The sequence below is a fragment of the Orcinus orca genome, chromosome 8 (genome assembly GCF_937001465.1).
Source record: "Orcinus orca chromosome 8, mOrcOrc1.1, whole genome shotgun sequence".
Classification (NCBI taxonomy): domain Eukaryota; kingdom Metazoa; phylum Chordata; class Mammalia; order Artiodactyla; family Delphinidae; genus Orcinus; species Orcinus orca.
In genome coordinates, this window is record NC_064566.1 from 24,650,149 (window position 1) to 25,226,864 (window position 576,716).

The 576,716-nt window shown below is 42.3% G+C and overlaps 5 protein-coding genes and 3 long non-coding RNA genes across 22 annotated transcripts; 5 read left to right on the top strand and 3 right to left on the bottom strand.

Moving 5' to 3' along the window:
* Positions 1-964: 964 nt before the first annotated feature.
* Positions 965-31,378, top strand: LOC117197648 (uncharacterized). 3 transcript variants are annotated; one of them, XR_007478928.1, is made up of 4 exons: positions 965-1,212; positions 12,909-13,018; positions 14,260-14,383; positions 30,220-31,378. It is a non-coding gene; the product is annotated as an uncharacterized LOC117197648 (long non-coding RNA). The 3 variants fall into 3 exon arrangements; XR_007478926.1 differs by lacking the exon at positions 30,220-31,378 and having other exon boundaries at positions 977-1,212; positions 14,260-18,151; XR_007478927.1 differs by lacking the exons at positions 965-1,212; positions 30,220-31,378 and adding an exon at positions 2,557-5,481 and having other exon boundaries at positions 14,260-18,151.
* A 2,149-nt stretch (positions 31,379-33,527) lies between these two features.
* LOC117197647 (uncharacterized) lies at positions 33,528-40,367 on the bottom strand. 3 transcript variants are annotated; one of them, XR_004478374.2, is made up of 4 exons: positions 40,123-40,367; positions 38,125-38,290; positions 36,626-36,706; positions 33,528-35,254 (listed from the first exon to the last, which is right to left on the bottom strand). It is a non-coding gene; the product is annotated as an uncharacterized LOC117197647 (long non-coding RNA). The 3 variants fall into 3 exon arrangements; XR_007478933.1 differs by having other exon boundaries at positions 33,528-36,706; XR_007478932.1 differs by lacking the exons at positions 33,528-35,254; positions 36,626-36,706; positions 38,125-38,290 and adding an exon at positions 39,226-39,584.
* Positions 40,368-40,509: 142 nt separating this feature from the next.
* FBXO3 (F-box protein 3) lies at positions 40,510-72,661 on the top strand. 4 transcript variants are annotated; one of them, XM_033410238.2, is made up of 12 exons: positions 40,512-40,642; positions 45,025-45,114; positions 47,049-47,212; positions 55,818-55,932; positions 57,448-57,652; positions 59,220-59,265; positions 62,124-62,208; positions 63,053-63,175; positions 64,479-64,594; positions 66,204-66,394; positions 69,970-70,155; positions 71,537-71,676. In XM_033410238.2, the coding sequence occupies exons 1-11, from the start codon at positions 40,539-40,541 to the stop codon at positions 70,111-70,113; spliced, it is 1,383 nt and encodes a 460-aa protein (XP_033266129.1). In that variant the 5' UTR covers positions 40,512-40,538; the 3' UTR covers positions 70,114-70,155; positions 71,537-71,676. The 4 variants fall into 4 exon arrangements, with proteins under 4 accessions (XP_004264033.1, XP_033266129.1, XP_033266127.1 ...); XM_033410236.2 differs by having other exon boundaries at positions 69,970-70,160; positions 71,537-71,674; XM_004263985.3 differs by lacking the exon at positions 69,970-70,155 and having other exon boundaries at positions 40,510-40,642; positions 71,537-72,661.
* Positions 72,662-75,880: 3,219 nt separating this feature from the next.
* Positions 75,881-96,707, top strand: CD59 (CD59 molecule (CD59 blood group)). 2 transcript variants are annotated; one of them, XM_049713950.1, is made up of 4 exons: positions 75,881-76,028; positions 85,165-85,249; positions 88,957-89,058; positions 95,164-96,707. In XM_049713950.1, exons 2-4 carry the CDS (start codon positions 85,183-85,185, stop codon positions 95,364-95,366), a joined length of 372 nt encoding a protein of 123 aa, XP_049569907.1. In that variant the 5' UTR covers positions 75,881-76,028; positions 85,165-85,182; the 3' UTR covers positions 95,367-96,707. The 2 variants fall into 2 exon arrangements, with proteins under 2 accessions (XP_049569907.1, XP_049569908.1); XM_049713951.1 differs by lacking the exon at positions 75,881-76,028 and adding an exon at positions 78,661-78,759.
* A 7,051-nt stretch (positions 96,708-103,758) lies between these two features.
* C8H11orf91 (chromosome 8 C11orf91 homolog) lies at positions 103,759-116,349 on the top strand. 2 transcript variants are annotated; one of them, XM_033410206.2, is made up of 4 exons: positions 103,759-108,891; positions 112,973-113,011; positions 113,875-114,866; positions 116,097-116,349. In XM_033410206.2, the coding sequence occupies exons 3-4, from the start codon at positions 114,371-114,373 to the stop codon at positions 116,180-116,182; spliced, it is 582 nt and encodes a 193-aa protein (XP_033266097.1). In that variant the 5' UTR covers positions 103,759-108,891; positions 112,973-113,011; positions 113,875-114,370; the 3' UTR covers positions 116,183-116,349. The 2 variants fall into 2 exon arrangements, with proteins under 2 accessions (XP_033266097.1, XP_049569904.1); XM_049713947.1 differs by having other exon boundaries at positions 113,878-114,866.
* A 13,586-nt stretch (positions 116,350-129,935) lies between these two features.
* Positions 129,936-419,536, bottom strand: KIAA1549L (KIAA1549 like). The gene is given in 23 exon segments (XM_033410192.2): positions 129,936-139,302; positions 151,260-151,411; positions 152,556-152,704; positions 155,269-155,366; positions 166,768-167,118; positions 193,859-193,988; positions 200,802-201,019; positions 208,063-208,241; positions 214,698-214,825; positions 221,986-222,176; positions 228,151-228,314; positions 238,854-239,025; positions 244,301-244,452; positions 254,715-254,774; positions 256,280-256,442; positions 262,257-262,390; positions 263,217-263,436; positions 266,052-266,167; positions 268,189-268,445; positions 268,447-268,501; positions 268,504-268,797; positions 271,394-271,738; positions 418,750-419,536. Coding segments are annotated over 23 exon segments (4,251 nt in total). The 5' UTR covers positions 418,991-419,536; the 3' UTR covers positions 129,936-139,020.
* A 16,158-nt stretch (positions 419,537-435,694) lies between these two features.
* On the bottom strand, positions 435,695-531,877 carry HIPK3 (homeodomain interacting protein kinase 3). Of its 6 annotated transcripts, XM_033410174.2 has the most exons (18): positions 531,224-531,877; positions 520,844-520,903; positions 502,533-503,628; positions 461,740-461,863; positions 453,211-453,330; positions 451,992-452,078; positions 451,315-451,499; positions 450,088-450,247; positions 449,550-449,673; positions 444,854-444,975; positions 444,104-444,225; positions 443,851-444,012; positions 443,632-443,694; positions 443,040-443,336; positions 442,609-442,749; positions 440,877-441,112; positions 440,466-440,593; positions 435,695-439,604 (listed from the first exon to the last, which is right to left on the bottom strand). In XM_033410174.2, exons 3-18 carry the CDS (start codon positions 503,624-503,626, stop codon positions 439,128-439,130), a joined length of 3,642 nt encoding a protein of 1,213 aa, XP_033266065.1. In that variant the 5' UTR covers positions 503,627-503,628; positions 520,844-520,903; positions 531,224-531,877; the 3' UTR covers positions 435,695-439,127. The 6 variants fall into 6 exon arrangements, with proteins under 6 accessions (XP_033266065.1, XP_033266054.1, XP_033266059.1 ...); XM_033410163.2 differs by lacking the exon at positions 520,844-520,903; XM_033410168.2 differs by lacking the exons at positions 520,844-520,903; positions 531,224-531,877 and adding an exon at positions 530,390-530,522.
* Positions 530,815-534,119, top strand: LOC125965120 (uncharacterized). The gene is made up of 3 exons (XR_007478652.1): positions 530,815-531,193; positions 533,313-533,344; positions 533,721-534,119. It is a non-coding gene; the product is annotated as an uncharacterized LOC125965120 (long non-coding RNA).
* The last annotated feature ends 42,597 nt before the right edge of the window (positions 534,120-576,716 follow it).

A 576,716-nucleotide genomic window follows, 5' to 3' on the forward strand; every position in this document is an offset into this window, starting at 1 on the left:
ATGGAGGAATGAGAGGAAAATAACATATAGCGTGGGACAGGGGTGGGGCATAGGAGACACTCAGGTGAGTGAGACAGATGGAAAAAGGCACTGCCGCCTTTACACCGGAGCAAGAGACCCACACTTGAGAGAGCCTGGCTCTGGCTCTCCTCTAGACTCACCATCCTTCCCACTGGGTAAGAAATCCTGGGGGCCAAGGGATGTGCCTCCTCAGCCACCCCCTTTTGGTTGTTTAGGACTCTGGAATTCCCTGCCCAACCCCAAAAACCCCACTGCCAGGTGCTGCCCTGTTCTGGTCACGCCATCCTAAGGCTACCGTCTCCCCCCAGGTGAGAACACCCATAGGTTCAGAGGAGGCCAAGGGGCCGCTACTTGCAAGAGCATGGACAGAGCTTTAACGCGGCAGCTGAGGTGTCCTTTGGAGGCCCCTCAAGGTGCGGGATGGAATTAGGGGTGAAGGTGGAGTGTCCCTGTGAAAGGCGTAGGGGTTCCCAGTGGGGGGCAGGATGGTCCCTCGCTTTCCTTTGAGGTCTTTCCGATAACCTTCGCGCTGACCGCGAGGTGGTGCTCTTTCCCTGCCAGTGTTCCTGTCGGACCCCAGTCCTGAATCTCACCAGTTAACCCAGGGGCGCTGCTGGAAAGGGTCCCAGCCTTTTGCTAGGCCTCCGGAAAACTACGCGAAATGAATGCGGAGAAAACCAGGCAATCTGTTTCCACCGCGCAGTTTCCTCACTGCGGCTGGGCTTCCGCCCAGGTGTCCGCGGGGCCGGGTGTCGGGCTCACCCCAGGTGGGAGGTGCTGGGGACCTACCTCGAGGTCCAAGAAGGCGAGGCCGCCCTTTCCCACCTTTTAAACTCCCTGCTTCCGGGTTTCGCTCTGTGAGCCGCCCCCGTTCAGAGAGAAGGCGGAGGATACCCTCGCCGGTGTTTACTAGGAGGCGCGGCTTTCAGCGCCTGGCTCTGGGGAGAGCGCAGCGCCTGGCTCTGGGGAGAGCTCTAGCGTAAAGTCAGATGACTTTCAACCCTCGCGCTGCAGGGTCGCCACGAACGTAGCGCGGGAAGAGGAGCCCGGGCGGCGCCGATGCCCTTCCGCAGTGGACTGCGGGCCCCTTGGCGGCACTGGGCCGGCAGAGCCGGGCCGAGACGTCGCCGGGTCTCCGAGAGGGGCCAGATCCACCTTCGGGACGTCGCCGGTCACTTTGTCCCGGGGAAGGTGAGGAAAGAAAGAGGGACTGGAGGGCCCTGGGGTTGCAGCGATAAGGGAGCCTGGCTTGATAGCCGGAATGGACCGGGGGAGAGGGGTGGTGATCTTAGATGGTGCCGGGGAGCTGGGACCCAAGCCCGAGCACGACCCCCCCTTCCCTCCTCCTCCTGCCCGGGCGCGGGGCTCCAGGCTTGCTATTCAGGCGCCTCTCCAGCACCTCGCTGGGTCCCAGGGTCTGGGTTTCACCCTGTGGCTGCTCCGGGATCCTCCAACCCGGAGGGGAGACAGCAGCATCCAGCGAGCCCCGCAGCCCTGCAGGGGAGTTGCGTTTCCAGGTGGAACGCAGAGAGGGACTTATTCTCCGCAAGAGGCAGCGTTTGAGGACCGAGTACCCCATGCAGCGCAACCTGACCCTAACCCCCGGAGGATCCGGAGAAAGGCTTCCGGGGCTCTGGGCGCTGCAGGGTACCCAGGAGCCGCTGAAGTGTATCAAGTGGGGGGCGCACTCCCTCCTCTGCGCGGTGGGCTCACACCCTTCCCCGCCGGCCTCGGGCCTCAGTGTCGAGGCTGAGTGCCCTCTGCTGGCCTAGTCATGTCCTGCTCTGTGCCCCAAGGTGGGGAAGAGAAGGTCTAGTCCTCCCGACTTACTGGATTTTGCTTGTTACGCAGCTCGCTACCAATCAGAGCTTTATCAGGAAATCCACCCGCAAGGAGATAGGAGGCAAAGCTCTCAAATCTGTCTCCTTGATCCAGGGTTCAGGGGGAAATGTATAGGGTTTAGGGAAATTTCCAACTTGGATGCTGATTGACGGTCTTGATTTAGTCCATATAAGCTACTACTGATCCTGGAAGCCAGATTTTCCTTATTGAAGGGCTTCTCGCTTTTTAAAGGGCTCTGGTGGCATCATTTCTATTCTTTGAGTTCTGTAGACTAAAATTCTCTGTTCCAGGGTCATCCTGGAGACAAGGGTTCCCGTCTTGCACACGGAGCAGTGCTGTTTCTTTAAAATAATTCAAGTTTGATTAATCTATCAACCTGTCTAAGGAGGTAAAACCAGTTTAAGCTAGTGCTGTTTCAACAACCTATTTAAGGAGGCAAAACCAATTTAAGCTTGGGCTGTTTCACCCTCATGGCTCCATCAGGGAGGTCCTGGAGGGCAAGTTCCCCCTGAGGTGCTTATCTTTCACTTCAGTGACCTGGCTTTAGGATGAGGAGTCTCTGAGCCAGAGCGCTGCAAGAGCCTGGGACCATCCTGCCCAGTGGGGATAGGACCAGCAGATCACCCTGGGCAGAAGTGGAGACCAATCTGCTACAGGGAACTTCTGAGGCTTCCTGTGATGTTCTGTGAGGAAGTAGGGGTACCCTGAAGTGGGCTCTCCCCTGGTAGGATTAGGGGCAGGGAGGGTCTCAGAATAGGAGTCTTGTGGGTTCAGGTGGGATTAGCGTAAAGTCAGGTACCATTTCAGGGTGACCCCAAGAGCAATACTGTCATTGTTGCTGTAGAGGTTGCTGCCGGTTTGTCTGATGACTTGAGCTGAGAATATCAAAAGGCAAATGCAGAAGATACAGGTGAGGAGCCGACCAGGCTGGGAATGGGGAGGAGAGGGGCTGTGAGCTCTGGCTCTCTCCTCGGCCAAGCATCCAGAGAGAGTGACACAGCATGTTAAATTGTGCTCTTTAACACCCTTCTCCACTAAAATGAATCAGGGCTCCGTGGTGAAAAGTTTTTTTAATTTTGAGAGCTGGGATTCCCTTGGAGTGTAGGGATAAAATGGTTGTTTCAGCACTTGCTAACAAAGCAAACAGGACCAATAAAGTCCAACATTGGCTAAACGTCATTCAACAAATATTGATTGAGTACCTAATATGTTGCAGGCACTGTTCATAAATAATAGAGCAAAAAATAAATATCGGAGACAAAGATCCCCCTTGTACTTAGCTCACTCGTATTTGTGCATGTGTGTCTTTGGGATAGAATTCCTAGAAATGGGGTCCCTGAGTCAAAGGGCAGCTGCATAGGTAGTTTTGCTAGATAGCGGTAAACGTCTCTTCCTAGGTACTGTACTATTTTATATTCCCACTAACAGTGTATGGGCCTGTTTCCCAAGCCTTGTCAACAGAATATGTTGTCAACTATCAGATTTTTGCCAAGCTGATAGATGTGAAATGGTATCTCAGTGTAGTTTCCCTTATCATGAATGAGGCCCATCACCTTTTCCTATGTTTATGGGCTTTCTTTTCTATTAACAGTTTGTTCATATCTTTTGGTCTTTTTTTCTATTAGGTTATTGTACACAGTAATGAAATGAGATAGGCTATTGCGGTAATCAAGGCCAAGAATTGGTAGTGACTTGGATCAGGGTGGTAGCAGTGGAAAGGGGAAATGTGGTCAGATTCGAATTGAATTTTGGAGGTAGAATCCACAGAATTTATATATGGAGTGTAAAATAAAGAGAGGAGTCAATAACAATCAGGTTTTGATCCTGAGCAACTAGATGAGAGTCATTTTCCATGACTGAGATGGAGAAGACTAGGAGGATAAGGTGTGATGGGTCATAGCAGGATTAGAAATGTGTATTAGACCTCCAAGTGCAGAAGTCAGTTAGACAGTTGGCTATATGAGCCCAATGGTCTGGGCAGAGGTCAGGGCTGGTGATAGCAATCTGAGTATCATCCAACAGATAGTTGAAATTTAAAGTCTGAGGCAGGAGCTGAGCATGGAAGAGGTCCAGGGATTATGTTCTGGGGAGCTCCAATGTTTGAAAGTCAAGGAAAGGAGGAGGAAGCAGCAAGGGAGACTTGAGGAGAGGCCAGAGGAGGAGGAGGAAACCAAGGGTACATCACAGGGGAGAAACCAAGTAAAGAAAGTATTTCAAGGAAGAGAGTGATCGGCCATGTCAGATCGGCTGGTAAGTCAAGGAAGATAAGGCCTGAGAATTAAACATTGGAATTAGGAACAGGAAAATACTGGGAGGCCTTGATAATTTAGGCAAATGTCCTTCTGTATTTTCCCTTTGCTTATTCAATCATATGATTTTTTTTTTTTTTTTTTTTTTGCGGTACGCGGGCTTCTCGCTGTTGTGGCCTCTCCCGTTGCGGAGCACAGGCTCCGGACGCGCAGGCTCAGCGGCCATGGCTCACGGGCCCAGCCGCTCCGCGGCATGTGGGATCTTCCCAGAACGGGGTACGAACCCGTGTCCTCTGCATCGGCAGGCGGACTCTCAACCACTGCGCCACCAGGGAAGCCCTGACTTTTTTCTTTTTAACGAACATGATATGATTCATGTAACCGATTCTTTCCACTTAATATATTTATACATTTTCCAAGTCAACATATAAAAAGATATCTCTTTCTTAAAAATAACCAAATAATATTCCGTTGCAAGGATTTTCCATTTCAAGCTTATAGGTGCTACACTGATGCAGACCCCGAGGCCCCCCAAAATATGGCAATGGTAAATATGACCTTCATAGGGCAAAGTGCCCAAGATGTAAGAAGAAAATTACAAAAGTTAGATGGTACATTTGGAATGAACCCTTCGCAACTGGTAGATGCTGCTTTTAAAGTGTTGAGCAACAGGGAACAATGACAGAAGGAAGAAGATGCAAAATGGAATGCAGCTTTTCTGGCAGCAGCATTAGATTCTCAGAAGGTGAGTAACCCGAAGAGAGGTAAGCCACCGCTGGGGAGGGAACAGTGTGCTTACTGTAAGGAGGAAGGGTATTGGAAAACAGATTGCCCTAGACAAAAAAATAAGAATGAAAACAATGAAAGAAAGATGGGGGCCTCTCATGTGGTAGAAAGAGAGGAACACTCTGAAAATGAATGAAGAGGCCTGGGGGCTCGACTTGAGGCGTCCAATTCCAATTCCCCCACAGGAGTCCCAGGTAACTTTGACAGTGGGGGACAAGTTGATTGACTTTCTGATAGATATGGGTGCAACATACCCTGTGGTAAATACCAAGGTGGCGCAGAAAACATCTCAGTCCATCCTGGTCAAGGGAGTTTCTGGAGAAGTACAAAATCATTCTTTCTTACAACCTCTAGAATGCCAGTTAGGGGACCTCACCCGGAAACACAGTTTCTTATATATGCCAGTATATCCAATCTCTCTTTTGGGCCGAGATCTCCTTTGGAAATTAAATGCTCAAGTAATTTTTTTGCCAGGACAGCTTGACATTGGGGTCCCACCAGAGCACACTGTAAGCCTACAGATGGCCCTCATGGACACCCCAGAAAAGGAGACAGAGCTCTGTCCCCCCAAGGCTTCGAAAAGGTAAGGCCAGAAGTGTGGGCTGGTGACACCCCAGGGAAGGCCAAGAACGCATGGCCAATGCAAATGCCCTTAAAAAGAAATGCTGGGACACCTAATCTAAAACGATACCCTCTGAGGCAAGAGGCCCAAAAGGGAATGCAGCCAATTCTCAAAAAGTGTTTGAAAATAGGACTGAACAAACCTTGCAGGTCCCCATATAACAGCCTTAATCTCCTGGTCAAAAAGCCAAACTCAGCAGAGTGTTGCTTTTCCAAGACTTGAGGGCTGTTAATGAAATAGTCCAAGATTTGCACCCCTAATGGGTGGTACCTAATCCACCTGCTCTGCTCACAACTATTCAGGGAGAACACAGCTGGTTCGCAGTTCTGGACTTGAAAGATGCTTTTTTTCTGCATTCCTATTGCAGAAGAATCATAGCAGCTGTATGCTTTTGAATGGCAGGGCCCAGAAACACAGGTAGTCCAACGGTATTGTTAGACAGTCCTACCTCAAGGATTTAAGAATCCCCCTACCTTATTTGGGGAAGTGTTGGCTAGGGACCTTAGAAACATCATGTTGGATGAAAGACTCTTATTCCGGTATGTTGATGATTTGCTCATAGCGAGTCATACATATGATAAGTGTTTACAAAATACCATCAGAACCCCGAACTGTTTGGCCAGTTGTGCATATAAGGTCTCCCAGAAAAAAGGCCCAAATATGTAAGCAACAAGTCATATATCTGAGCTTTGTCCTTTCCAAGGACAGCGGGGTCTTTTGCCTGATAGAAAACAGGCAATTGCAGGCATTGGAACACCCAAGACTCACAGACAACTGAGGGGGTTTCTGGGACTAGCAGGGTTCTGTAGGATTTGGATCCCCACATCTGGGCTCATAGGAAAGCCCCTCTATGAGGCTTTAAAGGGACATGATTTTGAGCCCCTTACTTGGACTAAAGAGTGCCAAACAGCCTTTGAAACAATAAGAATAAAGTTAATCTCAGCCCCAGCTGTGGGACTACCAGACTTAAAAGAACCTTTCAGATTATATGTCCATGAGAGACAAGGCATAAATTTTGGCGTGTTCATTCAAACTCTGGGGAATATCCCTCTACCCCGTTGCCTACTTCACAAAACAACTAAAACAGACTGTTAAGGGATGGCCCCTTTGCCTTGGAGCTATAGCAACTACTTGTGACAGACCTGAGGAAGCTGAGAAGTTTACCCTGGGGCAGCCCACCACTGTGTTTGTCCCTCACCATGTCCATTCTTTACTGGAACAAAGCGGGGGAATGTTGGCTGACTTCTGGGAAAATGAGAAAGTACCAAGCCATTCTCTTAGACAATCCCAGTATAAGATTTCAGGTCACTTCAGCCCTAAATCCAGCCACATTGCTTCCAATTGATGCTGCACAGTCCCCAGAGCACGACACCTACACGTCATGGAGCTAGTGTGCTCTAGCAGACTGGACTTAATGGACCAACCCTTGGTCGAGCTAGATATGGGACTGTTCACCCATGGAAGCAGCATCATGGACCAAGGTAGGCCACACGCTGGGTACGCAACGGTACCCTTAAAATGACTGTTGAAGCCAAAGCCCTGCACCCAGGGAGCTCAGCTCAGAAGGCAGAAATCATTGCTCTGACAAGAGCCCTGTTTCTCACTGAAGGGAAGTGAGTAAATATTTACACAGACTCTCGCTGTGCATTCTCTGTGGTGCATGCTCACGGGGCAATCTGGAAAGAAAGGGGGCTCCTCACTTCAAACAATAAATACATAAAACACGCTTCTGAAATCCTGTCACTATGAGAAGCAGTCCATAAGCCCTCACAAGTGGCCACAAAGCACTGCCAAGGCCACCAGAAGGACGAAACTCATATAATAAAGGGCAACTCGTTAGCTGACCGAGCTGCAAAGAAGGCAGCAAAAGAAGGCGATTATCAAGCCATGATAGGGTCACTTCTCCTGCAGATCGACTTGTCAAAATACCAGCTGGTGCATTCAGAAAAGGACAAGGAGAAGGCTGAAAAGTGGGGATTCACTTGATCACACCTCGCCTGGCTGGAAATGTCATGCACAAGGAATTGTCTTGATCCCTGAGACACTCTTGGACACTGTGCTGTGGCACGTTCATAATAGTGCCCATCACGGGAGAGATGCCACCTTACAATGGATTCAAAAATATATAATGGGGCCTAACCTACAAAGGACCATCCGACAAGTCACTCAAAATTGCATGATTTGTGCTAAAAATAACCCTAAGACTGCTGTCAGACCTCCCCAGATGGGGACCCAACACAGAGGAACCTGCCCCACCAAGGACTGGTAAATAGATTTGACTCAAGTGAGCTGCAGGAAATTTCAGATACTTGTAAGTGTTTGATGACACTTTCAGGATGGGTGGAGGCATATACCACCCAGACAGAAAAAGCCTCCAGAGTGGTTAAAGCCCTCCTTAAGGAAATTATCCCCTGATTTGGACTCCCTGCCTCCCTTCAAAGTGGTAACGGGCCTGCTTTTGTCTCTAGTATAATCCAACAAGTGTCCAAAGCACTGCAAATTAATTGGCTGCTACATTCATCCTGGAGACCACAATCAACAGGAAAAACCGAGAGTGAATTATACATTAAAAAGGAACATTGCTAACGTATGTCAATTTAACTTGGGATAAGGCCTTGCCAGTTACCCTGCTGTGGGTCAGAGTGGCTCCCAGAAGCAGGCTTAAATTAAGCCCCTTTGACATATTGTATGGTAAGCCTTTCCAGGTGCCTGCCCAGGTGGGAGAATCTATAAATGCTCTGAAAGACCTAGCAGTTGCCAATTACGTTAAAACTCTGGGCACTATACTAACCTCTGTTCATGAGTTTGCCTCCAGCAGGTCTGCCTATCCAAATGAAGTAGGCTTACATCCTTTCCAACCTGGGGATCAAGTCCTCCTTAAAACGTATAGAGAACAAAGGCCTGAACACCAGCTAACCGCACAGTGGACAGGACCACACGTGGTATTACTTACCATGCACTCATCTGTCAAGTTAGCTGCACTAAAGCCATGGATTCATCACACTCGGTTTAAAATAGCCCCACTGTCATCAGAAAATGACCCAACTCCTGAGAGGCCTAGAGAGCAATGGGTTTCTGAACCCTTTAGAAGACTTGAGGTTGCTCTTCAAAAAGGATAAGTATTGAGATTAAAATTTCATTGTAGAAGAGATTTCATCAGGTTCAAATAGTTGTAGATAAAGAAAGAAAGAGAACTTCCCTGCTGGTGCAGTGGTTAAAAATCCTCCTGCCAATGCAGGGGACACAGGTTCGATCCCTGGTCCAGGAAGATCCCACATGCCACAGAGCAACTAAGCCCACAAGCCACAACTACTAAGCCTGCGTGCCACAACTACTGAAGCCCAAGCACCGCAACTACTGAAACCCACATGCTCTAAGGCCCGTGTGCCACAACTGAGCCCGCGTGCTGCAATTACTGAAGTCCTTGCGCCTAGAGCCCGTGCTCTGCAACAAGAGAAGCCACTGCAATGAGAAGCCCGCGCACAGCAACAAAGAGCAGCCCCCACTCACTGCAACTAGAGAGAGCCCACGCACAGCAATGAAGACCCAACACAGCCAAAAATTTTTAAAGAAAGAATTGTATTACTTACTAAAAATTTTAAAGAATATTCCCGGCCCAAGGCTGATCAATTCCATTCCACGATCACCCCTTCATCAACCCTGTTCAGTAGGAAGTAGCCACAATGATTGTTACCCCTTTTTCCCACAAGACTGTAGAATGGACACTGACAGTGGGGAATTGTAATAGGGGTGGGCCGGCCATTAGTGGTCCTGCTCCACCAATGGGCAGCCTCGCAGTGGTCTCCACAGTCACCAAGTTTGCAACAACCAACCACACCCTCTATCCCCCTCCCCCTTCTTGTATAAAAGAAGCCTGAATTCGGACTGGGGGAAGATGGTTTTTTAGACACTAGTCCACCATCTTCTCGGTCTGCTGGCTTTCTGAATAAAGTCGTTATTCCTTGCCCCAACACCTCATCTCCCGATTTATTGGCCTGTCGTGCAGTGAGCAGAACGAGTTTGGACTCGGTATCAGAGACAGTTAGGAGGTTAGTTTAGCAATTTATGTCTGATATGAGGTAGCCTGTGCTAGAGATGAGCAATGAAATGGTAAGAAGCGGGTGGATGCTGAGCCATCGTACCTGCTGTTCCCTTTGCCTTGCGTGCTGTTTCTTGTATATCTGCTTGCCCATCTTCTTCAGTTCTCTGCCCAAATAGCACTTTATTAGAGAGGCCTCCCTTGACCAACCCATATAAAATTGCAACATCATGCCTATATATACCCTCCATTTCATTTTCATACTGACTTTTCGCCATAGCATTTATCACCATCTAGCATATCTCTTTCTTTCGTTTAATTATCTTCCTCCCCTGACTAGAGTAAAAACTCTGATAGTAAAGACTTTGGCTATTTTGTTCACTGCTATACCCCCAGTACCCAGGATAGCTGACCCATAGTAGCAGCTCAAAAGAACTGTGTTAGGGGCTTCCCTGGTGGCGCAGTGGTTGAGAGCCCGCCTGCCGATGCAGGGGACATGGGTTTGTGCCCTGGTCCGGGAAGATCCCACATTCCACGGAGAGGCTGGGCCTGTGAGCCATGGCTGCTGAGCCTGTGCATCCAGAGCCTGTGCTCTGCAACGGGAGAGGCCACAACAGTGAGAGGCCCGCGTACCGCAAAAAAAAAAAAAAGAACTGTGTTAAATGACGAAGTGAATGAATGGATCCCATCCTCTGTATTGGTTATCTATTGCTGTGTAACAAATTACCCCAAAAGCTTGAAATAATAGGCATTTATTATCTCACACAGTTTCTGAGCATCAAGAATCTGAAAGCAGCCTAGTGGGTCCTTCTGGCTCAGAGTCTCTCATGAGGTCCATTCAACTGTCAGGGCTGCAGTCAGCTGAAGGCTTGAGTGGGGCTGAGGATCTGCTTCCAAGATGGATCACTCATGCGATGTGGCTTTTGGCAGAAGGCCTTGCTGCATGGGTTGTCTGAGTGTCCTTACATTCCTCAGAGCAAGTTAACACACACACACGCACACACACACACAGAGAGAGAGAGAGATCCCAATGTTGTTTACAACCTAACCTCAAAGATGACATACCATCACTTCTGCCGTGTGCTCTGGTCATACAGACCAACCATGAGACAGTGTGGAAGGAGGCTGCACAAGGGCATGAAACCCAGAAGGCAGTCATCCTGAGCTGTGGGGGCCATCTTGGAGACTGAGCACAACGCCCTCTTTTTTTTTTTTAAGTATCATTTCTGGTTTGTTTTTTTTTTAAGATGTTGGGGGTAGGAGTTTTTATTAATTAATTAATTAATTTTTGCTGTGTTGGGTCTTCGTTTCTCTGCGAGGGCTTTCTCTAGTTGCGGCAAGCGGGGCCACTCTTCATCGCGGTGCGCGGGCCTCTCACTATCGCGGCCTCTCCCGTTGCAAAGCACAGGCTCCAGACGCGCAGGCTCATTAGCTGTGGCTCACGGGCCCAGTTGCTCCACGGCATGTGGGATCCTCCCAGACCAGGGCTCGAACCCGCGTTCCCTGCATTAGCAGGCAGATTCTCAACCGCTGCGCCACCATGGAAGCCCACAACGCCCTCTTTTATCAAGACCTTTCTCCTCCCCGCTCCAGCTATTTGTAACGCACAGGTAGTAAACTCTCGACCCACAGCTATATTCAGGGTAACTGATTTTTTAAAAAAACATTACCATGTTTTAGGTTATTAGACTCCACATTTAAAAATAAGGGGAAGGGCCAGCAAGCCATTGGGATGGCCAGATGGTGAAGGGTTGGTGCTGGATGACAGTTGTGCAGTTGGAATGAGGCAGCCGTGAGGAATCTGAGAGACAGTTGGACGGCAGCCCTGACCTGGCCGGTAGGATGTGGGAAACAGAGGCCAGGGGTGAGGCAGGGCAAAATTTCAGAGGCAGGAAGAAAGGATAAGTAATAGTTCCCTGAGCAGAAACAGGGAAATTGGGAGGGGATATGATCTGAGAGAGAGCTGAATCTGCCTTCAGTGCACACGAGGCAGAGAGAGGCACCAAGAGGACAGGGTTCTGCCTCCGGGTACCTCGCGCCTGGGTAAAGGAGACAGGCAAGCTCACAGGAAACTAGCCTGCAAGGCTGAATGAAAGAAATTCGCTGATGAAGCTGCAAAATCACATTGTTCGAGGCCAGAGGAAGGGGTTTGCAGTAAGTCTGGGGCTCTCTGATCCTGAGAGACCATCAGGAGGAGGTGTCCGGCAAGCTCAGAGGTGGGAACTGAGACTTGGGAAGGAAGTACACAAAGCTTTGTGAGCAAATGAAGCAGGGAGAGTTGCTTAAGGTGGAGCAAGGAGTCCCAGACCCAGACTGGAGCACTCAGAACCACAGGCAGAATGGAGGCGTGGTTAAAAGCAAGGGGCCTGGAGCCAGACGGCTTGGATTTGAGCACTGGTCCTGCCCCCTGTTGGCTGTGTCTTCTTGGGCCATTATTACTTTCTCTGTACCTTAATACCTCCATCTGTTAAATGGGTGCTATTATAGTACCTATGGTGAAAGCCACACATATTTGTTCTCTTTCTGACTTACTTCACTCTGTATGACAGACTCAAGGTCCATCCACCTCACTACAAATAACTCAGTTTCGTTTCTTTTTAGGGCCAAGTAATATTACATAGTATATATGTGCCACATCTTCTTTATCCATTCATCTGTCGATGGACACTTAGGTTGCTTCCATGTCCTGGCTATTTTAAATAGAGCTGCAATGAACATTGTGGTACATGCCTCTTTTTGAATTATGGTTTTCTCAGGGTATATGCCCAGTAGTGGGATTGCTGGGTCGTATGGTAGTTCTACTTTTAGTTTTTTAAGGAACCTCCATGAGAAGCTCAGGTTTGAAGCCTTCTGGGTGGCCGCACGTCTGGAGTTGGGGGACATCTGGGTGGTTTGGGAGAGATCCGAAAAGGAGTTGGTGACTTGGAAGCTGTCAGCACGAAGATGAAGTCCCTAGTCTGGGGACAGCGTGTGGAAGAGTCCTGCTTCATCTGCCGGGGAACAGAAGACTGCTCAGCCTGGGACAGATGAGAAGGTCAAGGTTTGGTTTGGGTTTTTAAGGCAGAGGAGAAGCTGACAGGAAGGCAGTGGTAGAGAGGCAGGGGGTGGGCTCCCAGCAGAGGGAGGGGAGTCTGGAGTGGAGTAGAGTCGGGAATCCACCTCGGGCAGGAGAGGAGAAAAAGGAGTAGGGACTGAAGTTTCACATGCTGCTCTAAAGGGGAGGAGAGAACAGAGCAGGGAATCTTGGGGAGACTTGGCCAAGCAGTGCAGGAGCTGGGCTGGGCTGGGCTTGGAGATGGTCACTCCGCAGGGGCAGAAGAGGGTGATCTTTGACTATTTTTGTCCACAGGACTCGAAGCTCAGGTGCAGCGGAGGAAATTGACAGGAAGCTGAGGCCTGTGGACCACAGACCAGGAAGGGCCTTCGCACCCACCCTGCATTTCCAAGGAGTGAACTGAGGTACGTGGGAAAGACTGTGGGACAGCCCCCGACAGATGTCTGCACCTGAGCTGTTTGAGCAGCCCTTTCAGGGAGTGTAAGGGGCTTCCGGCAAGAGACTTCATCCTGAGGGGCATCAAGGCCAATTCTGATCACAGGCCTTTTCACTAGAAGAGCAGACAAGGGTCTGGAGGGGCCCACAGGGCAGCAGCCCAGCTCAGTGAGAGACCACTTGTTTGTGGGAACATCTGTTATGCTCATGGGGGCCGCCAGGGAAAAGGGGGTGTCTGCAGGTGGCTTTGCAGGAGGAGAGGAGCTCGGGGAAGCAGAGTGACCGCGGGTGCTGGGCTCAGCTTCACATCTGGCTGCTGCTGCCCAGGGATGCTCCAGCAACATTTGTGCACACAGACCACCTTTAATGCAAAGCTCACACCCACTGTGTCCAGGGCTCCTTATAGGCCAGAACATTTGCCCACCAAGGACATCATTTAATGCTCACAATCCCATGGAAGGGGCGCTTTGATGCCTATTTTGTAAACAAGGAAAGAGCAGATTGGAGAGGTTAAGTGATTTTTTCTGAGATCACACAGCTCAGGTGTGGTGGAATCCAACCTCAGTTCATCCTCATCTCTTTTCCTCTCCAGCTGACGTTCTGTGGTTGTTATAAGCAGTATCCCATGTACACCACAGCCCCCTTCCTTGGGCTTATCCAGCAAGCGGCAGCCCTGGTCAAGATCAGCTCTTGGCCTGCTCCCGCCTCCAGGAGCATAGCTAGAGGTGGCTGGAGAAAAACCTCCACCACAGTGACCGAATTCATGACCTTTAACCTCAAGCAGGTCCACGGGGCCTTGGCGCTGGCTGGTCCTTGCACTCTCCCACTCTCCCAGACAACTAGTTCATACCTCCTCCTTTTCTGAGCTCCCACTTCCTGGGAGCACCCAGGGCCCCAGCGCGCTCTGTGGTTTATGGTGGAAAAGACCCATCTCTGACCAGAAGGAGACTGAGGTCTGGAGGTGGGTGCTGATGGCGGAACTATGCTTCAGACCGTGGCTCCCCCATCCTGCGTGACTGAGGGCTGGGCCTCATACCTGTACTGACCACTCCCCTGCCCCGTCCTTAGGGATCAACTAAACGTGCAGAAACCGTCCACATTTTGGCAACAGCTCCTCTGACACTAATTCATGTATTTTGTATGCTCTTTGGGAGTGAAGGTATTTTGAAAAGAGGTTCCACTGGTACCAAATTTTTCTCTGGACGTGCAGGGTTATGGGAACCATGACAACGGCCCTCCAGGAGGAAACCAGTGGTGCTCTGCCCTGTCCTGTCTTTTCTGTCTGCATCGGGGAGCCTTGGAACTGCAAGCTGGCTGCGTATCACCTGGGAGGGGTGAGGTTCCTTGGGGGGATACATCACTGCATGACCAACTTCTTCTGGAACCCTTGGGGCCAGCAGAGCTGCCGTCTGTTCTACCCTGGCCTCAGGCACCACCTTTGCCTAAAGAGCACCTGGCACCAAGGAGAAACATGATGTCACGATGTCATTAGAGCCAGATAACTCCTCCTGGCCAGCCCTGCCAAGGGTCACGGAGCACAGAAGTTGGACTAGGCCCCAGTCTCTCCCGACTCCAGGGCCACTGTCCTTTGCTTACAGAGATATTAGCAAAAATTATTTAAAAGCATTCGATTTCTAATAACATTCTCGCTCCATACCTATCTCAATGACTGCTGGAAACAGGTAGGCACTTCCTCCTTAGGCTCCAAGTCCAGGTGACCTTCCTTAGTGGCCAATGTTGTTTTTTAAAACCACGAATCTCAGAGTTGACTCTGGTAGGTTGAGTCCACACGGACACGTAGACATGCTGATGACATGTCTCTTGCCCATGGTAAGAGTCTCTTAAGGTAAGACACAACAGAAATCAAAGTTGAAGAAGTGACAGATGTCCATAAAGTCCTCTCAGTGGAGGACTTGGTCCAAATGGATGAGGTTGGAGTTGGCATCCTTCTCACAGGGAGACCAGGCTGGGTATTTTGCTGGGAGCAGGCCTGTCGGATTCCCCGGCTACCTAGACGCTTAGCAGCCCTGGGAAAACCCAAGTCCACAGACCAAGGTTTTTCTGTTAGGTCTTGGGGTCCTGGCAGCTTGTCTTCTGCCTGTCCCCGTGTCTGTCTGGCCAGTTCCCCGCCCTTAGTTCTTATTGCAACAGGCCCTCACACCTCCCCCGCTGCCACTCTCCTGACTCCATGGGTGGGTGCCTCTCTTGTGAGCTTCCCAAGCACTGTGCTTCCTGAGAGCCTACTGCTTCCCCAAAACCCCAGAGCCCTGGAAGTTGCAGGGACCTGGGAAACAAAGCAGAAGGCTTTTCCGGGATGTGACCCCTGCAGAGTCCCCCACGTGGCCTGGAGTTTCCATAATGATGGTAAGGAGTCTAAGATTCTAAACTGAAAAGGCAGCTGGTCAAGTGAGACAGTGATAGGGAAGAGGAATCTGGGGGGAAAAGAGCTCCGAGGTGAATTGCGGGGGGCTGGGGGAGGAGTGTGTGTGGGCAGGGCACAGATCTGAGGTCCATTTTTTTGTCTCCCACTCTCTGAAATGACTTTCACACCTTGTTGTCACCCCCCCAAAACCTCCCATGCCCTACCTCTCCTCCCTCTCAGCTGCTACACTGCTTCCTGTTTAACCAAGAAAACAGATAAACCGCCTCTGATTTTATCAATAGGCTGTGGACCCCACCCCCCTTCCTAACCAAGGACATCCCTCCTGCAACTGACCTCTATCTACCTGCATTACTAGGTTTTCCCTCCGTGTGGGATCCTTGTCAAGCAAATAAAATCACTCTAGGAGAGTGAAGTTTTAGAAATCAACTCTATTGAGTTATGATGTGGATATAAAAGGCACCCATTATAAGTGCAAAGTTAGATGAGTTCTGACACGTGTATTCCCCTGTGTAACTGCCACCACCGCTGTGAGGTCAGAGGTCATTCCCTTCAACCCCGTGAGGGATCCCACTGCTGAGGAGTGTTCCCTTGTATGGATGCAGCACAATTTGTTCATGCCTTTGCCTGTTGGTATACAATTGGGCTATTTCTACTTTTTGGCTATTATGAACAAAAAGTGCAGCGAAAATGTATAAGTCTGTGTGGATGCACGTTACTTCTCTTGAGTAAATATCTACAGGCAGAATAGCTGGGCCATATGATAATCTATGTTTAGTTTTACTAGAAACTTCCAAACTTGTTCTCCAAAGTGGCTCTACCATTTTACATTTCCTTAGTGGCCCATGAAAGTTCAGGATGCTGCAATTAGCATTGCCAGTTTTTTCTCCCTATCTTTAGCCATTCTATCGCGTGTATAGAGGGGTATGCATTTTGGTTGTAATTTGCATTTTTGTTTTATGACGAATCGTGTTGAGCATCTTTTCAGGTACTCATTGGCTATTCAAGTATCACGCACATGTATTGTCTCACAGCTTCCATGGGTCCTGCAGGCCTGGCTGAGCTGGGCCTTCGGCTCAGGGTCTCACAAGGTGTTGGCCAGGGCTGCAGGTCTTTTTCCAGTCACACATGGTTGTTGGCAGAATTCACTTCCTTGCAGCTGTAGAACCCATGGTGATTCAGGCCAAAGGGAAAGCTCTGCCGCTGCTTCTAGAGCCTCATTTAAAAGGCTCACCTGATTAGGTCAGGCCCACCCATTGGTAATCTCCCTTTTGACTGACTCAAAGTCAACTGATCAGGAACCTTAATTACATCTGTCAATCCCTTCATTTAATATGATGTAATCCAATCACAGGAGTGACATCCACAACATTCACTGGTCCCACACATACTGTAAGGGAGATTATTATACATGGGCATGGGTCATCTTAGAATTCTTACCACACCCATTTTCAATTGGCTGGTTTGTCTCCTCCTCACTGTGTGATATGAGTGCTTTATAAATTCCAAATACAAGTCCTGTACAGATACATGTATTGCAAATATTTTTCTCCCAGCCCCTAACTTGCCTTTTCATTTTCTTAATGGTGTTTTTGGAAGAACCGAAATTTTTAATTTTGATGAAGTCCAATTTGTCAGCTTTTTCTTTTATGGTTCACACTTCATATTTCCCCACAAGAAATCTTTCCCTACCTAAAGTTTACACTATTGTCTCCTATGTTTTCTTTTAGAAGTTTTATAGTTTTACATTTAGTTCTGTGACTCATTTTAAGTCAACTTTTGTGTATCATGTGAGATAAGAGTTGACATTCACCTTCTTTTCCCAAATGGATATACCATTTTACCAGCATTATCTGCTGAAAACACCATCATTTCCCCCATTGAATTACCTTGGCACTTTAATTGAAAATCAATGAATATGGGTCTACTTCTAGACTGTTATTCCATTGATTTCTATTTTTATACTTAATCTATAGTAACCTACTTGATTACTGTATATTTACATTGTCTTAAAATTTAGACAGATTACACCCTTAAGCTTTGTTCTTTTCCAAAAATTTTCTATTTTATGACCTTTTGATTTCTGTATAAAATCTCAGAATCAGCTTGTCAAATTCTAAAAATCAGAAATAAGCCTGCTGGGATCTTGATTGGGATTGCATTGAATATGTAACTCAGCTTAGAGAGAAATGCCATCTAACAATATTGAGTCCTCTAATCCATCAGCCTGGTATATATCTCCATTTATTTTCTCCCAGCTTCGCTTTATAGTTTACAGCATGCATGTTTTTCACATATTTCATTAAATTTTCCTTTAGTATATATCACCTTTTTAGATGCTTTTATAAATGGTACTTAAAATTTTCCTTTTCCAGTTGTTCATTGTTAATGTATAGAAGTATAATTGATTATTGTGATATTGACCCTGTATTTTGTGACTTAGCTAAGTTCACTTAATAGTCCAGTAGATTTTTTTTAAGATTCGTTAGAATTTTTGAGTACATGATCATATCATCTGCAAATAAAGTTTTGGTCTCTCCTTTCCAATCTGTATGCCTTTTTGCGCTAGCTCGGACCTCCAGCACAATGTTAAAAAACAAACAAACAAACAAAAAACTGGAGAGACCAGACATCCTCACCTCATTCCCATTATTAAGGAGGAAAGCCAGCCTTTCCTGAGGATTATTCAGTAGCTGCTAAGTCTCAGGCAACAGTTCTGAATCACTTTCTCTCTTATGTGTATGGACATACACATAAAATTTTATATAAATTTCAGTGGATTGACCCCCATGGAGGCTGTATATGTACCTTATTTGGTTGTATGGACCCAAAGTTAATAAATCTTTGATTAACATCAGGCCCTGCCTACAGAAATAAGAGGAAGGTAAAAGTGGGCTTCCAGCTGCTTCGAGAGAAATGGAAAACAAAGGGAATCTCTGGACTACCGAGAGTTATGACCAAACACCCCCGACTACCAGTCTAGGGCGGGTGGATGCCTGTACCCATTTATATGAAGATGGCAGTGCCGGGACCCTGAGCTGAGTTGAAGACAGATGAAATCTGAAAGACCAGGGACCAGATCTTCCCTAAGGAAGGAGAGAGCAATGGTGTCACCTTGAGAAGGTGATGTTTTCAAGACCTGCCAAATCTTCCTAATTAGCAGGAGGGTGGACACCAAAGGGAACTATGTGGAATCTGTGACTGCACCCGCTGACTGTTCACAGCATCCCAGAGTGCACAAAGGATGTTAGTGCCAATACAGCCTTCAACCCGCGTAATTATTACCAAAACTGGCCCTTTACTGGAATGACTCCCTCACGCTTAACAATTCTGGTGTTCCCATCTCCTCATGCCCACGTCCCAATGTGGGAAAACAGCTTACTCTCTGGGCACTTCTTTAGGGGAAAAGACCCCCTTTCCCTGTGGGATTGGCTGGGCAGTGCAGGTGGGGCCATCTCTGGCCAGCCATTTCCTAATAAGGATACTCTTTACCTCGGAAGGTTCCAGTGAATGACGGAAGAGATAGCAGACATGATGTTCTGAAAAGTTTGTATTGCCTTGCAAATAGAGGGCAGTGTTTTCTGGCTCTTCTCCTTGCCCCCCCCCCACCATAAAAAAACACGTGACCTGCTAGGATGCTTAGGAGCAAAATATTACCCATCTGCCCCTGGGGATGCCCAGTCGAATAATGACTCTTCCAAAAACACCCGGCATTGGGGGAAATGGAGTGTGTACCTATGTGGTAACCAGATGTCATGGAAGAAAGACAAGGGCACACACCATCAGTGCCACATGGTAGGGTTTACGGGGTGGGGGGATCCTACAAGCAAAAAAGTAGAGTGTACAGGATTCCTGAGCTCCCATTATCCCATAGAGAGCTGGCTACATTAGGCAAAACTGGACCGGACACATCACAGACAACACCATGGGAAAGAGGAGCCCTCATGTCAACAGAACTCTAACGATGCATGAGGATGGGGTGCGGGGTTAATGCTGGACTTCTGGAGCTTTCTCAAGTGGGGTTTCTGGGGATCCCCAAGAATATCCTGACTAGAGGAGAAAGAGGATGGGAAAGAGGGAGGTCGCCTCACTCTGAACACCACTGTCCTGCTCCCCTGGGATTATGACAGTTCTGACAGCCCCATTAACTGTCAGACTTAGAAGCCTCTGGACTCGGAGCCCCTGCTACTCTCCAAACGACCCTCTATTCCCTCCGTATCTTTCTACCATGCTGTCCTTGGCCACAACCCCCTGCTGAGCTCCTTCGTCTACTAAACGTTCCATTCTATTCAGCAGTTACTTCTAGGACACCTTCCAAAAGTCACATCTTTTCTAGATTCTGAGGACCTGGAAAAGGATGATGCAAAGGGAGTTCCCTGGATGGGGCCCCCATACACGCTGCCTCGTCTCTGGGTCTCTAGTCCATCCTACCCCAGCAGCATCTCTCTAAGGCCCAGCTCACCTGTGCCCCTCGCGTCCGTGTTTCTTCACTGCATCCAGGCTGAAACCTAGAACATTTCATACAAAGCCTTGGTTCCTCTGGATGTTCCTCTGTCCTTGGGCTGTGCCCCCTTCTCTGTCTGCGGTGTTAACCCTCACTGCTCTCCAGGCCTCACCTCTGCCCACTCCTACTGGCTCACGTGGCCCCACCAATGCCCATCATTTGTCCTGGTCCTCTGGTGTGGAATGCGGCTCCCACCATCCATGGTGGGCACTGAAATCCAGCCTGTCCTCTACTCTTGCCTCACCTCCAGGAAGCCTTCCTTGGCTGTAGCCGCTCCACACCCTCTCTCTCTCCTATGGTTTCCTAGAGCACGTGAGCACTGAACCTCAGCACTCCCATGGCTGGGGTTGCTCTCCAGCTGTTTCTCCTGAATTCTTCCATCAATGGGGAGCCTCTTTAGCCAGGGACCACACAGCCCTGGGATCAGAGGGCAGGAAAGAGCTGTTCCTCGCTGCCTTCTGATGCCTAGGCCTGGTATAAACATGGAAGAACGTGTGCTATGGAGGAATGATTACAAGCTGAGCATGAGGGTCCTGAGCTCTGTCCTCCAATGATCCCTAAGCCTATTGTTTCTATCTCTGGGCCTCAGGTCCTGAAGCTGTGAAATGGGAGCAGACGGGCTGAGATGGGTGATTCCGAAAAGCCTGTACAGTTTTCAGGATTCAGTGTTCTCCATTAGTGATTCTTAACCTTTTATAGATATTAGAATTACCTGAGAAACTTGAAGACTAGCAACGCCTGTGCCCCATTCCCAGGAATGTAAGATGCGGTTGGCTTGTGATGGAGCCCAGGCAGTCGTGATTCTATAAAAGTTCATCGGATGATTCCAATGTGCAGACAGGATTGGGAACCCGAGATCCTCATGTTTGGTGGGGAAGCGCTCTTTAGAAGGACCTGGTTAATGCTCAGACACAGCCATGGTCTCATGCTGCCTTCTGGTGGTCAGGTTGCTCACTACAGGAAGACTTCCACCACCAAGGGTTTCAACCTGGGTCAGGAAAAATGTAACTGAGAAGAGGAATAGGAAGAATTAAAAAGAAGAGGAGGAAAAAGAGAAGGCCTGGCTTCTCCAGACCCATGGGTTCACAGACATTTCCATTCCCATTTTTCCCCTACAACAAATAATGTGCCCCCAGGACCAGCCCTCTGGATCTCCCTGCTGGATGTGAGGGGAATTCAGAAGGATAAAGGTTCAGAGGAGCTCCTGAGACAGCAAAGCCAAGTAGGAGACTTGAGATGATGCAATAATATTTGTAAAGTGCCTGGGTAGTGAGTGCTTAGCGTGAGCTTATCATTATTCACTGCAACTTTGGACAAGATCATTTCTCTGAGCCTTGGTCATCACTGCCCACCTCACAGCACTATTGGTTTTTCTTTCTTTCCATGTCACATTATTCTCTAGTTCTATGCAATGAATTCATCAAATACTACTGGTTGACCCTTGAGGATGATAACTGGACCTTATTTGATTCCTTGAAGCCCATTTTAAGAAAGCGTAGGGACTTGCCTGGCGGTCCAGTGGTTAAGACTTCGCCTTCCAATGCAAGAGGTACGTGTCCCATCCCAGGTCAGGGAGCTAAGATCCCACATGCCACGTGGCCAGAAAACCAAACTATAAAACAGAAAAAGCAATATTGTAACAAATTCTATAAAGACTTTAAAAAAATGGTCCACATCAAAAAAAAATTTTAATAAAAAATTTTAAAAGCCTTGGCTAGGATTAGCCCCATACATTTGAAAATAAGGAGACAAAAGTGGACATTCAGTCTCCTAGGAGAGAAGAGGAAGACAAGGGGATCCCCCGACTACCAAGAACAAGACCAAACTCTGGCCTGAGGTGAGGACAGGTGTAATACAAGATGGGAAGCCAGATGTCCCCTGGGGAAGGAGGAAGTTATACTGCAGCTAAGAGAACACGGAGCCGCCAAGAGCTGCAGAACCTCCTTAACGCAGGATTCCTACAAATCGTGGGGTTTGATTTGTTTGTTTGTTTGCTTGTTTTGTTTTTCCTTTTCTTGGTAAGAGGAACAAAACTGATTCTAGTCAAGTTTTAGGAGTACAGGTCATTCTTGGCAGTGCCCTTGGCCCACTGTTTCTAGAAGTCACCAACAGGGGTCGCTCTGAACGTCTCTAATCAGTACCTTCAAAGGCCCAAGATCGTGCATAATTTTGTCCCCACAAACAAAAGAACTGACTACTACTAACCAGCCAAGTAAGCTCTGGTCTCCAGCAGATTCAGGAAACTTTGAGCATCCTCTTGCGGGAGAGGGAGGGGTTAGGAACTAAATCCCAGACCTAGTCCTGGTTCCTGCTGGTCCAGTGTTTGTCATTTTCCTGGAGCCATTCCTTGTTTTCCCTTTGTACCCTAAGCCTCTCAGGGTTTTTGCCTCCAGGAGTAGCGAAATCCACGCCAGGTTTTCTTATCCGCCCACCAGCTTGGCTGCGACTCAGGCAGCGGCTGCTGCCTGTCTTCTCTACCCGCCGCTGCCTTTCCATCCTCTGCTTCTGCCACCGCCTCCCTTTGGCAGCCTCGCTACCAGGTTTTTCCTCTTAAATCTACCTCTTAAAAATGGCGCACTCGCTTTGCGGCTGCTACCCCTCCGCTCCTCTCCCCCATCTCAGAGCCCACCCACCCCGAGCATCTGGATTCCCGAACTCTGAGACCCTCACCCACTCTCCAGCCCTTCCTGAGACCTGACACGACCTCTGAGAAGAAATGTTTGCCACCTCTATGGTGGCCCGGCTTCAAATGACCACTTGCAAAAACTAGAGACAAAGTGGACGTGTGCCTCTGTGGTCGGAACCCTCATACGGGAATACAAGGGTACGCACCCCACTGCGGTCGCACGCAGTACAAATAGAGTTCATGGGACACCCAGGGGCAGGGGAGGGAGAACCTCCTACGCGCTCTCAGCTCAGCACACAGGGTGTGTCAGGGCCGGACAGGGCTGGCCTGGGCACTGCAGTAAGGTCTTGGCCGCCGAGTGTTGCTCTTTCTCTAGGGGGGAAAGGGAAGGGGGGCCATGGGGGAGTCCACATTACAGCAGGTGTTCCTGGTTGAGGAAATCGGTTTGTTAGAAAGGAGACGCCTCTGGAGTCCAGACTGTCCTTCCTCTGAGCTAACTGAGTCCTGCTGACCAGCACCTTGAAAACCACCAAAACACAAGGGCAACCTGCCTGGGTCCCTCCTTAATCAAAGTATTGCCTTTCTTCCCTCTAGGGTCTTAAGAGCACAAACAGCATCACATTAATCTTTGTAACTCCCTCAAATACTGAGGAAGGAAAAACCATCCCTGCCATTCATCAGGCTGGGACAACAGACACAAATAAAGACGGCTGCCAAGTTCACAGTAAACAGTATTTCTCCCAAGGAAACGCTGAAAAGTGCCATAGGACCCCTTCTTAGGATGACTACTGCTGTCCTACTCACCATTCACCTGTCCTCTAAAATCAGACTATCAGAAACTTTGCTGTTTGAAGTTATTCCGGTAAGAATGAAAACCCCTCCAGTTTTGCCTGGAATAACCAAGACACTCTGACACAAAGAAGCGACCTTGATTTACAACCCAGGTGCAGACATTCAGATAAAGGTGTCTGGAACGCAAGAGTCCACATTTATCTTAACTTAGTGGTTCCAAGGAAGTATGACCCTGGATCCATTTCACAGTCTAGCCATGCTGTGACCCTTTTGCACTCACCCTGCATTGCTTTAAATGCATTAAAACACCTACTTCATCTGAATTTTACCCAGGTTCCATCCTTCCTCCAAATTCTATAATAACTCTACTTTTCCCTTTGTTTGTTGAGAAGCTCCATAGTAACTAACTCTACCGTGTGGTTTTTCTCATTGCAATGAGCCAATAAACCTGACTTTGTCAAACTGCAGGTTTGTCCCTAGTGGTCTTAGGCTGCCTGGGCTCTGACAGTAACAAGCACAGAGACTCACATGTGCACTTCTGATGGGTTCTCCAAATGGGCAATATGGACTGTGAAATAGATATGGTGTAATTATGTAGAGGTGGGCAGTGTTCATTATACTGAGTATATTCATTTCTGCAGCATTATCCAACTGTTTTCCTGAGAACACATAGTATATGAAAAAATGATCAACTTTGTTTTTAAAGTGTACAGTTCAGTGGTTTTTAGTATAGTCACAGAATTATGTAATCATATCCACTGCCTAAGTTCAGATGTTTTTATCACCCCCAAAGAAACCCTGTACCTGTTCCAAATCACTCCCCACTCCCTCCTCAGCACATCCTCTGGCAACCACTAATCCACCTTCTGCCTCTTTGGATTTGCCTATACTGGACATTTCATGTGAATGTAATCATACAATATGTGTTCTTTTGTGATTGGCAACTTTCATTTAGTATATTTTCAAGGTTCATCCACATTGTACCACTGTCCTTCGGTTTGTTTCATTTCTCTTTTTTTGCCAAATAAGATTCCATTGTATGGATGTACCACATTTCATTTATCTGTTCATCAGTTGATGGACATATAGGTTGTTTCCACTTTTGGGCCGTTATGAATAATGATGCTATGAATATTCATGTGTAGGTTTTTGTGTGAACAAATATTTTTAATTCTTTTGGGTATATACTTAGGAGTGAGTTTGCTAGACCATAAGATAAATTTGTATTTCATATTTTGAGGAACTGCCAAACTGAGAGGTCTTACGCTAGAGCTAGGACCCACTATTTTGAGCGAACTCTGTATTATATAAACCAGTCATCTGTTTGGTCCTTAACACAATTTTAATTTGGATAGATTTATTCTAGTCACGTCATGTGTCAACATGTAAACTTGTTTGGATTAAATAATTTTTTATCAGAAAAAGGTGACTGACAAATTTTATCTTCCCACCAGCAATATGTGGGGTTTCCAATTTCTCCACACCCTCATCAACATTTGTTATTATCTGTCTTTTTTATTATAGCCGTCCTCGTGGATGTGAAGTGCTGCCTTATTGTGTTTTTTATTAATTTTGTTTTATTTATTTATTTTTTATACAGCAGGTTCTTATTAGTTATCTATTTTATACATACATTGCCAAGGTCATGAAGATTTACCTATATGCTATCTTCTAAGTTTTATGGTTTTAGCTCTAATTTAGGTCATTGACCCATTTGGAATTAATTTTTGTATAAGGATCCAATCTTATTCTTTTGTATGGGACTAGCCAGTTGTTCCAGCCCTATTTGTTGAAAATATTATTCTCTCTTCACTGAATTGTCTTAATATCCTTGTTGAAAATTGACTTAAATGTACAGGTTTGTTTCTAGACTCACAATTTTATTCTGTTGATCTATATAATTCTCTTTATGCCAGTACTACACTTTCATGATTGCTGTAGCTTTCTAGTAAGTTTTGAAATCAGGGTATGTGAGTCCTCCAACTTTAATTCTTCTTTTTCAAGATTGTGTTGGTATTCTGAGTCTCTTGCATTTTCATATGAATTTTAGGATCAGCTTATCAATTTCTCCAAAGAAACCATCTAGGATTTTAATAGAGATTGAACTGACTCTATAGATCAATTTGGGAAGAACTGTCATCTTAACAATAAGTTTCCACTTATTAAGGTCTTCTCTAATATCTTTCGATAATGTTTTAGAGTTTTTGGTGTAAAAGTCTTGCACTTTTGTTAAATTTATTCCTACGTATTTTATTGTTTTTGATGCTATTGAAAATGGATTTTTTTTCTTATTTTTCATTTTGGATTGCCCATTGCTAATATATAGGAATACAATTAATTTTTGCATATTGATCCTATATCCTGCCACTGTGTTGAACTTGTTCATTAGCTATAGTATTTTTGTGTGTGTGTGGATTCCTTAGGATTTTCTACAAACAAGATCATGTCAAATGCAAATACAGTTTTACTTCTTCCTTTCCAATCTAGATGCCTTTTATTCCTTTCTTGTTTAATTACCCTGACTGGAATCCCCAGTATAATATGAAATAGAAGTGATGAGAGCAGACATCTTTGTCTTATTCCTGATCCTACAGGTAAAAGCTTTCAGTCTTTCCCTGTTAAGTGTGACATTAGCCATGGGGATTTCATAGATGCCTCAGTCTACTGATTCAGTTGTTAATCTCACCCAGAAACACCCTCACAGATACATCCAGAATAATGTTGGACCAAATGCCATTGTCCAGTAGAGTAGCTAGATAAAATTAACCATCACACCAGTTATCACTGTAACAACAAAACAATACAAATGTATAAAAAGAAATAAAATAATCGTCTCCCTTCATGCTCTCTTATTTTCCTTACTCACGTTTTCTACAACATCCCCGTCTCCATCCCCAGAGAAGCCACTTTAAAAAATATATCTTTTTACACCTTTCTCCTTGATTTTACACACACACACACACACACACACACACGATAACATTTTTTCTTTCCCCCAAAAAAGGACTCAACTGAATTTATAAGTTTGAGCTTTGAAAACACTCATAACAACAAGGACAGTAAAAAGTATATCTTTCTGGAAAAAGAAGTTCTACATACCTCATTTTTCCCATTACATACTTAGTATATAAAATACTGTAACTTAGTCATGGTATACCCAACAGATAAATTCCTAAAAAATTTAAAATTAATGAAAAGTTTTCCATATGGTTTAACAGACTGCATTCCTTGACCACATTTAGATCCTTGAAACATGTCCTTTTCATAGGATAAAGTAGGTTTTCAATATATCTTTGCATGCTAACTTCATCAGCTAAGTACAGATAAGAAACAAAAAGACATTTAATTTCTATGAAGTTCATTTTCTGCCGTAATTACTAATAATATAAACCAGGCTCTAAAAATAGATGACCTCAATCAAAAGAATCACAGTTTTAAAAGAAAGCATATAATTAAAAATGATAAGGCTGCATCTTTAATAATCCCATGAATGTCTCGGACTGATTAGGCATGGAAAAAAATTCTAGCTCCTTGAAAACAGTCACACATCTAGGCTTCATTTTCTCTCTACAAGCATTTTACTTGGCAAAATCCGAACCATCCCATGATGTTCAACTCAGCTGTCACATTTTTTAGGACGCTTTCCTTCACTGACCCGCCCACTGCTAAATTAGTCACTTCCACATTTGTGCCTTCATGACGCTCTGCTGACACTGACATTATCCCAGTTAATCTCACTGCAAGTGAGGTCAGGTTTCTCTTGTCTCTTGAACTGTCAGCAAAATGTGGGAAGATTCCATGGTGCTCCCTGCTCCTTTGAGCACATGTGAATACGCACACACACAGAAATGCACCAACACTTACACAAACATAGAGCAAGATATGGAACTTACATGTCAATTCCACTATTTTCTATTCCTAATTCTTTCCATTATACTTTTCCTTAATTTATATATATATATATATATATATATATATATTCTTCCTTGTCTAATACAGAAAATATTTAAGGTTTTTAATTTGCTTCTAGGTAAAGTTTTGGCAGAAAAACAAAAAATTTTATTATATGCCATTCTGGTTGTCATTACTGTCAAATAATTCTGTAATATCTGCTTTAATTTCTTCTTTGACCTAAGAGGTTTTTAGAGGATATTTTCATTTATTTGCTTTTTGAGACTAAACTGGTGGGGCTTTGAGAATATACATTTATTATTTGTTTCTGATTTTACTATATTTGGGTCAGAGAATGTGGGTCTGTACTACTTCTATACCTTGAACTCAGTGCTTTGTCTGTAGCCTATTTTGAGAGTCCTTTAGAAATAGGTGACAAACTATTTAAAAGTTTGTAAATTTGACCCAGCGATTCCAAACCTAAGATTTATGCTATGAACGTAACAGTAACAATTCACAAAAATGAATGTACAAGGATACTTATCACAATGCTTTTATTATAACAAAATTGGAAATTGTCTATATGTCTCATAATAGGAGATTAAGTAAAATATGATGCATTCATATTAAGAAACATACATCTAGTCATTAATGATAATGTAGATGAATATTTCCTAAGAAGGAAAAAAGTTTACAATCTGTTCCAAAAATACAAGTTGTACAAAAATATAAGGAGAATCCTTTAAAAATATTTATGCATTTCTTTTTTATTATATTTGTGTTTATTTTTTATCTTTCCCATTTTATTTTTTTCAGCTTTATCGAGGTATAATTGACAAAACTGTAGTTAAGTGTACAGCATGCTGATTTGATATACATGGCAAAAGGAGTCCCACAATCAAGTTAATTAACACATCTTACAAATTCACCTTAAAAAATTTTTTTTTTGGTGAGAACACTTAAATTCTACACTCTTAGCAAATTATACAATACAGTGTTATCAACAATAGTGAACATGTCATATGTTAGATTCTCAGACCTTATTCATTTTATAACTGAAAGTTTGTACCCTTTTACCAACCTCGCCTCACCTCCCCCACCCCTCAACCCCTGGCAACAGCCATTCTATTCTCTGTTTCTATGAATTCAACCTTTTTTTTTTTTTTTTTTAGATTTCTCATATAAGTGATACCGTGCAGTATTTGTCTTTCTCTGTCTGGCATATTTCATTTAGCATAATGCCCTCAGGGTTAATCAATGTTGTTGCAAATGGTAAGATTTCCTTTTTTAAAGGCTGAATAATAGTCCACTGCATTACATACCCTGCATTTTTTTATCCATTCATCTATCTATAGACACTTAGGTTGTTTCCATACCTTGACTATTATGAATAATGCTGCAATGACTATAGGAGTACAGATATTTCTTTGAGATAATGATTTTATTTCCTTTGAATTTTTACTCAAAAGTGGGATAGCTGGATAGTTCTATTATTAATTTCTTGAGGAACCTCCGTACTGTTTTCCATAGTGGCTGCACCACTTTACATTCCCACCAACTGTGAACAAGGGTTCTCCTTTCTCCACATCCTTGACAGCATTTGTAATTGCTTGTCTTTTTGATAATAGCCACCCTAACAAGTGTGAGGTAATATTATATTGTGGTTTTGATATGCATTACCCTGATGATTAGTGATGTTGAGCACTTTTTCATGTACCCGTTGGCCATCTGTAATGCCTTCTTTGGAAAAATGTCTGCTCAGGTCCTTTGTCCATTTTTTAATTGGATCATTTGGTTTTTTGCTATTGAGGTGTATGAGTTCCTTGTATATTTTGGATATTAACCCCTTATTGGATATATGGCTTGCAAATGTTTTCTCCTATTCCATACATTGCCTTTTCATTTTTTTTGGTTGGTTTCCTTTACTGTTCAGAAGCTTTTAAGTTTGATGTAGTACCACAGGCTTATTTTTGCTTTTGTTGCCTTTGATTTGATAACAAATCCAAAAAATCATTGCCATGCCCAGTGTCAAAAAGCTTACCCCTATGTTTTCTTCCAGGAGTTTTACAGTTTCATCTTTAAGTCTTTAATCCATTTTTGGTTGACTTTTGTGTATGGTGTAAGATAGTGGTCTAGTTTCATTCTTTTGCATGTGGATATCTACTTTTCCCAAAACCATTTTTTGAAGAGACTATTATCCCTTGTTGTATATTCTTAGTGCATTTGTTAAAATTAACTGACCGTTAGTTAATTAACTAATGCACTAGTTTATTTCTGCACTCTCTATTCCATTTATCTATGTGTCTGTTTTTATGCCAACACTATAATGTTTTGATTAATATAGCTTTGTAATACAATTTGAAATCAGGAAATGTGATGCCTCCAGTTTTGTTCTTCTTTCTCAAGGTTGATTTGGCTATTCAGGGCCTCTTATGGTTCCATACAAATTTTAGGATTGTTCTATTTTTGTGAAAAATGCCATTGAAATTTTAATAGGGATTGCATTGAGTCTGTAGATCACTTTGGGCAGTATGGATATTTTAACAATATTAATTCTTTCAATCCATGTACATGAACTATCTTTCCATCTATTTGTGTCTTCTTCAATTTCTTTCATCAGTGTTTTATAGTTTTCAGTGTACAGATCTTTCACTTCCTTGGTTAAATTTATTCTTAAGTATCTCATCTTTTTTGATGCTATTGTGAATGAGATTGTTTTCTGAATTTCTCTTTCTGATAGTTTGTTGTTAGTGTATAGAAATGCAACTGATTTTTGTATATTGATTTTGTATCCTGAAACTTTACTGAACTAATTTATTAGTTCTAACAGTTTTTTAGTAGAGTCTATAGTGTTTTCTATATATAATACCATGTCATCAGCAAACAGAGATAATTTTACTTCTTTTCTGATTTGGATGCTTTTTTTTTTCCTTGACTAATTCTTCCTTGTGTTAATTATTTACCTCTTGTCTTTTAGCTTGTGGCTGCCCTTATGTTTTCTATTCAGTGATGGTGGGCCTGTAAGACTGAAAATGACACTTCCCTGATGCTTCTGCAAGCTGGATTCCGGTTAGGCACTGCCTATTGGGAAGCACTGGCAGGAGACTGGAAGGAAGGAGGGGCGGGGGGAGTCTCCTGCTGATTTCCAGCCCCTGCATGTCTCTCTCCGGAGGTCTTTAGGCACTCTGATCCCCAGCCCCAGGATGCCCTTTCAGGATCCAAATCAGTAGCTGTGAAGTTGTCCTTTTCAAAGGTCCAATACCAATCAAGTGGTACCCTTTCGAGTAGGGTTGCCAGGACTCCTCTATATGACATGTCTTGTGTTTAATGATTGTGCTCTGTATTCTGTACTGACTTTGCCCCAATGCCTTCAATGCCCTCTAGACAGCTTTTCTTTTCCAATAAATTACCAAGTATCAGCAGTTAGAGTATTTTTTTGCTATAGTAATTGAAGCTTAAGTCACTTGAATGCAACATAGCTGAAAATCATACCTCCACAAATATAGTTATGGACAATTCCACATGGTCTGTCCTGCAGGTTTGACTTAGGATAGGCCAAAAAGGAGGTTTGAGAATTAAAGTACTGATTCTTCTTATCATCAAGAAAGAAAAAGATTGTTCTTTGGTCAAAGTCCCAGGTCATGAACAAGAAACCACCACTAATTAGAGATAACCTGTGTTCTGAAAATCAACCAGTCAATGACAGCCTCACTCCAATAACGCACACTACGGAAAGTTAGCAAATCACAGATAGCCCCCAAACTTCTGAAATTGAGTCAGTCGGTGACAGCCAGTACACGTCAGCACACCAGCTCACAATGCAATTGTTGAGCGTGTTTTCTCATTAATGGACGTTCAGTAGACAAAAGAACAAAATAAGCTGGATGTGACCACTGTAGAAACTATTTTACAATGTAAATGAAACAGACTGTAAATTCAAGGACTTATACATGCAAATTCTGCAACACAAAGAAACGTTAGGGAGACCCAAATCACCAGGGAAATATAATTAAAGAAACAGGTAACTTATGTACTTATAATTTATTTCAGATAGAGAATGAATAATATTTTAGTATAAATATGTCCCATGTGATATTTTTCTTTTATTTCAATGTATATGCACATAAGCAATTAGAAATCATTCAAATTTAACTAGGTTTCCTGGTGGCGTTGTTTTTCCTTTGTTTTTTTGTTGTTGTTGAAGGTGGTGATGGTGGTTGTGGTGGTATGTGTGTATGTGTGCTAAATCTGGCGACTTCAAGACTCTGAGTATCTGCTGTGAGTTACCTGCTCTGATATGTTCGTGATAGGGACAGAGTAAAGGGCCAAAGTAGGTAATTAAATAATTAATCCCACTAGGGGATTGTAAGTTAAAAAAAAAAAAAAAAACCCGTAAGTTAATGATCACTCAAGAAAGCAGGTTTGGGGCTTCCCTGGTGGTGTAGTGGTTGAGAATCTGCATGCTAATGCAGGGGACACGGGTTCGAGCCCTGGTCTGGGAGGATCCCACATGCCGGGGAGCGACTAAGCCTGTGCACCACAACTACTGAGCCTGCGCGTCTGGAGCCTGTGCTCCGCAACAAGAGAGGCCGTGATAGTGAGAGGCCCGTGCACTGCGATGAAGAGTGGCCCCCGCTTGCCACAGCTAGAGAAAGCCCTCGCACAGAAACGAAGACCCAACACAGCAAAAATAAATAAATTAATTAATAAACTCCTACCCCCAACATCTTCTTTAAAAAAAAAAATAAAGAAAGAAAGAAAGCAGGTTTGCTTAACTGCAAAACCAAGCAGGCTTGCTTAGCAACAAAAGCATGCGACAAAAGCATGAGACATGCCCCCAAACAATAAAACAATGGTGGCATGAAATCCACATCCTGCCCAGTAAGCTCAGTGAGTTAATAATCCCTAGGACGTGATCTCTGCACACAAAAAAATAATAATTTATGGAAAGGAGGCATTTCAAAGTGAAAGACCCTCATTGTACTACAACCTGAAATAATTTTACCAGAGTGCCCTGACAGTCCCGGCTTAACCATGTAGGGAGAAGAAAACTCCCCCACCTGATGAGGAGGAGCTAAAAATGGAAGTTTAATGTCTACTAAAAAAAAAAAAAAGTGGTCTTTTCCCCCTCCCCACTTTTCTTTTAATTATGAAACTGTAGCCCACTAAGTTCTTGGGGCACAGCACCCTCTCACCCACCCGCTTGTAAGCCTCACAAGCATCCTAGCCTAATAAATCACTTCTTATCTATCACTTTGCCTCTCACCAAATTCTTTCTGAGCTAAAGCATAAAACACCAGAGCTCCTCGAAGCCCCCCGAAACACCACCTAGCGATTTCTTTAGCACCAGCTGTGAGGTGACCCCTCTCAGAGATCTTGACACCAGCTGCACGGGATCCCTCCCTTAGACATCTGATCATTCGATCCTCAGGCACATACTTCCAGCTCCTCTGTTCTATAAGCTCTTTTCCGTTTTGTTTCCAGAGCCCTGGGGTGGTAGCTGCTTCTGGCAGTCCTAATTTCTGGATCCCCTCAGTATTCTTTCCCTGCTCTTTCAGCCTTTCCACATTGTCTAACAATTCTTTGTGTTAAATTTCCTCTTTTGAAATATGGAGCATGAATTCTTTTTCCCCAAAGTAACCTGATACATTCCTCAACTGTGTGTTATTCCATGATAAGGGGGTGGGGTGGAGAGAAGAGTGTCCTCTTCCCACTTACATTTTCCTCTGTGCCTCCTCCTTGACTCCCAGGTGCCCAGTTGCTCAGTCAAGGCAGAGGGTACTATGACAGTGTGCAACTTACAAATGGCCCAAGACAGCTGAACAGGCCAGGCTTGTAGAGACCACCAGGTCATCACTGGACAGAGTGGGACAAGAACGCAAGCTTTTTCAGTAGCAGTAGCTTCTATTTGTGTCAAAAGAATTTCCAGTTGGGTATCCCCATCCTTTTGGTGGTTCCATTGGTGTAGTGGATTAGAGCATAGATTCAATGGGCTGCCATGGATAGACACAAAGCCCATATATACCTCATCAGTCTTTTTAAGTAGGTTGTTTTCCTCTAGATTTTGCCACTTCATAACTATGTCCACAGGGGATGCCCCATATTGTTATGCCTCTATTAATTCAGTCTTTGGGTGTCCCAATGGTCTGACCAATTGCTAGACCATTAGGGATGTTCTGTGTGTGACAGTCATGGAAATAGCTCAGATCTCCTGCTGCAGGTAGCATCATTAACTGACAACTCCCGTTTGATACCCACAACGTTTCTGCATCAAGGTCACACTTCCTCTGGGGTGCTCCCAGTCCAGGCCTGACCATGATGGGGTGTTAGCGCAGGCCAATCCCGTGGGTCTCTGGACTACTCCAGTGGGCAGCTTTGGCTACAGGACTCTCCATCGGCCTGGCTGAGACATTCTCAGAGCTGCAGTCCAGTCTGAGATTCTTCCTTCCCAATCCTCTTTCCTCCACCTTCTCTTTTCCCAAGCATCAGAATTGCATCATGGTCTGAGGCTCTTTTTGCCTGTTCTCACTCCCTATTTTTTATCCCTCACAACCCCTACTCACAACCGCAGTGCATCTCTCATGAATCTAATCCTATCCCAGCATTTGTTTCTTGGAGGACCCTAATGGACACACTGCATAAAGGTTTGTTTCTGTCCATCTTGGGGCAGCGTGCCCTACAGACAAGAATAGCATCTGAAGTTTACCACATTGTTCAGCATGTCTAGTGCTGAACTCCACAATTTATGGCTGTGGCATTCCATGGGGTTTGCCCATCTCAGAAGCAAGCTATTTCATCAGTGAACCATGCTTTTTTGTCATATGGAAGTCTTGTTGAAGAGGTCCCCAGTGAGCCAACTGCTTGCGTTTAACAGTAGGTGGGTCTCTCTGTGTCTAACGGGTGGGCAACCACCTGTTCCTGAAGTTGGCTGAGGTATCAGGAAACAGGCTTGGGCCTTGACTGGAGGGACCATTTCTATATCACTACAGAACTTTCTGGGTATTCCAGTTCAGATGGTATAGGACTCAATGCAAGTTGAGAATGTCAGGTGGCAGAGTCATTTTCTTTTCACTGACAGTCTCTTTTTCCAGAATGGGCTAGCTTCAGGCTTGGCAACAGAAAGAAGTTCTTGTAGACCTGGCTGACGAGAAAGTAGAGTCCCATTTCCACAGTCTACAACCTGCTTCGAGATTGAACACTGATATCTGTGATTCCATGGGTGGTAAGGAGATAGGAGAGGAGGCCTCCAGCACAGGTTTGCTTTACTGATGACTGGATCACTTTCCAGGCTTCTTGCCACATGTGCCCCCTCCCCATGTGTGGTTGTTTGTCTGGTATATAAAGGCTGTAGTGAAATTCCTAGGTACGGAGAGTCTTGTTTCTAAAATAGGCCAATCAGAGGTTGGGCCTCCAGTCCCATAGCTAGTAGCCACACAGGAAGCATCCAAGAAGGTCCCATGAGTGGCAGAATCATTTCTTCTTCTTCTTTTTCTTCTTTTACAGATTTATTGAGGTATAGTTGATATATACCAAAAGTTTCACATATTTACTGTATACATTTTGAAGAGTTTGGACATATACATACCCCTGTGATACCATCACCATAATCAAGGTAATAAACATATCCATCACCTCCAAAAGTTTTTGAACCCATCCATCTTTGGTCAATTTTTCCAACATGGGACATGATGGAATGCATGAAGTACACTCAATGCTTGTGTCATCAATATAGTGGAATGTTTGGCCCCAAGCAGCAGTTCTCACTGTTTTAGCCTGAGTTCAACCCACTGATGATGTACTAGGGAGTTTCTTACAGTACTGCTTGCCTGGGTGGGTGAAGGCAAATGATATCAGTCAGGGTCTTACAACAAAACAGACAAAACTTTCAAAGGGACATTACTGAACAGAATTCAATGAGGAGATCACGTAAGAGGTATGAACAGGATGAGGGAACAAATAAGGGATGGTGAGGTGCCCAGGGATTAGTAAACAGGGGGGAGATGTCTCCAAGCCTGAAAGAGCAATGGGAAGGAATAGTGTTACCATAGTGGGACAAGCCAAAGACTTCAAAGAGGGCACCAAAAAGTTTGGTCTACACAGAGAAATACCCTAATTTCTCTTTTCTCCCCTGCTCCTCAGTTGCCGACCAATGCTTTTCATTGGCTGAACCCCACCAGAAGCCAGATGACAAGAGAACCCAGGTGAAGGAGGTCATAGAGATCAGCCTCCCAGGGCACAGAGATGAGCATAGGTCAGAGACTGAATTTTTCCTTCTTCCTGGAAAGTATCCCGCCACCCCACCAAAAAAAAACACTGGCCCATCCAAGCCCACATACCAAGCATCACTGGTTCAGCCACTCTTATGATGTCTGTCAGGCACTATAGCAACAACAGTGGACAAACTGACCTGCATAAGCCTCAAAAGGACACAGTAAGACTCCAGACACTAGTGGCTTCCCCAGCCCTGTAGGCTATTGAATTGGATGGCGTTATTTGGCTCCCTGACCTGTATAACATCTTGTATGAGAAGACTGCATTTTTCTCTGTCCCTGCGAGGAGCTGTTGTTTCCATGATGCAATCTTGGTAAGCTTTGGGATTACAGGCCATTCTTGGCCACACCTTCAGTATTCACCATATTAGAAGCCACCAATAGGGGACACTTTGCGTCCAATAAGCAGGTCCGTTCACCATGTGTCCAGAAAATTCATATTAATTATACAGGTTGCAAGAAATCAAGAAGCATGTTCCAGACAAAACAAAACAACAGACATATGCTCAGCAAATTCAGGAATATTTAAAGTCTTGCCTACGGGAAGAGCAGGAGTCCCAGAACCTCGTTTGTGTGACTGCTGGAACTGTGCGTTTAAATCTTACCTTCATTCTAGGCTTCTCATTAGCCATGGGTTTGTCTGTGTTTTTGTTCCACAGAAACAGCTAAATCCCATCCAGATTTTTGCATCAACCCATCAGGATGGATGCCTTTCTGAGCAACATTGACAGCCCCTAACATCCCTACCACCCTGTAATTTTATTCTTCTCCCTGCTTTCAGCCATGAAGCATAAGCATAGTCTTGAATTTTCCTGGGCTCTGCAGAGGCAGGCTTCCTTTTGACCAATCACCAGCAGCCTTGCAGCCCGGTTTTCCTTCTGAATGACGCACTTGTCTGCGAGAGCTGGTGTCTGGCAGTTCCATCCTGGTCCTCCCACCGCCTCATCTGCCTCACCACAACTAGGAGAGCTGACACCAAGGCTTGAACGGTCCAATCCCAGGCCTGCTCTACAACCTGCCAGGAACCCCTGAGAATGTATCCTGCGCCTGAGAGGCCCAATTGGTCAAGGCCCTTTCCCAAAACACTGAGCATGAGACAAAGTGGAGTCTGACCTTCGTGCAGCTGCTATTCACGGGCCCAGGACGCATGCCACCAAGGCCATGCAGTGTCAACACACAATGTTCGGGGCGGGTCTACAAGCAGAGAAGGAGGAGAGTGCACGTGAACTCCCACCCCACCCCACCTCCTGCCCCATCCCAATTCACAGCTTTCATTGTCCCACTGGGAGGCACACTTAGGCTGGGCAGAAGAAGACTGGACACATCCCAGAGGGTGGTCAACAGAGAGGGACCCTAAACTATGGTGTTTTACACATGGGGGGCCCCTGGGCACCATTTACACCATTTAGCAAGCGCCTCTAAAGCTCAGTGTCTGCTGTCTGTCCTGCTTGCCAGCAAACTCAGATCTGCTGATGCAGCTACTTGCTAAACCATGAAAACGAGGGAGAAAACAGACTGCAGGGCCATGCGGATTTGTCTCTCCCCGAGCAAACAGGTGTATCTCTCACCTTCTAATGAGTAATTGCATCAAAGCAGGAACAGCACTGTGTCTTGATCCCTTCCAGTCCTGAGCCCAGACCCTCGCATGTGATAAGGTATGAATGATGTCTGAGGGATTTACCAAAACAGCCAATGGGAACCTTGAAGCTAAGGTGTAATCATGTGTAAGGAGGTAGGCATTGTGCACTAAAAACTGCTTGCCAGTGAAGGCAAGAGAACATGTAAGTATATTTACTTCTCAGGCATTATCTCTATTCCTGAGAGAATAGAGAAATCTTTTTTTTTATGCCACACATGAACTCTTCTTTCAGAACCTTGTGCTTTCTGACCTACCATAGTAATATTAATGGCCAGCAAATTCTGTTTTGGTGAAATCCTTCCATGCCCTTTAGAGACTAGCTTCCAAAACAATTAGCAGACTCGGAGAAACTGTTTCTCCCACCAAGGCACAAAGGCTATGGAGCCCTCACCCTCAACCTTAGCCCAGGGGACCCAAATAGCCAAGTCCCAGCTTCCTCTTCCTACCCCTTTCCAGCCATGATTAGGGGTCTGGCGGTTGGTAACAGGAAGCCACAGCCCAGGAGAGGGCTGTCCTGGGTCCTGCTCAGCTACATTGCTCCCCCAGCTTCCTCTACCTGCTTCTACCATGTTGGGGACAGAAATGGAGCCTGGGCTGGGACCACTTCCCCAGGGAGGTGTGGGCTGTCACAGCAGGGGCCAGCAACCTGATGTCACTCCCCAAGGATGGCAAGAGCTCTGAGCCCTGCCACATGGGAGAAGCAAGTCCCCTGCCTGAGCACCCCCTCCTGGCCTTATAGGAAAAAAATAACCATTTGAAAAGACATAAAAACATATATTTTTCCTTTTGCCTTAGGCTCCAGTATGGCTTGCATAGCACTGTGGGATCCCGTTTTGTTTAAGATTTTGTTCATCATGGGTTTTTGCATTAATTTTTTTAAGTATTGTATTAAAATATTAACATCATCTTGATTACTGGTTTTTTGGTACTTCCTTAAATTTTGTGCCCCAAGTGAGCGCAAATCTTGCCTCACCTTAATCCTGGCCATGACAGATTAACTTCACACTTCTGGTCTTCTCATTAGGTCATAACTGGACCAAGTCCAAAGGGAAGGAAAATGCAATAGGATAGCAGAAGCAAATGCAGTCCACTTGAAACTCCTACCAGTTTTTCGATTTAAAACAAGTAAAGTAGCCCATCTGAGGGAGAAATAGACAAAATGAATTAGAATCAAATGCCTTTATAAGCATTTATCTATATCAACAGGCAAGGTTCCCTTGTAAACAGAAATGACAGCTCTGTCTTCATCCATTCAACCTGAACTTAAACTTTCTACTTGTTGTAGAAAGGCCTTGGGGTTACAAGGATGAAAAAGACTGAGAGTTTACAGCCTGGTGAGAGAGACAAACAGGGAACAACTGACCTGAATCTGGTTCAATTAATGCTCTAAATATGTGCATAAATAGTTTGGAAATACAGAGATGTAAGCAGAGGGTTTTGTTTTGTTTAGTTTTTGGTTTTTGCTGGGTGGCTCTCATTTTACCTGTGGGATTTTAGTTTATGAAGGTGATTGAATGACGACATGGCAAGATCAGTGCCATTGAAAGAAGATTTTTATTACATTTCCCTAGAGAAAGGGGCACACGACACTGTGAAGGTGCCCAGTGGAAGCATCAGGTTTGGGTCAGGAGGCAGAAGCAGGAGCAAGAGGCAAATTTAGGCCAGAGCCTTTATTGGAGTTTGCACTGGGCAGGGTAAGTAAACAGCTTGGGATTGGCTAATTTGAACAATAAATGGTGGGCTTTGGGCTATAGAGGTGTTCTCTCATTGCCTGGTACCTAGCCCTGAGACAATTTAGGCAGGGGAAATAGTGGCTCGGTGTGTGACAGTTAGATAAAGGGGGTGGTTGGCTTGCATATGAGAGGTGCGTCCATGTAAGTTGTTTGCTATCTTTAGGAACGAGCTAGCCCTGGGGGGAGGGGGGGCAGTCTCTCCCCAGCCAGCAGGATTTTTAGGATGTCAAAACCTCATAAGACACAGAAAATAAAAAATGTAATTAATACAGTGGGGGGGGAGGAGAGGGGTTATAAAATTAGACAAAACCATAATTATAAAGCATTAATGGCATGGTGAATAGAGGAAATGGAGTGTTTTATTGTTGGGGGTGGGTGAGATGGGAGGGGTAGAATCATTTCCACTTTTCCAAATAGTTAGGAGAAAACTTTCTCCAGGATGTGGAAGAGTTTGGAAAACTTAGTGAGGGATGTATACTTAGGCTTGGGAAATTAACATTTATTGAATATCTAGCCAGGCACTTTGCAAAAATCTTTATCAGCATCCATAAACCACTTTAGGGAATGGTTGGTTTTTAGAGTAAACAAGCTCATAGAACTTAGGTATAGTTAACTAGTCCACCATCTCACTTCTAGTAAATAACAGATGTGTGAAGTTCGTGTCTGACCAAACTCCCCACAGCTGCTTACACCATATTGCCTTTGGAAAGAAACGGAAAAGAAGAAATCCGATAAGTGATGTATCCCTTAGCTCACACTCCATGACACGTCTCCCACCCCCATTTTAATACCATCTTGTCTAAGCTGAAGAGTGGCCATCATGTGCCTCAATCAAGCCCAGCCGGGTCTCAACCCATCCCTTCACACCGGAAGTACTTAACCCTCCGAGATTAAATCTTGGCCAAAAAAATCCATTTAATATACGCTTTGCATTGCCCTAATGGGCTGAAAAATAACCGTGACAACCTAATTGAGAGAGGCTGACCCTTAGATTCAGACCCCATGCACCGTTTACTTGGGAGGGCGTTAAAATTATGCCCTCGACGACCATTTCCCTAGTTTGGAAGAAGAGCCTCTAGTTGATTCCCAACTCTGCCCACCACAGAGCGGACAAGGTTCCTGCTCTGTGCAAGGGACACGCCGGGCGAGGGAAGCTGAAGGGAGAAACGAGGAATTTCTAGGTCGGAAAACGAAGAGAACCGATGGATTTGGGGGCCAAGGGCAGAGAGAGAACTTACTGTGAGATTTGGGGGCACGCTTCGAGGATACCAGATGTAAAATTTCGCATGAGGAGCTGGAGTGACCCAAGCAGATTTAGTAATAAAGGCTCATAGGGGTCCGGGCTGGGCAAGTTTAGGGACCGGAATGGGAGGAGAGAGACCGGGAGATCTAAGGGTGAGCATGTGGGCACCTGGCCGAGCTCGCGCAGCTTGGCTAAAGAGGTAACCGAGACGCAGACGGACGCCACCGCGCTGGCCCTTGACCCGCAGGACGGTGGGCGGAGCCTTCCAGGGAGCCGCCCATCGGCCTCCCCGTGGGCGGGGCTATCCTGTCGGTTACACAACAAACCTGTGCAATCGGCTAGGGAACTGCGAGGGCGGTGGCGGAGGGGGCGGGGCCGGGGCGGGGCCAGGCCTGCACTGGGCCAGGCAAGATGGCGGCCGTGGAGACCGAGTCGGCGCCCCTGACCCTAGAATCGCTGCCCACCGATCCCCTGCTCCTTATCTTATCCTTCTTGGACTACCGGGACCTAATCAAGTAATGGGACGATGCGCACGGCAGGGGTGGGGTCACGGGTGGGGGAGGAGGCGTAAGGCAAGAGGGACGGAGGCCCGGCTCGCCGACAGGACCTGGACTCCCGTGACAGCCAGGAGGTGACGCCAGGGCCGCCCTGATCCTGCAGAGCCACCCGGGGGCAGGGGCGAGACCGGGGCGGAAAGGGCCCCGCCTTGAGGTCTTCCTCCCGTCCCGGGCCCAGGCCTGAGGAGCGACAACAGCTCTTTCTCCCAGGCTGTGGCGAGGCCCAGTTGGAAGCGGGGCCAAGTGCTCCCCGCTGCCGCCGCGCGGACCCCAGCGCCCCGCACCTCCCGGCCCCCGTGGTCTTTGCCCGCTAAGGGCAGCCCTGGCCGCTTTGGAAAAGTCCCCGTCTGGGCCGAGCGCTCTTCTCTGCCTGGGCCAGGAGCCTGTAGAGTCAGGCGCCAAAGTGGGCAGGTGGGACGCCGGAGAGGAGCCAGGCGACCCCCTGACCCCTGGGTGCGACTTACGCAGCGACGTAATATCTGGCAGGGCTCACTTTCGGACTTCTGTGCTAGATAATTGTTTCGCTTTCAGCGTTCCTTCTCACGGTTGCATGTTGGATTTTGTGTTTTGGTACTGACTTCCGGTGGTGCGGTACAGGTGACCATTTTCCCTCCTGTATGCTTTGGGTTTCCCAAGTTACCGGCATCTGTTCCAAAAATAAACACCGTTTGCTGGTAGGGGTGGTTAAATGCCCAGTTACTTCAGCGCTTGGGACCGTCTGGGATGGTGGAAGAAATGGCGCTGTTTACACCCTTGACAGCTGGTGGCATGGGTCTTTCTTGTGCCACCACATATATTTGTAAAGGAGGCAGACTCGCCCTCTTAAGGATAGGTAGGCGAGATTCGTTTTGTTTTGTTTTGTTTTTTGGTTTAACCATTGGATTTTAGTCATTTGCTGATTGTACCCTGTGTTGTCAGGGATCCTTTTAGAAATACAGCCTTCTTGAAGTTACTGGTAGCTGTTGGTTGGTTTAGCTAAGTGGTGACAGAGGGATAATTCCAGTTTCTGGCTGCTATCTATATTAGTACCTGTAACACTTTTATTTTTCTAGAAAACAAATTTTTCTCTACTCAGGCTTGTAATAAAGTTTATCTTTTTCTTTCGAAAAGGCTGTTACAGTTCCAAACTATTTTCATCTGAAATATTCTGTTGCTATAGCCTTTTAGAAATCTAACACATACACACACGCTTTTTGATCTGTGGGCCACATTGCTCCCAGAGTGATTTTTCTAAGACAGATCTGGCTGTCATCCTCCTTAAAAACCTATAATGCCCCTTGTTATTTACAGATTATAACCTAAACTTCTGGGAGCATTTAAGGCCTTTATTATTTGGCATAGTCTACTCTGGCCAAATAGACCTCTGCCAGCACACTTGTGTTTCTTTGTTCTGTGGCTTAAACTCCTGACCCTGCCTGGAATGCCATGCCCCCTTCTTCTGAACCTGGCAAGATGGAATTCCTTTAAGGACCCCCTCTCCCGAGTCCAGTCTCTACCTTTCTCCTTCCTCTGCAGAAGGAGAGGTATTTACCATACCAGATAGATTATGCATTTCTTAAATGTAACGACTGTCTTGTTTATCTTTGCAGAGTCACCATTTATTCAACAGATTTGCTTTTTTTGGGCGCCTGCTGTGTGCCAGCCTATTAAATGTCGGGGAAACAATAGTGAACAAGACAGACAAGGCCCCTCTCGTAAGCTTACAGTCTAGCGGGCAAGATGGAAAACAAATAAGTGCGTAATTACAAGAGCTGCTGTGTGCTATGAAGGAAGTGAACCAGTTGGTCTGTTAAGGAATTGATTCAAATTGGAAGGAGCTGCTGTATATGACGGATAACATAGAGCAGTCCTGGCAGAAGGAACGGTGTTTTCAGAAGCTGATTGGACAATAGCATAGCCTGTTGGAGGAGCTAGAAGACTGGTGTTGCAGGAATTAGGGAATGATTCACAGGCAGAGAGGCTTGGGAAGAGACTAGTGAGATCATGCAGGACCTTGTAAAACAAGGTGAGGAGATCGGATTTTATTTTAAATGATTTTGGTAGTAATCAACATTTTAAACAGAAGTGATCCCTCCATAAATGTTTGTGGAAGTGAACTGAGTTGAATACTGTATTAGGGTTCTCGAGAGAAGCAGAACCAATAGAGAGAGAGAGAGAGAGAGAGAGAGAGAGAGAGAGAGAGAGTGTGTGTGTGTGTGTGTGTGTGGTTTTTTTATAAGGTATTTGCTCATGAATTATGGAGGCTGAGAAGTCCTACAGTCTGCCAAATGCAAGCTGGAGACCCAAGAAAGCTGGTGGTATAGTTTAAAGGGCTGAGAGCTGGAGAGCTGATGAAGTAGATCCCAGTCTGGGTCTGAAGGCCTGAGAACCAGGAGTGCCAAGGACAAGAGAAGATCAGTGTCTCAACTTAGCGGTCAGGCAGAGAGCAGACTCAACCTTCCTCTGCCTTTTTGTTCTATTCAGGCCCTCGATGATTGGAAGGTGCCAACCCACACTGGGGAGGGCCATCTGGCTAACTTAGTCCACCAATTCAAATGCTAGTCTTTTCTGGCAACATCTCACAGACACATCAAGAAATAATGTTTAGGGGCTTTACTGGTGGCGCAGTGGTTAAGAATCCGCCTGCCAATGCAGGGGACACAGGTTTGATCCCTGGTCCTGGAAGATCGCACATGCCGCGGAGCAACTAAGCCTGTGAGCCACAACTACTGAGCCTGCGCTCTAGAGCCCACGAGCCACAAGTACTGAAGCCCACGCGCCTAGAGCCCATGCTCCGCAACAAGAGAAGCCACCGCAATGAGAAGCCCGCGCACCACAACGAAGGGTAGCCCCCGCTCCCTACAACTAGAGAAAGCCCGCACACAGCAACAAAGACCCAACGCAGCTAATAAATAAATATGTTTTAAAAAAAATAATGTTTAACCAGCTATCTGGGCATCCCTTAGCCCAGGAATGTTGACACAAATGCCATAGAATTTTATCCACAGAAAAGTTTCCAGTGTACTGCAACTTCTTTCCTGTAGTTTATAGCCCAAATTTGTCAGGTGTCCTGCTGATTGCTAAGCTCTGAAGGTTATGGTACATATTTGCTGAACTGGATTGGGTTGGATTGAATTAGTCCATTGGGATCATTATGTAATATAAACTGCATAGTTTGAATCTCACTGTGTATCAGAATTACATGTGGCACTTTTTAAACATACACATGCCTGAGGTACAGATCTCACCCCATGCCAACTGAGTCAGAAGCTCTAGGATAGTAGTTTTCATCCTTGCCTTGCATCAGAAATCACCTTTGGTGCATATTCCAGAGATTCTTTTATGTTAACTCTTGGGACAGTGATGGACTCTGAATTCACAAAACTGGAAGGATTCCTATGTTTGCAAATGTTAGTTTGGGCATCTCCTGAGCTTGGCAGAAAAGGATGAGAATTATGTTTGTATAAAATCTGAAAAATGAACAAAGGCTAATCTGTTTACCATCAGTTGTTTTTTAACATGCCCCACTTATGGCCTTGACAAATCCCATGTGATTTAAGATTCCCTTAATTGATTAGCTATTGCCCAAGTGAAATCTTTTATACCTACTTTCTATAACTTGTGATTTCTCTTCTGAAAGGATAGAAATGCATTTTTTTAAATCTTAAGTTCATTCTTTTTGAAAATTAATTATGTAGGGTAGGATTTACAGGATTCAAGCACTATTGTATTAGAAATCTCTGTATAAAAAGAAAATTATTTGTTTCTAACATTCCAAATTTTTGAGCAGCTGATAGTAACTTGAATAGCTATGGATATTGAAACAGAATTGTTGAGAATCTGACACCTTTTATAGGTGGGCTTTCCAATAGTTGCTATAGTTAAAAAGTGTTTTTGGCTGTAATATTTCTTTCTGTTAAGAAAAAATTAGAACAAACAAAAGCCCTGTGTATTTAATATCAAATGTCTCACAGATCTTAAAAAGAAAAAGCACTTTGTTTACACCTGAATAACGTTTCTATATGTAGAAATGATTACTGCCCCAATAATAAATATAGGAAAGCTCTTTGATTTGAAGTTAACTCCAATGGTTTATATGTTCTATAGACTTTCGTATGAAAATTACAATTGTAGACATTTTGTGGTTTGTGAACTCAAATAGTTAAGATTTCACTACTCACAAGGTAATTATACTAGCTAACATGTTAAACAGGTTTTAGAAAAGATTGTTTTGCAGTTATAAAGGTAGATAGTGGCAGAAAAGCAAAAGGAATAAAACCTAACATTGAATATTTTCATCTTTACTTTTAAATTGTTTTCTTGTTTTCTTTTATACTAACTGTGAATCTGGTTACTGCCAGTTGTTGCTATGTCAGTCGAAGACTTAGCCAGCTATCAAGTCACGATCCGCTGTGGAGAAGACATTGCAAAAAATACTGGCTGATATCTGAGTGAGTATTTGGGAAATGTATTCTTGAAATTTGGCCCTTGGCTTCCATTAATGCTAGTCTATCCTGATTCTCCTCTCTAACCCTTGTCTCTTTAACCCCTTTGGTGGCCTTTCTTGTGCCTGCCAGTAAATGCAGGCGTTCTCCAAGCTGCTACCCTTGGCTCACTACTCTTCTCTGTCTGTGAAGTCTCCTGCATGCACTGTTGCACTTTGTAGAGACTACTTGTATGCTTCTAACTCCCAAACCTGAGTGTCCACCCCTAACATTCCCACTGAGCTCCAGATTTCTTTGCACAACTGTCTGCTGGATCTTTCCGTTCGATGACCCACAGGGTTCACTGAATTCAGTAAATTTTAATAAATTTGATAGAATACAAGGGTAGATGACAGAAGGTGGGAGTTGGGAAAGATGAAAGAGGGTAGGATTGCTAGTATCTTTTTCTTAGGTTGAGGGGAGTCAGGTAGTGACTGAAGTTGGTGAAGCAAGAAATAGAGGTTTAAATATACTATTTAAAGCTGCAAGCTACTCAATAGAATGAAAAATTAGTAACAGAGCCTCCAAACATTGGGAGGAGGAAGAATGAGGAAGAGGGAATTTTAAGTATTGCTGTATCCTGGTCTTTTACTTTGGGGTATCAGTAGATAGATATAAATTGGTAAACCAAGAACTAGAGGCATAAACATTTAGAATTATAGAGATAACTTCCAGAAATAACTAAAGATTTGTTTGAGAGGTTGGACTTAGAACAGGAGACTGCCTAGTTTTTCATCTTAAGTTCTTCAGTACTTTTTGGTTTTAATAATATATATGTATATTACTTAGATTAATAAAAAGATACTTCCCTTCCACCACTGCCCCCACCCCGAAAAACGCAGGCACATGTATACAACACCCTGAATTGTTCTTTTCCCCATCCCTAAACCTGATCCTCCTGCATTCATATCTTCATAGCAGTACCATCCATCCCGCCCTCCAAGCCAGAAACAGGAATCATTCTAGATCTCTTTTCTCCTTCTGTCTCTACATTCATTCAATTACCAAGCTTTTCTGATTTTAGCCCCTGTATATTTCTTGAATCTTTCTTCTCATTTCATCTAGCCACCACAGTTTTAGCTCAGTTCATCATCTCTTACCAAGACTGTTGCAAAACCCTTCCAGTCCATCTCTGTGGCTCTAGTGTACACCCTTCCCAAACCACAACCACAATTCTGCTCTTTTAACTCTCCTGTTAAAACTCTTCAGTGGCTCTCCATTCCCTACAGAATAAGGTCAACCTCATTAGTATGTTACCTTAAGGCCCTTTCTGGCTGCCTTATCCTGTACCACTTCTGACTCTTAAATTTATACTTCCTTCTTTCTCCCTGATTAGATTATACATTTTTGAAGGCAAAAAATGTGCCTTACTTTTAATATCCTCAGTAGCTAAGTAGACAGTAAATGTTTGTGGAATTGTACCAAATAGGAATGTTGAATCGTGTGATTCTTTGATATGCTATATGATTCTCTAGCTAATCCAATGTAGATAAGTTAGATTAATATTATTGTATCATTAGATTCTAAATATTCTCTAAAATAGAAAAATTAAATATATGTTTAAAAATTGTGTAACTGGCATGTTTTTAGGAGTAAGTTGAAATTCATATCCCATATACTATTCACATTATATCTTATCAAGGATTAGAAACTTAGAAAAAAAATAAGTAGAAAGTAAGAAAATAAGTGACTCATAATCCCACCATGCCAGCAGTAACTTGTTAAATTTTTTGATGTATGTGTCACTTTTTGTTATCTAGTCTTCACTTGTAGCTACAATAAATGAAAATGAAGACAAAAATAACCACAAATTCCCAATAAAGTATGTTGGTATAAGTGTCTAAAATATATGCTAATTTCATTTCAAAAGATTTTTAATTTTATTTTTTAAATCTATTTAGGGAAGAGAAAACACAGAAGAACCAGTGTTGGAAATCCCTCTTCATTGATACTTACTCTGATGTAGGAAGATATATTGACCATTATGCTGCTATTAAAAAGGCCTGGGATGATCTCAAGAAATATTTGGAACCCAGATGTCCTCGTATGGTTTTATCTCTGAAAGGTATTGGGAATGCAGGGTCTCCCTTCCCCATTTTAGTTTCATAGTATAAATAGGTTAAATAACTTTGGGTTTCTATCATCTGTGCTAATCCAACATTATCTGTAATTCACCATTCGCATTTGGTCAAGCACATAGAAAGCCTAATTTGCTAAAAGGACCCTGGTTCTAGTGCTTGCCCTATTTTTGCCTACCTCAGCATCCACATGATTATTAGCAGTGAAAGCTTCTTTTTATCCTTACATTTGTTTTACACAAAGAAACTAGTAATGTTATTGTTGCTTGAGGATAACTTGTAATTTCTTTTAAAAGACTTCTTTTTTTATTTGAAAAATTGCCTGCTGTATCAACCCTCTTCCCTCTTTTTAGTACAAGTAAATGTTTATTTGACAATCTAATATTTGAAAGACCAAATATTACAGACTGGGTCTTTAAGCATGTAGGAGCAGCCTAATAGAGTAGGGAAAACTTTCATCCCTATTTTGACATTTACAGAATAATGAAAACTAAGATTTGAACTGAAGTCTATTTGACCCCAGAATCTATGCTGTCTCTACTATACTATTATTGTCCAATTTTAGCAAGAAATATTAACAAGCTATTTCCCATTACTTTGATTTTTAAATTTATGCCCAAGAAATACATAAATGGATTGCAGATATATTGCTACTTACCTGCTTTAGCCTCCAAGTTTTTTTCAAGTTTCTCCACTAAAAGGAATTTTATATGTGTTTTGGTTTTGCTAAGCTGAAATTGGGATCAGTTCTTCTCAAATGTGTACCTTTTGAACTAAGGACTCTTTTGACATGGCATTCCTTTTACATTTCATATTTCTGCTGTACGTTTCCATGCAAATATGAATTTCATACAAATCATGATTGAATGACCAGGTACTTAAAACTGAATTGCTAGGAGGTAGAAGAAAGAATGATTTGGCAGAGAGAGTACAGCTTTGAAAGAAAGTACCCTTGATTAATATTTTTAATAGGTTTTTTCCTTGGAAGAAAAGAAAAATATTATCCACTTGGTGTATGGGGTTAAATAATTTCAAGAGGAAAATAATTCAGAAAATAGGTATTTGGTAATGATAAGTAAAATATGTAAGGGTTTGCAATAGCTGTTATTTATTAAACACAAAGCTAGGTACTAAGCCAAGTACTGTATATTATTCCATTTAAGTTGCCAAAATCCTATGAGGTAGGTCATTACTAGTCTTATTTTATAGGTGAGCTACCTGAGGCATAAAAGGCTAAGTAAGTTGTTTGCTATCATAAAAGGCTAAGTAAGTTGTTTGCTATCACAAAGGAGAGCAGAGCCAGGATTTGAATATAGGGCTGACTCCAGAGATGTGGTCTTACCAGCTGTTGAAGGGAGAGAAGACCTATCCTATTTTGTTTAGAATGTGTTAGGAGTCTTAGAGAGCTAGTCTAATATTAGAATATTTGGAATATGGGAATATAGACATGGTTCTCCTTTGAGACACAGAGCTACCAGGAAAGGAAGAAACTAAGGATACATAGCAGCTTCTTCCTTTTTCCTTTTTCTTTATTTTTTTTATTTTTTAATTTTTTGAGGGGACACTCAATTGGTATTCCCAGGCTCCCTGCTCACTGTTTTGTACTTAATGGTTGAAGGTGAGGTTGTCAGAGAATTCCTTGTCAGCCCCTGTTTTACTCCCAGGTGCCAGTTCTCTGGGGTCTTTGCCATAAATTGGAATAGGACAAAGGCTCTGATATCTAGAAAGCTGGGGATTCTATTAATGTAGACCTATGAGTTTTAGGGCTGAATCAGGAAACTAGCTGCTCATCTCAGGGGCCATAGTCCCTGACTCAGTTTCAAGGGTATAGAGATCACAGATAGGAAGGAAACTTGGAAAGCAAATAGGCACTGGGTTTGGGAAAATTTTTATTAAGTATCTTGAAATTATAGTATATTGATGTACATTCTACCAATCTATCTCATGGTATATATCTCATATCTTTGAATTTCATATTAACCTTAAGTATTGGCTTAAAATTTTAAAGTCAGAAGGGACTTTTAGAGATCATTTAGACCAGGGATTAGCAAACTTTTTCTTTAAATGACCAGATAGTAAATATTTTAGGCTTTGAGGGACAGATGGCCTCTGTCACAACTATTTAACTCTGCTATTGTGGGAAAGCAGCCATAGACAATATAACAACAAATGGGTGTGGCAGTGTTCCAAGAAAACTTTATTTATGGAAATAGGCTGCAGGCTGTAGTTTGTGGATCCCTGATTTATACCAGCCCTTTCATTTTACAGGTGTAGGAACAGGCTCAGAGAGTTTAGGTGACTTATTCAGGGTCCTGTAGCTAGTGAGTAACTCTAATCTAGGTTTCTTGGCTCCTAGTAATCTTTTCACTGCTCCCTCATACAAATAGGCTGGGGGCAAGGGAAGTACATAAACACTTATTGTATGCCAGGAAAGCACTTTATTAAGCACATGAAGCTTATTTAATCCTCACTGTAATTCTCCTGGGTAGGTGGTATTATCTTCTGTCTTGCAGATGAGGAAACTGGATTAAAGAGATGAAATAACTTGCCAGAGATCACAGTCAGTCTAGTCATCCCTTGGTATCCACCGGGCATTGGTTTCAGGACCTGCTGAGGATATTGAAATATGCAGATGCTCAAGTCCCATAGTTGACCCTTTGTATCCTTGAGTTCCACATCTGGATACAGAAAGCCAGCTGTAATTGGTAGAGCTGAGATTTGACCCTGGTCTGCCTGGCTCCCAAACTCTATTATAGTAGGATGCCCCTCTAAATGTATTTCCTTATATTTGTCTTTTGCCATGTTTGCTTGTTGTTATTTTACTTTTTTTCTGCCTTGCTCTCTCTTTTCAAGAAATTCTTGGTTTCTTAATGTTACATGTTAAATGTCCAACGTGTAGCACTAACTATATAAATATTAGTGTTTTTTTTCTCATTCACCTTCTGGTTCAGGCAGCTATTCAGCTTGTTTTCTTTTGTATTGAACTTTTTAAAAAATAAACTTTTCATTTTGTGCTAATTTTAGATTACAAGATAGTTGCAAAGATAGTACAGAGAATTTCTGTACACCCCTCACACAGTTTCAGTTTCCCCTAACATACCAACCCTTGGGACATTTGTCAAACTAAAGTCTTCACTGGCACCTTACTACTAACTAAATTCTAGACTTTATTCAGAATTCCATCAGTGGAATCCTTTTTCAATTCCTACATCCAATCCAGAATACTACATTGCATTTAGTTGTCATGTCTCCTTAGTGTCCTCTGGTCTGTGGACACTTCCCAGTCTTTCTTTGTCTTTCACACCATTGACAGTTTGAAGGAGTACTGGTCAGGTATTTTGCAGAATGTCCCTCAAACTGACTTTGTCTAAAGTATTACTCACGATTAGACTGGAGTAATGTGTTTTCAGGTTACCAGCGAGGTGAGATGTGTCATCACATAGCTGGGGGTATGTGATATCCACAGCCTATCACTAGTGATGTTAACCAACCTATAGAAATGTGCACAGATCATAAGTGTACAACTCAGTGAATTGTCACAAGGTGAACATGCCCATTGTAACACCCGTCAGGTCAAGAAGTAGAATAATTATGTGTACCTAGAACCCTCTGTCTTTCTCAGGGGTAACCACTATCCTGATTGCTAATGCCACTGAGTAGTTTTCTCTCTTTTTGAACTTTATATAATTGGCATGATTAAGTATGTTTTTTGCGTGGATTATTTCTGTTTCATTTGTGAGATTCAGCAGTGTTGTGTGTAACAGTATTTTGTTCATTTTTGTTACAGTATAAATACTCCGTTATATGATTAGACCACAATTTATACATTCATTCTACTGTTGTTGGATATTTGGGTTGTTTCTAGTCTTTGACTATTACAAATAATGCTGTAAATCATTTTTGATGTACATATGAGCATATTTCTATCAGGTAAATATCTAGGGTTGCGTTTTCTGGGTTGTATAGTGTGCTTGTATTAAACTTCAGAAGATACTGTTAATTCTCCAAAGTGGTTTTACCACTTAACATTCCTACTAGCACTTTAATAATGTTGTCATTCTTTTTATTTTAGCCCTTCTAGTGGGTGTGTAGTGGTGATTTTAATTTCTTTAAGGATGTAGAATGATAGTTTTATTTCTAGCTTTCCAATCCCTATATGTCATTTCTTTATTTTTCTTGCTTTATTGAACTGGCTAGAGCCTTCAGTGCAGTGTTGGATAGAAATGATAATAGTGAGTATCCTTATCTTTCTGACTGCAGAGGGAAAGCTTTCAACATTTCTCCTTTAAAGCTGATGTTTGCTGTAGATTTTTAGTAGACACTCTTTAGCATGTTGAAGAAAGTCCCTTCTGATCCTAGTTTGGGAAAAGGGTTTTTTGTTTTTGTGCTTTAAACAGATAATTGAGTTTTATCAAATGCCTTTCCAGCCTTGTCATTATCATATGATTTTTCTACTTCATTTTGTTAATGCTCTGAATTACATTGATTGATTTTCTGAATGTTAAACCAATTTTGCATTCTTGGAATAAACCTACTTTGCTTGGAATGTATTATCTTTTTTATGTATTGTTGGATTTGATTTGCTAGTATTTGGGGTTTTTACATCTATGCTCATGAGAGAGTTTGGCCTGTAATTTTCCTTTCTTGCAATGTTCTTGTCAGGTTTTGGTATCAAGATGATGCTGGCCTTGTAAACAAGTCGGGAAGTGTTGCCTCTTTTTCTGTTCCCTGGAAGAGTTTATGTAAGCTTGGTCTTATTTCTTGTTTAAATGATTAGTAGAATATACCAGTGAAGGCATTCAATCCTGGAGTTTTCATTGTGGGAAGGTTTTAAATTAAGGATTCAATTTCTTTATCAGATTTAGGACTACTCAGATTTTCTACTTAGTCTTATGTCAGTTTTGATAAGTTGTGTTTTTCTAGGAAATTGTCTACTTCATCTACATTTTCTAATTTATTGCCATAAAGTTTTTCATAATTATCCTCTTCGTAATGCTTGTTAGATCTCTAGTGATTTCACCTTTCCATTTCTTATATTATTTGTGCTTTCTCTCTGTTGTTCTGGATCAGTTTTGCTAGGTAAGGGCTAATCAGTTTTATTAGTCTTTTCAGAGAACTGACTTTTGCCTTTGTCAATCCTCTCTATGTTAATTTCTTATTTCATTAATTTCTCTGATTACTTCTCTTTAAGTTTACTGTCACTTTTATCCTGACTTGAGATGATTACTTAGATCATAGATTTTTCAGCCTTCCTTGTTTTCTTCAAATGCATTTAGGGGTATAAATTTCCCTTTAAACATAGCTTTAACTTCATCCCACAAGTTTTAATATGCTGTATTTTCATTAACATGCAGTTCAGAATATTTTGTGATTTCTTCTTTGACCCATGGATTATATAGAAATGTATTGCTTGATTTCTAAACATTGGGGGCTTTTTTAGTAATCTTTTTAATGTAATTTATATTTTAATTCCACTATGATCAGAGGATATACTCTATATGAGTTCAGTCATTTGAAATTTATTGTGATTTGTTATGTGGTCCGGCATATAATTTATCTTGGCAAATGTTCCATGTATACTTGAAAAGAATGTATATTCTGCCATTCTTGCCATTTAGTACTATATATATGATTAGGCAAAAACTGTTGATCTTGTTCAAATCTTCTGTATTCTTAATGAGGTTTTTGGTCTCCTTGTTCTGTTAGTTACTGAGAGAGGTATGTTAAAATTTCTCACTGTGGTAGGCAGAGTTCTGAGATAGGTCCCAAGATTCTCACCCACTGTGGTACATGCCTGGTATAATGATAGCTTCCCCTTGAGTGTGAGTTGTACAATGGATATAATTGATTTCTGTCTTGTGATTAGGTCATATTAGATGACAAAAGGGTTTTACAGATGTAATGAAGGTCCCAAATTAGTTGCATTTGAATTAATCATTAATCAAAAAGGAAATTATCCTGAGCAGGCCTGACCCAATCAGGTGAGCCCTTAACAGGAACTGGGCCCTTCCAGAAGTCAGAGAGATTCAAAGCCTGGGTGTGTCTCCTACAGGTCATGAATAAGCAAACTGGCACGTTGTGGAGAGGGCCAGGTGATAAGGAATGGCAGGTGGCTTCTAAGAGTAGAGAGCCTCAATCCTGCAACTACAAAGAACTGAGTTCTTCCAACAACCAGTGAGTTTGGAAGAGAACCCCAAGCAAAAGATGAATAAGGTGCACTAGCAGCCCCAGTTAACACCATGATTTCAGCCTTGTGGGACCTGAGCAGAAGATCCAATTCAGTCATGTCCAGAATTCTGACCTACAGACACTGTGAAATAATAAATGAGTGTTATTTTAAGCGGCTAATATTGTGGCAGTAGAAAACTAATACACCCATTATGATTACAGATATATATTTTTTCCATTTTAATTCTGTCATTTAAAAAATGTATTTTGGGGCTTCCCTGGTGGCGCAGTGGTTGAGAGTCCACCTGCCGATGCAGGGGACGCAGGTTCGTGCCCTGGTCTGGGAGGATCCCACATGCCACGGAGCGGCTGGGCCTGTGAGCCATGGCCGCTGGGCCTGCGCGTCCGGAGCCTGTGCTCTGCAACGGGAGAGGCCACGGCGGTGAGAGGCCCGCGTACCGCAGAAAAAAAAAAAAGTATTTTGAAGCTGTGTTATTAGATGCACAAAATTAAACTTATAATACCTGTGTAGTGAATTTAACCTTTTTGCCATTACAAAAAGTCCTCCATTACCTCAAATAATGCTATTTGCCTTAAAGTCTATTTTGTATAATTTTAGTAGCTATTTTAGCTTTCTTTTCTGTATCTACATCTTTAAGATGTGCCTCTTGTATATGATTGTGTTTTGTTTTTCATCTGGTCTGTTTGTCTTTTAATTAGATTATTTAGTCTGTTTATATTTAATGTAATTACTAATACATTTGAGTGTAAATATACCATGTTTCTGTTTTATATTGGTGGCACCTGAGCAGGTATTCCTTTTTTGCATTCTTCTTAATTATCTTTTATTCCATACTTCCTTTCCTTTCTTATTTATCTAACTTTTTTTTAGTGATTAGCCTAGAGATTAAAACATGTATCTCTGACTTAAAGTCTATTGTAAATTAGTATTTTTACCACTTCCTGAACAATGAAAGAACCTTAGAATACTTTAATTTCAATTACCTCCCTCCTGTCTTTTGTATTATAGTTTTGTGATTTTAGTTTTCAACATATTTTATATCCTTGAAAACATTATTATTATTTTACATGTTCAATATTATTTTAGATTTACCTGAATATTTACCTTTTCTGGTTGCACTTTATTTCTTCCTGAATCTTCATGCTTCCATCTGGGATAATTTTTCTTCTGCCTGGAGAATTCCTTTTTGTATTGTTTTGTTTTGTTTTGTTTTTAACGAGGGAATGCTATTGCTGAATATTTTCAGATTTTTTTTTTTTGTCGAAAAATATATTTATTTCATCTTCACTTTGGAAGTATGTATTCACTGGATATAGAATTCTAGTCAGCACTTAAAGATACCATTCTTCCAGCTTCTATTATTCTGTTAAGAAGCTGTCTTATTGTTGCTCTTCTGAAGATGACTGTGGCTTTTCCCCTTCTCTGGCTGCTTTTAAGATTTCTCTTTGTCTTTGATTTTCAACAGTTTTCCAGTAATGTGTCTAGATAATGATTTTCTTTGTAATGATTCTCCATGGGGTTTATAGTGCTTCTTAAATCTATGGTTTGATGTTTTCATCAGTTTTGGAAAATTCTCTCAACCCTGTGGTACTGCTGAAAGCTTTGCTCAGCTTCTCGGCCTCTCAGCCTCATGTTTGCTTTCAGAAGTGGCAGTTGCCTCAGAGACAAGGTGGCTCCAAAGCCCTGGCTAAACTCTCAGTTTCCCTGTTCTTCTGGACCAACCTTCCCCCACCCCACCCCTGCCAGTTCTCACTGTCTTTGAGGTTCTCCAAAAGCCTTGAAACCAATTTTCTGGTTCAGTTTTTCTAGTTCTCAGCAAAACGTTTGGTCCAACAACCTGGTGGGCCATTGCTGGGAGTAATTACTGCTTTTTAAAGCTAGAATATATGGCAAGCTTATAAACGTGAAAATCAAATTCAAGGTAATGGCCTCCTCACAGCATGAACCTACACCTATGTCCTATATTTCCCATTAAGAGACTAGGTTAACACTCTTGAACAACATCCATTTAGAGAACTTCTGGAGAGTTTTTTAAATAGAGAAATTTGAGTATATTAGATTAAGAAAAATGAGATATGCTCTAAAGTTTGTATTGTACTGCGAAGAAACTATTGTGGATTTCACTGGTGCCTGCCATTCCATATTTTGCTTAGTGCCAGTGTTTTCCCCATGGAGAGAAAACTGAGAAATTTGCTTCCTCAGTGCTTCAAACGTCAGAGCTAATCTAAAGTGATATAATATTTCTGTGAATTTTCAATTCATTTCCCTATATTTCAGCAAATACATTTTGGACAGAATTCACTTGCTCTAAGATTGTATCATTGGCTAGCAGATAGATTGCATTTCTTCTTAGATTTAAGGCTTATGGTTTCTTGATAATTTGCTCTTTTGTGCATCTGCAGAGGGGGCTCGAGAGGAAGACCTAGATGCTGTGGAAGCTCAGATTGGCTGCAAGCTTCCTGATGATTATCGATGTTCATATCGTATCCACAATGGGCAGAAGTTAGTGGTTCCTGGGTGAGATGTTCACTGTTTGAGTTATTTTTAATGATACAAGTTATTTTCTAGAATGTAAACAAATTGTATTTGTAGTTACTCTTAACAGATTAAAAAGTATAAGAACTTCCTCCTGTTCCTTATAACAATCCATAAGACAAAATCTATAGCTTGAATTTGATTTTACCAAAATAGATAATGTCTCAAAAACATGGTTTCTATCAACACATCTTTACAGTTAAATGGTTGGGGTGGGCCTACAGGACAGGAGAGGAGATGTGTGTGTGAGTATAATTTAACTAAACCTGTTTCAAATCCTTGAAGTGTTTATCCTGTTACAGGCCAAGTAAAGTATTTTAGAAAGCTTGATATAAGTTCTATGAATCATACATGTTAAAAGTAATTTGTTCAGAGCTACATACACTTAACTAAAGAAAATATTAGTTTTGTCCTATTCAAGCATAGTCTATAATTGAATGGCCTATTTTAAACTTACTTCTAAACGATATGAAGTATTCACTGTGGAACCTTTTGTAAAAGCAGACCATGCAGTAGCTCTCAAATTTACTCACAGTTTTTAAAGCTACATGCTTCTAATGGTTCTACTCCCTTTGTTCCCTCATGAAATTAAGGTATTTCAGAGACATTGCACTTGTGACATACTGATAGGAATTTAGGGAGAACTTTGCATTGTTCTTATTAGAACTTGGTATCTCTTTGTGTGTGAAGAACCATATGAGGCTCTGTTACCATTTCAGATCAGAGTTGAGTGAGTACAGGGAATCTAGGAGGTGATCATACTGAGGTTACAAGGTAGTATTCAGAAGTCAAATATTGGGCAGTTGGGACTAGATAAGCCTAAATCACTGGGTTTTTTCCTATTCTGTTTTCCTGTCAAGCTGAAGCTTGACAAAATGGAAAAATTGTCATATTTCAAGAACCAACAGGAGAGAACTATACTAAGCGTTGCTCAGAATTGACATGACAAACAGATCATGCAACACGGGAATTTTTATCTACCCACAGCCCAAACAGTGAGCCTTAGGATGAGACTCTCATCAAGGACTGACACCTGTGTTGTTCTCATACGTATGAGTTTAGACCCCATACATTCCAAGTTTATGAAAATTCGGACAAGGATTAAGCTGATTTCCATTTATACTGCCTGGTAGGATAGTGTAAGCTAAAGGTTGTATCAAGATGAAGGTATCAGAGAGAACATTAAACATTAAATTAGTCATACATATATATATAGCAAAACACTGGCAAATTATGGCAAGATAGATTTTTGAAAGCAATAAAACTATTTTTCTTTTTAAAAGGTTGGCATTTAGACAGTTTAGACATTTAGGCTTTTAATTTAAATCAGAATCTTTCCACTCAAGAGTTTGAATTTAATATATGCAGAAATTGTAGTGTTTGGGGTATTCCTGGTTTAGAATTGGCATGTTAATCGTTCTTATAAAGTTGTCAATGTGAAATTATTATTCATCAAAAAGATTGCAGTTGACTAAATTTTTGAGTCTATATTCTCAGGTTGTTGGGAAGCATGGCACTGTCTAATCACTATCGTTCTGAGGATTTGCTAGACGTCGACACGGCTGCTGGAGGCTTCCAGCAGAGACAGGGACTGAAATACTGTCTACCTTTAACTTTTTGCATACATACTGGTTTGAGTCAGTACATAGCAGTGGAAGCTGCGGAGGGCCGAAACAAAAATGAAGTCTTCTACCAATGTCCAGTAAGTAGGAAGCATGTTTAAATGTGCCTTTAAGATGTGTTCTGATGGATGTATAAAATGTGCATTACGAATTTTCAGGGTTGTAGAATGGGTATAGAGCATTATGCAATTTGATTATAGACAGATCTAACTAGAGGGCTAATATTCTGATATAATGGCATGGAATGCTAAAAGAAAATTAGCATTTTCTTTTAAAATTAGCATGCGTACAGAGGGAAGCTGTGATTTGTATTAGGACATTTTAAGTTTAAGAAAAACTAATGAGACACGCAAGAGGGAGGGGATATGGGGATATATGTATATGTATAGCTGATTCCCTTTGTTATACAGCAGAAACACACCACTGTAAAGCAATTATAGTCCAATAAAGCTGTTATAAAAAAAAAAGAAAAATGAATGAGCTTTTCGTTGAAGTGATTAATTGTAATATAAATTTCTAACTTTAGCTTTTGGACATCATCCATCATCATTCGCTTTGGATTCAAGTTCTGAGTGCAATAGAAACTTTCTAAACTCTTTCTTCAGTAGGTATTTGAGTTGTTGAAAAATGTAGATCTTTTTTAAGAGGATTTTGTTATGATTTTAATGTAAGCACAGAAAATATGGCATTTGGTTTCATTCTTATTTCTTCAGTTCTCAGTCATTCCTCAGTTGCAGACCTTCTGCTTTCATTTTTGCCTAGATGTGAACTTAAATAGAAAATATTTTTCAGGGGCTTCCCTGGTGGCACAGTGGTTAAGAATCCGCCTGCCAATGCAGGAGACACGGGTTCGAGCCCTGGTCTGGGAAGATCCCACATGCCGTGGAGCAGCTAAGCCCATGCGCCACAACTACTGAGCCTGCGCTCTAGAGCCCGTGAGCCACAACTACTGAGCCTGCGTGCCACAACTATTGAAGCCTGCGCGCCTAGAGCCTGTGCTCCGCAACAAGAGAAGCCAACGCAATGAGAAGCCTGTGCACCGCAACGAAGAGTAGCCCCTGCTCGCCACAACTAGAGAAAGCTCGCGTGCAGCAACGAAGACCCAATGCAGCCAAAAATAAATAAATAAATTTATTTAAAAAAAAAATTCATAGTTGTCTGAGACATGTGACTCCATATAACATTTAAGTTATTTAAAGAGCTTGCATAGCTTTTAATTTTTTTCTAAGCATTTTCACATCTTTTATCTCATTTTTGACTTGATAGCTCTGTAAGGTTGTAGGATGATGACTTGGTCTCTCCATTTACTGAGAGAAGAGACTAATCTAGAACTGTTCAGGTCCCTTGACTGAATTCAAAGCCCTGTCTTCTGGGTTCATAGGCCATGTGTCTTCTTACGGTTTTAATGTCCTAATTGTTTTCTTGAAGGATCATTTATTAGTTCATTGTAACTAACAGGAAGAGCCTAAATATAGAAATCATAAGAGCAGAAACTGAAAAGTGTGAGGAATGTCTGAGTATTGGTTAGAGCACTTAAGTTATTTTTATCTGTTTTGTCTTGTCCCCAGGGAAGGATACAGGTAGTGAACAATGGGGAATTAACTAAAATGTATTTTCCTTGATTACAATATTCTTTTTCTCACCTAGGACCAAATGGCTCGGAATCCAGCTGCTATTGACATGTTTATCATAGGTAAGAGAAAAGTCTCTTCTTTCTGGTCAGAAAAATTAAGTTGGTAAAAACTTTTCTGTTACTTGATCAACTGGCAATTTTATATTTGTATTTCTTAAAGCTTGCTGGTTCATAAAGTACTATAACTAGGTTCTCATTAGAATAGCCCTTGTACTTTATTTGACTTGGGTTTCCATTTGGAAAAAGCTATGCCATATACGACCTTGTGCTCTTAGGATTCTGCTATAGAACAGTGAAATGTATAGAATTGCTAAGAATGTGTATATAGTTCCCTTACACACACATGCATTTTCCATTGATCATATTAATACATAATTAGAGATATAGATACATAAAATAACTATACTTTTTCTCTTCTGGTGCCAGTGCTATAGTAAAATACTGATGTCACACCAGAGACTTCAGACCAGCAGTCTTCAGAGACCAGAATAAACTGGGCCTTATAAACTGCTTGGCACACCTGGTTTTTCTTGGCCTTAAAAGCGTATTTCTCATAGGATTTTGAGAACAATTCAATTTGTATTCAAGAGCAGCTCACCCCTGTGCTGTTCATCCATTCTTGTTTTGCTTAGATTTTGCTCACGTAGAAGAAAAAGAGAAGCTTCCTGACTATCCATGCTGCTTTTTAAAGGCATTTCTGGAACATATTAAACATCATTATATATTAATAGTAAAAGGATCTTGCAGGCCAAGGCATCTGTATTTAATTGTATCTCCTAATTGGAACCTTGAACAGAGTATAAGTCTCTGTGTGTTCAAACTACGGCATATTCTAGGTTTGTGGCATACTTCACAATATCAAGAAGATCTCACCCCTACGCAGTCAGTTATAAAACACTTTTAAGCTTGGTTCCTAGCCTTCAGCTAACCCTGATTCCTGTGGTCTATGGTATCTAAGTTAAGCACCCTCTGGGGGTTACGCCCTTGCTCGTTGCCCTCTTTGGCTTCTCTGGGTGGCACATACTCTGAGAACATGATCGTCCTGGCTCTAGTCCAGTGGTGCTGCTCAGTCTATAAACTAAAGGCTGCCTGAGCTCTAAGGTAAGCTGCCGGCTAGGCTCTGTGAGTTTCTTAGTCTTAGTTTGGTGCTGGTCTGACATGGTGTGGAAGACCCCACCACTATAGCAGAGTACTAAGGTCTGAGAATACTCTTCTGGGAGTTGGGGTTTCTCCTAGAATGAGAGAGTAAAGCAAAAGATTTGAGATGCACTGGAAGAAATGAGGTGGGAAGTTAGTCTGGGAGGAAAGATGAGAAAGCATCTGATCTGCCTTTGCACTACCTTGATAAAACCCCAATACTCTCAAAGGAACTGCAAGATATGGGCTTACTTTAAAAGGTAAACTACTGTAGAACATATAAATTACATCTTAATTCAACTAAGTTTGACTTTCTTGGAATTTTTGGTAAAACATAAGACGGAATCTCCTGATATTCAGTGCATTATTAATACATATTTAAGAAAACTGGAATCTATGTGCAGATAAGTTTAGTGGTGAAGGCTGCATGGAAAATTTTATCCTTATTTTAAAGAACACACTTCGGTATGTGTTATAATAAATTAAGGCACATTAAAATACACCATGCCAATTTCTTTTTTAATGTAAATCATAAGAAATTTCTTTTTTCTTATATAACATTTTAGTTCATGAAATTTACAAAATGATTTTTTAAACTCTGCAGGGAAACTGCTAGTTCTCAAAACAGAAAATTGTGCCTTCTATGAATTTAAAAACATTCATGTGGCCCCTTAATATCTAGCTCAAAGTGGATAGAAGATGATCAGTGATCATTTGAATAAAGTAGCAGTTAATAAATAAAGGGTCAGAGTGGGCCATTAATAGGCATTGAAAAAAGAGTAAACTATTGTAGTTTACCTTCTGTCAGTTGATACCTTTAAAATTTTAAAGCTGTATACTCTCAGACTCAAGCTTAAATTGTATCTTCAGTCATTCCCTAAATAGAATTATAAGTAAATACATACTATAAATTTAGCATCTGACTTTCAGTGTGGCAGAGTACAGGAACTGGGTTAATAGAAACAAGATTATGAAGAAATTCATTAAACAACATTGATTAAGGGACTAGTATGTGTTAGGTACTGAGCTGTATTAACAGTCAGTGATGGGGGTCTGAGAAAGTTATGTTGTATTACCCACAAGAGGCAACATAATTCATGTAAATACTTGTTATTGATCCAATCACTAGGTCACGGATATATGGTCTGGACTGGACTATCCCAGTCATTCTTCTCTGCGTTGAGCTGGTCACTGAGAATATGGAGGACCGCTGTATATTTGAATCTGTAGTAATGCAACTGGGCTACTTTGGGATTGGCCTGATGCCCAGAACTCCACAGTGCTATACCCCTATTAGATGTCCAGACTGAGCCTGGCTTCTGCCAGAGTTTTGTGCATGAGTCAGGATGTGCCTGGACCAGGGATGTACCCTGATCATATGAGGATAGGTGCTGATACTTTTTCTGTAGTTTCTTCATAGACATAGCTATATCTCCTTTGTTCTATATGTTCCAGAAATTATAGACAGAAGACTTTTCATTCTTGTACCAGAACAAATTAAAGTTTAAAAGTCAACTATTTAGTTTTAAGTGTAAAAAGTAGTTTGAAGGTAGTCGGAGGATTCCCTAGCAAGGTAGTTTGGAATAAGATTGATTGAACTGAGGATAGAAATTTACCTAATAAAGGATTAGTAGAATGGTATATATAAATATTTCTAGTTTTGGCATCACTAGATATCACTATTAAGCATAGAGAAATTGTCGTTTTTCCCCTTGTTTCCTGTATAAATTAAAAAAAAACTATTTGTCCTTTTCTTTTTTTTTTCCCTTCCTTTTTTACAGGTGCTACTTTTACTGACTGGTTTACTTCTTATGTCAACAATGTTGTATCAGGTGGCTTCCCTATCATCAGAGACCAAATTTTCAGGTATTTCACTTGGGGCTTTATGGATTGGAATGATTATAAATCAGAAAAAAACATCAGTTACAGATCATGAGATGAAGTTTCCCATGAAGGTTAATAACAGAACCTCTCATCTTAAGTCTCACTATTTTATTCTCACTTTAAAGCCAACACATCCAAACAGTTGAACAGCCAGTATTTTTTTCATCTTGAAGAATCAAGAGAAAAAACTGATTTTGATTTAGAAGCTGTGGCTTTATAGTAGTTACATAGTTGTGGGGTTTTTTGGCGGTGGAGTGGGAGGCTGTTGCCAATAACAGATTTACTGTGAATGGCAAGTCAGTAACTATTAGCTCCTGGAAATATTAGTCATTATCTCTAAATGGAACACTCAGGTATTATAGATGGAACTAGAGGTTGGTTCACAGTAGCTCAGTTGGCAGAAATGATACGTTAATTATACATTAGAGGCCTCTAGAATAACAATACTAACACATTTTTATTGTCAGAGTCACTGTGTATAGGGCATAGCTGGGTTTTCAGATGTTCCAAAAGTTTCCTTAGCTCTAAAGACTGAAATAAGCTCTTTTTAGTTTCCAAGTTAGTTACTGATCCATTATTTGAACCACTGGTCAACCACTGGTTGAACCTTGACTGCTATCATTATTGATTCAGAGTCTTCAAGGTTTTCTAGTTTGTTTGTTCTTTTAAGCTTAATAACTATACCTTTAAGGTGCCAAATATGATTTAAATTTGTTTTTATCGTAAAGTAAAATATAAACTATTTTGCATTGTATCTTTAAATCTTTTATCTTACAGAATTGACATTTGTTGATTAAAAAATGTTTAATTTTTTAAAATTACCTAGATATGTTCATGATGCAGAGTGTGTAGCAACGACTGGGGATATTACAGTTTCAGTTTCCACATCGTTTCTGCCAGAACTTAGCTCTGTACATCCACCCCACTATTTCTTCACATACCGAATCAGGTGAGAATTTTAAATGGGGTTGCCTTTGGGGATATACCTTATGGATGTGTTGTTATCACCCCATTTGACATGATATAAAAACACATTCTGAAAGGCAGCTTCTTGCTAAAGTGTGGAGGTAGGTGGATAACAAACAAATTTTCTACAATATAGTGTTTGTAAAGCACCTTGAGTTTGTATCAACTTTTGTGCCAGGTACTTTGAGAGGTGGACCACTAAGCTGTAATCATCATGAAAGGTCAGTATTAGAGTTATAATGCGTTCTGAAAGCTATGAAATTGCCCAAGATAAAATGATGCATTTCAGTTTTATCTTGCCTGTCTATATTTAATTAAAAGTGTAATAAATATTTATTGAGTACAGCCTGTATATTAGACATAGTGCTGAGCAAGCCCTGGATTTGGTTAAATAAAAAACAAATATTAAATACACTTTAATTAGAAGTACTCTGTACTGTGAGGTAAAGATAACTCATTGCCCTAAGGGATTAAGAATGCTTTGTTTTTAGATGTATTTTTAAATACTTTATGATATATATTTTCAAAAAATACATGTACATGCATATATACATACTAGAAATAATAATAATGTATACTTAACCAGAAGGCATTCTAGGATTTTGGTATTGTATGAAGCCTTTGATATGTCCAGTTACACATATTCAGATGAATGTTGTTTTAATTGTTTAATTTAATCCTGCCTAGGATAGAGATAAGCTTAATATAGTAATACCTACACGTGCTTATACGGTATTCTAAATGAAAATAAGAGTCAGCAGAGTCTCAGAAAAAGGAGGGAAATAATAGTATTGGAAAACAGAGTCAAGGTATAACCCCAGTAACTAAATAGTAGATGCATGAAATAGTGCCATTTTGCTCTGAGCTTTCTAGAAGCTAATGGAGAAAAGGGCTGTATAGCCTTGTAGTGAAAGAAAAGACTCCATTTTTTAGAACAGAAGTTTTTCATGGCACCATATTCTAGAAAGTGTTTCCCACATTGGTCTTTATTTGAACAGCAAAAGATTGTTGTCACCACTATGTTTGTAAATTTTTATGTTGCCCATTCTATCGTTAAATCCTAAATGAAAGTCAAGTGTGTAAATTGAATGAAACCATTTCTGTGGGGGAGTTCAGCTAATTAGGCCAGAATCTTTGCAAACTTACAGGAATAGATGATTTACACAGACTTTGGGTTGGGTTTCTTAATTTCCTTTGGAAATCCCTTTCACTGGCTTAGCTCAAAATACTGTAGCTCTTAAACAGAAAAAACCAACGTGTCTCTACCACTCCATTCTCTTCTCCAGGATTGAAATGTCAAAAGATGCACTTCCTGAGAAGGCATGTCAGTTAGACAGTCGCTACTGGAGAATAACAAATGCTAAAGGTGACGTGGAAGAAGTTCAAGGACCTGGAGTAGTTGGTATGTATCCCAAGATTTGGGTTTATACATCAGTTGCTTCTAAAACATTTTGGAGAGTATATATGTGATACATAGCTTGGCAAATGCATGATGTAGTTAGTGGATAAGACTGCATCTTTTTAATAGCTGTGTTTCAGTGTGAAAGATATCATAGATTCTGAATTCTTCTCCTAACTACAATATTTTGCTTCATAAATATAATGTGTAAAGGTCATTATTTTATCAGTTTAGTACCTGAAACATGAACTTTTCTAAAATTATAGCAAACTCAATTATTCAGGGATTGAATTTCCCTTCTGTAGATCACACGGGTTTCTTGCTTTTCCTTCTTAACTGCTTTATTTTTTTAGCTGGATAATTATTCATTATCATATTCTGTAGGGTTACAGGGTGTATGGCAGAAAGAGAAAATAAATTTCATATTGGTCATCTTTTTGAAATTTCAGGAGAAATGTTAAACTTAGTAGCACAGATTTTATTGTTTTTTGATTTCAATCATCTCTAGCCTCTGATTACCATTGACATTTGGCTTTTTAAAAAATTATGATTATCATAAGTTTCTGAGACCTCAGATTCTTCACGTTTTATATGTGTCCTTCAGGAAAATAATACTATTTAAGCTATGTGCTTTTGTTATTGGCCCTAAGCATATGTAGAATTCAGTTTAAATTGAAGTTGTTTTAACTAATTGCCACAAATAGATTCATATTCTACATGTCTTTTTAAGGAATTTTTCCTGGATATTAAAGAATTTTATTAAAGCTGTAATTCTTTTTCTGTCATTTCGTCTATTGGTGTAAAACCTTTCCCTTGTGACTGCCATTTTGTCTGGGCTAAATGCTTAAGATGCATCTTCAGAGTTTTATGTTTTAGTCTCTTGCTACATTTAAACATTTAGATTATCCTTATCTCTGTTTGAACTAGAATATGTGACACTTTTTATTACCAGTGTCTTAAAGATTGTGTCCTCAATGCCGCTCCTTTTTTTTTAAATTAGTTTTTTATAAATTAATTTTATTTTATTTATTTTTGGCTGTGTTGGGTCTTCCTTGCTGCACACGGGCTTTCTCTAGTTGCGGTGAGCGGGGGCTACTCTTCGTTGCGGTGCGCAGGCTTCTCATTGCAGTGGCTTCTCTTGTTGCAGAGCACGGGCTCTAGGCACACGGGCTTCAGTAGTTACAGCATGCTGGCTCCGTAGTTGTGGCTTGTGGGCTCTAGAGCGCAGGCTCAGTAGTTGTGGCACATGGGCTTAGTTGCTCCGCGGCATGTGGGATCTTCCCGGACCAGGGCCTGAACCCGTGTCCCCTGCATTGGCAGTTGGATTCTTAACCACTGCGCCACCAGGGAAGCCCCCCTCTCTTTTTTTAATTTTCATTCTACTGGATATCACCCCCCCACCCCCAACACACTATAGGGAATTAGGAGAGTACAAAAAAAAGTCAAAATACTCATAATCCCATCCCAAAATATTAACATTTTGTTATAGTTCCTTTTAGATTTTTTTTAATTATGCATTTTCTTTAATATAGTTTAAAGAGGACATATTGTGTTTGCTATAATGAAGAACTAAATATTATACTTTAATTTATTGTTACTGTTTTCTCTGCAGGTGAATTTCCAATCATCAGCCCAGGCCGGGTATATGAATACACAAGTTGTACCACATTCTCTACAACATCAGGCTATATGGAAGGATATTATACCTTCCATTTCCTTTACTTTAAAGACAAGATCTTTAATGTTGCCATTCCCCGATTCCATATGGCATGTCCGACATTCAGGGTGTCTATAGCTCGATTGGTAGGTTAAATTTTCCTCTGGTGCTGATTTTACATGACTTTGTGGAATGAACTCCACAGAGGGTCTTTGTTGATTACCCAGACAGATAGTTTGTAAATGGTATTTCAGAGAACCCTAGAGATTTTGAGGGAAATATCTTTGGGGGGAGGGGGAGATGTGTGAATATGTTGGGGGGGTGGACAGTAAGTAAACTAGGCTCCAGATTCTTCAATCAGAGTAACTCTACTGTTATGTTTTTGTTGTTGTTTTTATTTGTTTGTTTGTTTTAAATAGACTTTATTTTTTAGAGCAGTTTCAGATTCACAGCAAAATTGAGCAGAAGGTACAGAGATTTCCCATATACCCTCTGCTTCAACTCATGCATAGACTCCCCCATCATCAATATCTCCCGCCAGAGTAGTAACTTTGTTACAGCTGGTGAACCTACATTGACACATCATTATCACCCAAAGTCCCTAGTTTACATTAGGGTTCACTCTTGGTGTTGCATATTCTGTGGGTTTGAGTGTATGTATAATGACATGTATCCACCATTACAGTATCATATAAGGTAGTTATTGGTTTCAAAGTTTCAGTGTCTTTTCCAGTTTCCAAAAACAGTTTTGTTGCCTAATGAGAATCACCACACTAGACCAGTTAGAATCGCCTTTATTTTATTTCATTAAGACTGGGGAAGCAATTTCTTACAGTGGTTTTGCTAAAACTCCCAATTTTAAAAAAATAACACAAATATCCTATAAAATCATTACAAAGAAGATTTAATGGGTAGACTTGCACTTTTAGTAGTCTCTCTTTGGGATCATTTCCTAAGTCAACTAGCTGTTTTTTTGAAATCTCATTTCTAGGGTGACAGGTATAGCAGTAACCCCAATCTTACAGGCTATAAAATGATTAAAGAAAATTATGACACTTGAGTTATACAATAGGAATAAATAATGAATTGCATACCCAGAATATAATCAAGTCATAGGTGTCAAATATTCAAAAAAAGCCCTCTAGCTCCTGGGATGACCCCGATGGGTGGGTCTAATGGAAGTCTGGGAAGATAGACATGATATTAATCTGACTTAGAGTGGATACATTCCCAACTCCAGTTTGGAAAGAGAAGGATGATGATGAGACTTTAGGCCATTATACTTGTGGTATTTCTGGTGAAAAGAGTCTACAGCCTGGGTTTGGAAGTGAAGTTTAGCTTCCCTCCCAGTGGTATATTTCCAATACTGTAAATTTGCTACTTCCTATAACAGTCTTCCATTTTTGACTAGCCCCATTTCTGTATGAGATTGGTATCATCTTGTCCTTAAATATTTGATACAATTTATCAGTGAAGTCATCTTGGGCTGGAGTTCTCTTTGTGGGAACGTTTTGAGATATGAATTTTATTTCTTTAATATTCATATTTTCTGTTTCGTGTTTCACTTTCGGTAATTTTGTGTCTTTCAAGGAATTTGTCCATTTGGTCTAAATGTTGAATTTATTTCCATAAAAGTTATTTGCAGTATTCCCTTGATATCCTTTTAATGGCCGTAAGAGCTATAGTTATATGTAGTGTTTTGTTCTTAATATTGGTAATGTACATCTTCTCTTTTGTTCATCATCTTAGCCAGGGGGTTGTCACTTTTATTGATTATTTAAAGGAACAATTTTTGGTTTCACTGTTTCTCTCTATTTGTTCATTTTCTGTTTCATTGATTTCTGGAGTTATCTTTATTTCTCTCCCACTTACTGTGGGTTTAATTTGCTTTTTTTTTTTTTTACTTCTTAAGGTAGAAGTTTAAATTATTGATTTTAGACCTTCTCTCTAAACACTGTTTTAGCTACATTTCACAAATTTTGATGCATTATTTTTATTAACATTTAATTCAAAATATTCTCAGATTTCCCTTGTAATTTAATTTTGATCTATGTCTTTTCTAGAAATGTATGAATTTCCAAACATTTGGAGCTTTTCCATTTACCTTTTGGTTATTGATTTCTAGTTTTGTTATGGTTAGAGAACTCGCTGTGTATAATTTCAATATTTTTAAATGTTTTATGGCCCAGCATTATGGTCTATCTTGGTAAATGATCCTTGTGTATTTGAAAAGAATGTATATTCTGATATTTGGGGGAATATTAATTCTATAAATGGCAAGTCAAATTGGTTGACTGTTTTTCAAGTCTTCTATATATTTACTGATCTTTTGTATGTGTGTGTGTTCTCTGAGAGATGATTGTTGTAATCTCCAACTATAATTACAGTTTTGTCTATTTTTTTAATTCTGAATTTTTATTCTCTTTTTAATTTGCTTCATGTATTTTAATTATATGCAAATATGTTTAGCATTGTTACATGTTTTTAATGAAGTGCTTCTTTTATTGTTATAAAATCTCTATCTATGGCAATATTCCTTGCCCTAAAGTTGCTATATATTCCTGACCTAAAGCGTAAAAAGTGTTGACATTTGTTTGCACAGGTAGTTTGCGCAGTTACTATTGGGTCAGTCGATCCTGTTGAGGCTTGTTTTCAATGTTTGTTAGGGTGGGGATAGAGTAGTTTTTACTTAAGGACAGTAGTTCTCAGACTTTGCCGTCTCATGATCCCCTTCAGCTCTTAAAAGTTATTGAGGACTCCAAAGAACTCTTGCTTATATGGGTTATATGACATTTATCATGTTAAAAATTAAAACTGAGAAGTTTTATAATATTACTCCTTTTTTAAAGTTTTAAATTTTTAAATTTATAATTTCAAATTACAATAATAAACTCATTACATGTTCGACCCTCTCTTAACTATGTTCTTACTTAAGAGTTTTAGTTTCCTCCCAACCACAAAGAAGCATATAAAATCTTGATCTGCCTTGTGGAAAATGTTTTCTCTTTCTCGAGGATGAGAACTCAATAAAATGAAATGAGAATTCTGGACTTATTTCTAATCAACATGAAAGAGGCAGTGGGGATTGTATTTGTATTGTGTTTATTTGTATTGTACCTTTCCTGTTTAAAAATTAGTTTTTTTGATATGGAAGTTGAGTTGTTCCCCTTATTTGTCCACTAGCCATATATTATCATACTTAATACTTCCTTTTGCTTTATACTTTTAATGTTGCTATAAAACATTTTTTGGTTGGTCTTAAGCCTTTTCTTGGTCTAGGTAGTTTGTTTTTGGACACTTTAGAGGCTCCTGCTGCTTATTTATTTCCATTCTTGTCTGTGTGTTCCTCTTTCCATCTACTGTTTGTATATGTACACTTTTGTCTGAGACCATCAGCAATCTCCCTCTTTAGCTACATTGATTTCTTTAACAGTTTTTCTGCTTTCTTCCTTAAGATAATTAATAATCATACTACCTGGATTTAATGTTTCAGAATTTCCTAAGCCTTAATCCTCTCCCCCTTTTGTACCTTCTACTGAATTTTAAAGTCTTTATTTCCCAGATTAAAAAAATCAAAAGATAAAAGTAATGAAATATAGTTATGTATATTTTCTCTGATTGTTGTTGTTAGTGTTATAATAAATCCCAAGTGACAGTTCCTTTGACAAATTCTAAAGGACATTTCCTTTCCCCCACGTTAATTAATTTGCTTGCTCAACAGATATTTATTGAGTACCTACTAGGTGCTGGGGAAAATGCAGTGAACGATATAATCAAAATCTCTGCCTTCAGGGATGTGATGTACAGCATGGCGACTATGGTTAATAACACTGTACTGCATATTTGGAAGTTGCTAAGAGAGTAGATCTTAGAAGTTCTCATCACAAGAAAAAAGCCCTGTAACTATGTAAGGTGATGGATGTTAACTAGACTTATTGTGGGGATCATTTTGTAATGTATACAAATATTGAATCATTATGTTGTACATCTGAAACCAATATAATGTTGTATGTCAATTATGCCTCAATAAAAATAAAAAAAGAAGAAAGTTGAGGAGATTAAAAAAAATCTCTGGCTTGCAATTTACATTCTAGTTGGAAGAGACAAAGTGTAGCAAATACACACTCCTCACTTATGTCAAGTAGTAATACGTGCTCTGGGAGAAAAATCAGTAAGGGAGCTAAGGAGTATACTGTTGGGTTGTTCTGATATAAAGATGTGTCAGGGAAGGCCTTGGTGACATTTGAGTTCAGACTTGAAAGAAGTAGAGGGAGCTGGGTGGATGTGTGGTTGAAGGGTGTTCCAAGCAGAAGAACAGCAAGTGCAGAGGTGCTGAAGCACTCATGTGCTTGGTACGTCTGAAGAACTGCACGGAGGCCACTGTAGCTGGAGGGCCGTGAACAGGGGAGAGTGGTTAGAGACTCGATCACGGGGTAGTGGGATGCTGCATATGCAATGCCATAAAAGCCTTGGTGGAAGGACTTTTGCTGCCATCACATCCCAAGTTTCCCAATACTTGCCACATTACCAGCTAGGTCCTCCTTGCCGTTCAGAGTTCTGTCCAATACAGGAGGTCCTCTCACTGAGTCTTCAAATGTGTGAGAGAGAAAACCAACAGCAGAATGGGTCAAGACTCAATTAGAGACACTGCTTAAAAGGAACTGAAGTTCCCAAGAGATGTTCAGATATTGGATGTTCAACATCACTACTGCCTTATTCTGAGAGCCTTCAACAAATTAATTTAAAAGCAGAGGCTACTGATGCTGATTGTCTTTATACTAGGAGCTCAATAGAAATCTCAGACCTCCTGTTGACAGTACATAAAACTTACCAGTAGAGGTCATACCTTAGCAATATTTTCAGATCCTCTTTTCTGTAAGCATGTAGGTTAATAAAGAATTGTTATTCAGTACACTAATAAGTTCAGTAAAATTTTATCTTGGGCTGTTAGGAGTGGTCTGTTTGCTACATTGTGTGAATTACCAACCACCATGTAAAAAATAAGTACTATACTGATGAAATATATTTACCATTAAAACCACATTGAGCATTTTAAAACTTGTGATAGAATATATACTCTAGAATTTGCATCAGCATGTGCATTATGAAAATGTATAAAAGGCTATAAAATTCTATTTTAAAAATCTATAAACATTCTCTGAGAAGTCTATAAAAATTCATATTTGGCATGCCCAGTTGTTTAGATTCTAGGTAAATGAGAACTTATATTAAATAAGAGTAAAAAAACTGATGGAAGTTCTTATCAAAAGATTGTTTTCTCTTTCAAGGAAATGGGTCCTGATGAATATGAAGAGATGGAAGAGGAAGAAGAGGAGGAGGAGGAGGAAGACGATGATGATGATTCGGCAGATATGGATGAATCTGATGAAGATGACGAGGAGGAGAGACGGAGGAGAGTCTTTGACGTTCCCATTCGGAGACGCCGCTGCTCTCGCCTTTTTTAGCAAGCCTCTGCTGATGGAAGCCCCGTGGTGAATCAGCCTGTTAAATAGATTTCTCAGTAATGTAAATAACTAAATTGTTCTCAGCTTATAGCAGGAAAACTAGCATGAAATATTGTGCCAGGACCTGGGTTCTATACGACACTACTTTAGGAGCTGGATTGTTTGAGTTTGCGTAGTGTTTTTGAGGTAGAGGAGGAAATGGGAATCTTTTTTTCCTCTTCTAGAAGTCAGTGGGAGAATAGTTCTCTAGCTAAGGAACAGACTTTTTTTTGTTTAAAGATATTTTATACTTATAAAAATATGGAAATGGGAGGGAGTAGAATAAGGATTTAAAATGAAGCAGAAATACCTACACAAGGATAGAGAGAAACTGTGTGACTGAATGATTCTGTGAAAAGACATAAGTTATTTAGAAATGAACAGAATTTGTAATTAGGCTAATCCATTTAGTGAGTCCTGTATATTTTGTACTCACAGGGAACTGATTGACTAAATAGCTTGAATGCTAGTTGTCCTTTCTTAGACAATCTGCCCTTAAATTTAGAGTTTTTGTCACAACAACCTTGAATTTAAAGTCTATCAGTATGACTTTGACCTTGAATTTAGTCTTCAACTCTGCCAACCTTGAACTTAAAGTCTTCAACACTATGAACTTTATCATGTTGTTCACAGATGCATCATTTTTGAAGTGTAGTGTGTAAAAGTATGTATTGTGTTGCTTATTAACAAAAGATTCTTCACAATATCTCATGTAGTCTAAATTTGAAAATACTGCTTCTGTTTTGTTTCCCCTCTATATACTTGACTGTCTAACTTTGTGATAAGTGACATGAATTTTAAGTTAAGATTAAGTATGTTTCCCTAAAACATGGATTTTTTTGTAATTATGTAATTGAGAGTTTGGAATGAAATCCTCCAAGTGTCAAAAACTCACATTTTGAAAACATATTTTGGTTCCAATCCTGTATTTTGTATAATTGCCTATTTCCCATAAACTAATATTAATAAGCCTTTGCTCTTAAGATGGAAGATGAGATCAAAACTCATTGGCCTATTGCCAGAGGCCCATTCAAAGTCATTTCCTGGCTTTGACGATACTCTGTCATGTACTCCACCTCGCACTTCGCCCAGGAACAGTTCTTTTGTAGGGAAAACTGTAGGAAGAGGGAGGTATATACAGGATTAAGCAGCTCCCATCAGGGACCATGAAGGCAAACTTAGTCTTTCATACTGGCACATGTCAAAATGTTCTGAAGTGGAGTAAGTAGTTTTTCCTGCTTATTTCTTTTTAAATAGGCTCCCAAATCTATTATGCCTATCCTTTTTTTTTTTTTAATCAACCCACTGGTTTTTTGAAAAATAAACTTCCCCAGTAAAGTAGTGATTTAATTAAAACTAGTTAACGTTGGAAGTTAAAACTGGAGCCAGGATACCTTGCCATTCTTTGCATCTTTCTTTTTTCAGAATGGCCTCTCTTCTGTCAGTTCCCAGAGTACTCATGATGTCCCAAATCTCCCTGCCACCCCATCCAATCCTTGCTCCTCAGAATGCTTCAGGCTTGCTTATCCTTCCATCAGAATTCATTCTCTTAGTATGTTGAATGAATGGTCTCTATTTCTTACTAAGGTGTGATTGATTAGTTGATAACAACCTCAGGTGTTTTATTTCATTGGCAAGAATGTGTATTCACACAGAAAAGGGATCTAAAAGTTGATCAGACTGCTTTTGGTGGAGTGAAGCCCATTTCTGGCTCCTAGGTCCATTCAGAAAACCACTTATCTTTTACTCATTTGTCTGAAGCTTGATGTATCAGGATGAGGCAGATATGTAAATAAACCGGAGCTTAAATAGCTTAGGGGTTTTTTTTTTCTCTTGTGAAAAGTAGAAAGTAACTAGCTCAGGACTGATAAGGTGGCCCAATGGTGTCAACATTCTAGGTTCCTTCCATCTTCCTGTTCTACCATTCGTAGCAGACTTTAATCTTTAAGGTCACCTCATGACTGCAAGATAGCAACTGCAGTCATATTGTATTCCAGGAAGGATGATGAGAAAAGGGAAAAATTAAATGGAAAGTAAAAAGTCAATCATAAGGCTGGAGAGAGGTAAACCAGCCAGGTCTCCAGCAGGAGCAAAAGTAGAGAAGGGGCAAGAGATGCAGGTATTAACATGGGCAGCCTGTAAACCTGGTATGAAGGAATTGTAATGGCCCAAGTAAGACATGCTACAGGCATGAATTAGGGTAGTATCAGTAGGATTAGAGTGAAGAGAGGATGAAATTGAAGTAGCTAAATGATAAAATAGGCAGGAGTTGGTGATTGCCTGTGTGGGAGTGGAAGAAATAGAAGTTGATTCCAGGTACGGGGCTTCATTTATGAAAAAAAATTGCAGGAAAAGCAGTGGAACATTTGGACACATTTTGAGTTCAAGGTGTCTGTGGGACATACAAATGGAGTTGTCCAGTAATCAGTTGGATATGAATATGAAGATCCAGGGAGTGGTCGGGACTGGAGAATAAAGATTTGCATATCATCTGCAAACATACATACAGTCATCCCTCGGTATCTGCAGGGGATTTATTCCAGGACCTCCACAGATACCAAAACATGCTCAAGTCCCTTATATAAAATGGTGTCATACAGCCAGCCCTTGGTAACTGCATATTCTGCAGTTGGTTGGCCGAACCTACAGATGTGGAGGGCCAACTGTATTCCCAAGGTACAACAGTGGGTGCACTATAGTCTCCCAGGGAAAACATACAGCCATGGTTCTCAGTCCAATCCTGGCAACACCACATTATGAAGGGGTAATGGAAAAGAATCTCAAGACCGAGGGCTTCCCTGGTGGCGCAGTGGTTGGGAGTCCGCCTGCCGATGCAGGGGACGCGGGTTCGTGACCCGGTCCGCGAGGATCCCACATGCCGCGGAGCGGCTGGGCCCGTGAGCCATGGCCGCTGAGCCTGTGCGTCCGGAGCCTGTGCTCCGCAACGGCAGAGGCCACAACAGTGAGAGGCCCGCGGACCGCAAAAAAAAACTCACACACACAAAAGAATCTCAAGACCGAAAGGTCAAGGAACTGGACGCAAAACCAGGAGAGAGTGGCATCTCAGAACCCAAGAGAGTTTAAAGGAGGGAAGAGCTTATAGGATGCATAGAAAATGCATGTGGAAGAGCTTTGTAAAGCTATCATAGGAAACACATGTATTAGCTGATTTAAGCAGACACACTTTAAATATCAAAGCAAATCTTTCTGATTTGAGAATACTGTTTGTATAGAGAAAAACCAAGATTAAGGCACCACCAAATGAAATTCATTCCCTGACATCCCAAAGCCATCAGAGGATCATGGTAGAAGGCACGTGTCATGATCAGTTGTCATACGATTTCCCCTGCTTGAACTTTGTCATGGGTTCCTCCGCTCCCGATTCAACATGAGCAGTCCTGAGATGCAATACCTTCTTACCCTGATCCTCAAGGAGTCTCACAGTCCCCAATAGAGGTCAATCTCTTGGAGAAAGACCTGTACTTTTGGCCCGCTTTTCCCACTCCCCCTTGTATGGCCCTCTTTAAGCCGGTTCTGCAGTGGGTAGTGACAAAGTGATAACCAGAAACTTCAGATTACATCTTCACCTAAAAATAACGTTCTAGAGACTTCCATGGCGGTCCAGCTGTTAAGACTCCCGGCTTCCACTGCAGGGGGCGTGGGTTTCATTCCTGGTCAGGGAACTAAGATCCCACAAGCTGCAGGGCACGCCTCCCCTCCCCCCCCAAAAAAAAAAACCCACAGCAGAATTTCATCTCGGTTCCAAACAAGTCACAGAGGTGACTATGGCTGAAGGGTACTTGGAGGCTACCAGAGCCCGGGAGCAGAAAGGAGCCTCAGGCTGCAGCCAGGCTGGCTAACCCGACAGCCAGGCCAATTGGGAGCTTGGCAAGGGCACACAAACATTTTGAAAAACATTTACATATTTTTTTCAACAAAGGAGGAAAATTCATAAGTGTTGGAGTTTCATATTGTTTTTGTTTTCGATAACAAATCGGAGGAAGAACATCATAAACTTTCCGTTTCAGTGTTTTATCATAAAGGTCTTAATCTAGTCCTGGCCACAGGGCTTTTTCTGCACCGGATCCTGGAGCCCGCAATTGCGCCGGCTCGGGTGACCTTCGCTGGCAAACTGCGGCGCGCAGGGCGATGCCGGAGTCCGGGCGGGGTGGGGCCGGCGGGAGGAGGCGGAGCCCGCCCCAGCCGAGGCGATAAAACGGGACTGGACGACCCTAGCTGGCGTACCCGCGCAGAAGCGGACGACGGGGGCTGGAAGGTGAGGTCTGGGGGCCAGGAGGGGAGCGGAGCCGCGCTCCGAGTCCGGCACTCGGGGATTTGGGCCGGCGCATGCGCCAACGGGCAGCTGGGCCCGGGCCCCTGCCATCGCGGGACTGGGGGGTTTGGAGGGTCCGAGAGGGCCGTGCCCACCCTGCGCCGGCCTCCGCGCCCAGGGACGGCGAGATCCGGCGCCCTTCCCCCCGCCCGCGGCCCGCAGAACTGGTGATTCCTTTGTATACGACCAACGAGAAGGGGGGAGCGGGCGCGCTTTCCAAAACACCCCCAATTCCGCGGGCCCTGCCCTCCATTCTCCTGGGAGTATTTGTTTCGAAATTTGAATCTGAAGGGAAGCTCTTGCAGTTTAGGGAAAAGAAATCGCATCGCACCTTGAAAGGAGGTTAATGCCATCCCTGGAAGTTATGGACATTCTTCTCTTCCTCTGGAGGTTTAAATTTTGAGTTTTAAACAGCAGGGTGGGGTCGTGACTTAGACATTTTGAGTCCAATTTTAGTTTGCTTGGGCCAGCTTGGGCCGCACCCTTCATAGAGTCTAACGGCAGACTTAAGGAAACGTTAAGTAGTGGTTTTCTCCATGGATCCTGGAAATGTACCAGGTAACGTTCCATTTCTCCTCTGACGTAGGTGGCTTCACCCCTTATCCCGGAACTCACACGAAGAGCTGGGATTTGTGACTCACCCTGGCGGTAGTTGTGTGACTTCTGAAACTCGGATCTCGTCCGTGCCCTCGGAGTCTTTGTGAAATAGCGATTTGGCCTGGTTGCCACCTAGTGAAGGCTCTGGCCCAGGCTTCCTCCGGTTTTCCTTTTGACCAGTGCTTTCCTTCTTTCCTATAATGCCTCATGTCCGCTTTGAAAGTGCCTCCTGATTCTTGGCCAGCTGATTCTTTTAAAAATCCTGTTCTTGGCCAGTTTTTTAAGGATATCAGGGGGCTCCAGCTGAGACCTGCCCACCACTCTCAACTGCAATAATTCTATTTCATTCTAAACAAATCAGCCCATACGTTTTACAAACCTAGAGACATAGCCCACACCATATCAGGGTTGCTTGTGATGATAGACATTTCTTGAAAAGGAGGGAGAGACCTCAAATACGGGCGAGATAATCCGAAGATTACTTTGTGTGCAATTCTGAGAATCACAGATCAGGGAAACAGCTCTTTCCTACCACCTTGCTCTCCGTTGTCTAGCTTCATCTGTCGGTGATGATGGCTCTGGAATGCTCCTAAAATAAGTACAATTTGACATGGTTTGCTTGCAGAGAAGTGATGAAGTTCATGTGTGGTCAAGGGCCTGGGCTTGGCACCAGTTTGAGCCTTGGCTCTGCTCTTACTGGCTGCGTAATGCTGAGCATGCTATTTAACCTCATTTTCTTATTGCTAAAATAACAGGCCTTACTTCTTAGGGTGTTATAAGGACACGAATATCTCACCAATTATGAGATAATTCGTGGAAAGGACTCTGTGCGCACCTGGTAAGCGGAGAACAAATGTGGCTGTTAATGTTTCGGTACCCATGTTCCCCGTTGGGGGCAGCTTACTCCCAGTTCTCTAAGGAAGGCGCACACAGCTCAGAATGTTAATTGAGGGAGGTGCCTGACTGCGGACCAAATGTGTGAAACTATGGCTTCTGTATTTTCAAACAGAAAACTATAAGGAAAACACCTCATTATGCTGAGTAGCTTGTAAGGTAAAAGTCCAAATAAAAATGGATGTTAGAGTGTGGAGAGCGGGTGTCTAATGGAATTCGGCTTTGACAGCTGCAGGTACAAGCTCTTGAAAAGAAATGCATAAAAAATTCTGGGCCAGCTCCAGAAGAACCTCACGAGCAAAGACGCCATAAACAAAACCAAGCCCAGAGATGCTTGAGAATTTCCGAAGCGGAGGACATGTTATTACTACACCCTATATCTTGTGAAATATCTTCACTACACAGTTGGCTCTCCACGTACAATCTCAAAGGGCAGGGCCGTGACGAAGCTGTCTGGAAAGGGCCCTCTTTGGAGAACTAGAGACTTGAGTTCCTGGAACAAATTGCAAGGAAGGCCCTTCCTTGTTGAGGAAGCTTCCGATTTGTGTAGTTTAGAGAGTTCTGAGACGGTTGTCTCTGGCACCTCAGAGTAACTGGGAGGGGCTGTTCATTATGATGGTGGCTTTCTGTTTGTCTCTACTTGCTGAAGTAATGACTTCTCTGAGCTGAGTGATCTTTGTGTAAGATCAGTGATCTTCTCAGCTTGCCAGGCTGTGTGTGTACAAGGTGATAAGGAGGCAAAGCCCCAAGCCACTAACACTACTGGCCTCCAGGTAATGTTAAGCTACTTGTGAGTTACTGGCCCCTGGTAAATAGAAGGGAGATCCACCCAGTGTGTCTTTGCAACTAACCTGTTGCCTTGGGAATGGGTAATTTCATCCCCTGGGGCCTCCATTAATGTCCTATAAAATAGGAACGTTGGGTTTAATTTTTGAGAATACTTCTAGCCTTAAAGTTTATCAGCCTCTGAGGCTCCAGGCTCCCAGGAACAGAAACTATACTCCCGGGCATCTGTGAATCTTGTGGCAACGTTGCCAATGTAAAATCTCTTCTCTGGTGGCCTGTGTTAACCAATTTATTTCAGAAGCTGAATTCACAAGAAGTTTCCCCACCAGAGAGTTTAACTGTGGTTAAGAGCTCAGACCTGGGTTTAAATGCTGCTCTGCCACGTACCAGTTCTGAGGTTGGTGTATTCATTTTCTATTACTGTTGAAACAAATCACCACAAACCTAGTGGCTTAACACAACACAAATTTATTAATCTTACAGTTCCATCTGTCAGAAATCTGACCCGGGCCTCACTGGGCTCGCATCAACGTGTCAGCAGGGCTGTGTTCCTTTTTGGCGGCTCTGTGCGAGAATCTGTCCCCTTGACCATTCAAGCTATTGGCACAGTACAGTCTTTGGGGTTGGAGGACTGAGGTGCCATTTCCTGGCCGAGTGTCAGTTAAGGACCATTCTTCACTCCTAGAGGCCACCTGTATGCCTCAGCTGTGACCCCCTTGCTCTGTCTTCAGAATCCCCATGGGTGGGCAAAGTCCATCTCACTCTTTGAATCTTCAGCTCAGTGTGGTCCCCAGTTAGAAATGCTAATTTCTAACTGGGCCCCACCCAAGACCTGCAGAATCAGAACTTAGAGGGTCAGGGCCCAGCAATCTGTGTTTAACAGCCCTCCAGGTGATTCTGATGCCCACTAAAGCTAGAGAACCAATACTGTTAGCGTATGTTATTTTCTTCCTGGTCTTTAGTGTTAGTTGGTGTCCACCTCCGCTAGATTGTAAGGTTCTTGAGAACCTGGTTCAGCAGTCACTGTAGCCCAGTGCCTAGCATGGCACCTGCTCAGCTCACAGTGGGCTCATAAATGACCGTTGTGGAGATGACTGGGGGGTAGGTGCCAAGACTGAACTTACTTCATAGAGTAAATATATGCACCGATGGATTCCTTCAGTTTGTTGGGTCATTGGTGTGTTAAATATTTTATGTTCACATTTATTTCGATTGTTTAGATGGATAGATAGATACATAGATAGGTAGATAGATAGATAGATATTTGGGGGGACTGGCTGGGGTCTTTGGATGGACAGTAACACGTCTTTGTTTTCCTATTTAAAATAATGGAATATAGGCTTACACTGTCCATAAACTGGCTACCCAAAACATTTTCAGGAACTTGATTAGGGGTGCCTGTATTTGTAAATCACCTTGCAACTTGTAGCTTCCCCTGACATCTCAGGTGGATGGAAATGAATAAATAATGATCAGGTTGGTTCTTATTGTAGGATGAGAATCTCTAGTACTTCAGAGATCTTTTGTTTTAACCCCTTGCTGCTTTCTGCTGGCATCTTTCTGCATCATCTCTGATCTGTGATCTCTGCTCTCTGTGTGAACATTTCCAAGTGATGGGGAGTTTTTCACATTTCACCAGGGAATTGATTTCCATATGTGCTGACACTTTGCACAGTGCCTGGCACATGGCAGGGAGGGAGGGAGGGGTGGAGTGATAGCAAGCAGTTGCTCTTAGGAAGCTCAGAATGCCTCCCTAATTGATCCTAATGCTGTCTTTGTAAATTACACAGAATAACCTCTCCCTCTCTTCCTTGGTGGCCATTACCCTATTTGAAGATGGTTACTGTCTCTGACTATACTTTTCCAAATAGGACAGCCCTGGTTTATCCCAACCGTTTCTCCTGGCTTTTACAGCTGTGTACTTTGCTGTCCTGATAAACTGGAAGAAATTCAGAAATCTGGCACCTAATAGTAAAAATATTATTTCCAGCTCAGGTCTAAGCCCAGGACAGAGTAACCCCAGGATTGTGTGTGCATTTGTCTGTTCCTTAAAGTGCCACGTAACATTTTAGCCCATAGTGAGCTTTAAAACCCTCAAGTCTTATTTTTATATTTTATCATTCTATAAAATCATTATTACCACTTCACAAATTAGGAACTGAAGTAAAGTAGTTGGCTGCATTAAGGTTATATAAATTGACAGCAGAGTGGGATTAGAATATAGGTCTTTCAGGACAACTAGAAAATCACACAAGCCTCATTTTTTTTTTTTTTTTACAAATATAGGGTGTGACTAAAATAACTATTTTTAGACATAGGAGAATATATACCCATGAAATATTTTTTACCTTAATGTAGCAAATTTTGAAAGGTGGTATATATTTTTAATACTTAATCAGGTGGAGTAGTAGAAAAATTAAAACTTAAGCTGCAAGTGAAATGACACCTAAGTACATTAAAATATTCTTCACTCATGTTGAGAGCTCTTTCTATAAAAAGGTTCATTGTTAAGAAAATATACTTAAGCATAAATAAGATGCTTATAATTCTACCATGCTGTTAATCCCATGATCCAAAATTTTCGGAAAAGTGGGAAGGTGTTCCAAGCATTTTTTTATACGAGTGTGTATATATGTGTGTGTGTGTGTGTGTGTGTATATTTTTTTTAAGACAAAGTAATAAAATTATAGCTATTTTTAAACTGGCTTTTTTTCTTAATACATTGTGAATAGCCTTCCATGTCTGTTACTCTTCATGGCTGTGTAGTTCCCCACCATGGAAGTGTACCATAATTTACTCATCTTCTTGTTGGAAATGTATGTTACCAAATTTTTACTATTTTAAACAATGCTTATATATCCTTGACTGTTACCTATTCCTCTGGTGAAAAGCCTATTTGGCGTGCCCCTGAAGGAATTCCCTTTAGAGTCAACTTCAGAGCCACCCAGGAAAATCTGTCCAGACTTCCTAAGGCTGGCTCCAGACGTGTCCTATGACTCCCAAATGGTGTTTTCCAATAGGCTCACCTATCTTATTCTGTGCACCTTTTCCAGAATGACTTTGCGTCTACGGCCATACCACCCTAAACGCGCCCCATCTCATCTGATCTCAGAAGCTAAGTAGGGTCGGGCCTGGTTAGTACTTGGATGGGAGGCAGAATGACTTTGGGCTGTTTCCAATAATTAAATCCATTTAAATGAGTCTCAATATGTTTAGAAAAGAGTGATGAGGTCTTCTGGATGCATCTTGCATCTAAGTGTTTGGTTGGGTGGATTGAAAAAGTAACGGCAGCTCTCGGTTCATCTACCATCTGATCTACACTTAACTTACGGGCATCATTTTTAAATTTAAAATGGAGGATGTTTTAGACTAGGGGGAAGAGTTTCAAGCCATGAGGTGCGGTTCTCTTTTTAATTCTGTAACAGACTTGCCAGAAGACAGGTGATCTATGACTACTAAAAGGGAAAGTTTTGTAATGTGCGGAGTTTCCTATTTCTAATTATAAAAATAATGCTTGGCTCATTATAGAATATTTGGGGAGGTATGGCAAAAAGTAAAAGGTCAGGAAGAGAAATAAGAGATTATAAATAATCCTGCTTAGTGTTTACTACTATCAGCAGCATTTTGGGGGCATTTATAAAATAGCTTTAAAACAATCAGCTATTTTCTGTCCCCCACCCCTGCCATTTCATAACAACATATCGCTCTTGGAAATTCATATTTTAGTAGTGGTTAATGAAGACCTGGTCTTCCGATCCGAACAGCTCAACATCCGTACACTGATCACTTCCTCTCTCTGCCACACCCTCCACCCGCCAACACCCCCTCCCTGCCCAATTTCTTTTCCTGGGAACCTCGGGACTTCCCAGTGATACTCATGGTGGCTACTGCTTTTTGAGGGCCTTCTTTGGCCAGGCACCATGCTGTGCAGTACCTGTGATTATCCCTGTGTTTACTTGGTGAAGAAGGGAGGCCCAGAGGTTGAGTAACACACGGCAATAAGTGGCAGAGCCAGAAATATTCAAGACTTTGTTCACCGGTCGACGAGAAAGCCTGTCCCTAGACCAGTTCACTGTGCCGTTTCCGCAGCTTTTGTTAAGAGATGAGCCTTTCTTAGTAGACCCTTCTTTCTGATGCGTGTCATCAAGGGCGAGTTCACTGCGCTGCACCCTCTTTGTTGTAATGGTGTTACTCATGCCAAGGACCATTCCAAGGGAAGTCTCCTGGAGCTTGCAGCTCCTGCCAGCCCGGCGCCCTTCCAGCACCTACCCGCCCCCGTCAGGAGGTCCCTCCCTCCTCCTCCAGTAGGGCTACCTGAGGAAGCAGATGTTCTTAACTTTTAGGGAGAGTCTGATGCTCTCCGCGTCCCTGTTCGGGGACCTCAGATGGGTGCCTTCCTCTCCTGTTCTCTCGCAGCACTTCTTCCCAGCCCCAGGCCTGCCTAAGCTGAGTGTGTGAATCATCCTTTCTACCCAGATGCCCCCGAGCATGAGGAACCAGGCAGGGAGCTGGGGTGTGCTGGGCCTGGGCCACTGGCTGGGGGGTTGGTGGCGCGGGAACGCTGTGATTCTCTCCCTTGACCCGTCTGGCTCCCAACAGACGGCATTGCAGGGGCGTCAGGTGCTGGCAGGAGGGGCAGGGGCCTCTCCCTGAGCTATTAGGATGCAGAGACCTTGCTGCCTCCATCTCTCAGGCTCAGGGAACAAGAGAGCCTGGAAAGGCCAATAGTCTGACCCGGAGGTATGGACGTGCCTGACTTTGGGCAGGAAATCTGGGTGTGGTCAGGAAGGGAGTCCAGGGTGAGGTAGGAAGCGGTGACAGCCACCACTTTTCTGTGACTGTCAAGCACATAGTTAACTTATCTCACCTCAGTCTCCTGGTGTGGGAAAGCGCCCATGTACCTGCCCCTTGTCATAGGTGAAGAGAACGAGGCTCGGTAGCCATGGCAGAGCCAGACCTCGTGTCCAGGTCTTCGCCAGCCCAGTCTGAGCTTCTGACCGCTGGCCTCGGGCAGCCTCAGGTCCTCACCGCACAGGGGTGCTGTGGGCAGCTACGCCCCGGGAGGGTCAGCCCGGTGGCGGGGGGCATTAGTAGGCTGTGGTAGGTGTTGCAGGTACCAGAGGGAAGTAAGGGGTATTCAACCTGTAAAGAAAGGCCAGGCGCAGTTAGATTTTCTCCCCACTTTCCCACACGTCAGCAAGCAACCTGTCTCTCTCCCGGGCGTGGCTTTACTCAATGGCGTCTTCTTTGGGCAATGCCAGGCCCTGCCCTGTTCGCTTCCCAATTCTCCCCGGCCTTCCTCAGCCAACTCCTCAGCATCACATGACCTTCAGAGGTGTGAGAGATGCCATTTCCAACCCAGAGGAGGGCAGGGCCCACCCACCAAGAGCCCCGTCTGTCTACCAGGCAGAAATCCTGGCCTGTGCGGCCCAGGAGAATAGAATGTGGAGCTGCCCTGGTTTGGGGCAGCTGCTGCCTCCTCGTTGGAGGATGGCCTCAGGGGAGTCGGGGTAGGGTCGGGAGACTCCTTAGATCTACTGCTCATGATTTGGACTTAAGCAAGTTAAAAACCTCCCTGTGGGGACTTCCCTGGTGGTCCAGTGGTTAAGACCTCACCTTCCAGCGCAGGGGGTGTGGGTTCGATCCGTGGTCCTGGAGCTAAGATCCCGCATGCCTCAGGACCAAAAAGAAACCAAAACAGAAGCAATATTGTAACAAATTCAATAAAGACTTAAAAAATGGTCCACATAAAAAAAAAATCTTTAAAAAACAAATAATAGGGCTTCCCTGGTGGTGCAGTGGTTGAGAGTCCGCCTGCCGCTGCAGGGGACACGGGTTCGTGCCCCGGTCCGGGAGGATCCCACATGCCGCGGACCGGCTGGGCCCGTGAGCCATGGCCGCTGAGCCTGCGCGTCCGGAGCCTGTGCTCCGCAACGGGAGAGGCCACAGCAGTGAGAGGCCCGCATACCGCAAAAAATAATAATAATAATAATAAAGTCTAAAAAAAAAAACCCTCCCTGTGTCTTGGCCTCCTGCTCAGGTAAAAGGAGGGTTCAAGGTGTTTCAGCCCTCCCCTCTTCTCCCCTGATGCTCACTGCCACACATCTAGGCATTAATGTAATGGGGACTTGTCACCAGAGGTACCTGGAACCCCTCCTTACTTTTCCAGAGTGATTAAGGAGGAGGTGGGGAGCCAGAGCTTCTGTGCACGCTAAGCCTTTGCTTCCTGTTCTGAAGGCACATTGGTGCCCTCCAGAGTTACCCCTTCCATCTGATGCACTTAGTGGCGTGGCCTGGAGAAGTGGCCCTCACTGGGCTCAGGCTCAATTCAGCCAGCAGCTGGGGGTGGGGCCTGCAGAGCTGAAATCGCAGGTGCTGCATTATGTACTTCGTTAATATTCTCATTTGAGTCAGCGACCCTGAGGGGGAAGACAGTGCTGTCCCACTGCTCAGTCATGAACACTGAGGCTCAGAGGAACTGAATTTATTCAAGGGTGCACGGCTACTGTAGGTGAGAGCTGGGGTGGGCCCGGTGTGCTTTGACTCCCCGCAGCTGCCCCTCCCACCAGGCCCGGCAGCATTTCTTCAGTAAGCCAATGTCTCAGCCAGGGAGGGAGCAAGCACGGCCCCACCGGAGAGCACCCTAGGGTCATCGCACCCAGCCCGGACATTCCCTGCTTTCTTGGTCTGCTCACCCCTTCCCATGTTTCCTGAAGCCCCTAGGCCTTCCATCTCTTGGTTTCTGAGATACCCGGCAATCACCTGTTGGTTCATGACCATGCTTTGTGCTCCTTTCTTCCAGAACCTGTAGCCGGTCACAATGGGAAGCAAAGGAGGGTTCGCCTTGCTCGGGCTCCTGTTCAGCCTGGCTGTCGTCTGCCATGTAGGTGAGTGGTCCACAGGGACAGGAATCTGGATCAGGTAGGCCGCCTCGGCCCTAAACTTTTTCTTAGGCCTCAGGAAGACCAAGCTGATGCCACAGACCTCGGGCCGAGCTTCCGTTCTTTCGCCATCAGTGCTACAGGTCCAGGGTGGTGTGACTGCTCCTTCCTGTGTTACGGCCCTACCCTGAGTGGAGCACCTTCCTGAGTTACAGTTCATCCTGGGTGACAGAGCTGCTTGAGTGGGGAGCGATTACACTGAGCTGCTTAAGTTTCACCCCATCCACCACCCGCCGCTGGGGCTACCGATGGATGCCATCTTTAGAGTGCTGAGCCCAGCTGCCCGCCCTGGGCTTCTCCTGTGTGCTGCTGCTGCTGCTGGTAGCATTCACGTGCCAATCACTATTCTCAGCATTTTACATGTATTTACTTATTTAATCCTCATATCCACCCTGTGGAGCAGGGACTATTTTTCTTGCCATTTTACAGGTGACAAGACTGAGGCCCAAAGAGATTAAATAACTTGTAAAATATCACACCAAAGTGGTGCAGCCAGAATTTGAACCCAAATAAGCCTGGCACCAGAGTGTCTGCCCCAGCTCCTTCTCGGGGCCACCCCTCCCTGCCTGCTGGAGATCCTCGTTACCTCTGTAACAGTAGGAACACCTGTGTTATTTGCTTTGCTTCACTGTAAACATCAAAGGTCATTTTCTGCCTATGTCACGTTGGTACTACTAACTGTTATTATTATTTTTTTTTTTTGCGGTACGCGGGCCTCTCACCGTTGTGGCCTCTCCCGCCACAGAGCACAGGCTCTGGACGCGCAGGCTCAGCGGCCATGGCTCACGGGCCCAGCCGCTCCGCGGCATGTGGGATCTTCCCGGACCAGGGCATGAACCCGTGTCCCCTGCATCGGCAGGCAGACTCTCAACCACTGCGCCACCAGGGAAGCCCTACTAACTGTTATTTTTGAGGGGTGGGGACAGGAGGCAGAAAAGGAAGTAGCCATGCGGTGGGCACTACAGAGGCATCTGCATTTTGGAGCATGTCTTAGAGCTTGTAGCTTTAGTAGCTCCCATATGATGAATGCTTACTAGGTACTAGGGCCTGTACCCGACCCTGGCTCATTTAATCCTTCCAGCCATCCTGTGAGGGCTCAGTACTATTACGCCCATCTTACAGTTGAGGAAACGGAAGCAAAGAACAAAGTAGCCCAAGGACATGAGTGCACAAGTTTTCCCTTTCTGAGAAAAGACAGAAGTCACGACCCCCCTCCCTCCCCACGTCTGTTGATTGTAGTCACGGAGGTTTGTAATGTGGTTCGCTATGTTACAATATACGTTATTGTCTTAATTCTTCTACCCAGTGAATTTTCTGTAGGAAGAATAGCCTGGTCATACCTGCTTTCCAGCAGTCTACGTTTGTTTATGGATCAGGCTTGGGTTTGGCGCTGTTAGCTGTTCTGTGACAGGTCTCGGGGGCACTTAGGTTTTTCCTGAGGGAGTTGGAGTGTGAAGAAGATCCCCTCCACCCTGGCTAAGTAGCTAGAATATCAAACAGCCACTGACTTATTGCTTTGCCCCTGACCCGGTCTCCCCCATAACTGGTCCTGGTTTCTTCTCTTTCCCACTCAGGACAATTAGAAGAACATCACGGTAAATAAGCCAAGCGTGGGCTTCAGAACTGATCGCCTGGGTGTGAGTCCCAGCTCTCCTTTTAGTAGCCGTGTGACTTTTGACAAGTTAGTTAACATCTTGGTCTTAATTTTCTCTTGAAAAATGGGGATGGAGATCCTTGAGCCTGCCTCTTACAGCAGTTCTCTGAAGATTGAAAGTTTAGGTATTTGAACACTGTGTTAGCTGTGAATATTTCTGCCTCACAGAAGTTCCAAAGGTGAGCTCTCTTTCCTCTGTCTGAAGGTTTGACCTGGCCATTTAAGATGTTATAGGGACTTCCCTGGTGGCGCAGTGGTTAAGAATCCATCTGCCAATGCAGGGGACACAGGTTCGAGCCCTGGTCCGGGAAGATTCCCACATGCCGCAGGGCAACCAAGCCCGTGCACCACAACTACTGAGCCCGTGTGCCACAACTACTGAAGCCCGCGTGCCTAGAGCCTGTGCTCCACAACAAGCGAAGCCACTGCAATGAGAAGCCCACACACCACCAACAGAGTAGCCCCCGCTCGCTGCAACTAGAGAAAGCCTGCCTGCAGCAATGAAGACCCAATGCAGCAAAAAATAAATTAATTAATTAATTTTTTTAAAAAGATGTTATAGAGAGCTTCACTCCTATCTGTGCTCAGGAAGTGAGGAGCCACTTTCTTCTGGCCTTTGGAGAATTCCTCTTCCTGGTGATGAACTTTGGCCTTAGAACTAAAAGTCAGCTCTTGGGTTCTAAAACCCACATTTCATCTTGGTTTAACCATGCCATTCTTCTATGAGGTTTTACATATTTCATCTTTGAAAATGTCTTTTCACACCGATAGGTACTTCCAAATACTGATTACGTGGCAGAAGCCATGTGGCCAGAAGAAGGTGATCTCTTATTGTAGCAAAGAGTATGTCCACATGAATCAGGAAAACTTGCTTCCAACTCTTCCCATCACAGATGTGGAATATGACTCATCTTTTTCCATCACCATTGTTATAAAAACAGAGAAGGGAAAATAATCCAGTGAAACTTGAAGTCTAGCCACCAAAGATGAATCCTAAGAACATGAGTGGGAGCGGTAGTCATTTTTCAAATTGGGGAACCAGAGGCATTTGCTTCTGATATAAGTCGACCCTCGTGTTCAGTGTCACTGTGCATGTCTTCCCACCCACATGGGTTTAAAGTGTATGGCTGCCGCCTGCCCCTTGACTGTGTTTGCTTCTGGCGAGGGGTCAGTCCCTCAGCAGAGAACAGCTGCAGTGAGGACGCCTTATCCCAGAGGCCATCAGACTTGTTCTGCAGAGGTCCAGATAGTAAATATTTCAGGCTTTGCAGGCCAAGAGACAAAAATCAAGGATATTATGTAGGCTTTTATATAAATAAGAGAGAAAACAAATTTCTCCAAGTTTTTAATTGGCAGAATTCAAAAATTTAATAATTGAGTACAATTATTTATAATACAGATCTACTAATGAGAAGAATGGAATTCTTTCTGGGAGAATAACATTTTGCTTACTTGGGATTCAAAAGTTAGTGTTCCCCATCATCAAATTGGTTGCAAACGTTCATCTGTTAATACTGATCTGTAATGAGATTTCATGCATTTCGTCTTGGAGCATGTCTTTTCACACAGATAGGTACTGCCAAATACTGATGATCAGTCCGTGAGAATGTTATGTGATAGAGCATATTCATTGCTTGGAAGGTGTTTATAGAATTCTGTTAGTTTATCCTCTTAATGGATTCCTTTTAATATGTCATTGCATTGCAGATTAATCACTTCCGGTTGAAAGTAGGAAAAAGCTTCTCAATTGCACAGTTAAATGGATTTTGAAATCTGGAAATTCCCTTTGCACTTGCCTCAGGGTCCAGAAAACTGCTGCTGGAACTGTAGTTTGAGCTTGGAATAATACATCTGCTGCAGATATATGTGGGAAGGAAGCCCACTCTAAGTTGCTGACCTCTGACCCACACTAATGGAGCTGGTGGGCTTGCTTCTGCTGCCAGGAGGGTGAGTCATTGCTGGTCTACCAGGTTCTGACGGGCATTCTTCCTGATCCTAGGTCACAGCCTGGAGTGCTACAGCTGTATTAACCCAGCTAATGGCTGCACTACCACCGTCAATTGTTCACGTAATCAAGATACTTGTCTCATTGTTAAAGCCGGTAAGAGCCTCCCCCTCCCCCTCTTCCTGAGTGTAATGGGATGAAGAGAGCCTGGGAAAAGATCTGTGCCGCTCTCATTCTTGTTAGACTCGTATTCAACAAGTAATAGCTACCATTTAATAGCACCAGTTGTGTGTGGCACTAAGCACTTTCCATTTGTTTTTTTATTTAATATTTCCCATCTACCACTCGGGGTAATATTTTATTCCCGTTTGGTAAATGAGGAAACTGAGACTCAGGTTAAGCGACAGACTAAGGTCAAGGAACGAGCTCAGGATCTGAACGTGGGAACCCATCTAATTCCAACACTTGTGCTCTTAACAGCAACACTGGCTGCCTCGCAAACTTTTGAGAGCCTGCCCTGTGCCAGAGCCTGAGCTAGGAGGTCGGGGTGCAGAGATGAAGAAAGGAGATGATGAAAATTGTGAAAGAGGCCTGTGTAGCTATTACAGATGTCTTTATTGATACCCGTGTCTCATTCCGTGGGGAATTTAATACATACAGAGTCCTGAGGGGACTCAAGCTGAGCTCAGAGGACAGGTAGGAAGTAAGAGGACTAAGAGAGGAAGGGTGTTCCCAAGAAAGGCAACAGTAGCTACCGAGGCTTGGTGGCCTCAGAGAACAAGGCACTTGTGGGCTTGGGGTAGGGAACTGGCAACATTGACAAATTTTGTCAAATCTGCATTTTCCAAATTGGTTAGACTATGGAATCGCTTCCTCCATAAATCCTATTAAAATAGAATTTTGGAAACCTGATTGAAAGGAGGAGGAGTTTCACTTCCCCAGAAAGGAAGAATCCCTCAATAAGTAAGGACGAATTAGAATTATCCTGTTTAAAGAACAGGAGTACCTCATAATTTTGATATAAACTCCTGGAATACAGCTCAGATTCCAAGGCCTACATGTAAGGTCCTTGATTCTGTAGGGGACAGTTCCTCTGCCTCACCTGGAGGACTGTATTAACTCATTGTTAATGTAGAAAGCATAGTGAGGCCCCCAGAGAGAATAGTCATTCACTCCACAAATATTTGAGCACCAATTATCTATGAGCACAGAGACCTACTTCTTAACCCTGATTGTCTGTGTCTCTTGGACCCCCACTACAAAAAGTATAATTTCCAAATGAGAGAATAAAGGCAATATTATGTGTAGAATAAGTATTAGATTATCAGTTAGAAGCTTTGAGCTCTGATCTCTGTCTTGCCACCGGTAAGTTCTTCCGGCCTCTCTTTTTCATTGATGACGTGGGTGTGTCAGATGGTAGAGGTGGAGAGAAGGAAAGAGGGAAGCAGACTAGACTAGGAAACAAATCCCATTGTTTCCTACCTGAATGGTTAAACTTTCATTTTAGTTGTTTCCAACATTATTGAAGTATAATCGACAAATAAAAACTGTATATGTTTAAGGTGTACAACATGGCAATTTGATATACATATACATTGTGAAATGATTACTGCAATCAATCATTGTTACCTTTCTGTGTGTGACGAGAACACTTAAGATCTACTCTGTTAGCAAACTGCAAATAGACAATAAGTCTTGTTAACCACAGTCATAATGCTGTACATTAGATTCCCCAGAATTTACTCATCTTATAATGAACTGTTATGCTTTGTAAAAATGATTAATGTAAACAAGGAGGCACGTCTATTAGAATGGCCAAAGTCTAAAACACTGACAGCACCAAATGCTGGCAAGGATGTGGAGCCCCAGGAGCTCTCATTCATTGCTGGAAGGAATATAAATTGGTACACAGTATGTACTCTCACCATAAGATTCAACAGTTGCATTCCTCGATATTTACCTAAATGAGTCAAAAAATTACGTCCACTCAAAAACCTACACATGGATGTTTATAGCAGCTTTATTCATAATTACCCAAACTTGGAAGCAACGAAGATGTCCTTCAGTAGATGAATGGATAAATAAACGGTGGTACATCCAGAGAATGGACTAAAAAGAAATGAAGTATCAAACCATGAAGAGACATGAAGGAAACTTAAATATGTATTACTGAATGAAAGAAGCCACTCTGGGAAGGCTACATTGTTATGATTCCAACTATGTGATGTTTTGGAAAGGGCAAAACCAAGGAGATAATAAAAAGGTCAGTGGCTGCCAGGGGTTAAGTGGGGGAGGAGGGAGGGATGAATAGGGGAGCACAGGATTTTTCGGGCAACAAAGCTAGGACTCTGTGTGATACTATAATGATGGACACATGTCATACATTTGTCAAACCCTATAGAACGTACAGCACCCAGAGTGCACCCAAATGTAAATAATGGACTTCGGGTGATGATGATGAGTCCATGTAGGTTCATCAGTTGCAACAAATGTACTGGCGGGAAATGTTGATAGTGAGGGAGGTTGTTTGGGGTAGAGGTGGGGCTGTCGGGGGCTCTATGGGAACTATGTACTTTCTGCTCAATTTCGCTGTGAATCTAAAACTCCTCTCAAGTATAAAATCTATTTTTTTAAGGATAATGTGAATCTTAAATAGTTTTCTTCTTCTCATGAACATAGGTCCCAAAACTTCAGCTAGACGTGTGGTAACAGCAGTTCTTGAAATATAGATATTCAAACCTTACAGTAAGGCAGATAGTAACAGAACATCTAAATGCCCCTCCGACTCTGATTGACGTCAGCCTGGGAGAGGCAAGGCACACTGTCATAAACAGGAATCAAAGGCCACGCATACACTGGAGAAATTATTTAATTAATCTAGCCACATTGTCTCCCCAGCTGTGAAGTAGGAATACTTACCTCCCGGGGTCAGCGGGGCAGTTAGTGGAGAAATGTGCGTGATAGTGCTGTGCGGATTCAGTCTAGAAGAGAGACAGATGGGCGCTACTTCAGCCACTCATTTACTGGCGTCCTGGCTAGGTCCTGGAAATATAAACCGTGTACTGAGAGTCTGGCAGAGCCTTTGATGACAGTGCCAAGCAATCATTTCTGTAATGGCCTTTCAAATAAGGGACACACTGAAGGATGCCTAAGGCAACTGGGGGCTACTGCTTGGTAAAGGCAGACTCAAGGCAAATCTTTGAAGAGTGGGGAGGCTGTGCCTAGCAGAGAGAGAACCTTTAACATTCCGGTGACTCTGTGATATGATCCACTTTTCCTCGGGTGATTCTGACAGTGGCTTTGGTGAGAAGCTCACCATTGAAGGTTGTTCTGCAAATAAGATCATTCAAGGAAAGTGCTTGGCTCACTGCAGGACACATAGTAAGTGATTAATTGGTAGCAATTATTAATAAATTACTATCTGCTCTCCCCAAGCCGTTAGGTTTCCCTAATTAACATTTTGGTGACTTTCATGCTTTCGCAGTTCCAAAGCCTGATGACTACTACATAAGACAGTAACTTGTCCTATTCAACAGCATTCTTTAGTACAGTATTAGAAGCATCCACTTAAATATTTATGATCCAAGCAGGTAGAGTCACTGGAACACTCTTATCTGGCCTCTGCCACTTGACCAGACTTCATTAAAATCCAGGCCAAACACTCATCTCCTCTGAGGGGGAGGACAGAACAGTTATACCTGCAGTTATAAACTTAGAAGTTTTGTTCTGAGCTGTGAATGAAATAGAATAAACTAGTTATTGGCCTTAAATAAGGAGATAAGCATCTGTATTTTTTTCTTTCCAACACAGAAGAAAAGAAAATGATTCCAGGGCGGGGACCAACCTTCTATATCTGTGTGTCCCCCGCATCTAGTACAACTAACTTCTCTTCTCTCTCAGCTCTCACTTTTTTAAAATATTTAACGTAATTTTTCTCAATATTAAGTCACTATAAGCTAATTGGCGTCGTATATCTTGGCCTGCATCTTCCTTTGTGTGTAAAAATTGGGACCATAGTGGCACGTTCTTTTGGAAAATTTTCCTGCTTTACGGAATAATCTAATGATTTTTAAAGGAAGTTTAAGCTATGTTTAAAATAAATTCATCCAGTGATTTTTTATTTTAAATCTCAATCTACAGAGACATGTATAAATGAAAGATAGCCTTCTGTGAGGGTAACACTGTTAAATTACTTGGGAATCTTTCCAGAGAAAAGTAGTATACTCACCCCCACACATAGACTTTATACAGGTGGGTCACATTCTACATGTTGTTCTGCATCTAGGCTTTTTTCTATTGAGATATAATTCACATATCTCAGTTCCAAAGTACATTTTAAAGTGCGCAATTCAGTGGCCTTTAGTATATCCACAACTCTGTACGACTATCCCCACTCATTTTCAGAACATTATTATCACCCCAAAAGGAAACCCCATACCCGTTAGCGGTCACTCCGTATTCTTCCCTCGCCCACACCCCGGCAGGGAGCACTATCTACTTTCTGTCTCCACGGATTTGCCTATTCTGGGCATTTAGATATAAATCAAACCATACAGTGTTGGGGTCCTTTGTGACTGGCTTCTTTCACTAGCATAATTTTTTTTGTTTGTTTGTTTTTTTAAAGTATATAATCTATTATTTTTTTAATTTATTCATTTATTTATTTTTGGCTGCATTGGGTCTTCGTTGCTGTTCGCGAGCTTTCTCTAGTTGCAGCGAGAGGGGGCTACTCTATGTTGCAGTGCACGGGCTTCTCATTGTGGTGGCTTCTCTTATTGCAGAGCACAGGCCCTAGGCACACGGGCTTCAGTAGTTGTGGCTCGCGGGCTCTAGAGCACAGGCTCAGTAGTTGTGGTGCACGGGCTTAGTTGCTCCACGGCACGTGGGATCTTCCTGGACCAGGGATCAAACCCATGTCCCCTGCATTGGCAGGCAGATTCTTAACCACTGCACCCCCAGGGAAGTCCCTGCGCATAATGTTTTTAATGTTCACCCATGTTATTGGATATATCAGTACCTCATTCCTTTTTATGGCCAAATAATATTCCATTGAATGGATATACCACATTTTGCTTATCATTTACCATTTAATGGACATATGGGTTGTTTCCACTTTTTAGGTGTTTTGAATAATGCTGCTATGAACATTCGTGTATAAGCATTTGTGTGAACATAGTTTTCAATTCTCTTGGGTAATATATTTACCTAGGAGTAGAATTACTAGGTCATATGGTAACTATTTTTAACCTTTTGAGGAAATGCCAGACTTTTCCAAGATACCTGCACCACTTTACCTTCCCACGAGCAATATTTGAGGATTCCAATTTCTTTGCTTCCTTGACACCACTTGTTATTTTCCAATTTCTTGACTATAGCCATCCTAATAGGTGTGAATTGATCCTCACTGTGTTTTGATTTGTATTTTCTTAATGGCTAATGACGTTGGGCATCTTTTCATGCACTTATTGGCCCTTTGTATATCTTTGGAGAAGTATCTATACCCTTTGCCCATTTTTTAATTGGGGTGTCTTTTTATTATTGAGTTGTAAGAGTGTTTCATAGATTCTGTATACTATACTCTTATCGGATATATGATTTGCAAACATTTTCTCACTTTTTGTGGGTTTTGTCTTTTTAATTTTTTAAAATAGTGTTCTTTGAAGCACAAACGTTTAATTTTGTTGAAGTCCAATTTAACTATTTTTCTGCATTTTAAAAAAACCCTCAAACTCCTCCCATGTCAATACACATGGTCTGTGGCATTCCTTATCTGCATGGAACTTCGTTGTGTGGAACTCTACCATAATTTATTCAAGTGCTTTTTTATTAACCGACTGTCTTTTCGTTTCTTGTTGCTACAGATAGTAGTGCAGTGACCATTCTTGAGCATATATCTTAACCTTTTTTCAAATAACTTCATAGGGTAAATTCTAGAAGTGGGATTCCTGGATCAAAGAGGGCATGTGTTTAAAAATCTTTGTAACTCTCTCAAACATTAGTATGATTGCCTGTTGCCTTCCATATACACACAACTGTATTGGCTCTGATGAGACTCTGCTTTTAAGGAAAAGTTCCATTCAGAGCTGGATCATTATTTACTTAATTTTTCCCCTTTATAAGCTAACTGGGATACATATTTTTACCCAAATGTCTCTATTTCCCCAGGATAAGTTCTAAGAAGTAGAACTGCGAGTTCAAAGACAGGTGCAGCGTTTTACCTGCTTGAGTGCTTATCTTTGCGTGTGTGTATTTCCCCCACAGTGCCAATGAAAACTTACTACCAGTGTTGGATGTTTGACCATTGCAATTTCGAAGCCATTGCGAAAGCCTTAGAGGAGAAGGAGCTTAAGTACCACTGCTGCAAGGAGAACCTGTGTAACAAAAGTGACGGGACGAGTATATCAGGGAAAACAGCTCTGCTGGTCATCCTGCTGCTGGTGGCGGTCTGGAGCTTTTGTCTCTAAATCTACACCAGAAGGGCTTCTCCTAAATCTCCTGTTTCTGTATACTCCTCATTTCCTGTGCTGCTGCGTTCCAAAGGCTTTATATTTTCCAGCTGGATCCTGTTGGGAAAGACTAAAACTAGCTTGAGCAAGTTAGATTAGAGAGAGGAACTCAGAGGGACTCTGAAGACCAGTTCTGTTGGCAGAGAAGACCTGTTTGAGGGAAAAAGTTTGAGTGAAGTGCATGTGATTTGAGTAAAGTTGTATGCTTCTTACTCTGCTCTTTGCAGTGACAGCTTGAGTAGATTCTCTGCAGTCCTCAGCTATTTCCCTCTGGTTCCTTGGATGTAGTTAATGTGATCAGTACTTTTTTGGGTGACTGGGACAGGGGGCTCCTTTTCAACAGTCTCTCACAAGGCATGCATTATTCTCGCCTTTCATGGTCCCTGTATTGCCAGGTAGGCATGGTGCATGTTCCAGGTGTGGGCTGTGGACAATGAGATTCTTAATGACTGTTGTATTCTCAGCTAGAAGGTGACTGGCTGGGAAGGAGGTAAGCTTTCCAGATGGCAGGGCACGGAAGCACAAGGTTTATCTTTAGAGAGGTACCAGAGGCTGAAATCTGTGTTTTCTTCTGTCCCTAAATTTTGTATTGTCTTTGCTGTCTTTCAGTAGAAAAACGCAGTAACATAAATTAATGGTGTGTTAAAACTATCCCTCCCACTCCCCGTCTTTTTTAATGGAATGGTAGGCTGTCTTAGCTTTGTCACACACAGTTAAAAACTAAACATTTGAATATTCTATGTTACTTGTGACTTGCAGTTATTAAGGGTGCTTATTTTAAATGTTACTGGTAGGAAAACTCTTCATATGTGTGTGTATAATACATGAATGGAAAAGGAGGAGCCTTTGGGGTTGCGATTTGAGATTTCCAAATGTCATCATGAATAGTAACAGGTCTGCAGGGATGTGTTTTACCTGCCGACATCCAGCCTGTTGGCTCCTAGCTGAGTCAGCACAGATAGTGTAAAATACATCTGTAAGGGCAGTTAGCGTAATCACAAATGCTGAGGCTTTCAGAAGCGCTACCGGTTTCCTAAAAAGTGATACACCTTTTCAGGAGGACAAAGTTTTGCCTCTTTCTTGTGGGTACTGGTGAATAATTTAAGATCCAGTAGACAGTGACATTTGTATGCTTACAGTCTTGGCTCTATTTAACAGCATAGTCTGACTTTTGCCGACGCGAGTGGAATTTATTGATTAACATTTAAAAAAAAAACAAAAAAAAACCTTGATTATGTGATCTGTTGGACAAACCAGAATGAATACTGCCTTTCTGAAAATAAAATCTCATCAAATGCATGAGTGTGGTGATTGGCCCAAAGGGTAACAACATAGGTGACACGCCCAATGGTAGCAACTGAAAGAAGAGATCTTGGACAGTACCAGATTTCCTCTGTTGATGCCATTACTTAAACACAGACCAATAGAGGCTTCCTCATCAAAACCTAGCATTACCTTAGTGCTCTGTGTTCCCTATTGGCTCAGAGCTTTTCCTTACATCATCTTTAATCTTCTGTTCAAAGACAAAATACTAGGTGTGACTCTTTCCTCAATAGAACTTTTTCTGCCCAAGAAAGTACTGACCATGCCCACAGCAAAGTGGCTCATTTCATGCAGTGCCTTTTAGTTCCAAGGAACAAGAACCAATTTTGACTCACTTAAGCAGAAAATGAATTTGGGGGAACTTTGAAGGGGCATTCAACCAGACTGCAAAAAACCAGTAGTCGGGGAGAGTTCCCTGGTGGTCTAGTGGTTAGGATTCAGTGCTTTCACTGTTGTGGCCCAAGTTCAATCCTGAGTCGGGGAACTGAGATCCCGCAAGCCATGCAGTACAGCCAAAAAATTTTAAATGTTAAAAAAAAAGCCAGAGAGGAGGAGTCAAAATGGTGGTGTGGGAAGATGCGGAAATAACATCTCCCCACAAATAGGGCATCTGACCCCCAAGGAGACGGGAGGAACCCCAAAGTGAACCAGTATGACGTAGGGGAACCGAGGGGGAAGGAGGAGTGGAGAAGACAAGATCAGCACCCCTGAGGCCAGGGAGATCAGGAGAGGCATGTGGGAGGGACTCTGGGAAGAGCCGGAGAGGAGCAGAGGGCAATCGCCTTGCCCACTTGGGCACGGGGAGCCTGCTGAGCTCCCAGGCGGGTCCCCTGCCCTCCAAGGCTCTCCCATCCCCCACCCCCACCCCCACCCCCACCTGACTGCATTGGACCTGGGGACATAGGAAGGAAGCCAGGGAGATCAAGAGATGCAGGCGGGAGGGGTGCTCCCAGACCCCAGACTGGAGGAGCAGGAGAGGAGAGGAGGGTGTTTGCCCCGCCCACTTGAGCCCAGGAAGCCTGCTGGGCTCCCAGTGAGGTCCGCTGCCCTCAGACGGGGATGGGGGGGCACGCCTGGGCCCCTTCTGTTCCTTGAGCCTAAGCCCCACCCCCCACAGCCCCCAGGGCCTTTTCCAGCCCTGTGGGTCCTGAGCATAGGCCCTCCCCACTGCCCAAAACTTGCCCTTGATTAGGCCCCGCCCTCCACAGCCAAGGCCTACCCCCCCCTTTTTTTCCTTTCCCTCCTCTTTTTTACTATTTTGGTACTGATGTACCTTCCAGTTGTTGATTCATCTATATTTTTATTTTTATATTCTTTCTAACATATCTGTTAGTTTCCTAGTCTAATTTTATTTTTTACTCTGTTCTTTCTCTCTTTTTTTTCTTGTCACCCCACACGGCTTGCAGGATCTTGATTTGCGAGCCTGGGGTCGGGGGGAAGCTCCTGTGGTGGGAGCTCTGAGTCCAAACCACTGGACTAACAGAGAACCTCAGACCCCAGGGAATAGTCATCGGACTGAGGTCTCACAGAGTTCCTCATCTCAGCACCAAGGTCCAGCTCTACCCAATAGCCTACAAACTCCAGTGTTGGAAGCCTCAGGCCAAACAACCAGTAAAACAGGAACACAATCCCACTCATAAAAAAAAAGAGAGAGAGAGAGACAGCAAAAAAATATGTCACAGATGAAGGAGCAAGGTAAAAACCTACAAGACCAAATAAACGAAGAGGAAATAGGCAATCTACCTGGAAAAGAATTCAGAGTAATGATAGTAAAGATGATCCAAAATCTCAGAAATAGAATGGAAGCACAGATTGAGAAAATACAAGAAATGTTTAACAAAGATCTAGAAGAACTAAAGAACAAACAGAGATGAACAACACAATAATTGAAATGAAAAATACATTAGAAGAAATCAATAACAGAATAACGGAGGCAATAGAACAAATAAGTGAGCTGGAAGACAAAATGGTAGAAATAACTGCCAAGGAGCAGAATAAAGAAAAAAGAATGAAAAGAATTGAAGACAATCTCAGAGACCTCTGGGATAACACTAAATGCACCAACATTTGAATTGTAGCGGTCCTGGAAGAAGAAGAGAAAAAGAAAGGGTCTGAGAAAATGTTTGAAGAGATTACAGTGGAAAACTTCCCTAACATGGGAAAGGAAATAGTCACCCAGGTCCAGGAAGCACAGAGGTCCCATACAGGATAAACCCTAGGAAAAACACACCAAGACACATATTAAACTAACAAAAATTAAATTCAAAGAAAAAATATTAAAAGCAGCAAGGGAAAAACAAAATAACATACAAAGGAATCCCCATAAGGTTATCAGCTGATTTTTCAGTGGAAACTCTGCAGGCCAGAAGAGAGTGGCAGCATATACTTAAAGTGATGAAAGAGAAAAATCTACAACCAAGATTACTCTACCCAGCAAGGATCTCATTCAGATTCGATGGAGAAGTCAAAAGCTTTTCAGACAAGCAAAAGCTAAGAGAATTCAGCACCACCAAACCAGCTTTACAACAAATGCTAAAGAAACTTCTCTAAGCGGGGAAACACAAAAGAAGAAAAAGACCCACAAAAACAAACCCAAAACAATTAAGACAATGGTAATAGGAACATACATACCGACAACTACCTTAAATGTAAATGGATTAAATGCCTTAACCAAAAGACACAGACTAGCTGAATGGATACAAAAACAAGACCTGTATATATGCTGTCTACAAGAGACCCACTTCAGACCTAGGGACACAAACAGACTGAAAGTGAGGGGGTGGAAAAAGATATTCCATGCAAAAGGAAATCAAAAGAAAGCTGGAGTAGCAATTTTCATATAAGATAAAATAGAATTTAAAATAAAGACTATTACAAGAGACAAAGAAGGACACTATATAATGATCAAGGGATCAATCCAAGAAGAAGATATAACAATTGTAAATATGCACACAACATAGGAGCACCTCAATACATAAGGCAAATGCTAACAGCCATAAAAGGGGAAACTGACAGTAACACAATAACAGTAGGAGACTGTAACACCCCACTTTCACAATCTACAGATCATCCAAAGTGAAAATAAATAATGAAACAAAAGTTTAAATGACACAATAGAGCAGATCTAATAGATATTTATACAACATTCCACTGAAAAGTGGCAGAATACACTTTCTTCTTAAGTGCACATGGAACATTCTCCAGGATAGATCACATCTTGGGTCACAAATCAAGCCTCGGAAAATTTAAGAAAATTGAAATCATATCAAGCATCTTTTCTGACCACAACGCTATAAGATTGGCAATCAGTTACAGGAAAAAAACTGTAAAAAAAAAACACACAAATACATGGAGGCTCAACAGTGCACTACTAAATAACCAAGAGATCATTGAAGAAATTAAAGAAGAAATTAAAAAATACATAGAAACAAATGACAACGAAAACACAACGAACCAAAACCTATGGGATGCAGCAAAAACAGTTCTAAGAGGGAAGTTTATAACAATTCAACCTCACCTCAAGAAACAAGAAAAATCTCAAACAATCTAACCCTACACTTAAAACAACTAGAGAAAGAAGAACAAAGAAAACCCAAAGTCAGTAGAAGGAAAGAAATCATGAATATCAGAGCAAAAATAAATGAAATAGAAATGAAGAAAACAATAGCAAAGATCAATAAAACTAAAAGCTGATTCTTTGAGAAGATAAACAAAATTGATAAACCCTTAGCCATACTCATCAAGAATAAAAGGGAGAGGGACGGTGCAAATCAATAAAATTAGAAATGAAAAAGGAAAAATCACAACTGACACTGCAGAAGTACAAAGGCTTATAAGAGACTACTACAAAAAACTATATGCCAATAAAATGGACAACCACGAAGAAATGGACATATTCTTGGAAAGGTACAATTTTCCAAGACCGAACCACAAAGAATTAGAAGATATAAACAGACCTATCACAAGTAAGAAACGGTAATTAAAAATCTTCAAGCAAACAAAAGTTCAGGACCAGATGGCTTCACAGGTGAATTCTATCAAACATTTAGAGAAGAGCTAACACCTACTCTTCTCAAACTCTTCCAAAATATAGCAGAGGGAGGAACACTCCCAAACTCATTCTATGAGGCCACCATCACCCGGATACCAAAACCAGACAAAGATGTCACAAAAAAAGAAAACTACAGGCCAATATCACTGATGAACATAGGTGTAAAAATCCTCAACAAAATACTAGCAAACAGAATCCAACAGCACATTAAAAGGATCATACATCATGATCAAGTGGGGTTTATCCCAGGAACACAAGGATTCTTCAATATACACAAATCAATCAATATTATAAACCATATTAACAAATTGAAGAATAAAAACCATATGATCATCTCAGTAGATGCAGAAAAACCTTTTGACAAAATTCAACACCCACTTATGATAAAAACCCTCCAGAAAGTAGGCATAGAGGGAACTTACCTCAACATGATAAAGGCTATATATGACAAACCCAGAGCCAACATCATTCTCAATGGTGAAAAACTGAAACCATTTCCTCTAAGATCAGGAACAAGACAAGGTTGCCCACTCTTACCACTCTTATTCAACATAGTTTTGGAAGTTTAGCCACAGCAATCAGAGAAGAAAAAGAAATAAAAGGAATCCAAATCGGAAAAGAAGAAGTAAAACTATCACTGTTTGCAGATGACATGATACTATACATAGAGAATCCTAAAGATGCTACCAGAAAACTACTAGAACTAATCAATGAGTTTGGTAAAGTAGTAGGATACAATATCAATGCTCAGAAATGTCTTGCATTCCTATACACCAACAATGAAAAATCTGAAAGAGAAATTAAGGAAACACTCCCATTTACCATTGCAACAAAAAGAATTAAATACCTAGGAATAAACCTGCCTAAGGAGGCGAAAGACTTGTACTCAGAAAACTATAAAACACTGATGAAAGAAATTAAAGATGATACAAACAAATGGAGAGATATACCATGTTCTTGGATTGGAAGAATCAACATTGTGAAAATGACTATACTACCCAAAGCAATCTACAGATTCAATGCAATCCCTATCAAACCACCAATGGCATTCTTCACAGAATTAGAACAAAAAATCTCACAATTCGTATGGAAACGCAAAAGACCCCGAATAGCCAAAGCAATCTTGAGAAAGAAAAACGGAGCTGGAGGTATCAGGCTCCCTGACTTCAAACTATACCACAAAGCTACAGTAATCAAGACATACGGTACTGACACAAAAACAGAAATATAGATCAATGGTACAGGATAGAATGCCCAGAGATAAACCCACACACATATGGGCACCTAATTTACGACAAAGGAGGCAAGAACGTACAATGGAGAAAAGACAGCCTCTTCAATAAGTGGTGCTGGGAAAACTGGACAGCTACATGTAAAAGAATGAAATTAGAACACTACCTAACACCGTACACAAAAATAAACTCCAAATAGATTAAAGACTTAAATGTAAGATGAGACACTATAAAACTTTTAGAAGAAAACATAGGAAAAACACTCTGACATAAACCACAGCAAGATCCTTTTTTTGACCCACCTCCTAGAGTAACAGAAATAAAAACAAAAATAAACAAATGGGACTTAATTAAACTTAAAAGCTTTTGCACAGCATAGGAAACCATAAACAAGACAAAAAGACAACCCTCAGAATGGGAGAAAATATTTGCAAATGAAACAACAGACAAAGGATTAATCTTCAAAATATACAAACAGCTCATGGAGCTCAATATCAAAAAAACAAACAATCCAGTTTAAAAATGGGCAGAAGACCTAAATAGACATTTCACCGAGGAAGACATATAGATGGCCAAGAGGCAAATGAAAAGATGCTCAACATCACTAATTATTAGAGAAATGCAAATCAAAACTACAATGAGGTAATTACCTCATGCGGTCAGAATGGCATTATCAAAAAAGCTAGAAACAATAAATTCTGGAAAGGGTGTGGTGAAAAAGGGAACCTTCCTACACTGTTGGTGGGAATGTAAATTGATACAGCCACTATGGAAAACAGTATGGAGCTTCCTTAAAAAACTAAAAATAGAACTACCATATGACCCAGCAATCCCAGTGTTGGGTATATACCCTGAGAAAACCATAATTTAAAAAGAGACATGGGGCTTCCCTGGTGGCGCAGTGGTTAAGAATCCGCCTGCCAATCTAGGGCACATGGGTTAGAGCCCTGGTCCGGGAGGATCCCACATGCTGCGGAGCAACTCAGCCCGTGCACCACAACTACTCAGCCTGCGCTCTGGAGCCCACATGCCACAACTACTGAAGCTGACGCGCCTAAAGTCCATGCTCCTCAACAAGAGAAGCCACCGCAATGAGAAGCCTGCGCACCACAATGAAGAGTAGCCCCTGCTCACCACAACTAGAGAAAGCCCGTGTGTGTGCAGCAATGAAGACCCAAAGCAGCCAAAAATAAATAAATAAAATAAATTTAAAGAAAAGAGGCATGCACCACAATGTTCATTGCAGCTCTATTTACAATAGCCAGGACATGGAAGCAACCTAGATGTCCATCATCAGATGGATGGATGGAGAAGATGTGGCGCATATATACAATGGAATATTACTCAGCCATAAAAAGAAACGAAATTGAGTTATTTGTAGTGAGGTGGATGGACCTAGAGTCTGTCATACAGAGTGAAGTAAGTCAGAAAGAGAAAAACAAATACCGTATGCTAACGCATATATATGGAATCTAAAAAAAAAAAAAAGGTGGGTACTGATCAACCTAGTTGCAGGGCAGGAATAAAGAGTTAGACATAGAGAATGGAATTGTTGACATGGGGTGGGAGGGGGAAGCTGAGGCGAAGTGAACGTAGCATCGACATACATACACTACCAAATGTAAAATGGCTGGTGGGAAGCAGCAGCACAGCACAGGGAGATCGGCTCGGTGCTTTGGGATGACCTAGAGGGGTGGGATAGGGAGGGTGGGAGGGAGACGCAAGAGGGAGGGGATATGGGGACATGTGTATGCATATTGCTGATTCGCTTTGTTGTGCAACAGAAACTAACACGGTATTGTGAAGCAATTATACTCCAATAAAGAGCTATTAAAAAATAATAAAAATAAAATAAAATAGGGAGAAGGTGAAACAAATGTAATCACACGCACCCTTAAAAGTGGAAGAGGAGAGCAGAAGAGTCAGTCAGAGAGATTAAAAAAAAAAAAAAAACAGGAGTTGGGCAGTTCCAGAAATCTCTTTCAAGATTCAGATGACAGGGTGAGACTGTCTGACTGCTTTCTTGGGTCTCGTGCCCACTTTGGGGCCAGAGTACATTGAGAAGGGGGTAATTCTCTAAGGCAGAATCTGGGTGTTGCTAAATGGGGAGCTGGGGAGAGGGCTGCTGGGAGTCAATCAGCAAGGGCCGTATAAATGGCCTTAAGCTTCGAGGTTTCTTTCTGCAGATAGTTGCTATGACTGATACCACAGACTAAGGGTTAGATGTCTGGACCCGGAGGCAATACTGTAAAGGCCAGATGAGTTGGAGAGTCAATAGTCTTGCGTTCAGTATTGGGTGGTGACAACCCCATTGGATCGTCTCTTTTGGGGGATGAGCTATAGATAGATGCAAGGTACACCCAGTGGATAGATAAGTGGAACTCGTAGTATGTCCTGAAGGATACTGGCCCAGTGTCCAACTTTGGGAAGTACTGAGCTTCGAGGTACAGGTCTACTTTTGTGTCCTTGCAGTTGGCCCCATGACTTAACATCATGCAGTGTGTGTCCTGATAAAATAAGAGCCTGCCAGCCCACATGTTTTGGACTTTGGGCCCCTTGAGAGTTTGAACCCTCAGCAGGGCCAGATTATTTATCTGCACATTGTAAGTCCCTCATCAATATTGAAAGTCTACTAGCTCACATTGGTCTTGCTGCTTCCAAACAGATCTTGACTAATGCTAACAGTTCCCTCTAAGGGATGCTGATGTGCTGAGAAGGTGCAGAGCTGACTGGAGGTTGTACTGACATGCCGAGCACTGAGATGAAGGGTGCTTTCTAGTGTGAGGTTCTATGCGGCGTGTTTTACATGTAGTTTTTTTAATTAATTTTTATTAGAGTATAGTTGATTTACAATGTTGTGTTAGTTTCTGCTGTACAGCAAAGCGAATCAGTTATACATATACTTATATCCACTCTTTTAGATTCTTTTCCCTTATAGGTCATTACAGAGTATTTTTATCCGTACTGTCATTATCTCACTTTGCTTAAGAGGAAATTTCATCTGGGGAAGTTAGCTGAATTGCTCAAGGTCACCAAGTTAATATGTTGGTAAGTTTAGGATGCCCACTCAATTCCCCAGGTCAACCACTCAGCTGCCCTAAATGTACTGCTCTAAATGTACTCCAGTCTGACTCTGGAAAGAAACCTGGAATGGGACCCTCGTGCCTTTGTGCTTTGAAGGAATCAATTCCTGCCTTTTCTTAGAAAGGAAAATATTAAGTACAGTTGTCTTTTACTGACGGTTAGATTACCCAATGGTGTGAGCTTTACATACCTAGTTAGACCTTTCCAGAAACAGGAGGTAATTTCAAAACACTGTGTTTGCCAGTCTGTTTCAAAAGGCCCACTGATTCTTGTAAATATTTTGTTTCAGGATAGTAGCTGTTAAGTGCATGGAGTTTGCCTTTGGGAACCTCAATTCGGATCCTGTCTCTTCCACTAATTGGCTATGTCTCTGGACAAGTTTTTGTTTATTTTATTTATTTATTTTTAAGATTTTTCTTTTTTTGATGTGGACCATCTTTAAAGTCTTTATTGAATTTGTTACAATACTGCTTCTGTTTTATGTTTTGGTTTTTTGGCCGTGAGGCATGTGGGATCTTAGCTCCCGGACCAGGGATCGAACCCACACCCCCTGCATTGGAAGGTGAAGTCTTAACCACTGGACCGCCAGGGAAGTCCCTGGACAAGTTTTCTGAACACCTCTGAGCTCTGGCTTCCTGCACCTACCTCAGAGAATTGTTGTGAGGCTTGAGGTCATGCATCTGCAGTGTCCAGCAGGTGGGAAGTGGACTATAATAAAAATGTAGGTTGCCTGGAGCACAGGGTTGTTGACGCTCCAGGGGTCTCAGAATCTACAGGGAACCACAGTGTGTTTACTAACCTCTGGCTTTGACCAAAGTAGAAGCTGACCAGAGATGATCTTTAACATTTTCTTAGAGGATTATTCACCATAAACTGTTTATTTATCTAAATAAATGTAAAGCTTCCTATTCATAGGCACATGTTGTTTTGGAATAAAATAAATGACCACAGTACTTAACTTCCAGGTCAGTGTCTACAAGGATCCCTTGTAGGTAAGGATGTTCTTTTCCCACCTGGCAGCTGGGGAGTCCAGAGCCTCTGGGAGAGGGGGTGGGACAGCATGAAGCCTACAGGGGGCGAGTGCACTGAACTGGGAAACTCAAGACTCTGATTGTGGAGTAGGGAGCTTCCTTCCTGTGATCAGCTTCCCTGGGGGTGCTGCTTTTCCCACCCTTGCTATTATCAGCCATGTGCAAGTTAGCCAACCCCAGCATGCTGATCCTGTATGTGAGCAGTGTTGGCTTACGGTGCTGTGACCAGAACTGGAGCTTAGCATTGTAATTTGTAAACTCTACTAGGGTAGACAAAATGGGACCGGCTCCAAATTTTTGAACAGGGAGCATAGTGGGTCACAACTTGAGGGCTTAACCGTGTGCCAGCACTAGTCTAGGCACTGTATTTATATGAGTTCATTTAATTTTTTTCAGTAACTATGCAATAGTATTGCCTATACCCAAACCCATCAGAGTGTTTACAAACTACAGTCCCTGCCCATTTCACTGAGTGGGACAGTGGGGCCCAGGTGACTCGCCCTTGGATTCAGTAAGATTGCTTGAACTAGTTTGAGAAAGTTTCTATTCTTTGCAACCAGACATCCCTGATGAAGACAACTACGAGTGAGAAGGGTTAACTGACAGTTGCTAACTAAACCCCTTCCTCCCTGAGCTATAGGAAGCAGTTAAGAGTACACTAAAAATTGGAATGGAAATAATACGTATATTATGTGAATAAAGTAGCTTTGAGATTTTTTTTTTTAGTTTAGGTTTACAGTAAAACCTAAACTGCAACAGACCTTTACTTAAAAGCCGTACATATGCAGCATAGTTGTAAAGAGTCCTTTTTATGCCTCTATCACTGGCTAGCTCTGAGGTCTTGAGCATACTACCTCACCACTCTGAGCCTCTGTATCGTCATCAGTTGTAACAGTGGTACCTACAGTAAAGGACATTTGACTTTTAGCCACTCGGCATCTCTCCTCCTCCCCTCTTGTAACAGAGCCATAATTACCTTTTGGGGAATTACTTTCACCCTTTAAGTGCAGTCTTGGTGGAACTGTTAATAAAGTTGGTCTAACCACTGGTCCCAACCACTGCGCCTCCTCTAGCCAAAAGACAGGCATGTTCTCTCTGGGAATTTGAGTCTTGAATTATGCAAGGGTTGATAAAAATTTTTTGGTTGAAGCTGTGAGTCTCAGGAAAGGTACAAGTAACAGAAAACCCAATTTAGAGTAGTTTAATCAGATAGAGTCTGGTTTCCTTGCATAAACAATCTGGAGGTGGGCAGCCACTAGCGTTGTTTTAGCTGCTCAGTGATGTCTGGGCTGGGATATTTGTGCTATTTTTGGTCTTTCCCTCCTGATCACAAAGTGACTGCAGAAGTGTCAGCATTGCATCTGGGTTCTAGGCAGGCAAAGGAGATGAGGCGAAAGCTTCAGTTGTTTCTGTCCCTCTTATAAGGAAAGTGCAATCTTTCCCAGAAAGCTCCCAGGTACCTTCTTCATGTCTTCGGAATAGAACTGTGTCTCATGGCTACTCCTACCTGCACGGGGGCTGGCACAGTTTCCAGCCTCTGTAGGGGAAGGCAACGAGGGAAAAGGGTTTAAAACAGTCATTGAGAATAGCCAGCCAATAGCATCTACCACCCCATTGGCCACACTGAACAGGCTACTGATTCCTTCCTCCTACCTGGTCTCTGCACCTTCTAAACCTAATTCTTTTTTTTTTTAAATAAATTTATTTATATTTGGCTGTGTTGGGTCTTTATTGCTGTGCGCGGGCTTTCTCTAGTTGAGGTGAGCGGGCGCTACTCTTCGTGGTGGTGCGAGGGCTTCTCATTGCGGTGGTTTCTCTTGTTGTGGAGCACGGGCTCTAGGCGCATGGGCTGTAGTAGTTGTGGCTTGCGGGCTCAGTAGTTGTGGCTTGCAAGCTCTAGAGCTCAGGCTCAGTAGTTGAGGCACCCGGGCTTAGCTGCTCCGGGGCATGTGGAATCTTCCTGGAACAGGGCTTGAACCCATGTACCCTGCACTGGCAGGCAGATTCCCAACCACTGCACCACCAGGGAAGCCCTAAACCTAATTCTTAAGCTTTTAATTCCATGAGCTGTCTCACAGACCTCTGTGTAAATCCTCAGTATCAACCTCTGTTGCTTGTGAACAGAAAATTCTGACAGACCTACCCCTGTAAGTGTTACTGTCAGGATACATGAAAACACAGTAAGTGGACAGTAAGTGTTAGTGACAATTATTTCACCCAAGCTTGCATAGCTGGTTCATGCTGGTTGATGGGACTTAGACTCAGCTCTTATCTTCCAAACCCCTGTACTCTCCATGCCAGGGAATCTACCTCCCAGGCTTCAGTTTATTAAAAACTGTACTTACTCTGCAAATGCAGAGGAACACATCCACCAAGAGAAACAAGAATAAGGGCTGGGCTGCATTTTTTAGAAACTTTCTTGAAATCGTGGATGCTGGGAAGGGAGGTGGGAATGCCTGCTCCCTACCCACGCCCAGGTTCAGACCAACACAATGGTTACTTCAAATGAGTAATAAAGAAAAGACTGTTCCATGCTTCCCAGAATAGCTGGGCCCTTGAACTGTGGCACAAACAACTTCCAGTTGGAGCCAGCCCCCTGCCAGGAAGAGGACGGGAAGCCAGAGGGCAGGAAGGTGGCCTCGCCTGCGGGCTGAGAGAACAGTTGGGAGGCTGTAGCAGGGAGTGGTGAAGAGACTGAGCACTGGAGCCAGCCTGCCTGTGTGGAACACTAGCTCTGACGCTAACCAACCACAGGACCTCAGGTAAGTTACTTAACCTTGTGTGCCTCAGTTTCCTCACCTGGAAAATGGGGATAACATCACCTACTTCTAGGGGTTGTTAGAAAGGCGAAATTAGTGAAGACAAGTACCTGGCACGCAGTAGCCTCTCTTTATGTGTTTATTACTATAGGGACAGAGTAAAGGAACAAAGTAGGTGATTAAATAGTTCATCCCAAAGGGGATCTTAAATAGAAAGAACAGTATGGAAGACCCCTGTAAGTTCATGATCACTCAAGAAAGCAGGCTTGCTTAGCAACAAAACCAAGCAGGCTTGCCTAGCAACAAAACCACACAGACTTGCTTGGCAAAAAAACCATACCACAGAAGCATGAGACATGCCCCCAAACAATAAAACAATTGTGGAATGAGTCCTACATCACGCCCCTTGAAGTCAGCAAGTTAATCGTCCTTGAGAAGGGGATTTATCTGCTTGTACTAAGAGCAGAAATATAGGAGAAAGGTGACATTATACTGAAACCTGAGATGATTTACCATATCTTACTATATGTTACCACCTCTTTGCTCACTTCCACAGCACCATGACAGTTCCGGGTTGACTATGTAGGGACAAGAAACCCCGCCCCCCACCCTGCTGTGGAGGAGGAGCTAATGATGGAAGCTTGATGTTTACTCAAGAATGAGGAAGAAGGTGTTCTTCTCCCCCTCTCCACTCTTCCTTTGATTATAAAACTGTAGCCCACTAAGTTCTCAGGGTGTCACTCCCTTGCCTGCCAGCTTGTATTTCTCAAAAGCATCCTTTACTAATAAACTCTTTCCTTACCTGTCACTCTGCCTCTCACTGAATTCTGTGCCAAGACAGGAGAACCTATGCTCTACTAAGTCCCGAAACGCATTCTGCGGTTTCACTACCACTGTCTTCAGCAGGACAACAGGGAATCAGCTTCTAGGGTGTAGGGCTTTTCAATCTGGAGTGGGTTTGATTTTCGAGGAGAGATCCCCTGCTCCATTTTTCTCATCAATTTACCAGGACCTAATGGTGAATTAAGGAATCCATGTGTAACTGAATACTAATCATAGTCACACCTCATTGAGCACCCGTGATGTGTCCCAGGTACTGCTTATACATATTTTCATCAAATACATCAACCTTGTGATGTAGATATTATCTTCATTTTATAGGTCAGAAAATGGAGGATCAGGGAGGTGGCATGACTTTCGCAGAGTCACAAGGGGTCCTGATTCAGACACGACTCTTGTCTCAGTTGGTTCAGGCTGCTATAACAAAAATACCATAGACTGGGTGGCTTAAACAACAAACATTTATTTCTCATAGTTCTGGAGGCTGGTAAGTCCAAGATCACAGCTCCAGTGTATTTGGTGTCTGGTGAGACCCCACTTCCTGGTTCATAGGTGGCTGTCTCCTGTGCCCTCATGTGGCGGAAGGGGCAAGGGAGCTCTCTTTTCTAAGGTCACTCATCCCATTCAGGAGGGCTCTTTCTTCATGCCCTAACCACTTCCTAATACCCTCCCACTGGGAGTTAGGATTTCAGCATATGAATTTGGGTGGGACACAAACATTCTCTTCATAAAAAACTCTGTTGTATTCCAAGCCACAAACACTGCATGTCCCTAAAAGCCACCGGAGCCAAGGCAGGCATGGCAAATCGTGACACACCCCTCAAGAGGCGGAGACCCTAGTGAAGATGCGACGGCCAGCAGTGTGTCTAGATGCAGAGTTAGAGTGATGGAGGGGAAGGGGACTCCCAGGGGAGGCTTTCTGTACCATCTCCAGCAGTCCCATGATGGAGAGAACCAGGTGAACAGCACCCCAGGTACTCCCAGGACCTTCTGGAGAGGGCTGTGGCAATGGAAAGTTACAAACCCCAACTGCAGAGAGGCAGCCTGGGTTAAATAGAAAATTTAAATCGGAGTGTTGGAAGGAACTTACATCCCGCAGCGTCATGATTCTTAAGAGTGACCCCCCGGCCCCTCTTCTCCAGAGAGTGGAGGAAGGACTGCCCTGCTTAGTGAGTTTGGAGAAAGGACCAGGTCGGTTCTTGGCCAGCTCTTCACTGTGCCGGTGAAGGCCCCTTCCCTGCACACGAGGCCTGTGGTTTTCCCAGAGGGCCTTGCGCTGCGTGGGTGAGCTCACCTGAGAGGTGCAGTATCAGTAAGCCCACCTGGCTGCCAGACCGATAGCAGCATCCTCCAGCTGACTTTTAGCAGCAAAAAAGGACTCGTGTGTGTCTTTCTCAGTTGGTTCCAAATGCAGGCAGGGGGCAGGGGTGTTAGGAATTGTGTCCCTCAAGTCCCAACAGGATGGCACTTAATGGAGATTTGCGGGAAGAGGCAGGTGATACAAGAGCTTTAGACCCCAGGGAGAGAAGAGTTCTGTTTAAAATGCATGCAAGCCTGCTCATCTTTTCATTAGCAACTTGAATTTCCCGGACCTTTGTTTGCAGAAATAATCGGTAGGGTTCTGCCTTAACTACCATGGTTTGTTATGACCCCATATGGACTTCACCTCCAAACTGGGGTTTATCTCAGTGTTTGTTCATTGCGGCGCCTGAGTTTTCTTGTAGTGTGGTTGTTAGAGGAAACAACCTTTTTAACCCATTGTCTCATACAACTGTGTTATAAGCAAGCCATCCAGTATCAAATCTGTTTAGATTATCTTGGGGTTAAGAAAAAACATCTGGAAGGTTTTTCTCTTTGAATGGATAAATACAAGTAAAAACATGTGATTATATCACATCATTTAAAAAACATAATGTGGGCTTCCCTAGTGGCGCAGTAGTTAAGAATCCGTGTGCCAATGCAGGGGACACGGGTTCGAGCCCTGATCCGGGAAGATCCCACATGCCGCGGAGCAACCCGTGCGCCACAACTACTGAGCCCGTGCTCTAGAGCTCATGCTCCGCAACAAGAGAAGCCACCGCAATGAGAAGCCTGCACACCGCAACAAAGAGCAGCCCCTGCTCGCTGCAACTAGAAAGCCCGTGTGCAGCAACAGAGACCCAACACAGCCAAAAAAAAATTAATTAATTAAAAATAATAGTTTAATAATATTATTTAATCATATTATTTTATTATTTAATAATATTAGTAGTAGTAAATAATATAGTTTAATAAAAATAAACTATAAAAAACATAATGCAAAATCTCTTTCCATTCTAAGGATTTTCAATAGGTAATAACAAGTGCTAACATTTACTGAGTAGGTATTACGGCCAGGTACTTAGATTGTCTCATTTAATCTTGCCAATCCAAGCAATTGGGTACCATTACTAGTCCCATTATATAGATGAAAAACAGGTTCAGAAAGGTTCAACCTACACAGCCAAATACATAGTGGATCCAGGGCTCAGTCCCAGGTCTGAGTCCCAAACCCTGGTTCTTACCCCTACTATGGTTCCTACTACTGTAGGAATGGAAAAAAAAACTTTTCCTCGACTCCCTTAGGTTCAGTAGCTGGGTCATGAGAATTAAAGTAGCAAAAGACAGATTAACAGGAGAAAAGATTTATTATGTATGCATATGTGGGCCTTACAGAAAAGTAATGAAAACCCAAAGAAGTGTTTAGGCTTGAGAGCTCAGAAACCATTTCAACAAAGGGTGTTAAATTGCGAACAAATGATAAGACAAAGGGAAAGGGGTTTGGATTTCTAGGCCTTTTAATTTCTAGGTAAATGGTGGGAAGGTAAGTATATGGGGGAAACTTATGGAAGACAAGGGTTGTTTGGTAAGGTCTGTTATGCAGGCTCAAGTTAGTGCCATCTCCAGTAATAAGGGTCATCTCTTCTTCCTGGCACGGGAGAGGGAGTTGGGGACACCTTCACTAAGGGAAATTTATTTTCTTTACAAAGGAAATTTTGTTACCTTTACAAAGGGAAATTTATGGCCTGCTTTTAGGCCATAAAAGGAGAGGAGGAAGTTCCTCCTGTGTCTGCTTTTTTCAATTGCCAACTTAAAATAATTCTTATGCCAAAGTGGCATATTTGGGGGTGGTATATTGTGATCCCCTTCAGTTCCCACAACACATAACACTGTTTTAAAAGTGTCCAAATATTTATTGAATCCTATTATATGCTCAGCATTATAGGATCCTTGGGCTGGACCCTTGCCCTCAAGGAGCTTACAGGTAAGTGTGGGGAGGAAAATCTTCTCAGCTTCAGACAAGCCCCTCAGTGGGGGTTGCTGCTCCTTACATTTGGACAGAGTTTCTAAGTTTACAAGTGCTTCACACACACTATTCTGTCTTCCATCTGATTATCACAAACAACCCTATGAGGCAGCCTGGTTCTCTTATTTTTATTTTACAGAAAGCCATCTTAGAAGTCAAGCAACTTGTCCATCTTGGATATCTGATTCTCTCTGCTTTGCTGCCAAACACACACACACACACACACACACACACACACACACACACACACAGCATTTGCTAGTGGAGCTGGTACTGACTCAGATCTTGACTGGCCAACAGTCTAAACTGGCCCCCACCCATCTTTGTTCATTTACATCAATATCATAAGGCGGACGTTTTCAAGGAAATTTACTCACCCTCAGTCTATGATTAGTACAGGCTACTCATCTATATGAGCTGGGCGTGTCCCTTGGACAGTATGTCCAAGACACCGTAAAGAAGAGCTGAGCTGTTCGAGGGACATTCTGCAGGACTTCCTTTTGGTGGTTCGTTTACTGCCTGTTAGCTCCTGATAATGAATGTTCGGAAGAGAACTAAACTACATTTCATTGAAGACACCTAGTTCAGATCTATTCCAAATCCATACCAGGGTCCCTTTCTTCCAGAATCGTCCACAACACTGGGAAATTTGGTAGAAACATGGGTTGGCTCTAACAGCCATTCCCATCTACCCTCTTCTTCCGTTGTAAAGGAGGAAAAGTCAGACACTCCTGTCCCTAAACTTCTTTGCAATGAGGAGTGGTAAGGGAAGTCTGCTGGGGCAGGGGGCAAGTTTCTAGGAATTTTTTTTCTCCCTATAGAAGGAGAGGAAGACTGAAGAAAGTTTTCTCTCAGAGTTCTGACCAGCTCCCAGCTTCCTACTTTTGCATGAAGTTATGGCGGGATGCGAGAGCAGGCGCCAGGGGTGCAATAGCTTGGTTGTGAGGCTTGCGGAATTTAGGGGCGGTAGGAGAAGTCGTGGGGCGGGATCTGGAGGACCCGGACCTGTCGTCGAGGATGTTGGCGGAGCGCCCGGAGGGGACGGGCTGCACATCAGGGCGTACGTGCGGGATTTCCCTTTCCAGCTACACCGCTGGCCTTTCTCACTCTAGGGGCGCGTCGGTGGGCGTGGTCATATTCTGGGGCGTGGCCAGCGGGGCTTTAGAATCTTGATTGTTTGGGGCGGGGCCGGGCGAAAGGGTGGGGGCCGCTCTCCCTCGGGGCGTGGCCTGTGGAACCTCAGAACCAGGGTGACTCGGGGCCAGGGCTCGCGTCTCCCGGCACGGGGTTCCTCCCACTCACCTTCCCGTTCAAAAGATGCCGAAGGGGCGGCGCGGCAGCCAGAGCCCCACGAGGAGCCAGCGGCCGGCCCCGCCCCTCTACTTCCCGTCCCTCTATGACCGCGGCATCTCCTCGTCCCCGCTCAGCGACTTCAACATCTGGAAGAAGCTCTTCGTGCCGCTGAAGGCGGGAGGGGCGCCGGCGGGCGGGGCGACTGGGAGCCAGCCTCTGCCCCAGGCGCACCCTGCCCCAGCGCCCCTGCCGCCACCGCCGCCTGGCCTGGGTTCCCCCAGTGAGCGCCCCTGTCCCCCGCCCTGGCCCTCCGGCCTGGCCTCCATCCCCTACGAGCCTCTGCGCTTCTTCTACTCGCCACAGCCGGGGCCCGAGGTGTCTGTCTCGCCCCTGGCCCCCGGCCCCACGACCCCCCGGCTAGCCTCTGCCTCCCATCCCGAGGAGTTGTGCGAGCTGGAGATCCGGATTAAGGAGCTGGAGCTGCTCACCATCACTGGGGACGGCTTCGACTCCCAGCGCTGTGTGTAACCTCGGCCGAGCCCACCCTTAGCCTGCCTCTGCTCCCTCCTTGGCTCCATGCCCCCTGAGCCCCTCACCCTCAGTGTGGCCTTGGGCTCAGACTCCAGCTTCCAGGAATCCCTGATCCCAAACCGATCCCCTCAGAACCCAGACACTCCATCCTGGATTTCAACCGATTCCTTTGCCCACCATAAATCTGGACTTCACGGCCCCCTTTGCCCCAAATTCCAGCCTCCCTCCGTCCTGAGCCCTTTTGTTAGTCTGGACTCTGAGCCTCTAAACCTGGAACTCTGTCCATCACAACCCCCAAGTTGAACTTTAAGCCTCCTGCACAGTGATACACCCTGGAGTTTCGCACACTGCCCCCCCACCCCCTCCCGAGACACACAGCCCCTGTCTCTAGAGACCTGACTTTTAGTGTTTATCTTAAACTGGGGTCCTCAATGGGAGGAGGGGGAAGTAGGTGAGGGTCAGTTGATCTGTAGGGGGAAGTGTAAGACCCAGAAGGCCCAAGGATGTTCACTGAGGAGTTTGGGGATCCTCAATTTCTCACTGCTGGAAGGTAGCCTCCTGTGACCCCTGGCCGCCCTTTCACCAGGGTCCTTGCCTCTGCCGTCTGGTCTAAGGTCTGAAGTCTTGGGCAGACCAGAGCAGACCAGCTGTGCTGATGTGGGCAGGATTCCTCTACTGCGCAGACTGAGTCCTTGATGTTAGAGAGTAAAGTTGTTAAACCCAATTCTACTCCCAGAAGGACCAAGTTGCACTGTAGAATATTGCTCCCAGATGGACCAAACAGCCATAGGCTGTTCCACAGATTTTGTCTTTCCCAACACCTTGTCTGGCTAAGGCTAGCCCCTGACCACTGGAAAAGGGCAGATGGTTCTAGAAAGACCATCCCCATTATTGTGAAATAACAGACATGTTTAGGTCCATGTGGCCATAGGAATGGTCCCCAATTCATCAGGCACCCTGTAATGTTTCCTTCCTCACATCCTCGGGAAGAAAACTCCAGGAATACTTGGGCTTTTCTGAGTCCTGGATTTCTCAACCACCTATTCTCCACTTTGACGTGTTTTGGCTGTTAGGGTTTTTTTCCCCTCACCCACCTTGGGTCATAATGGGTTTGGGGGTCATGTAGGGAGTACACAATTGCTTCCCAGAAGCTTGCTTTGGAAATGTTAGAAAAAGCCCTTATGTCTCCTACAGCTAAGTTTGTTTTGCTCTCCTGCAGATAAATTCTTGAAAGCGCTGAAAGATGAAAAGTTACAAGGCCTGAAGATGAGGCAGCCTGGAAAGAAGTCGGCCTCTCTCTCCTGAGGAGCTGCCCACCAGAGCCTCAGCAGCGGCCTCCTTAGGTGTTAGTGCTTAGATAATGTGCCCCATTTGTTGTCATTTCAAAGATCGTTATTTTTTGTTCTGTATTTACTGCTGTTCTTGTTGATCCCAGCACATACTCTACATACAGTGCCCACTTGAGTGGTAAAGCTCATGGTCTCTCTCCTGTCTGTGCTGCTGCTGGGGAAGCACTCTCACGGGGGCTGGAAGCTGCTGCCCAGCTGGCATTCAAGGGAGGAGGGGATCCCCAACACTGCCAAGTCAGGGTGGGGGGACTGGGAAAAGCCAAGGGCAACATATATTTCGATCTGTTGCTGTGACCCTGCTCGGAAAGGATCTTTGAGGACTGGGACAAGGGCTTAGTTTGTTTCAAACAGCTTTAGTCCTTGGAAATGTTTTTAGTTTTTAAATGGTTTTTGGAGCACAAAACTCTTTGATAATCTGATCAAAGACACGGTCGTTCCTAGAAATTCATGTAGTCAAGAAATATTTGAGTGCATGTTATGTGCTAGGCGCCCTCCTAGGCTCTTGGGGCTGGGGGATGCAGACAATAAATATAAGTAAACCACCATAGGGTATCAGAAGATGACAGGCTAAGGGGAAAACAAAAAGAGTAGGGACGAGGATGGTCCTGAGGGTAGGAGGAAAGCAGGGTTTCTTGAAGAGGCAACATCTAAACAAGGTTTGACAAAGGTTAAGGGCGACAGCCAGGTGACAGCCTGGGGGCATGTTTCAGGGTGAAGGGCAGGTGCGAAGGCTGAAGGTGGGATACTTGAGGGTCAGCAGAGAGCCCAGCTGGCTGGAGCAGGAGTGGGGGGAGAGGGGTAGGGACGAGTACAGAGAGGGTCCATTCGAGCGGGACCTTACAAACCATAGTAAGGACTTGGGGTTTTACTCCGAGTGGGATGGGAAGTAGTTAGAGTGTTTTCAGCTGACGAGTAACAGGATCTGACTTGCTCTATGTTGAGAACAGGGTAAGGAGGGACGCAGAGAAAGCAGTTAGGAGGCTGTGGGAATTAATAATCCAGCTAAGCGAGAAGCGATGGTACAGCATTTCTGCCCTTTCCCCCTTGCTGGGTCCCCCATGGGGCACCCGCTGCGGCCGCCGTCCCTCTGCCAGGTGCTGCCTCTACGGCCAGGAGGAGCAACAGCTCAGCGCAGGAGTATGCAAAGGGTAACGTAGTTGATAGAAAAAAATCTTCCATCAAATGTAACGTTTTGGTGCTTGGCATCTACACTCCCTTGTGCCCTCACTGTGCCAGCAGCACAGTAGAACATAGGCAGAGAATCCATCAAGTTTGGAGAATGAATAGGAGTAAGCAGTGAGCCGGGTATTTCAGAAGACAGGTTAAGAAGGGGTGTAACGGGGGGAAGCCGTCGGCTCTGACAAATGCTGCTGCTCGGCCAAGTGAGAGGAGCCTGAACATTCGCTTTTGGATTCAGCAACTTGGATTCAGTACCGGCGATCTTGCCCAGAGCAGTTTTGGTTGAGCGATGGGGGTTAACACCTGAGTGGAGTAGTTTGGGGGAGAGAACGGGAGCAGACACGCTAGAGACAGCAGGTGTAGATGACTTAGCTTCAAGGAAAGCTGAGATCTGGGCAGGAGCCGGCAGGATAAGCGGGGTTGACAGAATGGTTTTTTAAGAAGGAATAAATGACCAGACGTTTGTGGTCTGATGGAGGATGACCCAGTAGAGAAAAGCCGACGAGGTAGAAGAGGCTCCTTTGACGCACAGCAAGCCAAATGCTGACACGCCAAGGTTTGCAGCGAAGAGAGGACTGATTTGCGAGGCAGCCAGATGAGAAGCTGTGCGAACAAGCCGCAGGTCAGGTATGGTTCACCCCCCAAGGCAAGGGCCTGGGGTATTTATGGGGTAGTGAATAAAGACTCAGGGTGGCCGGAGGCGTGGGGAGCATGGGGAGGTGGTTGGAAAAAGGTGCGGTAATTGTCCTTCTGCTTGGGTGTAACTCGGCTACAGGCCTCTGCGTGTTCTGAGGGTGGAGGTTTTAGCCCTCTGATGTCAAAAAGTCACCGAGCGGGGGCTTCCCTGGTGGCGCAGTGGTTGGGAGTCCGCCTGCCGATGCAGGGGACACGGGTTCGTGCCCCGGTCCGGGAAGATCCCACATGCCGCGGAGCGGCTGGGCCCGTGAGCCGTGGCCGCTGAGCCTGCGCGTCTGGATCCTGTGCTCCACAACGGGAGAGGCCACAACAGGGAGAGGCCCGCGTACCGCAAAAAAAAAAAAAAGTCACTGAGCGGACACTGGCACAGGCCCAGTTAGAGGGTCAGTGGTCCTCTCCAGTCTTAACCCACTCAGATCGAATTAGACACAGCTGATTCCAAGTTTCTGGACAAAAACTCAGGCAAAAATCTTACTGTTTAGGCTTTGTGCTGCTTGGAGGACATGCAAGTCTTAAAACGACCTTGATTAGTGAAGGCAGGTGAAATGGATTTAACCCACGGTTTCAGAGAGATGAGGAATTGCTGGAATGGTATCCTTGAGTGGACCAGCGGGGTTGGGTCTAGTTTACAGTAGAGGGATTGGCTTTAGATAGAAGCAGAGATGGTTTATCTGTAATAGCGGGAGGTTGTATCTGCGGTGTAAGGGTGCAGACGCTGATAGATGGATAGATGGGGTGGTGGGAGCCCTGGATGTTTCATACACTTGCCCCTAAGTTTGTGCAGCGACCTCTAGCTTGAGGATGCAAATGTGCACACCTGTGAGGCCCAGCTGGACACCCTGGGTGTGGTGCCGGGAGCCAGGGGGAGGCTGGCAAGCCCCAGAGCTCCTGCCTGACGGCGGGGTCAGTTCCAGCCACTGCCGCCCAGCCAGGAGTGTGGGCCCAGTGTCAGGCAAAAGCTCTTGGGTTGTAAATCTTAGCAATGAATTCCAGTGTTTCCAAAGCCCAATGCGGGACATATAAAGGCTGGACAGTCCCCCAGAGTTTGCAACCTCTGTTCTCCCCATGGGAGTCTGCCCACCCTGGGCATTCCAGGCCCTGTCTCCCCTCTTCAGGAAGAAGCCAGATTCCCATTGCCCCAGGCTGGTTGTTACAAGAGAGGCTCCCTTGTTCTAGAAAACTGCAGGCTGGCAAGTGCAGTGAGGGGAGCTAGAGACTCTTAATGAGAATAAATGAGAATAAACTAGGCATCAGGAAAACCCAGCGCAGAGCTCAGGTGGAGACAGGGCTGTCCAGTGGGACCCTGTTTCCCATTCCCTCTCCAGAGGCCCAGTAGCCCCCGCCCCCATCCCTCCAGGCTCGAAAATTGGCCACCAGTTAAGTGCATACTGGGCACAGAGGGAGGCAGTTGACATGAACAATCTAATTCTCACTAGCACCTTGTGAAATAGGAACCACTCTTGGCATGTTTTACAGATGAGGGAACAGGGGCTCTGAAAGGTGAAGTAGCTTACACCCACCCCCCTCCGCCACCCCTGCTGTTCCTGAGCACAGAGCTAGGGAATGGCAGAGCCAAGACTGGAACTCAGGCCTGTCAAGGTTCACCCAGGCTGTCCCGCGGCATGGGGCACAAGTACAGGGGGAGCCCTAGTGAGCTATCAGAAGGAAACATTAGGCTCAATACTGGCAAGACATAGTTTTGGGGTTGGCTGAGTTGTTTCCCACAATTTCCCAAGTGAGAATGGGGTTGACGGTATTATGGTGTCACATCCCAGGAATGCCCACACCCAGCCCTGTCACCTATCCCTTCATCCCATGGCTTTGGTCACAGGTCCTGTTATCAGGATGGTGGGGGAGGCAGGTCCTGGGATTGTCAGCCCCTCCAGAATGAAATGGAATGGAAGAGGCTGTTCCCCAAAGAGAAGGTTGCTTGGCAGATGAAAACAGGATGGGGTCCCAGTTGAGCGAACACCCCATGCAGAGGAATAATAGAGTAGCGTGCTGGAGCCAGCTCGAACAGCTCATGAGAGCCAGTGATTAACTTTTCAGGAATTTTGTAAGCTGGTTGTTAAATACAGCCATTGTTAAAAATTAAACTATATCAACTTACAATTAAACTATATTTAAAACTAAGGTAATAAATATTCAAAATTCAGCACTCCCTAATTATTTTGCTACATTTTACAATTACCTACACTCGAAGTTATTTATGGCTCTTGGGTCTGTAGAGCAGAAATACTATAGAACGATGTGCTAAGGTTACATTCCTTCCTAATAATGCCACTTGACGTCTTGAAACTGGCCACAATGAGAGTATTTACACTATGGAAACTGGCAAATGGACAAATCAGGGTTGTTCCTGTCCTCTCCACCCTTCCCAACCTCCAGAAATACTTGGTTGTCAAACATTTACCAGTACACCACCAGATAAACAGGAAAAAGAATGTATAGCTGAGCTAAAGGGAAAGCTGCTTTGGAGCATTCAAAGTTGGGCTGAAGGTATGATTGGAGCTCCCTGCTGCCTCCAGCTTGATTGCCCACTTAGTTACCAACATGGAAGAGCTAGGAAAGAAGAACCTGGTCATGCCTGCTCACAAAGGCAGGCTTTACCTTGTAACAGGCGCTCAGGGAGCACAGGTGCACTGACTTTTAAGATGGAGTAAGCTTGGCCACTGGTGATGCAGGGCCCAGGGAATGTCCTGGACTCCGGCCAATCAGATTAGCAACTTGTACTCTCAGGACATCAGGGTAGAGGGCAAGCAGAGGGAACAGCCTGTGGGTGAGGGACTGAAGTACATCCTCTCCAATGGTAACTGGTTTGAGCAAGATGGAGCAGGAAACCTGATAGAGGGTGAAACCGACTGTTTAGATCATGACCGCTTCATCAAAGGATCTGTCAGTCCTGAGGGAAGTAGAGAGTTCAGGTGTGATGGGAAAACCTGCCACTCCCTCAGCCAAGTAACCTGTGCCCCACTGTATGGCCAAAGGGGTCAGGCCGGATCCAGCGCCTGCGGGGGCCTGGCTTCTCCGAGCAGGAATAGAAGAGATGTAATCACCGCTTTAAAGACTTCCCTCTCACTGGAGATGAAGGCCGTGTTGGTACCTCATGCACACTGGCCTTTTCCTTTCAACGGCATCTAGATTCTGTCCCCAACCAGATATGTTGGGACATTATATCTGGGACGTTACTTAACCTCTCTGAGCCTGTCTCCTCATCTGGGAAATGGAGACATTGCTCTCATGGGATGGTTGGGTGGGGACAACAAACAAGGTGATAGATGGGGAACTGCCCCCAGCTGGGAGTCATGATTACTGTTTCCCACCCAGTTTAGGACTCAGCCCTCGCTGCTGAGCCACTAGTACAGGGAGTGGTGGTGGCCTCGGGGTTTGAGCTGGAGGTTGGCCTGACCAGCAGGGAGGGAGAAACGTTGAATTTGCAGGGCCCTAGAGCTCCACCCACAAAAAGTAGCAAGTGGGTGAGCGTGGCTGGAAGGCAGTTTGGGGAAGAGGGTGATTCTTTTCTAGAGAGGGCCAACCACATTTCTCCCAGGCAACATCACATCTGCCACATCAGGTGAGGTCAAGGGCTTGGCCTCTCTGGAGGTGGTGCCCCAAAGGGAGAGCTTTGGCCATCGCCCAGGCCTTCTATCCCGTCCATAGCAGAGCATCAGCACATCCAAGAAGCCATCTGTGTGGCGACTGGAGGGAAAGTGACTGGAGAGGAATCAGAAGGTGCATCAGTGACGCACAGCTGGAGATGCACATATTCTAGGGGCTTTTCTGGTTGAGAGGAAAGAGGCCACTCAAACTAGTTTACTTAAATAACAAGAGCAGATGCCAGTAGGCTTGTTTGGTTACAAACAGTAGAAACTTACTCAAGAGAAATAAACAAAGGAGGCATCCAGGCCTTTAGGAGGAAAGGAATGAGGTGCTGCCACTGGACACTCAGCTCCAACCACATTCCTCGGAGAGCAAATGTGATCAGCTCGTCTGGGCTGCATGTCCATCTCTGTCCATGTTGGGGCGGGGTGGCCAGGGTCCTGTGATCGCAGCCCCACCAGAAGCCCTTGGAGCTGGGGAGCATCTGCAGACACACCACATGTCCCATCACAAGCCTCACGCCAATTGGCACCAGGGCTTGGAAGCCACCAGGAGCCCAGGCAGTTGCCCTCCTAACTCCTTCTCACTCTACACACCTGTGCACCTCCTGCCTTTCTGATCAGCTTCCTCCTAGAGAGTCACTCGGGTTCCCCATTCACAGGAAACTTTCCTAGTTCCAGTTCCTAAGAGCAGAATGGCAGTGGATTGCCAGTGGCTTTGAGCTTAGGTCGCGAGTCAGGTGCCAGGAGAGACAGAGCAGGAAAGGTCCTATAATCAGCGGATGATTCTACAGGAGCCTGAGGGAGGAGTCCTCCAGAGGGGGAATAAATGTTAGCTATTCCATCTATCCATTCCCAGACTCCCCCAGGATTATTAATCTCTGCAGAGTTTATCAGAATGCAGTGCACATAAACTAAGCCTGCATGCCTTTACTGATTTGTTCATTCATTTATTCATCCAATGGCTCTGTCAGTGAAGCAGGTTCTTCACTTCTCTGAGCCCTTTTCCTCATGGAAAATGTGCATGATAATTGGTGTTGCGAATTAACTGAGATAATGTGTGTGAACTGCTCAGCTCACCACCTGACACACAGCTAATGCTCACCTTCCTAGGGTTTGCCAGGCAAATTTGCATCAAGGCTTCTGGTCATTAACACAAAGTCCTTGTTCCTCTCATGTGGGGCGGGGGGGATCCACTAGGTGACAGCATGGATTTAGACTTGGGATGAAACAGCCCCCATCCCCTCACATCCAGGGCTGATATTTACAAGCTTGTTCTTTATCATCTAGAAGAAAATGCCATTTGGAAATCTTTAGGGAGGAGGAGACACTGTGGCCATTTCAGGCATTCATTGCAAAAATAAACACAGGTGCAACATCAGGCCCTTCTCAGAAGCTGCAGGTGGCCACCTGCTGAGAGCCATGTTTTACTTGCACAGGGAAAATATTTTTACAGAACCAGTTTCAAGGTGAAAAACCCAGTTCACATGAATAAAAGAAGCTGAACTGAACTCATTAATACTTATTATCTGCACTGGTCTGCTCTGGCTGCTATCACAAAGTACCATAGATGGGGTGGCTTGAACAACAGATGTTTATTTCTCACAGTTCTGGAGGCTTGGAAGTCCAAGATCAAGGTGCTGGCCAGTTCAGTTCCTGGTGAGGGCTCTCTTCCTGGCTTGCAGTTGGCCACCTTCTTGCTGTGTTCTCACATGGCAGAGAGAGAGAGAGCTCTGGTGTGTCTCCCTCTTCTTATAAGGACATTAATACCACCATGAAGGCCCTACCTTCATGACCTCATCTAAACCTAATTATCTCCCGAGGCTCCATCTCCAAATACCAACACACTGGGGATTAAGGCTTCAACGTATGTATGTGGGGCGGGGTGGGGCGGGGTGGGGCGGGGTGGGGGGGAGAACACGTTTCCATCCATAGCAGATCTATGTTGTCTAATAGAACTATCCACAGTGACAGAACTGTTTTGTATCTGTGCTGTTTAATATGGAAGTCATTAGCCACACATGGCTATTGAGACTTGACATGTGGCTAGTACACCTGAGCAACTGAATTTTAAATTTTATTTCATTTTAATTATTTAAATTTCAGTTTAAATAGCCACATGGGGTTAGTGGCTACCATACTGGACAGCTCAGGTCTCTCTATATATATTTTTCCCCCTTATTTAATTGATTAGATCGTGTTGAGTGTGGAAAGAGGGAAGTTTGGGGTTTAATGTAGGCTTGGTTTCCAGCATTAAGTGATATGGGAGCAGGTCAAAGTGGTATCTCTTTACAAACCAGTGAAGTGAAGCCACTGCCTATGGTGACACAGTGGGTTGTCAGCTGAGCCCACCCGCTCCCTCCAAGTAGCAGCTCCTCTCTGTGTAAGCCTCCAGGAAGCTAGGCTCCCTTTTTATCCCTCCTGGAAGTGATTGGGGAAGAGTCACAGGACAATCAGGAAAAGGCTCGCTTGTCCGAGATGTGGAGTGTTTGTGCCCGTGCGCACGCGGGCATGTACTCAATCAGGCCTCTTGCAGAACAAGGTTGTGTGACCCTCTGCACGGGAAAGAGGGTGGTGTCTAAATCTGAATTGCTCACTGCATCCTTCCCCATCCATCCCAAAGAAACAGTTTACTACAGGTGCGTTTCAAGAACTGATGTCATTTTATAGTTTGTTTCAGGAACAGAGCAAAGATGCTCTGACGAGACCAGTTCTAGCACCAGAAGAGGTGTCTTGGGGTCTGAGTGCAAGAGAGACCACTGGGGGTTAGTGACACTCTGGGAGTTTCTCCCCAGCCCTGCCACAATATCACATGATACCAACTATCAAGCACTAGTTATCAAGGGATTTCTCTGTGCCAGGTCCTGGGCTCAGCACGCTACTTATAGCATCTCATTAATGTTTATAGCCTGAACCTATGAGGAATATGTCCTCATCCCCACTTACAGAGGCACAAAGAAGTGTACAGCTAGGATGTGGCCAAGCTGCTCTAAAGCCCAAACACTTAAACCCTTAGCTCATTGTTTCTTGACTGGCTTCAGTTTATTCTATTTTCCCTGTTCCCCTCCAGCCCACCTCAGCCAGCTGCTATGGACAGTGTGTGGGCAAATGTCATAACTGACAAGAGTCTGGACTCCAAGATAAGGACAGGCAAGTTTTCTCCTGAATCCAGCACAGGCGAACTTCACTTTAGCAACGCTGTCCCTGAGCAGTGACATGAGCAGTCTCATGGAGTTTTACTAAATAGAATCTTATTTTCCTCTGGCTTACCATATGATTCTGGTAATGAGTTCCATGTCATTCTTACAGAGCCGACCGTCTTTGCTGCCAGACCTTTAAATGCACCAAGCTCAGGTGTTTTGCAAGTTGCTTGCTAGGACCAGGATGGTATGCCCTGAGTGAGTTGAGTCTTTTGGGTGCTCAGAAGAATGACTCCTGGGAGTGATGGGACTGTGGAATCTGTGGGAGATCTGCAGCCGGTTCCAGCTAGTCTCACCTCAGCCAGGTGATGAAGAGCCTTTCCTATCACAGCACCAGCGACGTCTCCCTAGGTGTCCTGAGCTCACCCTCTTTTGGGGGGCGCTTATTGGTGTCCTGAGCTGTTGAAAAGGGAGGCTGTCCACAGTTGGGGGCTGGAAGGGGCTGAGCATAGGAGTCACTCCTGGTGGATCAATGGGTAATGCTTCAGCTCTGGCAAGATAGTGAGTTTCCCAACGCTAGAAGTATTCAAGCAGAGGCTAATCAATAACAATAGTCCATCATGCTCGTAGAGTGCCCTGCAGTTGGAAACTCTGTGTTCTCTCCTTCCAGCTCTATAGTCACTTCACTGACTAGATCCCAGCTTCATTTCACAGATAAGGCTCAGAGAGGGGACATGACTTGCCCAGAGGAGCACAGCTAGAATGTGGTAAAGGTGAGGTTCCAATCTAGGCCTGGATGACCCCAAATCCTAACATGGGCATCCCTTTAAAGTGTGATAACAGTGGCCTTGACATAGATTCAGAGCTAGAGTAAAACTTTTCAGACCCCAAACTGAAAATATTTTGGTGTCCTCTCACTCCATGCATGATTTAAAATCAAGGAAATTCTTCCACTCCCACTCAGTGGTGACTACATTGCTTTCTTCCCCTAAATATTAAATTATATTTAAAACCCTCCATCTCCTCCCCATTCTTTCCCCTCTCCCTCATTTTGAGTACCTGCCCGGCTGAAGTCCTAATTCTGCTTAATCTTTGACCAGGTAGGCCTCTATAGTGTCCACAGGTCATGGGGTGGATTGCAGGGTAGAAACCTGGATCATTTCCCCAGTAAATTCTCTTCCAACTAAAAGAGTCTAGGATCCTATAATTTCAAAAACAGTTGAGACATCAGTTCATCACATGGTGATTTCTAATATTATGAGAATTTGTAAACGCTTGTTAAAATCTTTTCCTTATGGGGAATGGAGAAAGAACTAGTACGCAAGAGAAAAGACAAAATGTGAACACATAGATCCACTAACACCTTGGAAAGAAAATTACCAGCAAGACGATGTGCTTTATTTCATGTGCAAAATTTCCAGGAGTAAACAAACACAATTTCAACGAAGGAAAACAGGCTAATGCAGCAGAGAAATGGTATCACAAAGAAAGGAAAAGAAATGGTATCACTGCAGAGCTCTACCTGGTTCACCTGTTTAGATTTGCTCCACAGAGCACTATAGTTCAGAGGCTGAATAAAAACCCAAGCCCATTCATTAATAATCCAGTACGTTCTGAATGGCAGTGTACTGATATGAACAATGCAAAGTGAGTGTTCGGTGCACCGTGGTTTCACTCGTAAAGTACTGAATATATGGTTCCTGAAATCAACAAATACTTGTTGATTCTTGGCAGTTGGCAACTTGTTCTCTATCCCCACTGGTATATTGTGGGTACCTTACTAATCGGTTAAAGATCCTTGGGAAGGAAAGCTGTGTGTAGCCTAATCAGAAGATGCAATTGCAGAGTCTGTTATTTTCTAAACCTAAATGTTTCCAGAAAGAAGGGGACTTCAGTTTTCATTCGGCTGGCTCTTATGAGGTAGAAAAATCGTTGAGTTGACTATAGAGCTTTGCGTCTCAAGGATCAGTCTCCCTTGAGACTCTCAAGGATCAGTCTCCCTTGACCGTGAACTCTGTGCGGGGAGGCGCTGTGTCTCGCTCACCTAGCATGGCGTCTGATGCATAGTAAGAATTCAGGAAAGTTTGCTCAGCCAATGAAAGACTGAATGGATGGCTATGTGGCAGCTTCTATCAGTGCTTCCTGTACAGTTCCAGTTAAATGAAAGATTAACAATCAACAGACATGCACATCCCTGGCAGAAAGACAGCCCTGCAGCCCTTCTCCGGGCCTCGTATCTGCTCAAGTCACGGCTTCTGGTCTCAGCCTTTGGTTCTCCTTTACCTGGACCATTAAAAGAGTTGGTCCCTGGGACACAGAAAGCTTGTCTGGGACCTTCCAATTTTAGGGACAAAACCTTAAATTAGAGAGAAGCAAACTTTTAGTTCCCAAAGCACCTGAACATTAATACATGAAGCAACTCGGGCAATTTGGCAACCCTTTGTTTTCACGGTCTTAAGACTATCTACGCCCTTTCTCTTGATGCTGTCAAATTTGATCTAGAAAATGGACTACTCCAGGAGCATGCAAACAGTTTCTGGCTTTGCCACCAGCCGAAGCATGAGAAATCCGGTCCAACAGATGACTTATCGGTCGACCCTATGTCCCCAATCCAATAGTTTCTAAACGTCCCGTAGGTAAGACATCTGGGTGGTAGCCTGACTTTTCATTAGGTTATGTCGGCATCACTGGGAATATGGCTTCAAGAGATGTGGCTTCCACAGGCCCTGTGGGGCTCCCGTAGGCCTCAGCCACCAGGAGCTGGGTGACAGAGTGGGCACTGGGGGCAAAAGCAAGCCCTTTTATATGTTCTGTGAAGGCCTGGCAGAGTCCAGAGCAAGCACACAGAGCCCATATCAGAGACCAGGTAACCTGCAGTGTTTTCCCTTCAAGAGTTAGCCAGAGCTCTTTGGCTTGGAGGAGGGGTAGGTGGTGAAACTGTTATGCTAACAAAACTTGATTTCAGTTCTGAGGAGTCAGATGACCTCTCCCTAAATGTGGGTTTTTCTTTGTGCAAATATGAACACTGGAATGTTGTTAAAATGAAGTACCCAATTGTGTCAACCAGTATTTGTCATAACTGTACCTCCAAAAGGTCATAGAGAGACTCACAGCAATTGTGTTTCCCTCTAACCATCTGTGTACATTTTACAGTTAATTGACCATCACTCTCACTAATGTTTTCATTACTTGGTTCCATACTCCTTCCTAGGCACATCCTTTCTGGCTTCCAGTGGCCAGCAGAGCTCTTGAGTTGGATGCATGACATTTCCTAAAAGATGTCTGGAGATCATCCTTTGGAATAAGTTTGCTCTCCTATTTCTAATGGGGACCAGCAAGGAGGGGCTGGCTTTGTCATGTGCCTTTTCCAGCTCCCTGGGGCTGTGTATGTCAGCCATTCCTGGGATGGAAGTAGGCACCAACCACTTCCTTCCATTTGATCACGTCATTGGTCCTGAGAGCTAGGAGCAGCCAGGGTCCAGGAGGAAAGAAAAAGCAAATGCGGGAGCAGGGAAGCCCTCTGTTCCTGGGCCCACTGGTCCTCTCCTCTGCCGTGCTCTCCACCCCATGGCGAGCCCTGCAACAGCATTTTGCAGAGGCTCTAAGTTTATTCCTCGTCACTGAAGCAAGACAGCAGCTTCGGGGGAGTCTTTTGTACATAGCTGACCTTTCTTTACAGAGGGGCAGAGTGGAGTGAAGAATCGCTCCCTCAGTCTCTAGGTACTTTCTGAGTGTTTGCAGAAAGCTTCAGCAGTTAGGCTGAAGTGAGGAACATCACTGTGTTGCCGCCCAAATCTCACTGGAGCCGCAAAAGCCCAGGGTCGTGTCTCTCCATTAGGGCATAGGGACTCCTCTGAAACATTCAGAGTTGGGGTTTTGGTCTATTTTTATTACAGGAGATAGGCTTTCTTATCTCTAATCTCCTTGGCTTCAAGGTTACTTCTTAGTCAATGTTCTGATTTCTTAGATCTTTGTTTTGAATACAGCCCATCATGGCCTCTGAGCCTTGACCATTCAGTTTCAACACCTGCTGCTAACAGACTGTTTCTTGGTGTTTCCTAGCGAAAGAATCTGGTTGGCCTAGCCCCACGTGCTAAGCCACATTTTTTTGGTGGCTGGTCAGCCTATGAATCTGTGGCTCCTGGGTCAGATATGCCTCCTGTCCAACCAGCTTGGATCAAAGGGCAGAGCATGGAGTATAACACAGAGTCTCTGGTCAGGTCTAAACATAAGGCTGGCATCATGATTGCTGGGACTAGCAATGAGGAAATAGGTGGTCTTGGAAGTTTATGTCCCAGACTAACGTCATCCCTGGACTCCTCGGGAGCACCGGATGGGACTTCTTTATGTTCTGAGAAGGGCATGTAAGCAAACATTGGCTTATTCTGCCCCTGGACACCATCTGCCCGAAGAATACAGTCGTGGATGGGCTGGAACTGCTGCTCAGGGGCCTGTGGATGGCCAGGGGTGAGCTCTTTTTAGCTGATGAGCTCATGCCCCAGGTTGAGACCACAGGGGGTCTGCCAGACCCACAACTGTCCTTTAACAACCCCCAGCGGGCACTGCTGTACAACTGATTTGTGAGTCCATCTCACCATCTGGAGTAGGCAAAATGAGGCGCAGGCAGGTTTGGGGGCGTGAAAGCCTTTGCCATTTTATTTTACCATAAAAAATTCTAATAGCATATGAACACTGTTCCTGGCAGAAGCCAAGGACGTACAAAGTTAATTAGGAAGCAAAGCGTCACATTACAACAGGTACAGTCAAGCTCCTGTTCGGTACTTGCCTTTGCCCAGCATGTCTAACATGTTTGGTGAGAATTCCTGGCCTGGGTTTACCCCCCAGAGCGAAAGCGCAGGCACAAGTACTTACATGTCCTCCAAATCATAGGCAGCAACAGCAAAACACAGCTCCAGGTGAGGCTGGCTTTTATGAGCAGTTCCAAACTTAGGATCATCTTTGTATTTTTATTTTACAGAATGTAACTACTTTAAAAATTTTATAGAACATGTGACCAATTAGTTCAGTAGATGGAAGGAGCTAAAACATTTCGCTGGATGAAACTGAATTATGAAGCTAATACTTTAGTAAGAACATCTTCAAATATACTTTTTTTTTTTTTTTTTTGGGCGGTACGCGGTCCTCTCACTGTTGCAGCTTCTCCCGTTGCGGAGCACAGGCTCCGGACGTGCAGGCTCAGCGGCCACGGCTCACGGGCCCAGCCGCTCCGTGGCACGTGGGATCTTCCCGGACCGGGGCACGAATCCGTGTCCCCTGCATCGGCAGGCGGACTCTCAACCACTGCGCCACCAGGGAAGCCCCTCAAATATACTTTTGAAAGCATTTTCGGATACATTATGCCACGTGCTCCTTACAACCACCACGGGAGGTAGGAAATGCAAAAGTTCTTATACCCATTTCACAGATGAGGAACCAGAGACTGGTTTAACGTGAATTGTCAAGGCCTTGATTATTTCTGCTTTTCTCAAAACTTCCAGACCAACGATATTCCTCTGATTCTATTCGGTCAAACCATCTCTCGACTCAGTTTGTGTGTGGGTTTGGAGGGGGCCAGTTTAGTCATAAGGTAGAGATGGGGGAAAATTAAGTGAAGCCACAGTTAATTTATGTAAAATACATTGATGGCCTCCCTCCATAATTCACAAAAGTCTGGCCAAAGTCAGAGAATGAAGATAATCAATTTCAAGATTTCATTATATAACGACTTTCATTAAAGTGTGGATCTGTCCTATGAAGACAAATTCTGCCTCACCACAAATTTCTCTGTTTTTGAAACCTGCATAATCAAAGCAACTTAATATCCTCTAGAAGAATTTTGTTTCTGGCACTAATTCTATTGATACTTCCTAAATATCCCTTCCCAGAAACACCCTACATTTTAGCACTTATCACAGGCTAGGATTCTGTAACAGTTCACCTTAAGAAATCAAGAGACTTTTCAATTCTTGGGACATTAACTTATTAAATATTTAGAAGGGAAGAGCCACAATAATATCAATTTTACTAGAGACCAATTTCGTTTCAAAAGACTATTGAGAAGCTCATCAGTTTTCACATTATGCAAGTGTGTGGCCAGGAGCCACATTAACATCACCTGAGCTAAGATCATTCGTTTCAATTTACAAGTATTTATCATCTGCTAAGCAAGACGTTGTGCTAACTGGGCCTCAGTCAGAAGTCACTTCCTAGACCCAGCAGCATTTTCAACAGGGCAGGTGTTGGGGTGGGAGTGGTGGGCAGGTCTGCAAGCACGTGCATGCTCACTTGACGTGGGAGTCGAGGATGCCCTCGCCTCTCCGTGGCAGTGTCCACAGGGACTGCCCACCTGCTGGCTGCCATCCTGGGGGTAGTGGCCGATTCCAGGCTTTTGAAGGACCTACCCTCTCATGCTTCCTCCTCTGGGTACAAGCCCTCAGCAAAAGCCCTCAATGAAAGGGTCAGTCCAGGGGCGCCATGCTTATGTCACATGACCCCTGTCTCCTTGCTGACAGCTGATTGTATAGGCACCTGACCCAAGGGTGGCTCATCGTAGGCGGGCGAACTGGACCAATCCGAGTCTCAAGAATTTGCCCTGTGGGCACAGAGATGGCAGCCAGAGAGGGGTGGGTAATGAAAGGGTAAAGTTGTGCAGAGTGGGTCCTGGGGTGGATTTTCAGCTACATACACACTAATGAGAAAACAGAGAAGGACAGTAGGCCGAGCGAAGCCGGAGAACGGAGCAGGTATGCAGAGAAAAACAGGTGAAAGCCCGTGTGGAGAGAGAACAGGAGACAGCGAGCCGGGGGGAGGACGTCGGTCTCCATCCCTCCCCACCGGGAGCTGTTCTGTTTCCATGAAATGGCCCTGCGTAGGCACACCTGGTCTTATTGCGCTTTGCTTTATTGCACTTTGCAGATATTTCTTTTTTTAATAAATCGAAGGTTCGTGGCAACCTTGTGTCGAGCAAGTCTATTGGCACCATTTTTCCAACAGCATTTGTTCTCTTCATGTCTCTGTATCACATTTTGGTAATTCTTGCAATATTTCAATTTTTTCATTATTATTATATTTGTTATGTTGGTCTGGGATCACTGATCTTTGATGTTACTATTGTAATTGTTTTGGGTGCCGTGAACCACGCCCATATAGAGGACAAGCTTAGTCAATGTTGTGTGTGTTCTGACTGCTCCACTGACCGGCTGTTCCCCCATTTCTTCTCTCCCTCTTCTTGGGCCTCCCTATTCCCTGAGATACAACAATATTGAAATTAGGACAATTAATAACCCTACAATGCCCTCTAAATGTTCAAATGAAAGAAAGAGGCTAATGTCTCTCATTTTAAATCAAAAGCCGGAAGTGATTAGGCTTAGTGAGAGGAAGGCATGTTGAAAGCTGAGACAGGCCAAAAGCTAGGCCTCTTGCACCAAACAGTTAGCTAAGTTGTGAGCGCAAAGAAAAAGTTCTTGAAGGAAATTAAAAGTGCTACTCTAGTGAAAACACAAACGATAAGAAAGTAAAGCAGCCTATTGCTGGTCTGGAAAGAGTTTTAGTAGTCTAAAGATCCAGCCAGCCACAACATTCCCTTAATCAAAGCCCCATCCAGAGCAAGGCCCCAGCTCTCTTCAATTTCCTGAAGGCTGAGAGGTGAGGAAGCTGCAGAAGAAAAGCGTGAAGCCAGCAGAGTTTGGTTCATGAGCTTTAAGGAGAGAAGCCGTCTCCAAAACATAAAAGCACAAGGTGAAGCAGTGAGTGCTGATGCAGAAGCTGCAGCAAGTCACCCAGCAGATACAGCTGAGATGATTAATGAAGGTGACTGCCCTAAACAACAGACTGTCAATGTAGACGAATGTTGGAGGACAGAGGGAATGAAAAGTACCCACCAGACTGAGAAGGCATCTTGAGACTGAAAAATTAGGCAGGAAGCTCCATGTAATCAACGGATCAGTTTATTACAGGGTAATTTACTCACAGGGTGGGATTGGCTGGACAACAATCCAGAAGCATTCTGCACTGCCGAGGGGCCGTTGGGACAATTTTATCGCTAACCTAGAATATGGAGGTATGTGCTTGGAAACAGGACGTGCATTCCTAAGTCAAGATTTATGATGGGTAACTAGTCTCATGGGCACCGGGATTACATTAGGGAAGGTTTTCATCATTTGGGGGGACTAGAGAGCATAGAGGCTACCGGGTCCTAACGATTATTAAACAGTGTCTATTAACTACAAAGCCTTTGATGACAGAGAAGTGATTCACTGCACAGTACAGTCCTGGGTGAAGTCAGTAAACAGACAGGAGAAACTAAGCGTCCAAGATGGCCATCAGTTATGCTAACAGCCATACAACAAAACAGTCTTATATTAGAAGGGGATGTCATCCAGGACTTTCATAGCCAGAGAGGAGAAGCCAATGCCTGGCTTCAAAACTTCAAAGGACTGGCTCACTCTCTTGTTAGAGGCTAATGCAGCTGGTGACTTAAAGTTGAAGCCAATGCTCATTTACCATTCCAAGAACCCTAGGGCCCTTAAGAATTATGCTAAATCTACTCTGCCTGTGCTCTATAAATGGAACAAGAAAGCCCAGATGACAGCACATCTGTTTGACAACATGGTTTAATGAATATTTTAAGCCCGCTGTTGAGATTACTGCTCAGAAAAGATTCTTTTTTTAAATAGTACTACTCATTGACAATGCATCTGGTCAACCAAGAGCTCTGATGGGGATGTACAATGAGATTCATGCTGTTTTCATGCTTGCTAACACATCCATTCTGCAGCCCATGGATCAAGGAGTACTTTTGACTTTGTCTTATTATTTAAGAAATGCATTTTGTAAGGCTTCATAGATAGTGATTCCTCTGATGGATGTGGGCAAGGTCAATTGAAAACGTTCTGAAAAGGATTCACTATTCTAGATACCATTAAGAACACTTGTGATTCGTGGGAAGAGGTCAAAATATCAACATAACAGGAGTTTAGAAGAAGTTGATTCCAATTCTCATGGATGACTTCAGTGGAGGAAGTAACTGCAGATGTGGTGGGAACAGCAAGAGAACTAAAAGTGGAGCCTGAAGATGTGACTGAATTGCTGCAATCTCATGATAAAACTGTAACGGATGAGGAGTTGCTTCTTATGGATGAGCAAAGAAAATGGTTTCTTGAGATGGAATCTACTCCTGGTGAAGATGCTGTGAAGGCTGTTGAAAGGGCAACAAAGGATTTAGAATATGACTTAGATGATAAAGCAGCAGCAGCGTTTTGAGAGGATTGACTCAATTTTGAAAGAAGTTCTAATGTGGTCAAAATGCTATCAAACAGCATTGCAGCTATAGAGAAATCGTTCATGAAAGGAAGAGTCAATCAATGCAGCAAACTTCATCGTTGCCTTATTTTAAGAAATTGCCACGACCGTGCCAACCTTTAGCAACCACCATTCTGATCAGTCAACAGCCATTAACACTGAAGCAAGACCCTCCACCAGCAAAAAGATTGCAACTCGCTGAAGGCTCAGGTGATGGTTAGCACTTTTTACCAATAAAGTGTTTTTAAATTAAGGTATGTATTTTTTTAGACATAATGCTATTTCACATTTAATAGACTACAGTATAGTGTAAATATAACTTTTATATGCACTGGGAACCCCAAAATTAATGTGACTCACATTATTGTGATTTTTGCTTTATTGTGGCAGTCTAGAACCAAACCCACAATATTTCTGAGGTCTGCCTGTATTTGCTCAGTCAGTCTCTACATTTGAGCAAGTGTGAATGGGTTTCTGGTCCTCACAAAGGTCCTTGACTAGAATATCTTCAAGATTGGACGAAATGGCTGCATTTAATTTCTAATACTTGGACCCAAGTCAGTCACTGCTAAATGATTATCTTTCCCTAAGCGTATTTGGCTGTATTTTGTTAGAAAAGTCCAAACTACTTTCTGATGTGTAATAGGAGTGGATTACATTTAAATTCTGTTCTCAAACTTTAAAATAGTATCTGTTCTTTTTTTTTTTTTTTGCAGTACGCAGGCCTCTCACTGTTGTGGCCTCTCCCATTGCGGAGCACAAGCTCCGGACGCGCAGGCTCAGAGGCCATGGCTTACAGGCCCAGCCGCTCCGCGGCATGTGGGATCTTCCCGGACCAGGGCACGAACCCGTGTCCCCTGCATCGGCAGGCAGACTCTCAACCACTGCGCCACCAGGTAAGCCCCCCCGTTATTTTTTTCATTAAACAATGAGTGCCTGTGTGTTACGTAGAAAAAAGAAGCTTATTTATTGGTAATCGGTATTTAAATCTTTTGATCTATTTTGTTAATTTCTGCCTGTTAGAGAAGCACTTATTTTAGTCAGGTATTTAAATCTTTCTCCTCCTCCATCCGGACTCTCAGAAGTCTTCTTTTTTTATATCACAAATCTAACAATATCCTACCCATTCTTCCATCAAGAATGCTCAGAAATTACATGCCCTTCTGCTGAATTCTTAAATTAGCACATGCACAATATAACTTCTTCTGGCACCGGAGAATTGATTCCTACGCGATCCACCCTGTCTTAGTCATTCGTCAGCTCAGGCTGCCATACCAGACAGAGAACCATAGCCTGGGTGGCTCACAAACAACAGACATTTATTTCTCACAGTTCTGGAGGACGAAGTCCGAGATCAGGGTGCCAGCATGGTCAGGTCCTGGTGAGAGCCCTCTTCTGGGTTGCAGACTATTGACTTCTTATTTTATCCTCATGTGGCAGAAAAGAGGGCAAGAGAGCTTTCTGGGGTCCCTTTTATAAGGGCATTAATCCCATTCACGAGGGCTCCCCTCACTAGCTAAGCACCTCCCAAGGCCCCACCTCCTAATACCATCACATTGGGGGTTAGGATTTCAGCATAGAAATTGCGGAGGACACATTCAGTCCATAGCACACCCTGAAAGAGGCAAGTTCCTATTCCACAGGTACCAATGCATCTCGGGTGGTAGGTACCAGGGCACGCAATAGACTTTTACGTTCCTGTACCACGGGATCGCCTCCCCTAATGCAAAGTGCAGAATCGGCTGCCTCTCGGTGACAAGCTGCTGTGGCCTCCCCACCTGCCTGTTTGGACCCACGGCACTGAGAGAAGAACACAGCCCTGAAGTCTTGAACAGCAGCAGAGAACACCATTTCCTTGATGACGCTCTCTGGAAAAAGCCAAAATGCCTTTCTTTTCATGAATGCAGAAAACTCACGTTGAAACTAGTTCCGAAAAATGTTTATTATGCCACAAACGCATTGTCCTCATACACTTTATCTGAAGTTCTTTACATATTCAATTATCTTTTTTCTTCCCAAGAACGTAGATAGTCCCTCATATGACCCTTGTCTACTTTTTGAACTTCCTAGCGCAGTTCAAGAAACGTGTCGCAGGCAAGCGTGCAGGCAGCATGGTGAAATGGAAAGCAAGCCCGATCGTGAGTCAGTGGGCTTGGGCTGGAGGCTTCGGGCAGGTCAGTCCACTTCTTCGGACTTTAGCTTCCTTCTCTGAGGTCACCAATGTCCTCTGTGGCTTCTTCAACTGTCTGGAGGGTGATGAGGAACACAGAGCCTCTGGGTTTGCGTGGAACTCTGTGTTCACTTCCACAGGGCACTTTTGTCCACCTGCCTTTTCTCAGAGTCAGCTGTCCAGGTATCCATAACCTCCATGAGGTCAGGACACTCTTCAGAAAAGGGACCACATCTTAGTCACAGAATATCAAACAATGGCGGCCATCTTCGCATTGGTGGGACAACACAGATTTGATTTCTTCTCAGCTTAAGGTGTTCCTCCCATATACTGCTCTTAAACCTGCAGTATCTCGTTTAAAAGAGTGTCTGATTTAGCATGCTGTATTTTTAGCCATCTCCATCGACTGACTATTTCATGGGGTTCTACACAGCTCACCATGATTTTTCTGCATCCTCTTAGCCAGCTGGAGCCAGACCACTGCACACCGTGGGCTCCTCTTCTGCGAGTCACTGGTACATCCAAAACACACTGTCTTGAACGCATGTGCCTACACTTAAATTACACTAAGGTCTTGGAACTTCATTTTAACATACAGTATTTCCAGGCATTTACCAAGTAGACAAAGTACCGGGTTGATGTCATTGCACTGATGAAATATTCATATCATTGATAAGGCGGGACAATGTAGCTGACTTTATCGGACTCATACCGTTTGCATGAAAAGGCTGAGTTTCTTTGGCTCTTTGTTCATTCAAGTGCACAGAATACCTATTTGGATAGACTTAGGCATTGTGTTAATCTGTCAGTAAAATCTTGCACTGTCCAAAGTGTTTTGCAAACTGATTTAGGTTTTGGACTACAACAAGCGGCCATTGGTAGAAATATACCATATATACACATGGAAATTACAAAAATACATTTTATTTATAGCTGATTTTTTTTTAAGTAACAAAAAACTAACACTATGAAAGATCAACCGGCATACCAAAAGGACACTACCTAATATCATCAGGACAAGAGACTCGTTTGGGGATTCCATGACACAGCATCTCCAGAACATTCCAGAAAGGGCAATTTGCCATTGGGAAATAAAAACAGCTTCTTTGAAAAGTCTGTGCTTTGACAGTTTGACTCTCCCACTCTAATCAATTCCACTCCTACTCTTCTCTGAATGTTAAAATTTCCAGCTTCTTCTCTCAATAAAGACCAAAGAAACTCATGAGGAGAATGGAAAGATGGACTCAGAGGGGATGGATACAAGCTGAAGCTAGATGGATCATGGGTGAGAAGGCAGGACAGGACCTCACTCTCCAACAGACACCAAGTAAGTCCCCAACATTGAGCATAGCTCCCAAAGTTGGTGAGGACACCACGGTGTCCCCTCCCCTGGGCTACCTGAAGTCAGTATCTGTTTTGCTTTTGCACTGACAGTCAGCAGCTGGTGCCTTAGGGCTGCGAGGTATTGTCCACCCAGAGCTCTGGAGGCTCACCTGCCACGCCAGGGAGGCTGATTTGCAACATCACGGTCATGAGGTCAGAAGCCTGCCATTTTGGCAAAGGTCCTCCTATGTCTATTAACTAACTATGGGAAGGAGTGCGGGAGGGGACTGGCTAACTCCATACACCTTTAAAAATGTTATTTACATTTAAATGTAAATCAACAGGTTTTCTGCATTCAGAAGCTTCTATGAACAGAGGCTGCAGCCTGGGGAGACTGGGTCCACTGTTCCTGCTTCTAACAGGCATCAATGACTATTTCCTTTTGTATCACTGGGCAGCACATGCTGGACATCATCGCTGAAGAGACAGAGGTTTCCTTGTAAAAGTCGATGTGTCTATCGTCCCCAAAAAGAGAGAAGCTTCGTTCTCAGGCCACCTTCGTTGCAGGGCAAAGAAAACCTGTTTTTCTTTTGTAGGACCTTTAAAGCTCTTAGCACCGATTCTCTTCCAGCCAGAGCCCAGCTTGCAGAATACTCTATTTCCAAAATGACAACACCTTTTCAAAAACCTGTCAACACGAATCCACCACTCCCTCTCATCTTCTCTCTTTCTTGGCCTTTGTTGAATTAATTGCGGGGGGAAAAGAGTCAGGACTGTTCATAGGTGCAGTCATTGACTGACAGTACTGATTTTCATCCAATTTATTTGACTTTGAATATGAGCCTTTAAAAGAAAAGGACTCAGCTCTCTTGGCTGGAGTCAGTGTCTCCCTTGGAGACGGGAGGTGATTGCAATGATTACAGCCATGGCTGAATGAGAGAGAGTACAGTCTGGGACTTCATCACACGCCTGCATTGCCTTTAACACAGAAATAGAGTTAACATGCAGAGGTCACCGAAGATAGAGCTGTGCTCTCCCCATTCTGGTGATGATTTATTAAAATATGGCATTGGACAGGAATCTGCAGATCTGCGAGCATCTCTCGTGACTAAGGCTCCGTAGGGAAATACACCCTCAGTTCAAACAGTTAATGTAACAGAGTATCAAACATATGGTCCCACATGGGGACTTGTTGACATACAATCAGCTGAATAAGCCAAGCATCCAGTTGTTCAAGAGTTTCCTGTTCCCCAGAAGCCCCACTGTTCACGGTTTTAGAAACTGAGGGTGAGAAAAACGCCCACATCGTCTGTGCCTCCAGACCCATCAAGCCAGGCTGGAGAAAACCAAAGACTGTTTCCTCAGAGTCTGGAAGTGGGCGAAGGCATTAGACCTGGAACTCAAACATGTCCGTCTGCTTCTTGGCCAGCTTGGCCACCTCTTCCCGGATGGCCTTCACCAGGGCCGCTGTGGAGATGTTGGTCAGGGGCGTGTCGGACGGGTCGTTCTCCGCCAGGCTCTGCTGTGAGGCTGCTGCGGAGGGCAGCGGGGCCTGCTCCAAGCTGGGGTGCAGCCCGGCTGGCTGGCTGTACTGGCGAGGGAGCCTGGAGGGTGAGCTCTGCTGATACCGGGACCGGGGGTAAGCCTCGATGTACCCCGGGAGGGGGACCTACAAAGCATGTTGGGAGAGAAGACAAGGACCTGGGGTCAGGAAGCGGCTCAAGTCATAGGACGCACTCGATACCAAAGCAGGAGGGGACTGAGGACAAGGAAAGAGATTCAGAAGAAAATGAAGGCAACGCACCATCGTGTAGATACAAAAGCTGGAGTCTGTTTGGAAAATAGGTGATCTGGACTCACTGGATCTGCTGGTTGGATGAATTAAATACGTGTTTTAAACAGTATGCAAACAGTGGGCACATACCTGAATCTACATCTGAACCTACCTGGCTACCTTTTTAATATAAGCACCATCTAGCCAAAAGAAGTGTTGTTCTTTATGGATGTCAAAGGACTCGCGGGAGAGACCTTCAAGATGGAGGAGCTGAAAGACGCGGAGATCACCTTCCTCCCCACAAATACATCAGAAATACATCTACATGTGGAACAACTCCTACAGAACACCTACTGAACGCTGGCAGAAGACCTCAGACCTCCCAAAAGGCAAGAAACTCCCCATGTACCTGGGTAGGGCAAAAGAAAAAAGGAAAAACAGAGACAAAAGAATAGGGATGGGACCTGCACCTCTGGGAGGAAGCTGTGAAGGAGGAAAAGTTTCCACACACTAGGAAGCCCCTTCGCGGGCAGAGACTGAGGGTGGGTGGGAGGGAAACTTCGGAGCCACAGAAGAGAGCGCAGCAACAGGGGTGCAGCGGGCAAAGCGGAGAGAGTCCCGCACAGAGGATCGGTGCTGACCAGCACTCACCAGCCTGAGAGGCTTGTCTGCTCACCCGCCAGGGTGGGCAGGGGCTGGGAGCTGAGGCTTGGGCTTCAGAGGTCAGACCCCAGGGAGAGAACTGGGGTTGGCTGCGTGAACACAGCCTAAAGGGGGCTAGTATGCCACCGATAGCCGGGAGGGAGTCAGGGAAAATGTCTGGACCTGCCGAAAAGGCAAGAGACCATTGTTTCGGGGTGCGCAAGGAGAGGGGATTCAGAGAACCACCTAAGCAAGCTCCAGAGACAGGTGCAAGTCACAGCTACCAGCTCACACCCCAGAGACAAGCATGAAATGCTAACGCTGCCACCACTGCCACCAAGAATCCTGTGTGCAAGCACAGGTCACTACCCACACACACCCCCCTCCACCCCAGGAGGCTGTGCAGCCCACCACTGCCAGGGTCCTGAGATCCAGGGACAACTTCCCCAGGAGAACACATGGCACACCTCAGGCTGTTGCAATGTCATGTTGGCTTCTGCCACTGCAGGCTCGCCCTGAATTACAATTATGACTATTGTACCCCTTCCACTCCCCAGCCTGAGTGAGCAAGAGAGATCTAATCAGCCCCTGCTTTAACCCCTCCTGTCTGGGCGGGAACAGATGCCTGAGGGTGGCCTACGTTCAGGGGTGGGGCTAAAACAAAAGCTGAAACCCGGGAGCTGTGCGAACAAAGAAGAGAAAGGGAAAGTTCTCAGTGCAGCCTCAGGAGCAGCAGATTAAATCCCCACAAGCAACTTGATGAACCTTCCATCTGTGGAATACCTGAATAGACAATGAATGTTCCCCAAATTGACGCAGTGGACTTTGGGAGCAACTGTAGACTTGGGGTTTGCTTTCTGCATCTGACTTGTTTCTGATTCTTATGTTTATCTTAGTTTAGTTTTTGGTGCTTGTTATCATTGGTGGATTTTTTATTGGTTTGGTTGCTCTCTTTTTTTAAAGTTTATTATTTTTTTAATTAAATTTTTTTTTCCTTTTTTTCTCTTTTTGTGAGTGTGTATATGATGTTTCTTTGTGTGATTTTGTCTGTTTAGGTTTGCTTTAACCATTGTCCTAGGGTTCTGACTGTTTATTTCTATTTTGTTTTTTGTTTCTTTCTGTGATTTTGTCTGTTTAGTTTTGCTTTTACCATTTGGTTTGGGGTTCTATCTGTTGTTTTTTGTTTTTTGTTTTTCCTTTTTTTCCTCTTCCTTTTCTTCCGAGCCGTGAGGCTGGCAGGGTCTTGGTGCTCTGGCCGGGTGTCAGGCCTGAGCCTCTGAGGTGGGAGAGCCGAGTTCAGGACATTGGACCACCAGAGACCTCCCAGCCCCACATAATATCAATCAGCGAGAGCTCTCCCAGAGATCTCCACCTCAACACTAAGACACAGCTCCACCCAACGGCCAGCAAGCTCCAGTGCTGAACAACCGATGCCAAAACAACTAGCAAGACAGGAACACAACCCCACCCATTAGCAGAGAGGCTGCCTAAAGTCATACTAAGTTCACAGACACCCCAAAAAACACCACCGGATGCAGCCATGCCCACAAGAGGGACAAGATACAGCCCTACCCACCAGAACACTGGCACCAGTCCCTTCACCAGGAAGCCTACACAAGCCACTGAAACAACCTCACCCACTGGGGGCAGACACCAAAAACAATGGGAAGTACAAACCTGCAGCCTGCGAAAAGGAGACCCCAAACACAGTAAGTTAAACAAAATGAGAAGACAGAGAAATATGTAGCGGATGAAGGCGCAAGGTAAAAACCCACCAGACCAAACAAATGAAGAAGAAATAGGCAGTCTACCTGAAAAACAATTCAGAGTAATGATAGTAAAGATGACCCAAAATCTTGGAAATAGAATGGAGAAAATACAAGAAACGTTTAACAAGGACCTAGAAGAACTAAAGAGCAAACAAACAATGATGAACAACACAATAAATGAAATTTAAAACTCTCTAGAAGGAAGCAATAGCAGAATAACTGACACAGAAGAATGGATAAGTTACCTGGAAGATAAAATAGTGGAAATAAATACCGTAGAGCAGAATAAAGAAAAAAGAATGACAAGAATTGAGGACAGTCTCAGAGACCTGTGGGACAACATTAAATGCACCAACATTCGAATTATAGGGGTCCCAGAAGAAGAAGAGAAAAAGAAAGGGACCGAGAAAATACTTGAAGAGATTACAGTTGAAAACTTCCCTAACATGGGAAAGGAAATAGTCAATCAAGTCCAGGAAACACAGAGAGTCCCATACAGGATAAATCCAAGGAGAAACATGCCAAGACACATATTAATCAAACTATCAAAAATTAAATACAAAGAACAAATATTAAAAGCAGCAAGGGAAAAACAACAAATAACATACAAGGGAATCCCCATAAGGTTAACAGCTGATCTTTCAGCAGAAACTCTGCAAGCCAGAAGGGAGTGGCAGGACATATTTAAAGTGATGAAAGGGAAAAACCTACAACCAAGACTACTCTACCCAGCAAGGATCTCATTCAGAATTGACAGAGAAATTAAAAGGTTTACAGACAAGCAAAAGCTAAGAGAATTCAGCACCACCAAACCAGCTTTACAACAGATGCTAAAGGAACTTCTCTAGGCCGGAAACACAAGAGAAGGAAAAGACCTACAATAATAAACCCAAATTAATTCATAAAATGGTAATAGGAATATACATATTGACAACTACCTTAAATGTAAATGGATTAAATGCTCCAACCAAAAGACACAGACTGGCTGAGTGGATACAAAAACAAGACCTGTATATATGCTGTCTACAAGAGACCCACTTCAGACCTAGGGACACAAACAGACTGAAAGTGAGGGGATGGAAAAAGATATTCCATGCAAATGGAAATCAAAAGAAAGCTGGAGTAGCAATTCTCATATAAAACAAAATAGACTTTAAAATAAAGACTATTACAAGAGACAAAGAAGGACACTATATAATGATCAAGGGATCAATCCAAGAAGAAGATATAACAATTGTAAATATTTATTTATGCACGCAACATAGGGGCACCTCAATACATAAGGCAAATGCTAACAGCCATAAAAGGGGAAACTGACAGTAACAAAATAATAGTAGGGGACTTTAACACCCAAGTTTCACCACTGGACAGATCATCCAAAAAGTAAATAAGGAAACACAAGCTTTAAATGACACATTAAACAGGGTGGACTTAATTGACATTTATAGGACATTCCACCCAAAAACAACAGAATAAACTTTATTCTCAAGTGCTCATGGAACATTCTCCAGGACAGATCAGATCCTGGGTCACAAATCAAGCCTTGGTAAATTTAAGTAAATTGATATTGTATCAAGTATCTTTTCCAACCACAACATTATGAGACTGGATATCAATTACAGGAAAAAAACTGTAAAAAGTAAAAACACATGGAGGCTAAACAATATGCTACTAAATAACCAAGAGATCACTGAAGAAATCAAAGAGGAAATCAAAAAATACCTAGAAACAAATGACAATGAAAACACGATGATCCAAAACCTATGGGATGCAGCAAAAGCAGGTCTGAGAGCGAAATTTATAGAAATACAATCCTACCTCAAGAAACAAGAAAAATCTCAAATAAACAACCTAAACTTACACCTAAAGCAATTAGAGAAAGAACAAAAATACCCCAAAGTTAGCAGAAGGAAAGAAGTCATAAAGATCAGATCAGAAAGAAATGAAAAAGAAATGAAGGAAACGATAGCAAAGATCAATAAAACTAAAAGCTGGTTCTTTGAGAATATAAACAAAATTGATAAACCATTAGCCAGACTGATCAAGAAAAAAGGGAGAAGGCTAAAATCAACAGAATTACAAATGAAAAATGAGAAGTAACAACTGACACTGCAGAAATACAAAGGATCATGAGAGATTCCTACAAGCAGCTATATGCCTATAAAATGGACAACCTGGAAGAAATGGACAAATTCTTAGAAAAGTACAACCTTCTGAGACTGAACCAGGAAGAAACAGAAAATATGAACAGACCAATCACAAGCACTGAAATTGAAACTGTGATTAAAAATCTTCCAACAAACAAAAGCCCAGAACCAGATGGCTTCATAGATGAATTCTATCACACATTCAGAGAAGAGCTAACACCTATCCTTCTCAAACTCTTCCAAAATATAGCAGAGGGCGGAATACTCCCAAACTCATTCTACGAGGCACCATCACCCTGATACCAAAACCAGATGAAGATGTCACAAAAAAAGAAAACTACAGGCCAATATCACTGATGAACATAGATGCAAAAACTCCTAAACAAAATACTAGCAAACAGAATCCAACAGCACATTAAAAGGACATACACCATGATCAAGTGGGGTTTATCCCAGGAGTGCAAGGATTCTTCAATATATGCAAATCAATCAATGTGATATACCATATTAACAAATTGAAGGAGAAAAAACATATGATCATCTCAATAGATGCAGAAAAAGCTTCCAACAAAATTCAACACCCATTTATGATAAAAACCCTCCAGAAAGTAGGCATAGAGGGAACTTACCTCAACATAACAAAGGCTACATACGACAAACCCACAGCCAACATCATTCTCAATGGTGAAAAACTGAAAGCATTTCCTCTAAGATCAGGAACAAGACAAGGTTGTCCACTCTCACCACTACTATTCAACATAGTTTTGGAAGTTTTAGCCACAACAATCAGAGAAAAAAAGAAATAAAAGGAATCCAGATCGGAAAAGAAGAAGTAAAACTATCACTCTTTGCAGATGACATGATACTATACATAGAGAATCCTAAAGACATTACCAGAAAACTACTAGAGCTAGTCAATGAATTTGGTAAAGTAGAAGGATACAAAATTAATGCATAGAAATCTCTTGCATTCCTATACACTAATGACGAAAAATCTGAAAGAGAAATTAAGGAAACACTCCCATTTAGCACTGCAACAAAAAGAATAAAATACCTAGGAAGAAACCTACCTAAGGAGACAAAAGACCTGTATGCAGATAACTATAAGACACTGATGAAAGAAATTAAAGATGATACAAACAGATGGAGAGATATACCATGTTCTTGGATTGGAATAATCAACATTGTGAAAATGACTATACTACCCAAAGCAATCTACAGATTCAATGCAATCCCCATCAAACCACCAAGGCCATTTTTCACGGAACTAGAATAAAAAACTTCACAATCTGTATGGATACACAAAAGATCCTGAATAGCCAAAGCAATCTTGAGAGAGAAAATCGGAGCTGGAGGAATCAGGCTCCCTGACTTCAGACTATACTACAAAGTTACAGTAATCAACACAGTACGGTACTGGCACAAAAACAGAAATATAGCTCAATGGAACAGGATAGCCTGTTCAAAGACAGCCTCTTCAATAAGTGGTGCTGGGAAAACTGGACAGCTACATGTAAATGAATGAAATTAGAACACTCCCTAACACCATACACAAAAAAAACCTCAAAAAGGATTAAAGACCTAAATGTAAGGCCAGACAGTATAAAACTCTCAGAGGGAAAATATAGGCAGAGCACTCCACGACATAAATCACAGCAAGATCCTTTTTGACCCACCTCCTAGAGAAATGGAAATAAAAACAAAAATAAACAAATGGGACATAATAAAACTTAAAAGCTTTTGCACAGCAAAGGAAACCATAAACAAGACAAAAAGATAAACTTCAGAATAGGAGAAAATATTTGCAAACGAAGCAACTGACAAAGGATTAATCTCCAAAATATACAAGCAGCTCATGCAGCTCAATATCAAAAAAACAAACAACCCAATCCAAAAATGGGCAGAAGACCTAAATAGACATTTTGCCAAAGAAGACATACAGATTGTCAACAAACACATGAAAGGATGCTCAACATCATTAATCATTAGAGAAATGCAAATCAAAACCACAATGAGGTATCACCTCACACTGGTCAGAATGCATCATCAAAAAAATCTACAAACAATAAATGCTGGAGAGGGTGTGGAGAAAAGGGAACCCTCTTGCACTGCTGGTGGGAATGTAAATTGATACAGCCACTATGAAGAACAGTATGGAGGTTCCTTAAAAAACTAAAAATAGAACTACCATATGACCCAGCAATCCCACTACTGGGCATATAACCTGAGAAAACCATAATTCAATAAGAGACATGGTACCACAATGTTCACTGCAGCACTATTTACAATAGCCAGGACATGGAAGCAACCTAAGTGTCCATCATCAGATGAATGGATAAAGAAGATGTGGCACATATATACAATGGAATATTACTCAGCCACAAAAAGAAACAAAATTGAGTTATTTGTAGTGAGGTAGATGGACCTAGAGTCTGTCATACAGAGTGAAGTAAGTCAGAAAGAGAAAAACAAATACTGTATGCTAATGCATATATATGGAATGTAAAAAAACAGTACTGATGAACCTAGTGGTAGGGCAGGAATAAAGATGCAGACATAGAGAATGGCCTTGAGGACCCAGGGAGGGGGAAGGGTAAGCTGGGACGAAGTAAGAGTGTAGCATTGACATATATACACTACCAAATGTAAAATAGATAGCTAGTGGGAAGCAGCTGCATAGCATAGGGAGATCAGCTCAGTGCTTTGTGACCACCTAGAGGAGTGAGATAGGGAGAGTGGGAGGGAGATGCAAGAGGGAGGGGATATGGGCATACGGGGATATATATATATCCATATAGCTGATTCACTTTGTTATACAGCAGAAACTAACACAACATTGTTAAGCAATTATACTCCAATAAAGATTAAATAGACTTTAAGTATATATTTTTATAAAAAAAGGACTCAGGGATTTATCACTGATGATAATAGCTAATACTTAATGAGCCCTGTGCTAAGGGCTTTCCAATCGTGATCTCATTTAATTCTCAAAACAACAACCTAGGAGGTAGGTATTGTTACCCTTATTTTATAGAAGAGGAAACTGAAGCAAACAGTGCCTCAGTCGAAGGTGCCACAGCTAACAAGCCACTGAGAGACGCAGCTCCAGGCTGGGAGTTAGTCACTGCACTATACTGTCTTGGATCTGGAATATGATCTTGGTTTCTTGAAAAAAACTTCTTTTCATTAAAAGTGGAAGATACACAGTTCTATGCTTTAATATATGGACACGTATAGTAATAAGGACAGGGCAATGATCTGGAATTCAGGATCAACTTTCCCAGAGAAACAGTGCCATAAAAGGCGATGCTGTTCCACGGTAATCCACAAAAGGCCTTTATATCCCATAATGTTAACTGCAACACCGCAAGATAAATGCCCATGGATGACGTAGGTATGGGGTGCTACCGTGAATGGGACACATGTAAGGAGTCAGGCAGCTTTCTGGGAGAAGCAGCTTAGCTGAGTCTGGAAGATGAAGAGGCTGTTTTTCAGAAGACAAGGTGGGAGGGGCATTCCAGGCAGAGGGAAAAGCAATGCAGAGGCCTGGAGGTACACAGAGGAAGGGGCACCCAGGGAGGTTCAGTGATTTGGTCTGACCAGAGAGGGTATGTGGGGTATGAGGGGAGCTCAGGAAGACAGGCAGGCAGGGCCAGATCAAACAGCTGCTGAACGCCAGGCTACGGAGTAAAGTTTTCTATGGTACACTTCTAAGGAACTGAGTGTGTTTCCATTCCTTACAGAGATGTCTGGGTGCTGTTGAGGATGGAGTGGGATGGGGTTGGGTGAGGATTCAGAATTTTGTATGGGCAAATGTGTAGTAGGAAAGCAGGCCTCTCCCAGTCCCTGCCAGAGGTTCTGACAACCCCTCCAGAGAAGGCCTGGCCTGGGAGCCACCAACGGGTGTCAGGCAGGGGAAAGGTCTGTATTTTAGGAAGGACACTCTGGAGGTGGACCCACTGGAGGTGGAGAGGAGATAAGTTCTGAGGCTACCTCAATGGATCAGGTAAGAGTCGGGAAGGACCCGAGTGAGGGAAGAAGTGATGGGATGGATGTCCCAAAGTTTGGGGCTTTAATTCCCCTACAAGACCTGGTAAAGGAAGACAAAGTAGCAAATATATTTCACTTGCATCTCAGAGGAAAATCAGAGCCAGACTGTCCGAGCCCTTGGGCCACACAGCTGGGAACGCACAGGTGACTGGGGGCTAACAGAGAGCCAAGGCCAGGACACGGGACTTGCCTGTCAGGTCTCAGCTCAAACTCCCTTTCTTCCGGGAGACCTTCCCCAGTCCTCTATTAGCTGAGGGCTCCCTGTAAGGTCCTTCCATGCACTTTGTCTAGCATAATAGTCATCACTCCCAATATCATCGCCTGTCTCAGGCATCGACTGTGAAGGCAGAACTGTGTCTCACCTACTTATCACTGTGCACCAGTGCCCAGAACTGTGCACGGTACACAGTAGGGAGTGTCTCAGACCTGGGGTTCTGAGCGGCACAATTTGAAAATCACCGAAGGATGACCAGCTGGTGCCGTATGTTTGAGAAGGAAGCTGTCATGTCCCCTTTCCCTGCATTTCAAGTTCAGCTGGAGCTGCGGGTCAGTGTCCAACTCTTGAGACCTCCCAGTTCTGCAGCATTAAGCAACTTGGTGCTTGTGGCTGGGACAGGCCAGGGACACCTGACGCCACTGGAGTGGCCTCAGGGTAATACTCAGAAGCAGGGAAGATGAGGAGATGACACACTCTTCCTCCCTTACAGTAGAGGCAGGCGGGAGCCACCACACCTTGTGGGCCAAAATCCGGGGCTGGCAAACACCACTCCTTCCCTAGCCAGTGCCTGTGGCAGGCATCACCTATTGATCACAGCACACTTTCCTGATGAGCCTGGGAACCCCCTCTCAATCCCTTTCCATCCAGCACCAAGGACGAAACCTATTTGTCAAGCCAGGTCCAGGTGATTTTATACAAGCTAGCTCCTTATATCTGGATACCTGTGATCAGGAGGGTCAGACATCCAAATGATGGTGGGGGCTTTTTTCTTCTCACATGGATGTGGACGGTGAACATTTTCCCACTGGAGTATCTTTCTCAAGCCCACATCTGGTCCCTCTGAGCCTCCTGTGCTGAATTTCAAATGCAATAAAGCACCTGACCTCCCAGCTTGGTTCTTGGCTTCCGTGCTCCACGCATGGGCACGCAACCCTGCTTAACTGAAGGTGGTAATGGGGCTCCAGGAAAGACCCATTTAGGCTGCAGCAATCACTTTCCTCTTAAAAACAACTAATAGGAAACTAGCACTCCCTCACAATGGGGGGTGGCAAGGTGATCAAGTCATCATGTCCAAAAGATTAAGTTTCGATTTGCTGGGCTCCTTTTCCTTCATCTTTAAGGCAACATGAACCCAAAGGTATCTGGATGTCACCATAAGCCTGGCTAAGTATTATCTGTAAGTATCTTGAAGGCAAGGGACAAGGTTTTGTAAATACTTTTGCTGACTCCTGCAAAGCACCCAGTGCACCCTGCATGCAGAGGGTGAGCTGACAAAGCTGCAGGTCTACTGCCTAATTAGCACAAGTATCAACTACTTTCTGAAAAGTACACATTATGTTTAGATTGCAAGTGGCATTATGGAGGTGAATAACCTCTGAACTGACCAACTCACACCCCGTGAGTTCAGCTGTTTAGAAGAGCTGAGCATGACAAAGGAAGCAAAAAAGGCCCACAAACAAGCAACAGAGATGCCATACACTCCCGCATTTAGATTTGTAGACTGAACAGTAGGGAACCCCTCCAGTTACTCTCCCAGAGACTATTTACTCCAGCTCTACAAACAACTCTAATGAGCTCAGACATGCCTCATTTGCAGATAACAGAGCATTAGGAAAAGCATATTTAAAGGTGAGTATATATCTGAGAGCGGGGAAATTGAGCAAGGTGTGAGCTGGGAGCAAGGTCAGAGAAAGAAAAAACATACTAAGCCTTATAATAATTCCAAAAATTATAATAGTTTAGAGATGTCTGACATAGGGGCAATAATCCTACACACCGTCAGAGCCCATCTGACAAATGTCATTTTAGTACAGTGAGCCATAATAATGACGCTGAATCATTTGTTAAAGACAAATTAAATTATGTTTTTCTTTTAAAGAAGGAGGGGAGAAGGATGGAATTCATTCCAGAATTTAAAAATTCAGGGTGGCATATATTTTTTAAATGTTTTGGAAATTAAAGGAATAGCTTTATTAGGAAAATTAATATACGTAGGGTAGTTTTACCCTGATGATGTTGTTTAAATGTGGCATCACTACAATAAGAAGAGACACCAACGCTGAGGTTGAATTGAACCTGTAGGGGTAGAAAGTATGGACCCCAGGGGTTTGGACAGAGAGAAAAGATGACACAGGTGTCAGTGTGTTTCCTAAATCTAGGATGTATTTCAAATGCTGAGACCAAACCCTAAAATGACATAGAGCACCACGGGGCCCTAGGAAACAGCCTGCCTTTCTTATCCATGATGGATGATCTCACACAGGGAATGGAGCAACTCATTCTAGAGGCCATGGTTGTGCTATTTTTGTTTGCTTGTTTTTTGTTTTTCACTTGGCAGTGCTTGACAGGTGGCTCAGAGGCAGGTTTGGGTGTGAATATCCAGGCTCATCTGGTTGCTGCCCCTCTTTGGTCCAGGCTGGGCCAGGTCCACTGTGCCATAAACTCCTACTAGTATAATGAAGGAAGAAACCAGCTGACCGTGAAAAGACAGTCTTCAGCTGGAAGACAGGCAGAAAGCTTTAGATCTACATGCAAAGTAATTCAGTCTCGGGTTTCTAATGCTTCATTTTCTGGTATTGCATCTAAACTTTTCACAGGATTTCAAAGCTGAAAGGAACAAATTTAGTAAAGGCTTTGGAGCCAGAAAGATGCAGGTTTGACTGCTGAACACATCAGGGAAATAATACCTACATGACAGGTCTCGTGAAGATGAAATAAGATAACATAAATAGAACATCTAATATAGTGCCTGGCACACAGAAAATACTTAAAAAATGGTAGTTATTATAAAACTGTATTTGATTAAGGGTGCCCTCTGGAAAGAGGTGGAATCTGACTGAAGGCTCCTGTGTCAAAGGACATCACACTCCCCTCCCCGGCACTGTCTCCTCTAATAGCTGATTTTAGCCACCTGGTTGGTGGAAGGGGGCCTAAGATGACAAAACACTCATTCTCAGCCTCACATCCCTTTTCTCCCTGTAGGGTGTCAAGCAGGTAAAGTTGTGAGGGAATCAGCGAGGGTCTCACCGAATCAGCCCACTGGCTCGGGAGCTCATTCTCTCCTGCATAAGACATCCAGGCCTGGTTCCTGTAGGACGAGGGAGGCGTCGGGATGAAGTAGCCGGTGAAGCCGGGTCTGCTGGCAGCTGGAATGGCGAACACTGCCGGCACCGTATTACCTGGCATGGAGGAGATGTACGGGCAAGATTAGGCCGGCACCTCGCCCGCTGGGCTGACATATGCACAAGCTGGGGGAAGCTCGGAAATGGGAGGACTCTGGCCTTGGGGGAAGGGCTGATGGGAAGGCATCACATCTCCACCTGCAGCCCCAGCCCTGCTCACCTGTCCAGACAGTAGTGGAGGCATCACCTGCTGGGACTCAGACCTAGCTTTCTAGAGAAGTGATGGCTCACAATCCTTGCCGAGCCCTCACCAACTCCCCCATCCCCATCCCAACACCCCTGACCTGCTGGGGTGCCAGGTGTTTTCCTCCCAGGAGGATGGGTATTTTTCAAAAGCCAAGAAGAGGAACCAAAAGGAATAGATTTCACTGGTGGCATTTCTGGACACAGTATGCTTTAGTGTTGACAACCGGGCGTTTGCAGTTTTAGTCTAAAAGGTATGGTTTGGATAAATGAAAAAACCCATTACGGCATGTTCAAACCTCTGTGTTCATTGACATTGTTTGTAATAGCAAAAAACTGGAAACAACCAATATGTCTCTCACTAGGGGATAGGATAAATGGTGGCATGTCACATAATGGAATACCATATGGCAGTGTGAACAAGTGAACTAGATCAACATGTGTGTAACAACCTGGAGAACTCCTGAAAACAGTGTTAAGCCGAGAAACAAAGTGCAAAAGGAAAGGTACAGCTTAACATCACTTATGTAAATTTAAACTATACAAAGCATTAACATATACCATTGTATAGAGATACATATGGAGTGAAAGCCCATGACTTAAAGACTGTGATCACCTCTGGGGAGAAGGGGAATGAGTTGGGAGTGGATAGTTGTATCTGGAATGCTTTAAAGATATATATAATAATTTTTTAAAAGGCCTTAAGTCTGGCAAAATGTGAACATCCACCCTGACCGTAACCTATCTTAATATTTTGTCAGAGTTCAGATCTTTTTAAGAAATAAAAGCAGAAGCTCTTCTAGCCAGGGCTACTGAAGTCCAGAGGGGATCCAGAAATACAGTTGCTTTGATTCCTGACGGTGGCGGGTAGAAGGTGGAGAGCGGGGAAGACAAAGTGCACAGCACGGGGGCTGGTGCAGGGCGCGGGCTTCTTCCAGGCCTTTCTCCTCTTGCCCACCTGAGTAATTTAAAGCCGACTGATCCAACTGCGCCACAGACACAGGGCCTCGGGACACCTGCGCGAAGGAGGCGCTGTCGTGCAGCTGGGCGGGCTCAGGCCCCGCGGACTCGGCCATCCTGGTCTTGCTCCCAATATCCGAGGTGGACCTGCGGGGGGGAAAGGGGCCGCCTTAGCCGCCTCCCAGGACCGCGGCCGGCCGGGCAAGGCGGGGCTCCCGGGGCAGATCACAGCCGAGGATGGCTTCGGCCTCCAAGCCCCAGGACCGCGGGGTCCTCAGGCCTGGGTTTGCCCCCGAATAACAAAGGGGGCCTACACGCCCAGGCCTGGAGCAGCCGTCGCGGTGGCCCGAGCTGGAGTCATTTTTAGATATTCAAGGTCAGTGCTCCCCTGAGGGTGACTCTCATGTCTCTGAGGAGTAGAACACTTAATTTCCACATAAAAATGAGCCAAGAATTAGCGCTGGGTCTTAGCTGGGCATGGTCGACCTAGCAGGTGATGACATCATCGGCAGCCAATGGGAAGGCTCCGTCTGGAGTGCGCCGCCACTCCCCCTCCTGACACCAGGACCGAGACCCTGGAGGGCTGCGGGGACTGCGTTCCCTGCTGCTACTGGCAGGAAGCAAGAAGCCCTAGGCTCTGGGAAGCTCGGGCTGCTCCCGGAAGCAGGAGCCTAGTACTTTCTGGGCATTATGAATGAAAGAACACTTTTTTTTTTTAAGTTCCACAGGCAAGCAGAGAATCTGGCGCATTTAACACCTCTCTCCACTTATAGCTCAGAAAGCCATGTAAGAAGAGGGGGCTGGGGTGAGGGCACGGGCCTCTCCCCCTAGTATACAGGGTGCTGTAGCCAGGCTCTGCCTTCCCTTTGGTAGAGGCACTTCGGGCTCTCCTAAAATTAGAGTGCAGGGAGGCAAAGGCTGCCAGCCCACAGGGCCACCCTCTAAGCAGAGGCAGGCTGTCACAGTAAGAGCATAATAGAGGCGCATCGGGAGCCTGGGTTCCGGCTGCCTCCTCTCTCTGAGCCCCAGCTCCTCATCTGTAAAATGAAAGGGGAGGATGACTCCATCTCAAAGATTCTTCCCTGGTCTAACCCTCTGGGTTCGTAAGGAGGGCAGTGACCTCCTCGTATTTGGCAAGGATGGCAGACGGTGCAGGACATGAGAGGAGACTGGTGGTTGAGAGAAGAAATAAGAAATAGGTGCTGGGGCTTCCCTGGTGGCACAGTGGTTGAGAGTCCGCCTGCCGATGCAGGGGACACGGGTTCGTGCCCCAGTCCGGGAAGATCCCACGTGCCACGGAGCGGCTGGGCCCGTGAGCCATGGCCACTGAGCCTGCGCGTCCGGAGCCTGTTCTCCGCAACGGGAGAGGCCACAACAATGAGAAGCCCACGAACCCGCAAAAAAAAAAAAAGAAATAGTGCTGGCCTTCAGCAAACATAGCTCAAACGACTGATTGAAAAGCTCCTCCAATCCAGAACCCTCAGGAGCAACTATTCCCCAGGGAGGGTCAAACACAGGCTGTGAGGATTAAACTACACATCAGGGTGGGTTGCTGGGGGCTCAGTAGTATAGGGTCTCTCTTCCTTTCTCCATCCCTCCTTCTCCCATTTGCTCACTCCCACAGCCCTGGCTTCCCACAGGCTGTTTCCAGGCATCTGCTACTCCTTTAGAAAACCATCCTAGGAAAATCCCTGGCTTCTGCTCTGTACACTCGGCCACCTTTGAGGACTCCCAGAGCCTTTGAGATCATTTAGGTCAGTGCCCTCATTTTACAGATAAGGAAACAGGAGCCAGACAGGTGAGGCAATGTGCCTGGAGTTCCACAGCGCGTTACTGGCAGGTTACGGTGGAACCCTGGTCTGCTGCTTCCCATCCCACCCTAAGCCTGACTGGGGTCAAAGGGTGGTGTCTACACACAGCTCGGCATCCTAAACTGCTGGAAATGAAGGCAGGTCGTTTCTGAGGAAAACTCACTTCTTTTCACCATTTTGACAAAGTTCAGACCTGTGGCCCACAAATAGTGTGTGATCAGCATGTTGGAGGAAGCTATGGTAGGAGGGCCAGGTCAGTGGCCCGTACAGGCCCCAGGGCACGGGTGTCTCTCCTGGCCTTGGACATGATGACTATTCCAACCTCCCCCAGGGCTCTTGGCTGTTGTTTCTTGTCTATCTTTATTTAAAACATGTGCTTTTTATACTATTACAGAGCAAAGAGATTGCTGAATATATGTTTCACAGCTGACCTATCCAAGTTCGTGGGCTTTCATCCTCTCCATCTTGCAAGTCAAGAGTTAGGGCGGGAGCCTAGACATGCTGCTCCCCGGCCTCTCGGACACTACCCCTCAATAACAAAGGGCCTTCTGGGTGCACACACCTGGCAGGAGGTGCCCAGACTTGAGGCGGCTGTTGTGACGGCCCAAGTTGGAGTAATTTTTAGATGTTCAAGGTCAAGGTATGGGGCAGTTGGCCTTGGGTTTTTTCAATTGTGGGTTCTACAGGACTTTCAGTTTTCAATGGTAAGAGAGTAGGTCAACCCTCTGTGGCCCCCACTCCCTTCCTTCATGGTACTTGGGGTGTCCCAGGCACATGGTTGTCTGTACAGGTGATGCACCCTGAATGGGGCAGGGCAGGAAGGAAATCTGTCAGGGAGGGGCGCACAGGACCCAATCCTCTGCAAATATTCCAAATAAGGCAAAGAAAGGAATGTGTTACCGCCTGAGAGAAGCGACAGCCACTGGGCCAGTCCGCGGAGGCACAGGTGGAGGGGGAGAGCCCATGACCATTTCAGGAAGCTGGGAAAACCTGTAGGCCTGTGAAAGAGACGAGCAAATAGAGGGAGATGTGTTAAAACCCGGTGCCCATCAACACACAGGTTCTTCTTACTTAAAAGGGAAGCAAACTTCCGAGGGTTAGACTTTCCTTCTTTCCTCAAACTTTCCCCTTCGATCTCCCTTAACATGTTCCCCGGCCCACTCTTCTATCTCATCTGCCACCATTCCCCCCTTTGCTGGGCCACTGCAGTCACAGAGTCCTTCAGTTGTTCTTAGAATCTGCCGAGTTCCTTCCTGCCTCGGGCTTTGTACATGCTGCTCCTTCCCCCTGCGATGCTTCTCTCCCAGTCCTTCCTGTGGCTCCTTCCTTCATTTCATTCATCCAGCCCCATATTCCCTGTGAGCCCCATTTACTCTGTCTCCATACTCTGTTTTATTTTTTGGCATAGCAGTTGTCACTCTGGTGTTATATCATTGCTTACTTATTATCTGCCACAAATTAGACTGTAATGAGGGCGACGGATTTGTTCTCAGCTGCATCCTCACGCCTGGAACAGTGCCTGTTATATCATGGATGAGCAATAAATATTATATAAGGAATGAATCATTGATTGCGTTTACTTTCTCACTCATGGAAAGTGGGTTTAGTGGGGGAAAGCAATGGGTCTGGAGCCAGGAAGTATGGGTGGAGGCCCTAATTTGCTGATGAATAGACTTTATGTCCCTAAGCAAGTCAGGTGACCTCTCTGGGCCTCAGTGTATTCTTCTGAAATGGGGACAAGGATACCTTGCCCAGAGGGCGTGGCTGCAAAGTAGATCAGGCAAGAGAGTGTATGTGTAAGTATGTTGTGATCTATAAAGCACTATTCAAAGATAAGGGATCAGAAATGCCACAAAAGTGAAGACTAATCAACACAGGAGGGGAGAAAAGGAAAATGGTCAGAGACAGGACCAGACAGCCAGGCCACAGCCTCTTTGAGCAGGAGAAAATCTAGAAATGCTCTCTGCAAAGACAAAGATTGGCTTGTGCTTCTCATTCTTTTTTTTCTTTAGGTATCAAGGCCTGCCAGATCTCTTGAGGAACAAGATCATAGGGCTGTAAACCTAAAGGCATCCAGACAGAAAGTAGCAGCAGAGAGAATCCATACACAGGATTCTTTAAACCGAATGAGGGCTTCTCCCTTCAGCATCATGGCAGACTACCTACTCATAAGGGCCTCCCCAGTAAATAACAAGTAGATTCTGGATAAAACCTGGCTTTTAATGCATGTAGGAATTGCAGGATATAAGGAAAATCTTAAGGACTCCACCCACTACCCACCCCATCCCTCTCACATCTCAGCAAACTAAAATAAAAACTGTGAGCTGAAATCAGAGGTAGAAACAATGAGTAGCAAACAAATATGAAAGGTGGGATTGCCTGGAAAACAAATGCCATACTGGTAATCAATTAAGAGATCAAGCCTGGGATAGGGCAAGGTGAGGCAGGTGAAACTGAGACCCTTACAGCCAACCTGGAAGGGGCTAACATCGGCTCCTCCCAGGGAGGAAGGTTGGTAATGCTCCCAGGCTCAGGCAGAAGCAATTGTAAGTCCTCTTTGGAAGAGATATTCCTAACCTAGGCTCTCGGGATTGGCACAGATTGAGATGAAGCAAAAAGGAGCTCATAATCAAATATCAGAAAACACACCAGAAAACATAAGTGAAAGTTAGAAAAAACAACCAATTTAGACCTTAAAGGACTTTAGAGTTTGAAATTTCCAGATACAAAATAGAAAGTAACAAGGTAAGAAATGTTTTAAGAAAATAACTGACCAGACAGAAACATTATCAGAAATGATCCAGCAGATTTGAAGAAGAACAAACAGAACTTTTAGAAGTGAAAATATTACTGAAATAAAACACTCAATATAGGCAAATTAAGTAATAGATTTGTCACAGATGGAAAGAAATATAAACTAGAAAATGAAATTGAGATTACTAAGGATGAAACACAAAGAGACAAGAAGATAGAAAATATACGTCTCAACAAATGACCCAATTTCGTTCCTTTTTATGGCTGAGTAATATTCCATTGTATATATGTACCATGATGACTAATAAGAACCTGCTGTATAAAAAAATAAACTAAAATTTGAAAAAAAAAAAAAAGAAACTCATTAAATGGATAAAAAAAGAGAGAAAATATAAAACAGAAATAAAAGATATAGAGGATGGAATAAGAAGGTCTAACATGCAGTTAATCAAAGCCCCAAAGGAGAAAAGTTGGAGAAAGAAGAAACAATATTTGAAGAAGCAATGACTAAGAATTTTCCAGAACTGAAGAAATAAATAATCATTTTAGGAAGTACAATATATAACAAGAAGGATAAATAAAACAAAATACACACCTACATACACTGTAGTGAAATGGTAGAATACCAAAGACAAAGAGAAGGTCTTAAAAGCAGCCAGAGGAAAAAAAAGGCATATCACCTGTAAAGGGATGACATTTAGACTGACAGATGACTTTTCAACAGCACCCAGAAGACCATGGTATGCAAAGTGCTCAAAGAAAATAACTGTCAACCTAGAAATGTATCAGCAACAGTAATTTTCCAGAACAAGAATGAAAAAACATTTGCCCAAATCTAGAGGTACTGGCTGAATCAATATGGAAAGCGACATCACCATGCTGCATTTTCCTTTTTAGCATCAGTAAGCTATTGGGTCCGCCAAAAAGTTCGTTTGGGTTTTTCCGTAAGATGTTCCATAAGATGTTTTTTGGCCAACCCAGTATGTATGCTAAGGTAGTATTCAGGGAACCAAAATCTTAAGGTCCACTGGATCCTAAGCTCCTTGCGGTTCAGCAAGAGCATCTTTCTCATCCTGGCTCTCCCACCTTACCAAGCAAAGTGCTTTGCACCTAGTAGTGCTATATAACTATTTGTTGAATGAATGTTGAGTGAACCAGGAGTCAGGAGACCCAGGCTCTCATCTTGATTCAGCCATTCACATTCTGTGGACATGTCATTCAGTCTCTCTGCATCTCATTTTTCTGTTTTTGGTTTTCCTTGTGAAATACGGCATTGGAGTAGTTCATGAGCTTCCAAACAAACATTTCTTTAGCCACGAAACCATTCTGACATGACCCGAATACATAACCAGATTAAAGCAGAACTGCTCTGGTTGAAGTTGGGGGTAGGGATGCCTAGGTGACTTTGGCCCTTTGCTTACCTGCATGATGACACCCTGGGGACCTCCCTGAACCCTACGGTTTTACAGAGTTTGAAAATCATTGTCCCGGAGGTCCTTCCAGCTTTGCATTCCATTATTATCAACAAACTAACAAGTAAGGATATGTCTTTCCCAAAATAGAGAAAGGGGTGTATAGCCCCTCTTCTCTCTTCTGGCCTCTCATGATGTCAGTAGAGGAGACAGACAACTTATTTTTATCCCTGGTTCTTGGAAGGCTTATTCTGTAGTCAATACAGTTTTCCAGCCAAGAAAATGCATTTTATGTCTGTCTTGTAACAGTTCACCAAGGAATTGATGAAAAGTTCTGAACTTTTGACAAAAAGTACCAAGGGAGTTTCCTTCTTTGGATGATTTTTCCAGGTACAAAGCAAGACTACACAGGAGATCAAGGTCTCCTTTGGTCTGTATCCTCGGGGCTCCCTGTAGCCACAGAGACCACATAAAAAGCAGAAAGGCTACCTGTGCCCTGTGCTAATGGCTGAGGAAAATCCCCCCAGGAGTGTCTTCCTACCTCCCGCTGTGTGGTTTCCCCATAGTTCTAAGTCCTCCTGGATTCGCATTCTGGCTCCCCTTTCCACGTGTTTGGAACCCGGCTCCCTGCGGGCTGCTTTGTGACTAGGATCCCACTAGAAGCTATTGCTCAAAACTGTTACCTAGTTCCAAGTTTCCAGTTCTGTGACAGTGGCCGTGAGGGGCCCAGTCTGGCGCCCAAGGACACCATCTTTTGGGATCCCTGGCCTCTGGCTAGAAAGGAGATCACACACTCAGAACTGCAGGCAGTCTTTATAAATAGCTCTCAGGTCTCTGAGGTGGAAGGAGCCCGGATGTGACAAGAATAAGCCACTCTTTGGGCTCAGAGGTTTGGTTGTAAAAGTAGAAGGGAAGGTGACCACAGTTTGCTCAAAGCTCCAGTCCTGATGTCCCTGGGCAGGGGGCGAGGGGATGGGTCAGGGCCATTCTTTCTAGCAAACCCAGTGGAGAATGAGCCCGGGTGAGACCCACTGTGTGCTGGACCCTCTTTGGGCATATGCGTCCATCCAGAGGGGGAATCTGGTGAAGATCAACCTCAAGGGGTAGCACTAGAGGGGTGACAAGTCAAAGGGGCAGGCTGCAGCTGGAGGCACAGGTCAGGGGTCTCAGGCTTTGCACTGGTGGGAGCACGAGGAACAACAGGCCAAAGCCCCCCACCCTCATTGGAGGCCCCTGTCCTGTGACAGCAAGTCAGCCTCAGGTCAGAGCGAACGTGCAGATCTTTCCAGTCCTGCTGACAATGCTGGGTTCCACTGCAAGGCACCCCTTCCACCGCACCGTGCTGACCCTGCGAGTACTGCTCCGGGCACAACAAGTGTCTAAGTCTGCATGCAGCTACAAATAACTTTACATCCTGGTGCACAAAGTAGAATCTTCCAGCAGACAGTTCTTATTTAGTTGAAAACAGAGGGCATTGTAATGGAAGACTGACCCCATGGTGCAAACCCAGTGCTTATCTTGATCTGTAAGTTCACCAGGAGTTACTGATGGAGCAACACTGAGCCTTCCAGGCCCTGGGAATCATAGAAGGTTAAGCTGGAAAGAGCAGGAGACCACACCTCTTACCTTAACACGGGAGATATGGAAGCCCAGAGAGGTGAACTGACTCGTTCAAAATCACATAGCCAGTTAAGGGCGCTATCTCGCAATTCTGAGCTAAGGGTGGCGTGATGCAGAGGGCAGGGGTTTGGAGTCAGACAAAACTGGATCTGATTCACTTTGTTGTACAGCAGAAACTAACACAACATTGTAAAACAACTATACTCCAATTAAAAAAAAATAAAAACAAACAAACAAAAAATTGGAGTTGAATCCTGGCTTGATCTTTACCAGCTGCTTGACCTCGAGTAACTTACCTTCTCTGTGTCTGTTTTCTCATTAGGTGATGAAAGTAACAGAATCACACCCCCATTTCAAAGGCTGTTTAGAAGACCCATTTTATATGTTAATATGACATTTGGCACATAGTGGGTACTCAATAAATGATATTCTCTTCCTTTTCAGACAAGATAATATTTTGATATAGTAATTGTAGTAACCAAGACTTTGCCACTGCGGTTCCTTGAATCCAGGGCCCTTCCCCTGCCCCAAGCAGTGAGGGCATCGCACCTTCCTGCCCCAGGGAAGGAAGGCCACCCCCACTAAAGATGGCCCAAGAGCCAACTCTTACTGGCATTTCAAAAGTCCAAGCTACTGAACTGTAAGCATTTAGGATTTTGAATATCAAAAACCTAAGCCCTTAGAGCGCTGAAGGCTGAAGGCTGATGCCAAAACAAGCGATTTGGAAGAAGTGAGGTACTGTTAGACCACTCTGCCCTCTAAACACCCTTACGTTAGGAAGAAGAGCAGAGCTTAGATGCTGATGGGTCTGGAGAAGCGCCTCAACCTGGGAGCACAGGGGGGTGGGGAGGTGAGGAGAGAATAAATATAAGGAAGATGCTAGAGAGGGGAGAGGGGCAAGGGTGTGTGTGTGCGTGTGCGCCCGTGCACGTGAAAGAGAGAGACAGAGAGGGGGAGCGGGGAAAGGCAGAGAGAGAGGGAGAGAGAAGGCTCAAGCATGGGAGGAGGGGAAGGAGGGATCTGGAGAGAGCTTTAAGCAGGAGGACCAGGACACAGCTGTGCTCTACCTGGACTAACACCTGCAGACTAGATGGAAACAAGCAGCTCTCTGGGACGTCAGCCAGATGAGTAGTTAGATGAGAGCAAACTGGAACCAAGTCCTGAAGCCTCCTCCCCACCCTGACCAGCTTTGCATCATTTAGCTCCCCCTCCCCCGCCCCCGCAACACACTAAGCTTTAATCAGAGGTGGGGACGGAAACCCTGAACTGAGACTGAACTTTTGGCGCTGGAAGATTACAGGAAAATAAACTTACGTGTCTTGCACACCTGAGTTTGTGAGCTAAGATACATACTCCTCTCCTCCCTCCCTCTCTCCCTTTCCACACAGCCTTCCTGTACAAACTGGTTTTTACTCACTCGAACGATTAAGCTTAGAGGGGTATGCCTTTGCCAGACACTGGGTACTCTGTTGGTTTTCAAGGGAGGCTTCCTTGGGGCAGTCCAAAGGCAAACAGCCCCAGCCCAGGCTGTCCCAGGTAATACACAGCGACCCACCTTCGTGGACTCCTGGGAGCTGGGCAACGCTCCATTGTCTGGCTGCTAGCCTAAATGATGCCATCTTGGACCCGTTCAGTTCCTCCTGTCCTTCCACTGACCCTACCCAAGACTGTACTGTGTGGTAAATCACTTCTCTGCCGTCAAGGGCTTTGTAGTTAATAGATATTATTTAATGACTATTAGGTCCAGGTGGCCTCTATGCTCTGTTACTCTCCAAACAATGATAAAGACCTTCATGATGTAGTCCCCGCACCCACAAGACTAATTACCCACCATAAGTCTTGATGTAGGAATGCACTCCCTGTCTCCAAGCACATACCCCCATACCCCAGGTTAACTATAAAATTGTCCCAGTAGCCCCTCTGTGGTGTGGAATGCAGCCTGTGAATGCTTCTGGATCGCCATCTGCTCCATCCTACCCCGCATGTAAGTTACCCTATAACACACTGATCCATTGATTAAATGGAGCTACCTGCCTCATTTTTCAGTCTCCAGATACCTTCTCGCTTTGGTGGGTTTCCTCCATCCTTAAGCACCCATCAACACTGCTTGGGGTAGACCCTCTCCCGCTGTTCCACCTTCAGCAAACTGCCAATGACTTCTGTGCATAACTGACATTGAATTCCCATTCCCCCTCCCCCCTTCCTTTCCCGCCCCACCAAACTTGGCCAGATGGGAGCTCAGAACAGATTCAAATTTGATTTGGAGAAACATAAGAAATGCAACGTTTCTTGAAGCCAAGTGTTGGGGTGGATGCAAACTCCTGCCTGATATGCCTGCATATCTCATCATTAATGAAGGTTTCAGAAGGGGATTTTTGGTTTTGTTTTGCTTTGTTTTTGAGGGGAGAGGAGGAAAACGGGCTGTAATATTATTCTCAATTCCATCCTAATGGAGATGTCTCTCCTACAAGGGGCAATGATAGGAATGGACAAAATCCCATCAAACTGGATAAGCTTCCTTATAAGATCCCACTCTGAAGTTTAGGAGATTTGAGTTCTCATCAGAGACTAGGACATCCTCTGGCTCACCTGGCCAGAGGGTGGAAAGAGCATGGGCTTTGAAGTTAGAGAGCCCTGAGTTCTAACCCCGTTCTGCCCTTTAGAGCTGTGTCAGCTTGGGCAAGGTTCTTCACTTCTCCAGGCCTCAGTTTCCCATGGAGTACACGGGGATAGTAATGTTGACTTCATAGGGTGGGTGTCAGATCAGAAGAGACAGTAGCACTTAGCTTAATGTCCTGTATACGGCGGGAGGGCAAGAGAGGGCAGCTGGTATTGTGCTATTATTATTACTATTAGTTGCATCTGTAAGGTCTCTAGTGGGGAAGATGCTTTCACCCCGATCCCTTTCTCGGAATCGCCGACACCAACAGGAAGGTTGTAGGATGTTTTCATTCCTCTTGGCACAGACTCATTACGGCTGCTAGCAAAACTGGGTTGGTCATTAGGTGTCAAGTCCAATTTCCTCCCAGATTCAAGGGGCAGAATATGATCAAGGGTCTCCTGAACTGCAGTGCAGAAATCCCCAGCTGCCGGCAGTAACCTTCTCCACGATGTACATGCCATCAGCCTGGCCGAGTGCATTTAGAACCACCGGCTTCCCACTATCCTACAGCAGAGCTCAGAGCGCTTCCTTTTTGGAAGCTGAAAAGTAATCACAGTTATCATTCTAAATTGCCACCCTGTCCATTGATTTCCACATTATCATAGCACAGAGGGCTTGGCAAGAACTTGGGTTAAGAATCATCACTGCTACTGTGTATTGTTAGCCATTTCTCTTTTCATTAAAATAAGGACCTCATTTTTTGTTGGCAAAAGGAAACCTTAATAACGAAAGAACTGCCTTTGATGTTGTTCAGTTTGACGGCCCATCTCTCTGCTGTGTTATTTCTCAGTCCATTTCCATTTTTTGGTGGCTTCATTTTTTTAAGTATACGATGCTAATGTTTCTGCCCTTCCTGGCACAACTGCCAACCCTGAATTATAACAAACAGAACCATCCAAGTTTTCATATTCCCACAATGACATTTTTAGATGGTTTTGTTAAATGGAGGCATATGGATGTGGGTTGTGGCATCTTCTTGCCTGTCATTGGAAGACTCAACCCCGTTATTTCAGCTTTTCTCTCTGAAACCCAGATCTCTTCACAGATTCCCAGAATCTGGCCTCCAGCTAGAGGGGCCCAGTCATTCTTGAGAATCATCTTTAAGCAGAAGTGAAGCTTCCCTGAGCACAGAGCATGCTCTTCAAAGAATGTAACAGAGTAGAAGGAAAAGAAGATGTACTCTCAGAACTGTCAGAGAAAGGGAGATAACGAGTGGAACCCAGGGAAAAGAAGAGAATATTTTTATAACAATGACTACCATTTATCCAGTAATTTGATGTGCTAGGCGCCATATGAGGCACTCTGATTAATATCCGCTAACACGTGTTAGGTGCTTACTAAATGCCAGGACCGTGCTGAGCATTTCACACGAATTATCATCCCTTCCTCACTGCAGCCCTCTTCTCGCCACCATTCTATGGCTGAGGGATCCGAGACTCAGAGTTACGATCGCTGGCTAAGGTCATTCAGCTGGCGAGTGCCGTTCCACTCTGGGCTGAGGGAAAATTCGGGGACATGGTTAATGTCTGGAATCAGGAAGAATGAGCCAATGACACTGAAGTCAGTGTGGACCAGTATAGAGTGGATACAGGTAACTCTCCCCAGGGGACAGCCACTTTAAGAGGTAGATATAAATGTGGTAAGATTAGAGTGTTTTCTAAATCTCAGTGAGAAAATCCCTTCTTTCCCCATAAAGAAGAGTACCAATTTAATGGGCAATTAGTTAAGAAAACTGTAATTGTGGAAACTATGATACGACTGTCATGGGAAAGTATTTTAAAGTAACAGATTTGCCAGGCTCAGTGAGCATTTTTCTAACTCTTTCTGAAAAAAAAGGATATTTGGAATCTCATCTGATGGGAGCATGGCCAGTGGTGGCCCCCGAGTTGCTGACACTCTTCTGGAAGGCAGTGCTTCTTGAACAGATTCAGAAAAGTTCCGTGATGGCAGAGGCCAACTCCTATTGCTGAGATCTGGGCATTGCCCCAAAGTCTTCTATTTTAACTTAAAGATTATATTAAGAATTTTGCATTTTATTCTACCCATATCTCAGAAAATGGGATGCGAAAAAAGATGTCCCACATTCACTCTATTTCCTTTATTGACTATGCTCTCTGAGTTTGCATATTACAGACTGAGGAAGATGACGCCAATACCAACCAGTTCTCCTTCTGATAATGTCGTACTTCCCCTGAATTGGCTTTTACTTAACGAAAGACCATTAACAGGAAAGACCAGGAAACAAGTATTCTGGCCCACCTGATCATTCAGCATCTCACTGCAGGTTTGTAAGTTAATATTCTTAATAATAAAGTAGTTTTTGTGAGTTTATTCAGCATGATCTGATCACCCTGCAGTGAACAGACAAAATAGAAATTCTGTACCTGCCGACTTAAGGACAAACCCTTGCAGTGACGATGACCGCACGCAAGCACAAGTGTCCCTGCCCCAAAGGCTCAGTTTGAAATAAACTTTGGTCTCTCCTGACAGAGTTTTATCAACAGGGAAAGGCTGGGCCAGAGACTGACATTCAAAGAGAGGGCACCGACAGAAAGAGAGACTGAGGGGATTAGGAGAAGTGTGAAGGGGAGACATCTCAGGGACCTGGTCAGGAGGAATCTGGAGCAAAGAATAAGGAAATTCACAATAGTGTGTAGATTAGGTAGTTACATAGCATAACAGCAGTTTATTAAGTGCCACTGTAGTGTGTGCTTTGGGGGGGGGGGTGTTGGAGTTATCAAAAGTCTCCACAAGCCCATAGGTATCCGGAATAGTCTACTGAAAATGAAAGAATACGATGGAGAGACAATGTAACAGCACAAGGCAGGTTGAGAACATGTGCTCTGTCACCAGATGGTCTGGCTTTGGGTCCTGGCTCTGCCCCTTCCTGGCTGTGTGACTTGAATAAGCTGTGTAACCTCAATTTCCTCATCTGTAAAATAGGGATAAAACTAGTAAACTAGTACTTGTCTCAGAGGCTTGTAGTAAGGACTAAATAAATGAGTTAACATACACATGACACTTAGATCAGTACCTAGTAACAGTGAAGCACTCTATAAATGTTAGCTTTTACTGGGTAATTACATATCACAACGACAATTTATAAAGCTCTGTTAATGAGTAAACCTTGGGGATAGGGCATGAAGTATTACAAGGGTGGAATCTATACATATACAAAGCATTGCCTATTATGGTCTGTGGCTTATAAAACTACGTCCGTCTTTTTAAAAAGATATCTGTAGATGCTATGACGATGAACTAATTATATGCAAACTAATTAAAATCGTTGTTTAAATCATGGAAGCTTTTAGTCATTGGATGCTTTCTCAGATACTGAAGTACAGTTACCACTTAATGAGATAATCATGGCTGAAACTTCTATGACATTTACTGGGTGCCTGGTATTTTTCTAGTACCTCATGTATATCAACTTGGTTAATGTTTACAACCACCCTAGGATATCAGTTATTTTTCTTACCTGTTTACTTTACCTGTAGAAAATTTAAGCCCCCAAGTTACAAAGTCAGCTGGGATCCAAAGTTATGGTACCCGCCTCCAGAGCCTCTGCCGGGAGCCACCAGGCTACACGGCCCCCTAACATGGGGCTCTGCAACACGTTCTGACATTTAAACCAGGGCCTTTAAACGTGGGGTTGTAGAAACCAACCAGTGCATGAAGAGTGAGGTCAGCCCTTCACAGGAGGGATAAAAAAGGGAAGTCATTCTAAAACATATTACGGTCGGACATAAGGGCTTCCTGTGTGTCTGTGTCCACAGGACTAAAAGGCTTAGGCTTGGATCCTGGGTGGAGGACGTGTGAAAGCCCAGCAAAGTTCGTTTCCAAATCCCAAGGTGGCTCATCAGGAAAGTGCCCGCTCTGAAACCCCTGTCGGAACATCCTGGCCGGGGCTGACCTGATGAGGGTAGGCACGCAGAGGGATGTCTGACTTACCGGCCGGGGCAGACTGTACTGGTACATTTCTGGGCGGTAGGTCGGCACCCACTGCACCCCAGCCCTGGGCCGCGTCATGGTCCCAGGAGCGCTGGTCACCACCTCGGAGTAGGGCAGGTGCTGGGCAGAGCCATAGGCCTCTGGGTGCCGGCTCTGGCCTGCGTGTCCTGCGGATGCCAGGCTGAAGGCCTCCTCCAGCAGCATGTGCATCTGTTGCCGGACCTCGTCGATGGAGGGCTGCGAGCTCAGCGTGGAGGTCTCCGAGTGGCCTTTCACCTGCCTCGACCGGGCGTAGCCCCGGGGCTCATTCACTCTGTCGATGTTGGTTTCCTCTATGATTTCAGGCTCAGTCTGTGGGACCAAACAAATGCCCATCGATTTGTTAATGAACTTTCCTTCCCATTAACGATGTCTGTAATTTACTCTAAAACGTTCTGTTTAGGCGCGTGTCATTAGGCATTTGCGCTAATTTATATTAGACCCTAGGCGCCCTCTCCCGGCATTCACACTACAGGGGTAGTCAGCTAGCATTATATCAGTGAGGCCACACTATCTATGTGAACACACACAACTATCTCTGTGAACTTCAGTTTTCTGGACCTTAAGGAATGCATCAGGCTTAGCTAATTCGCATAATGAGGATGAGAAATGGCTTTTCATTGATGACATTAGTGGTATCCTCTAAAACCTTTCAGAGATATTCTCCACCCTTAGGCCTTTCAGGTAAAAGAATCTAGAGCATCTTGTAGTCTACACCCCAGGGGCTGGTGTTCTAGACCATAGACTAACCCCCTAAATGGTCCTGTGCCCCAGCCATTGAGGGAATGGCTGGTGGCCTGGTGCCAGTTATCAGAGAGAATAACAAAACCACACCTCAAAGCGTAGTGCCCCCTGAGTCAGGAGCTCTGGGGTCAGGGCCCAGCAATCCGTGCCTTAACAAGCCCTCCAGGAGATTCTGATGCCTGCTCAAGTTTGAGACCCACTGCTCTAGAATGTTCTTCTGCCTTCTTCCAGTGAACTTTCCATTCGGGGAGCAGTTGCGGTACTCAGATGGGCAGAGAGCTAGGACTTGATCAGCTTCCAGAGCAGGCTGCCTGGACTGTCTTATGTTTGCCTGCTAATGAATGCTTATTTAATAAGTCTGCATGTGTGGCACATTTTGGTCTGAGACTTGCTTCTGTGATAAAATGATAGTGAGGTTGCAGAGACTGGTTAACCCACGTCCACTTCAAGTATGTCCATGGCTACCGCTATCTGCTAAAAGAACCTGAGGGTTCTGTGTGAATAAACTGGCATAGATCAGTTTGCCACCCTGCTCTCCACCCATGACACAAGAAACAGCTGTCACTTTAGGAAAGTTAGACAATACAGATAAGCAAGAGGGAAAAAAATCAAAGAAGTCCATTTACATTTGGCATAGTTATTCCATTCCTAAACCTATCTGATTTTGTGTGACAGTCCTCTTCCGTGAACACATGACCCTTTAAAAAGATTTATGTATTCATATCCTGGTTCTAGGTGCTTATAATTATTTTACATAGAGTGAATATTTTCCTACCTGGGTTTCACAGCTTAACTGCTGTGTGACTTTGAGCAATGTCTTAGCTTAGGTTGCTCCAAAAAGCAGAACCTGAGACGTACATTTATATACAGATAATTCATTTTGGAAAAGAATTCCTGGGGACTGGGGGCCTAGAATGAGTAAACTGGGGAAGGAAGAAAAGCTAGTCACGGAACTGAGTTAACGATTGCTGTGGGCCACAGAGGCTTAATCCCTCTGGGGACCTCCGAGGAATGAGTCAATGACCCTCCAGAGACTGTCCTTGCACTCTGAGATCTGTGCAGGAGACGGGTGGGCAGAATGGGGTCCCACGGGTGTCCCACAGAATAGTGCAGAGAAGCCACAGGGCAAAGCCAAGAGATGGGGAACTGTTAGCGTAACACAGTCAAGCTGCTACCGTGCAGGGCGGATGCTGCTGCAATGATCTAAAAGGCGATCCGAAAAGGTAAAAGGGCAGAAAAGATGTTCCAACCAGGACAGTTACTTAACTTTTTGATGTTTCAGTTTCCTCATCTGTAAAATGAGGATAATAATAAGAACTGCCTCAAAGGGTTTTATAAGGACTGAACAAGATGATAGAGGTAAAGAGTTTAGAACAGCAGCACATGGTAAAAACACAGGAATAGTAGCTTTTGTTGTTATCATAATTGTCATTATTATTACTTTTATTCATTCAACCACACGTTATTTCTCACGGATAAAGCACTCGGACATATAGGAATGAGCACAGCAAGAAAATGTCATCAGGGAACCCATTCATTAAAGGGACCCCTTCCCTCCTAAAAATCTAGATGTGGGGCTTCCCTGGTGGTGCAGTGGTTGAGAGTCCACCTGCCGATGCAGGGGACACGGGTTCGTGCCCCGGTCCGGGAAGATCCCACATGCCGCAGAGCGGCTAGGCCTGTGAGCCATGGCCGCTGGGCCTGAGCGTCCGGAGCCTGCGCGTCCAGAGCCTGTGCTCCTCAACGGGAGAGGCCACAACAGTGAGAGGCCCGTGTACCACACAAAAAAAATTAAATTAAAAATAATCTAGATGTGGAAGGTCAGAACTACATTATTTTTCATGTTTTAAACATTTATGTACTTTTCTTTGGTATTAATACACACACATTAGAGAATAAAAAATACAGAAAGCATGAAAAAGAAATGAGACATTTCCTGTAATCTTATCACACAGAATTAGGGCTTGGCTATAGTTCAAGATCAAAAGACAAGATTTTCTGTGGACCTGCAAGTCTAGATTTATCAACGTACATCAACAGTAATTCAGAATAATATTTTTATACTAACGCATGCAAGAATAGATTATGGAGTAGAGTGCAAAATTACCTTCATAATAATAAACAAGAACTCAAAGACATTTCATGCCTGGGTGTATGCCCCCAGATCCTGGGCTGGGGACGCCCCGGGGCCCTCATGCATCGGGGTTCTTTAGGGAAAGGCTTGAAATCCCTCTCCAGGAAACGTGCTCCCAGTGATACCTTCTAGGGTAGTGAATGCAACTTCTGCAAAAAATTTTCTTACAACGCTTAGAACATTCTGAATGGAATTTCAGAGCCGGAAGGGACTTTAGGAGACCATTTAATTCAAGCCCCATTTTACGGATGAGAAACTCAAGGCCAGAGCGGTTAAGTGACTTACCCAATGTCCACCAGAGGTGGCAATGGCAGAGCCTTGCTCTCCCAGCTCCTGCTCCTTGCACATCTTGCCGCACCCCATTACCTCTCACAGTTCCCTGTCAATGCTGGCTGCTACCCACACACGGCCCTTCCTCCTCACATCCCCAGTCTCCCGGATAAATAATGGATGCCTAGTGCTAAGCCACTCCCAGGTGGAAGATTAATGGTGCTGAGGACGGCTATGATTGTTTCCCACACCTGAGCTGGGCTATGCATTTCCAGTCATACTGGTGGATCGATTATTATGTGAATTTATAGCTGTGACTTCAGCAGGGCAAAAATATATTTCTTAGCAACAACTTCCTACTCACCCATTCTCCCAGGAGCCCTGGGGTGGGGCTGTACTGAGTTCGGGGAGGGGTTCTCCGAGTAAGGCTCAGGGAAGATACTATCTTGTCTGGGGAGGTGGAGACATTCTCCAGAATCCCATTGCATCTACCCCGTTAACACCCCAACGCAAATCAACCTGCGCTTCCCCCCGCCCCGCGTTTTCATTTTGCGTGGGCAGGGGGCTCCCTTTAACTGGAGGGCCAGAGTCATAACCCAAGTATGACCTCAACGGGTTAGTGCTAAAGAACTCCTTTTCCCACTCTTCTCACTTGCTTTTTTAGCCTCCTGATATCTACAGATGGAAACAAGATGAGCTCTCATTATATCCTGGGATTTCCCCTCTTCACACCTGATTTGCTTATTTAATCTTGAGCAAGTCTGGAAGCTCTGCGCCCATTTCACTTGTCTCTCATGAACTTAGCACAAGACACTTGGCATTCAAGAAAGCTTTGTGAAACTGAACCAAAATAAAAAATTCTGTCAATTGCCCATGGAGTAGAAAGAACTTGAGGTTAAGATAAAGAGCCCTCATTCCCTAACAGATTTCCCCCAACACTGCAGAGCCACAGGCGAGCCACGCAAATTCCCTACGCCTCAGGCTCCTCACCTGAAAAATGGGAGTGTTAACCATGGTCTGGGGAAGTCCCTTCTGGTTCTCACATTCACTGTGATTTAGGTTGATTTCTTGGATACTATCTGCTCTAAGGGAGCCCAGATTCCTCCTACAATCATCGTGCCTGGGGGGAACCTGATGGCCACTCATAAGGGGAATCCCTCCCCACCTTCTGTATCACCTCCTCCCCTATCTCAAAATATCAATATATGAGTAGTGATGTTTGTTCTTTTACTTAACAGATAATCATTGATTTCAACCCTGTGCTTGGCCCTGGGCTGGGATCTGCAGATACAACAATAAATAAGATAGTGTCCCAGCCCTCAAAGAGCTCCCAGTCTATAGAAGGAGACAAATAACAACAACAACAATAATAACAGCGGCTAACATTTACTAATAGCTTATGTGCTAGACACTGTTATAAGTGCTTTATATAGATCCATTTTTTCCTTACCGTAATCTATGAGGCAACAACTATGCCTATCCTTATTTTACAAATGAAGACACTGAGGCATTGAAAGATCAATGCTGCCCATAATTGATGGAGCTGCATTTTGAACCCAGAGAGCCTGATTCCCAGCACCCAAGCTCTTACTCACCACATACATAAACAGGTCCATTACCGTACCACAGATATTGGCTCTGGCAGAGGGATGAACGATATCTGTGACCAGGAGGACAGACTATAAAATAATAATTGAGGGCTTCCCTGGTGGCACAGTGGTTGAGAGTCCGCCTGCCGATGCAGGGGACACGGATTCGTGCCCCGGTCCGGGAAGATCCCACATGCCGCGGAGCGGCTGGGCCCGTGAGCCATGGCCGCTGAGCCTGCGCGTCCGGTGCCTGTGCTCCGCTACGGGAGGGGCCACAACGGTGAGAGGCCCACGTACACCCCCCCCAAAAAATAAAATAAATAAAAGTAATAATAATTGAGAAAATCTACCTTATTGATTACTATAAAGAGGTAAAGCATCAATATGCAAATATCAAGCACTTAGAAGAGGGTCTGGCAGACACTCCCATATTATCTCCTCCTCCCCACAGGCTGAGGGTTCCTTTAAGGCTGGGTCAGTGTCTTTTTGTTATATCCACAGCCTCCAATTCAGAGCTTAGCCCAAAGCTGAAACCAGTAATTGCCTGTTAAGCAAAAGAACTGAACAGAGTAGGTGCTCAAAGTTACTTGAGGACCTGTGATATGCTAGCCCTGTGCTGGGTTTTCCACTTGTGGTCCCTCACCAATCCCTGAGGGCCATATGGCTGTACCCGTTTTCCAGATAAGGCATATGTGTCAACTGGACTAACCTGCTCCAAGTCCTTCTTCCTAACTTGTACAATTTTGAAAATACCTTTTGCTTTTATTTGACAAAAAGAGGGAGACAGGCACAAAGACACATCTCCCAGTGTTGACTGATGGCTGGCTTGGGTACAAATGTCAGTGGCGTATCTGGGACAGAGAATATATTTTTAAACCTCCTTAACTTGGAGTTTATCATACTAGCCTCTCCAACCTCATACTCCAGAGAAGCACTGGGGAACTTTTTTTTAAAATGATTTTTATAAATTGATCAAGATATACTTCAATAAAAATTCTAAAAAGTTAATCAGGGAATGTCTGTTCATGGTAGAAAATTAGAAAACACAGATAAGGAAAAGGAAGAAAATTAAAATCCATTCTAATCCTACCACCAGAGATAACTAATGTTAACATTTTGACCTTTGTGCTTGCCCTTCCAGATGTTTTCTATGCACATGAAATAAGATGAAGATTATGAATGGTGGCACATTACGGACACTCTCCTCTCTACTCCCCCACCTCACCCATCACCCCACCCCAGGCAGCTACAAAGAATGCTGACTTGGCCCAAGTCAGTTTCTCCCTCCTCCTCTTCCAAGGAGAGTTCACCACTTGCCACAAGATTCTCTGGCTTTTGTGATGGAGAATAGGATGTGGGGGAGGGCAATGAGGCAGAAACGGAGTGGGCAGCAGGATTTTTTTAGTGGGATTTTGGAGAGAGATCAAAAGCAGCAATAAAGCATGTGAATGGGAAAGGAATTAAGGAAGTTGAAAAAGTATTACTGGGCATGACTGAGAGTTTTCTTGTATCAATATATGAAAATATGAGTAAAGAAGTAGAAGTATTTAAAATCTACTTTTGTCGACATAATTCTTTAGAGTTTAGATACTTTCTCAGAGCCATCTGCGTCATGATTTTATAAACAGAATAATCACACACATATATATTTTATAAATATATATAAATTGAATGTCCCATTATATAAAAATCCTTCTATATATATGAATATATATGGATTTACATGGAATTATATATAATATTTGGAAATCTTTTATACAATAATACAAATAAATATCTGTCAATAAAAATATGTATTTATAGGAAATAACCTTAAAAGAGTTCATAGCATTCTGCTATATCGAGTTTTCAACCTACTTTTTAAATTTTTATTTATTTATTTATTTTAATTAATTAATTTATTTTTGGCTACCTTGGGTCTTCGTTGCTGTGCGCGGGCTTTCTCTAGCTGTGGCAAGCGGGGGCTACTCTTCGTTGCGGTACACAGGCTTCTCATTGTTGCGGCTTCTCTTGTTGCAGAGCACGGGCTCTAGGCGAGCAGTCTTCAGCAGTTGTGGTACATGGGCTCAGTAGTTGTGGCTCGTGGGCTCTAGAGCACAGGCTCAGTAGTTGTGGCGCACGGGCTTAGTTGCTCCGCGGCATGTGGGATCTTCCCAGACTAGGGCTCGAACCCTTGTCCCCTGCACTGGCAGTGGATTCTTAACCACTGCGCCACCAGGGAAGTCCCTACAACCTATTTTTAACTATCCACTATTTTAGGTGGTTTCCCAATATTTTACCATAGAAACAAAGCTGACATATGTATATTGTGATTAAAATTTCGCATATAACCATAAATTTAGCCTTAGGTTAAATTCCTAGAAGTAGAATTACTGGGTTAGAGGAAACGCCCATGTTTAAGATTTTGGATATTTATGGTGTTAAGTGAGCAAGGCTGAGACCTGGGAATCTTTGCTGCAGTGTTTGCACCTGGACAAACATCTCCAGCAACAGAATACAAAGAAACTATAAGGGACTAAGAATAACTGCACACAAGTGCAGTTGGGACAAATGATGAACAATAAGATACAAAAAGGACACAAACCATTTCTGAGGGTCCTGCGGGTGATCCCCGCACACGGGACCACCAACGGGGTGGGCAGGCCACCTAAGCCACGCCTCCTGCCCAACCCATTGGATCCGCCCTCACCCTCACCCCACTTAAGGAACCAGCTCACGCCCCCCACCTCAGGGAGTGAGCAAGGGCACGTGTTTCTTGTTCTCACGCCCTCCTGCTGTAGCAGGAGTCCCAAGAAAGTCTTGCCTGAATTCCTAGTCTGGTCTCTTATCAATTTCTATTGAGTAAAGAGACCAAAGACCTGAGCTGGTAATCTAAGTATCTCAGCAGCAAAGGCCGCAGGAATTTAGAAGAAATTAACGTCATTTCTTCTTCATACCTGAACACACGGGCCTCTGGGCTTGAGCTTTAGGGTGCCCACCGGACGGAGTAAACATCTGCGATCCTTTCAACATTGTCTAAAAGAGCACACCTGTCTCGCACACCTAGGAAGGCCCACGCAGTGGCTAAGTATTCACATGCCTTCAGCTTCTCTTTGACACACCATGGGAACAAACTTGAAGGAAACTATAGCCCTGCTAGGAACCCTAATTATCTTCTTTCTGGAAAATATTCCATCATATTGCCTGGTCCTAGAACACATTCTGTAGCCCTAAGACTTCATCAAAATTAAAAACCGGCTTTTTTTTTTTTTTTTTTTTAATCATACAAGTAATGAAAAGACAAGCCACCAACCAGGAGAAATATTAGGATTTGTATCCAAAATATATAAGGAATTCCTACAAATAAATAACAAAATGACAATGTCATTTAAAAATTGGGCAAAAGGCTTGAATAGACACCTCATTAAGTAAGGTACATAAATGTTCAATAAATGTACGAAGAAGTGTTCAACATTATGAGTAATTAGGGAAATTACATCATTTCACATTCACTGGAATGGCTAAAATTCAAAAGATTAATCACAAATGTTGGTGAGATTGAGGAGTAGAATTAGAACTGTCAGGATGCTGATGGGAAGGGAAACAGCAGAAATAGTTTGTAAACCTGTTTGCAGTTTCTTAAAAAGTTAAACATACACCTACATTGGGACCCAGAAATTCCACTCCTACATCTTTATCCAAGATAAATAAAAACATATTGTCTTAGTCTGATCCGGCGGCTAGAATAAAATAACACAAACTGGGTGGGTTATAAACAACAAAAATTGATTTCTCATAGTCCTGGAGGTTGGAAGTCCAAGGGTGCCAGCGTGGTTGGGTGAGGGCCCTCTTCCAGGATGCACACTCCTCACTGTATCCTCACATAGAGGAAGGGGCGAGGTTGCTTTGCGGGAATCTCTTTTATAAGGGCGCTAATCCCATTCATGGATTCCACACTCAACGACCTGCTTGCCTCCCCAAGGCCCCACGTCCTAATACCAACATATGAGGGTTAGAGTTTCAAAGCCTGAATTTTAGGGGGACACACACATTTAGACTACATATGTTCACAAAACATATATGTGAAAATGTTTACAGCAGTTTTTTCCTAGTAGCTCCAAACTGGAAACAACCCAAATGTCCAACAATAGGATGATGGATAAATAGTGGTATATTCATACAATGGAATAGTACTCAGTAACAAAAAAAAAACTACTGATACATGCAAAAACATCGATAAATTTTGAGCAAGAGAAGTCAGACACAAGAGTACATACTGAACAATTCCATTCATATGAAATTCAAGAACAGGTAAAACTATGATAGTAGATATCAGAAAAGTGGTTGCCATCTGAGGTTGTGGTGGTAAAGACTGGCTGAAAGGAAAAATGAGGCAACTTTCCAGAGGTGATGAAAATGTTCTACATTTTGATTGCACTGGTGGTTACAAGGGTATCTACATTTGTCAAAGCCCATCCAATTGTGCACTAAAGACCCGTACACGTTATCATATATAAATTTGGCTTAATGAAACAAACAACATGGGTTGGCATCATAGCTGGTTTGATGGGGATGGTAGGGAAGGCCTCTCTGAAGAGGTGACATTTATGGAGACCTGAAGGAAAATGGGGTGGCCATGTGAAGATCATAGGAAAGCTTATGAAAAGTCCTGAGATGGGAAAAGCTTACAGTATTTGAGGATGAGAAAAGTAACTGTTATGGGCTGAATTGTGTCCCCATCCCTACCCTGACCCCACAAATTCCTATGTTGAAGTCCTAACTATGACTGTATTTGGTGATAGGGTCTTTACAGAGATAAGTTAAAATGAGGTCATTAGAGTGGGCCCTAATTCAATACGACTGGCATCCTTATAGGAAGAAGAAATTTGGACACAGACATGTAAAGAGGGAAGGCAATGTGAAAACAGGGAGAAGACCACCAGCTAGAAGCCAAGGAGAGAGACCTGGAACAGATCCTTCCCTCACAGCCCTCAGAAGGAAGCCACCCTGCCAACACCTTGATCTCAGGCTTCCAGCCTCCAGAACTGTGAGAAAATAAATGTCAGTTGTTTTAAGTCATCAGGTCTGTGGTACTTTGCGATGGCAGTCCGAGCTGACTAATAAATACATGGACCATGCGGCTGAAGCTCCAACTGTCAGGAGATGTGGCTGGACAGGCAGGCAGGGGCCAGATCCTGTAGGGTCTTGAAGGCCATGGTAAGAAGGCTGGACTGTCTTCAAAGGGCAATGGGAAAGTGTTGAAGAAATTTAAGCCAGGTTGAAATGTGATTGGAATTTATGGGAGGTCAGTTAGAAGGCTCTTGCAATAATCCAGGCAAGGAGAGAGATGGCAGGGGCTTGGATTAGGGTGGTCATGGACAAAGACAATGCAGCTGAGTTCAAGATGCATTTTGGAAGAGGGCTGATAGGACTTGCAGATAGTGACATGTGGGGATATAGGGAAGGAGTCAGAGCTGAGACCCTTTACCAAGAAAGGGCATCTTGCTACACGGTCTCCTTGATGTTCTCTGAGCTCCTCAAGCACGCATCTTCCTCTGGGCGCTTCAACTTGCTATACCTTCTGCCCAGAATGCTCTTCCCCTGGGGGTCAGCCTGGCTGGCTTCCTCACTTCAGGTCCCTGCTCAAAAGTCACTTCCCCAGAGAGCCCTACTTTGGTCAACCTATGAAGAGCACCTCCTGATAGTCTATATTTTCTACGTTCTTCTACATTGAATATTCCATCGCCTTGCCCTGCTTTAGGTCCCTCTGTAGCGTTTCTGACATTGTGCTGTGTATCTATGGGCTTACGTGTTTGTTATCTGTTCCCCTTGCTGGAATATAAGTGTCATGAGGGCAGGGACTTTGTCACGTGTCCTGTTGCATCCCAGAATGGCGAATAGTAGAACTTTAATAAATGCTCATTGAATGAATGAATGGATGTAAATTAATCTTAAAAGAAGCCTGGAGAATTTCTGCTCAAAAGTCTTTAACAGTAAAAGACAATTCCAAACGTCTAAAATGAATTAGGCAGTCTTATCTAGAATGGAATTGAAGAGGAAGGATGAAGGACTGGGGAAGCCATTTATTCTAGAATTTCTTGAGTTATGAGACCCAAAGTGGACAGATGTCTTACAAGGTCATACTTTCCAGGACACACAAGCGTGTGCAACAGCACTTTGCCCCACCCAGGCACTTCATTTCTGAAGCACAAAAATTTGAAGGTTCTCTCTAAAATTTGCCCCAAAGCCCTGATTGTCAACTCAGCGCCAATCACAGCTCTATCTAACATGGAGAACAGATTCTGAGCAAATTCTGCATCTTCACAGCAAGAGCCCCAAGATCAAGTGTGGGTTTCAGCAAGATACGTCTCTGGGCCATATGGCCATGATGAACTGATCTGGCTCCATGACCATCTTTCTCTCCACCAACAGGGTCCCTCGGGCAACACAAAACTACTGCTTCTCTCTGTTCAATGTCTGCTCTGGCTATTACAGCCCCACTGCAAGTGCTGCTTGTCACTGAGTAAGCAGCGACATTTACAAAGCCACTTGTGAAAACCAAAGTTCAAGGAGTTTTCACTTCCCCTGTGAGGAGAAGAGCTATCACGACACAGGGTCAGCTTCCTCCTGAGCCTACATCTCAAAACCTTCTCTGACAATAGAGGGCGATTGGTATCCCTCAGAACAGATAGGGGGGTTCAAAATAATGGTGAATGATTTCTCTTCTGCAACAGGCTGTACAAAAAGAATTTGTTAAAAATCTCAGCAAAATTTCAAGTTTCACTCTGATTGCCTTCCAAAGGATGACCCACAATCACTTCCAAGCTACAGGGACATGAAAACAGCATGCTGTTTCTGTCTCAGATGAGTAGAAAAAACCTTACAGGGTCTCTCATAGATTTCTAAAGAAGAGGGACATTCTTTTTCTTTCTCATCTTCCAAAGAGTGACCCATAATTACACTGAAATTATGGGGATAGACAATCAAGGGTAAAAGAAGGTGTCCAATGTCCTCAGCAAATGGACAAGTCTCAGCTTTACTCGCTGCTCCCAAAGCAAAACGTCTTCATCCTGAAGAAGGAGCCTCAGGAACCGGCTCCATCCTCTTGTCTTTCTCCCCATGACCTGCTGCCCTCCACAGAGCAGTGGAAATTCAATTACTGAGCAAATCACATTTACCAAGTTATAACCACTGGCAACCCCGGGTCTGGCAAAGCGTGCTCTTAGAGGTCACCTCTGGAAGTCTGGCCTGTGTCAGGGCAACGGGGGGAAGGTCTCAGGCACCCTTTACAAAGCCCTTCTCCAGCCCCATCATGCTGGAGAAAGGCACTCTTTGAGGAATACAATCCTCTCTTTAGTGTGTACAATTCTGATCACCATGTGTGAGTTTTTCCCCACACATCCAGTTCTTGGACATCAGCTGGGCATCCTACAGTTCAACTCAATTCTGATTCTACCTGGAGAAAGCATCAGATTCCGCAGGTTAAGAGCTCAGCTCCACCAGACTGCCCCCCACCCCACCCCACCAACCGTTTCAGAAGCCAGTCGCAAGTCCAGGTTGTCACCTGTGCTTCTGACCAGTCAGCTATAGACTGGAGGTTCCAACGACTCCCTCCTCAGGTTCAGCTGTAATGGCTCAGAGAACTCAGAGAAATATTTTACGTACTAGATTTCTGGTTTATTATTAAAAGATATAAATCAGGAACAGCCAGATGGAAGAGAGGCATAGGGCAAGTTATGGGGAAGGGCAAGGAGTTTCCATGCTCTCTGAGGGTGCCACTCTCCCCAATCTCCACGTGTTCACCAACCCGGAAGCTCTCCGAACCCAGTCCTTTTAGGTTTTTAATGGAGGCTTCATTACATAGGCACGATTGACTAATCACTGGAAATTGAACTTGATCTCTAGCCCCTCTTCCCTTCCTGGAGGTCAGGGGGTGGGAGTGGGACTGAAAGTTCCAACCCTTAATCACACGGTGGGCTCCACTGGCAACCAGCCCCCATCCTTAGGTGTTTTCTAGGTCACCTCATTAACATAAAGGACATTTAATGCTCCCATCACTCAGGAAATCCCAAGGGGTTTTGGAGCTCCGGGCCAGCAACAAGGACTAAGATCAAATAATCTATTTCTTATTATAAATCACAGTATCACAGTGGGTGAGACAATTCACAGCAGTCCTGCGATGTCTAAAGTGCTAGAATGGAAAAGAAACAGAAAAAAGAGCATGCCTCTCTCCCTCATGGAATCTGTTAGCCACAGGTACAACAGCTAATGTTCACTGTGCATCTTCTAGGTGCTTTACCTGCATTAATTCATTTAATCCTCACAACAACCCTATAAGGCAGGTTCAACCTGCATGCCCATTTTCCAGGTGGAGAAACTAAAACAGGTAGGTGAAGTAACTAGCCCAGCTTCACACTGCCAGTGTCTAGCCAAGCTGGACTGTGAACCCAGCTTAGCTCCAGAGGCCGTGAGCATAACCATTACACAGTACTGATTGTGAATGTGGAGAACAATACATGAGCCAGAGTCAACTAATGACTAATACGTTTTAAAAAACCAAGCTGAGGGCTTCCCCGGTGGCGCAGTGGTTGAAAGTCCACCTGCCGATGCAGGGGACACGGGTTCGTGCCCCGGTCCGGGAAGATCTCACATGCCGCGGAGCGGCTGGGCCTGTGAACCATGGCCGCTGAGCCTGCGCGTCTGGAGCCTGTGTTCCGGAACGGGAGAGGCCGCAACAGTGAGAGGCCCGCGTACCGCAAAAAAATAAAAAATCCACCTGAAAGTAAACACACAAGAATGGCTTTCTCTCGTGGGAAGTTATTTTGCTTTTTGCTCTTGAGACGAGTCATCACCTGCTTCTTCTCATCTTCTCAGCTGAGTTGGCCCTGCAGGCAGCAAGGGGACTCAGGCTCAATTTTGAGAGCCGACACGAATCCGCAGCCAAACAGGCTCTCCCTGTCACCAACTCAAATCTGCTCTTCCTCCTTCCACCTCTTGAAAAAGCCAGACAGACCCACAAAATCCCTCTTGGTCTCTCCGCCTCTAAAACACAACCTAGCCAGGACTCCCCAAGCCCACAGGGAGAAATGGTCACGGGCTTATCGCCATGCCGATCTTTCCCTTTATGGACGGTCAACCAAAGAGGTGTTTGTCCCACAACTGAGACTGGAGGGACAAGTGACATGGAGGACTGTGCTGGTTTTGCCCCTTAAAAGGCCCAAAGATTGATGTTCCTCAAGTCACAGGTACTGGAATGGCCTGAGCATCCCTCCACTCCTCTCCCTGGGTCTCAGACAGGGGCTCTGGCGGGGGGCCGGCAGGGACTAATAAGCCTGTCCCAGCTCTGCTGCTGAGGTCTGACTGGGTTAAATCAATCAGTATAAGCCCCCTCCCCCACCCCATCCCTTGATACAGGGGTGGGGCGGGCACTTGACCTACAGTGGCTCAGTTAGAGTAAAACCCATAAGCTTCGTTTCATGGCTGGGAAAAGAGATACTCTCTCTTGCGTTGGCCAACGCAGCATGTAGACACGAGGCCTGAGGCTGCTGCAGCAATTTCCTACAGGAGAGAATCAACCTGTAGATGAACCCAAAGCATGAGGGGGACAGCACTGCATAACGCAGAGAAAAGGAACGGGAGCATCAATCAGACCAGGCCCGGATTTACTGTACCCAATACATGCCCTTAAGGAGTAGAGGCAGTCTGAGTTGGGTTCAGTTTTCTGTTATTTTAGCCCAAGCATCCTAACTGATAACCACCATTTAGACTGAACTTCAAACACTAACAGGCATTTGTCTACAGTGTTGATAAGCCAGTCAAATCAACTGTTTATCTGGCTCAGAGCGAAATCTGCCCCATATTTTCAAGTGTCAGCTCCGGAGTCACTTCTGGTTGACACCTGTTTGTTCATTTGCTCAAAAAACAGAGACACGGCATCTAATAGGCGCTGGTTCTCATTCTGAGTGCTGAGGCTCCCAGGATGAAGAAGACATGATCCTGTCCTTGAGGAGGGCAGAGGGGGAAATAATATACATAAACCCACAGAGGGAGAATGGGGAGTAAGGGCTTTGATGGGTGTGAGTCCCAGGTGCTCCTGGAACACGAGGGACGGCATTTAAGTCAGACCACAGACGTGGGGTCGAGGAAAAGATTCTCGGGGAGATGATGCTCAACCGAGCTCTGAAAGCATTGCCTGAACAGGCAGTTCTCAACTGGGGTACCCCAGGGTACACTCAGCAGTGTCTGGAGGCATTTTTTGGCTCTCACAACTGGGAGGTGCACTGGCAGCTGGTGGGTAGAGGCCAGGGATGCTGCTAACCATCATACAATGCACAGGACAGCCCTCCATACAAAGAATTATCCAGCCCCAAATATCGACAGTGCTGAAGCTGAGAAACCTCGGCCTGCACTAAGCCGGAGGGAAGGGATGTTCTGAGAAGAGGGATGAGCACATGCAAAGACGCAGAGATGAGAAATCACAGGGCAAGTCTGGGAAGGGCGTGTAGGGCTGCAGCCAAGGGGTGGATCAGAAGCAGCTGCCGCAGCCAGAAGGGCAGGCCCAGGCCAGCCAGAGCAGATGAGTCCTGAGCTGGAAGCTTAGAGTCTGAGTCTTATGCCCAAGCCCTGAGGAGGTACTGAAGGATTTTAAACAAGGGTATGTGTTTTAGAAGGTTTCCTCTGGCAGCCGTGGGACAAACAGGAAGAGACCTTCAGGAAGACTTCCCATCCAAGTTCACTGGCACAACCGGCTGCATATGTCTCTACCTGTCTCCTCCACTAGTCTGCAAAAGCGCCTCGGGGCAAGCACTAGTTAATCTACCTTTCTCTTCTCCATAGAGCCTCGTACAGGTAGTCACATGTGGGGCTTAGATGCCAATGCCAGCAGAGAAGGGAAAAATCATGTAGTTAAACCTTTGAGAAGTCCTTAAATCATCCATATGGTACAGCATGCATGGCCTGTGTGTACCATCTTACAGAACAATATGTAAAAAGAAACAGATCACCTGTAATGCATGATATGAACAGAATACAGACAAAAGCTATTTTTTTGCAATATTTAAAATTCTTTCCTTTGTCTTACAGGGTCTATATTCCCGAATTTGCGTATGTTAAACGCAATGTGATGCAGTGGTTCCACTGCACGTGAGAAATGCTTGCTAGAGGAAATGAAGGGGTAGCAACTACCAAGGGGTGTTCTCATTTGTCCCCTGGCCTTCGGCTCCTGCAGGAATTCAAGGGCCACAGTGGGCCAAGGAACACCAGGGTTGGGAGGCACTAGCGTGGGGTGGATGGTGCTGTGCTGCTCAGGACTCTAGGGCTCCTTCCCGAGCTGCTGGGCACGCCGCCAGCCCTCAGGTGTCAACTGGGAATCGCCCTCGCTCTCCCCGGGCATTATTGGGAACCGGCAGTGGCAACTCTCTCGCTGGGAATCGTCCTTGGCTAAAGAGAGCTGCCTCTCCCAAGGACACCTAGGGGCTGGCCAGTGCTAGAGGATAAGAGCCCAGATGCGTCTCGAAAACCCGGGACAGCTCTTCGAGGCCATGTGAGCTACAGAGCTCCCCGTGCGGTCAGCTGAGGGCTTGTAGTTCCTGTACCATAGCCCGACCTTTAACTCTGTCCAATCCTGCTTCCTTCCCTTCCCCTACAGGTGTCCATACCAAGAGCATGCTGGGGACGCTGGCCTGCAGTAAGTGGCTGCCCTAGTCAAGAGGCTAAGAGGTCTCAGAGCTCAGAAGAGGCAGGGTGAGCAGGCGGGTACCAAGAGCAGGAACAGGCAGCGTCCAGAGCACAGGGAACCAGCGAGAACGGGCAGGCAGATGGCACCTGAGTGCTCACTAAGGAAGGGAAGTGGTTTGTCTCCTGCCCAGTGGGAACCTGCCGGCACGGGAGGGAAAGTTCAGCAGGGGAGGCCTGGCACCAAGTGGGGTCACTAGGCGGTCCTGAAACCTGGCCTTCCACCCCCAAAATCTGCAAACAAGAATCTACTTCCTGCTCTCCACCTGCCAAGAGGCCTCCATCTTTGTGGGATTAACAAGCATTTCTGTGGGCAGCCACCAGCCCGCTGGGGTCTGGACGACACCTAAAGGCTCACTGCACCACCAAACACCTCCACCTCTGCCTCAGCCTCAACCAGGGAGCCTGCTCTCCCATTATCAGATATTTCCCTGGGATTAAAGGCCCCTGTTAAAACACAATGTACTATAAGTTAACTTGAGATAATATATCAAGCCAGGCTTATTAGCAGCTTAAACTAGCTGGCAGAGGCAGGAGAAAGAAATGGAAGGCTGAGATGGGAGACATCTGTAAGGCAGTTCTACGTGGGATGCTTAGGAGGTGATGGTCAGGGGTCAGGGCCAACACAGGGCACCTAGTTCAGAGGGCAACGGCAGGTTGCTTCTGGTAAAGGACGAAACCCCCAAATCCAACCATCTGCTTCCCAATGAAAGCAAAAGTTGGTTGTACCCTTAACTGGGCACATCAGGCAGTGCCAGGGCATCCTTGTGCTTTGCCTTGGTCTCTAACTATCATGCCAAAGCCATAAGGCGCTGGGGGAGGGAGGGGAGAGGTGAGCAGGAGAGACTCCCATTAATAATAGGATTTACAAGTTTATTGAGAAGGCCCCAGACGTGCTGTATGCTATCTCAGGCAGTCAGGGGCCTTCCAGATCATATTTCATATCCCTGAAAATGGAAACCGTCAAAACAACTGTTCCAATCCCTTGGCCTCCTTCCAGTAACCACTGTTCACCTGGAACAAAGGAAACTGTCTTCATTGTCAGCTGAGAGACGCCAGCAAGATAAACAGCCCATCACACACAATACAGTGCGCCCAGCCTGCAGCCTGGGTGGGTACTGAGCTCTGAGCGGTGTTTCCATCTTCCTCTTTGCTATGCTTTCCTCCACTAGTTCCCCCAAATGCTTCCCAAATATTGCTCTGCCTGGTAGTTCTCTATCTTGCTTTTACCCCGTGCCACGGTAGGAATGTTGGACCAGGCCTTGGCAACCTCTTTTTTACACTTTCCTGTAGCTCGAAGGCTAACAGCTAACATGCACTTGGGGCCCTCCAGGAGGAACTGGCTGTGATTGAGACTTAGGTTCTGTCAATTAAATGCACTAGTGTGTGGTTTGGACCAAGGGAATGAGGCAGGGCCCATCTTTCTGCTGGTCAGCAGTTCCAGGGCAGCCCACTTCCCTCACCTTCTTGCTTGGGGCACAAGCAGTGGCCCCTCTGCAGGGCCAGCCCTGCGGTTTTGTTCTCAGTCTTCCCTGGAACACTCCTCCAGCCCTCTGATAATTGTGGGAGCACCTAATTCCTTACAATCCCTTTTTGTCTGTTTAAAATGGCTCAGTGTGAGTCCTCCTGCTGATGCAGGGGACACGGGGTCATGCCCGGTCCAGGAAGATACCACATGCCACGGAGCGGCTGGACCCGTGAGCCATGGCCGCTGAGCCTGCGCGTCCGGAGCCTGTGCTCCGCAACGGGAGAGGCCACGACAGTGAGAGGCCCGTGTACCGCAAAGAGAAAAAAAAAAAAGGCTCGATGTTTTCTGTTTTCTGCAGCTGAACCTTGCCTGATGTAGCGCCCCTTTTTGTAGGTTTACAAACTCTTCAGTTGTAAAATCATCTGGTTTCCGCTAACATATCAAAACATTTCCCCCAAGGTTGTAATAGTGCTGGTGATGGCTACGTCAGAGCCTTCGACATCACCTCTACTGAGACGCATCAATGGATCAATCATCCTTCTTAACATTTTCACTCACTGCCCACATGTTTGTTAAGGTCTGAGCACCGCCAGGGTGTGGAATTCCAGACACGGTGCTGGAGAGAAACTAAGGGAAATGCTTGTAAAGCTCTCTACTTCTGGGAGGTCAGCACTCATTTTCAACATTATAATTCAAACCATTGTTTCAGAGACGCTCTCGTGGCCAAGGCACATAGCTGACCCTATTCCTGTCATAGGTTTTTGAAGTCCAAATGCAAATCAAGGTTGAGGAAGTGCGTTTCTATTTCTGGGGAATGATTTGATTATTACTTGCCCTTTGGAAGCAAAGACTGATTCATCATCCACATACAGGGGTTAACAATTTGGCTGATGTAGGAAAAAACAGTTGGGTCTTTATTCTGCCTGAGAAATCACATTTGGGGCATTTTCTTTTCCTTTCCCCACTGCTTCATTATTTTCTGTATGACTTTCATTTGGAAAATAACATTTAAAAAAAATTTCAAATAGTTATTATTGTTTTGAAATATTAGGCTGACATTACCTTTTCTACTCGTTTTCTGCACTTGGAGGAATTAACTTCAATTAATTTCAAAGTTACTTTAAAGATATGATCTGTCCTTGTTAGGACGGATCAGTTTTGGACATCCTTCTAAAATCATGCCTTCTTCTAAAAGGGGTGCCTCCTTCTGAAAATTACTATCCAAGTGAGCCCCAGTAAATGCCAGGAGTGTGTGGCATCCCTTAGCTGTTAGGGTGGCAAAGTGGTTGAGAATTCTTGCTGCAAAACACAGGGATTCCCAAACCCCTTGGAGCTAAGAGTCTCTCTTCCGTAGGCCCTCACTCTTCCTGTTCAGTGGAAAAATTCTGAAACAATCCAGGCTGCCATCAGTCCTGGAACTAAGATTTGCCCATGAAGAGCGTTTGCTGGCTTATTTGTTTATTTATTCATTTATTTTTACGTGCAGGTGTTTCCTTTGGGACTCTAAAGCAGGCAACCTTTGAAAAATTCACACTTAAATCAACCTCCTGGTGCTTTTGTTTCTACCACGTCAAGGAGCTGGTCCCGACAAACCTCTTAGATAGCCTCATCCATCAGAGGGCAGACAGCCGAAGCAAGATGAACTACAATCCTGCAGCCTGTGGAACAAAAACCACATTCACAGAAAGATAGACAAGATGAAAAGGCAGAGGGCTATGTACCACATGAAGGAACAAGATAAAACCCCAGAAAAACAACTAAATGAAGTGGAGACAGGCAACCTTCCAGAAAAAGAATTCAGAATAATGAAAGTGAAGATGATCCAGGACCTCAGAAAAAGAATGGAGGCAAAGATCGAGAAGATGCAAGAAATGTTTAACAAAGACCTAGAAAAATTAAAGAACAAACAAACAGAGATGAACAATACAATAACTGAAATGAAAAATACAATAACAAATGAAAACTACACTAGAAGGAATCAATAGCAGAATAACTGAGGCAGAAGAAGGGATAAGTGACCTGGAAGACAGAATGGTGGAATTCACTGCCACAGAACAGAATAAAGAAAAAAGAATGAAAAGAAGTGAAGACAGCCTAAGAGACCTCTGGGACAACATTAAATGCAACAACATTTGCATTATAGGGGTCCCAGAAGGAGAAGAGAGAGAGAAAGGACCCGAGAAAATATTTCAAGAGATTATAGTCGAAATCTTCCCTAACATGGGAAAGGAAATAGCCACCCAAGTCCAGGAAGTGCGGAGAGAACCAGGCAGGATAAACCCAAGGAGAAACACGACAAGACACATAGTAATCAAATTGACAAAAATTAAAGACAAAAATTATTGAAAGCAACAAAGGAAAAATGGCAAATAACATACAAGGGAACTCCCATAAGGTTAACAGTTGATTTCTCAGCAGAAACTCTACAAGCCAGAAGGGAGTGGCATGGTATATTTAAAGTGATGAAAGGGAAGAATGTACAACCAAGATTACTCTAGCTGGCAAGGATCTCATTCAGATTCGACAGAGAAATCAAAAGCTTTACAGACAAGCAAAAGCTAAGAGAATTCAGCACCACCAAACCAGCTCTACAACAAATGCTAAAGGAACTTCTCTAAGTGGGAAACACAAGAGAAGAAAAGGACCTACAAAAACAAACCCATAACAATTAAGAAAATGGTAATAGGAACATACATATCGATAATTACCTTAAATGTGAATGGATTGAATGTTCCAACCAAAGACACAGGCTTGCTGAATGGATACAAAAACAAGACCCATCTATATGCTGTCTACAAGAGACCCACCTCAGACCTACGGACACATACAGACTGAAAGTGAGGGGATGGAAAAAGAATTCCATGCAAATGGAAATCAAAAGAAAGCTGGAGTAGCAATACTCATATCAGATAAAATAGACTTTAACATAAAGAATGTTACAAGAGACAAGGAAGGACACTACATAATGATCAAGGGATCAATCCAAGAAGAAGATATAACAATTATAAATATATATGCACACAACATAGGAGCACCTCAATACATAAGGCAACTGCTAACAGCTATAAAAGAGGAAATCGACAGTAACACAATAATAGTGGGGGACGTTAACACCTCACTTACACCAAAGACAGATCATCCAAACAGAAAATTAATAAGGAAACACAAGCTTTAAATGACACAACAGACCAGATAGATTTAATTGATATTTATAGGACATTCCATCCAAAACCAGCAGATTACACTTTCTTCTCAAGTGCACACGGAACCTTCTAAAGGATAGATCACATCTTGGGTCACAAATTAAGCCTCAGAAAATTTAAGAAAATTGAAATCATATCAAGCATCCTTTCTGACCACGACACTATGTGATTAGAAATCAATTACAGGGAAGAAAATGTAAAAACACAAACACATGGAGGCTAAACAATACGTTACCAAATAACCAAGAGATCACTGAAGAAATCAAAGAGGAAATAAAAAATACCTAGAGAAAAATTACAATGAAAACACGACAATCCAAAACCTATGGGATGCAGCAAAAGCAGTTCTGAGAAGGAAGTTTAGAGCAATACAAGCCTACCTCAAGAAACAACAAAAATCTCAAATAAACAATCTAAGCTTACACTTAAAGGAACAAGAGAAAGAAGAACAAACAAAACCCAAAGTTAGTAGAAGGAAAGAAATCATAAAGATCAGAGGAGAAATAAATGAAATAGTAACAAAGAAAACAATAGCAAAGATCAATACAACTAAAAGCTGGTTCTGTGAGAAGATAAACAAAATTGATAAACCATTAGCCAGACTCATCAAGAAAAGGAGGGAGAGGACTCAAATCAATAAAATTAGAAATGAAAAAGGAGAAGTTACAACAGACACCGCAGAAATACAAAGCATCCTAGGAGACTACTACAAGCAACTGAATGGCAACAAAATGGACAACCTGGAAAAAATGGACAAATTGTTAGAAAGGTATAACCTTCCAAGACTGAACCAGGAAGAAATAGAAAATATGAACAGCCCCATCACAAGTAATGAAACTGAAACTGTGATTAAAAATCTTCCAACAAACAAAAGCCCAGGACCAGATGGCTTCACAGGTGAATTCTATCAAACATTTAGAGAAGAGCTAACACCCATCCTTCTCAAACTCTTTCAAAAAATTGTGGAGGAAGGAACACTCCCAAACTCATTCTATGAGGCCACCATCACCCTGATACCAAAACCAGACAAAGATACTACAAAAAAAGAAAGTTACAGACCAATATCACTGCTGAATATAGATGCAAAAATCCTCAACAAAATACTAGCAAACAGAATCCAACAACACATTAAAAGGATCATACACCATGATCAAGTGGGATTTATCCCAGAGATGCAAGGATTCTTCAATATACGCAAATCAATCAAAGTGATACACCATATTAACTAACTGAAGAATAGAAACCATATGATCATCTCAATACATGCAGAAAAGCTTTTGACAAAATTCAACACCCATTTATGATAAAAACTCTCCAGAAAGTGGGCATAGAGGGAACCTACCTCAACATAATAAAGGCCATATACGACAAACCCACAGCAAACATCATTCTCAATGGTGAAAAACTGAAAGCATTTCCTCTAAGATCAGGAACAAGACAAAGATGTCCACTCTTGCCACTATTATTCAACATGGTTTTGGAAGTCCTAGCCACAGCAATCAGAGAAGAAAAAGAAATAAAAGGAATCCAGGGCTTCCCTGGTGGCACAGTGGTTGAGAATCTGCCTGCCAATTCAGGGGACACGGGTTCGAGCCCTGGTCTGGGAAGATCCCACATGCCACAGAGCAAGTGGGCCTGTGAGCCACACCTACTGAGCCTGCGCGTCTGGAGCCTGTGCTCCGCAACGAGAGAGGCCGCGACAGTGAGAGGCCCGTGCACCGCGATAAAGAGTGGTCCCCGCTCGCCGCAACTAGAGAAAACCCTCGCACAGAAACGAAGACCCAACACAGTCAAATAAATAAACAAATAAATTTATTTAAAAGGAATCCAAATCGGAAAAGAAGTAAACCTGTCACTGTTTGCAGATGACATGATACTATACAAAGAGAATCCTAAAGATATCACCAGAAAACTACTAGAGCTAATCAATGAATTTGGTAAAGTTGCAGGACACAAAATTAATGCACAGAAATCTCCTGCATTCCTTTACACTAATAATGAAAAATCTGAAAGAGAAATTAAGGAAACACTCCCATTTACCACTGCAACAAAAAGAATAAAATACCTAGGAATAAACCTACCTAGGGAGACAAAAGAACTGTATGCAGAAAACTATAAGACACTGATGAAACAAATTAAAGATGATACAAACAGATGGGGGGATATACCATGTTCTTGGATTGGAAGCATCAACATTGTGAGAATGACTATACTCCCAAAGCAATTTACAGATTCAATGCAATCCCTAACAAAGTACCAATGGCATTTTTTACAGAACCAGAACAAAAAAAATCTTAAAATTTGTATGGAGACACAAAAGACCCTGAATAGCCAAAGCAGTCTTGAGGGAAAAAAACCGAGCTGGAGGAATAAGACTCCCTGACTTCAGACTATACTACAAAGCTACAGTAATCAAGACAATATGGTACTGGCACAAAAACAGAAATACAGATCAATGGAACAAGATAGAAAGCCCAGAGATAAACCCACACACCTATGGTCAACTAATCTATGACAAAAGAGGCAAGGATATACAATGGAGAAAAGACAGTCTCTTCAATAAATGGTGCTGGGAAAACTGGACAGCTACATATAAAAGAATGAAATTAGAACACTCCCTAACACCATACACAAAAATAAACTCAAAATGGATTAAAGACCTAAATATAAGGCCAGACACTATAAGACTCTTAGAGGAAAACATAAGAAGAACAGTGTTTGACATAAATCACAGCAAGATCTTTTTTGATCCACCTCCTAGAGTAATGGAAATAAAAACAAAAATAAACAAATGGGACCTAATGAAACTTAAAAGCTTTTGCACAGCAAAGGAAACTACGAACAAGATGAAAAGACAACCCTCAGAATGGAAGAAAGTATTTGCAAATGAATCAATGGACAAAGGATTAACCTCCAAATATATAAATAGCTCATGCAGCTCAATATTAAAGAATAAACAATCTAATCCAAAAATGGGCAGAAGACCTAAACAGAGATTTCTCCAAAGAAGACATACAGATGGCCAAGAAACACATGAAAAGCTGTTCAACATCACTAATTATTAGAGAAATGCAAATCAAAACCACAATGAGGCATCATCTCACACCAGTTAGAATGGGCATCATCAGAAAATCTACAAACAACAAATGCTGGAGAGGGTGTGGAGAAAAGGGAACCCTCTTGCACTGTTGGTGGGAATGTAAATTGATATAGCCACTATGGAGAACAGTATGGAGGTTCCTTAAAAAACTAAAACTAGAATTACCAGGTGACCCAGCAATCCCACTACTGGGCATATACCCTGAGAAAACCATAATTCAAAAAGACACATGTACCCCAATGTTCATTGCAGCACTATTTACAATAGCCAGGTCATGGAAGCAACCTAAATGCCCATCGACAGACGAATGGATAAACAAGATGTGGTACATATATACAACGGAATATTATTCAGCCATAAAAAGGAACGAAATTGGGTCATTTGTAGAGACGTGGATGGATCTAGAGACTGTCATACAGAGTGAAGTAAGCCAGAAAGAGAAAAACAAATATCGTATATTAACACATATATGTGGAACCTAGAAAAATAGTACAGATGAACCGGTTTGCAGGGCAGAAATAGAGACATAGATGTAGAAAAGAAACGTATGGACACCAAGGGGGGAAAGTGGCGGGGGGTGGTGGTGGTGGTGTAATGAATTGGGAGATTGGGATTGACACATATACACTAACATGTATAAAATGGATAACTAATAAGAACCTGCTGTATTAAAAATAAATAAAATAAAATTCAAAAGAAAAAAAAAAAAGGAGCTGGTCCCTCTGGTGTTTCCTAATCTGGCAGAAATGACTTGCAAATGTTGGCCTGGCTTCAAGATCCCCAGACCCAGTAGGAAGCATGACGTGTTTCCAACTGAATGACCTGTTCACTGCTGAGCTAATGGATTCTTTTGCCAGGAGTGATTCAGGACTTTTGGAACATCAAGATTCAGAAAACGAATGCATGCATTGTTTAAAACTAAGACTCTTATTTTTCTACTTTATCTGCTGGTCCAGTTTTGGCTTGTGTGGGTTATCCATGCAAGAATTTTGTTGAGACCTGACATCTTATAGAGATCAGAAATACTGGGCATATATTATGTTATGAGAAGACAGATATACAGTGTTGTGAGGGCACATGCAGGTCGTATTGTGGGGGTTAAGGGGATGGGCTCTGGAGTCGGGTAAACTTATTATGTAACTGCTTGGAGCCTTGGTTTCCCATCTGTACAACGGACATGATGAGAGCACCTACCTGACTGGTGACTGCAAATTCAATGAGATTATACCCGTAAAAAGACTAGACTAGGACCTGGTCTCGTGTGCGCAGTCAGGACATGATAGCAAATACTTCTCATGGGATTAAAAGGCTCAGGACGAGATACAAGAAGCAATTTCATTCTCAGCATCAACAGTCTAAATTCCTAAAATTGTTCCCTAGGTGATCATCTTCTCTAAAGGAAACATATTTGCTTATGTTTTTGTGATCACACACACTTTTCAAAGAATTGTATATTTTAAAATATCTATAGAAATGAAGTGTGCTTCCCCTAAAGTAATCTGTAATTGGAATATTTATACATGTTTGTGAGAGGTGAGCAACCGCCTTTAAAAAATCATCCCTCTCCTACTGTTCTACACAACATTCCAGGAGTATTAGGTGAGTACTGCAAGTCCTGGCAAAGTGGTAAAAAAAAAACCCTGCAGTGTTCTCTTTTCAAGACTACTAGGGAAACCTCTGGCCTATTTCCTCAAACTGTAAAAATGTCTGTGTCTAGAACCTCACAAGAAATCTATTAATACAAATCTTGAAATAAATTAAGAATCCTATCATACCTCAGCAGAATAGTCCCAAGCAGAAGAAGAAGTTCCCCAAACTACAAGCATCCAGGAAGAATACTCACTGTTAGTAGGGAGAGATTAATTGGAAATTTCAAACGCCCTATTTTTAACCACAGGCTGATTATCAAATTGATGATCAAGTTTAGTATAAGAAATATTTGTATGGGGAGAAAATTTAACATTGAATAATTTAATCTGGAGGAGAAACAAAGATTTTCCCAAAGCATCTGGAATTTTACAAAACGAAATCATCAAACTGTTTTCTATAAAAAAGGAAAGAGAAATAAAAGATAAGGGTATCATCACCAACACAAATATCGAGTTTAAATGTAAGGAAGGTAATTAGAATTCAAATTAGGTATAATATCTCTGCTTTTAATTGGACCATTAAAAAATCCCACTTTAAGTTTTTGTGGCAAACAATGACCAGTCCTGAGGGTGTAGAAATCCAACTACATGTGACGGGATGTAAACAACGTGAGAGGAGGCACCACATTGTAAGTCATCATCTGGGGACGTTTGATGGGATTAGAAGCATTTTTACAGCCTGGAGCATCCTTGCACATAAGCATGTGCTTCATCATATGCAATCACCAAATCGCTCTGTTGGAAATCTCATTGTTTCCATGGCATATTGAGGAGTTATGAAATCAGGAACAAATCCAACTTCTCAACGGTGCTATGGATTAAAAGAAGCCTATGTTCAAATGAATTCTAACCCACAGCCATAGTTCCTACTGAGTTTGTAAGGACAAAGGGAAAAAAAATTAAGGGCATTTAGAATTGCTGTTGAGTTTAAGGTCAATAACATACTATTCATATAATGGTTGAATTTAGACACTGAGCTCCTTTGAGCAATAATTTGTTACTCTGACACATTCCAATTAGTCTTACTTTGCAAAACAGGTAATAAATAATAAAACAGAAACCATTTTAGTGCATTTTAAAATTCCACTAATATGCAGTAAACTGAAACATTATAGGATGCTCTCTCCCCTCTGCATTCAGGACAAAGCAAAGCTGTATTCAGCTCGGCCCACCAGAGACTTACATCGTATCCGCTGTTACGGATTCCACGCCGAGGTCGCTCCCGAGTCACCAGAAGGTCCATCTCCGTCTCCCCCGGACTCGGGCTGTTCAGAGATTGCCGACTCCGGTAGACAGAGTTCTTCATCTGTTGCCTGAAGAAAATTCAACAACTGTTATGATGCAGCAAATGCCCTGACAGATGGAATTCTCCACTGATCCAAACTACAGGCAACCAATGAAGGGTTTGGATTTGCTTCACGAATCTCAGAATTGATGGTATTTGTTCCCTGGCCATCAGGGGCTGTAGAAAGAGTAGAATAAAGAATTTTCTTCCAGATGCTATAACCATTTGGCTGAATTGTAAATGCTCTTTTGTATGGAAACTAGGTAACTATAATCAATTGCAACACTGCAACCTCATCTACAATTCTGCTGATGGCAGGGCCAGGGACTCTCCCTTGACCCTCTAGGACAGCTAATGCTGGAAGAACAAACTTGCTTTTGTTAGCTTTGTTGACTTGGCAGCCTCCTATTCCTTTTCATCTTTCTGATTTCACATGCAGGGTTCCATGATGCGTTAACAAACGCTGTGGCTAATGAGCTTCTCAAACACAAGTGTTGATAGATTTTCTTTTCTACCTTTACCACAGTGGATTCCCTTCTGGGCTAAGGAGCTATAAACCAAAAGGCAATTTGGGGCCCATCCATCCATCCATTCATCATTCAGTATTTACTGAGTGACTACTATGTACCAGGCACTGTGGAAGATGATGAAGATTCACAGTGAGCAGGACAGACATGGCCCCACTCTCCTGAGCTTACATTCTAATAAGGGAGACAGACAATTCGCATGATAATTTCCAAGAGAAATAAGGGCTAGGAAGAAAAGCGAGGTGATGTGACAGATGGCGATAGGATGAGGGATGACTTTAGATAGGATGGTCAGGGAAGACCTCTCTGGAGAGGTGACATTTTGGCAGACACCTTAACAGAGCCAGCCACATGCCAATCTAGGCATAGAGCATTTCAGGCCCAGGGAGTAGCATGTTCAGAGGCTCCACTCAGCTCCCACTAGGAAATGCAACATCACTGTCTTGTTTCCACTTGTCATTAGAGGAATTTTTTGAGGAGGGGGAAAGAAACAGTAACATAGTGAGGGCTGTGGCTGTGCTTTTCTTCTTGCACCAGAGTCAATTCTCAGTAGCAGGGACTTTCACGTGATCCTGCAGGGTTCATCACACAAAGGTGGGATAAAATCACTGGCTACTTCCCTCTCATCCAACAGTAAGTTTCTCTCTGTAAATAACTTGCATTTCAGAGCATCTGCCTTCAGAGAACTCCCCAAACACCACCTATTTTGTGTCTCGGTTCTAAGATTCTATCCATTCATTGGTTGAAGGAAAAGAGGTTGCATTATTTATTCCCAGTGACTATGGAAGAAACCTGGGACATACAGATACCTTTTCATGATCCCACACCCAGTTTGTCACAGCATGACACTCACACACTGTTAGTCTAGAACAGACATTAGAACTCCCAAGGTAAGACACTACCCTTGCAATCAGTCTAGGGAATAAAACACACTATTAGACCGACTCCCTCACCATGAGGAGCTTATACCTGTTTAGAGAGCCTCTGTGGTCTTTGCTTCCCTGGCATCCAGGACAACCCTCTTTAGGTAAGAGCACTAGGATGTTCTTTGGGGGCCAGCTTTCCTCCAGGGATAGGCATGTGACTCAGGCTGGACAGTCATAGCATCACAACCCCATGGCCATAAGAGCTGGTCAGAGGGTGGGCACTTGAGTTAGTCAAATGAGACTAAGTCTCAGGCTTTTGCTACAGCAACCAGCAAAGAGGCATTCTCTTGGCACTGAGGTTTCTAAGAAGATAGGCTATAAGCCTAGAGTTGTTGGTAACCAGTCTGCCACTCTGAGGTAAAAGCCTGCCTGAAAACCGGCCAGCAAAGAGTGAAGAAACAGCAAGGTAAACATGGAAGACATTCTACGACCTCTTAGATCTAGCCACTCCTGAAGCGTTGGCCTATTCAATGGTAAATGCCCCTTTTATTTAACCAGTTTGTGTTGGTTTTCCATCATTTACATCCAAAAGAATCCTGACTAATATAGGAGCTTACCACCTAGTGTTATCAAACGTGCCCTGTAGTTATCTGCAATGAGAGGCTTCCTTTAGGAAAGAAGCACAGCCTCGTGAAACAGAATCTGTTCTGAGTGATTCACACGTTAAGGCAGATCCCAAAGAATTCTTACCCTTGACCTAATTACAAATCATTTTTGGAAGAAGCAGACTTCACAACTGTCCTGAGATTGCCAATTACTAATAAAGGTGATGGAGGAGTAAATACTAGGATTAGCAATTGTCATTTAAGTAGTTTATTTTGGAAGTATTAGAAATACAATAGTGAGATTGTGTAAGCCCTTTCAAGAACCATGAACGGGGGTGAGCCCTTAGACGCTGGCATACACCCCAGTCTCCTTTTCCGTCAAAGACAATGTTCTTTTATATACAGTTTAAAGACTGCTGTTTGACGGATCTAAACTGATCAGATCACCAATGTGTGCCTGATGTGCAAGCAACTACTTCGAGATAAATTAGGCTTTCAGGTAGAGAAATTACTTATTTTAATCAAATAAGAGTTCCCTTAGGTATATTCATTTCCTATTGGTATTTTTGCTCTATTCTTTAAAAGTTAACAAATTTTGAAACTTGCAAACTTGAGATATAAGCTTTTTAACCTTTGAAAATACTGCTGGGAGGATAATGATAAATATTATTTGGATTTTTTTGGAGCCTGGGATTAACCACTATAGTTTAAGGATGTAGTTTCCAAACTGTGTTCTACAGAACCCTAGGGTTCCATAAAGATGGACTAGAGCCATTGAGAAGGAGGAGGACGCCCTGCTTCTATCAGAGAAACTCTGTCTTTATAGGTTATTGCCTTAGGTTGGGTTCCCCCAGAAGCAAGCTCTGTGATGATCTGAGTAGAAGTAGAAGTGGTTTGTTTGGGAGAGGGTTCCAGGAAGCACAAGTTGGGAAGTGGGAAAATGAGAGAGGGAAGGAAAGGAGGCCAATAAAGGATATGATCCAGAGCAGATCAGTGTTTTGGGCATCTGGGGCTCAAACTCACTAGAGGAGTGTGAGAGACAGATGTTTTAAAATGTAGGTTTCGGGCTTCCCTGGTGGCGCAGTGGTTGAGAGTCCACCTGCCGATGCAGGGGACACGGGTTCGTGACCCGGTCCGGGAAGATCCCACATGCCGCAGAGCGGCTAGGCCCGTGAGCCATGGCCGCTGAGCCTGCGCGTCCGGAGCCTGTGCTCCGCAACGGGAGAGGCCACAACAGTGAGAGGCCCGCGTACCGCAAAAAATAATAATAATAATAAAAATAAAATAAAATAAAATGTAGGTTTCATTATTATTCAGGTATGGTAAAACCAACAGATCAGGGGATGACTGCTATTGAAAAGATAGCTCGTATACTCACAGATCTCAAGAGGAAAGGGCATGCCACACTATGGAGGGCCACAGGGAAAGCACAAAGGTCAGTCACAAGGCAGTGGGAGTGTGGGGAAAATGTGGGCAAGAGCCTTTATTGTGGCTTTCATGGGAAAGAACTGGCAAGGCAGGGTAAGCAGGCTTAGGACTGGCTCACTTGAAAGATTCTGGCAGACTCTGGGACATGGGAGCTGTCCCTGTTTGTCTGGTACCTGGCCAGGGCGATTCGTGCAGGGACGCTGGGGGCTCAGATTGCAAAAGCCCTGTGTGCAAGAGGCAGCTGGAGTCTGGGCTCCAGCTTGTTTGGTTTGTGTCTAACAAGTGCACTTGCACGTGAGACTTACTATCCCTAAGAAAAGTCTAGCCAGCGCTGGGAGGGGCAGTTTCTCCAGGGGCAAGGTCCCAGATGTCAAATCATCAAACATAGAAACCAGACAACGTGGTTATTACAACAGTGTATAGTTCTTCTGCCTGGGGTCTTTATCCATCAGTTCCCATCTGTCAGTGACTACAGCTGCTCCAGAGCACATTAACTACCTGACACTTCTGGTCGGGGGCTCACGTCAGAGTCACAGATGAAGGATGCTGCTGGCCTATAGGGGGGCTGAGGGGACATGTAGGGGGCCTCTGTCAGCACCTGCCTCAGTTATATTACATACTCTGTGTCTCTGGGTAAGAGTTTATAAAATAAAAAGGGGGGTGTGCTCTGACTTTTTAAAAAAAGCTGTGAAAACTCTTTTTTTTTTTTTTTTTTTTTTGCGGTACATGGGCCTCTCACTGTTGTGTCCTCTCCTGTTGCGGAGCACAGTCTCCGGACGCGCAGGCTCAGCGGCCATGGCTCATGGGCCCAGCCGCTCCACGGCATGTGGGATCTTCCCGGACCGGGGCACGAACCCGTGTCCCCTACATTGGCAGGTGGACTCTCAACCACTGTGCCAGCAGGGAAGCCCTGTGAAAACTCTTTTAAAGGGTATCAGGATGAGTCATCATTTGGAATCTAAACTTTGTCTTTGATTTATTTAGGTCTCAGGGTAAGATTCTGGTTATTGATGCGACCTCTGGCCTAGAGAATGAGTCCCTTACTTGTGCCTTGCAGGGGCTAGGTCACTGAGAGCAGAACCTCTAACAAGTTGAACTGTGAACAGTAATTAACGGGCAAGTCTAACCTGTGATAACAGGTAACACACACAGCAGGTAGCAGTGGACAGTGCCTGGAGTCAACAGTGGGGTGTGACAAAAATAGCACCCGAGGGGCTTCCCTGGTGGCACGGTGGTTAAGAACCCACCTGCCAACGCAGGGGACACATGTTTGAGCCCTGGTCCGGGAAGATCCCACATGCTGCAGAGCAACTAAGCCCGTGTGCCACAACTACGGACGCTGCGTTCTAGAGCCCATGAGCCACAACTACTGAGCCCGTGGGCCACAACTACTGAAGCCCATGCACCTAGAGCCCGTGCTCCACAACAAGAGAAGCCACCGCAACGAGAAGCCCGTGCACCGCAACGAAGAGTAGCCCCCGCTCACCACAAGTAGAGGAAGCCCACACGCAGCAACGAAGACCCAACGCAGCCAAAAATAAATTAAAATTAATTTTTTTAAAAAACTTAAAAATAAAAGAATAGCACCCAAGAGCTTACTGAGCCTCTGTTTCTCTCCTTTTCTCTATTAATCTTTCTCTTCTCGTCCCAGTCTCTTGCTGACCCCATCTCCTTTCCTACCCCCCACCTCACCTGATTTGTTGTTATCTCTATTTTTCCCTTAACTGGTCAAACATTTTAATTAAATCATTTCTTCAACAGACATTTCCTAAAAATTACCTTTATCATTCCAGCATCAGCAGGCCATCAAAGGGCCTTAAGAATCTGGCCTGACCTTTCGTTAGGCAGTGGAGACGCACCTCTCCAGAAAAAAGTTTTGCTCATTCTCCTTATAAAATACCTTAACGGAAATTTTCATTTCTCAAAAATTTCCAAACTCAGTTCCTCTTCCTTGTACAGGGCTTTTGATTCATTTCCCAAGTATCAGCAGGAAACCCAGCAAAAAAACTCCCCGCCCTCATCTATAAAAGACCCCTGAAGTAAAAAGCCCCAAAGTATAAAGTGAAAGCTAAAGGAGCCCCAGCCTCCCAATAAAATCTACATATGTTCTTCTCTTTTTTTCCTACAATTATCAACTTGGTGGCACACACATTGTGATCCCATCACAGTATGATTTTAGATCAACAGCTTGGTATCCCCACCAAGCCTAATGAGAAGCCTGATAAATGAAGCACTGGCTTAGAATTCTCCCCTTTCATTATTAAAAATAAATTATGGTGATTCCATTCATAAAATATAGCAGCTTGATTTTATGGCTTCCATCTAAGCCTGCCACATAGTTATTTTGGCTTTGAATAAATACTCGCTCAGGCCAGGAATCATCCTGTCCTCCCCGGGGACCTCTGAAGAGGGTACGTCTGCCAAGGCTACAGGATGGGTTGGAGCACTGGCAGCTCAAAGTCAAGGGGCCACTGCCAAGGAGTATTTGAAAGAGATGTTCTCAAATCATGAAAATGCTTTTGGGGAAATGCCTCAGAGGGAAGGCAAAGAAGAAAGGCGGGCCTATCTAGCTTTGCTGACCTCTACCCCTTTTCCCAGCAGGTGAGGCCACTCCCTGCTGAATTAGCCTCAAAGCTTGGAGAGATGCCAATTCCAACCACCAGGCCTACCCGTCTCTTGCTAGGCCAGGCCCACCTTTTCGACTGTCACAGCAGCTCACATTTCAAACACCCATTGCACTTGTGAGCAATGAACTTTTGGGGTGGTGATCTTTCTCTCCCATCAGACCTTAAGTTTCACAAGAGCAGTGATTGGGCTGTCCTGTCCACCATAAAATTTGGAATGAATTGAATGAATGAACATGTGACCATGACAGTATCCAGGATCATGCGTGGTGCCCAATACAGAGCAGGTGACAATAAATGGCAAGTGAATGAACAAGTCTATGAATGAAAGAGGAACTCGGCATGGAGACTGCAGTAGCGGTGCGGTAAATACTTACTGAAGCTGAATGAAAAGGTGAGGCATGCGTTCTGTTTTTCTTATGCAAGAGCCACTAAAATAATTGACGAATACACTGTCCCTTGATCTGGACGTTGCATAACCAGGTGGGTGATAACTATATCTGAACCCAGCTCTGAAACAGCTACAGGTTTGAAAACATCATTCAGCTAAAGGACAATTATGGTTGTTTGCACAAGTATTTTTTTTAACGGCTTCAGTTTTATTCTCTTCCAGACTCACTGTGGAACTCCTGTTCGTACAGACCAGTGTGGCCCAGACCAGCAGCCTGCAAAGACGATAGTCCTAAAGTAACAAACAGATCCAGAGACCCAGACTGTATTGCCCGAGGCACACCCTGCCCTCATCCCACTAATGGTACAGCGACCTTCAGAGAATCCCTTAGGGACTGCACCTGTTTTTAGCCTCAGTGAATGGGGCACACATTTCTGGGTCTGGATCCAAAACGTGCTCGATTTCCTTTGGGGCTTTTTCATACATCTTTTTTCTTTCCATCTGAGCCTTGCCCGCCTCCACCGGAGGGAAGTCGTAGTAGCCCTTCCTCTTGGCTTTGAGGCGCAGCTTGTTCCGATAATGCTCGATGTCTGACTTCTGCTTCAGGGCTTTGTTCACCTGGGGAGAGAGACAGTCTCAGGCCCACACCTGACCAGGCACAGCCCACAGACAGGAAGCTTCATCAGACAGTCACAACTCCTGGAAAAGCCATCCTGGGCTTCACCTCTGGTCCTTTGAGCCAGCCAGACCCACCTGTGTCCCATGCCAAGACCAGCCCTCAAGAGTGGACCACAAACAGTGTGGAGCCTGGCGCTTGCCTAAGTCACCTGAGACCTTCCCGCAGGGCGTCCTTGCCCATCTATTCGAGTCTACTCGGGTCTAGGCCTGACTCTGCACTTTTAGCTTTGTGGTGTGGGCCTTAGTCCCGCCTAAACCCTTTTGGTTCCCCTGTGTGGAAGACTCGGACTTGGCAACCCAGCTAGACTTGGGGTTCCGACTCTAGCTCCAGCCCTGAGCAGCCCAGTGGCCTCCCCTGGCAGTCTGGCTGGTGTCCGGCTGGATAAGACAGCCAGTTCCTGAAGGAGTAGAGTTGAGATGAATGGGGTGGGAAAGGGGAGCAGACACCCTGCTCCCAAGGTCTCCCCACTCTATCGACCTGCACTTGAGAGCTTATTCTTGTCAACCTATAGCTTTCTTGAAAGAAGCCTTGCATGGTCGCTATTGCCAACCAGTTCCTGCTCACCTGTCAAAGATACAAGCAGATGACTTTGCTAAGTAAGTAACAAATGATGAGGATGTTACTCCCACAAACAGAGCTGAATGGTGAAATCTGCCTGACACTGAACAATATGGAGAACCATTAGTGCTGCTGGTAATCGGACTTGACTACATCTGTATGATTGTGTATAATGTAGAGAGCATTTTCACAGCTGTAATTTCAAGGGACAATCATGGAAAGTCTGGTAAGTGTGCGGATGACTTCCACCTGACAGATGAGGAAACTGAGGCCCCCAAACGGCTAACTTAGTAAAGTGCAGAGTTGGGACCCCTAGCAAACTAAGTAAGAGCTCCCCTTATAGAGTCTGTGATGTACAATCACTGGAGTGACTTAATGTGTGTGAAGTGAAGTCTTCTTAACCTTCATGACAACCCATAGGCAGGTTATTTCATTCCCCATTGTACAGATGAGATTAAGGAGCTTTCTCACGGTCCCCACAGATAATCAGTGGTGGGGTCAGGGTTTGACCTTGGACAGCCCATGTCAGAGCTCTGAGTCTGCACAGTTAGCTACCATGTACACTGCCTCTCAGGATGAGAAGACGAGGAAGTACAGAAGGTCCAAAGTCTAAGCCCCTGGACTGGTAGATTCCACCCCAAGAATGGCTGAGGGCTGAGGTTGGTGTGGGCTTGCCAGAGTTGGGTCTTTCCATTGGGAAGATGTGCAAGGCAATGGTCATCTGGTAGTGCACTGGCGCTGGATACAGAGCTGGCAAAAAATCCATAGGCCCAGACTCTACCCCAGACCTACTGAATCCGAATCTTCAAGAGTGGGGCCTGGGCATCTGTGGTTTGAAAACAGTCCCAGAGCTGACTCTGGTCCAGCACCTGGGTGAGAAACCTCTGGCACTGAGCATTGGTTTTCAAATTATATTCCATGGATTTGTGTCATTTTGGAAGGTCAGCTGAGAATCTTACGAGAATTAGGAGTCTTGCCCTCCAAAAGCCAATAGCTTCAGCAAGTCCAGGGACCTGGGTTAAGAACTGTTGCCCCAGAGCTCCAGGAGAGTCCTCAGGAGCCAGGAAAGTGTGGAGGCAGCAAGAAGACAGCTAATGGGCTTCCCTGGTGGTGCAGTGGTTGAGAGTCCGCCTGCCGCTGCAGGGGACACGGGTTCGTGCCCCGGTCCAGGAAGATCCCACATGCCGCGGAGCAGCTGGGCCCGTGAGCCATGGCCGCTGAGCCTGCGCATCCGGAGCCTGTACTCCGCAACGGGAGAGGCCACAACAGTGAGAGGCCTGCGTACCGCAAAAAAAAAAAAAAAAAAAAGACAGCTAAGCTGTGGGGTCTGGTCCCCAACCAACAGAGCAGCCCTCCATGCTCCTGTTCGTGTTCTATATTAGACTGCTACAAAACAGCGTGTTTGAAGAAACAATTAGGGGGTTCGAGAAGGCAAAAGGTCCAATGGTCTTGGGGTCAGAAATTTGAGGCCCCCGGGACGTGGCACAGGAGCTTCCTCACTGTTGCAGCCAATGCCAACGGGGGACAGAGGGAGGAAGGGGTACAGTTGTCTTTCCCACTTTGTGTCCCTCCTGGACTTGAAAGTCCCCCTGGTAGCAAGGACCCACAGCCTGGGATGCTGGGCTTCTGGCCAGTCGGGCCCATGAATCCCTGACTCACTGCCCATGCTGCTGATGATACTTTAGATTAAGCTCTTTTTCTTCTTAAGGCTCTTCTATTTGGATAATTAACTTAAAATCTGCTAGAACATCAAGACTCCAAAAACTAAGGTCGGCAGTATTCCCTTCTGCTGAGGGAATTGCTCCCCTCTTTCCCCCAGTTCCCCCCACTGTCACAGGTAAGCATAGGAGCAGGGTCCCCACTTGAGCCAAACTTACTTGCAAGTAACACAGGGGAAGAATCTCCTTTTAAAGTCAATCTCTGTCTCTCACTCATTCCCAACTCTTCATGAAATGTTCACCAGAGCTCAGTAGGTTAATATGCAAACACACTTGGGAGGATAATACCGTTGCTTTCAGTCATTTGCATCTTAATGATGGAGCAGCATAAAGCTGTGGCTAAGGGTGTAGGTTCTGGGGACCAGATCAACTGCCTGGTTTAAATCCCAGCTCTGTCGTTCCCTAGCTACGTGACCCTGGGCACATTACTTAACTTCTCTGTGCCTCAGATTCGTTAGGTGAAGAGGCAGATAATACTACTGCCCTCGTAGGGCTGTTGTGAGGATTTGCATGAGTTCACATGCATGGCATGCTTGCAACGTGAGCATCACTGAGAATGACTTTAAAATGTTATTATCGCTAATGTGGGTTGTTTGGGGTTCCTTTACATCTAAGAGTAAGGGAGAGGGAGCTTGACAGAGAGAAGGGGAAGGGGAATGAGTAGCTTTGGGAGCACAGAGCACTAAGGTGAGCAGACGTGGGTGGAGTGGGGCAGTGAGGGGGCTTTGGGCTGAGCAGCATGGGTGCAGCACTGTGGGAGTGGGTGTGCTGGGGCAGAGGCAAGATGAACAAAGGAAGGCAGACAGGCCACAGGCTGCACTGAAGTCTTAGAATGTTCCTGTTCCTTCCTCTTGCCCATGAGAGTTACTCTGGTTGCATCCTTTCTGGTTCCTGTTTCAGGAGGGAAAGAGGAAGGGGCAAGCCAGTTGCAAGAGGCAGCCTATAACAATGTAAACCAACACCTGGGGGCTTTGAGGATTAGATACAGCACTAGCTGTGTCTGGCCAACAAGTTGTGGTGAGAGTGTGGTGTTTTATCAAAGCCCATTCGAGGATCCGTGCAGCTAGCTCCGGAGTCATGAGCCTGAGTAACTATAGCCCATCCTCTAAGATAAACTCCCAAATGCCCAGGATGTGGTTCAATGTACAAGCAGAGACTCCAGTCCTGACACTCCACGCTGCTAGGTTATCCTAGCAATGAATTCATCCAGTGGTAAGATACGTATCAACCAACGTACGAAGCCCAAGGTTCACTAACACGAGGCTGCATCTTAGATGCTTTATTTTTACAGCATTTGAAGAAACAGACTGAGGGACATACTTTTTCTAACTCTTGCAAAGATCTCCCCAACCTGGGCCCTGATGATAGCTTTAGGTTGGTAGCATCTCACAAATCTTTAATTGTTCCCTCATTCTGCCTGCCACTGAGAAAACCAGTAAAGAGAAGAAGGTAGCATGACATCCTCTGAGCCAGGAATCCATTTCTGGAATCTCTCCTGAAACAATGTTCCAAGAGAAGTTCAAAGTCAGAGATGAAAGTTAACGTCACCAGTAATCAGACATATCAGTATCAAGTACTTCCTGATGCAATGCCCACGAAAGGCCACAACATTCCCATAGTTATGCCAAAACTTCATAACCTCAATCCAGTCATAAGAAAACATCAGACAAATCCAAATTGAGGGACATTCTACATGGTAACTGGCTTCAAAAGAGTAACGGTCATGAAAGACAAAATGGTCACAAAGAAGGAAACTGTCCCAAACTGGAGGACACTCAGAAGACAACTAAATGCCATGTGGGATCCTGGACTGGATTCCAGAACAGGAGAAGGACATGAGCGGGAAAACCGGTGAAATTCAAATGAGATCTGCACATTAGTCAATAGTATTGTACCAATGTTATGTTCTTGGGTTGGATCATTATTCTATGGTTACAGAATATGTTAACAGTAGGGGTAGCAGGTAAAAAATTCTCTGTCCTACAGGAATTCTCTGTCCTACTACAGCAACTCTTTTGTAAATCTAAAATTATTTTCAAAATAAAAACTTTTTAAAAGTCATGCATGAAAACTAAAACCAAAAATACCTGGTTTGAACAATGGGAGAGTAGTTTCCCAATCAACGGTGCACCTACTCAATCAGGTCATTCACAATGATCGTCAGAAAGACAACAGCAACACAGCAAGTGCTTAAGATACAAGATATAAAGTTGTCTGTCTATGATGAGATTCTAAAATATCATGCGCTTGATCAAAAGCGTGAAGGTGGAAAAAATGAAAACAGAGGATGTATTAGGGTAGTGAAGTTACAGTGATCTTTCTTACTTTCTGAACTTTGCTGTTATTATGTTTTCTTTAAAATAATATTTAAAAGAATTACCTATAATTCATAAAAGGAAAATTTATGGCTTTGAGGCTGTACTTTCTTCACTTATACAAGCTGCCCGTAAGAGGAGAAAGAGGAAAATTATAAGACAATCTGCCTCAAATGCCACAAGGCAGTAAATTACAGAGAACAGTTCAGGGCTCCTTTCCAATCCAAACGTCAGCAAGGTCTATTCCTTCGGCTACCAAAGTGTAACATGCATCCACTTCTGGACAGGGAAAATGCTCATCTGTTCTCCTGTGACAGGGTGATGGGCCTGGCAGAAAAAGGGAGTGGTAAGTTAGATTTAGCCGAGATCTGGAACCTGTCCCCAGGACATTCACATGGCTAAGCTGGGAATGAAAAGATCCAGGCATGGCAGCCATCACCTGGGCCCATACTGGGCAGAGGGTCTTAATGAAGAGCAGTTACCAGTGCGTTAGTGATAACCTCAGAGGCCTCTAATCACTGGGCTTGCATGTCCAGTGGCAGAACTGTGTATAAGGAAAGATTCACTGGCTGTGATTGGCTTTAAGAAGATATACAGGTTCCCACATTATAGGGCCAAAGGGCATAAAGTACACGATCAGTGAATCCTTGCTCATTAGCTGACTAATGATGATGATGACAGTAATAATAACGTACTTGTAGGCTAGGCACTGTTCTAAGTGCTTTACATGTATTAACTCATTTGATCCTCACAACAGTCCCATTGTACAGATGGAGATACTGAGGCACAGATAAATTAACCTGCCTAAGGTCACAAAGATAGTAAGTAGAAGAGGTGGGATTCACATTCTTGCAGCATGGCTGGAGAGTCCATACTCTTTCAAGCACAATGCTTTTTTTCACTAATGGGCCACAGGAAGTCAAAGAGAGGGAAGGAGCGAGCACTGGACAGGGAGCCAGGGGGCCTGAGCATCATACTGTTGCAATAACCTGCAGTGCAACTTTGAGCAAGCCACCTGAGCCCTCTGGCTTCAGTTGCTTTGTCTAAAAAGAATGAGGTTGGAATAGAAGTGCTCTATAAGTCCACAACCAGTTAAGTTCTTTTTAGTTTTATTTATTTATTTTTGGCCATGCCGTGCGGCCTGTGGGATCTTAGTTCCCCGAGCAGGGATCAAACCTGGGCCCACGTCAGTGAAAGCACTGAGTCTTAACCACTGGACCACCAGGTAATTCCCAGTTAAATTATTTTTAAAGTTGATGAACCTCAACTCATCACACCTCCGGGCAGTTCAGTCTTTCTGTCCAGAAAACCAGAGCAGCTTCCTGAATCAGGTCTGTAACAGGCTTGTATAAAAGCCTCGATGGGGGACGCAGACAAACCGCTAAGTGCGCTTACAATACACAGCTGCATGGGGCTGTCGCATTGTCCTCCGGGTGTGAGGGTAAAGAGACTTCAAAGCTTAGGCAATCTCCCTCCTGATGCAGGTAACCATAGCTGGGTATAAACTAATGAAGTGAAAAACCAACCTGACAGCTTAACAACAGAGAAAAATATATGAAAGTACGTGTGTGCGTGCATACATGTGTAATGTATTCACATGCAGGTTCCACATGCATGGCCTTAAAGGACCATAAACGTCTTCAGCCCACTGACCATTCTGCTGCAGGAGATGGAGAAATGGCAGATAATTTTTACCCAATTTACTCTCTTGCTCTCCCCTAAACTGCCTCTATCAATCTATCTATCTATCTCCATCCATCCATCCATCCACCCACCCACCCACCCATCCATCTATCTGTTTTTCTTTGGTGGAATCATTATTCTCGTGTACATTAATCATTTTTTTCAGACTTAGGAAAATTGGTTAACATCATGATATCCATCGATATCCTCCTGGAAGCAGGCAAAGGGTTGTCTCAAGCTTGCTCAAAGGAGTAAAAGTCATTTCAAAGCCTAGATAGTGGGCCATATCCCGGTCTGGATCTCCTCCGGTCCCCTATCAATTCAAGTGCCTCTCACCACCACTGCAACAGACGTGCCATCCTGACCAGTTTAGTATCAAGAAAGACAGCAGGCTGTGTGGGTGACGTGCTGGGGAAGCAGGATTTCTGATGTTTCTCTTCACAACTACAGTTTTTAAAAAGTCCCCTTTGGGCTTTCTAATGAAGGTAGAAAATGCTCTGAAAACATCACTCAGCAAACTGGTTTGGGGTAACTTGTGTCCTGATTAGTTCTGCTGAGGCCCACGCATGCAGAGGTAAAAATGACCCCCAGAGCCCCGTACACCTGGATGCAACCTGCACCCAGGACCCCCAGGTGCTACTCCTTAGTCCGCATCCACGGAGGCCTGGCTGTACCCGCTCTCTCCTGCTCTGGTCCTCAGGTGCTCACCTCGCCGTTGAGTACGACCGGCTCCTGGCTCCTGTCCGAGGTGGGGTGCACCACGGGGAGGGCTGTGGGTTTTATTCCGATGAGCTGCACAGACCCAGAAGACGTGTCAAAGGGATCAGCAGCCGCCTTGCCAGAGCTGTCAAAGAGGACGGCACCTTCCTCTTCGTCGCTCGCCGGCACTAAAAAGCACAACATAAACACATTGATTTTCTGGTGTGCGGAAGCTGCGCCACCGTGGGGGAATATATGAGAGGCTCACGGCCGAAGGATATGACTTTGCTCAAAATGACCTCAGGAACGACAGTGTCTGGTTCTGTGCCAATGGCTCACTCCTGCTCGTGGCTTTCTTTCTTTTTTTTTTTTTAATTTAAGATCTACACTCTTCACCCCTCCACTGGTTTGAATTCAAAAAGTAAAAACCATTCCTTCAAAACTGTGACAGAACACACTTGAAAAAAAAAGAGTAAATTTGTTCTCTATGTTTGAGTCGGAGATGGGAAAAGTGCCATTTGGCCAAACCTGGCAACTATTCTTAAAATATGACAATCAAGAGAATAACAGCATTCAGTTTAGTCTCTGCCACCAAAGCTACCCACTTTGGCATCATGTGAAGGTCACGAGTCTTCCCTGGTCAACCAGCCACAGTAATTGCTCCTGAAACTTTTTCTTTCTTTCTAAAGACTGCTTCTTCAATGACTAGGGTTTGGTTTCTTTCATGTGACTAAAACAAAAGAAAGTTAAGAAATAACCACCCGAGAAACAAATTTAAAGCTACAGACGACTCCCCTAATTAAGTAGAGTGATTTCCACCTACACTCTGTTAAATTAATTCTCCCCTCTGACAGAGGATTCTGCTGTGATTGCTGCAAGACAGCCATCTGCCTGCGCTTCCACAGCTAAGCTGACGGAGGATGTTGGAGGGCCAGGGCTACCTTGCTGATTTACTTGTTCTTAAAGCACATTCCCATTAAGTAACCATACGAATGACAGTTTATTGAGCATGGCTCGGCAAGAGATAAATTAAGCCTGTTCAAACAACCAAGCCAGCCGGCAATTTAGGAGCAAAATAGGTGTTATATGAAATATGAATGTAATAGACGTGTATTCATCTTTCCTCCCGTCTCGAGAGATTGGGATGTCATTTAAATTATCGAGAAACATAGTTTGTACCATTCTGTCACTTATCATAATCACAGAAGATTTGTCAAATTGAGCCAAGTAAATTGTTAGTTTGCAATGTGGCTAAAACACCTCAGAGTCTAACCATGGGTTATAATTGGAGTATTTTTGGGTTCTGTGGACCTATTTGTGAATAGCAGGCCACCAAGAAGCCAATGACAGAGGAAAATCTCTATTCAGATGTGTTACCAGATGCATATATCTTTTTAGAGTGTAGTTTTGCTGGGCAATTCTTGCTTTCCTACCATTATCTCCCACCAGACAACTCCTATGAAACCCAGCCTCCAATACGGCACCCAGTAATTCCTGCCTCCCGATATTCACAACCACATAGGATTAACCTGTGTAACAAAACAGGAAATTGCAGAAATGGCAATGTACCTCTTCCAAGGCTAGGTCGTAAAAAAGCATTGTTGCTTCCACCTTGCTCTCTCTTGGATCACTTCCCTCTAGGGAAAGTCAGCTGTCATGTTATGCAAACACTCAAGGAGCCCTATGGAGACGTCCATGTGGCAAGAAACTGAGACTCCTGACAACAATAATGTTAGTGAGCCATCTTATGAGTGGGTTCTGCAGGCCCGGTGAGGCCTTTCAATGGTTACAGCCCAGGCCAATATCTTGACTGCAACCTCATGAGATACTCTGAACCCAGAGCCACCCAATTAAACCACTTCTGAATTCCTGACCCACAGATACTACGTGAGATAATAAATTTAGATTGTCATTTCGGTTGCTAGATGTTGGAGTAATTTGTTACGCAGCGATAAGTAACCAATACACTTCCTAAACAATGCCCCTCCTCTGAGCTTCCACTCTTGTCCTCCTACCTCTAAAATACACACTCCACCAGCAGCCAGGATGGATTATCTTTTCAAAAGATAACCAGATCACAGCACTCCTCTGATCAGAACCCTCTGAAGGCTTCATTTCTCTCAGAATAAAATCCAGAGTCTTTACTGTGACCTACAAGGTCCTGTACCATGTGGCCCTGGCTACCTTGCTGAGCTCATTTCCCACTTCTTCCCTGAGCCACTCTGCTCCAGCCACAATGGCCGTCTTGAACACAGCAGGCTTGTTCCCACCTCCAGGATTTTGCATTTGCTCTTTCCCCAGATCTTTACATGCCTAGTTCCTTCTTATTTTTCAAGCTGCAGCTTAAAAAAGACTTACCTTATCCACCAATCTAAAAAAAACTCACCTCATCACTCTGTTGTATTTTCTTCAATGCATTTATCACTATTGATTTGTTGTATTGATTTAATCAGCTCCCACCCCCTGCCACTAGAATAGAAGAGCTCCATTCTTTCCCATCTTTTTAAAGGCTCATGCCTTTGCAATTAGCAATGTCTCACATGCAGTTGGCTTTCAATAGGGATTTGCTGAATAAATGAATGAATAAAGGAATGACTAAAATTTCCTGACTTGGAAAAAGAGATGCTGTTAGTACCTGCAGAACAATTAAACATGTAAAAGTTAACCATTCCGAGGTTGAAGAGATGATACCTAGCATTCTTATTGCTTCTGGGTTGTGACACCCTTACTCCTCACCCCGTGGAGGGAAAGGGGGGAGCATAACTATAATGGGACAGGAAAAGAACACCCTAGAAACTGTATAAACTGCAGTTCCTTTCCACTACCACTCAAAGTCATATTCAGATTTGCACAATAATTCCTCTAGGTTTCTTTAAGAGCAAAATAGTTATCCTCCCCCCAAAAGGACTGTATGGAAAAAATACATTAAAAGGCATTGCATTAAATATTAATACATTAAAATGTTATGTGAGTACAGCAGATTCATGGGAATATTTAAAGCATAATTTATCCCTAAAGAAAAAAGCATCGGACAATGCTAAAGAAAAGGGCCACAGTGAAATTGAGGAAGTATCCTAGAACGTCATCACATCATCACAGTAAATGCCACCAGGCATCCACCCTGTATCTATTTGTGTTTTATTTGCATTGCTGGTGTGAACTTCAGTATATCAGGCTGGAAAGGGAGATTTCATTTCTTTATGCTTGAACTGGCATGGGGAGAACCTTCCCACGTGAAGCAGAAAATGCTCTTAAAACATTTTCTTTTGGGGGAACCTTTATTAAAGCTCAAAGACAAATAATTTACAACTAGAATCACTGCCCTCTGGTGTTGCTTATCAAATAATAAGTGAGTCTTCATCGCACTGGCAAGGCAAAGAAAGAATAAACTGAAACTGTTTTTGAGCTAATATTTCTGACAAATCCTCAAGGGCCCCTACTAAGAAAGTAGTGATTCATCCTCCAAGCTCTCTGATGCTTGTCCTCCTCCTGTCCCACCTGCCCCACGACAACTAGGAGGCAAGGTGTGATTAGATTCTGAAACCTGGCGGTGAAATCTTGGTGTCTTAAAGGAAGGTGCACCCTTAAGGGTCTATGGCGGTTCTTTCTTCTAAATGACTGAAGGTACAAATACATAATGTTCTCACCTTGAACTCATTGTTAACTCTTTCCTGGAAAACACTCTTTCTAAGGTGACATTGGTTTGGGTTCAGAAGTTTAAGTATCTGTATTTAGTTGAGAGAATGCCAAATTGTTTTGCTTTCAAAATCCTAGCTCTCCCATCTATCTTTCCCACTTATATTTAAACATCACCTTGAAACAGACTCTAAAACTGCCTGCAGTTATGGTAACTAACGAGGCCATTGTGCTATAAGGACCTCCCCCTCACCCACCCCCAGCCATGTTGCTAGTGGAATAGTGTCTTTTCCTTTTAAAGTTCTTATCTTCACAAAAAAGTAGAAAATTAGAAGCTACATATGCAACAAACCTGGTGGAAAACAAGAAGAGTTTTAGAATGACAGCCCGGTACATGAACATTTATTAATTAACCTCAGTAACCCTAACCTCTAGAATGGATACTAAGCCATAAAAACAACTTCTGATTATTCCGCACCAAGAGAATAATCTATTCGCAGAGGCTACATTCACACAATCAAGTACTTTTTGCAAGCTGACAATGTGATGGAACCACACCTTTTAGTTTTTCCACAATTCCATCCAACGTTATTTCCTTCCTTCCTTCCTTTCTTCCTTCTCTCCCTCCCTCCTTCCTTCCCTTCTTCTTCTGTTCATCTTCTAATCCAATAAAATATGCTATTGATATTTGTGGTGAACTCTAACCTAGTATTGTGATAAAGTGGGGCCCTGTGATTAAAAAAAGGACAAGTGTAGGTTCCGCTGAAGGTCCAGTCTAGAATTCTGATGTGCTTCAGCGTTTGTTGAATTTTACATTAAATGAGTTGGTCCTCTTATTTCTATTTGAAATGTTCAAAGTGAAACTTCATTGAACGAGAACGTTTGGTCAAAGAGAAGTGGCCAAGTCTGAAAATTCACTGGGTTTACATCTGGCAAAAATAAAATGCAGTGAAGCACTGTAAACTTGGAGAAAGGATGGCTTTCTAATAAAACAAACACGTTAAAACCTCAACCTGGTACAGTAATTGCATTTTATTCATGCACCCGGCTGTTGTCATTTCTGAACCTGATATTTAAATAATCAAAGTGACCTAAACAGAATGAGAAGGCAGGTAGAGAGGGTGGGAAAACAAGAACAGGAAGGTCAGTGGGAACATTTAGGGAAGTCAATGCCTCACCAGCTGGGTGGGGAGTGATGGGGTCTGAAACTGACCCCGCCCCCTCCTCTTCTACAGATTAAATGCAGGGCACGGGGAAAGGCATCATCTTGTCAGTGGGTATTTACTGACAGAGGAGTCTGTATATTGCATATTTTTAAGCAAGAAAAAGGGCACAGAACAGTGTGTACATTGATCCCATTGCACAAAATAAAATAAGGCAATACAACAAAAAACGTGTTGATACATGTGAAGATACATGTGTGTTGTCATATGCATAGTAAAAAAGTCTGAGAGAGACACACACTGAGTTATTCAAGGCCATTTGAGGACTGGGGTGGGTGATGGGGTATCTGGGGGAGGATGGACTTTGACTCAACTTTATACATTTCCGGGAAGAATATAAAGGAAGGAGGGAAGGAGGGGTATGATGGGAGTAGGGGGGGCATCTCGGTTAAAGGCAATGGCAGTCACCGCAGTTGGTTAAAACAACCTTCCCCTATGGCTTCACTGCATTGCCTCTGGGTTGCCTCACTCCCTCTGACCACCTTCCTTAGCATCTCACTCTGGGAGGAAAGAGGAGAAAGTGGCTAAGTTCACATCTCCCTTTATAAACCACAGCTCCTGTGGCCCGCTGTGAGCTGCCTTGGCAGACTGCCGACGGGCAGAATTTCTGGTGGTCCCGGGTAGGGTGATATTCCAGGAAAACCCCACAGGTCACACCCTGATTCCGGTGTGGAAAGCACAGTCTCTGTGTGGCATGGGGAGGATCAGGAAAAGAAAAAATGTAAGAATCAAATCAGTTTGACAGTTTAAAGAAATGCTTTATATAATGGTTGGAAATGGGAACAGGGACCACATTTTCCATGCAGAAGACAAATGCATTGTGCCATTCTTTCTTTTTTGGTCAGAAAAAAGAAAGAAGTAAGTGACGTTCGAAAACAGAAGAATATTCTGGCACTAGTTTCAAGGGAGAGTCCTGAACCACACTTCATCAGATTCCTGTACAAGGGAAGCACAGCTAACCAGAGCGCCAGATGGTTTGCCTTTTCGCCCAGCATTTCTGTAGGACTCCACCTACAGCCCTTTGATATCCAAAAGGAATTTTCCCTGATCTGAGTGGCAGCACTTTAGGAAGCCAGCATCACACACAGAAGGACCGAGTGGAGACGAGGCTCAGAACAAAAGTGGGATGAGGAGGAAGGAGGCTGCACATTGATGTCTAAGAGGTGAGATCTCCAGGTGGCGTCACAGCACACTAAGGCAGCGCTGACGGCTTGGAAATAACCCCCAACACCAACCCTTTATAGGTGCTGAAAAGATCTGCACGAGGGAGAAACTAAACGGTTAATCAGCACGGCTGATTTTTATGATGAGAGATTTACTACTGTCTTGATTTTCCTGGGAGAGGTGGATGTGTAATATCTGGACTCACTGGCACAGACTGAAGCCCTGAAACTTATCAAGCGAGTCAGGGCAAGAAAATGAGGGGACTCTCCAAGACAAGCAGCGTTTCAGAAACCTGCCACCCTCGTGGACCTGGTGCTACAAATCAAGGCAATTCACCCCCAAATGAGAAAAATCTCTAAGCAAACATCAGCTCAATCTGTATAGGGTTTTTCTCAGGCCCTGCACAATTCCATAAGCACAGAGGGCAGACGAAGTGAAACACAGTAATTCAGGCAAGGGCGTAAGGCACTACCTCAAGAGGCAGGTAGGACCTTTCCGGGACAGAGTAGAGAGAAGAGTGGGCGGTGGTCTGAAGCACACTGGTGTGCGAGCCTGTGCACGTGTGTGCGCGCATGTGTGCGCTGGGCTTGGGGGTGCTGCTTGGCAGGGAAGGCTTCTCACCATTTCTCTTCCATGCCTCCTCCTTTGTCACTTTCTGCTGTGCCATTACATTCTGGGGTGAGCGCCTCCCCGAGCTGGGCTTCCCTGATTCGTTGCTGATGACAGAGCCATTCTCACTGGGCGACCTGCTGGAGGTAACCATAGCAACAGGGAGACGGTAAGTTTCAACTAGAGCAGCCTCCTCTCAAGGTTATTTTATTCGCACAGTTTGTGTCTGCAGCCTTTCATTCTGGTTTTACCCACAAAGAAGACACGATACAGGAAAAGGAAAAAAACACACCCAACACACAGCATGGGTTAAGGACCTGGCTGTTGTGAAGTGTGTTTCCCAGTGCTGGGCTCCTCAGAGAAGTTCAGTGAGTGCAGCGCTCCATTCCCATCTCTTTTTCATGAACCCCCAGTGACCAGGGACAAGACAGTGATGGCGTTTGGAAGCGTGCCCTCTTTTTAAAACGCGGCACTTTGGATAGTGTTGCAGAGTGTCTGATTCACATGGCATCTTGAGGGACATGCATAAAACATGGTTCTCTTCGGCTGGTCTCTTTACAGAATATAGCTTGACTCCTAAAGATTAAGTCACTCAAGCTAACTGGCAACCACTTACATTTGAATCTACCAATTCGAGCTATTCATTCATTCAGGAAAGGCTTTATGTGCATCTCCTCTGTGGATTTGTGTCAGGTATACAGGTATATAGCGATATGAAGACACCACCCAGGTTCTCCAAAAGCTCCCCACCACGAGCACCTACCATGTGCCAAGGACTGTGCTGAATGCTTCCAAACTGTTAATGCATCCTTATGACAACTCACTGACGTGGTGACTGTCACCTCTGTTAGCAAGTGAGGAATTTCAGGAGGCGAGGTGTTTTGTCCAGGACAGAGTTGGGAGTGGCGGATCAGCCCTGGAAGCCAGGACTCCCCCTGCGGGTAGGAGCTTTCGCCACAGGCCAGCGCCCCTTCCCTTTCTGTCTCCTACAATGTCCCAGATGAGGCAGGCCTTACACAGGGCAAGCCACGGGGCCTTCTCGCCTTCCACTGGGGCCACTCACTGGTGTTCTGGAACCTGTGGGAACATGGGCTCTTGGGAACCCCTGCTAAGGCTCATGCTCCTTGGATCACATCAGCCTGTGGGTGGGCTGAGCTAGAGACCCACTGCCTTCTCCTCTGTGGGAGACAATCAGGAAGCAGCTATGCAGAGGTTCACCAAATCCCTTGTTGTTCTGATGTCAATTGTCCAAATTCAGCACCTACTGGCATCTGGCCCCTACAATGGAAAACTGACTGGAATAAAATGCAGCCCTTCAGAAGACCTACATAGACATTTCTCCAGAGAAGACACACAGATGGCCAAGAGGCACATGAAAAGCTGCTCAACATCACTAATTATTAGAGAAATGCAAATCAGAACTACAATGAGGTATCACCTGACACCAGTTAGAATGGGCATCATCAAAAAATCTACAAACAATAAATGCTGGAGAGGATGTGGAGAAAAGGGAACCCTCTTGCACTGTTGGTGGGAATGTAAATTGATAGAGCCACTATGGAGAACAGTATGGAGGTTCCTTAAAAAACTAAACATAGAATTACCAGGTGACCCAGCAATCCCACTACTGGGCATATATCTAGAGAAAATCATAATTCAAAAAGACACATGCACCCCAGTGTTCATTGCAGCACTATTTACAATAGCCAGGACATGGAAACAACTTAAATGCCCATCGACAGACGAATGGATAAAGAAGATGTGGCACATATATACAATGGAATATTACTCAGTCATAAAAAGGAACGAAATTGGGTCATTTGTAGAGATGTGGATGGAGACTGTCATACAGAGTGAACTAAGTCAGAAAGAGAAAAACAAATATCGTATATTAGTGCATATATGTGGAATCTAGAAAAATGATACAGATGAACTGGTTTGCAGGGCAGAAATAGAGACACAGATGTAGAGAACAAATGTATGGACACCAAGGGGGGAAAGCCGGGGGTGGGGGTGATGGGATGAATTGGGAGATTGGGATTGACATATATACACTAATATGTATAAAATAGACAACTAATAAGGACCTGCTGTATAAAGAGATAAAATAAAATTCAAAAAAAAAAATGCAGCCCTTGACCCATAAATAAGCAGCTTCTTAAGTGGAAGCCGCGTATCCTGGTGGATGCTCCTCTACCTCCTCCTCCCATCCCCCTCTCATCCTCTGGGAATTTGGGATCCTCAGTCCTGTACACTTTTGTGCACTTTAGCACCCTAAAAACCACGCACAATGAAAGTGCCCGCTCACAACCGTGGGATAAGGCAGAGTCAGCCACGAGCGTTCCACAGAGCACCGCTGGGGCCACGGGAGATGCTCCCCACCAAGGATGCACAGACAAGCACGAGTCTGGGAGATGTCAATCACTATACTCCCTCTTTGGATATTCCTACAGCACATCAGCATATCAAAGGCTCTCATCAGTCCTGTCAGAAAGAGACTCATCTTGTTGTGTTTAATTCAGCACTTCCCCGTTTGTTTGGCCACAATCTCTTTCACCGTAAAAGCAATACAAAGAACGTAGTTCAGGAAAATATGAATGAGGCATTAACTAGTTGACCACTGAGTGCTGGGTGTGCAGACACACACACACCTTTGGATCGTTTTCAGAACCTCACAGTTAGTGATCCCTACTCTTCCAACCGGCTTCCTTGGCACAACGAGGCTTTCACTGAGGTCCCGAAAGAAAGGCTCCTTGCAACCTACTTCACATGCACAAAATACTTAATGGTTTTTGTAGCGTTTGCGTACCCTTTCCCTCATTTGATCCTGAAACGATTCGCTGGCTATTACTCTGGCTCCGAGGAAAGGTTTGAATGAACACATTTCTGGAGGGAAAAAAAAAACCCAGCTTGGCTTTATTCTTTGCATCAGCTTATAGATTTATGTTTACATGGACCTGTCAACTCAGAATTTCTGGTCAAAAACAGAGAATGAGATCTACGTATGTGCGTGTGTGTGTGTGTCCACTCACGACAGTAACAAAAATGTCTTTGAAAGCAAGTGTCACCTGAGAGGTTGCAGTTTAAGTCTATTGAACTCAGTAGTCCCCGTTCTGAGTATGGGTGTACATGGATCCTGGAAGAACAATCTTGGGGGTGGGGATTAATCAACTGCTGAACAATCATGACCAATCCCTGCACTGAAGTACCCATTGCGAATGGCTGGTGCTTCTCTATCCTTGCTCATTAATCCCAGTCATGGAACAACAAAATAGCCATCGCCAAAAGCCTACATAAGGAAAAGGACCTAAAACATCATCTGGTTGTCTGCAATGGCTGAATCTTCATTTTTCCTTCAGTTTTAAAACAAATTTTTTAAAGATATCTTAATGACCACCAGATCACTGGCTTCCCCTATTTTTCACCTGCAAAACTTTTTGGACCATCTAACGGCCCCATTCTGAAGGGTCCTGCTCTAGCGGGAACGAGGAAACTGAAGTGGCAAGTTGGGGAAGCTAGAAACATAGATGCGTGATGGGCTTGCTCTTGGATGTGGCATCCTAAAATCTTCCCAAATGATCAGAGATTCCTGTGATCAACTGAACTTGAACAGAGGTGATGTTTCTCCCACAGCTATGGCAATGATATAGCCAGTCTTTAATAAAAGTATATTGTTATGGTAAAATTATGAAGCAAATGGAGAAATCATTCAATAGGGTAGGCATTGTTTTCTTTATTTGTATTTGTTTCATAAGCTAATATTTCTTAATAAAAATCTGAGGTTAAGTATTTAAATTTGATTAGCAAGAATAGACTCCTTGCAAATTCAAGAAACAAAATAACAATTTTTTTTTTTTTTTTTTTTTGCGGTCTGCGGGCCTCTCACTGTTGTGGCCTCTCCCGTTGCGGAGCACAGGCTCCGGACGCGCAGGCTCAGTGGCCATGGCTCACGGGCCCAGCCGCTCCGCAGCATGTGGGATCTTCCCAGACCGGGGCACGAACCCATGTCCCCTGCAGTGGCAGGCGGACTCTCAACCACTGAACCACCAGGGAAGCCCCCTAAAACAATTTTTTTAAAAGAAATCTTTGCACAATTTAAACCACTCAACTAGAATGGGTGGAAAAGTTTCTATTCTTCCTGGCAGTGCAGTGCTATGTTAATATTCTAATTTTAGTAATTCTATTGATTTTTTTTCAGTGTCCTCTAAATAGGTGATAAACTGTTAGCATGCCTTTATGGTAGTACTTGGCAAAGATCATAATGAGAATAATTACTATAGATAATACTACTTGCCAGTCAACTCAGATAAATCATCCATTGCTTCTCTGTATGTTTCAACTTCATGCTGGGGTGGACTGTTGCAGTTAAGGTCCCAATTTGTTCACACCTCCCAGTAACCAAGCTTAGGGTAGTCCCCTCCCACACTGACTCTGGACTTGACTATGTGTTTTGCTTTGGCCAACAGGACAGTAGCAAACATGATAAGAGCAGAGACTTGAAGCCTGTTTGGGGCTTCTTTTCTTACTGCTCTTGGAACCCTGTAACCACCTTGTGAGAAAGTCAGTGCTAGCCTGCTGGAGGGTTCAAGACCACATGTCAAGAGGTCCCAGTTACCTGGCCACCCCAGGCAAGGCTGTCATCAACAAGCCAGCCCAGCAGGCCTTCCACCTGACTAAAGATGCATGAGTGAGCCCAGCTGAGATCAGCCAAGCCTAGCTCAGACTAGAAGAACCACCCAGCTGAGCTCAGCCTCAACTGCGGACCCACCAAAAATCATGAGCTAAAGAAATAGTTGTTGTTTTAAGTTGATAAGCTTTAGAGTGGTTTGTTAGAGGGCAACAGATAATTAATCCACATGCCCTCAACATTCTTTCCCACACAAGCTGAAATCCATCCCTGTTTCTCTGTACCTCTTTCTTAAGTACCAAGATCTCCTAGAGAAAAGCACAGAGCCTTGCTGCTTGACTCCAATGCAAAATTTATATATTTGATACAAACAATCCTTCCTTCCTCCTGCAAAGACTCCCCTCTCTTGGCTTCTCAGATTCCACTCTTGTTTCGCTCTCCTTGTGCCTTTCTTACTGATGCTTTTCAGACTCTTTTGCTGATCCGTCTTCATTATCTGGACCTCTAATCGTTGCAATGTCCCAGGGGTCAGTTCTTTGATTTCTTCTCTAGCTACACTCTCCTAGGTCCCCATCTAGTCTCAGAGCTTTTTATAACCAAACGGTGACAGCTCCTACATTTATATTTCTACTCTGAACCTCTCCTCTGAACTCCAGACTCATATGGTTAACGGAGCTCTCAACATCTCCACTTGCATGTCTCGTGAGCATCTCAAACTTAACATACCCACATCCATACTCTTGATTGTCCCCTACGAACTTCTCCTCCAGTCTTCCCCAGCACAATAAATGGCAAATTCATCCCTATTTCCATACCCCACAACAATCTATCAGCAAATCCTGTCAGCCCTTCCTTCTAAACATCTCTAGAACCCAATCACTTCTTCCACTCTTGCAATAGCTTCCTAATGGGTCTCTCTGCTTCTATTCTGCTTCTCTACAGTCTACTTCCACACGGCAGCCATAGTGAACCTTTAAAATTGCAAGTCACATCCCATCACTGTTCCTCTCAAAACCTTCCAATGACTTCTGATCTTTATTCACAACAAAATCTCAAGTCCTGACTTTGGTCTATAAAGCCTGCCATGCTCAACCTCAGGCAGCTCCTCTGGCCCACCTGCTACCACTTCCCCCCTCATTCATATCAGCCTCTTTGGCCTTCGTGCTCTTCCTTAAGCAAGTCAAGAAGTTCCCTCCCCTGGGCTTTGTACACACTGTTCCATCTGCTTGGAAAGTTTTTCTGCAAGATAACCTCAAGGCTCACACATCATTTCAATCAGGTCTTCCTCAAATGTCACTTTATCAGAGAGGCCTTCCCCAACTTCCTGCTAAAATAGCCTCATGTTCCCCTCTCCAACTCTGCATTCCCTTACCATGCTTTGGTTTTCTTCTTTGTACTCATCACTGCCCAACCTACTATATTTCTATTTCTCTATTTGTTTATTGTCTATCTCTCCCTACCAAACTGTAAGCACCACGGGAGTAGGACCTTTATCTTGTTTACTGCAGTATCCCTAGTGCCTAGCAGACAGCAAGCAGTCGATAAATATGTTAGGTGAAGGGAGGGAAGGAGGGGGAGAGGATGTAGCTTTTCCAGCCGCCACTGTGGCCCCAGGTAAGGTTGGCAATGGGAGCTGGTTCAGCCAGACAACAGGGCTGGCCAGAGAGTTCATTACCTCTTTGTGAGCCTATTGCAAAGTCCTAACAGGCTCCTGCCCTCCAGCCTAACCTCTCCCATCTATCATCCACATTGCCGCTGGAGTAGTCTTTCTAAGATACAGGCTGGACATCACTGTCTCCCTGAAGAACTTTCAGTGCCTTACCAATGCCTAGAGAATAAAGGTCAAACTCCTTAGGCTGGCAGTTAAGACCCTCCACAGTTTTCATCTATCTTCTGGTTTCATCTTTCACTATAACCCAAGCACTGTGAGCTCTAACCCCAGCGACACTCATTATTAAGTGAGCATGGATGTCCGTATCTCTCCTGGCTCTGCCAGTCTGGATGCCTTTATCTCTTCCCACCTATGGGCATCCCACTTGCCCTTCAAGGCTTGGCTACAACATAACCTCCTCCACGACGTTTTCCCTCATCAGAATTAAATTCTTCCTCCTCTCTTTTCCCCAGGACTTGGTTCAGACTCCACTGTGGGCACCCGCCCATCACGTTTGGTATTTCAGCAAGTTCCTTCTGTCTTTCCATCAGGAGATGCTCGGGGTCAGGAATCAATCTTAAACCTTTTTGTAGTCCTCCCAATGCCTGTCAAAGTGCTCTGTTCATAGTAAAAACTCAATAAATGGTTTTTGAACTAAAATCATAAGCTCTATAGAGAAATTGCCAGATAAAATACAACTATCCTGAACCAAAGGCACTGCTCTTGAGATAAATTAAAAATATACGTGTGACATCAGTGCCAAAGTTGTTATAATAAATATAAGAGCTAAACCTCTTCCGTTGGGGTTGATCAGGCATCTAAAACCTTACAACGAGTGGCTCATGAGAAGCAGGTATTGTGATTCTTATCGTCTCCCTTAGTCTCCTTCTCAAATATTCAAAACAAGCACGAAGGGGAATTTTTAAAGAGAACAGAGGAATTAACTTGAGGGCTTCAGCTGTTCTCCCCATCCATGATTTCTCTTGCTGACACAGAGAGGCAGAAGCTGGCCCCGTGCCTACCTCTTTCTGGTTTCGATGGATTTGGCCGTCTTGATAGTACTTCCATCCTGAGGGGCATCCCTTTCCTGAGAGGCAGGAACATCTCTAACGGGCAGTGGGAGGACCACCGTTTCCTGAGTCACGGGGATGACCTCTTCGTCCACCCCTTGCTGGCCCAGGTGCTGCTTGGCATAATCAAAGCCCTGCACAGGCTGCAAAGAGGAAACAGATTTGCAGTCACGTTTCTGGCAAAGCAAGACGCTCACAGCGGCTTTAAGAGAAGACAGGTGGGAAAGTGCATGTGCTGGGACCATACTTAGCTTTCTGAGGAACAAGAGTTAACATGAATCTCCATCATAATTTCTGTCTCTGCAAAATCAAAATCCGCGTTAATTCCACCTATAGCTCCAGAATCGCTATAGATAAGACGCAGAAAAATGACAAGTATAAACAAGATGCAAATATGTGTGTGAGAACAAATACTTTCAAGGATTTTAGACCACTTGTTTTAAGTCACAGGATACTGCTAATTAGAAGCTCTTAATTGCTACATTAAACAGGTCCCGCATCTTCTCCTACCTAGGAATATTTTGTCATCCCTTAAAGCCTGTTTAATAGCAGGTGTGTGGCCTTGCCAAGTCACTTGAACTCCGAACCTCAGCTGTCTCATCTGAGAAATGGAGATAATCGTATCTGCTTTACCTCCACCACCCTTGAGTATGAAAGGGGATCACAGATCTGAAAACAGAGGGAGGAAATGTGCTACCATAGGCGAGGCAGCACAATTATTAATAATAAAATGGAATCTATGGAATCACTCTTTAATCCAGACCTCTCCCTTAAGCAGGCTGGCTCTCCTATAATTCATTACTGAAAAATTAGCAAGGCTTTTGTTGTACAATGTCTGAAATCCCAAGTGAATAGGGCAGCTGTGAGCAAAACCCAAGAGACATTTATTAGTGGAGTAATGAGAAAACCAAGAAGCATATTTAAACAATTCCTGCGAGTGTCTCTATTCTGCTTGACACCCCAAAACAGCACAACACAGATTTGAGGCCGGACGGTGGGGAGGTTAAGGTCAGCAGCTCCAAAAGCAGACAGCCTGGATTCAAATCCTGGCTCTGACATGTATTAGCTGGGTGACCTTGGGCAAGTTACTGAAATTCTCTGCACATGTTTCCTCACCTGTAAAATGGAGAGAATAACAGCGTAAGCAGGATCAAATGTGTATGTCTGTGAGCGTGATATTTAACTACCCTCAAAGGGAGGCTGTGTAGATTACATAAGTAAATTCAAGTCCAGCATTTAGCTAAGTACCTGACACACAGCAAATGCTCAATCAATATTAGTTAATACTGCTTTCCTGCCTACTAAATCATAGGCCAGGTGAAATGGACATCAGTGGATTCTCCTTAAGAAAATTTGGGATGAAACTTAACCTCTATTGTTTGGGTTCTATCAGCACTTGATATGCTCAGAAGTTCATCTTTCAGCGGGTTACTTAGCTAAGAATTGTAACAGGAAGGCTCCAGCCAGATTTAATGGTCTAAGACCCTGGCCCAACCCATCAAATAGTGTCTCAGAATAGGATGGAGTTTTCTTGCTAAATCCAGCAAAGCTTCCTTATTTCAAGCTGTCTGTAGTATAGCCATGGACAGTTCCCTGGATAACTCACTCTGGGTGGGAGGTGTGGTCACTGGTCCCTCTTCTCTGAGACACTCACACTCTGACCCACGTGGTAACCACTAAAATTCTATGTTAAGATCTGGGAATGTGCTTCTGAAATAGTGTTTGTTCATTTCCCTCCCCTCCCTTGGTGGTACATGAAATACAAAGGAGCCTTCAGAGGATGTGCTGATGTTCCCAGAATACCGACTCACCTGCTTCTCCTACAAACAATTGATCACCAATTGAATTCAACTGAGATGTTTCTGGAAGCTGACCTTTTCTCTCCAGGTCCACTGTTGTACGGACCCTGCCCTGGTCTTGTTACTTCCATTCGGCTCCTTTCCAGGCCCACCCTTGACAAGCCTCCAAAGTTACCTCCCTTAGAACCATGTCAGGTCATCATCACTACCTCATGAAAAACACTCCATGGCACCCAAACCCTTTGGCAAGGCACCCAAGGCCCTTCACATCCTGTCTGAACCCATGTACCCAGCCTCATCTCCTGTTGGTCCCTTTTATGCCATACCCCCATCCTCCCATTATCCTATTCAGTTTTGTTCCAACTCTAGTTATTGAGCACTGGCTTGTGTCAGGGACTGCGCTTGGTGCTGGAAACATAAAGGTGAATAATAACTGGCCCCCTACCCTCAAGGAGCTCACAGTTTCAGCTTCACTTGATATTACTGGTACAGTATCGAATATGTTGCATAAATTATGTCATTTCATCCTCACTGTAGTTCAAGGAGGTAGGTATTGTTACGGTTCCCCATTTTAAAGATGAAGAAACTGAGGTTGAAAGGTTCAGCAACTTCCCCAGGCTCACACAGCTGGTCTATGGTAGAGCCGGGATTTGAACCCAGTACTATATGGCCCAGAGCCAGAACACCCAACCACTGCTTGATGGTTCTTCCCACGGCCTCTCCTCTCCTTCTGCAGCCTGCCATCTTGGTTGGGCATCTTCTACCACACTTGGCCTGGCTGCTGTGTTGAGCCTCCTGGCCTGTGTGTGAGGTACTGGGTGTCTGCACTGGCGGCTAAGATGACCTAAGAACCTAGTGAGGAAGACGAGCTAGCTCTGGCTTGCCCCCCTCATCCTCACTCTCTCTGAACTTGGCCTCTCACCCTTCACACTGGGCTGAAGTTACCCGCTAGATACTTCAGGAGACTGGGTTGACGGTGGGTGAGCAGGGAGACATTAAGGAGTAACAAGCTTAAAAGGCGGCCCTTGTTATTAGGTTAATAAGAACAATCCCTGTGCATGTTCAGTACTTATGGCCTGCAAAACACTGACACCTCATTTCATTCTCACAACAACCACATGGGGAAAGCAGGGCAAACAGCACAGTCTTCACTTTATAGGTAAGAAAACAAAAGCTCAGAGAGGTTTGGTGACTTGGCCAAGATCACACAGCTAAGTGGTGAAAGACTCAAGACTAGTACCTTACTCTTCTGACTGACAGGATAGTGGTCTTTCAGCCTCCAACTTGAAAATCACCTGAGGTTAACTAACTGCCCACAGGACACACACTAGTGACCCCTAACACCGTTAATACAACATCATGAAACGTTTACAGTTGCTTTAATGAGTTTTGTAAAATTATCAAATCAAAATAATCTCCAACAATTTCAAAGGTAAACATGTTACCCCGATCTTTTAAGAAGAAAGCATGTGTAATAATAAACATCAACTTATATATAATATTTATTCTGTACCAGGTACACTCAAAGTAATGCACATAACTCAATCCTCACAACAACCTGTAAGTGAATACTGTTATCACCCCCATTTCACAGATGGGAAAATTGAGGCACAAAGAGGTTAAGTATGGTCATATAGATAATATGTGAGAAACAGGAGACAGCTGGGCATCTTTAGGGGGTGACTAAAGCAGACCCATCCCAAGCAGAAGGTCATGCCAACCAGTGCAGGCCCTCCAAGCTCACTCTGCACCTGGATATGGCCCTAACAACTTTCTCTTAAGGTGGCCTGTTCCAGGGGATCATGTTCTCTTCAGTTGAAGGGAAAACCTGGGGAAAGGCTATGAATCCAATGACAAAGAGGAGGGAAAAGTGAACTAGGAAGAAAGGAGGCGATAAAGGCATGACGCCTGGCCCTTGTCCTGCGCTGATCATTTTCTCAACCTTCTACCTGCCGAAGCCCGGATGACAGCAATGGTAATAGGGTTACATCTGTGGTACCTTGTCTCTGCAGAAGGGTGTGGGCGTGCACGGGTGGGTCTTGGCTCCCGGGACAGCCACACTCACCTCCTCTTAGGATGTTAAGTCTATTAGTGAGGCTCAGCAAGGTTCCCCAGCCATGTCCTCTGGCACTGCAGCCCGCATCCTTACAGGCACAGTGGTGTCCCTGGAGACTAGGAGACCACCCTCCTGGTCTCTGGATTGGTGGCGAAAGCTAACTTTTTCATCCCCCCTGGTCCCTTGGCGTTAAATGAATTCTGCTCACACACAACGGTTCTGAGAAGTGATGCAGGCGGCTCTCTCCTCTTGCAAACACTGCAGTGCCCCTGGGTTGCAACGGGCAGGACTGCGGTAAGAAAGAGGCAGTTCCACTCCGCTGGTTTCCCGTGATAAAAGGGCTTTGGAAATCAAGTGCGTAGCCCAGTCTCATTGAGGGAGAAAACAACCGCCATCACCCCACACAAGTGAACTCAATCATCTCATGGAACATAAATTTGCTTGATTTTCCACAGCAGCCGGGTATCCGTTGAAGCACAATGCACCGGGAAGGGACATAAACGGGGCTATGAAAACCCACACACATGAATCTGTTCCAGCCTCAGACAGCTTTCCAGCCAGAAGATATGCTGAAATCATGTGCTGCCCAACTCATCTCGGCAAATTAGTAAAATTTTGGCTTCATCTAGCACACAAAGATGGCATTTACAACCTCAGTATGGCATGTTTTGCATTCCTGGACTCAGCTGCAATTAGATTCTGGTAATTACTGTTATGTCTGCAAGGCTCAGATTATAACCAAGCTAAGATGGAAATGAAATACCCCTTCTTGGAATAGTTTCATTTTTCACTGCTTGGGTAATTACCAACATTGTGCTGCGTCCGCGCAGCGGGTGGCTTTATGTCAACAGACACGGAACGACATTCTTTGGGGTTGGGCTCTTCACTAGACAGCATCTCAGCAAGCCGCAGCTTCTCAACAGGTGACTCGGTTTAACAAACAATCAAATTCATTTGATTTCTTTTGCTGAAGCAAGGTATGATCATCCAGGAAGAACTAGACATGCCTGACTCCCAGCAAGGACGATCACTACGTCATGCATCCCAGTGGATGTGAAATTCCATTCGCTGTTTCATTCCTGCACAGGTAGACAAAGCTCAGATGTTCAGGGCTGGAAGAGGATCCTACCCACCAAATCTCAGAGCTCAGGAAGGGGTATAAAGTAGACACAGCCCAAAGACTCGGATATGGGCCTGAGTACCTCCCCCACTGCTGTGGAGTAAGTCCCACAGTCTCTCTTTCCTTTGGGTTTCTCTGCAGTAAAATGAAAATCATAAATGCTGCCCTGACTAAAACCTACCTCACAGGGCTACCGTGATGAGCAAACAAGGTGACAGACCTAGGATAGCCCAGGATATTGTAAGGCATTATTTAAACACTGGGTATTACAGGTTATTATAGTCCCTTCGGGGACTATTGTGAAGGGAACTACATGACTGGAGAATTAGCCTTTGGAATTTCCTCAGTTCATTCCCCTTCCAGTCACTGGAGATGGGTGGTACGGCCCTATGGAGGCTGTGGAAAGCGGCCGGGGCTCCCGGCCGGCCCTCAGGGGAGCCACTGAACTGGGGGTTGATGGCTGCCCGGCCAAGCATCTGTAGCTCGCCCGTCATGCAGCCTTTGAAGATCAGCCACTCCAGCAGGTGGAAGAAGGAAAATTTTGAGGGTCTGATGTGCCCCAAAGGGCCCTGAGTTAGAAGCCAAGAGACCTGGTTCTACTATCAGTTCTGCTACTTACTAACTGTGCCATTGTGAAGAAGTCACTTCTCTGTAAAAGGGAAGGTGTCCGATCAGATGACCTCTGAGGCCCCTTTCAGGTCTAGCTAGCAACTCGTTTTCTGTGCCTCTGTTTCCTCATCTGTAAAATAATGTTCTTCCTCAAAGCATTGCTGGCAAGATTAGGGGTTGCTGGTATATGCAAAGCTCTGAGAAGCATTTAAGGCAAAGAGTGAGCGTTAGATGAGCATTAGCTATCGTGTCCTCATTATAAAAATAAAGGTGGCATAAGAATGCAAATATTCTAAAGAATACTGAACTGTACACTTGTAAGTGACTAAGATGGTAAATTTTATGTTATGTATATTTTATCACAATTTTTAAAACATTCAAATAAGTAAATAAAGGGTCTCCTTCAACATGGGGACTCATGAGGATGCTTCTGCAGGTACTTGCAAAGACCTCAAGAGCCATGAGAGAAAAGGCAGGTGGAGCCCCAAGGGGCCAGGGCTCCTGCCCCTCTCCTCACAGCGTCCGTCTCGTACCTTTGCTCTCTGGGGCAGGTTCATCATGGTGTCTGGCTTGAAGTCGTTCTTGTTCTTCCGGCAGAGCACGGCAGTGATGATGATAATGATGACCGTGACCACGGCAATGGGCGCCAGCACCGCGGCGATGATCCACAGGTTGTTGGGCGGGTTCTTCACCACGGCTGCAGGGAAGAGTAGGGGAAGCACATGACAAGGAGCTCGGGGAAGGGGAAAGCAAGCAGGAGATAAATGCCCTCCAGTCCCAGGTCGTGAGATGGTTGAGAGGGTCTGGGCTCAGAAAGGCTCTTGCCTTGGCAAGCTACTCAAAGTCTCTGAGCCTCAGTGTCCTCATCTGTAAAATGGGGCTATCATGTTGCAAGGCATCAGAGAGGCAAGGTACATGTGGTGCTTTGGTGTGGCCCCTAGTAGTTGCTCAAGAAATGTGAGCCTTCACTATGATTAAGAGGAGGAAGAGGAAGATGGCTTGGTATCAAGTTTCCCCACTGGTAACGTCCGTGAGTCAAAAGGGAAGAGAGAAGCAATCTGAGGGGCAGTCAGGCGGCAAAGGCCACGGAGAGATGACTCTAAATATTGTAGTTAAGTCACCCGCTGAGTGAGCAACGAATAAAACATACCTGAGTGGACAGATCTGCCCCGCCCCCCGATGGCTGCCTGGGGAGGCATGGAAATGCCTTGTCTAATCAAAACGATCCAGCTATTCTCAGAGCCAGAGTGAAATAGAGTAACGAAAGTGACTGTCAGTAGGAAGAATGTGTTATTAGAACAGTAGGTGCCTCAAGGAGGGTGGGGCTGGCATTAATTAACTTGCAAAGGGCCACAGGTTGGTGGTCATGCTCTACATCATGATAGGGGTTTGGGTCACACAGGTGTATACACTTGTCAAAACATCAAATGGTATAGTTAAGAGCTGTTCATTTCACTGTATGTTGATTTTATCTAAAACATCACAAATGAATATTGAACTCTAGGCAATGATATGCATACTGAAGTGTTTTGGGTTGAAGTCTACTGATGTTTGCAACTTACTCTGAAATACATCAAAAAATATGATGGATTAACAGATGAATGGAAAAATAGATGAACAGAGATGTGATTATTAAAATATAGTAAAACGCTAATTGTGGAATCGAGGTGGTAGCAACATGGGTGTTCACTGTACAATTCTTTCAACTTTTTAGTAAGCTGGGTTAGGAAAATGTGAGAAAAAGAAAAAGCCTTTGATATGAGATGAATGAGTCCTCCCCCCACGATCCCAGGTGGGGAAGCTTTGGAAACACCTCAGTCCAATCAAAAGGACTGGAGTAAAGAAAACAGTAACCAAAATAATTGTTTATAGGAATAAAGAGTTATTGGAAGGGAGTGGGGTCCGCAGAAAATCTAGAAAAAGAGAACCAAAGATTTATCCATGCCAGGGGAGGGTACCCCGACCAGCAGACATGGGTAACCTGGCCGGATGGCAGGTCTATCTGGTGGGCAAGATGGCTGCAGCTGGCTGTTTGAGCTTGATGATACTGTTAATACCACACAAGCTCTTTTCTCTCCCACTCCCTAGATGATCTCATGGACTCAAGGCTTAAAAGCCATCTGTGCTGTTGCTGCTCATTTATATCTCTAACCAGGACCACTACTCTGAACTCCAGATTCCTGTATCCACCCATCAACTCAAATCTCCAGTTGGATACTTAAGAAATGTCTCTAACATATCCAGAGCCCAACTCCCAATCCCCCCACCCCCAACCAAACCTGTTCCTCTTGTGATATTTTCCACTCCAACAAATGGCAACTCCTTCCTTGCAGATGCTCAGACCAATAACTTTGCCATCAATGTTGACCTGTCTCTTTTACTCTCACTCAGTATCCTACTGAGCAACAAACCTTGTCATCTCCATCATCAAAATATATGACTTCTTTCTATTGCTATAGTCCAAGCTACCAACATCTCTCACCTGAATTACTGCAATGAGCTCCTCCCTTGTTCCCTATAGTCTATTTGCAAGACAGAAGCTGGAGTGATCCTTTAAAAATTCAGATCACAACATTCTTCTGCTCAAACCCTCCAGAGGCTCCAACCCCACTAAGAGTAAGAGCCAGGGTCCTTATAATTTCTATAAGACCTTAAGTGATCTGCCCGACCAACCATCTAGTTACTTCTCTGCCCTTACAACTCTTCCTTCAACTCACTCTGCTCCAGCCTACCTCCCTCCTACTGTTCCTCAAACATGCAGGACATGCTCCTGCCTCAGGGCCTTTGCACCAGCTTATTCTTCTACTACCTAGAACGCTCTTCACCTATATATCCACGTGGCTCCCTCCCTCCCTCCATCAGGACTCTGAACAAGTGTTACCATATCTGTGAGGCCTTCCCTGTACTCTCTATAAAATATCAATAACAATCCCTGCCCTTAGCACTCTCCATCCCCCTCTTCCTACTTAATTTTTCTCTAAATCAGTGCTTCTCAAACTTTAATGTGCATGCCCATCACCTGGGAATCTTGCTCAAATGTGGATTCTGATTCTGTGGGTTGGGATGGGTCCCCCTGTAATACTTTCTTTGGGACACAAGTCCACCATCTTCTCAGTCTACTGGCTTTCCAAATAAAGTCACTATTCCTGGCCCCAACAACTCGTCTCTGAATTTATCAGCCTGTCGTGTGGTGAGCAGTACAAGCTTGGACTCGGTAACATGCCTAATAAGCTCCCCGGGGGTACCCATGCAGCAGGCCCCCAGGCCACACTTGGAGTGGTAAGGCTCTAAAGTACGTATCACCATCTGCCATGATACATATATATTTGCTCACCATCTGTCACCCCCTGCCTCTCCATTAGAATGTACACCCTAAGAGAGCAGGGAGGTTTTTTGTCCCTTGTTTGCTGCATTCCCCAGGGCCTAGAACAGTGCCTTGCACATAGTAGGTGCTCAATTAAAAGTTGAATGAATGTGTAACTGAACTACCATTATTCCTTTTGCAATTTGGCTCCCCATACAGATTTCCACAAAGGATAGAGTAACAGCCAGTTAAAGAAATCCCCTCTCCTTGGTAGTTCTAATCCATATTTTAAACTAAATACTTTCAATCTGGTTTATATATCAATCTCTTATAAGTCTGGTTAGCGTAACTTGGTCCTCCTGATCCTGCTTAATTCTGGGGGCTACTAGACCCACAAAGCTGAGGACTGGACTCTGGAATACAAAGGCCCCACCAGTACGTGCCACATGGTGAGGGCCTGCCTGAGGAGCCAGCTGATCTTTCTCTGACTTCCACCAGCCCCTGACTTGAACTGGCACCTCATTAGCCAAGATCTACCTCTCGTCAGGCAGCAATTGCCTTGGGAGTACTATCAGTACAAAAGAACTTCTTTTCCACAGTTTTTGTCAGTCAGTGATTAATCACATTATTAACTTCTGCAAACAGCTCATTAGATAATGTGCTCCTGTTGACATTAAACATGTAATTGCTGCTGCTTTTAGTAATTCAGTATTTATATGTGAGTTTTAGGCCATTAACATTTTTTAAAGCTCCGTGCTTCTGTGAAAAATATCAGTATGCCTCTTTTCGGCTATGCTGTTCTATCCTGATGGAGAAAAATGTATAGTGGATCAGAACATGATACCCTAAATATATTTATATATGTATATAAGTGTTTTCATTAGCAAGAATGAAATATGTACATGTGTTCTGCTTTTACTCAGCTTTATTTATTTATTTTATTAATTTATTTATCCATCAGCTATATGATGGAGGTGTGCCTTCTTGATGCAGTGTGGAAAATCCTTTCATCTCTATTTAAATGGGGAGAGAACACATTTATGCTATGTACATTAATAAATTCATTGAACAGTCAAAGCGATAGTAAAGTTAGGTCAGCTGAAGTCATCCAAACCCAGTATATTCATTGGCATAATGATCTAAAACTACAAAGTCATGTATAGAGGTGAAAAGGAACAAATGGTTATTTAACTCACAAGAGTGTCAGAGGAAGGATAGGAAAATGAGACAACACATTCTTGAGCTTCTACCGTGTGTTAGGCATTGGGATACACTCTTTGTCAAGATTCTCATACCCATTTTTCAGATGAAGAAACTGAGCCCCGGGGAGGTTAGATATTTTTTTTTTTTACCAAAAAATTCATTTCTCTGAAATATACAATTTAAGTCAGTTCTGAGTTATCACACATGAATGGAAGTTTGTGCATGTGTGCGTGTGCATGCACACACACACACACACACACACACACACACACAAAGTATCTGTCAGAGGGAATGAAGTCAAAGGGTCCATATAACCTAAACTCAGAATAATTATTCTCATATAGAGCAAATGTTGAAAGGAGAAGGAACCATTCGAAGAAGCTCCCAGCTCGTTTCTGTGGCTGTCAAAACATCAGAGTTCATGACTGCTGTGAGTGGACACAGGGGAGGGTCCAGCAGCTGGTGAGAGCCCAGGCCCATCCTCTCCTGCCCACACACTCCTGTGGCTCTCACCCCACCTGGGTGCAGCCCATGGGGCTCCACCGATCGTGGCCCCTAGTCTGCACCTCTGACCTCATCGCTGCTGCTCTCCTCCATCGGGACCTCCTCGCTGGCTCTCAAACCCTCCCCCCTCTGCCTGGATTCTTGTCCCAGGTATCCTCAGGTGGTCACTCAAAGGTTACTTCCTCAATATCCTCTTCTCGACACCCCAACAATTTAAAATCACAGCCATTATCTCCTCGGCATCCCCTAGCCCCTTCTGTGCTTAATTTTTCTCCATGGCACTTATTAGCATCTAACATATTATTCAGTTATTTTGTCTGTTTAACCTGCCCGCTCAGGAATGTAAGGTCCATGAGGGCAGAGGTTTTGCCTGCTTTACTCACGGCTGTATCTCCAGTGCCTAGAACAGTGCCAGACACATAACAGGTGCTCAAAAAATATTTGTTGAAGGAATGAATGAGAGTTCCCTTAACCAAAGGGTCAGTCTACGGCTTTCTTTAAGTGATATTTTTTTTGAGATAAATTTCTGATGGCTGTGTAAGGTAAACCAATTCCCGCCCTGGACTGCTTCTGCATGGGGAAAATTTTCCCTACTCCATCAGCTGGATAACCTCTCTGAGGGGCCTCTCACTCCAGATCCTGCAAAGGGAGTGGATGAAAACCTCCATCGGGAATGCAGTTGCTTCTTTAGAAGTCATTGCTGCCCCATTACCCAGAGATGACATGGGTAGAGTGGGCATCATATATTCCGCTGTAGGGCACTGCTCATCGGCCCTAGACCTAGCGATTTAGAAGACACTGGAACACACAGAACGCTACACCCTACCTTCAGAGGGACAAGGTGTCTGTTCAACACCATGACTCTCTATTCAAAGTGCTGACCTCAGATTCACAACTCAGGCTGATTTCAAAGCGATTAGGAGAAAATGAGATTTAAAACCTCTCTGTTTCTCCTCTTCTTCACTGGCCTTAGTGTCCTCCTCATCTGATCCTGGGATGGAGGCATTTCCCAGGGTCTGTCATCTAGCTATACTCCCTCCAGGACTCGAATTTTCTCCAGGATTTAAATTCTACCCTGTATCTACAACATTCTCAAAATCCATAGTGTTAACTTAGGCCTCTCTCCTGGGATCCAGGCTTGGATTTCCAACAACTTTCCTAACCTCAGCCCTCAACACCCCCATGGTACCCCTTAATAGCGCATCACTTAAACTCCACATGGTCCAAACTGAGTAAATCACCTTCTCCCTCCTAAAAGTGCTTCTCCACTCTAACCTCCTCTCTAATTTCACTAAAAGCACCCTATTCTCTGAATTATACAGGCTCTTAACCTTCAAATCTCCCTTCCCTCTTCATTGCCTCTCCTCGAGTCCTTCTACCTTATGGATAAATGAGACACTCGGCTACCATTTACTACGTGCCTAATAGACCTAATAGACACATTGTAAATGGTACTAAACCCTCTACATGCAATAATTATCTTATTTAATCCCCCCAGTAGCTCTACCAGGTCAGTGTTTTTGATATCACCATTTTACGTATGAGGAAAATGTAGGTCAGAGGGTCATTCATTTGTCTTCGGTCTTATTACAAAGGCTCTGCTCTCAACTGCTCTGCTATGGTGTCTTCCAACCACGTGCCTCACTCAGGGCCTGGCAGAGGCATTTAGCAAAAGTGGGTTCTTTGCCTTCACAAGGATCGAGCCAGGCAGTAGCTGGGGCTGGATATTCAAAAAGGAATGAGATGTAGTACCTGCTTTTAAAGAGCTCATGAGGGAGAAGCGAGAAAACAACTCATTTGCCCAGTGTGATAAGGGCAATGGAGGCCCCTGGAACTAGGGAAACTTCGGGGAGGGGTCATGCTTCAGGGGTCAGGGAAGGCTTCAGAGGCAGAGGGAATGTGAAGAATGAATCCTCCCGTGTGGCTGAAGCATTAGGTCTGAAGGAGAGAAGAGTAGCCGTACGGCTGGGAAAGAAGCCTGGAGACCAGGTTGTCAAGGGCCCTGAACATTTGCTGAGCACCTGTTGTGAAAGGCTTCAAAGACCCACTTTAAGAAGATTGGATTTTATTCTATGAACAGCAGAGAGCCACCAAATATTTTTTAAATGGAGTAGATGTAAGACCAGAACTTGTGTTTATTATAATGACTCTAATTACAGTGTGGATGGTACATGAGTGGCAAAGAGGCTGAGGCTGAGTCATTTGGGAAGGACCTGCAAAGTCCAAGAGGAGATAATGATGAAATGGAGAAGAGGAAACAGTTTGTGAGTTACTCTAGAAGGGAACCGAGAGAGCCAGGTGGATTTCAAGGAAACAAAGAAGTAAGGTTGAGGGCTAGCAGCTCCGGAGCCAGGCGGAACAGAGTTTGAATCCTGGCTCTCCGAGCCAGAGTCAAACCTCTAAGGTCACCCCTAGATGACCCCTCGACTCTCATTTCCACAAGGCTCCATGCACTTCTAATTTGATTGATTGCTCTCTCCTGCTCATGCTCTCAGACCTTCCACTGTTCCCACCCATTTCCATCAGCAAAGTCCCTTTACCTCTCCTCCTGACACTCCATTCACCTCTTGCTCTCCCATTTCTGCCCCTTCCCAAGTACCACAAGGCCTGGAGTAGATGTGAGGAGGTCAAGGAACTGACCTGGGTTGGGACAGGAGAAACGATGGAGAGGAAGAGACAATGAACCAGGATGATGGGGGCCAGCTTGGGTTCTAGAGGTGACTACAGTGAGGAAGGGGCAGTTCAAAGCATCTAGAATTTTGAAAGAATAAAAGAAATGGTCTGAACATAGCAATGAGGACCCAGGAGGAGGGGAGCCTTGCCAATCTTACGGTTTTTCTCTCATCAGTTTGCTGATGCTCAGTGTGTACTACTGCACCCTTGCTCAAATGCCCCCCACACAATCTCAACCTCAGCTGCCAATTTCATTATGCCCCAGGAGAGCAGAAACAACTGCAGAAACATCCTCAGGCTTCCATTACCAAATGCACCCCCTGACCGACACCCACACCCCTGTACTCTGCCTTCCTTCCTGGTGCAAAAGATTGAGCCGTCCCTGCTCCTCGCTGCGTCTGAACCCTCCACCTGTGCCACCCCCTCAAGCACATATGGACTCCACCCCTGCAGTGTTCGTCTCTCTTCTGCATCGTCAATTTCTCCCTTGCTATTAGTCACCCATAATATTCAAACGTACCCCAATATCTCCCATACGCCCCTCCAGCAACTGTCCCATTAATCTTCTCCCTTTGCTGTCACTGCTTCCCCACCTCCACCCTCTCCTGGGTCCACTCCAGCCAAGCTGTCTCCACCACCTCTTCCTGGAAACCCCTCCTGCCAAGGTCACCACCGAACTCCAGTTTACCAAATTCACTTCATCTCCATCCTTCCAGAACAGAAGATGACGCAGCAGCTCCCTCCCTCCCAGGACATTGACTTTCTTCACTTATTTCTAGACACCACCTCCTCCATTTCCCCAGATGCTCCTTCCCAGGGTCCTTTGCTGGCTCCAGTTCTTCCCTCATGTGGATGCCCTGGGCCTGATTTTTACCCTCTTCTCTTTAGTTCTAAATCAAGGCAAATCTGGTTAATCTTACCTACTCCCTCAGCTCTAAATGTCACCTGTGTGCATGACTGCCGAGTTCCTATCTCCTGAGCTCTCCCTGAATGTGGAAGCTCACATGTCCAAAAGCAAACTCTCAACTCCATCTCCCCCACCGCCACTGCAGCCCCACTAAACCTCCTCCTCTCCTCTCTGCATCTCAACAAATGACACCACAACCAGTGCTCAAGCAAACACCTGGGAGTCACCCTTGAGACCTCCAGCCCTCACCTCCTCCTGCCACGCACACAATCCATTACCTCGCCCCAACAGCTCTGTCTCCAAAAATATCCCGAATCCAACCACTTCTCTGAGTCTCCACCTCGGACACCTTCCCCTCTCACCTGGGCACCTACGGTGGTTTTCACTCCAGTCCTCTACAGTTCATTCTCTACCTGGAGAGACCGAGAAAGAGCCGAGAATGGAGCCCTGGGGAACCCACATAAAGAAGATGCAGTAAGTGCTTCCCTGGTGGCACAGCGGTTGGGAGTCCGCCTGCCGATGCAGGGTTCGTGCCCCGGTCCGGGAAGATCCCACATGCCGCGGAGCGGCTGGGCCCGTAAGCCATGGCCACTGAGCCTGCGCGTCCGGAGCCTGTGCTCCGCAACGGGAGAGGCCACAACAGTGAGAGGCCCACGTACAGAAAAAAAAAAAAAAAGATGCAGTAAAACTGATGAAGTTAGTAGCTGACCTGACCAGACATGGGACAGAGCTCACAGGGAGGGAAGGAGAGAGGTGCAAAGGAAGAGAATCTTGGTTAAAAAGTCATTTCAAAGACAAGATTGTAGAGGGAGACCATCATTTCCAGGCAAAGGTGTGTCTAAGAGGATGTGCTGGCCGAGCAGAAGTGAGGGCTGTAACCACATGTGGGCTGCACCATCCCTGTGGAAGCCACACCTACCCCGGACGAAGGCAGGAGACGAGGAGGAGAGGAAAACCATGAGCCAGGCGTCAGGTCCCTAAGGAACACGGACACCAACTAGGAGATCAACGGGAGATGACCTTCCAGGCCCTGTATGCTCGGTGTGCTGTCGAATCTAATATTTCTACCACACAATCTGTCACCTTCATCAACCCCCTCTCCCCTTGCTGCCTCCCAGCCCTCTTCTGGGGCCCCAATGCCTGGGCCACCAGAGAGCCTCATTAGTCCTGCCCCCTCTCATCCTGGACACTGCCGACAGATTAACCTCCCTAGATAATGGGTACTTCCAGTGATACTACTGCCCTGCTCAGAAATGTCCCAACAGCTCCCCACAGCCAATCACATCGTGTACAATCTCCTTCCCCTGCCATCCAATGCCTGAGTCTCCTAAGCAATGCTCGTTTCTAATCCCATCACCTCCTCCTCATGCTTCTGCACTCCAGGCAACTGGAACTCCTTTTTTTCAAGCACCTTGGTACTTTTCACCTCCCTTCTATTGCTTCTGCTGCTCCCTCTTTCTGGACAGTACATCCTCCTCTCCCTCTGCTGAAACTGTAGCATGCAATACAGTTAAGAACACACTTTTGAAGTCAAACAGATCCAGATTCATATCTTGGCAACTCAAGTCCTAGTTCTGTGATGTTGTGCAAGTTAGTTAACTTTTCTGAGCCTAGGTTTCCTCATCTGTAATTTGGAGCTGAATAAAGTTGCCCCAGAGAAATTGAGAAAATCTATGTAAAGCAACAAGCAGAGTAGCTGCCAGGGGAGGGTCCTCAAAGAGGCAGCTGTTATGTTTCATATCCTTTCTCTGTTCATCCTTCCCGGATGCCCCTTCGGAGCAATCTGTCCCTCGGTTGAGCCCTGTATCAATCACATTGTCTCCTCAAAGCATTCCTGCGTTCTATGCCTTTATATCTGTATTAACGCCTTCTCTACTCCTTAAAGGCAGTGACTGGGACTTGCCCACTTCTATATGTCCTCCAGCACTGAACACACAGTTGATGCAGGACTCTACAAAGCTTATTGAATGAAATTACCTTTAATTCCCCAGTAGACAAATACCAGCTCAGCTGTGGTGATTTTTCTAACTGTTCACAAGATTATACTGAGGAGGAAGAGAGGATAGGACCTGGGGAAAAGCAGTATTATCATCATCCTAGTAGCCAAAACATATCCCTGACCCAAAACCTATTGCTTCAAACAACACAGGAAACAACTGGTTGATTTGAGAACCTTCTAGAACAGAAGTATGTTTCGCTCTGGGTCTAATAACATCCAAGTGATTCAGGAAACATTTACTGGTATTAAAAATAACGAATGACGGCACTTCCCTGGTGGCGCAGTGGTTAAGAATCTGCCTGCCAGTGCAGGGGACACAGGTTCAAGCCCTGGTCCGGGAAGATCCTACATGCCGCAGAGCAACTAAGCCCACGTGCCACAACACAGCCTGAACTCTAGAGCCTGTGAGCCACAACTACTGAACCCATGTGCCACAACCACTGAAGCCCGCGCGCCTACAGCCCGTGCTCCACAACAAGAGAAGCCACCACCATGAGAAGCCCGCGCACCACAATAAAGAGTAGCCCCCACTCGCCACAACTCGAGAAAGCCCGCACGCAGCAACGAAGACCCAACACAGCCAAAAATAAATAAATAAATATATTAAAAATTTAAAAATGAATGAATGGAAAGGTTATCCCCTTACGGTCAGCTTGCAGAAGGACAACGTGATGCAGGGTCAAGGCCATCCTTTGGGAGTCAATGGTGCTCAGGATCTTGGCAGCTGCAGTCCCCAGCAAAGGCTTCCCATTGTACAGGGTGTAGTAAGTCAGCTCCGCGGGGTCCTTGGGTCCTGGCACCCGCTGCATCTTTACCATCTTTCAGAAAAAGACAGGCCATGTTTACAGGGCATCTTGCGTTAACTCTGCAATCACCTGGGCAATCAGCAGGCTGTCTCCCGACTGCGAAGCCTTCCATGGCTAAGTGGACCCATGACGTATATTTTAGACATTACCCATCTCACACCTCCCTATCACCAACGTCTCAAGAAACCCTGCTATGGCTGGAGGAGGGAGGAGAAAAGGGTTTTGAAAATATAAACATCTGGAAAGAACAGTTTCAGGCTGGAGAAGGAAACGTTGAAATGGTGATGTCTTCCAGCCTCCAGAGAACTCTGGCCTCATTTGAAACTAGGCCTCCACATTAATTCAGGACATGTTAGGTTATTCTCAAACAAGATTTCTAATTTCAAATTCCTGCAATTGCCAGAGAGGAAAAAAAAATGAACTTATATGTCTGCAATTCAAAAGAACTCTGATAAAAGCAGTACTTGGAGACTCAAAGCTCTTTTTCTAAAATAACCTTTGTTGCTTTTTCTCACTGTACAAGTTATACATCGTCACTACAGAAAAATCTGAAAATACAAAAAAGCATCGAGAAATGAAATAAAATAAAAACAATCTGGAATCCTTCCACCACAAGCTAATTACTATTACCATTTTGTCTATTCTTTGTTTTTTCCACACAGGCCTTTTATTTATCATTTTACAAAATTATTTATCATACTCTCTATATAGTATTATATATTGCCATTTTTACTTGCATCCATAATGGGCTTAAATATAACAAAAGCATAAATGTTAACGTCTACACGGCATTCCAAGGCATGCCTCATAAACTTAGCCAATCCTTTACTGTTGAACACTTAAATTGTTACTCATTTTTCAGCATTGTAACTAACAATTGATAATCATTATAAATACAGAAAACATAAATTTAAAACCTACATAATGTTCTACTGTATGCATGGCTCTTAAACCTAACTAACCCTTCCTTTTTAAACATTTAGGTTGTTTTCAACTTTTTACTAGTGTAATTAACCATCGACAAACATTATGGCATAATATTTTCAAAAGTGTACATTACAGATTACGAGTTTCACAGGATATTAAAAGATGTTACAAAAATATTAATAGCAGCATTGTTCATATCATAGCAAAAAAAATCTGAAAATTCAGAATTCACTAACAGTAGGATGGATACGTGAGTTATGGTACAGTCACACGATGCAGTATTATAGAGTCATGTAAATGAACTGTGGCTCTTTGTATCAATATGGGTGAATATAAAAGCCTGATATGGAGCAAAAGAAACAAATTACAGAATATAAAATGCAAAACCGAATGATGTACTACTTAAGGATACCCATGAGGATGGTAAAATCTATACAGAAAACACAGGTGTGATTTAATACAAAATTCAGAAGCACAGTCAAATCTGATGGGAAGGAAGTGAGTATGTATAATCAGAAAAGACACAGAAAAGGCTTCTGGGATAAGGTAACAGTAATGTTCTTACTCTTTGGGTTGTGGGTTCTTTTTTACCAGTGTTCTTTAAACTCTACATATTTTTATGTTCCTATGTATGTATGCTATAAATAATAATTAAAATAAATATTACTACAACCCAATAAAAAATGGGTTTTAAAAAAGTCTGACCAGACACTTCACAAAGGAAGATATCTGAATGGCCAATAAGCATATTTTTTAAATGCTCAATGAGGAAATTCAATTTAAAACCACAAGTCGGGCTTCCCTGGTGGCACAGTGGTTGAGAGTCCGCCTGCCAATACAGGGGGCGCGGGTTCATGCCCCAGTCTGGGAAGATCCCACATGCCGCGGAGCGGATGGGCCCGTGAGCCATGGCTGCTGGGCCTGCGCGTCCAGAGCCTGTGCTCCGCAACGGGAGAGGCCACAACAGCGAGAGGCCCGCGTACCGCAAAAAAAAAAAAAAAACGAACACAAGTCATCAATATCAACCACCAGAGTGGCTAAAATAAGAAGGGCTGACAACACCGTGTTGATGAGGAGGTGGGGTAACTCCACATCTGGTTGGTGGGAGTGGGAATGTCAAACTGTACACTTTGGGAAAAGGTCTGGCAGTCTCTCCTAGAACTCACATAGACCAACTCTATGACCCAGGAATTCCACTCCTACATACCCAAGAGAAATGAAAGCACATGGCCATGGAAAGACCTGCAGAAGAGGTTCATAGAAGCTTTGTTTATAATAGCTAAAAATTGGGAAAAGCGCAGGCGTCCATCAACAGAAGCATGGATAAACAAATGGTAGTATATTTCATACAAGGGAATATTATTCAACAATAAAAAGGAATAAACTACTGAATAAAAGAACAACATGGGTGAATCTCAAAAACACTACAGAGTCAAAAAAGCCTTATACAAGAGAGAATATACTGTAGGATTCCACTTATATGAGGTTCTAGAACAGTCCAAACTGATCTACGGTATGGAAATGATATGTTATCAAATATAAAACAGTAACATAATACACTGTTAATTGTAGAACCTAGATGGTGAGTAAATGGGTGCTTACGTCATAATTTTTTCAACTTTTCTGTGAGTTTGAAAATGCTTATAATAAAATGTTGGGGAAATGTAGATATTATTATAAACAAGGGTCTTATTGGCATTTAAATGTAGAAACCAGTATATTGAAGAAAGTCAAGGAGATTTCTTTACTTGCAGGTTTTTTTAGAGTCTTTGGTATGCCAATATGCCTTTGGAATCTTCAAGAACATTCTACAGGATGCAGCCTTGCCCAAACTGCCCTGGCCAGAAAGCCCCTTTGCCTCTGGGCACCTTATAGAGTCATATTCTGGACCCTCTCTGAGAAACACTGCTCTTACCCTTTCATCTTTGTGTTCATCTCTATCTCCTCGAAATGAATTTATAGGAGTAATGTTGTGACCATCTAAAAGATTCTTGTCTAAATTGCTCACCTGCCCTCCAGCAAGGTCATATCCATTTACTGTGTTTGAGGGTGCCCACTTCACTGCAACCTCATCAACACGGGATAGTACCATTTTACTCATCTTGAAAATGGCATCTTGTGGTAGTTAAAACTTGCATTACTTTTATGACAAGAGTTAAATGTTTAAAAATGCTTACTGGTCATATGTATATCTTCTTTGGACTCAATTTCTCAAATACATCCACTAGAGAAATATCTTTAGATTCTAGACATTAAAATCTCCATATTCATGAAGGTGGCTCATCTTTACAAATGATCTGAGCCAAGATGAAGGACTTCTCTGGGTGAAGGATGATGTAAGCTGTGTAGGGTGAATTTTATTTGGGAAACTTGGGGGTGTTATTTCTGTCCCCAGTGGGAGAGGAGGTAGGGAGAGCATTAGTATAACCAGGTACAAGGTGAATGAACATTCAAGTATCTAATAACTTCGCTCAATTTCAATTTAATAGCAAATTCTTCTTACCAAATTTCTCCAAGGATGATGTTGGAAGGTGGTCTACAGCCTCGGTAAATTGGGGATTTGCAGAAATAAACCCCTACTTACTTCACTCAGGTTTTCCAGGCAACGAAAGGGACCAAGCACACTGAGTACTCAGAAAAAAAGAGGAAACAGCATCTCACTGGGCTCTTTTAGACACTTAGAATGTTCTGGGTTTCTTAGGTTTACAAATAACACCAGCAGTGTAGGGTGATTCTTTCCTCCCCTTCAGCTGAGGCAAATCCCATTTCAACTGTCTGAAGCCCAGCAACTTCCTTTCTGTCATGTGGAAAAGTGTGAATTATAGGGCCCACGTGGACCCACAGAAGGGAAGTCACAAACCTGGCACATGAAATTAACTATCGCTTTACCTCATGACAAGGCTGTCTCAGACCACAAAGATTTTTAGAACCAAAGCAACATCCAATAGGACAAGAAGCCAAATTCACCAACTACGAACAGGGGACCTGGAGTCTCCCCTCAGGGGCGTGATGTTGACTAACATAGGGAAGTGTGTTCCAGAAGATGGGTCGTTTGTACTTCCAAGATTGCCTGGGGACATGATCTGCAGACACTGTGGTAATGTCTGCAATTTCCTTTAAAGCTTCCTCTTAGTTAGACACCATGCATGTGTGTTTGGGTTAAGTTACACACTAGATGTGGTCAATTACCAATCCAGGGGCAGTCGACTAGATCCCAGAAAATAAGAAGCCCACTTCCTAGAGGCAACTACCAGAAGCACTTCTGTAATTTGATACCTTGCTCAAGAGAGCTTGTTAATTAGCATAACAAATGTTAGAAATGGGTTCTCTTTTGGTGAAATTAGTGGTACTCAAGATACGTGGATTGCCCAGAATATGCTATAGACATTCCCACTTTTGCTTGAACTGGATAAAGAATCTAGAGAGGCTTAGAGCCTCTACCCTCAGGATGGCTACTGTCTCTGTCGGGTTCCCTCTGAAGCAGACTCTGAGATGAGTTGAATGCTTGTAATTTATTGGAGAGATGCAGGGAACCGACAGGGGGTGGAAGGGAGCTAACAAGGGATGCATTATGAAGCCAGTCACCACAGCGGGAAACTAAAGCGTAATTCTCTGTGGGAAAGCTCTGGCAATGATCCTAAAGCATACATTTCAGAATCCTCCCAGCCAAGAAGCAAGAGAGCTGTGGTATTTATACCTCCACCCCTGGTGAATTCCCAGGCGCTTCCGGCCAGCCGTGGCTGGGCAAAGTACGTTCTGGCATCTCAAGAGCAGCCCATCAATAAAGAGATGCTGGGAGTTCATCAGCGTTCATCACAGAAATTAGAAGGGGGTTTGGGCAGGGCACCAGTGGTGTCTGCTACAGCTCCCTACCCTGAATCCCTGTGTGGTCACGTGTCCATTATAAACGTAGAGGGCTGTATTTGTGGAAACGGATTCGACAAGGCTAACAGAATCCCACACCTGTAAGGCTGATCGGTGTCTCTGCTGATCACAGTCATGGCGCTGAGAGGCCTGAAAGCTGGGACGTCATCCAGCCTCCAGAAGAGGATGCAGAGGAGTTGCGCTTGCTTACTAATAGCCTTCTGTTTAATAAATATGTGCATGTGGGCAGCATTTCTTCCGAGACCTCCTTTCCCTACAGGCTAGTAGTCGGGAGAGCAGCTCTCAGCCTCCTTCATGATTTCGATGATTATGACTGTCACCCGCCCCCCCCCCAAACCTAAGAGCAGTGTGGATGAACTGGCCTCATCAGCTTGCAATGTGAGCGCTCCTCGGCACGCAGCATGGTTTTCTTAGGCTCAGGAAGCACATTTCCACACCCTTCTTATAAGACCCCCATGACTTTACGCACACCCACCTGCACGGTGTAGCTTCCCAGGGTGGTGGCCCGTTTAAACCGCCGGCCTTGTTGCTGGGACATCATGAACAGCTGGGCCAGGCGCTGCTCCATGACCCGGGCGAAGCTTTGGTTGTGCAGGCCCACCAGGGAACTGTCCACACCCTGCAGCACTGTGGACACAGGACACAGAGGGGCTGTCAGAGGAGAGGCTGCCTGCTGACTCGGAACCACAGCCGCCACCGCTGGCCCCCACCAGCCACTAAGGGCCATGGGCCCGACCCCACGTTAGGGTTTGGCCATCCTTCCCTCACTTTACCCTCACATCAGCCCCAGGAGTTAGGAATCGCTATTGACCTGTTCGAGATGCTGAAAAGGTTAAGTGACTTGTCTAAGGTCACACAGCTAGTAATCAGCAAAGCCAGGGCTCAAACCTGAGCCTGTGGAACCCCAAAGCATGCACTCTGTCCTTCACAAGCTGTGACAGGTGTAACGCTGCTGTATTAGGTCCCAACCTTATTTAAGACAGTATGTGTTGTCAGAGTCCATATGGGAATACAGCATCGCTAATGGGTACAACTACTTGGATTTTTGGTGGTTCCCACTCAGAAGCCCTGGCTCAGCGCTACCCTGATTTTACTTTTCCTTCCCAACAGCTCTGGTGAGAAATCTAAGCTCCACCCTGCAATTCAGCCCCTTCCACATGGGCAAACCCCCCTGTTCGGTGTCCTCTTCCTTGTCTCCTCAATGGGGTCCTTTCAGGGCTCACCCCTAAAGCTGCCCAGGGCCCCTGGGGTCTCTCTCACTTGAGAGAAGGATCGTGTGATAGAAAGATTGGGCTCTCTCCGTGCTGGCCCTTGCCAGTTGGGGGACTTTGGGCAAACCACCGGCCCTCTCAGAGTCCAAGTCCTTTTCTGTAAAACGGAATAAGAAGGGCTACAGGCTATATCACAGCAAATATATTTCTAGTGGGCTTTAAGGTTGAGATGAAATAAGATGTATATAGCAGCTTAGCATAGAGCCTGGTGTGCAGAAGGAAAATGAAACCCTCTCTTTCCATCCCTCCTTCACTGCTGGGCTTCACCCACATCCAGGGTGTCTTAATCAATGGGTTAAGGTGTTGGTGATGGAATTCCAGGCAATGGCTGGTGCACGGGAGAGAATTTAGTGAACACCAGAGCCGTCCAAAGACTGCTGTGGTCAATTACTACGGGGACGACTGCCTTTTGCTGTCTACCCCCAAAGCCAGCCCTTCCTCCGAGACCCTTGGGAAGAAGCACACTTCTTCCCAAACACACGAACACTCCCTCCAAACACAGCCATCCCTGAAAACAAAAATGCTAAAAGCAATTCTCATCTTCTTAGACCAAAACTTACACGGGCTGGGAATGTAATACAAGGTTTTTCATTTAGCAGAGTTTGTTCTACTACAGTCCAGCCAAGGACCATTAATACCACCCGTCTACTGGGATCTAGCAATAGCTTGGATATAAAGACGGCATTGTTGCTATGATGGCATTCTAACAGGGCCAGAACACGCAACGGATGACAACGAGATACAGAGAACGATGCTTAAACCAATCAAGAGAAAAATAAAACCCACAGCTGAGTCTTAGAAATCATTTCTTTGAAACCACAAATGCTAAATAATCCCCACGGAGGGCATAAAGCAGCTTTCCTTCCAGGGCCCTTATGAGGGACTCCCAGCTCAGCAGAACTCCTGCAAACAAAGATAAAACACTCCTGCACTTCCCACTGTGGCCCCTTGGAACCCTCCTGACACAGCTGTCAGGCTGAGGAAGGGCTGACCAGCCTCCTGACCCCAGAAGGAGAGCCCGTGTTCTTGCGCATTCAAAGACACCCCTCCCGTAAAAGGACAGCGCCAACTGCTGAAGGATTACTTCTACACTGGTCTCTCCTAACTGGTAGACAAGAGCAAGAGAGGGGACACAGGATGGTCGAGGGACGTCATCATGGGTTACTTTACAGGAATCCCAGAGATGATGCAAGGGCAGACATCAAAGAAGAGAAGAGTAGAAGGACAAAAACATTCTGGAAATAGATAGTGGTGATGGTTCCACAACACTATGAATGTACTTAATGCCCCTGAATTGTACACTTTAAAAATGGTTAAGGGCTTCCCTTGTGGTTAAGAATCCTCCTGCCAGTGCAGGGGACGCGGGTTCGAACCCTGGTCTGGGAAGATCACACATGCCGCGGAGTAACTAAGCCCATGCGCCACAACTGCTAAGCCTGTGCTCTACAGCCTGTGAGCCACAGCTACTGAGGCTGCGTGCTTCAACTACTGAAGCCCGCACGCCTAGAGCCCGTGCTCTGCAACAAGAGAAGCCAATGCACATATATACACTACCAAATGTAAAACAGATAGCTAGTGGGAAGCAGTCGCATGGCACAGGGAGATCAGCTCCGGTGCTTTGTGTCCACCTAGAGGGGTGGGATAGGGAGGGTGGGAGGGAGATGCAAGAGGGAGGAGATATGGGGATATATGTATACATATAGCTGATTCACTTTGTTACAAAGCAAAAACTTACACACCATTGTAAAGCAATTATACTCCAATAAAGATATTTAAAAAAAAGAGAGAAGTCACCACAAGGAGAAGCCTGCGCACCGCAACAAAGAGCAGCCCCCGCTCATCCCAACTAGAGAAAGCCCGGGCAGAGCGACAAAGACCCAACGCAGACAAAGATAAATAAATAACTATTTTTTTAAAAAAAGGTTAAAATGGTAAATCACACTTTATGTTTATTTTACCACAGTTTTAAAAATTGAGAAAAAATACCTCCAGGGAAGCACAGGAAGCTGTACAGGAAGTACAGCTCTGTGGGAACCAGCCACAGAGCTACACGGAATCAACTGGGCAGCTCCCTCATGCCTCGTGGCTCTATTTGCAAAGAGGATGTGTCCTTCTTGAGGCAGCTGGGGAAGAGCAGAGGGTTGGAGCCAGGGGCCTGGGTTTGAATCCTGATGCCCCCTTACTGAGTGTCTTGAGCAAGTTGCCTCGTTTCTCTGGGCCCCAGTTCCTCATCAGAAAACACGGTTATCATAAGCTCCTCCTGACTGTATCATTGCAAAGAACAGTATACTTTATACAAAAACGCTTCCAGCATAGTGCACTTGAGAGGGGGGTGCCCGTAAACAGTAGCTGTTGTTGCTCAAACGCGCCTCCTCCTTCACTAGACACATCCTCACCAGAGGAAGGAATTGCCTGGAAAGCACAGAGCTGTGTTCCAGGACTGTAGCTCCTTTCCTTTTCCCTGAGAAGCACTGTGGACCTCAGGCTCCTGGCCCTCTCTGCCCACCTGGAAGGGAGTGGAAAGAGGTGTGTGCCCACAGCTTTCACAGAGACACGGAAGCAGTAGCGGGGGTTGGACCCTGGCACGGGGGCCCAGGAAGACCGCAGCCCCTCAGTACATCAGCCAGGGCCCTGGCCACCCACCCTTACCCACCACTGATTCAGCTCAGAGGAGGCGGGCAAGTCCCAGCTGTGTTCCTAGGAGCTTTGTCCAGAGGATTTGGTGGCTGTAACATCACTGGTCTCTCATTCCTTCTTTGTTTACAATTGCACTGGGCTCTAAGATTCCAACGATCAGGCCAAGTGAACTCAAGTTAAGTTGTTTTACTCATGGTTGAATCTCACATACTCAGAGCCAAAAGAACCTCAATCCTCAGCTCACATCTTTTCCTGATTCTAAAGGTGAGCATGTGCTGCCTAGTGGGTCTAAGTTGACTTGCTCAAGGACACACTAGGTTAGTCAGTAGCAGAGCTGAGACCAGAAGAAATCCTGTAATTGCTGGGTCTGGGATATTTTGACTCTGGTAGGTGAAATAAAGACAGATGAATAAACCTAAGAGGGGCTCTCACCTCTGTCAGGCAGCAACATTAAGTCTGTACATTTCTACCCCGCCTCATATATACACCCCTGACTGCAGGATCCATGAGAGCAGGGTAGCCCCTGGGTACTCTGTAAAGAGGGGCTGCAGGAGTCACCCTAAGCCAGTGATTTTCCACCACAGCGGGACCCACACTCAGGGAGGGGAGAAGTGGATAGTGTGACAAAACATATTTAATATAAGCTTAGTCGGAAAACAGATGAAAACATGTTAGGCTTTTACAATACAAATTACAGGAAGAGAAGTTGCTTCAAATCCTCTTGGCTGTTAGCAATGAGCAGAAGACAGGATGCCCAGGATGAATATCTGGGCAGACAGGTTATTCTAGGGACTGTAGGTTTGAACAAGTGCTGTCTTCATCTCTCAGTTCCTAATCTCCTACCCCTTCTGGAAAAGATGGTTAAAGTTGGTGGTGGCCACCCATGGGTCTAGAAAGTGGTTATGGGCCAAAGGGAAGGCAGGAGGGTCATCCTGAGACCTGGACCTGTCCCCTCTTCCCCCGCAAGCACTAATCAACTGATCCAATCAGCCCCAAACACAGTGATGGGTGCCACTGTGTATGCTGATTACCAACAGGCAGCAACAGTGATAACAAAGTTGGATACGTAGGTGAGCGGCAGGGGTCAAGTCCCAGAAGAATCCCGAAAGCAAGACCATGTATGGAGCTTTTAATTAAGGTTATGTCACTAAAACAGAGGCAGGGCAAGACACAGGTACATGAGGAAAGCATGAAACAGGAGTCTGTCAAGGACAGGATGTTTTATCATTGAATGTAAATCTTAAAAGTTAAGAGAAGGGAGGAAATGGCTACAAGTTAAAAAACAGCATTCCATGTGCAGGAAACATGATTTTGTAAATGTTACATAACCTGCTGGTTTCCAAAATGTGTTGCATTGTCTCTCTTGAGCATAAACTCTGATGGGTTGTTGTTTCCTTTGTAAACGTTTCTTTAGTTGGCCTTCTTAGCAGGTAAAATAATCTCTACAAATCCATGGCTTTGCAGGGGAGAAAGAAATGCAATTTTCTGCAATTTAGGAGAGACCTTGAGCGAGCTTCACCAAGCTCCTTGGTTAGTATTCCAGGCAGCAGCCCATCTACTGCTTGTTTAGGACAGCAAGGGAGGGAGGAGACAGGCAAGGGAAGAAGGCGGTTTGGGAGGGCCTGCTTGTTCAAGCACATCTTCCAGGACTTGCAAAATCTTCCTCCCTCCTTGTAATGGGCTGAACTGTGTCCTCCCACCACTCACATGTTGACGTTTTAACTCCCAGGACCTCAGAATGCGACTGTATTTGGAGATAGGGCCTTTCAAGAGGCAATTAAGATAAAATGAGGTCATCAGGGTGCGGCCTAATCTATACGACTGGTGTCCTTATAAGAAGAGAAAACTGGGCTTCCCTGGTGGCGCAGTGGTTGAGAGTCCGCCTGCCGATGCAGGGGACATGGGTTCGTGCCCCAGTCCGGGAAGATCCCACATGCCGCGGAGCGGCTGGGTCCGTGAGCCATGGCCGCTGAGCCTGCGCTCTGCAACGGGAGAGGCCACAACAGGGAGAGGTCCGCGTACCGCAAAAAAAAAAAAAAAGAGAAGAGAAAACTAAGACACAGACATACACAGAGAGAAGATGGCCATCTACAAGCCAATGAGAGAGACCTCAGAAGAAAACAACCCAACTGACACCTTGATTTTAGACTTCCAGCCTCTAGAGTTATGAGAAAATAAATTCCTGTTGTTGAAGCTCCCCCAGCCTGGGGTACTTTGTTACGGCAGCTCTAGCAGACTAACACCCTTCCGTCCCTCCCCTTGAAACTGAGGAGGACCCTGTGGGGCTCCTGGGTATGGAAGCCTTTCTGTCCCCCCTTTCTTGTAGGCAAGACTCCAGCCTCCATGACCCTCCCTGGGTTCCAAAGGGCAGATTCCAAGAGTCGCTAATCAAGGGAGAAGCAGCCAAGAGACCACCTGAGGCGAGATTAAAGGGACCAGAGAAGCTCATCAAGATTAGGAGACCGACCACCTGAGATGAGAGTAAAGGCATGCAGACCCTGCACACACCCTAATCTTATCAGCAACCCCACCCTTGAACTGTTGCTATAAAACTCCTCATCAAATCCTCCCGGGTTGGGACACATAGTTTTTCAAGGCAGGAGCTTGCTGTGTTCCACTTTGCCTGGCAAAGCAACGAAGCTCTCCTTTTCTACTTCACCCAAAACTCCGTCTCTGAGATTCAGTGTGTCACCAGTTACAGAGAAGCTGAGCTTTTTTTTTTTTTTTTTTTTTTTTTTGCGGTACGCGGGCCTCTCACTGTTGTGGCCTCTCCCGTTGGGGAGCACAGGCTCCGGACACGCAGGCTCAGCAGCCATGGCTCACGGGCCCAGCCGCTCCGAGGCATGTGGGATCTTCCCGGACCGGGGCACGAACCCGTGTCCCCTGCATCGGCAGGCGGACTCTCAACCACCGCGCCACCTGGGAAGCCCAAGAAGCTGAGCTTTTGGCATCACCCTTTATGGCCCGGCTGGTCACTTTTCCTGCTACAAGCATCTGTCCTCTCTCTCCGCTTCCAATCCTTGCTTCTCTAATTTTCAGAGCTACTGTCTGGCTTTTGAAAAACACAAGCAAAAATTTTTTGCTGTTTCATAAATCTCAGCTGGGAAATGTCAAGGAAGAAAAAAGGAAACTGCCACCCAAACACCCTTTTACTTCCATCCACCCTCACTGTCAGGACACGCCCGGGCTCCACCAGGATCAGCGCGGGCGTACTGGGGAGAGAGAAAAATGCATGCCTGGCATTCCTCTGACTTTCATTTGGGTTTTGTAAAGCAGTGCAGAAAGTCCTACGGTCTTTAAATGATCTTTAAACAAATAGACAACCATTCACATGGACATGCCCCAGACGTCCACAGCTTAATGCCGCACCTTTTGATGGGTACACATTTTGCGAAGAGGAAGCTCCTGGGTGGGACTTTCAACGTAGCTGTTCTGAATTGGTTATTTAACCCTCATCTTCAGCATGCTGTCTTTTCCTATCTCGGCTTACTCCACCCACTTCTGGTCCTAGGGAAGTAACTCCTTGGCGTATAAGACAGGACCCAAGAAAAGATGCCAATTCTATCACTGAATGGCATGCAGTTTTTAAATATAAACCAACCTTTCCAAAATGTAGCAGAGGGAGGAACACTCCCAAACTCATTCTACAAGGCCACCATCACCCTGATACCAAAACCAGACAAAGATGTCACAAAGAAAGAAAACTATAGGCCAATATCACTGATGAACATAGATGCAAAAATCCTCAACAAAATACTAGCAAACAGAATCCAAAGCACATTAAAAGGATCATACACCATGATCAAGTGGAGTTTATCCCAGGAATTCAAGGATTCTTCAATATATGGAAATCAATTAAATGTGATAAACCATATTCACAAATGGAAGGATAAAAACCATATGATCATCTCAATAGATGCAGAAAAAGCTTTTGACAAAATTCAACACCCATTTATGATAAAAACTCTCCTGAAAGTAGGCATAGAGGGAACTTACCTCAACATAATAAAGGCCATATATGACAAACCCACAGCCAACATCGTTCTCAATGGTGAAAAACTGAAACCATTTCTTTCAGATCAGGAACAAGACAAGGGTACCCACTCTCACCACTACTATTCAACATAGTTTTGGAAGTTTTATCCACAGCAATCAGAGAAGAAAAAGCAACAAAAGGAATCCAAATCAGAAAAGAAGTAAAGCTGTCACTGTTTGCAGATGACATGATACTATACATAGAAAATCCTAAAGATGCTACCAGAAAACTACTAAAGCTAATCAATGAATTTGGTAAAGTAGCAGGATACAAAATTAATGCACAGAAATCCCTTGCATTCCTAAACACTAATGATGAAAAATCTGAAAGAGAAATTAAGGAAACACTCCCATTTACCATTGCAATAAAAAGAATAAAATACCTAGGAAGAAACCTACCTAAGGAGACAGAAGACCTGTATACAGAAAACTATGACACTGATGAAAGAAATTAAAGAGAATACAAACAGATGGAGAGATATACTGTGTTCCTGGATTGGAAGAATCAACATTGTGAAAATGACTCTACTACCCAAAGCAATCTACAGATTCAGTGCAATCCCTATCAAACTATCAATGGCATTTTTCACAGAAACAGAACAAAAATCTTCACAATTTGTATGGAAACACAAAAGACCCCAAAGAGCCAAAGCAATCTTGAGAAAGAAAAACGGAGCTGCAGGAATCAGGCTCCTGGACTTCAGACTATAGTACAAAGCTACAGTAATCAGGACAGTATGGTACTGCCCCCAAAACAGAAATATAGATCCATGGAACAGGATAGAAAGCCCAGAGATAAACCCACACACCTATGGTCACCTTATTTTTGGTAAAGGAGGCAAGAATATACAGTGGAGAAAAGACAGCCTCTTCAATAAATGGTGCTGGGAAAACTGGACAGCTACATGTAAAAGACTGAAATCAGAACACTCCCTAACACCATACACAAAAATAAATTCAAAATGGATTAAAGACCTAAATGTAAAGCCAGACACTATCAAACTCTTCGAGTAAAACATAGGCAGAACATTCTATGACATAAATCACAGCAAGATTCTGTTTGACCCACCTCCTAGAGAAATGGAAATAAAAACAAAAATAAACAAATGGGACCTAATGAAACGTAGCTTCTGCTCAGCAAAGGAAACCATAAACAAGACCAAGAGACAACCCTCAGAATGGGAGAAAATATTTGCAAATGAAGCAACTGACAAAGGATTAATCTCCAAAATTTACAAGCAGCTCATGCAGCTTAATATCAAAAAAACAAACAACCCAATCCAAAAATGGGCAGAAGACCTAAACAGACATTTCTCCAAAAAAGATATACAGGGCTTCCCTGGTGGCGCAGTGGTTGGGAGTCCGCCTGCCGATGCAGGGGACGCGGGTTCGTGCCCCGGTCTGGGAGGATCCCGCGTGCCGCGGAGCGGCTGGGCCCGTGAGCCATGGCCGCTGGGCCTGCGCGTCCGAAGCCTGTGCTCCTCAGCGGGGGAGGCCACAACAGTGAGAGGCCCGCGTACAGCAAAAAAAAAAAAAAAAAAAAAAAAAAAAAAAAAGATATACAGATTGCCAACAGACACATGAAAGGATGCTCAACATCACTAATCTTTAAAGAAATGCAAATCAAAACCACAATGAGCAGGGCTTCCCTGGTGGCGCAGTGGTTGAGAGTCCGCCTGCCGATGCAGGGGACACGGGTTCGTGCCCTGGTTCGGGAAGATCCCACATGTCGCGGAGCGGCTGGGCCTGTGAGCCATGGCCGCTGAGCCTGTACGTCCGGAGGCTGTGCTCCACAACAGGAGAGGCTGCAACAGTGAGAGTCCCGTGTACCAAAAATAAAACAAAAAAACCAAAAAAAACCCACAATGAGGTATCACCTCACACCAGTCTGAATAGCCATCATCAAAAAATCTACAAACAATAAATGCTGGAGAGGGTGTGGAGAAAAGGGAACCCTCTTGCACTGTTGGTGGGAATGTAAATAGATACAGCCACTGTGGAGAACAGTATGGAGGTTCCTTAAAAAACTAAAAATAGAACTACCATACAACCCAGCAATCCCACTACTGGGCATATACCCTGAGAAAACCAAAATTCAAATAGAGACATGTACCACAATGTCCACTGCAGCACTATTTACAATAGCCAGGACATGGAAGCAACCTAAGTGTCCATTGACAGGTGAATGGATAAAGAAGATGTGGCACATATATACAATGGAATATTACTCAGCCATAAAAAGAAACGAAATTGAGTTATTTGTAGTGAGGTGGATGGGCCTAGAGTCTGTCATACAAAGTGAAGTGAGTCAGAAAGAGAAAAACAAGTACAGTATGCTAATACATATATATGGAATCTAAAAAAAAAAAAATGGTTCTGAAGAACCTAGGGGCAGGACAGGAATAAAGATGCAGACGTAGAGAATGTACTTGAGGACACTGGGAGGGGGAAGGGTAAGCTGGGACGAAGCGAGAGACCGGCATGGACATATATACACTACCAAATGTAAAATAGATAGCTAGTGGGAAGCAGCCACATAGCACAAGGAGATCAGCTCGGTGCTTTGTGACCACCTAGAGGGGTGGGATAGGGAGGGTGGGAGGGAGACGCAAGAGGGAGGGGATAGGCATATATGTATACATATAGCTGATTCACTTTGTTATACAGCAGAAACTAACACAACATTGTAAAGCAATTATACTCCAATAAAGATGTTAAAAAAAAAAGAGAGAGAGAGAGAAAGAAAGAGAGAGAGAGAGAGAGAGAAAGAAAGAAAGAAAGAAAGAAAGAAAGAAAGAAAGGGAAAGAAAGAAAGAAAGAGGAAGGAAGGAAGGAAGGAAGGAAGGAAGGAAGGAAGGAAGGAGGGAAGGAAGGAAGGAAGGAAGGAAGGAAGGAAGGAAGGAAGAAACCGGATAGGGTGAAAGGGGAAATGAAAGAAGAGATTACCTGTAATTACCCAGTAGTCTCTGGTTGTTTCTGATATATCAAGGTTGGGGTATTCCAGTGCTAAAACAAACAAGAAACACACCAAATTACTTTCACAGGTTTTATATGTAAATATTGTTCAGAGAAATAGACATAGCTGACAAAATACCAAGCAGCTAAATCCTGCTTTATCATTCTTGGGAATTCCAGGACATACAGACTGAAACTTGCTATTCAGAAAACTAAAATACTCAGTAAAGGGCTTTTGGGTGTCTGCTTTTGGTTTCTCCATCAAAACCTTCTTAAGTGAAACACTTCCATTGTCAAGACCTACAGGTAGAACCTATCTTAACAATAGCTTTCTCTTTAAAAATTATCTAACCATCACAACACTTTTAGGAATAATTATTTCTTGAATGGATTTTTGCAGTGTCAAGGACTAAGTTTTATAGCCAAATGTAACAGTACCATTTCTTTACAGGTGTGGTGACCATCAGAGTTAATACATGTAAAAGGCTTAGCATAGTACCTGGCACATAGTAAGTACTCAATAAATCATAGTTGTGTTATTGTTATTATTCTCAGAATATCAAGATGATGAAAAAAGAAATTCTTCATGTGCTGCCAGGTGACGTAATGCCATCTTTAATGACATCATCTTTTCCATACAATCCAGAAGCATCTTTCCCTAGTATATGGAAAGTCACAAAAGCTTGCCATTAAACAAACATTAAAAAAAACTCTGAGTGTCTACTATGTGCTAATAAGTACATTCACACACATTATCTCACTTAGCTACCATATATAAAAGAAGGAAATAGAAACAATTTTGCTAATACATGTTTAAAAAAATAACTTGCCCAGTGACCTTTAGAAATGTACCAATGATTAAATTTAAGAGCATAGATCTTTACTTCCTTTGGCTACCAAGTAAATGTTTGGGTACAAAATGTAGGCTGCATCGTCTTCAAAGTCTATGACTGCTGAATGGTAATGAGGATTATGTAACTGAAGCATTAGAGGAAGATGAGGCCACAAGCCTACGGGGACTTCATTAAGTGAAGTCACGATGCTGACGGCACATGAGTTGCATCATAATATCTATAGCCCGGGCAAGGGCTGTAGGCCCAGGAACATCTGCTGATGGCAGAAGTGGAGGAAACCATAGCAACCCAGATTGCCACAAGGACAGATGCTATACCAGGCAGTGTTATAAGCTCAGAAGGCAGACTGCTTGGGTTCAAACCCCAGGTTCCACGTCTCGCTAGCTATGTCAGAGTAGGCATCTTGTTAAAACTCTTGGAGTTTCAGTTTTCCCATCTGCAAAATGGGGTTAATTCTGCACCTACCTTATAGGGTAGTTGTGAGGATTAAATGAGATACGAGATAAGTGAAGGCTAAAAGCACCTACAGCTTTTTTCAACATGTAATAAAGTTTTCATCAATTCAATCCCCACTGATCACATATTTCAGTTGTGATATAATGACAAAAGAGGTAGCATGTGGCCTGGCACCATGGAGGTTTGCTAAACAGACAAGGCCCCGGAGAAGATGGCAGAGTCCCTGTAGGACGTGGACATACTCACGTTCGGCGATGGTGAGCGGCGGGTAGGTGAGGTAGAACCCCACCAGCTCAGCGGAGAGCTGGCGGAGGAGGCTGCTGGCCACGGTGCCATTGAGGAAGGAGCTTCGGTTGCCCACCACGTACACCAAGGTGACTGTCTGGGAGGCGTTGGACGTGCTCACCATCTGAATCGACACAGGAGGAAAGGGGAGGGAGACATGCCAAATAAGATGAGGGTCTGTTTCATGGAGGCCGTGGGAGGAGAAGTTTAAGGAGAAGTTGAGGTTAGGAATGAAAGGGAGGTGGGAAGAGAGCAAGGAAGAGATAAGAATAACAGTAGTTGTCACTTACGGATTGCTTGCTTACATGCCAGACATCGTGCTAAGGGCACATGATCTCATTTAATCCTCACCGCAACCCTAGGAGGTGTATCCTGTTATGACTCCCTTTTACAGAGGAGGAAACTGAAGCCCAGAATGATCAAGGGACTTGCCCAAGGTCACACAGCTAATAAGTGACGGAGACAGGATTCCAACCCAGGCAGCCTGACTTCGGGTTTTAACCACTGGTGTGTGTATCTTTTCCAGGGGCTAAATGGTCTCAGGCTACTTTTATGGTTCTGAAAATACACAGTAGAGCATAGGAATGGTAAATTTAAGGAGGACTCAACTGCTCAGACAGAGAAAGCCTGAGTCAAACTTATGGGGGTTTTAAAGTTGAAAGGACAGGGAATGCACACCGTCCATCATCAACCTAGTCATGGACAGCGTGACCGAACCTGATGACAAAAAGAATTCAGAAATAGAAAACAGCTTCTTTAGAGAGAGATTCCATTTCCTTGTGGTCTATTAATTCAATGTAAAACATGTGAATATTACTATGAGATGGTGTGGTTTTCTTCTCGAATCTTGTCTAAGTCAGTTTTTTAGTTATGAGGAAATGAGACTTTTATAGGTCAATGTATACATAGAAATATCCCACAGATGAGCTTTGAAAAACAGATGCGGTAGGAAGGCATTCTGCCTGGTGAGACACTCTTTATGGGCTTCTGTGCTGGCGTCTGCCCCTTCCCCCTCCAGATCCATTTGCCACCCTGCCCTCATTCTGCTCAGTGCCCCCAGAGGCAGACCCCTGTGGACCACATCAATGGGCTCCTTGGCCCCCTGGCTTCAGCTGCAGGGAGCTCAGGAGGATGTGGGAGAGAAGGAGGAGAGTGAGGTCAGAGTTGGTGTCAGGGACCACCGTGGGGTCACAGCTCACGCTGGGCAGCTCTGGCCTCAGGCTTCCCACAACTGCTGGCTCCTCTCACCGCATCAGCCCCAACTGTCACAGCCTTGGCAGCTGAACTGTCCCTGTGGTTTCCCTAGAGCCCGCCCACACTTCTACAAAGTCCTTTTCATTGGACTTTCCTCAAATTATCTTCATTTGAATGTGTCCTCTCTTTCTGCCGGAAACTGATACCCAGTCTGTCCCAGACCTTTGTGTGCTCAGACATAAATATCTCTGCAACGTTCCTTTTAAACCTTACTTTGAAGAAGACCGTCAAGAATAGCTTCTTCATGTTATTTCGAACTTGTTCCCATAAGTGGAAGTTCCTTTTAAATTCTCTAACACAGTAGCGAAAGTCCCATGATTAACGATATACGGAGTCAACTTTTCTGGTCAACTATTACTTCCTTTCCAACAGTATTTCTGGAATGTGGTTTAGCCACAGATATTCATGCCTCTCCCAAGGTACCAAGAAAAAAGGCACTTCTTTCCGAATAATTCAAAAGACCTCACTGCACTGTCACCTAAAAAAATAATAACTAAAATAACTTTGCAACCTTTATCTCTATTCTGAACACTCTATTTTTTTGCTTTTCAACACAACTAAATCTCACTGGATCCCAAAGAGCTTGCAATATGGTACCTCTGTACATACTACACTCGACCAGGTAAGTTATACATTGTTTCAGATGAGAATTTTTTTATTGAGGAGACATCATTGACATACAACATTATATTAGTTTCATACTTTTTTGTGGTAAAATACACATTACATTTTAACCATTTAAGGTGTACAGTTCAGTGGCATTAAGTACATTCGCATTATTGTGCAACTATCACCACCATCCATCTCCAAAACTTTTTCATCATCCCAAACTGAAACTCTGTACCTACTAAATAACGCCCCATTTCTTCCTCTTCCTAGCTCCTAGAAACCACCATTCTATTTTCTCTCTCTATTAATTTGACAAAACTAAATGCTTTTTATAAGTGGAATCATACAGTCGTTGTCCTTTTGTGACTGGCTTCTTTCACTTAGCATGATGTCCTCAAGGTACATTCATGTTGTAGCCTGTGCCAGAATTTCCCTCCTTTTTAAGGATGAATAATATTCCATCGCATGTATATACCACATTGACTTATCCATTCACCCATGGATGGACACTTAGGTTGCTTCCACCTTTTGGTTGTTGTGAATAATGCTGCTATGAACACCGGCGTTCCAATATCTGTTCAAGTCCCTGGTTTAAATTCTATTGGGTACATATCCAGAAATTGAATTGTTGGACCATATGGTAATTCTATGTTTTTTTGAGGGAATGCCATACTGTTTTCCACAGCAGCTGCACCATTTGACACGTCCACCAGCAGTGCACAAGAGTCCCAATTTCTCCTTACCAATGCTTATTATTCTCTATTTTTTTATATAATAGCCATCCTCAATAGGTGTGAGTGGTATTTCATGGTTTTTATTTGCATTTCCCTAATGATTAGTCATGTCGAGCATCATTTCATGTGCTTACTGGCTACCTGTATATCGTCTTTGGAGAAATGTCTATTCAAGTCCTTTGCCCATTTCTTACTTGGGTTGTTTGGTTTTTTTCTTGCTGAGCTGTAGGAGTTCTTTACATATTCTAGATATTAACCCCCTATAGATACATGATTGGCAAATATTTTCTCCCATTCTGTGGGTTGCCTTTTGATTATGTCCTTTGAGCCACAAAAGTTTTTAATTTTGATGACATCTAACTTATTTATTTTTTCCTTTGTTACCTGTGCTTTTGGTGTCATATCAACAAATCACTGCCAAATCCAATGTCATGAAGCTTTTTTCCCCTATTTTCTTCTAAGAGTCCTACAGTTTTAGCTCCTACATTTAGGTCTTTAATCCATTTTGAGTTAACTTTTGTATACAGTGTTAGGTGAGGATCCAACTTCATTCTTTTGCTTGTGGAGATCCAGTTTCCTAGTAGTATTGGTTGAAAAGATTGTCCCTTCCCCCACCAAATGGTCTCATCAAAACTCATTTGACCATACATGTAAGGGTTTATTTCTGGGCTCTCTATTCTGTTCCATTGGTCCATATGTCTGTCTTTATGCCAGTACCATACTGCTTTGATTACCATAGTTTTGCACTAAGTTTTGAAATCAGGAAGTGTGAGACCTCCAACTTTGTTTTCCTCTTTCAAGATTGTTTCGGCTATTTGGGGTCCCTTGATATTTCAGGTGAATTTTAGGATGGATTTTTCTATTTCTGCAAAAAACATCACTGGAATTTTGATAGGGATTGCATAGGGATCATTCTGGGTAGTATTTGACATCATAACAATACTAAGTCTTCCAATTCATGAGCACAGAATGTCTTTCCATTTATTTGTGTTTTCTTTACTGTACTCTTTTTTTTTTCTTATAGCTAAGAAAAGTGTGACCATTCTTGGGGGCTGCTTAACAACAACTTCATAAATAAGAAGAGATCCACAGGCCTGAAACCAAGGTCATATCACTGTTCCTTGATAGTCATGCCTTGTGCCTTGCAGGGGATACTTTCCCATTACCCCTCTACTCTTAGACTCATATGGGTTCTGACCGTATCTCTTACTTCCCATTCACTCATGCCATGATTTATTTAGCTAATTAGACCCACAACGCTGACAGAATGGAAAGCTGTTGTTTTCATTCTTAGTATCCATTCTCCCTTCTTCCTTGTCAGCACCACAATTCTCCTTGGGGAAACACCTCCTCCTCTCCAATCAGTTCATGTGCTTTGGTTGCAGTTGTCCCACTCAGGTTCCAGGAGTGGGCATCTCAGCCAGACTTAGTTGACTGGGATATTTCATATCCTTGACCACAGTTACTGGTCCAGAAATGGGCACGTGATCCAAGAGGGTTCAATGAAAACTAATCCAGGATTTTGACTGGAATGACACAAAAAAGGCACTCTGGATCCATGAGACTGTAAGTAATAAGGATGAGGCAAACCTGGAGGTGCCAGGGGCCTGAGGATGATGCCGCCCAGAGCAAGGCAAGCCAAGAGACGAAGAGAGAACTTCATGAAGAAATCATGTAAGCACCTGGATCCAACTGCTCCTGAAGTAAGGAGCTGTGAACCTTTCGGTTACATGACCCAATCACTTCCTCTTTTTTGCATAAGCCTGTGAGCTTGGATTCTGTTGCTTATAATCAAAAAGTCCTAACTGAGTCTACTATACTCTAGCCCCTAATATCAATGCTATACAAGTAAAAAATAATTAAGTCACTTTTTTGATGAATCTCTGAACAAATTAAATATTTACATGGTCTTATTCCACAAAAGATCCAAGGTGCCCCACAAATTACATTTAATACAATAAAATGGTAATTTATTAATTACAAAACCAGGTCCTGAAAAAACAGATTAAAGACAACCCTGGGGCTTCCCTGGTGGCGCAGTGGTTGAGAGTCCGCCTGCTGATGCAGGGGACGCGGGTTCATGCCCCGGTCCGGGAAGATCCCACATGCCGTGGAGCGGCTGGGCCCGTGAGCCATGGCCGCTGAGCCTACACGTCTGGAGCCTGTGCTCCGCAACGGGAGAGGCCACAACAGTGAGAAGCCCGCGTACCGCAAAAAAAAAAAAAAAGACAACCCTGGGGTGATGATTAACATGTAGCAATCTATGCATGATATAGGAGCCTAGAGGGTTACTAAATCCACACAACAACTTTGGCTCTGGGCTTCCTGCCAGCCAAGGCAAAAAGTGAAAGAGGGTTAATAAAACAATTCACCCAAAGCTGTGGATAGGTTCAAGAGCATCTAAAATCTATTTAGATGCAATTATCTAATTGCCCATTGTAGTCTTTTCCAAGGAATGTTTGTTACTTGCTTTATAAAGTTTCATCTCACGGCCCCTGACTATCATACGACAACACAAGAGAGGATTCTTAAGGCCAAGGGCAGCTTATTTATCTTGGTGTCCCTTCCAGTGCCTGACAAAGAGAAGCTAGTCGATAAGTCTGTGCTTCTTGAATATAATTAGAATATGTTCCTCTGCCAAGCTCCAATAAGACTCATGTACCTGTGAGGATCATAAATGCAAACAGAAAGAAAAAGGAGCTGAGTCACACTCCTTACATAAATCTTATGTCTGTGACATGTTTTTAGATCTTAGTCTAATATGAACCAGATCATAATGAGATACTTCCATATATACTTTGGGTGAATCTAGAAAAGGACGACTGCTCATTCAAATTAAAATGTATGCTTTTCACATCATATTGGCTTTGCTGATAATTCACTTATGCTAAATGTCAATTTTAAAACCACTGAGCCTGCGCGTCCGGAGCCTGTGCTCCGCAGTGGAAGAGGCCACAACAGTGAGAGGCCTGTGTACCACAAAAAAAAATAAAATAAATAATAATAATAATAAATGTATTAGAAAGGCTTAAGGAAGCTTCAAGCCTTCCCAAGAAAGGCTTGGGAAAATAAATATTAAATCCCAAATCACAGCAGGTACACAGTGTCACAGCATCTCCCTTGTCATGACCACCACACCCCAGACATCCTCATCATTGCCAGGCCTGACTCAACTCGGTGGCCCCAAAGTGGCACCTTCTCCTGTTGATATCACATGCCCGAAGTACAAAGTTACATTTACACCAGGCAGCTTTGAAATGCGGGACCAAATCACTTCTTGCCAACATTTGTGTTCCGGTTGGCCTCTGTCAACTACACAGCTGAAGCACCCTCCTCCTTACCTGAATCGTCAGGTTGCTTTTAGTATTCAGAACTTTCCTCTGGGCGTCCTGGAAGGCCCTCTGTAGCCTGTGTTCCATCGTCTGAGCAAACTTGCAGGACCGTATGTTGTCCGACTGGCTCACAAACTGTAGCACTAGAATGAGAGTAATAAATCAGTGCTCACCAAAGCTCTGTATCTTAGTTCCTTGAACTTAATAGCAGTCATGATATAAAACGGCATGATTTTACATCAGAGAAATCAGGCAAATAAGGACAGTTGCAATTTTGGAAGTGGCTCCTAAAATGATTTATAACATAAAAGAATTAAAAGCAGGATCTAACCTGAGATTCCCTCCAATGCAAAGGATTTTGTGATTTCATTTGATTGGCATATGGAGACATCTGCTCCAAGACAACAAAATGGCTTAAGAGTGATCATGTCTTCTATTTCTTTGCAGGGGAAAAAAACAATCAATTGGCCTGCATGACTAAGTTGTTTGAGTCTTTCAATTTCAATGGTTCCTCTACTCTTGTGGTTTACAAACCACAGATCAGAGTTACCAGGGAGTTTGAAAGAAAGATTCCAAGGCCTAAGTTCAGAGATTCTGATTCAGGGGCATCTGGAACATGTTGCTGCAAAGCACAGATTTTATGGACGCTCAACTCTCCTCAGTAACCACTGCTAATACAGGAAAAAAAAAATACAGTATATGATGCTCACAAGTACGATATACTCATAATTATATAAATTGGGAAAAAAGATTCCTGTGAAGGAATATTTCTAATGAGTCCAGGTTGGAAAAGTTTAGGCTGCTGTGCAGGGAACTTGGACATTTGATTAGCAAGGCCCTTGGAGGAAGGTACACAATGACTCTAAGAAATAACAGAGCAGCCAGTGATGGAGTTTTCAAACAGGTGTCCTCTTGGTACCACCGCGGATCCCAGAACGGATAGGAATCCTTTCCTTCTGAGTTACTTGCCTGTTTTCAGCTGCAAGTAGCCTGCAGGCTGGGGAGTCCACGGGGAGGCAAGTACTGCCACAGACTGCAAGGCTGGGATGTGTTGCTTCAGATCTGCAGTGACATTGCTGATCCCATAAACGCCCAGCGTTTCAATCACTGCAGCAGGCAAGTAGACCAGCCTCCCTTTGGTAGCATAATAACCAACAGTGACGTTGTGAGAATGTTCCAGCATGTCCACCTACAAAACAAATGGACCCACAGAACTCAGTGTTCATTTCCATGGTACTTTAAGTTCTTCTTGGTGTTTCTTAGAACCACAACTGTTACTCAGCATGGCTAAGTAATAGGACACTCCCATTTGCCAAATATTCTAACAATCCCATAAGCCTATGGGGATTGTCAAGTCTCAAAATACAAGAATACAACAAAATATAGTTTATATTGAACCTACGGATATAGGATTCAATCTATATTTAATTTAATTCTGGAATAGAATTAAATGTGTGGGTTTTTTTTTTATTATTATTCTTTAAGTGCCTCAGTATAATCCTGTGAGCATCGATTAGCACCCAAGAAGGCAGGCAGAAGACGGCAGGCAAAAGAGATTTCCAGGGAATGGAATGCTGGGAAAAACAGCTGTATCCTATTTCTCATCATTTATAAACATTAAAAGGCAGAAGTGATAGATTAAGTGGAGGCCCTTCAGGACAGGGGTCAGGTAGTAAATGAGGTGAATTCCTTTCTTTAGAAGCTGAGAGAAGAACTGTTCAGACTTCACTCCATTCTTAGCTTGTGACTGGTTCAAGACCAAGGCAGGGATGGGCCATGGAGAGTTTCTCTTACAGCTGAGTCCTAAGGGATATTGATGATCTGAGCTCATTCTGACCCAACTGGAAGATTCTGAGACTTTCGATTTTATTCTTACTTTGTTTTGTTTTCTTAGTGTTTTATATCAGCAGTTCAGGGTGTTTTTAACACCTGCTTTCCTCCCCCTTATTCTTGCATCTCCATTAGGAGTGTCATGTGTATTTGCCAAAGAAACCAAGACAATTGATTTTGCAGCAGGCTGGGTATGCCTTTGCTTCCTCCACACTGTGTGCTCCCCAGCACGTTGTTACCTAAAGGCAGTGTTCAAGGTGACTTTAGGTGACTTTCTGGATGGAACATGGACTCAGCACCAAATGCCACCAAGTCACCCAGCAAGAAAGTTACTCCCATTCCAACCCTTCCAATTACCTCAAGGAGCAGGTCTCAGTTTGAGGATAATTGACTTTTAACACCTCTCTAATCCTTGCTAACCATATTTTTAAACAAACAAAGGAACACCAGGCCCAGCCTTAATGCCTTCTGTAAGCAACAATGTCTAGCTTGAATTTAACAGACTGTTTCCATTATTTTCATTTTTATTTTTATCTTTTAAAAGTTTTGGCCACACCGCTCGGCTTGCAATATCTCAGTTCCCTGACCAGGGATTGAACCTGGGCCATGGAAGTGAAGGTGCAAATCCTAACCACTAGACCACCAGGGAACTCCCTATTCTCCTTTTTATGATTACCTTTTATTTGTGGCAAATGATCCTGATTGCCATTTATGGTGGTAATATCAAACATCCTTTCAACAGAAACGTGTTTAAGTGTTTTTTTTTTTAATTTTTTGGAGTATAGTCAATTTAAAATGTTGTGTTAGTTTCAGGTGTACAGCAAAGTGAATCAATTATACATATACATATACCCACTCTTTTTAAATTCTTTCCCATATAGGTCACTACAGAGTATTGAGAAGAGTTCCCTGTGCTAGACAACAGGTCCTTATTAGTTATCTATTTTATATACAGTAGTGTGTGTATGTCAATCCCAATCTTAAGTGTTTTTTAAATAAAAGCTGATTTTAAAAAAAACTAACATGTACTAATTGTCACAGCGGTCTGTGATGATATGCAAAAAAGGCAAAAGCTGTGAGAAAATTTGCAAACAACCAAAGTTTAGTGAAAACTGTCTCAGGTAACCACATGGAAGCATTCACATTTTCAAATAAAGTTTCTGGTGCAGAAACCACAGATGCCTCTCGTGGAGAGCATTTCTTTTTTTTTTTTTTCAGAATTACATAAAAGAGATTAACCATGACCAATAAACTGTGTACCCAATCTCCTTCCTAGTCCTTCATGTGGTGGTGGGGCAGGACCCCTAATCTGAATGCAGCTGGGGCACAAAGCATCAAAGGAGGAAGCGAGAGCAATATTTTTTAGTGATGTAAAGGGTTGTCCACTGACTGCCAATCACACTTACTGCTTGAAAACTTGGAATCAAACCAAAAGGGTGTAAAGCAAGGCTTCCATCACTTAGACATGCCATCAAAATCAGCTAGTGGCTGTTAAATAGTTCTTGGCATTAAAGTGTTTAGAGAAAAAAAATGCTTACTTCCCTATCTGCTGCTGGCAATTCAAGCAAAGGTGGACTCAGTTTACAAGTCAGAGTAATTTTTAAATGTCCAGAAATAAATCACTAATTGTTCACAATGGTGAGGAAGATAAAGGAAAAACACAATGGATGATTTCTGCAAAATTACACTGACACAATTAAATACTTTCCCCAAACAACAGGATAATGGGACAATTTAAAACAGAACCTCCAGGCTTAAAAAAAAAAAAAAACTAGACATAAGGCAATTATCCTCAATTTTCCATCTCAGAATTTGACCTTCTCCAGCTACCATGCATTAGCTATTTGCCCAAATGATGAAAGATCCTACTTCTGTTGTGGCTATGGTACCCAGGTAGGAGGAAAACAATCTAAACAGACTCTGGACCCAAGAGGAAGAGATAGATGAGCCTGGTTACAAAAGCAGGGGGCTTACATGAGCCAAGACGTCATTCTGGTGAAATGCCTTCCGCAATGCCTGTGTGAGCCCTCTGGCTACATTAAACTTCAAGGCTTCACTGATCTGCACCCTCCTTTGGGTCAGAAAGAGAACTGTGGGGCGAAACAGAAGCATGCAATCAGCATAAGGCAGCAGACCTCCTAATTAATGAGCCCTCCTCTCCTCCCCAGCTACCCACCACCTCCTACAGGCTCTGAGCAAAGCTAGTGGGCACAGGTCCAACCAATGGGGCAGCAGCTCCGTTGGTCCCGCTCAAGTCCTAAGGAGAGAAGGCCCCAGCCATTCGTGTGGCCCTAGTGGAGAGAGAGCTAGCATGCTGGTGGTACTTCACTTCTGACCAACGCTGCCTCTGACCCTGAAAGCCAGGCTAAGCCTTGCCTGCCCCTGACCGGTCTGCATGCAAGGAAATTCCTGGAACAGCATCCCTGAGAACCTCCTTAACTGCAGGCCCAGCATCCTAAAACAGCCTAAATCAACCCTGCATCGGGAGGTGCAGTCCTCACCCCACAAGCAGGACAGAGACAGGATTGCAGACCTGGCATGGAGAAGAGGCATTTGTGATTGAACATGACAGGTGCTAGGTGAATGGAAGCCTAGGATGTGGTTGGAGGCCCTTGGAGGAGGATCCAGCTCTGACTTGGGCAAGCGGGTGGGGATCAGGGAACGTTTCCGGGAGGAACTGTCGCTTCCACTGAGTCTTGGAGGATGATGGGCGTGAACCAGGCCCAGGCCGGAGGGACTGCCCCCTGCCACTCCCAGCAGAGGGAAGACCAAGTGCAAAGGCACAGGGGAGAGAAGTGAATATTTCAGCCTACAATATCAGGCTCGGTCCTGGGGCAGCGGGCAATGAAGGGTTTAAAGCAAAGGCATGTATTTTAGGAGGCTCTCTGGATTCCAGACTGGAGAACAGATTGGAGGGTGGGGGAAGTCTGCAGGCAGAGAGAGAAATCTGGCTGTGGTTTCAGAAATTTAGGTGAGCGATGGTGACGGTGTGAACCTGGGAAGCGGCAGTGAGGGTGGAGGGAAGAGGTATTTAGGAGGTAGAACTGGAAGGAACCGGTCATTGACTGGGGGTGGCTGGGGTGAAGGGAGGTTGTGAAGAAGAGGGAGGGGAGAATGTTCCAGATTTCTGCACCTAGGTGGCTGGGATGTGGAAAACCAGATGGTATAACTGCTTGAGAAACTGAAAAAGATACTGTGCTTTCTGCTCTGCCTAGTTTCACAATTTCCCATTTTAGAATAAGACACGTCTCAAGAGATAATTTCATTTAATTCTTTGCGGGGTGAAGAGGAAGGCGGGACATGAGCATTCAACACTGGCATGTTCTTTCAAATAACGTGTCTAATGCTTTTTATAGCAGACATTGCCACACTATTAAAAGCATCCTGTGCCTTCCTGGCCCGTCTGCTGCAACTCAGAGGCGGGGGCTAAAAAAGACAGCATCTACGCGACTTTTTCAAGAAGGTCTCCTTTTTAACATCAGAAGAAATCTTGGGCGCCAACATAATGTACGGTAGCTGTACTGTTAGTATCTGCTGGTTGAGAAAATACATGACAGAAAGCCTTTCTGAGTTCTGTAGCCCTTCCCAAGATTCTGCATTTTACTGATCACATCATTCACGCGTGTGAGACATCACCGAGGTCTCTACACGCAAACTTTGGTGTACATTTGTTGTCTCAGACTCGCTGGCAGAACTGGTTTCCCAGGAGCCTCTGATATCAGGATGGATCCCAGGACTAGAATCCATGTCACATGATGCTCCTCTCCTCTGTCACTCGATAAAGATCAGGGCTTCTCAACCTCGGCATTACCGATGTCTTGGGTTGGATCGTTCTTTGTCGCCTGACTGTCCCATGCACTGCAGGATGTTTAGCAGCATCCCCGGTCTATAACTCACTAGATGCCCGTAACACCCTCCCTACCCTCCAAGTTGTAGACACCCAAAAACATCTCCAGACATGGCCAAATGTCCCCTGGTGGCTGGGCAGGCGGGCAAAATCGCCCCCTGGTTGAGAACCACTGATCTCAAAGAAATCTAATAATTCCGCTACACCTCTGAGGCCACGATGCACTTGCTGCTTTCAAGTCAAATCAGGACAGTGGACTCTTACCTGTCTTCACCAGGAGCTTACTGGACATCTGACACTCCAGGTTGGATGCCATTTTGCCAGTTGTGACCATGGCCATGGACACAGAGGGAAGAGCGATGTCTGTGTTTTCTGCTGACAAAGGCGGCAACCGGGTGGCCCTTACTGGTGCAGTGATGGACGTCAAGGCTGCCGTGATTGTCAGCGGGCGTGCGGTGGACACCTTGGGCATGTCTGGGTTGGTGGGGTTCAGGAAGCCCGTGTACATGGCTTGTGGTTTCCTGGGGAGGTGTGTTGTGGACAACAGGCCAGAGGCAGTGCCCGTGTTCCCTTGCATGGCCATGGGAGTGCTCACGGTGTGTGCTGTTCTTGCAAACATGTAGGTCGGCGTGAACGAGAAGGCTGGATGGGCTGCCCCTGGTGTCATCTTTGGGCCAGATGCTGCGTTGCTTGTGACGTTTTTAGCTACAGCAGTGGTCCAGCTGCTCTTGACTAATCCCGAGGCCACAGCCGAAGGGCTGCTGCCGGCGCCCTTAGCAACCAGGGCTGCAGACAGCACCAGTGGACTTGGTTTCCGAAGAAACAACATGGTTGCTGTTGTTGGTTCTGCCTTGGGCGACACCGAGGAGTCCACTGCAAAGAGAGAAAAGCGAAGTTTGTCATTGGTCCGGAATGCACACACCACTGTGGGAATGAATGGATGTAACTTATGGATTTGCTGGGGTGAAAAGTCTCTGAGCACTGGAATTTAGGCAAAACAGCTTTAAGTTCGTTAAGTCGATTAACCATAATGAGAATGCCACTTAGAGCAAAGCTATGGTTGGAAATAAGGACACTTAAATTCTGAATACTTTCCAAAAAATCAAGTCGGCAGAAGATCAGGGGCCTGACTATCTGGACTGCTAACTCATTCACCATCCTGGAATCAGGTATATCTGCTCCTTCTGAGCAAAGCTGTGTATCTCTGTTGAGCTTGAAGATGCTTTGGCCCCAGAAGCAGTCACACCTATTTTGGGGGAGGGGGTACCAGGAAACAAACTACCTGCATTAGTGGCTGCACCTGTCCACTTCTCGGGGCGCTGAGAAGCCGGCAGTGCTTTGGATGGGGTCCTGAATAAGGCACTGGTTGATAGAGGAGGAGATTCAGCAGTAGAGTGATATCTCGGGATACTCTGGAATGGTGGGGAAGCATTTATCACTGGAGGTGGATAGATGTTGCCGGAAATTTGGAAACTTGTATCCGTTCCATCTGAAAGCATTTCCCATAAGCTAGCTGTGGAAGTTAGACTTGGAGAGGTCAGCACAGGAGAGTGTGTTGGATGGGCAGGCAGCCGTAGATGGGGATGAGACACAGAAGGTTGACTTATGGATGGGTCATCTTCAACCTCAGCTGTTTGAAAGTCTCTGGAATAGTTGTTAGTGTTTATAGACAAGAAGTCTGTATGGTTTCCAACCATGGTAACGTCTGACTGTTGGACGAGCTGGTTACTGCTTGTACCAGAGACTGGATCCTGAACGCTAAAGCCTTCTGCAGTCGCTAAATGCCCAACATTATCTTTGAAATCCCGAGATTTTATTGTACTGGCAGCAGAATTTAAACCACCGGGAGGAGCAGTTGAAGCTGAGTGAGTTTCCCAACTTGTGGAGTTAATTGTGTGCCCGTTCACATCATAATTTGTTTGCTGCAGCAAGCCAGATATCATTGGTTCTGTTGAACGGGATCCAGTTTCTGCTGCAAGAGAATGCCAGAAAACATCTGTGATTGCTGGCTTCTTCATGTCTCCCATTGTTGAGAAATCATAGACCTCACTGGAGGAGGGAAATGCTGTCACCTGTTTGGAAGCTGAAACTGGCAACTCAGAATGGTCCGTCACAACTGTGTAAGTATCTGGCTTGGTGTTGGAAGAGCTATGAGATGGGGAAACAGTCTGGGTGGCTCGTGCGAAGGGGATGGAAGATGGAGATAATTCTGAAGGAAGGAGGTTTGTTCTTGGTGGTGTAATGTCTGAAGAAATCCGATCAGTGCTAAAATCAGAGGTGACTCCACTTACAGTGTGAAGACTTGGCCTCTCTTTACTTGAAACGGTCTGGAGAGCAACTGTCAAATTTGCCTTTTTGTTTTTCTTTAAAACAGCTGTTCCGCTACCTTCTTTCTGCAGGGGAAATGTCCAAGTCGTGGAAGGAAGATTAGGAAATGTGCTTGAGAGGAGCAGGTCTGCAGCTGCAGTCGGAGAGGGTCCATAATTGCCTGCTTCTTGAGGAGTTGGCACTGGGGGCATGGCGGATGGAAAGGCATGATTCCCTGCCAGCTGGAGGAAAGAAGGCATGGAGGGGAAGTCCGCCACTGCGCCATTTGATGGGGATGTGAGAACCTCCCCAGAAAGGATTTCTTGCCCTCGGCTGGCTGGGGTGAGAGGCAGAGAAGGCACCAAAGGGGAGGATGTGTGTTCTGCTGAAAGGGTGGGCCCTCTGGAATTCTCTGGAGCTGCTGACAAGTGCAGGGGGTGAGCGGAGTCCTTTGCAGTAGCAGGGGCTGCCTTTCGGCTGATCAGTCCCACTGCCACCGATTCTGCAGCCTGGACAGCTGAAGACACAGCCTCATGGGTCACGGTGCTCTTAAAGGCTGGCAGAGACACCCCATTACGTGCTCTTTCAGCCACCTCAGCTTCAATTGGCTGGGTGGATGCAGGACTTGGCGCCCCTTCCAACACCGATGATGAGGGTGTTCCACCTGGAAGCTGAAGAAGACTTCCGGGAGCTAGGGGAGGGAGAGACGGATGGGCCAGGTCGGCCACGGAGCTCGGAAACTCAGGTGTGTGAGAGACTGCTGAGTCAGGACCCTCTGCTGGGCTTGAGGATCCAGGAAAACCTAGACGAGGGACGCCTATTAAATCCTGTGCATTTCTGGATGGAGTGTGGTTCACTTCCTCAGCAAATGGGTTTAGGGGATTAGCTATGCTCTGCCTTGAGGATGAGTCAGTTGGAGCTGTTTGGGGGAATAAAAGCACTTTGATGGGTTGCTCTGCTGGCTTAGAAAAGATGATGGAATGAGGTGAGGCAGGAGCCAATGAAGAAGGTGAAGATGAGGGGAGAGCGTCTGCCCTCAGGGAATGTAGTTCTGCCATGGAAGGAGTCCCTACCCACGGTGGCCGGGATGGGAGGCCAGCACGGGAGGACGCCACTGGTGGGAGAGGGGACAGTGTGGGAAGCATGCTGGTGTGAGGCAAACCTGACACGGCGGCTGCTTCTTTTCCCCCTGGAGGTCTTGGTTGGACCAGGGCCTCCGTAGAATCCTTGGAAGGCTCGAGGGAGGTGCTATGTCCACTGCCTTGGTAAGGGGAAGGAGAGAAGTCCCTGTGGGCCCGAGCTTGGCGCTGTGTCTTGGGTGGAGGCGTCTGGGCAGACTGCGGCCAGCTCGTGTTGTCAGGGGACCGTCCCGGCACAGGCTTCATTCTGTCCACCGCTGAGGAAGACTGGACTTCGGACAAAGGCCATGTTGGTGAAATCGGTAACAATTTCCCATGAGGAAATGACACCGGGGTTGGGGTGACAGTGATCTGTAGATTGTCCCTTCCTGTGAAACAAAGGATCAAGCAGTCAGGCATCGGCTCACCATAGGTCCTGGAGAGAAGGGTAGGCCAGACAGGCACCGCTGGGACCTCACAGAGCTTCCACCGCATCACAGAAGACTCATTAAACACATTCAAATGATAACTTAGGTAATTACAAATACATAGATGCTGCAGCTAACCTACAGGGCAGGGTTGGTGAGAACTGGTCTCTGATGAAGTGACGTTTAAGCAAAGATGTGGAAGATACTTGTGTATTTTAAATCTCTTTTCTGTTCCACCTACAAGGGTTGGACTGTGAAACTCACAACCTGGAAAATCAAAGATGAACATGGCTCCCTGCCATGGCCACGGACACCAAAATAAATCCCATCCAATAATCCAAAATGCAAAGGGAAAGGACTGTCTATCTGAATGCAAATCTTTTTTATTTCAGACCCTAGGGCATCTCAAGCACAATAACTGAGGTTGCCTGTGTTTGGGAACATGGCACCAAGGAGACATATTTATTTTGTTGGATGTAAAAGGATTCCTGATGCTATCGTTCACACCATGTCAAATAGCAAAGGGGATTTCTTTCAAATTAGGCTATTTCTGTGAGAAACACTATTCACATCCCATCTAGGACCAGAGACACCTCTCATGAGGCCTGGTGTCATTCCCAGCACCTGCAGAGAAACCAGAACTGTCAGCACTAATGAGCAAAACTGCAGGCAGAAAGGCGAGGAGATGGGGCCAAATGGTGACTCCGCAGGAAAGGAGGCAAGGAAATAACTGATCAGAAAGCCGGGAATTCCATGCTTGGGAAGAGAAACGACATCCTGCTTGAGGATTCTCTGATCCCCCTTTCCACAGTGGTCCCGATGGTGTTGATGACCCCCCAGAGGTGGCTAAGTGCCCTTAAATGGTATTTTAAATTAAAAATAACAAAGAAAAGGTACTCCTAGAGTTCTCTATGTCATTGGCCAAAAAAACGTTAGAACCACCTGATAGAAGCAGACATACCAAGAGCGGAAGTCAGAAGACCTGGGTTCGCACGCACCCTCTAGCCCCCCGCGGCTGTGTGTGCACCTGCGGATTGCTGTGGCAGGAGTGAGGGCAACAAGCACACTCTAACTGCCCCACTGGCTGGCTGGGAGGAACAGAGGAAATCAAGGAGGTGGAAGGAAGGGCTCCCCAAGCAGAAAAGCACCAAACAAATGCTTAAAAAAAAAAAATCACTAAACAAGTGAGCGGTTATTACAGGCTCTAAGTCCCTGTGTTTTCTGTTTATTTGTTTCACAAAAGAGGACGCTATGGTCCAGAGTGGAGACATCATTGCCAGAAGCCACATAACCCATCAGGGACAGAAGCAGGTCCAGATGCGAGGTTTCCTCACTCCCATTGCAGCGTCTTCTTCCCAACTGCTTCTCCCAAACCAGTTCTAGCCTTCACTCCACCCCCGTTGTATCCGCCACCAGAAAACCCAACAGCTAAAGCTGAAGCTTTCATGTATTTGAGCCCTTAGAATATGAAATACACTCTGAGTCACAAAAGCCTAACCGTGATGATGTTCTGAAATATTGTTTTCGGTTTCATTTTTTAAGATGGAAAAAGCAAGGACAAACGATGTCTTTTACTCTGAATTAATACCAAAAAAATTAACTTTCCTTTCTGATTTTTTGTTTTCTTGTTTCAAAAATTCCCCATTCTTGGGATTTACAGATACCCAAGGAATTAGCCGTAAGTCATTTTTAGAACACATCAGGATATAAGCCAATACTACAGCAGTTGACGGCCTTGTTCATTTAATTTTGCAAGTGAGAACCAACCCCTTCTCCTGGGCAAGCCATCTTCATAAGCCAGGCTCAGCCTCTTTGTCTCCTTGTCGCCAGATCAGAATCACTACAGCCCTCACCTGCAGGACCCAAAGCTTCCTCCTGCCTCTGTTAGCAAAAGTGCACCTTTCACAGGAAAAGTGCCAAATGTATATACAGCTATAGGACAAAAAAGTCTACACAGCCTTTCATTAAAATATCTGCACTCCCTGGGAACTGCTTCATGGTTTGCAATGAAAATTGTGTTTCTGTTACCAAACTCAGCCTAAGGAAGTATCCATGCTCCCTTGATTGCAATTTTATATGGAAGGCTGATACTACTGTCACGCCTCAGTCCTTCTTGTTCACAATGCTTATCTCCTAGATAGACTCAGCTTCACACTTGCCATGCAGTCTTGTCTGGTTATGTATATAGGCGGTACTTACATGAGTGAATATAACATCCATCTAATGTAGTTTGTGCATTTTGGCATTTTCCATTAACACTTTAGAATCCATTTTTATTACTGGCATGTCAGATGGAATCTATGTAGAATTTCTTCTTTTGTACTCTCATTGAAATAGAGTCAACCATGGGTTCAACTCATGGATTCAAGAGTCATGCCAAATTAAACTGTTTTCAAGTAAGTACCCTTCTAAGTCAAAAAGGATGTGACAGGCAAAGCAGTTTTTGCTTTCAGAAATATTTTTTACAAACTCTTTCATAAAAATCTTACAAACACGAAGGGGAAGTGGGTGTTGGATGATTAATACAAGGGGGATTGTAACTGACTGAATGGGCACAGCCAAAGGAGGCTGAAGTAAAGAAATAGTCTCCAGTGGACTTGCCTCTGCTAAACCTTGTTGTTTCTAGACTAGAATCCAGTGTTTCCCAAGCTATCCCTTACAAAACACAGTGTCCCAAGATGCCTCATGAGGAAAAGTTTCAACAAGCTAACAATTTTGAGAAGTGTTGTACACTACACTCACACCTAACAGTCACTAATGTTATTCACCATATATTTCTGGTTCTCCACCTTCAGAGCATATAATAGGACTGCACTTTCTGGATACCTCTATGGTTGGGTGGGGCCATGTGACTAGTTCTGGTCAATGAGTTGTGAGCAGAAGTGACAAGTGTCACTTCTGGTCTAGAACATTCATAATCAATGCTGGAGCAAGACTCTCCAGAACTTGCTTCCTCTGAAGACATAAAAAAACAAAAACCCTAGCAATATTATATCTCAGTAAGCTGTTATGAAGAAGGATGAGGAGGAACCTAGTAATCTTCAAAATGTTTGTAGGTCGGTCCACCAGCCTGAGTCCCTTAGGGACTGAAATAAGCAAAAGCCCTCTGCTGTAAAAGTGTGTCCAGGTAGCATGAGGAAAAAATAAGCTTTTGCTCTTTTAAATCACTGCAATTTGGGGGTTGTTTGCTACTGAAGCATAACCTAACTTACCCTAACCTATTCAGAAATTGGTATCAGAGTGGATTTGGAACTTAAATGGGCATACTCCCATGTATATCAACATTTAAATAAAGGCTGAGAAGTCCCATAATCAAGAAAACATAGTGCCTGGGATGCAGTAAAAACTCCATGAATTGATGTTGGATGGTTTAATTAAACTTTGGCCAAAATTGATCAAGTATATTTAACTTCTGAAATATGTTTAGGATATTTCTCAAACATATTTGACCTCAGAACTTGGTGACAAAATAACCCCACCGATATACATAAAGCTAAGGAAGAAAGCATGTTCACTGAATTAGCAAATGATAGCAAATTCAAAAGAATAATTGATATGAAGAATTCCAGAGAAACATGCTTCAAAGACATGTCAACTGACTGAAATTATTGTTGAAGGAAGACATAAATTAGGATTAAGTATAAAGGCTTACCCTTAATCCACATATTACCCAGACAAGAACAGAATGGGGGAGCTTCCCTTTAAGGATAGCTTACGTTAACTATAGGTAGGTTTGACTGGAGCTCATTATAAGCTACAATAGGAATGTAGGCTAGCAAGGAAAGTATAAATTCTTAGGCTGCATTAAATTTTTTTCACTCCTAAAATAAAAAACTATTGCATACTTAGGAAATAATATTTATAACATCTGTATGTAAGAATAAATACATAAAGAATAAATAACAAAAAACATACATGGTCTCTGGCTTCATGGACCTCACAGTCTTATGGGAGATGTGGACTTAAATCAGACATTCTCACAAATGTGAAAATGATACATGTTACAGATGAAAGATGCATCGTCCTTAAGAGCATACAATAAGAAGATGTGACCTGACCAGGGAGGTCAGAAAGCACATCACTGAGAAAGTTACTATCAAGTTGAGAGCCAAAGAATAAGGAGAAATTAATCAAGCCAAGAGGGTAGGGGAAAACATTCCATGCAGAGAGGAGAGCATATGCAAAGGCCCTGTGGCAGGAAGAAGCATAAGTAGTACAAAGAACTAAAAAAGTAACCATAGCAAGATCAAGTAGAACATCAGTGGCCATGACGTAAGGCTGAAGAGGTAGTTGATGACTGGACCATTGGAGTGTCACAGATTTTAGTTCAAAGAGGAGTGGAAGGGAATGGAGTTGAGGGTGGGTGATGTACAGGAGCAAATCTGTGTTTCAGAACAATCATTCTGGCTACAGAGTGAAGAACAGACTGTAATGGGCAAGAGTGGACAACAGAAGACTAGTAAGGAAACACCTGCTGTGGTCCAGGTATGTGATGACAGGAAGTTGTAAAGAGGAGCTGAGCCGTGGGTGGGAGATTGAAATGGATAATCCTTCTCGGTCTCTTTCAGTTCTCGGAGTTCAAGATAATATATTCCTTTAAATATGTGTGTGTTTATAATGTTCATTGCGACTCTATTTACAATAGCCAGGACATGGAAGCCACCTAAGTGTCCACTGACAGATGAATGGATAAAGAAGATGTGGCACATATATACAATGGAATATTACTCAGCCCTAAAAAGAAACGAAAATGAGCTATTTTCAGTGAGGTGGACGGACCTAGAGTCTGTCATACGGAGTGAAGTAAGTCAGAAAGAGAAAAACAAATACCATATGCTAACACATATACATGGAATCTAAAAAAAAAAAAAAAAAAAAAAAAAGGTTCTGAAGAACCTAGGACAGGAATAAAGACCCAGACGTAGAGAATGGACTTGAGGACATGGGGAGGGAAGGGTAAGCAGGGACGAAGTGAGAGACTGGCACGGACATACATACACTACCAAATGTAAAATAGATAGCTAGTGGGCAGCAGCCACATAGCACAGGGAGATCAGCTTGGTGCTTTGCATCCACCTAAAGGGGTGGGATAGGGAGGGTGGGAGGGAGACACAAGAGGGAGGAGGTATGGGGATATATGTATACATGTAACTGATTCACTTTGTTATACAGCAGCAACTAACACAACATTGTAAAGCAATTATACTCCAATAAAGATGTTAAAAAAAAAAAGATTCACTAATGGGAGGCAAAAAGGAAAACGTGGGCAACATGTGATCCCTCACACTTTTGTGGAAAATATGGAAATATAGTACGGTCATGCCCTGCATGTCTATGAAGTATTGGTGTTTGATAAAAACTTGAATTAAAAATCAAAAAAAAATGTGTGTGTTTGTGTATGTGGTGGGTTTTTCTTTTTTTTTAATGACTGCAAATTCTCCAATATGCCTCTCGTTGAGAGGTGGGCGTCTAGGTCCCCATCCCTTGGGTGGACTTGAGACTGTTAAACCAATTAGTGTGGCAGAAATAATGCCATGTGACTTCTGAGGCTACCATCATAAAAAGCAGTTTTTGCTTGGTTTTTGGAATGCTCCTCCATACCCCTCCCTCATTGTTCCTCCTGGAACCCAGACACTGCTCTGTGAGCAGCCCAAGCCATGTGGAGAGATCACGTGCAAGTACTCCAGTCAATAGTCCCAGATGAGCCAAGTTTCCCAGTCATCCCAGCCCAGGCACAAACAGGTGAATGAAAAAGCCTCCAGATAATTCTAGCCCCCAACCACCTGAATCACTGTGGTTGTCTGAGTCTTCCCTATGGAGCCCCCAGACATCAAGAAGCAGAGACAAGCCATCCCCTCTGTGCTCTGTCTAAATTCCTGAAACCATGAGCACAACAAAATGGTTGTTGTTTTACAACACTTAGCTAGGGGTGGTATGTTGTGCAGAAATAATAACTGAAACAGTACAGGGCTGTGTCCCTCACTTCTGGGAGTGAGTCTCTATACCCTTGATTAGATTCTCAAAAGGATTCAGAAGCCAAAAAGACAGTTAAGAAGCCTTCATTTCAATGAAAAATACTTCTGCTTTACACATAAGACTTTAGAACTTTGTCTCTGCTAATAAAAATATTTCTGTACTGGACTTCCCTGGTGGCACAGTGGTTAAGAATCCACCTGCCAATGCGGGTGGAACACAGGTTCGAGCCCTGGTCCCGGAAGTTCCCACATGCCGCGGAGCAACTAAGCCCATGTGCCACAACTACTGAGCTTGCGCACCACAACTACTGAAGCCCGCGCACCTAGAGCCCGTGCTCCCCAATGAGAGAAGTCACCGCAATGGGAAGCCCGCGCACCGCAACAAAGAGTAGCCCCCGCTTGCCACAACTAGAGAAAGCCCGCACGCAGCAACAAAGACCCAATGCAGCCAAAAATAAATAAATAATAAAAATTTTAAGTATTTTTGTATTAACTAAAGATGCATCACAGAAAGAAGAAGGGAAGAAAAATTTTGAGGAGAAATGAAAGGTAGGTGGTATAGATTAAGAAGGGAAAGTAAATTACAAGAAGTAGGACAAAACCAAATTACAGAGGGCTTAAAACACACTCGAAGGAAGTGAAGTAGAAGCTTGGTAGAGGTGGTATGTTGGACAGACTAAGGCAGCCCCATGATCCCTGTCTCTTGGTGGTCATGCCTTTGCGTGACCGCCCTCCTGGAGTAAGAGCAGAACCTGTGACATGTTTCTAACCAAGAGACTACGGCAAAGGTGACAGACTGTCACCCTCATGATCTTATCTTATATAAGGCTCTACCTTGCTAGCAGACTCACTCTTCTTGATGGCTTGATGAATTAAGAGGCCATATTGAGAAAGCCCGTGTGGCAAAGAGCTGTCGGTGGCCTCTAGAACTGCACGTGGTCTCTAGGGACTACAAGTGGCGGCTCAGAGCTGAGAGTGGCCTCTGGCTGACAGCAAAAAGCCAGGGCCTTCAATCTGGCGGCCACAAGGGAATGAATTCTGCCAACAACCTGGGTGAACTTGGAAGTGGATTCTTCCCCAGCCAAGCCTCTGGATGAGAACACAGCCCAGCTGACACCATGACGGCGGCTTTATTAGACCTTGTACGAAGGACCCAGACAAGCTATCCTCAACCTCTTGACCCATGGAAACTGTGAGATCATAAATGTGTGCTGTTTTAAGCTGTACAGTTTGTGGCAGTTGACTACACAACAGTTGAAAGCTGATATAAGTAGGCAGTAACACGCTGTGGAAGGGTATATGGTGCCGAGGGAATGAAGGAAGCAGAGACGGAGCACGAGGTACCGTGGCTGAAGTGCAGCATGAAGGATGGCGAGAAGGTGTACTCAAGTCAGCAGAAAAGGAGCACAAATTAATATGTTTGTTTGGACTATCACAGAGAACAGCTGTGAAGTAAAAGTTCTAACACAGTACCTGGGACTCAGAGGAAGTTATTTGAAGAGAACACAGGGCTGTGCAAGAGCAGAAACAAAACCACAGCAGCAAAAAGCGCCAGACACGTTGGAATGTTGCCATGAAACAGGGTGTATGTACTCTTCTGTTTAAATCCCATTTTTCAGGGGGAAAAAAAGCCACACCATTCTAATCAAATTACTGAATTCTTATTTTTCTCAATGAACTCCCGCTGACTCTCCAATCTCCACTCCCCCATAACTTTCTTCTATTTAGAATAAATGGATTATGCTTTGCTGAAAATATGGTAACAGTCTTCAAAACATGTACAGAAAGCAAAGATAAGTCCCACACATTACAGAGGGAGATGAAAGACCGTGGTGTTTTTCCGCACAAGCCCCAGGCTGTCTACCCTTTCTGAACATTTACAAACATCATCTATTCCACGGACAAGCCAACAATTACCTTCTGTTTGGACAGTGTTTCCCACAAAGGGACTGGTAATCTAAAGAACTGTAAAGGGAAGTCGTTTAGATGGTAGAGATTTAAGGAGGCTCTGGATGAAGAAAGACAAGGAGCAAAGATCAACTTATGTTGCAAATGAGTGAAAGCAAAGCAAGATGAAGACGCTCAAAATAATGAAAAGAAAAGTTAACTTGAGTCAGCTCTTACCTTCTTCAGGCAACAAGGATGGGTGGTCACACAAATGCTGCTCAGCAGACAACCGACACACACGCATTTTAAACCAAGCTTATCTGAGTCAGGTTTAAATAAAACCATAACTCTCAGAGCTTCAGGAAAGTGATAAGTCACTCCTGTCCAAACATCAGACTTAATAATAAAGTGCACAAGCTTGCACGCACAGGTTAAGCATCAAGTGCTTCTGTTGCTCAGCAAGTTTGCAGAGTCCCAGGGCAGCTAAACTTAGCCTTCAACGAAAAGAGTCCAGAAACAGATCATTAACATAATGAAACATCAAAAGTTAAGAAAGTGCTTGGCCAGGTTTGGAGGCAGAGTCTGTCACTGACTAATGTCAAAATGGTGAGAACTACCTCCCTAGTCTCCCCAGACCTCAGAGATCCACGTGGGAACACGGAGATGCGTAATGATGGATTGTTCAGGCCTCTGTCTTCCTGAGGCCCCTGGCGCTGCTCCTCGTTTATCATCCTCAGTACCTGTACATAAGACGCAGAGCTGGGCTGCGATGCTGCTGCCTGCACCGGGCACACTTTAACCTCACAGAAGCCCCCAGGTACAGCAGACTCCTCTGCTGATGCAGCTTCTCACCTGAGCCTCTTTCCTCAGTCCCCAGGGCTGTGTCAGTCCCCTGGCCATGGCTGTTTTCAGAGACCCTCTTTTCCAAAGCCCTCAGAGTCTGCAACTTAAGGAGCGTTCTCATTCAGGTTCACAGGGCCTCTATGCTGCCCTCCCTGGGGTGCTTGCTGGTTTCCTCAAAACCATTCTTGTAACCCCGCCACAGTCCTTTCCCAATCAGCGCTGTTCCTTTCTTTGACTGCTGGCGACATGGAGGGGAAGACAGCCTTCCACAGCCGGCCTAATGCGTGATGAGGCATGGCTGAGTTTTCAACCAAGGTCGAGAAACCATCCACTTTGTCCCGCTCCCCGCTCACCAGCAGGTTTGCTCCCTGCAGCACTTAAAGGAAAGCAAACCTGATCCCCAACAACCCTTAAATGTAGGAAACTAAGGCAACCAATTAATAAATATCCCAAACTCTTCTTCCTTGTATGTCAGAGAAAAATAGCTGAGGCTTTCTACCAGGTCCCATAGTCAGACTGCCTGGATTCAAATCCCACTCACTCCTCTATTTGCTGTGTGATCTTGCACGAGTTACTTAACCTCTCTGTGCCTCAGTTTCCTCAGGAGACAATTACAGTCCCTACTTCATGGTACCCACAGTACCACGAAATTGTTTTAAGGATTAAAATGAGGTGATACATGTCAAGTCCTTAGAACACTGCCTGGTACTAGTGCTCCTATACTGCTAGCTAGTATTGTTATTGTTATTTTATTACCTGTTGAGCCCAGAGTAGACATGGAAGTACTCAGAAGCCTCCTCAGAGGATCTGGATACCAGTCAGAACTTAGAAATGCCTGCAGATCATGCACTGCCACAATCCCACACATCTGTGGAACCCGTTCCAGTTTGCACAGTATTGTCATACCCTCAACCCACCTTGTTCCTTACAGTTCCTGTGAGGTAGAAGATAAAGGTTATTATCCCCATTTTACAGGTGAAGAAACCAGGGTTCAGGGAGGTCAAGTGCTGGCTTGGCCAAGGTCACTCTGAGAGTTACCCTATAGCCAAGTATGACTCAACCCCTTTGACCTCAGATCCAAGGCTCTCTGTTCCACATGAGGAGTAGGTCTTGCTCCATCTCCAGGTCTGGGGTGGGCTCCATCCTCCAGCCCACATGGTAGCTGCCCTCCTCTCCTGAGTTTGATGATGAGTCTCTCTCCTTGGTGCTGCTTTGGCAAACATTACTGGAACACAGCTCTAAATCACCAAGACCTGTCAGGCTTCGATTCCCAGAAGGTCAGAAGAGATGGATTAAGCATCACTGCTATGCTGAAGCATCCACCCCACACCCCAGACCCCACAGTCCTGAAGTTTGGCGCCTGGGATGTTTTTGCCTAAGATGATTTCTCCTGGGGCTTTTTAAAATGAAATGCACCAGTTAATAGAATCAAATTGCCATTCCTTGAAGTGATGCCAGCAAACAGGTTCTGTTTACTGCTTCGACAGAAGCATTTTAACTTTCAAAGCTCCTTCACAGCTGTTTTCTTTTTAACATATTACAATTTTTAAACTTTATTTATTTTATATTTATTTTTGGCCGTGTTGGGTCTTCGTTTCTGTGCGAGGGCTTTCTCCAGTTGCGGCGAGCGGGAGCGACTCTTCATCGCGGTGTGCGGGCCTCTCACTGTCGCGGCTTCTCTTGTTGCAGAGTACGTGCTCCAGACGCGCAGGCTCAGTAGTTGTGGCTCACAGGCCTAGCCGCTCCGTGGCATGTGGGATCTTCCCAGACCGGGGCACGAACCCGTGTCCCCTGCACTGGCAGGCGGATTCCTAACCCCTGCACCACCAGGGAAGCCCCTGTTTTCTTCTTTAAAAAAAGTTTATTGCTTTCAAATCCTTTGTGAAACAGGTTTAAAAATAAAATTGATCTTCCCCCTTTATAACAGTAATAAATTTCATTTTCAGTTTTTTAAAACCTTGGCATATGTGATCATTACAGAAAATTCAGAAAAGATGGAAAAGTAGAAAGAAAAGAAAAATAACCCCGTGCTGCCCTCGGCCCCCTCCATGTGCATGTCCAGCTACACCAAGAAAACTAGGATTCATACTGTGGTGACTTGTACTTCTGGACTTCATTCTTGGGAAAGTTTGGGTTAGCTTGATTTTCAGACTGGTGATCACGCTGCACATACAAATTTGCACCTACTTCTTGTCTTTTAACATTATATTAAGGCATTTTTCCATATTGGATAAGGCTGTATATTATTTCCACTAAGATGTGGTATCATAATTTGTTTAACCATCCCCTAACTGTTAGGATACAGGTTGCTTATAAATTTTCAGTATTATAAATAATGGCCTCATCTCCTTCCAATTCTGTCATCAAAATCCATATGTGGCAGATGGGACAGATACAATGACCTCCTCTTATGGACTAGGACACCATACACTCCGAAGATCATCTGCATCAAGAGAAATAAACCAATAGGACTTGGAGTTTCTCTCCTCCCCCTATGCCCTGGCATCCTTCTGATCTTTCGGACAGGGTCATTTATAAATTTAAAACTTCATGATGGCCTAACTCAATGACAGAAGACAATTAACCACCAGTAACTGACCTTCACAACTAGGGCAATCCTATTGGCAAACCTTTCCAAATTGCGTATTAATTTTTACTATTTCATTCTGATGGCCTTAAGGGGAGTTGAGACCATTTAAATCCATTAAGCAAGATACTGGAGATCTAAGAAATTCTGGACCTAGAGAAAAGCAGTAACAGGAGCTTAGAGAGTTGAGCAAAAAGACAACATATTACTAGTCTTCCCCCACATTGAAAGGTTTAAATGTAAACCACTCCTAAGTGATAGTCCCATAATTAAGATGGCACTGTTCCCACAACTCTTTATTTTTAGCTCTATTAGAGTACTTCCCTTCTGCTTAGTATTAGAGCCAGTTATCTCCCTTATTTGCTCAATCACTTAACATTTATTCCACAAATACATATTGAATGCTTTATCTGATTGTCGCTGTTTTACAAAGATTGATAAACTGTAGGGCTTCCCTCGTGGCGCAGTGGATAAGAATCTGCCTGCCAATGCAGGGGACACAGGTTCGATCCCTGGTCTGGGCAGATCCCACATGCCGCGGAGCAACTAAGCCCGTGCACCACAACTACTGATTCTGCGCTCTAGAGCCCGTGAGCCACAACTACTGAAGCCCGTGCTCCATCTGCAACAAGAGAAGCCACCACAATGAGAAGCCCGCGCACAGCAATGAAGAGTAGCCCCCGCTCACCACAACTAGAGAAAGCCCGCGTGCAGCAACAAATACCCAACGCAGCCAAAAATAATAATAAAATTTTTAAAAATTAAAAAAAAACAACTGTGATCTCACTGGGAAGGTGGGCAAAGGCCACGGTTTAGGGTGTGGGACCTGGGGACAGAGCAGCTGATGGCCTTGTTCCAGCTGTGTAAATTTAGGCAAGTTAGTACCTCTCTATGCCTGTTTCCTCCTTTCTAAGATGAGGATGGTAGGAATTGCTGTCTCACAGGCTGTTTTGAGGCTTAAATGCATTAATCCATGTAGGGTATTTGAAACATAACCTGGTATGTGGTTAGCAGTCAAAGTGTTACTTGGGGCTTCCCTGGTGGCGCAGTGGTTGAGAGTCCGCCTGCTGATGCAGGGGACACGGGTTCGTGCCCCGGTCTAGGAAGACCCCACATGCCACGGAGCGGCTGGGCCCGTGAGCCATGGCTGCTGAGCCTGCGCATCCGGAGCCTGTGCTCGGCAACGGAAGAGGCCACAACAGTGAGAGGCCCGCGTACCGCAAAAAAAAAAAAAAAAGTTACTTGTTTTACATTTGGTAGTGTATATATGTCCATGCCACTCTCTCACTTCACCCCAGCTTACCCTTCGCCCTCCCTGTGTCCTCAAGTCCATTCTCTATGTCTGCGTCTTTATTCCTGTCCTGCCCCTTGTTATAAAGCAGATACTAACACACCATTGTAAAGCAATTATACTCCAATAAAGATGTTAAAAAAAATGTTACTTGTTATGATTATCATCAAGGGGCACAAAATCCCACTGAGAGGTTTCAGAGGCATATCTTTTTTCTAAACTTTGATGAAAATAAATTCTTATACTCCCACTTTTGAGGGTAAACTTCTTCTATCTTCTCAGGAATAGTTCTCTCTCCTTACAATGAATCCCTTTTCCCCAGCCGTAATTCTCCAATGAGTACCTGAATAATCCGTCTGGCTTTCTTAGGCATTAGTAAGAGCTCACAGAGCTTCTGCATTAGATTTCTCCCCTGAAGCCTGCTTATTTCCACAGTCAAGAATGTGGTTTTGAAGATGATTTATTCAGCATAGTTGCCAAGTGAACACTTTCCCAATAAGATTCTTTACAAATCTAACTACAACTATCGCTGAGACTCTGAGAGAAGAAAACAGAGACAGAACAAGAGCTTCTCACATATGTATCTCAAATTTTAAACTTAATGTATTTATTAATATTTATTTACTTATTACATGAGAAAAATTTGATAACCAAAATTAAACCAGATATGAAAATCCTAAACAAATTAATATACAAAAAGAAGAGCCGCTACTAAAAAAGGCACCAGAATGAGATATATTCAGCTGAGAGCTATCTAACTTAAAAAAAAATAGGTAATTCTAATGTTCTTAAACTAATTCAGGCCTTTGAAATATGTGAAAATGTCCCCAATTTGTTTTATGAAACCAGTACTGCTTTAACACCCAAATCCAGTATGGATATATTAAACAAATAAGCAATGATCAAAATATGTAAGTGAATACAAGGCAGCCAAGCAAAAATGTTGTGTATGTAGGGGGTGGGAAAAGACAGCAGTGAAAAACAGAAATCTATGTACACTCCAAGATACATTTGTGCAGTTATATAAAAATTATGTATGTGTATATAATAATAAATTATGCAATGCATAAATTATCAATTAATAATAAAAATTTTATAAGGTTTGTGACAGTCAACACAAACACACACACAAGTGCATGCACAAAACATCCATACACACAAAAGGGGAATGTAAAACTTTCCACTGCTTTTAAAGACCAAATAGTATGACCCTAGGCCCAACTCTGGACTCAATGTGTGCAACCTCAACTCTGTACCATTTGCATTGCTGTTCATGATAGGCAGAGTCCTTCTCATTCATCTTGTATCTCACACGATTTTTTTTTATATTGATAAGAAAATAATCCCATGGACATCCAGACAACCTGACATTCTTAAACCTGAGAAAAAGGAAAGACAACCAGGTCCCAACATCTGTTCAAATAAATCCTGGTCCCATGCAATGATTTGAGGGAAAAGAAGTTCTATATTCAAGACAGTTCAGGAAATTTCTTGTGGGAGATTCACAGTGCAAACAAATACACTAAAGACTCTGAAAAGTGTGCGATAAACAAAAGATCTATTTCATCTAGAAAATACTCAAGCTGGTTGACTGTGGGACTTTTTCTTCTTTTTTTTTTTTTTTGCTTGATACCACTTAATATCCCAACTGAAGAACACTTTGGAATTCTAGCTTAGATCACTGCAGAATTTAAAGTTGTTGCCCTCGAGCAATTTCAGACACACAGAAAAACTACAGAAGCACTGATGGGTGGACTGAATCCATTAAAGAATCAGAAAACATACCCTTGGTCATTACATAGCTGACAAATTCTGCTTCTGTTTGCTTGTTTCCTGGTATACCTTATCAGACTTATTCATGAACTCTTCTAACGATGCACATCACTGAGATAACACAAGGTTAACCACTAGGAAACCTGTAAAGCACTGTCACTAACGTAAGGACCACCATTATTATACTGATTGGCTCTAATGCCTTCTTGGGGCATTAAGTTAATTTAATTTAGGTAAAATAATAATATCAATAACTTGACTGTTTTCCCCCCTGACTGGAGACCTAAAAAAAAAAGTGCTCTACCGGAAAAGGTTGTGTGGTGCTTCATGGATACTGATGATTTTCTCACAATTAGACACTAAAAACCTGCAAGTATCTATGTGGAGACCAAAGAAGCAGAATAAGTAGCCAATATTAATACAAATAGTATTACTGACTCTTAATTCATATTCACTGGTGACTGATGTAGGCATATGTTTTACTACAGAAGTCTAACTTCATTAATATGAATATCACTATCTCAGGATTTATTAATTCAGATTCTTGTAGGAAGAAATTATTGACCAACTATATTAGGATTGAATAATGATCAAACCGATTACCTCTAAGACAAAAAAGAAAATATTTATTCTAAGTAAATAATTTTCAAACCCTTCAGAAGCACCAAAATTCAATAAGATAGCCAATATGTTCATAGCAATTTCCATTTATAGTTTATATTATTTTTTATTAATTTTTATTGGAGTATAGTTGTTTTACAATGTTGTGTTAGTTCATTTATAGTTTATTTGCCTTTAGTGTTTACACATGTGGTCCTATCAAGATAGCATTTACTTTTTAAGAATTCTATAATTTAGACATTCCTGAGACTACATTTTCCCTCATTTGGTATAAAATAGTAAGATCTATCTATATTAAGTTTATTCCATTCAACAGAATTTCCATTTCTCTCTCCCAATACTTTGGCTTACCTAGTATTAACCAGAATCATTAGACATGATTTTTCAGTATTGGCAATGGATTTTCCTTTATCTTTCCAGTCTCCTCCAGGCCAATCTGCGACTAGCAACAGAGTCTGGCCAGAACTAGGGTTGCCCACAAGAGGCAACCAGAATGCTGGTACTCTCTGCACCTGGCCTATCCAACACGGTTCCCACTCTGGTCCAGAAGAAGCCTAGGAATGACTGACTACACACCGTTTGGTGAGAGGAGGGGGGAGATGCTGTGTGTTCCTGCTGAACTGCCACCTAGTATCAATATAAAGCTTCTTGACGTTAAAAACATACACTATTATCCGCAAAATAAATAACATACAATTCCCTCTTCTACCCTGAATTGTTAACACTATTATTTTCACAGTAAATAACTGTTAGAACCATTACCAGTGAAATAGTAGCATGTTTTGTTCACTCTTTACAAATACCAAGAGAAATTAAATGTTTCTTGTGGCACACTGGTTGGGTTGTTAATTACATGTAAGTGATCCTGAAATCCTGGCTCCTTTCAAAAATAGAAATAATCAATGACAAATATATGTCATATAGAAATCAACATCTCTATTATAGAGACTTCATTAAAATCTATTTTCTCTCAAACTATATTGAAATATTGAATAATTTAAATCCTAAATCTATTTCAGAAGGTTGAATTTGTTGGCTAAATTGTTTTCATGGTAGTGATACACATCTTTATTCAGAATTCTGAAATTTTAACTAGTTATTTTTCATGCCAACCTACATCAGGTAGTTCCCATTTTCAAAACATCCAGTCTATATAAGAATGAATCCCCCAAGAAAAAGTGCTACATGTGAAAATATGTAATTTAAATCAGTGCTGGAAGAACTATTGGGAAAAAAAGAAATTTAATAACAAAGGTAAAGATTATTTAATAGCTTTAATTGCAACTTTAGAGCATTTTAATAGTGCTGAACATTGAAAGTGACTTTATAATATCAAAACAAGTAGAAAGTAAAAGAATAACTTTATGCTCTGAATCTAAAAGTCAGAGAATGCTACAGCTCCTGGGCTTCCTTACAGCCACTATATAAAGGACAAATAGTCAATTTTGCTTGAAAAGCAAGTAACGGAACAGATTAACACAAAGTAGTCTCCAATATGTACGTGGTTCTGCTGTGATCTTATCTATTTCAATCAACTCAAAGATAAAATTAATGTATGACAAAGATCATACTCGGGGAGTAGTAGAAACATCACACATGGGCCGGGGCATCTGGATTCTGACCATGGTTCTCCTACCTTCTCCCACTTAGATGTGAAGCAAATTACTTTGTCTGATTGGGTCCCAGGTTCTTCCTCTGTAACATGAGAGGGTAAAACTGATCGCCTAGAAGAGCCCATTAATTATGGCATGATTTAATCTAGGAAATTATTTTTCAATAGTTTTATCATCCTAGATATATATTAATCTTGCCCAAAAACAAACAAAAATTTGTTATGTCTTTTAGGTATCTTTTAATCTCCAGGTTCTGCCCTCCATTCTTTTTGTGACGTTACAATGTGTCACCCTGAACCTGTAGAGTTCCCACAGTCTGAACTGGGTCAGCACCTACTCACGGTGCAATTCAACATATACCTCTGTCCTCTGAAGTTCCTGCAAATGACAGTTGGCTCCAGAAATGAAAGCATTTAAGTCCTCACTGCTATTACCTTATAATATTTTTAAATGGGAAGTACATAACAACAACAAAAAAGCATTTAAATGCAGTCTTTATGGACTGTAACCCCACTCTTCCTCATTCACCTAGAGCACTACCCCTTTCCAAGGGGGAATAAAGTGGTACGGCCAGATTCTCTACCAACAGCAAGGATTCTTTTTTACTAGGAAGCCAGCTCTAGACTCCTATGCATTCGAGATAGGCATTTTCTCCCAGCTCCAATGCATTGGAGACAGGCATTTTCTCCCAGGTCTGGTCTTCTTTGGAAAAGTTTCCTTTCATCCCTCTACTTACAATCAGTCTCCTTTCTAGACCTACAGCTCCCCCACCTCAAGGCCGTTATGTAAGGTGGTCCTAACCCTGACCACATGGAAGCTGCCATCAGTAATTATTCTAAGGAGGCAGCCTTTCAGCAGAAATAATTGGAATATGCTACCTTAGAAGTTTAAACCCGTCTCTCCTGGGGAAATGAACTCCAGAAGGCGACTTAAAAAAACAGCATCTAGCAGGAAAGGCAGAAAGGGAGAAAGATATGTTTCCCAGCATTGTCGTCGAGGAAACAATTCTGCCACCAGCCATTACAGCTGCATCATCTGCAAAAATGAGTGTTCTGTAGGCAGAGCAGATGTTTCAAAGCTGTTTCATTTGTAAATATAGATGAGAAATGTGAATTGAAGATGTGACCTCACTCAATATCGTATTTGAGGGTAACAGCAATTAGGAACATTGAATATAATTTGAGCTGAGAATGCAAGGATCTTTTTTCAGTCCAAATATAACTGCAGAAAACATATTTTCAAGAAGTAAAATAACGCTCACTGTTGCCTTCCACCACACAGTTGCAAAGTGAGACAGTCTAATTCTGAGCTCTCAGACAAATGTGGCCGATTCCACATCTTTGCTAAAAGAACTGTCAATTTTTCAGCCACAGGAGAAATTAAAGGCTGAACTGGATGGATTGGATTGAATGAATATTAGGAAGAAAAGGGCAGAAGAGGGCATTTATTTTTTCTTCAAAGTTTCAGGAAATTAGGAATAGTGACTTCACATATCCCATCCCTCTAAGGAAGGTAAAAGGAAGAAAAATTGGTAGACATCTGAGCCTTGATTTCTTGCTTTAGAGATGGCTAATCGGTCTCATCTCAAAGGTGGGTTGCCTCCAACTGATTGGTAGTGGCTGCCCAGACTGCTGTGAAGGATTCTAAGCACAGCTCTGGATCAGCAGGGAAGCATGCTGGAATCTATTAGTAATGTCTGCCACATATGCCATATTTGCACAATGGTAGCATCAGCAGACAGATAGATATTTAGCAGCCTGGACAACGTGATCTCTAAGATTTCTTCCAGCATCTAGCCTAGCTCCATTCATTTTCAGAAGATGAAACCAGGGCCAAGGGTGGTTAAGTGACTTGGCCAAGGTCTAGCTCTGGGCAAGTCTGAATTAGAGGCTGGTCTTGGATTCCCAATGACCGTGTGCTTTCTATCACCAGATGCATCATGTTACTTTCCTGAAGCATCAACTAAGAGACAGGGGAGAGAAAATGAAGTGAGGAGAAGCAAAGAGAGGAAGTTAAAGAATGATTGCGGGACCAAATGAAAGAGAGGAAAAGATCAGCAAGATTAATAGGGATGGGTCAGAGGATAGACATGACTTCCAGGCTACAGGGGGTATGCAAATTAGCTGCTTCCACACCTAGTGAGTCCAAGATACTGACAATTTCCTCCTCACCACTCACCTGAGGGAACCTACTTGTATCATCTCCCCTGCTCCATCCCTGAGCATCAGCTCTTAGAGCCCCATCTGAGCAGATCTCTGGTCATGTGGTCACAGATGCTTGGACCTGGAGTGGATAACTTTGGTCAGAGCTGGGCTAACTGAACTGTTCCCCCAGAATCTGAAGCTGGGACCTGGAGACCATTGTCATTCTGTGTTGGGTGCTTGACTAGGGAAGTGATACAGAACAGGAAGCCACGTTTGGCACACATACGTGCCCAAACAGAGAATGCTGGTTTGAAGAAAGAGAGAAGGATGAAACAGATGCAAGGAGCTGCACGGGCAAGAGACCATGTAATCTTAAGAAGAGACAGTTAGATTAGCTGCTCTGGTTCCACATTCTAGGGGGACTCAGCTGGGTTCCAGACCACTGTTTTCTGTGACATACCCTTGCATGATTCCCAAAATATAAGACTTTTTTTGCCTCAACTAGCTCAGGTGGCTTCTGTTCTTTGCAAGCAAATATGACTGCAGCCAAGTCAACCTAACCCTGGTTGGTTTCCATTTTCTATGAACACAGTGACAGCTGTGGAGAGGAGGAGATGAGAAATAGTATCCTTTTCCAGGTCAAATGTTCTCAGAAAATCTGACATAATACGGTAACCTCTGCAATAATGTACTGACTTTTATCCACCAAGTAAGGCACTAAGGCAATAAATCAAATTAAACAAGATATCAGCTACTTAAAATCTATTTTGATGGTTAGCTTTTCAAACGAATGTGAAACAAGTATATGTCATTTATTTATTACCAGGCATTTCTGCACAACAACCCTAGAGTTTTCAGGCTGCAAAGTCCTGAAAACATGACACCCGTTTGCTAGTCACAAGTTACTAAAAATCCCAGACGTAAAGCCTTTAAAATCGACTGTGGGAAAATGCAGTGTCTGTCTCCTAAGCAAGGTTCTGGGGCTGTAAAATTGGCTGGTGGCATAGGAAGAGTTCATAAAACTATGATTAAATAAAGTGCCGGTGAGCGCTTAGGCAAAGCCTGTAGAAAGACTGCTCCGAAGCCTCCTTGTAGGAAAGCAAAGTGATATAAAGTAGGGAGAGATAAACCCTTTTTAAAAGACAATTCACTTTTGCAAGGATTGGGTTTTCACTGAAGTCCTCCAAATCTGGTACAGAAAATGAGAAGGTGGAGGGAAGATCCTGTTGATATGTCCCCATGGCCAGCATCAGGCAGTGTAGACCTGTAAAAGCATGCGATTTGCAAAGCGTTGATCAGTGTGCGGTTTCCACCACACATTCTGGGAAACGAACACTCCAGACTAAAATTTTCATTATCTCTGAATTTTTTAGTGATTTTGCATAAAATACTACTCTAGATTTGCTGAGTTTATTCTTCCTCTAGTTGACTCCAAGACCACGTGTAACATTTAACCTCTAAAAAGATAAACCTCTGGAGCTTTTCCCGGTTGTCAACCTTGAAGTCACCCAGATGCCTCAAAAGAGGTACCTGGAATGGCGAGGAGCAGCTGTGCAGCTTACGCTGCAACACGAACCAAACTCTCCAAGCGAGCAACCTTTGTACCTGGAGCAAAGAGAGCTGTAACTGAATCTGCCTTTGCCATTTACCTCCTTGGGCCTTGGACCTGTCCAGATGCCCTAGATTGGGGTATGAGTAAAATACTATGGAATGATCAAGGCAGTCTTGATTTTCATTTTCAGACGGTAGAGAGTCTGGTACAAGGTAAATGACCAATAAACAGTCATTATTCTGTCCCGCTGCAGAAGACACTATTTGGAGCTTCTGTCCAGTGCGCAGCCCCTCTGCCAGCAAGCGCCCTCTCCTGAAAACACGAAGCTGGTTTGCTATCATACCCTACTGCCAACACTCAGGTGCCCAAGAGTGGACACCTGCCCCAGGGAGAGTTAACTGTACCTGACCTTGCAGCAGTCAAGCTGTCCCTGGGCCACGGAGAGCTTCAGTAAGGTGTTGGGGGTGGGGGGTGGGCACTGGACTCCATGCTGCCCTTTCAGGTTGGCTATTTGTATTGAATACCATGGACCCAGAGAAAGTTTTCAGATAAACGTAAAGGAGAGGACCAGAGAGAAGCAGAAATGAGAGAATTGGGGTGGTGGGACAAGAAAGAGAGAGAGAGAGGCAGAGACAGACAATAGAAACAGAGATGGCCAGCCCTGGACCTGCTGGTTCTTCTCTCACCAAGCCCGGTAGTACTCTCTCTTCTGGGGTTCCCTGATGTACCCCTGCAGCCTTCCAATAAAACTCCCATCTCTGGCTCAGCTAGTATGAGTGTTACCAGCACCCAAAGACTCCGACCATCCAAACCTTCTGTACATTTGCAATCCACCTCCACCCCAACCCGTGAGGAAAACTGTCAATCCCTCCACGATAAGACTCTAGGTCACCAGGGGATTTTCTGCTGAGTTGGAAGAAATTTGATTTACTTTCCTTTTACCCCATTTTTGGAGTCTATCTGTGAACAGTTCAGTACAGTCCCAAACACCATAATAACACCTGAAATTCATTTTTTCTTAAAGACACTTGATGAATTTGACTATAAATTTAGAGGAAAGCTTCCCAGCTGACACTTTTGGCCACCAGGTAGGGGAGGCCTGGGAGAAAGCGCTGCTGACCGTCTCTGTCTCTGTGTCCTGGCGTCAACCACACCACATCATCAAGCATGCAGTGGGGGAAGGGGGCTGGAGCCAACGTGACACTGACAAAGGTGACCTGAGCTCAGATTTCTCAACCCTGTGCAATTTTTCTCTTAGCTTTCTCTTTTCTCTTCCGTCTCGGTGGATATGAACATGAGCCTTGGAACCTGACAGACCCAGATAAAAATCCCAGCACTACACTTGTTGTGTGACTTTGGGCAAGTCGCTTTACTTCTCTCTGCCTCGATTTTCTCACCTATGAAATACCTTCCTTACATAGCTGATGTGAGGACTAAAGGAGACACAGCATTAAAAGAGTTTAGAGTAGTGCCTAGTACAACACACAGTAACCATCAGCAATATTTCGTTATCCTTTGCAAATGACGTGACCAGGTGACTTAAGTTCTCACCCGTGGAATGTGAACAAAAGTAATATTCTATTTCTTACAAAGAAAATGCCGTCCCTCCACCATTCTTTCATACTCTCCCTTTGGGTTGGAACATAACATATGTAACTGGTAAGCCAGCTTGTACTGTATGAACAAGGGACACACCTTAGGACATGGCTAAGGAGCAAGAGAAAAGCACCTGAATCCCTGGATGGCTTCATGAGGTAGAACCACCTCCTTGCCTTGGGATTGTTATAAAAGAGAAATAAACTAGATTGCCTGAAAACAATGTGACTATTATGCATTAATCGTTACCACCACTGCGGTATTAAAAGGTAAATATTTTAAGAAAATGATGGCCAAATTAAAAGTCTAATTGTGTGTATAAGAAAAATGAGTCCACCGTACCATAATTATTTTCTTTTTTTTTAAATAAATGAATTTATTTTTGGCTGAGTTGGGTCTTTGTTGCTGCGCACGGGCTTTCTCTAGTTGCTGCGAGTGGGGGCCACTCTTCGTTGTGGTGCATAGGCTTCTCACTGCGGTGGCTTCTCTTGATGCGAAGCACGGGCTCTAGGCTCGCGGGCTTCAGTACTTGTGGCTCATGGGCTCTAGAGCGTAGGCTCAGTAGTTGTGGTGCACAGGCTTAGTTGCTCCGCAGCATGTGGGATCTTCCCAGACCAGGGCTCGAACCCGCGTCCCCTGCATCAGCAGGCAGACTTTCAACCACTGTGCCACCAGGGGAGCCCGACTTTGTACTTCTTGAACATCACAAATGTTATCTGATGTGATCCCATCACCACTGGTGATAAAATACACGGTCTTTTGGGGTAATGGAGTAAGGAACAAGAATAAAGGGGGAGCAGGTGCAAGTCTTCCTGCTGGAGGTAAAATACAGAAACTACAGTGGGACCTAGAACAGTGCTTTGGTATTTCCTGTTTGCAAATCACGCAGGGTAGGTTTGGCCTTTCTTTTTAAAGTTAAGAAGATAAAGAGCAGTCCCTGTCTGTAAAGACGGTGGGAAAGACAGACACGCCAAAGAATCATTACAAGTACAATGCAGTGAGTATGGAAAATGCTAGAAGAGTGATAGAAACCAAGCAGGAAGGGAGTCTGCAGTGGGGTGTCCAGGTCAAGAGAAGGTGGCATAAGCCACTGGTCTCTCTTCAGAAAACAAGTCACCCCCTCAGTTGTCATTTAGGAGCTGAACTTCCCCCCAAGAGATGGTAGAATCAAAGAGCTGAAAGGAAGTCATATTCCCCAATCCTCTCAGGTTATACATGGGGAAATGGAGGTCAGATGTTAAACGACTTGTCCAAGACCACACAGTGTTAGGGACCGAATTGTGCCCACTCCCCCATTTGTATGTTGAAGCCCTAACCCTCAGTGTGACTGTACCTGGAGAGAAGGCCTTTACAGAGGTAACTAAGGCTAAATGAGAGGATAAGAATGGGTCCCTAATCCAATAGGACTGGTGTCCCTATAAGAAGAGAGAAACATCTGGGATAAGCACACACAGAGAAAAGGCCATGTGAGGACAAAGCAAGAAGGCAGCCATGAAAGCCAAGGAGACAAGCCTCAGGAGAAACCACACCTGCCAACACCTTGATTTTGGACTTCCAGCCTCAAGAGCTGTGAGAAAATTAGTATCTATTATTTGAGTCCCCAAGTCTGTGGTATTTGTTATGGCAGCCTGAGTTGACCAATACACACATCAGAGAAATGGGCTGCCCTAAGGCAAAAATCCAGGCTTCCACTTACTTGAACACTGCTCTTTCCCTTCCTCATTCAGAGGAGAGATCTCAAAGGGATTTGCAAGTTGGTGGTGGGAGATGTCCGGGTGCACAACAGAGACATCCATTTCTCATGCAAGTCTGTGACGTGGTCTGATTAATGAATGAGTAAATGAAGAGCAGGCTAAGTACAGGCATGGTAGCGGTAGGAGGGGAAGGGTGTGAGCCACATCTGCGTCATGGGGATAATCACCATGCCCAAAGCCCGGGGGAAGCAGAATGAGGACAACGAACCTGAGTAGACACTCAGGTGTAACTCCACAACTCTGGAGCTCTGTGCACTATACCAGCAGCCATAATTAATTTTAACCTTACCTCTTTCATCTGCAAGAAGCAAAGCAGAGCAATTTATTTCTCTTTCACTCCTTGCCTTTGCTTCCTTTGGAGGTTAGGAGTCTAAAAGGTAGTGAAATGATAAGGATGGGGAAAGAGCAGAGTGTCTGGGTAAGGTTTCAGTAGCACACGGTCTATGTGAATAATGTGAACTGACCGTTTTGCTCAATACCCAGTCCAACCTCTTTGTAGCATGAAGAGGCTGGAAAACCAAAAACCATATTTACCAGATGCCCTTGCAGCTGGGGTTTTGTGTGTGAATTAGGTTCCAACAAGAATATGCACCGCACAAGATTTCCATCTGGAGCTAAGTCACATGCAGAGAAAGGAAGGTATAGCACATGCGCTCTGCTGCCAGGGGTCGTGGCTACAGCAGCGTGATTCTCAAACCATCAGCTATGAGAGCAGCTTCCTGATTTTTCAGATCACAGCTCTTCAAGATAGTTTTTGGCAGTTGTTCTTGAAAGTTCAGAAACTTACTAATAGTCGAGTATTTACTCATTCAAGGTATTTTATATATGTTCTATGAATCAATCCTCAAAAAAATCTTGTAAAGTAAGCATGAGTAACTCCATCTCACACAAAATGATGTAGGTTACACAGCTGGTAAGCTCTACCAGGGGTCAGGCTGAGAGGTGAAAACTGTCTACACCTGCAGCTCACTGTCTACACTAATGGGACTCTTCCACTGGCTTCACTGACAGGACTCTACTATTCCACTGTCTTCATCCACATGACTTTGCTCTTCCAGGAAACTCTTGGCCAGGAAGATATAAATTACAAATAACTTTATTATTCATTTCAAAGACTTCCCAAAAACCTACTTAAAACTGCCTGGTTTTTCAATGATAGCATCAAATATTCTACCTTGATCCTCACCCAATCCTTATCAAGACCTCCTCAAAAGCTCATAAATATCTTAACTTTCCTCACCCTGAGATGCTACTCCATCAAGGTGGCCTTCGCCTGCCTGAAGCAAACAATAAACTCAGCCTTGTCTTGGCTGCAGGTAATTTGGTGGTATTTCAAGGAGTCATCATTCAAAAGGACCCAAATCTCCCTGTGTTCTTTCCACTACGTCTTGCTGTGTCCCACTTAAGGTACTGTCATACCAGAAATTAGGTATTTTCCCTAGAAATCAAGCTGCTCAGGAGTTTGGCAAAGAAAACTGAACAGGGCTGGACCCTATTTATTCCAAGGACCTCAACCCTTCGGAGGTTCTTCCCAAGCATCATGCCCTCCATGTATCGGAGGCCTGGTTTAGGAAGAGGTGGGGCTCCTGCAACAAACTGGATTTTGGTATCGGTAGACCTGTTAAAGTAGAGCTCCAATGTCAAGTGAAGCCTAATTTCAGAAACACTTCAAATATTTTTATCTTCTTCCAATGGGCCAAAATCTGGCTGTTTTCATAGTTTGGAGGTAGCAGAAATGGTGATGAAGCGACCCACCAGCTTGACAAAATAGCAAATGGTTATTAATGCCAGCTCCTTGTAGCCCCAGTATGTGTTTTGAATCAAATCTAAATGAACTGAGGCTGCATCTCAAGGAGGGTAATGCGAGGAGACAATACTCATAATGCCGCTCTAGCCTTTGCTTTGTAGCTCACGGAGAACTTTTACATGCAGCACTCTCTTGGGACATCACATCAACCCAGCTTGTCCTCATTTTACACATAGGGAAACTGAGCGACCTCTCCACTCTAAATGGCCAGCTAATAAATGGCAGGGCCAGGAACCATCCCAGTTTCCTAACTTCAGATACAGAGCTCTTTCCAGGACTCATCCACCATTGGGCAGGGGAACAGAATGAGTAAACGTTACTAGAGTTAGACTTTCTGGGTTCAAATCCTCATGCTGCCATTTTTAAGTTGATAACCATGAGTCAATTTCTTAACTCTCTCTGCCTCAATTTCCTCATCTGTAAAATGGGAATAACAGAATTCATAGGGTTGTCATGTTGATAAATTAATATGTCATATGGGGATTTCCCTGGTGGCACAGTGGTTAAGAATCCGCCTGCCAATGCAGGGGACATGGGTTTGATCCCAGGTCCGGGAGCTTAATAAATAGAAGCCATTATTTTTGTGGAGGTCGAACATTAGAATCTTTCCTTTTGCCACTGAAAGATTTTGTAGTCTTGGAATCATATTCCCAGATGCCAAAAATCTGGCCATAAAAAAAAAAAAACCAAAAACCCAGAACTGTAGCTACAGGTGGGAAGGATCAAAGAGAAGATTTCTTTTCACTAATTGTCACAAATATTGCTATATTAACCTCCTAGAGAGCACAGATGGTACAAGAAAGGAAGTCTCCACTGCTTTGCTCAGACCTGAAATAATAGAGGATGAGCAGACATAATAGGTGAAGGCTCAATTTGATGGCAGTGGGAATAGAAGATAAACAGAGGGAAATGGGGAGGGCGTGCAGAGCAGGAGTGGGAGGCGGCCTGGATTTGCAATTTGCTAAAAATTTACAATTGATTTGGAACCCAATGCGAATCGAGCATGGGGTATCAGGTAACAGGAATAGGAGAGAAAGGCTGTGTTGGCCGCAGAATAACTGCGCTAGTTGGCAAGGAGAGAAGAGAGACAAAAAGTTCACAGATGCAGAGTTTTCAGCCTTTACTGACTAAAAGCACAGATAATGCATTCACTGGAGAGTCTCCTCACAACCAACTAATGAACTTGAGTGAACAGAACATTCGCTTCAGGCAGTTCTGTGCATGGGGTGTTTTGTTCTTTGTGATTTAAGTACTTCTGAGGCAAGGATACAGAGATGTGAAGATGTGTGACAGAAGGAAAGAGGTCTGACTTCGGAGTCCTGTGCACTGTGGTTAGAACCTTGACTCCACCACCTGGGAGCTGTTGTGGAGCAACTTAACACCTCTCTGTGCCTTAGCTCAGTAATCTGTGATGATTCCTCTTTGATGGCCTTGCTATGAAAATTAAATGAAACACATGTAAAGTAATTCACTCTGTGCTCTCTGTTCACAAGAGGCAAGCAATAAATGACGGGGATAGTAAAGATGGGAGGCAGCATCAAACTTCTTAAATTGCAAGGGGAGAACTTACATAACTTGGGAGATTGCAAAATAACAATTCTTTAGGCCATTTTGAAGGCAGAATTTTTGTGAATGCTGTTTGAGCTGAATAATGACAGTGGGTGTATTCTGTTAACTGTCCCTGCTTCAAGCCAAGACTCAGTGAGAGCTAGTAAATAATTCAAAGGTTACACTCACAGAATTGAAAGGTGAGAAAAGCTTGGCATAAACACTGAAACTACTACTGAAAATCAACCAGTTTAAGCCCTGCCATATTTGAAACTGTCAGATGACTTTTTAGTGGCAGAGTCAATAATTCCCAGGAAAAGGAACTCTCAGAAATAAAGTTACAAACACACCCAGACGTACTTCACTTTATATAATGGGAATATTACTGAAGATGCAGGTTATCCATATAATTTTGGCAAATAGATTCATATGGTAAACTTACTGACTCACTTATTTAAAAAAACCTTGAGATATATTCCTTTGTAGAAGGAAAAGGAAGAAGTAGAACCACTTTGTAAAACCATTTGACTGACAGTGACTACCAAAGCTGACACTGACAGTGTCTACCATATCCTATAACCCAGCAATTCCACTACTAGAAATATGCCCAATAAAAAAATACATATACAATAGAAATGCCTCCATATGTTCACCAAGAGACACATACTAGAATGACAATTAGCAGCAAAATCCATAACAGATAAAAAGGAAACCACCTAAATGCCCATTAACAACAGGACGGATTAATAATTGTGATATATTCATACAGTGTAATGCTATACAGCAAGGAGGATAAATCGCAATTACACATACCAACATGGTTCAGTCTCACAAACACAATGCTGAGGAAAAGAAGTCAGGCGCAAAAGAGAATTTAATCTATAATTCCATTTATATGAATCTCAAAAACATTCAAAATTTATCTATAAGGTGAGACTGTGATTGGAAGCGGCATAAGGGGGTATTCAGGTGGGCTAGTAATGTTCTGTTTCTTGATCTAGGTGTGGTTATATAGATGCGTTCATCTGAAAAAAAATCATCAAGCTGTATACCTAGGGTTTGTGCATTTTTCTATTGTATATATTTCATACAAAGTTTGCATTAGAAAAAGAAATCAACTAGCAATTACTAGCTAGGCATTGTGCTAGGAACTTTATCTGCATGATTCCAATTGACCTTGACAGACAACTGTATGAGGTTATCCCCATTTTAAGACACAAGATGATCAAGGTTCTAAGATTATCACTTTCTCAAGGTCACAACTCACAAGTGGTAGATCTGAGGTTTGGACCAGGTCTCACAGACTAAGAAGCTCATGCTCTTTCCATGAGACCACATTATACTCCATGAAGCATGTTCTGGTAATAAAAATAACTATTCCTTTGATATATCTGTCTTTGGCATCTGCTTGTTAGGTTTCGTGAACATTTAAAGTTGAAGATACCAATATTCCTATTAGATGTCACTTTTTGTATAGTTTTGTGAATAAAACACTAAAACTCCAGGACAAACTCTGAACTAAGTTTACATGGTCAACTTGAGAAACTAAAAAACGACTCCTAAAGTGAGTGTGCCTGAGGGCAGATTAGAGAGAATTAGATTCAGATATCACCAAGTTGCCTTCACATAAAGGAAAAATGGATGCTCTAAAGAAGTGTTTAAAGCTTTCAATACAAAATTTTTCATAAACCAAACTGACCTAAGCCTTTTTCCCTGTCTCTGAAGTTCCTCTCAGAGACCGAAGGTAGTAACATAAAAATTCCCGATTAAAACTGACTTCTCAGAGCTTCCCTGGTGGCACAGTGGTTAAGAATCCACCTGCCAATGCAGGGGACATGGGTTCGAGCCCTGGTCCGGGGAGATCTCACATGCCGCAGAGCAACTAAGCCCGTGTGCCACAACTACTGAGCCACGTGCCTAAAGCCCGTGCTCCGCAACAAGAGAAGCCACCACAATGAGAAGCCCGTGCACCGCAGTGAAGAGTAGCCCCCAGTCGCCGCAACTACAGAAAGCCTGTGCACAGCAACAAAGACCAAACGCAACCAAAAACTAAATAATTAAAAATTTATAAAAGAAAAAAAAACTGACTTCTCATGAGTGATGGAATGGAGCTCTATCCAGAAGCTTGTGGAGCAGAATCTCACTAAGAATCCGGTCTCAGCAATAGAATCACAGATGCAAAAAGAGGGGAAAGTGAAGACTGATTCATGAAGACTGGAAGGTTAAGCTCTGCAAAAGCAAGATGCAAAGTTCTGCATGAGCTTCTTTGAAAGGCCAACCTCTCCCGAGAGAGGTTGCTTGAGGAGGTTGCTCTTATCCTTTCTTCTCTTACCATTTTCCTTTCATTCTCACCACTGGCTTCTGGGCATCTCAGATTCTGGGGTGGACTCTGACAGCAGGCTATCTAGGCTCAAATTTCAGCTCTATCCCTGATTTACCATGTGACCTTGGACAAGTACTTAACCCTGTGCCTCAGCCATCTCATCTATAAAATGGGGGTGATAAAAACAGTAGCCACATCACAGAGTTGTTGTAATTATTAAATGAGTTAATACAGGTAAGATGTTCACAATAGTGCCTGTCACCTAACACTAAATATGTGCTAGTACTTGTTAGTATTATCAATTATATACAATATCCTCCACACATACACATACAACTGCCAAGAAAAAAGATAATTTTCCTTCTTGATAACTGCTGCTTATTTTCTTCATAGTACTTACTAGAATCTCAAATTATTTATATTTATTTGTTTATCTTTAGTCTTCTCCCACAAAAATGTTATCTCCATGACAACAGTGATTTCATCCTTCTTGTTCACTCCTCTATGTCTGGTTGCCAAGTACAGTCCCCGGGACACAGAAGGCTCAGTACACATTACTAGAATAAATGAACTGCAATTACAACTGTCCTTCGTTACCTAAATTATTTAAATTTCTGAGATTAAATAGCAAGTTTGAACTGTCAGAGATACTGTGTTATACAAATCTGTTTGATTCCTGATTTTATAATAGTACCAGTACCAAGAGTTTGGAGAGCAGGGGGTTTATCTGAAAATATATTTGTAGCTATCTGATCCCAAGTTTGAATGACGAATGACGTCTGTATTTGAAAAGAACAGCAAACAAAGGGCTCACTTTTTTCTCCCTGGAAATTTCTATAAGCAAATAGGCCTTTCCAACAGATTCTGTTTGCTTTGTCTCTGTGTTCCTGCCCCTTCTCTTCCTTGTTACCATTCCTTATCCTGATATTTAGAATATTATTCTGAGGGAGATCGGGCAACAACGATTCAGCACCACGAACAGCAATGGCAACAGCTTCCAAATGCGCTAAAGGCAATTATTTATTTATTTATTTATTTTACATCTTTATTGCGGTATAATTGCTTTACAATGGTGGGTTAGTTTCTGCTTTATAACAAAGTGAATCAGTTATACATATACATATGTTCCCATATCTCTTCCCTCTTGCGTCTCCCTCCCTCCCACCCTCCCTAATGCTCCACTTTATGGTTCATAATATGAGGAATGCAGATGTTTGGAGCTAAGTAAGACCCCCATATAAATTCCTTTATTTTGCTATGAACTGCATTGAGTTTCAAAGGAGAATGAGTCATGTGTGCTCCTTGTTTGTTTGCTTTATTAATGGGGAATGAATTTGACTTCTCTATCAGGAAACTGAGTGCCTTTACATGCCGGTCACTGTGTTGGGGGCTTTATACATACTTTATCTCATTTAATTCTCATATCAGCACCATAAGAGCACTATATTTAGAGCCAGAAAGCTCTAGATTTAAATCCTGACAAGATCTAACAAGAGGAAATAGAGATGAGATAACTCTGAGGTCCTACAAGTTGGTCCAAAAACTAACCGCACAAAACCAAAATGGAGAGATGAGCATGTTCACTCTGGTTCAGGGAGCATTAAGCCTCTGCATGTAACATTCTCTTCACTCATTCAATCAACAACTATTCATTGAGCACCTGTTACATGCCAGGCGCTGTGCTAAATAAACCATAGGGCTAGGATGGACGCTGACTCCGCCTTCAATAACGCTTACATTCTAGGGTGGGAATACAGACTCCCTATTCCCCACCCCACCCCCCAATACCCAAATATATGAAATATAAGTATTAACCTAGGAGAGTTTGGATACAGGTCTGGAGAGTGAGGGATGCCACCCAGTGCATTAGCTGCTCTCTGAGCGTCATCAAAAGAGTAATCAAAGTTCAGATGGTAGGGATTTATTCAACAAGTAATTTAATCTACTCAGTTCCTGAGTAGATTAGGCTAGATAGAGAAGGCTACTTGTTGAAACAAGCTGGAGAGAGAAAATAACCAAGAAGCTAACATGGGGGAAAGAGGAAGATCTTTTCTATACGGCAGAATGTCAAGTAGGGGTTTGTCTTTTAATTGCTCAGTGCAATAGTTCAGGGGGAAAAAAAGGAGAAGAAAAAAAAAAGGCTCTGAGTGTTCGTATGTAAGCTCAGAGAGATACCAGCTTTAGAGTCAGACACGTGCCTTACGTCACAGGGCTCTTTGAGAGTCATCAGGATGAAGAACCAGCCCTCCTACCTCCCTCACAGGTAAATGTAAGAAAAGGACTAGGAGCTACGAGTGGTGGTCTTGTAGCAAGTGCACTGTGTGTGAAGAGTCTATCCCCTCCCATCAACCCCTCTGCAGGAAGGGAATGGTCACTTTCTCACTGTGGCATATTATCTCCAAAGACAGCTGCCGACAATTACTCCCCTCCCTGTATGCACACACTCCATCAAGATGTGGATGGAGTCTCTTTCCTCTCCCCCTGAATCTGGGCTGGCTTTATAATTGCTTTGACTAATAGCATGTGATGAAAGAAATGTTCCAGGACTTCTGAGTCCCGGCTTTCAAAGTCCTAGCAGCTTCTGCTTTCTCTCTAGGAGGAAGGCAACTGCCATGTAAGAAGTCCAGCTACCCTGAGATCTCCATGCTATGAGGAAGCCTAATAAGCTAGCAATGTGGAAAGATCATGTAGAAGAGAACGGAGAAACCCATACATACAACCCCAGTTGAGCTATCCAAGCTGGCCCTCAGCTGTTTAAGCCAACCCAGACATGATGAAGCATGTACTAATCATCTCCACCAAAACCCAGGGAATAGGATACATCAGAAGGGTATAAAAGGTCCAGCCAGCTGGATCCTGAGTGAGGCAAGCCACACATCATATTCTAATTAGAGCACAAGCTACCACTGACAATTCTCCTCTCAATGTAGCTATCAGGCTCAGACTGCCAGATGACAGATAAGATTGAAAAGAGGAAGGAGGACACAGTGAGTCTGAGGTGGGAGTGGGTGGAGACAGAAGGTGTAGCAAAGCTTCCTGGAGAGCCCCTAGATAATACTAACATGCTCTGACATCACTCCCAGTCCCATTAACAAGAGTAATTTATGTTGTTAAAATTAACCCTTACTGAGGGTTACCAGAAGTCCAGAACTGTGCTAAATGCTTTCCATGCATGATCTCATTTAATCCTTACAAAGGAGGCCATAAGGTCACCATTATTAGTATCTCTGTTTTATAGGTGAGGAGACCAAGGCTCAGAGAGCTTACATGACTTGTCCAAGATCACACTGACAGCAAATGGTGGAACTAGGATTTGAATCCAGGTCAGTCTGGTACCGTAGCTCCAATAAACATCAAGATCTGGCAACTGTAGTGCAACAGCTGGTACTTTAATTGCATATTTAAGTTCTAATGGACTTTTATTTTGTGTGCACATATTTATTCAACACAAACTTCACTAGTACTTTTGAAGAAAGGTTAAGTAAATATAAAATATGTCTGTAGTGACAGAATACTGCCTTGTTATGTTGTGTTCTTTTTATATTTTAATTTTCAAAATTTATTTTTACAATGTAAATTGGAAAAAAAGGAAAGTATTAACAAATAGATTGCAATCCTCCACCCTTAGAGATACTAAGGAGGAATAAAAGGAAGAAAGATATTTGAGAAGCGTTTTGGAGTTTTAACTCTAGACTGCAGTAAAGATTCTAATTCCTTTTTGATTATTTTGGAGGATGGAGTAATGTTTCTTTTTTTTTAAATTAAATTAAATTTATTTATTTCTATGGCTGCGTCAGGTCTTAGTTGCAGCACGCAGGATCTTTTGTGGCTGCATGTGGGCTTCTCTCTAGTTGTGGCGTGCGGTCTTCTCTTCTCTAGTTGAGGCACCCGGGCTCCAGAGCGCGTGGGCTCTCTAGTTGAGGAATGTGAGCTCAGCAGTTGTGGCACGTGGGCTTAGTTGCCCCATGGCATGTGGGATCTTAGTTCCCCCACCAGGGATCCAACCCTCGTCCCCTGCATTGGAAGACAGATTCTTTACCGCTGGACCACCAGGGAGGTCCCAGAGTAATGTTTCTTTGAAAGTGACATCATACCTAAACGTGGCCACAAGACAACTGGGCTTTATATGAGCTGAAATAATGATTTTTTAGTTTTCTCAAAAAGAATGTCACTTGCTTAGTCAAAACTACAATGAGGTACCACCTCACACCAGTCAGGATGGCCATCATTAAAAAGTCTACAAATAATAAATGTTGGAGAGGGTGTGGAGAAAAGGGAACCCTCTTACACTGTCGGTGGGAATGTAAATTGGTGCAGCCATTATGGAAAACAGTATGGAGGTTCCTCAAAAAAATAAACATAGAGTTGCCATATGATCCAGCAATCCCACTCCTGGGCATATAGCCAGACAAAACCATAATTTGAAAAGATACATGCACCCCTATGTTCATAGCAGCACTATTTACAATAGCCAAGACATGGAAACGACCTAAATGTCCATCAACAGATGAATGGATAAAAATGTGGTACAATGGGATACAATACAATGGGATATGACTCACACAATACAATGGAATGTAACTCAGTCATAAAAAAAGAGTGAAATAATGCCATTTGCAGCAACAGGGATGAACCTAGAGATTATCATACTAAGAGAAGTAAGTCAGAAAGAGAAAAACAAATACCATATGATATCACTTACATGTGAAATCTAAAATACGACACAAATGAACATAGCTACAAAACAGAAACAAACTCACAGACATAGAGAACAACTTGTGGTTGCCAAGTGGGAGGGCGTCGGAGGAGGGAAGAATTGGGAGTTTGGGATTAGCAGATAAAAACTAGTATATAGGATGGATAAACAACAAGGTTCTACTGTATAGCACAGGGATCTATATTCAATATCCTTTGATAAACCATAATGGAAGAGAACATGAAAAAGAATATATGTATATGAATAACTGAGTCACTTTGCTGTACAGTGGAAATTAACACATTGTAAATCAACTATACTTCAATAATTTTTTTTAAATTAACAAAATAAAAAATAAATTAAAAAGTTCACCCCCCCTCAAAAGAATGTCACCTGCTTATTAATAAAGTTGCACATTAAGGTGAGGCAATCTAAGTTACTCTTTGAATGTTGGGGCTACATATTAAGCTTTACTTTGGGGTTTACTGTTACCCACTTTGTGCTGGGCAATATTCTAAGTACTGGAGACACAACAATGAATTTTTTTTAAAGTCCCTGCTTTCATGGCATTTAGGTTCTAGTGGGGGAAATCAGCTGAATAGGACACAAAAGTGTTAAATTCTATGGAGAAAGTAGAATGTGGTGCTGAAGAGAGCCAGGCTATCTTAGCCCGGGTAGTCAGGGAAAGCTTCTCAGAAGAGGTGACACTGGCACTAAGATGTGAGTCATACGAAAGAGTAGCATGGGAAGAGTTGGCGAAGAGATTCTAGGCCAAGAGAACACCAACTGCAAGGGTCTGGGGTAGGAATAAGGCTGGTGTGTTGAAGGGGTGGGAAGAGAGCTACTGTGGCTAGAACGTGATGCAAAGGGAAAAATTAGACAAGGTAAGATTAGAAAAAAGGCAGGCATTAGATCATAGGGCTTTATGGTCACCATAAGGAGTCTGAGTTTTAGTTTATTGAGATGGAAAGCAATTCTCTACTCTAAAAGCTATTCTCTTTTAAATGAGGGAGTGATATAAACTGAGTTGCATGTTAGAAGATCACTCTGGCTGTAGAGTGAGGAAATGATTGCAGTGTCGGAGGGAAGAAGGCAAGAGGAGAAGCAAGACAACCTGTTGGGAGTTATTACAGTGGCCTGGCTAAGTTTATGGTCATTGAATATAAGGAGTGACAGTGGAGAGGCTGAGAAGGCATCCCCACTGAAGATGCCATCCATACCGAAATGGGAGGAACATGTCTGGGAGTAGAATTCCAAAGCTGTACGTTGGGCATAGTAAGCTGAGATATGCATTAGACTAAAACAGCGTTGCAGAAGGGCTGCCAGCACTACATCAATGGCTGCCACTGACACCCCCTCCAGTGCTGCCCAACCCAGAGGTCCTGGGATCCTAAACCCCTATTCCCAGATATTATAAGGAAGTCCAATGACTTCAGGGGTTGTTTGTCTATGGGTGAAAGGAGATCAAAGAGTTTTAAAGTGACAACTGCATTCCAACTTCTGATCTCTGCAAGTGGCCTAAGAAGGCCGTTAATACACATGACAACAATCCCCAAGGACTAGAAGTGTGTGAATCTTTTTACAACAAGGCATAGTTCTCCTTTCTTCACACTGAATAAAGAATGTATTTATTTCCTATCAAGACCATTCTGCTTCAATGTTTGACTATGATTAAATATTTGCAAATGAAATAACAGACAAAGGATTAATCTCCAAAAATATACAAACAGCTCATGGAGCTCAATATCAAAAAACAAACAATCCAGTCAAAAAATGGGTGGAAGACCTAAATAGACATTTCACCAAGGAAGACATACAGATGGCCAAGAGGCACATGAAAAGATGCTCAACATCACTAATTATTAGAGAAATGCAAATCAAAACTACAATGAGGTATCACCTCACACGGGTCAGAATGGCCATCACCAAAAAATCTAGGAACAATAAATGCTGGAAAGGGTGTGGTGAAAAGAGAACCCTCCTGCACTGTTGGTGGGAATGTAAATAGATACAGCCACTATGGAGAACAGTACGGAGGTTCCTTTAAAAACTAAAAATAGAACTACCATACGACCCAGCAATCCCACTACTGGGCATATACCCTGAGAAAACCATAATTCAAAAAGAGTCATGTACCACAATGTTCATTGCAGCCCTATTTACAATAGCCAGGACATGGAAGCAAACTAAGTGTCCATCGACAGATGAATGGATAAAGAAGATGTGGCATATATATTCAATGGAGTATTAGCCATAAAAAGAAACGAAACTGAGTTATTTGTAGTGAGGTGGATGGACCAAGAGTCTGTCATACAGAGTGAAGTCAAGTCAGAAAGAGAAAAACAAATACCGTATGCTGATGCACATATATGGAATCTAAAAAAAAAAAAAGGTACTGATGAACCTAGTTGCAGGGCAGGAATAAAGATGTAGACATAGAGAATGGACTTGAGGACACAGGGTGGGAGGGGGAAGCTGGGGTGAAGTGAGAGAGTAGCATCGACATATATACACTACCGAATGTAAAATAGTTAGTTAGCTAGTGGGAAGCAGAAGCATAGCACAGGTAGATCAGCTTGGTGCTTTGCGATGACCTGGAGCGGTGGGATAGGGAGGGTGGGAGGGAGGCTCAAGAGGGAGGGGAGGGGTTTCCCTGGTGGCGCAGTGGTTAAGAATCTGCCTGCCAATGCAGGGGACGCGGGTTCGTGCCCCGGTCTGGGAAGATCCCACATGCGGCGGAGTGGCTAGGCCCGTGAGCCACAACTACTGAGCCTGCGCGTCTGGAGCCTGTGCTTCGCAACGGGAGAGGCCGCAACAGTGAGAGGCCCGCGCACCGCGATGAAAAGTGGCTCCCGCTCGCCGCAACTGGAGAAAGCCCTCGCACAGAAACGAAGGCCCAACACAGCCAAAAATAAATAAATAAATTTTAAAAATATATATTCTGTGAATGTTTAAAAAAAAAAAGAGGGAGGGGATATGGGGCATCTGTATGCATATGGCTGATTCACTTTGTTGGACAACAGAAACTAACACAGTATTGTGAAGCAATAATACTCCAATGAAGATCTATTAAAAAAAATAAAAATGCTTTGCTGGGAAAAAAAAAAAAGGCAATGTGACTATAAATGCAGATAAATATTCACAAATTACAAATTCTTTCTTCTCACAGGAAAGCTGCATGAGATGCCTCTGCACCTTTGTTCCAAAGCCTGAAATTCAGCTGTGTACCCAGGGGAGAAGCAGCAAGCCAAAGTGGCTCTTTTCCGGATTTGCAACACAATCTAAATGAAATCTGGCTTTTGGAAAATTTTCCATTTTCACTGGCCACTTATCACCCTCATTCTCAAAGCTACAATTTCCTCTTCTGTGATGCCAACTGGAAAATCTAAGGCACTTAAAAACTCTTTGAAGGTCCAGAAAGCCCTCCTGTTGCCAACTGCCTTTGAAGAGTGCCTGCAAAGTCCCTGATTTACACGTTTGCTGCCAGTAAGTAGCTATTTGGCTACATGTTAATTTATCTCTAGCAGGTAGAGAAGGAAAAGAGGGCATGTTGGTACTTAGAGTGTCCTTTTGCTTAAGTCTTCCAGGGATTCTTAAAAAGTTTTCCTAATACCATGCAAATCCCCAGTCTTTGTGTTGGTGGAATAATGGGCTTACCTTTCATGAGTGGATTTGGCTTTTCCATTAGGAAAGGAAGAGTAATTATTGGCTTTAAGCTGTCAAATCCTTTAGTTTTGGGTTTCTTGGCAAGGTGGCTTAACTTGCATTGGGTTCAGAGTAAAACACATACATATGACTGTTTTTTATTTTAATATTGGGGTCATCTGCTACAAGAAACAAAACAAACTCTGATTAATTTAAATAATTCGAGGATTTAAAAGAAGGTTTTTAGTAACTCACAGATTCAACAAGAAGGTGACTTAGGTGTGGAAACCAGGCAGGCAGGTCTGGAGGCTCCGGAACAGCCTCTTTGGCAATGGTTCTTATCGTGGCTGCACACTTGAATCATCGGGGGAGATTTTAAAGCTTTTAAATAATATTGATTTCGGACTTCCCTGGTGGTGCAGTGCTTAAGAATCTCCCTGCCAATGCAGGGGGCACGGGTTCAATCCCTCATCCGGGAAGATTCCACTGCCGCGGAACAACTAAGCCCGTGCGCCACAACTACAGAGCCTGTGCTTTAGAGACCACATGCCACAACCACTGAAGCCCACGCGCTCTAGGGCCTGCGTGCTGCAACTACTGAAGCCCACGCACCTAGAGCCCATGCTCCACAACAAGAGAAGCTACGGCAATGAGAAGCCTGCACACCACAACGAAGAGTAGCCTCCACTCTCTGCAACTAGAGAAAGCCTGTGCGCAGCAACGAAGACCCAACACAGTCAAAAACATAAATAAAGAATAAATAAAAGAAAGAAAGAAAGAAAGAAAGAATATTGATGTCTTGACCTCGTCCTCTGGGACTCTGACTTAACTGGCCTCGTACAGGACTGCTCTTACTGGAGACCTGTTGTTAGAAATGACTGCTCTCCAATCATCTTCAGTCCCACAGTCAGGCTATTCAAGACTGAAATCCCAGGGGAGGGAGGGTACTACTGGCTTAGTTTGATTCACAAGCCTGCCCCTTAGCTAGGGGAAGACAGGGCACGTGGTTACTAGCCCTGCCAGACAGTAGCACTGGGGAAAAGGTAATTCCCCAAAAGGGGACTAGGGTGCTATTAGGCGAGCAAATGGAGGTTGGGCAGCCAAAAGATCAAAATGACAATTCTCCATCATTTTGTTTTTACATATAAAGGCATAATTTAATTGATACACAAACCCATGGGAAACAGTCTCCACGATTCTGGAATTTTGTGTTTTACCAGGATCGCCCTTTTCAACACAGCAGGAACTCAGCGAGCTAGATGTATGATGCCCCAAGCATCACATTAATGTGCACAGTTAAGTTCACCATCCCAGCTGCAGCTCAAATGAAAACTTCACTATTGCTGCAATGAGCCAAGCCCCAAGGAGAGGGACCAAGACCTTCTCTCATCACTTTCAGGAATCGGAGGTGCAAGTCAGACAATGAGGATTCCTGTTCTTTCTTTAAATTAGAAATCATGACAACTGCATGGACTCCCGCTAAAAGAAAACACTGTGTTTTCCTGGAGATGAACATAAACTGCATCATCTCCCTCTCCCCACCCCCCGCCCCCCGCTCCCTGCCTTGTTACTGCAAATGCTAATGTTAACCGAGCTGAAAAACAGTTACTCCAAACAGCACTGGGAACTATCCACCAGAATGATTGGTATTCATCTGATGACAGTACTGCAGGCAGATAAAATAATGAACAGAGTATGTGGAATAGCTTTTTGGGTTTTTTTTGAAGGATATTTATTTATTTATTTTTGGCTGCATTGGGTCTTTGTTGCTGCGAGCAGACTTTCTCTAGTTGCGTCAAGCGGGGTCTACTCTTCATTGTGGTGCACGGGCTTCTCATTGCAGTAGCTTCTCTTGTTGCCAAGCACGGGCTCTAGGCACGCCGGCTTCCGTAGTTGTGGCACTTGGGCTCAGTAGCTGTGGCTCGCAGGCTCTAGAGCACAGGCTCAGTAGTTGTGGCGCACGGGCTTCGTTGCTCCGCGGCATGGGGGATCTTGCCGGACCAGGGCTCGAACCCCGTGTCCCCTGCATTGGCAGGTGGATTCTTAACCACTGCGCCACCAGGGAAGTCCCTGGAATAGTTTTTGATAGGGAACATTGTACCCATGCCTGGGACAATAAAATCCAATCTTGCTAAAGGAGCAGAACTAATGCCATGACCTATGCAGCCCAATTATCAAGGCTCTTGACATCTCTGATCGTCTCTGAGATTGTATCAGTGTCTGAAAAGAAGCTAAACTTTCTCTGAACAGCCTAAATAACACAAGGTAGAACCAAGTCCATAACTAGTACCCACATGAAATTCCATTTGGGAATAGATGAGAGAGAGACAGAACCTCTTTAAATCCTGCCCCATGTTATCCATACCCTAGTCTTCATGTCTTGTCACTCCAAGGGGTACCCCTGGTCTTAATCTGGGGCCCAAAGGCACCCTGAACTCGCTGCAATCATATGCACAGTTGTGCATGTATGTGCCCTCCTGGGCAGAGGTACCACGGGTCCCAGCAGACTTTTGTGGTGATCCACAGAAAGGCTTAGCCTGACAATCTTTCAGAAACTTTACCTTCTTCTCCTTGACTATTCTGACTCCCTTCCTAGATCTCACCTTCTACAAACAGATCCTGTTTCTAAGCCATCTGAACCTCGGACGGAAACCAGATCTCTCCTCTAACACTTGACATTCATGTCCTCTTTTTCTTGTCAGTGGTCTGTCACTGGTGAGAACTGCAGGAACCAGCCACCTCAGGTAACCTCAAGGGTCCACTACTTGGGGGGAAGGAGTGTCTTTACAAAATGGGTCGATACCATCCCATTTTCAGACAACTATAGCCCTCAGATTCTGTTTCTTTAGAGAAAACAGATTTTTCTGTAGAAAAATGTGAAAAGGGATTTGTTGGGGAAAGATATATATTTTATGGTGATCTTCATTTTTTAGTTTGGAAAGTACTCCCACATTCAAAACCTAGTACCTACAAGAAAATAGCCAAATAGGAACTGTAACTAGTCAACCTTGGCTGCTTGGAACATTATGGATTGTGTATTCCAGATCCCTCCTCCCACACCCACCAAATTAACATTAGCCAGACAATTTCCCTATGTATCCTTCTACTCTTTGGTCTTGCATTTGTTTTGTATTGTCATACGAACAGTGAAGGAACCAAAAAGGATCAAAAGCCCTGTGGGACCTGCGGATGGCCAACTGTTTTCACATAGCACCCTATAGGGTGAGAGGCAATGCCCTTGACAGTGCCTCAAGGGCAGGATTCCATGAAGCCTCGCTCCATACTCGCACTTGCAGTCATTAGTTGTCCACTCAAAACACATGGATTCAGCAGTTATTATGAATCAGGCACTAAGCCAGCCACAGAAGTTCCAGGTATAAATGGTCTCAGTCTTCAAGAAACTCAGATTCTAGTTGAGAAGACAGCCATCTATCCCATTAGCTGTAGTACAATATAACAAGTGAAGTGACAGATAGGAACAAAGGAGGAGGGAGCGGGCTGATTCTGCTACACAGATACCAGATCCTTACTATTCAAAACGTGGTTGATGGGCTAGCAAGGTGGGCATGACCTGGGGGCTTGTGAGAAATGCAGACTCTCAGGCCCCACCCCAGACCTGCTGAAGCAGAATCTGCATTTTAATACGATCCCAGGTGATGCATGGGCATATAAGAACTTGAAAAGCTTTGTGTTAAATGTCAACGAAAAACCGGGCACCTGGGTCCCCGCTAACACACCTAACTGGAGCTGCAAGGAGAATGTGCCAGGAATAATCAAGGGAAAAGACTTTTACATCTGCTTGAATGTATACGGATGCAGGATTTAGAAAAGCCTGGCTAATTTGAAGTAAATTAAGTAGTTCTATCAACTCCCACACGAGACTCAGACCCTTCACGGCCTGGGCCTTGGATAAGAGAGGGAAACTAATCAGTGCTCCCCAACATGCTTAGCTGCCTCATCACTCAAGGTCTATGCTGTACTATTAATGACAAAAGTGGGACTGGAACCCCACTCTCCTGACTTGCCCTAAGAAGATGTAAAACTTGCAGAGTGGTTATGAATATTGATTCCAAAGTCAGAGAGACCTGGGCCTGAATTCAAGATTGGCTACTTATCATCTATCTCTTTGACCTTGAGCAAGTCGCTTGATTTCATGTCTCTCAAATTCTGCATCTGTAAGAAGTAGTAACTTATCTCAAAGACGGTTATGAGAATTTACTGACATAATGTTTGTAAATTATTGAGATTACGGAGTGTCTGGCATATAGCAAGAATTAGTAATATTTGATATTTTCATTATTTTTAACTACTGCAGCAGAATCTGGCCAGCTGTTCACCAAACCCATTTTCCTTCATTCCTGAGCACACATCTAGACTACATTTTGCAGACCTCCATTCTGTCTGGAGTGGCCATGGACTGTCTTGGCCAATGGGATGCAGTTGGAAGAGACAGATACCACTTCCAGGCCTGGCCCATCAAAGCCTCCTGTGGGATCCTCCACTCTCTCCCCAGTATGCTGCTGGATGGAGTAACTTTGGAGATCATGGGATGAGGAGGGCAGCACCTCCATCAGCCTGGGCCCCTGAATGATGACTTCATGCAGTGAATCACCTTCATTACTGACTGGACTCTGTATGAGTGAGAAATAAACTGATATTGTGTTAAGTCAGCAATTTCAGGGTATATCTGGTATAGCATCTAGTGTGCCACCTAACTACAGCTGCGCAGTACAACAGTCACATTTTTCACAGTTTATCTCATAGGGTTGTTGTGAACATTTAACAACATAGCAAATGTAGAAATGCATTATAAACTGTTAAGTGCTGTGCAAATGTTTAAAGAGAATGAAAAGAACACCAGATCTGGAGTCAGGACCAAGTTCAACTCCAAGCACTGTTGCACACAAACTGGATGATCTTGAATAAATTATTCATACTCTCTGAGCCGATCCTGAAAACGGAGATAAGAATAACACTTCACAGGGCTCTCAGGCAGATGACAGGCTCTTATAAGTGAATGCATCATAGAAATGAAAGCTGTTATTCCACAGGCAATACGACTTAGTGGTTAGGAACTAGTCTTCCTGAATTCAAAACTCTGATCTGCTACTTCCTGGATAGTAACCTTAGGCACGTTAATTAACATTTATGTGCCTCAATTTCCGCACCCGTAAATTTGGGATAATAATAGAATCTACCTCGTATGGTCGTTGTGAGTATTGAATGAGAAGACAGGCATAGAGTTCCTAAAACAGCATCTAGTACATGGCAAACAATTAATAAACATTGATAACTATTAAGATTAAATAGGACATACGAATTATAATTTTCAACTACCCAAAATGTCTCGCTTTGCCCACTTTGGCCTTCCTTCCCATCAGACATACAGTTTGTTTTTTGGGTTTTTTTGCAGTACGCAGGCCTCTCACTGTTGTGGCCTCTCCCGTTGCGGAGCCCAGGCTCTGGACGCGCAGACTCAGCAGCCACGGCTCACGGGCCCAGCCGCTCCGCGGCATGTGGGATCTTCCCGGACCACGGGCACGAACCCTGCATCGGCGGGCGGACTCTCAACCACTGCGCCACCAGGGAAGCCCTAGACATACAGTATTTGATCAATATAAATATTTTTGACAACTAAAATAATTAGACTTAGTCCTTTTGCCATCCTTTAATGTTTGTTCTTCAAGAAAATTGAGGGGGAACATACCTGTAGATGGACTTATCCACATTCAGGAACTGTCCATAGACTAGAGCAGGGAATGTAAATAATTATGACATCAGTGTAACTCACTTTCCTAACACTCTCTTTGGGTTTGGGCACCACAAACATCATAGACTGACTACTGAGGGAGTGGGTCAGCACAAAAAGGCACATTTACCAAACCATATTTAGAACTGGAAAGATTCTAAAATTTGAAGTCTTTGTTTCACCAATGAGAAAGCTGGGATTCCAAGATGTTAGGTGTTTTGGCCAAGATCACAGCTAGTTATAAGAAGATGGACCAGAATCTAAGTCTCTCACAGCCCACTTCCTGGATTACTCTATCATTCTGCCCCCTGAAAATCATCTTTCCTCTAAAAGATGATTCTAGATTTAATTTCCAAGATTTCAGCTACAGAGAGGACACAGAGTTCTTACTCATTAGCAGGCTCCCCAACCAACCCTGCTCAGCTGTGGAGTCTAACACACGGGATCTTGGGTTTTCAACTTCAGACCATTACACTGGTCTTTCTGTTAGTCCAGGAGTCCTCATCCCTGGCTGGACATTAGTGTCACATGAGAAAACTTCTGGAAAAAGCTGATGCCTGGGTCCTACCCCAGATTAATTAAATCAGAATCTCTGAGCATGGGCCCAAGTGTCACTTTTTTTTTTTTTTTTTACCGTTCCCAAGTGATTCTAAAATGCATTCATAGTTACAAACCAATGCTTCAGCTCATGGACTTTTGAGGACAAGAGGGGAAAGAAGAGCTTCCAACACTGAAATGCTAGAGCTTTGCTAGAACATCCCATTTCCCAAAGCCCCATGGCAATCACTCAGCCATTCAATGAACAGTCAAGACCTTCTGTGTGTCAGCTGCTAGGGATTACAAAAACAATAGACCGCAGTCCCTGCCTCCAGAGCTCTTCATCCAGCAAACTGCCTCCATCTAGTGGACTGCACCTTTTGGTCGGTACATATCACCCTCCCACCGTGCAGCCCCACCCCTCCAAATCAGTCTCTGTGGTCTGCAAGAATCTTGCAAATGAGCTATAGCTGGAGCCAAGAAAAGAGACGGCTCATAATCTTCTCAAATGACCCTGTCCTTGGTGGAACCTGACCTCAACACTTTGACATCTCGAAAAACAACCAGCCTTTTATTAGATGTTATCTTTTCCCCGTTAGTGGGCCTCCTACAGGTCAAGGCATAGTGAAGAAATGCAATTTATTTCTGATTGAGTGAATAATCAATTACTAGGGAATCCATGTAATATTTCTTGATATTCATCACGGGCAGGCTCTGTTGAGAATGATTAAAGCCACTTGTTTTCATGGATCCACAAAGTGTATGACGGTAATATAATGGTTCCAATTTAAAAAAAAAAAAAAAACTGTTAGGAATGAATGGGCCAAAGTCAGTCTTGGCTCGAACAAGACTGAGAATACCTGCTCCATCATCAGTAACCAGATTTCTGTGACATACCTAATCACCAGCAGAAATTGAGTTTTGCAGGCAGCTCCTTGGTTGAGTTATTCATAGATTCTTTTCTTCTTTAATCTGGAAAGACCTTGACATTTGAAAGATGTTAAAAGAATTGCTAGATATAGGCAATGATTCAAAGGATAATTTGTCCTTTGTGAGATGACAAGATGAAAAGCTGTTACAGTGTCTCTCCTATCGAAGATCATCTATTAGCCTTTAATAAAACATTGTTCTGAGTATAATATCACTTATTATAGAGACTTAGTTAAGTTAATTATACAGAGTATAATTTCATACATAAAGTAAATGCATAGTAGTTCAATTTTTTTTTTCAACAAGTTGAACGGCAGCATCCCCAGGGGATTCCCTCTGAACCAAATTGGCCAAAATTAAAAAATGCCTTAAACCAACAGAAACAGTAATAAAACCAAGCAAGGTATGCTCTAAAACCAATTTTAAAAGACACAGATCCTCAAAAGCTTTGTTGACTCCAAAGGGCAAGTTGGCAAGATGACCAAATGCTGCGTTAGAACGGGGGGCTCTTACCTGACCATGGGAAGCACCAAGGTTCAGTAACAAATTAAGTCCCAACCTGGGTTGTAAGGTTCAAGATGCTGAGCTATGAGTGCCAAAGAAGGAAGCCGGATCTGTGCTGGGCCAATGGTAGCTGCCAAAGTCAGGGGCTGAGGAAAGCCTGACCCAGGAGATGAAAAAGCAGCCCAAGTATACTGGGATCAAGTAGGGGAGGAGAAGTGGACAGGTGATCCTTAAAATGGCCTGACTGGCTTGGTGCCTTCTGAAGGCCAATAGAAGCATGACACATGACTACTTATTTAAAAGATGCAGGAAGAAATGAATTATCAAAGCAAGATTGGGCAGTGAAGTAACGGTACCACAGTAAAATTACAAACTCTAGAGTGGGACTGAAAAAAGGGAGGGCGGGGTAAAACACTGATATTATGGTGTGATACTACGATTTATAATAAGAAATGTATATTTGGTCTTCATCCACTGTTCCTGGCACAGAGCTCCTAAAACCCCTGGAATTTCCCAAGTCCCAAGATAAAGGTGTCTTTTCTTATGCTAACGAGATGGCTTTGGGATAGCACCTAAGGATGGGGGCTGCCAGGAGAACCAACGGTGCAATTAAAGGGTTAGAACCTTCAGTCCCACCACACTGACCTCCAGAAAGAGGACAAGGGCTGGAGGTTGAATCAATCATCAATGGCTGATGAGTTAATCAATCATACCTATGCAATGAAGCCTCCATAAAAACGCAAAAGACAGGGTTCCGAGAGCTTCCAGGTTGGTGAAACAGAACGCTTCCACGTGCCACCATGCCTGGCCTCAAACTCCACAAGGACAGAAGCCCCTTTGTTCGGGACCTTGCCCTATGTACCTCTTCATCTGGCTGTTGATTTGTATCCTTTAATATTCTTGGTAATAAGCCAGTAATCTAGTGAGTAAAGGAGTTTCCTGAGTTCTGTGAGCCTCTCTAGCAAATTAATCAAACCCAAGGTGGGGGTGGTACATATCTCTGATTTATAGCCAGTTGGTCAGAAGCACAGGTAACAACCTGGACTTATGACTGGCACCTGAAGCAGGGAGAGTCTTGTGGGACTGAGCCCTTCACCTGTGGAATCTGGGTAGACAGTGTTGAATTGAGCTGAATTGTGGGAAACCCAGCTGGTGTCAGAGAATTGCTTGGTGATGTGGGGTAAAACACACACACACACATTGTAATCAGAGTCAGAATTTTTTAACAGAGAACACACAGAACCACAGAAAACCTAATTTATAGCTTTACCACACTGGTAGACTGTAACAATAAAGCTACAGCTAGTATTTATAGAACACTCACTTCTATCAGACACTGTACAAAGCCTTACATATGGATAAGCTCATTCTCACAGCTCTATGGAAAGAGTGGTCATGATTCTCATCACAGAGTTGGAGACGTCATGTTACACCAGAGATAAATAACTGGCCAAGTTATTTAACTCTGACTCTAAGTGGTGGAGCTGGTGTTAGAACCCAGGCAGAGCCCTTGCCCGTATCAACACACCACACTGCCTCCAAGGCAGAAGGAACAGCCATAACTGGAAACAGAACGAAGATCCACACCCTGTGACACAGGCACCAACAGAAAAAAGGAAAACAAATGCAATGATGCTGAGATCATAAGAGGGCAGCGATAAAGACAAAGGTCCTCACATGAAAGACAACTTCTATGTGGATATCAATCAACAAAGCTGCAGATTCAGGTGCAGGACTGAAGTCAAAGAGAGGTCTGGAGACTTGCACTTAACAGCTTTCTAAACTTGAAATTCAAAGAGAAGATCCATGAGCTGCCTCTAAAAGTAAGAGTTATGGTTGGAATAGTAAGAATAACCTTAAGAGTCTACCTTTCACATTTAGGAAAAGAGAAGGATCTGGGAAGGACCTACCCGCAAATGAAGCCACATGCAGCCCTCAGAGCATGGACAGTACCTAACCACGAAGAATATTTTCCAGACCCAAAGACCAAGACCAAATGGCCAAGCTAATTCTTTGGTTGGAAGGATAACTACCAGAGACAGAGACGGTCTGAGAGCAGAAAACATGTGCCTGTCCTGCCTCCTTGGCTGTCATGCTCAGTTGTATGCCAAATGGAATAAACTCTACCCTCACAATGTGTCTTTCACCATGTGTAAGTGTCAAGCCCACCATTCTAGATCAGCTCTTCTCTCTAGGTGAATGTATCCAACCCCTGAATCGTTTATCCATCCATATCTCCCCAAAGTCATTCCACTCAAGGCTGGCATATCAATCTCCTAAAGGGCACCCCAGAATGTAGGATTCTCCTGCACAACTTCCAATCCCCTTGTCCACCCCTCAAATAAGATATTTGCTACTACTCGACTCACAGGAAAATTTCTCCAACCCACTTATTAAATAAAGGATCTCATATTCTACTTACTGGTGGGGGGGCAGTATCTCATATTCTACTCACTGGTGGGGGGGCAGTATCTCATATTCTAGAACTAACCTTCATAAACTAGGTTAGTTTATGAAATAAAGGCCTCGACTCCCAAACCTGACAAAGGCACCACCAAAAGCAAGGGATGAAGGAAGGACAAATGGAGGGAAGAAAAAGAAGAGGAAGGGAGAGAAGGGGAGAGGAGGGAAAAGGAGGAGAGAGGAAAAGAGGAAAAAAGAGGATGGGGGAGAAGGAACAAAGGAAGGAAATGGGGAGAAGGAAGCTGGGTAGTGGTTTATCTGTCTTATGAAAATATCAGGGAAACACTGACATTTAAAATCATTAATAACCAAGTAGCCTGCTCTTGCCTTCTGAGATAGCCCACACTCTGTGGAGTGTGTTTCTCTCTAAATAAATCCACTTCTTACCTATCACTTTGTCTGTCACTGAATTCTTTCTGCGACAAGACATCAAGAACCTGAGCTTCATTAAGTCCTGAAACCGGGTGTGTGATCTCAGTTGGAAGACTGTGGGTTTTGGCTGGGTTCCAGTCCTGGCTGCATGGGTTCGAGTCCCAGTCTGAGGTGCATGGTTTCAGCTGGTGACCATGAAAGGACAGTGATAAGCTAGACCAACTCCTGCTCGTCGTCAACACTGTTGGGAATGTCTTCTGTGCCGTTTCTTTGTGACAACTTTTTGGGCACTAACACCTGGTTGGGAGACTACCTTGGAAGGGGTAGCATCTAAAATCATGTTTAAGCATGCCTTTTAAGTCTTTTGTCATTTATAAATATTTTTGTACTCTGATGCTGTTACAAAAAGTGCTTCATCATCAAGGAGATTCACAGAAAGGCTATGGAAGCAGTTACAATAGTTCCACACCAAGATGATGGCCATGCGAGGATTCCAGCCCACACTGACTTAAAACAAGGACCTGTCCTGTCCCTGGGGCCCCTAGATCAGGCATCCGGTGATTTTTACTCCCTGACAGGCAGGGTCGATGCCCCTACTCAGCCTTGAAGCAGTTACAGAAGACGGACTATCGCACTTCTGCTTCCCATAAGAACATGGGAGTAAAATCTCTGAGGGGGGAGTAAAACAGGAGGGAAGGGGGCAAGGCACAACCTTTGAAAGAATGACATAGGGCTTCCCTGGTGGCGCAGTGGTTGAGAGTCTGCCTGCCAATGCAGCGGACACGGGTTCGAGCCCTAGTCCGGGAAGATCCCACATGCCGTGCAGCAACTGGGCCCATGAGCCACAACTACTGAGCCTGCGCGTCTGGAGCCTGTGCTCCGCAGCAAGAGAGGCCGCGACAGTGAGAGGCCCGCGCACCGCGATGAAGAGTGGCCCCCACTTGCCACAACTAGAGAAAGCCCTCGCACAGAAACGAAGACCCAACACAGCCAAAAATAAATTAATTAATTAATTTAAAAAAAAAAAACAAAAAGAATGACATAGACCAAGGACATGACATAAACTGACTAGAACCAAATGGGCCCAAGATGGCGGACACTTCCACTAGACCTGGAGCCTCAGTATAGACTCACTGTAACACATCAGCAAGCTAAATGACACACCCAGAGGTGCCATGACATAAGGATCAAAAAGTGGGCGGTGGCCCAATTCCTGGAAATCACCGCCCCTTCCTGAAATAGCAGGAATACTCCTCCCACTCATTAGCCTATAAATTACCCACCTCTATAAAAACTGACAACCCCATACCCTGGTGCCTTTCTCACCTTCTGAGATGGCCCACACTCTGTCTGTGGAGTGTGTTTCTCTCTAAATAAATCCACTTCTTACCTATCAAATTAATTAATTAATTAATTTAAATAAGATAAAATCATTATAACCAAGTAGAGTTTGTCCCAGTCATGTAAATCTAGTACAAATTTTAAAAACTATTTTTACAATGTAGCATATTCAAAGAAAGTCCTTAGATACATATAATTATTAAAGTGTGCCAACAAGGAACTCAGCGAAATTCAGCATTAATTTTTAATTAATTTCTTTTAAAAAATGGTACAGGGGGCTTCCCTGGTGGCGCAGTGGTTGAGAGTCCGCCTGCCAATGCAGGGGACACGGGTTCGAGCCCTGGTCTGGGAAGATCCCACATGCCGCAGAGTGGTTGGGCCCGTGACGCACAACTACTGAGCCTGAGCGTCTGGAGCCTGTGCTCCGCAACAAAAGAGGCCGCGACAGTGAGAGGCCCGCGCACTGCAATGAAGAGTGGCCCCCGCTCGCCGCAACTAGAGAAAGCCCTCGCACAGAAACAAAGACCCAACACAGCCAAAAATAAATAAATAAATAAATAAAATTAAAAAAAAAAAAAGGTACAGAATTTCTGTCTTAGCCTAGTGGAAGGGCTAAGCATATTTACTGTGAAGCATCAGTTTTATACCCACTGCAAACAAAATAGCAATGCCCCATTGTTACCATCTCTATTTAACCTAGCTCTAGAAATATTCGTAGATAACTATTTAAGAAAAAATAAAGTGCAAAGATAGTGAAGGAAAAAAAAATAGAAGTATCAGTATTTCCAGATGACATGTTTATGTTCCTAGAAAATTCAAAATTAACCAGAAAATGGCTTGCTCAAAATTGTGGATATAAAATGAATCTTCAAAAATCAATAACCTTTGCTTATACTAGTGTCAGACAGCTTAAAAATAAAAAGTCAGGGAAAAATGCTATTTGCAATAATAATATAAAATGTTAAATTCCTGCACATTCATTTAACTTGAGATGCACAATGCTTAAAGAAAATTGTAAAACTCTGTTAAGAGAAATAAAGAAAATTGGAATAAATGGAGTGATGTTCCCTATTCCAAGGGTAAATTTCCAACTTCCTCTGAGAGAAAGAGGAGGAAGTAGGGGGCTGGGCATTTATGGGGGACGTGGGATGAGTCCACGGGCTTAAAGGGGACAGCTAAGGGCATAGAGATGGTTCAGCTGGTAAAGATGACTACACGTCCTATGTTGACACAAATTAATCCATTATCTACTAAGACCTGTTGGAATACTTTCGAGAACCAGACAGATGAGTTTTACCCATCTGGAGAAATAAGGAATCACAGACTTTTTTTGAAGAAATGCGGGTGGATCCATCCTACTGGACTGTAAACTATAAAGCCGCAGTCATCGAAATTGTATGCAGCTTTATTAAAAACGAGTATCACTGGGGCCTTCCCAGGTGGCGCAGTGGTTGAGAGTCCACCTGCCAACGCAGGGGACACGGGTTCGAGCCCTGGTCCGGGAAGATCCCACATGCCGCAGAGCAACTAAGCCCGTGCGCCACAACTGCTGAAGCCCGTGCACCTAGAGCCCATGCTCCGCAACAAGAGAAGCCACCACAATGAGAAGCCCACACACCACAATGAAGAGTAGCCCCCGCTCGCTGCAACTGGAGAAAGCCCGCACACAGCAACAAAGACACAACGCAGCCAAAAATAAATAAATGTATTAACAAAAAAACAAGTATCACTGGTCTGACATACACTTCAGAAACATAATTCAAACTATTAAAGGAATGTAAAAAAATTACATATTAGAAGCAATACAAAAGTGAAAAAAATAACTACTGTTAAATGCCAACTTAAATAAAAATGATTTGTTGTACCTTAGGTCCTGGTGATACAAAATAAATTTCAAACAGGGCAACGGATTATGTATTAGAACTACCAGAATTATATTAGAAATGAAAAATGAAGATGAGAGAATGGTCTTACTATTAAAGAAATAAAAGAGAAAAGATCAACGGGTTTGAAAAATAAATAAATAAAAAGTAATGTGGAAATAGGACAAACATAACTGATAAAACTTTCACTATTCAAAAATAGTATGTATAAAGAACTGATATAAAAAAAAAAGAACTGATATAAATATATACAAAAAGCCCAGACTGTATTCATTAAGTGGGCCAGAGGAGATGGTTCACTTAGCCCAAAGGAAATGTAAACAGTAGAAAAAGAAAGAACGAAAGAGAGAGAGAGGAAGGAAGGGGAAGGAAAGAAAGAAAGAGAGGAAGGAAGGAAGAAGAGAGAGAAAGAAAGGAAAGAGAAAGGAGAGAGAAATGTACCATCCCTAGGCATTATAGCAAAACAAACTAAAATGACTTAAGACATAACTGCACACATTAAACTAAAATAAATACAAATGGCAAAATTCAATGCTGGTGCAATTATACAGGAAAAAAAATATGTTGGTGATGGTAGATTTAGTGGAGGATGGTGTCGCTGCCATGTCCTTTAAGTAGCAGCAAAGGCAGATTGCTCCTTCCACGTGATATCCTAGGAGGTAGCTGGGCTTCTGATGGGAGTGGCACATGGCTGCCAGGGAACAGAGCCATAAGTCCAGCCTTGCAAACAGTGGCCATCCCTTTGCAGAGTCTGGCAGGGGGATCTAAGAGGATACGGAGAATAGAAGAACCACTAACTTTCAAATGGGCCACACAGATTTGGGAAATGAGCATCTTGTGGTCTTCATGGGGACTGAAGACCAGAGATCCCCCAAACTTATGAGGAACCCCTTTATACACATGCGCACAGCAGCATTATTCGTAACAGCAAAAAGGTGGACAAAAGCAAAGATCAACTGGCAACTGGGTAAATAAAGTGAGGCATATCTACACAATGGACTGTTACTCAGCCATAGAAAGGAATGAAGTTCTGATAAATACAACATAGATGAACCTTGCAAACATTATGCTAAGCGAAAGAAGCCAGTTCACAATGGACTACGTATTGTATGATCCCATTTATTTAAATGTCCAGAATAAGCGAGTCCATAGAGACTGAACGTAGACTGGTGGTTGCCTAGGGCTGGGAGGGTTGGGGGAAAGTAGGAGAATGAATACAGGGTTTCTTTTTAAAGTAACAAAAATGTTCTAAAATTGTAATGCTTGCATAACTCTCTGAATATATAGTCACTGAATTATATACTTTCAAGGGTGAATTGTTTGGTGTGTGAATTTTGTATCAGTAAAGCTGTTGAAAACCACACACACACACCATTAATAAGAACCTGCCTCCAACCCTGATAAGTGGAGGCCTACAGCCAAATTTAACTCGATTTAGGAAAATAAGCTAACAGGATGTCTCTTGTAGCCCAGTCTTTTGAAACAAGTTCCTGCCTGCTAAACATATTACAACTTCTAAATGGAGACCCTGGGTAGAGTTCTCAGCTCTCTTCTCCCACCCTTGCTTGGTCCTGACAGTCCTATCTTTTCTTCTTCTTTCTTTTTTCTCTTTTAAAATAAGTCTAATTCTCTACCAAACTGGGCCAGTATTGGCTCTTGTTTTCCCTCCCAACAATTCTGCTAAAAACACACATCTCAATTCAATGTTCAGACCTAAGGTTATGCTCTTGACAACAGGAGAAAAGGTTTGAGAATCACAAGATCTATTATGCCAGTACAACTGAGAGCCTTCTCATATCCCCCCGATGCTGCTTTCATTTCAGATTTTCTAATTCAACTTTTAAATTTCCCACTGATTCCCTATTCTATTCCTGGCGCTTCCCAGCCTTTCTCTCTGGCTCAGCCACTTCAATGACCAGCTTGTCATCTGTGTAGCCCAGACCTCCTGCCCAATGCTGCCTTACTATTGGGTTGAAGATTTATTTTCACTCTTTGCCAACCTCTCTCAATCTGGAAGCCCCCCAACCCCATCCCTGGACAAGCCATTCGTAAATTCCATGTCCTGGCTTTTCTTCCTAACACTGGCCAATCCCAGAGGAGGAAAGGCCAGGTGGCTGCTCCTGGGTGGTCTGTGTGTGGCTTGAATGCCCTCTGGCCTTGCCTCAGAGCCTCCCCAGTCACCACAGGGCAGCTGACAGCTACCCCAGGACACCCCCTGACACTCCAGACCCCAGCTGGCAAATCCACAGACCTTGGCCATCTCCTCTCTATCCAAAGAAAGGCAAAGAGGACAAAGACATTACAAGGTTCACTGCTGAGAAGGAAAACTCTGAAGTTCTGCAGATCTGTATATATCCCATATACATCTTTAACTGTGTTGGATTCAAATCTGGGCTCTGTCATTTACTAACCGGTGGCTTTAAGGGACAACTTGCTTAGCCTCTCCAAGTCTCAGTTTTCTCATTTGTGAAAATGGGGATAATAATATTGTGTGGATTAAATGAGATGATTCGAGTAAAAGGCTTGGGACTGTGGTCGTTCTATCAGTCCACCTAAGGCAAAATCATAGATTACTCTTTACCTGAAGGACGAAATAAAAAATCCGCTGGGAAAGATGCCATTACTCTCTGTGACCGGCTCTTCAGAGGACGGAAACGGAGGACTCCCGACCTGCCCTCCCTCGGTGCTATGCAGCCTTCTGCAGGCAAAGCCCATCAACTCGGAAAATCTGCTCCATGTGGTTATAAGAGCTCTGCAAAGCCTGAGAAACCTCTTTCTCTCTGTTCCTCCCCTCAACCAGTTCAGGTCAATCTGTGTTTTTCCCAAGACAAAACTGCAACCCGTGCAAGACACAGCTTTACAGAAACCCCTGCCCAGGCTGAGGCGGCAAAGCCAGCTGTGCTGGTCAGGCTGGAACAAAACTCTCTCTCTCAGAGCCCTGTTAGCATGGCTTCTGCTAGCAGCTGCTGCCGTGGGATTGCAGGTGCAATTGATACCATGTCATCAGTGAGTTCAAGGTCAGAGGGATCTGCATGCTGAAGACAATGGCTTTAACTACTGTTGGGGATTTTTCCCCTCCTGTGCCCTTTTATGCTAGGGAAGTAAATCCCAGAGAAAAACTCAAGCCTTGCCCTTCTCTGGGACAAGCCAACACCCTCCCTGGCTGGACCCCAGCCTGTTGTCCAAATGTGGCCTGCTCGTCTAACCTGTATTTTGCAGGTTTCCAAACCACGAGCTATTTTAGCAGATCAAGTGCTCTGTGCCCCTGGGACTATTCCCTGTTTCCCTGAACTGAGACAAAGCCAAAATATGTTCCTGCAGTGACACATGTGTGCATGTGTTTGTGCATTTAACCAACATTTACTACGACCTACTGTGGGTCAGGCACTGTGCTTGGTGAGAGGGAAATAAAGACAAACAACACAGTCCTTTGAGGCGCTCGCAGTCCTGTGAGAGGGAACAGGTAACTGATGACCCTGGGCGGGTAGGATGTGCTCAGGCCAAGGGACTGCAAATCAGAACACCTCCCATGGCCCTGGGGCAATGGTTTCCAAAGCAAGTGGCACCTTAATGCAGCTCAAAAAGTGAGGACCTAGCCAAAGAGAATTGTGCACAAAGGGATGTGAGTTCTTTGCGTGTGCATGTGTCCCTGGGCACCCCTCCCAGGCACACTCCACCACAAATTGTTCATCATCATGGTGCCTTTCTAAAAAACCCCACATTAAACATCTTACATCTTAAAATTCATTGTGTTCCATCGCATTGGACAGAAGGTCGGAGAGAACATTTGTGTGAGTCATACTTCACTGGATTTCTACATCTTGTTAAATGTACATTCACCCTTTCTGAGGTGTCAGAGGCAGACTCCCCAGCTCCCTCCTCAGTGCACTGGGGGCCAATCTACCCAGTGGACACTTTTCCTCCCCTTGGGCTCAGGTCCCACTGAGGAGGCTGTAAGGAGACTCCTACACAGACAGAGCTGACTGGGCTCCCTTCTCAGCTCCGATGTGTGACTGCCTTTGCCCTGGTTGCCGACCCCAAGCTGCTAGAACTATAGTCTGGACTCCAGCTTACTGGCTTGAGATCTAGAATCTGCATTCACTCATTCATTCATTCACTTGATTACTTATTTACTGAGCTCCCACTCTGTGGCTAGCACTGTTCCAGGTGCTGGGAATACAGAATCGAACCAGGTACATAGGTCTGCTCTCATGGAACCTGCATTCTGATGGAAGAGACGGATAGAGAAGCAAACCAGCAAGTACACAAGTAAGGAAATAAATGAGAGATTTTTATGTGGTGATAAATTCTATGAAAAAGCAAAGATAAAACAGGGTAATGCATTTCAAAGTGACATTGGGAGGAGGTGCACAAGAAAGGCCTCACAAGGAGACATTTGAGCTGAGACCTGAACAATGAAAAGGAACCGGCCATGCAGAGATGGGCAGGTAGGTGCTAGCAGGCCATTGTATGGAGTCTGGATTTCATTCTAAGCACAATGGGAATTCATTGGAGAGTTTTAAGCAAAAGGGTGACATGATCTGACTCATGTTTTTAAAAGATTACTGCATCAAAAGTGTTCAGGACTCGGGCTTCCCTGGTGGCGCAGTGGTTGAGAGTCCGCCTGCCGATGCAGGGGACGCAGGTTCGTGCCCTGGTCCGGGAGGATCCCACATGCCGCGGAGCGGCTGGGCCCGTGAGCCATGGCCGCTAAGCCTGCGCGTCCGGAGCCTGTGCTCCGCAACGGGAGAGGCCACAACAGTGAGAGGCACGCATACCACAAAAATAAATAAATAAATAAATAAATAAATAAATAAATAAAAATAAAAGTGTTCAGGACTCTGGCCCTATAGCATCTACCTGTTCCTCCTTTTCTCAGATAACCTCTCTGAACTTGACTTTTGCTGACTAGACCTGAGGTTCTCTCTAGTCCAACGTCTGGCCCCAGCCTCTCTGCTGCCCACACTGAGAGATGGGGGTGAGCCTTCTCAGTGAGCACACACACCCCCATTCATTCCTCTAAATGCCTTATTCCCTAATCAGCATGGTCTGCATGCTCGTTAGCCGAGTGCCCTGATTGCAGAGGAAACTTCTCTTTCAACAAAACTGCACTCTCGTTCCCTTTAACGCCGCCAGCCTGGCAGCTTGCCCATCTCAGCTCAGTAATAAATTTCCTGAGTGGCATTCAAACTTGCCATCTCTCACACAGGCTGTCACTCTAGCCAGTTGTGTGGGGTTTCCAGATTTTACAAGACCATTCGGGTGATGTGGAGCCAAGCTTCTCAACCAGGGATAGACACACCTGGGGACTTGGCGAAGTTTCCAGATGTGCCCCAGCCCACTCTAGATTTAGTGAATCACCACCCAGGGAGGGCCAGGATGGAGGGGGCATGGAATCTGTATTTTTTTTAAGTTTCCCAGGCAATTCCGACATGCACCTCTGCTTAACAGCCACGAAACTGCAGAGAGATAGGCTATATTTACAAGCTCACCACGGCAAATTCTTATTTTGAACAAGGCTAAGGAAAAAATAAATAAATACACATCCATACACTAACAGTCACAGAATCAGAAGAGGAAAAACTGTCGCCTAAAAAAAAAAAAAAAAAAAAAAAACAACTGTCTCCTGCTTACATGGATCAGGACTATATCAGGAAGGAGAAGAGGAGGTGAAGAATTATGGGTTAGTGAGTATATGGAGCCCTGACCCTCTCTGCTCAGAACATCACTGCAGGAGAATGAGACGCACCTGCTTCTTCACTCTCCTAGCTTTCAGTGGTCACAGCTCTGCAGCAGCAACCGGCAAATCCACACACGCAGGGTTTTCAAAACCACATGCCCTGAAGATGCATATTCTTCCTGGCTTTCAATTCCCTTGGATATTCCCCTGAACTGCAGCCCTCCTTAATTTAAAAAAAAAGGCTACGGCACCAAATAATTAGAATGCCCACACCATTTCTCACATGAGACTGTGTATGAGGATGACAGGCCCCAAGACCCCCGGCCTGGAAAAAACAGGACCAAAACAAACAGCAGCGATCAGGTCGCAGCCCGTTTCATGTGGCAAGTATTCCTGAGCCCCTATTATGTGCCGGTTTCTATGAAATACACTTCACCTATGTTATTTCATCTAATCATCCAACCCACTCCTTGCTGTGGTGATTATTGTTATCTCTCTCGTACAAATGAGCAAGCTGGGAAGCCAGGGCAGGGAAAGGGTTTCCCCAAGGCACATCACGCCTGCCTGAGTGCAGTATCGAGCCCAGATTTGAGTCTAAAGTGGGTGTGCTTTCATGTCGCTCTTTTAGTAAAGAATCGCGACATAAAAATGACTCAGCCTTGCGTCCCTACCCTCAGGTTGTTCACAGAAGAGCGATGGGCAAGGTAAACAGGTATGTGACTACGGTATAGAATTGAAGGTGATCAGCGCGACATGGTGAAACGTGAGTCCTGGAACCACGGGAGACAGGCAAAGCAGGTCCAATTCAGGACAAATTTAAGGCTTCACAAACAAGGTGACATCTTAGTTAGAACTTCCCAAAAGGAGATAAGCCTTGACCAGAGGAGAAGCTAGGAAAAGTTACTCTATGCAGAGATTATACAATCAGCCAAGATGTGGGAAAGAGGAACATGTTCAGGGAATGGGGGCCAAACCGATATGATTAGAAAGGAGCATGGGTAGGAGACCAACAGGGTGGTGAGCCCTGAATGCCATGACCGGAAGTGGGGACTACGTTCTTTAGGCAAAGGGTATTACAGAACACTGATGGCCAAAGGAGAGGGGTGATAAAACGGGGGCCTTGACAAGATAACTATAGTCTGGTCACTTCCAACTACTGACAGTTCGTCTCACCAATGACCCTTCACACATGCTTTTCTCTCCCTTCCTTCAATGCTGGGATGATTCCTAAGCAATCCTTAAGACTTGCCTTGGGCATCACCTCCTCCAGGAGGCGTCTGTCCCCTGTTCTCCAGAGATTGGGTTGGGTGCCCCTCCTATGGGCTTCCTCATACCGAATACTGACATTGAAATTTCTGTTTGCTTCCTGTCTTTCCCACTAGACGGAAGCTCCTTGAAGGTAGGCACCATGGTTATTCATCTTTGATTTCCCTCAATTCCTGATTTCTTGGCATGTAATAGATGCTCAATAAAAGCTTGGTGGGTTAAAGCGAACAGCATCAAAAAAGCCCCCAAAGGACACTACAACCACAGCCATGCAAGTCTGAACTGTAGGTGCAGTAAATTCACTTGTTCTTTTGTTCTTCCAACAAACATTTCTTGTGGCCCTATTTTATACCCTGCACCGTGCTTCCGGTTTGGTAATCACAGTGTGTCTGCCTCCCAAGTCAGCCCCTACTCTTGCTCCTGGTCACATGATGGAATCCAAAGGCCCTAAACACCAGTTCCCACAGAGCCTCATGAGCCCAAGTCCAGCCTTCTGGGAAGTGAAGTGTTATCACCAAGTCCAGAGAAAGTATTGGAACACTCTGCTTTTAACTAGGCACATGGTCCTTGGAATTACAGTTCCCAGTCTCCTTTGTGTGGCCATATGACTAAGATTTGGTCAATTAAATGTAGGTGGAAGTGTTGTCTGTCACTTCCAGGAAGTGTCCTTAAAGGGAAAAGGCACGCTGTCTTTGTCTTTCTTTTTCCTGCTGAAAGGAATGTAGACGTGAAGCAGAGAGCTCAAGCAGCCATCTTGGATCCCAAGGTGGTCCTCTAAGGACATCAGAGCAGCAGGTTGCAAGGAGCCTGCATGCCAGCTCTGAGCTGCCTAACTCTGGACTTTTTACACAAGAAAATAAAGCCATGAATGTTTAAGCCACTGTCTGGTTGCTTTCATGAAAATGTTGAAGAGGTTCTGATAAGGAATCTAAGGATTCCCAGACTCCCAAAATGTTGGATCCAGGAAGGACCTCAGAAACCGGGCTCCCTGTTCCTTCCTACCAGAGCTCATGTCGGATCTGCACCTGCCTAACAAATTCCCTGGTAGAGCTGACAGACTTTGCTGCGAGTTAACATAAGAAAGGAGATGGAAAAGGTTTTCTTCTCTTAGCAGGTGGTGAGGAGAATCCCTCTTAGAGAGACATCTGCTGCTGTTGCATAAAGGCTTTGCTGAGCTCCTTGGGCTACAAGTTATATCTTCAAAGCCTGAATGAGGCGTCTAAGAAAGAGGAAAGCTGTTCTGTATAACTGAGCATCAAGCACTAGAGAAGGGGAGGGGGAGATCTGGAATGAAGGGACTGAGGAGAGAGAGAAGAAAGGGTGACTGAGATGGAAGAACATTACCTACCCTGCAGAACTACTCCAAGTGAGCTGCCGATTTTCACTGGCAGTCTACCAAAGTTGCAAAATGCTTGGCATGATTGCATGATTTATAGAACCAACGAGGTGGCTAAGTCTGTCACCAAAGGTGCCACGGGGAAAGAATCTGAGATGGCCCACCCAAGCTGCAGGTGCTAGACAGGGGAGACCCTGGGATCACGAGTCTGAGGATGTTCAAAGAAGTTTTAAAAAGGGCTTTCAGCTTCTCTAAGCCATGAAAAGTTGGGGGGTGGTAGTGGTGTTCAAAGACATTTCCCTCAGAATGTAAGAAACCTACTGAAGTACCTGTGTTACCATGGACACCGGAACAAAGGACTGAATCACACTGCAGCAACATTATGCTCAGTCATTATCCCCTCCATCAGCCACTAACCCTGCCCCCTTCTTTGTGAAGCCAGAATCTTAAGTGGAAATGGAATTCTAGCAATAAAAACTCCATGCAGGGACCCAGAATAGACAAAATGATGTGTTTTTTTTTAAAGCCAAAGAATTCACACTTCTTGATTTCAAAACTTACCACAAAGCTACAATAATAGAGACTGTGATACTGGCACAAGGATAGACTTACAGCTCAACAGAATAAGATTTAGAGTCCAGAAATAAACCCTTACATTTACGATCAATTGACTTATTTTTTTTTTTTTGATCAATTGATTTTTTACAAAGGTTCCAAGACCTTCGATGGGAAAGGATGTCATTTCAACAAACAGTACTGGGACAGCTGGATATCCACATGTAAAAGGATGAAGTTGAGAGTCATGTACCACAATGTTCATTGCAGCTCTATTTACAATAGCCAGGACATGGAAGCCACTGAAGTGTCCATCGACAGATGAATGGATAAAGAAGATGTGGCCCATATATACAATGGAATATTACTCAGCCATAAAAAGAAACGAAATTGAGTTATTTATAGTGAGGTGGACAGACCTAGAGTCTGTCATACAGAGTGAAGTCGGAAAGAGAAAAATAAATACCATATGCGAACACATATATATGGAATCTAAAAAAAAAAAAAGGTTCTGAAGGACCTGGGGCAGAACAGGAATAAAGACGCAGATGTAGAGAATGGACTTGAGGACACGGGGAGGGGTAAGGGTAAGCAGGGACGAAGTGAGAGAGTGGCATGGACTTATATATACTACCAAATGTAAAACAGATAGCTAGTGGGAAGCAGCTGCATAGCACAGGGAGATCAGCTCGGTGCTTTGTGACCACCTAGAGGGGTGGGATAGGGAGGGTGAGAGGGAGATGCAAGAGGGAGGAGATATGGGGATATATGTATATGTATAGCTGATTCACTTTGTTATAAAGCAGAAACTAACACACCATTTGTAAAGCAATTATACTCCAATAAAGATATTAAAATAAATAAATATTTAGTAAGATTTAAAAAAAAAGAATGAAGTTGGACTCCCATCTAATATCATATACAAAAGTTAATTCAAAATACATCATCAATTGAAATGTAAGAGCATCAACTATAAAACTCTTAGAAGAAAATATAGGACTAAATCTTCATGACCTTGAATTAGGCAATGGTTTCTTAGATATGACACCAAAAGCACAAGCCACAAAAAAAACAGATAAACTGAACTTCATCAGAATTAAAAACATTTGTGCTTCAGAGGATACCATCAAGAAAGTGAAAAAAAACCCCAAAGAATAGGAGAAAATATTTGCAAATTACATATCTGATAAGGATATATAATTTATATCCAGAATACATAAAGAACCCTTACAACTCAACAAAAAGACAAATAAATCAATTTTAAAATGAATGAAAGAAACAATAATGAGATACCTCATATATCTATTAGAATGGCAAAAACCTAAAATGTTGACATCACCAAATGCTAGTATAAATATGGAACAATAGGAACTCTCATTCATTGCTGGTGGGAATGCAAAATGGTGCAGCCACTTTGGAAGATCCAATATGAAAAGGCTAACTGTAAGATTATAACTATATGACATTTCAGAAAAGGCAAAAACTATGGAGACAGTGAAAAGATCAGTGATTGCCAGGAGTTAGGGGGGCAAGAGGGATGAATAGGTGGAGCATGAAAGGCTTTTAGGGCAGTAAAACAATTCCGTATGATAGATACTGTATGGTGAACACATGTTATTATACATATGTCAAAACCCACAGAACGTACAACACCAAGAGTGAACCCTAGAATGTACAACACCAAGAGTGAACCCTAACGTAAACTACTGACTTTGGGTGATAATGACTTTGTGTTAATGCAGGTTCACCAGCTGTAACAATGTACCAGTCTGGTGCAGGATGTTGATAGTTGGGGAGGCTATGTGTGTATGGGGGCAGGGGGTGTGTAGGAACTCTCCTACCTTCCACTCAATTTTGCTGTGAACTTAAAACTGCTCTAAAAAAAAAAACCTATTTAAAAATATGTTAATGGGCAAGGGATTTCAATTGACATTTCTCCAATGATGACATACAAACGGTCAATAAGCACATGAAAAGACACTCTACATGATCAAACCACCAGGGTAATGCAAACCAAAGCCACAATAAGATACCAAGTCACATCCACTAGGATGGCTAAAATCAAAAAGACAGACAATAGCAAGTGTTGATGAGTATGTGGAGACGTTGGGACCCTCTTACACTGCTGGTGGGAATGTAAAACAGTGCCTTGGAAACTTTGGGAAAACAGTTTGGCAGTTCTTCAAATGAGTAACCATAGAGTTACCATATGACCCAGCAATGCCACTCCTAGAGAGAACTGAAAACATATATCCACACAAAAACTTTCACATAAATGTTCATAGCACCATTATTCACAATTCCAAAAAGTGGAAACAACCCAATCCATCAATCAATGAATGGACGAACAAGGTTACACACACATATAGAACATTGTTCAGCAATAAAAAGGAACGAAGTTCTGATATTTGCTGAAACATGGATAAACCCTGAAAACGGCACACTAAGTAAGAGAAGCTACACACAAGAGGCCGCACAGAATAGGCAAATCCACAGAAACAGAAAGTAGTTGTTGCCTAGGACTGACAGGAAGGGGGAATAGGGAGTGACTGCTGATGTGTACAGGGCTTATTTGCAGGGGTGATGAAAATACTGCAAAATGAGTGAGTGTTGATGGTTGGACAACTCTGTGAATATATAAAAACCACTCAGTTGTACACTTTAAATGGGCGAATTTTATGACATGCAAATTATATCTCAATAAAGCTGTTATTTAAGAAACAAAAACAAACCAAAAAACTTCACTGGAGGACCATTTCTGCCCAGACCCAATACGACCCAGAGCACATCCATGCTCCCTCTTTCAATACTTACTTCTACCTTCCTGGGGATATTTAAAAAACGATTTGTTGATGTTCCTACAACATTTTAAAAAGAGAATAAGCTCAGTATCTTCATTCTACCCAGGACCAGGAAGCAATAAAGTATACTCACGGAGATTACGACGGCACAGAAACCAGAATTATGATCATGTAACGCCATATTTTAGCCGGGAAGAGTTCATTACAGTATATATTTTTAAAGCAGTACTGAGAATGCTAATCAACACTCACCAAATTTAATCTTCTTGCTTCATACATGATGTTCTCTCCCAAGTTTTATTAACCCATATCACTCACCAGTACATAAACGAGGAACAATGCAAGGGATACGGGGCAGAACAGCAGAGGAAGATAAGCTCTCGGGCAATACGCATCACTCCAGATAATGGGACAGTGATGGACCTGAGGACACAGGCGAGTCCCAGGTCTGGAATGACCTAACTGGGTGACTCTGTAACACTCTTTGCCAGGGCTGGGGAATTTTTCATAACTACAGTGAATTGAAACTAATTTCTTTTTGATAATTTTTTTCAAAATGTATGACGCCCTTAGAGATCATTGGAGCTATCCCAGAGTGTCGACAGCTACACAAAAATTTTGGTGCCGTGGAAACTCCTGACTGGAGGAGGAAAATATGAAAATGTATACCCCTGTGAAACTTCCTAATGTGCTAAAATCAGCAGTTCTCTTTGAAGAGCCAAGTGTAATACTAGCCAGTCGATCTGTTTTAGGATCCAAATGGCTCTGCTCAAACTGCTATAGCCCCACTGGGCGAAAAAAGCTTTGGCACTTAAAACATGACTGAAACTTCCCTGCTATTTATAATGATGGAGAAATGTCACTGAGAATTAAATGTTTTGTCAGTGGAAGAGTGTGGCTGTCTGGAGAAGGCTGTAGACACATCCAGGGAATTAATGACAAGGTGGCTGGGAGTGCCCAATGCCCTACTCCAAAGGAGCACAAAAGACAAGATTTTGTTTTGGATTTTTTTTTGTTGTTTTCTTTTTCTTTTTGGACTGCAGAATTTTTCACCTTCTCCTTCACCTGAACTCTGGGATAGTATGAGACAAGCAAGCCAGACCCCAGGTGTTCCACTCTGCTCGCTGCAGAGGGTCACCGTCGTTTTTCCCTTGCACCCTCGAAATAAAGGTGGCATCTCTCAACCCACAGTAGATTTTCATTAATGCTGATCTAGAAACAAAACAAAAGAAGGAATCTACTATACTGCCCAGACAGAGGAAGCAATAAAGAAAATGCATAGGGCAGGGGGAAGGGTAAATTTGGAATTTGGGATTAACAGATATACACTACTATATATAAGATAAACAACAAGGGCCTACTGTATAGCACAGGGAACAATATTCAATATCTTATAATAACCTATAAGGGAAAAGAATCTGAAAAAGAACATATATATATATAATATATATATATATGTATAACTGAATCACTTTGCTGTACACCTGAAACGTAAATCAACTATACCTCAGTAAAAAAAAAAAAAAATTAAAAATAAAAGAAAATGGCAATACTGTTCTCAGGGTCCAATGTTCAGTAGTCTGCCATCCGTCCAGAGACCCAGGGTATTCACAGTAAACCACCCAACCAGCAGCCCAGACTCTTCAGCAAGGTTTTTACCAACCTCTCCTTCTCCCACGTGGAACTTCAACTCCAATCAAGCAAACCTACTAAGCTCCTGGTGGCCAGGCCATGTCCCCTGGAGCCCTCCCACTTTGTCCCTGCCATTGATTTAGTGCAGCAGGTACCACCCCTACGCTCCTCCTTCAAACTCAAGAATGAGCCTTCCATTTGCTCCACAGTCCCTCTCTCTGCTGGACATGCTTTTTTTTTTTGCGGTACACGGGCCTCTCACTGTTGTGGCCTCTCCCGTTGCAGAGCACAGGCTCCGGACACGCAGGCTCAGCGGCCACGGTTCATGGGCCCAGCCACTCCACGGCATGTGGGATCCTCCCGGACCGGGGCACGAACCCGTGTCCCCTGCATCGGCAGGCGGACTCTCAACCACTGCGCCACCAGGGAAGCCCTGGACATGCTTTTTTATTAGAAATGTTTCAGTTGTCTCACTAGTGTGGGTGCACTTGCATTCTGTTTCCTACTTGTTAATCACAGCATGTTCTATTATAGAACAAAAGATACCAGCCTTCTCACCTTAATAAATTCTAGACCACCATCCCTTCTCCTCACTGCTGCTGCTTTCCACAGTTTTCAACTTGCACTTGTTTGTGTATTTGCATATCAGGTGTAGGTCCATCAACTTAGCCATGTGTATTAGTCAGGGTCATCCAGAGAAACAGAACCAATATATTTGTATTTATTTTAATATACGTATATTATTTATATAATGTATTATTCATTTAACTATGTTGATAGAAATATATTTGTTTATATATTATATATAATGAAATTTATATATAGGAAGTTTATTATATGGACCTGGCTCACAGGACCATGGAGGCTGCCAAGTCCCATGACCTGCCATCTGTGAGCTGGAGACCCAGTTCCAGGGCCTGAGAGCCAGAGAGTTGATGGTGTAGATTCCTGTGAGAATCTGAAGGCCTGAAAATCAAGAGTACCAAGGGCAGGAAAAGTTTGATGTCCCAGCCCAATCAGCCAGACAGAGCACGCTCCCTTCCTCCCCCTTTTTGCTCCATCAGGCCCTCAGCAGAGGCATGATACACCCCACACACACACCCCACATTGGGGCAGCTTTACTCAGTCCACCAACCCAAATGCTAATCTCTTCCAGAAACATTCTCACAGACACACCCAGATCTGGGCATCCCATGACCCAACAAGTTGACACATAATATTAACTATCAGACTGTGAAAAAAATAAAAGAAAAAGGCTAAACATTTTTCAGTGCATACTAGTATAAAAGAAAACGGGGTCTCTGTTTTCTTCATATTGGCATATAAATTTCTGATCCATTCACTCAACAATGCTTATTAAGCTCCTACCATGTGCCAGTCAGGGTGCTAGCTGCTGAGGACTCAGCAGAGAACCAGCTCAAGCTCTTGGCCCTCACAGGCCATTAGAGAGGACAGATGTGTCTACAGGAGGCTGTAAAACTATGTGATAAATGCTGGTCATGCATGAAGGGATGGGGACACAAAGCAGGGACCCCTGACTTAGGTTTTGGGGTCAGGGAATGCTTCCCACAGGAGGTGATGGTGAAGGAAGACAAGAAGGTCAAGAGGGGGTTGGGGTGGAGGTGGGGATGTTCCAAGAGAGGAGAACACCTGGGGCAAAAGGTCAGAGCTCAGAGATGCAGAGCATGTTCTGAGATTTCTTAGATCTGCAAGAAGTTCCGTAGAGCTGGATCAAAGACTTGGCGGTGAAGGAAGATGCAGGATAAGAAGTCTGGACTGTATCCTAAGAGCATCACAGAAATCCCGGACAGCCAAATCAAGCACTGCAAGGTGGAGGGAGATGCAGGGAAGAGCAAGAAGGGGCTAGTAAGCCTTGTTAGGAAGTCTAGGCTTTATCCTGGGGCTACCAAGAACCATCGAGGGGTTTTAAAAAGGAAAGTGATATAAGTAGGTGTGCGTCTGGAAAACCACTCTGGCTGCAGTGTAGAGAACGAATTTAAAGAGACACGGCAGGGACGGGGAGATGGGACTGCTAACTTCTTTGACCAGTAAATGTTAATGTTTAGGGGAAAAAAGTGCAAGGGTCCTCAACTAGCTTGTACACACACACACAGGGCTCTGCAGTCACGCATGTCTACCGTGTGTCTTGGCTTGTCTGTTGGCCTGTCTGTGTTCTCCACTGGGATGTAAGAGGGGAGACCAAGTCGTATTTATCTTTGTAACTTCAGGGCCCAGCACAGTGCCTGACACAGAGCAGGCAATTAATAAATGTCTGCTGGTTGAATGAATGACTGAGTGCCTGAATGAGCGGGTGAAAGTATGAATGAACAAACAAGTGACAGAGGACAGGGACCTCGGGAAGTATTAATGGAAAGATCATGGACTTCGGAACCAGGCAGGATTTGATTTAAATCACAGATCTATCACTTACTGGCTGTGTGAGCTTGTGCAAGTTGATCCACTCTGAGAATGTTTCCTCATTTGTAAAAAGAAGATAATAATACCTGCTCACAATATTATCATCAGGATCAAGTGAGACCGTGTGCGTAAACTGCCAAGCAAAGGTCTGGCACAGCATAGGCACTGACCAAACAAAACTCTGCCCCTTTCAGTTTTGTTTGCCCTCCCTCCCCCCGCCACCTGGCACCAGCACAGTGTTCCAGAAATACAGTACAAGGGGAGAACCAAGTAGAGATTCTAGACCTGTACCTAATGCCAAGTGGAAGACAACTTCTAAAAAATTTCCTTGTCTGTAATGGGAAAAATTGGCCAATCCTCATTTCAGTAGCTACTGAACCACTAAAGAGCAGGAGCTTATTATTTAGAGAGCAAAGAAGTTAAAGCACGTAGGAAAGGTGCCACAGATACAACATAACATAAAAGTCTTTCCAGGTCATGTTCTGCCAATTAGAAAGAGGTTCAGACTGTCTGTGACCAGTAACTATCAAACAGAAAAATAATCATTGATTTTAACTGAGCTACTTTTTCAGGGGTGTTCCTGGGATTAGCCTAACAACAGATAGTCGATATTTCTTTTCCTCTGATAGAAGAACGTGTGCCTGTGGACTTGACTGTTCTCTCGTCCCAGAGGTTGGTATTTATTTGGGGTGGTTTCAGTTGGTGGTAGTAATAATTAATGCATCTTACAACACTAACTACTTTTTTGCAATTTATTTACACTGGTTTTCAAAAGGGACTAATAATACAAAATGAATAAATGGAAATAAAAGGAAAAGAACAGTTAAGAGGAGAAGAGCAGATGAGCCAACAATAAGGATGACTGTGGTTCCTGGGAGTGAGCGTGAAAAAAGGTCATAACATTCATGATATTCATGTGTTATGTGATGTGTGTCACCTTATGTAGTTCTTATAATAACCACATGGTTGAAAGGTACCATATTTCACTGCATATAAGGCATCATTAAGAAAGGAAAAACTGCCAGTTAAACTAAGGCAATTCAGAGATGTTAAAATACAAACAAACATAAAAACCATGGCTGAAAACCAAGGAAACACGGCATTACCACTGCCATTTTATAGATGAGGAAACTGAAAAACAGGAAAGTTAAGAAACTTGCCCAACTTAAGAAACTTGAAACTTCAGTAAGTGGAAGAATCAGGTTTTGAACCCAGGAAGTCTGACACCAGAGAGCTCAGGCCCCTTATCACCGAATACACTGTATCTCTGCTGCTGAGTTTCCTGGCAGTCACGGTGAAGGCAGACACAGGTTGAATTACATAATTCTTATTATTTGGGAAGAAACACGATAGCTTCTCAGGGAAGCAAAAGCTTTTCCTAGTGAAAAACTCAGAGAAAAATTTCTTAGAAATATTACATAAAGGGGCTTCCCTGGTGGCGCAGTGGTTGAGAGTCCGCCTGCCGATGCAGGGGACACGGGTTCGTGCCCCGGTCCGGAAAGATCCCACATGCCGCGGAGTGGCTAGGCCCGTGAGCCATGGCCACTGAGCCTGCACGTCTGGAGCCTGTGCTCCGCGACGGGAGAGGCCACAACAGTGAGAGGCCCGCGTACCACACACACACAAAAAAGAAATATTACATATGGGGTATATGCAGATAGTTTTGTTAAAACTTTCAAAAACAATTAGAAGGCTTATATAAAAACACAGCTTAATGAAAACAATTCCCCATGGATAAAGTCATGTGGTCCAAGAATGTCACCTTCTCATACTCTAATACAACCCATACATGGAACCAAATGTATCCAGAGAAGCAGAGAATATGCTCCTTAAGTTACCTTCCCTAAATATTACTGTTCTCCATTCAGTTTTTACCGACAGCTGGTTTATTAGATGGTTCAGAATATTCTCCAGCAAAAACCTGAGGGAAGAATTCTGCTGATTGATAAATTCTGTCCATATGGTGGTCCATTTATGAATTAAGAATTGGCTAGCCACGAAATGACTCAGACACTCTTTGGGATTCAGCAAACACCATCCTCTCCTCCAGAAAGTCTCCACATCCTTGGCTTCTGCGTGACAGAGTCTTAGCCACCGTGAGCCCCAAGAAGGAAGCCTACACTTTCTTCAGCATCTTGTCCTGATAAAGCACGTAGCACTGAGTTAACTGTCTGGACCCTAAAACCAGCTCTAATACTCCCTAGCTGGGCGCTCCTGCACAAGCTGAGATATCTTGATACTTCAATTTCTCCATCTGCAAATGATGAAGATCATAATGATATCTACCTCCCAGGGCCGCTGTAAAAACCTAATGAGACAATTCATATAAAAGACTCCATATGAGATCAGCTCGGTGCTTTGTGACCGCCTGGAGGGGTGGGATAGGGAGGGTGGGAGGGAGGGAGACGCAAGAGGGAAGAGATATGGGAACATATGTATATGTATAACTGATTCACTTTGTTATAAAGCAGAAACTAACACACCATTGTAAAGCAATTATACTCTAATAAAGATGTAAAAAAAAAAGACTCCATATGTATGGCACATGGTGAGCACTCTAGAAAAGGTTGGCAGGTTTTATTATTTGGTTAGTTGTGTTTTTCTAACAGATAATTTATTTAGCAGTAGTAACCCTCAGGCCCTCCGGGAGAAGAGGTTGCACAGGTGTGAACTATTTTTTTCAGGCATGAGGTAGAATGAGATGCCTGGGGACAAACAGCAATCATGAGGTATAGCAAACACCTACAAGATGCACTGCAATGATCCTGGATGCCTTCCTATTGAGGAAGGCAGCCTGGCATATGGGAAGAACCAAAGTTTAGAGTCAGACATTTGCTCAAATCCCAGCTCAGCACTCACCTGCTAGGCAGCCTCAGGCAGGCTGCTTAACCCCTTTGTACCCCCGTTTATAAAATGCGGATGATACTACCTACCACCATGTAGTGTTGCTGAAACAACTGCAAATAATACGTGTTAAATGCCCGGCACACCGTAAACAATAGATACTATTACTATAGCAGCCTATTGAATTTTACTTAAGTGTCAAGTTTCCTCTTTATTGAGAGAGTGGTCTATAAGAATGTTTTGTTTTCTCTTCTACCAAGGAAAAAAAATCAATTTCTTATGAAAACATGATGTAAAACTGATTACTCTTTAGAGATAGGGAAATATATATATATATCGTATCATGTATCATGGATACCATAGATATCATATCATATATCATATATATATGAAAAGTCAACTCCCCAACTCAATTTTTAATGCTCTTCTTTTTTTCAACCTGTTTTTAAATACCTCAGCAATTTCACTCTAAAAAAAAAACTTAAAAATAGAGACTAAATAAAAGGAAGAAAATTAGCCTCCCCTAATCCCACTGTGTAGAGATAACTACATGTGGCATTTCGGTGTTTACCCTTCCAGAAGGTTTTTCTCTGCCTATAAACATATATACATGCAAATCCATTTGTAATAGTCCCATACAGCAAAGACCAGGAATCCCATTTCCCTCAGGACCATCCCTGCCTACACCAGTCTTTGCAAGGAACAAAATGTAAATGCTTAAGAAGGATTTTTGTCTATTTATTTCACAGGAGCACATAGGTAAGGGAATTATTTTTAATTAAACATGCTACCCCAAGACCTACAACCTCCTCAATATGCATAAATCTCCCTGTGACCAACAATATGTAACCAAGTACCAGGCAGAAAAGTACACACACATTCACAATTGATGCTGAATCCATATATGGTCAATATTCATGTACTCAAGCAAGTTGAAGGCATGATTGAGTCTGCCAGCACTCCAATACCACTCCATGTTTTTAAGCCAATAGATGGCTCCCGTACACCAGGAACCCCTTAACTCTCACCTCATATACATATACACAACCATGTGAGTCCAGCCAATGGAATTTCACTTCCATCCCACATCCCCATCCTCACGATGCCAGGCAGCTGACTTGGGCTGCCCTGTGTGTAGTGACTGGTTCTGGAGCATTTCAAAATCAGGTACGTGCATGCTTGCCCAACTCCCCTTATCCCCACTCACCCCATCTCAATCCCTGTGCTCCCACCCGCTCCCATCAAGAGGTACTACTGAAAAGCTAATTGTCTAATTCCACTTCAGTGGAGCTGAGGTCCCTCCCTGAGGCCAGCGAGCACTTAGGATTAATTGTTATTTGCTATGTTTGAGCAATACAGGTCCGTCCAAGGTAGCCATGAAGAGCACGAGTGTGGTGAGTAGCATAAAAGATATGCTGTGGGTTGCTAAGGGAGAGAAGAAATAAAGATAAAAGGAGCAGGTGAGATGAAGGCTATTTATACAAAGAGAAAAGGAAAAAGACTGATGGATGGTTCTGACCGAGGCCATGAATCAGAATGCGTGTGCCACATCCTCTAGGACACTGGTTTTTCAACTCCTCACCCCTTTTATAGTAACAAATAAAAAGTAATATATTATGCTGCTAACAGCACACTGTTGCACAAAGTAAACCCTCCTGGGCTGAGCGTCATGAGACAGGACATATGTGAGACAGAGCACAGCCAAGTGGCCAAAGGCAAAGTGACATTAGATGACAGATCTGTCAGGTAACGGCTCCAAATGTATATGATCATTTCCAAAGGAGGTGACAAAAACCACCCTTTGGAAAGCCCTGCCGTGCCCACCTCCTCTCCCCAAAACACATACACGCAGACGGAGGAAGCAGACCTCTGAAGGGGCGGCATCAGAGTATAGATCCAAATAAATATAGATGTGGATTCCCATCCTACCCCTCCGGCCAACAAGGTTAGAAATAGCTGTGTCTGAGCTAAATGGGTGAAGCTCTGCATCCTTTCAATTCAGTCTGCTGTAAAGTTGAAATAAACTCTCCAGTAGCACCCAAATGCCCAAATTTATAAATGCAGTCCATTAAAAAAGCCTATCTCCTAGCAGCTGGTAATTGCAAGCAAAATTGGGGAACTGGGGATTATAAAAAGCAATGTAAGTAATAAACATGTTGTTTAAAAGCTTGAAACTCCTCATCCTGCCACTCCTACCATCCCAGCTGTCACTTTCAGATGCCTCCATTTCCCAAGTTCTAAGTTTTGGGTTCTCGAGTTTAACCCTGTGAATTCTACACTTTCCCTAAATCTACTGGGTTGGCCAAAAAGTTCGTTCGGGGTTTTGTGCCCTCTTACCAAAACCCCGAACGAACTTTTTGGCCAACCCAATATCTAGAGCTCCCCATGGGGGACAAAAGCACCAGTGAGCATCTTGAGCTCTCATCCAACCACACCAGGACAGTGACTCCTGTCACCTGATCAGCACAATCATTAGTGAAAAACACACCCGGGTAGGGGCCACCTGCCCTTTTTCTTCTTAGATCACCCTCTTTTTCAGATGTCTGTACGCTGAATACTACGGGTCCTACAAACAGAGCCAAACATCAAGCTACCAAGCTGTGAGTTTTCCCAAGCCCTGCTCTGTTCCAGACAGCATCTGTAAGCATTCACGGCAGGCCCACTTTGACACAGCTGCCCTCAGATACCCTGCAGCCGGTCCTCCCGCACCAAACTAAGCTTCCTTTAATTGCAGGTTTCACCTAAAATTCATCTGATTCTTGGATCTCCTCCTAAATAGGATTCTTTTCTAATTAATCTAGAGCTATCTTCTAACCCCTATGATCTAAAGCCATCCAATTGCCCTAATTAACGTGCTTACCTTCACTCCCACTCCTAACATTTGCAGAACCTGGGGTAGGAGTACAAACAGAGGCCTGCATGCCATAAATGTAAATATTTAAAGTTATAAATCAAGCTGACAAGTTACTAAATGAAGTATGTTCTATCCTATCTTATTACTGATTCCTTCGTAATGACCTAGAAGGCCAGCTTCAAATACAGAATTCTCACTCTGGCCCTCAGCCCCTGGATCTCAGCCGGCCCACCTTCTTTTCTCACTCCCATCCCACAGCACAAGGGGACTCGCGCTAATGGAAATACTGGGCTGTATATACAAATCCTTCTATCTCAGCACACAGAGCAGTCATTTCTTTGTCATCTCTTAGGCCTATGGGTGCACACACTGGTGTCACAGGCTGCCCTTGCGAGGAAGGAATGAAGCCCACACAGGCCATGGAAACAGACATGCACAGGGAATTCCAGAGTTGTGGGCACCCAAAGCCTAATGCAGATTCTAGACTCTAGAAGGGAGGGCACGGCTCCTTGTCCCTGCATAGCCCCTGCCCCATGGAAACGTGCAGATTGAGGAGGGCCAGAATGGGCCCAGGCCTAAGGTTGGTACCACTCGTTTCTGCAGGCATATCCTATTCCTCTTTCAGAACCTAGCTCAGAAGAGATCATCACCTCCAGGAAGTCATCCCTGACTACCCACCCCCACACACACACAAATCCAGGAGGTTCAATGAATGTTTATTAAATAAAGGCTGTAGAAACACCTAGATGAGCACGGAATACCTGTAATATAGACTGAGCTTGTATTTATCAGTCTTTTCCCCCAGTAGAGACTTGGAGCCTTGTGAGCAGTGGCCACATTAAGCTGAAATGCCATAAATTCCTGGGTTTGTTACCAAGTATGTGGCGATCAGGGTTCACGACTGAAAAGCCCGTTGACCTAGGCCTCCTCCTGGCTGAGCAGTCCAGATGCTTTTATAACAGGATGTTAAGTCCACTTATTCTGTGGTCTCAGAGCGGTTGAAGCAAAACTACTCAACAGATGTTAAGATCCCTCGTATCTTGGACAACCTTGGCAGGACTTGCCAAGAGATTGAGCTGCCAGTTCTGCTAGCTTGAGCCTACCACCCACCTCCAGGCTCTTTAAGAGAGAGTGAAGCATTCATTGGGAGGGCAAAGATATTTTCTACGGAGAGAGTTACCAGTGTGCTGCATATTTCAACACACTCCACCCCCTCCCCTGGAGAGGGGACTTACATTTTGTCCTTACTTGGAAAAATAAGAAAGTTCAGCAATGGGGGAGCCCAGAGAACCCTAAAATGAGCCACAATGAGCCAGCAACTGTCCCTCTGCCAACGCAGAAGGTGCGGTACGCGTGCCTCTCACTGTTGTGGCCTCTCCCGTTGCGGAGCACAGGCTCCAGACGCAAAGGCTTAGCGGCCATGGCTCACAGGCCCAGCCACTCCACGGCATATGGGATCTTCCCGGACCGGGGCGTGAACCCGTGTCCCCTGCACTGGCAGGCGGATTCTTAACCACTGCGCCACCAGGGAAGCCCTTAATTGGATTTTGATGTTACATTGGATGGATGTTTTTAATACATGGGAAAGAAGACTACTGGCTTATCACCTGAGAGTGGCTAGAAAAGTTAAGGGATATAAGAAAGAGCAAAGCTGTTTCCTACATGTGCCCTACCAAGTTCAGCACGTTCAATAAACCCATATGTGCTCATTAACTCACATGGATAAAATACCTAGGTTGCTAAAGGCATGCACGGACATTACAACATTCTCGTGACGCCCACCTCCAACAGAGCATCAGCTGCCCTTGGGGGAAAAATAAATTAGGTCATCGATTTGAGTTTTCTAAGATTGAGAAAGTCAGTTTGTTCCCTGCTCAAATTATAAGTTACCTGTTAAACTGACTTTAGTTTCTCCTCTTTTCGTTTTAAACCTACATATATCATGACGACTATCAACCAGCTAAAGAGAACGCCCCCCTTGGTCAGTAATTGAATACCTTTATCTTCCCCATAATTTACTGGTCTGCCGCTTTTCCTAAGAGAAGTCTTCTTTATCATGACCATCACTCACAGATTGGACCACTAGTGAGCTGGTGAACATTTCCTTCTCAGGTAACTTAAAACATAATAGTGTTTGGTTGAACACATTTGTGAAGAAGAAACGACATTTTGCTCCCTAAAATCTATTTGGAAGAACTGGCTGAGATTATTTCCCCTACTACGTACAATATATATCTTGCAGAATAACTCTAAAAAAAAAAATAAGATAAATACACCAATGACTTAGCATGGAATTAACCAAGAGCCTTGTGAACTCTGTGATTTTTCCAGAACTTTCTGTGCATTTAGAAAAAGGACTCAGAAGCATCATATTTTCAAAGAACTTTTCTAGCTGCCTCTAAAACTATGCAGAAGCATTATACTCATGAAATCATTTCAGAAACAGCATTTTTCTGACTAATTCTAACAGAACCAAACCTAACTGGAATTCTGCAACGAAGTTTTAGTTCAAATACTCAAACGCCAAAGCCAAACAAGAAACTAAGACTGAAAGATGTCTATATGATTGTTTTAATTCCCACATGAAGCCTTGTTTCCTCCTGACATTCTATGGCAGTGATGGCCAAAAGAATTTTCTGTAATGATGGAAATATTTTATATCCGTGCTGTCCAATATGGTAGCCATTAGTCACAGGTGGCCAGTGAGCACCTGAAATGTGGCTAGTGCAACCAAAGCACTGAATTCTTGATTTTATTTGAGTTTAAATAGTCATATGTAACTGTGGCTACCATTTTATTAGACAGCACAGTTCTATAGCATTTATTATTGCTGGCAATCCAGAGAATTCCCTTGGAGAATGAGTCCTCGTGGCTGACCAAGGTTTCTGGAAAACTAAGCAGCAATCACTAAACCTTCTTTTCGTCAAATGGCTTTCCAACTTTTTTTAAAGCAGCAATTCCTTTTCATCTTATTTCTTTCTTTTCAAAACATATTTCTTCTATGACAATGCCACTGCTTTAGACATTAGAATATCTTTCTAAAATTATTTAAGAAAAATAATACAGTGCACCCACATACCTTCTTAAACAGCATCCACTGAGAATAACTGCATCTTTCCCGCAGGGCTCAGGGTCATGGTTATGAACACAGGCTATTAGACTCAGAAGAAACACATCAATTACTATAATGCACCTTAATGCAATGAAGCCCTCAGGGTCACTGGGCTCAGTGGGGCTATTTAAACCTACCCCAGGCAGAGATTTTTATAGCTTTCTGTCACATCTATTGTCTAGCTGTCAATGTCAAGCCCTATTACTGTCACGGTATCTGCCTATATTTATTTATTGGCTACCTTGTTTCCAAAAGGTAGTTGCCTGTGTCAATGGTAGCCTCTTTTACCATCTCAATTGTTGCCTCTGATTTGCCAACATCGCAAGGATGGTAGAACTATAGTTGGAAATGTTTGTAAATTAAGAATAGTTAGGGTATAAACAAGGGTATGAAGAGTTCTCAGTAAACTTCCGTTGTAATGCCAGGACCTCCTGATGTCTAATTCACCAGCTCAGAGACTCTTCTGCTTACTTTTTAAAAATTTTTTATTTTTTTATATAAATTTATTTATTTGTTTGTTTATTTACTTATGGCAGCGCTGGGTCTTCGTTGCTGCACGTGGGCTACTATTCGTTGCAGTGCTCAGGCTTCTCATCGCGGTGGCTTCTCTTGTTGTGGAGCATGGGCTCTAGGCGCACAGGCTTCAGCAGTTGTGGCACTCGGGCTCAGTAGTTGTGGCTCACGGGCTCTAGAGCGCAGGCTCAGTAGTTGAGTAGTAGCTCAGTAGTTAGGTGCTCCGCGGCGTGTGGGATCCTCCCAGACCATGGCTCGAACCCCGTGTCCCCTGCGTTGGCAGGCGGATTCTTAACCACTGTGCCACCAGGGAAGCCCCTACAGTTGAATCCTTACTTCTTGATTCTAGGCAGAAAGCTTGCATAACAGCTGCTTGCAGATAGGTGGGTCTTATTTTCTACTGGAAGGGATCTTATTCTTGCCCTTAATTGTTATTTAACTTTTTATTCAGTATTACCTCTTTCCCAAAATAGAACATAAACATTTTGGTAACAGAGGAGTAAAAACCTCGGGGAATAGAGGGAGGAAAGAATGTGTTATTCTTAATTGTGTTCCTTACAATATTTTGCGTGGCAATATCCACCAAGAAAGGATCAACTGGATGTTGGATGAACCAATACTGCATTTTACTTCTGAGTTTATTTTCATAAAGTTCAAGCATAGTAAAACTAGTTTTCAAAGTTAAACATTACTCAAAGCAGAAACTGCAGATGCTCAATGGTGATTAAGTTTTAATATTTCTGAGCTATTTTTATCTGATTGGTTCAAAATTTAAGTTGAAACTGACTCCATTTGGCCATATTCAATTATATTCTTGATATGATCAGATGCCTGTCACCTCTGACAACTCTTGCTTTTTGAGCTCAGAAAAGTGACCTAGAAAGATTCTAGAATTCTAGAATTTCCTAGACAAAACAGAATTGAAATTCCAGAAATGAACCCAGTCCTCTAGGAGCATCTCCACAGCATCCCCAAGTATGGAGAACAATCACATCTCTGATTCAAGGTATCGTATTTCTATTAAGGTGCCCTAGGAGTGAATTAGTTCTCTTACCCAGCCATCTCACACTGCTGAGTCACATTTGAACTCACGATGAACTAGAAGCCCCCTCTGCAACAGTCTTACTTTAATAACTCTTATCCTCCATTCCCTACCCTTGCCAGTAATCCTAAAATTTGGAGCAAGCTAAAACTAAAACCCTCTCCAGAAAAATTTAGAGGCCCCCCCCCACCCCACCCATCCTTGCAGATATCTTTTCCAGAAATAATCTGACTCATTCCCGAAACTGCAAATTTTCACAGCTCTGCAGTTCACTGACACTCCCAGTATCTTGTTTTCTTCATCCATCCTGTGACGTTTGCAAGGATCCAGCTGCGACCTGAAAGAGCAGCACTACACTATGTGAGCCACTCGGAGAACGCATGTGGCTTCCCAGGAAACAGAGTCATCAACAGCATCTTAAAAGTGTGAGTCCACCCGGAAAGGTTCCTTTTTTAGCTTCAGCATGAGTATATCCTGGCCAGGTCTGAGTCACCAGACTGGGCAGTAGGAAGCATACAGGAAAAACTCCTGCTTCATAAAAAGGTTAGACAGAGGCATTGGTCCCACAACCCACCTCACTCACCCCAGCCTCCAGGACGCTGCAAAGCAGGAAGATCCACAAAGGGGAAAAAAGACACTCAGAGAAGGGTGAGAGGCCCCCAGTGAAATGCCCAACAGGCTGAACTATGGGACAAGAGGTAAAACTAGCTCATCAACAGCCAATCACCACGGGGTTACTAGTGTAGGAAAAAGGTAGAACAAACTCTCCTTCTGCAGTGGGATGGTTACGATGCACACCTCCTTTTCCTGCTGTTTCTTCCCATTTCACCCGCCTCTTGGATATGAGGAGAAGGGCAGGACAATAAGGGGATTATCAATAAGAGAGAGCTAATTAAATGAAGACTATCTTTAAAGTCTGTGGGTCAGGGAGATTTTTTTTTCTCCTTTGGACTAAAGTATCTTCTCTCTTACTGGGTTCTTTGATTTAGAAGTAGCACAGCACAGTGGGGAAAGCATCAGTTTTTGGAGTCGGGTTTGGGGTCCAAATTTTAGCTATGTCATCTTAGTCAAACTACTTGACTGCTTGGCCTCAGTTTCTTCATCCGATAAAGTGAGAGAATTCAAAGAAAATATACGTAAAGTGCCTTGGACATGGTAGGCACTCAATAAATGAAAGCTAGTTGCTCCTGAATTCTAGGGGAGCCCCAGCAAAGCCTAAAAGAGTGGCAAGGAAGCAAGAGCTGGCTGTTTGGAGACAAGAGGGAGGAAGGTCCTTGCTTTTGAGGTTTTTTCAGAGTGTCCAGTTCAGTTCTCAAAGTTGGTAAAGTTCTGGGGACTTCTCCGGTGGTCCAGTGGTAAAGAATCTGCCTTACAACGCAGAGGGGAGGCGGGTTCAATCCTTGGTCGGGGAACTAGGATCCCACATGCCACGGGGCAACTAAGCCCACGCGCCACAACTAGAGAGCCTGCGTGCCGCAAACTACAGAGCCCACGTGCTCTGGAACCCGTGTACCACAACTACAGAGCTCTCGCGCCCTGGAGCCTGCGTACCACAACTAGAGAGAGAAAACCCACATGCCAAAACTAGACAGAAGACTGCACACCACAACAAAATATCCCGCATGCCTCAATGAAGATCCCGCGTGCCGCAACTAAGACCTGACACAGCCAAAAATAAATAAAAATGAATCTTAAAAAAACTGGGAAAGTTCTGGAGAGAAGCTCACTCAACTTCTAAGGAAAGGAAACATAGCTGACATATGGATAAAAGAGGATGAGGAGTCCTCACAAGTGGGACACTTCTGTTTTCTTCCAGACAAGAGCAGAATGGTTCCTCATAAACCCTTTGGCAACAAAGCAAACGAATTAACTCAAGAGTGGACAGTGAGCAGAATTTAATGACATTTATGCACAATGATAAATTTACCACAATGTGTGCAATAAATAGAAATAATGTAGGGAAAAATGGCCATACATTAAAGAAGCGTCAAGAAAATAAACATTTTTTTTATGCCTGTGAACGCTTATAAATATACCCAGGTTGGTTGGTTGTGTTGTCCTGTTGTAAATAGTCAAGAGCCGAGCTCATAACACTTTACGCCTTCTCTGGGGCAATTTTCACTTTCAACTTTGTAAAATCTATTTGCATGGAAGTCCCATCTACCCATCTAAGGTATGAATTCCTTGAGAGAAAATTCATGTCTTCTTCCTTTTTGAATCCTCAGTGAACTACACACAGTACACCCTCACCAAGACAACTGTTGGAAAGAAAATTAATGACTTATCTATAAACCTGAGCGTTAGAGAGAGAGAAAGAGAGGGTGTGTGTGTAACTGTGTGTTTAAAAACTACATTGTCGGGTGGTGCAGTGGTTAAGAATCCACCTGCCAATGCAGGGGACACGGGTTCAAGCCCTGGTCTGGGAAGATCCCACATGCCATGGAGCAAGTAAGCCCATGTGCCACAACTACTGAGCCCACGTGCTGCAATTACTAAAGTCCACGCGCCTAGAGCCTGTGCTCCGCAACAAGAGAAGCCACCGCAATGAGAAGCCCACGTACCGCAATGAAGAGTAGCCCCCACTCACTGCAACTAGAGAAAGCCCGCGCACAGCAACAAAGACCCAACACAGTCAAAAATAAACTAAAAAAATTTTTTAAAACTACATTGTCGAGGTACCACCTCACACCAGTCAGAATGGCCATCATTAGAAAGTCTACAAATAACAAATGCTGCAGAGGGTGTAGAGAAAAAGGAACCCTCCTACGCTCTTGGTGAGAATGTAAGTTGGTGCAGCCACTGTGGAAAACAGTATAGAAGTTCCTCAGAAAACTAAAAATAAAATTACCATATGACCCAGCAATTCCACTCCTGGGCATATATCCAGACAAAACTATAATTCAAAAAGATACATGCACCCCTTTGTTCATAGCAGCACTATTCACAATAGCCAAGACATGGAAACGACCTAAACGTCGATCCCCAGATGAATAGATAAAGAAGGTGTGGTACAGGCTTCCCTGGTGGCGCAGTGGTTGAGAGTCCGCCTGCCGATGCAGGGGACATGGGTTCGTGCCCCGGTCCAGGAAGATCCTACCTGCCGCGGAGCAGCTGGGCCCGTGAGCCATGGCCGCTGAGCCTGCGCGTCCGGAGCCTGTGCTCCGCAGTGGGAGAGGCCTCAACGGTGAGAGGCCCGCGTACCGCAAAAAAAAAAAAAAAAGAAGGTGGGGTACATATATACAGTGAAATGCTACTCAACCATAAAAAAGAACAAAATAATGCCATTTGCAGCAACATGGATGCAGCTGGAGATTATCATACTAAGTGAAGTAAGTCAGAAAGAGAAAGACAAATACCATATAATATTACTTACATGCAGAATCTAAAATATGACACAGGGCTTCCCTGGTGGCGCAGTGGTTAAGAATCTGCCTGACAATGCAGGGGACATGGGTTCGAGCCCTGGTCCAGGAAGATCCCACATGCCGTGGAGCAACTAAGCCCATGTGCCACAACTACTGAGCCTGCGCTCTAGAGCCCACGAGCCACAAATACTGAGCCCGTGTGCCACAACTACTGAAGCCCATGCATCTAGAGCCCGTGCTCCACAACAACAGAACCCACTGCAATGAAGAGCCCACGCACAGCAACAAAGACCCAACACAGCCAAAAATAAATAAATAAATTTATTTTAAAATAAATAAATAAAAAGTAAAATAAAATATGACACGAACCTATCTATGAAATAGAAACAGACTCACAGACATAGAGAATAGACTGATGGTTGCCAAGTGCGGCGGCGCGGCAGGGTGGGGGGGAGAGGGATGGACTGGGAGTTTGGGATTAGCAGATGTAAGCTAGTATATATAGAATGGATAAACAATAAGGTCTTACTGTATAGCACAGGGAACTATATTCAGTGTCCTGTGATAAACCATAATGAAAAAGAATCTGAAAAAGAATGTGTGTGATTGTGTGTGTGTGTGTGTGTGTATAACTGAGTCACTTTGCTGTATAGCAGTAATTAACACAACATTGTAATTCAATGATACTTCAAGAAAAAATTAATTAAAAAAAAACTGTATTGTCTTATTACTACTAGCAGGACTGGCCTGCGTGGGGTGGTAGGTACACTGGGCTCAGGGCTAGTGTAGGCTGGGAAGAATAAATTGAGATTGGGAGGCTAGAAGGAAAGGGGGCAAGTTTGAAAGCCAGGCCCCAGGGCTCCTCAGATTTGCTTGTGGGAACGGCCTTCCTTCCTCCAGAGGAAGGAGTAACGGCAAGCTACAGCTACACCACCTATTAAGATTCAGAAATTCTTGGAACTCTAGCTGCCCATCAGTTGAGGTCCAGTTTCTTCATCATGTAGTCAAGGACACGGGGATCCCGTTTCTTTGTGAAGACAGCCAGTTCCGTATTGTTGAAGTTTAAGAACTCCCTGTCGGAGAGTCTGCAATTTTTATAATCCTGTCCAGTATACTTCTGGAAAACAGAAATCAGGGATGCACCATTAAGACTCTGCAGGGCTGGAGATCTTTGCGATGTTGTACATGAGCAAAGACCACAGCCTGTGACTCAGAAACGGCACAGAGAGCTCCCTTCAGGGTTTTCTAAGGATGGTTTCTTTGCTCACGCCTGGACTGAAAGCCCATTACTTGCCCGTTTTCATCCCAAGTGGTTGTGTATCAGGGGATTTTCTTATATCTTTCTTCTTCTTCAAGGTAAAGACATTTCTAAGGTTATAACTTGATGAGGTGTCCAGTTATCAGACTCTCTGAGTAACTTCTGAAATCCTCATCCAAGGAAAAGCTACAAGTGTACCATTAAGGCACATCACACTGCAGCAGCTTTGCAAATAGCTACTTGCTCAAGACAAACAGTAATATATTATGCCTGGTGGGTTGGCTGGAAGGCTGATTTCATCTATTTTTGTCACCTGTATGTTCTTTCTGCAGGAATCAGAGCAAAGGAGTTGAAAATTGGTGAGCCAGTCAAATATTTAGGACGTGTTTTCAAGGTTGTCTTACTTTGCTCAAATCCACTACTTTTTTTTTTTATTCCAGAGTAGGACTTTATCTGACATACCACAGAGTCATCTGGTTACCCTGGGCCAGGCAGAGACAGTGTGCCCACAAACCACCTGATGTTTGTGATGTTGGTGGGAGGAGAATGCGACCATTGAGTTCAGAAGGGATGGTCAGGAGATGGTTTTTCAAAAGCACCAGCCGAAAGGCACATCAGCAGACTGGCAGACATGTGCCAGGGTAAAACTGCCCAATGATCAGCAACGGAGAGTCACAGAAAAATGGCTGTTTCTGAACTTCCTTGATAGAAAATGAGAGGAATGGGGTGGAAATAAATGTCTCCTCCTTGGTGGCCCGCCCCAGTCTCCGGTGACTCCATGGTCTCATTTGCTTGGCTCTGCCTTGCCCTGCTAACCTTCTCCAGGCAAATTTTAGTTAATAAATGAGAATCCTCTTCTGCTGTTTGAAGCCATCACTCAATCCACTATTACTGACATCGAAAACTAAGTTCCAAAGAGGAAAAGGAGTGAGGAATCAGGATCCATTCTGCAAAAATGCCTAGAGATCACATATAGTGCAAATGTTGGAAAGCAAATTTTCCCAAGTGTCTTGGTTTTAAACCCACTGTAAAATCATAGTACATGTTCATTTTTGAGATTTTGAGGGCAAAATGAAAGTAGAAAGAAGGAAAAATATCCCTAATCACACCACCCAGAGACAATTACTGTTAACTTTTTATTCCGATTTAAGATCAAATTTGAGTTCCACTTCTTCAGTAGAACCAAAAATTAATTGCCTCTGTAACATTTAAGGCTTATTCTTTGATACTGAACATTTACATTGCTAAGTGTGAGTAGAGGTGGATAACAAGAAAAAAAATCTAAGTGAGTTACTAAGAAAAAAACGGGGACCAGAGAAAATCCTTGGGGCCAAGTTGCTTCTTTTGAAATGTTTTTCAAACGTATTCATACTTTCAGATTACCTGAGCATGGTGGCCACTGAGGAGAATTTCATAAATGCAGTAGTACCTGGAAATCTATAAAGGTTTCAGTCTTCTCTGTACAGCTGTTTCCTAAAGTTCACAGACAAGGGACAAGCAGGGGGCCACAAGAAAGCACCTCCAGGCATGCCAACATTTCTGCACTGAAGAAGACTGAGAAAATAATAACCTAAAAAAGATCTCAAGCTGGTCCTAGAGTACAGTAGTATAAACAATATCTGATTCAACCTACCCTCATCACAGACCTACAACCTCCTTCACTGTAAAATATCCTGGATTGTGGCTCTATCTAGTGCCAATGTGACACAAAAACATCTTCAAGTCAAGATGTTTCATGTCAAGTCTACAGGGAAAACTAAAGGTATTGCCATTGAAGCAAGGAAATATATTTTAAAAGATAAATGCGGGCTTCCCTGGTGGCACAGTGGTTGAGAGTCCGCCTGCCGATGCAGGGGACACAGGTTTGTGCCCATGTGCCGCGGAGCGGGTGGGCCCATGAGCCATGGCCGCTGAGCCTCCGCGTCCGGAGCCTGTGCTCCGCAATGGGAGAGGCCCAACATTGAGAGGCCCGCGTACCACAAAAAAAAAAAAAAGATAAATGCATACAGTATTGAGAAAAAAGCTCAATTATAGGAAGGACATGCAACTCTGGTAGTCATGTTCCATTTACAGCCACAGCACAAGAACATCTATCAACTAGTGGAGTTTTAAGCTTAGAAATATTGATAGCTGCAAAGGATGCCTCCTCTGATGTGCTTTTAAAAAAATTAATTACTATATAATTATATAGATTACATTATATAAAAGTAAGTCCTAGCCAGAGCAATTAGGCAAGAAAAAGAAATAAAAGGCATCCAAATTGGAAAGGAAGAAGTAAAACTGTCTCTATTTGGAGATAACGTATTGTATAGAAAACCCTAAACACACCATCAAAAAACTATTAGAACTAATAAATGATTTCAGTAAAGTTACAGGATACAAAATCAATAGACAAAAATCTGTTGCATTTCTATACACTAGTAATGAACTATTAGAAAGAGAAATAAAGAAAACAATCCCGTTCACAACTGCATCAAAAAGAATAAAATATCTAGGAATAAATTTAACCAAGGAGATAAAAGACCTGTACATCGAAAACTACAATACAATAATGAAAGAAACTGAAGATGACACAAATAAATGGAAAAACATTCCGTGCTCATGGATTGGAAGACGGAATGCTGTTAAAACGTCCATACTATACAAAGCAATCTACAGACTCAATGCAATCCCGATCAAAATTCCAATGGCATTTCCCAAAGAAATAGAACAAATAATCCTAAAATTTGTATGGAACCACAAAAAAACCCAAATAGCCAAAGCAATCTTGAGAGAGAACAAAGGCGGAGGGAGGCATCACACTCCCTGATTCCAAACTAAACTACAAAGCTGTAATAATAAAATTCTGGCATAGAAACAGACGCATTTGGTCAATGGAACAGAATAGAGAACCCAGAAATAAACCCATGCATATACGGTCGATTAGTTTAGAGAAGGGAGTTAAGAATATACAGTGGGGAAAGTACAGTCTCTTCAATAAATGGTGCTGGGAAAACTGGACAGCCACATGCAAAACAATGAAACTCGACCACTATTTTATACCATACACAAAAATTAACTCAAAATGGATTAAAGACTTGAACATAAGACCTGAAACAATAAAACACTTATAGAAAACATAGGTGGTATGTTCCTTGACATAGGTCTCAGCAATAATTTTTTGAATTTGACTCCAAAAGCAACAAAAGTAAAAATAAATAAGTGGGACTATATCATACTAAAAAGCTTCTGCACAGTAAAGGAAACCATCAACAAAATGAAAAGGCAACATACTTAATGGGAGAAAAAAATTGCAAATCATATATCTGATAAGGGGTTAACATCCAAAATATTGAGAACTCATACTCAATAGCAATAGCAAAAAAAAAAAAAATCAATCCAACTAAAAAACAGCAGAAGATCTGAATAGACATTTTTCCAAAGAAGACATATAGATGATCAACAGGTACATGATCAACAGGTACCATCAGGAAAATGCGAATCAAAACCACAGTGAGGTATCACCTCATACCTGTTAGAATGGCTATCAACAAAAATGCAAGAAATAAGTTTTGGCATGGATGTGGAGAAAAGGGAACACTTGTGCACTGCTGATGGGAATATAATTAGTGAAGCCACTATGGAAAACAGTATGGAGATTCCCGTGACTGACCAGACAGCCATGGCCACATGTGCACGTATAGCTATAAAGTAGAGTTCTAGAAGTAGACTTGCTGGGTCAAAGTGTCAGAACATTGCTAAAGTCTCCTACAAAAAAACTGTACCAATTCACACTCCCACCAACGAGGTTCAGCCTGTATCCATAAGTACATACCACATGATGCAGCAATTCCACTTTTGGGTATGTATTCAAAGAAAACGAAAACACTAACTTGAAAAGACATATGCACCCCCATGTTCATTGCACCATTATTTACAACAGCCAAGATATGGAAAAAAACTAAGTGTCTATCAATGGATGAAAGGATAAAGAAATTGAATACACAGGAATATTAATCAGCCGTTTAAAAAGCATGAAATCTTGCCATTTGAGACAACATGGATGGACCTAGAGGGCACTATGTTCACTGAAATAAGTCAGACGGAGAAAGACAAACACTGTATGATCTTTCTTATATGTGGAATCTAAAAAGACAAAAGAAAAACCGAGCACACAGTCACAGATTGGTGGTTTCCAGGGGTCCAGGGGTGGGGAGTGGGGGATGAAAGAGATGGGTGAAGGGGGTATAAATTAATTTTTTTAAAAAAAAGCAACTACCAGAAGATACTTTTCTTACCTTGTAAGAAACTTTTGGTTTCACAAACTACATAGAGAGTAGTAGTTTATTTAATCCTATGAGATAGGTGCTACTATCATGTTAACAATGAGAAAACTGCAGCACAAAGAGATTAAACAACTTGCTCAAGGTCACACAGGTGGCAAGTAATGGAGCCAGGATTTGAACCCAGGAGCTTGAATTCAACATATCATTCTTAATCATTATGCAAAATTATGTTTTGATGATCTGCTACTTAGGGAAGAAGACCTATCTAATCCATCTCTGTGTCCCTCCTGGGGCACCATGGCTCAACATTAAATATGGAATAAATGAATGAATGAATAAATGAATGAGCATGACCAGTCGCCCCTGTCACACTTGATTACTAATCCTTTCAATAACTGACACAAAAAATTCTTTCTTACAGAGTCTTAATATCAACCAGTTTGCGTGCTCCTTCTGGATTAAAATCAAATTCTAAATATAAATTGAATTTCATGCTTGAAAGGCACTGTGAAATTTCACTGAACAACTGCTGTTATCCAAATTCTCTCTGATTCACTCCCACCTTCTGCTCCCACTGTTCTGCTGGCTTTGTCTCCTCCACCAGCAACCAGCCCCACAACGGAGGTTTGGGGATAAAAATGGGATGCCAAGGACTGGTGCCTTCCTTACCAGACTCAGTTCTCCCTGGCTCCCCTTCATCGCCTCCACCCTTCCCTTTGCCGCCCATCCAGCTGACAACCACCAAGCCATGGGGTCTGACTGTGCCACCTGCTCCACTATAGGAAGACTCGGGGCCTACTACTTATTTCTGCATCCCTAGACTTCACTCCTGGCAAGATCACGAGTGAATCATTCTTTCACCATTTATTGTGGGCCTGCTCCATGCCACGCTGTGGGAGACACATGGCTCCAGGAGTTCACAGACCAAGGAGGAGAGGGGAAGAGAACTAAACAGCTACAAAGCAGTCTGAGAGAGGTGTAAGGAAGACAACAGGCCCCAGAAGGACACTCAGAGGGCCTGGGGAAACCCTGAACCACGGGCTTCACCTTCTGAACCCTGAACTCAAGAACCAGTCGGTCTTATTTGGAGCAGGCCTAATTGTTGAGACTTTCTTCTTGGTGCACAGAATAGTGTAGTAGTTAGTGACATGTGTTATTTGACAGGCTTAATTAGTACATATTCTTTATATGCTTTAATTGCATTTCAATATCAATAGCTGCTAGAAGGACAGTTCATTTTTTAAATGAATTAATTAGAACTGCTGATACAAGCACGTGGCAAAACATTCAAACAATACAAATAGATACACAAAGAAAAGTCAAGCTCCCCATTACTCTCCAGACCTCAAGTTCCCTTCCCAGAAATAATCATTGTTACCAATTACCGGTACCTCTTTGCAGAAACATCGCGGGAAGGATTTATCAATGGCGAGATCTTAACACATGACAATGCACAGTGTACTCATCTACACCTTTCCTCTTCCATTTAATGACCTATCTTAGAGTTCATTATGAGAGCACATGTATCTCTATTCTTTTTAATGGCTGCATAGGATTTTATTGTATGCATATGACATAATAAGCCACTCCTGTAAGGATGTTCAATTAGATCGCTTCCAATGTTTTAAAGCACTTCAATGTTTTCTTTGATACTGAAAAGCATAATGAATAAACAATATTTCATCCTATTGTGGCAGTTAATAAATAAATCACAGCTTTCCAAATAAACTGACTTTATTTTTCCTTTTTGTTTTCTTTTGTTTTTCCCTTGTTGATTTTGTTTGTTTTCTGAGGTCATCCTTAACATATAGTGTCAATAGCCCTAGGTAGCACTGGTCTTGACTCATTTCTTATCTTACAGAAATCATATGGGTACAAAACTTAGGAAGTTCCTTTCCGAGGGACCATGTTGTTACCACAGCAGAAATGCTTTATTCAAATGTATGTGATAAGACTTAACAGTGCCTCTTTATACCAGCTCCATTTCCGCTTTTAAGAAAACTGGGGAAATCAGTCATGTCATAAACTACTTTTTTCCATCAAGAATAGAGAGGTAAAGTAAATATGTCACAGAGGTTAATAATCTAGATATCTCTTAAGGGTCTGTGAATAAAGCTATATTTCAATATTTGTGGTTTCCTTTTAATTCTATGCATTTTGTTTTAAGTACTAAAACTATCATTCTGAGAAGGACCCATAAACTTCACCAGATTGCCAAAGGGGACCATGGCACCAAAAAAAAGTAAGACTCTCTGACTACCAGTGGATTAAAATCAATTTGGGGGTGCCAAGCAACATCAACTACTTTGAAAAGTGCAGCATTTCATCCATTCGCCGTTTACACCTCTGAAAATTTCTTGACGTTTCTCATTAGTGGCGCCTGTTTCTAAATCAAACGAAAGAGGCTCAGTAAACCAAGCTCCCTTCCTGGTTTCCTGATTTGATATTTTGAGATATTTCTTATAAAAAATAGCTTTCTCTCAAAGAGCATTTGACCCCAAAGCAGATCGCTGGATGATCAAAATCTCTTTCATCAACTTTATTATCAGATGTGTTGATCATCTCATTATTTAAGAAAAAAACATGTTCAGCTTTTTCTCTCCTCTCCATGTTTCCACTTTAAAGAGGTATGGATTAGGATGAATGCTTGAAGGTACTAATTATTTGTTATTCCTTCATCTGTCTGTATCACTGATAAAAATGAGGCAAAATATTTTGTTAATGAAAACATGACTTTAAAATGTTTACTTGCAGAGAAGAGCTGCATTCATGCCTTATAAGATTGCTCTCAGCTTGTCATTAAAACGTCATTTTCAATCTCATACCTATCTTAACAAATCACATTAGGGCAACTGCTTTAGTTGGATGTAGATGCAAACTACCGCAGAGCCCAAATTCAAAGGCTTCTCTACCATGCTGTCCGTATCACTAAATTAACCAATCACTTAATAATGAGGTGGTTTTATTCAATTCCCACGGAATAATGGGTAGATTTATCTAAGAGCACCACGATGGGGTGATTAAATACACAAATACATCAAGAGATACAGGACCAAATCCCGTGTATGGGTCACTGTGAATATTGTAAAAGATGATAGTATTCAATACTATCTGAAACTAATTTAGGTATTTTTTATTTGTTTCTTCTCTCCACGACCACTTAAATATAAGTGATAAATGGGGTCTTACTGTCTTGCTCATTCACTGCTGTATCCCAAACATCTAAAACACTGCCTAGAACATGCAGAACCTTTGTTTCTGCAACTAGATGGGTGGAGAAGCCTCTTCTAATACAGATCATTTAAGAAAGGGAAAAAATATTCTCTTAAATCTGTTTTAAAACATGGCTAAGGTTGCAATAAAGTAAGGAAAATAGCTGGAAGCCGGAAACTAGAAGAAAGTGTAATTTTACTATGGAATGCAGAGCTGCTGGCCTTTGCTCCAAGTACACGTGCTAACACATGAGCCTGAGTTTTTTTCACACTGCTTTAGTATGGGGACCTGAGAACAAAGCCTGGGGCCTGATCCTGGTCACAGGTCAGATCAAACACCGCTTTCCAAAACACCACAATAGTCAAATGGAAGCAACTTCAGATCATGATGCAAAAAAAACACACAAAAAACACAACAACTGTCCTTTAGAAGAAGACTTATCTATCCTGGCCTTGGCTCTTAGAGAGGCAGAAAAAAAGAAAAAAAAAGTCTCTCTTGAAAATCTCTAACTAAAAGCCCACACTTACATAGGTTTAGGGCCAGAATTCATACTACCAATATGACTTAGAAGAATACCAACCACCACCACTGAGGTGAAAATGGGATTAAAGCAGCCCTTGGTTGTCATTACCCCATGGCTGGAAAATTTCAAAATTTCTCTCTAGAGAATGACTCTTCAAACACAGGGCTCTAATAATTCCCACAGAAAAAGTTTCACGGAACATAAGCTCACAATAAAAAATCACTAAAACTAAGAGTAAGCAAGTCACTGTGAGTGAAAATTATCAGAAAACAGGAGATATTTCAATAATCAGATACAGAATATAGAATAAGTTTAACGTGTGTAAAGAAATAATATGATGATGACAACTGAGTTAACAATATTTTAAAAATATAAATAGAATTTCTGAAATATAAAATATAATCATGAAAAAAAAAAAACAGGTAAGTAGCATACTGGACCTAGCCAAAGACAGAATTTATGAACCTTAAGACAGTCTTGAAGAAATAACCCAGAATGCAGCACAAAGAGACAAAAGTTAAAGTACATGAAAGAAGTTAAGTGATAGGGAGAACAGAGTGAAAATGTTTAACATATATCTAATCGGATTTTCAGAAAGGAAAAAAATAAGGAGACTGAAGTAGAGGCAATATTCAAAGAAATAAGGGCAAGAATTTTTAAAAATTAATTGAAGACATGAAACCTCAGATTGAAGGAGTGCAATAAATCCCAAGCAGAATAAATAAAAAGAAATCAGTGTCTAGACATGAAAAATTTCACCATTCAGTGAAATCGAAAAACCAAAATCAAGGAGAAGAAAATAAAAGCAGACAGTGAGAAAAGACAGATCACTGACAAAGACTGAGCTGATTTCTCAGCAGCCAAAATGAAAGTAAAATGACATCTTCAAAGAGTCAAGAGAAAATAACTGTCAATCTAGAATAAGCAAAACTCTCTCTCCAGACAAGGGTGAGATAAAGACATTTTCAGGCAAACAAGACTGGATAGAGGTCAATACTAACAGATCCTCACTAAAGAAATTTTTAAAGAATATACTCAGAAGGAAAGTGATTTGAAAGGAAGATCTGAGATGTCAGAAGGAATATTTAAGCAGTTAAGTGTCAATGCTTACAGTTGGACTCTGAGTCCACCCTGGTTGAGTTTTGAGACGGGTCCAAACTATTTCAGAAAGGGGAGGCCAGCTAGGGGCTTATTACTCATGAAAGTGATAAACTGGACAGACTAACCATGAATTGCTCAACTAAGGAACGCTGGACATAACTTATTCTTTCATTTTCATGTAAACTATAATTGCCGTAATTTAATACAACAATTCCACAGGATAAGAAAATTCTACATGTAATTGAAATCAAAATTTTCAGGGTAGACACAGAAATTTAAGATTTTCAAGGGAATGGTAATTTTGCTAAATCCTTTGTGAGAGACTATTAATTACTAGCCCCCGTTTTATAAAAGTCTTGTTCAAAAATTTCCACCTTCTGAGTCTCTTCAATCTGAGACTGTTCTCTCACAAAAGACTGGCACGTGATGGTTTGGATTTCCCAGGCCCACACACTAAATCACGAAGACTTTCCTTCTCAGGGCTAGGATCCATTTCAGATACAAGGGGGAGAAACCGGAAGAGTCGGAAATGTAGCCAGTGCCAAGAAGGACTGCGTGGAGATTCTTTTCAGCTCTAAATCACTAACCGAGCAGAACATGGTCAGGAATGACCGGAGTCACCAGCATCTGATGGATCTGATGGATCTGTGCCAAACAAGAATTACCGTTTCCAAGGTTACATCTTAAAGGACTTTCAAATCTCTACACTTTGATCACAGAGGAGCTGAAAGGGAAAATGTCAATAGAGGAAGAACACTCCTTACCCCATAAATGATGCTTTCCAGAGCCTAAGTAAAGTACTGGGTGCCTTCTGACTCAGAGTGGAGACTCATGTACCTGGAGCCCTGAGTGATGCTTCTGGAACTGAATCCAGTTAAAAAGTTCGAATGATAGTAATTCTAAAAAGTTACATGCAATCAAATAACGGGTGTCGTAGGTTCCGCTTTGACGAACTGCCTTTTTGTTGGCATGGAAGGCACAGATGCCCCCCGCATCCCTGCCTTTTCTTGGCCTGGGCACGCTGGCGAGCATGACCTCTGGTCCAGCACCCAGGGCGCTCTTGCTGGAAGCAGCAGCCCTCCACCTGTCACCTGTCAGCACAGCACCTGAGACCTCTTCAGCCTTGGCTCCCGTACATGGAAGCTTCCAGATCCTTTCAAGGCAGTTCCAGCAAAAGCAAAGCAAAGATCGGTGTTCAAAGGAGTTCTGCTGTTATACTCCACGCACAAGGTAAGGAGAAACCAGGGTAAAAACCAGGAGGAACGGGACATTACGTCTGTGTCTAAACTGGTCACCAGCGGAACTGTTTAGATTAAACAGGCCGGTCAGTTTAATGAAGCCACCAGCCAACGGAGTCAGTAAGCCACCAGCTTAACTGATTTTTCCCCCAGAAATGACCAGGAATTTGACTCAGTGAACCAAATCTACTGTCTCTCTTGAAATGGTGTAGCTCCTTCTAAAACAATCCATGTGTAACAATTTTCTGTCCAAAAAAAAATCTGCCCAGTTTTGACACCAACAGTTAGCAACAGTGGTAAAACAGGGACAGAGACAGCTCGGAGGAAGGAGGCCAGGACAGGGCTGGAGAAGGATAGGCAACTGGTAGTGGGCCAGCCAGGCAGGCCAGGTTCAGAAGGGATGCAGAATGCAAGCCAGGAACCAGGGAAGAGGCCCCTTTATCCAGCTGGACACACACAAAGGGGCTGATGGACAGGTGGTCTCCAACTACACCTGGCCTAGAGCAGCAGGATGACTCCACAGCTGCCCCACTGGCAGGGACAAGAATGGGAATAAATAGTCAGATGTGGCCACTATAGGTGGGAAAGAGCAGGCAGACTGAAGGTCTTCTCAGGGTTGGTAAAGGTAGGCCTTACCAGTAGAGGTGGTGGGATTTGTAATGGTTCTTATTTATCGAGGGCTTACTATGTGCCATGCACCGAACAAGCACTTCTCATCCTTACAACCATCTGGTAAGGTGCAAAGCATAATTCCCATCTCACAAAGGAGGAACGGTCCAGAGAGGCGACACAATGTGTAAGTAGCAGATCCAACATTCGAACCCAGAACTGTGTGGCTTCAATACCCATAGTTTCTATGACTCTACATTTCCCGGTCCAGGGCTCTTCAATCTCCATCGGAGCCGCCTGCCAATGATCATGCTGCTTGAATAAACACTCTTTTCTCTTCCAGCATCTTCTCATAACTCATTTTTTCCTTTTCTAATCTTGGCTAAGAGGAGGTAAAAGCCTTTTCTCCATTCACATCCACAAAAGGCCACAACCCCAGAATAAATCCACTTTGTCAAGCTAATCCACTTTTTAGATAATGTGTATAAATGAGAGTGCTCTCAAAAGCTTGACTTGCTTTAAAATGGAAGGTAGTGTTTTAAAAATAATTACCATACTTGTCCACGTAGACTAACTCATCTGAGAGTATTTTAGGACTGGAATATTATAGACACAAAGTACAATGCTGAAAAGGTGAGACGGCTGGAACTACTACACTGAGTGCTTAAGTCAACAATTCAGGGGTAAAGTTAATTTTTTTCCTTTCACAAACAAGTTGTCTGTTATACAGAGGATAAGCCATATTGGAGTTGAAGGACTCCCTGGGGGCTGGGTCCGGTGTCAGGAGATCTGGGTTCAAATCCCAGCTCTGCCTCTTAACTAGCTGGCGGCTCTTAGGCACATTACTTACCCCCTCCCCACCCTTCCTCCCCCATCTCAGTTTACTCCTCTGAAAGGCAGTTTGTTATACGAATTAAGGAGAGGATTTGGGGAGCCAGACTGCCTGGGTTGTGTGTTCTGCCTCCACCGTTACCAGCCTGTGACCTCGGACAAGTTACCTATACCATCCTCTCCATTTCCCCATCTCTACAAAGAACAAAAACAGTACCTATCTGTGGTTAATTCTAAGTGTCAACCTGACTGGGCCATGGGGTGCCCAGATATTTGGTTAAACACTATTCTGGGTGTGTCTGTGGAGGTGTTTCTGGATGATATAACATTTGAATTGGTAGACCAGATAAAGAAGATTGCCCTCTCCAATGCGGGTGGGCCTCATCCTATTAGTTGAAGGCCTGAATAGAATAAAAGGTTGAGTACGAAAGAATTTGCTCTCTCTGCCTGACTGTCTGCCTGGGACATCGGTCTTCTCCTGCCTTCAGACTCAGACTCAGACTGGAACTTATACCATCAGCTCTCCTGGGCCTCCAGCTTGCCAACTTGCCAGGTCTTGGACTTCTCAGCCTCCATAATTGGGTGTGCCATTTCCTTATAATAAATCTCTCTAGGTACAGGTATAGAGATGTAGATATGGATATAGCTAGAGGATAAGGATAGACATAGTATAGTACAGTATAGTATATATACTATAGTATAGTATAGTATAGTATAGTATAGATACACACCCTATTGGTTCTATTTCTCTGGAGAGCCCAGACAAATATAACACCTCAGGGTTACTTTAGAATTAAGACAATAATCTTAGGACAGAGTCTGGCACAGCGTAAGACCTCAATAAATATTATACTTCACCAATAGACATTTACTATCCCAGTCCTCTGAGCCTTTTTTAAAAAAACCTTAAAATGTGTAGAAGCAAAAGGTTTTTTAAAAAGCTACAGAATTGGAAAGATTCAGGTTACTTCACCTGCAACCACAGGTCTCTTCATTTTCTGTGCTGGAATATACGTGTGATTTCCAGAGACACTGTGACTATGGTGACATCTATGAAAAACTACCAAACACACAGCCCCATTGGCTTCCTCACCTTTGATTTTATTGCCTCTTTCTAAAGCAAATGTCCATCCCATCCCTATTCAGGTGGCCTTTGAATTTGCTGAACTTAATTAGAAAGTTAAGACACTAATACTCAGACATTAGCACTCAGAGTTAATTAGCTAGATACAATGCAATTCTTCTTACTGTGCAAATCAGAGAACACCCTTGGAAAAGCTAAAAGGGAAGGGCACATCATTCTGTGCTTAAGAGAGCAGGCTGAAAGACAAAAATCTTGGGCTTTTCCAAGTAACCTTTTATTTTTCCAATTTCCAGAAACAGTACAGCTTTTCTGTTGACCATTTCTAAGAAATAAAATACCAACCCATCTACACCGTGGGCTGACATCGTACCTTTTACCTTTTCAAAATCAAAAGATGACATGGGCAGGTCCTCAGAGCAACTTTCCTCCGGGAATGTCAATCACACAAGCTGCTTTTTACATTATGGTGGCTTTCAAGTTAAATACCCAAACAGAATCTTTTTTTTCAAATCTATTTACTGCAAACTATTCAAACTACCTAAAGAATCTTTCCAAGAATGTCCATATTATTGTTTGTGAGCTGAGATCATGGAACTAGGAGGAAAAGGTACTTAGATTTCCATTCAGAATCTCAGCGGTTTTACAGAGGACAAAATTCTCATTGTGCCCAGAAGGAACTACACAAAAATTTTCTGTACACGAAACCCATTGGGACAGCATTCTTAAGCAAATTTTCAAAGAAAATCCATTGAACCTGAGCCCTAAAAATAAGTCATCATGAGGCAAGGTCAAGTGGATGTGCTACTTCAAAGTTTCATTCAACAAACGTTCATTGGCCACCTATTATGGGAACAGCATGGTGCTAGGCATTAGGATCTACAGTGGTAAACAAAACAGAAATAACCCCCACCCTCTCAGAGCTTCTTCTGACAGAAGTCTGGGGCTAGAAAATGACAGAGACCGCCTATGGGACCCTGCAGGATCCTGACATCCCAAAGGGCACAGCAGAGATCATCTGGAGAACTGAGACAAAAGCAGAGAAAGGACAAGTATGAACTGGGTGAACAGCTCTAGGAGAAACTGCTTCCAAGTTACGTCACACTTTGCTTATAAACATGAAACTATGCAAAAGCACTCAAAGGTAAAACCACTTTTCAAAATCAAAGAAGAATTAATTAGCCAGATCACACCTAGTGAGTTATCAAAACACACCCTCAGGATAAATTCCGGGCTTTTGGAAGTACGGTTTTCCCACACGCTGAAATGTTTTATTAGTCAAGGGAAAAAAGACTCAGGTTATATAACACTCACCCTACCTACATCACCCCCAAACATGACCTATCACAAATAAGAGTCTGTTCCAGCATTTCCCAAAAATATTTTGCAAAAAAATAGACCCTGTGGGTAAATAAATCAATAAGAAAGAAAGAAAGGAGGTAAGGAGAATATTGCAAAAATATCCTCTCCTTCGAGATTGTTAACGAATAGTAGCATATTACAAACTAGGAGAAGTCCTAACTATCTATGTTGCTGTACTGGGCATAGTTGTAAACATAGGGACTAAAGCAGTGAACAAAAAACAAAAAGTCCTTGCTTGCATGGGGTTGATATTCTAATAGAGGATACAGAGCAATAAATAAGTGAAAAGGAGAAAAACAGAGCCGGGTAAGGAAGATCAAAAGAGGGAGGAGGATATTGCTGTTATGTATAGGGTGGTCAGTGGAGACCTCTCTGACCAAGTGACACTGGGCAGAGATAGGAAGGAGAAAGCCATGTGGCTTTGAAGAAGAGTACTCCAAGCAGAGGAAGCAGTATGTGCAAAGGCCCTGAGGCAGGAGTGTGTTTGGCAGGTATAAGGCACAGCAAAGAGGATAGCGTTGGCTGGAGTGGTATGAGCAGGTTGTGGGGGCAGTGACAGGAGACAAGATGAAAGAGGAAGCCAGGGCTAAAGACTTCGGCTCAAACAGAGTGAAATGAGATGCAACTGGAGCTTTCAGAGCAGAGCTGTAACATGATCTGACTCACCATTTAGCAGGATTTCTCTGGCTGCTGTGTTTCACACAGAATAGATGGGGGTGGGCAAGAGGAGAAGCAGGGAGACCAATTAGGAGGCTACTTCAAAACTCTAGCTGACAAATGATGGTGGCTTGGATCTGGGTGACTGCACTGGAGGTTGTGAGACACGATCAGAGTCTGAGTATATTGTGAAGGTAGAGCCAAGTGGAGGAGGAAAAAGAGAGGTCAAGGACAACCCCCAGATTTCTGGCCTGAACAACTTGGAAGGATGGTATATGGCTGTTGGAATAACTGACACCATCTTGGGCCCCATTCAGTTTCTCCTGTCCTTCCACTGACCCTACCCAGGACTGTGCTGTGCAATAAATCACTTCTCTGTCATCAAGGGCTTTGCAGTTAATAGATACTGTTTAATAATCACTATGCTCTCTAGTCACCAAACAATGATGAAAACCTTCCCTGACGCATTCCTGGTGCCCACGAGACTAGTAACCCCTCATAAATCTTGACTTAGGAATGCACATCTTATTTCCAAGCACGTACCCCCGTACGTAGGGTAACTATAAAATTGTCCCAGTGGCCCCTCAGCAGTGCAGAGTGCAGCTGCGATGCTTCTAGATCGTCGTCCACCTGATCCCAATCCCACCCTGTGAGTAAATTACCCAATAATAAATGGATCCATTGACTCTATGGAGCTGCCTGCCTCATTTTCAGTCTCCAGATGCCTTTTCAGTTCAGTGGGCACTTTTTGTTCCTCCGTCCTCCAACAGATGAGGTCACCCAGGGAAGTGAAGACAGAAACAGAGAAGGTATAAAAGCTGAGCCCTGGGAAAATGTAATGTTTAGAGGTCATGAAGACAAGGAGGGACCAGCAAAAGATGCTGAAAAGAAGGAAGAAATAATAGTATCTGGGAAGCCAAGTAAAGAAAGCATTTCAAGAAGGAAGGCATGCTCTTCCCTTAAATGCTGCTGTGAGGACAAAAAAAATAAGGACTGAAAATAGGCCACTGGATTTGACAACGTGGGAAGCCCTTGGTGACCTGGATAAGAGCAAATTTGTGGAATGATAAGGAGAAAAGCCTGATTCGAGTAGATTCAAGAGAAAATGGGAAACTCAACAACAGCAACAAAAAAACAATCGAACGAAAAAAGGGCAAAGGACTTGAAGAGACATTCCTCCAAAGATATAGAAATGGGCAACAAACACATAAAAAGGTTCAATATCATTAGGGAGATGCAAATCAAAACTATAACGAGATACCACTTCATACCTACTAGGGCGGTTATGAAAAAAAAGAAATATCAAATGTTGGTAAGGATGTAAGGAAATTGGAATCCTTGTACACTGCTGGTGGTCATGTAAAATGGTGCAGCCGGTTGTCCAAGCCACCAGACAGTCTGGCAGTTCCTCAAAAAGTGAAACATAGAACTAGATGACCCAGCAACTCTACTCCTAGGGATCTGCCCGAAAGTGTTAAAACTAGACACTCAAGCAAATATTTATACCTGAAGGTTCATAGTAGCACTGATCACAATACCCAAAAGTGGAAACAACCCACATGTCCATCAATGGATGCATGGATAAACAAAATGTGCTACACATATAAAATAGAATATTACTAAGCAATGAAAAGGAATGAAAACTCTGACACATGCTACAACATGGGCAAGCCTTGAAAATAGTATGCTAAGTGAAATAAGATCAACATACTGTCCAACTCCATTTATATAAAATATACAAAATAGGCAAATCTATAAAGACAGAAAACAGATTTGCAGTTGCGTGAGGCCAGGGGGAGGGGAGAATAGGAAATGATTACTTAAAAAGTACTGGGAGCTACTTTGGGGCTGATGGAAAGGTTTTGGAACCAGACAGAGGTGGCGGCTGCACAACACTGTGAACGTACTAGATGCTGCTCAATTATACATTTTAACACACAAAAATGGTTCGTTTTACGTTAAGTGAATTTCACCTCAATTTTTAAAAGAAGCAAGAATGGGAAGAGAGGAAATGGAGACAGTCTGTAAGAAAACTCTTTCAAGGAGATTTGCTGAAAAGGGAACAGGGCCGTAGAGCAGCAGCTGAAGGAGTGTGTGTGGTCAAGGGAGGGCTTTTCTCAGTTGGAAGGTAGACCGACGTGCCAATCTGCAACGGGAAGGAGGAAAGATGCCGGTAGGAGGTCCTCGAGCACAAAGACCTTGTGGGTCCATCTCCCACAAGAATCAGATGGTTCATCCTTAACAGGATAGAAGGCAGGATTCAGGCAGCTTGGTCATGGCAGTGGTGGGGGCTTTTGGAAACCCTCTTTCACCTGGTTGTTTTTTCTTGGGAAAGGTGGAGATTTATAAGGGAGGAGAGCTGTGATGCAGTCATCCTGGGGAGTGGGCGGGACGTGGGCTGGGGCAATAGGACAGCATTGCCTGGCCGCTCCAACAGCCCGCTTGACATTAGCAGTAATAAAATGACGGCACCAGTCGGCCTGGTTGAGTGCTTTTCTCCAGCCACATTCAGTTGCCTGGGTAAAGGTAGACAGCTATTTAATTTATTTATCCCTAAGTTCCCCCCTAATATATTTGACCACAGAAACCTAGTGACAGCCCCAAAGAGCCTACATAAAATGCTAGTCTATGCTCAAACAATTAGGGGATATAGAAAATACTGGTACCCCCCTTTTTCCTCTTTTCTATCCATTGAAGGCATAAATGATAACAGAGGGGTCAGGTCTGGAGGCCCCGCAGGGGAGAGCTGGTATTAGGCTGGTCACGGGAGCACCCGTTAAGAGGAAGGAGAGCAGAACAGTACAGCAGTCAGAGTCTGAGCTTTGGAGGCAGGTTTCCAGTCCAGCAAGTCTTGGGCAAATGAATTGCTCGGAGATGTATCATAAAACAGGGGAACTGGCATCTGCCTTTCAAGGCCGTTATGCGGGTTAATGATGATAAGCACTTAGCACTCCGTTTCTAGCATACAACAGCATCCAATCTAAGGAGGTAATCGTCATTATTAGCCAGGTCAGCTCTGCCAGACCAACCCAGTGAAAGGTGAAACAGCCGAAACACCGTCGGCTCCAGGCACCCAAACACCTGTGCACCAGGGTGGCCTCTGCAGGTCTGTTAACGCACCTTGCTTTCACCTGACAGCCAGGAACTTCATCAGTCAAGATATAACTCCACTGCTTTCGCTCAAAAGTAAACAGGTGTTTCTAGCTCCCAAATTCATACGCAGCAAATGAAGCTCCCTCCGCTTCCTACAAAACGGCACATTTCACAAAAGCTGCCAGGTATCCCAGTATCATGTTTTTCACTTCTGAAAAAATTTCAAACTTACAGAAAATTACAAAAACAGTACAGAGAGTTCAGTACCCTCCAGCCAGCTCCCTCTAATGTTACTTCTTACATAACCATAATACAACTGCCAAAACCTGGAAAAGAACACTGATCAAGTACTATTAGCTACTCCATAGACCTTATATGAACGTTCCAGCTCTGCCTCTAATGTTCTTTTTCTCCTGCAAGGTTCAATCCTCGACCCCGCATTGCATTCAGTTCTCAAGTCTCCTTCTCCACCGACCTGTGATAGTTCCCCAGTCTTTGTCTTTCATGACTTTGACATCTGCGAAGAGAACTGGTCAGGTAATTTTTAGAACGTCCCTGGATTTGGACTTGTCTGCTGTTTTCTCCTGATTAGAGCAAGCTTGTGCATTTTTAGTAAAAAATCTCCCAGAGGTGTTGTTTTATGCATCTCAGTGCATCAAAAGAGGGGTACATGTCCATATACCTCATTACTGGTACTGTCACTTACGATCATTTGGTTCGGGTGGTGTTTGCTGGGTTTCTCCCTATTTTTTTTTTTCTCATATCATCTTTGATTCAGTGTGAAACAGAGTTCCAGCCCTTCCCTGATCATGATGGAAAGAGATGTTTCCATCCACATTCCAGCATCTGTACACCAGTAAGTGTAATCATGCTCAGCACCCAAAGGGTTTATTTTTCTTTTAATATTCTAGATTATTCTATCCCCAAAAATGCTTAAAAGAGGAAAAGAATTTTAGTTACATGCCCAACTCAAACCACCTGGCCCTTGCTCACTCAGCCACATCCAGAATCCCTTCACCACCTAAGTGCCCCCAAGTCCCATGTGAGAACTCACGTATCCAAAGGACCAACGAAAAAGAGTATCAACCCTATGGTGACCACTGCATCCAAGGCTCTTTACATACATCATCGCCATTCCTCACGACTTTGAGGACAAATGTTATTAACCCCATTTGAGAGAATGAGGAAAGCTAAGAGATTTTCAGTACTTTGCCCCATATCTTAAAACTAGTAAATGGTAGAGCAGGAATTAGCCCAACCAAGGCCACCTGACGCTCAGCCTCCTGACACAGCAAAATTAAGTCTGATCAACGTGGGAGGAAATCAGCTTCCCTGGCGCTGAACCCGCCCCCCCCACTACCACCACCCAGTGCTAACAAAAAAGTGTAATCCCTGGATGCTTTCTTTTTAAATTTCACAAAAGCTAGAAGATGGGTAGTATGTACCTCATTTCACAGAGATCAGAAAAAGCAACTACCATGCCCAAGAGCACACATTCTGCAAATGAGGGGCGGAGTCATGACTTAAACTTGATCCGAGTTCAAATGCTGTCTTCCACCCACTCTCACTGCTACCCCCGGATGACTCCTATATATTTATCTCATTTCAAAGCTTATGCTCCAAAAGGAAAGGCCACAACAAATCATTCCGTTAAGCCCGGAGTTTCTTCAATGAAATCTATAGTACAAAGTAAAAAACATATCTGTCAGAGAAACAAGGACTAGCAGGAGGATCCCTTGATACACATGGTGACCCGGAAACACTTGCAATGCCTGCCCTTCATCTGCTGCAAATCATCAGAGAATGAGCCACCCAAGAGAACCAAGAGTCCCCTAATTGACAAATTTTTTAAATAGGCCTTGAGGACCAAGAAGAAGAGCTGTTTATAAGAAAAAAGAGAGTTCTCTTCTGCTCTAGGTAATAACACACATGCAACTCTTTAAAAAGTGCCCTCGGATCAATTAACTCATCTTGGACTCTCGAAAGTTCCTTGAGATAGAGTTGAATCACATATTAACATCCCTACCCCACAAATGAAGCAAATGAGACATAAAGAGGTCAAGATTTGATACCTGCCAGAGACTCAAAGTCAAGATTTCATTCATTCATTCACTCAACAAACACTGACCCCTGCCTGTTTTCTATTCTAAGAGCTGGGGATACAGAGACACTGGAGGCCCGTGGTCTCCAGGCTGGAGGAGTTTAGGCTTTCCCCATGCCCTGCATACAGAGTCCAGAAGGGTAGCACTTCCCTTAGCCCTATCTATCTCCCACCCCGAGTCCCACAGACACCCAGGACTCTACGGAAGTAGGCCAGCCTTTGGCGGGGGGTCATTATGTATTTAGAGTTTGAATGAAGATCATCATTCTCCTGGTTGAATCTCTGCCGTTTGCCCTTCTCATCAGTATCCAGAGCAGGGTGCATATTTCTACACATAAACAAAAGGCCAAACCAGAAAAGGAAGGGTGTCAACTTCACCCACAGACAAAGGAATCACACTTCATTCAACTAGTATTTATTGAGCTCTTACTATAAGCCAGCTATATGGGGAACCAAACAGATGAATATAAGACAGTCTCAGCTGTCCAGGAGCCTATAATCAGTAGGAGCTATAATCACATACCTAACAGCCGATGCTGTCTTGTGTGATGTACTGGGTTTTTGACACTTAACTTTGAAAAAGTCATAAGCTTTTGGTATTCTTTTCCTTGTTTTTCACAGCAATGTCCACTGACATACACCTCACAATAAGCCACAAGTGCCATATATTGAAAATTCAACTCAAAAAGAGGAGGGGGTATGAGGAGGGGTGAAAAGGGCATCTTACAATTGATCAAAATATAAAGATTGGCATCTCATTTTTAAAAGCTTATTTTATTTTTTTTTGAATTTTATTTTATTTTTTTATACAGCAGGTTCTTATTAGTCATCGATTTTATATACATCAGTGTATACATGTCAATCCCAATCGCCCAATTCATCATAAAAGCTTATTTTAAAAGAAAAGAATGGTCTAGGGATCACATCCAGCTAGAAGGGCCAGGGAAAGTCTCAAGGAGGATGCAGCTTCGTAGGAAGACCTGGAAGGAGGGGAGAATCCTAGCAGGTGAGTAGGTGTGAGAGGCCATTTCTAGAGCAACAGTGGCCCAAGCAAAATGACAAAGGGCCAAAAAAAAGGGCAAAACATACCCTAGAAACTAAGATGTAATGCACTGGGGAAGGAACACACAGGGCAATTGTTGTTTATTTATGTGTGCCTAATAGTGACCCTGAGATGCTAATGAACCATCCTGTGCTCCTCCAGGGATTCTGAGTCAGAAGGTTCTGGGAATCTGCAGGTACAGGCAGATCATGAGGACACTCCAAGAATGTCCTAACGAGGTGTGGTGAGAGGCCTGGCAGGAGAGGAGGCCAAGGCAGCTCCAGAGCACAGAATTCCCGGGGTGGGGGGGGGAATCACAGGGACAAGCACCACGCAGTTGCCGTGAGCAGACTATACCTGAAGCATGTGATTCTCAGCACGTAGCCCCCGGACCGGAAGCAGCAGCATCACTTGGTAACTTGTTAGTAGCACAAATTCTCAAAGATCACCTCACATCTACCAAATCAGAAACTCTGGGGTGGGGTCCAGGAATGTGTGTTTTAACACGCCCTCCACGGACTGGGATGCGTGCTCAAGTCTGAAGAGCTCTGCTCCGAGCTCAAGCCGGCAATGATGTGTGCTGGCCAAAACTGAATCAAAATCCCCACCACCTCCACTCCCAGCCAAATTCACATTGTTATTGCTGTTGCTGTTACTCAGTTCCCTATAACACGCGAGATGGGCTGCAAAGCAGCGTGTATTTGAATGACTTACTCGTCTGCTTTATAAGTCACTAACATTGCTTGGCCACGGGTCTGTAAAGGTACTAAATGAAAGTGTTCAGCCAGTCCTTCTCAAACTTTAATGTGCATACGAATCGCCTGGAGATCTTGTTAAACTGCAGACTGAATCCATAAGGCTAGGCAGGGCCTAGGATTCTGCATTTCGAGTGAGCTCCCAGGTGATGCTAGTGTTACTGGTCCACAGACCACATTGCGAGTAGCAAGACATTACATGGTTCCAGACATCTCAAAGCCCCTGGAGCAGGACACCATCTCCGTACCAGTTGGACTTGGCTCTCAGACCCCGTGATCTGCTGCAGCAGCCCCCCTGCCCACTCTCCCCACACTCCCTGTGTCTTCCCTTTCTCCCAGTCAGCCTGTGGGTCAACGCTTCCACAGGTACAGTTCACCGAGTGAGAAGAGGGACTTTCTGTGCCCTTCAAGCCAGTGGAGGGAGTTAGTACACTTCCCAAGCCCTCTCCAGGCACCTCCAGAGGGCATTGGCCGGAGGCAGGATCTGGCTGGTTTGTTCACAAAGCTAACTATCCATTATTTAAAACATAAGCTCTCGGCTTTAGCTTCATTTGAGGCTGCAAATCAACAGTCATTCCTCGGGGCCAGAGGGGCTCTGGTCACCCTCCCAGGAGCTCCATCAGTCGAGAACAGTCAAAATCCCAGCTGGGACCACTGCATTAACTCAGTGAAAAACACGATGCTCGCGGACAGCACCTCCCTCACGAGTGGGAGCCCGGTTCCTTCTGCGCTCACGGCATCAGTCGCCTGCCCCACGAGCTCATCAAAGATGCTGTGGTTATGGAACGTTTATGTTAACAAAACTGCTGAGTTGCAGCTCAAGACTTCGCTGTAAACATTTATTAACCACAGCCGTTAAGACACCACTTCTTTTTTACTTCAGGGTCCATTTTCTGGTTTTTCCCTACCAGGCAGTTCTATCCCCAACTCACTCTGTCCCTCCCTAAAAAAGGTACTTCTTACATAAAACTATTTTGTAAAAATCTGCATGACCTCTTTAGAACAGCTCGACTAAAATCAACAAAAGATCTCTCAGATACAAACCAGGATTCTTAACATTTGAGCTCGAGGAATGGGGAGTAAATAGCTTTGTGGATGCACTTTCTGTGCATGAGATCATAAAATGATGACTTAATCACTGGGGGATACGTATCACAAATAGCGTCAGATGAGGTACTGTAAAATGTATGCAGCTAAAAGCTCGAGTGTACACAATAAAGAGACTGCTCAGATGTTTTGAACTTACTGGTCCAGCTCTACTGTTTATTACCTGGAGCCTTAATATTATAATAGGTTCTTTTTGAAGACTTCCTGTTGCAAAAAAGAAAGCCATTCAACAAATTATATTTAATGTGTACACTCAACAGAGGAGAATAAAATAGCACCATCCTGATGATTCTCTGACGAAGGACAGGGGAAAAGACTAAGGAATAATAAATCTGACTGTAAGGAAAAGATGAGAGAGAACAGACCAAGAATAGAAACACTCTGTGCCTTCAAAATGAATTCGAGAACCACCAGCATATCTGTAGTGTAAGCAGAAACCATCAAGTATAAAGATTGGCTAATAAAAATTTCAAGGTATGATTATAATTAGATAGCTATCCACTAAACCCATTCCTCAATTCTCATAAAGCTTGCCACTCAGCCCTGAAGCAATAATAATTTTTTTTTTAGGTTGGCCATTTTTAATCCTATGTTGAGAGGAAAATGTTAAGAGACAACCATAAAGAGGTGCAGAGAGAGCTTCTGGCATGGAAGATAAGAGACCTGAATTCTAGTCTCAGACTTTTACAGAGTCCACAACATAAGACAGGCCACATCGCCAGGACCCCAGCGTTTCCATGTAAAATTCTGTTTGCAGTTACTTTCCTAGACCTCCATGCAGTGCTGTCCCCAACTCTCAGCAGCCTTACTAAGGGCTGCTTGTACTTTAAAAAATACAAAATCTTCACCTACTCCTCTGATTGCCTGGTACATATCCAGACAACCTCCAGCACAACATTCCTGGACCCACACACAGCAGAGGCCCAAAGCCAATTAAAATTTCCAAGAGGACAGAGACTTGTCTCCCTTCTCCTCCAGCATATCTATCCCCAGCAGCCATAACACAAGCCAGGCCACTGGTATCAACTCAATATATCCAAAGGAACGAATGAACAATTCCACAAACCTCTCAGTATATCAAGCCATAAGGAAAACTCTGAGTAAGGTCATGGGGCCATGTCTGTTCATTTACTCAACTAACAGTTATTTTGAAAGCCTCTTCGGGCTACTGAGACATACCAGCAAACAAAACAGCCCCTGCCTTTGTGGAGCTGACCTCCTAGCTGGGAAAGTGGGCAATAAACAAATGATGTATATGTCAGGTGATGAACACTGCCACAGAGAAAAGCAAGTCAGGGTAAGAGGGATGGGGAGCTTCCCAAGGTAGGGTGGCTACAAGAGGAAATCTCCAGTGAGCATCTGAGCAGAAATCTGAGGATGTAAGACATGCAGTCAGGAGATGGTATAGGGAAAAGCATGTCAGGCAGAGGGAACAGCAAATGCAAAGACCCTGCAAGGGGGCCAGATGCAGAGACAGGAAAAGAGATAGAGGAAATGGCTAGAGGTGGGAGGCAGGTAATGTAAGGCAATGTTCTTCACCTGGGGGCTCACAACCCACTCATGAGTCACAAAATCAACTGATCAAGTCATAACCAGCACCTTTAAAAAGAAAATACCACTGTGCACTGCCTGTAGTAAGGCCAAATATCATTTGGTGAAATTTTGGTGATGGCGGCGGAGCGAGGTGGGGAGCGCCAGGGGGCGGGGGTGTGTGTTCATACACATGTGTCTGTGCCACAGTACAATATAAAATGTGCTTCTCATAGCGAATTACAATCGAACAGTTTGAAAACCATGAATGTAGTGCTTCATAAATCTATGCTGTCCAATACACTATCCACCAGCCACATGTGGCTATTTAAATTTAAATTAACAAAAATTAAACAAAATTAGGGGCTTCCCTGGTGGCGCAGTGGTTGAGAGTCCGCCTGCCGATGCAGGGGACGCGGGTTTGTGCCCCGATCCGGGAAGATCCCACATGCCGCGGAGCAGCTGGGCCCGTGAGCCATGGCCGCTGAGCCTGCGCGTCCGGAGCCTGTGCTTCGCAACGGGAGAGGCCGCAACAGTGAGAGGCCCGCGTACCGCAAAAAAACAAAACAAAAAAATTAAAATTCAGTTCCTCAGTCACACTAGCGACATTTCAAGTGCTCAACAGAAACATGTGGCCAGTGACTACTGTACTGGACAGAGTAGAGATAAAATATTTCCATCTGAACACAGGATTCTCTCGGCAAGCACAGTTCTAGATGGCTCTCTGAGTTTACAAATTCATTTCCTGGCTCTGAGCAAGGCCTGAAACCAAATCCAATGAACGCATAATATTCCCACGTGGGACTCTAATGATTATCAATTAGTGTTATCATCAGAAGTCCTGCAGCCCGAGAGGGTGGTGATATATCACACGGAGGGTTTTCAGGGACCTTGTTCAGGAGTGGTCACCCCACCCCAAAACAGGTCCTCACCATGCAGTATGTGGGGCTGGTTTCTGCTTGAAGGGGGTCTTTTACATGCTGGGGAATCATCAGTGTTTTCAGCTCCTTCACCTCAGCTCTCCCCATAGCACTGATGTAAAGAAAGAAGCCTATGGATGTGAGGGTCCCAGCCCAGGCTTTGACTTGCTCTGTAGCTTAGAAAGGCGAAATGACTGTGCCAGCATGAGCAGTGTGGGCCAGGGAGTGAGGACAGGGTCTTGGCTATTCCACTGGGTACCTCAATGGAGGGTACTCCTGAGAACCAGAATGAGCTATGCTCACCTCGAGTTCACACCTTCAACTGCAGCAGGACCTTGGCCCCCTTCCAGCTGCAGCATGGATGAATGTACTTGCCTTCTGGGTCCAGGTGTAGGCAGACCAAAAAGGATCCCCAATGAGCATGTTACTCAAGGAGAGGATATCCATGCATTCAGAAACCAAATTCAGAACAGGTAGTCTAATATCTAAAACTGTCAATAGGGTGGAATCTTTGAAACTGGGAATATCTGTGAAAATCTGTTATGTATGGGCATCTTATTCATGCAACCCAGCTGCATACTGTGCAATCCAGTGTCTAATACAGTGCCTAGAACATGGTGGGCACCTGATAAATATTTTCGAATGAATAATGAATGAATGATTGAATATGAAATGTACAATGCCCTGCACTAACCTAATATGGCTACAACTTCATTTGTCTTTCTGAATTGGAGCAGAAGCAGGGAAAAGTACACTCGCTTTGCCTAATACTTCACCAGTCTTATCAGTAATGCACAGAAGAAAGAAATCATAGAGGAAAAGACTCATTGATTTGGCTATATTAAATATCGGATGTCAAAATCACTATAAAAATTAAAAGGAAAATGATATAAAATTCAGGAAAATACCTGCAACATATCATAAAGACTTAATTCTATTACTCTATAAAGAGATCTTAAAATACACAGGAAAAGATACATAGTACCTTAGTAGAAACATGAACAAAGGATGTGAACAGAATCTACACATACACACACACACACACAAATAGCTTATAAACACATGAAAAAGTTCAACCTCTCTGCAGTAATCAAAAAATGCACATTAAAACCACAATATGATACCATTTTCAATTATCAAATTGGTAAAGGTATGCTGTTGTTTTGGTTTTTTTTTTTTTTTTTTTAGTACACGGGCCTCTCACTGTTGTGGCCTCTCCCGTTGCGGAGCACAGGCTCCGGACGCGCAGGCTCAGCGGCCATGGCTCACAGGCCCAGCCGCTCCGCGGCATGTGGGATCTTCCCGGACCGGGGCACGAACCCGTGTCCCCTGCATCGGCAGGCGGACTCTCAACCATTGCGCCACCAGGGAAGCCCTTGTTTTGCTTTTTAATGACAGTGCTCAACATTGGCAAGGGTGTGGAGAAATGGGTTCCCTCCTTCACTGTTCAAACACTTAAGGAAGATAATTGGACAACTTGTGCCAAAAGCCTTAAAATGCACCCTTTTGATCCGTAACTCTATTCCAGGAAGTTATTCTAAGGAAATAATCAGAGATGTAATCAATGACTTATGTGACAGATGTTTACGGTAGGGGAAAACAGAAGTCACCTAAAAATCCATCAATAGAAGGGTTGGTAAGTGAGTATTACTAGCCTATGACAGAAACTATGCATAATTTTTAAGTCCTTTTACAATATTCACATTAGCCAAGAGTTGGAAGCAACCCAAATGTCCATTAACTGATGAATGAATAAAGAAAATGTATATAGATACAATGGAATAATATCCAGCCTTTAAAAGGAAGGAAATCCTGTTATATACTACAACATAGAGGAAACTTGAGGATATTATGCTAAGTGAAATAAGCCAGGCACAGAAAGACAAGTGCTGTAGGAGCCCACTTACATGAGGTATCCAACGTAGCCCAACTCATAGAAACAGAAAGTATTATAGAATAGTGGTTACCAGGGATTGGCAGGAGGGGTAAATGGAAAGCTGTTGTTTAATGGGTGTAGAGTTTCAGAGTTGCAAGATGAAAAAGTTTTGGAGATCTGTTTCAAAACAATATGAATATACTTAACGCTACTGAACTGTACACTTAAACATTATTAAGGTGGTAAATTTTATGTTTTGTCCTTTTTTTTTTGCAGTACGCGGGCCTCTCACTGTTGTGGCCTCTCCCGTTGTGGAGCACAGGCCCCAGACGCGCAGGCTCAGCGGCCATGGCTCATGGGCCCAGCTGCTCCGCAGCATGTGGGATTTTCCCGGACCGGGGCACGAACCCGTGTCCCCTCCATCAGCAGGCGGACTCTCAACTACTGCGCAACCAGGGAAGCCCACGTTTTGTCCTTTTCATCACAACTTTTCAAAGTTCTTTTACAAGATTCTCTAATCAATGGATTATTTATTTCATAAATTATCCTATTACAGAATATACTTCATGCTAAATCCATACTGTACAAAGCTTAATTTTTGTGTGATTCTGAAGGATGTTGCAGAACACATTTACAGTGAGGATCCTCATGACCAACAATTACAATTTTAAGAGACTTCTAAGCTTGAGTGCTGACAGTAGTAGTTAACAAAAACACTAGGTAGTAAGTTTACTGAATTAAGAAATTATAACATCAAAAAATGCTTTGCCAATGGCTATCTCAGGGTTTTCCAAAGCATTTCCAGGGAATTTCAAATATTCTGTTTCCAGAAACAGATGCTGGAGATTGCAAGTCTTACAGATCCAGATGCTGGAGATTGCAAGTCTTACCTACCCTCACACACAAATTCTTTGTCAGCCCTGCTCTGATTTCCTTTTCATAAATGTGAACACCTTAACTAGAGACTCTAAACATATTCAAATATTCTTACTCTCTACAACAAGACAGTATAAAAGGACTGCTCTGCATGTAGTATCTGGACCTCGGTACGGCACAGAAGTCCATGCCAACAGTTCATGTAGATGAATTGCTAAATTTTTCATTATAATTGTCACTTTCTTTGTTTCCCCAGTGCCCAAAGCTGTTCCTGGCCTGTTAATAAGGATAAATTATAATTTATGCAATAAATAAGGATAATTAACTGTATAGATCGTACTACAATATAAAGTTTAAAAGACCAAAGTCATAAGAAGTTTTAAAGATATATATATATTGTGCTAAATGATAGCAAAGCAATCCTAACTGAGCATTGTTAAGGGAACATATCTTCTCCTAAAATTAATTATTCTAAATCCACATCCAACAAAAGTCAGGTTCCATAGACCATTCACGCTGCAGAATATTAATAGGTATTCTTGGTAAAAGGATTCCATGTTCAAATAAGTTTGGAAAATCTTGTTCATCTTCCCCTTGTGAAAGCCTTCAATTACGCCAGGATTATGTATTACCCTGGCAGTAGACTGGATCAGTTAAGACTATAGCTGGGGGCTTCCCTGGTGCTGCAGTCGTTAAGAATCTGCCTGCCAATGCAGGGGACATGGGTTTGAGCCCTGATCCAGGAAGATCCCACATGCCGCGGAGCAACTAAGCTCGTGCACCACAACTACTGAGCCCACATGCCACAACTACTGAAGCCCACATGCCTAGAGCCCGTGCTCTGCAACAAGGGAAGACACCACAATGAGAAGTCCGCGCACCACAACGAAGAGTAGCCCTGCTCACTGCAAGTACACGCACAGCGACGAAGACCCAACACAGCCAAAAATAAATAAATTAAATAAATAATTTTTTTTAAAAAAAAGACTATAGCTGGAATTGAACTACCTGGGTTCAAACCCTGTCACTGTCACCTACTAGCTTGGGCAAGTTATTTAAGCTCTCTGTATCTCAGTTTCCTTGTCTATAGAAAGGAGAGAAAAATAGCACCTATCTCATAGTAGATTACTATGTGAAATGTTTGTACTGATATTTAATCGGTTTATATAATATTTCAATAAATTAAGAAATTACAACAAGAAGTTGAACAGACATCAACAGATTTGGGAACAAACATAACTGATCCTCTCCTGGTGGGAGAAGGTACCAACTTTCTAACCATGGGCTATCACAGCGTGCTATGCCATCAGTCACAGAGCAAACGACCAGCACTGATTAATGCAGTCAGCTGGTTAAGTGGAGGGCTATTAAGACACTCTTTACTATAAGACTCTATGTACTTCAGTACTAATACTAGGGCAAGGCAGCACCCAGAAATATCATTTCTTGCCCCAAGGTAGAACCTAGCCACTCTCTCAGCACAGCACAGCCCACATAGTCTTATTTATAGCAAGTCTGTACGGGTGTTAGTAATTCAGGGAATGCCTGTATTAGCAAGATTTAGCCCAAATACTTAGTCTACAAAACAAGCCCTAAAAACAATACATGTAATTCTTTTTATAATCTGGAAATATATATATATATATATATATATATATATATATATATATATATAAAATAGGAGTTATTCATATAATAACCCAAGAAGACAAGCTTCCAATAGCCACTGGACATAACATTGGATAAACATATAGATTTTTCTGCCTGTGTAGTTCATATAAAATATTCATGTAAGAACTAGAACATTACCTGATTTAAACATCATCATTTTTATTGGCTATAACACAAGCTTAGAAAACTTTAACTCTAATGGAAATTAAATGCTTTGCATTTAAGATGTTTCCTACTCTGACCTTTAAACATTAAAATAACTAGAAGCACCAGAAAGCAGAATGTTCCACTTATCTGGTACTACATTTCAGAGCTTCAGTTTTAAGTAAAAAGATTTTCACCTTCAAGGTCAGAAAGGACAGAATGTCCTGTGTGCAGCTAGAATAAAAGGCGCAGCTGAAACACAAGAACCCCCCCCCTTGACAAGAGAACACTCAAATGGAGAATGTTCTGTGTTCTTTACATCCATCAATCTAAGTCTCCGACTTGCTCTCTCAATAATCCTGATACTCAATGTGTGCTTGAGAACAAAAGTGACCCTTACTTCATACAAATGCAATGATCCTGAAAATGTGAATACACTGAATGCCAGTCAAAAGCACTAGGAGAGCTAACGCTTTTTTTTTTTCTTTTTCTTTGCGGTATGCAGGCCTCTCACTGTTGTGGCCTCTCCCGCTGCGTGCTCCGGACGCACAGGCTCAGCGGTCATGGCTCACGGGCCCAGCCGCTCCGCGGCATGTGGGATCTTCCCGGACCGGGGCACGAACCCGTGTCCCATGCATCGGCAGGCGGACTCTCAACCACTGCGCCACCAGGGAAGCCCAAGAGCTAACTCTTTTAAAGGACAGCTATAGCTCTCCCTTGCCATTTGGGTCCCTGCCATTTGAACTTCACAAGTCAGTAAAACAAAAATTAAATACAAGTACAAATGAAAACAAAACAAAACAAACAAGGTGGGGCAATGAACTGTGAAAATGAATAAAGGAAATCTCATTTATAAATTTATTTTTTTTATTTATTTTTTTTTGGCTGCATTGGGTCTTCGTTGCTGTGTGCGGGCTTTCTCTAGTTATGGCGAGCGGGGGTTGCTCAGCAGTTGTGGTGCAGGGGCTTAGCTGCTCCACAGCGTATGGGATCCTCCCGGGCCAGGGCTCGAACCCGTATCCCCTGCATTGTCAGGCAAATTCGTAACCACTGAGCCACCAGGGAAGTCCCGGAAACCTCATTTAAAATGGAGTCGGAAGGCGCTGGAAGGGGAGCTCACATGCACCACCACTCACCGCCTTACCTTGTATTTCCCCAAAAGGAAGAAGCTTACTTTACACACCTCGCAGGAGTAAAGATGATCTTCTCCTCACCCAGCAACAGCCCAGCCAATGAGAAGTCATGACAACTCAGCCAATAAGGAGCTACCAAACCTCTGAACTCTGGCTCTTCTCCAACGGACTTTTATTCAAAAACAGCCCCTCCCAACTCCCCCCTTTCCTCTATAAAAGAACACTCTTCCTTTGTTCTCCAGACCTGCCTAGGGTCCCCCACAGTTTGCATGTCCCCAATTGTAATTCTTCTGCTATTCCCAAATAAACTCGATTTTGCTGGTTGAACCACTTATCTTTTTGTCTTAAACAGGTGATAGAACAAAGGGTTTCCAATGTTTAATTCTGCCTAATAAGGCCTTTTAAAAATTAAAGGAAAACAACAACAAAAATCCTATCATTCACTAGCAGATTCACAATCCTGACTGCACAACAGAATCACCTGGGGAGCTTTGAACCCACACCAGCACCAGGCCTGCCCCAGGATCCTGATTCAGTTGTCTGAATTGGAACCAGAACTCCATTGTTTCTAAAAGTTCCCCAAGTGGTTCTAATGTGCAGCCAGCGTTGAGAACCACCATCATTCCATTAAAGAAAGGGCATTTTAAAGCCAAAAAAGTAAGGCTATAATCTCAGATTACAGGACGGCCATTAAAAGTAAATAAAATTAGGCTTATGAAAAACATACTATGTTTTTTTTTGTAAGTTGTTTATATCATCCTATTAATATCTCTTTAATATCTTTAAGATTGAGAGAAATGTCCTTACTTTGCTTTTGGTACTGTTTATTTGGGCCTTCTCTCTTTTGTCATAATTCATCTAATCTGAGGGGTCATCAATTTAAGCAGCAGTTTTTTGTTTGTTTTTTTTTTGGTAAATTGAGTTGTTGTTTTTTTTTTACATCTTTATTGGAGTATAATTGCTTTACAATGCTGTGTTAGTTTCTGCTTTATAACAAAGTGAATCAGTTATACATATACATATGTTCCCATATCTCTTCCCTCTTGCGTCTCCCTCCCTCCCAACCTCCCTATCCCACCCCTCCAGGCGGTCACAAAGCACCGAGCTGATCTCCCTGTGCTAGAAAAACATACTATGTTAACTTTGTATTTCTCGTTTCACTTCTAACAACCTCGGCTGAAAAGCTTATGGACCAGCATTCGGGGATACCCGGTCCACACTAACACACTGCACTTCTCCATCCCTCACTCTGTAATCTCTTACAACCTGGCTTGTGCCTGCTCCACTCCACTTAAGTAGCCCTTTCGTAGCTCACAAAGGAATCCTGTCTAGCCAAATCCAATCACTTTTCCTCATTTCTCCTACCTCCACATCTTTGCAGCATTTCACACAGGGGGCTGGTCTCCCCTTCTCGAAACCGTCTTCTTCCTAGCCTGCCAAGCAATTCACTGTTTCCCAAACATGTCTTGCAAATCCTTGCTTCTAGTTTTGCTCATGCTGCTGCCTTTTCTTGCAACTCCCTTCCACCTTGTCTATAGACCCAAATCCCACATCAATCTTAAATCAAGGACACAGTCAATTGATACCCACTCCCTATGCCCATCCGTGGGTCCGCAGGGCAGGGAACCTAGTAGAATTTAAAATGCAGTATTCATTTCAAGGAGTGAGATGAGGTCATAAGCAGAAAAGCCAACCTCAAAGTCAAAAGCCAAGAAGACTGAAAACCTAGGAAAGCAGAGCACAAGATGGACTGAGGCAGGTGTTTCAGAACCAAGACGGTTAACAATGTCCATGACGGTAAGAAACCTGAAACAGGAACAAATCCAGGTACTGACTCTAACTAGTTAGTGATAATAATTACCATTTTGGGGGTGATTTCCTAGGCACTGCCTGGGAACACGAAATTCATTATCTCATCTAACCCTCATAACTCCACGAGGAATATATTACTGTCCGCCTTTGGCAAATGCAGTGCACACCAGCAATGCAGTTGAGAGACTAGCCCCAGAGTACCCGGGAGTGAATGGCTAAGCCAGCGATTAAACCCTCCCCTTTGCAATTCCAAAGCTTGTGAGAAATCTCTCCGCTACAATCCACTGCCTCCTTTCATGGTACCTTCTCTAAGCCTCAGCTTCCTTTTCCAAAAAATGAGGTTTGTCTTAGTGATTCCCATGGTCCACATTCCAAATCTGGCATCCCACAGTTCTATGAAAAAGGAGAAGGAGGCAAAAGTAGACACAGCAGAGGGCCATGAATAAAGAGAAATAAAAGACGGAAAGGTAGCGATAATAGCCAGGAGCACAAGAGAAAAGACAAAATGACCTTTGTGGCCCCCACTAGCCCAGACTCCCTTGGGTTTTTTCCTGGCTGTTTTAAGTCTTTTACCTACTCTGAGATGGGTGTAAGGTAACCTTATACTGTATTGAGTTTTTCTTCCAAATCTTATCCCAAAATGCCCTGAGGGCTTACAGAAAACCACTATGGAAATAAAAGTACAGGGGGAAAAAAAAAAAAAAGAGGTGACAATGCACTAGAAAAGCAAGCTTTGGGGTTTTCATTTTAAACTGAGAAAGGAGATTATGATAATGATCAAATGAAGTCTTTCCAAAGGGGTGTTTTCCAAAGAAAGAGAATAAATGAGTAAGGAGAACAGAGAGGAAAGAGCAAGCAGAATGACCTTGATTTAGCAACTGATCTTTATTGATTTTCTTTCACCTTCTTCCTTGATTCTGGGAGAAGTCACAATCAAAATGTGACATTAGAATCTACCCTTAGTGAAATTAGTGGACTAACAAAAAAGTCCGTGAAGCACAAAAGAGAAGAGAAATATCTTGGAAGAAATGCTACTTCCTTTAATCACCGGGAAAACCAGCAAGAAAAAAAAAGAGAACTTAAAGGAAACTTTCAGAATGGGAATTGTCATCCATTTTACTTTCCTACAAAAAGCGCTTTAGAAAGCGATCAATTATGAATCACCACCTTCACCTCTGATGAAGACTTTTGCAAAGCCATCAAACCATCAACACTTTAGTCCACCAGGACCTTAAAAAGTCTGGAGTTTCACAAGTGTTAGCATTGACATGATTTGGTTTCAGACAGAGGAACAGTTTTGAGGCTCTTTCCAAGGTTCACAAACCCCTCCCCCCACAAAAGAAACAAACACAGATGCTATGATATCTGCCCCTGCCCCCAACCCCCCAGGATCAATTACACTTTAACCTTTGACTGTTGTGTTATTTTAAAGGAGAAAACATTTCCCAGGCAAGCAGCTCTGGCTTTTTTTTTTTTTTTTTTTTTTTTTTCCTGGCCTTTTTTTAGAGTCTAGTTTAAGGGCAGGATACCTAATCTCAAGGACAGGGTCATAGGTGAGGCAACCAACCCTCTAACAGAGGGAAATCTATATCACCTTGGACATGCAGAGCTGGGACATGGAGACACAGAAGAACTTGCTCACCCAAGGCATCTGTGTATAGAAAGCTTTCCTAAAGGTTTAGGAAGCTCTAAAATGTATTTATTTATACATACATATATTTATTTAGAGTTGGAAAACATTAGAAACCATTGAATCTAATTTTGCAGATAGGGAAACAGAAGGGGAGTCACTGGCCCAAAGCTAAGGCCATATATACAGCTGATATGTAGCAAAGTCCCCTGCATTTCACTTCCAGCTCATAATTTAGTTCTCTATCCCCTGTTGCCCCCCAGGCCCCCAACTGGTTGAAATAACTTCCCTTCTAGCTCCAGAACATATTAGCCCAGTTATGGCCTGTTTTAGAAAAGAAGGTGCTACAAAAGACACTTTTCAATCTTTATTTTGTGCATACAACAAATATCTATTCCTTATTTCAGAAGAGTAGAATTCATTGATATTATTTTTTCCTCTAGAAAGTAGATAATTTAGTGACATGGTGAAATTTCTATTATCTTAGCAGCCCTTAAGAAGGGAATTAATTCTCTTGTTTAGGAGGGGGAAAAAATCTTGATGAGCTTTTGGGGCTTAGAACATGAGACCCTATAGGCAGGGGTCATTGAGAGTAAGAAGCAACCAAAGAAAAGCTCGACAGCTCTGAGCAAAAACTGATGAGGAGTTTGGGGATGAAAGAGAAGAGGGAAGACAGAAAGAAAGGAGCAGAAGGCTGAGGGTTTTTAGAGTCTGCCGGGGAATTTTTCAGAACAAGGACACAGCATGAACTTTTTAAAGCCGTTTGCCTTGCTGCAGTGCAAATCCTTTGGACTCCACAATCCTCCTTAAGGTCTTCTTAGCAAAGGCAGCAAAAGCAGAAATAAACAAGTGGGACTACATCAAACTAAAACCCTTTTTGCATAGCAAAAGAAACCATCAACAAAATGAAAGGACATTCTATGGAATGGGAGAAAATATTTGTAAGTCATAAATCTGATAAGGGGCTAATACGCAAAACACGTAAAGAACTCACACAACTCAATAGCAAAAACACGAAGAATCTAATTTTAAAATGAGCAGAGAAACTGAATGGACATTTTTCCAAAGAAGACATACAAATGGCCAACAGGAACATGAAAAGGTGCTCAACACCACGAATCATCATCGTGGAAATGCAAATCTAAACCACAATGAGATATCACCTCACAGCTGTCAGAATGGCTATCATCATAAAGACAAGAGATAACAGGGACTTCCCTAGTGGCGCAATGGTTAAGAATCTGCCTGCCAGTGCACAGAACACAGGTTTGAGCCCTGGTCCAGGAAGATCCCACATGCCTCGGAGCAACTAAGCCCGTGTGCCACAACTACTGAGCCTGCACTCCAGGGCCCAAGAGCCACAACTGCTGAGCCCACATGCCACAACTACTGAAGCCCGCGTGCCTAGAGCCCGTGCTCTGCAACAAGAGAAGCCACCGCAATGAGAAGCCCGTGCACCGCAACGAAGAGTTAGCCCCCGCTCACCGCTACTAGAGGAAGCCCACGCGCAGCAACGAAAACCCAATGCAGCCAAAAAAATAAATAAATAAGTTTAAAAGAAAAAAGAGAAAGATGACAAGTGTTGGTGAATATGCAGAATAAAGGGAATCCTAGTACACTGTTGGTGGGAATGTAAATCGGTACAGCCACTATGGGAACAATATGGAGATGCCTCAAAAAATTAAAAATAGAACTGCTGTATGATCAAAAAATCCCACTTCTTGGTATGTATCCAAAGGAAACAAAATCACTATGTCAAAGAGATATTTGTACCCACCTACTCATTGCAGCATTATTCACAATAGCCAAGATATGGAAACCACATAAGTGTCCATCAACAGATGAAAGGATAAAGAAGATGTGGTACACATATACAATGGAATATTATTAAGTCATGAAAAGGAAGGAAATCTTGCCATCTATGACAACATGGATGAACTCTGAGGGCATTATGCTAAATGAAATGTCAGACAGAAAAACACAAATACCATATGATCTCACTTATATGTGGAATCTTTAAAAACTGAACACCTGAAAACAGAGAAGAGATGGCTGGTTTCCAGAGCCAGAGGCTAGGTGGGGGGTGGAGGGTAGAGGAAGTGGATGAAGGCGGTCCAAAGGTACAAACTTCCAGTTACAAGATAAATTCTGGGCATGTAATGTTAAAAAAAAAAAAAATTAAATAACGTCTTCTGTGTACTTGCAAATGCTTACTCCAGGTGGGTTGTTTGAAGAAACTAAGGATGCACGTGTGAGGAACAAGGGTAGAGAGCCCCTAATCTGAGCTCACTGGCTGGAAGCAGAAGCTCAGAGGCAAAACTGAGGGTAAGAATATGGCCCCTGAGGAATGTGTAGGAACCTTAGAGCATTGTACTTCCACCAGCGGCCACAGGGGGGACTGGAGCCCACTCAAGTAGGGCTTAAGGGGCAAGAAGACCTCTTCTGATACCTGGGTACATGAAAGCGAAGGTTACCCCGGGGGGTGGGGGGAGAGGAGGAGGAGAAGGTGGAGGAAAAGAGGAAGGGGAGGAGGAGGAAGAGGAAAAAGGAGAAGGAGAAGAAGAAAAAGAAGAGGCAGCAGCAAAGGAACTGCTCCCTGGAAGGTGCCCGATGCCTTTCAATTAGACTAGTGAAGAAAGTGGGAGATAATCCCCTCCGTGCAGGGGTGAGGGGGCCCTCAGAAACAAGCAAGCGTGCAGGGCAGAGAGCAAATGTCAGGCCTCCGGGAATATCAGGGCTCTGGGGAGCTTTGCTGAGATTTCCCTGCCAGATGACAACACAGAGTCAGTGAGGATAAGTGTGTGCTTCCAGCACACCACCCCCTCCCCCGACCACATCCACCTGTCTGGGAGACACAGGATTTGGACCAAAGATCATCTGAAAAAACAGACACACCAAATGGAAAGCCAGGTTGTCCCGGCAGCCGTCCTTGCACACCCACAGTCGTGTTGCCACATGGCCAGTGCACGGGTGAAGCGTAAGTGGGAGCCTGCAGGGGCCCCTTGCCCTCCCAGACATCCTGAAAGCGAGCCAAGCGCATTAGAGCAGCACTCAGTTACCAAGAGAAACGCCACCAGCGGGTGTGCTGGGGTCCGTGGGATTCCGGATTATGTTCTTTCTTCTCTGCAGGCGTCTCTAGGGGGAGCAACACGGTATTGTTATATTCACACCAAAAATTATAATAATATTGTAATTGTGTTACTAAAGTTAAAAAAAAGGAACACTTGTCACAGTGGTCATTTTTCATTCTTTGACTATTGTAGTAATGAGCCAGTTTTGCTCCAACTGCTGGAATCACTCAGAGAAGTGGTACACACCAATCATAATAAATAGCCCTACTTGAGAAACATTAAGCTTCCCTGTAGTAGGCCAGGTCCATAAGCCTACTGACGTATAGCCTTCCTCTTCTAAAAACAGGGCCAGGGACACCTAGAACACAGATAAGATACTATTCCCAATGCAGCTTTTGGTGCTTTTAAAAAAAAAAAAACAAAAAAAAAAAAAACAAAACAAACAAACAAAAAAAAAAAACATAGAGGGAGATAACAGAAAAGACATTACCAGAGGATATTTAATCAGGAAATTTTTTTGTTAATTTATTACGGCGGTTTCATTTGAATTTTTACTCAAAACCATTGTGTAAATAATTTTGTAGCTCAAAATAATTTTGGTCATCTTGTAATGTCTTTTCTGTTATCTCCCTACACAGTCCCTTCCACAAACCTAGGTTTTTCTAATATATATTTTTTGCATCAATGTGTTTACGATATTTATTCTGTTTACTTCAATGCTTTGTTGCTACCCCATTTTTATTTCTCATTCTTCTTTTCTGGATTGAAAGAGCCATGAGGGCAAGAATTTGAATAGTAGAGTATACACTATACTATTCAAATACCATAATTTGAATTTGAATAGAACAGTATTCTATTCACTACTGTTTTCTTCATTCCCATTACCAAGGGCAGTTGTTGAATAAATGACTTGATATCAACCAAAAAAAAAAAAGTTTTCTGGGTTGTTATTTTATCTGACTTTAAATGAAGGTTTTATTAAACCTCCTTCACCAAGTAAATCCTTTTTAGGGTGCCTTGCCCAGCTTTCCACCTTCCCATGTGAACAAGAGATTTAAAGGATCCATTTCGCCCGCCCTGAGAGTCTGAAAATATTAACTTCATTTAACAACAAACAATACAGGACATGTCAGAGAGCTGACACAAAGGGCCCACATTCAAAATAATTATCACTGGGCTTCCCTGGTGGCGCCGTGGTTGAGAATCTGCCTGCCAGTGCAGAGGACACGGGTTCGGGTCCTGGTCTGGGAGGATCCCACATGCCGCAGAGCGACTGGGCCCGTGAGCCACAACTACTGAGCCTGCGCGTCTGGAGCCTGTGCTCCACAACAAGAGAGGCTGCGAGAGTGAGAGGCCCGTGCACCGCGATGAAGAGTGGCCCCCGCTTGCCGCAACTAGAGAAAGCCCTCGCACAGAAACAGAGACCCAACACAGCCAAAAATAAATAAAATAAATAACGAATTATTCTAAAAAAATTAAAAAATAATAATAATTATCACTAAATTCTATGTTTGGGTACATGAAAGTGGCAATGTCAAATCCCATTGAAAATAAAATACCTAAATCAGTGGTTATGAAATGTTTCTTCAGGCCCCTTGGAGAGCTGAATGCTAAGGAGGTTTCTCTCTCCCAGAAAAACACAGGTATGGTATACAACAGATTTAAACATGTAATCTTAAGGATGTATAGACACCACCCCCCAAGGCAGTGTTTTTCAACATATAGATTGTGATCCATTAGTGGATCATGAAATCAGTTTGGTGGGTCATGACCAGCTTGGAAGGAAAAGGAAGAAAGGGAGGCAAGAAGGGAACTGAAGGGAAAAGAGGAAAAGGGAAGGAAGGAGGTAGAGTGGTAACGGGAAGGATTATTTCCTGGCACTCTTTTTTTAGTTGTGGTGTGTGTGCACGTGTGGTTGTGAATTTAGGAAAGGATACTCTAGGGGTTCATGGACTCAGGGACCACCCCTGGTCCAAATGATTAAGGATGAAACTGTCATCTTAGCTGGTTGCCAAGATCCTCAGGAAAGATTATTGCCTCTCATGTGATTTTTAACCAGAAGAGGGATACATGCCAACACAGAGGTGTGAAACCGAATCCCAAATTTGACGTACTCCAAGAAATTCAGTTCAATGGGTGCAGACGACAAGGACTACAGTGGGGCCCTTGCAACTAGAGGAGACCCAACTTCATTTCACAAACCAAAGGCCACCGACTAAGGATGCAAGAGCCAGGTGGGTGACATGAGTGAGTGAAACATACCTGGGAAGGTGAGTCTGTGACTAACGGATGAGGGCACACCCCATCTAAGAGGCACAGCTGTCCCTCTGTCCATCCAGCAGGCCCTGGGGGAATGCAGGAGCCAGGGGGCCAGGGTTTCTGGTTTTCAAAGACAAACCAGAAATGTGGAGGTCTCAGGTGAAGTTTTCTGCTGTTTAATATAGACAAGAAAAGCCAAAAGAAAATTGTTTTTAAACAGGGTACGGGCCAACACTATCAGTCAAATAAAACACATCTGTGAGCTGTTTTCAGCCTTAGGCTGAGGAAGAAGATGTGATTTGTTCTGTGATTTAGAAAGATCTGTGGAGGATGGATTGAGGTGGGAGGGGGGAAGGGAGACTAGATAGAAGGCTACAGGAATCATCCAGATGGGCGGTCATAGGGGCTCGAGTAACGGTTGTAGGAGAAGGGGGCGGACACAGGAAATATTAAGGAGACAGAACTGACAGGACCAGAGATGTGCAGACTGAAAGGAAAGAGTCTAGGATGACTGGTTTCCGGCTTGCATGGTGAGGCAGACAGGCTCCATTCAGCAGGACTGGGAATACAGCAGGAGGACCAGGTTAGGAGGTTAGGCTGGGAAACGGCTGAGTGCCAGGTGACTGGAGGGCATCTAACCAGAAGCATCCACGAGCGAGCAGAGGGCTGGCGTGTTGCAGGAACTATGCTGGTGATGCCTCCTGTGAGTCGTCTCCACCTAGACATCGGTGAAGCTTGAAGACTAGGGAAGAACCTCGGGCACACCCACAGTTAAGGGATGAACAAATGTAGAAGGTACCACAAAAGTCATCTGCTGAGAAGGAGAATTGAGGCTGGAATCAGGTTAGAAGGCTCCAGGAGAGTCATGGGGAATGAGAAGCAGAATTGATGAGGAATCCGTGAAGGGATTGTAACTGGCAAGGAAGACCTTGCAGAGAGGAGCACCGCTGGACCAGCTGACTACAGGGATGCTGGAAACAAGAATCCTAAGAACACCAAACTCCCAGCTGTATTTGTTCTATATTCCAGCAGCCTGTGGGTTGAAGCAGACACAGCGAATGCCTGGACGTCAAAGAGTAGAGACAGTGGGAACAAGGGAGTGAGCAACAGAACGCTAAGGGGTGGTGGACAGAGACAGGAATACTAGAGTCTGAGATTTCACAGGGGGCACAAGCTCCTGAGGGCGGTGCGGGGTGTGGCCGTAGGGGACGGTGGCTGAACTGAAGTGAAAATAAAGATGGTTCCAACTGAGAAGTCCAGAAGCTTTGAAGCTGGGGGAGGAAACGATGGGTTATCCTCGTGGAGCCTGATGTTGCTGGCGCTGATGGCAGGACTTGGCATGGAAAGAGTCTGAGCAGAGTCAAATCCTCGATAACTGCGGGGCCAGGTGCCCGTAAAGTCAGAAGGTGACAGCAACAAGGAGGGGGAAGGCAGGACTCTCAACACGAGAGGAAGCTTTGTATGAGGGTGAAAGAATAAAGGTAGCAGAGAAACGCCGAACAATTCAAAACAGCGTCCCACCCACATGATGCACGTAGTGCCAGACAAAACGCAGGAAAACGTTTCAAAGTGCGATTTCATTCCTTCATCCTGTTGGAGGAGTTTAAAGCTAAGGAAGTTGCCAAATCCTAAAATGAAACTTCAATATTACGGGTTACTTAATTTGACCAATTGGCTCTTCTCTAGGCCTCAATATTTTATCTGTAAAATGAGAGAGATGGACTAAATGATTGTTACCTGCCTACCCAGCATTTATTTATTTTGTTTGTTTGATTCTTTGCTTCTGAGGGATTTCCCCTGTGCTTCAATGCCTAGTGGCATTTCTTTGACCGAGATTCCCCCAGCCTCAGCCTACCATATTACAGACATTTACGGCCATGCCTTGACACCCAACAATCTCTACAGATAACTGGCTTCCAACTAATGTTTAGTGAACAGGTGAGCGCTGAAGGTCACTCAGATGTAGTTAGCAGCTACTGTGAAAAATGAGCTGGACAAGAGCAATAGTGAGACTTCAAGGTCAAGGAGAGCACAGAACATGGCAGGCAGTAGGCACTCAATAATTACTGTTGAATAAATGGATGATAGAAGAAATCTATTGCAACATTTTTAACTGAACATTTTTAATCTGTATAGATGCAGGAAATTCTCAATATCCATCTCAGATCCAACTGTCTGGTATAAATGTATATGAATTCCACAAAAGGTAGCTGGAAACCTAAACATTCTTTTCAATATTGCCAGCATGAGAAATGTAGTGGTCACCGAGGGCAGGGAAACTGATGAGTCTCCAAGACAAATTCATAATTCGCCAAGCTCAAAGGGCAAATTCAGAAGCATATCCAACTGCATCTAAATGTTATTTAGATGTGACCACAGTGTGACTCAGGCCTGTGCATTTTTTAAGGGCCCAAACAAGACCAAAAGCACAATCGATTCAATCTGCACGTGTGAGTTTTTAAGAATTCCATAAAATTCTTTAGAATTCTTGCCAGTGTCCTTGAGTTTCAAGCACTATGGGGGTCAAAACACAATCTAGTCAATTCTCATCATCCCCAATAATAAGAGCCTGGAAATAAATATCATTTCGTGTGTATGTGAAATCTGAAATGAAGAGTCACAAACCCTCTTTGTGGCAGAGATGGCGGATGTGAAAGCCCTCTGTAAAGCATGTGGGATGTGCCTATCAAGTAAAACTGCTTTATTTCATCCTCAGGGCTGGGCTACAGCTCGCTGGGCAGAGGGGGAGCAAGTACAATCACAGAGAACATTTAGCAAAGCAGCAGACGGGAGCAAAGGCTTGGGTGCAGAGGTACAGATCTAACATCATTATGCTCTGTGGTCCTGGGCAAGTTACATCGTCTCTCTCAGCTTCAGCCTCCCCAACTGTAAAATGGGGATAATTACAGTTCACATCTCATAAACGACTGTGAAGATTCAATGCCATCATAAGCATGTCAGGTACCCAGTACAGTGTCAGGAACATACTAAGTGCTGACAGAATAAGTGGAAACTACTACTTTCACCGTAACTCACACGTCACAGAGTTGTTCAGTAAAGATATTCTCCAGTTAAAGGTAATTCAAGTAAGAACAGTTTAGAGGTAATTTTATTCCACAATTCCCACTGTCTATAGTGAGAATATATTTCAGAAGCAGAATGCCAGCTTCTCTTTTAAAGATTCTGTTGCTGTGCATGATTCTGTAAGACCTGCTCTAGGGAAAATCAACAACTTGGAAGTTCCCAGAGGACCTCTAGCGCCATCCTAGACCATGGGGTTCCAGATCACAGATGCTCAGCAACCACTGCTGTTTCAGACAGGTTCTTAGCATTAGGGACCCACCAGTTCATTCCCATTGTAACCTAGGTTCTTAGCATTAGGGACCCACCAGTTCATTCCCATTGTAACCTAGGTTCTTAGCATTAGGGACCCACCAGTTCATTCCCATTGTAACCTAGGTTCTTAGCATTAGGGACCCACCAGTTCATTCCCATTGTAACCTAGGTTCTTAGCATTAGGGACCCACCAGTTCATTCCCATTGTAACCTGGAGCAAAGTAGATGCTGAGTACGGCAGCACAGTCCACGAGGAATGAAAATGGATAAATTCTTTGAACATTGATTGCCTATACTGCTTATTTTGCACCTGGGTACTGCACCTTCCACATTCAATTAGCTATTTTCATGCAACTGTGTTCTCATGTATATTCCTTAAAAACACTGTTGGTACCACTTAGAAAACCTCCCCTAGCACTGGCCTTACTTAGAACATGGTGCATGTTCTGTAAATATTTGATTGGCTGATTTCTATTTGTAAAAATTTCATATTTGTAAATAGCATTGACTCTTAAAGGCCAGAAACCAATAAGACTGTCAAAATTACCGTTAAAGTATATATTATGTCAAAATCATAGAAATTACTTTTCTATTAATACCAAATTCAGAACTAATTATTATTTTTTTTAATTTATTTATTTATTTATCTTTTTGGCTGCATTGGGTCTTCGTTGTTGCGCACGGGCTTTCTCTAGTTGCAGCGAGCAGGGGCTACTCTGCATTGCGGTACGTGGGCTTCTCACTGCAGCAGCTTCTCTTGTTGCAGAGCACGGGCTCTAGGCACACGGGCTTCAGTAGTTGTGGCACATGTGCTCAGTAGTTGTGGCTCGCAGGCTCTAGGGCACAGGCTCAGTAGTTGTGGCGCACGCGCTTAGTTGCTCCGCGGCATATGGGATCTTCCCGGACCAGGGATCGAACCTGTGTCCCCTGCATTGGCAGGCGGATTCTTAACCACTGCGCCACCAAAGAAGTCCCCAGAACTAATTATTAAACATCATTCCTCAAGATGACTTGAGTGAGGAATCAAAAGTCAGTTTCCTATTAGCACGAGTGGGGCTAGCTCTTTCCAGCAAGGGCTGGCTTTATGATGCTGTGAGCCAAAAAGCTGAGCCCACAGGCAGATAAGCCACATAAGAGGAGTTGGAATGCCACAGCCTATGACGAAAACATGGCCACAACCTTCTTGCTTCTTTATCTTTGTCATTCTGAATTCACAAAACCGAGTGAGTACAATCTGAAACCATTTCCAAGGTTTAGGAAGGGATTTTAAAGGATAATAATAAGACCAAGGTGGGCACAGGTGACTCAGAAGAGATCTCATATGTCAGCTTGCAAAGCCAAAATAAACCCTGGGGTAGGAGAGAACAGATGGCCAGCGGGCAGTGGATGGAGCCTGGGGGATTCAGAACGATGGCCCTCGGGATGCCATTCCTCCATGGGAGATGCCTATTTGTAGGAGGTGATGTCCATTTCACCAGATGGCCAGCTCACCGCCTGGAGTCTCAACTACCAGGTAAGCTTGGTGACTTGAGAGAATTTTGCCTCACCTTAACAGAGAAAACTAGCAGAGGATAAAAAGAGCATCTTCTGTAACCCCTGGGATTAATGAGAATAGAATGCTAGAAAGGTAAAGACGTTTGAATTATTTTCTAGCAGTTCTCTGGCTGCATGACAAGAAACCAACAACATTTAGAATAGAGAAGAAAAGTTTCTCTCCTCCCCCCCACCCAAAAAAACCCCAAAACTCTTAAGATATTATAAACACTAACTGGAACTGAAGGAGCTGAAAATTCCTAAAAAGAGAAACAATTAGGAGACATAACTGATTACTAAGTCTTCAACTCAGACTATAGATGAAACACAAAAGTTGTCCGTAATACGGCAACTATGAACCTGAATCTAAAGATTTGGAAACCATGGTGGATTATGGTTACAATTATATTTGTAAAAGGCACACATACACACAGAAAGGATGAAAGGGACTTCCCTGGTGGCACAATGGTTAAAAATCCACCTGCCAATGCAGAGGACACGGGTTTGAGACCTGGTCCAGGAAGATCCCAAATGCTGTGGAGCAACTAAGCCCGCATGCCAAAACTACTGAGCCCACACACCTAGAGCCTGTGCTCTGCAACAAGAGAAGCCATCGCAATGAGAAGGCCAAGCACCACAACGAAGAGTAGCCCCCGCTCGCTGCAACTAGAGAAAGCCTGGGTGCAGCAATGAAGAACCAACATAGCCAAAAATAAATAAATAAATAAAATAAGTATTATTATAAAAAAAAAAAAAGAGCTTGCCACCTCTAAGAGTTAAACTGCCCTAGGTGAATGAGACAACTGTACTAAAATTACCTTAAAAATTTTTAAAAAAGAAAAAAACAAAGAAAGGATGAAAGGAAAGACACTAATCCTAAGAATAGTTGTGTTAGATTGTTGGGATTATGGGTGAATTTTTCCTCTTCTTCTAACTTGGCTATGAATGGAAGAAGAGTGAGTGATAACACAATAGCAAGCAGTGGAGAGCGCTATCCACAGAAAAGGACTAGCACTTTGTTTTTTTACTTTTTAAAAAAGATAAATTTATTTATTTTATTTTTCGCTGTGTTGGGTCTTCGTTGCTGCGCACAGGCTTTCTCTAGTTGCAGCAAGTGGGGACTACTCTTCATTTCGGCGCGCAGTCTTCTCACCACAGTGGCTTCTCCTGTTGCAGGGCACAGGCTCTAGGCACGCAGGCTTCAATAGTTGCAGCACGCAGGCTCAGTAGTTGTGGCTCGTGGGCTCTAGAGCGCAAGCGCAGTAGTTGTGGCGCACGGGCTTAGTTGCTCCACAGCACGTGGGATCTTCCCGGACCACGGCTCGAACCCATGTCCCCTGCATTGGCAGATGGATTCTTAACCACTGCGCCACGAGGGAAGTCCCAAGAAAGGTTTTAAGACCAGAAATAACAGACCAGGACTTTGTAAGTACAGTAAGAACATACCGGGAAATTCTCTTCCTTCCTGTATACACACCACACCCATCCCCTGTCTGTCATGTATGTGTAAGAGCCTGCGCTGAGACAAATACATGACCCCAGGCTTTGAGACGGTGGGTTCCCAAACTTTAGGGGTTGTCTGCACACTTTCGCCCTAGAACTTACAGCCGTGTACTAAGGAGCACCACTTCCTGCCCTGGCAGCATCGTCTCCCGCCATGTGTGCAGGAGGCAGAGCCCAGGTGGTCCTCGGTGCTGGTGTGAGTTTACATTTTTCCCTCTTGCTCTAAGCAAGTTGTCTCACTAGCCACTTAATTCATTGTTCCTTCTAATAGACTTGGCTGTAACATTGTGTGTCCACATTATAATGAAAACAGTTTTTACACATGGATCATAGTTACTGTGAAAGGGTTTTTCCAGGACCCCCCTTTTGACACCTGCTCTAAGGAGCTCACAGTCTGATGGAGGACACAGGCCAAAGGCCATCACAGAGGGCACAGAGGGTGGGAGTAGAGAGGACAGCGTCTCCCTCCCACGGTAGAGGGCAGAGCGGCTGCCCGGAAAGGCTACCTGAAGGAGGTTAATATTTGAACCGAGTCTCGAAGGAAGTGCAGATGCTAACCAAGCAGACAGGGCTGGGAAGGGCTTCCCAGGCAGAAAGAATAACATGTAAGGGGCAGGCAAGGGCTCTGGGGGGACTGCAAGCCTGGCTACGGTGGCAGGTACGAGTTGAAGGTGGCTCTTCCATAAAGTACCCAGACTGCTAAGCAGTGGAGTGGAAGAGAATTACAGGGAACCATAGAAGGGTTTGGGTGGATTCATGTCTTATGAAAATCTCTGTATGGAGGATGAGATTACTTAGAAGGGGGCCAAGACTAGAGGCTGGGTGGCCAGTTAGGAGGTATGGCTTTGACAAGAACACAGACCAGAAAGAGGGAGGGTCTGAAATAAGGCAGCAGAGACAGAAAAGGGACAGAATTATGAGAATGTTCAGAAATACAAGTAGCAACTTTAGCGGTCAACTAGATGAAGAGAAGGAGAGAAAGAAAAGAACCTAGAATGATTCTCAGATTTCTGGCTCCACAGACAAGTGGTGGGCACACTCACTGAAATAGGAAATACAGAATGGGGAGCAAGACCCCAGGGAAAATGAGCTCACTTTAAGGGGAAAAGGTCGGGTTGTCTGTAGCCATGGGTAGAGATGTCCAGTAAACAGGTGGGTGTATGAATCGCACCCTCAGGAGAGAGTCAAGAGTTTTTGCATCACCTGTACATAATCAGTTGTTAAAGCCATGAGTTCGGATGAAGCCACCTGGGACAGTCTACAGAATGACAGAGCCAAGGGGATTTGACAGCCGCCCCAGGACTAAGAAATCGGGGAGTCATTGGTGACTCTAGGAGGGCCCGTTTCAGGGAGGAGCAGGTGATGGAAAGGGGATTAGTTAAGGGAGGAGGAGAGAATGAAATGGAGGCAGGGAGACTGGGAGGAAAGAGCAAGCAGGAGCTGGAGGTACAGAGGATCTTTATTTAGTAACTAAATGGTAGTTAGTTAGGCAGGCAGAAGAGGGAGAAAACTCACATGCGGCATCTGAAGATCTATATAGGATCATAATGCAAATCAGTGTTCTCCTAAAAGCTGGAAGCTTCACGCCAATGATACTTAATTTTAGCTGTGATTCCAGAACATCCGGTCCATATCTCCCCTTCATCCAAATCAACTGGCTGGATAACTGAATGTCAAGGTCACTCTTTTACTTAAAACCAGGCAATGGCTCAAGATGGTGGCTAGAGGCCAAGGCCTGTCTCCTGGGTGATGTGGCCCCTGGTAGCTCTCTGCCTAGTCGACCACTCACTCTCACCCTCGATTCCTGCCCACCAACCACATCCACCTTCTCTCTAGTTCCAGAAGAAACCACACTTCTTCCCACCAGGGAAGACAGTAGGCACTTTGCCCTTTGCCCCACCTCCCTGCCTGCTTAGCTCCTACGCATCCTTCTGATGTTGGCTCCAACGTCACTTCCTCAGGAAAGCCTTTCCTGACCTTCCACCTCATCACTCACCAAGCCCCCCCCCAGCACCCTGGGCTCCCCCTTCAGCACTCCCCTCTGCTGGTAATAGGGTACTTCTTCCTGTGATGAGCTGATTAATATCTCTTTCTCCACGTGAGCCAATGTCTTTTACCTGCCCACTGTACCCCTTGTACCAGCACTGTGCCTGCCACATACCAAGGGCTCAATAAATACTGTCTTGACTTAATGCAAACAATGAAAAGTCAATTTGAAAACAACAGGCAACATCATTTAAGACTGCATATGGCATAAAACTAAACCATGGTGAAAAGAAAAACCAAACCGTGATGTCTGGGGTGGGGGGTGAGTAGGGAGAGGTATGTCTGGAGAGGGGCAAGAGGACGCTTACTTCCTGAGGGGACGGTCATGTTCTATATCTTGACAGGGATTTGGGTTACCCCTATGTATGCATTTGTCAAAACTTGGAAATATATACTTAGGATTTCTGGATTTCTCTGTATGTAAAATTTACCTCCAAAAAAAAAAGGACTATAAACAAATATTGAACTATAATCAATGGCATGAATGCTGAAATATTTAGGGGTGAAATGTACTGATGTCTGCAACTTACTTTGAATACATCAAAAAATAAGATGTACTGATGGGTGGATAGAGGAAGGACAGATAAACGATAAAGCAAATATAGCAAAATGTTCACAGTACCATCGAAGTGGTAGGTATATGTCTGTTCACTGTACAGTACTTTCAATTCTTCTGTATGCTTGAAAATTTAATAAAATGGGGCAGGACGGGGGGACAGCCAGCAGAGTATAGCTGAAAATATATTTACCTTGTAGTCTAATCTGGTTTCAAATCCCATCCCCACCACTTCCAAGCAACAGTGCCCTTAGGCAAGTCAGGTTCATAAATGTTCTCTCAATCTTAGCTTCCTCCAAGCAAAATGGACAAGAACAGTGTCACTGTGAGATTAAATTATACAAAACTCTTGATCCACCAACTAACAAGTAGTAGCTGTTTCGTAAATGTTAGTCCTCTTATTCAGAAGTCAACATATCCACAAACTAGGGCAAAACTCCAATGAGACATAAAAGAAGAATCTTGTAAAATTTCTCCCTTGCTACATCCCTGGGGAAATTAAAAGAATAAATTAACTGTGCTATTTTTATAGGTAAAGACGCTGACCTTCCATCAATCAGTAGGACACTTGGAACTCCATGTCTGAGGAGAGATCTACGCTGTCCACACCCCCTTCCTCATCTGCCAGTGGTCACCACCACCCTTTATGGGAGCGGGCCAGGGTTAACAACGGAGCCGCATCGTGCGAAAGATGGGGGAATTGTACGTAGTGCACCAAAGCCAAGATTCCCAACCCCCTCTCCAGATGTGCTAGGGAAAGAGCCACCCAGACGGGCCTTGAGATCTGTGACGGCATCTGACATGCTCTCAGAGACTGCAGTCACCTGCCGGTCTTGGCTTTTAGCATAATTACACGACCTGAGAGATGACCTTATGGTCATAAATAAAAGCCTCCAATCGAAACTAATAGTGTGTACACAGCTGAAAGATGTCTAAGAGGCCACCACGTGGACTCGGCATCTCTAGGTTTGGAAGGTGGAAGAAAGGAGTCCATTAATGACACCAGCAAACGAGGTGGAAGTGCTGACTTAGAGAAGCAAGGAAAAACTATACCTTTCGGTGCTAGACCAATGCCCCTCCAAGAAAATGAGGTCTGGCATCTTAAAATCAGTGAAAGCGTTCATTATATGTCACAAGTGAGACGCTGCAGGCAAAGGAAGTTGCGATTTTTTAGAAAGCAGCCCCGTGTGCCTAGTAGATGCACACTTAGGGCAACAAGTTATTTCAGGCTGCCTGAGCCAAACCTAACTTCCACCCTCTCTTCCTTGAAATCTCCTTCCCTGTTACATAATTAGAAGCCCACCTAGTTGGTAAGCCTACACTTCAAACTCCTTGGAGACATCCTGCACTTACTGTGTAAGCTGCCCTGCATCCAGTCCGTAGATGGACAGGATCATCTCGGCGCTCAGCCAACCATGAGCATCTCTTCCCAAATCCACTGTCACACTGGTAGCTTGAAATCAGCCACGGTGACAGTATTTATACCATGGAAACTGGTCAACTCTATCAATCAGGCCACTTGTCATTGCCATTTTTCATAAAGCCAGCACATGAGCCTCTTTTTACTGTCATGAGGGAAGAGACGAATTTGGGGAAGTTTGCCCTATCCATACACCTAATTTAAAACTACACTCTGCCCACTGCCAAGGCTGAAGGAGGGCTCAGCCTAGGAGGGCTTTTTTGTTTGTTTGTTTTGCGGTAGGCGGGCCTCTCACTGTTGTGGCCTCTCCCGTTGCGGAGCACAGGCTCCTGACGCGCAGGCTCAGCGGCCATGGCTCACAGGCCCAGCCGCTCCACGGCACGCGGGATCTTCCTGGACCGGGGCATGAACCTGTGTCTCCTGCATCGGCAGGCGGACTCTCAACCACTGCGCCACCAGGGAAGCCCTAGGAGGGCATTTTTGAACCACCAGCCTTTTCACCTCTGGCCTCTGCTGATCAGATGAGGGGTAGACTCCTTACTTTTTTGACCACACTATGGCAGCCTGATTTTCCCTCTTGGGAAATATAGACCTGGGACAGAGACTGGAGGGTGGGCGCTTACATGCAAAAGGCTTGTCAGCTCTGGCTGCAGGGAGCACCACGACAAGCAAAGCCGCCTGCAAAGGTTAGTTATGGGGGACCCCAGAAGCTACAGGTAAGCAGAGAAGGCCAGTGTGCAGAAAGAGGCAGATGGACAGGCCCAGCCTGCAGGAAAAGAGAGACGAGAGGCCTCCGGGTCCAGGAGACACAAAGCCAGTAACCTCAGCCTCTCACTGTCAAGGAAGGCAATATAACGAAGCGGAGTGAGAGCCATGGAATCAAACCGCCCGGGTTCAAAGCCCACCTCTGTCACTTAACCTGTGCAACGCTGAATACATTACTGTTAAATTGCTTTTTGCCTCACTCCCCGCACCTGAAACCCAGGGGTCACAACAGAACCAACCTCACAGGGTTGCTGTGAAAATCAAATGAGCTGATACAAGGAGTAAATGCTCAAAAATGTTACCTCTTATTTCTATCAATGAGTTACACTGTCCACGTGACCCCATTGTATTTCATTCCTATTCCAAATCTGTCACATGAGATTTCCCTGTGGCCTGGAGCCCCATACTTGAGCTAGCTTTAGTGGAGGAGCTAGGTAATCTGTCCCCTAAATCACAGACTAATGAAAAAATCCCTGGACCACTGTGTGACCTTTAGCAAATTACTTCCTCAACCCTCTCTCAGGAGTGATATGAGATTCAAACAAGAAACAAGAATGAAAACTTCTACAACTGTGACGTGCTCTACCAAACTCTGAGGATGAGTATCCCCGTAGCGAATAGTAAATATATCACGTTAGCCATAAGAATGGGGAAACACTTGTTTCGAATGTCATTTCTATTGCTGGACTAGAGACAAGAACCCATGCTCCATCCCACTCCAAAAAAGGTTTAATTTCCCTGGGATTCACCAGGTTGATTCGTGTGTTCACCTCCAGTATTAATAAAATAAGAGGAAACTACCAAAGACAGCTCTGTGGCAGTGATTTTGTAACACGCTTCCATCCAGGTCAATTATATTCCAAAAATGCTCATAATCCAGATCCTCCTGCTCTTTTCAAAACAAAGACTCACATTTGATAATGATGTCTGTAGGTTTAGAGATATTTTGGTTCAGCTCTTTTCAACAAGGACTTAGAAGCTGCACTATTAACTGCAACACATTTTCTTCTCAGACACATTTTTCTTCAGGCTCCCTTGGTTCCCTCTTGACGTTTGGTAAATAAAGAGACAAGTGACTGAGGAGCAGCATTCACAAGCAGGGACAGAAGTAGAGGGGTAGGTCCAGGAGTCCTGGTTTCATTCTAGCACTTAATTCCATATTTCACATCGAAAGAGTAAAGTGAGAAATAACCCAGACCTTCCTATTTACTGGCACTGCATAAATACCAAAGCCATTTTGTGTCTCTGAGGTCAGGAGGTTTTCTTTCAAGCTAAGAATAGGTTTAACATATATAAATCTAAATCTAAATCAAATTCCCCTCTTGTGGTTAGGAGGCATTAGGCAAAGTCTCGCCTGAGTGGACAGATGGCAGGTGCAGCCATGACCTTGGGCTGAAGCTTGAGGCAGCTCCTTGGCCCGATTTACATCTGCATTAATTGATTTATACACAGTGTTTATCCCCGTTCTATTCGGTGTTTAAAAGGGTCCATGATTTTCCTTAAACATGTGTGGAAGTATTTTCCAGGGAAGGAAGCCAAAGAGTAGAGAAAAGAGGAAGAATGGTCTAATGATGATATTTTAACTCTGTAGGTTTGAATCCAATCTGTGGTTTTAAAATTGTTATCTTTTATAATAAGGGCTTTTCTGTGTTTCAGGAAGAAGTTCAAATTCTCTTATGACAAAATTTACTTCACATGGAAAGAGGGCCACAATACAGTGGTAAATGAAAAGAGAAAGGTATTAAATATTATACCCTTTATATCTTAAAAAAATTAAGTGAGGCTATGTATATAAATATTTGTATGAAAAAAGATCTGGAAGGACCTACCATATTTTTTTTTTTTTTTTTTTTTTTTTGCAGTTCGCGGGCCTCCCACTGTTGTGGCCTCTCCCGTTGCGGAGCACAGGCTCCGGACACGTAGGCTCAGCGGTCATGGCTCACGGGCCCAGCCGCTACACGGCATGTGGGATCTTCCCTGACCGGGGCACAAACCCGTGTCCCCTGCATCGGCAGGCGGACTCTCAACCACTGCGCCACCAGGGAAGCCCAGGACCTACCATATTTGCTTGACAACACAACTCTAGGAAATAGCAATGGAGCCAACAGGGCCTTTTTCATTTTGCTGCATACCTTGTGCATTACTTGAATTTAATAAAGTACTGTATATATTACTTTTACAACTTTTAAAAGCCAATGAAGATTAAAGATAAGCCAACATTTGGGGCTTCCCTGGTGGTGCAGTGGTTAAGAATCCACCTGCCAATGCAGAGGACATGGGTTTGAGCCCTGGTCTGGTCAGAACCCACATGCGGCAGAGCAACTAAGCCCATGCACCACAGCTACTGAGCTCACGTGCCACAACTACTGAAGCCCACGCACCTAGAGCCCATGCTCCGCAACAAGAAAAGCCACTACTGTGAGAAGCCCGCGCACCACAACGAAGAGTAGCACTCGCTCGCCACAACTAGAGAAAGCCACACGCAACAACAAAGACCCAACACAGCCAAAAATAAATAAATAATTAAATTTATTTATTTTTTAAAAAAAGCCAACATTTGTCTGAGCATCAGGTTGAAACCATGACAGAAAACCATGGGAAAATTCTTCCCTTTGCAGAATGAGAGTCCGTGACCTGGCTTGCCACTAATATAGGAAGAGGTAAGAAAAGGATTGGTCTAACCCACCAAAACATCTGCTTAGGGCTCATAAACACATACCCAGGGTAATGAGGGAAGAAGGGAAGATCCTGAGGCTTTTGTTCACAGATGCGAAAACTAAGGCCCCAAAAAGTGACTTGATAAAACAGCAAACAGTCCGCTACGGGAGACCCATTTCCTGAACTCATCCAACACAATTCCCCCTCACCCAGGCCATTCTAGACCTGAAACCAAACTCTGTTCTAATGTCTAGGAAGTGTCCACTGGCACCCCTGAAAATGAGGAAATGTACTAGAGGTACATGACACTTTTTATTTTACTAAAGAAACCCTTGAGGGATCTTCTCATTTTTAAGACCACAGGTCTAAAGGGAGAAATAAGACCAATTCTACCAATTCTACATTTAACTAAATTCAATACTCATTCATGATAAAAATTCACAGCAAACTAGGAATAGTATTGAACTTCCTCAACCTGACAAACGGCCTCTACAAAGAAACAAAAACAAAACTACAGCTAACACCATACTTAACAGTGAATGTTTTCCCTCCAAGACTAGGAGATCAAGGCAAGGATGTCCACTCTCCCCATTCCTATTCAACAACGTTCCTATTCAACAATGTACGTGAAGTTCTAGCAAGTGCAACAAGGCAAGACAAAGAAATAAAAGGCATACAGATTTGAAATAAGGAAATAAAACTCTCTATTCATAGATAACATGATTTTCTATTTAGAAAAATCCCAAAGAGTCTATAAAAAGCTACTAGATGGGCTTTCCTGGTGGTGCAGTGGTTGAGAGTCCGCCTGCCGATGCAGGGGACACGGGTTCGTGCCCCGGTCTGGGAAGATCCCACATGCCGCGGAGCGGCTGGGCCCCTGAGCCATGGCCGCTGAGCCTGCGCATCCGGAGCCTGTGCTCCGCAACGGGAGAGGCCACAACAGTGAGAGGCCCGCATACCGCAAAAAAAAAAAAAAAAGCTACTAGAACTAAAGTGAGTTTAGAAGGGTCACATGATACAAGATTAATATTTTTTAAATCATATTTCTATATACTAACAAAGAAATTTTTAAAGTACTATTTACCAAAGCTTTGAAAAACATGAAACGCATACGTACAAAATTCATATGCTGAAAACTATAAAACATTGATGAAAGAAAAGAAAGAATACCTAAATAAATGGAGAGAGATATGTTCCTGGGTCAAAAAATTCAATATGGTTGAGCTATCAATCTTCTCCAATTGACCTAAATTCAATGAAATCCCAATCAAAATTCTCTTTTTTTACAGAGATGGATGAGAATATACAAAGATCTATATGGAAAAGCATAAGCCCTAGAATATCCAAAAAGATTTTGAAAATAAAGAAAGTGAGAGGATTCATACTACCTGATTTCAAGACTCACCATAAAGCTCGAGCAGTGGAACTCAACGGGGGGAAATTTTATCCTGCAGGGGACATTTAGCAATGTCTGGAGACATTTTGGTTGTCACACTGGGGTTGGGGGGGTAGCTATTGGCATCTACTGGGCAGAGACCAGGAATGCTGCAAACATCCTACAGTGCGCAGGACAGTCCCCCAAAACAAAGAATTACCCAGCCCAAAATGTCACTAGTGCCAAACTCTGAGCTAGAGAAATCAAGACACTGTTGCACTGGCATAAGGAGAAAAGTACAGATCACTGGACTAGACTAGAGTCCAGAAATAAACCCACAAATATATGGTACCAAGGCAATTCAATGGAGCAAGGATAATCTTTTCAATAAATGGTGTTGGAACAATAGAGCATCCAAATGAAAAAAACATTAACCTCAACTCTTACCCTGCACCACATACAAAAATTAGCGTGAAACAGACCACAGACCAAAAACTATAAAACCTCTAGAAGAAATCATGAATGTTTGTAAACTTGGGATAGGCAAATATTTCTATCCCAGCACACAAAAAACACAAGCCTTAAATTTAAAAGTTCGGGCTTCCCTGGTGGCACAGTGGTTGAGAGTCCGCCTGCCGATGCAGGGGATACGGGTTCGTGCCCCGGTCTGGGAAGATCCCACATGACGCGGAGCGGCTGGGCCTGTGAGCCATGGCCGCTAAGCCTGCGCGTCCGGAGCCTGTGCTCCGCAACGGGAGAGGCCACGACAGTGAGAAGGCCCGCATACCAAAAAAAAAAAAAAAATTTAAAAGTTCATAAACTGGAACTACTCAAAATTTAAAACGTCTGTTCTTTGGAAAATACTGTTGCTAAAATGAAAAGAAAAACCACACAGACTGGGAAAAAATATTTGCAAAAAACCGTATCTGATAAAGGACTTGTATCCAGAATATATAAAGAAAGCTCAAAACTCAACAATAAGGAAACAAACAATCCATCTTTTTAAATGGGCAAAAGACTTCAACAGGCACTTCAAAGTAGAAATATAAATGACACGTAGAGGATGTAAAGATATGCAACGATAATATGATTAGTAATTAGAGAAGTGCAAACTAAAATTATAACGCGATACCACTAAAATATTATTGGAATAGCTGAAATTTAAATTTTAAAAAAAGTTGACAAGACCAAGTGCCCATGAGGATACAGAGGAGCAACTAGAACTCACATACATAAGAATACAAAATTACACAGCCACTTCGGGAAAGGATTGGGCAGTTTCTTATAAGGTTAAACACATACCTAACATATGGTCCAGAAATCACACTCCTAGGTATTTACCCAAGAGAATGAAAACTGCCCACACAAAGCCTTTTATGCCCCAAACTGGAAACAACCCAAATGTCTATCAACTGGCAAGTGGATAAGCAACTGTGGTGCAATGGAATACTACATGGCAATAAAAAGGACAGGACCAGAGATGCAATGATTCTCAGGAGCATTACATTCAATGAAAGGAGCCAGACACAAAACATTACATACTGTATGATTCCATTTATATGACCTTCAGTTAAAGGCAAAATTATATGGGCAGAGAATCGATTGGTGCTTGTCAGGTACTGGGCTGTTGGCGGAGAAGACTGACTGCAAAGGAGCAGGAGGGAATTTTTGGAAAGTACGGAAATGGTCTATGTCTGGATTGTGGTTGTGGAACCGTGAGTGTATGCTTCTGTCAAAACCCGTCATGCAGAACGCCTAAAAAGGGTGACTTCTACTGTATGTAATTTACACCTTAATTAAACTTGACTTAAAAAAAGACGAGTGGTGGCTCATGGGTGTGCTTTACGTACAGCATGACATTTCAAAACTCTGAATTCGCTGGTGACATTTGAAAACAAGATTTGAAGTAAAGATCTGGCTTTTCTTGAGAAGTCAGAACTTTGGCACCCTGAGCCTCACTGCAGCTGGGCAGAGACAGCCTCTTTGGACAAGGCAGGTACTTTCTGTCTTGCCATATCCTCCCTCCTGACCCAGAGGTACCTTACCAACCTGCCATTGAGTGAGGATTTCTTGTCCTGGGCTACAGGCTGCTTGAGGGCAGGGGCCAGGCCTGGCTTCGTCTCCACTATACCTCCAGTATTTAGGAAAGAGTTTGACCTGGCATATGCCAGGTGCTTGATAAATACCATCAAATCAGTGTGACTCACTTGCCACCATCCTATTGGCTGCAATAACTGACATTTCCAATACCTGGATTGCCAGCTGCTCCTTTGGTCCTGGAGTCCCCACAGGGAGCCACCGTCCAAGGCAGCCATCCCGTGACCTAGAATAATGTGTCCCTCTGTGTGTTTAGAAATCCCCTGTAATGTGTTGTCAAGCAACGAAAATGTTTTAGGGTCATTCCAACTATTCATTTTTGTCTGGAGAAGAGTGGAGTTGTTGTTTGTTTAAAAAAAAAGAAAAAAGAAAGAAAGAAAACCACAAGAAAGCCTTCAATAAGGGCTTGAAGGTTAATGAAAATGAAAAAGGAAACATGCACATTCATTTTGAATATTCTCAGATCATATTCTAGTAATTCAAGACTTGAGATAAGTAGGCTTCTGAGAGATTCTCTCAGAAGAATTTCAGTATCTCAGTTTCCACAGTGATGTTCGGTTTTAGAGAAGGGTGAGGGGCAGAGAGGGGACATCTGATTTCTGTTTGATGTCTGTATTAAAAGCACAGACTCATTAGTCCCAAAATTTTCTTCTTTACTTCGTGTGTGGGATGGGAAGGAAAGGGAGGCAAGTTTGGGACATCTTGCAAGTATCTTTGAAGCATTAATAATTAATATTGAGAGTAAAAAGCCTAAATATATTTTATTGGATTATCTATACCTGGAAAAAAAGAAAGCTCACCCAATCAAACACTCTTGCTATACATCTTTAATGTTAAAAAATGAGAAAGTACATGGCACAAAAACATAAATATAGATCAATGGAACAAGATAGAAAGCCCAGAGATAAACCCATGCACCTATGGTCAGCTAATCTATGACAAAGGAGGCAAGGATATACAATGGAGAAAAGACAGTCTCTTCAATAAGTGATGCTGGGAAAACTGGACAGCTACATGTAAAAGAATTAGAACACTCCCTAACACCATACACAAAAATAAACTCAAAATGGATTAGAGACCTAAATGTAAGACCAGACACTATAAAACTCTTAGAAGAAAACATAGGAAGAACACTCTATGACATAAATCACAGCAAGCTATTTTTGTATCCACCTCCTAGACTAATGGAAATAAAAACAAAAATAAACAAATGGGACCTAATGAAACTTCAGAGCTTTTGCACAGCAAAGGAAACCATAAACAAGACGAAAAGACAACCCTCAGAATGGGAGAAAATATTTGCAAACAAATCAACGGACAAAGGATTAATCTCCAAAATATATAAACAGCTCATGCAGCTCAGTATTAAAAAAACAAACAATCCAATCCAAAAATGGGCAGAAGACCTAAATAGACATTTCTCCAAAGAAGACACACAGATGGCCAAGAAACACATGAAAAGCTGCTCAACATCCCTAATTATTAGAGAAATGCAAATCAAAACTACAATGAGGTATCACCTCACACCAGTTAGAATGGGCATCATCAGAAAATCTACAAACAACAAAAGCTGGAGAGGGTGTGGAGAAAAGGGAACCCTCTTGCACTGTTGGTGGGAATGTAAATTGATACAGCCACTGTGGAGAACAGTATGGCAGTTCCTTAAAAAACTAAAAATAGAATTACCATATGATCCAGCAATCCCACTACTGGGCATATACCCTGAGAAAACCATAATTCAAAAAGACACATGCACCCCAATGTTCATTGCAGCACTATTTACAATAGCCAGGTCATGGAAGCAACCTAAATGCCCATCGACAGACGAATGGATAAACAAGATGTGGTACATATATACAATGGAATATTAGCCATAAAAAGGAATGAAATTGGGTCATTTGTAGAGACGTGGATGGATCTAGAGACTGTCATATAGAGTGAAGTAAGTCAGAAAGAGAAAAACAAATATCGTATATTAATGCATGTATGTGGAACCTAGAAAAATGGTACAGATGAACCGGTTTGCAGGGCAAAAATTGAGACATAGAGAACAAACATATGGACACCAAGGGGGGAAAGCAGCGGGGGGTGGGGGTGGGGGTGGGGGTGGGGGTGTGATGAATTGGGAGATTGGGATTGACATGTATACACTGATGTGGATAAAATGGATGAGTAATAAAAACCTGCTGTATAAAAAAAAAATAAAATAAAATTCAAAAAATAAATAAATAAAATCCTTTTGAAAAAAAAAATGAGAAAGTACAAATATAATGTAATTATAACCCATCTGAACCCTCTTTTGACCTACCTCCCCTATGTCTCTGCTTTCCTTTATAAAAAAGACTAAAAGAGTTGTCTTTTTTACTGTCTCCGATTTCTCTTCTTCCTTTCTTTCTTGAACCCATTGCAGCAAGACTTTTGTCCTCTCCACTCTTAGGGCCACCAAACATCTCCACATCTCTAAATACAACATCCATTGCTAGTCCCTATCTAGCCTTCTTCAGTCTCTTTTGCTGGTCCCCCGCCTCCTGAATCCCTAAATGCTGAAATATCCCAGGTCTCATTGCTGAGATCTCCCCCTTCTCTATACTTTCTTGCTTAGTTGCGTGCTGATGGCTCCCAAATTTACATCTCTGGACCCAGTATCAGCCTGGGATTCCAGACTACTCTGCTCAACTGGCCATCTGACATCTCCACTTGGATGTTTAACGAACATTTCAACCTTAACAAACCCAAAGCCAACTCTTTATTTCCTACCCAAATCCTGAGCTTCCTGCAACCTTCCCCATCTCCATGGCAACTTCAACCTCCAGGTGCTTGAGCCAAAAACCTTGGAGCCATATTGGTTCCTCTCTTTCTTTCCCACCCCACCTCTAATCCATGAGAAAATTCTATTAGCTCCATCTTCAAAAGAGGTCCAAAATCTAACCACTTCTCCCCATTGTCTAAGCCATCCTACCTGGTCTCCCCATTTCCACCCTTGACCTTACAGTCTCTCTTTTTTTTAATTTTTATTTATTTTTGGCTGCATTGGGTCTTCATTGCTGCGCGCGGACTTTTCTCTAGTTGCGGCAATGGGAGGCTACTCTTCGTTGCAGTGCTTCTCATTGTGGTGGCTTCTCTTGCTGTGGAGCACGGGCTCTAGGCGTGTGGGCTTCAGTAGTTGTGGCACATGGGCTCAGTAGTTGTGGCTCTTGGGCTGTAGGGCGCAGGCTCAGTAGTTGTGGCGCATGGGCTTAGTCGCTCCATGGCGTGTGGGTTCTTCCCAGACCAGGGCCATCTGGCAGGCAGATTCTTAATCACTGTGCCACCAGGGAAGTCCCAACCTTACAGTCTTTTGTCCCCATGATAGCCATGGGCATTTTTCTAAAACTCAAGTCAGATCACATCACCTCTTGCTTAATCTCATTCAAAGTAAAATACCAAGTTTTCACTTTGTCAAAAAGTCCTATATGATCTGGGCCCAGCTCCCACTTCAATGTCATTTCTTACCACCTTCCCCCTATTCACTCAATTCCACATGGCCTCCCTGCTGTTCCCCAACCATCCCAAACACAGTCTCTCCTCAAGGCCTTTGCAGTCGCTTTCCCCTCTGCCTGAATACCTTTTCCCAGATATCCACTTTTAATTATCTACTGAAATGTCACCTCGACATGGGGGACATCCCCCATCACTCTAGATAACGAGGCACATGCATGAGGGTACACATGCACATAGACATCAGCCTCTTGCTATCCTCTTACCCTGATTCATTTTTCTTACCACCATCCAACCTACATTTATTCGTTTATTTTCATTTGCTACTTAAAGTGGGGTCAGCGTCAGCATCACCCTGATGCTTGTTAGAAATGCAGAACCGCAGGCCTTATCCCAGACCTACTGAATCAGAATCTGCAACAGGATCTTCAAGTGATTCACACGCACAGTAAAGTCTGGAAAGCACTGGGCTAGTTCCTAACTGCCATGAGAATGGGAGCTTGTTTTCTTTCATTATTGTAACCGCAAAAAGCTGAGGTACTCAAGATACATTGAATGAATGGATGGATGGAGGGATGGATGGATGAATGAATGAATGAACAAATGAACTGTTGCACCTGTTTCGAATGGGACTCCAATCTGATGATGTATAAAATGTTGGAGAGGGGTAAAAAATGACATCCTAGGTCAAAATTATCCCCCATATATTGTGCTCAATTAGAGATTCTTTCAAAATGCAAATACATACCCTGAATAAAGCAGTCATTAACAACTTGCTGTGGGTTACTTAGATGAGATAATCATTCTAACATCTAACAGAATCATCCAAGCTAAGGAAACAGGAGTGAAAGAAGGCTGAAACTTTAATGAGTACCTACCCTGTGCTGGGCATTGTAACAGGCAAGAGGGAAACAAAGATAAATCAGGAACTTACAAGTTGGTGAGAGAAGCAGAGGAGGGCCGGGGGGTGGAGTGCCTGTGAGGAGGGCTTGAGAAAGCCCAAGGGCAGTGAGAGAGTCCAGGGTACTCCTCGCTATAGCATCCTGTGCTTTTGGCCACAGAAGTAAAGAACCTTTACTTCTCCTCTGCCTGAAATGCCACCATCAACCCTGCCAACACCTACTCATCCTCCAAAGCTCCCGGTCTTCCAGAATTAACTGTGCCTTCGTTTTATTTGCTCTGACCACACAGTATCAGAGTTCAAGGACGTGTATCACCCTATTCATGAGGGGTTTCTACAAACTGCCTGACGCTTATGCATGTCTGTATCCCCTGCCCCAGCACAGCACCTGGACAGAGTAAATGTTCAGTCAATTTTATAAGAACAGCTAGCATTCACTGAGCATTTACTATGTACCAAGCACTGTTTTAAACACTTCGGATATATTAACTTATTGAATCTTCACAACAGATTGGAGCTATTATTATCCCCATTTTACAGACAAGAGAACTGAGGTCCAGAGAGGCCAGGTCACATAAAGGAATGAGCACTGCACCTGCACCTAAAAGACACACAGGAAATGTTTACTGACATGAACTGAATGGAAGATCAGTAGTTAAGAAGATCGGGTAGTCAAATTTGAACTTTACCAATCTGCCCAGAGCCTCAGAGGGCAAAACAGAATGGGGAGATGTCAGAGCTTGCCTCTGTAAAGAACCTTCTTTTCCACACCAGTCTCCCACATGCAAAATAAAAGTCAGGGAGCAAGGGTTTCCTGGAGATGGAAGTTAGGAGAGGAAGTCCGAGAGAGGACATTCAAGACAGCAGCCTTGAGAAGGAACTCCAATTCGTCAGGAATATTAAATAAAAAGAATTTGGGGTGGAGTGGGTTGTAGGTGGGCTGGGAACACACTGCAGAGGCTCCAGGACACAAAGGTCCTAGAGCACTGTCCAGAAACCAACCTATTTTTACCTATTTGTCAGCCAAGGCAAATGTCTGCTTAGCCTTGCTTAGAAAACAAGATGCGGCAACCACGCACATGACATGACTGTAGCAAGCCAGCACGTTCAGGGGGATCTTAGAATCAGCGTTTGGCTTCGCAGGCAACCCGGCCTCAGACTCACTCTACAGCGAGTGGCAGCACCAAGCAGCAGCTGTGCCTCAGAAAAAGTTCAAAACCAGGGAGTCTGTTGAAAGTCAAAGGTCTCAGGAAAATGTCATCTGTTCTCCTGCCTCCCTCCTGACACTGCTTCCTCCACAAACCCCTTGGGACTCCCTGCATCAGGTCCAGGAGGCACTCACCCGCAGTAAAGCTGCCTCAGGTAGAAATCAGAGAACAAAAGAAAGCAGGCAGGAGGCAAGATAGTGAGCCCAACGTTTAACTCTTCCATTGAGAGAGCAACAAGTCGTGAAGTTGAATCAGAGGCAAACACACAGGAAACCGTGGAGCCCGGCGGTAGGCTCTGGATCCACAGGTGAGCTGGACCACGGGAAACTGGTCATCAAGAGTGACAGCAGAAAGGACACCCAAAAAGCACAGAGGACGCAACGAGAAGGAAGAAGACAGAGGACTACTGATTGTTACCATCATTTAAATCAAAGCATCTTTCCTAGCAATCCCCAGGATCCCCACACTAAGAGAATAAAGGAAAAGGACATCAGGGCTAAAAACAAAAGATACAGAACAGAAGTCCCCTAAGTCAGGCTCTGGCAGCCTGAAAGAAGAGCCAAGAAAAGTCACAGAGGTTCCAAAGGGGCAAAGTACAAAGGTCAGAAGAGAGATCAGAAATCAAAGCCGATCAGAGGAAATCATCTGACATATCAGGCCGAACAGGATAAATACCTAAAATCTAAATTTCACATATTACAAACGGTTGAACAGATTTTGGTATCTGCACTCAAATGAAGACCTTCCATAAGTTGGTATCTCATAAATTGTTTACAAAACTATTAAGGATCTGATGCATTTTAAATAAAAACTCCAAGTGTGTTTCTGATCCAGTGAATACTAAGGTAATTACATGTGTCTGACTCAGAACTTACCTTTTAACCATCAAATACACATCACTGAAAACTGCTAGAGGCATAAAAACTGGGGGCTAAAGTTCTTCGGAGGTTTTCTCCGGTCTCGGGCACACATCCAAAGATTACTGAACTTTCTCACCACTATGATCACAATAGACAATTCCTGGAGAGCAACTTGCACACATAGACACCTCATGTCAGTAACCTTTTGAGTGAATCAAAGGAAAATGGGCTTTGAATTAAGCTGTTGAAGACAGGAAATGTTTTTAACCTGAAACCCTCTTATCTAAAACAGTGTGAACTCCTTCATAATTAGGAGATTGAATCTAATTGGGGGGCGAGGCACACTGGGAAAAAAACAGTCCTCTTTAACCCTTGCTAAAAACCACAGAAGTACAGAAGCATACTGGCTGAAGCAAGGGCTATATTCCTTGATAACTGAAATGTACCAAGAGCCCAGAATTTCACAAATAAAAGCCTGACCTTTACAAGTGCCACAGTAATCATTCTTATTTCAAAGGCAATTGCTGACCGCACAGGAAGTTTTGAAGAACATTAGCAGAATAATCCCCCCTAAATAGTTACAACAGATTTTTAAAAACCGTCCAAGAAATTAAAGAAATCTATTTCCTGAGGATTCTTGGGATTCAAAAGAGCTAAGCGTGGTTATTTTTAACTAACCTCCTGCAAACAGTGGATTATACACTCGATCCCTTTGCAAGACGCAAGCAATTATTTTAGGTACCTCTATCCCAAAAGAAAAAGGAGTCTCCTGTCAAGACAGTGAAGAAAACGCCGACATGGGAATTGCCTAAAACTCTCTGGGCCACCTCGTGCAGTTAAAAGAAAGTGGACAACCGTCAGGGAGCCCAAAACATAGTAGACGTCCCCACTTTGTGTGTCCTACTAAAACACATCCCTTTTCAGGTGTCCTAAACACAGCATATCTTTATCTAAATGAAGTGTGCCTTGGGGACCACCAGGAAGGACCTGCCACTTGTCCAGAAGGAAGATGCGAATGCACCTCTTTTTACTTCCCCGCCCAACGGTGCCTTCCCGGGAAGGCTGACAGTTCGCCTGCTGTTGCAGCAGCAAAGGGAGGGGAAACTCCTAGCGCCGGTGCCGCAAAGACCTCTCCATCCACCGCCACCCGGTCAGGTGCCGGCCCCGACGGGCAGCCCCGCTCCTCCAGAAACCTCCGCGGGCACAAAGCAGCCGCCAAGTGCTTACCCGGGTCCGCCAGGCAGTGCTCCGGAAGGGCCGCCAGCAGCAGAAGTCCCAGCAGCAGCAGTGGCGGCGGCAGCGGCGGCGCATCCTGGGACCCGGCAGCCCGGGGGCCCCTCACGCCCGGGCAGCGCGCGGCTCCCCCGCCAGCCCGGCCGAGCCCGCACGCCCGGATCCGGCCCCTGCGCACCCGCACCTCCGGCCCATCTTCCCTCGGGCCCTGGGGTTTCGCCTCCTGCCGAGCCATGGGGACGCTTCACTCATCCAGGCCACTGCCTCGCTCCGCACCGCTCCGGGGAGCCCAGCCTTCGGCGCCCCGGTCCTCACCGGGCATCTCCGGCCACGGCCCGGGCGCCGGAGGGCGGGGGCGCCGGGCGGCGCGACTCGCTGGCTCGTGCTGCCGCGCCAGGAGCGAGCTCCGCGGAGCCGCGGCTTCACTCGCGCAGGGGCCGGGGCCGCATGGAGCCGCGGCGGGAGCGGGCCGGGGTTCCCACGGTGCCCGTCGCCGCGCGCCGGCGCGCCCGGGGCAGCAAGGGTGGGACGGGCGCCGCCCGGAGCCCCCACCCCCGGGCGGGCTCCCGCAGACTGAAGGGGCGAGGCTGCGAGCCGCGGGGGCAGGTAGCCGCTGGGCGCGCTCAGGGCCCTCCCTCCCGCCGCCGGCTGCAGCCTCTCCGCCGCGCTCTCCTCGCTCGCTTGCTCGGGCTCGGGTTCCAGCTCCGGCTTCGGCTCCCTGGCCGAGAGTGTTACTGCAGCTGAGAGCGGCGCCTCATTGACAAAGAAAGCACGTAGCCACCCGAGCGGGCGAGGGAGGCGAGGGAGGCGAGGCAGGCGCGCGCGCGCATCCTCGCGTGGAGCCGCCGCGCGCCCCCCGTACCCGCGCGCCCCGCCGGGCTCCGGGCTGGGGAGGGGGACCCCTCGCGGCTGTTCGCGCGCCGCGGACATCCGTACAGGGCGGTGGAGGGGTGGGCTTCCCTTCCTCGCATTCCCCACCAGTCCGTCGGCTAGAGGAGGGGAGATGGACAGGAAAGGTCCTCCGGCCCGGAAAAGCGGGGTAAAGAGTCATGGTCAACGTGCTGAAGAGGTCAGAAAGCGCTTTGGCCTGGGTTTTGGAAAGCCCTTTGGATGGGGGAAGCGCTTTGTGCTGTTTGTTCACTACTTCTCTGAGGGGCCCTCGGACACCCGAATGCCCGTTTTACCCCTGAGGAACCGAAGCGCCTGTGGCCTAGTTGCAATAACACTCTGGGTTAAAACGCATTATAAATATTTATTGCAGCCACACAATGTGCAAAGCCGTGCACATTGGAAAGACCAGGGGAAAGTCTCTTCATAAAAGTCCCTTCCTGAGAATAGGACATTTAGTCGCTATCCGGTGGGACACAAGGGCCCGATATCAGCAGAACTGGCCTCCTTGCTTTTCCCCTTGCGAAGCTGGATGTCCTGAAGCAAGTTACCTAGTTCATCGGAGCTTCACACATCCCCTATTTATTGACTAATATTTATTGAGGGCCCACTGCTTGCCAGCTACTATGCGAGGCATCAGGGATCTAAGTGACGAGCAAAAAATACAGTCCCTGATGTGATGAAGCTCCAGCTCTATTCGTTCAACAATAACTCCTGACGGCCTGTTATGTGTCAGGCACTGTTCTGGACACTGAAGACAACAGCCACCAACGAAATCCCTGCCCTCTTAGAGCTGACATTCTAGTGGAAGTACACTGGCAATAAACAAATAAGTAAGAGATAAAATGTCAGCCAGTGATAAAAGCTATGGAGAAAAATCAGTGTGAAAGAAAAAATCGGGGACGGAGTGTTGCAATGTTAAATAGAGGGAAGGAAGGTGTCACCAAGAAGGTGACATTTAAGCAAAGACCTGAAGGAGGTGAGGGAATAAGCCTGGCAGGAAGAGCATGCCAGGAAAAAGGGGCAGCAAGGGTGAAAACTCGGGGCATTCAGGGCACAGCAAGCCAGCCAGTGGGCCTGGAAAAGTGTTAAATCTCACTTACTGTGCATCTGTAGGATGGAAATAACACCATATTTCATCTAAGACACACATTTTTTCACATATTAACTTCTCAGAAGTCAGATGTGTCTTATCATGCACCTAAAATTTGTTGACATATAGTAATACCTTCTTGGGGTTCTTATTATTTAAGTTTGCTGTTCAATTAAATCACTTCTGCTCTTTTTTAAAAAAATTGCAGTCTAACTGCGGCAATAAAACAGCTCAAAAAAATCATTTTGAGCCACTAATGAGAAAGCCATGATTCAGACAACACCATAAGATAGGAGGCATGGTGCTGGCCACAAGGGGTGATCCCAGGGGCAGCGGGGTGGAGCGTGATGGTGCCAGCAGTCCAGGCAAAGTTGGACTGAAAGATGCCAAGATTTGGAGCAGCGGAGGTGTTGAGGAGCAGGGAGCATGGAGGGGAAAGAGGGCAAAGAGAAAAGAGAGCAAAAGTGGGCAGGGAGGTAGAAAAAGGCATGTGTGGAGCCCTGGGGCCCCTTGTTTGAAGCTAAGAACTCTGTTAGGAAGAAGTGGGAGGTGGAGAGGGGAAGGAATATTGGGACCAACTTGTGGAAGGCTTTGGACACATTTGGGTTTTTCCCAAAGGGAGGGAGAGGAAAAGGGGAAGAAAAGTCAGTCTCAGGAGCACCAGTGATGTGCGGGCTCTGAGTTAGCAGCTGAGGACACACAGGCAGGTGTGATGGAGAGAAATATAAACCCTTGACTAGTCACAGCCTCCCCCACCCCACCCCACAAACCCAGTCCTTTTCTGCACATTGCAGTGGGGAGAGAATAGAGAGGGAGGCTAGGACTGAGAAAGCCAGAGGGGCTAACTGAATTCACATGGAAAGGGACAGAACGTTGCTGGCCTAAGAGATAGAAAAGATCCAGAAGGGGAGAGGCTATGAGGCAAGAGAGGCAAAACCCAACCAAAGCTGGGTTCTCTGTGAGCATGTAGAGAAAGTGGAGAGAGATTTGGGGGACAGAGATTTGGGGCTGAGAGATAGCAAAGTATATCCTCTGCATTGTAAATGGGATTTTCCCTTCGACATTAGTTGCCAGAGTTAGATAAGGTATAAATTACTTGTCAGTGTTTTTGGTGGTTAGACTGATGTTTCGTTGAATCTTTCTCTCTGATGAGCTGGCCTCAAGAGCAGACACAATGCTTAGCCTCAAGAAGCCCCAGTCTCAAATCTAGTTAGGGGGCAGACACATACGGCATTAGCCTCAGAGAGATGCAGTGAGTATGCGCTAGAGGCATATATGCACATCGCCCATCATCGCGAGAATGTGGGTGAGGGCTGGCTGTTTCTGCCTGGAAGGAGAGGAGAGGTGAAAGGAGGTAACATTTAAACTTGGAGTTTGCTGGCACCGCAAAAGTTAAGGTAGAAAGGGGTGAGAGTTTGCAGCATTTTTCAAGGAAAAGTAAAGTGTCTGGTGAGGGCAGCACAGAGGGGACCTGAGGAGATCCTGCTTCAAGGCTGGAGACCTAAGCTGGAGGCAGATGTAGAGAGGCTGAGTTTGTACCTTATCCTCATCCAGTAGGAACAGCTCCGGAGAGGTTTTCTGCAGGCTCAGGAAACTTGATGAGATCCCAGTCCTTGAGTGATGGGTGAGGGTACAGACTCTGTTACTTGACTACTTAGATTTAAATTCTGCCTCTACCATTTACTAGCTGTATAACTTTGGGCAAATCCCGTAATCTCTATAGATCTCATCTATAACATTGGAAATAGTAAGAGCACCTACCTCTTTGAGTTGTGTTAAGGATTGAATTGATACATTTCAAGCATTTAGAAGTACTCTTGACACACGATAAGCACTCAATCAATCTTATCTCTTATATATAATATGACAGTTGCAGCCCTCTTAAACCATAAACCCTCTTGTTAATTTTAGTCTATTTAAACGGGGCTTTTGGACTTAACCTATGTGTGAATTTTTTGCTATGTAGCTTTATAAAGTCAGTGTCTTTCGTGCAAAGCATTTATGAGGCGGGATTGGGGTTGGGGGGTGGGGAGATCAATCCCTGGGCAGTGGTTTTAGGCCCTCAACTTGACATTTCCGCCATTGCCGTGGAGGGGAATGCCTGGGCCTGTTTCATTCTTTTTGCAATAAGCAGATATTTCTCCTCTAGTTCTAATCTCTGTTACTCACACTCCCTGCTGGTACAAAGCCCAGGTCTACACTGTGAAGCCCTTCTTTCCTGTGCCCAAAACTTTGGTAGGTCCTGGAGGCCCTGCAGTGTGCAAGGCACTGCCTCCACCCTGGAGTGAAGGAGACAAGTAAACACACACGTCTGCCTCGCCTGGCAAGTGCTGTGGGCACACACAGAGGGGACCTGAGAGAGGAGCTACCCGGTAGAATGGACTAGAAGAGGCATGAGACTAGGGAGAAGGGGCCACCTGAAATGAGGCTATTGCAGAAGAGTGGATCATCTTGGTTTCCCTTTTCGCTCATCTCTCAACCTATGTTTTTAAGTTTCCAAAGCTCACTCTAAGGCCCAGCACAACAGGCCCAACAAGGTGATGCCAGCACCCACGAAGGCCAAGCCCGAGTGCCAGGTGGGTGATGCTGACCTCAGTCCTGGCCATGGCCCCTACGGCAGCCTAGAGATTCAGTGTTTGTTGATTTGAACTGGTTTTCCATTAATGACATTTCAACTCCCCGGCTTCTGGCTAATTGCTCTCCAAATCCTCCAGTGGGAGGAGAAAATTAGTTTTTTAACCATCAAGGGCTAATTTGTCTTGTTAATGTTTGTTGCTTTTGGGGCTCGTCCAATCGCAGAGCAGGGATATGGTCCAGGCGTTGGCACTCTGAGGCTAGCTCATTTCCACTGCACACTTTGCCTTCATGTTCCAGCTTAACTACGTTAAGCCCTTTCCTCAGGCCCTGTGGGATGGCAACTAGCATTGGCCATTGAAAATCTCACTGATTCACAACCTGGGTTCCAGTCCTAACTCTATCACCTAATAACTGGTGACCTTGGGGAAATTTTGTAAACTCTCTGTGCCTCAGTATTCCTCTTTAAGAAAATTGGACATGTCAACCCAAGATATCAAGGTATCTACCCAACATAAATAAAAACAAATGTGCACACAAATACAAATACTTGTAGCAGCACATTATTCACAACAGCCAAGAAGTGGAAATAACCGAAATCTCTATGAATTGGTGAACAGATAAAATGTGCTCCAGCAGCATCAATAAAAAGGAATGAAGTTCTGAAACATGCTACAACGTGGATGAACCTTGAAAATATTATGATAAATCAAAGAAGTCAGTCACAAAAGGCCACACATTACATGATTCCACGTATGTAATGTCCAGAAAAGGCAAACTCAAAGAGACAGAAAGTAGCACAGTGGTGACCGGGGGCCGAAGGAAGAAAAATGGGGAGTGACTGACTGCAAAGGGCACAAGCTCTCTTTTTAGGGTGACAGAAATGTTCTGAAATTAGTCGTGGTGATGACGATTAACTCTGTAAATATACCAAAATTCATTGAATTGTACACTTAAAGCTAGTGAATTTTATGTTATGTAAGTCATAGCTCAATAAAGCTGTCCAAAAAAAACTAAGCTTGGCACAAAGTGCTCAATAAATCTTTGATGTTATTTTTATATAAAGCCTTTCTCAATGCACACAAAGGAGAGAATATTTACATTTAAAATTTCATTTTAAAGTTCTATCATTTTTTAAAGGTATATAAGAAGCGTAATACAAACAATACGTATCCTAACAAGGATATTAGCCCACTAGCGATAAATGCCAGCTCCTCCAACCAACCAAAGCCCCTTTTTGTTTGCCAAAAACACTTCTATTTTATAGAAAATCTAATCAAGTGCATCTTCAGACCAGATGAAACCGTCACCCCTTTAGAGTCAACTTGTGGGAATTCCCTGGTGGTCCAGTGGTTAGGACTCCCTGCTTCCACTGCAGGGGGCATGGGCTCAATCCCTGGTCAGGGAACTAAGATCCCGAAGGCCGCACAGCACGTCCAAATAATAATAAAATAATAATAAAGGCAACATGCACAGTAATAATGTCTTCCATTCTTGAGTACCTGTTAAGTGCCTGAGAGTGGAGACTTTCTATATGTTAACACAATCCTATCATTCTTCACAATGTCTGATTTAAACCATCATTTTTTCTTCACTCCTCCATTCATTCAATAAACCTTTACTGATCTCTACTATTAATATGTGCCCAACATTGTGCTCACTGGGACTATGAAGACGAGCAAGACAAAATCCATCGCCCTCAGGGGTCTCAGGATATAGCAATGGATAAATTAAATCATGAAACAATTATTTATGTCATAGGTGAAAAATGACATAAGGAAGGAGATATGAAATCTCTTCCTGACTCAAGGAAGGATGTCAGAGGAGGTGACACTTGAGCTGGGACATGTCAGGCAGACAAAATGGAGGCAAGAAAGAGGGCCTCTGAGCCATGCCAAAGTATGGAATTATAAATCAACAGGAACCTTCACACGAGACCAGGATGCTGGTATGGCTGCTTAGTATGGGGAGGAAAGCAATGAGGGATTCTCTTTTTTTTTTTTTTTTTTTTGCGGTACGCGGGCCTCTCACTGTTGTGGCCTCTCCCGTGGCGGAGCACAGGCTCCGGACGCAAAGGCTCAGCGGCCATGGCTCACGGGCCCAGCCGCTCCGCGGCATGTGGGATCCTCCCAGATTGGGGCATGAACCCGTGTCCCCTGCATCGGCAGGCGGACTTTCAACCACTGCGCCACTAGGGAACCCCGAGGGATTCTCTTGGTGAGGCAGACCAAGGACATATCACAGAGAATCTCCCCCTAAGAGATTTGGACATTACCCTAAAAGTGATAGTCACAATTTTAAAGCAGGCTAGCATACAATGGCAACTCCAGGATTTCCGCATGAGGAGCTTGGGGGGAAAATAGTCAAGGACTTGCCTTGAAACTGAATTTGATAGGCAGAACTCTGCTCTCAGAACTTTGTTCCTTTTTATTGATGAATAGTATGCTGTTAGACTGGATATTTACTTGCACTGCCTCCCTTACCTAAGCACTTTTTTGTCACCTCCACTGCTACTATCTTAATCAGAACTGAATTTTAATAAGACCGCACAGCAAGTAATAAGGAGGTTGGTTGGAGCTGGGAGAGGATGGTGGGCTGGAGGCAAGGAAGTCAGATAAGAGCATTAGTTTAGACAAGTTCCTAGGCCTGAGCCAAGGATGAAGTGGATCTGATAGGGGTGACTAATGATAGGAGGAGGACAGGGCTGGGAATTGAGGAAAACCTTCAGCCTTTGGGCTGGGGTGATTGAGGATGTCATTAACCAAGATCTGGGAATATAGGAAAGGGAGGTTTTGGGGGGAAGAAAACAAGAGCTAGAAAGGGCATCCAGGTAGAGATGCCCATTAGGCCCAAGTTTCATACATTTTAATGTGTACATAAATTTGTAGATCTTGTTAAAAAGAAGATTCTGATTAAGTAGATCTGAGGTCACCCAAGAGTCTGCATTTCTAAAACATTCCGAGGTGATGCTAATCCTGATTGATAGATCACACTTGGAGTAACAAGACATTAGGTCATTGAACACAGGGCTTAATCCTATCTCAACAAATGAATTTTTAGAAATCAAATTCTTGACTTTTGGTAATTTTTGAGAAACTATTCCTGTCTTCTCACGAGTTGAAATTAAAAAAAGCAGATTTGCTTCTGTTCTTTACTTCCATGTCAGAAGATTACACTTCCTCACACATTACTGTGTGACTTGTAGTCTTGCTGTCCTGATTTTTCCCTCCCTATTGATATGAGGCTTGGCCATATGACTCTTTTGGATAATGGCCTGTGACAGTGGTGAGCACATGCCAGTTCCATTCATAAGCTTTAGGAAACACTGCAAGGTCCAATTCTGCGTCTTTTCCCTCTTCCATCAGGAGAGCATGTCCAATATTTATTACTCCTTTAGTCCAGATACAAACATGAAGAAAATCCATGGACTATACATCGGCTGTAGCTAGGAGCAGAGCTGCCACCAACCTGGGACCTATATACAACAAGAGCAAGAGATAAGGCTGTGTTGCTTTTAGCTACTGAGATGTTGAGGGTCATTTGTTACTGCAGTATAACCTAGTGAAAGTTGACTAATAATAGTCTCTCTGCTATTAATGAAAGAGACAAGGCTAGGAATGAAATAGAAGAACTAAAATAAATGTTTCGTTTTTTAAAGTTATTAACTTTTCTTACATATCCTCTTTACGGATACCAAGAAGACACAGCATGAGGTTGGAGGCTTATAGTAAACCTTGAGATCATTTGAACCCAAGTTATCAGGAGAGTTTAAAGAACAGCAGCCTTGGATATGTCATTCTGCCTATAAACTTGAACAAATAACAGCCCCTCTGCTGTTCACACAATTGAGGAAAGTGGAAGTACTAAATGCTTTATGGGGTTACGTAGTGATGTGCTGGATCTGGCTTGTACCAAAGTCAGCTGAGAAATTTTCAGCTATTTTGTGAACCAGTTGTTAAACACACTCATTGTTAAAAATTGAATTTCATAAACTTACAATTAAATGATATTAAAAACAAAAGTAATAAATATAAGCAGCTCTCACTTTATATGGTTCCGATATGCACAAATTTCAGTTACCACTGTTTAGTTAAATAACACCAGTCCATCAACAATGTGGTCCAAATTTTAGTCACCACAGTATATTTACTATGAGTGAAGGCATAAATTACAAACTTCGCTGTTGGCTCTTCAGTCCATAAATCACTAGGTTAATAATGAACGCACTTCATGATCAGTGACCAGTCACATCGCCTCTTCCAAAGACTGTTGGTGATTGATCCCTGCGCATCTGTTCATCAGTTCATGCAGACAGCAGAGTATGTAGTTTTGTTACCTTCTTGTCTTCCCGTGATAAACCCACGTGACATTTTACAAAAATGGATAATGGAAAGAGGGAATTGGCCAAAAAAAGATGAAAGTGCAGCAGAGAAATGGAAAATGATAATGCTGGAAGTCAAATGTGAATCAAATGTAAATGGACCCAAAGAAGACAAAGCTGATTGTGAGAAGGCTGACACGCTGCTGTTTGGGAGACTGTACGTATACAGCCAGAGGAATTTAGTGAAGGCAAACTCATCAACATAAACTAGCAAAGTGTTGTGACAAAGAGGATGACGATGTCCCAGAGAGGAAGTGATGCCAGCAACAGAATTCACATTAGAGGAGTTACCAGAGATATCTCATGACATTCAAAGCGCAAAGGATAAAATGTTGGAAGATGATCAAAAAGTACAATTCACCAAGATATAGAAAATATGCATCATAAGTTATACAATGAGAAGAATGCAAGCACTGTTTAAACTCTTGATAAGTATTTTACAAAGAAATAAAACTTTAAAACTCTAATTCTCAATGTTTCTAATGTCTTAAATTATATACTATTAGCCGTACTATTTTTACATTTTCCTACATACATTTATAACCAGCAGCAGAGAGCTTGTAATGCTTTAACAAAAAATATTCAAGGTGAGGGAACAATTGTAATTATTCCCATTGATTATTAAGATCACTTTGCATGGTTTCAGCTTGCATGGTCATTTTTATGTTCCCACACTACTGTGCAAAGGGAGAACTGCTTGTTTTCAAAACTTACCTCTAATTATTTCACTACATTTTGCTATTATCTGTGCTCTTGATGTTATTTATGTCTATTGTAACTATCTAATGGAAGTACTATCTAATGGTGCACATCTCTTCCCAACTTTATGTTCAGTGACATCATGTAGGTAGCTTGAAATGCTATGGCGGGAATATTTATAGCATGGAAATTGGCAAACACTACAAACTCAACTACAAATTAGAGTTTAGTTTATTGTTTTGTTGATTTTCTAGACTTAAGTGATGAAGAAAATGTTAATGCAGTTAAAAGTATATCGTGTGTGTAGCTGTACGTTATAAATAGCACCAAAAAATTGAGGGAAAGCAATATTCTCCCAGTGTTTGAAAACTATCATCAGACTGAGCAAAAAGTTCACTCATGTCATTGACCAACAGTGTATATATGATGATATATGACCAAGGTATATCTTTGTTGTTTCACTTTGGTCTTAAATGTAAAAGAAAATAACAGTGAACATTCAGGTCAGAACCGCCCTTGTTCATCAATAACATAAGCAATTCTTTGCTAAATCAGATAGTAATAAAGCATTTATTCATAGCCTGATTTTGTCAAGTTGTGGCTGAATTATAACCATACAAGAGTTTAGCAAAACTCAGTGAAAGCCTTCTGTGAGAATCAATTGACTATATGACATCTATAATAAAAAGTGTTGTATATTTTATCATCATTTGTCAATTGTGTGCCATACATTATTTATATTAATAAAGGTTATAACACACTTATGTACATACATACGCATACAACCCCCAGGCAGTCATTAAGTAGTTACCACGCTGGCTTTAGACAATGTAGCGAGGCGAAACATCCAAAAGCTTCAGAGTCAAACAGGGGCTTGTTTTCAGCATTGTTTGTTTCTGTGTTGTTTTATTAGTAAATTACTGAGCCTCTCTAAGCCTTTTCCTTCTTCTGCAGAATAAAAAAATAAAAAATAAAGAGGGATTTGGGCACAGGAAAAGGGTTATCATGAGGAAGATAATGTACATAAAAGGCTCTGGTAAAAACTAGGTACTGAGTCACTTTTTCCTGTTACCATTTCCTTCCCCTTCCAGTTGCAAACCCTCTAAGGTTGATTTCCTTTGCTGGAGATGAAATAATCCACACATTTTTGGACTACATGGCAGGTATACATGGCAGCAGAGGAATGGAGGGATGAATGGATATCTCACGTTGATTCCATGATAAACCAACTAGTCTATTAATTCAAGGATTCACTGAGGCTTGGAATCCTTTCTCACTTTTTCAAATTCTATTTACAAAAGTCAGAAATTTCTCACTTTGTATTATTCAGTGTTCATGGGACATAGCCTACAATTCGCCCCATCTCTACTTTGTTATTTTCTTTAATGTTGTTATCCCACCAAACTGGAAAGAAAAATTATTAGAGTACTCTTTCTCCCCCTACTGGCCATACTACGATATAGCAATAATGAAATGAACGGAATGATCAAATGTCAAACCTGAAAGGAAACTCTAAGAATAACTATTCCAGCAAACTGGCTACCCACAAACCAACTCTGGCCTGCAGATGACTTGTGTCTGGCCTACGCCATATTTAAAACAAACATAACTTTTTTTTCAGTTTCATTAGTTGCCAATATTTCACTGACATCCATATTTGTTTTCTCAGAAAACTAGAAGTTGGTAGACATTGGGTGTGCCATGCCACATGCGTGTCCTGCTCCCTTCGGACTTACCGCCCTGCTTGGCCACAGTCCCCACTCAGTCTGCTTCACTTACTTGTGTAGTCTGCCCAGCCCTTGCTGCTTTTGAGTTTGAAATCCCAATCTCTCTTTCTCAATTTACCAGGGAAGCCCAAACTTGCTCAAAACCGGACCACCTAAATGAGTAGCCAAGCAGGTAATAAAACTGGGCCTCCTAAATTCCATTCAACAGATTTTTGTTGATTTCATTCATTTATTTAACAAATGTTTTAGTGCCTGCTATGGCCAGGTACATAGAGTCAAAGATATGGCACATACAAGATAAAAACAGCCTTTGCATTCAGAGTTTTAGTTAGTGAGAAAAGCAGTCAAGATAATTATAAGAAATATGATGAACGTGATGAAAGAATATGGAGACTATGAGGAAGCAGCAGCACAGCTCCTGTTCTCACTTCATCACCTCCTTCAAGTTAATCATCATCATCATGAATATAACACAACCATTTTCATGATTTACTAAATAAGGTCCTCAAATCCTAGGGTCCACATTTATTCAAAATCCACTGGGCACAAGGGCTAAACAATGGGGAAACAGCAGTAAACATGGCATTTGTTAGATGAATTTTCCCATGCATGGGAAAACTCATCTTTCTCCCTGGTCAACTGCAATCAGTGTGTAAGCCTGAGAGTCACAAGATGGTTAGGGAAGGTAGGCTGTAGTTGCTGGACAAACAACATCTCTCTGCAAAAACGGAGTCAGATATGAGCTTGAGTAATGGGGATACAGGATTAAAGCTAAACTAAGAGAAAAGATCAGTCTTTTCTCTTGGTCAGCAATACCTATGACACCATAATTGGACAGTACTACAAAAGACAAACGAACTACCTCTGTATCATAAACGTTACTCAACTGGGTCCTTTGAACCCTTGGCTCTTGGAGAAATGGCTACTTCCAGATCCAAGGCAGGAAAAATACAAGGTGAGCATAAGACACCTTATTAGGCCAGAAAATGAGGAAACATTCAGAGACTAATGCAATAATGTCAAAAGGATTCGACAGACCTGAAGATAATAATTTTACCTTATTGAATAAAGCAAAATCCATGAATCCATAGTGGTGAGAGAGACAGAGAAAAACTGAAGGGAGCACAGGGAGAAAGGCAGAAAGCCTTTATTAGAAGAATGATGCCAGGTAAAGAATGTAGAAGGAACGATATAATTGAAAAATCACCATTTTGCAACCCCCAATGTAATAATTGATTCAGACAATAATCATCAATGGACGCTAAAGCCAATGAGCAAAATGCTATTGATACTGCCACAGTACCAACCCCACAGACAACAATGGAGAGATTTGCTAGTAACCTCTTTATGTTAGTGTCATAGCCGATAATGGACAACCTGACATTATGCGCCCCTTAATGTGAAGCAATAAGGCACAACTACTCCTACAATTCTTGCAAATGAGCAAACACTAAATCTGATCAAACCACTAGACCCAGCTTGTACTTCACAGAAATTCATGCTACAATTAGCACGAAGAAACACACACAGATTTTAGACTATTCTAGCCTGAACTCTTCAAAAAAATGTCATTAAAAAAAAAGACTGTTCTGAATTTGGTCAGAGACATGTCATAACCAAAGGCAGTGGGTAAATCCTTTTTTTATATACATATATACACTAATATGTATAAAATGGATAACTAATAATCTGCTGTATAAAAAAATTAAATAAAATTCAAAAAAAAAGGAAAACACTTATTCACATCTTTTTTTTTCTCACATCTTTATTGGAGTATAATTGCTTAACACTGTTGTGTTAGTTTCTGCTGTACAACAAAGTGAATCTGCTATACATATACATATATCACCATATCCCCTCCCTCTTGCGTCTCCCTCCCACCCTCCCTATCCCACCCCTCTAGGTGGTCGCAAAGCACCGAGCTGATCTCCCTGTGCTATGCAGTAGCTTCCCACTAGCCATCCATTTTGCATTTGGTAGTGTATATATGTCAGTGCTACTCTCTCACTTCGTCCCAGCTTACCCTTCCCCCGTGCCCTCAGGTCCGTTCTCTACATCTGCATCTTTATTCCTGCCTTGCCACTAGGTTCATCAGTACCAGTTTTTCAGATTCCATGTACATGTGTTAGCATATGGTATTTGTTCTTCTGACTTACTTCACTCTGTATGACAGACTCTAGGTCCATCCACCTCACTACAAATAACTCAACTTCGTTTCTTTTTATGGCTAATATTCCATTGTATACAAATGCCGCATCTTTATCCATTCATCTGTCGCTGGACATTTAGGTTGCTTCCATGTCCTAGCTATTGTAAACAGTGCTGCAATGAACGTTGCGGTACATGTCTCTTTTTGAATTATGGTTTTCTCAGGGTATATGCCCAGTAGTGGGATTGCTGGATCATATGGTAATTCTTTCTAGTGTTTTAAGGAACCTCCATACTGTTCTCCATAGTGGCTGTATCAATTTACATTCCCACCAGCAGTGCAAGAGGGTTCCCTTTTCTCCACAGCCTCTCCAGCATTTATTGTTTCTAGATTTTTTGATGATGGCCATTCTGACCGGTGTGAGGTGATACCTCATTGTGGTTTTGATTTGCATTTCTCTAAAGGCAATGGGTGAATCTTGATTGGCTCCTAGACAGGGGGAATGGGGAGATGGCCATAAAAGACACTCTTGAAACATCTGGGAAATTTTGAATATGGACTGGAAATTAGATGTTATAAAATTGTTAATTTTGCTAGGTGTTACACAGTTTTGTGATCAGCTGAAGAATGTTATTCTTACAAACAGATGCATGCTTGCTTAAGTACTTAGGGGCCAAGTATCATGATTATCCACAGAAGGTTCAACTTAAAAATTACATATAGAGAGATGAAAATGTGGCAAATGTTAACTGGTGAATCTAGGTGTAGGATGTGTGTGTTTGTTATACTATTCTTTTTGTTTTTCTAATTAAAAATTGGTTTATAGTAAGTATAAACATTCGATGTGATAAGAAAAAGTGAATTCTTTGGATTCTCCAAGGAAATAAGCAATGTAGAACAAAGCTGATCACCTCTCTAAATTCCACATTTGGGCATTCAAAATATTTCTGAAGTTTGTAAAACATGCAAAATACTCATGTTATAAATTGAAGTAGAAAATATCAGGATCTAAAATTGCTTACATTATTTTAACCACCTCAACACTTACATTTTTGAGTTTTAAAAAAATCTGTTTTTCTGCATTTTCCAAGTACAATGTAATCAGGTATTATTTTTATGATTGAAAAATACTAATTATTAACATCTTATTTTCCCACTTCAAATAACCATACTTCCATTTAGGGAAAAGTACAGATTCTCGATAAGATAAAATAATGCCATTAGAACAAAAAGTTGACACAAAAATTAACATGAAATGGACCACAGAGCTAATAAAAGCCAACACCTAAAACTCCTGGCAGAAAACAAAGGAGAAAACCTTTGCAACTTTGGGACTGGCAAAACCTTCTTAGGACACAAAAAGTATAAACTGTAAAAATAAATAAATAAATAAAATAAATAATAAAAAAAAGCATAAACTGTAAGAAAATAAATAACTTGGACTTAATCCAAATTCAAAACTTTTGCTCTTCCAAACACCCTGTAAAGAAAATGAGAAGAAAAGCCACAAACTGGGAGAAAGTATTTGTAATACAAACGTCTTGACAAAAGACTAGTATCCACCATCTCTTCTGGACTACTTCAACAACCTCCTCTCTGGTCTTCCAGCTGCTCCTGTGGCCCTGCCACCATTCTCCACAATAGCCAATTCATGGTGTTTGCTTCCCATGAACATAACACAGTAAAATCTAGACTCCTTTGTTTGGCAAAAGGCCTGCATTCCCACCCCTCTGGTTCTGTCTTCTAGCTCCTGCTGCCCACTCACACACTTCCTCTCTGACCTCACAAGCCACTTTCCTGGTCTGTCCATATTAAATCTCATCCCTGACTTAGGGCCTTTGTACTTGCTGCTCCCTCTACCAGAAATACTCTTCCCCTACATGGCTGACTAGCATTCTTCTTGTCACAACTCAAATGTCACCTTCTCATTGAGGCAGATCCTGACACGCTCCTTCTTGGTCACTTAATCAGGCCATTTTCTTCATTCTGCTTACCCTAACTGAACTTATTTACTTTCAATCTTTCCCTCCCACAAAAACATCTGTAGGAGCAAAAGAATATTCTGGCTTTGTCCACTGACACATGCCTAGCATGGAATGCCTGGAACATGGTAGATGCTTCATAAATATTACTGAATGACTCCTGACATACCTGCTGTGACAGGCACTCTGATAGGTACTGGCTGAATGGTTTACGTGTGTTGGTCAATGACTTTTTAATCTCTTTAGAAAAAAATATTTTAAATTCCTAGATCCATTTAAATAGCTAAATACTTCCTAGTACTCTCAAGAAGCCAATTTACCTTCAAGTGAATTGCAAAATTTGGATTTCACCTATATGTGGGATCAGTACTTTGGGCTAGAATGTTCACATAATTTTGAACAACTCACACCCATGACTAAATGGAAAGAAACAAAAAATACATGTGAGGATGTAAAGTAACTAGAACTCTCATACATTGCGTTGAGTGTAAATTAATTTAACCACTTTGGAATACTGTTTGCAGTACCTAATAATGTGAAACATCTGTATACCCTATGACCCAGGAATTCCATGCCTACATATATGCCCAAAGGAAATGCATACGTGTTCACCAAAAGATATGAACAAAAAATGTTTGTAGTAGCACGATTCCTAATAGCCAAAAAGTAAAAACAACTCAAATGTCTATCAACAGAACAGATAAATGATTACATATGCACACAGATGAATACTATACAGTAATGGGGTAAATGATCAACAACTACATACAACGTGGATGTATCTTAGAAATAAAATGTTGAACGAAAAGAAGCCAGACACCAAGTGCATGTAATCGAGTAAAAGTTTACTGAGAGAGACTGAGAATACGTATTCTCACTGGTATGTTCTGGCGGGGCGCTGAGAAACTTTCCTCCTGATGTTTCTCTGAAGTTAAATCCTGGAAGTATAAGGTGGTGTCTGAAGGCACAGCCTAAACTGGCCTACTGGAAACCACATGCTTTTGAAGCCTTATGTTTTATATCTTAAAAATACATGTGAATTCCCTATTCTTCATCCATGCACATTGAACAGAAATATTTACCTCAAAAAATATTCAAGAAAACAATATTCAAGGGAAGCAGGCCCTGGTTATCCTGTGGTTACAGTACTGTGGCACACTACCTCAGACTTCAGTTTGAAAAAGAACTGCTGGAAAGTAGACTGGTTTGGTTAGACAGCCTGGTTCACGTCTCAGATTCACGACTCATTAGTGCTGGGAGTTTGGGCAACTTAACCTAGATATTTTGAGCCCATTTCTTCATTTACATAATGAAGATAACATTGTATCTCACAGGTGGTTTTGAGAATTAAATGCAATGATGTTAAGTTAGGTAACTCAATGCTCCTAACCTTTTCCTTCCCTACCCTGTAAGTAGTACTGGGGTGGAAAAAAAGTCAACAAGCAGTTTGCTGCAATATATATATTTTAATTCAAAGTGAATCGACAGTAATACACCATAAATTCTTATTTTGACACTCACCAAAATAGTCACCTGGAAAACCCGCTTTTTGTGACAAAGTACAGAAGGCTTGGTCACATTTAAATCACTGAGAACTAGAGAGAAATACTATCGCAAACCGTAATAGACATTACATCCATAAAAATTTTCCCAGTCCTTATTGTAATATTGCACAGTGCAATTGCTACATGGCAAACTAGTGTAGCATAGAAGTAAAAGCAAAAACAAACCAAAGAAAGAAAGCCACAAGTCTAAAACTGTTAAACAGTTAACAGTTCAAACTCAGTAATCAAATCTATATCATTGGGTTCTTTAAAACAAATCTTCCTACACCTTGCAGTGTATGATTTAACTTTTACTTAACACAAATCAACTTTAAAATTAGTAGTAGAGATTTTTAAAATGAAAAAGTTTTGCTACTACAGTAACATATTTAAACACCCTGAAGGAAAAGAAACGAAATATCAAGATATTTGATTAAAAAAAATTTGTAAATTAAAGTAATATGCAAATACGCAACTTGGAAGTCATGCAGTGTTTTATTTAAGAAAGCAGTAAAACCAAAGAAAACTGGTAAAAATGGTTTTAAAGAGAGTACAAATTCTTTTCTCAGTATGCTAAATTTAGGTTTTAGCAGGATCTTGGATCTTTTTTTAATCTTCTTAAACACATAAAAAGCACGTGATTAGAATCAGTTAAGAGCAGTGTACTTAACTTGGGTACGCCTTTATCAAACAGGACTATTATATTATGAAAACATTGAAGTTTATCATTCACCATCAATTTAACAAGACATCTCAGTCTTGGAACAGAAATACAGAAAATACGATGTTTCAGGGTAGTGAACACGGCCCTGAACAGGAAGAAAACTGCGCCAGTTTTGTACCTGGTACAAACATCGATCAATCCTTTGCACTTGGTGTTTCTGAAACATCCATTGCCAGCACTGATTCTTCTCCAACAAGTGAGCAGATACCAGTAAACTGCTGGACCAGATAAATTAAATTAGAAGGCTGTGGAGGGCAGCAAGTTTACTTAAATAGTGACTCCATAAATTTGCCATCTGTAAATAATCTTTTAAATTAATCTTAGGCTATTCCTTTTTATGTGTAATATATATATATATTTCTATTTATATAAAATGCATAGAATTGATTACTAAAAACACTGAAACTTGTGGGGAAAATTAAGTCCTTCATTTTCAGTGTGACTAAAAATGTACTGCTGGTTTTAATCTTATGATCTAATACTGTAATTTTTAAAATTAATTTCAGGCACATTTATTTCATTGATGATTATTAAATAAAACACTGCTTGTATTCATGGAGTAAAGAAAAGTTTATCCATTATTAGCTTATTGTCAACGCTGTACTAGTGGTATGCAATTCATTTATCAAAGAAATGCTGTAAATCCAAAACAGTTGGAGTTTTACACTCAAATGCTTTGTACTGTTTATTCCAGTAAATGCTGTAAGATTATATTCCAGATTTTTAAGGAAAAAAAGTTAAGTCAAGCCTGCAAGATACAGCTTTCTCAAGTGTCTACAATGCCAGTATGAAAATTAAAAATTAAGTTACATTGATACATCCCAGTTTTTTTTATATGCAGTGATGAGCACAAACATTAATAGAGATAAAATACTGATGCAAATAACACACCCCAAAATAACATATGCAATTTTTTCCATCATTTACAATACAGTAGTTACAATGACACTCCAAACAGAAAAGCAAAGTAAAAAATCAAAACCCCAACTTCTATTTCATGTAATTAGACTTATACAGAAATTAGAAGGCTAAATAACAACTAGTTAATCACCTAATTTCACAGCTATCTGAAGTGGCAATCGTTATATAGCAGCTTATCTATGATACATTCAAGATAAATGATACAATTTATTATTTGCCCATAAGCTAAAACACAGCCTGCTTAATACCTTCCTTTAAATTCCACCTCTACACTACAATATACTTGAGGTCTATGCAAAAAGTAGCTACCTTTTATATAGGAAATGGATGATTAAGTCTTTGGTGCTGTAAAAGCAACTTCATTTAAACATCACCACCACCACCACCAAAAAAAAAAAAAATAAGGAGGGAAAAACCCAAGACGCACTTCCTAGGAAAACAAGCATGTAATTTCTGTCCCTGACGGAATGTATTAAATAAGCAAACACCACCAACAAGCAAAACAAGTACTACAATGTAAAAATACTTAAAAACAAAACAAAACAAACCCTCTCACATGCATAAATGAAAAATTGCACACAAAGAACTCACATCTTTTCAAGCTTCAATGGTAAATATTCTGCTACTATTTATTAAATACTGCATGGTTTGCCCAAGCTAGGATGAAACCACATCATGAATCAATGAGCATTTTCTTTATCTACTCAAAGTCATGCCTACTGTACTGCATCTCTAAACATTTTATTAAATCCAATTATACAGCAAACACTCCCAAAATAAACTTAGATTGTATTGCAGTTTCACTTAACAGTATATAAAATGCTGTGTTGTGACAGGTATCAACTATCCATTAGATACTGAATCACTTTTTCTTAAGCACTACTACCTGCTTGCTTTTCTTGAAGCTAGATCATTCTGAAAAATCAAGACAGCAGAATTCAGCTATAGCAAACATGCTGCCCTCTTAGTAAGGAAAACACAGCTACAACCTGAAATCATACCACACAAAACCAAAAATGAACATTACTCCATCAAAGGAAACTAAAGAGTAAGTCTGAACTTTAAGTGCTGCAGTCCTCAACATTTATATATAGTAATAACATTAACAACCTCAAATATTTAAGGCACTATGTGTGGGAACGGTTTACAATGCAGCTGAGATTATTAGAACAACATTTAAGAGCAAAGTCTAGGCAACATTTTGCCCATGCAAAAGACACATGCAAATGTAAAGAACAATAGCTCAATTTCTTAGGTAAGTGACCCAACATTTATACACTAAGACACAGATAATACAATTCACTTGTATGCTGTAATTCTGACATATGTGCATCTGTTGCTCTAAGTCTGTACACAGAATGGCTTCCCAAATATAGACGTGTCTTGCACTAGTTAGAAGGCAATTTTATAAAAAATAGTGGGAGCAAAACTGGACTTCTGCTCCCATAAGTCACCTGCCTAGAGTTACTACATAAGAAGATAACATGACCAAAGACAAGTTATACCAAATGTGCAAAACACATTAAAAGTGAGTTTTTTTTTAAAGCTCAAAGTTGTTTAAATTGCACCCAAGTCTCCATGATTCAAAAATAATTTTCTTGTGCCATGGCTAATATTTATTAAATACCATGTTTTATTTTTAATCAAATGTTTATATCATTGAGCTTCCTCAATATACGCTTTTGAATTTTCACATGTATGGATACTGGCTGAGTTTGGTTGGACTCAGTGGAAATCCAGTATATGCAGGTGATGCTGCAATGTAAGAATGTGGTGGGAAGATTGGTTTGTACTGAGTCTGATGAATGTTTGGGGATGGTAACAGACGGGGATTTATGCCCACTGGGACTTGGTGAACTATGCCACTGGGATGGGAGATATTATAAGTTGGATGCTGTAACATAGGTCTTGAGGTACATGGAGAGGCTAAGAGGTGGGCCACTGGTGCAGCACTGCTGAGGGTAGCTGATGATGGGTATGGAAGTAGAGTAGGCTGTCCTCCGAGGTGCGTATTTCCAGCCAGATGGGCGTGCACAGCTGTGTGATTAGGACTTCCATGAGAAAGAGTGAATGGATTACTAGTAACACTAGTAGGGATATAAGCTTGCTGTCTTCGATGTCCAAAGTTTCCATTCCACTCTTGATGCCCAGATCCAAAGTGCTGAACCTATCCAAAAACAAAACAAAAAGATTAATTACATATTTTATAAGTCAAAAAGAAAGGGAAAAAAGGGAAATTACAAGATACTCTGTGACTGATAACCCACAGAGGATCTCTCAGATCTTAGCTTATACTAAGTATAAACAGAGTGGAGAAAAATATCGATCAATTTTATATATATATTAGTATTAGCATTTTAATATGTATTACTGCATATTATTATAATATTAACATTGCCACTACCCCTGCTAGTAGTGTCACTATTCCTACCACTACTGATAGCTACCATTTGCAGAGCACCTATTATATGTAAGACTAACACTTTACGTACGAGACTGTATTTAATTCTAATTATAGTTATATAGCTATCATTTCCATTAACTGTGGTCCAGACTTGTTGAAGAGACCTGGCCAAGGTACTGTACATAGCATTTGGCAAAACCAGGATGTGAACGCAGGTCTGACTCCAATACCTATGACCTTTTCTTTCCCCCAAGTCAAACACAACTGCCAAGCACAGTGCTGACCAGATGGCAAGTACTCAATAAGGCATCTCTCACCATCACAACTAACACACAAGAAATGTAACCATCAATGCATTGGTGTGCATTCTGATTTAAAGGGCCTAAAACAACAAACAGACTAAAAAACTTTAAGAGAACCTAAGAACCTAATCTTTCTGAAAAATTCAAGTTCCATGGATAATCAGATAATTATCCTATTATTAAGCCAATTACTTTTTAAGTCACTTGGGATAATGAAAAGGGAAAAATTTATTAAGATTTTATACAGTGTGAGAATCTTTTTCCCCCCAGTTAGAAAACTGCTAAATTTGAATCCCAAAGACTCATAAATTCACAAACATACCTGACTGAAATTCAAATGCTGCTGCTGGAATGCTGATGTCAATTTCTGCTGACGATTACCTACTGCGGAAGGCTGGTTTAATCTTCCAGAAGCAGATCGTCCTTTTATTAATGGCTGGCATACAGAATCTGGCAACAACAAAATACCAGAAAGTAGCTACTTTTTCCTTCTTATATAAAAATTAGAAAGGTCTTTAGATATTTTACACAATAGTGATTTGAGAACCTTAAAATTAAATAAAAAGAAAAGATCTCATGGTTTCCAAGGACTGGGTGATATTAGAAGATATCTCCTTTGTACAATAGATTTGGCAGGGTCAGGCTGGAAATTCAGAGATGACTTTCGGCTCTAATGTTCCTAAATTAAGACCTTTTAAGGGACAATCAGGGAAATAGAGAGGACTCAGTTTACCTGTGTTTGCCATATGCTCATCGGCATTTAATCCATTTTCTAGTCCCATTGGTGGCACCACAACAGTACAAACAGCTGGTTTGGTTTCTGTGTCAGCAGAGGTTACCAGTTCTGTGTTTTGATGCGTATCCGCCACAAAACTGCTCTCTGCAAACGGGCTGTCATGTCCTGAAGAGTCTGATGTTGGAGAGCCATCCACAGTATCACAACTACTTTCCTGTTCTTCATCTGACATACTACAACAAGAAAGTATTTTTATGAACAATGTTTTTCAATGTTAAATCTAAAGTTAAATAATTTCCAGACTCCCAGCAAATTGATAAGAATCTTATTCAATTATTTCATACCTAATTACAACTTCTTCCTTATCAAAAAAACATTTTTCATAGATTTCCTAGACTCCCACATTAATTCTCTTTTCAGACTGCTAACCCTAATTCTGTCTATCTAGGAACACACTCTTGGCACTTATTTTTCCCTCCTTTCCATTCCCACTTGATCCTTAGTCGCAGTTCATAAAATCCCATTTATAAATTACAGAAGATTTCATCAAGACACTACAAAAGAAGTGCTGTTCTGGATAACTGAAACGAAATGTACAAACACATAAGCATGCAACTTGCATATTTCAGATTAAATTCTAATGTTATATATGTGCCTTTAGTGATAATTTGGGTCCTTTTAACTAACCAGTTATCTGAAAGGTCTTTCCCACCTCTCTGAAGGTCTAGCCAGTGTCCCATTTCTCTTCTCGCCCTGACCCTTGGGCCCTGCCCACCACCCCCCAACTCCTTGGGATTTCTACAGCATTTATATTGTTTTACTACTCACTTCATACTTAACAATTTGAAGCACCTCTTTTTATATGTATATTTTAATTATATATTTTTATCTTTGTATTTTATTTATATATACACATCTTACATGTATGTGTGTATTTACATATACGTATGTATAATATCAACTTCCAAACCACATTATAAACAAGTTATAAGAAGATGTGTTAATACTTCTTTATGCTTCCACAGAGCTTAGTTATAACCAAACTATTCAAAACCATATTTCCTGATTATGGAAAAAAGAGAAGACGAATAAAATTAAAGCTGAACTTTTTCAAATTTTGTTTCCACTAAAAAAAAGAATTTCTAAAAGCTAAAATCAAATGTATTTCACTGAAATTTTTATGGCTCATCTCTTAATGCGTTAGTACCTCATGCAGGTTAGGAGAAGCTCACTACTTTAGTGGCAAGGCACGTCCCTGGCCAAAAGGAAGGGTAGGAAGGAAATATGCATGAAACCGTGCAAATCAATCACTATGAGAGAAAAAAATCAGCAAATACTCTACTGACAGTGGGTCATTACTTTATTATGCAAAACATTCCTTTTTATTTTGCTGAAGTATATGTTCTTATTCCAAATTTAAATTACAATAGTAGTCTGTGGAGCTGGAGTTGAGAATGTGGCTTTTTCACCCTTTCAAAACAAATGATTCTTTAAAAATCATTTATTAGAACCTCAATTTTTCATTTAGATCTGTTCTGTAATAGTAAAGAAAATTACTACTTAAAACCTGAGTTTATAAAAAGGTGATCTAGTTCAAAAATTATGATCAAGAGAGAAGTCACTGTGAAGTAACTGGCAGGTACTTACTAATTTAAACAACAACAAAAGAAATCACAGGCTTTTTAGTAGACTTAATATTTATAATGTACTGCTATTGAAATTCCTTTACCTGTTCGGTCTCTTGCAAGGGGATGGGCTGGACTGCCCTGAGGAGCTGGTGCTCAGAGTACTCTCAGGACTACTTAATGAACAAATCCGATCAATATTCAAGGTGCTCTGGCAAGCTTCACAATCCAGATTACCTTTACATCTAAGTAAAGAGGGAAGGGACAACTGGGTCAAAAATGAGAACATACTTCCCAAGTAGCCAAAATTTACATTATTTAATTAAGGATATGAAACAGTTAAGACAAAAATCTAAAGCTCATAATACAGGAAAAATGCTATAGTAATCACGCTAAATGCTATTCAGGAAGTTTACTCTGAAGGACATGAACAGACAAGTAATAAATCACAAAGTTTTTCTTCCCACTGCAGCAGAGGGTGCCATCATTATTGAAGGAGGCAGGAAAATCGCGGGAAACTGCTTTTGGCACTTACTCTCTGAGCGAATGTCTCTGCGACGTCTCTTCTTCATCAGTGTCACTGCTAATGGTGATCACACTCACCGCAGGACTCGGGGAGTCAGCGATGATGATGGTTTGCCGCTGTTTATCTGAAACTGATGAATCAGGGTCCTGCCTGATAGAAGTTTCACAACAATTTCTTGCCTCTCCTTCTGAGTTATGATTGTCCTGTGTTTCTATGCAACTTGCTTCCTCAACATCTTTCCCATTTACTATCTTTGGAGAAATAAATGCTGATTGTGGGATATTGGTATTCTGCAATGAATTACTCCTGCAATCAAAGGAACAATGTGTTATTCCTATAATCAAAATATATACATGACATTTTTCTAAGACAGCTTGTTATAATTAACAATGCAAACCTTCACTTGTTAAGATTATAACACACTAACATACAGATGAGTCTGTGATATATAAAATACCTCTAGAAATATGAGTGTAGATTGCATTTACATATATTCAAATGGTCTTTTTTTTTTTTTTGGTAAATGTGATATCTGAGTATCTAAAATGGTCTAAAATCATAGGTAGATAATAAATCAAAAGGGCAATAAAGACAATCTTACCAACTGAAAGCATTTATTTCCTCTCTTCCTGGCTCCCATTCCATTAGTTTTACCAAAATACCTCTGAGAAATTGAGAAGGGAGCTGGCTTAGTGTTTGTAACAAAGCTATCAAAGAGGTCATTTTGAATACAACAGAGTGACCCTTTGGTGTACATGCAAAATTTATTTTAATGACTAATTTTCAAAATGCAGAGGAAAGTTAAAATATCAATACCAACCTGTTCTGGCACAGTTTATTTTTCTTGGTGGTGGCAGGCTGAGGCCACACAACATGTGCGATGCCCACACTAATTGGCTGAGGGGCTGATAAGGTGATCTGATTGGTTAGAAGAGGTTGTGGCATCACTGAGCTGTAATGATTGCTGTGTGAAATCATTTTCCTAGGGAGAAAATTTAGAAAAATTGAATCTCTACTTTACCATATCTAGTTTGCAAACTATTCACAAAGAAGTACCCTTGTTTTTAACTTACCCCCAGTCTCCGAGCCTTTGTGAACCAGCCATACCCTCAGAAGCTAATGTAGTAGCAGGAGCCATGGGTGTTATCTGTTGCCAGGCAGGTACCAGCATCTGCTGTGTTCTACCAGACCATGTCTGTTGCAGCAAAAAACAAAACCAAAAACAAAAGAAAAACTAGTATGATACAAGTTAACTCAAAGTAACAATCTTCTAGACGGGAATAAAGACACAGACCTACTAGAGAATCGACTTGACGATCTGGGGACGGGGAAGGGTAAACTGGGACAAAGTGAGAGAGTGGCATGGATATACATACACTACCAAACGTAAAATAGACAGCTAGTGGAAGCAGCCGCATAGCACAGGGAGATCAGCTCCGTGCTTTGTGACCACCTAGAGGGGTGGGATAGGGAGGGTGAGAGGGAGGGAGGGAGACGCAAGAAGGAAGAGATATGGGGACATATGTATATGTATAACTGATTCACTTTGTTATAAAGCAGACACTAACACACCATTGTAAAGCAATTATACTCCAATAAAGATGTTAAAAAATTTTTTTAAATTTTTAAAAATAAAAAAATTCAATAATTAAAAAAAAAAGTAACAATCTTCTAATAATTATAAAAGTTAAAGTCAATAATCTACAAGGATCGAATTCCCATCTAGGTCATTTTCATTGTTTCCAACAGCACAAATGGATTAGTGCCTCTACCTGAGTAAAAGGAGGACAGCACATATGTAAAAATAATGAATTATTACCAACCTGAGAAAGAACTCCTGGTCGGATCTGTAGTGGCTGCATGGCTGGGGCCTGCGTTACAAGGGGTACTGTATTATCTACCCTTATTGAATAACTAGTGGGTTTACCATGTGTTGCAGGAATACCTGTGAAATAGAAAAGAACAGTTCTCAAATAAAAGAAAAAACTTTTCTGAGTTACCCTATAAAACTCTTAAATTTATGAATTGCTAAAATTCTTATTAGGATTATGAAAAAATTCCCTGCATAAAATTTTCATAATATTAGAAAGCAATCTATTTGGAAAGTGAGATACTGTCTATCTACCTTGTGGTACCTCATTCCAAAAATTGTTATAAAGCTACTCTTTCAAAGTTGAATGATTTGTTTTTGAAACTTCCCATTCCTTTTAAAGTTTGCTATTATAGCTTTCCTTTCCTTTTAGAAAGTTCTGCCACTGGTAAGACATGGAAAGGTGAATCTGGCTCAACATCCTTATCCTCTAGCAGGTAAATGTTCATCTTTTCATACAAACTTTTAGCTATGCTTGGTATTCTCTTCTTTAAAACTATGATAGGATCTTATACACGTCACCAAAGGAGGAATGTATCACAACTTCAACTTCAATGGCCATGATGGTTTACATGATTCAATAAAATTCAGGATGGCACACTCATTTCAACCTCTAAAGGAAAAGCAAAAAACAAACTTTTCTGCCTTATATGATACAACTAAGCATTTATCATTGTGGTTTAATCTACTAGTATTTCTAGTGGAGAGCTACTGGAACTCCAGGACAAACATGTTCCATTTTGCTTACCCCCTAGGAAAATTAGAAAGCAGGATTACTACCCACGTTAATCCTGTTAATATTAATATGCCTGTGTCATACATTGCAAGAGCACCTTGCAAATATTAAGTCTTATGGTACTAAACTTTAAGAGAGTAAAGTAGTATTTTACACCAACTAAGAACTTTGACTAGCAAGATTTTAGGGATATCTCCTAAGATTAGAAAGCTGAGTTACTAGAATAAATTCACTACTTCATAATTCCAGTCTATTGTATTGTACTTACTTTCAATATGGGCTGGCAGATCATTTAAACATAATCAGTTTTTGGATAAAAGTGACCTTGTGTGATCAGCCATTTAAAAAAAATTTTTTAAAAACAATTCTTTTTTTTCTCCTACTGAAAAATAACCTTATACTTTTTATTGCACAAATATTTGTAAGTGATAATTCTAAGGAGAATTTTATTGTGTTTATTTTCTTCACAGAGGTGCTTATTCTACTGACAGGGTGTTCTACCCTCTGAACTCCACCTAAAGAGCTACATGTGAGGGACTTCCCTGGCAGTCCAGTGGTTAAGACTCTGTGCTTCCAATGCAGGGGGTGAGGGATCAATCCCTGGTCAGGGAACTAAGATCCCACGTGCTGCAGCGCATGGCCAAAAAAAGTTAAAAAAAGACAAAGAAAAAAAAGAGCTACATGTGAATTAGATCTACAAAGATCTATGAGTTATTTTTTTAAAATGACCTTCTTACTCTTTCCAAAAAGCATGTCTTGATCAGCAAATTCTCCAAGGAATGGAATATGAGCACACCCAGGCTGTGTAGATATATTGCAGCAATAGAGAAGCTCATCAGAGAAAAAAGCATCCTCACTTTGATAAGGATGAAATCACAGAGCAAATTCTTAAATCCCCCCAAAAAAAGATTGCCCTTAAATTCTCCTCGTAATCAATGCCTTAAGACAAGAAGAATTCTCCTATAATCTTTTTTTTTAAATCAAATTCAAAAGTGGGTTCAGGGCTTCCCTGGTGGCGCAGTGGTTGAGAGTCCACCTGCCGATGCAGAGGACACGGGTTCGTGCCCCGGTCAGGGAGGATCCCACATGCCGCGGAGCGGCTGGGCCCGTGAGCCATGGCCGCTGAGCCTGCGCGTCCGGAGCCTGTGCTCCGCAATGGGAGAGGCCACAACAGTGAGAGGCCTGCGTACAGCAAAAAAAAGAAAAAAGAAAAAAAAAAGTGGGTTCAGATCCTAATTTTCTATATGCTTATTAGGTTGGCTAAAATTTTTATCTTCGATTACATTTGCTTGATACCTGGAAAGCATGACACAAAAAGTTTAAAGACTGTTCTAGTACAACAGAGGAGAATTTTACTGGAATGCATTTGACTCTAAAATAGCAGTTTTCATCCAGAGGGGATGAATAAGTAGCTATTGCCAAATAATGTTAAATGCTTGTTTAGTAAATACAACAACCTACACTCAAATTTGTTAAGTAAAAGCTTGTCTAAGTCTTCTGTACTTTAAACATGGCACAATATTAGGAATGTGGCATCCATATAGCTATACCTACATGTTGTATCTATAGTATCTAAAATATATGAAATGCATGATGAACTTAAATAGTGTAGACCCAAGGTAAAAAATTTAAAGTGAAGGACAAGAGACATAAATTTTATTTTAAAATCCGAAGTATAATGGTACCATAACTGCTACCCAATAATCATTTAAATATGTTTCTTTGAAATGGATTAGCACATTATGAGGTAAAGGGGTAAGAAGGTCAATACTGGGATTTTCTACAGATGCCAAAATGGATTAGAGGGAAAGCTTTCATTTCTAAGCAGACACTATACTAAGAAACAGTGAGACAACATATTACAGAGCCTGCCTGTTATGCTGCTGCAACTGCACCTGTTAGTTTTTTAAGCGAACAAATATTTTGCTTTCTCTCACTATTAATTCTAAAACTATTGTTCTTCACATTTGATGAGTTAATGAACCTGAAAGTATCTCCTTTTCTTTCTGTTATCCTTGTTAGGAACCACTTGCAGTTGCTAACATATGTACAGAAAGGTTACTAACCTTTTATTAATTATAAGCTACATAAAAAGATAAAAGATTTGCCTAACCTCATTGAATGTTTTAAGAATGATGCCCAATTGTATTTAGAAATGTGTCCACAAAGCCTTTTGGTACAAACAGAAGGTAGCTCTGAAAAAAAAAAATTGTTATTCCAAATCTTTTTTTTTTGGCTGTGCCGCACAGCTTGCAGGACCTTAGTTCCCCTAACAAGGATCAAACCGGGGCCCCCAGCAGTGAAAGCCCAGAATCCTAACCACTGGAATGCCAGGGAATTCCCTGCTATTCCAAATCTTGATGAAATATACCACACTGTAGGTAGGTGACTCCCAAACTGATTTTGGTACACGGAAGAGATCATTAGAACCTAAGAATCTATTAGTACAGATTAAAAACTCATCTAAGTGAAAATGTATTTGTCAAGATACCACTTACGTAGTAACTAATTGAAAAACAAAAAAGCATCAGTCTTGCATGCTCAAGTATTTAGAAGTAAAATGTCTATGACTTACTATTAACAGTATGTGTATGTGTAACAGACAGATAGAACAAATACACCATGTTAATACTTGTTGAATCTAGGAGAAAGGACATTATTATTCTTTGAACTTCTCTACAATAAACAGTTGAAGAAAAACAAAGAAACACAACAGCATCTTTAAGAGTGCTGACAATATGATATAGGTATTTTTATTACCAAACCAGCCATGGGTCACTGTCACAGATAACAGACCAAAGCTACCCTGGTAGAACCAAAGTGGCTAAAGAGCTGCCATGTTTTCACATCTCTCATTACCAGCCAAGCAAGTCAACAAACATATTTTTGGTGCTTTGTTAGGCACTGTGGGGAAGATTAAAATAAAAACTTTAAAAAGTTGCTCACATCCTTAAATGAAATAAAAATTTCAAATATAACCTTCAGAATCCAGAAATATTACAGCTGGAAATGATCAAGATAGTATCTATTCAGTCTGTTTTCTTTGACAAAGGCTGAAGCAAGTTAACAGACTTGTCTGGGATGGCAGAGCAAACAGCAGAAAGAGAACTAGATCCCAGGCCGACTTAGCACCAAGAGCTCTCACTTACACTATACAGCATTACCACCATGCTTCAAAGAGTCATTTCTGGCCCATTTGGAATCAATCTCTTGATTTTAAGATATAACTAGATGTCACGGCCTAGCAAGGACAAAATGCTACCGAAGGACCTAGGAAAGAGGGCTTTATGCTAGCTATTCCAGTCAAAAAGTTCACTGCTATCACCCTTTTACCACTAAGAAGTTCCTCAGTGTGAAAATTTATGGCATCTTCAAAGGTATTCTGTCACCATCTCACTTGAGGATTTGATTCTATATTTTTATCTAAATAAGGGCAATTTGATCAAAATCAATCTTCAAACAAACAAACAAACTAAGCTATGGGGAAAGAACAAGACTACAATATTTTAGGAAAGAAATCCTCTGACCAAAACTTAAAGAACTGAGCTCTCAATCACTGTAATGTCCAGCGATGACATGCAGATAAGTACCTACTTGAACATCTGGAGCAGTTATACCCAGTATAGGACAATCCATACCTTTCCAAGTTCATTAATTTCCACTAAGGTATGTTATCATGCTAGACTCTACAGGAAATACAACTGTCATATGGTCCATTTTGTTAATGATGACTACAGTGGAGCTGCAGTCAAGAAGTATCACTGGTCTAAAGGCTACTGACCTGCTTAAATTAAATTCAAATGTAGCAGTAAACGTACCAAAACCCATGCAGTATATTTAATGAATAGATGCCTAAACTTATTTTAAAGTAATGCATGCCTAAATTCAAAGTGTAATTTAAATAAAAGAATACCTTGAATAGCTGGTGGACAGATAATCAGTGTCTGCTGAAAAGCATCACCACAACCAAAATGAGCAGTTCCAGCCTGCAGAGGAATCCCATGGTGCACAACTGAATGAGCAGATGTGGTTAATGCCTGAAACGATAGACGTACATGGCATTCATTATACAGAGCAGGCTTCTAATTGCTGTACACATACTTTATAAGTAGAAATCAAATGCATTTCAATAAATCGTAATTCTATGATAAAAATGGACCCAGAAATTGATCTTACTGAAGTCTACTTTTTGTAGAGTTGAGACATAGAAGGGCAGGTAGATCATATTGAAAGAATAAAAGGTGAAGGAAAAAAATGGATTTGAGTAGATATGCTCCAATTGTTACCCTGAAATATTAGAGATTTAACAGAACAGCCATAGTAAGACTTCATCAGCACTGAAACTTCTAACTGCTGACATGGAAACTTCTGCATATTTCAAAAGCAAATCAGCAATCATTTAAAAAAAAAAAAAAGAGGAGCATAAATTATCAAATACTACAAGTTCTTACCTGACTTCTTAATGTGCCAATTTTAGTAAAATTTGCTGTCAGATTAGCAGTACTGCTTGGAGCAACTGGTCTCAAGAGTGAAGTTTTATTGTGATTATTTGTGTCACATGAATTCGGATGGGACTTACAAATATCCATAATATGAAAACAGGACTTTACACTGCAAAAGAAAAATCGAAAGGTAATTGTAATATTATTTTTTTAATGTTTAGAGTAGTTTAAGATTAAAAATTATTTCCAAAAGGAAAAAAAAGTCTATGGCTTGCACTTAATCTGCATATTTCCAACAGTATTTCTACCAGGAAATCCTGTAAGATCAAATTTCAAAGCAAGCAGAAGAATATACTTATATCTGGAATATTTTCTTGAGACAGCAAAGCAATAGTGAGCACTTTTTGGTTATAATTTTATGACCCCTACTCTAAATAGTTTTTTTCTAAACTTCTAGATCTCCACATCCCTAGATTAATAGCACCATGTATGTGGTTATTATGTTATTTTCAAAGTACTTATATACAGAAACCATTACACATTTTTAAGTACTGGGGGTGTGGAGACTAGTTGGGCTTTATAAAAACATCGATTTTAATTGTAATTCACAATAACGAATATCAGTTTGTTCCTTTACCTCCTTCATTCAATATTTTAAAAATATTAAAAGAAGTTATTTTAAGTCACTTACTTTACTCTCTTCAGCCTATAAAAAAGAGGACTGGGGTTCAAAGAATTCACAAGCTTTGCCTAAGGTAACTCTTCTAAGTCCTTCTCAATTTGGGCATATACTCTTCTCTACTAACCCATAAAAAAACCCTCCTTTCCTTCCACAACACAGGGGAAAGAAGGGGGACAAGAAAAGCAAATGCTGTGAAAGGAAATTGAAAATGGAGTTTGCAGGACTCAAAATTGAGGGAGGAACAACTTAACACTTCCTTTAACTATAAATATGCCTGGTTATTAAGGTAAGAATGTCATGTAAAACGACATCACTCAGTCATCCTCAGTATGCTATTTTGGAAAAAGAACATTGGAATGTGATTTAGATTTGCATTCTACTTCTACTCTGCAATTTACTGTCTATGTGAACTTGGCCAAGTTAGCTTAACCTCTTTTTACTCAGTTTACTTATATTTAATGAAGAAACTGAATCATTTTTCTAACACACTGGTTTACCACAAACAGCATTATCATTTCTCCAGAATCATTTTAAAAGATTTTAGAGTAACATACTGGTTGCTATGCGGGAAATCTAGAAGATGTTTCATATTAACAAAAGCATGGTTCAAAGTCTCTGCTGGAGTAATTCTTAAATCTGCATCAATCAGCAACATTTTTTTCAACAGACTAACAAATTCTCTTCTATCAGCTTTCTCAGCCAAAAGATCACTTCCTTCCAAATCCATCACTGTGTTCACCTGCAAAATCAAAATTTCAAGTCATCGAATAAAAATAAGCCATACAAGGTAGTATATGTTAAAGTCTCACAGTTTACAAAAAAAGCCCACAACACAGGAAAGAACAAAGAACTACAATTATTTTGAAATAAGAAAGAACAATTGAGTTTAACAAATCCTCAAAAATATTTTGAGGTACCAAAGAGCATTCAAAGCAGGAAAAAAAATTTTTTTTTAACTAACAAATATCCACTTCTAGAGAGATGTAAGGAAAAGAAATATGTCTGTTAGAGTTTTCCTTTTTAAAGAAAATACTTTAATAATACAAATTAAATATGTGATAAAGACAAATGCAATTTAGTCCCTGAAACCTCAGAATCAATTTTGTTTGAAAAGCTTAAAAACAGCAAGCATTCTATGTCATATAGAAAATGATTAACGTGTTTTGGCATTCTTGGCATTCAACTCCACCAACTTAAGCATAAGATTGACAAATGTGTCTGTGGTACTCACATGCACTATATCATCCAGACTGTTGAATATGTACTTTCTGGCTTCTTTAGACTTCATTCCTGTCTCAGCCTCATGTTCTTCCAGTGTCTTATCGAATATATCAGAGAAGGAAAATATCTTATTACCCACCATTTGTAAATCCTTTATTTCTTCAATTCTGGCACATTTAGCCTAATATATTGAATATTCTAAGGCAAGTAGTAGTTTCAAAAGAATAACTATCAAAAATGTAATTTTGGGACTTCCCTGGTGGCACAGTGGTTAAGAATCCACCTGCCAAGGCAGGGGACACGGGTTTGAGCCCTGGTCCGGGAGGATCCCACACGCTGTGGAGGAACTAAGCCTGTGTGCCACAACTACTGAGCCTGCGCTCTAGAGCCTGCGAGCCACAACTACTGAAGTCGATGCGCCTAGAGCCTGTGCTCCGCAACGAGAAGCCACTGCAATGAGAAGCCCACGCACCGCAACAAAGAGTGGACCCAATGCAGCCAAAAATAAATAAATAAAATAATTTTTTTAAATGTAAGTTTTTAGAAGTATACAAAAAATGAGAAGTTCAGGTTCAGATCAAAAAATATTACACATATAGATAAAATCCTTAACAAAATAACTAAAGTGAATCATTAAAGATTTACTAATCCCAGGAATAAATTAGGTACTTGGGTTATGTAGTAAGTGGTTACATTCAATCCCTGTCCTATAAAGCTTAATAAATGTAGAACTGGGTAGGGAAGATAAACAACACAAAATGATACACATAAAATTTTTTTAAACTATTTAAAGTGAGTTAATAATTGTGCTGCCAGGTTAGAGAATGAGCTAAGGTATTCAGAAAGGACTCTCCTCGTTAAAAGTGGGGGGTGGGGATTGTCAAAAATGAAAATTCAAAAGAAGAAAAAAATGCAATGAAAGAGGGCTTCCCTGGTGGCGCAGTGGTTGAGAGCCCGCCTGCCGATGCAGGGGATGCAGGTTCGTGCCCCGGTCTGGGAAGATCCCACATGCCGCGGAGCGGCTGGGCCCGTGAGCCATGGCCGCTGAGCCTGCGTGTCCGGAGCCTCTGCTCCACAACGGGAGAGGCCACAACAGTGAGAGGCCCGTGTACCGCAAAAAAAAAAAAAAAAAAAAAAGCAATGAAAGAAAAATAGGCACAGAGGGTATTATCTGTGAACATGAAGCATCTTAGAATATGTTTTTCTAAATATTTTTTTTAATGAATTACCTTTAATCTCCAACCAGAATGAGAGATATCTGTTTCTCTGCAAAAAAATCTTGTGGATTTTGTACCCACATTTAACAACTGTTCTCCTGGTAAACCTTGAGTCTGAGAAATGTATCGAATCTGAAAAATAATTTACAAAACAGAAGAGTTATTCTTTTATTGCATTAGATATTTATTGAACAACTGTATCAGACACTAAGGTAGATGTTAGGTCAAGAATTAAATGATGTACAGTGTGTGCCCTAAGAAATCAGTCCAGTAGGGAACATACAAGTAAGCAATTATAATACAGTGTAATATATATTGATATAATACAGGTATAATAAATACATGCCTTATGGAAAAACAAAGAAGAGACACATAAAATAATTGTAGTCATATAAAGTTCCAGATGAGGTGACGCTCAAGTTGGGTCAAAAAGAACAAACAGTTTGTCAGCCCTGAAGGAATGGAAAAAAATCTGAATTATTATGATTTATGCTAAGGTTATAATATGAGTAAATATGGAAAATAAAAGGAATACATCCACACATTCAGAGACTAAAGTTCACTAAGGGAGAAATGGCAAGAGACGAAATTGATCTAGCAGGCAAAGGGCTTTATCAGTAGGTTAAGAAGTTTGGATTTTACTCTGAGAGGCAATACTGGGAAACCACTGGAGAAACTGGAGAAATCTACACAGGCAACTGACAAGTTACTTGACTTAGTGACAAGTTGACGTGGTGAATTAGGGCTGTGGGAGCACTGGAGGGGACGCATCTATGTCACTGGCATATGTGTGCTTGAGTCAGTAGAGGAGGACACAGTGTAGATGAGCTCTCTCAGGAGGACACTGAAAAGCTCCAGCCTCAGGGCCTCTGAACTTAACATCCTTCTGTTTGAACACTGTTCCCCCAGACATCTGTATGGCTAGTGTTTCACTTCCTTCAGCTCTCACCTCAAATGTTACCTTATTCATGAGGCCTTTCATGCCCCACTAATAAATAAGAACAAGCTCTCCCCTCTTAGTACCCCTATCTCTACTTATTCTGTTGTATTTTTCTCTACTGTGCTTTTTTATCATCCGATATTCTGGTACATTTACTTTGTATTTTCTTACCCCATTCTGCAGTAGAATGTACATTTCATGAGGGAAGAACTTTGTTTTGTTTTCTTACACGTACACCCATGACAGTGTCTGGTACATAGGTGGCCCTCAAATATCTGTTCCCCAGATCAACAACTGGGCAGCACAGGGAATAAACAGAGGCTTAACCCCTTGAAACTGTGTTTGAGAACACAGGATTCTTTTTTTAAACCTCAAATACAACTAGTCCATCCTCTCCTGCATCTTCTATTTCTTCCTCTGTATGAGATTTTTGCCCTCGATCTACAAAAATGTTTAATATCTTCCAGCCTAAAAACAAAACAAAAAAAACCCCAAAAACTCTCTTAACTATTTAAAACACTTTTCTCATTCAGTTAAAAGCATTAAACTAGTGGTCTATATTTTACTTTCCATTCTAACCTCAACACACAACAATTGGAATTTTACTATTACTCTCACGAAATGATAATGTCCTGTTATTAACTGACACATTTAATAGTCACATATTAATCCTTATCTTACTTCAACACCACTGGCTATTTTCAAGTGAATAACTTGAAAACTCTGTTCCTTTCATTTCCACATCATTCTTTTCTATTTCTCTTCCTACTTCTTGGCACTCTTTAACTGCCTTCCTCCATTTGTTATATGGCATTGCATTCTAGAGTTTTATCTGTCTTCTTTCCCTCTACAAGCCCCACGTGCCATAGTTTTATCTCTAATTCTATGTCTAAATATTTATCTCTAGCTCTGGAGCTGTAGATCCAACTGCTTACTGATACTCTGTATCTGGCAGGCCTTTAGGTACCTCAAAGTGAACATATTCTAAACTGATTTTCCTTAAACCTGTTAATCCTCATGTATTTCCCCCTTTGGAGACTACCACCAACCACCCGAATCAGAAACCTGAAATTTATGCCCAACAAGTACCTCGCCCTCATCACCCAACATCCAAAACCGTAACAATTTTACCTCATTAGTATTTTTCATAACTGTCTCTCCTCTCCATTCCTCTTTCAGGTCTTCTTCAATTCTGAGTTATACAATCTCACAAGCCTCCTAATTAGTCTACCTGCCTCCCTAATGACCCCATCCTCTCACTCCCAATTCATTATTCACACTGCTAAGAACAAGAAATTGCTAACAGCCATTTTAATAAAATGAAAATCTGATTATTACTCCCCTGTATAAAATTACTTTACTGCCTACAGGATGGATTCCAAATCTCTAAACATGGCACACAGGCCCTCCAGCTTTATCTCTTCCGGGCTCTTTACATGCTCCTGTACTCCAGCCCCGTCTAGCACCTGCTAAACCTTGCATGGGTTAGTTTCTCTTTCCTAGATTGCTCTCTAACCCCTACTTATCAACATCCCTGTTCCTCTCCCTCCTTACTCCCCTCCCTGCCACTTCACCAAATCCACGTGGCAAACTTTTACTGTTCCTTCTTCAAGACTCAATTGAAGAAATTCTCCTCTGTAAAGCTATGCCTAACCATCCAAAACAGAGGCAATCACCTTCCTCTGTGCTACCATCACACCTAGAACGTAACTATTTTAATGCATTTATAACACTACATTACAATTATTTTTACATGTCAGTTTTCCCTGCTAGACTACGTGCCTCCTAACAAGAGTCTATGTTCATGCATATTTGTATCCCGAATTTTACATGAAATAACTAAAATCTACACCTTACAAATTAGTTTCGTTACATTAAAGTGCAGTACCTCCCCCTCACCCCACATCCCCCAAGTGCCTGAGTTCCTTGTTTTACGGAAACAGAAAATGAAAAGTACTAAGAGCTTAGTACCTTGATGTTGCGTCAGAGTATCACAGATGGTAAGAAAGGTGCTCAACAATTCAATTTCAACAAACTTACACAGGGCATTTATTATGGGTCAGATGCTAAAGCTATGCAGAACAATAAAATATGTTGCCAATCTTTAAAATTTATTCAAAAAATTCAGTAGAATAAATATTTAAGCACATAATCTGCAATTAAACTAGGAAATGCCATTATAAAGAAAAAAACAAAGTGCTAAGAGAATACCATAGAGCAATTAATATACCTAAGAAGTTGAGATGGCACTGAAAAAACAAAACGGCAAATGAACCTGCCAAGTTTATTTTTGGTCATAATGCCTGCCAGTCATTTGAAAAGAACTTGTTCCATCTGTATGCCCCTCCTGTCTCCAGTGGATGAAGGGTGGGGACCTGACCTAGAAGCAATTACTTCATAAATTTGCCTTGTGAACTCAACTAGAATTAAGCTAAGCAAATCAGATTTACAGTGTCAGAAACGCAAACTAAGAAATTCCAGATACTGTTGGAGGATGAGCTGAAGGGTTATAAGGCAGAGCTAGAGTTTGATGACCACGTTAACATAACCAGAGTTAAGAGTGAGCAGGAATTCTGAGTAGCAAGTTAGAACAGATAAAAGCACTTAAAGAGCAGCTAAGTTATACTTAAGATCGAGCACCAGAGTGAAATTCTACCAAAGCCTATTAATTTCTCTAAGTGTTGCCTTGAACCTAAAAGCACCTTCAACTCCAGACTTCACAAAATCCAGTCATATTAAAGCTCATTCTTGGATTTTTGGGCAGTCCACACAAAAATAAATGAACTTTTCCTTGAGCCAACTTGAGAAGGTCTCTTTGAAACCTGAATAGCTTGACAAAATAGAATTCTTTAAAGATTCCCACCCCCACCCCTGGAGTGAGCTCTGTTCTTCTTACATAAGATATAATTTGATATTACCAAGCATAATAAAATTTGAATATAAATTCAGGCTTTCGGCTGCTCTGGATAAGATTCTACCTAAACTCTAACAAACATTTTTCAAGAACAATCAACCAAGTAAATACTGTCCATTCATCCATAAAAATATTATTTAATTTCCTAGAATGTTACTGATGTTTCCCCAGTAAATATAAGTCAAATTGAGTACATATAGCACTAATGAGACACTATACCTACAATTAAGACAGGAAGGGATCCAAGCACAGTACCAATTCACAGGGCAGCCTTCTCTACACATACACAGTAAGTACATTTGTATACAAAAGGAAATAAAATGCACATATGACAAAATATATTCTCAACATGGTCAGTGCCTAGTTGTAGAATCCAAAATTCAAAGAAGAAATTGCCTTGGAAAGACTTTAAGAGATGACACAGATGATTAAAGGGCTAGAACACAAAGCCCATAATAAAGAATTTAAATAGTCTGAAAAGTTTTTCCTGGTGACTCAAATTTGGCCTTGAAGTATACTATACGTATACTGTTAAGTCTTTTTCACCTCCTTTGAAAAAAAACAATATTACAAGGTTAAATATAGGTTACACAAAAGACATATCAACAAGGGTTAAGAAAGAGATGTTACAATATATTTCACAGAAAGTCTGTATTTTTGTAAATGTTCCATGTGCACTTAAAATGTATGTATCCTGGACTTCCCTGGTGGCGCAGTGGTTGAGAGTCCGCCTGCCTATGCAGGGGACACGGGTTCGTGCCCCGGTCCAGGAGGATCCCACATGCCGCGGAGTGGCTGGGCCCGTGAGCCATGGCCGCTGAGCCTGCGTGCCCGGAGCCTGTGCTCCGCAGCGGGAGAGGCCACAGCAGTGAGAGGCCCGCGTACCAAAAAAAAAAAAAAAAAAGTATGTATCCTGCAGTTTTGCGTGTAGTATTGGGTGTAGTGCTCTATGCCTGTATCACTAGGTCAACTTGGTTAATCATGTGTTCAAATCCTCTATATTCTTACTGATATTTTTCTATCTACTTTCTCTATCAATTACTGAAAAAAATGTGCTTTAAATCTCTAATTATGATTGTGGCTTCGTCTCTTTTCTTGGTTCTATCAATTTTAGATTTATAATACTTTGCAGCTGTTGCTAGAGATATAAAATATAGAATTTCTGTGCTTGTGTTGAATTGAATTTCCAAATTAATTGGCTGGGCTTCCACTCTTTATAAATAATGCTGATATATTTGTAATATACGAACACTCCTGTTGTTAAAAGCAATGTTATTAACAAAAGCAAAACAGAAGAAGAATATCTTGTACAACATATATTCTGAGAGATAAATATTTGTACAAAATGTTATCACGGGGGCTTCCCTGGTGACACAGTTCGAGCCCCACTCCGGGAAGATCCCACATGCCGTGGAAAAACTAAGCCCATTTGCCACAACTACTGAGCCTGTGCTCTAGAGCCCGTGAGCCACAACTACTGAAGCCCGCGCGCCTAGAGCCTGTGCTCTGCAACAAGAGAAGCCACTGCAATGAGAGGCCTGCGCACCGCAACAAAGAGTAGCCCCCGCTCACTGCAACTAGAGAAAACCCGCACTCAGCAACAAAGACCCAACGCAGCCAAAAATAAATAAAAATTAAAAAATTTATTTTTAAAAAAAGTTATCATGGGACAAAACAATAAACTAGCATAGGCTGCTGGTTCCTTCCCTAGAACTCAAATCTGGAGACAGAATACAAATGGAGGTTGATGAATCTGAATAACTAATATACAGACTGTGAAAACCCTCTTCGAGCAATAGCAGATTGACAGTGGTAGGGTAGAGGTGGAGTCTGGAAGAAGGTCAGTGCCAGGGAGCTAGGGCAGACTAGAGCAGGGTTCAGCTGGACTCTTAGTGTCTTGAAAGTATCATTATCCATGAAGTACTGTAGAGGTGGTCTACTGCTAATAGCATAGCTTCTAGATTCAGACTGCCTGTGTTAGACTATTGGGCAAGCTTATTAAACTTCCCCACACCTCAACTTTCTCATCTATAAAACTTCATAGGGTTGTTGTGAACATTAAATGAGTTAAAGTGTTGACAGTTCCTGGCACCCAAAAGAACTCGATAAGTATTAATTAGTAATGTTACTACTATTGCCCACTGTACTGTCACTGTAAGGCAAAAAATAAGTTAAAAAAATAAAATAGCAACAACACCCCAATTGGGTTTCCAAGTATATCATGGCAGCTGATGCCCAGAATAGGAAACAGATAACAGACAGAGGCGTGCCCTTTTACATCCTAATTAGATGATCATAATCCAGGGAGTTGAGGAAATTTTATGAAATTCAACCACATAAATAGACTAAAATAAAAAACAACCCCAAAAAACCCCACTCGTGAATATTTTAATAGATGCACAAAAGCATTTCAGAGCCCAAACCAATTTAGGATTTAAAAAAAAACAACTTAGGGCTTCCCTGGTGGTGCAGTGGTTGGGGGTCTGCCTGCCAATGCAGGGGACATGGGTTCAAGCCCTGGTCTGGGGGCATCCCACATGCCACGGAGCAACTAGCCCCTTGAGCCACAATTACTGAGCCTGCGCGTCTGGAGCCTGTGCTCCGCAGCGGGAGAGGCCGCGATAGATAGAGGCCCGCGCACCGCGATGAAGAGTGGCCCCCGCTTGCCGCGACTAGAGAAAGCCCTTGCACAGAAACGAAGAGCCAACACAGCCATAAATGAATGAATGAATGAATAAATAAATTTTTTTTAAAAGGGCAAAATTCCTTAAAAAAAAAACTTAAAATTAGGAATAAAGGGATAGCCCTTATCTTGAAAACAGACATTTATCAAAACCTCTACAGCAAGCATCATATTTGAAAATGAGTATGAAGTCCAAGATTGGAACCAAAAAACACATCATTCCTATTCGTTTGTATTCATATATTTTGGAAAATACCTTTTAAAACACTGAATTGATAACCGTGTGGCTATTGATGCTGTATGCTATTAACTTTTTTCAATTACTGTACCCATTTGGAATTAAAGTAATATACATTCTGAAAATATTGTGAATCTGGATCAGATAACACCACCCAGTTTAGAAAAAAAAAAAGAAATCTATTACAGATTTTAGAAAAACTGAGCTTTGGTCAGGACTTTGTGTTAAATTACCATTGTAACTTTTGACAAGTCATTTCATTTTTCCGGGCCTCAGTTTTCTCCTTTATAAAATGTGAAGGGGTAGTAACTAGATAATCTGTAGGGTCCTTTTCAGTATCAACATTAGTTGTCCAACACTAGAACTGTAAAGTCCAAATCCAGAGTACAACAGCAAACTGACCTTTATATTGCCACTAGATGGTGTCCTGCTCCAGAGTACTATGCATGTCATAAATAGTGGTCCACAAAGCCAAAGGTAGATTTCTACAATTTGACAGGTACCTCAGTACTTCAGCAGCTAAGGGATTATGGGACTCTCCAACTAGATCACTAACTCTTTCAAAACTAGTAACAGTTTGGCACCTGCATCAAAGTTAATGATTGGGTAAAAAGATGAAGGAAACTAGAATGTATGGAAATTTTTATAGAAATGGTATTTTAAGAGGTATGCTCAACATGGAGGGGGAAAGTAGAGAATATTAAAAAAACACCTGGCCTAAAAGAGAAATTTTATGGGTAGAAAGTCATTGGAAGAGGATAAGATTAAAGTTAATGATAACATCTAATTTAATAATTAATATTAAATGACTTTTAGGGTCGTCTCAGCAACATTTAAGTCACTAAATTAACTACCTCTCGTATCCCCTTTTATACAGAAAGCTAAATCTTAGAAATCAGGCATTTTGCTACAAGTTATGTGTGCTTTAAAATGTTCTGTTTTCTATTTTTTTTCATGTTTGAAAGTTAAATAGTATAACATTTAAATAAAAATATAAGCCAGACAAAATATATGTAACCACTGTTAATTCTGACTAACATTTTCTACTAAAATATGAGTATATATATCTCTAATAAGGGAGATGCTATGAAACTTTCAAATAATAGTGAAGAAGATAACAATTACCCAAAAAAGAATCTGGATATTAAAAACCAAGTAAATAGCAAACAACACTGTCTAGTAGCTTAGAGAGACTAATGAACACACCTGAAAACTACCATGAAAAGTGTGTAGTGAGGTGATTTGCTGGATTTTATTGAGAGTCATTTCAATAATGTTAAGCTAGACTTTTAGCACCACCAAAAACAGCTACAAATACTAAAGAGGGTTAGGGTGACTGAGGTACTTAAGACCAGTAAAGGCTGTTGGTTCAAGACCAGTAGCTATGATGACTTTTATTCCTTGGGAGAGGCTGACATTTCAGCTGTCATCACCCAAGTGATGTCTGTCACCCAAGCAAAGCACTATTATTTAAATGGACACAGTCCAGCCCTTTATATATCTATAATATAAAAATGGTACCAAAAAAATTCTCCCAAAAGGTTTTCAGGCCTGTGGATTATACCCTTGTTTATGAAAACACTTTAAAAATCAAGTTCTGTTTTGAGTCCTGAATTTAAATTCCGTTAGATCCAAGGTTTTGCCAATTTATTCTAAAAGGAGTCTCACATGTATTGTATACCTGGGAAAATGCATTCCTGTAAGTCTATTATTTTTCTTTACATTCTACCAATTCTACTGGGTTATCACAACAGTTCTATTATTACCTGGTCATACTCCAAGGCTCCTGGGTAGAGAGGCCATCCAAGGAATAATTCTGCAATCACGCATCCCAGTGACCACATGTCTATGGCTTCACAAAATGGCAACCCCAATATAATCTCTGGAGCTCTGAAATTTAAAAAAATAAATAAATAATCTATCAATCAATCAGCGGTTTTCTTTTAAAATTATCCAATTCATCTGATATTCTCAGAGAAGTTTGTAAAATGAGAGCGAAATCACCTACTATTTATAGTAATTCTTCATTTTCCAGAACTTGTTGAAACCTAGCCATAATCCTGAATCAAACTTCAAGGGGTGCTATGAGTACAACATTGCTATGATAAAATATCTATACTTAATCCGAGTTTTACTAACATGACAGTAAAAAAAGGAAAAGCATAGATCTTGTTTTTGAGACTACAGGAGATTAGAAATAACACACTAGAAAGAGAACTGACAAATTAAAAATACATGCACCATGACACCAACAGAACTTAAAGCCAGACACCAGAAGATAAGACCCAAACAAAACAAAACAAAACAAAACCCCAAAGGCTAACCATGGATCTAGACGTGGGTATTACTTCAGAAGATAATAATAAAAACTGGGCTATTTGTTATCCAAAACAGATAAGACCAAGTTCAATATATTCAGCCTTAAAAGGCAGAAAAGTACAGGATACATCAAAACAGTTAAAAAAGCATTTTACCACTTGAAGAGCTTTGATTATTTGGAAAATTATCTCATGAAAGATACAATTCCCCGATAAATTGTGTTGCTACTTCACATGACTTTTCCATAAGAAAATTAACATTCTAAGAGTTCTCTAAATACAAAGTCATACAATCATAGTTATCCTGCACAGTCTCAAACTTACAGAGAAGTTATAAGAACAGTACAATAAATACTTTTTTCCTAACCCACTTGAGAGTAATTTGCCAAATAATGGCATGCTTCGTATTTCCTACAAACAAGAATATTCTCCTACATAATCACAATACAATCATCAAAATCAGGAAACAAATACTGATACATCTCCACCATCTAAGCCTCGGACTGCAAGTTTGGCCAATTACACTGATAACGTCCTTTATGAAAAAGAATCCAATTCCGAATCATGCACTGCATTTAGCTGTCATATCCCTTTCAGTCTTTTCCAATATCGAATAGTCCCTCAAGTCTTTCCTTGATTGCTATGACCCTGGCATAAGATATTACAGGTCAGTTATTTGTTGAATGTCCCTCAGTATGGGTCTGTCTGATGTTTTCTTGTAATTAGATGAAGGTTATAGATCTTTGGGAGAACTGTTTAAAAAGTGATGGCGTTTTTTTCTCATTATATGCTATCAGGTGGTACAAAATTTTGATTTGCTCCACTACTGATAATATTCACTCTGACTACTTAACATGGTATCTGCTAGATTTCTCCACTATCAAGTTTCTCCTTTCCCCTCTGTAATGAAGCATTTTGTGGAGTTTCAATTTGAGACTGTACAAATAATCCAATTTCAATTTATTCATGTATTTACCTATGTAAGTATAATGGATTCCTATTTTATTCAATGGGTTATGATCCATTACTATAATTACTTATTTTGATGCTCTAATTTTCCCAGACTTGACCAGTCGGAACTCCCTCAATGAGCTATGGGTCCTCGTTACTATTGGGATGGCACTGTTCCCAGGATCTCTCAGTGTATATTTTATACACTTTAAAAAAATAAGCCTTCTGCTAACTTTTTTTAACTGAGAGTGCGGATTGTCACTATCTCCTAATGCGGTGGTTCTCAATCTTGGCTGCACATTACAATCCCTTTGTCCTGGCCACACCCCATAACAATTAAATCAGAAACTCTGGGGATGGGAGGTAGGCATCAGTAGTTTTTAAAGCTCCCCAGGTGATTCCAATACATGGCCAAAGTGAAGAACCAAAGCACTAGACTCAATGGGAAAACTATTCCATCTCCTCCCTACAGCTCTTCTGATCAGAATAAGTTCAAAGGATAATAAACAAATTGTTTTCTACCATAGATTTGGGATCTGTCCAGTGACTCTCTACTCCTAAACACCTCTGCTATAATTAATACTTAAGATTCAGTAGGCTCTTAATGCATAAGTACTTGTGAAAAACAAGTAAGTGTCATGGGGAGATATTATGAGGCATAAAAGAACCTTAAAACATAGTTATAAAAGTTCTCCATTCTTTTGACAAAATACTCAGCAAATGTGTAGATGTACACACGAGTTATATTCAGCTATAAGCAAATGCTAAACTGTATTGTAAAAAGAGAAAAAAATAGGTTACACTAAATTATCAATCTTATATATTCACAATATAGAGAGATATCCTTTTTTGTTCACTATTTTATACGCAGAACGTAGCAGAGAATATGCACTCAGTAAACATTTCTCAGATAAGTCATGCCAACACAGGTTGATTCACACAAAGGAAAGAAAGCATCAGTGTGAAATGTGGGTTTGAACTAGGCCTCAAAGAACAGAAGTCTAGGCAGAAAGAAAGAGAAATGGACACAAGAGTTTATAAAGGGTATATACTAATCTGTACTTTAAAAGGTTCAAAGCAAAAGGCAGCCTGTTTCAAAAATATGGAGTAAATGAGATTCACTAGTGATACTTAATCATGTACTACTTTGAATCCTGAAGACTTATTAATAAGACTGAGCTATAGCTGTGTATAAGAGCTTTATGATTATTTTGAAATAATTAATATAAAAAATTCATGGGTCTTGAAATTGGCTACTGTAGAAAACTTCAACATTGCATTTGGTAATGAAAGAAAATTAACAAAATGATAGTATCTAGGATACTCAACTTAAAGAGACCAAAATTATTTGAAATCTGGTTAACAATTAAGAAGAGTTTCTGTCAACTAGACAAAGAGTGATGAATTCCTTCTGCCATTTGTTACCATTTAATGAATGAGCCAAGTTTCTAGGTGACAGTGACAAGAATATAGAGTTATTTTTTCAAACTCTTGACTAGGAATTGTATAAAACCACTTCGAATACAAATCTAAGATTCAAAAGTTGTATTTATGTAAGCAAACTCAACTTTCTCATTTTAAAAAATGAAAGCATTTTAACTGCAAGTTTTATACAAAGTCATTATGTATTATTGCATCAGTTTAAGTCCTCTGAGAAGCAGACAAGACATGCAAGAAATTTCTTCGGAAAAATGTCTCTGAAGGATACACAGGGACAGGAAGAAGGAATAGGTGAAGAGAGCTTCAGACCTTGAGCAGTTCTGACACCTGTGAAAGAGGTGCAAAGGAAGAATTGGGTGGAAAGAACCTCCAACAGCAGTGCTGTTAAGAGAAAATCTTGGCAGGGTCAATGGGGTGTCCCCAAGGCAAAAATTATCTGCTAGGCTAGTTCCCCATCAAACTAGAACAGCGCAGCTCTAGGACCCCCACTGTGTTTGGTCACTGGCTGAGAGCAGCCCAGCAGCAAAGGGGCCTCTGCTGAGCACTGATGCATTACCTAAAGGCACAACAGCTGGAGGCTGTCAGTTAACTGCTCTTCACAGGAGGTTCTCTTGAAGTGGATCCGAATGGCACAATTCCAAGGCTGCCACAACTATCTTCCCAAAAGCTTTTGTATTTTATTTTATAATACTACATATCATAAAGAAAATGTAATAAATTTCTTCACCAAGTCTGAGTCAAATGTGCCTAAATTCTCTCCAGCTTACCGTGGCATGCCATAAAACATTATATTTTCTATATGTATCATCACATGTAAAAAGGTGGGAAAGCAATACCGTTAAGCATTTACAATCTAGATGAAACTGCCAGAGCTGTCAGAGCTCTGCTGGCCAGTCTTACAATAAAATAAAATTTTAAAATCAAATTATGCACTAAAGAATAATATATCCACCTGTCAGTAATGAATAAAGCTTAGTTTTCTGGTTGTATCTTAATTGGCTCTCAAATTATTCCTCTGGGCTAAATATACTTTTGTATATAAATGACCACAGCAGAAATTCTAATTTATGGACCACTCTTAAAATAAATCTTTTGTTCTACACCTAAAGGAAATTCTTCTACTTCTTTTCTCATCTAACTTAACTCCCCTCTGAGCAGCTATAGGATATAGCAGGGAACAGATAGCATTTGTACTTTTGTAGACAGGCAAGGCACACATTAAACATGCCCATTGGACGGAGAGTATAACTAAACCTGTTGTTCACCACTCTATAAATAATAACTCACAATTAGAAGGCAAGTGTCAAATCCACAAACCAACTCAAAAATTTAGGTTATATGGTAACAAAGGCAATCTATATATAAAATGCCATGTTTCCTTTTTTTGCCATATGCCTTTAATAAAATTTATCAATATTCATTAAGACCAAATCTTTTTTTACTTTTCTAAAACCTTGAAACACTGATATAACATACAGGTAAAGTGGAGAAGCTAAAAAAAAAATTTTTTTTAAGTGGGTAAACTGAACTCTGAATGGTTTGTGGGTCTTTTGCTAGAGAACTCAAAAAGAATGTTAGCAGTAGATGGTTCAATTAAGAACAGTGAAATACCATCACTCAGAGAAGAAGATAACTATTAGTGGAGTTACTTTATTTCATTTTTATTTACTTTTTTAAGCTGAAAATTCAATTACTGTCAGAGAAACCTAGCCGTGTTAGGAAAAGGGATGTCTCAGTTCAGGAACTCAATATGTCAAGTTCTAGGAACAATTATATTCTTATAAGAGAAAGATGCCCTGGGTTATCCCTGCAAATGCCATTAAACTATGAACTCATGTGATGATTTCATGGCCATCAAGAAAACAGTGATCATAATATGACTCCAAATTATTTTTTCAAATACAGAGAATGCTTAGGCCAACTTGATTATTTAGTCTGCCTAACGTTTTTCATTAAAGTTAATAAACTAGCATAATGCTGATACATTTCAGTTTCTTGAGAATCTAGTGACAGAACCCAGGTCTGGTCAAGTCTAGGACACTGATCAAATAATTTCTGAAATGACAAAACTAAGGGCCAGATTCTGATGATTCTGTCAGAAATGTCACTCAGTAAAAATGAAAGGTACAGCTATCCAGGCTTCTCTTGATGATACTCCTCTACATACAAGTGTATAGCTACATGCTTCTCTCTACTTTTGACAAGAAGATACCAGAAAGAATGTGTGAGCCCCACGATTGAGATAAGGTTCAAACGTTTGGAAGTTGTCTATTACTACAAATCTATAGCATAAATAGGTAGATGGCGAAGTATTTTAAGAATGCGAAGTTTGGTACCAAGAAAGAAAGCAACCCCAACTTCAGTGGATCAGTACTTGGACATATGTAAGCACTACCGAGTGGGTGTGTGTCTTTCAAAACCAGGAAATGTTGCCCTGAGTCAGAATGGGTCAATTTTCCTTTCATACACTCCCTGTTGATCAGTGAGGGACTTTCTATTTTTATGAAGTTGTAAACATAATTACAAACCCTAGGGTCAATCAGGAACTAAGTCTGAATGGTCAGTAGAAAAGTAGAACACAAGTGATGGGAGTTACCTGTTACATTACTGTTCAAATAGGTATGCACGCACAGGTCAAGGATGAGTGGCCACGAGAATAAACACAACAAAGTTGAAACCTGTGCGTGCGTGTGTGTGTGTGTGTGTGTGTGTGTGTTACTCATAGGTGGATGTTTTCCATAGATGTGCACTATGGCACTGCAGGATCTGTGGTTACTGAGTCCCTAGAGGTGGAAGCACAGATATAGGGCCCTGACTGTGAAGTTATCCATGGATTTTCACAGTGCGTGGGGTCACTGTTTGCAGATGACATGATACTATACATAGAGAATCCCAAAGATGCTACCAGAAAACTACTAGAGCTAATCAATGAATTTGGTAAAGTAGCAGGATACAAAATTAATGCACAGAAATCTCTGGCATTCCTGTACACTAATGATGAAAAATCTGAAAGTGAAATTAAGAAAACATTCCCACTTACCACTGCAACAAAAAGAATAAAATATCTAGGAATAAACCTACCTAAGGAGACAAAAGACCTGTATGCAGAAAATTATAAGACACTGATGAAAGAAATTAAAGATGATACAAATAGATGGAGAGATATACCATGTTCTTGGATTGGAAGAATCAATACTGTGAAAATGACTCTACTACCCAAAGCAATCTACAGATTCAATGCAATCCCTATCAAACTACCACTGGCACTTTTCACAGAACTAGAACAAAAAATTTCACAATTTGTATAGAAACACAAAAGACCCCGAATAGCCAAAGCAATCTTGAGAACAAAAAATGGAGCTGGAGGAATCAGGGTCCCTGACTTCAGACTATACTACAAAGCTACAGTAACCAAGACAGTATGGTACTGGCACAAAAACAGAGATATAGATCAATGGAACAGGATAGAAAGCCCAGAGATAAACCCACGCACATATGGTCACCTTATCTTTGATAAAGGAGGCAAGAACATACAGTGGAGAAAAGACAGCCTCTTCAATAAGTGGTGCTGGGAAAACTGGACAGGTACATGTAAAAGTATGAGATTACAACACTCCCTAACACCATACACAAAAATAAGCTCAAAATGGATTAAAGGAGCTTCTCTGGTGGTGCAGTGGTTGAGAGTCCGCCTGCCGATGCAGGGGACACGGGTTCATGCCCTGGTCCGGGAAGATCCCACATGCCGCAGAGCAGCTGGGCCCGTGAGCCATGGCCTCTGAGCCTGCACGTCCGGAGCCTGTGCTCTGCAACGGGAGAGGTCACGACAGTGAGAGGCCCGCGTACCGCAAAAAAAAAAAAAAAAAAAGGACTAAAGACCTAAATGTAAGCCCAGAAACTATCAAACTCTTAGAGGAAAACATAGGCAGAACACTCTAGGACATAAATCACAGCAAGATCCTTTTTGACCCACTTCCTAAAGAAATGGAAATAAAAACAAAAATAAACAAATGGGTCCTAATGAAACTTAAAAGCTTTTGCACAGCAAAGGAAACCATAAACAAGACGAAAAGACAACCCTCAGAATGGGAGAAAATATTTGCAAATGAAGCAACTGACAAAGGATTAATCTCCAAAATTTACAAGCAGCTCATGCAGTTCAATAACAAAAAAACAAACAACCCAATCCAAAAATGGGCAGAAGACCTAAATAGACATTTCTCCAAAGAAGATATACAGATTGCCAGCAAACACATGAAAGAATGCTCAACATCATTAATCATTAGAGAAATGCAAATCAAAACTACAATGAAGTATTATCATCTCACACCAGTCAGAATGGCCATCATCAAAAAATCTAGAAACAATATATGCTGGAGAGGGTGTGGAGAAAAGGGAACACTCTTGCACTGCTGGTGGGAATGTAAATTGATACAGCCACTATGGAGAACAGTATGGAGGTTCCTTAAAAAACTACAAATAGAACTACCATACGACCCAGCAATCCCACTACTGGGCATATACCCTGAGAAAACCATAATTCAAAAAGAGTCATGTACCATAATGTTCACTGCAGCTCTATTTACAATAGCCAGGAGATGGAAGCAACCTAAGTGTCCATCATCAGATGAATGGATAAAGAAGATGTGGCACATATATATACAATGGAATATTACTCAGCCATAAAAAGAAACGAAATTGAGTTATTTGTAGTGAGGTGGATGGACCTAGAGTCTGTCATACAGAGTGAAGTAAGTCAGAAAGAGAAAAATACTGTATGCTAACACATATATATGGAATCTAAGAAAAAAAAAAAAAAGGTCATGAAGAACCTAGGGGTAAGACGGGAATAAAGACACAGACCTACTAGAGAATGGACTTGAGGATATGGAGAGGGGGAAGGGTAAGCTGTGACAAAGTGAGAGAGTGGCATGGACATATATACACTACCAAACGTAAAATAGATAGCTAGTGGGAAGCAGCCACATAGCACAGGGAGATCAGCTCCGTGCTTTGTGACCACCTAGAGGGGTGGGATAGGGAGGGTGGGAGGGAGGGAGATGCAAGAGGGAAGAGATATGGGAACATATGTATATGTATAACTGATTCACTTTGTTATAAAGCAGAAAATAAGACACCATTGTAAAGCAATTATACTCCAATAAAGATGTTTTAAAAAAAAAGAAGATACCAGAGAAATGCAGCACAAACTTGGAAAAGGTAAATAAATGGTAAACTCAATAAAGATAAAAATAATAAAATCAGAACAGTCTTCTCCTGAGGTAGGTCATGCAGAAGGCATTTCTTATAATAACAGTTTTATTAAGACATAATTCACATACCATACAATTCACCCATTCAAATGGTACAATCAATAGTTTTTAGTATATTCACAGAATTATGCAACCATTAACGCAATCCATTTTAGAACATTTTCATCACCATCAAAAGGAACCCTATATCCATTACCAGCCACTCCCCATTTCTCCCAAACTCCTCCATCCCTAGGCCACCACAAATCTACTTTGTCGCTTTAGTTCTCTCTTTTTTTTCTCTTTTTTGTCTTTTTTTTTTTCTTTTTTGTCTCTTTAGATCTGCCTGTTCTGGACATGTCATACAAATGGAATGGCACAACATGTGATCTCTCATTTGGGGGTCAACCACAGGTCATGGGTAAATTCTGGGGTAAAAACATTCATAAGAATGTTTTGCTATAGTGGTACTTAAAAATCTCTGCAGAATGTTCTGGGAAGACAAATCTTGGGAGTCTGGTAAGGAAGCACTGACTTCAAATAATGCAAATCATCTAAATAGAGCTAGATTTTAAACACTCAACAGACACCTAGCAATCGCTCTAATAGCAAGTAATTTACCTGAGCCTTAGTATTTTCGTTTTTAAAATGCGGTTTTACTGATGTAGCATGCTCTGAAAATTATCCAAAGGACTAAGTAAAAGAATCTATGTAAAATGTAAAACAGTATATACATTCTCTTAATTTATTCATACTCCCACTGTCCTAATTCACACCTCCTCTCTTCTCAAACCATCACCTCCTCCCTCATCCTCACTCCTGACTCTTGTCCTTGCATCCAACTTTACTGGGGGCAGGGGGGGATTTGAAAGAAACTTCCACATTCTCGCCACCACATCTACTAGCCCACTTGCATCTGTCAGTGCTTCTATCTAAGGCGCCCATGCTCACTTACTGAAGTACATCACTCCACCAATTTCCCACTCTTTCTCATCACCAACCTCTCTCTCCCTCTCCCTCCTTCTCTCTACATATATATATAACTATCCCATATCTCCCATTTTGAAAAAAAAAAAAGAAAACACTTTCTTGTTTATATACTCTCCTTCAGCCATCACCCATTTCTCTATTCCCTCTTACACCAGTCCTTCTTGAAAGCACTGTTAAGAAAAGCTGCCTCCAATTCTGCCCCTTTCTTGAACTCACTCTAATCAGGCTTTCATTACCCCATCATTCCACCAAAATAGCTCTTGTCAAAGTCACCATCAGCCACTGCATTGCCACATCCTTGATTTATTTGACTTGCAGCATTTGACACAGTTGTGTTCTCCTGCTTTAAACAGTATGCAACTGACTGCCAGGGCACCACTCTGCTCTCCTCTTTACCTCACCTGCAGTTCCTTCTCAGATTCCTTTCCAGTTCCATCGCATTTCCACAACCTTTAAATTCTGGGGTGCCCCAAGGCTCAGTCTTTGGATGCCTATCTTCTCTAACTACATTCACTTCCCTTAGGTGATCTCATCCAATCACACAGTTTTAAATACCACCTCTATTCTTAAAACCCAAATGTGTATCTCCAACCCAGACCTCTCTCCCCAACTCCAGACTTACGTATCCAACTGTCTACTCAACATCTCTTACTGAGTGTCAACTAGATATCTCAAACCAAACATGTTCAAAACATGTTCATAATTCCCTCCAACCCACTCCTCCTCCAGCCTTCCTCATCTCAGGAATGACAACTCTATCCTCCTAGTTTCTTAGGCCCATAATTTGTGTGAGAATCAAATTTGACTCTCCTCTTTCTCTCACTTCCCACACATTTATCGGCAAATCCCATTGACTTTATCTGCAAAACAGATCCAGAATTTGACCATTTTGCTTTACCTTTACTGCTACAACCCCAGTCCAAGCCACCAGCCTCTCTCGTTGCACGCTCCCCAACTGTTCTTGCTTCTGCCCCGTCCTCTACCATCTACTCTCAACTTAGCAACCAGAGTGATCCGTTTAGTACACAAGTCAGACCGTATCACTCTTCTGCTCAAAACCTCCCAAGAGCTTCTTCCCATCTCACAGTAAAGTCAGATTCCTCACAATGGCCTCTAAGGTCATACGTGATTCAGCCCGCAGCCGTATCTAGTATTTCCCACCATCATCCCATTTGTTTGCTCTCATCCACCTACACTGGCCTCCTTACTGTCTCTAACCATAGTTGTTGCCTCAAAACCTTTACATTTATCTAGAAGAAGGTTCCAGGCAGTGGGAACAGCAGGACTTGATCCCCTCACTCTTACTTTGTGTTTCTGCCCAAAGATCTTATTAGAAAGGCATTCCCTGACCACCTTAAACAGAAGGGTAAACCCCCACCAGCACATATACTTACCTCTCCTCCTTTATCCTGCTTTAGTGTTCTCTATAGCACTTGCCACCAACTGATATATATGTTTGCTTATTATCTGTTTTCCCCTCCCCCACTAAATATAAAACCCGTGAGGGAAAGAGCTTTAATTCTTTCAATGCTATATTCCCAGCACTGAGAACACTGTCTGGCATATAGTAGGCATTCACTCATTAATTTGTTCACTGAATTGATCAACCAGTGGAAGCTGTTAGTGTTCTGCTGTGAATAGCTTTGTTAACTCAAACACATGAGCCAAACAAGTATCAACCAAGACCTTTTTTACATGCTAGCCACTTTACATTTGGGACAGTTGAATTGTCTTGACTATTAAATAAAAATCAACACCATTTCCTGAGTTTTAACAATGGCCAGGCATCACAGAAATAACTTTTAACACATTAGCTCATTTAAATAAAATGTTCTAAAAACAGATTTCAGCATTGTTGTTCTGTTCCGAGATCAAAAATGCTGGTAAACAAAATGTTCCACGTAAAACAGAAGAAGCCCTCAATTGAGTACAGTCAGTCCACAAAATCATGAGAAATAATAAATCGTTTTTGAAGCAACTAAGTTTTGGAGTTGTCACACAGCAACAGATAACTGATACACTACCCAAAGTTAGCCAGAGACGGATGGAAATGAGATTTCAAATGCCTTATTCCAAAAGCCTTTCTCTACACCATACCATCTCAATTATAAAATCGTGTAACTGAAAGAAACACAGAAAGTCAAACTAACAGAAAACCTAGAAACTGAAACCGAAGGTATTTTTCAACAATTCAATTAAAGTTATGTTCTAGTTTTATTTTCCACAGAATAAGAAAATACTAACTGACCTAATAGTTCTATGCCTTTTTTGAGGTCAACTGGTCTTTAGATCTCTAGGACAATCAAATGAAAAAAATATTTCACTGCCATTTTTTAAATCTACTTTTCATTCTGTATAAATCCTTTAAAATAAATATAATAACAGCAGTAACAACAAGCAGTTACCCAGCACTATGAACCAGGCAATGCTCTAAGCACTTTATAAATATTAACCCATTTGATATTCATACCAATCATTTTAATAGATAAAGAAACAGACACAAGGATAAGCAACTTGCCTAAGGGTCATACAGCTAGTGTGATGAGCAGCTGGGATTTAAAGCCAGGTTTTATGGCTTCAGGATCAATGCTTTAACTACTACGTGTTAAAATAAATAATTCCTAGGATTACTAAAACTATCAGACTTTTATCTTACTAGAAGTCCTCCCACTGAGATGCTATACTTATCATTAATGTGTTCTTTTCTCTTTCAACATATCACCTTTGATTTTTAGACTAACTGGGAAATGTGAGATATACACTTATGTTGAAAGAACTATAGTTGACATTTTACTAAGTCCTTTTCCTGATCTTTAAGCATTTACTCATCTTAACCATAAATAATCTTCCATGTTAAATACACAGACATCTGCTGGATACTTCTCAGTTAAAATACGGCTCTTATTTTGGCAGATACCGTGTTCCAAAAGATGACTACAACAACCTTTTACAAAAGCAATTAGGAAATAAGTTCAATAGTGGATGTGACCATCCAGTAGGTGTGATTACTAATAAATATAACGTCAGGCACTCAATAAATTCTTACAAGGCAAAGCCCTTTACTTAGCAAAAGACAGCAAAGACCTAAAGTGGTTATAAAATGCAGGCACTAATAAACACGTGTTTATACAAGCACAGCAAATCTAGCAAAGGATACACACCCAAGTTTTATCAGCAATTATCTCTGAGGAATCAACCTGGAAAGGAGAGAGAAGTATACATTTCCATAATACTTGTTACTAAAACAAGCATCTTATACAATACAATAAAAGACCAATGTTTAAAATTTTTCAGTCACCTAAATTTTATAGGAATTTCGTGTTTTCTTCTAATACTATTACCATCAAACTACATAATCAGTGTTAACTCAATTTTTTAATTTCCTTTTATTACCAGCAACAATTGCCTACTGAGAATCTCTGACACTGGGAGGGAAGGAATACTGGAAGTATCCCTGAGAGGCTCTACACTGTCTGCAGGGGCTATCACGAAGGAGACTCCTCTAACTACAACAGGGGAACTGGAATACCTCCAAGAATCTTCCAAATCATAATGCAACTAAAATCTATGAAAATAGGAAAGAACATTTGTACAACTGGAACTTTAAAGAAGGATGACTGTTAAAATATACTAGGGAGTTTACTTCCAGCTTAATCAGCACTTGTTTAAATATCCTGCAGAATCGTGCTTTTTTAAAAGCAATTCAACACTCTCAGGCGAATAAATTTCAAAAGAGCCAATCAATCACTTCTAGAAATATTTTCTTTTTGAAGTCACGAGTGTTTACCATGATAAGAAACTTGTTGCTGTAGGCAATAACAACGCTACAGAATACTGGATATTCGCACAGATTGCTTTTATGACTGTAACTGCAACTATTCAACGTGTTCAAATGTAATCAAAGTACAGGCTCTTAGAATAGACACTCATTCAAATGTAGCTTGAGCCATAGGCTAAAAATACCACAATTAAAAATATCATAATTGCAAGGCCACTTAATCTTTTAAGTATGCTGCACAATGATCCAGATCAAAGCGCCTCCAGATCAAAGTGCCAAGTACAAAGAACTGCAGTAATAATAAATACCTTCAAAATCTATTAAATGTAAAACCTGAGAGGTAGAGGATAGGTGACAGCAAAGATTTAATGGTCATTACCAGTATGCTAAATGTATCGCTTAGAGCCCAACGTCCAAAAAGATGTATACATCAATAATTTGCACATCTATGAGTGATCAATAGCTAATATTTTGTAAAGGTAGGAGTCAGAAATTTATTTTATTTACAGACAGCCCTGTTTATTTTATGTTTTATCTACCAAGAACAGTTGCAAGATCTCAAAATTCCATCTTATGGAAGAGAAAACTGAGGAAATTGTTATTAACATATCAAGAGAGAGAAGCTTGGTAGGGGAATATGAAAAGTATCTGTGGACAATAAAGGAAAAACATGTCAGCAACTGAGGTTGAAAGTGTCTGTTTTTTATATATTGGTTTATATGCTACTGGATGTAGAAAAGTCAATGTCTATCACAGATCATATAAATGGACTATATTTTTAATATTTTACATTGCGTTTGTATTTTACAACCCTTTCAAATATTTTGTTCTATGAGGTAATAAGATAAATGCTGTAATCTTTATTCTACAGGTGATTAGGAGGGAAGTACAAAACAATACAGGGGGCTTCCCTGGTGGCGCAGTGGTTGAGAGTCTGCCTGCCGATGCAGGGGATGCAGGTTCGTGCCCCGGTCCGGGAAGATCCCACATGCTGCGGAGCAGCTGGGCCCGTGAGCCATGGCCACTGAGCCTGCGCGTCCGGAGCCTGTGCTCCGCAACGGGAGAGGCCCGCACACCACCAAAAAAAAAAAAAAAAATACAGGATTTCTCAAATTTATTTGACTATGAGATATATTTAAAATCATAATGTATCATCAGTAGATGCCAACAGAAGTTCATAATCTATACAGTGTGTTTAAACTAAATCAGACAAAAAATTATTTAATTGCAATAAATGATTCAATTCTGCAAAATTATTGAAAATAACAAAAATGTTTATTGAGTTCTAATGAGGAATCAGATTCTGTGCTAAGTGTTTTATATTCATTATCTCATTAAATTCTAACAAAATCCTCTGAGGTGGGTACTGTATTATCCCACTGTAGCCATGAGGAAACTAAAGCACAGAAGTAACTTTCCAAGTTCTCTCAGCAAGTGGGAGGGCTTATAAACAAACCTACACAGTCTCAGTGAAAATCCAAGCTCCTCAACACCATTTAGATAGATAATTTTATTTTATGAACTATTGCAAATGCGTTATTTAATCATAAGACCACATACCTATGCATTAACAAACAGGTAGAAGATTAGATCACTCACCAAGTGAGTGATCTCTTACACAACCTGGTGGCATTCTAGAGCATGCCATTTCTTAAAGGTGAAATTCTTAAATTTCACTTAACTCAGCAAATATATAACTATTTTTCTCATACTTTTTTCCTTATAACACTTTTTTTTTTTTTTTTTTGTGGTACACGGGCCTCTCACTGCTGTGGCCTCTCCCGTTGCGGAGCACAGGCTCCGAACGCGCAGGCTCAGCGGCCATGGCTCACGGGCCCAGCCGCTCCGCGGCATGTGGGATCTTCCTGGACCGGGGCACGAACCCGTGTCCCCTGCATCGGCAGGCGGACTCTCAACCACTGTGCCACCAGGGAAGCCCCTCCTTATAACATTTTATGTTGACATACTTTTAGATTTATAGAAAAGTTACAAAACTAAACTAAGAATTCTTATACACCCTTAACCAGATTTCCCAAATGTTAACATTTTACCACATTTGTATTATCCTCTTTTATATACACACACAAATATGATTTTTATGAATCATCTGACAGTTAAGATGCAGACGCTGTATCCCTTTACCCTGAAATACTTCATTCAGTGTTTACTTCCTAAAAACAAGGGAAGCCTCTTACATAGTTACAGCGTATTTGTCAAAACCAGGAAATCAATATTAATGTGATACTACTATTCAGATTTTGCCAATTGCCTCAATAATGCCTTCTTTTACAATAAACAATTCTTAAAAATAAATAACTCTCAGACCCATGTCTCTTTAGTTCCCCTTATCTGGAAGAGCTCCACAACACTTTTTTCCCCAAAAATAAAATTTATTCTTCACATGGTTGCATACTCAATTACATTTTATTCTCAAATCAGCCAATTTTCCATTTTAGACAAGAATGCAATGCCTTAAAGGTGAAAGATACTCTCGGATATGATACTTATCCTCTCCTTTTATATCAATTCAGCATCCATAGAATCCTAACTTAATGATCAAAATAAATGCCAAAAGCAAACTTTACTCAATTACAGTGAAACTTCCTCATACTTATTTCTCAGAGTAGACAACAATATAAGGAGAAAATATTGAATGCGCTCCTCAGCATTTTGATGGTTCTCATGATACTGTCATTTTTGAAGAATACAAACCAGTTATTTTGTAGAATTTCCCTTAATTTGTGTTTAGTTAATGTTTCCTCACGAGAAGGTTCAGGTTATCTATTCAGCAGGAATACCACAGGAGTGACGCTATCTAACACTTAATACCCAAGGTCCAGTGCTAAAGAAACAAACAAGCAAACAAACAAAAAGATACCAGGCTAACAGGAACTATAATCAAATGCAAAGAAACAAAAGGAGGAAAAATCAATAGAGGCAGCCTCACAGTTACCTGGTTATTGAAATAATAACAGGGACTTTAAAATAATGATAAAAAAAAGTTCAAGAGAATGAATGAAATGATAGAAAGTTTCGGCAAAAAAACCTGGAATCTACTTGTTAAAAAAACAAATTCTTGATTTCTTAAATACCATTCCCATACTAAAAGGAACTAAGGCCCCTTGGAGAAATGGCTGATTCCAGAACTGAGTGGGGAAAAGTATAAGGTAGGCCTGGAAATCTTGTGCCAGAAAAATTACTCATCAATAAGAAGAAATGATCTACTGAAACAAGCAAAAATACCAATAAATCACAAAATCCTCATGTTGAGAGATATAAACCTTAGACAAAAGGTATGTTCCACTGACATGAAGTTCTAGAACAGAAAAACTAATTTGTCATGAAAAAACTCAGATCAGTAGATACGAATGAAAGGGCCGAGATGGAGGGACAGATATGAGGGAACTTTCTAGGGTGATGGTAATGTTCTATATCTCGATAGGAATTTGGGTTACACAGGTGTATGCATTTGTGAAAACTCACTGGGACAGTGCTTAAGATTTGTGCATTTCACTGTCTATAACATGTACTTCCAAACAAAGAATCATAAATAAATACTGAGCTATTTTATGAGAGGCATGCCTAAGTGCTTAATGGTACAGTGTGCTGATGTCTGTAACTTACTTTGAATTGCCTCATGAAATAAAGATGGAATGACAAATGGATAGAGGGATATCTGTGATAAAGCCAATATAGCAAAATCTTAATTGTAGAAGCCAGGTGGTGAGTATATGCATGTTCACTGTATATCCTTTCAAATTATTTCTAAGTTTGAAAAGTTTCACAGTAAAATACGGGGGAGGGAGGGGATTTAAATAAGGCCAAGCAGAATTTCACTCACACACACACAAACACATACACACACACCATAGTCAACTGCTTAAACCAAAGAAAAAACCTTAAATGTACCCAGAAGGGAAAGAAGAACATACCATCATCAAAGGAGCCAATTTTCTATAGAAATAATGGACACCAGACTATAACATCTTTTAAAGTGCTGAAGGAAAATAACTCCCCAAGCATTCCCAGGGGGAAATATATATATATATACTTCAAAAATAAAAGTATTTTTTGTAGAACTGACACATTCTAGAATTCATCTAGAAATCCAAAGGACCAGAAACAATCCTTTGAAGAATAAGCAAAAGGACTCATACTATGGATCATGGTAATGACACTGTGATACTGGTATAAGAATAGACAAATGAATAGAACAGAACAAAGAATCCAAAAACAGATCCACACATATAAGGTCACCTGGTTTGTGACAAAATTGTCCCTTCCATGTAGTGGAATAATAAGCAGTGCTCAGTTAAGGGATATCCATGTGGAGAAAAATGTACATTAATCCCTAGCTCATACTATACACAAAAATCAATCCCCCAAAAACGGCAGAGCTAAATGTGAAAAGTAAAACAATAAAAGTTTTAAAAGAAAACAAGCAGAAAAAAATCTTAGTGAACTTAGAATACATGAAGATCCCTTAAATAGGACACAAACGGTGTTAATTATAAAGGAAATTTTTGAGAAATAAAACTATTTTAAAATAAGATTATTATGTATTAAAAGAGTCCACATACTCACCCAAGGCAGCCTTAAGAGAGTGAAAAGCAAACCACAGAATGGAAGAAGTTATTTTTCTCCTAAAAGTTTCATGTAGAGAATATATACTTTACAAACCACAAATGAACAATAAGAAAGCCAAGCAAATAGAAAATTAGGCAAGGGCTTCCCTGGTGGCGCAGTGGTTAAGAATCCGCCTGCCAATGCAGGAGACACGGGTTCCAGCCCTGGTCCAGGAAGATCCCACATGCTGCGGAGCAACTAAGCCCGTGCGCTACAACTACTAAGCCTGCGCTCTAGAACCCGCAAGCCACAACTACTGAGCCCACGTGCCACAACTACTGAAGCCCACACACCTAGAGCATGTGCTCTGCAACAAGAGAAGCCACCTCAATGAGAAGCCCACGCACCACAACGAAGAGTAGCCCCCGCTCGCCACAACTAGAGAAAAGCCCGTGCGCAGCAACGAAGACCCAACACAGCCAAAAGTAAATAAACAAATAAATTTATAAAAAAAAAGAAAATTAGGCAAAAGAAACTTCACAAACTAGAACAGCCAAACAGTCAATAAACTTGACTTGGGTAGTGGCTATATGGGTCAGTTCACACTGGTAATTTATTAAGCTGTAAACTTAAAATTTGTGTACTGTATCTTATACGTCAACGTAAGTTCACCCCTCCTCCCGAAATGTCTGTATTAACCAATATTAACACAAATTCAACTACTTTTTCTAAGATTTCACAGTTTCTACTCCAAAGAATAAAGCAGCATATATACCTAATGTAGGCCACCAGATAATAATTATGGGAGACTCCTTATCATCTTGCTACCATTATTAATTTCCTTTAAACCATACCACTTCTTTTTTTATAGTAGCTTCTACTTATAAAATGTCCCAAGACTGTATTGTTTTACATGCATTATGGAGTTTAACCTTCATAAGAACCTTTGAAGTAGCAAATATTATTTTACATATGAGTAAACAGGTTCAGAAAGGTTAAACAACTTGCTTTAAGGGACACAATAAGTGGCAGAGCTGAAATTATGAACCTGTGAATAAATAATGTGGCATTATTTAGCACCAGACATAAGTATGTTTCATTTGTTTTTTTACTTAAATTCTATCCTTCTTTGAACACTTTGTATTTAATGTCTCATATGAACCACTAAAAAGGATAAAGTTTTCTTATAAGTCCTAAAAAAAGGAATATCATCATATCCAAAATACTATGTCGTGTTTAGAATCTTGTTACTAATTCAATGACATATTAGTCTCTCTGAAGGACTTATATATTAATGAAAAGCAATTCAGAGTAAATAAAATCTTTAAAAGATTCAAATACATTTCTGTCATGTTACGTAGCTTTACCATCATATTACTCAAATGAGTTTATTCAATGAGTTTATTCCTTCTAAATACTTCTAAAAGTATTTTGTTTGAAAATGATATCCTGTTTCCAGATGACTTTTGCAGTCACTGATTGTCAACTTCTTCCATTATGTTTTCCCATTTACAGAGAAGCTATATCCTTAGATTCAAAGAATAATTTATTATTACTTTGTTACTACTCAAAATCTATAAATATACCCCTATTACATACATGTAAAAGAGTTATTTATAAATGTTGATATGCCAAATCTCACTTAGGTATATTGCATTTCACTAGTCTCTTCTATAAAGTAAGTTGGACTAAATGTCTATGTAGCTGTTTCCACCTCTAACTATTTCCTTGTACATCCAACATCCTTAATACAAATATTTTTATCTTTAGGAACTGTTGATGATTAACTTAGCCTTACAGGAAGGAAAGGGAAAAATCCACGTTTATTTTATAATGCCAGGGAGCATTTTGCTACAATATGAAACCAGCTCCTTACCACAGAGAGACTCCTGACATAACAGATACACAGGGTTCGTGTTATCAGGCGGTGTATGATAAAAACTATTGAAAGTTACCAAATGCTTCCTAAGTACAACATTTTACCCACACATTTTTAAGTATTCTAATCCCTTTTTTTGATTACTTTATCAGCCTTTTCCAATTGTATACAACTATTTCAAGGACAAAGGCATGCTATAATCTTGATGCCACCACAGTTAGGTTTCCAAAAGGTCATTAGTTTGTGACATTTGCTGATCAGAACTGAAGGGGTAAAAAAGAGCAAAGTAGTTAAAAAAAAAGTCTTCTAATATATCTGTGTGTGCACACATCTGTGATCTCTCAAACCAATCCATAACACACCTCTAACAATGCAGGATAAGAAGAGTTAAGAGGCAGACACTATAGGTAAAAAAATCAATTACGAATCTAGTACAGAAGGCCAGACCAGAACAAGGCAGTGAGAAGAGCATGGCGAAATTTACATATGAGGATATTTCAGAGGTAAAATCAATAGGATCGGGTCATACAATGATTAGATACATAGCACAGAAACAGCCAACACTAAATAACAAAGGAAATGATTCCTTTAATAATTTTGATATGTAATATGGGAGGATGAGAAAACTTTGGGAGAAAAGATGAATCATTTGAACATGAGTTAGTAACATCCAGAGACTGCCCAAGGAGATAACTGGCAACAAACTAGGTGTTCAAAGGGAGAGCAGGGCTACAAGAAGGTATTTGAAAATTTACCATATTAAGCAAACAAACTGAAGTCATGGGAGACAGTAAGATCTCCAAGAGGGAACTACATTGAATGAGAAAGAGGCCGAAACTGAACCCTGAAGAATGTACTTTTAAGAGGTGAAAAAAAGAACAAGAAAGTTTGTTAGAGAAGTGAAAGAAGGATCTGAGGGTATAGTGTTTAGGAAACCAGTACAGAACGTTTCAATAAAATAAAGCACTAACAGCAGTGAAAGACAGAGGTCCAGCCAGATGTGGACTTCAAAAAAAAAAAAAAAACTACCAAATTTGGTGATTAACAAACCAGTCATCGGTGTCCTTCAGCAGAGGAGTTTCAGGAAGATGAGGGGAAATCTCTGAAGAAGGAGCATGGCAAAATGGATAGACTGAACTGAGCTCAAATCACAGCTCTGCAATTAGCTGTGTACCACTGGGCAAGTTGCTTAACGTAGCTGAATCTCAAATTCCCCATTTGTCAAATAAAGACAGTACTACCACTTATCATGGTCGCTCTAAGGGTAAAGGGTAATTATGAAAAGTTTCTGGCACAGTGGCTGGTACTAAGCAGTCAATAAATGCTGCTTTTATATGAACTCTGTTTACTTTTACATTCTCATTCCCCACATAAAAGAGTATCTACCAGTTCAACGTATGACAGAGAAGACAGATGTAAAACTTTTTAAAATGTAGTGAAGAGTGAAGATAAAATTTAAATGATTTTGCTTTTTGCCTACTTACAGCCACCAATTTGAAAAAACAGAAATACCCTTGGTGATGACAAGAATGTGAGGAAAAGGACACGTTCACACATTATTGGTAAGGCTGTGCACTGGAATGGTACAACATTTCTGAAAGGAAATTGGCAGTGCCCAGCAGCACAACGTACATATCCTTTGACCCAACAATCCTCCTTCTAGAAATGTTGTGGAAATGTACCTTCAAGTGTCCAAGGACTTCCAGAAGGTTCCCGGCAGCATTATCAGAAAACAAATGAAATGTACATCATAGAGAACTGTTTAAAGAATAAAACATATTATAAAAATTATAAAGCAGAGTCACAATAAAGGGGAAAACTTCCTGTTTTGCTTCTTAGCCTTCTGTATTATTGAATTTTTTTCTGACAGTGAGCATCCATAACTATTATAATTCTAAAAACATTAAATCAAATAAATTTTAATTAGTATACTGGTTTTAGATAAATATATTCAAAACTTTTTGTAATTCACTGTTCTATCAAAAAAACACACACACACACATTTGTTCTTTTTAATGTCAAAGTTTAGCACATATTAAATTCTCTCCTAAGTAATACAATCTTGCCACACCAACTGATGACTAAATTATTCACTGGCCACTGAACTGGCACTCTTCCGTGGCAGCAGGCACTCTGTTAATAACATCCACGGTGCTGAATTCCATTCATGGGAAAATGCTGAAGACTCAGAAACAAACAGGCACATGCATTCTGAGGTGTGTGGGGTCAGGACCGACATCTAATCCATAACATCATTACATTCTATTACAGTACATTCATGACACTATATACACCTTTGAAACAAAGCTATATAGCACAAGGGAAAAAACTGATAACCTTAGAAATTAAAGGCTTTTATTCAACTTAATTTTAAAACCATCAAGAAAGTTTTCTTTTTAACCTGTTATACTGTTAGTTATTTCTATTTCTATGTAACTACTATATTCAATTCTAGAATACAGTCATTCCAATCTGACATAAAATTACTGATTAGCCATTCATATGGCATTACATTTATTACGTATTTTACATCTAAAATCAACAGAATTAACAAACTCACTTTGTGACCAAGATTTTACAAAACGATTTTGTCCTACGCCATAATAGTATTACTTAGCATTTATGTACTGTTGTCTTATAACTTAACATCACACCTATACAGCAAGAGGATCATAATACAGCTTTAAACCATTAATGTGCAAATATATAAAGTTAAGTAGCCTCCTCACAAGTCACATATACTAAGTAAATCAGTACTAGAATTAGGATTAAAATTCAGAATTCCAAGTCTGCTAGTTCTACCCAAATCCTATGATATTTTTCACATTGTTTCTTTTTCGTTATTACTGAAATCATTTGTGAAATCATAAGCACTGACTTGTCATTATATAAAAGAATTAAGTAAGGGATTATCTTAGAAGAGTTTATTAGGGAGAATAAAGTATGGACTCTTCAAAATACAGGAAATGATTATATGGGAAATGCCATATTATTTTTCATTTCATTTCAGGAAGGATGAAGGGAAGTAAGAAGAAAATTGGGAAGAAATGAAATTAGAAGTTACAAGTGCCTAGGCACATAGAACTGAAGGGGGTCTTAAATAACCTTTACAGGATTTAATACTTAGAATATCTAGACTTATTCCAAAGCTGTTTCCAAATGGACAGAATTTAGTACAAGGCAAAGTAGTCGTATTCTCTTTTCTCTCTTGAAGTAGTTTAGTTCCTTAGGTACTTAAAGAAACCTTATCGAAACTATAGTCCCTTGGCACAGACAGCCCAAGGACAGTCCTCTAAGCAAGATACTAATACACTTTGTTCTAAATTGGGTCTTCGTTGCTGCACAGGGGCTTTCTCTAGTTGTGGCGAGCAGGGGCTACTCTTTGTTGCAGTGCACGGGCTTCTCATTGCGGTGGCTTCTCTTGTTGCAGAGCACAGGCTCTAGGTGCGTGGGCTTCAGTAGTTCAGTAGTTGTGGCATGCGGGTTCAGGAGTTGTGGCTCACAAGCTGTAGAGCGCAGGCTCAGTAGTTGTGGCGCACGGTCTCAGTTGCTCTGCAGTGTGTAGGATCTTCCCGGACCAGGGCTCGAACCCGTGTCCCCTGCACTGGCAAGTGGATTTTTTTTTTTTAAATAAATTTATTTACTTATTTATTTCTGGCTATGTTGGGTCTCCCTTGCTGCACACAGGCTTTCTCTAGTTGTGGCGAGTGGGGGCTACTCTCCGCTGCAGTGCACAGGCTTCTCACTGTGGTGGCTTCTCTTGTTGTGGAGCACGGGCTCTAGGTGCACGGGCTTCAGTAGTTGTGGTACACAGGCTCAGTAGTCATGGCGTATGGGCTTAGTTGCTCTGTAGCATGTTGGATCTTCCCGGACCAGGGCTCAAACCCATGTCCCACGCATTGGCAGATGGATTCTTAACCACTGCACCACCAGGGAAGCCTTAGTTCAGGATTTTAAACTGAGATGTATTTATGTTCCTCAGATAAAATACATGTATCTAATCCACTTGTTAACCAAGTTTCTTATGGTTAGCAGAATCAGTTACTTTATGTAACTGGGGGTGAGGCTATGTTAGAATTCTAGTTACCAAAGGGGAAATTTTTTTAACAATGAAAGATGCCTGAAAACAAAGAGGCCTACTTCATGTAATTCCCCCAAAAAATTTCCCTCGATATAAACTTAAAGAAAAGACTACATAGAGAAAATAAACTCATGGCCTCAGAACAGTCTAGACATCTAACAGAGGTCTATGAACTTCTGTATCTGTTTCTATAATACACCTGTAATTACCCAAAAAAAGTATTTATTTCTTAAAATTTAAGACCACAAAAAAGTGACATCACAAAAAGATCTATTATACTTATCCCACTATGTGAAATACTCCCACACACCTTAAGTACCCATGGGTATAAGCAGGACCCAGTTTTAAAAGGGAAGTCTCCTGTGATTACTGAAAAGAGTTCAGGGTGAGGTTGGACAAATAAATGTGTTAGGATACTATTAAAAGTTATGCATGTATGGGTAGGGGATTGTATAAGAAGATATCAAAAGTCCCTTCCAACTTTAAAATTTTGAGTCTATGTTCCAGTAATTCACAATAAGAGTAAGTATTTCCTAATTAAGGCTCAGTGAGTGCCTATTCCACATATAAATACCCTACTATGCTAAATATAGCTCAGAAGGAATGACTACAGGGTAGTTCAGGAAAAGACCATCCAGGAGGTAACATCTAAGTTAAGCCTTGAAGGATGAATACAATTTTCTTAGGAAGAACAGAGAAGGATATTCAGGCCTAGACAAAGGAATAGGAGTGAAAAGTACACAGCATGTTCAGAAAGTATTACTAGGCAAGGGATGCTCTGAGGGTAAATTGTACTATAAAGCTGAAAAGGAAAGATGAATCAAAATGTTAACATAGACAAAATGCATTATGTATTGACTATACCCACTGGTCAATCTACATTCTTAAATTCTGACATATATTAAAGGTAGTTTTAACATTGAAATTCTCGATATGTATTTTTATAACTATGTATGGGGACAGATGTTAACTAGACTTATTGTGGTGATCATTTCACAATATATACAAATATTGAACCATTATGTTGTACACCTGGAACTAATATGTGTCAATTATACATCAATAAAAAAATTCTCAATGTGACCTCAAACTTGGGGGAAAATGATGATATAAATAAAAACAGTTCAAGGGACCCCAAATATTCATCTCTGAAAAAGAACAAAGTTGGAGGGTTCACACTTCCTGATTTCAAAACTTACTACAAAAGCTATGGTAATCGGATCACGTGGTATTGGTATAAACACAGAAAAATAGGCCAATGGAATAGAATATAGAGCCCAGAAATAAACCCTCAGGCATATGATCAAATGATCTTCTATAAGGGTACCAAGACCACTCAATGGGGAAAGGACAGTCTCTTCAACAAACGATGTTGAAAAACTTGATATCCAAATGCAAAAAAAAAATGAAATTGGATCCTTATACTCACTATATACCAAAATTAACTCAAAATGGATTAAGGAGCTAAACCCTAAGACCTGAAACTACAGAGCTCCTAGAAGAAATCAAGGAGGAAAACTTCAGGACACTGGGTTTAGCAATGATTTTTTTGCTATGACACCAAAAGCACAAGCAACAAAATCAAAAACAGACAAATAGCACTACATCAGACTTAAAAATTTTGTACATCAAAGGACACAGAGTGGAAAGTCAACCTACAGAATGGGAGAAAATATTTGCAAATAATATATCTGATAAAGGGTTAATAACCAGAATATATAAAGAATTCCTACAACTCAACAACAAATAACAAGTTTATTTGTTTTTGCAGTACGCGGGTCTCTCACTGTTACGGCCTCTCCTGTTGCGGAGCACAGGCTCCAGATGCGCGGGCTCAGCAGCCACGGCTCACGGGCCCAGCCACTCCGCGGCATGTGGGATCTTCCTGGACCGGGGCACGAACCCGTGTCCCCTGCATCGGCAGGCAGACTCTCAACCACTGCGCCACCAGGGAAGCCCAACAAGGAAGTTTTTAAATCGACAAAAGAACAGACATTTCTCCAAAGATGATATCAAATGGCCAATATGCACATGAAAAACTGTTCAACATCACTAGTTAAAGAAATGCAAATCAAAACCACCATGGGATATCACCTCATACCCATTAGGATGGCAAAAACTAAAGAAGGAGGCAAAAGGGGAGGAGGGTAAATGGAAGTAACCCAAATGTCCATGGATGGAAGAAATGGATAAACAAAATATGGTATATGCATACAATAAAATATATTCAGCCTTAAAAAGGAAGGAAATCCTGTCACACGCTACAACATGGATGAATCTTGAGGACATTATGCTAGGTGAAATACACCAGTCACAAAAAGACAAGGACTGTATGATTCTGCTTACATGAGATATTTCAAATAGTCAAACTCATAGAAACAAAGTAGAAAAAGTAGAATGATAGTTACCAGGGGCTGGGGAGAGGGAGAAAAGGGGTGGTGTTGTTTAATGAGTACAGAGTTTCAGATACGCAAGATGAAAAAGTTCTAGAAATCCATTTCATGCCAACTTGAACATACTTAACACCACTGAACTACATGCTTAAAAGTGGTCAAGATAGTAAATACTATGTGTTTTTTCACAATAAAAAATGAAAAATAATTTCCATATTAAAAATAATTTTGGCCACCAAATTGTTAGCTCAAGATGATATAGCACAGATATGAATTTGTTTTTCTAATATGTAGGTAGCAGTATGGACAAAATTTTTCAGAGTGAAATACATAAAGAAAGGGGTTAGCTAAGTATAAAAGTGGTCTAATATTATGTAGCAATTTTTAGAATAATTATGTTTAACATTCCTTCCTAAATATTAATGTATCTCAAATTATAATTCAGTAAATAATTCTAAAACAAACTGTAAAAGGTTTTTTTAATTCCCATCAATAATCAAGATTTCTATTTTTCACCTATTAGAAATTGAAAATTGTCTAAATCTAAGTAAAAAGAAAAAAGAGGAGTTAACTAAAATTCAGAGAGTGTCTTAGCTAGTCACGTTGATCTGAAAGTATTTAAAGTGACTTAAATCACTCAATCGTGAAACTAAAGGAACTTAGTCACAGTTGCAACTAAAATATTATTATCAAAAAGCTTCATGGAGGTTTAGCAAGGTGGGCTTCCCTAGTGGTGCAGTGGTTAGGAATCCACCTGCTAATGCAGGGAACACGGGTTTGAGCCCTGGTCCAGGAGGATTCCCCATGCCATGGAGCAGCTGGGCCCGTGTGCCACAACTGCTGAGCCTGTGCGCTCTGGAGCCCGCGAGCCACAACTACTGAGGCCCGTGCACCTAGACCCTGTGCTCCGCAACAAGAGAAGCCACCGCAATGAGAAGCCCGCTCACCACAACAAAGTGTAGTCCCCGCTCACCGCAACTAGAGAAAGCCAGTGTACAGCAACAAAGACCTGATGCAGCCACAAAAAAAAAAGTTTAGCAAGGTAAAGACATAAAAGATCAAATTTCAATTCTATTTAATCAAACATTTTGAATCTTACACTTTGAAGTTTATATCCCTCCCCCACACCCAAAACTCTGCTTTTGATTATAGCCACACTGTAGGGCTTCCCTGGTAGCGCAGTGGTTGAGAGTCCGCCTGCCGATACAGGGGACACGGGTTCGTGCCCCGGTCCGGGAAGATCCCACATGCCGCAGAGTGGCTAGGCCCATGAGCCATGGCCGCTGAGCCTGTGCGTCCGGAGCCTGTGCTGTGCTCCGCAACGGGAGAGGCCACAACAGTGAGAGGCCCGCGTACCGCAAAAAAAAAAAAAAAAAAAAAAAAAATCCACTCTCTAGGAAACTACCAGTATATTCCATGGATATTAAGAACTATGCTAACTATTTTTGGCATTTAATTTGAAAGTGTTTAAGACCTAATTGCATTTATTTACTTTTTATTATAGAAAATTTCAAATACGTACAGTTGAACCACCATCTACCAATCACCCAGCTTCAAAAATTACCAGTGCATCAACAAAAAGACTCTAAAATTATAACGGCTACCCACTAGGTGGTAGTTGAAAAATCCCAGGTATATTACATTTATAAATACTTCAACAGGGGACTTCCCTGGCAGTCCAGTGGTTAAGACTCCGAGCTCCCAATTCAGGTCCCTGAATCGGGGACCATTCGGGTTCGGTCCCTGGTCGGGGAACTAGGAACCCACATGCTGCATGGGGCAGGGAAAAAATAAATTTAAAAAAAATTAACTTTTTTGGGGGGGGCAGGAGGGCTGTGTTGGGTATTAGCTGTAACATGCAGGAATCTTTGTTGCGTTGCACAGGCTTCTCTCTAGTTGTGGCGTGCTGGGCTTTTGTTTGTTTGTTTGTTCTCTCTAGTTGTGGCACGCAGGCTCCAGAGCGCGTGGGCTCTGTAGTTTGCAGCACGTGGGCTCTCTCGTTGAGGCGCAAGGGCTCGGTAGTTGTGGCACGCAGCCTTAGTCGCCCTGCAGCATGTGGGATCTTAGTTCCCCGACCAGGGATCAAACCTGCGTCCCCTGCATTGGAAGATGGATTCTTTATCACTGGACCACGGGGGAAGTCCCAGAAAATTTTTTTTAAAAATACCTCAACATATAAAACTTTACGAGGTACTTTAATAACCACAATTCTCACATTAAAAAAATCAGTAATTCCTTAATATCGTCTGACATCCCATTTTTCTCTACTGCCTTATAACTGTCTCTTTACAGTTGATGTGTTCAATTAGTATTTAAATGGAGGTCACACATGAAATTTCTATTTAGATAGTTTCATAGAGTAAGATTACGCTACAGAAACTTATATTGAAAAAAAAAAGTCCAAAGATATACAGTTAACCAAAAGCAAACTGCAAAACAATGTATTCTGTGACACTGTTTTTGTTTAAATATTTTTCTTAATATATGATAAGAAAAAGTAGTCACTTCTAGGGGATAAACAATAACCACTGATTTGGGGGAATTATAAAAACAGCCTAAAATAACTTAACTTTAAAAGCAAAATGTCATGATTTAGCTTAAAAATTTTTAAAGGCTATTATTTCACTTCCTCTGATTCAGGCAGTCATGTCTAGTAGAGCTTTCCAGGTTAAGTGTATATATATAGAAATATACTCTGAATCATAATGACATTCCTATTTGACAAATGAGAAAGCTGAGGCCATGAAGTCAGGTGTTTGTCTAAACTCACACACAATTTAAGTCAACAAATATCAACCATAACAAAGCATCTATCTCCTCAAGGGAAAAAAATTAATTCTAGTGAAAAACAAAATAGACACATTAATACTAAAACGTATCTCAAATCTATCGATTTCTTTCCACTGGCACCACCTCTTCTCTGTGGATTGATTACTTTAATGCCTCCTTCCTAATGGTTTTTCTACTCCTACTTTCATTCTTGTCCCCTTCCCCCTTGAAAGAGCAGCCAGAGAGATAAAGACATAAACCATATTGTGGCTACCCTCCAACCTCAAGTCACACCTCTACTTCTATACCCACTCCAACAGGCCGAAGTCTCATTGGCAGGCTTTCAGATTCTTTACCTAACCAAGCTCTTTCTAATCTCAGAGCCTTCACGTGTGCTCTTTCCTCTGTCTAGGTCTCTCAACCACCGTGGATGGCAGGCTCCCATCAGATCTTAGTTTAATATATCATGTCCTTAGAGCTTTTTCCCTGTCCACCCAATCTAAAGTAGGTCCCTACAACTGATTAGCTATTTGGAAAAAGAACATTAGATCCACACCTCACACCAATTACAAGAATAAACTCGAAATGGATTAGAGATCTAAATGCTAAAAAACTATCTCAATAAGTACTAGAAGAAAAGAGGGCAGATGCCTCTTTAAACTTGATGTACAAAAAAGGCTTTCTAACTATGATTTAAAATCCAGAAGCAATAAAAGATTGATGAAATTGACCACACACACAAAAAAAATTTTCACAAGGCAAAAAACATAAAAAATGAAAACAAAATTTAAAAAAAGGGCAACATATATCATACGTAAAGAGCTAATATCCCTCATATATAAAGAAATCTTAAAATCTGAGGGACAAAGGACCAAATGCTTGATAGAAAAATGGGCAAAAGATATGAATAGGCAATTCACAAACATACACACACATACACACACACACACCCTATAATTTTAAAATGATCCTTAAACATGAGATATTTAACTTCACTCATAAGACACATGCAAATTAGTATCACAAATATACCACGCTTGGCAAAATTTTAAAAGAATGACAACATATTCTGTTGACAAGGCAATATAGAAGCAGGCACTATCATACATTGTTGATTAGAATGCAAATTTATACAGTCCTTACTGAAAAGAATTTGGCAATATTTAACAAAACTACACGTGTATTTACCTTTTGACTAATTCCACTTCTGGAAATTTACCTTGAAGATGCAACTCCAGCAAGACAAAAATACATATGTACAGAGTTATTCTTTGTAATTTGTAATCAGAGCAATTGTTTGTAATTGGGATACACAATAGTTAGAAAAATGGTTAGGAATTCCCTGGAAGTCCAGTGGTTAGGACTCTGTGCTCTCACTGCTGAGGGCCCAGGTTCAATCCCTGATTGGGGAACTAGGATCCCACAAGTCGTGTGGTGCAGCCAAAAGAAAAAAAGAAAAAAGAAAAATGGCTAAATAAACTATGGTAATACACACAAAAAAGTGCTACTAAGCAGCAAAACAATGAGAAAGATCTCTGTGAACTGACATGAAGCGATTTCCAGGAAACACTGTTAAGGGAAAATAGCCAAGCACAAACAGGTATCTACAGTAAGTTATCTTTCTTATAAAAGGGGAACTGAGACATTTATCTGCTTACTTGCACCCGCTGCCAAACACACACACACACACACACACACACACACACACACACACACAGAATAAATTAAAAAACCAATGATTATGATTACCAAAAGGAGTTGGGTAGGAATGAGGTAGAAAGAATGAGGGGGAGTCACGGAAGAGGGGGCATGACACTTCTGAGATAACATTTTAATACTGCTCTGATTTTCAGAACTATGTTAATGTTTCAAATAGTCAAATAAATAAACAAGGATATAAAGGACCCAAAATGGAATACAATGAAATGAACTTAATTATATTTCAAATAAATAACAATCACATTGAAGATGGGGGAAAGGGGAGTTGAAGAAGAACTAACCTAAGTAACTTTGGAACCCAGTACTTTAATACATCCTCCAAGTCTAAGGCTAAAGAATAAAACAACTATAAATAAATACATACTCCGGCTAGTAAATTAGCAGTGGTATGGGTTAGCAATTCCAAAACTACTTGAAGTGTATTCTAGAATTGAGCAAAGAAGTAACATTGTGGATAATGAGAGCCAAGTTTCTTCATGTCAGAGAAGAGATCATAAATAAAGGAAGAGGACAGAATGCACTCTGAGGTGTCAGAACTAAACATATCAGTATGAAATCATTGTTTTAATATATAAACAGATAGATACAGAATTACATACACACACACACACACACACACACACACACACACACACACACACATCTTCTAGCTTTGCCACTCAAAGGACCTAAAAGCAGTAACCCCCTAGTACCAATGAGCACATCTGGGACTAGCATCCAGATCTTGTTTCCTAAATACCATTATCTCCAATAACAGGAACCAATGGTCCTTAGAAAAATGGCCAATACCAAGCACTGAGCAGGAAAAGTACAAAGTAAGCCTGGAACATCTTGTGCTGTCAGCAAGTAAGCTCTCAAGGAAGGATAGGGCCATGTTGAAGGGATACAGGAGCAAGCTTAAAAAGGCTCTTCTTACTCGACAGTGTAGGACAATTGTGCAGTAAAACAAATGACAAGTAATAGATTATAACCCACTGAATATGAATCTATAAGTCTATACAACAACAAACAGAGTGAAGGAAAGCTCTTCCTTACAGGAGAATTCCTTACACAGAGGAATGATAATGATAAAGTTAGAAAATCATCATTTTACAACCCCACACTTAATAACTGTTAAAGGCCATATTCATCAATGGATGCTAAAATTGGTCTATGAAAATAAGATGAGAAACAGTAATATATGAATAGTCTCAAAGTACCTCTCCACAAGATACTTATTAATTACAAAGAAAAAAACCTTATAGTAGAAAAATCTGGCAGTCACCACCTCAGTCAAGTGATCAAAGTTAACACTACTAGTAATGGGACGAATTGACAACATGTGCCTCCCGATATGTGAGAACAAAACATCACTTCTGTAAGGTAAAACACATAACATGAAAACATCAGACAAACCCAAACTAAGGAAGTTCTACAAAATAACTGGCCAGTACTCTTCAACAGTGTCAGGATCATGAAAGGCAAAGAAAATAAGGAGCTAATCCAGATAAGAGGACACTAGAGAGATATATGTGGCAAATAATGCAATGTGTGATTTTTTTTACATTGAGATATAGTTGATGTACAATAGTATGTACAGGTGTATAACACAGTGATTCACAATTTTTAAAGGTTACATTCAATTTATACTTATTATAAACTACTGGCTATATTCCCTGTGTTCTACAATATATTGCTGTATCTTTATTTTATACATAACAGTTTGTTCCTCTTAACCCCCTACCCTTATCTTGCCCCTCCCCCAACCCATCTCCCCAATGGTAATGACCAGTTTGTTCTCTATATGTTTCCCTTTTTGTTATATTCACTAGTTTAATTTTTTAGATTTCACATATAAATAAGTGTTATCATATAGTATTGTCTTTCTCTGTCTGACTTATTTCACTTAGCATTATACCCTCTAAGTACATCCGTGTTGTTGCAATGGCAACGTTTCAGTCTTTTTTATGGCTGAGTAGTACACCACTGTATATATATATTGCAATGTGTGAACTTGAATTCTGGGCAAGAAAAAAGTCAACAGTAAGACAACTGGCAAAATCTGAATTAAGTCTATAAATAAGTTACTAGTACTAAAGTGATTTTCATTTCCTCAAATCAAATAGTACTGAGCAGTTCAAACAGTTCATCAAATCAATAATACTGATGTTAGCCAATGATGATTCTGATTATTACACTGGGGTTATGCAAGAGAATGTCCTTATGTTTAAGAATACTGTGTATTCCTAAACATAAGGACATTCTCTTACATATAATTATTTAGAGGTAAAGGGGCTTTACATCTAAAACTTGCTCTCAAACACTGTAACAACAGAAAAAAACCTGTGTATCTGTATGTGCACACACACAGAAAAAGAATGAGTGATATGGGCTTCCCTGGTGGCACAGTGGTTAAGAATCCACTTGCCAATGCAGGGGACACGGGTTTGAGCCCTGGTCCGGGAAGATCCCACATGCTGCGGAGCAACTAAGCCTGTGTGCCACCATTACTGAGCCTGCACTCTAGAGCCTGTAAGTCACAACTACTGAGCCTGCGTGCCACAACTACTGAAGCCTGCATGCCTAGAGCCCGTGCTCCACAACAAGAGAAGCCACCGCAATGAGAAGCCCATGCACCACAATGAAGAGTAGCCCCCGCTTGCCGCTGCAACTAGAGGAAGCACAGCAATGAAGAAGGGAGGGAGGGAGGGAGGAAGGAGGGAAGGGAAGGAGGGAGGAGGGAAGGAAGGGAGGGAGGAAGGGAGGGAGGAGGAGAGGGAGGAAGGGAGGGGAGGGGAGGGGAGGAAGGGAGGGGGAGGGGAGGAAGGGAGGGAAGGAAGGGGGAGGGAAGGAAGGGAAAGAAAAGAAGAATGAGTGATAAAACTAGGGTGGTAAAATGCTTATATTTGGAGAATCTGCATACAATTCTTTGTACTATTTTTGTACCTTTTTTATGTCTAAAATTATTACAAAGTAAAAAGTTAAAAAACAAGATAAAACAAAAAAAGTAAGTATCCTGCTAGTCTCTCTCCCTGTTCTTTTCCCATTACTTTTTGGTTATCTACATATTAGACTGTAAACATCATAATGGTGGGGTCTATATTTTTGCTCCTCAGTGTATAACCAGCACCCAGCATAATATTTTACACTTTATAGGCACTAAATATTCTGAATGAAAGACTTAATCATGGGGCTATATTAGAGTTTTCTATTCACATATCTTTTCACTGAGGTCTCCATCAACAGATGAATGGATAGATAAAATGTGGTATATCTATACAGTGGAATTATTTGGCAACAACAACAAAAAATGTGAAGTGTTGATACATGCTACAACATAGATGAACTTTGAAAACATTACACTAAGTGGAAAAAAGCCAGTTAAAAAAGACAATGTACTGTATGATTACATTCATGAGATGTTTGGAAAATGCAAATCTGTAGAGACAGAAAGTAGATTTTTTGTTGCCTAGGGCTAGAGATGGGAAGATTGTGGAAAGATGGCTAAAGAGTGCTGGGGAGCAGGGATCGGGGTTCTTGAGGGGTAAGGAAAATGTTCTAAAATTGTGGTGATGATGCACAACTGTGAATACACTAAAAGACAATGAATTGTACACTTTAAATGGGTAAAATTCATAGCATGTGATTTATAGCTCAATAAAGGTGTTTTCAAAAAAAAAAAACTTTAAAAGAGCTCTGTCAAAATTTTTATTTGAAGGCCTGATATAGTAGTAAAGTAATCTATGTCTGTGACCACAATATATGACACTGAAAACCACTTCATTATAGACTTTTGGAATCTTCTGTTAAAACTTCTGTTAAGGGCTTCCCGGGTGGCGCAGTGGTTGAGAGTCCGCCTACCGATGCAGGGGACACGGGTTCGTGCCCCAGTCCAGGAAGATCCTACATGCCACAGAGCGGCTGGGCCCGTGAGCCATGGCCGCTGAGCCTGTGCGTCCGGAGCCTGTGCTCCGCAACAGGAGAGGCCACAACAGTGAGAGGCCCGTGTACCGCAAAACAAAAACAAAAACAAAAACAAACTTCTGTTAAAACTAAACCCAGTTGACAACTTTTTATTTGTCTAATAAAGATTCCTAAGCAAAAACAACTTTTGTGATACAGAGAAGAAGCTGCCAGCAATTTCAGCCAATACTGAGCTCTAAGGTAAGGGTGAGTTTGTGAGAGAACACTCCTTAAGACTAGCCAATCCTGGGAATTCCCTGGAGGTCCAGTGGTTAGGACTTGGCGCTTTCATGGCCGTGGCCTGGGTTTAATCCCTGGTCTGGGAACTAAGATCCTGCAAGCCAAAAACAAACCAAAAAAAGTCTAGTCAATACTAACTCCTTCTCTACTTTCAAGTCTCATTCAAGTCAAGGGTCATCTTTCCCCCAGACACCCTCTCTGAACCCTCACATTAGGCTAAGGGCTCTCCTCTGGGTTCCCACAGCACCCTGCACACACTTCTACCCTAGAACTTCTTGACACAAACTATTTTTCTCCTCCATTAAATGATGAAACCATGTTTTATCTGTATCCCTAGCACCTAGCACAATGCCAGCACACAAAAAGGGCTCAACAAAAATTGTGTTAATCTTGCATTGTAAACTTGGACCTGTGCGAACTGTATAAGCCTCAGTTTTCTATTTCTTAAATAGGAATTCCACCAAGCGTCTATCTAAGAACACAGAGACTGAGACATGAGGAACAAACTAGGAATTATATGTAGAAGCACTTGAAAAAAGGATGCAGTACACATACACAATCTTCTGTTATTATAAAGTACCCTATATAAAATACTAGTTATTTTTTTATGGGTCATTCTGTGTGCCTTAACTTTGTTACAGGAACTTTGTCTTTGATACTTCAGGGTCTAAAAAGGCATGAGGGGTTGGGAATGCCCTAAACCAAAACTGATAAGCTTGAATTGTTTTTTACCATTACATATCTCTTTGTCAACTGTCACATGGAAAAGAGCAGCATTTACTTCAACAACAACTAACGCTAAAAATAAGTAGCAAAGAATACAACCGCTATACAGGTTACTTTCCAGCCCACTTTCCTGTCTCTATGCTCTGAAATGACTCAGAACCACAGGCTAAAATTCTATATTTAAAAAAGAAGAAAAAGATATTTATGACCTGAATGTTGCCACCACACCTCATAAATACAGCACCTTCTGCTGCTAAAACCTTTTATGCATTCAAGAGCCCTACGTGTTCTTGACAGAAACCATACTCAAGCAGCTGAATTTAGAACATGCTGACCTTGAGCAAATCAATGCCCTTAGCATGTACTTCTGGCTTATATCACTACAAGAGCTAGACAGCCTCACCATCTATAGTAGTCAACAATTTCTGGCCACAATCCGCTGTCTATTTTAAGATATGCCTACTATGCTTCTGTGTTGCACAGTTCAAAAAAATAGAATAACACATGAATCTGTGTTTAAATGCAAATCGTTTACTTTGGAACCTGGGCTATGTGTATTCCACTGTGATTAGCTCAAAAATATTTAATTTGGTAAGTTTCACTTCCTGCTTTCTTCTTTTTTTTTTTTTAGCAATTTAAAAAAATTTTTTTTTCTCTTTTTATTTTATTTATTTTTTTAGCTACGCTGGGTCTTCGTTGCTCCACACGGGCTTTCTCTAGTTGCAGCGAGCGGGGGCTACTCTTCATTGCAGTACGCGGGCTTCTCATTGAGGTGGCTTCTCTTGTTGTGGAGCACAGGCCCTAGAGCACACAGGCTTCGGTAGTTGTGGCACGTGGACTCAGTAGCTGTGGCTCTCAGGCTCTAGAGCGCAAACTCAGTAGTTGTGGCGCACAGGCTTAGTTGCTCCACGGCATGTGGGATCTTCCCAGACCAGGCCTCGAACCCGTGTCCCCTGCATTGGCAGGCAGATTCTTAACCACTGCACCACCAGGGAAGTCCCTCATTTTTTAAATACAATCTATTTTAAACAAAGAGTAAAAAAAAAATCAAGTATGAGACACCTCTGCTTATTGCCTAATCAGGTTTATAACAAAAACTAAGGCAGAGGGACTTCCCTGGTGGTCCAGTGGTTGAGAATCTGCTTTCCAATGCACGGGACTGGGTTCAATCCCTGGTCACGGAACTAAGATCCCACATGCCATGGGGCAACTAAGCCCACGTGGGGCAACTAAGCCTGTGCTGCAACTACTGAGCCCCTGCACCACAACTACAGAGCCCACACACCCTGGAGCCTGCATGCCACAACTAGAAAGCCCATGCACCACAAATACTGAGCCTGCACACTCTGGAGCCTGCACGCTGCAACTACTGAGCCCACACACCACAACTAGAGAGAAACCCATGCACTGCAACGAAAGATCCCGCATGCCGCAACTAAGACCCAATGCAGTGTGATGAATTGGGAGATTGGGATTGACATATATACACTAATATGTATAAAATGGATAACTAATAAGAACCTGCTGTATAAAAAAATTAAATAAAATTCAAAAAAAAGATCCAATGCAGCCTTAAATAGATAAACAAATAAGTATTAAAAAAAAAACTAAGGCAGAATTGACAAAGCTCCAAATAAAAAGTACAAATACTGAAAAATAATGATTACCTGCTATTTTTATGCAAAATTATACTAGACATTAAAACACTAGCTGACGACTTCCCTGGTGGCGCAGTGGTTAAGAATCCTCCTGCCAATGCAGGGGACACGGGTTCAAGCCCTGGTCCGGGAAGATCCCACATGCCGTGGAGCAACTAAGCCCGTGTGCCACAACTACTGAGCCTGCACTCTAGAGCCCATGTGCCACAACTACTGAGCCTGTGCTCTAGAGCCCACGAGCCACAACTACTGAGCCCACGTGCCACAATTACTGAAGCCCGTGCGCCTAGAGCCCATGCTCCACAACAAGAGAAGCCACTGCAATGAGAAGCCTACACACCGCAACGAAGAGTAGCCCCCGCTCGCCACAACTAGAGAAAGTCTGTGCACAGCAACAAAGACCCAATGCAGCCAAAAATAAAAGAAATAAAATAATTTTAAAAAAAACACTAGCTGATTAAGGGCTACATTACATTTTCACCAATCTACCATAATATTTACAAACTCTTCTAACTCTTCATCCAACTGACATAAACTCCATTTTTTAATTTTTTTATCCAAGAAACACCAACTACTGTTTTTACAAATAAGAGCCTCATTTTTTTTTTTTTTATCTAAACACAGAACCTGTAATTTAGCAACTGTATAGCTTCTGAAATTCAGGTAAATTATTTACTTGAAATGTATGTATAAAAACAAATTAGAAACTACTAGTTGTACTTAGCAGTTATTCATAGCTTATTTTTCTATTCCCAAAAGAGGCTAATATTTGTGCAAAGACCTAATGCTAAAAACCAGTATCATAAAATATTTAGTGTCTTAGACTGCTTTTTAAAGGATTTCCTTTACTCTCTTGAAACATTTAACAAACAGATCATCTCAAGTATAAAAAATAAAGCTCTTTTTTACTCTCATCCAAAAGATTTCAAATAAAGAAAAGGAGTCTAGGTATCATACATAACTAAATCTGATATGCCGAATAATGCAGGACCCAAATATAATGAAGTCATTTACTAACAAGTGAACTAAAAATAGAGCCCAAGCAGCTGGAGCCTGGGGGTTTATATAATATGCTAGCTGACTTCTAAAAGCTCCTAAGACAGAATCCAGAATACAAAGGCAAGAGGGAAACAACGCCATTCCTCTCATGCTGTTAAATCAGATATTAAAATAACTTTTCCAGAAAAATATTAACTAAAAGCTAATCTTGTGTTACATTAAATTGAAAAAAAACTCTCAAGAGCACAGAGGATCAAATAAATCTAATTACAGGAGATGTCAATTAAGACTCACTACAGTGCCACACTACAATACCTTTTAAACCATCTAGAAGGTTTTAAGGGACTTCCCTGGTGGCATAGTGGTTAACAATCCGCCTGCCAATGCAGGGAACACGGGTTCAATCCCTGGTCCAGGAAGACCCCACATGCTGCGAGCAACTAAGCCCATGTGGCACAACTACTGAGCCTGCGCTCTAGAGCCCAAGAGCCACAACTACTGAGCCCGCATGGCACAACTACTGAAACCCACGCACTCTAGGGCACGCATACGCAACTACTGAGCCCACGTGCTGCCAACTACTAAAGCCCACGTGCCTAGAGTCCACGCTCCGCAACAAGAGAAGCCACCTCAACGAGAAGCCCACACACCGCAGCGAAGAGCAGCCCCCGCTCACCTCAACTAGAGAAAAGCCTGCGCACAGCAACAAAGACCCAACACAGCCAGAAAATAAAAATAAATTAAAAACAATTTTTTTAATAAAATTTTTTAAATTAAAAAAAAGGTTTTAAGAACAGTATCTAGCACTGTAATACTAAAAATTATAACATCAGGAATATAAAGGGTAAATTAGGCTGTATTCCTAATTTCTAACATATATTTTAGTAAACTTAATTATCACCAAGTGACATAAATGTGGGTTTCCTTCTGATAAACTATTAATGGTAGAACATATGTTTGGAGCTGATTTTTGTAGTAGCTAATTTCTGCTTTATCTTGTCCTGGGTACTAAGGCATATATTTGCAAGAAGCTAATCAGGGTGACAGGTATAGTACAAAGGCAGATGCAATACCAGAAAATAACTACCCCGTGTTGGGCCTAAATATATAATCCTCATGTTCTAATAATTTCCAACAATAAACTGCATGTGTTCATCTATTTACTAACTTATTAATAATGGCCAATATTGGCAGATCCTGTATCTGCCCACTGTGCTGGGGCTCGTGGGGCTCCAGGATACACCAAGATCATAAACTCATTTAGGCTGAAATGAAAAGAATTTCCCAAAATTATAAGACTATGAATTCAGGGACCTCCCTGGTGGTGCAGTGGTTAAGAATCCGCCTGCCAATGCAGGGGACACAGGTTCCAGCCCTGGTCAGGGAAGATCCCACATGCCGCCGAGCAACTAAGCCCGTGCGTCACAACTACTGAGACTGCACTCTAGAGCCCGTGAGCCACAACTGCTGAGCGCGCACGCCTAGAGCCCGTGCTCCGCCAACGAGAGAAGCCACCGCAATGGGAAGCTCACGCACTGCAATGAAGAGTAGCCCCCACTCATTGCAACTAGAGAAAGCCCGCGCACAGCAACGAAGACCCAACGCAGCCAAAAATAAATTTTAAAAAATACTATGAATTCAAAAACATTTACAAACTAAAGACAATATTTTGAATCATAGTAATCATTAGCTACCCTCAAGACCATCTATTGTACTCCAGGCTGTAGTACACAGAAATTATTTTCTTCTTCAAATTCCACCCATAGCACCAACACCAAAACAACATTTACCTAAAGCATATATGGAAAGACCATAATAAAACTTGTTATGAAAAAGTGGCCTGAACATTTGTGGCAGCCGCAGAAGTGTGTTTAAATCTTAAAATCACTAATCTGAATTTTTATAACTTCTAAATGTTCAGTTACATCAGATGTGTCATTAAAAAGCTAGCTCTCTTAAGTGCTGAAAAGTGCCCAAAGATATGTACAAAAATTACTATAAACCCTTTCTCAATATTTAGACTTCTGCTTAATCATCACTGATCACCTATTATTCCTTCAGGTCCTCTATTAACAATAAAAATAACCAATGTCTTTAGCACAGAACTTTGCAGTAGCAATTTCTATTCTGCTTGAGCAGATTTTATGCCTAAATTTTTTTCTTTTTAATATGAGTTCACTTGTTCCCTCTGTCCTTTGTTTCTTTTCCTGCCTTCTCTTGTGTTTTGGGGGGTTTTCTTTACATCGTTTTTGGAGTATAATTGCTTCATAATGTTGTGTTAGTTTTTACTGTACAACAAAGTGAATCAGCTATACATATACATATATCCCCATATCCCCTCCCTCTTGCATCTCCCTCCCACCCTCCCTATCCCACCCCTCTAGGTGGTCACGAGCTGATCTCCCTGTGCTATGCGGCTGCTTCCCACTAGCAATCTATTTTACATCTGGTAGTGTATATATGTCCATGCCACTCTCTCACTTCATCCCAGCTTCCCCTTCCCCACCTGTGTCCATTCTCTACGTCTGTGTCTTTATTCCTGTCCTGCCCCTAGGTTCTTCAGAACCTTCTGTTTTTTTAGATTCCATATATATGTGTTAGCATACGGTATTTGTTTTTCTCTTTCTGACTTACTTTACTCTGTATGATGGTCTCTAGGTCCATCCACCTCACCACAAATAACTCAATTTCGTTCCTTTTTATGTATGCCTAGATTTTTAAAACCTCAAGCCTAAACTGAACTTATCTTGATCTCTATTTATCCGAAGCAGTCTTTTTCACCACATACACACACAAAATTATTTCATTCAGCAAAAATTCAACATTTATCAAATAACCAAAAAATAGTTGTCACCTACCTGTAGTACCGAGATTGCAGATATGTTGAACAAACAGTCTTTGATACGTGACTGGCAGACCCAAAGTCTATTACTTTAACCCTATATGGCTGTCGAACAGGATCCACCAACATAATATTCTCTGGTTTGAGGTCTGCGTGAATTAAACCAAGACTTTTCAATTTTTTCAGTGCAGTGGCCACTTGCTGAAGAATGGGTCGAATTACTTTTAGTGGCAGAGGACTGAACTTATTTTGTTTCAGAAAGTCATACAAGTTTTGTTCCAGCATCTCAAAGACTAAACAAGTATGGTTACGGTGCTGAAAGCATTCATAAGCTCGTACAAAGTTATATTCATCAGCATTTTCAGTACTGAGCCTTGCTAATATGCTCACTTCTATCTGACCTTGACGTGCATAAGAAGGGTGGTTCTTCAAAATTTTGATTGCTACAATTTCATTTGTCCCTCTTTTCCAGCATTTGACTACCTGGCCAAAAGTGCCTCGACCAAGAAAATCAAGGACTTCGTAAGTATTTTTCATGGAGCATAAGACTTCATGCTGTACTAACTGATAGTCACCTTCTCCAGTGGTACAATTCTGTTTTGTTCCTGTGGTAGCTGTCACAACTGTCACTGGATTTCCCATGTTGGTTTGCAACATTGCAGGAAGTATGGACAACTCATCCACAATCTGCATTGCGCTATGATTATCCAACTCCTCACTCTTGCGCTTCAATCCACATCGCTGGGGGCCTTCTAGGAAATTCAACCTGTGTCGCCACGCCCCAATCTGAGGTGCCTCCACTTGAGTTTGCTGCGCCTGAGCTGCTATAACCTTTGTAGCACCCGCAGTGCTTTTTAAAACAACAGCACTTGTCTGCAATGAAAGGTTGTGTCCTCGAGGTCTGTTAAATGGTATCTTTGTCTGAAAAGCACTACCCTTCGTGGGAAGATGAGAATTTCCAACGTTTCTACCATTCACATAGGTCCGTGGATAGTTTCTTTCCTGGAATACACAACTGCTTGGCTCTACTTTGAGTTTCTTCACACTACAAAAGGCACTTGACTGAGTTTGATAAATATACGGTGGGTAGACCAAGACTTGTGAGGCCATACCTGCAAAAGAAAAAAACGGCCATGTTAGCTACAAAAATTTAATTTTTTAAATCTCATGAAGAAAACATTTAAGGATCAAGTCCATAATTTATAAAAATAGTTAAATTCCATTAAGATTTTTTCCCCTTGGAGGAGAAAAACATTTTCAATGCTCCATTTTAGTTACTTAGTACTTCAGATATTTTGTGTATTGCATGAAAGGTCGGGACTAAACAGCTGAGTGCATTCATTTAATCAATAAATATTTACTGCTAAGCTACAATGGCCAAGATATGCCCTAAGAACTGTACCAACCATTTTCCCTCCAAAAGAAAAGGTACAGATCCTTAAACTGTACACATTTGGCAAAAGTAAAACATTCTATTACCAATATATCATTTATGAACCAATGACCAAAACCGAAAATATATATTACATAAATGTAGTTACATTCCATAAACCTAAAGCTCCAGAACTGCCTCAGGGAGAAAAAAAATCAATTGTAAAAATAAGTATGTAAGCCAGATAGAGTTCGTTTTCACAATGTCCTCTTTACTTAACGTCATTTTCCACATCCACCCTTGTAGCAAACTCCTTTACATTCAAATCAAAGTGATACATTTTTTTTCTTTTTCTGGCTTGTGGGATCTTAGTCCTCCAACCAGGGATTGAACCCAGGCCCTCAGCAGTGAAAGCACTGAATCCTAACCACTGGACCGCCAGGGAATTCCTGAGACAATACCTTTTTGTTTTTTTTAGACTTTCTATTTTATATTGGAGTATAGTTGATTAACAATGTTGTGTTAGTTTCAGGTTTACAGCAAAGTGATTCAGTTATACATGTATCTATTCTTTTTCAAATTCTTTTCCTATTTATGCTGTTACATAATATTGAGCAGTGTTCCCTGTGCTATACAGTAGGTCCTTGTTGGTTATCCATTTTAAATATAGCAGTTTATACATGTCAATCCCAAACTCCCTAACTACCCATTCCCCCCTGGCAATCATAAGTTCATTCTCTAAGTCTGTGAGTCTGTTTCTGTTTTGTAAATAAGTTCATCTTTTTTTTTTTTTAAGATTCCACATGTAAGCGATATCTTATGATATTTCTCTTTCTATTTCTGACTTACTTCACTCAGTATGACAATTTTCAGGTCCATCTATGTTGCTGCAAATGGCATTATTTCATTCTTTTTAATGGCTGAGTAATATTCCATTGTACAACACCTTCTTGATGAAGCCTTGCCTGGAACACCCACACTCACCCTCCAGGCAGAATTGGGTATTCAGTGCTCTCGTAGAAGCTTACATATTCCTTTAATTAGCATTCATGATATGACATGCCTGACATTACACTGTAACTGTCAGCACATACAACAGTCTTTCACACTAGATCTGAAACAAAGTGCTCATAATATAGAGTTGGTTTTCAATAAATGTTGGTTGGTTGAATTAACTTCAAAATATTTCCATTCTCCACAATTTAAAAATCTGTATCATATTCTGGGCAGTCTCCTACCATTTTAACAAATCAAACATCAATTCTTTAACTCAAAAACAACAGATTGCCATCACTATATGTAATTATATATAATATTTAAAATAATAAGAGCTACCACCTACTATGCAACAGTTTAACAAATGCTTTATTTGCAGTATTTTACTTAGTACCAATTTGCTGTTAAGGAAACTAAAGCTCAGAGGGACTAGGTAATTGGTTCAAAGTCACACAGCTAGGGTGTAGTAAAAGGAGCAGGAAAATACAATGCCCCTTCAGGTAAAAGGCATAAATTTATGCCTCCTTCAACTTCATAAACAATTCTTGTTACAACCTACCACTTTCCTAAGTTGACCTGGCTTTGGCAAGAAATCAGCTACAAAACCTTATTACACAAATTAAGATTTGTTGTTCAATGTGTAAGAGAAAATCGTAAATTGAAATCCTGGAGTTCCAAACCTTTCCATCCATTTTCTTAAAATCTTGTTGGCATCTATTCTATACTTTTACTCAGGGGAGGTTTCAAAACTCCACCAATTATCATCTTTTTAATGAGGCCAAGCCACATCAAAAACTCCTTCTAAACATATATCAAGCTCACTCTCTAACTCACTTAACACTGTGAAGCTCCCCAACCTCATCTTCAACAACTTAACATTATCATGATTCTCCTTATTTCAAAGCACGTCTGTGACCCACACCCATAGAAACAGACACAATGACAGATGATGAAACTCACAAACGAGTTTCTAAAACAGCTCTTATAAATATACTGATGGATTTAAAGAAGAACATGAACATAAACAGGAGACACATGAAAATCATTTTTAAAATGGAACTGGTGAGCCTGGAGAACCCTACATACCATTCATAGATGGTGGGAAAGAAATTTGGCAATACCTAACAAAATTGCAAATGGATATGTTCTCTGATCAAGAATCAGATAACTCAGATACAGTACAAGACAGTCATGCAGCACTGTTTGTAAAGAAACACAACACTGGAAACAACCTAAGTATCCATCCAAAAGGCATCAGTTAGATACATTTTGATACACAGACCAACCACAGTCTTAAAAAAAAACAATGAAAACAATCTTTTTACCCTGCTATAACCTGATTCCCAAGATAATACTGTTACATGAAAAAGGCAAAATTCAGAAAAATGTGTACTTTACAACAGATATTACCACGTGTGTTTAATTAATAAGGGGAATTATATTATCAATATTTTTGCACATACATTTATTTGTGTACATAAAGAAGCTGTAGGTTTCTCCGCCTTAGAGAAGAATAACAAGAATACTGGGGGCAATGAGAAAGATTGACTTTACACTGTATGTCCTTTTTACCACCTTATTTTTTACTATGTACCTGTGTTACCTGTTCAAAAAAGTTTTTTAATCATCTGGAAAACCTATTAAAACATACAGATGAAACAATTTCAAGATGAAATAATATATCTGGGATATGCTTCAAAATAACAGATAAAGTGGATGGGGATATAGATAAAATGAAATTAGCCATAAATTATTCATCATAGGAGCTTGATAGTGAATAAAAAGGGGTTCATTATACTATCCTATCTACTTTTGAATATGTATACATTTTTCCTTAATAAAAAGTTAAGTAAGGGACTTCCCTGGTGGTCCAGTGGGTAACACTCCACACTCCCAATGCAGGGGCCCGGGTTCAATCCCCGGTTAGGGAACTAGATCCCACACACATGGCGCAACTAAGAGTTCGCATGCTGCAACTTAGAGTCCACATGCTGCAACTAAGAAGTATGCATGCTGTACTCAAGATCCCACATACCGCAACTAAACATGCCACAACAAAGATCCTGTGTGCCACACTAAGACCCTGCACAAACAAAATAAATAAATAATTTAAAAAAAATGTTTAAAAACAAAAACTTAAGTAAACATGTATTTAAAACTCCAGAAAAATTCTGATTCAGTAAATCTGTGGTGAGGTTCAGGTATCTGTATGTATACAAGTTCTCAAGGCCATTTATTGACAGATTCACACTAACTATTCACACTACTGAGAACCAATGATCTCATCTGTACAAAACCCTAGGCAAATTCAAGTCCTACCACTTCAGGGCCCTCAAGTCTGAAAAATCAGGATGAAGTCCTAGGGAATAAAATGCATACCACGCTAAGCCAATCCATGCCATGTTAAATAAAGGTGTTATGTGAACAACAGCTGAGATCCAAGTAATTGACCTAGAGATTTTTTAAAAAAAAAACACTACTGCATTTCTTGGGGCTTCCCTGGTGGCGCAGTGGTTCAGAATCTGCCTGCCAATGCAGGGGACACAGGTTCGAGCCCTGGTCTGGGAAGATCCCACATGCCGCGGAGCAACTGGGCCCGTGAGCCACGATTACTGAGCCTGCGCATCTGGAGTCTGTGCTCCGCAACAACAGAGGCTGCGATAGTGACAGGCCTGCGCGCCGCGATGAAGAGTGGCCCCCGCTTGCCGCAACTAGAGAAAGCCCATGCACAGAAACGAAGACCCAACACAGACATAAATAAATAATAAATAAATACATTAAAAAAACAAAACAAAACTACTGCAATTTCTGAATCCAACTGTCCCCACCTTTTCTTTTCCAACATGCCAAGCTGGAAGGCAAACAGCCCAAAGGTTCCAACCAGGGCCAACTAAAGGAAGCTTAGAAAAAGTAATTACCCCTCACCAACCACTGTACTCTGTGGGACCAACCTCAAAGAAAACTTCAGAAAATAAACACGGGGTAGGAATGTCACATAATTTACATAGCACATAAGAAGAAGTGGGTGAGGGGGTAATGCTGGAGACAGTTGTTATAACAGACCACAAGAAAAGAACTCTAAATTACTAATTAACTTGACTACTGTGACTCCCTACCACAGATATTAAGTCTTTCCCTTCTCCCACCCTCCATCAGATTAACTCATGACCTGAGTATCTTATATTTGGTGTTTATGGATTTTACAGAGTATAGTTAGTACTCCGAGAAGCTGCTAAGTCCAGAGTCCAAAACACTGAATCAGTACAATACTACATATTTCCTATTATTTTTCATTGCAATATATACTGTTATACCTCTGCAGTTATATTTCATGACTTTATCATTTGTTCTTACCAACTGACTAAGAAATGAAGTTTTGAAATACCACCCTTTTGTGAGCTGGAACTGCCTATAAAATCACTCCAAGGACAGTCAAGACTCCTGTTAGGGACTTCCCTGGTGGCACAGTGGTTAAGAATCCACCTGCCAATTCAGGGGACAAGGGTTCGAGCCCTGGTCCGGGAAGATCCCACATGCTGTGGAACAACTAAGCCCATGATGAGCCACAACTACTCAGCCCGTGTGCTGCAATTACAGAAGCCCAGGCTCACAGTGCCCACGCTCCGCAACAAAGAAGCCACCGCAATAAGAAGCCTGCGCACCGCAACGAAGAGTAACCCCCGCTCATCTCAACTGGAGAAAGCCCATGCACAGCAATGAAGACCCAATGCAGCCAAAAATAAATAAATAAAATAAATAAATTTATTAAAAAAAAAAAAAAGACACCTGTCAGAGCAACCGTTAAGTTTCCATTCCTCAGGCTTAATAATCTCAGGTACTTTAACAGGCCTTATTTTTCCAAGCCTCTAAAAAACTTTAAGACTCATCTGAATTCTATTCAAATTCTTCACATCCTGTTACAATTACCAAAACAGCAATGTAACCAATGTTGATAACTAAACCACCACTAACCATAAAGATATGGTTTCTTTTTTTTTTTCTTATTACACATAATATCAGGCCTTCTGAAAACAGAGGGAGGTAGCAGAGATAGAAATACTTAGACTATCTTACATTCAATTTATTAGCCAATATCAAAGTTCTGGATCATTTTCTGCCAAACTTATACATAGCCCTATATATAATCAGGTTCTTCTTTAAAATATCCTGTGATATCACAAATACATTTAATTAAAGGTAAATAATGCCTTGCATTCTCCTCACTCAACTTTCTTCTTCTACTTGTTCAAATCTCAATTTTTAAACTTTTTTTCCCTTAAAACACTGTGGTAAAATATACATACATAACATAAAATTTATCATTTTTAAGTGCACAGCTCAGTGGCATTAAGGTCATTCACACTGTTGTGCAACCATCACCATTTTCCACCTCCAGAACTTTTCCCCCCCACTCTGAAAACTAAAACTAAAACAACTGTCCATTGTCCCCTCCCACTAGCCCCTGGCAACCACCTTTCTACACTCTGTATCTACAAATTTGACTATTCTAGGTACCCCCTATAAGTTTAATTATACCATATTTGTCCTTTTATAACTGGCTTATTCCACTCAGCATGTCTTCAAGGTTCATCCATGTTGCAGCATGTGTCAGAATCTCCTTCCTTTTTAATGCTAAGTAATTTCCCATTGCATGTTTATGCAATTTTGTTTTTTTGTTTATCCATTCAGTCATCAAAAGGTATTTGGGTTGCTTCCACCATTCAACTATTGTGACTAATGCAGCTGTGAACATGGATGTACAAACATCTCTGCAAGACCCTGTTTGCAATTCTTTTGTATATATAGCCAGAAGCGGAATTGCTGGATTATACGGTAATTCCTTTGTTTTTTGCTTTGTTTTGTTTTAGGCCGCACCACACGGGTTACAGGATCTTAGTTCCCCAACCAGGGATCGAACCGTGAGCTTGGCAGTGAAAGTGCAGAGTCCTAACCACTGGTCCACCAGGGAATTACCATGGTAATTCCTTTTTTTTTTTTTTTTTTTTTTGCGGTACACGGGCCTCTCACTGTTGTGGCCTCTCCTGTTGCAGAGCACAGGCTCCGGACGCGCAGGCTCAGTGGCCATGGCTCACGGGCCTAGCTGCTCCGCGGCATGTGGGATCTTCCCAGACCAGGGCACGAACCCGTGTCCCCTGCATCAGCAGGTGGACTCTCAACCACTGTGCCACCAGGGAAGCCCGGTAATTCCATTTTTAATTTGAGGAATCACTAGACTGTTTTCCATAGCAGCTACACCATTTTACACTCCAACCAGTAGTGCACAAGGGTTCCAATTTCTCCACATCCCTGCCAATGCTTGTTATTTTCTTCTTTCTTCTTTTTTAACAATAGCCATCCTAATGGGTATGAAGGGGTATCTTACTGTGGTTTTCAAATCTCCATTTTTTTTAATCTAATTCTTCATCAATACTGGCTGCACTAACACCTAGAGCTTGATGTCATCAGTAGCTATAACACGTAAACTTTGTATTTTTTCATTTGAGTTATCGATGAATATTAAACATTACACTTAAGACTAAGCTCTACAGAAACCCATTCCCAAGTGATTACTGAACAAACCCCCTTCTTTCAGACCATCACTGAAAAGTACAGAAATTATTAAATTACTAAAAACATCAAGTTTTAGGGACTTCCCTGGTGGTGCAGTGGCTAAGAATCCGCCTGCCAATGCAGGAGACATGGGTTCGAGCCCTGGTCCGGAGGATCCCACATGTGGCAGAGCAACTAAGTCCGTGCACCACAACTACTGAGCCTGTACTCTGGAGCCCACACGCCACAACTACTGAGCCCACACGCCACAACTACTGAAGCCCACGTGCCTAGAGCCCACGCTCCACAACAAGAGAAGCCACCGCAATGAGAAGTCCGCGCACCGCAACGAAGAGTAGTCCTTGCTCGCGACAACTAGAGAAAGCCCACGGGCAGCAATGAAGACCCAATGCAGCCAAAAATAAATAAATAAATAACTTTTTTTTTTTAATTAAGATACAAAAAAGGAAATGTGATCAGTATTGAAGATTTCTAAAGATCTACAAGAAGAAATAAATCAAAACAAAACAAAACCCTTTTAAAAACACAGGAAAAAGGTTTCCTTTAACTAAAGAGAGGCTCAGGGCACTAAAAGATTATCTCATAATAAACAGGGATAAAAGACCAAAACATTAAATACACAGCCCGTACTACACAATTAAAAAAAAAAAAAGACTTGTCAATACAACAAACAAAAAAGTCAGCTCAATGAACATTACCTTAGGGAATATTTTCATTCAACTGGAAATCAGCAAACAGCTACACTAGATCAAGGTAAAGGACTGATTCTGTTACATAAAACCCTGCATTAAGATTTCTTTTCTGAACACACCCATCAACTCTGTTTCCAGGCTATACTAAAATAAGTAGACACAAGTACAGTTCACTTTCAAAAGTGAACTTATTACCACTCTTTAAAGGGAGATAGAATGGAACAGGAAACAAAAATAAAGTTGAGACCCCTTTATCAGGTAAAATGTACAAATTCACCTTTAATCTACCAGCTTCAAAGCTAAGAGCCAAAGAATCATCCTGTGTGAAAACAGTAATGGTATCATGTCTACACAGCTAGAGTAGTACTAAATTCACTAATGGAATAATGTGTTTTTAGTCAAATCACACAAATACACGTTAATTGCCTTTCAGCAATGATTACAACTGTCTTTCGGCATGCTATGATTAGCATAAGACAAAAAGACTGAAATGTACTTTGTAAAAACTCAGTGAGCATGCTAAAAAACAAATAAAACAATAACACCACCACCCCCCACACACAAGCCAGTGCTTCTTGACCTACTACCAAGTCCTCATCATCCTATTCTGGTCTTTATTGGATCCAGTCACCTCTCATAATCCTTTTTCCTTCCCTCAGCTCAATTAAACCCCAAGATCTGACCTGCCCATATCAACACAGTACTTCACATTCTGTCCTCAAAATATTATCTCTTCCTTTGATCTACCATCTCTTTCTGATTATCTCCCACCACACAAACTCCCAATATTCCTTGCTAAATTCTAGTTCCTCTCCTTCTAGTAAAATAGATTCAAAATTAACATTTCTCTTATGTAACACACAAAAATATTTTTAAAGATGCTTAAGAGCAAAAGAACCCAAAATTCTAAATCTGAATACAGTAGCTCTCAATCCTTTTCCTGAAACATTTCAGGTATGATGAACTTTGAAGAAGTGAAGCACTTTAGGGGAGGTAGTATTAAAGGGCAAAACTTTTTCAGTAAAAGTACTTTGGGGAAGGTGGTCTTCACAAAAGCATTTTTATTAACACATGCAAATGAAGTAATTTAGTCATTCTAAGAAAGGAGGTTTGCACATCATTAGAATGACTTTCAAAACTGCAGAAAATCTTGGGCTTCCCTGGTGGCGCAGTGGTTAAGAATCTGCCTGCCAATGTAAGGGACACGGGTTCGAGCCCTGGTCTGGGAAGATCCCACATGCCGCGGAACAACTAAGCCCGTGTGCCACAACTACTGAACCTGAGCTCTAGAGCCTGCGAGCCACAACTACTGAGCCCGCGTGCCACAACTACTGAAACCTGTGTGCCTAGAGCCCGTGCTCCACAACAAGAAGCCATGACAATGAGAAGCCCGCACACCACAAGGAGTAGCCCCCACTCACTGCAACTACAGAAAGCCCACGCACAGCAACAAAGACCCAACACAGCCAAAAATTAATTAATTAATTAATTTTAAAAAACTGCAGAAAATCTTTTGCAAAACAGCAGGGTCAACCTACTTCATCTAGGTAGTGGGCCAAAGAGAAATGATGCCGTTCTTACACTACTTCTGCATTCCTCACAAAGTCTAGCACAGAGTTAAATGAATAAAGAAAGCCTCAAGCTATTATAGTCTCAAATCTTTTCACTTATTTTTTATAGGATATTGAAAACACCAGTTTTATCACAACTCTAATTTCTGTACAAATGACTATGTCTTGGATTCATAAGGTCTGACAAGCAAAGAGATCAAAGGAGATAGAAGGAAATCTTCAAGGTAACAATACTGTCCATAATCTAGTTTCATGTAAATAATAGATTGTTCCAGCTTGGTTTATCCATAGACTTAAAGATTTTGCTTTCATGAATATACTTAGAAAAAGCTTCATTTTTTCCATTTTTAAAATATTTTCAGGCACATGAATATTTTCAAAGGATATTAAGACATTACAATAAAGTTTCATTCAGAATCATTTTTTTGATACTTGTAACTGGACACAATGCAAACAATATCAGAATTTCATGTCTGTTTCAACTGAAAATTTGTCATCATTTTATTGAGGGATAAAAGGACATTTTTCTTAAGAGTTTTAAAACTGAAAGGCATCAAATATAGAGAAGAATGTTAAACACAAATATCACACTTTTACTTAGAGTGACTGAACAAAGCTATAAATTGCACAAGTATTTGTTACTGTGATGCCCCTTTAACCATTTTATCTTGGATTAATTCATAAATATAACTTTAAATTAACGTTAGTTTGTTGTATATATTTCCCAAAAAAATCAGCTCCTGAAATAATTATGGTGATAGCACAAATGAAAACCTTTAACCAAAAGCTGTATTATTTGGGCTGAAGTTTAAATTCCTACTAACTGACCTAATTTTCAACGTATTATTCAAATGACAAATGAGTTAATAATCTATGAAAGTTACATCAAATTCACTTTTTTAATGTCTCATAGCTACATCCACTGTGATTATCAAACAATGTTTTCATATATTTTAATTCTACCTTTACCATACTTATCCCTGACAACAGATGGTTGGCCTCGTTCTCAGGTTGCAAGTTTGAAGTTTAAAGATTCAATTACTTGAGGGAAAAGAAAAGTCTAGATACCTTCATTAGTACCCAAACTTTAATTTATGATAATAAAATACATATGAACCTACCAATGTTTTTTCTGACAACATCAAAGAAACATCATATTTTGTGGAAGAAATGGAAGAATTGTTAATTAAATCCAATGGAAAACTCTTTCATAAATTTTCACTTGTACATTCAAATTCTGGGATACTATTTTTTAAATAATCAAGTTAGTTTATCCAAAATATAGTCACTCCTTATTTGTTCTTTAACATGTACAGCCTACAAAGGTAAAGCCATTTATAACTCCTTTACATCTTGCATGGACTGAACAGATAACTATCTGCTTCATTTTGGTATGTTTACCCACTTCACCCTACCCCATCCAAACAGAGAGTTCTTCACTAATTAAAAAAAAATACACACACAAGACACAAAACTTGTCTCCAGTTAGTGATTTCCCAAATATTTATCCTATAATGACCACCTGTGAATTTATCATGAGAAGTTTATAATGCTGTATTTGTCCCTCATTACATTTAAACAATTTCACACCCACAGGCTCTAATTATTCTCCAACTGAGGTGCTAGAATTTCCTTCTAGAAGATAAATATAAAAGGGGGGAGGGGAGGAATCTTTCCCTTTCAGTTTAAAATTTATGTTACATTTTTAACAAACCACAAACCTCTGATAGAAAGGAAGAAAGGTTTTCTTTAAACAAGATACAAAAAGCACAAACTATAAGAGGAAGAGATTGGAAAATGTGACTTGACTAAAACTTAAAACTATTATTTATCAAATGATACAGTAAAGATAAGCCACAGATACGGAGAAGACACTGGCAACATACATAACTGACAAGATCTAAAGAAGTCATAGTGTGTTTAGCAAAACACAGTAAAAAATGGGTAGAAGGTATGAGCTGGCAATTCACAGGTAAGGAAATAGAAGCCAAAAGGTTTTTTAAAAAAATTTTTCAACCTCATTAGTAATAAGAAAAATACTAATTAAAACTACAGGAAGATGCCATTTTAAACCCATCAGGCTGACAAAAGGTAGGACAACACCCAATGCTGAAGAGGAACAGGGCAGCAGAGACTCTTATAGACTAGGTAGGGTAAGAAGTACAACCACTTTAGAAAGCAAGGCTGAAAATGGATGTGGTCTATAATCTAGCAAGTCTTCTCCCAGGTACATACCCTACCTGGAGAAGCTCTCACACGTAAGTACAACAAAACAGGTAAAATAATGTTCACTGCAGCACAATGATAAAATTTTGAAATAACCTAATTGTCAGAAAAGGGATGGGTATAGTAGCGTGGCTTTTTCATACAACATACACAATGACTGTGGCTTATAGCACAGTCACCATACAGTTATGTACCACAAAAAAAGAAAAAATACCAATTATAAAAGTAAGACACTGATTAAGATGTATAATTTCAAAGATGTTAAACATGGGAAAAATTGTGCATGTTAGAATAAAAGACATGCAGCAAAATGAATTAACTGAAATTATATATATATCAACATGGATAAATCTCAAAACAACAATGTAGAACAAGAAACAAGTTGCAAAACAGCGTGTATCATTTATTTTAAAGTCAGCAGCAGACAAAACGATATTGCAGTTTTAGGTATAGTTAAGTATGTGGTAAAAGTATAAAATCATGCATAGAAATGATAAACATGCCAGGAAGAAAAGGAAAAGGAGGGACTTCAACTGCAGGAACTATTTTGCACCCACGGTGGCAGCTGCATAGGAGTTGGTTCTACTACTACTCTCTGTACTTTCATAGCCTAAATTTACATTAATTTTTAAATAAAGAAGGAGAAAAAATCTACCAGAGAATAGAATAACCTCTTTAATTAGTTGTATTTTTAAAAGTTAGAAAAATATAACCATTTTAGATATATTTTATTAGCGTATTCAATCAGCCATACACTATTTCATCCCATTTTTCTTTCAATTTTTAAATTTTTCTTTCCATTCAAATCAAGTAAAGACATTTAGGAGCAGGAAGATTTAGCAATGAAGTATGTTTTTCATCAATGAGCTCCTTCTAGCAAGAGGCAAACACATGTATACACATAACTACATCACTAATGAGGGCAGTAACATAAGGATGTGTGAAGCACACAGGCAGCAAAGTAAAGGGGATGATTAACATATGCCCTGAAGGAGCACTGAAGTATTCAGTAAGAAGTTAATCTGTGCTAAATTTTGAAGGATGATGAGAAGAAGCCTGCTATTTAGGAGGGATAGTCCAATAGCACAAACCAATAGCACATAAAAGAGCAGAGACTAATGAAAAATATGACATGAGCTTTATTTGGCTAGAAGAGGGGCCCACAAATTATGGTTAGTCAACTCCAACCCAGACTATTTTTGTATGGCCCACGAGCTAAGAATGGTTTTTATATTTTTAAAGGTTTAAAAAAAAGCATGCAACAGGGATCATATGCCACTTGCAAAGCCTAAAATATTTCCCATCTACCCATTTAAGAAAATATGCCAAGCTCTGCTCTAGAACGTAACTTGCAGCCAGTGGAGAGGGCAGCTGGAGTAAAAAGATGATCCTTGAGAAGAAGAAAGACAACCTTAAAAAGAAAGATCATGAAGAACTTTGTCTTCCATAGTAAGGAGCTATGAGGTGCCTCTGAAGGGTTTTAAATAGAAAAATCAATATAATCACATTTGTATTTTAGAAAGATTACTCAGGCAAATTTGTGACAGATAAACTGGAAAGAAACAATAATGGAAGACTTCCCTGGTGGTCCAGTGGTCAAGACTCTGCGCTTCCACTGCAGGGGACAGGAGTTCAATCCCTGGTTGGGGAACTAAGATCTCAAATGTCGCTCAGCATGGCCAAAAAAAATGGAAACAACAGTTGAAAGACTAGGGTGATAATCCAGTTAATAGTTGATCAGAGCCCAAGCAAAAGCAGTAGTAATAGAATAAGAGTACTGATTACCAATAGTTAGCTATAGGTAGCTAGGAGACAGAACCACAGAACTTGGTGACGAATGAAGGAAGGAAGGAATTAATAAAAACATGTTTCTGGCTTGAAAACCTGATAGCCAAATGTTAACAAAAAAAAAAAATTTTTCTAAGGAGAAATGAGAGAGGAAAAATTAACTCAATTTTAGACATGCTGAGTTTGAGGTACCTTGTGACTTAGCCCAAGTTCCCTTAAATGTAGACTCTTATAAAAAGGCCTGCATTCAGGTAGTTTACTTGGGAAGTTATCCTAGAGGGCATGAGTAAGGGACATGGAGAATAAGTCAGGAAAGAGGGAAAAGCAATTAATAAACATAAAGGAATGATGGAATTAAAAATTAACTATTTGGCAACAATCATAATAATTGATTCAAACAAGAATTATCAATGGATGCAAAAACTAGCAGGTGAGAAAAAGAATGAATATATGTATATGTATAACCGAATCACTCTGCTGTACACCTGAAACTAACACAACATTGTAAATCAACTATACTCCAGTAAAATTTAAGGAAAAAAAACAAACAAAACCTAGTGGGTGAAAGTTTCAAGAATAACAGGATATTATTGTTGGGAGACAATTCACCATGGATCTCTCATGTTTCTCCATGTCTTGCAAGCAGGGACACTGAATGCCTTTGTTCTGCAGTCTCCTTTCAAGGATATTTGTATATTGAACAGCCTTGAAGGTAGGGATAGCGTCTTTCTCCTGAGCAAAGGGCAGGTTGTTTCATGTCCAGGATAACAAAAGATAATGACTCCTTCTTGGGCGCATGTCAGGCAGGCTCACTGCCCCTTATAAAAGTTTCCTAAACCTGGGGTTCCCCTCCTGGAGCGCAACTCCTCTTGTGCAGGAGTCACCGGGCCCTGTTTACAGCACCCTGTGGGAACTGAACTGGGGAAACAGGAAATACTGACACACTGACTACCACTATCGCTGAGTACGAAAGTCCTTTAGCTCTGACCTCAGAGTCTATCTTCTGCCAGCAGCCATGGCTAATTTGTTAGCTTGCAAGACCCTTCATGGCCATACATTTCAAAGTACATTCCCACAAGATACATACGAATCAAAAGGAAGAAACTGGCAGATGCCACCTTAACCAAGTGATCAATGTTAAAATCACTTGTAACGGGATATATCAACATCATATGCCTCCTGGTATGATGTACTGAGAGGAATACACGTCACCAAGAACAAGAAAACAAACATCCAAATTGAGAGCCATTCCACAGAATAACTGGCAGTATTCTTCAAAATGTCAATATCAGGAAACAACACAAAGACTGAGAAACTTTTCAGATTACAGAAAACATAGACATAAAACAAAACAGTCTTTGCTTTTAGGAAAAAAATCAGGTGTATACGGACGTCAAGTCTGCAACTTACAAAAAGTTGAAGGAAAAAATACAGATGTAGAGAGAAAAGGTAAATGCAAATGGTGTAAAATGTTAACATTTGAAGAATCTAGGTGAAAAATATATAGAGGAATTCTTTGTACTATTCTTGTAAATTTTCTGTAGGTTAGAATTTTTGTCAAGTCACAAATTAAACAGAAAAAAAAGTATATGAGTGACAGGCATAAAATAATGTTTTTCTTGCACAAGGCTGCTCTTCAAGGGTTACTCATTTGGGAATGAACTGCTGAATATCTTAGGCATGGCCCAGATCACCTAAAATCCAGAATTCTCAGGCACAGAGCAAGTCCGTGGGATCACGTGCCAGCACTAATTTTTTAAAAAAAGGTTTTCATAAACAGTGAGAGGAAATCTTTTCATTTAAAAGTATTACTTTGGGACTTCCCTGGTGGCGTAGTGGTTAAGAATCCGCCTGCCAGTGCAGGGGACACGGGTTCGAGCCTTGTCCGGGAAGATCCCACACACCACGGAGCAACTAAGCCAGTGAGCCACAACTACTGAGCCTGAGCTCTAGAGCCCGCGAGCCACAACTACTGAAGCTCGCGCACCTAAAGCCTGTGCTCCGCAACAAGAGAAGCCACTGCAATGAGAAGTCTGCACACAGCAACGAAGAGTAGTCCCCGCTCGCCGCAACTAGAGAAAGCCCGCTCGCAGCAACGAAGACTCAACGCAGCCAAAAATTAAAAAAAAAAAAAAAAAAGTATTACTTAATTCACATTGGTTTTTGGAGCTTTGGGTCATTATGCAATTCCTTCAATCAACAGAGACTAAAATTAGTATTTCACTATGTGGTCCAATAAATTCAACTAAAAAGGTCTTCTCATTCTTGAAAGACAGAGAACCTTAGTACTAGTCTATACAAGGCTCTACAATAGGAATTAGAAAATGGAACTATATGACTAGCAATATTCAGGCAATAAAAAGCAGTATCTAGTTACACTTCCATTTTTCACTTACTTTGTTTAAAGTGCATATTTATAAAAGACAAAACAGCATGTCTTCTTAGAAATAAAAGACAGGGTGCACTAGAAAATAAGTTTTTAGTGTGAATAGTAAGTTTAACTCTTCATTGGACATTTTAATACCTATATCATTAAGCAGGTCATTTTACCAGTATTATATCCAGGAAATTACTGACACTAAAACATCTCATGTAAGAAACCTTTTCATATAAATGAACCACCACAAATTGTAAAGCTTCAAAAAATAAACCTGCTGTCTCAGGTACTCACAAAACATTTATTTGAAAACACTAAAGTCTTGGGTATTTTCCAGCAGTATTGTGAGCAAAGCATCTAGGGAATGTGTTGACTATAACACAAATCAGCATGTTAAATAACAAGCTTCATCTGACTTAGCAAAACATTCTAACTTTTGGAACAGAAAGTGATCTGTTGGACATTTCAAAGCTGCTAGAATTCACCCTGTTAATACAAGTTTTTACTTTAGAAAGGCTAGAAAAGAGTTAATTAAAAACAGTACTTAAGAACTACGCTTACTAAAGCATATAATTCTCTAGATTTTTTTTAAAGCTATATAAAAATCAAAACTCAGAAATGGAAATATCGACTGAAAAGTTGAATAAAAATGAAAAGTTCACCTGAAGCACTCTTTATTGAAGTAAACTTTAAGATTAATAATTCACATCTGGTTTATAAAACACGTACAAAAGTAAACTTTATTTAAATTTGTCATACAATATCAATACCAATACCTATCAATGGATTGCTAGAAAAATTAAACAGCTTTACATCTTTAGGTTATGAACAACTCCCTTACTAGAAAGCCAAATGAATTATTTTCTACTTTGTAGGAAATCTGTCCCAAAAGAACCACCACAAAACTTTTATTTCTTATAAAAATCCTTTAAAGCCTGAATTATTAAAGACTAAGAAGGCAAAGATCAAATGATCCTTACCAGAAGAATATCTCCTAACCTAAAACACCTCTGAAACAATTCAGAGGAAGCTGAATCGTAGATTAATAATTTGATCAAATGTCCACTGTTGATAAAGCAATATAAAGGAAAAGATTATGCTGACAAATAAGATTTTTGTAAGAGATAATAGTTCAAAGTTCTAAATGAACATTTACAGAATTAAAGGTCAAGTTCTATAAAACTTTTCTAAATTATGGGCTATGCTAAATAAACAACTTTTACATTCTCCTTTTGTACAGCATTCTACATTCAGTACTACTGAAGGAGTACTATCACTCCAGAGTAATGTATGCTACAAGAATTAGAAGTCTAAAAACCAGTGTGAAGTGGTAACAGTAGCTGCCCCACAGGCACACACTAACAACAGTTTTACATTTCTAAGAGCTGAAAAGACAAAAAGTTACAGCTGTATAAGCTTGATTTTAGTACTTTTAGTTTTAAAAAATCTTTATGAAAGACATTTTAGGGCTTGAAAAAATAAACTGGAACAAAAAATTCAACTACTTGTTCTTCCCAAATTATGTTAAGACCCTACATGGTCATGATGTGACCTACACTGCTAAATCCAAAGCTGTTTTTTTCTTCCCTTCAATTATGTTTTCTCTATTCATATTTGGTTGCCAGATATGCCGCTTTATATAAATGCCCTTTTTCAGGAACTCAGTGAAGTACCTTCAAAAACCTTTCTAAATGCAGAAACCTTCGAGTTTCAAAATTTAAATGTCATATATACCTTATGAACTGAGGATGATCTTTCACAATGGCATCAGGAAATCCTGTGCTTCAGGAAACTCTATGGTATCAAGTGAGAAACAACAGAAGGAACAGAAATGAGACTATGTTAAGAAAAATAAAGATCTCATTCTTATTCTCATGACAAAAATTTGAGGAAGAGGACAGGGCAGAGATTCACAAAAGGTATCCTTAAGAAAGCCAGAAAAAACTAGAACAATGTAATTCATAGAGCCTTAAAGAGTAAAGAAAACCATCGGCTTCTCAACAGTACTCCCAAAGATGGGACTTCCCTGTTGGCGCAGTGGTTAAGAATCCGCATGCCAAAGCAGGGGACACAGGTTCGAGCGCTGGTCCGGGAGGATCCCAAATGCTGTGGAGCAAATGCGCCACAACTATTGAGCCTGCTCTCCACAACAAAAGAAGCCACCGCAATGAGAAGCCCGCGCACCACAAAGAAGAGTAGCCCCCCCACCCCACCCCCCGCTCGATGCAACTAGAGAAAGCCCTTGCATAGCAACAAAGACCCGATGCATCCAAAAATAAATAAATAAATAAATATTTTTAAAATACACTTTAAAAAAACAAAGTACTCTCAAAGAAAGGACCCTGAATTCTCAGAAATTATCAGAACTGCTTCTGTTTGGCTCTGACTACCTCTAATCATTAACTTCTTAAAGTGACACATTGTTGGGTTGGATATAATAAGCTGTGAACTAAAACTGCAGATTTACATGCATTTAGCAAGGGTCACATAAATATTTCTTCTACAACAAGCTCCACAGAAACACACTGAAAACAAATTTTTATACAGGTGTAAAAAGCCACACTGTCATACAGGATACTATACAATTTTATGTATCAGAATTATAATGATAAAAACTTACTCAGATTTATCTGGCTAAAGAGGTTTTTTAATGCCATAAACATATAAAAAGATAAAAAGATGATTAAGAAAGTTTAATTCAAAAAAAAAAAGAAAGTTTAATTCACAGAAACAGACTCACAGATATAACAGACTTGTGGTTGCCAAGGGGGAAGGGGGATGGATTGGGGAGTTGGTATCAGCAGATGCAAACTATTGTATATAGAATCAATAAACAACAAGGTCCTATTATATAGCACAGGGAACTATATTCAGTATCCTATAATAAACCATAATGGAAAGGAATATGAAAAACACTATATATATATGTATAGTGGAATCACTTTGCTGTACAGTAGAAATAAACCCATTGTAAATCAACTATATTTCAATAAAATAATTTTTTTAAAAAAGAAAGCTTAGTTCAGATTGAAGTTGCCTAAGTAATATCTAACACATTTTAAGTTCAAAATTAAGGCTAGCTATTGATCCCATGGCATAAAATAAACAAAAACATGCTAAATCACTTGAAAATGGCCAAAAAGTAGTTAGTTTACTGATGAGAAATTCATTCTCAGACAATAACTAAAAATTTCTTATTGGCCAAAACTGACCTCATGCCATTTTTCAGGCAACCGCATAAGAGGCTAGATAAAATCTCAGCTATAAAAGTAATGATTACATATTAATTATACATGATGAATATGCCAAAATGGTTATTTTATAACAATGTTATCACTTAAAATATTATTTATTCATAGAAACCTTGCAAATTCAAACAGTAAAAATTATCACTAAGCCATTATCATTACCTGAAATCAGACTTCACTAGAGTGGCATGGACAGAGAGCTACACTGCCAAGAGCTAAGAAGTGAATAGAAATTCAAGTAGAGGCTAGAGTACACATTACGAAGTGTGGAAGAAACAGAGTAGGGAAGATAGGTCCACAGACCTGGGGAGGCACAATTAAAAGATGGCTGCTTAAGGATGCCAGATACCTGACCATTTCAAAAGGCTGAAGAAAAAGGGGGAAATGGAAGTTATCAGACAGGTTCAAGATGCTGAAAAACACAATTCAGAATGAAACCCATACGAGAGAATAGGGAGTAATCTTGGAGGGAAGGAGATGTTTCTTTTCTTGAGTGTAGTGAAAACACAAAGTGTGTAGCGGTAGAAGTTATGCTCAGAGGTAGAGGGCTGGAAATTTGGAGTAATTCATGCCTGTTAACCTCTACATAAGAAACAGACTCATCTGTTAGAATTAAGGAGTGAGGGGAAGAGGAGAGTTCTGAGAAGTTAAATGTGTCTATGACACATTCACAACTGCTTGGTGAGGTACCTGTCAAGCTACTCAATAAAGACGCTATCCTTTGATTAAAGGATATGAGTATAGAATGCCTGTATTTGATTACTTTTATAATAATTATATTTGATTCCCCAATGTCAACTAGGCACTTTAGGAGATATAAAAAAAACCCTTTAAGACATGGTCTCTGACCTCAAGGAACAGTTCAGATACTATTTTATACTTTTTAGTGTAACCCTTCCCCAAAAGGTAAGGTATTAGGTTACCTTTTAATAGGTTATAAATTGAGGTATTTCATTTTCTTCCAGTCAGATTAATATGAAACAATTTCAAGCTAGATATACCTTCAGATATGAGATACTTTAAAGAGATTTTACAAGTTACAAAGTAGGCACTAGAAATACTTTCAGCAAAGCCACACTAGGCTTAGGGCAACTCACAAAGCAAGCATTCCAACTATTTTCTACGCAAAAGCTACTGGCAGCAACTATACTCTAATTAAAAAAAAAAAAAAAAAAAGCTATTGGCAAACCAATTATGCTATAGTCCCTAACAACCTAAGTAGGTTTCCAAGCAGAATTCAATTTTCGGGAATTCCCTGGCATGGCGCTTTCACTGCTGGGGACTCAGTTCAATCCCTGGTTGGGGAACTAAGATCCCGCAAGCCGCGGGGTGTGCAGCCAAAAACAAAACAAAACAAACAAACAAACAAAAAAGAATTCAATTTTAAATACACAAATATAAAATATCAAAATGTTACCAAATTGTCAAAGCTCGTAAAGAATACATCATACAAGACTTCCCTGGTGGCACAGCGGTTAAGAATCCGCCTGCCAATGCAGGGGATATGGGTTCAAGCCCTGCTCCAGGAAGATCCCACATGCCACAGAGCAACTAAGCCCACGAGCCACAACTACTGAGCCTGAGCTCTAGACCCCAGGAGCCACAACTACTGAGCCTGAGTGCCATAACTACTGAAGTCCACGTGCCTAGAGCCGGTTCTCCGCAACAAGAGAAGCCACCACAATGAGAAGCCCGCGCACCGCAACAATTTTAAGAAAAAGAATATATCATATACAACTATAATTGGAGCAACACAATACAATGCTTGCCCTTTGCACGACTGTTTTTAAGGAGCCCAAGTTAAACAGACTTTTGATTTACACAAATTAACTACACAAATAATATCCCTTCTGAATAGTGGTTTCAAAATAAGTTAAAGCTAGCAATTTGAATAGCTTTTAAAGTACAGTAAAATGGAATTCTATCTATATGCTGTTTTCACCTATTTTCTTTCCACAGGTGGCATAAGAGAGGTTTGGAGATCTCTGTACTCCAAACTGAGAAGGTAATAATATAGTTAGAAAAGGCAAACCTTAACAACTTTCTCAGGCAATGCAAGAATTAAGCATGTCCAGAAGGAAAAACCCTGAGAGAACAAGAGAACTAGATTAACCATATTTGAGAAATGACCAACTCCTTCATTTAAATTAACATACAGCACGTCTCTATAAGGCAATTATACTACTAAACTGGTAAAAATAACTGGTAAAAATAAAATTTACTTCCCCAAAGCAGGGATCATCATGTCTTACTCTCTTCATTCACAGCACAGTACACCTTGCACTTAATGGGCACTCAAACTAGATAAAATAGTTTTCAAACACTTATTTTATCATTGTTTTACCTGCCATAATAAAATTAATTTATTTGCAGTCAGAGTCTGTGATCCAGCTACAAAAAAATATTTAAAGCATACTAACCAGATTAAAAAGCTAATACTTTTGGGCTTCCCTGGTGGCACAGTGTTTGAGAGTCCGCCTGCTGATGCAGGGGGCGCGGGTTCGTGCCCCGGTCCGGGAAGATCCCACATGCCGCGGAGCGGCTGGGCCCGTGAGCCATGGCCGCTGAGCCTGCGCGTCCGGAGCCTGTGCATCCGGAGCCTGTGCTCCGTAACGGGAGAGGCCACAACAGTGAGAGGCCCGCATACCGCAAAAAAAAAAAAAAAAAGCTAATACTTTTGAACACAATACTATTCTTATCTAACTTAAAATACAAAACTACAACTAATATACTATAGAGATACTTGTACTGTCTCCGATGAAACTGATTACAAGTTGGCTCAAAACGTGTTTGTTTTCTTTTGTTTTGAGAATGTAGTGAAGCGTAGCATCATAGCAATAGGCTATCTAGCATATAACCAGTAGTTTTCATTGTGAGTTTAAGTCACTGTACCCTATTTAATCTCAATAGAAGTTGTAATAAATTACAGATTTAAAGCCCTCAGAAGTATTAAATTATACTCTAAAAAAATGTCTGTAGAAAGTCAGGTTCAATTTTCAATATGTTATCAGTCCATCTGACTTATTAACTATTTAAGACTGTAGCATTATTTATCTAAAGTAGTATAGTTTACCAAACCTACAAGACTCTTACTGTATTATTAAACAGATAACACACAGTCAAAATAGACACAAATGAAATTTTTACGCCTTTAAGATAATTGCTTTATAGGGGAGAAAACATTTTCTAAGCAAGTTATTTTCTGCAAAGTTTACTATTCTGTTTTTAAAAAACTGCAACAGATTTTGTTTAATTTATGAATAATATACAACAAAGTAGGAAGAAGTTGAATTTAAAACTAATATTAATGTTTTTGGTAAATCAAATACTTTTTAATTTCTAAAAGGGAATAACTGGCTAGTCAAATGCAGCCAAGTTTTATATTTTCTATCAAATTCTAAAGACAATTTTCAAAGCCATATATAATCAAATATAGTTTATAATAGGGCTTCCCACAGTGGTTGAGAGTCCGCCTGCAGATGCAGGGGACACGGGTTCGTGCCCCGGTCCAGGAAGATCCCACATGCCGCGGAGCAGCTGGGCCCGTGAGCCATGGCCGCTGAGCCTGCGCATCCACAGCCTGTGCTCCGCAGTGGGAGAGGCCACAACAGTGAGAGGCCCACGTACCGCAAACAAACAAACAAAAATATATATATATATAGTTTATAATAAAGGACTACAAAATTTTAAAGGTGGGGAGACAGTGACTCATATTTTGTTGATTTATTTCAATATCAATCAAGCCTAAACAATTTTTTTCCAATTAGAAAAGGTGCTCCAGCATTAATAATTATATAAAGTAAAGAATTTATCTGACCACCTCTGGCAATCCTTTATTTTCAATGTGACCAAGGGTTATACTAAATAATCAGTCTTTCACAATTTAGATCCTTACCTAAAGGAAAAAGCAGAGCTCAAAGGAGCAAAGTATTATACTTCTCTTTATGCTTCTCTAAATCTCCACTTCTTTTAGGTGTAACCTTTTTGGTTAAGGAGACCAAAAAAAGACAAAGCGGCAAAGAAAATGCAACATGAAAAAGTATCTGGAAATCTAATCTTCAAAAGAAGAGATGGCGCTTCCTTGGTGACACAGTGGTTAAGAATCTGCCTGCCAATGCAGGGGACACGGGTTCGAGCCCTGGTCTGGGAAGATCCCACATGCTGCAGAGCAACTAAGCCCGTGTGCCACAACTACGGAGCCTGCGCTCTAGAACCCACAAGCCACAACTACTGAGCCCACGTGCCACAACTACTGAAGCCCTTGCGCCCAGAGCCCATGCTCCACACAAGAGAAGCCACCGCAATGAGAAGCCCACACAGTGCAACGAAGATTAGCCCCCGCTAATAGCTACCACAATATTTCACTGACCTTATAACTAAGAGAACCCTGGTTTCTAGCAACTTGAACATTTAAATCAAAATAGATTTCTAAGTCTCCCAAATCCAATTAAGTCACCCCCACTACAGCCCAGCTTCTTCTACCTCATCTGTCCCCCTACCTTCCCTCCCATTCAGTCTCCCTTAGCAGTGAAAAATTCTCAGAAAATTAGAGAAATTATTTGGGTCAAAAAAAAATACATTTAAGGTAAAAAATATTATTCTTGGTTTGTTTCATTTCAAAGACTTATCTGTTAGAATAAGACAGCTTTCTAAAGTATTGACTTGGCATTAACTACTAAATATAAAACACAAAGTAAATCAGTTTAATGACTTAGCTGTCCCCAAACTACAAATGCCACCCTAAATATATAGTATTTCTAATACTCATCCAGTTCTTTTAATTTCCACACAAGTAGTAAGAGCAGAGGCTCTAACACCCTAGCATACAGTGGTATGCTTCAGAATCTAGGCAATACGTTGCCTTTGTGTAGTGACACATGGCCCAAGTATCAACTGAGGAGAACAGCATGATCTGCTAAATCAGTCAAGGTCTAATTCAACAAACATTTAGGTAAAATGTATAACAAACATCCTCTAAATATCTGTTCTAGCTTGGTCCTAACTGATTAAGTCCAAAACAACAGCTGTGACAAAGCTACAGAAGCAGCACACTAACATTAAGTTGTTCTTCCCCAAACCACTCTTTTTTTAAAACAATTTTATTGATTGATTGATTGATTGGCTGTGTTAGGTCTTCGTTGCGGTGTGTGGGCTTCTCATTGTGGTGGCTTCCCTTGTTGCGGAGCACGGGCTCTAGAGCACGCAGGCTTCAGTAGATGCCGCGCGTGGGCTCAGTAGTTGTGGCTCGTGGGCTCTAGAGCGCAGGCTCAGTAGTTGTGGCTTATGGGCTTAGTTGCTCCGCAGCATGTGGGATCTTCCCGGACTAGGGCTCGAACCCGTGTCTCCTGCATTGGCAGGCGGATTCTTAACCACTGCACCACCAGGGAAGCCCCCAAATCACTCTTAATTATACCAATCCAACCAAAAGAAGTGCACTGTGTTTCCTCAAGTCGGTCACATAAGTGCTTTGGCTATCCTAAAATCCTCCACTGATTCAAAACTTCTACTCCAAATCTATATCCCTATATTCAACTTATGTTAAATGCTTAAAGGTGCTAGACAAAATGTATTTTAAGCAGTTGAATCCAGAACCAGTAAGGACAGTAAGGACATTTCAAACCAGTAAGGACATTTCAAATAATTTATTTAGACTTACATATGTATCATACAGAAAGGGTTTCCCTTTCAGCAAGTGGGGGTGGGGGGTGGGAGGGAACACCCTTTCAAAAGTAATAAAATACACTGACAGGTTCCTTGATTTTAACAAAGTTCTAGGAATTGGTCATCAAAAGTAACTTCCAATTTAAACATACCACACTGGGAGTTTCAACTTCAGATATTAGGAAATTAGGACAGCTGCAAAACCAGAAATTATACATGAAGATTTCTTTTGGCAGCAACAATATAATCATGTAGCAAGTTACTTTATGTCCTTTAATAGTTTAGAGGCAAGAATAATTCTGGAGGAATATTTTTAAATGTGGAAAATTTCACAGTTCCTTGGAATACCTTTAAATCTAAATACTGCCATGACATTTTCATCTCCAAATTCAAACATATGTAAAGTTACAATGGAAACTATTTTTAAAACCTCTGAATTAACCACCAATAATGCAATTCTAATGTACCATATCATCACCCTCAGTGGTGAACTGCTACAATCAGAAAAGCATATTAAGAAAGTTAACTTCAAAAGTTACCAGAATAAGTCATTCTAATATTCAAATGGAAAATAACATGCAAACAAGTATTCCATTCAATGGATGTGAAACAGGCTTGGGAAACAGCATTTTAGCACTCTGAAATTTACACTTTCCTCTTCCACCCTTACATATAGATGCCCTCAATGCTGATGTATCAAATATTTAAAACGAAGCTCAATCAAAAAGTTCACTTGACAGCTGTTGCTATTTTAAGTTGCAAGAAAAAAAGGGGAGGGCGGGGCTTTCAATAACCTGCATTCAACAAATACTTATGTGCCCTGCCATACTAGCTACAGCAATCTACCTCTGTAATTTGCACCATTTTATGATACCCCATGACAGAAGATCCAAAAAAATAAAATAGTATGATCTGAAACTTCTTTTCAAGCATGTTTACAAGAAGAATTACCTCATAAAAACCATCCACTTTTATGTGACTCTAAAACTCCATGCCCAGAAGCCAATGACTGGTTTATAAGCAATATAATGACAAATTCAATGGAAAAGATATTATGACAATAGACTAAGGCTGGCTCACTATGTTATGATCTGCTTGCCTAATATGCATGTTTAGCTACTGTAGTCAGCAATGTCCAAATATAAATCTGAAATATTTAATGGCTGGTTCTGTTCTAGATTTCAAGCTCATTTTATCTTTCTAAAACATAGTATTAATCTAAGGCTCTCCACAAAAAAATTTTAAAAACAGTCCCTAAAGTATAAAAAATTAAGGGACAAATTATTCAATTTTCCCATAAATGCAAGAAAAAAACTGCACAGTGAAATGTCCAAAGTATCAAATATATCAGCCCACCTTTACCTTAACACAAATTAAAAACAAGTTTCAAAAATAAAAGAAAAATAAACCTCAATCAGGTTGAGCATTATATTTCATAAATAATAGTTCCCTGTACTTTAGGAATGCACCCATAAATATATCAAGAAATACCTTGTTGATTTAAAAGTAAGGAACTTTATTTGGTTGGTTACATTTCTATTACTCTTAAGTGGCATATAAAGACATAAGGTAACTAACAAAACTATAAAAACTATCTTTCGTAAAAAGGTCAGTCTTATTTTGTTTACTTAAATACTAAGTTTAATCATGACCTATCAAAATCTTATCATGGCTCACTGTATAAAATTAGCACCGCACTTGCAAGCATAAGCAGAATCTAGACTTATCAAACATATGGTGAGGCATGCCTAGCTTCTGAAAAATCAAACGAGAATGCAGGATTAAAATGTCTTTGGTTGGGTTACAAACAAAACACGATCCTGTTTAAAAGTTTGCATCAAAAATTTGATCAAGAGAACCTCTCAAAATTTTAAAGCGCCCAGCAATTAAATCTTAGAAATAAACTGAAATGGTTTAAATATAACTCCTTCCACTTCAGAAGCTACACCTAACAAGCAAATACCTAAAATAGAAAAAAAAAAAAAAAATTCACCCCCATCTCCAAACTACTAGAAGGTATGCATAACACAGGCACAGGCTGGTTTACCAGCTAACTTTTCTGGCCCTAGACCAGAGAGACATCAAAGCTGACAACAGAACCAACCATGAGCTTTCCCTGTAAACGGGACGATAATCTGAAAAACTTCACTGTTGCTAAAAGAAGCTCCTTTAATGAGAAGCAGCGAACGGCAGGTGAAAAAATAAATTCTAACAGGGCAGCAAGAGGTTGTGAAAACACGGTTCAAGGACTGAACGTGTTATGACTGCTCTGTAACAGGTCCAAGGTAATTTACGCACACACCCTTCAAGCGCAATTCCTCAAGCAGAGATAAGATTGGGAAACAACAGGCTTCGGCCAAGAGCCACATACCATTTTAAAACAGCCGTCTCCCTCCCGACAGGAAAACAGACATTCTCGCTCATCCGAAGTCTTTCCGCGAGTTCTCCCAGCGCCGCGAAGGGGAGAGGGCGGCCGCCACCCTAACGAGAGACGCCGGCAGCAGACCCGCCGCGCGGCCGCCACGCCTTCCTCCGGCCGCGGCGGGGGACGCGGAGCGGCGGATCACATTTCTCCTCCCCAACAATCACACGCACTCACGTCCCCAGAGTTGACACCCTCCAAACCCGCCGCTCGGCGACGCTGGGGACTGGGCCACAAAGCCAGGGACGCAGCCATCGGCCGCGGCGCTCAAATTGCGTGCGTGCTTGTGTTTGTGTTTGTTCCCCTTTAATGAAAGACAAGAGGTCTCCGTAGTGACGGGCCAGGCTGCGGTGAGGGAAGAGGCCCCATGTGGGACTAAACAAAACTTCGGTTGCTGGGAAGAGCCGTTGCGCAACCCTGGCAGGAGGCGGCGGGGGCCGCCCGGCCTGGCCCAGCCCAAGCGCGGCTTCCCCGAGGCTGCGCCACAGCGCGCAGGAACCACGCGCGGCCCCCGCGTCCGGGGGCCTCGGGCCCGGGGCGCCCCGGCCTCAAGGGAGACGCCTGGCCCCGCCACCCCGTCGGGTCCGGGACGGAAACGCGGGGCATGAGCGCAGGGGATGCGGATGGGGGTGCAGGACGCGCAACGGGTGCGGACCGCTCCGGGGGAAGTCGGGCCCGCGAGGGTCCAGGGGAGGGGCCCGCTGGTCCCCCCGAACGCAGGCGCGGCCGGTGGGGCCGGTCCCCCGCCCCGGGGTGGGTACGCCCCTCGCCCTATTCACTTACCTTCCTAGAGGCCTGCGCTCTCCCCTCTTCGGGCGGCCGCAGCCCTGAGCATGTCCGGGGTGGGTGCGGGGCCGTGTCGGGAACAGGGAGCCAGGCGCTTCAGCAGGCGGCACCACCCAGCCCGGGCTCAGCCCCTCTCCGCGGCCGCTGCCATCTTGTCCTGGCGGCTGAGAGGAAACGGCGAAACACCCTCCCCCGACCGCTGCTGCTGCTGCTCTGGCTGCTGAGCGCCGGACGTGTGTCCCTCATCTTCCTTCCCGGGGATTTGGGGTGGGGACGGCTTGGCTAGGGCGAAGGGGTGGTGAGAGGTCGGGCGGCCGGCCTCCCACTGCTGGGGCCTACGGGCGGCGCGCGGTGCGGGGCCCGCGGCGGTTGGGGCCCATTCCTGACGCCCCCGCCGAGAGAGGAGAAGGAAGACAACAGGGACCGGCGACGGCGGCGGCGGGGCCCGCGGCTCGGTCTCCTCAGGTCGCCGCGCTGCCGGCAGTCGTCACGGAGGCGGCTGCCGCCGGCCGCCCCACTCTCGGGCCCCTCCTCCGCGCCCGCCGGCCTCGGTCGCCGCCTCCGCAGCGCCACCGCTCGCCCGGCCGCTCTGCGCGCCGAGCCCGGGCGGCCCCGCTCGGCTCGGCCCGCGGCGCCTCAGTGAAGCCCCTCCCCGGGGCCCGCCCGCCCGCGGCCGCGCCCTTGTGTTGATAGCTTCGAGCCCGCCTTGCGGCCGGCGGGAGTCTGACCCGGAGCTCCCTCACGCCAGCGCCCCCTTTACTGTTCCGAACCTCAGTCTTCGGCCCACTCCGCCAAAAATATATATTGTAAAAAGATCCTAACACCAAAGAAAGGCTGAAAATGGGGAAGCGGATTTTACAGGCCTTTCGAGATCCCGTAATCATAGTTTCCCCTGCCACCCCTTTGGGATCTGTTTCTTGGCTTTTTTTTTCTTCTATTTTTCTTTTTTTAAGGTCTAATAATAAGGGGAAATGCTGAAAGTGAACAATCCCAGTCTAAAATAGGTCCTTCCCGCTCCCCCATCCCAAAGTGTCAAGGGAATTGTAAAATCAGGTTAAAGAACGAGGAAAAGGCCCGCGTGGAAATTTTCCAAGAGCATCTCTATGGTCCAAACCCCCGTAAATATGAAGTTCACCCACCTCTGCGTTGATAATTCTCCATCAAGGTACTCAGTTCCACTCCCAGAGACTAGTTACCTCCCTCATGGAGACTAGGAAATCAACAGAATGGCCCATCTCAACGGAATCACAGAACCATAGAATTTTAGAGATGAAAGAACCTTAGAGATCCTTGGTCCAAACTCTTTAAGTAGGGCAGGGGTTCAAAGAAGTTTAGGTTACCTACCCAAGGTTATACAGCCAAGCCCTGGTCTGCACTCCCTCCCTCCTTCTCTTCCCTATCAAACAACTGACCTAAGTATCATTCAGAGTTAATCCTTTTAAATATTAGTTTCTTTTTGTCCTGAATTAGTGTTTAACCTTTTGGGAACACCTTTCTCTGAGGAGTGGAAGTGCCCTCTCTTTGTTCCCTTCATAATCTTCACTAGGAGGATTGAATCTACCCCACAAGTATTTATCCCCAGACATTTTCTATTGCGGTAACTGAGGCAGGGCCTAAAGCGAGTGGCAAATTGCTGCATATTTAATTCCACACTTTGATTCCCTGCTGCTTTTCAAACTGGGAGAAGAGTATTCTGAAGAATACCTTTAAAAGAGAAAAGGATAGTATGCCCTGAGGCAGTAGGAAATAACATTTTCGAATAACAGTTTTCTTCAAGTTAGGGAGGATAACCAGTTGCAAAGGTTTCCAAAATAGAAAAACAAAACACTGACTGTCTCTCAGATAGCAGCATATTAGCCATTCCTTTTTACTTAGTATTTAGTTACTTTTGATTTTTTTAAAAAAGTAATAGTTAAAAGAACCAAAAAAGGATAAAAACATGACTCAAAGGAGAAAGTTACAATAATAGAAAAATCTATCAGTGAAACAAGGAAGATATTCCACTAGAACTTCAAACTTTCAGAATTTTTGCAAAACATTTCTCTGGGTCACCCCTAATGGAAGGCTTCCATTCTCCTTATTACAGCATTGCTACATCTATGAAGGAAGCTGAAAAGGGTAAGGATTTTTTTTTTCCTTTCTAGCCTTGTCATTGATACACAGTAAGTTCCAGGACACAGTAAGTTCCAGGAAGGGATCCTGTCATCTTTTTTTTTAAAGATTGTATTGTGAATGCCTAATACACTAGCTGATTTATAATAAGTCCTTAGTAAATATAGCTGAATAAGTAAATGAACACTATTAGTTCAGGTCTTCCTCCATTTTATACCTATTGTCTCCTAACTTAATCTCTTTACCTCCAATCTCTCCCTCTCCAATCCATTCAGAATACCAACCTCCAGATAACTCTTCAAAGCCCCTGATTTAGCCAGTTTATGAAATTTGTTTTAAAAAATTGAAAATTTCTCAGTGTTAAGTTTTTTTTTAAATGCAGATTACTGCTTCCCTGGTGGCGCAGTGGTTAGGAATCCGCCTGTCAATGCAGCAGACACAGGTTCGAGCCCCGGTCCAGGAAGATCCCACATGCCGAGGAGCAATTAAGCCTGTGCACCACAACTACGGAGCCTGTGCTCTAGAGCCTGCGAGCCACAACTACTAAGCCCGTGTGCCACAACTACGGAAGCCCACGCACCTAGAGCCTGTGTTCCACGACGACACCGCAACTAGAGAAAGCTCATGTACAGCAACGAAGACCCAAAGCAGCCAAAATAAAATTTTTTAAAAAACAACAACAATGTTGTGATGATAGTTTAAAAAAATAATAAAATAAAATGCAGATTACTAAATTGTACATGAAAAAAAGTTTATGAATAAAAAGATGATAGCCAAAAAATTTCATAATCTTTTCATTCAAAAATATTGCTTAAATACTATGTGCTGTGCTATGATCTGAGAATACAGTGGTGAAAAGTGAGACACGCTGTGAGCTTATATTCTCTCTAGAAAGTTGGCTATCATACAAATAATTAGTAATAATAACAGGCATTATAAAAGAAAAGTACAGGGTGGAAAGAGGGGACAGAACAGGAGAATCTAATAAAATGGGGATGCGGGGGGAGACGCGGGCGGGGGGAGCCATGGAAAGACTGGTTCATTTCTCATCCTGCAGGACTCACTCAATGCTCACTTCCTCAGGGAAGAATCTCCTGACTTCTCTGACTAAGCCAAATTTCCATATATCTTTCCTCTGTAGCATTTTTCTCAGTTGCCATTTTATGTTTATCTTCTGGTTGTTTGATTAATGTCTACCTCTTCCACTAATATGAAAAGTAGAGAGCACATCTTTTTTGTACTCCATTGTATCCTCAGCACTGAGGCAGTGGTGCATAGTAAATGATCAACAGGACCAGTTACATACATACAGGTACAGGGCCCAGTACAAAGTGAAAAAGTGGGTCCCCTTGTTCAAAATTATTAAGGATTTCAAGTTGGTGACAGAGGAGTGAAACCAATCATGGGGACTTTCTAAGCACAGGACTCTGTGCAAGTACACAGGTTGAATTAAAGTTGAGATCTAAAGGATATAGGAATTAGCCCAAAGAAAGAGAGAACACTTGAGGGCAGAAGATAAGATTTATGCAAAAGTCATGTAGAAAAAAAATGTGATAAAGAGTACAAATTTGAGAAACTGATAGTTTTTAGTCAGAGTGAGATGAGGGTAGAGGGAGAAGCAAGGTCCAGATTGGGATCTAGGACTTCATTCTACTGGCAAAGGAAGCTATTGAAGGATTTAAGGAGAGACACAGCATGGTCAAAGAAGCTATAGGCTTTGGTGTCAACACCATCTCTTTTACTGCTTTCCACTTTTCTGTATTTTTCAAATTTTCCTTTCAATCTCAGAGTAAAAGCTAAAAAAAAACGTACAACGGACCTAAAATGGTCTATAAGGCCCACAAGGAGCTCACCTCCCACTTTCTGTCTCCTCACTCCACCCACAATTCCTCAAAGACGCCAGTCACTCTCCCTTCTCAGGTACCTGGATCATTCAGGTACCTCAGGTGCCTGAAACATTCCCTAAGTATCCACGCACCTCCTTTCCAGGTCCTTAGTCAAATTTCCCTTCTCCATGCAGCCTTCCTCAGCAATAACCACCTATCTATACACATAAACTCCCCATTTTTTATCCTTATCTTTATCCTTAAGTTTTAGCACGATCTAAGATACTATTTTATAGGTTTTCTTTCTCTTCTACCTACTCCTCACCCTGATCCAGACAGTAAGCTTACAAAAGTAACTTAATATAATATTTGTAAAATGAACAAATGAATTTTCTCTGTAAACAGTTTGAAACACTCCATAAACTCAGAATGCAAACAGTCACAGTTGTTTGAGATCACCCAAATGTGAAATCCAAGACCTCTCTCCCTCCCCCTCCCTCTCTCTCTCTCTCTCTCTCAGGTCTTTCCTAACCCCCACACCCCAAAATTAGTCCAAAGAAGGACAGTACTCCTCCGACTTACCTTGTGTTCATCACTGCCCTTGTTCCTCATTTAGCATCGATAGGTTCCAATATGCAGAAATGGCCCTCCCCAGCCTTAGGGGATGAGGCTGATACTTCTCCAAAAGAACCTTGGAATTTTGTCACAGAGGCTGAGTCATCAACCCACATTCCTGTTGTTCCTCAGATAAACTGGGGATTTGTTGCTGTAGTTGCTGTCTCCCTCCAGACCCTAGGTGTCCTTTCCTGCCTTGGTGGGGAGTGGGGAGAGGAGGACTTGGTCAACAAGAAAGAGCTCCCAACTACAAATCTCTGAGGGGAGAGGTTCAGCAGGGAGCCTCTGTCTCCTCCCTCCTCAGAGCTCCTGACCACTTTATGCAAATAATCAACTTTCTCCCTAGATATCAGCTTTGTGTACCTGGGCCTCAGGGATGGGCAGGTGGGATCAGAAGAAACGTTCCTTCTGGATTGTCTCACTGGTGCCTACATTTGCATGACAGAAAGGCCCACTCAAGTAACTCTTTGTAACCTGTAGATGTTTCCTTTCTTAAAAAAAAAAAAAAAGGTTCCCACTAAATACAGATAAAAATAACCTCATCTTAATCTGGAAATTCACAAATCTCATCTTAATTTGGGAGTTCGGTACTATAGTCAGCACAAAAATCTCAAATAGCAAAATTCAACCTTGATTTGTGAATTTCCAAGGTATAGTAACCATCGTTTTGTGCATATAACCCTACACAATAATATGTACATATTAATGATCTGCTATTTGTAGGTAGTCATAGGGTAAATGTTTCATGTGCTTCACCTCTTAGAGTGCTTAAGAAAATTTATGAAGATAATACATTTTCAGCTTTTCCAGTTTCATCATCTTCTTAAGATGGAGTCTAGCAATCACTCTCCTTGTTACAGTTTTTCTGTTAAATCTTTAATTTCTTCCTCCAGGATGGTGAAGACACTAACGCACCCACTCACCTGACACCCAAATGATGTCTCCTTTGTTGAAGAATCCTTAAAATCCTTGGCACATTATTTCTATAGATAGGTTCATTTGTGTCATATTTTAGCTTCCACATATAAGTGATATCATATGGTATTTGTCTTTCTCTTTCTGACTGACTTCACTTAGTATGATAATCTCTAGTTGCATTCTCCTTCAAGTTTGATTGAATCCATTGCATCAGCTTCTGGAGAAGAAAGGCCTGCCAGCACCCACACTGTTCACATTTTCCATCCTCTCCAGAGCTTCTGGAGTTTAATTCTCAGAAGTTAAATGTACTAATGATACAATTTAATGGAGTAGCATAGTTTTTATATTGGGAAAAAAATGTTTAAACTAAGGAAATGCAAAACAGACAAATAAAATAAACCATCCGTCTTGTTCTCATCTTGACATTTCCCTGCTCATAAACCTTCAGACTGCTTCACCTATTAAAAATGTGTGTATTTCTTAATTTGGCTGTTGAGGGACATTGCAGTTGGATTTGTCATCAGTGTTCCCCTACCATCATTGATCATCAGTGTTGCCCTCCCATCATTGAAATCCCAACCACCCTTCAAAGTCAAAGTTAAATGTTCACTCCTCCAAAAAGCTTTGATTGAACATATTATTCGTAAGTGATATAAGTTCACCTCACAAATATTTTTAAGTCCTACCATTTGCCAGATGCTGTTTTGAATGCTTTTAATTACTCAAGGATAACTATTACTATCCTCATTTTATAGACGAGGGAATTGAATCACAGAGAGATGAAGAATCTTGTCCAAGTTTGCACAGTAAATAATGGAGCTGGATTTGTAATTAAGCTGTCTGGCCTTAAGCATCTAGCCCAAATCACAGATTTCTTACTAAATGCGTTCTTTTTTTTCCTTTAATTTATTTTATTTATTTATTTATTTTTGGCTGCTTTGGGTCTTCGTTGCTGCGCGCAGGGTCTACTCTTCAATGCGGTGCGTGAGCGTCTCTTGCAGTGGCCTCTTTTGTTGTGGAGCACGGGCTCTAGGCGCACAGACTTCAGTAGTTGTGGCGCACGGGCTTAGATGCTCTGCAGCATGTGGGATCTCCCTGGAACAAGGATCAAACCCATGTCCCCTGCATTGGCAGGTGGATTCTTAACCACTGCACCACCAGGGAAGTCCCTCTTTTGTTCTTTTTTATGGCTGAGTAATATTCCATTGTGTGTGTGTGTGTGTGTGTGTGTGTGTGTGTGTGTGTGTGTGTGTGTGTGTGTATACCACATCTTCTTTATCCATTCCTCTGTTGATGGACGTTTACGCTGCTTCTATGTCCTGGCTGTTGTTAATAGTGCTGCAATGAACGCTGGGGTCCTGTATCTTTTTGAATTATGGTTTTCTCTGGGTATATGTCAAGGAGTGGGATTGCTGCTTCGCTTCCTCTTTCTTTGACCAAAATATCTATTCCTCCAAGTAAATTCAAGTTTAATCTTAAGGAAAGCATGCTATTTAAACCATCCTTTAAATTTTTATGTTTCAAAATAGTCAAACCAGCCAATAGCGCAAATAAAGCCTTTGTTGGAATTAGAAAAGGCACTTCTCATGATGTTTTGCTTCCGTCAGAAAATTGTCTTACTATATCAATTTTGTTGAGGCAGCACACTTTTCTGCCATATGTCTGAAAGGCATCACAATAAACATACAGATTTGTGATGTTTGCAGTGTGACTCATGCCCTCCACCCCAACCCCTCACCCCCAGCAGCCCTGCTGATACAGCCTCCCTTTCTTGTCCTCTGACCCTCCCAGGAAGTGGCAAAAGGAGACTGGGCAAGGAGGAAACAGGAGAGTACTAAGTTAACTGTGTGACTCTGGGTGCATTTCATACCTTTCCAGGTCTTTTTCCTCATCTTTAAATTTGATATAATAGTGCTTATCTTGTAGAGAAGTTTAGGATTAAATGAGATAGATTATGCAAACCCAGTATATGGTGGGCTCAACGTGAAGGTTAGGTGACCACCTTGGATGAAAATCATCAAAATATACAAACTTCCAGTTATAAGACAAATAAGTATTAGGGATGTAATGTACAACATGATGAATATAATAACACTGCTGTATGTTATATATGAAAGTTGTTAAGAGAGTCAGTCCTAAGAGTTCTCACCACCAGGAAAAAAACTTTTTTCTTTTATTTTGTACCTATATGAGATGATGGATATTCAGTAAACTTTCTGTGATAATCACTTCATGAGGTATATAAGTCAAATAATTATGCTATACACCATAAACTTATACAGTGCCGTATGTCAATTATAGGTCAATAAAGCTGGAAGAAAAAATGTTAGGTGAATATAAATGTTTAAGAATGTCTAATTAGTAAAATTTCAGGCTACTTGGAGAACATATTTAGTGTTACATTGCTCAGTCTATGTCCCTTTTGTCGGGGAGCCCCAGAAGTCGGGGAGAAAAGGGGAAGGGTTGAGCTACAAAAGGAAATGTTTGCCTTTCCTCAAGATTCCCTTTCTCTGTCTCCCTTCCTCCTTTTCTACTGCAAGAATGATTGGTCCTCCCAAGCTCAAACCTCTCTATTTCCCTTTACTGCATTCAGTGTTATGTCTGGACCATCCTTTTCAGTTTTGTTCCACTTTGAGAGGGGCAATTTTCCCTGAGAGAAGAGAACTGTCTTGCCCTAAATGCCAAATTCTGAAGTCCATCCTGGGGGTATGCCCCAACCAGAAAGTTTAGAGTCCTAACTGTCTGGATTACTCTCAGTTAACAATCAAATAGCAACTGAAATTTCTGCTCAGACTAAGTTCACATTTACTTTATCCCCAACTGACCCCCAAAATGTCTGCTTTGCCTTCAATACATATAAGTATAGTTATTTATGTCACTTGCTCACTACTCATATGTCTAAATTACTATGTAGTTAAATTAATTAAAAACAATTCATCTTGTTTTTTTCTTGAAACATTGAACCCTGTTCAAATATTTTCAGGGCTTCATAGTTTTTTGGGATTTTTTAAAATTTGTTTTTTATTTATGTATTTTTGACTGCGTTGGGTCATCAATGCTGTGCACGGGCTTTCTTTAGTTGCAGCGAGCAGGGGCTACTCTTCGTTGCAGTTCACGGGCTTCTCATTGCGATGGCTTCTCTTGTTGCGGAGCACGGGCTCTAGGCTCGCCGGCTCTAGAGCGCTGGCTCAGTAGTTGTGGCACACGGGCTTAGTTGCTCCACGGCACATGGGATCTTCCCGGACCAGGGCTCAAACCCGTGACCCCTGAATTAGCAGGCGGATTCTTAACCACTGCGCCAACAGAGAAGCCCCCACAGTTTGTTTTTTATATAGCACAAGCTCACAACTTTGCAATAATGCAGGAAACATTATTCCTAAAATTGCTATTGGGGTTAATGCAGTAATACTTTTTTCCTTTTCTAGTAGGGAAAAAAAAAAACATATTTGCAGAAAGAAAAGAATGGAAAGAAAGAAAGGAGGGGAAATTATTAGAGGGCCTATGAGATTATGGGGGAAAGCAATCAAATGTGAAGCAAAAAATAAAAATGATATGTTTCCCCATGTAGAGTTCAATTAGTTCACATTGCAGTAAAATTAAATGAAATGTGCAACAAAACCTAAACAAACATTATTTTTTAATCAGTATACTGAGAATTACTGTGTAAAGATCATATCTGATCTGCAAACAGACTACAGAATTTCATTTAAAATGAAGAAGACAATTTATTCATTCTTTGCATGACAAGGAGCAGAATATTTTGAAACCATGTAAAGGAAAATCTACTTTGTTTATATATAGTTTGTTTTATTTAAAATATAAATGAACTAAAATAATGGTATATTAGTGTCATTTTTATTTAATTGATATGATAGGAAATCATGTATCACACATATCTAGATTCAGAAAAAAAAATTCAGGTTATTTATAATTATATAATAAGCTCTGAGGCTGAAGATACACTTATTCAAATGTCTGAAAACCCAAAAACACTTGCCTTATAAAATCTGCAGGGGCTTCCCTGGTGGCGCAGTCGTTAAGAATCTGCATGCCAAGGCAGGGGACATGGGTTTGAGCCCTGGTCCGGGAAGATCCCACGTGCCGCGGAGCAACTAAGCCCGTGAGCCACAACTACTGAGCCTGTGCTCTAGAGTCCGCGAGCCACAACTACTGAGCCCTCGTGCCACAACTACTGAAGCCCACGCACCTACAGCCCGTGCTCCACAACAAGAGAAGCCACCGCAACGAGAAGCCTGTGCACCGCAACAAAGAGTGGCCCCCGCTTGCCTTAAGAAAGCCTGCGCGCAGGAACAAAGACCCAACACAGCCATAAATAAATAAATAAATTTATATTAAAAAATACTTAAAGGCTTTTAAAAAATAAGATCAAATCTGCAAAAGGGTAAACACACCCATGACTCTCCTGTGTTTATAAATTTGTTGTTTCTTTTTTTTTTTAAAGATTACACTTTTCTTTTTTGTTAATTTATTTTATTTATTTTTATTTTTGGCTGCGTTGGGTCTTCGTTGCGGTGCGCGGGCTTCTCACTGCAGTGGCTTCTCTTATTGCGGAGCACGGTGCGCGGGCTTCAGTAGTTGTGGCGCACGGGCTTAGTTGCTCTGCGGCATGTAGGATCTGCCCGGGCCAGGGCTCGAACCCGTGTCCCCTGCATTGGCAGGCGGATTCTTAACCACTGCGCCACCAGGGAATTCCCATGAATTTGTTATTTCTTTTCCCCAAAACATTTAAAATAAAATTTAAAATACCACGGTTTTATCCTCATCATAACAATGTACTTCTATTATTTAAAAAAACGAGATAAATCATGGGCTACTTTAATATCATTGGAAGAAACTTAGAATCTATGGTACATATTTATAATTATTATTTTTTATGTCTGTGGTATTGTCTTCAAACAATTTAGAGATTCCTGTAATGCCTTGTGCTCAGGGTTTTTATGAGTTGGGATCACAAATTAGAGAACACAGAGGTATTTGCAATCTTCCCAGTCAGAGCTGGTGTAACAATAGCATCAGATCATCTTTCACCTACACTACTGTTCCTTATATCTTTGTGCCTCAGTTTCCCCATCTATAAAATGGAGACAATAGAATGATACACACCTCATAAGAGTGTTCTGAGGATTAAATGCATTAATAGCTGCAAAGTGTTTCGACAAGTCCTGGGACAAAAAAAGAATTCATAAACATTGGCTGCCATCTTTATCATCAATCTCGTTGCTTCTGTTCTTGCCCCACTAAAGTCCATTCTCTACACAGCAGTCAGAGTGATTGTTTAAAGGTATAACCCAACTTATACATCCCTGCATTCAATACATATTAATTGATCAGTGCATCAGTTTAAAAAATATGTCTGTAAATTCTTTGATACTCTTCTCTTCAAGAAGTGAATCCTAGGGCTTCCCTGGTGGTGCAGTAGTTAAGAATCCGCCTGCCAATGCAGGGGACACAAGTTTGAGCCCTGGTCTGGGAAGATCCCACACGCCACAGAGCAACTATGCCCATGCGCCACAACTACTGAGGCTGCGTTCTAGAGCCCATGAGCCACAACTACTGAGCCCATGCACCACAACTACTGAAGCCCATGTGCTCTAGGGCCTGCATGCTGCAGCTACTGAAGCCCGTGTGCCTAGAGCCCATGCTCTGAAACAAGAGAAGGCCCCGCACCCCACAACTAGAGAAAGCCCACGTGCCACAATGAAGACCCAGCACAGCCAAAAAACAAAATAGAATGAAGCAGAAATAATGGTGCGCAACTTTGGACACTAGGTCACAGAAAGATATTATGGCTTTCACCTGCTATGTTGAGACCAGCCCTTTGGAGAAACCAAGGAACTGAGGCCTCTAGCCAACAAACATATGAAAGAGTTTGGAAGGCAGACTTTCCAGCCTCAGTCAAGCCTTCAGATAACTTTAGCCCCTAAAAGATCCTGAGCCACAGCAACACAGTTTAGCCCCTCCTGAATCCCTGATCCACAGAAACTGTGAGATAATAAATGTTTGCTCTTTTAAGCCACTGAGTTTTAGGGTAATATGTTCCATGGCAATAGATAACTAATAAAATTACCCGCTATGTCCTAGACAATTTTCTAGGCACTGGGTATGAAGCAGTGATGTACAGAACAGACAAACTCTGTGTCCATGTGTGGCATTTACATTGTAGTGGAGCTGACAGGATATAAACAAGAAATAAATAATGTCAGGTAGCAATAAATGCTCTGAAGAAAAATAAAGCAAGAGAAAGACATAGAGAGAGCCTGGAGACTGGAGTGGAGACATGATGGTAGGGGTGGGGGGGAAGCATTTTTAAACAGGATGTCCAAGGAGATGGCTTTAAGCAGAGACTCAAATAATAATATGAAGGAGGGAGCCACATCATTATGTGGAGGAATAGTGGTTTTGATTTTTGTTTTTTTCTTCTGGGTTGATCAAGTAAGAAATGTAAAGACACAAAGGCAAGAAAGAGCTTGACATATTTCAGGAAGAGCCAGGCCAGTGTGGCCAGGGAGAAGAGATCAGGGAAAGAGCGGTGTGAGGTAAGATCTGTGGGTAGTCAGGGAGACCATGGAGCTTCGTTCCCGAAAGCTTCCTAAGCCAACCAATGAAATGAGAATGACACAAATGCTCCTTCCCAAGGGCCACAGACCTACCTCTCTGACCTCATCCCCTCCCGGATACCCCTCACTGCATTCTGGTCACACTGGCTTTCCGCTAGCATTTACCACCCTCTAAAAATATCATGTTCATTTGCTTACATACATGTTTCTTTTGTCTCCTCTCACTGGAATGTAAGCTCCACCAGAACAGTAGATTCTCATAAAACCTTGTCAGATGAATGAAAGGAATATATTCCTTTAAGACAATGCAACAACATTACAGCCTGACATACTCTACTACAAGGGCTTGCAGTAAGTCACCTCTCCATAGAAGAGAAAATCAACTCCCACAGGAGGGTGGGCAAGCCCTGAGCCATAGATAACTGGAACTATGAGTTAGACATCCACAGGCTTATGGGATTCCAGAAGTTATGTATTTGACTCCAGTAGATACATTTCTCCCCTCTTAGTCCAAAACAAAGATAGTAATGCATGTATCCATCAAATTATGATTGCAGAATTCTTTTTCATAAAAGGATATGTAATTTACTACAATTTAACATATCAGCATAATATATTAAAAGTTATTAAAACTTTCAGACAGAGCAAAATTCAAATCCTGTCATTTGTTTCCTATGTGACTTTGGGCAAGCTACTTAATCTCTTAAAGCCTCAATTTCTTCATCTGTAACTGAGGAGATAATAAAGCCTACCTCTTAGAATTGTTGTAAGAATTCAATTAGATGCCAAGAAGGAAAGAAGTGCTCAACAAAAACAAAAAACCCATATTGATGAGGGATATGTCTAAGAGACACAGGAGCCAACTGAAAAAGCTCTCAATGGGCAATCTGGAACATTTTAAGCAACAAAATATATAAAATCATATTGGACCATAAGAGAGTATAAAATAAATATCTGTGAGTCTATGCTGATGTAAATAAATGATTAAATAAATAAACAGTGGGCGAGAAGAGACAAATTTCCCATGCAGAAGAATCAAAAAATGTATGTAGATATTCCATCGACGAGAAGATGGACCATAACTTCCCACTCCTTAAGTGTGGGCTGCACATAGTAACTTCCTTTCAAGAGGACAGTATCCAAAGGTGTGAGGGTGGGGATGAGTAACTTTATAGTGGAGAAACCTAACAAACACTATCTCACCCAAGTGAACAAGGTCAACATCAACAATGATAAATTGCATGGCTACTGTGTATCCTTGATATAATATGATGAAAATGGCACTTTATCTCCGTGGTTTTCTTCCCCCAAAATCCATAACACCAGTCTAATCATGAGAAAAACATCAGACAAGTTCCAGTGGTGGTGCAGCCCACAAAATAATTGACAAAACTTTCAAGGTCATCAAAAACAAGGAAAGTCTGAGAAACTATCATAGCCAAGAAAAGCCAAAGAAGACATAATAAATAAGTGTACTATGCTACCCTGGATGGGACCTTGGGACAGAAAGGCATTAAAAGCTAAAGGAATCTGAATAAGCCATGGACTTTAGTTAATAATAATATATTAATACTGATTCATTAATCGTAGCAAATGTACCATACCAGTGTATGAAATATATGAGAACTTTCTGTACTATGTTTTCAATTTTCTGTAAATCTAAAGCTGTTCTAAAAAACAAAGTCTATTCTTAAAAATTCAGTCAGAAAAAAGTATGTAGAAAATTTATATAAAGTCTTCAGCACAGAACATCCTAGTCTTTGTAGATACCGTGGTTCATCTAATCTTAGCCATGGTTGATAGTAAAAAACAATCATTAGTATTTTATGGGCCAGTAAGAAAGAAAAATTGCTGTCAATTAAACTATGACACAATGCCTTAAGAATGGTCCTGCGAGGTATATGAATTGGTCATGCCAGCCTCCCATTACTCTGAAGTATATTTCATCAGTTTTCAGTAATTTGGCATGTTCTCCAGCTCTCACTTGCATTGCTTGGCTTATGATAGGCAATATTTTTGCATACAACTTCATAATAAATTGAAACATATATTCATTATTTATGAGTAGCTTACTTTCTTCCATCTCATAAAGAATTTGTTCCTTTGCAAAAAAAAAATGGAATTACAGTTATTTCCTGAATGACAAATATTTACCAAATATCAAATTTATGCCCTGTTGCTCTGTGTCTGTGCCTTTCTGTCAATAAATTTTTGTTTCAATGAAAAATACTAGTGCCATCTTTTCCCATTTTAAGCAGCAATTAAACTCAACACCTATAGCACCAACAATGCACATAACTGAATTAAAGTGATGGCAGTTTGAACAATTATAACTAAACTCACAAAAACAACTAGGCAGGGACTTCCCTGGTGGCGCAGTGGTTAAGAATCCGCCTGTCAATGCAGGGGACACGGGTTCAAGCGCCGGTCTGGGAAGATCCCACATGCCGCGACTGAGACTGCGCTCTAGAACCCGCGAGCCACAACTACTGAAGCCCGCGTCCCTAGAGCTCAGGTTCCGCAACAAGAGAAGCCACCGCAATGAGAAGCCCGCGCACCGCAACGAAGAGTAGCCCCCGCTCACCACAATTAGAGAAAGCCCGCGCACAGCAACGAAGACCCAATGCAGCCAAAAATAAATAAATAAATAAATTCATTAAAAAATTAAAAAAAAAAAAAAAACAACAACTAGGCAAAGAGAGCCAGGTCACAAATGCTGCCTAGTGGATAGTAATTCTAAAACATCATGGATTATAAAATATAAGCAGCATCCTGATTTCCGAAATGTTAAAATGTGGAAAAGAAATGTATGTCTTAGAGAGTTTGGATAACTGTGTTACCGCCATACAATGGAAACATTGCAGCATTAAAAAAGAAAAAAATCTACTTTTATTTACAGAGAAAGATACCTAAGATACATTGGTCTTAAATGTTGTTACATATGATTTATTTCTGTAAAATAAAAAATAATATATTAACATTTATATGTATTCAAATATATATGTATTTTACATAAATGTAATTGTTAATAGTAATTATTACTGAGAAGTGGGATTATAGTGCACTTTAACTTTCTGTTTTGTTTGGGTTTATAAAAATAAACATATTTTACTCACATAAGCAGTAAAACATATAAACAATCAGGAAAAGAAGAACCTTATGGTAAATCTTTGAATAAAGTTAATGATTATCCACTGGTAAAATGTCTTCATTTTAAAAATGCTTTTAGCAAAAAAATTAATTGTACCAGAAACAGTACGAGGTGCTTTCCCATGCATTCTCTTAACTAAGAGAAAAACAAAAAGCTGACTATTTATCACAGAAATTATAAGGGAAATTCCAATATAGAATAGAATTTTGGGCTAGATCAATAGTCTAACTTTTTAGGACAATTATAACATAAATGATGACTATTAGCAACTATTAAGTATCTAAAAGACTGAACTTATATGTAGCTAATTTTAAAACACCATTTTAGGAAATAACATGCTCCCATGAAAAATATTCTTATTAATAAATCCTAACTCAAGGATTTAAAGAATCGAAAATGCTACTACCACTTTTCCAGTTAGGGGAAATAGGTTAATCAATAACTAAAAGAGAGGAAATGTGCTTAGTAGAACCGGGTATGTTCACTTTAGTTCAGTCTCTCTGTCGCAATATTTAAAGAATGAATTGACTTTCATACTAGTTCTCTAAAATCCTGTATCAGATTAACTATATACACTCACACCACAGACACATGCAGGCATCTACGTGTATGCACACACGTATAACATGATCATTCCTATTGTTACAACAACAATATACGTGTATGCACACACGTATAACATGATCATTCCTATTGTTACAACAACAATACTTATCTTGAGTTGATATAATTCCAAATTAGGCAGGCACCCATCTAAGCAAATTAGGAAGTGTTGCTTTTCCTGTATTTGCAAAACAAACCCAACATTTTAAAAACACAGTCTAACACTGTTTTAAATTTTGAAATGAGGAAACAGATGACAGGCGTAAGGGAACCCTAGACTAGATATTTATAAGATGCAAAGATATCACATTTGTTGTGCTTCCCTTAAAACAAGCCTTTTCTAAAGGAGAATTATGACTAATTAAGTGTGAGTAAATGAGCCTATGCAGGAAACTTGATAAAAATCCAACAAATTAGGGAATAGTCCAGAAAACCTCTTGTGGGTTGTGTTCCGTACAAGTAGATAAGCATCTTTATAAAGGTTCGGTTCTTTAATGAGTTCCCCAAAACTGGCATAATAGGAACATGCCACCACTTACTACATGGCAATTTTGTCATTCTTTTCTTGTCAAAATGAAAAAAAATTCTGAAAAGTAAAGGAAATTAATTTGTAAACACTGGACATAGAATGGTGTCATTTTTTTAAAATCTTGAGTCAAAACTAAACTAACTCCTTAGATATTATTTAACTTGCTACATCGGAAGTTTGCTTTAAGATTTTGCAGATCACAACTGCTGTAATGCCAACAAAAGCATCTGTAGTTCAGTAGGGTTTAACTCTTATCAAATATTACAGAATAGTTCTCTCTGCTCCTGAAATACTGGGTTGTATTACAGCTTTGCATCTGTCTGTGGGAATTATGTTACAAAAGGCCCAACTTTAATGTTTCTATGTTTTCAAGTTCTTAATGTAACATGCTGTTAAGGCTGGCATTCAGGAAAGAGACAAATTACTGAAAATGACAAAGTATCAAATAGAAAAGAAGTTTGCACAAGTAGTAGACAAATATTAAAAGTTTTATTTTATTTCATAGGGCCATCACTGTAAAAATTTTATATATCCTTTAGATAATAATTTACTGTACTATAAAGGAAATATTTTAAACAAGGAAACTTCAACAGATAATCCTCACTGGAGAGCTACACAATTCCCTCTTTCCCTTATACTATGTACATTCGTAGTAAGAAAATGAAAAGTCAATATAGAAAGATTTCAACCCACTTTTTTTTTTTTTTGGCCACACCAGGCGGCTTGTGGAAGCTTAGTTCCCTGACCAGGGATCAAACCCCACCCCAGCAGTGAAAGCACCAAGTCCTAACTACTGGATCGCCAGGGAATTCCCTCAACCCACTTTTAACATGATCTTTGAAAAATTAGGGACTTATACATAGAAGGCTAGCTTCCTTTATATGAATATACAGCTCCTACAAATCATTAAAAAAAAGACAAACTTGGGACTTCCCTGGTGGCCCAGTGGGTAAGACTGTGCTCACAAAGCAGGGGGCCCAGGTTCGATCCCTGGTCAGGGAACTAGATCTTACATGCATGCCACAACTAAGGAACCCCCATGCTGCAACTAAGGAACCCGCCTGCCGCAAGTAGGACCCAGTGTAACCAAATAAATAAATTAAAAAAAAAAAGAGTTTGCATGCCACAACTAAGACGTCTGCATTCCACAACTAAAAGAGCCTGCATGCTGCAACGAAGATCCCCGCGTGCCACAACTAAGACCCCATGCAGACTAAATTAATTAATTAATTAATTTTTTAAAAAAGAAAAAGAACAACTTGATACAAGAAAAAGAAAAAAAAGATATTTATCCTATAGATTTACTCATACATTTGTGAAATAATGCATGTATAAGTATATTCTTTGCACTGTTGTTTATAATACCAAAAGATTAGAAACAACCCAAATGTCCATCAATAGGAATCCAGTTAGATGAATTATGGCATATCCATACAATGGAATACTGTGCAGCTATTGAAATAAAAATGAAGCAGATTTCTAGGTACTAATCTGGAACAATCACCAAGCTATACTGTGAAAACAGCAAGGTCTAGAACAATGTGAATAACATGCGCTTAATAGTGTGGAAGATAAAGATTTATGGGTATATGTATATATTCAAATATATAGAATATCTCTGAAAGAATAAACAAGAAACTAAAATTTTCTAAATGAAATTTTTTTTGTAGTTACTGTATATGTACCAAGAAAGCTAATAACTTAGGGTTTGGTTGTGTTGTTGTTTTTTGTTTTTTGTTTTGGTTTGGGTTTTGTTTCGTACTCTCTCCAGGAAATTACCTGGGTAAGCAGGGGCCAGAAGAAGAGAGACTTAGTTTTCATTGTATAGTCCTTTCCATTTTTTGAAGCAATTGCTAAGAAGGATATGCCTTTGATTTCACAAAAAATTGACAGCATTGATTTGAGGATTGAAGAGGAGACTGCCTGCTACAATTCCCACTCACATGAGAATCCCGCTAAGTTAAAGATGGGATGTGGCAGCAACTGATGGCTTGGAGAGAACCAGGCAAGTCTTTAAGAAACTGGTCAATTTCCATTTCACCTTGTGGAGCTCTCCTCTTTTATTTTTCAGTATATTTTATTTCCTGAAAAAGCTCCTATTCTCTATTCCACCCCAAGAAATGCATCCCTTTAATCTACAGTGTAAAAGAGGTGTTCTCCAAATTTTAAAATTGTTAAATCAATTTTATGTCAATATTTCATGCAGAATAAATTTAATTTTTGACATACATTTATTTTATAAGCTCATTTGCATTTATATTTACTTTTATCAAGTCAGTTAAAAGGAGCAATGAAGCCATTTTGATGAATGTGTAAAACAGAAATCAGAAGTTATATATAATCTTTTGCCTTATATCTGCCTTTTCCTCCAATTAATTTTTATACTTTGTTTTGATTGTATAGTATCACAATATTCCTTATCACAGAAATATATGGTTACAGGGAGTAATAGGTTGTTTACGTTTTGTTTTTTTAAATAGTGTGCCTTGGAACTTTGAGTTGCTCTTTGATTAAACTCATTCAGAAATGCAAAGATTTAGGATGTTTGTTTCAAAATTGCATCCCTAATAACAATTTTTTATATTATAAAAGTCAGATAAATACTCAAAACTTACATAATTCAATAATCATGGAATCTACCTATAATAAGATATTATCATGAGATGACAAATGACGCTTTGCATTACAAATTAATTTTTATCCAAAGAGGATGAAAAACCAGAACCAGAGTTGGAAAGCATGAAGCAAGTCATCTGAATCAAAGAATAGCATGTTGGCTTATAAGCCACACATCTTGGCAAAGAAAAAAGTGCAAATTTAACAAAATAGTATTGATGTCTGATTAGTCAACAGGGAAAACTTGACTCAGATGGATTTCTATTTTCTTCCTCATGTTTGATATAATGCATATTGTGTCGCCCATATAGTTGCACTGCCCAGGGATCCTTTCAAGAAAGAACTTGCTGAAGAGTGCCATCAGCTAAGAGTCTTCAGCTGCAGCACCTTTAGGATCTGTCATGGCATCCAAACCCAGGGCACACTCTCCCCAGACAGCTTGCAGCTAATGACTGAGCAGAGCTTGGGGCCTGGAGCCTGGCCATTTCTGTCCAATGTGAAACTGAACAGGACCCTGCTCGGCCTTCCCAGGGACAGACCCCAAAGTCCCCCACCTTTTGTTTGTAGAAAAGCTCCTAGCCTCCTAGGCCTTCCCCAGGTTCCAAATATCAAATTTAATCAGAAAAGTGAGAAAATGCAGAAACAAAAGAAAACAGTCATGCAAGACAAAATAATAATAGTTTAACCATAAAACAAAGTCAAGGACCTTTAGTTCCTCCTCAAGGGCTAGAGATAATATCCAGAGCCATATCCTTGATTTGTTTTGCAGATACCAAAAACCCTACCAGGTGGAGAAAGTTAACCACCTGCTGACCACTAGCATGTAGACCCCACACCAGTTGGAACCAGAAGGTTGATGATTGAGATTTCCAAAACATCATCCTGTTACCTCATCATCAACAAATCAGGGAATTGAGCACGAGCTGATTATACACCCCTTAAGCCTCTCCCTCACACTGTCTTTTATTTTTTTAATTTATTTGTTTATTATTTATTTTGGCTGCACCAAGTCTCAGTTGCAGCATACGGGATCTTTAGTTGTGTCATGCGAACTCGTCGTTGCGGCGTGCATGTGGGATCTAATTCTCTGACCAGGGGTCGAACCCAGGCCCCCTGCATTGGGAGCGTGGAGTCTTACCCACCAGACCGCCAGGGAAGTCCCCCACACTGTCTTTAAAAAGCCTCCCTGAAAGCCACCAGGAAGTTCCGGTCTTTTGAGCATGAGCTACCCCGTCTCCTTACCTGGCTCCATGTAGGGCGCCTTGCAGTAAACTCTGTGCTTTCCTTCACGACAACCCAACACCAGTAGATTGGCTTTGCAGCGCATCAGGTAAACAGACCTAAGTTTGGTTCAGTAACAGAAACAGAACTCCTCGGTTGGCAATCTTTGTATTGCAGCTCTCCATTGGAAGGGCCAAGACTCTCAGAGCTGCACCATAGTCCAAAGTTCTTCCTATTCATTTCTCAGTTCTTCCCTCCCTCCTCTCACAGGTGTCAGACCTTCATCACAAGCTGACTTCTGTTCTCTCTCCTTTATCTTTCACGGGCCTTATCCCTAATAAATCTCTTGCACTTCTAATTCTCACTTAATGTGTTACCCAGGGACAGGAGCTGAAATATGCATATTAAAAGTATATTCACTATCTTTATAATACATTTTAATTCACTGACATCAAACACATAATAGTCACTCATCTCTTTTTTATTTTCTTGTTTGGACCTTGAAAATTATGCAACTTATTCAGCCACAGTGATATGTATGTTCCTTTTTTGCCACTTAATTTATTAAAAAGATGTTACCTGTAAGCATTTGTATCTTGAAGAATCATTTCCCAAACAGTCCATTCCATCTTAGTATTACTCTGTAGTTATTTTCTTGGCAAAAGATACTTAAAACATGATACCATTTTTCATCATAAAAGTGATAGAGCCAAGACATCCAATTATCAGAAAGCTTCTTCCCATTGAGACAACAGCCCAATTTGTTGAAACAAGTGCTTACTATAAAATTCAAAATGCTTATTACTGTTTTTTAAAATGTTGGAGAAATTTGCAAAGATGGCTTCTTTATTTGTTGGTTGTGAATTCCACATTCTAAAATTGTCAAATATTTAGGATTCAACTCAAAAACAGAATGTGAAAATCAGCAGTAATTAAATCAATTTAGTAAACATTTATCAGGGCTGCTTACCAAGCCTCCACTTAAAACAGAAATTTCTGGCTCTTATCAGAAACTGCAAATTTTCAGACATTGAGACATCCCTGTGATACCTATCTGCCTGCCCATGTTCATTGTAACTAAAGGAACACATCTCCCAGGAAATGGCCTCATAGAGCTTTAAAAGCACAAGAAAGGAAAAGTGACATCATTCTTTCAGTGGTACCCTACCAAAAACTCTGAGATAAGTTTTATTTGAGTTTGTTTTTCTGACTGTTGAAAATAGGCTGGTTGCAACAGAGGTGTCAGATTGCTTCTCTCTCTGTCAAGTTCAAATTTAGGAAGTCATTCTGCCTCAGAACATGTTGTGCAAATTAACAATAGATTTCTAAGCTGAAAATACATTTCAACAGATCTAAATTTTGCCTAGGTGGTTCTCTTCCCCATCGCATTTTGGTGCTTTATAAAAGTGATTGTTCCTCCCATGATTCACTAGGGGCAAAATAATTTATCCAAGTCAACATTTAGAAGCGAAATTTCTAAGAATGACATAGCGTTCTTTGCTTTCAACGTTCTGAATACTCCTAGCAATAGACTTTCCAGTAAAATCCTGAAGGGAAGCAATTGTTGATTTCCTATTACAATTATTTTATTAAATTAGGTAACTTGTGCAGCAAGACCCTACAGGAATAAGACAAAGAACAGATAAGTTTTGATGAGCAGAAAATGTGAAGCACAGAGCACTACTTGGAGAGGAAAGGAGTCACAAGAGTGAGTAGTACCCACAGTGATAGAAAAGCTTGGGAGTGTGGGATGGTTCTGGAAGCTGTATAAACTTACTGCGGAACGTAAATAGGGCAAAGTGTGTTCTTAAAAAGCTGGAGCTTTTTGACAGGTTGTGGCAATATCCTTTCCCAGTTTCTCAACTTGTGTTGGCCTGCTCCTAGGAATCACATTTGAGGACACATGTAATTTTCCCACTTTGTAGGTGGTTTGGTGATTAAGAAGGCAACAACATCAAATGGTACTCCTGGAAGCGTTAATGCAACTCTCTGGATTACTTAGGCCCTTGGGAGAATTGACTTAGTTTCCTAGTTTTAACACAAAGAAGGCTGAAGTCAGCCTAAACCGTTGCTAACAGGTCTTTTTCAGCTTTGGGTTCCTATGTCTCTTTTCTGAAATTACTATATATTTTGAACGTTCATAGTATGTTACAGCCTACTGAACACTAAACAGAACGTTGCAGCAATATCTTCATTGATTTTGAACATCTGTAATTCTTTTTTTTTTTTGAACATCTGTAATTCTTATGTGAAGTCTGGTACTAGCAGATCAATTATACTTGCTTCAGGGGTATAACAGATACAAGTTTTCCATAAAGATGAAAGAAGAAGGCATATCTATGCTGAGAAGTCATTAGTAGTTAGTAAATTAGTGTGTTCTTCAGATCTGAAAGAACTGTAATTAAGGATTTACCATTTAATTGGATTTTCTCTGATTAGATTATGTATTACCATTTATAAAGAAATTAAGCAGTTTAAACACATATAAATATTTGGTATAAACAAAATAATTAAAATAGTTTTATATGAATGACTGCCAAGAAATCCTCAAATTAAACAAATGTTTGATCCAAGTTTCTTCTGTTCTCACAAGGTCCTAGGTTATTATCCTTACTCATTCTTCAAAGCCCAGTGCAGGTTCTACTCCTCCATAAAATCCCCTCCAAGGACTTCAGTTGCAGATTTCTTCCTACTCTGAGTTCATTCTGAACACAGAGATGTTATATTTTAGCTTAGCACTTAATTATGCTACTGCAAGTCGATTTAAGACTTCAAACACTTTGGAAACTGGAACCATTTTTCCTTGCACCTCAGTCAAAGTTTAATACACAATTTTCATAGCATTTACTTTGTGTCAGAGACACTGTGTTCAGTAGTATATAGTAATATGATCCTGACAATCACTTTCTAAGGATAGATTTAACTATCCCCTTTTTAGAAATAAGGAAACAGGTATAGATAACTGAATTCACAACACAGTGAGCAGGCAGTGAAGCCAGGGCTTCAAACAAGGTAGTTGTCTGCAGGAGCTCAGTCTCTGAACCACAGTGCTGTAGAAATATAAATTATAGTGCCGGGACTTCCCTGGTGGTACAGTGGTTAAGAATCCTCCTGCCAGTGCAGAGGACACGGGTTCGAGCCCTGGTCCGGGAAGATCCCATATGCTGTGGAGCAACTAAGCCCGTGCGCCACAACTACTGAGGCTGTGTGCCACAACTACTGAAGCCCGCGCGCCTAGAGCCCATGCTCTGAAACAGGAGAAGCCACCGCAACGAGAAGCCCGCGCGCTGCAACGAAGAGTAGTCCCCGCTCGCCACAACTAGAGATAGCCCATGTGTAGCAGCGAAGACCCAACGCAGCCAAAAATAAATAAATAAATAAAATTGATTCTTTAAAAATAAATAAATAAATGAAAATAATGGTGCCTTGGAAAGAAAATAAATGGTGCTTTGTTCTATTCTGAATGAAAATTATGATTACTCAAACTAGAAACCTTTAAAGAGTCAGATCTTTGAATAATGAATGAATAAATTATTCTCTAAATCAGTGCATGACTATTACATAGAATTTTATTGTAGAGAATATACAAAACTATGCCTAAATAATCCTTTTGAAAACTTTTACTTATTAATATTAGTAGAGCTTGAAAGTCAAATCCCAGACTCTCTAGAATATTTTTTTGTGAGGAAGCACTACTAAGTGAGAGAGAGATAACTCTTACGTTCAAAAATTGTAAAACTAAATGCCTAAACTGATCATTTGTTTCCAGAGTGTTAGTGAAAACTTACATAAGGTGTAACTGCAATTCCATGTATGTAGCTTTCCTGTGGATATTGGCAGAAAGGGTAAAAAAGCATGACCCGGTACTGCATATTTCCAGAAGTTTGTTTCTGCATCACATTTTGGTCATGTTCTATTTTTATACGAACCTCAGGGAATCAGGACTGGGAAATATGTCTCTAAGGACACATATCAGAGGAAGTTTTTCTAAAGTCAGCAAGTACTTATTGAGTCTTTTGTGAGCCAAGCGCTGTACTAGACACTCTGGACATAGCAAAAGGAGTTTACCACCTAATTTTGTATTTTTTTTTTTTTTAAAAGAAACTTAATGGCTCCTCAAACTCAAGTTCCCTTTCTCATCAGGTGCCTCCCATGTTGGACAGTTTCCCTAAATGTATATATTTGTTGCTCTCTTTTGTTAATGTTGAATTTTATGTAGCCTATGCAACAGTCATTACAGGCCAGTGAAAAAATGGGGCCAGAAATGAGGTCCTGCGATGACTTAAAGAGTCTTATGACTCCAACTAGTGTGGTCATCTGTAATTTAAATATATACAGCTTTTGACTTAAAACACTTCAGAGAACAAACTCCCCTAAATATGTTACTCAAGAAATTTGTGTCCCTGCCTACACATTATCTCTGAGTCGTCAACACTCCTTTTGAAAAAACCCAAAAAACAAATGGTAATTGCACAACTTTGTGGTTAGAGAGACATTATTGTATGCTTTTAAAATTCCTTCTTCCTCTTTTTTTCCTTTTTTTTCTTTACTTTTATAATGTCTACTCATTAAAACTGAAGGCAATTTAAATTCTAGTTTAGCATTCACACAAAGTTCAGTGTAAAATTCTTCCCTAAAACAATCATTAAATTCTTGTGGACTCATCAGGAGTTATGGGAAGAATTTAGGCTTTTATTTAAAGTTAGTATTTGTAACATAAGCCCTTCCCAATAGTGTACTCATTCATTTTCTTTTCTTTGTTAAATATTTACCGATTTCTTTACACCTCTGGTTATATTACCACAATACAAGAAAGTCCTGTTGAATCAAGTACTTAAAAATCCCCAAACGCTTACGAAAGAAAGCTTAGAGAAAGTAAACAAAGCCAAAACAAATCGGTAGCTGAACTTTGCTATGATAAGACTAACTGACTATTAAAACAGACTCTATAGACAGAAGCAATATTGCAATATTATCATTCTACAGTGAGAGCTAACATATAAAATTATCATTAAAAATCTTAAAAAAAAAATTCTTTTAAAACCAGCAGTCTGGATGCCTCAGAGTGCCAGAAGTGTTGTTTCTGACTAGCAGCTCTTTAAAGTTCAGTCATTTCAATTTAGGTCCTTTTTCTTCAGAGATACAGATTGACTTGTTTTTTTCCCCCCAAAATTTCATACAATAGTTAGTTGTTATGTCTCATTAGTCTCCTTTAGCCTGAAACAGTTTCTTAATTTTTCTTGGATTTTCATAATTGTGACACTTTTGAAAATTACAAGGCAACTATTTTGTAGAATCTCCTTCAAACTGTGTTTTTCTGATGTTTCCTCATAAATCGGTTCAGATTATGCATGTTTGGCAGGAATATGACTGAAATAACATTCTGTTCTTCTTGTTGCAATGTATTAGGTGACACACAATTTCAATTTTCCCATTACTCTTGATATTCACTTTGGTCACTTGACAAAGGTGGTGTTTACTAGACTTTACTGTGAAGCTACTCTTTTTCCCTTTGTAATTAACATGTTGTAGGAGTCTCTTGAAACTATATACATTTCCCATTCCTTGCCAAATTCTCAATTCATTCATTTATAACAATATGAACTCATGTTTTCCATTTTATTCAGTAGTTTGGTTTTGGGGTTTTTTGTTGTTGTTTTGTTTTTTTATTTTTGGCTACGTTGAGTCTTTGTTGCTGCACGTGGGCTTTCTCTAGCTGCGGAGAGCAGGAGCTACTCTCCGTTGCAATGAGCAAGCTTCTCATTGCAGTGCCTTCTCTTGTTGCAGAGCACAGGCTCTAGGCATCTGGGCTTCAGGAGTTGTGGCTCGCAGGCTCTAGAGTACAGGCTCAGTAGTTGTGGCTCACGGGCTTAATTGCTCTGCAGCATGTGGGATCTTCCCGGACCAGGGCTTGAACCCGTGTTCCCTGCAGGTGGATTCTTAACCACTGTGCCACCAGGGAAGCCCTATTCAATGGTTTATTATCTCTTTTTACTATTATTTTATTTAGATGCTTATTTTTTCCCAGTTTGGCCATTAGGAGCTCATTCACCCTGGCTTCTGTGTCTTTTTGAAATGTCTCTATTATTCTTCAAACAATTCCTTGCATAATATAACATTCCTTAACATAATATAGTCCAGATGCATCTTTTACTTCCTTTGTACCAGCACTGCAACCAGCCATTTCTTCAAGGAATTCTGGTTCCTTTTACTGGAGAATGGTATTTAGAAGCCAATATTTGGGCACTAGATGTGCTCATTGCTTGTGAATGTTGCTGTTCAATTATACTCTTCAAAAAAAATTAGTCTTTGCTCTAGTGTTTACAATATACATTTTTAACTAATGTAAGTTCACTTTCATATCACACTGTTCTGTTTCATGTATAGTGCAGATACCCTATAAAAGAGTTTTCTTAGTTCCTCCCTCCTGTTCTTTGTGACATTTCTGTTATGCATTTCACTTGGCTATATGTTATAACCACTTGATACGTTGTTACTATTATTGCTTTAAACCTAGTGTTATCTATTCAATATTAAATCAATTAAAAAAGAAAAATAAAATATTTTATTGTATTTTATGGTAAAATAAATTTCCAGTGCTCTTTCTTTCTTTATGTAGATCTAAATTTCTGACCTATATAGTTTTCCTTTTGCTGAGAATTTTCTTTCAACATTTCTTGTAGGGTAAGCCTTCTTGCAACAAATTCCCTCAGTTTTGATTTGTTTGAGAAAAATCTTTATTTCTCCATCACTTTTGAAGGATAATTTCACTGGATATTATCACTGTATCATTCACTATATTCATTAGGTTCATAGATTTGTTTTTCATTTTTTATTTTTTCACACTTTAAATATTTCACTCCACTCAATTCTTTCTTACATGGTTTCTGTTGAAAACTCCACTATAATTCTATAGCTAAGCTGATTTTTTTCCCCAACTCTGGCTTCCTTCAAGATTTTCTCTTTGTTTTTCTGCAGTTTTAATATGAAATGCATAGGCATGGCTTTTGCTCCTCTTAATTGGCTCCAACACCCCACACCAGGACTCCTCTCCAGGTAGACACTTTGTTTGGGTTTTGACACCTTGGGCCAGGTCACTTCTGAACACACAAGCCTTCCTTCCCATTCAGGTCCTGCCTCTCCACAGTGGGCCACCCACCCTGCATGGACACCTTCCTCAGCCCACTTGGGCTCCAACATCCCACTTCAGGCTGCCCCTCTGCACCTTCCTTGGGCTCTGATGCCGCACACCAGGTCAACCCCAAAAGTTGATGCTCTCCTCGTCCTGACATCTTGCACCAGGCCTTCCTTTACAGAGGTGTCTTTGTCACCACACTTGGGCTTCCATACTCCCCATCAGGGCACATACCCATGTGGATGCCCTCCTCCCCTCTGGCAGGAACATTATAGAAGTGATGCTGTTTTCTTCTTACTTCATCCTGTCCAGTGACACCTGATTTCAATATGTCCCATTACCAATGATGTTAACTTGATCACTTGATTTAAGTGATGTCTGCCAGGCTTCTCCACTATAAACTTATTATTTTTCTCTAAATAACTAGTAAATATTTTGTGAATACTATGCAAATGTCCCATTCCTCATCAAAATTATGGTTTATTCAATGATATATATCAATATAGACTTACAGTTTTGTTATTTTATTCAATAGATTGCAATCTGTTACTTTCATTGTTTATTTTGATGCTCAAATTTTTCCAGACTTGGCCAATGGGAGTCTCTTCGAGCTGGCCTTTGCATCCTTTGACATGTCCCTAACATTCCTTGGCTACTTCGTTACTCTGACACAATAAGCTATCCCAAGATCATCTTGTAATTTCCCTGTGCCAGACCTAGAAATAGCCATTTTTTTAAGGAGTCCTAATTCTTTTTAGTAGAGAATGTTATTTAAAAATCAGGATCTGGTCACTAGACATGCTTGTTGCTACTAGGTTCTCTCAGTGGACAGAGCTGGGCAATACATGTATGTATGTGTATACACATATTTACATCTATATTTATTTCTCTCTCATCTATCTGTCTATAATATACATATATAATTTTTATTGAGATATAGTACATATAACTTAAAATTCACCATTTTAAAGGGTACAGTTCAAAGGCTTTTAATATATTCTTCATAAGCAGAACACGCTGACATAAATCGCAGCAATACCTTTTTTGGATCCACTTCCTAGAGTAATAAAAATAAACAAATGGGACCTAGTTAAACTTAAAAGCTTTTGCACAGCAAGGAAACCATAAACAAAATGAAAAGACAACCCACAGAATGGGAGAAAATATTTGCAAATGAAGCAACTGACAAGAGATTAATCTCCAAAATATACAAATAATTCATGCAGCTCTATAGCAAAACAAAAACAACCCAATCAAAAAATGGGCAGAGTATCTAAATAGATATTTCTCCAAAGAAGACATACAGATGGCCAAAAAGCACATGAAAAGATGCTCAACATCACTAATTATTAGAGAAATGCACATCAAAACTACAATGAGGTATCACCTCACATGGGTCAGAATGGCCATCATCAAATAGTCTACAAACAATAAATGCTTGAGAAGGTATGGAAAAAAGTGAACCCTCTTACACTGTTGGTGGGAATGTAAACTGGTACAACCACTATGGAGAACAGTATGGAGGTTCCTTACAAATCTAAAAATAGAACTGCCGTATGATCCAGCAATCCCACTCCTGGGCATGCATCTGGAAAAAACCATAATTCAAAGAGAAAGAATAATAATAATAATCCATAATTTGAATGAATAAAGAAGATGTGGTACATATATACAATGGAATAGTACTCAGCCATTAAAAAGAATGAAATAATGCAATTTGCAGCAACATAGATGGACCCAGAGATTGTCATATGGAGTGAAGTAAGTCAGACAGAAAGACAAATATGGTATGATATCACTTAAATGTGGAACCAAAAAAGAAAAAAGATACAAATGAACTTATTTACAAAACAGAAACAGACTCACAGACTTAGAGAATGAACATATGGTTACCAGTGGGGAAGGGTCGGGGGGGGAGGAATAGTTAGGGAGTTTGGGATTGACATGTACACACTGCTATATTTAAAATGGATAACCAACAAGGACCTATTGTATAGCCCAGGGAACTCTTCTCAATATTACGTAACAACCTAAATGGGAAAAGAATTTGAAAAAGAATAGACACATGTATTGTACTGATATATGTATAACTGAATCACTTTGCTGTACACCTGAGACTAACACAACATTGTTAATCACCTATACTCCAATATAAAATAAAAAGTTAAAAAAAAAAAAAAAGAAAAGATACACACACCCCAGTGTTCATTGCAGCACTATTTACAATAGCCAAGACGTGGAAGCAACCTATATGTCCATCAGAGAGGAATGGATAAAGATGTGGTACATATATACAATGGCATATTACTTAGCCATAAAAAACAATGAAATTATGCCATTTGCAGCAACATGGATGGACCTAGAGATTATCATACTAAATGAAGTCAGACAGAAAAAGATAAATATCATATAACACCACTTATATGTGGAATTTAAAAAATGATACAAATGAACTTATTTATAAAACAGAAACAGACTCACAGACTTTGAAAACAAACTTATGGTTACCAAAGTGGAAACATGAAAGGGAGGGATAAATTAGGAGTTTGGGATTAACAAATACACATTACTATATATAAAATAGACAGTCAACAAGGACTTACTATATAGCACAGGGAACTCTACTCAATATTCTGTAATGATCCATATGGGAAAAGAATTTGAAAAAGAAAGGATATATGTATATGTATAAATGAGGGACTTCCCTGGTGGCACAGTGGTTAAGAATCCGCCTGCCAATGCAGGGCACATGGGTTCAAGCCCTGGTCCAGGAAGATCCCACATGCCGTGGAGCAACTAAGCCCGTGTGCCACAACTACTGAGCCTGTGCTCTAGAGGCCACGAGCCACAACTACTGAGCCTGCTCACCACAGATACCAAAGCCCGTGCGCCTAGAGCCCATGCCCTGCAACGAGAAGCCAATGCAATGAGAAGCCCACATACCACAACAAAGAGTAGCCCCCACTCGCCACAACTAGAGAAAGCTCGAGCGCAGCAACGAAGACCCAATGCAGCCAAAAATAAATAAATAAATAAATTTATTTTTAAAAATTAAATATAAAAAAATAAATGAATCACTTTGCTGTACACCTAAAACTAACACAACATCGTAAATCAACTATAATATAAAATATGATTAAAAAAAATCTCCTTCTTTCCATTTAAAAAACAATAATGTATTCTTATACTGTGCAACCATTACTACTATCTAATCTAATTCCAGAACATACATATACATATATATATATACACACATATATATAAACATACATTACATATATATATGAACCATGAATTCACATTGATACATCCAACCCCAATCCAATAGCACAGGATTTATTCTAGTTGTTTTTTTTTCCCCTTTCTATAGTTGTACCTTCCTTTTTCAAAACAAACCATTCTCCCATTATTCTCAATATCATTATTTTATGAACCCTCTGTATGTAACCCATCCCCCATCTCTGCCACCACCCCCTCCCCGCTGCAGAAGCTCTCTTACCCTGCTCAGGCTTTGACTCCCCAAGTAGACCACACCCCAAGCAGACACTTTCTTCACCTTACTCAGGCTCCACCACCCGCCTTGGTCAGTCCCTGTTCTGGCAGCCATGGCTTCTTCCCCCAACTCAGCCAGGCATAGGTGCCACCTTGCTCAGCCCTACCTAATAGCTTCAGCACCGAAATGATCAAAGAAGGAAGAGAAGGGAAGAGAAGAGAAGGGAAAAGGAGGACAATAACTGGGGATTTAACCACTGAGTTTTGGGGTAGTTTGTTAAGTAACATTATTGTGCCCAGAACAAACCAGTATACTCGCTTTTACTGTTCCTGCTCTTATAGTGTTACCTGGAGGCATAGTTAACCCAAGTCTGAACCAGCTTGTCTGGTTTTTACTTCAGTACCCAGCGAGGGGGATTAGGGACTTCCCTGGTGGTCCAGGAGCTAAGGCTCCACGCTCCCAACGCAGGGAGCCCAGGTTTGATCCCTGGTGGGGGAACTAGATCCCACATGCCGCAACTGAGACACGGTGCAGCCAAATAAATAAATTTAAATAAAAAAAAAAAAGAGGAAGGGGAATTAGATTTTCAGTTAATCAACAAAGCCAGTTACTTCTACCTCTTAAATATCTTTGAATAGCTATCCTAGGCCCGAGCAGTGGGGTGGAGCCAGATTAAATCACTGTTTATCCCCCAGTGCATTAAAACAGCTGGAATTAGACCTAAAACTAGAACATCTGAATAAGAGAGTATGATACAAAGAGTCTTTTAATTATAAAATGATTTTTAAATCAATTCTAGTATAAGTAACAAAAAGATTATATCAGTGTAGTCACCGTATCTAGCAGCAAGCAAGTTCTAATCGAGGCTAAAATTTAAGTGTAACACAGAGATCAAGTCAGCTAGAAAAATGAGCCTAGCCTGTGCAACCCAGCTGAAAACATCTGTGGATAGAGTTTCGTTAAAAGGAAATTAGGAAATCTATTTTGTAAATACTCTAGTTTCATGTGTTTGAATTTACTCTTTCTTTTTTCTTATGCAAAAATCCAACCTTTGGCCTTGTAAATTGGTACAAGTCTTTCACAGTTTGGTATTATATATCGAGAGTTATAAAAATGTTCATAGCTTTTGACCCAGTACTTCTGCTACTGGCAATATACCCTCCTTATAAGAGTGATAGGTTAACAGTCTAAATGAGCAACAATAGTAAAGGGGACAAGTAAATACGGATTGTTTTGTAACCGCTAAAGATTGTAAATATGGAAACTATGTAGCAACTTGCAAAATAGCTTATAGGATAATGTTACTTGAAGTAACCAGGATACATATGTATGCATACACCATGATTCAACTATTTTAAATTATGTTTTCAAAATGAGACAAAAGGAAAACTAAAAACAATATGGTTAGAGAGTGAGATTTTGAGGCTTTAATTTCTTTTTAAGGTTTGCTCTAATGTTGTACTTTTTTGTTTGTGCTATAAATAAAAATCAAGGTGGAGTAGTATAAAACCCAATTTTATTTTTGCTGAATTAAAGGGATGGAATGGTTAAACTGGGAGTCAGAATGCCTTCAGAGGTGAGTGATGAAAATATCATCATCATCATCATCGTAGTTAACATTATTGAGCATTTACCATTTTCCGGGCACTGAATTAAAGGCTTCAGCATGCAATTTGTATCTTTAGTTAAGTTTTATTTATAAGACTATTGAATCGTATAGCCAACCAGCTAATTGACATCTCATCTTGAATGTCTTACAAGCGTCTCAAACCTAACATGTTCAAAATGAAATTTTTGATATTCCTTCCCAACCTGGCACTACCTACAGTCACCTCTCAGTTGACGGCAACTTCATCCTTTCAATTGCTCAGGACAAAACCCTGGGAGTCATACATACAGTCTATCAGGACATCCTGCCTATTTTACCTTCAAAATATGTCCGGAGTTTGACCACTTCTCACCTCTTCCATTGCTAGCACCCTGGTCCCAGCCATCTTGTGCCCAGATGACTACAATAGGCACCTTACCGACTTCCTTGCTTTTACCCTTGCCTCTCCTCCAGTCTATTCTCAACACACGGAAAATATTCAGAGGGATCCTTTTAAAACCTGTCAGATCATGTCTCTCCTCTGCTTAAAATCCTCCAATGTCTCCCCATGATACTCAAAATAAAAGCTAGAGTCCTAACAATGGCCAAAAGGCTTGACATCATCTGTGCTCCCCTCGTTTCTCTGAGTTTATCTCCTACTTTTCTCCCTTTCAATCACTTCACCCAGCCACAGCCACTTTAATATCCTTGTTGTTGATACCAGTACCAGTCACTCTCCTGCCTTAGTACTTTTGCCTTAGGACCTAGCTTTCCTCTTCTTGGAATACCCTTCACCCATACGTCCATGTGGTTCACTCCTTCTCTTCCTTCAAATTTTTGTTCACATGTCACCTTCTCAGTAAGTCTACCTCTGACCATTCTGCAATACTGCAGCCTGCCCCCCCCCCAAATATACCAGATCTCCGTACTCTATTTTTCTATAGTAATCATCTTCTAATGTGCTACATACTTTATTAAGTCTATCTTAATATTACGTATATCTCTCTGCTAAAATGTAAGCTCCAGGAGGACAGAGATATTTGTTCTTTTCCAGTGCCTGTAGATGAAGAAACTTAACCACATTGCCGCTGTTTGTCAGAGTTGGAATATTCCAGAGGGCATAATCCAGAGCCACTATTATACTAATACAACGATGCCAGCTCAAACCCCTGGGAGAAAAATAAAGCTAGAGTAAATATGTTAAACATGAGCTGCAGACATTATTAAACCTTCTTGCCTAAAATGTGGTCTCCTGAAGCCTCATTCATTTAGTCCCCATGCTGTTTCCTTCCAGAGTTCTTGTTGAATCCAATTGACTATAAAAAAAAATGGGAATATGGGCTTCCCTGGTGGCGCAGTGGTTGAGAGTCCGCCTGCCGATGCAGGGGACACAGGTTCGTGACCCGGTCCGGGAGGATCCCACATGCTGCGGAGCGGCTGGGCCTGTGAGCCATGGCCACTGGGCCTGTGCGTCCCGAGCCTGTGCTCTGCAGCGGGAGAGGCCACAGCGGTGAGAGGCCCGCGTACCACAAAAAAAAAAAAAAAGGAAATATGATGAAGTAAGGGAACAAAAAGCAGTAAGTTTTTCAACTTTAGTCTTTTCCAGACCACAAAGACTTACTTGACTGGGAAGACAGTTCTGTCTTTCTCTTCAATCAGGAGGTCTGAAGACATTAGAATACCAATAGCCATTCACTTTGACCACAGAGCCTGCCTCCCTATAGGGAAGGAGCAAATGCCAGATAACACTCTCCCTGTCTCCAACTCTGCAGGTAGGGAGAGCATGGGCAAATACCCAATCCTTGTTATGGGACTTTTTGGGAAGTTTGTTGAGGGATCTCTAAAGAAAATTTATTTTACTCATAAAAAGAGACCCATGAAGAGAAATCGCCCTTTTTCTGCCTATGGACACAATTGTTTGAGGACATTCGTCTTGGAGCTGAGGCAGCCATCTTGTTACCATGAGAAGCTAACCTCAAGGTGAAAAACCAACATAGTGTAGATAGCAGAGTTCAAAAAGATGGAAGGATCCTGGGTTCTTCATGACATCTTTGAGCAACTGCATCAACCTTGGAACTACCATTTCTCAAGCTTCTTGTCATATGACAGTAATGAATGTTCTCACTATTTAAGCTAGTAGTCCTCAGCCAGGGGTTGTGCAGCACAGCTAGGAGCATTTGGAAATGTGTAGGGCAATTTTGATTTAATCAATGACTAGTAGCATTTGGTGCTTGGAGGTAAAGGATGCTAAATATCATCCCATGGGGGAAACAGTCCTGCCAAATGCTAGTAGCATACTTAGAAACACTGTTTTAACCAAACTTTAGTTAAGTATTCTGTTATCTACAGCTGAAAGTCTCCTAACTGATATAATTCAACACCATTAAAAGTATATCACAGACTTCCCTGGTAGTCCAGTGGTTAAGACTCCATGCTTCCACTGTAGGGGACATGGGTTGGATCCTTGGTCGGGGAACTAGGATTCCCGCATGCTGTGTGGTGTGGCCAATAAATAAAACAAATAAATAAATGTTAAAAAAAAAAAGCGTTTCACATTTTTACAGAATATGTATCTTGAGTACTAAATATTAGATGGCTGATATTTAGTGCCATCAGCTTCATGTTCACTAAAACCCTTTATTTGTTGAAATGGCTGAGAAAATACTGTGGACTCATGAGAATTATAATAAGTGAATAGGCACCAAAATAAACACATACACACCAAAATGTACTTCATATGCACTTTAAATGTACTTTATAAAAACATTCATTTTTAGGGCTTCCCTGGTGGTGCAAGTGGTTGAGAGTCCGCCTGCCGATGCAGGGGACATGGGTTTGTGCCCCGGTCCAGGAGGATCCCACATGCCGCGGAGCGGCTGGGCCCATAAGCCATGGCCGCTGAGCCTGCACGTCCGGAGCCTGTGCTCCGCAACGGGAGAGGCCACAACAGTGAGAGACCCACGTACCGAAATAAACGAAAAAACAAAAAAAAATTCATTTTTAGAAGTCACTAAAGAAAGTGAAAAAGACATTTAGGTCCTAGCCCTGCCCTGGCCCGGGTTCAATCTCTGGCTAGGGAACTGAAATCGCGCATGGTGCAGACAAAAAAAAAAGAAAAAAGAAGAAATATACAGAGCAAAATATAAAAATCATTCTTTATCCACCTTCAAATCCCTCTTTTTCTCCTAAGATGAAACTCTCTCTCACTTTCTCTCTCTCTCTCTCTATTTCACACATTATGGAATTTTTTCCCATGTCATTAAATATTCTTTGAAGATACTATTTTATGATTCTATAATAACCCATTGTGTGGATATGCCACAATTAATTTAATCAGTACCATATTTTGTATACTTGATTGTTTCCAAGTTTTCTCATTATAAATAATGCAGCCATCAACAAATCTTTTTACATATATCTCGTTTCCCTAAGATAAATCATTGAGTCAAGAGCACAAAAATACTATTGGCAAAAAAAAAAAAAATGTTGCCAAATTGCCCCTCAGCAATACAGTACAGTCTCACTATGTACAATCTCACTATGAATATAAGCATGGTGTTCTTCCTCCCCACTCAGGACTCCTGAGTGCTGTAGAGTACCTGCACAGTACCTTACATGGCAGACCTGCTTCTACCACACTAACACTGTATTTTATCCTCTCAAAATCATTTGCCAAATAAAATGGTAGTAATTGGCATCCCTTATTTTAATCTGCATTGAATTAATGTGAGATAGAGCATTCCATTCATTCATTCATACATACATACATGTATTTAACTAATACTTTTTTTTTCGCCTTTAACATCTTTATTGGAGTATAATTGCTTTACATTTAACTAATACTTATTGAGCACTTACTAAATGCACTGCATTTGGTCCCAGTATGAAACAAATATAAAGGTCAGACCCTGCCCTGGGGTGCACAGCAAGGCACCCTAAAATGAATGGCAAAGCAGGGCATCTTCTGAGAATGCACATATTTGGGGGTGAGAATGGAGGAGTTGGGGCAAAGAGCAGATTGTTGCCATAAACATCTGATTACACTACAGATATCTTAAGCCAACACTGTCCCAGTTTCTATCCCTAAGAGAGGAAAGTGAATGTGTAGCTCTGATAGTCTGAGGGTGAGATGAAGGAGGGAAGGGGTAGGGGAAAGGATAGGCATACTGAACATCTAGAAACTAGAAATCTCTCTACATCACAAACTTTATCCCAAACATTCAAGAATATTTTGTATTCTATTCTCCACATTTATCATAAGATTAAGATATTTTAAATCACTTACCATTCAGAAAAATTGAGGGTCCCAGAAGATACTCCCATTTTACCCTGTTGCTTCTCCATCACACCGCTGCATATTTTGAGGGATATTACTGCCGTGGTCAGCCAACTCCAGTTGAAGAAGCATGAGGTTAAAATGCCACCAGAGCTGAGATTCCCCCTAAGGAGCTGCTGAATAATGATCCCCCTTTTAAGTTCCCATACAGTCAGATAATTGGAACAAGGAGTCCCTGGGAGGGGAAAGAGAAGCAGAGCATACTAGCATGGTTGGGATATGGAAGGGAAGGACACTATTGGGTGAGGGTGGACACAGAGCCTCTAAGACAGCCTCATGAGCCCGTATCAGATGCCCAGGGAGAGTGACCTAGAGTAAAGACCAAATCAAATAGGACAGCAGCTGCCTCCTTGAAACCCTGCAGGCAACAGGAAGCAAAGTCTTCTCTGCTTCGTGACCTAGTAATGCAGGGTGAGGGATGGGATGATCCTTCTGCCACTTCAGCCAGGGCACTCTGGCAGAAAACCTGAACAGCAGCCAGTGGCCATGGAAAGGAGGTAGGGAGAGTCACTGACGAGAGGTAAACACAGCTCAGCAGAGTCCCTGGAACCAGAATTTAGGAGATTTCCAGGGAATGAAGGTAAGAGAGGAGACTGAAGTTCTAGCAATTTCATTATGGGGCCCCCAAGCCAGACACCCACAGGTTTTCAATGCATTCCCAGTGGAGGTTGTAGTGAGCAGGGTGGGGTGAGGCCAAGAGCTGGAACTGTTTAAATCTGCCCCTTTGGCCATGTGACCTGGGACAAGTAGCTTAATTTCTATGAGCCTGTTTCCTCATTTGTAAAGTGGTGATAAATGGTGTAAAATAATTATTATATTGAAGACAAAATTTCTGGGAAGTTTTCAGTGCCCCTGTCCTGACATAATAAAAACATACATAATGATAGCATTTTCTTTAAAGCTGTGGTTCTCAAAGCAGGTGGAACTTCTCCAGGGCCATTTGGCTTCATCTTTAGATTCATAATAATTAGAAGCCCTGCTGGGGTCTAATGGTTGGTTGCCAAGGATGCTGTCCACTTCAAAGAATTATCCTGGGTCCCTCACAACTTTTGGGTTTTGTTTGTTTATAAATTTATTTATTTATTTTTGGCTGTGTTGGGTCTTCGTTGCTGCACACGGGCTTTCTCTAGTTGTGGCGAGCGGGGGCTACTCTTCGTTGCAGTGCGTGGGCTTCTCATTGTGGTGGCTCCTCTTGTTGTGGAGCACAGGCTCTAGGCACGCGGGCTTCAGTAGTTGTGGCGCCCGGGCTTAGTTGCTCCGCAGCATGTGGGATCTTCCTGGACCAGGGCTCGAACCCGTGTCCCCTGCATTGGCAGGCGGATTCTTAACCACTGCGCCACCAGGGAGGTCCCCTCACAACTTTTTATGTCTCTCCAGATATTAGTGAAATATCTGCTCATAATTACCTGAGCCTAGAACCAACCTTAATTTTCCATATAAATACAGAGTTTTCCCCCAGTTCCAATACACACTGAATTTTCTAGAAACACGCCTTTTAGGTAAAATAAGGGAAGGCTGTGTTTTGTTTTGTTTGGAGTTTCACAAAGAATGTTTCACCATTTCAGAAAAAAAAATCACTGACCATCACAGTTCTCCCAACATTCAAGTCACTAGTTAAACACAACTGCAGCAGCCTGCATTTATAGCTCTTACACGCAAGATCCTAGGCAGAGGTGCAAATATCCCATTGTCTCATTTTCTCATAATGTGGTCATGCCTGAGTATTGATACACTGAAATACTTATTTTATTATAAAATACTTTCCCTTCATTTTTCTTTTATATTCAACTTGGGGCCTTCATTTTTTTAATTACATGTGTGAATGGGTTATTGTACCAATGAATTTTATTTCAGGATAATAAAGGAGATGTTATGATGTATTTGTATTTGTAAAACAGCGATAACCCTTTTAGAACTACTGCCTTCAAAGAAAAACTGCCTTCCTGATAATGTAGTGATAATGACACTTGAGGCACAAACGAATGGTTCTCCATTTTACATAGTCATGTGTGCAATTGCTGTATGCACATGTTGAAAACCTATGAGACTCAAGGAACTCTCTATGTGGCACATATACCAGGGCAAGTCCTAGTGTTCTCCCTTCCATTTGCCAGCCAAGGTTTTCAGCTTGAGTAATTGGATTAAAATGAACCCTCAGGAATCAGGGTTGCCTAGTCTGAATGGGACGCCAAGGCTGAGGATAAGTTGAAGCAAAGAAAGAGGGAGACTCCTTAGATGCCAGAAGCCATGCAGAAATAATGATAATGCCAGTTAATATTACTGAGGCTGGTTATGTGCCAGGGTTTTACCTTACATATTAAATATTACATCATTTAATCTTTGCATCAACCCTATGAAACAGGTACTAGTTCTTGAAGGAAATTAAAAGTGCTACTCCAGTGATCACACGAATGATAAGAAAGTGAAACAGCCTTATTGCTGACATGGAGAAAGTTTGAGTGGTCTGGATAGAAGATCAAAGCAGCCACAATACTCCCTTAAGCCAAAGCCTAAGCCAGAGAAAGGCCCTAACTCTCTTCAATTCTATGAAGGCTGAGAGAGATGAGGAAGGTTCAGAAGAAAAGTGTGAAGCTAGCACAAGTTGGTTCATGGGCTTTAAGGAAAAAAGGCATCTCTGTAACATAAAAGCACAAGGTGAAGCAGTAATTGCTGATGTAGAAGCTGCAGCAAGTTATCCAGAAGATCTAGCTAAGGTGATAAATGAAGGTGGCTACACTAAACAACAGATTTTCAATGTAGACAAAAGAGACTTATATTGGAAGAAGATGCCACCTAGGACTTTCATAGCTAGAGAGAAGTCAATGCCTGGCTTCAAAGCTTCAAAGGATAGGCTGACTCTTGTTAGGGGCTAATACAGCTGATGACTTGAAGCCAATGCTCATTTACCATTCTGAAAACCCCAGGCCTTTAAGAATTATGCTAAATCTACTCTGCCTGTGCTCTATAAATGGAACAACAAAGCCTGGATAAGAGCACATATGTCTATACATGGTTTATTGACTATTTTAAGTCCACTGCTGAAACCTACTGCTCAGAAAAAAAATTCTTTCAAAATATTACTACTCACTGACAATGCACCTGGTCACCCAAGAGCTCTGATGGAGATGTACATGAGATTCATGTTGTTTTCATGCCTGCTAAAACAACATCCATTCTGTAGCCCATGTATTCAAGGAGTCATTTCAACTTTCAAGTCTTATTACTTACATTTTATAAAGCTGTAGCTGCCATAGATAGTGGTTCCTCTAATGGATCTGGGTAAATTGAAAACCTTCTGAAAAGGAGTCACCATTCTAGATGACATTGAGAACATTTGTGATTCATTGGAAGAGGGGAAAATATTAACAAAGTACAGTCCATGAAAGAAAAAACTGTTAAGTTGGATTTTATTAGGATTAAAAACTTATGCTCTGCAAAAGACAGTTTTTTAAAAATTGAAGTGTAGTCAATTTACAGCACTATATTAGTTTCGGGTATACAATATAGTGATTCAGTATTTTCATAGATTACACTCCATTTAAAGTTATTATACTCCATATAAAGTTATAAAATATTGGCTATATTCCCTGTGCTGCACAATATATCCTTGTAGCTTTTTAATTTGATACATAGTAGTTTGTACCTCTTAATCCCCTACCTCTATCTTGTCCCTCCCCCTTCTCCCTCCCTATTGGTAACCACTAGCTTGTTCTCTATATCTATGTCTGTTTCTGTTTTGTTATATTCATTTGTTTGTTTTATTTTTTAGATTCCACAAATAAATGTTAACATACAGTAGTTGTCTTTCTCTTATTTCACTAGGCATAATAGTGAAATATTATGTGTTGCAAATGGCAAATTTTCATTCTTTTTTATGGCTGAATAATATTCTATAGTATGTGTGTATATATATATATATATATATATATATATATATATATATATCTTTATCTATTCATCTGTTTTTTTTTTCTTTTTTTTTGCTGTACTCTCCAGCATGTGGGATCTTAATTCCCCAACCAGGGATCAAACCCTTGCCCCCTGCAGTGGAAGTACAGAGTCTTAGCCACTGGACTGCCAGAGAAGTCCCTCCATTCATCTGTTGATGGACATTTAGGTTGCTTCCATACCTTGGCTATTGTAAGTAATGCTACTCTGAACACTGGGGTGCATGTATCTTTTTGAAGTAGTGTTTTCATTTTTTTTCATATTTATACCCAGGAGTGCAATTTCTGGATCATTTGGTATTTTTATTTTTTGAGAAACCTCCATACTGTTTTCCATAGTGGCTGCACCATTTGTGTTCCCACCAACAGTGTAGGAGGGTTCCCTTTTCTCCACATCCTCACCAACACTAGTTATTTAATTTTTTTTTACACTGTATATCTGAATTTTATTTTTATTTTTTAACATCTTTATTGGAGTATAATTGCTTTACAATAATGTTAGTTTCTGTTTTATAACAAAGTGAATCAGTTATACATGTATATATGTTCCCATATCTCTTCCCTCTTGCGTCTCCCTCCCTCCCACCCTCCCTATCCCACCCTTATTTTATTTTTTAACATCTTTCTTGGAGTATAATTGCTTCACAATGGTGTGTTAGTTTGCTTTATAACAAAGTGAATCAGCTATACATATACATATATCCCCATATCTCCTCCCCCTTGCGTCTCCCTCCCACCCTCCCTATCCCACCCCTCTAGGTGGTCACAAGGCACCGAGCTGATCTCCCTGTGCTATGCGGCTGCTTTCCACTAGCTATCTATTTTACATTTGGTAGTATATACAAGTCCATGCCACTCTCTCACTTCGCCCCAGCTTACCCTTCCCCCTCCCCATGTCCTCAAGTCCATTCTCTATGTCTGCGTCTTTATTCCTGTCCTGCCCCTAGGTCCTTCAGAACCATTTTTTTCTTTTTTTTTTTTTAGATTCCATATATATGTGTTAGCATACGGTATTTATTTTTCTCTTTCTGACTTAACTTCACTCTGTATGACAGACTCTAGGTCCATCCACCTCACTACAAATAACTCAATTTCATTTCTTTTTATGGCTGAGTAATATTCCATTGTATATATGTGTCACATCTTCTTTATCCATTCATCTGTCGATGGAAACTTAGGTTGCTTCCATGTCTTGGCTAATGTAAATAGAGCTGCAATGAACATTGTGGTACATGACTCTTTTTGAATTATGGTTTTCTCAGGGTATATGCCCAGTAGTGGGATTGCTGGGTCATATGGTAACTCTATTTTTAGTTTTTTAAGGAATCTCCATACTGTTCTCCATAGTGGCTGTATCAATTTACATTCCCACCAACAGTGCAAGAGGGTTCCCTTTTCTCCACACCCTCTCCAGCATTTATTGCTTGTAGATTTTTTAATGATGGCCATTCTGACTGGTGTGAGGTGATACTTCATTGTAGTTTTGATTTGTATTTCTCTAATGATTAGTGATGTTGAGTATCCTTTCATGTGTTCCAACACTTGTTATTTGTAGACTTTTTGATGATAGCCACTCTGACAGGTATGAAATGATATCTTGCTGTGATTTTGATTTTCAATTTTCTAATGATTAGTGATGTTGTGCATCTTTTCATGTGCCTGTTGGCCATCTGTATATCTTCTTTGGAAAAATGTTGAAGACACTGTTAAAGATGAAAAGACAGGCCACAGATTTGGAGAAAATTTTGCAAAGCACATATCTGATAAAAGACTTGTACCCAGGGGCTTCCCTGGTGGCGCAGTGGTTGAGAGTCTGCCTGCCGATGCAGGGGACACAGGTTTGTGCCCTGGTCCGGGAAGATCCCACATGCCACGGAGCGGCTGGGCCTGTGAGCCATGGCTGCTGAGTCTGTGCGTCCGGAGCCTGTGCTCCGCAACGGGAGAGGCCACAACAGTGAGAGGCCCACGTATCGCAATAAAAAAAAGAAAAAAAGACTTGTACCCAAAATACACAAAGAACTTTCAAGACTTAATAAGAAAATAAACAGTCCAATTTAAAAATGGGCAAAGAGTTGAACAAACACTTTACCAAAGAAGATATACAAATGGAAAATAAGCATACGAAAAGATGCTCAACATCATTAGTCACTAAGGAAATACAATTTAAAATCAACTATGCACCAAATGGCTAAAAAACAAGAACAAAACCAAGACCAAATCTAAGTGATAAGCTGGAACTCTTAAACATTGCAGATGGTAACATAAAATGGCACAGACACTTTAAAAGACATTTTGGTAGTTTTTAGAAATGGAGATATTGCAGGGACAACCACTTCTGCACCCTTTAGGTCTCATAAGAGTGACCCTATGGGCTTCCCTGGTGGCACAATGGTTAAGAATCCACCTGCCAATGCAGGGGACACGGGTTTGATCCCTGGTCTGGGAAGGTCCCACATGCCGCAGAGCAACTAAGCCCATGGACCACAACCACTGAGCCTGTGCTCTAGAGCCCGCGAGCCACAAGTATGAGCCTGCGTGCCACAACTATTGAAGTCTGCATGCCTAGAGGCTGTGCTCCGCAACAAGAGAAGCCATCACAATGAGAAGCCTGCTCAGCGCAACAAGAGTAGCCCCCTCTCGCCACAACTAGGGAAAGCCCGCAGGCAGCAACGAAGATCCAATGCAGCCAAACATTTAAAAAAATTTTTAATAAAAAATAAGTTAAAAAAAAGTGACCCTATGAAGCCAACAATCTTTATCATAACTCCCAAGAACACGATATTATTTTTTATTTATTATCTTGGCTGCTAGATCTAGAGGTATGGTTTTCCCCATTATGATAGTTCTTATCCCTGGCCAAGGATAATAAATGAGGGTTTATTGGGGAGTATTCACGAGATCAACCCCGTGGGGGAGTAAAAGAAGCAGAATTAGGCAGACGGAAAAGTTGAACTGTTACGCAAACACAATAACTCAAGGAAGCTTTGTAGCTGGAATGATTTTTCTGAGTTATTCCAAGTTGTATCCATTGGATCTGGAATGGCTGACCCTGGGAAGCCTTTGGGTGAGGTATCTCCCTTCAGTCAAGGGCAATTTCTGGAGAGAGGCTCAGCTAAGGCTGTCATCTGCCAGTACTTGTAGCAGCTGAGGAAATGAGTGTTTCAGTCCTACAGGAGGGGAATCTGAGTAGCACACCCCCCAACCATAGTGGCTTAAATAAGTTAGAAGTTTGTTTCTCTCTCTCTCTCTTAATAGCTCCAAAGTAGGTGCATCCAGCAGAAAGTAGAATGGTGGTTGCCAGGAGCTGGGGGAAGGGAGAATGGGAAGTATAGAGTTTCAGTTTAGCAAAATGAAAAGAGTTCCGGAGATGGGTGGTAGTGATGGTTGCACAACAATATGAAAGTATTTAATACCCCCAAAGTGTACACTTTAGAATAGTTAAGATGGTAAGTTTTGTTATGTGTATTTTACCACAATAAAAAAATTGGGGGGAAAAGCAGGTAGTTGTTAGGGAGGTCCAGCTCTTAACAATCAGGGACCCTGATTCCTTCCATCTTGTAGTTCTGCTATCTTCTAAGTGGTTCTTCCCAAACTTTAAAATAAATGTGAATATCTTGGGCATCTTGTTAAACTTCAGACTCTGATGAAGTACATCTGGGGTGGGGCTTACTCTAACAAGTTCTGATGCTGATGCTACTAGCCCAAGGACCACATTTAGAATATCATGATGTTTTTGTGATTTAGAAGCTGCACAAGTCACTTCTGTTCCCATTCCATTGGTAAGAATTTAGTCATGTGGCCACACCAAGCTATAAATCTATTACTGTGGAAGATGGAGAAACATTTTGGAGGATAACTAACAGTCTTTCATGGATCTTGTTCTAGGTATCAGTTTCTTCATCTATGAAATCAGGACCTTTTAACCTCTAATAGTCTGGGGTTTTGTGACACCCAATGTCCTCAACTGTAGAAACATGATTCTGTGTTACTTATTGTTGCTTTCTTGCAAGGTGACAAGGAAAAAAAATTTGTGTTGAGACAAAGAAGATTTTAAAATTTTGTTCATTACTTGCTTTCTTCTAATGGAAGTATATTATTAGGTGAACAGGATTTTAGGTGTGAAGAAATGAGAAGAGAGCTGAATTGCTCTGCAGGAGAAAAAGGAGAGATTTATGAGTTTGGAGGGACGATCCCAGGGGCTATAAAGCAGATTATAACCAGGTGCACCTGACAAGGCTGCCTCAAAAAAAGACTTAGAAGGGAGAGGAGGTAGCTGGTGTCTGGAGATGAACTTGGGGAGTGAACAGAACTGGTTAATGGAGATTTTTATTAAATTTTACTGTGTGTTATATCATGCAACCCTCCAACCCCATCTTCTTTACAAAACCTTCCTTCTATTGCCTTGTAGAATGGATTTTCTTTTGAGATATAAAGGGAAGTACTGAGTCCTACCCTAAGGGTAACACAAGGCAGGAACAATCGCTATCACTGCTTATATAATGCAGTAAATAAATGTCATTTATCTTCAACACTTGCTTTAAATAAAAAAGAAAATACAACACACACACACACACACACACAACAAAAAACAGGCAGGCTTCCTTGCACTCCAAAGACTGAAGTATGTTTCTGTTGTGATTACTTACTATGGAGGTCTCAGCTTTTCATTCATGACTTAAAGAACAGTCAAATAATACTTTTTAAGTTTCCTTCCAACTTTACACTTCTATAACTCAAACTCAAATGTTAAACAGAATTTAAGTACAACTGAGTCAACCATAATTTATCACTTCAGTGGTACCAGGAAGGGAGAAATAAGCAG

Excerpts from the sequence above, each read along its gene's own strand:
- FBXO3 (XM_004263985.3), top strand. The coding sequence starts at position 40,539 with ATGGCGGCCGTGGAGACCGAGTCGGCGCCCCTGACCCTAGAATCGCTG. Across the intron at positions 55,933-57,447 it reads CAGAAGTTAGTGGTTCCTGG|GTTGTTGGGAAGCATGGCAC; the intron begins GTGAGATGTTCA and ends CTATATTCTCAG. Across the intron at positions 57,653-59,219 it reads AAGTCTTCTACCAATGTCCA|GACCAAATGGCTCGGAATCC; the intron begins GTAAGTAGGAAG and ends TTTCTCACCTAG.
- CD59 (XM_049713950.1), top strand. The coding sequence starts at position 85,183 with ATGGGAAGCAAAGGAGGGTTCGCCTTGCTCGGGCTCCTGTTCAGCCTG. Across the intron at positions 85,250-88,956 it reads GGCTGTCGTCTGCCATGTAG|GTCACAGCCTGGAGTGCTAC; the intron begins GTGAGTGGTCCA and ends TCCTGATCCTAG. Across the intron at positions 89,059-95,163 it reads TTGTCTCATTGTTAAAGCCG|TGCCAATGAAAACTTACTAC; the intron begins GTAAGAGCCTCC and ends TTTCCCCCACAG.
- C8H11orf91 (XM_033410206.2), top strand. The coding sequence starts at position 114,371 with ATGCCGAAGGGGCGGCGCGGCAGCCAGAGCCCCACGAGGAGCCAGCGG. Across the intron at positions 114,867-116,096 it reads CGGCTTCGACTCCCAGCGCT|ATAAATTCTTGAAAGCGCTG; the intron begins GTGTGTAACCTC and ends GCTCTCCTGCAG.
- HIPK3 (XM_033410163.2), bottom strand. The coding sequence starts at position 503,626 with ATGGCCTCACAAGTCTTGGTCTACCCACCGTATATTTATCAAACTCAG. Across the intron at positions 461,864-502,532 it reads CTGCAATCTCGGTACTACAG|AGCTCCAGAGATTATATTGG; the intron begins GTAGGTGACAAC and ends TTTAAATTTCAG. Across the intron at positions 441,113-442,608 it reads CCTTGCAAGAGACCGAACAG|TATGTCAGATGAAGAACAGG; the intron begins GTAAAGGAATTT and ends TTCTTGTTGTAG.